Source organism: Mustela putorius, unplaced genomic scaffold, assembly GCF_011764305.1.
Source record: "Mustela putorius furo isolate JIRA1106 unplaced genomic scaffold, ASM1176430v1.1 tig00003972_pilon_pilon_pilon, whole genome shotgun sequence".
NCBI classification, from domain to species: domain Eukaryota; kingdom Metazoa; phylum Chordata; class Mammalia; order Carnivora; family Mustelidae; genus Mustela; species Mustela putorius.
The window spans coordinates 19,868,332-20,445,047 of NW_025422115.1; the positions used below are offsets into that span (position 1 = coordinate 19,868,332).

The 576,716-nt window shown below is 41.3% G+C and overlaps 11 protein-coding genes and 1 pseudogene across 50 annotated transcripts; 9 read left to right on the top strand and 3 right to left on the bottom strand.

The window, feature by feature from the left end:
• Nucleotides 1-267: 267 nt before the first annotated feature.
• Nucleotides 268-30,062, top strand: CELF6 (CUGBP Elav-like family member 6). 6 transcript variants are annotated; one of them, XM_004758357.3, is made up of 13 exons: nucleotides 268-667; nucleotides 4,404-4,486; nucleotides 13,284-13,332; nucleotides 24,851-24,979; nucleotides 25,079-25,158; nucleotides 25,332-25,475; nucleotides 25,613-25,745; nucleotides 25,829-25,978; nucleotides 26,166-26,228; nucleotides 26,480-26,560; nucleotides 26,647-26,790; nucleotides 27,419-27,574; nucleotides 28,440-30,062. In XM_004758357.3, exons 1-12 carry the CDS (start codon nucleotides 406-408, stop codon nucleotides 27,544-27,546), a joined length of 1,446 nt encoding a protein of 481 aa, XP_004758414.2. In that variant the 5' UTR covers nucleotides 268-405; the 3' UTR covers nucleotides 27,547-27,574; nucleotides 28,440-30,062. The 6 variants fall into 6 exon arrangements, with proteins under 6 accessions (XP_004758414.2, XP_012914876.2, XP_004758403.2 ...); XM_013059422.2 differs by having other exon boundaries at nucleotides 26,483-26,560; XM_004758346.3 differs by having other exon boundaries at nucleotides 25,832-25,978.
• Nucleotides 30,063-39,608: 9,546 nt separating this feature from the next.
• Nucleotides 39,609-67,685, top strand: PARP6 (poly(ADP-ribose) polymerase family member 6). 10 transcript variants are annotated; one of them, XM_045070468.1, is made up of 25 exons: nucleotides 39,609-39,769; nucleotides 40,425-40,561; nucleotides 40,980-41,246; nucleotides 43,744-43,941; nucleotides 44,582-44,659; nucleotides 45,399-45,493; nucleotides 45,932-45,992; nucleotides 46,235-46,325; nucleotides 46,781-46,847; nucleotides 49,826-49,975; nucleotides 51,146-51,356; nucleotides 51,874-51,927; nucleotides 53,654-53,749; nucleotides 54,345-54,437; nucleotides 55,309-55,434; nucleotides 56,714-56,779; nucleotides 57,686-57,753; nucleotides 58,834-58,882; nucleotides 59,119-59,231; nucleotides 60,013-60,085; nucleotides 60,793-60,862; nucleotides 66,226-66,305; nucleotides 66,689-66,752; nucleotides 66,898-66,982; nucleotides 67,325-67,685. In XM_045070468.1, exons 4-25 carry the CDS (start codon nucleotides 43,939-43,941, stop codon nucleotides 67,425-67,427), a joined length of 1,896 nt encoding a protein of 631 aa, XP_044926403.1. In that variant the 5' UTR covers nucleotides 39,609-39,769; nucleotides 40,425-40,561; nucleotides 40,980-41,246; nucleotides 43,744-43,938; the 3' UTR covers nucleotides 67,428-67,685. The 10 variants fall into 10 exon arrangements, 7 of the variants coding, with proteins under 7 accessions (XP_044926403.1, XP_044926402.1, XP_044926401.1 ...); XM_045070467.1 differs by lacking the exon at nucleotides 40,425-40,561 and having other exon boundaries at nucleotides 39,609-39,879; XM_045070466.1 differs by lacking the exon at nucleotides 40,425-40,561.
• A 3,256-nt stretch (nucleotides 67,686-70,941) lies between these two features.
• Nucleotides 70,942-85,376, top strand: LOC106006450 (methyl-CpG-binding domain protein 6). The gene is made up of 4 exons (XM_013059336.1): nucleotides 70,942-70,960; nucleotides 74,029-74,097; nucleotides 74,238-76,589; nucleotides 83,067-85,376. Exons 1-3 carry the CDS (start codon nucleotides 70,942-70,944, stop codon nucleotides 75,062-75,064), a joined length of 915 nt encoding a protein of 304 aa, XP_012914790.1. The 3' UTR covers nucleotides 75,065-76,589; nucleotides 83,067-85,376.
• PKM (pyruvate kinase M1/2) lies at nucleotides 73,944-100,653 on the top strand. 2 transcript variants are annotated; one of them, XM_004758344.3, is made up of 11 exons: nucleotides 73,944-74,097; nucleotides 85,384-85,565; nucleotides 86,133-86,224; nucleotides 90,701-90,832; nucleotides 91,261-91,447; nucleotides 91,896-92,166; nucleotides 93,647-93,797; nucleotides 93,971-94,123; nucleotides 96,564-96,730; nucleotides 99,100-99,281; nucleotides 99,933-100,653. In XM_004758344.3, exons 2-11 carry the CDS (start codon nucleotides 85,412-85,414, stop codon nucleotides 100,037-100,039), a joined length of 1,596 nt encoding a protein of 531 aa, XP_004758401.1. In that variant the 5' UTR covers nucleotides 73,944-74,097; nucleotides 85,384-85,411; the 3' UTR covers nucleotides 100,040-100,653. The 2 variants fall into 2 exon arrangements, with proteins under 2 accessions (XP_004758401.1, XP_004758402.1); XM_004758345.3 differs by lacking the exon at nucleotides 96,564-96,730 and adding an exon at nucleotides 97,123-97,289.
• LOC106006449 (proline-rich protein HaeIII subfamily 1-like) lies at nucleotides 91,547-102,218 on the bottom strand. The gene is made up of 4 exons (XM_045070424.1): nucleotides 102,202-102,218; nucleotides 101,447-102,139; nucleotides 99,910-100,710; nucleotides 91,547-98,850 (listed from the first exon to the last, which is right to left on the bottom strand). The coding sequence occupies exons 1-3, from the start codon at nucleotides 102,216-102,218 to the stop codon at nucleotides 100,632-100,634; spliced, it is 789 nt and encodes a 262-aa protein (XP_044926359.1). The 3' UTR covers nucleotides 91,547-98,850; nucleotides 99,910-100,631.
• Nucleotides 102,219-112,026: 9,808 nt separating this feature from the next.
• GRAMD2A (GRAM domain containing 2A) lies at nucleotides 112,027-136,345 on the top strand. 13 transcript variants are annotated; one of them, XM_013059357.2, is made up of 15 exons: nucleotides 112,029-112,699; nucleotides 117,311-117,410; nucleotides 126,679-126,861; nucleotides 127,124-127,216; nucleotides 128,068-128,082; nucleotides 128,537-128,594; nucleotides 128,999-129,074; nucleotides 129,664-129,767; nucleotides 130,316-130,414; nucleotides 130,539-130,610; nucleotides 131,134-131,208; nucleotides 132,391-132,532; nucleotides 132,779-132,878; nucleotides 133,748-133,852; nucleotides 134,155-136,345. In XM_013059357.2, exons 1-15 carry the CDS (start codon nucleotides 112,204-112,206, stop codon nucleotides 134,156-134,158), a joined length of 1,722 nt encoding a protein of 573 aa, XP_012914811.1. In that variant the 5' UTR covers nucleotides 112,029-112,203; the 3' UTR covers nucleotides 134,159-136,345. The 13 variants fall into 13 exon arrangements, with proteins under 13 accessions (XP_012914812.1, XP_012914817.1, XP_012914811.1 ...); XM_013059362.2 differs by having other exon boundaries at nucleotides 112,030-112,699; nucleotides 126,712-126,861; XM_013059359.2 differs by having other exon boundaries at nucleotides 112,034-112,699; nucleotides 131,134-131,196.
• Nucleotides 136,346-152,113: 15,768 nt separating this feature from the next.
• Nucleotides 152,114-168,792, bottom strand: SENP8 (SUMO peptidase family member, NEDD8 specific). Its single transcript, XM_004758334.3, has 2 exons — nucleotides 168,627-168,792; nucleotides 152,114-153,823 (listed from the first exon to the last, which is right to left on the bottom strand). Exon 2 carries the CDS (start codon nucleotides 153,785-153,787, stop codon nucleotides 153,149-153,151), a length of 639 nt encoding a protein of 212 aa, XP_004758391.1. The 5' UTR covers nucleotides 153,788-153,823; nucleotides 168,627-168,792; the 3' UTR covers nucleotides 152,114-153,148.
• A 65-nt stretch (nucleotides 168,793-168,857) lies between these two features.
• MYO9A (myosin IXA) lies at nucleotides 168,858-452,325 on the top strand. 9 transcript variants are annotated; one of them, XM_045070457.1, is made up of 44 exons: nucleotides 168,858-168,934; nucleotides 213,895-214,805; nucleotides 230,112-230,206; nucleotides 235,321-235,383; nucleotides 241,400-241,499; nucleotides 242,929-242,985; nucleotides 246,380-246,477; nucleotides 251,328-251,454; nucleotides 258,781-258,870; nucleotides 264,125-264,241; nucleotides 267,961-268,095; nucleotides 279,599-279,720; nucleotides 286,370-286,511; nucleotides 292,263-292,458; nucleotides 300,572-300,691; nucleotides 313,126-313,201; nucleotides 325,822-325,965; nucleotides 327,965-328,004; nucleotides 334,212-334,334; nucleotides 336,274-336,354; nucleotides 336,698-336,808; nucleotides 337,660-337,782; nucleotides 339,376-339,525; nucleotides 340,567-340,886; nucleotides 341,496-343,100; nucleotides 346,027-346,126; nucleotides 346,630-346,845; nucleotides 354,682-354,794; nucleotides 360,134-360,276; nucleotides 362,865-363,088; nucleotides 363,600-363,716; nucleotides 365,416-365,604; nucleotides 366,982-367,029; nucleotides 389,022-389,133; nucleotides 391,731-391,792; nucleotides 404,454-404,646; nucleotides 406,578-406,706; nucleotides 407,477-407,582; nucleotides 408,367-408,498; nucleotides 409,441-409,564; nucleotides 410,882-410,935; nucleotides 444,400-444,602; nucleotides 446,601-446,743; nucleotides 447,588-452,325. In XM_045070457.1, exons 2-44 carry the CDS (start codon nucleotides 213,966-213,968, stop codon nucleotides 448,049-448,051), a joined length of 7,947 nt encoding a protein of 2,648 aa, XP_044926392.1. In that variant the 5' UTR covers nucleotides 168,858-168,934; nucleotides 213,895-213,965; the 3' UTR covers nucleotides 448,052-452,325. The 9 variants fall into 9 exon arrangements, with proteins under 9 accessions (XP_044926392.1, XP_044926391.1, XP_044926393.1 ...); XM_045070456.1 differs by lacking the exon at nucleotides 168,858-168,934 and adding an exon at nucleotides 168,955-169,401; XM_045070458.1 differs by lacking the exon at nucleotides 168,858-168,934 and adding an exon at nucleotides 168,955-169,401 and having other exon boundaries at nucleotides 346,633-346,845.
• Nucleotides 452,326-456,651: 4,326 nt separating this feature from the next.
• On the bottom strand, nucleotides 456,652-462,002 carry NR2E3 (nuclear receptor subfamily 2 group E member 3). Its single transcript, XM_013059342.2, has 8 exons — nucleotides 461,918-462,002; nucleotides 461,286-461,412; nucleotides 460,997-461,100; nucleotides 460,657-460,905; nucleotides 460,395-460,570; nucleotides 459,289-459,535; nucleotides 458,929-459,034; nucleotides 456,652-456,784 (listed from the first exon to the last, which is right to left on the bottom strand). The coding sequence occupies exons 1-8, from the start codon at nucleotides 461,997-461,999 to the stop codon at nucleotides 456,652-456,654; spliced, it is 1,224 nt and encodes a 407-aa protein (XP_012914796.1). The 5' UTR covers nucleotides 462,000-462,002.
• A 19,547-nt stretch (nucleotides 462,003-481,549) lies between these two features.
• On the top strand, nucleotides 481,550-497,591 carry LOC101673303 (annotated as a pseudogene).
• A 7,497-nt stretch (nucleotides 497,592-505,088) lies between these two features.
• KIF23 (kinesin family member 23) lies at nucleotides 505,089-532,577 on the top strand. Of its 5 annotated transcripts, XM_013059348.2 has the most exons (24): nucleotides 505,090-505,290; nucleotides 506,813-506,882; nucleotides 507,988-508,116; nucleotides 511,932-512,037; nucleotides 512,646-512,782; nucleotides 513,074-513,183; nucleotides 513,569-513,739; nucleotides 515,022-515,063; nucleotides 515,783-515,895; nucleotides 516,049-516,170; nucleotides 517,423-517,525; nucleotides 522,010-522,089; nucleotides 522,175-522,294; nucleotides 522,523-522,649; nucleotides 522,998-523,156; nucleotides 524,266-524,423; nucleotides 525,103-525,276; nucleotides 525,573-525,752; nucleotides 526,037-526,348; nucleotides 529,081-529,311; nucleotides 530,185-530,267; nucleotides 530,461-530,539; nucleotides 531,175-531,245; nucleotides 532,002-532,577. In XM_013059348.2, exons 1-24 carry the CDS (start codon nucleotides 505,280-505,282, stop codon nucleotides 532,015-532,017), a joined length of 2,904 nt encoding a protein of 967 aa, XP_012914802.2. In that variant the 5' UTR covers nucleotides 505,090-505,279; the 3' UTR covers nucleotides 532,018-532,577. The 5 variants fall into 5 exon arrangements, with proteins under 5 accessions (XP_012914804.2, XP_012914802.2, XP_012914805.2 ...); XM_013059350.2 differs by lacking the exon at nucleotides 529,081-529,311 and having other exon boundaries at nucleotides 505,089-505,290; XM_013059352.2 differs by lacking the exon at nucleotides 526,037-526,348 and having other exon boundaries at nucleotides 505,091-505,290.
• A 10,791-nt stretch (nucleotides 532,578-543,368) lies between these two features.
• LOC101678685 (60S acidic ribosomal protein P1-like) lies at nucleotides 543,369-553,785 on the top strand. The gene is made up of 4 exons (XM_045070606.1): nucleotides 543,369-543,479; nucleotides 552,012-552,086; nucleotides 553,130-553,247; nucleotides 553,667-553,785. Exons 1-4 carry the CDS (start codon nucleotides 543,369-543,371, stop codon nucleotides 553,744-553,746), a joined length of 384 nt encoding a protein of 127 aa, XP_044926541.1. The 3' UTR covers nucleotides 553,747-553,785.
• The last annotated feature ends 22,931 nt before the right edge of the window (nucleotides 553,786-576,716 follow it).

The following is a 576,716-nucleotide window of genomic DNA, read 5'->3' on the forward strand; positions in this document are numbered from 1 at the left end:
CCGGTCAACTCCAGCTCTGATTGGTCGCTGCTTCCTCATTATGCAAATCATTTGCGTAGACTCGGCAGCCGGCTGCCTGACGTCACCAAGCACCGGGGCTGGGGCTCGGGGCTCGGCTCCGGGAGAGCTCGGGCGGGAGCCCGGATAGCGCCGCGCGGGGACCTCAACCCAGACCCCAGCGTCCCGCCGCCTCTGCCCCGTCCTGCCCCGCCCCCTGCCCCGCCCCTTTCCAGCCCGCCCCACCCCCTCTACGCCCCTCCACCCGGACCCGCCCCCAGTGCAGCCCCCCGCCCCCGCCGCCCGGACCCCGCCCCCTCCCCCCTGGCCCTCATCACCGGTCCAGGGAGGGGACGGCGGGACAGGCGGGACCAGTGGGACCGGCGGGAGGGCGGACCGGGCGGGGATATGGCCGCGGCGCCCGGAGGGTCTGCGCCGCCCGCCGGCCCCGGCCCGCGCCTAGGTTTCAGCACCGCGGACAGCGGCGTCGGCATGAGCGGGCTAAACCCCGGTCCTGCCGTGCCCATGAAGGACCACGACGCCATCAAGCTCTTCGTGGGGCAGATCCCGCGGGGCTTGGACGAGCAGGACCTCAAGCCGCTGTTCGAGGAATTCGGCCGCATCTACGAGCTGACGGTGCTGAAGGACCGGCTCACCGGCCTCCACAAAGGTGCGCGGGGTCAGCCCAGCCCAGCCCAGCCCAGCCCAGCCCAGCCCAGCCCTGCCCCAATCCGATTAGAGTGGGCCCGGCCCAAACCCCAGCCTCAACCGCAGCCCCAACCTTAGATCTACCTAGAGTCAGTCCAACACCAATCCAATACCAGTCCCACTTCAGCCCAGTCTCCTCTCCAGATCACAGAACCCCCAACCTGGAATTTTCTTTCTGATATCCTCCCACTGATCATCATTCTGATCCCCTGACATGTTCTCCACTCTAACCTCTAACTCCCTGCCTTTCACCTCTCACATCCCAACAATCCCGACCTTTCAGTTGGACCTTTCTCCACTCCTCTCATCAGACATTCCAAATCCTGGAATTCGGAAAGTTATTTGACCTTTGATATCCTCAATCTCCCAAACCCTGGACCCAATCATTTCTGGCCTCCTCCCCCAATCTGGTATCACCCCACTCAGGCCTAACCGCCTGCACATATATCTTGGACTTGTACCCCTCATTCTGGCCTCTAAGCTCAGCCAACCCCCACAGAGCCTTCCTTTGAGGCAGATTGCTACTACCCCCCTCCCCAAACCCAAGGTCCTTCCTTCTTCAGAATCCAGGCCTGGTTAACTCACAAAATCCAATTCCCCACAAGGAGGCTCTCAGCTCCAAATTCCACCCTTATGTTGGACAATAACCCAATCTCTCCACCCCCCTGCCAGAATGCCAATACTCTGCCTCTTCTGACTTGATTCCAGAACCCTGACCTCAGCTGGGAAAAACCACCACCTTGTGCCCCCTTGTTTCATGTTTCCTGTCAGCGAACCCACCCTTCTTTTATCCTCTAATCTCCCCCACTAGGTACCTCATCTTTACCCCTCCCCAATCCTCTTTATAGCCTCCTGCTCTCCATCTTTCACAGGCTGGTCCTGGAGCAAAGCCTGTGGACCAGAGCTTCAGGGTGGGTCAGGTTGAAGAGGCAGAAGGGATTTTTTTTCTCCCCTGCCCTTGCTAGAGAGACAGGCACCACAGTCCTGTCCAGCCACACCCCTTTCTTCCTGTAGAGAGAGGGAGGAGGCTTGTTTACATGCAGAAAAGTCTGTCCAGGCTGGGCTGGAGTAAGAGAGCTGGAGTCACATGTCATACAGGGGCAGGGGAAGGAAATTATTTAAGGAGAAACACTTCTACCTCTCTCCACGTTCATCACACTTCAGTTTCAGGATTTGAGGGGGAAGGGTCACCAACCATCCTCCATGATTTTCCTAGGAGAAAAGTGGTGGGCCCTGGATACCAGCTAAAGATACTTTCCTAAGCCCTGAGAGCTGGAATGAGGCTGCCACCTCTTTTTAACTGGGAGGTTTTAGAACGTCCTTAGGCACACTTACACAGGGGCTTCACAAAAATGCCCACAGAAGATCTGGGACCAGCAAGGGAGCAATGTGTCTTTAACACTTTGGGGTGGGGTTACATTAAAAGGGGCATGAAAGAATAAGACTATGCCACCCAGATTCCTTCTAATGCTGTCCAACTGCCTGGCTGTCCATCCATCCATAGCAATTCATCTTCTTATTTTCTAGACATTTATTTCAGTGTGTAAGCACAAGCTAATCTTTCTGGGCCATCTGTACAATAAGGGAAGTGTATAAGATACCTTTAGTTATCACTCTTCTCATTCAAATACCATCAGAGTCTGAATTGTTCTCTCATCCTTTTTCTCCCTCTCCATTTAGCTCTAATTCTTCCCGTTTCTTATTTTCGTGTGTCTCTCCCTCAAGTCATGCTTCTCTGTCTTTTCATCCCTCCTTTTTCCACCCCCTATCCCAGGTATTCCACAAGGGGCTCCTTTGGGCAGCAATTGGGCCCCTGAGCCTTTCAGACAGGGCCCCAGCCCTGCCCAGTTCTGACGTCAGCTGATATGGCTGAGTGGCAGAAGACGGAGCAGAGATGTAAGCAAATCAGGTGTTTCGTGATATATCCCCAAACCAACCCGAAGTTCTCCAAGGCAGGGTTGCCTTGCAGCATGATTGGGGAGGGTCTCCAAGTCAACATCTTCCCTCCTTTCTCCCCAGCAACAGCGACATCCAAAAGCCAGAGTGACTCATTTTCCTTCTGATGACTGGGTACTGAGGGAAGCAGTCACAGGGCTTTGAAAACAACGTCAGCCTAAGAGTTAGGAGATTCGAAACCCTATTCTGCCACTGACACACCCTCTGGGTTCAGTTTCCCTATCAATACAGTAAGAGTTTGTCTCAGGTGTTCTCTAAGCAGATAGTCACCCACCTTAAGGGTGCAGCCACATAGAAGACATCAGAGAAAATGTTCCCATTTGCCTTCCTAGTCTGCTGAGGTCTAAGTGGAAAACTTCACGAAGCTCCTAATGGCTTCTCACATCCACCTTCTCTTCCTTCAGTCTTTCTCCTTCCTACACTCAGAAGGCTCTTTTTGAAAACATAGATCTTATCATGTCAGATCCCCACTTCAAATCCTTCAGTGGCTCTTCATTGCTCTTAGAGAAAAGTTCAAAATCCAGACTGAGGCCTACAAGGTTATAGGTGACCTGATCCCTACCTACCTCACCATCCACTCTGCCTCCTTTCACCAATCTCCAACCATACTAGTCTTCCATCCATTTCCCCAAGACACCAAATTCCTGCCTCAGTCTTCATATGTGCTATTTCCTCAGCCTGAAATAATCACCACCCTTCTTGTCACTTTGGTAAGCCCTGTTTGTTATTGAGGATTCAGTGTGTTCTTTGAAGCATTCCTCAACGTTTTGGACTCAAATTACATTCCTCTCATGATTCTTTACATGACCCCCATGAGAATAGGGAATGTGTCTGCCTTGTTACCACTTCATCCCCAAGCCCGTATAATGCCCCACCATAACAAGTCAGTACTCAACAAATATTTTTTGAATGCGTGAATGCTCAGTGACTACTGGAAAGGAAGAGATCCCTGCCTCAGTGCTTCCTAGCAGGCTACAGTTTCTGAGGCTGAACTTAAAGGGGAGTAGGACTAATCCTTGGACTCAACCCAGTCTCTGTCCCATAACTACTGGTTCTTTCAGAGAAGTAAGATTTGGGGCACAATAACCCTTTAACAGGCCCTATCTTGAAGTACTGGGAGAGCTGACAGATCAAGCTTCTTCGATAGGATTGGAGGTCCCTGAAAGCTCCTCTCTGCAGAAAGTCCTTAAATCAGCCCCATCTTGCAAGCCTCAGATTAACCCATTCCACAGCTTCAAACTTGGAAGAGGGAGGCATTAAGAAGAAGTTGTGATGTCTTGGGTTTGACTCCCAACCCTCCTCCTCCTTTTTGCCTCCTCCCATCTGAAACTGAGTTGGGAAGGAATTGAGGCTGATTCTGGGAGACTCTGTGAGTATAAATACGAAAAGGAAGGGAGAGGCTGGGGTTAAAGCTGAAGGAAAAGCCGCTTAGGGAGGTTTAACCCCAACCGGACTTATGGCTGGAGTGGGGAGGGGAGCTGTGGGATTGTATGAGCATGTGGCTGGATGTGGGTACACATGTTCCCTAGGCAAGAAACCAGGAGCCAATGAGAGGGAGCCAGAGTCTGGGACTCAGATACATGAAGGCCCTCCATTCAGAGAAGGCGGGAGGCAGAGAAGGCTTCTCAGAGCAGTGCTTTGTGAAAGGAGAGTGGCCTTAAGTTTGTCACTTAATGGGGTCTTTCCACAAAGAGTATTTGGGGGTTTCAGGAAACCCCCTGAGCCAGCCTCTTCCTCTCCAGGCTGTGCCTTCCTCACCTACTGCGCCCGGGACTCTGCTCTCAAGGCTCAGAGTGCACTGCACGAGCAGAAGACCCTGCCAGGGGTAAGTCCACCAGGGTTGGGGGGTGGGGATCACCTCAGGCTGGGGACATGCCTTATGTGCATGCCAAAGTAGCATGTAGGGGCTGGGCTGGGACCAGGAACTAGAAGCAGAGTCACCTTTCTAGATGTTAGCTTACCCGTGCCCCAAACAGCTTTAGGTTCTTTGGTATATTTAGTCTTCTGGCCCAAAGAAATGAGCTTAACACTTGGGCCAAATATTCCACCTTACCTTTTCAGAGAAGCACAAGTGTTGTGCGCTATGCCAGAATTTGCCAGCCTTGGCTAAAGTCATGGCTTAATGTGTCATTTGTCCCTGGTGTGAGAATATATGCAGATACATCGGGTAGGCTGGTATCCTACTTTTTTCCAGTTCTATAGCACTTCCCTTTGTCTTCTTCCTGTAATTTTTTTTTTTTTTTGGTGCCTTGACTCACCAAGATTGCTTTCCTTCTTTTCCCCCAAACACTTGGTTAAAGCTAAGAGGACCTGATTATATGTGCACAGTTAAACCATTATATATCAGTGGCACCTCATATGGCATTAGCTAATGGCTAATCACTGGACAAAAAGGAAAGTGGGGCCTACAGACCATGTGGCAGGAAGAGAATGGTGATTGTTAAGAACTAGTGTGGGTTCACCAAAAGCAAATCATACAACATAACCTCATTTTCCCTTGTCAAAGGAGTGATGGATCTACAACAAAAGCACTATTCAAATGCCCTGGGCAGGCCAAGCCTGGGACTATTTCCAGTTCTAAGCTTCAGACTTAAGAGGATCATTAGCCTATCAGAAAGAGACCAGGATGGGATGGGGACATAAACTATGTCATGGATGGTGATTTGAAGAAATTGGAGATATTTGGCTGGAGAAGATAGGGTTTAATGGGGGCTTTCATAGGGAGGCATCACTACATAATGATTAAGGATACTACTTTCTGAGTCTCGCAGACCTAGACTTGAATCCCAGATTTGTCATTTAAGTTCTGTGTCTCCAGATACATTATTTAGACTCATGAGCTTTGATTTCTGCATCTGTAAGGAGTGGGTTATACTAACACTTAACTCACTGGGCTACCATGAGGATTAACTGAGGCTTAGCAAGTACCTGGCACAGAGTAAGATCTCAATAAATATTACTGTTGAGGTGGGGACAACCACCTTCAGATTATTAAGAGGTTTTGGTTTGCTGCGGGTGGTTCTAAAGGGCAGGATCAGGATCAGTGGATATAAAGAACAGACACTAATTTCAGCTCAGTACAAAGAAATCACTTTTCTGAATCAGAGCTGTCTAGCAATGGCACAAGGTTTGCCTAGAGCTGACCAAGCTGTTAGTGTACCATCAGTTCATAAGACTAATCCCAGTAACTGAAGCAACTTGAGCCTCACTCTTGAAGACTCAGCATTAAGTAACACCAACGTATTATCCTCACCAAGTCTCTGTGTGTAGGCTCTGGAGTCAGACAGACCTGGGTATGGATCCAGGCCCTACCACTCACTAACTCGGTGTATGACCTTGGGCATGTCTTTACTTTAAAGCCTAAGCATCCTCATATGTAAAAACAAATTCATAGAATAGTTATAATAATTAAGTGAACTAACTCACATAAAGTACTTAGCATAGTTCTTTGTAGACAACAAGCACTAATATGGGTTAGGTGGTGGTGATGGTAGTAGTAATAGTAACAGCAGTGTTTGTAGGGGTAGTAGTAGAAGTTATTACTCATCCAACCATGGGAGCAAATGACTTCTGCTGCTAAAATTGAAAGTCACTGAGACAAACTGTAACATTCCATGTGGGAAACAGCATAGAAAGGTGCAGAGACAGAAGGAACAAGATGGGTGTGAATGGGGTTGGGATTGTGGAGGAGGGCCCATGTAAGCATGGGCCAGGCCAGAGAGAAGATCCACCAGAGGGCAGTGGTGGAAGAGGAAACTTTGGATGCCAGGATGAGGGACTTGGACTTTATCTTGAAAGCAATGGGAGCACTGAGAAAATTAAGATGAACTTTGGAATTAAAAAACAAAAGCAAAACCAAAAAACCCTCTTTGACCAGCCACACGGCTCCACAAAGGGAGGACTGAATGAGACTGAGGGCACCTGAGATAAGAGCTGTGAGGCTCTGGACTAACAGAATAATTTCTGAAGGAGAAAAGAGAAAAAATAATAACTAGCATTTGTTGATTCCAGACAGTGTTCCTAGCATTTTGCACGTTCAAAGTCATTTCGTCCTCTAACAAGAAGGTATTATTGGCCTTCCCATTTTACAGATGAGGAAACTCAGTCAAAGGAAACCAGCGACTTACCCAAGGTTATGAAGCTACTAATAGGAAGACCTGGGAAGATGCAGGTAGTCTGGCTCCAGAACTCATTCACTTAACTACTACACTATTACCTGGGCCAAGCTGGTGGCAGACAGGTCTAAGGTTCTGGAGGGGATGATGACTGGGTACATCTGCCCTCTCCCACCATTTCATCCACAGGCTTCCAACATGGCCTGCCTTTGTACTGCCAGGATTGGCTTTATTCACCCTCTCCAGCTTAACAAAGTGAAAATTAATATTTAATTATTCTCCTAAATGAAAATCGATGGCTCTGTTGGCCAGCCCAAGCAATGTCCGTGCCATCAATCTTTCCTCTGGGCCTGCCAGGGGCAGCAGCAGTGTTAGTCACCTGGCCTCAGGCCCATCAGCATGAAGGGAGGAGGGTGTCCAGCTCTCTGTAGGCACTGGGTCCTGGGCACAGCTGCCATCTGCTGGAGAAGCAGGGGAAGACTTTAATCTGGGCTCTTGCTAGAGACAGGCAGGATTGTCACCCTGGGAGCTGTAAAGGTTGGGGTTCCCCAAAGAGAAAGCCTGAACCTCTGGGGAAAATTTCACAATATCTACTGGACTGGGATCTCCCTTTTGCTCCCCTTCACATGCCCCTGCTAATTTCTGTTACCTATCAAAACTTGGCTCCCCGCTCAGGACTTCCTTTAAACCTGTGCTCTGTCCCATCTTCTGTAGCTTCTTCTTCATAAAGCTGAAGCTATGTCTTGCAGCCTCATTTTAGGCTGCAGAATCCACCTAAAGAAGGTGGGCCCAACCCTAGCCCAGAAGGTGCCCTCCCCTCACTTGTCTCTCTCCCTACTCATGACTTCCCTTCCACTGGGCATTCGTCCCTTCAAACACTGTGAAGGAGACAGACAACTGCGTACATTTGCTTTTGCAGGTTGTGCCCTGCACAAAACAGCTTGTGCAGAAAGAGCAAGTGGGGGCTAAAATTCATCCACGCTCTCCTGACCAAGCCATGCACATTATCACAGGGCTGTGTCAGCCCAAAGGAAGAGGCACTTTTTTTTTTTTTTTCTCAAATTCATCCACAGAGTCAGGGGAGTGCCTTTTTGTAACTCACACAAGGCACTGTATGTGCTAGCAGCTGCCTAGTGAGCAAATCAGAACTTTGCCCTCAAGGAGCTTTTTCCAGCCCGAAATAACTCACTGCATCTCAGTGCAGTTTACACCTGGGCACATAAAAGGAGCATCAGGAGTGGAGAGAGAGGAGGTGCTTCACAGAGGGAATGCTACCCGATCCCATATATGATCATATTTCATCACATCTGAGGGTCTAGAAAGCTGAAAGACAAGACGACTTCTGGGATTCTGGATACAGTGTGAGGATTGGTAGGGAAGGTGTCCAGTGAAGACAGCCAAGGCTCTATGTGAATGAAGAGTATTGTGTCTCTGGGGCAGCAAGGGAGGCAAAACTCACAGGTTTGGACTGCCAGTCTTAGGATCTTGGGCTTTATCGGGAGGTTTGCAATAGGGAACCATAGGTGGATTTTTTTTTTTTTAAGATTTTATTTATCTATTTGACAGACAGAGATCTCAAGTTGGGGGAGAGGCATGCAGAGAGAGAGAGAGGAGGAAGCAGGCTCCCCGCCAAGCAGAGGGTCCGACGTGGGCCTTGATGCCAGGACCCTGGGATCATGACCTGAGCTGAAGGCAGAGGCTTTAACCCACTGAGCCACCCAGGCACTCCCATAGGTGGATTTTTTTTTTTTAAGATTTAATTTATTTATTTGACAGACAGAGATCACAAGTAGGCAGAGAGGCAGGCAGAGAGAGAGAGAGAGAGAGAGAGAGAGAGAGAGAAGCAGGCTTCCTGCGGAGCAGAGAGCCCGATGCGGGACTCGATCCCAGGACCCTGAGATCATGACCCGAGCCGAAGGCAGCGGCCCAAACCACCGAGCCACCCAGGCGCCCCCCATAGGTGGATTTTAATCAAGGAAGAGTGAGGGACTGGTTTTAAAAGCTCACTTCAGCTATAGTATGATGGTTGGGTTAGAGAAGAAAGAACACTGGAGGCAGATGATCCATTAGGACACTGTTGCTTGAATGCAGCTGAATGAGTATACTGGCCTAGCTTTGGGGATAGGGCAGGAATGGGGAAGAGAGGACAGCCTTGAGAGCTATTTAGGATATCCATATAGATTCTAGAACTAGTGGTACTTGGCAGTGGAGTGGATTAGAAGAGAGGGTAGGTAAAACAAAGAACTGAAAATGGTGAAGTTTTTTTTCTCTGCCTCTCTCTTCCCTGCATCCATGTCACCTGTCCAAGAGAGGTGGTGGTTAAGAAGTTGAGGGCACAAGTGCTCAGTGTAAGACACAGAAGTGTCTTGATGGACTCAAGTCTCACTCCAAAGCAGGAATTTTAGGCAAATCAAGCAGGAAAAAGGGGTAGGGCCTTGCCTTCCCTTCTACTCATGGGGGCCAAAGTACCAGGGTCTCATGTATGACTGCACTGCCTCTAAACTTTTCCACTCCACTGCCTAGGTTCTTCTCTCTGCTTTCTGACATTCTCTCCCTTGATTTCCCCACCAGGTCTGGGCCCTGAAGCAGACGTGGGCCTGGACTCTATCTGGGAAACTTTCAAGTGAATAGGTACTCAGCCAAGGGCAGGAGCTCACCTGAGGTCCCAGGACAAATTCTTGGCCAAGGATGCAATTCCCCTTATTCAAAGGGGAGCAGGGATTGCCTCACCCTACTTCCACATCCCTCTGCTGGCTGTGGCAAGAACGAGGCAGGGCAGGGTTGCTTAGGCAGTTCATGCAGACAGCTCTTTTTTTTTCTCCAGTCATGCAGAGTGTACCTAAATTCCAGGTGTCCTCTCTAACCACTTCCCAGTGGGGACCAAAGAAGAACCACTTTCCCCAACTCTGTCCTCATCCTCTTGGGCTCCTCCCCTGGGACTTCCCCTGCATCTCCAAACTCCCAAACTGCCAAATCCCTCATCACCTAAGCCATAAACCTAAAGGTCAGCCACTATTTCCTTTTCTCCCTCAGTTCCCACATCCAGTAGAACTTTAGTCCAGTTAATTCATTCTAAACATCTCTTGAATCTGTCCATTTCCTTCTGCCCCGGTCCAGGTCACCCTCACCCCTTACCTGTATCATTGATCTTCCCACCTCTAATCTTTCCCTTTCCGATCTTTTTTTTCAGCATAGTGACAGCTCATGGGATCTATCCCCATTTAATATGCATCTCTGGATCCCTACTGCCTTGGAAATACAACAAAGCCAAAATTCCTTGTTTTGTTTTTCACAATTCCTCCCACCGTGGTCACTGGCTACCTTTTAGTTTCATACCCTTCCATTAAGAACAAACAAGCAAACACAACACTGCATGGTAGGATCATAATTCTCCCTTTTACTAATGTGCATACTAAGGCTCAGAGACCTTAGAGAAGTTGCCACTGATGGAGCCACGATTTAAATCCACGGCCATATGACTCAGAAGCAATTTGCTCTACCCTGGCTACCTGAATCCTTGCTCCTTCAGACTTGCAGCTTCCTTTCCATCCCCCAGCCATCTGGAGTGCTAAGCCGCCAGCTTTATCTCTCCCATTATCTCCACATGGCTCATTGACCCCAGTTTGCAAAGTCCAGGTCAAACTTTGCCTCCCCTGTAAAGCCTTCCCTGTATCGACCTCTCCAGTTGGAGTCAGCCTCTCCTGCAGAATTCTACCTTGAACTCCTCCCAAGGCCCTGGTCACTCTATGCCTCATTCCTTGTGTTCATGTCTTAAGAATGGAGTTGAGCAGCACAATGCAAAAACATGGACTTCAGCATCAGACAGACTTGGAGACAAATCCCAGCTCAACCACTTACCCATCCTGTGACTTGCACAAGTGATTTATCCTCCCTCAGCCTCAGACTTCCCATCTATACTATGGGGACAATGGTATTACCTTGCAGAGCAGTTGGAAAGAGTTTAGAGACAATGTATGTATGGTCTCCCAGAAAGGGCATGGTACATAGTGGGCTCTTACAAAATAGTGGCGTTATAGTCCCCTCCATAAGTCATCGAGGACAGGGTCTCAAGGGTCATTATTGTCTTCCATGAAGGTCCCAGGCTGGGGCTTTTCAAAGAGTTCAGGAAATGCTGGCAGCATGCCCGAACAGTGGTAAGCGTAGGTGCCAGACTCTGAGGCTTGGACTCTGCCAGGTCTATGAACATGTATATTTCACCTAATGCCCACTCTCCATTCAAGAGTTGGGGAGGGTGGAGGGGGAACGGGGTGTCCCCTAGAGCACTGATGAGATCCATCTCTCCAGAAACCCAGCCAGGGAGGCAGCTGCCATGGAAACCACTGCTGTCACATGTGCTTGTCACTCTAGGTTCCAGAGAGAAATTCTCAGGATCTATTTAAGAACTAATAAAATAATGATGGTCTTGCTCACCCTCACTGCGCCCCACCCCAGGCTTCTAGCCCTTTTTCCTTCTTCCCTGCCACACTCCTCCCTGCCTTTCCTGTGCTCCTTCCTGACCTCTTATCCCTTCGTTTCCTTCCCATATCCACCAGTATTTCTCTCTTTCCTTGCCCCTTTCTGGGTGTGTCTCTTTCTCTCATGATTTCTGTCTTCTTGTGTCTCTTCATCTCTCCTTGTTTCTCTGCTCTCCATGGCTCTGTCTCTTGGTCTCTCCTCCACAATCACAGGTGGCCATGCCCAGGGACGGTTCCCATTCCTCCTGGTCCCTGGTCCCAGCCAATCCAGACCTGCCCAGCTCGCCCTGATCTGCTTGGATTGATCTGTCATCCCCTCTAGACTGCAGCCTGAGTCCTGTCGGTGTCTCGGCCCCCACCCACAACCTGGTACACTGCAGGGGCTCCACTGCCAGCGGGTGGGTGTGTCAGAGCGTATAAGAACCTGAGCCCTGGGTGGGAGGGGGATTGCGCTGGTTCAGGCCTGGCCTGTTTTCCTTTCCTTTCCTTTTTTTTTTTTTTTTTAAATAAGCCCTCCCCAGTTCCCCACCCCCAAATTTGATCCAAAGGAAATTGCTCAACTGTGACTGCCAGGGCGTTACCATGGTTACTGGGTAGCACTTGTGGCTATGGTAACAGGAAGCTGCCTGTTGTCTCGGCAACGAGCACATTGGTAGAGGATGGAATGGCCCTGATTGGTGCAGAAACAGTGCATTTCCTGAAGGGAGGGGGTCAGATCATCACCTTCTCAGGCCAGATGGGCATCAGTACCCCTTCCTCCATGAACAGGAAGGCCGCTGTTCTTTCCTCCCGGCACTCAGCTGTCTGCCCCCAACAATAATTCCTCACATCCTACGCTCCCAGCTTTTGGCAGTTTACAAAGACCTTTTGCGTCCCCATTATCTCATGTGATCCCCACAACACCCATGAGAGGAAGGTGAGATGGGGATTCAATCATGAATTCTCTCAGGGTGGTTGGGGGATGGGAATGTGTGGGAGTGTATGTTGAAATCACCTAGGAGTTTTTGCAAATTGTACAATCCCCCAACCTGAGAGTCTGGTATGGTTCCCAGGTGATTCTTATCCACCCTTATCAGGGAACCCCTGAATTAGAAGGTGAATCTGGTTGGTGGGGGGAGGGGATAAAGGGAAGAGTCAAGTTGCTTTCCAGGTTTCTAGCTTGGATGACTGGAAGGATCAGGTCGGGGCAAAACGATAAGCTCTGGTGTGGGTGTGTTGAGTGGAAGATGCCAGCGGGACTGTCCAGCATGTAGCTGGGTACATGGGTCTGAAGCTCAGGAGGGAGGTGTGGGCTGGGGAGGCAGAGCTCTGAGTCAGACCTGCGGGGATGGTAGCTGAAGCTGCGGGTGTGGGCGAGACTATCCAGGAAGAATGGGAACAGCGGGATGAGCAGGGCCAAGGACGGTATGCTGGAGAACGCCAGCACCCTCAAGGGAAGGGGGGCCCAGGGAGGGAACTGAGGGGGTGAGTGTAGAAACTGTGGCGACACAGAAGCTGGGGAAGGTTTTCCCCCATTTAACACATGGACTCTGCGAGAGGGTGGCTTACTCGAAGTCATACAACCATGAAAAGGCAGAGTTGGGGTAAGCAGCACTAAGTCTGATTCCCAGATTGTTTAATCTAAATGACATATAGAATTATATTCTGTTTTAGTACAAAACACAAATCTTCAGTAGCAATTCCACCCTCCCACCCAACTCCTCACCCAAAGCCTGTAAGGAGGTCTAGGAGCCAGAGGGACAGGCCTCGCATAGTCATCCCAGCCCAGAGCCGAATCTCTTTAGCAGCCACGGTTCATCCTGGCTTGCCACCCAAGCTTCCTATCACCACCCCACCATCCAGGTTTCCTACCTTCTTAATTTCCCAGTTTAATGAAGAATCTTGGAGAAAATCTATAGACCACCATGAGAGTGGTGGAGTACAGAGTTCAAAGGGCACAGGGCTTAGATCCTGAGGCATTGAGGGGAGGAGAAGCCCGGTGCCAGGACCAGGCAGTCATGCTGACTGGGTGTGTTGGTCCAATGTCTTTCAGATGAATCGTCCGATCCAAGTGAAGCCGGCTGCCAGTGAGGGCCGAGGAGGTAACTTCCCTACGTGACAAACCTCAGGGTATCACCTATGTAGGGGACGGTGGGCCTATTCCTCGAGTCAGTCCTACCCATGGTTTATTACCAGAGCTCCCTTGGGTCGGTCGAGGGAAAGTGGGTCTCAGAATTGCTCAGCACCAGAAAGAGCTTAGTCTTCCCAGCTCAGGCTGAGGAGAGATGGGGTCCCAGGGCCCCTAGACTCCAAAGAAGCAGGAAGAGACTGAGAAGATGCTGGAGCTAAAGGAAGGAGGCTCTTATCACCTTGCCCTGGAGAGAGTTCATTCCTGTTTTGTCAGATGTAACTTCCAGATTTGCTTGAAAAACCAGGCTGGAAATTTTTTTTTTAATATATTCTTCTGATCAGAGAGGGCTCTGTCCACTCTGGATTGGGACCACTCATTTCCTCACTGTAATTGCCTGGTTACTTATGGTAAAAGATGAGTCTGGTAAGACAGACTTTGCAGGTCATATGAAGGAATTTGACTCTGCAATGAGGACATGGCAAGTCTTTGAAGGGTTTGTTTGTTTGTTTGTTTGTTTTTAGTAGTACTGTTTCCTGGAACCAATGCTCCTTAAGAACAGGAGGGGTAGAAAGCCTGTGCTTTTTGACAGCCAGCTACATTCTAGCCAGTTTCCACACTGGAAAAGTGATGCTAGCTTTTGTTGTCAGTTCTTTGGTATCTTTCCCACCTTTGGGTCTTAGATCATTCCAGGATATCTGCCTAATGCCCTGATGTCTGCTGACTCTCTCCCTTGGATAAGACTCTCTCCCTGCCTTACCCAAAATCAGTCATGGCACTGTTAGGTGGAACAAGCTGCCCACAATCAGGGAGAGAACAGAACCCAACTGACAGGCCTTTACTAACGTCTACTAACTGTGTGCATCCTCTCAGACTTCATGCTCACTGTCTGTACTTACGAGGGGCTCTGGTAGCTTCATGGGTCCATTGTGGAGTTAAATCCTCTATGAAACCCTCCTTTATCCTTTTAGATGATCTGACCTCTGGTCTCTGATTCTCAATTTGAGGCCAAGGTGTTACCACTTCTACTTTGCCTTGAAGAGATATTCCCAAGTTTCCTCCTCCCCTTAACACATGTCCTCTTTTCCCACTTCATTCTTTCCAGACAGGTTTTTGAAAAGTTCCAGCTTCCCTACTGAACCTCTGGTTCACTTGTCCCAAGAATTTCTGCCTTTTGGGAAGCTGTGTTAGGTATCAAGGCCATTGTTGGCCATTGTTGGACCTCTTCTAAGCCTTGTCCACAAACATTAACTACTCCATAGCTCAGAGGCTAGCTTAGAGCACCTGAGTGAGCTTAGAAGCAGGCAGGTTGAGCCTGTAGTTTATTCAACCATCCAACCAACATCTTCTGAGTAACTTACTCCACATTAGGAATAGAGATGTGAGCATCTTTCTGTGAGCATCTGTGACCTGGCATCTGGCCTCACTGAGCTCTGGAGCTATGAGGGGATAGTAAATAAGAGGTTACTATTCAGTGTGATCAGTGCTTTTCAAGTCCTGGGGGGACTGTGGGCACAATAACAAGGGGCATCTATCTTAGTCTGGAAGGTCAAGGTGGACTTCCTGAGGTAGTAATATTCAAGCTGAGATCCCAAGGATGAAAAAGTAGTAGTCAAATAAAGAAAGAAAGGAAGAAGAGAAAGAGTAGTAGTCAAATAGAGAAAGGAAGTAGTAGTCAAATAGAGAAATAGAAGGAGCAAGTGCTTAGGCAAAGGGAATAGCATGCACAGAGTTCAGAACATGATGCAACCTGGCTCTGGTTCAGGAACTAAGTTCCCAGTGCTGGGGGCACTCTTGCTGTCTGGAGTCTTGTTGGGGAGAGGGCAGCTCTACAAAGCATGCTTCCGATGAGGCTTCTGCTTGGCCTGGTCCATATGTCCTTATCATCTGGACCCCACGCAGCGGTATCAGCCAGAGTTTTATCATTACCCTCCCCTTTTTGCACAGAGTTTTCAGGTGTCATGTCATTGACAGATTCTGTACCCACCTATATACACCTGTTCAGATTCAGAGCAGCTCAGGAGAGTTGGAAAAGCAAATCTAGCTGAAAAGAGGACTGCCTGGCAGTACAAGTCATAATTTTAGTAGTTACGTTTTGCACAGTTTTTACGTAGTTACGTTTGCACAGTTTTAGTAGTTACGTTTTTCTTGACAAATGATGGCTCTTAAAGGCATCCGTGAATAATCCTTCTTGCAGGTTTAGATGACCAGATCTCTCAACTCTTCCTGCTCCCACTCAGAGCCACCAAATGTTCCCTGCTACATCTTCAGGAGAGAGGAGGCATATGTAATAAGCCTTGCAAAAACAGTTGGGCCTTTAAAATTTACAAGTATTTAACTACCAACTGATCTGTGTTAGATAATCTTGTTAGTAATCAAAATGTGTTCCTTTTCTTCAATGTTATATATTTCTTCTTAAGCGAATTCAGCTTTCTGCTGAATTTTAAAACAAACTAACGCTTTAGAAACTCAGCTTTTTAAAATGGTACTGAATTTTGCTTCTGAAATGTAACATTTGACATCAGTGTGGGACAGCTTGCCCTATTCAAGTCTTCTGTCTGTGATCCCATTCAATAAGCCTTCAGAGTTAATGATCACACCTGTCCTAATAAATTTATCCCTATAAGCTTGCATGTTTTTTTTTAATTCCTGAAATTAAATCCCTTAGTTTACAATTGAATAACAATGATTTCTATATCTTTTAAGAATATTGGTATCTACATTATATGTTTATTAAAAAATTTTTAAAAAGAAGAACACTGGTATCAATGCAGATATAATCTAAAGGGTATCAAGGCAAACAGTATAATCTTCCAAGATTCCACCATTTTTTCTTCCAGAAGGGATTATTAGATTTCCATCCCCCTCCCTCAATAAAACAGGGATTTCCAACTCAAATGCTACAGGAGCCAGGTAGATAACTTTAAATAGATGAGACTGTCATGATTTAATTACAATTTATATTTTAATTATATTAAATGTTGGCAAATGACTCCACTTTTAAAAGTTGACCAGCACTGCAGAACTTAACCAAACTTACCAGTTTTGCTTCTTCGGCCCAAAGACTTCCATTCCTCCCATCTGCATATAGGAGGAATCTATTGTGCACCCATGAGCTTTTAATGAAAACAGCTACTTTACATTATCTTTCTTGAATTTTGATGCCAATGCAGCAGAGTAGTATACCTCTTATTTTAAATCAATAGACATGAAGTTTATGGTTGAAATAACCTGTTTTAAACACACTGTATGTGTATCACTTTTAGAAATTACTGGTAACACCTGTACATTCTATACTTACAATGCAATAATAGTACCAACACAACAGAATCTGCCTAATAGAAGGTGCTGGAGTCCTCTTCTTCCATGGCCATCCTCTGCAACCCTGATGATGCTCTGAGTGTTAGATGTCCATCCAGGTCTTCATGGACTATGTTATAGCAGGCTTTTTTTTTTTTTTTTAAGATCTTATTTATTTGACAGAGAGAGAGATAGCAAGAGCAGGAACACAAGCAGGAGGAGTAGGAGAGGGAAAGCGGTCTTCCCACAGGGCGGGGAGCCTAATGTGGGGCTCGATGCAGGGCTCTATCCCAGAACCCTGGGATTGTGACCTGAGCCAAAGGCAGACTCTTAACCATCTGAGCCACCCAGGCGCCCTATAGCAGCCTTTTCGTGATCTCAGCTTGTTCCCATAATTTCTGGAGCTAAGTTCCATGCTGTTTATGTACTTCATACTCCATGCCTATATTTTACATCCTATGGCACTGAGTGATACTCTTAAAAGGAAAATGCACCTAACTGTCCAAACGACCTGATATCCTAATTATAGTAAAGGCAACCATTTCTACATCAAAAATGAACATAGTGCCAGAAACTTTTCTCCTCAGCATCTGGATTTATTTGAATGTAAACATTAAAATGTTTGCCTGGATGAAAATTCAAGGGTTGTGTATTTCAAAATGTCAACGTCAAATTATACGAGGTCAGCGACCCCCAAATCCTTCAGACATTGGTCATTAAGTCTCTTTTACTTGCTGTTCAGCATGGAGGCTGCAGTTGATTTTTCCTAACTCTCATGATCCCTTCTATGGAAGCACAAAAAATAAGATTAATGGTAGGCACTAATCTAATAGGAAAACTATTTTTAGTCCCAAGGCAAAATATTCAGTCACTAAAACTCCGGTATAGGGGCGCCTGGGTGGTTCAGTTGTTAAGCGTCTGCCTTTGGCTCAGATCATGATCCCAGGGTCCTGGGATTGAGCCCCACATCAGGGTCCCTACTCAGCGGAAGCCTGCTTCTCCTTCTCCCATTCCCCCTGCTTGTGTTCCCTCTCTCGCTGTCTCTCTCTCTCTCTGTCAAATAAATAAATAAAATCTAAAAAAAAAAAAAAAAGAAAGAAAAAAAGAAACTCCTGTATATTTTTCCCTCTCTTTCAAATTTCATAACATAAAATCAATAAATTCATAAATTGAACCTTTGGGCTCAATAGTGACTGCTCCGCTCGTTCTATTCTCCAACCTTGGCAGTATTTTTTTTACCAAGGATATTTTTCCCCCAGGATGCCTGAGGTACAGGTATCAGCTAAGTAATCAACCCGTGCACTCTTTCCACTTTAGTTTTTTTATACTTTAAAAACAGTCTCTGAAGTGAGTCATTTCTTTTTCAATCTTGAAGTTTGGCTTTACTGAAGAGACCAGTTATCTGTTATCACATCAACCCTCCCATCACCAACCTATAATGAATGAATGGTTTAGGTAATTTCTAACTGGATTTATATGGTTTTGTTTAAATATTAGCTCAGATTTTGAATAATAAATATATATAATTATTGAACAGATGAGTCATGTTTTTTATGTAATTTTATCCAGGATTCTACTTCATTTGGGATTTAATGACTAAACTTTGACTTAAAGTTAAATTTTCAGCTAGAATTTTCAGAATTTCATTAACACTGGGACACATTCTCTGATCTAAATGAAGTATGGATCTTGGCTACAACCGTTCTGCCAGTCAGTGGACACGCTTATCTGTCTTTGATCCTTATACTTACTTAATTCTATGAAGTACTCTTCCAGGGAAGACTTGACTGGATAAGTTTCACAGTACTGCTTAAGACTACTCAAGTTAAGGTTTCACTTCCTGAAATTAACTCTACCTCTGGGAGGTGCCTCCCGTCAGCTTGACTCAGAGCAAATCACCCAAAGATTATTGTTAACACTTTTAGGTCATGGCAATGGCTAATCCTCACAAGCCCTTTGGGTTCAGGTATACAGCCTGCAAAAGGAAAATGAAATCTGGAGGCTGAGATTCTTTTCTCTTGGAGGAACTTGGAATCTTGGGCTCCGTCTACCTTTCTCCCTTAACTTCCCGGTTCTCCTGGATCAGAATGAAGGGACAATAGAGTCTCTGTTCTTCCTTGGTCTGTGTACCTAGTTTTCAGCCCTCCTTAAAGATCTCCTTCATTTTCAAAAATTATAGTAAAATAGGCATGACATAAACCTTATCACCTTTACCATTTTTAAGTGTACAGTCCAATAGTGTTAAGTATATTCACACTGTTGTGCAAACCATCTCCAGAATTTCTTCCTCTTACAAGGCTCAAAATCTGTACCCATTAAATAACTGCCTTTCCCCCCTCCAGCCCCTAGTAACCATAATTCTACTTTCTGTTTCTATGAATTTGACTTCTCTAGATACCTCATATAAGTGAAATCATACAGTATTTGTCTTTTTGTCACTGGCTGATTTCACTTAGCATGATGTCCTCAAGGTTCAGCCATGTTGTAGCTTGTGTCAGATTTTCCTTTTAAAGGCTGAATAATATCCCATGGTATGTTTTTATCACATTTTGTTTATCCATTCATTGTTTGAAAGACATTGGGGTGGCATCCACCTTTTAAGTGTTGTGGATAATGCTACTGTGAACGTTAAGTGTACAAATATCTCTTTGAAAAAAAAGGATCTCTTTGAGACTCTGCTTTCAATTCTTTTGGTTATAATACCCAGACCTGGTATTGCTGGACCATATGATAATCCTATTTTTAATTTTGGAGGGAATTGTCATACTGTTTTCCACAGTGGCTTTTCATTCTCACCAGCAGTGCAGAAAGGTTTCAATTTCTCCACAGTCTTTCCAACACTTGCTGTTTTCTTCTTCCCCTCCTCTTCCATCTTCTCCTTCTATACATTTTCTTCTCCTTCTTACTCTTTTTTTCCCTCCTTCCCCTTTTCTTCTTCTCCTCCTCCTCTTCCTTCTTTTTCTCCTTCTTCAACAGTCATCCTTATAGTGTAAGGTGGTATTACATTGTGATTTTCATTTGTACTTCCTTAATGATTAGTAATATGGATCATCTTTGCCTATGCTTACTGGCCATTTATATATCTTCTTTGGAGAAATGCTTATTTAAGCTCATTGTCTACTTTTTAATAGGATGATTTGTTTTCTTGTTTGAGTTGTAGGAACTCTTCATTTTGGATATTACCAGATTTTATTGGGATATTATCAGATACATGATTTGCAAATATTTTCTCCCATTCTGTAGGCTGTCTTTTCACTGAGTGTGTCTTTTGATGCATGAAGTTTGAAATTGATGTAGTCTGGGGTACCCGGGTGGCTCAGTGGGCTAAGCCTCGGCCTTTGGCTCCAGCCAAGGTCTCAGGGTCCTGGGATTGAGCCCCGCATTGGGCTGTCTGCTCAGCAGGGAGCCTGCTTCCCGTCTCTCTCTGCCTGCCTCTCTGCCTACTTGTGATCTCTTTCTCTGTCAAATAAATAAATAAAAGCTTTAAAAATTTTTTTGATGAGGTTCAGTTTACTTTTGTTGGCTGTGTGTTTGGTGACACATTTAAGAAGTCATTGCCAAATGCAAGGTCATGAGGCTTTTTCTCTGTTTTCTTCTAAGAGTTTTATAGTTTTAGCACTCATGCTTAGGTCTTTGACTCATTTTGTTCATTTTTGTATATGATGCAAAGTAAGGGTCCAATGTCGTCATTTTGTACCCACTTTTCTCAACACCATTTTCTGAAAAGACTGACATTCTTGTCAAAAATCATTTGACCTATATGTGAGGGCTTATTTCTGGCCTCTCTCTTCTTTCCATTGGTCTGCATGTCTTTCTGCCACTGTCACACTGCTTGATTACTGTAGCTTTATAGTAAGTTTTGAAATCTGAAAGTGAGATCTCCAACTTTCTTCTTTTTTAAGATTGTCTTGACAATGGGTTCTTGAGACTTGATATGAATTTTAGGATGGATTTCTCTAGTTCTGCAAGAAATGCCATTGGGATTTTAATAGAAATTTCATTAAATCTGTAGATTTCTTTGGGCAGTAGTGATATCTAACAATATTAAGTCTTTCAAACCATGAACACAAGATGTCTTCCATCTTTTGTGTCTTTAACTTCCTTCAGCAATGTTTTTTTAAAAAGATGTTATTTATTTATTTGACAGAAATAGAGGTCACAAGTAGGCAGAGAGGCAGGCAGAGGGAGAGGAGGAAGCAGGCTCCCTGCTGAGCAGAGAGCCTGATGTGGGGCTGATCCCAGGATCCTGAGGTCATGACCTGAGCCGAAGGCAGAGGCTTAACCCACTGAGCCACCTAGATGCTCCCGCAATGTTTTATAGTTTCCAGGATACCAGTCTATTTGCCTCCTTTTTAAAGTTTATTCCTAAGGATTTTATTCTTTTTGATGCTATTTTAAGTGGAACTGCTTTTTAAATTTCTTTTTCGTATTGTTCATTGCTAGTGTATAGAAACACAACTCATTTTATTTGTTGATTTTGTATTCTACAATTTTGCTGGATTTGTTTATTATTTCCAGCAAGGTTTTTTTGGGGGGGGTGGAATTAAAGCTTTTCTTGATGTTTATCAGATCAGGCCAGAAGACTCTCTTTGCCCTGGCTATTTCCTCAGTGACTTTCCCAGGTTCTCTTGGCTCCTTATGCTGGAGTCATTACTAAGAACATCAGGGGAAAGATGCTTTGCTCCATATGCTGCCACCAGCAGGATCCCTGGGTTGGTATCTGGACTGAAAAGTGGATGAGTATTTTTAGGATGTATTTGGTGGTTGGTACCCCAATGCTGAAACTTCATTCCTACACAGTCCCTACAATCATGGCATCCCACCAACAGGAAGGTGAATGAGTATGAGAGACCTAGAAGCTAGAAACTCGGCCCCTCAGGAATTCCTTTGAGCCGACTTGAGGTAGAGCCTCTTTTCTTGAAAGGCATCTTGGCGCCTTTCCTGAGGAAGAGGGAATGGACTGACTCTGACTCTGATCTCTCAATCCCATCATTTGCTATTAGAATCCCTGACCTATATGACCGGCTGCGCAAGGCAGCTTTATGGAGCTGGGCCTCGGGGGCTCAAACAGCTTGGTTTGGGTTTAAAAAAGCATTTGGTAGAAGAGCAAGGCATACACATTAGTTGACAACAGGAGAAGGCAATTATACCATCCGTCTGTGTTTCTATCCAACTATGTCTCAATTCTACACTAATGCTATCTTTTAATTCCTTCCACTCCAGGAAGGCTGAGCCTTCTTATTTGATATTCCCAGTTTTCTGGAGACCCACCCAGGGGATGATTTTATTCAGAGATTTCTGATCCATTTCTTATAGAATCTTCTCTTTACCTAAGTGGTAGAGTTTGAAGTAGAGGAAATTGAATTACCTGGGCTAAATCCCATCATCACCTCTCTCTGGGGGCACTGACCCTCAGAACCTCCAGGGCTGTATATTTGGGGGCTAATCTAGGAGGTCAAGCCTGTACTTCTCTTAGGTCTCCCGAGAAAATTATCCCACCATTTTGGGATCACCTGAAACTCCTGGTCATTGTGACCTTGATCATCCTGTTGCCAAACATTACCAAGCTCCCTGTAAAGTGGCAAAGAGAATACCAGCATTCAAGGTGATACCTGTGAAACAGGCAGTATAGAGCCCAGCCTATAATGCAGCCTTATTTCAATTTTAAATTCTGTATAGCTCAGTAGTCCAGGACCATAGGGTCTGTGACTTTTCATGGAGATTAAAATTCTTGACTGGGCACTGGAAAAGAAGTATCAGAGAATTTCATGGTCTGTAGAATGAGCTTGAACTAACCACCATCAGCGGGAAAGAGCAACAAGAGGAAGAGCAGTTAAAGGATCAGACCACTGTCCACACAAACCTATTTCCTGCCTTGGGGGCTCCATCTCAGTCTTGACATTTCACTTCCTACCTAGGGCTACCTGGATGCTGGTCCCTGTGGCATGATATCTTACCTAGGAGACACCACCATCTTGCAGACCCTATCCAATGACACAACTGCACTACAAATTAGGGTATTATTAAGCCCTCTTTAAGCCTTGGGACTCCGGAGGCCATAGGATCTTCTTTAGCTCCTCTTAAACCTTTGAGAGACACACAGGCATGCTTTAGAGTCACAGCTCAGAACAATGACACAGTCTTCTGACATTTGATTCCCTGACCAAATGGGGCCTGTCTTCCAATGTCAAGGCAAAGCCACTAGCAGACTGATCAAGCAATTTTTTCTTTATCTTTTTGGTTTCCTGAAGAGAGTGATCTCAGATCTCTCTGCATATACCATGTGGAATTCTATGCATTATATTTTCAGTCAGTGGTTTTTAAAGAACTTTCCTTGCAACCCCCTCTAGGTGGTACTAGGAGAAGATGAAGCAAAAGGAACTTCAGCCCCAACCCCACTCCCCACTTTTCTGGTTTTAGTCAGAGCAGTTCTATTTGTCTCTCATTTTTTAGCTTCATCCTAATATTTTTGTTAGAACAACAGATTCTGCAGCTTTTTTAAAAGGTTGGGAAACCAGTGATCTGTTCCAAAAGCACTATTTTGTGGCTAACATTCCCAGAAGTGAAGGACACTCACTGACTGTACTCTCACCACATCAGATGGGCACTTCCTCTAAGATTCCAGCCACAAGTACATTACATATCCCTTCCCCCTTGAGATCACTGAGCAGTAATCCTCTGGAGAGGAGGCAGGATTCTGTTGATACATATTCTGCCCATCCCATTTAACCACAGCCTCCACCCTCCTCACAGACACAGCACTGACAGGCACTTTAGGGTCCCTGGGCAGCCTAGGCTGAATCCCACACCATCCAGATAAAATATGGACACATACATAACCCTACTGGAAAGTCTGTCCACTGCTAACTCCAGGCAGTCTGTTCTTCCTTTTCTTTGCCACACTTCAGTCTATGACCCTCACCAGCCTCGTCTTCCTTGGATTCAGGATCCAAAGATTCTCCACTGGCCTAGCCAAAATTGTCAAGGAGTAAAGGAGTTTAGGATGGGTTTTCTTGGGCTCCAGGATCTGAAGGTGAAGCCTGAAACCAGATTCTCACCTGTTCCTCTCCCCAAATCTGTTGCCTGCATGAAGCCACATCCTATTTCAGAGAGTTATGTTGGTGCAGAAAAAAGCAGGACTTTGACACCCGGCCGTGTGACCTGGACAGTCTCCTGAGGCCTCTATCCTGGGTTCCTGGACAGTCTCCTGAGGCCTGACTTGCTAGATGTGTGGCTAAGCCCTGGTTTCCAGCCCCAGCTCTCCAGCTTTCTCCAAGGAACACTCTCCCAGAGGAAGAGGGAACAAAGGGAGGGATCAGAATTGTTCTCAGGGGCCATGCAAGTCTACAGGCAGAACTTGTCCTTCCATAGTGTGAACACCTGGGGAAGGATCAGGGCAGAGCACAAGGGAAGGCAGAGAGATGGCAGAAGGGCTCACTGAAGGCCCTGGAAGCTCAGTTGGGGAATGAAGCAGTGGAGGTGGAAGTTAAGGAAAGAGGTCAAGGGCTTAGCAATTGTAGAGGAGGAATGCTAATGTTGGAGGCTCAGGAACCCAAGCTTCCTGCCCTCTTTAGGCCTTTGGGAGGAGCACCCAAGTTGAGTTTGGTGCTAGGCTTAGAGATTCATCATTCCCAGCGCTCAACATCTGGGAATGAGGCAGTACAATGAAACAGCTGTTTTCTGTGCTGTTTTTTGTCCCAGAGCCCTCCTTGATTTGAGCAGGAAGGGGCATTGATGGTGCTGCCATCAGCCTGACTAGCAAGGGTGTGCTTTTTTTCTCCTAGTCCAATCTGAATACAAAGACCTTCACTGAGGACACCCCCTCCCCATAGGACTAAAACGGTCCAAAACTGCCTTTCCCAAACTTTCAGAACAGAAAGTTCAAAAATAACAAACGATGCATACAGGGCTGTACCCAACCAAAGACATCACTGAATCACTTTCCACAAGAGCAGCAACCAGTCTTTCTTGTTCCTTCCCAAGACCCAGGTTTTCATGGTGGATCTGGGTTGAGTTCTTTTCCTCCAGATCTGTCTATAGATCATCCTGCTCCTCAAAGAAACCCACCGTTATAGCCCCAGAGCCTTCTTACTCCCTATACCTCTTCCCAGAGCTGGACTGGGGTAAGCTATCTTAAGAAGGTAGTCCAAGAGGACTTAGGGTCTCCAGATCACTCCTGGATTTGTCCCCAGAGGACCGAAAGCTGTTTGTGGGGATGCTGGGGAAGCAGCAGGGTGAGGAGGACGTCAGACGCCTGTTCCAGCCCTTTGGCCATATCGAGGAGTGCACCGTCTTGCGAAGCCCTGATGGCACCAGTAAAGGTGACTTGAGCTGACCCTGGAATTTCCTGCCTCATTCTGGGCCACATGACCCTTTGGCCCCTGTGGCCTGAGCCACCCAATCCTTCTATTCTGCCCCAGGCTGTGCCTTTGTGAAGTTCGGGAGTCAGGGGGAAGCTCAGGCAGCTATCCAGAGTCTGCATGGCAGCCGGACCATGGCGGTGAGGGCGGGCACCCGGGGCCCAGGGTGAGGCCAGTGGGGTGGGGACGGGCTTTTCCTCCCCACGTGAGATCAATGCCCCAGCAAAGAGCCTGATGGGCGAAGCGCTTGGCCTAGGGCCAGGGCTGGGGTCTGGACTGGTCACGGCGGCCTCCCCTGCCCTGCCCTACCCAGGGCGCCTCGTCCAGCCTCGTGGTCAAACTGGCGGACACGGACCGGGAGCGCGCGCTACGGCGGATGCAGCAGATGGCCGGCCAGCTGGGCGCCTTCCACCCAGCACCGCTGCCGCTGGGGGCGTGCGGAGCCTACACCACCGCGGTAGGTGCCTGACACCAACCCCCGATCTCAGGGGACTGGGGCCTGTGTGCGCCTGTGGGCCCGCCCCAAAGGAGGCCGGGAGCCGGGGCACCTGTCCACCACTGGTGCTACACACCTGTTTTTCTTCCCTCCCAAAGATCCTGCAGCACCAGGCAGCCCTACTGGCAGCGGCACAGGGCCCAGGCCTAGGCCCGGTGGCCGCAGTGGCGGCCCAGATGCAGCACGTGGCGGCTTTCAGCCTGGTGGCGGCGCCCCTGTTGCCCGCCGCAGGTACTGTGCTCAGGAGCTGGGCGGCGGCTGGGACCCCACAAGGCAGGGCTGTGGCCTGACTCTCCGACCTCCTCTGCCTCCAGCAGCCAGCTCCCCGCCTGGCGGTGGCCCAGGCTCGCTTCCGGGTCTGCCAGCGCCCATCGGGGTCAATGGATTTGGCCCCCTAACTCCCCAGACCAACGGGCAGCCGGGATCTGACAGTCTCTACAATAACGGGCTCTCCCCTTACCCAGGTGGGCCCTCCGCTCTGCCCAAATCTCCCCGAAATGGAGTGGGGAGCGCGGGGGGGGGGGGGGGGGTTGGGGGGAGGCGGCTATGGCCTTGGGAAGGGACTCCTCTTCCCCTGCTGCCTCTCACAACGTCGCTCCACCTCCCCACCCGCCTGCCTTCACCGTGGGCCCCGCGCCCCTCTCTCCCCAGCCCAGAGCCCTGGCGTGGCTGACCCCCTGCAGCAGGCCTACGCTGGGATGCACCACTACGCAGGTTTCACTTGGCGCTCCGCGGCCTGGGGGGTTTGAAGGGCCCCAGAAAGGAATAGGGAGATTTTGGCGGGGGTGGTTAGGCTCTCTTTGAGTCGACCCTCCCATCCCCCCACCCCTGGGCCCAGAATGATGTCTCTAAGGGGAATTACTTGGACTGGGCTGAATTGGTCCAAGATGGCTAGGCAAATGGGGACATGCTTGGTTGGGGGATGGCTTCTAGGGGTCACTGCCCACTCCCACCTCTGTCTCCAGCAGCCTACCCATCGGCCTATGCCCCAGTGAGCACAGCTTTTCCCCAGCAGTCTTCAGCCCTGCCCCAGCAGCAAAGAGAAGGTGAGAGGCAGGGGGCTGGAGATCAGGGCCTGGTGGGACTCTGCTCAGGGTCCCTCCCCTGAACCAGTCTGTTGCCCTTCCTACAGGCCCAGAAGGCTGTAACCTCTTCATCTATCACCTGCCTCAGGAGTTTGGTGATGCAGAACTCATACAGACATTCCTGCCCTTTGGAGCTGTTGTGTCTGCCAAAGTCTTTGTGGACCGAGCCACCAACCAGAGCAAATGCTTCGGTGAGCTGAGGCCCAACCATGGGCCCCTCCCACTCCTAACTTTGAGAATCACTGCAGACCCTAAGCTTGTCTGTCCATAAGTCAGTGGCTCCCAGAGACTGAGCATATGGCAGAAAGCAGGCTCATGGACCAGTGACTAGGCTAAGCCCAGCCCAAGAACAAGTCTTTTTCAGGTTCACCCAGAAAAGTCAGGTGCCTGGAAGATGCTCAAGCAGGTCAGGCTTCAGAGTCTAGAAGGGCAGGAAGAGTAGGAATCTGAGGCAAGAGATCCCCTCCAATCCCAGCTGCAGTTTAGAGGACCAGAATGGGTGCTGAAGAGGGAGAGAATACAACCGCTGCCAGGGAAATGACAGGGAAACACTCCAACCAGTACACTCCTCACCCTAACACACATACCTCAGAATTGCCTCCTGTCCTTCCAAGAATTACACCTGTAGGAGACTTAGGCCGTTTGCCTTTGTATGACTGTGTGTTTGTGTGTGTGTGGGTGCACATGCAAACAATGAAGGTTGGAGGGGTATATGTTTGGAACTGGCCTGAGGGGACACGGGCAGAAGGGACTGGTCAGAGAGAATGGAGGCCCTGCCAGGCCGAGCTTCCAGCTGACCTCTCTGCCCACACCCCCTAGGGTTTGTTAGCTTTGACAATCCAACCAGTGCCCAGACAGCTATTCAGGCCATGAATGGCTTTCAAATTGGCATGAAGAGGCTCAAGGTCCAGCTAAAGAGGCCCAAGGATGCCAATCGGCCTTACTGATCTTCTCTCACTGACCAGCCACAGAAAGGTAAGTCCAGGGGTGGACCCTAAGCAGACGGGGCCCTAGTGACAGAGGCCCTGTCAGCTTTGATGTCCCTTTTGAGATGTCAGGAGCACCCGCCTCTGAAAAAGTCTGGGAGAGAAGAGCCAGAAGTTAAGGAGGGATCCTCAGATGGAGACTTTGTGTTTCTCCTTTGGTCCAAGGATGGAGATAAATTCGACACCGTCCTGCCCCCACAATCTGGGAGAGGCAGTTACATCAAGATCTAACCAGTTAGTTCTCCTCCAGAGGTGGCCACAGGGGGGAGTAGAGAAGCTGTGTGTGGGGAAGGGCAGGGGGCTGGAGAATGAGGCCAGAACAGTTGTGAAGGCTCATGAGTTGAGACTTTATCCTGAAGATGGTAGGGAAACATTTGGAGAGTTTAAGCAAAGAGGGGATAAGATGCAGGGGCTGGGCTATTGGCAGAGAACCCGGAGATGAGGATATAAGCAAATAAGCTAAAGAAGCAGGATCTGTAGGGCCTGGGGGTGTTGGGGAGAGAGCTGACAAGCTCCCTTAGGTTTCTGGCAGGGCCAGCTGCCTGCACCTTCTAGAGATTTGCCATCTCCAGAGGTCCACATGGCCTGGCCTCACTGATGCTACCCCAGGGGGCCCTTTAGGGAGGCTGAGGGGCTGGGGTCATCTTCCCAAGAGGCCCCAAGGTCACTTCAGTGGACCAGGGTGCTGCCTTGACCCTGCAGCAGCTCTGTTCCTCAGGAAGAGAGGTCAAGCCACTCACCTGCGATGTCATTGCTGGGGCAAGCTGCTCTTTTTGTCTTGCCTGCCAGAGTGAGTTTTGCCTTTTTTTAATTTTCTCTTTCCTCTGTCCTAATCAACAAATCCCCAACAACAGAAACTGAAGAGTGAGAAGAAAGGAAAGGAAAAGCACAGAAATGCTTGAGCAGCCCTTCCTGAAGGAGCAGCCACGGATGGAGGTGGATCGGACCTCAGGCCGGCGCCTGGGGCTCAGGCCACATTAAGGATCGTTTTCATCAAGTGGGTTGTCCCGTGCCTGTGGCTTAGAGCGCAGGCTGGCAAGGCAGCTGGGGCTGGCTGAGGACTGACTGTCTAGGGGAACCAGCAGAGGGCCTTGGGGGTGCCAAGGGCTTCTCTGCAAGGGAAGCCCAGATTTACTTCTTTCAAAATCATATCATTCCTTAGAGTTTAGGGACCAAAGGACTATTGCTTTTTTAAGAATATAAATATATCTATATAAATTAAAAGAAGGAAACAGAAAATAAAAACAAAAGAAAAGGAAAAAACCACAAGAGAAACAAAAAGACAGTATAGAGTCTCATACAAGTTGCCTTTAAATATCCCTAGGAGACAGGGTGAAGGAGATCCATAAAAGCCCAGCCTAGGCAGAGGGAGGCTGTGGAAAGAGTGTTCTGTGTCTCATTCCCTCTTAAATCCCCCCACTTTTTAAAATAACGAAGGACTTAACGTCTAGGGGTAGGCTCCCATGCAGGCAACAAAGAGAGTTATGGAAGCAGGGAACCCACAATCCCCCAACTCAGAGAATATCCCTGAAGCCAGGAGGAGCTCTGGCCTGACCTGGCCTTTGCCATCCTGAGGGGCCCACTGGCCAGCAGGAGTGTCCTTGCCAGCCTTTTCCGTGGAACCACTGCTTCCCCAGACAGGAAGAAAGAGGGAGTTTTAACCACCCCAGGATTTCCCTTTCCCATCTGGATAGACAGAGGCCCTGCCTCTGGCTGAGCCGAGACACCTCCTGTTTCCCCTCACCTTGAGCCAGTCCCAGTGTCCCCTTGCTCCAGGCCACCTTCTGTCTCCAAGTCTATGTTTGCCCACCTGTAAAGTAGATCCAGGATATACCTAGAGGGCTGTGACAACAGACTCGGAAGATTTGCTACTGTATATACTGCCATTGAGAAGGGGATCATTTTCAATATGTAGAAGCTTCAGAATTTAGAGGTCCCTCTTTACCCAGGACCTGGGAGGGAAGTAGATGTTTTGCCAAAATACTTCTTCATTCCTTTAAAAAGTACATCTTTCCTATGCAAGAGTGTCTCACATGTGCTTATCCAAGGTGCTTCTAGATGGTGAGCAGTGTTCAGCTTAGAAGTGGTGTGTGCTCTGTCTGTCTTTGTCTCTCTGTTGTATTCAGTGGGTGCCATATAAAACTGATCAATGGTGGTGCTTCCTGCCTGCTTCTGTGAGATGGGCAAAAGATTCAGCTTAGAACACCATGACTCACCTTGCCTTGGTCAGCCTGTCCTGGGCCTGTAGGGCCTTGCACATATTTTCCCCAGGAGGTTAATTTCCCCTCCACCTCACAGACATGGATCAAAGTAGTATGGGGCCCCAGCTGTGTGGTGGGCACTCTGATCCCCAGATGTCGCTGAGGCTGGAGGCCTCTGATCTGCTATCACATCAGATAGTAAAGGAAAGGATGTGGGGGTGGGGTTGGAGGGTTCCTCCTTCATAACAGTTTCTAAGAAAACTTGTTCCCACCTGTTCCTCTGTCTTTGACTCGTTTTTGGAGGGAATGGGATGAAAAATAGATATGGTAATGACATCACCAGGTAATGTGTAATGTATATCAACAAATTATTTCCAATGCAGAGGGAAACAGTGTTGAGGGCATCATTACACCAGCCAATGCTGATACCTAGACTAATCACCCTGGACACAGGAGGACGTGTGGAGTACCCCTGCCTTCAAACAGATACTCACATGGTGGCAAAGAGGCCTTTCACTGCTAGGTGCTAAGCACTTTGCTAGGAGCTGGGGCTCAGGCATGTTATACCTGCCCAGAGTTAGTGGGAAAGACAGACCAGTTAGGTAGTTATAATCCAAGGCCTCACAGGGTCTACAATCACAAGCAGAAGAGTATCTAATTCAGACTCAAATAGAAAGGGAGGTAGGAGAAAGATTTCGTAACGGAGTTTAAGGAGAAAAGGGTCTTCAAGGAGGCACTGGGACTTTGAACAAAGCTGTTTGGACAGCTGCACCATTTTGATAAGTTACCTTTCTTACCAAGAAAAAATAATGATTACCATGTATTCTGTGCCAATTACGTGGGAGAAAACGGGATGAAGACATCTCAATCTGGATCCTTAACTCATTACACCAAGTCATATCAAGACACTTGAACCAAAATGGCACTTTGCATTTTGCTTCATGGTTAGGGACTGACAGACTTTGTGTCAAGGCTGCAGAGGGTAGCAGGGTCTGGATCAGGGGCTGGGAAACTGTGGCCTGTGGGCAAATCTGGCCTGTAACCTGTTTTGTATGGCCTACAAACTAAGATCCCTTTTTTTAAAGGGATCTGAAAATAAAACAAAAAATCAATGAGTATGAAACAGAGACCGTCTCTGCTCCCACAAAACTAATTTATCTAGTCCTTTAGACAAAAAGTTTGCTGACCCCTGTAAGATCATGCAGGACATGTACAATATCCAATCAGTTTGAACAATATAGTGTTTGTGTCTCTGTTGTATGTGCATGTATTAGTCTGAACTCTTTCAGTTGCAAGTATCAAAACCCCACTCAAACATGTTTAATCCAGTAGGAAATTAACTGGCTTATACAACTGATAAACCAAAGGATGGGTCTGGTGTCATGCATGGCTGGATCCAGGGTTTCAGTTGATGATGTCTCCCATCTCTTGGCTCTGCATCCTTCTGTATGTCAGACTCACTAGTTCTAGCTCTAAAGTCCTAGAGAGGACTTTGACCACAATGGACACATGCCTATGCCTAGGGTGGAAGAGTAGGCCACCATAATTGACAGCTTCTCCAGGACTATGTGGAGGGGAGAAATGGGTCCCCAAACAAAGGGATGATGGGTAAGTAAGCAAAATGAATCTACTGTATCCCACCCCTTTATTGCTCAGCAGCTACCTATATTTTTCTTGACAAACATACATTTTCAAAAATGTGCCTGCCCAAGAGTGAAATGATCCTAGGCCCAACAAAAATGTGAGACAAAACAGAATCATGTCCAATTGCTTTACTGAACTCTCAGTCCAGGGTCCCTTGATGATGTGCAATTCTTGATCAGGTCTGGATGTAACTTGTGATTTTATAATCCACGACTAAAAGATCAATTTAGCTACCCCTACCTAACCAACATGAAATGGGAGGGGGAATAGGAGAAGTTTTTTTTTTTTTTTTAAAGATTATTTATTTATTTATTTGACAGAGAGAGAGAGATCACAAGTAGGCAGAGAGGCAGGCAAAGAGAGGGAGGGGGAAGCAGGCTCCCTGCTCAGCAGAGAGCCCGATGCAGGTCTCAAGCCCAGGACCCTGAGACCATGACCTGAGCTGAAGGCAGAGGCTTAACCCACTGAGCCACCCAGGCATCCCAAGTTTTTTTTTTTTTTTTTAAAGAAAGAAATCTTTCATTTGGAATAGGGGAGAAGAAAAAACAATGGTCACTAACCTATAGCATATAGTACATCGTTCTAGGCAGTGGAACGAGTTTCTTGGTTAACAAAATTGATTGGTTTTAGTCCTTTCCCCTGGGAAGCATTTCTTATTATCCATTGTCCTTCATAGAAATCCCTCAGAGGATGCTCCTTCTGGAATAGAAACATTCTTCTTCCCGTTGGGAATGGTTTTAGACCTGAAGATTGCCTTAGAGATTATGCATTCCCAGAACCTGTATGCCAGGGGTGAGGATTCTCTGGTGATACAATTCCTTTCAAACCAATTGATTTTATTCCTGGGCCCTCTGTGAGCTAGTGACCATCATCAAGAATCAAGAATCCTTGTCCTTGAACCTGGATCAGGCCCTTGTAGTTTCTGTTTCTTGGCAATAGGTCACACTTTTCCCGTTCCCCTCCACTTCAGCTTCATGGCTTTCACAATGGTCTGTCTATGGTGATAAGACAATCTTAATCTGCTCAGTGTGCCCCCAAAGAAACATTATTCAACACTTAGCTGGCTCATGCTCTAGTAGCTCTGACCAGATAGTCAAAATCCCTGAGTGGTACTGGCTCCTATGCCTCAGACCCAAGGAGATGCTTAGGATAGGAGTGAGGCAGCAGGACAATCACTTATTTGGGCCAACCTGCAGCTCGCTCCATCCCGGCCCCCTGGCCATGGTCTATTATTACACTGAGGCCACATCACTAAAGCAGTCCTACGAGGATTCGTCTGTGGACACTGAATTCGTGGGCCCTCTGAGAACTGGTATCACTTGGGGACTGTGGGCAGGCTCTTCAGCCATTGGCAGGGCCTCTGGAATGTCTTTCTCCCTGGGTACAGCCTGGGTGTCTTAGATGTAGGAGATCACAAGAAGAAAAGCCCTAGTCTGAGATGGGATGAATGATCTGTGACACTGGAAGCAGTTCTGGATCTGCTGTGTGCTCTGACCAGACCTGCAGTCTCGCCTCTGCCTCAGCGGAGCATGGAATGCCCTCCCAGAGAAATGCTAAGGACACAGAGGTCACAGGATCTCTCTTGATAATTTCCAGCTTCAGTTGTGATCTTTGGGCCTCTACTGTTCTGACCACAACTGCCCGCATCACGACACAGCCAAATCCGGCAGGGACTCAGGCTGTTTTTGGCCTCTGGGCCTCCCCTCACAGCCTGTACATGTATACAATGATGTCACACAATTTATGTTTTTCAGAGAACCAGTGAAGGGAGAAACTTCATAGGCTCAGCGAGTTCAGAGCCAACACAGTAGCTGCCCTTCCAGGATGAGCCATGTGGGGTCCACAAATGGGTGACCAAATCTGTGCCAAGCACAAACTCAGAAAGAGCCGAGAGCCACCCTTTCTCTCCCTCGCCCTGGTTCTACACACTGCTCTCCATGTTCTCCACCCTCCGGCAGCCTGGGCTGATCAGAGCCTTTGACTGCCTGGCCATCTGTAGAGGAGGTTTCAAACTTCCAGGCTCTGGCACCCTGCCTTCAAGATGCCTAAGAGCAGAGACCCAGAAGCCACGGCAGGCTGCAAGCCTGGGTCTGACTTTTCCCAAGGGAAGTAAGTATTAGGTGCCCAGGAGAAAACGCAGGGAAGCACGAAGACAGCCTGTGAAATGAGTCTCAGCTTCCCGTATGGAGTAGGTTAGAAATGGCCTGACTTCCCTCACCATCCCTGCCCCTCTGCCCACAACCTTGGCTCTGGGCTCCTGATAGCAAGCCAGCTGTCTGGGCTAGATTCTCTGCATTTGAGCAGGCAACCTGCTGTGCCCACAGGACCTTCTTGCTCTCTCACTGTTGGGACTCAATGTGGGGACAGAGACTTTGATTGTGGTTCCATGTCTTAGTCAAAGTACTCCAGAAACAGCTTCTGAGGCAAGGGTTATGGTGCTTGCACCGCCTGGGGAGAGGGAAGCCCAGGGTGGTGACAGGGAGGAGAGACAAGAGTCAGGAAAGATGTAAAGCAATGCAAGACAATGCGTTACTGTGTTGGTGACATCTTCACGTAAGCCATGAGGGGAGAACAGGTCACGTGACAGTGTTGTTTGCTAAGCACATGGTGCTTGCAAGGAGAAACCACTTTGAGGAGAACTGAGAATTGAGAGAGAATTTAGCCATCTGTTCTCCCCTTCATTTCCTGTTTCCCACTGACCAAGGTGCATCCCCCAGAGAGCTACCTCCACTGTACTTCAGAGTTCCATCATTTGCCTCCAGGTGACTGCTTGGGAAGCTAGATTCCACGGCCCACCATGTGGCATTTCCACTACAGAGGAGGAAGTGAAGGGGCTTTCTTGCATAGGTGGGGATTTAAGTTCAAGACGGCACATGAGGTTTGTGACCTATATATCCTACATTTTCCCACAGCATTCACAGCCAATATCCCCAGGCACCAGAATCCCCAGCACTGTCTGAATTCTAAGTGAAATAAATACATATTATTTTTAATTTGGGAGAAAAAAAAGATGCATTCAGGTGTGGCATGGAGGATCAGACTTTTTCTCTGGAATTTCTCAGGCCATAAGCTCCAATATCTCCTGTTGTATGTCCCATATTTATGCCTTTGTTTTCACTTACTTATGCTTGAGGAAGAGGGTCTGGATTTTACAATCTGTAAGATGTGTGATGACCCTTGGCAGTCTAGCTTGCTGGCCACAGGCAGAAAGGGCAACTCTGAACAAAGCCGGGTATAATTCTGGTTCTGCCAGCATGGAAGTGAGCTGAACTGCAGGACCTTAATGAAAATGTTAAGAGGTCAGCACATTTCAACATCCAGACATGTTTCCAGTGTGTCCCTGAGATCTCCATCTAGGATGGATACATGACCCAAATCTGAGATAAAATAGAAGATCATTTAGCCAGCTAATCTGCTATCACATAACAGGGATTTCCAACTTCTCAGCCAAGGACTGTCAGATCGCCACTGTCCCCATTTCTTGTAGGTTGTACCATTCTACAGTCTGCACATCCCATTCCATTTTTGTATTAGAACTGGTTGGATGACAGGTGATAGAAACCAATACAAACCCGCAAGAAGGAACTGACTTTAGGCAGGGCTGAATTCAAGGGCTCAATTAAATGTTATCAGCTAACCCTCATTTCATCTCTCAGGGCTCTGTTTCTCTTTGTACCTTGGTCCCATTCTCTTTCCTGCCACAGACACACTTTCTCCATGTGACAGAGAGAGTCGGATGTCAGCAGCTTCAATCTCATATGCTCCTAGCACCATAGCCTTAAAAATGAGAGAGCTTTGAAGAGAAAACCAATTGGCTCTACTAAGATCACAAACTCAGGCCTAAACTAATCACTTAGGGCAGGGCGATGGAGTCCCCTGCCTGGCCTAATGGGTCATGTATCCACCTCTGTGAGATGAAAGGGGTAAGGAGTGGAGGTGGCTTTGTGATTCTCAGACCCATTGAGGACTTATGAAGTGTAAAGATATGTCCTGCAGGGTCTGTAAGAATGTGTGATTTGACCTGGCTGGAGTTTAAGATGCCCCTGAAGGAGCAGTGAGAGTTTTATCATGAGGGCAGGGAGGAGCCATTGAAGGGCTTTAATAGAGGAGTGACATGATCGGATTTGTGTTTTAAAAAGATTCCACTGGATATCCAGGTGGAGAACAGACCAGAGGAGTAGATACTGGAATAGAGGGTCTAGACAGGAGGACAGTGCAATTGTTTCAGTGAGGAAGATAGGAGTATAAAAGAAAGATTGATTTAAGCTGTGAAATTTAAAATTTAAGCTGTAAAATCAGAGGTGAAATGTAAGATGTTTACAAGATAAAATTGGTTTCGTTTAAATGAGGGCGGGAGAAGTCTAGGATGTTTCTCTCTCAAGGTTCAGGCTGAACAAGTCATAGTTTCTATTTATGAGGTTAGGAACATGGAAGAGATGTAGAATGACAACAAGATGTGTTTGTCTGTGAGATGTACAAATGGAGTTGTCTAAAAGGTAACTTATCCGAAAGGCAACTTGAAATTCACAAATGAGGGAGATATACATCTGGAGTCCTAGTCACCTTCAGGCAGGGTACCACACAGGATGATTTAAACAGAAAAGCCTTTTGTTGAATGGGCACTGGGTGGGTCACAGTATTGCCAAGCAGGGCATGCAAGGCTGGGAAATGAGTGGGAACAATGGGAGGCCAGGCTACCAGAACAAAAGCCAAAGTCATATGTCAGAAACAGACAGTGAGAATACTGTGGATTTCATCATCAGTGGGTGCTTGATGTCATCACCACCAGTACCAATACCACCTCAGTCCCCAAGTATGGGAGAGTGCTGACCCTGCTGTGCCTGCTGGCAGAATAATTCTCCACAATTTCTCTGAAGCATTAACTCCACAATCTCCATTTCCGCGGGCTACTTGGTCAGGCCTAGGTCACACGCCTCTGTCTTAGCTGTCAACCTTTTCAATGTCTGCCATAGAACGTAGCCTCTGCTTACCACCAAGACTTGTAAGAAGAAGGAGAATCAGATTCTGAGAAACTCCGAATTACCAAGGTCTGCTTTGGGTCGGTGCTGTGGAGATCACTGGGAAGAGGGAGGAGATGAGAAATTGGTGTGGGTTAAACTGTTTTCTCATTTTTGCGGGAAGATTTTTATTTTTAAGTAATCTCTACAGCCAATGTAGGGCTTGAACTTACAACCCAGAGATCAAGAGTCACATGCCCTGCTGCCTGACCAGCCAGATGCCCTGTTTTCTTATTTAAATAGTGAATGACACAAAAGGAGCCCATGAAGGATGCTGTAGTATGTAGTGAGTGTTGGAAGAAACTGGAATTATGTAGCCCACAGGAGGTAGGAGAGAAAAGGGGTACATGGTCAGAGTGACCAGCAAAGCTAAATGACATCAAGTGGTCAACTAAGCTAACCCTGAACATTTCCAGTGGATTTTTCAGGTCAGAAGTCATTTGCAACTTCAGTGAGAGTATGTTCAGTAGAGATTTTGGGAAGAGGTCACTAGATTTAAGCATTAGATTTAAAAGAGTGCATGAGAAGTGAGGAAGTGGAAATGGAGTCACACTACTCCCTAGAAGCTTGTTGAAGGCAAGAAAAAAATGTGCAACAGTCAGTGGCGTGTGGGATTAAAATTGGATTTTTTTTTTTTTTAGGTTGGGCTAGTTGATCAAGTTTATGTGCTGAAATCAAAAATAGGAGAGAGGGAAAAGTTCAATATCCATGAAGGAGAGGCATAGTGAAGGAGCAAAGCTCCTGAAGAGACAAAAGGGAATGAAATACACACCACAGTGAAAGGATTAATTTTGGATTGAAGGGAGATCTCTCTTGTCCAAGAAAGAAGGGGCGGGAGAGTCAGATGCTTGGAGGGGCCTGGAAACTAAGGCAGTTTCTTCCCCCTGGGCTTCATTTTTTCCTGTGAAGCAGAATGGGGGATGGTGGGCGGAAGCTGCCATGTATAAGGACTGCTGAGTACACTATGGGCCCAACTGAAGAGACTGAATTTGTACCCAGCTCTGCCTTGGGTACAAGTTAAGTTAGCTTAAAATATTTATTCTAGATAAATGTCACTCAGAAACCGTAAGTTCAGAGAGCCTCACAAAGGGCCTGGGAAACTTTTGGTAACCAGAGACCAATCCCCCCCATTTCTGGTCTCTGCCTCTAGATGGTTCATTCTCTTCGTGCAGTAGTCTTTCTCCATCTCTCATTCCTCATAGTAGCTGGGAGGTAGCTGCACCATAGCTCCCGAGTTTTTATCCCTTCTGTTCAAGAAACTAGTTCAGTCAGCATTATAATCTCTCACCTCTAATCCAAAATCCCCAGGAGAGAACATTCACTGAGCACAGCTTGGATTAGAAATCCACTCATAGTTCAAAAAACTGCAATCGCAGTGCCAGGAGTCACACAAAACAGGAATGGCCTTGGGGCCCACAGATCTGGAGGGCGAATATAGAAAATTTAATTTCCAAAGAATAGGGCTTATGGGCTGGACTAACTCAAAACAGTGTCCACCCACAAGTGCGGTTCTGCAGGACTGGGCGATTTCCCTTATCCTGGTTTAGGATGGGACAGGAGAGGAGGTAAATGGCTGGAATGACCCAAGATTGCGATCTTAAGGGCAAGCATATTAATAAAATTTGATATAACTGACAATAGGATCTGGACTGGATAGGAAAAGAACTGAAGCAAGGAAGATAATGATAAACCACGAGACAGTTGAGATTAATGTAATTCATAATGAGTAGAAGATCTGGTGGCATGAAATGGGAAGGGGTGAAGAGCGGAAATCCTGGAATATTATGAAATACTGGATTTTGACATTTTACTCAAGGGGACAGACCCCTTCTGCTTACGAAGGTGCTGGTGTTCAAACACTGCCGGGCATCCATGGCTTTTAAATGCTGTTATGGGGCCCCTGCTGGGGAATTATTTTAGGGAACAGAGTCAACTCCTTCCCCAACAGCTACATTGAGACTAAGGCTGTAAGTCTCGTTCTTTTATATCGCTTGCTTTTTTCAGTTATTATGAGCAATAGGTGTAACGAACTGATACTAAGACAGTGTTGTGGTCCAGGCTGAGACCAAGGTGAAAAGACTGGGATGGGAGGCATCAAAAGGAGGGAATTAGAAAGGAGATGCTGAGGACATCCAAATGTTAAAAACGTCACCAGGAAAATCCTGACTGCAGTGCTGCTCAGGAGGGACAGATATGACATGCCTATATGACTCAGGGCAAAGCCTTCCTTGAGCGTGCTGTATCCAGCTAAAAAAAGAGGGTACGAGGAAGGACAGCAGATCTAAGATATGACTTTCCCCATTAGTGCTGATGGAAAAGAGGTGTATGGAAGCCCTGACACCCAATTCTAAGGATGAAGGGACATCTGCCCATGTCTGAGATTAATAATGGCAACAGCCACAATAATGGCTTCCCTTAATGGACTACTTTCTAGTCGCAGGTTCTTATATGTATTACGTTGAACCGCATGACATTGCAGGTATTCGACTCCACAGCCTACAAAAGGGCAATTTCGTAAGGTTCGAGCTATTATCTTACTTCACCCTCACCACAACAACGCCATTAAAAGTTATTATTGCCCCCACTCTACAGATGAGAAAACTAAGGCTCAGAAAGTGAAAGTCGTGGTTTGAGGCTGAACAGTCGGTAAGTGCTGAAACCAAGCTCTGAACCCAGATTGTTTGAATACAAAGAGTGCTTTCCGGCACGCCACAGCTACCAGGGGAGCAAATGAGTTAACCTTAAGAAAAGACCTCGAGGTGTCTGACACCCACCGACCCCCATGCACACCAGAGATTTTTGGAACCCGCAGGGTCTCAGGAAGCCTCTCTCAAAATACCAGCAGCCCAGCCTTCAACGCTGCGAGGCAGACGGGACTGTCTTTCCTACTCATTCCTCCCAACCACACGGGGCGCCAAATGCCGAGAGTCTCTTTCAGAAGGCTCTCCTCGCACCCCCAGAGTCCCTCATTTTTCCACTCACCCAACCCAACCCGCGGCGCAGGTACCACCTCCCTCCGCGCCGCACCCCTCCCAACCAGCGAGCACCGCGCAAGCGTCGGAAGCCTGGCGTCCGGGGCGGTGGCGCGCCCAGAAACAGGCCGCATGGCGATTGGTCAGACGCCGGTCACGTGACGACGGTGTCGCCGCGCGAGCGTGCGCAGAGTAGCTCTGCGCGCCCGTGACGGAACGACGAGGCGTGGGGGTGCGCGACCTCGCCCGCCCGGCCCGGCCCCCGCCCCTTGGCCTGCCGCTCCGCCCCCGCGGGGCGTCCCGGGCCGCTCGTCCCCTCAGCGGCGGCCGCACGCGGCCCGGGGTCGCCGTGAGTACTCGCGAGGCCGGCCTGTGGGGCGGCCGCCACGGGGACGGGGCGGGGCGGCCGGGCCGCGGGAAGGGTGCGGGGCCCGCCCCGCCTCGGCCGGGGTGGATGAAGTAAGGGGCTTGGACCGGGTGGCTCTGAGGGGCCCTCCTAGGCTTGACAGGCTTCGCTCAAGGCCAGGCAGCTGGTGACACCGATCGGGCACAGAGCTTCTTCCCCGGGAGGCAGGTGTTGGGTGTCTTTGGGATCTCCGGAGAAGAGCTATGAGTGCTCCCCCCAGGGAGGCCTTAGGGCCTGCCCTGGAAGCGCGGGTGGCAGTCAGTCTTTTGGGGGCTAACCTCGTCTTCTCCCTCCACCGGGTGTACGGCAGATAGCGCCAGCCTTTGAGAATCTCCCCCCCCCCCCCCCACCCGCGGGTTCTCCCCCGCACTCTTTGTTCAGTGGCTTAGTCTTTCTGAGAAAGGAACGCTCGGTATAGAGTGGAGTAACCCCCTTTCCGGGGACTGAAAAGCTGGGAGTGAAACCCAGCGTTCAACGTTGGGATCGGAGGCTTTTTTGGCTAGACGAAAAGTTGTCACACTGAGATGTGCCTGTGGACCTAGGGAAGGACCTTTGTGATCCAGACTTAAGACTTACATTTGGCCTATTCCCATACCAGTCCCTAAAGCCTTCTGTGTTAGCTGCCGTCGTCCAGACTTAACATTGAGCTGAGCAACACCCTTGTTTGGGTACTCTTCACACAGTGTATATTTGGTCCAGCTTCTCTTGAAAGGTTCCCTCCTTCACCTCATTGAGGTAAATCGGATAGGTCTTTTTTGCTTAATTAGACACTCCTTTAATTAGTAATAATCACATTACAAGAGAAGGATGTAATTAGGACCTGTCAAACGTGCTTAAGTCCCAATTCCACTATACCAATGCTAAGCAACTTGCTTGGCCTTCCTACACCTGAGTATTCTATGTATAACATGAAAGCATTGAGATACTCCTCTTTCAGATGTCTGTGATTCCGTAAATTTCATGACCCACCACTTCCCTTTTCCCACTCTTTAAACCCATCCTCTACCTCCAGAGGAATGGGCATTGAGAGTAGAAGACGGGAGTCTCTTTCACTGAAACAGCCCGGTTTGGAAAAGATGGTAGTCTCTGAATTGTTTCTTCCCTGGACAAGAAAAATTCCCTCTGAACTGCCTTTTTCTCCTTGTGATAACAGCAGAAACCAAGCAGCAACAGCCCTTGGAGAGAGGCTAAGTTTTTCTTGACTTCTACGGTGACAAAGACCTTGAGAAAGTTGGTACTTCTGGCCCACGCTGCCAACATCCTACCACCCAGCCCAAGACAGCCCAAGCTGGACATTAGTGCCTCCCTCTTTCTTCCTCTGTGATCATCCAGATCAGCACCTGACTGTTTATTTTCAAATCTCACAAACCCGGCTCAGCCCTCAGATCTTCATAATTTTGGTTCTCAGCTGCTCTTGAAGGTGAATGGAGTCTTGCTTTTTAAAATCATTTTTGTATGATTTTGTCTATGTGCAGACACATTGAAGTTCTTGTATGTATCTCCCTTTTGGTTTAGGTATCTAGCAGACCTTTCATTCATTCATTTATTCATTCAGTAAGTATGAGTTGAGGGACCGACAACATAGTGAAGAGTCAAAGCTTCTGCCACAACAGAGCTTATATTCTGCTGGGAGATAAAGAAAACATTTTGTATGTCAGAGCATGGTGGTGTGGGAAACTATAAATCAGGTTGGGAGATGGAAAGTGCTAGTGTGTGTGTGTATGTGTGTGTTGAGGTTTTGCTGTTTTATAGAGGATGGTCAAAGATGACCTTTGAGCAGAAATCGGAAAGTAAGGAGCAAGCCGTATAGATACCTGAAAGGCATCCCAAGAAGAGACAACAGCAGGGACAAAGGCTTTGTGGTGGAAATATACTTGATATGTTTGGAGAATAGCAAGTAGGCACTTGTGGAATTTCTAGGATGATTTTCCTGTTCACATTTAGAGTTGACTTTTTAGGGCCCCTGAAAAAGTAAAAGAGTAGCCTATGTTTTTTTTTGTTTTTTTTTTTTAACTTGCTAGAGAATTTTCCAGCTGTACACAAGTGTAAAAGAAACTCTCATGAACCCATCATTCAGACTGATCTTTAATATTTGCCATATTTATTTCATTGTCCCCCCCATACCCCACACCCCCTTTTGGGCTGGAGTAGTATTTACAAGTAAATCTCACATATCAGGTCATTTCATCTCTAAGAACTTGAATTTCAATTTCCCTTTGCATTTTGTTTTTGATGAGTCAGGCACTGCTATCAGCTCGAGGACAACTATGGAATTTGGCCTGGCTTTGTGCCATATGTCCCCATCCTGGGTCAGTTACCAGGCTTGAGTTGGTACCTGGGGAACAGACCACAGGCCCTTGGATAACACAAGGATTTAGAACAATGGTTCTGAGATTTTTTTATCATGCATCAGCATTAATGTGGAGGTTTGTTAAAACACAGATTACTGGACCCCATTTTGGAGTTTCTGATTCAGTAGGTCTGGGGTCTGATGATTTAAATTTTATTTTTTATTTTAAAGATTTTTATTTATTTATTTGACAGAGAGAAATCACAAGTAGGCAGAGAGGCAGGCAGAGAGAGAGGGGGGAAGCAGGCTCCCTGCTGAGCAGAGAGCCTGATGCGAGGCTTAACCCACTGAGCTACCCAGGCGCCCCAACTGATGATTTAAATTTTAAATAAGTTCCCAGGTGATGCTGATGTTACAGATCCATAGACCCCACTTGGATTTATAAATGTAAGGTTCAGTAGGACCATATTAGAGACTAAGAACACCTCTGTTTAAGGTTGGAATTGGTGGGCAGAGCCAGAAAGGCCTAGATAGTGGTTCTTTTTTTTTTTTTTTTTTAAGATTTTATTTATTTATTTGACGGGGAGGGGGGCATGCGCACAAGTAGGCAGAGAGGCAGGCAGAGAGAGGGGGGAAGCAGGCTCCCTGCCCAGCAGAGAGCCCGATGCAGGGTTTGATCCCAGGACCCTGGGATCATGACCTGAGCCAAAGGCAGAGGTTTTACCCACTGAGCCACCCAGGCACCCCTAGATAGTGGTTCTTTTTTTTTTTTTTTTTTTTTTTTAAGATTTTATGTGTTTATTTGAGAGAGAGATCACAAGTAGGCTGAGACAGGTGGCGGGTGGGGTGGGGAGCAGACTCCCCGCTGAGCAGAGAGCCCGATGTGGGGCTTGATCCCAGGACCCTGAGATCATGACCTGAGCCGAAGGCAGAGGCTTAACCTACTGAGCCACCCAGGCGCCTCCTAGATAGTGGTTGCTAATTTTGTGAAATGGCTAGGGGCTAGTGTTTCTGACCTTATTGGCATCATTATTGTATTTTCATTTGGGGAGTAGGTTTTAGGATTAATACAGGCTACTATTTTCCTCATGACAACTAGAACCTTGTCTGCTGGAGGTGTTCAGTGTTGAGGACTTTTTAAGTTAGCTATGATTGTCATATAAAGGCTTCTAGTGATACTGATATTTAATAAGACATGATAATTCAATTTGAGTAAATAACTAGGGGTAAAGATTACCAAAAGAATCTGATTCTGATGAGGGTTGGTACTATGGAGAATGTTTCTAAATGAATTGACTAGACAGAGTAACGTATCATCTGGTCATGCCACCATCACTTTTGGCTTTAGGGGTTGATTCAGCATTATGATCTAGAGCAGGGACTTGCTCTAATCCCAACTCTTGAACTCAAATGGAACAATAGTGTCTTATGTTTGTATAGTGCTTTCACGGTTCATTTATCTTTAAAGAACTATGTGTACAAGTGTGTGTACATGCATGCAAGTATGTCTTTATGTGCAAGTGTCTGTAATATGTCTAATAAAAGTGTATCCATAAACATGTGTGCCTGTGTAAATACCATCTAGCTGTAAGTGGTGATGAAACCAATTGTTGTCTACTTTCCACAGGACAGTGACTTGTTACCACCACTACAGCAGAGCCTGACATCCCCAGCAGATCTCCAGTCAGCCCCTGACATCACCCCCTCCCTTGTCTCCCTCTGTGGCCTCCTAAATGCCCATCCCGTTGGCCTGGGTTCAGCTGGTGGTATGGAGGGGTGCTGCCTAGCACTGACCTGGGAGTGTGTGTGACCCACTGACCCAATGGTGAGAACTGACTGCCCACCTCTCCCAACTGATCATCCAGGGGATAGATGGTACAAAGTGCAAACCTCACCTTTTCCTGGCATTTTCCCTTCTACCCTTTTGAAGCATAGAGCGGTTATCTGAAGTTAAAGGGAGAAGGAGCGTGGAGACCATATTACTTGGGGGTGGGTACAGTAGATTTTCTTGGGAAGGAAGGAGAGAGTTAAATAAGGGATAGAAAGGGAATGATAAGATGAGAGCTTAACTATGTGTGGTAGCTGTTTTGCAGTAATGATCCTAGAAGAGGCCAGCTTACACTAGGATCTAGATACGCCTAGGAATCAGCATTGATTTTGAAGTCTGCATCCCTCCTCTGCTGGCTACCAGAGCCTCAATCATCATACTTACACTCAAGAAGAAGGCCAAAATCCCCTGTTTTCTTTCATCCCTCACAAATCAGAGGTAGGCCATGGATATAACCAGATCCAGGAAGAGGCAGGTGTTCCTAAAGGGTGAGGTGAAGGGAGTAAAGGAAATAGGTCCTCAGTTATTCTGTCCCAAGGGACCTCCCATTCCTTGTGGGAATCTGTTTCCTATCACCACTCTATTCCATGGGATGATAGGGATCCAACAAGGTTGTATCCTTATTTTTCATCACTAGGACATCAAAGGCCAGTTCTGGAATGATGATGATTCGGAGGGAGATAATGAATCAGAGGAATTTCTCTATGGAGTTCAGGTGAGATTACCGCCCCTAAAAACCATGCTCGGTAGTCCAAATGTGTGCTTCTCTGAATACAGCAAGTAGTGAGAGATTATTCTGCAGCAGAGGTAAGAGGAGGATGCAGTACAATGTTGGTGTGCTCTGAGCATTGTCTTATCAGAGCTGATCTCCTATCCTTGCTCTTGTCTGGGACTCCTGCCTTTCCGAGAGTAAACTACATCCTTTGTATGTGGAAGCTACCCGTTTGTTTTGGGTTCGAAATAATTAGTTTTTGACTCTTCCTTTACTAGCTAGTGGGTGTCATTTCATTCATTAGGGTCAAATTTTTAAAAGATTATCCTGCCAGTGATTGCTTCATACTATCTCTACCCAGGGCACAGTCCTGAGGAGGAATGTTGGACTCTTCACACAGTACCATCTGAGTTAAATTCTGTGCTCTTCACCCTGTCTTGAGTTCTCATACAAAGGATAGCTAAGTATCCCTTAGTCAAGGTCAGAGGAAAAGGTGCAGACTTAAGACTTGAGCAAGGTCTGCATTTGGTCCACTGAAAGTTCATAGAGTGGAGATGGTGGGAGACTTGTGTGCCAGTGGTGGGTGTCTAGGGCCACCATCAAGAGCCCCGTCACAGAAGCAACCTTTTGCTTACATGTACTGTTGCCGTTTGATTTCTTGTCCTGGTGTTCATGTTTTTTTATTTTGCTTCTCTCTTTCCCTTCCCCTCAAACCTCCCCACTGTCTTTGCTGTTGATTCAGGGGAGCTGTGCAGCTGACCTGTATCGACACCCCCAGCTTGATGCAGACATTGAAGCCGTGAAGGAGATCTACAGTGAGAACTCTGTATCCATCAGGTGGGACTCCACTTCAGGAGCAAGCCACTTCTTTCTGAGCTGTAGAAGGCTAGAGGTTTTTTTCTTTTAATGGTCTGAAGGGTGGTCTGTGGACATGGATAAATTATGAGCTTAGTGATAAATAGTGATAAACAAGAGTCATGCTCAGAATACTTAAGCTTAGCTGACAGCAGTGATAAAGGAAGTATAGCCATTTTTCTTAGAAGTTTCCTCTCATCCTAGACTCCCTCTAAGCTGATAGTTTGACCTTTGAGGTCAGAAGGGCTTCTGGCCTAGAGGAAGCCCTGATCGTGTAAGTGGCTTGAGGCTGTAGCTAAGTCTGGATGCAGAGCTACCTTCCACTCTTCCCTCTCCCCTGGCCCCAGGCTCAGTTCTCCATCCACCTCAGTCTCTGTTCCCTTCTTTCCCCCTTAATGAGTCTTCCCTATATCTCTGTAGAGAATATGGAACTATCGATGACGTGGACATTGACCTCCACATCAACATCAGCTTCCTCGATGTAAGTGGTGCTAGTACCTGCCAACAACATGTCTAGCTGGACTTGTGGATTTTGTCATGTAGGCCAGGAGTCTTGTTCCTGAGTGCTGCATTTGGAGCACATATTCTTCATCCCTGTCTTTCCTAGACCATCAGCAGACAGTGGTGTGTACTGTCATGTGCATGTGTGTGTCATATAGGGAAAACTTCCAAGTCCATTCCTCTCTGTTGCTGAACTGAAACCTGTTTCACCTACTCTTCTAGGAGGAAGTCTCTACAGCCTGGAAGGTCCTCCGAACAGAACCTATTGTGTTGCGGCTGCGCTTTTCTCTCTCCCAGTACCTCGATGGACCAGGTAAAGGCTGTGAGTTTGGCCAAGTAGGTGCTTCGAGTGTGGTCTAATCCAGAGTCCTAAGTTAACTGAGCCACACAGAAAAGCTAGGAATAATGTCCTTGGGTATAATTTGCTGGCCGTTGGTAGGGGCTTTTCAGTTTCCTGTCACTGGTGCCTTCATTTCCTGTCACCTGATAGCCATCCCCTAAAGCCTTCTTGGTTAATGAATTGTTTTCTCTGGTCCCCAGATATTTTTTATTCTTTCCGTTTCCTTCACCTTCCTCATAGAAGTGAAGTGATTTGGAATTGGTCAGAAAGCTCCCAGAAACTGCCCTCTGCCTCAGATGCTTGCCTTCTCCATCACGATTGGTTAGAGTAATCTTGGAATCTGAGGACGCTCGTCAACTGAACTGGGGCTTTGGACTCCCAGGGAAATGGAGACATACATACTAGGAGCTTTTTTTTCCTCTTTGCAGAACCATCAATTGAGGTTTTCCAGCCATCGAATAAAGAAGGATTTGGACTGGGTCTTCAGTTGAAAAAGTAAGAACTTTGATCTTTCTGGTTATGAACATATGAGGGGAAGAGATGGATATATGGATGGACAGGCAGACCTTTGGATGGAATGCTTCCTCCCAAAAATATCTTTCTGAGATGTGCCCGAAAAAGACTAAATAAATTTGGGAGGCCAAATTTATGATTAGGTGGGAGACCCTCTGGTTCTGGGGTGTCTGGCCTTGAGACTTCCTGGAGGTGAGGTGGGGCTTATCAGTACTTACCATTTTAGGATAGGTACAACCCTAGAAATGGGGTCATGCTCTTCATGTTTTCTCTTGTGGTTTTCTCAGAGTGGGGCTCTCGGAGCTCAGACAGTTTTAGTTTGTGGAATGTGTTGAGTGTCTTGCTAATATTTGGTGTATAAGGAAAATTAAGTGAATTAAAGATTCTACCCTCTGTGAATAGTCTAGTGGATACATGTTCTAATACAAGTGAACATGTAGGATTTAGAAAGAATATAGAGGAAGGGGTGACTCAGTTTGGTGGTGGGTGGAGGGCTTTGAGTGAATGAATGAAAGGGAGATGATTCATGTTTTCAAGGATGGATAAGAGTTTCCCATGCAGACAGACTCTGAGAGTGAATAACGTTTTCAAGGACACAGTCAGGTGAAGCAGCCTGTGTGTAGGAAGGTCTAGTAGTTAAATATTGCTAGTAAAATATAGGGGGAGAGTGGTGGGAACTGAAGCCAGAGAAGTAGGAAGGGGTCCAAATCAGAGAGGATCTTGGGCTTTTATCTTGTAGGCAGCAGGAGCATTGGAAGGGTTTTAAGCAATGAAAGAATGTGTCCAGACTTCATTTTAGAGAAATGATTCCTGTAGCGCTCTGTAAAATAGGTAGGAGGGGGTGAGACAAGAGACCAGAACTAGTTTATTAGGAGGCCTTTGAAGAAGTCCAGACATGAGATGATGAGGGGCCTGAGCCAAGTGAGAGAATAATGAGAGAGTATTGAGAATAGAGATGAAAGGTGGACTAGAGAGATTTGTGGAGTATAAAATCAATAAGACTTGAAGACTGATTTGGCTATGTTATATGTGGTCATAAGAACCACAGAATAGTGGAACATTACTCTTAGGCTTCCAGCCTAGATGTCTGGGTAAATTGTAATACCACCAAATTTAATAGGGATGTAAGAAGAGGAACAGTTTTATGGGATGACTATAGATAATTAGTTCCATTTTTAAAGATTTTATTTATTTATTTATTTATTTATTTGACACGGAGAGAGAGAGACACACACACACAACAAGAGAGGGAACACAAGCAGGGAGAGTGGGAGAGGGAGAACCAGGCTTCCTGCAGAGCAGGGAGCCTGATGCGGGGCTCAATTCCAGGACCCTGGGCTCATGACCTGAGCCAAAGGCAGATGCTTAATGACTGAGCCACCCAGGCGCTCCAATTACTTCCATTTTAAACATGTTGTTTTAAGATAACCTTGGGTGGGGGGGCTTCCTGTGTGACTCAATCAGTTAAGTCCACTTCTTGGTCTTGGCACAAGTCTTGATCTCAGGATCATGAGTTTAAGCCCCACATTGGGCTCCATGCTGGGGATGGAACCTACTTGAAAAAAAAAAAAAAGTAAAGGTAACCTTGGGATATTCAAGTGGTTGTACTTAGTACATAGATATGTCACAGAAGTTAAGGTTGAAAATAAATTCAGTGAATGGGTGGAGATTACAACTGGTGGAGAGTATGAGATTGCTAAGGGAAAACATGATAAAATGAAAAGAATATAGATCAACGGCAAAACATCCTTTGACATCCAGACAAAGTACCCAAGAAAATGAGTGGGCAGAGACAGAACATTGAAGATAGGTCAGAGAAGTTGGAGAAGAATAGGAAGCGAATTGTGTTGCAGAAGGCAAGGGGGAGGGTTTCTACAAGGAGGGCAAGATGCCAGAAAGGATAAAGGATAAATAAGAGGAGAACTTAAGAGTTTTTGTTGGATTTAACATCAAGGTAAGAGCAATTGTAATGGAGTTGCAAAGATAGAAACTGGACTGCAATTGAGTTGAGAAGTGAGTGGTTAGCAACAAAGTAGAAACAGTAAGTGTGGACTCAGATACTTGGATGAGGATAGAAGGGGCAAGGGGAGGTCTAACTAGACTGAGGGGCAGAAACTTGAAATTTTGTGTGGACTTTGGGAAAGGAACTGACAGGAAAGGGGGATGATTGATGGATGAAGGTCCCTTAAGAGGCAAGAAGGAGTTGAGATCTAGTGAACAAATAGAGGAATTAAGAGAAGGGTCACCTTGTCTCCAGAGAATGGAGGAATCAAGGTAGAATGGAAATGGAAATAAATTTTCATAGTAGGGTTGGAAAATTAAGGGAGAGGGTAACTGATGGCTTCAGTTTTTCTCCGTTAAGAAGTAGGAGGTTATCAGCTGTAAGTGAAGTTAAAAGCTTAGAGAAGGCGGTAAGGATTTACGATAATAGCGTAGAGTAATGCCAGAGAGGACTGATCAAAGACAAGTGAAAGAACTGACAGAACTAGCTGAGGGCCCAGCTCCATTTGGAAGCCATAAGTTTGGGGATATAATTTTTTGCCTAACAATGTCAATACCCTTCATGTCCCTACTCCTTTTATTTGCTGGTACTCAGGTCATCCCACTACTTCTGTTCCATTGTCAGTATAGTCATTCTTGGCAATAAATTCGCAGGTTCATGGCCATTGAAGGCTCGCCTTTGAGATCTTCCATTAAAGGCAAATCATCTCAGAATTGTTCTGGTCCATGAGACCAGGTAATGGGAGTGGATATTTAACTTCTAAGGTAAAGAGATACTTTAGGACAGCACATTTCCATGTGCTAAGGTTATTATCGGGGGTCTTCAGACACATTTCCTCACCACAACTAGCTTTACAGCCCCTGGGTCTGAATTTTAGAATAATTGCTTTTCATAGATCTATTCCTTGACCTACTCCCCTGCCTGAGTTTTTGTAAGCCTGTTCTCTTTGATTCCTTAGGATCCTGGGTATGTTCACTTCCCAACAATGGAAACATCTCAGCAATGATTTCTTGAAGACCCAGCAGGAAAAGAGGCACAGTTGGTTCAAGGCAAGTGGTACCATCAAGAAGTTCCGAGCTGGCCTCAGCATCTTCTCGCCCATCCCCAAGTAAGTGCTCCTCCAGGAGCAGATCATCTCTGATGCCCTTGGTCTTGTCTGAGCTCCCACCCCACTTTCTTGATTACCTAAACTTACCTATTTTGCTTTCTCCCGAGGTCCTCTAAATTCTGCATCTTTAACAATACACCCACACAGTCGTGTCCCCAGGTGTCTTTATTCTTGTACTTCTATCACCAGTATTCATACCTTGTCCTTTTTTTTCTTAATTTTTTTTTTTAATTTATTTGACAGACAGAGATCACAAGTAGGCAGAGAGGCAGACAGAGAGAGAGGGGGAAGCAGGCTCCCCGCTGAGCAAAGAGCCCGATGCGGGGCTCCATCCCAGGATCCTGAGATCATGACCCGAGCCGAAGGCAGAGGCTTTAACCCACTGACTGGGCCACCGAGGTGCCCCCATCCTTGTCCTTTATGTAAAATGTAATACCTAGCTGATGGTATATATTTGAAGAATTGTATGCTAATTTTTTCTGTCTTTTCTTTCTTTGAACCTTATCCATTACTCTTTCTCCTAAGAAGGTAGAATCTGAGAACAGGCATCAATTTTTTTTCTAATGAGAGGGTGCACTGATTTATTATCTAGGTTTTAGAAATAATTGTCTCGTTCTCTGTCCCCACGCCTTCATTTTGTGCCCCTTGGGTCTCTGATTTTCCCAAAGGCTAATATAAACCCAGATTTATAGCTTCCCAGGCACTATTATTGACAGATAGACATTAGGCTCTTTGGGTTGCAACTACTTCTTGCTTAGTACAGTATTTAGCACTTAATCATTTGTATATAAACACCACACACACACACACAGACATACACACACACACACACACACACACAGTATATGGAAGAGTGAAACAGGCATCCTATCCAAGGGATCATTCCATACCTGGCCCAGATGCCATAGAGATTGACTAAGACTTTGCCTCTGCCTGTTCTCCATGTTCCAATCTGAAGAACACAAAATAATGACATAAAAATCAGTTCAGATTTGTGACCTACTTGTTTTAAATGTGTTTAAGATCCAATGGAACTTTCCTCAGGTAGGAGTTCTTCTTTGGCTTAAGTCACTTCACCCATGCAGACCTAGTACTCACTTACCTCCAGTGTTCTTCTGAGGCTCATTCTGTATCCCCAGTTTCATCACTTCTCTTTTGCTTTCTCTCCAGGTCTCCCAGTTTCCCTATCATACAGGACTCCATGCTGAAGGGCAAACTGGGTGTACCAGAGCTGCGAGTTGGGCGCCTCATGAACCGTTCCATCTCCTGCACCATGAAGAACCCCAAAGTGGAGGTGTTTGGCTACCCTCCCAGCCCCCAGGCAGGTCTCCTGTGCCCCCAGCACGTGGGCCTCCCTCCCCCAGCACGGACCTCTCCTTTGGTACATGGGCTGGGGACGGTTTGACTTGGGTGCCAGAAGGGTGGGAATGGAAATATGAGAGTATAACGTCTCAAAATGAGGTGGGAATATGGTTTTTCAGGGATCCTAAGTCAAACTTGGACATGTACCATGAATGGGTAGAATAGAACACATTTTTTAATAGCTGAAGACATCTCTAAACTGGCCAGCTTCTCTAATAGTAGGCCATGAAGCAGGGAGTCTGAGCTTGGGCATCCCAAGATGTCATATATGATTTTATTTGGCTGTGGTTAGGACTTGGTCATCAGCTGCTGTATTAACCTATCCACCTACCTTGAAGAAGGTTAAAGATGGGTGAGCTCTTTTCAGGAGCCTTTGGCAAAAATGTCTAAAGGTCTTCTCTCCAGCTTTGGGATTATTTAGGCTCATTGGAGCTAGGTGTAGCTACTTCAGGAGAATCCTAGGTGATGAGTGTGAGGTCTCGCTTGGCACCAGCATCATGGAAGGCTCATGATGTCCGTCTTTCTATTCTCGTTAGGTCAGTGGTCACTGCAAGAACATCCCCACTCTGGAATATGGATTTCTTGTCCAGGTAATTGAGTACAAAGCTTCATTCCTAAGCCCTTCCCTTGTTGTCTGGCCCATCTGATCCCCTAACATCTCCCAGCTCCTCATTCAATTAACAAATATTTCCTGAGTTGCTCTGCTCCCAGAACTGTACTCGCATTGTGTGGATAGGAGAAAAGAAGGCATAGTTCCCATCTTCAAGAGGCTGATGGCATTATTGGGAAGACGCTAACAGATCATGTCCAATCAAGTGCAAATGATGCACTGCAAATTATAAGTGCATAGGTGTCAAGATATGAAAGGGATTGACACTGATTTCCTTGTGATCCCCAAATCCTCACTCAAGTGGTCTTCAGTTTTCCCTATACCTCTTTCATTGCTCAGCTACTGCTGGGTCATTTCTTTATCATATCTCTTTATTCCCTGGACATGCTTTCTTTCACTTTTGCATCTCTTTTACCGTTGTTCACATCATTCCCTCCACTGACCTTCCTCCCTAAATCAGCCTGTTGCAGTCAAGGCTCGTTGCTACCTGCGCCATAAAATTCTTCTCCATTACTCCAACCATATAGGTGGGAGTGATCTCTCCTCTCATTGACCTCTTAAGATGATTTTTATTTTGTATCGAACCTGTGTGTCACATACCCTATCCTGCTTTGAGTTGTAATTAATTTGTATACATGCCACATCTTCCTTGTCAGTGTTGAGGGTCTGAGAAGAATAATCTTTTATGTTATTGCATAGTCAAGGAGACCAATAATCTTTTAAGTTATTGCATAGTCAAGGAGACCATTCACCACATTGGGTACATAGTAGGTACATAGTGGGCATTCAGTACATCTCAGTGAATAAAAGCCCTTGCATGTCCCTTTACCATCCCCAAAGTATGTGAAATGGGAACAACACAAAACCTGGTACCTGGTAGAGTCATGTTAAGACAGAGTGTGGTTTTACTTCATTGTTGTTGTTTTTAGGTTTTGTTTATGTTTTTAAGTAAGCTCTACAGCCACTGTGGGGTTGAGCTCATGGTCTCGAGATCAAAAGTTGTATGGTCCACTGACGGAGCCAGCCAGGTGCCCCTAGACAAGAGTGTTTTAAAAATTTCTCTAGTAATGAGCACTGGGTGTTATATGCAACTGATGAATCACTAAATTCTACCCCTGAAACTAGTAAAACACTGTATGTTAACTTAAAAAAAATTATTTTTAAGAGTATTGCGAAATGGCTCTGAATTTGTGCTCTCTTCCCAACGGAATTGTGCCTATGTTTTTGACCAGTGAACAGGCTGATTGTTCTGGGTAGTTGAAATGGCTTCTAAGGCCCCCTACCATGTAATCGTGGACTGAGTACTCACTTATCTCTGAGGGACAATATATAATTAACTACAACTAAGGTTAATAGTTTGGTTAGTACTTGTTAATGTTTATAAAATACTTTAATGAAATTATTTCATTAATATCCATTCTTCTTTGGGGAGAATAATACCCCATTTATAAATGAGGAAAATAAGGCTCAGGTTAACGGATTTGCCCAAAGTTGTATCTGTCATTAAGTGGTAGAGGTGGGTAGGATTTTAACTCAGGTCTTCTGCCATGGCTGGTCCTGTGTTTACTATAATAAATAATTGTAGATTCTGGCTTAGGCACAGGGCTGGGAGTAGGGAGTATAGCTGGAAAGAAGCTCAAATGATTTCCCATATCTATCTATACCTGTACTTCCAAGAGACTTGATACAGTCTCTTTTCTGCCCAGATCATGAAGTATGCAGAACAGAGGATTCCAACGTTGAATGAGTACTGTGTGGTGTGTGATGAGCAGCATGTCTTCCAGAATGGATCCATGCTCAAGGTATATACCCTAATCTGTGACCCTGTTCCTTGGACCCTTAGCAACTCATCTCTCCTTTCTTCCTTTCTTCCCGGGTCTGTGGTAAAGGTAGAATTCTGTCCATTCTCCCTGAGACTCTAGAAATAATTATTTTTCTCAGAAAACAAATTCAGCAATCCTGTTTGGAAAGTGAGGATACATGAATGTTTTTGAAGGCAAACCCCCACCCAACATTTAAAAATAGGGATTAAGTGTTGATAAAGATGATTGCATATGACACTATTCTCAAGGACTCCCAAGTCTAAGTGGGTGGACAGACTCTACACTATAACTATGGGGAGGAGACGTGAGCAGTGTTGTGGAAACTCACAAGAGAGAGCATCTAACTACCTAGGGAAGTCATGGAAGGCTTCATAGAGGAGACAGCATTAACTCTCAAACTTATACATAAAGCATTTTAATTAAGACTAGTTTATAGTTTTTTCTTATGACGTAGAGGGCCCCAAATTCCTACCTCATTCTAGAGTTCTCTGAGGTCAGATTCGTCTTTCTCTCTATAACACCTTCTTACTGCATACCCTGCTGTCATTACTCTCTGTTTAATATGTCCATCTAGCCAGCTGTCTGTACTCGTGAGCTGTGTGTTTTCTCCTTCTACACGCTGGGAGTCATGTCTGGAGCTGCAGAGGAGGTCGCCACTGGAGCAGAGGTATGAGAGGAACAGAGGTATGAGAGGTATGAGAGAGAGCTTCTGGGGAACTGGCATCAAGAAAGACCAGGCAACCTAGCAGTTTCACTCCTTGCAGTTTAACCTCTGGAAATGCTTCCATGTGTAAGGATGCTCACGATACTCTTGTTTGTAATAGTGAAAAAAAAACCCACATGGATACAGTTCCATCTGTGGGGTTCTGTTAAAGAAACCATGGTATGTCCTTACAGTGGAAATACTCTATGGCTGTTACTTATGGGTCGAACATGATATATAAAAAAGAAAATGCAACAGTAAGTGTAGTGTAGTTCTTTCTTTCTCATTTTCCTATTTAATAAACTATTTCCACAGGAAGGACAATCTGAGAGGATAGACATCAGACTTCACAGTAGTACCTGTGATGCATGAGCTTTGTTTGGGGGTAGAGGATGATTTTTATCTTTTCTTTAGTCACTTTTTAATTCACCATTATTTGAATTTTTTAATTGTTTATTTTTTAAAGATTTTATTTATTTATTTAACAGAGAGAAAGATAGCAAGAGAGGGAACACAAGCAGTGGGAGTGGGAGAGGGAGAAGCAGGCTTCCTGTGGAGCAGGGAGCCTGACGTGGGAGTTGAGTTCCCTGGGATATGACCTGCGTTGAAGGCAGGCGCTTAATGACTGAGCCATCCAACTGCCCCTGTTACTTGAATTTTTATAAGTAGCCTGTATTTTCTAATGAAGAAACCATAAGCATGTTTGCTTTTAAAAGGAACAGCAGGGAGTAAGTGCTGAGAGCCTCCAAAAGGTGGACCTATGCTGGATATTGTGTGACTCCCCAGCTCTGGGAGATCCTTTAGCTTTTGCCCTCTTTCTCTCTTTTCCCCTAAGGTGGTGGATCTGCTGGTGGCCATGTGTAGGGCAGCTTTGGAATCCCCTAGAAAGAGCATCATCTTTGAGCCTTATCCCTCTGTGGTGGACCCCACTGATCCCAAGACTCTGGCCTTTAACCCCAAGGTATCGTTGCATGGGAAGAAAGTCAGGGCTAAGGAATAGAAATGAGAAGAGGTGGTGGAAGTCTACGGCTCTCATTCTAGTGTATATAACAGCTTGGATTGTGGGACAGAAGAAGGGGAACACTGGTTCTTGGGAACTCTTAAACTCCAAGCTTTAGCTATTTTAGTGAATAAATAACGAGTTTGTTAGAAGGAGTAGAGAAGAATTAACATCACTGGGTTTTACTAGTGAAGAATATTGACTTTGGAGCCAGACAGACCTGGATTCCATTTGAGGTTCTACTGTTCCTAGCTGAATGGTGTAAGAAAAGTTACTTAACCTTTCTGAACCTTGATTTTCTTATCTGTGAAAGGGGGATAATATCTACCTTGCAGCTTATTATAAAAATGAGAATATATGTAAAGTACTGTATTAGGGTTCTCCATAGAAACAGGACCAATGGGAGATATATATAGAAAGAGATTTATTAGAAAGAAGTGGCTCATGTGGTCATGAAGGTTGAGAAGTCCCAGGATCTGCAGTTGGCAAGCTGAAGACCCAGGAGAACCCATGGTGTAAATTCCAGTCCAAAAGCCGGCAGTCTTGAGATCCAGAAAGAGCAGGTTTTTCAATTCCAGTTCAAAGGTAGGAAAAGACCAGTGAGTGTCCTAGCTTCAGCAATCAGGCAGGGAGAGTTCCCACTTCCTCAGCCTTTTTGTTCTCCTCAGACCTTCAACTGATTGTGTGAGGCCCACCCAAATGAGGGCCGGCAATCTGCTTTATTCAGTCTGCTGATACAGTGATTAATCTCATCTAGAGACACCCTCACTGACACACCAGGAGTAATGTGTGACAAAATGTTCAGGCATTCCATGACCCAGTCAGATCTACTCGATTAACCACTGACAGAGTTAACCATCACAAGTACCCAGCAGAGGGCCTCACTGTTACCCTTCTTGCTATGTATCAGGCACTATATAGATTCTTTAGATATGTTATTTAGTCCTTAGAACGTCTTTGTGAGTGTAGTGGGAATTTTTATCTTCATTTACGTACAGGGATACTGAGATTCTAAGCGGTTAAGTAACTTCCCCTCTTCCCCTATTACTTCCAGCTGGTAAAAGAGAACTAGCATGTGATTCCAGAACTGCCTGACATTAAATCTGTGTTCTTTCCATGACATATACTCTTTCCCTGGGGCCTGGACTTTTTGTGTAAATCTTGCCCTCCCTTTTCATCACATCTTACGCTCCTTCACTTTTCTTCATCTGGGTCTTCTCTTCCCATTGATTCCCCACAGAAGAAGAATTATGAACGACTTCAGAAAGCTCTGGATAGTGTGATGTCCATCCGGGAGATGACCCAGGTAATTCTGCCCTCTGCCTGTCCTTCTTCAGTGCCCTGTTGTGCTTGGAATCCATGGGAGTGGAGTGAAGATTTAGAAATGCTACTCAGATTCCTCACTGTATTTACCTTAGTCTTCCCTCTTTAGCCTTCCCAATCCTTGTTGTCTGTTACTCCTCTTTCTCACTCCTAATGTCTCTCTCAAACTTTACCTTTGTTGCCAATTCCTTCACAAGTTGTTCGTATTTAATGTTTTCCCCATAATTCTTAGGGAATTAGAGAAGTGAGGGAAAGACTTTTGCCCAGGGTTGGGAGGGTGAGGAGGGGACTTGGATGTAAGGAACTAGCCCCAGGGGCCTACATTTTCTGTCCTTCCTAGGGGTGGGGCACAACATGGAGCAGTGACCATCCTTTGACTCAAGGCTGCCCCTCACCAGACTTCCCCACCCCTCGTCTGCAATCTCTGCATGAATAGACATTCATTTGTACTCACATTTACAGGTGGGCCTCTTCTCAGCAAATCCTATATATCACAGTTCAGATTAACACATTAGAGATACCTAGGAGGGATGATTTGTCAGAAGCACTCTGCTTTATGTAAAGTTTTACCACAGCATTCCTTAGCCTGATTTTTCTGGGACATTGATTTTATTTATTTTTTATTTAAAGTCAACTTTTTAGAGTTGTAGGAATTGCATAAAATGAGGGAGACCCACCTGCATGTTGTTTTGTAAGCATTTTCAGTCATTTTCATATTTATTTCTGAGTCTTCCCAATCTAACTGGGCTCCTTGAGGGTGGGAACCTCATTTCCTCTTACCTTTGTGTGGCCTTCAGTGCCTACCTTGCCCTGGGCCCTGATAGTCAGTCATAAATGGGAGGGCTCCCAACCTCTCCTGGGAGATAATTTTATGGCCTTTGTCTTACAGGGCTCATACCTAGAAATTAAGAAGCAGATGGACAAGCTGGATCCCTTGGCCCATCCTCTCTTGCAGTGGTAAGTAGTATGGGTAGAATGGTTCATCCTTTGGAGAATGGAAGAGAAGTATGGGGTTGTTTAAGCATCCTCTGTATGTAAGCATTAGTATTGTTTTAGCTAAGTTCTCTGTGCATCCAGAGAGGTCTGTCTCCCTCTTCTACTCCTTTTCCCTCTCTCAAGTCCTTCCTTGTTGCTGTACACTGTCCACAGCCTTGAGGCAATATTATTATTCTCTTCTAACAAAGATTCTGAACATTCTCTACTGCCTCCACCTTCTGCCCTCCTTCCCTGATCTTGATTTTTATTGTTTTGCTGACATAGCTTTCCCACCTTTTCCTAGTCAGCTGTTGACATCCTAGTCAGCTATGCAACATGCTCCCTCATAGTGCGAGGAGTGACCAGGCATCAGGATGGCACCACAAGTAAATGGGTGAAGCCCAGAGAACCAAACTGTATCCACTACATGAGATAACATTGCCTTGCTGAGCCCTCACTGTTTTATGCCTTTACTCTCTCCTGCACTCTGAATTCAGCCTATACACAGCCCAGTCTGTCCTTGAATCCTCAGGAAGATTGTTGTAGTATCTTCTGTTTATTTCTCCAGCCCAAACAGTAACTTTCTTTCCACTCCTATCCATCCTCCAGAGCCCTGAAGGCTTTCTCTGAGCTCAGATAGGATGGCTCTTGAGCCCCAGTTGTGTGTCTCTAAAACCCAAGTACTAGTTGTCACCCTGCTAATACAGATCCTTGCTTTCTGATTTTTTTTTTTTTTGTAGCTGATCTTATGTACTCTTCCTTTCATGTTATCCTTTTCTCCTCCTAGATGTAGCACTTTCCCTTTCATCCCTCTCTTTCTTTCCTCCATTGTTTACCCAGTAACTAGCTGGTCTCTGGTCAGTAGCTTCCCTTTTAACATTTTTCTACACTAGCATTACCACCCACAGGAATACCCAGATAGGATCTGAACATTTCACACAATGCAGATAGCCCTGGAATCCTTGCTTGTTCTCCTAGGGGTTCAGCAAGGCTGCTGCTTTGTTTTGGATGGTCTGGCCACACACTCATTCTTTCCATCTCTTTTTTTCTGTTTTATGCTAGGATCATCTCTAGCAACAGGTCACACATTGTCAAACTACCTCTCAGCAGGGTAAGTGACTATTCTTTAAATATCTGGTGAGGGGCAGGGAGGGGCTTCAAACCAGCTAACCATATTGGTCCTAGACTTGCCTCATTGGCTCTGTCCATCAACAGCAGCCTTTGGACCTAAGCATATTCTGTTTATTTGGGGTCAGTACCAGCCTGATTTGCCCCCTCTCCCCAACCTTTCCCTCCCTGATCTCCATATCTGCTCTGTTTTCCTGACTCGACCCCCACCCTGGGCAGCAGCTGAAGTTCATGCACACCTCACACCAGTTCCTCCTGCTGAGCAGCCCTCCTGCCAAGGAGGCTCGGTTCCGGACCGCCAAGAAGCTCTACGGCAGCACCTTTGCCTTCCAGTGAGGAGGGTGGGGACTTGGGGGTGGGGGTGGAGAGGACAACAAATAATTTAGGGGGATGGGAGGGCAACTTCATTTGAGGTATAGGAATGTGTGTGTTACCTATATCCATCGACAGATCAGTCAAATATTTATTATTCTTGTAGTAGGTGCTGTAGACGGTAAAAAGATACATATGATTTGGTCTTTACTCTCAAGCTACTGATGTTGTAGTTGAGAAAATACATTTACATATAAAAAGATGGTGAAGGAACAGATTGGAGGAGATAGATCTGAAAGCTATTTTGAAGGAAATCAGTGATTTATGCCTAACTGTGGGAGAGGAGAGAGAGAAAGAGAGAGAGAGATTAAGAAGGGGTGATGGCACCCTTTTCTTAAAATAGATATCAGGTCAGGACTGGCAGCCATATTTGGGATCAGTGATAAGTTTTTGTTGAGTGTGAAATGAATCTGCTTAACTTGAAATATCAGGAGAATAGGCAAATAAAAAATACTGAACCAGCATTTGGGGGTTTAGGATGAGACTAGCTGAAGCACAGAAAAAAGGATGGGACTGGAAATTAAAGATGGAGGGTTAGCCACACACATATCTTGCATGCCTGTGACTATATCCATGTGCATGTCCATCACGAGGTGTATCTGCCTATCAGCATGTCCTGTGTGGGTGAGGATGGGTGGGAGTGGCAGTGGGTGAGGATGGGTGGGAGTGGCATGGCAGTCTTGGAACTGCTTCTGGGAACCTCATACTGTGAGGAAACACATATTTTACGCTGCGTTACAGTGGGTCCCACATTGAGAACTGGCATTCGATCCTGCGCAATGGGCTGGTCAATGCTTCCTACACCAAACTGCAGGTGAGGCTGTGCCCCTTTCCCTTTCTTTCCACCCCGCACCATGCCGCATTCGGTTTTGGGGAAAGCTGCTCTAGAGTACTTAGCTGTTTTTGCCTCAGCATCCTCAAATCTAGCCTGTTGTGGGGCTTCCATAGGAAAGAGGTTGGAATTGTTTGTATAGAAGGAATGTGGCTGTCGTATAACTGACTCCAGACTGTGTTTTTTGGTGGTTTCGGGAATGGGATTGTAGCAAAAGGCAGGAATATGAATTGCTGACCACAGCCACTGTGATGAATTAACCTGTTAGACAAAGCTTTTTAATTTATGTGACTGTTCATTCGGAGAATTGTTATAAGTGTCTTACTTCTTTGCCCTGTGAGCCTCCAAGGAATGCATATTGTCCCTCCTCTTGGCTACCTGTTTGGTAGTTCCTTTTTTGGAATCTGCATATATACAAGGTGTGGGGACAGAAGCATGGATTCTGAGGGACTGACTCAGTGGCTCTGCCACTCCTCACTCTCCAAGACATCAGTATCTAGTAGGGCAAAAGGGTTAACCTGCATCCATTTTTCAGCCAATCAGCTTTTCAAGAGTAGGTTCCTAGCATTATCTGAATGAGTGAGAAAGTAATTGGAGGGACAAAGGGCTGGATAAGCCTTGTGGCTGCCTAATATACAGCCATGGGAGGGCCCAGGCTCATATTGCTCATCCTGGTGTTTCCCTGCAAGCTGCATGGAGCAGCCTATGGCAAAGGCATCTACCTGAGCCCCATCTCCAGTATTTCCTTTGGATACTCAGGTAAGAAATACTCTCTAGCCACCTTGACTCTATTTACGTTGCATTCATTTTGTAAATACATAATCTATGCTGTCTCCTCCTCGTTCATCATGGATGCGTGGTCTCTGTCAGCTCTCTCCCCAGTCACAGATACATAGTCTGTCTCTCCGCCTCCTCTTATTAGAAATTCAGATTCTTTACAAGTGAGGCCAGTTGTTTCCTTTCTCTTAGGTAGTCCTCTTCTCCATCGGAATAGTTTTATTCATTGTAGAGGCTTCTGAGATTAAGTGAGGGAATAACCGGGAGAGTGAAAGGAGGCTTTTCGTAGACCTCATTTTTGGTGTTAGTAGCCAGTCATTATTATGGATGGTGTGCCTGTGAGTTTATATATGCATACACTTGAAAGCTTGAGTATCTTCAATTGGCTTACATGTCTGGAGACATTGTTCGCCCTCTCAACTACTTTTTAAAATTTAAACTGTCTGTAATTGCATAATATTGTAATAGTCACATTGAGTGGAAGAGAAAGTCTTTTATTCCAAAGATAAGGCATGAATAAAGCCCATACTCTAGTCAGGAGATAAGTCCAGCTTTGTTCTGTTCAGAAAATGAATCTGACTTGAAACTGTCTCAGTGTTCCAGGTTCATGTCTTAGTTCCTTTTCAGTCCTGTTTTGTTCTTGTTCTATAGTCTCTGTATAAAGGCTAACCATCATATATTACACATGTACCATATAAAGGGGACAGTATTTGATTCTTTATAGGTCATTATTTAGTATTCTCCAGTAATTATAACTGTTACAAAGATAAGAAAACTTAGATCCAGAATTGTATAACTTAAAAAAAGAGTCTCTAAATTTTAAACTACTCTAACAACAACAAAAAACCCCCAAAACTCATGAGCCCAGATAGTTTTATAAATGAGTCTTAAACCAAACTTTAACCAAACCAAACCATTACTACAGTCTTCTACAAAATTACCCAGAGAATGGAAAAAGATAGAATTATAAATCATAAAGGATTGGTACATTTGACTTTATTAAAACTAAAAACTTGTGTTCATCAGAATACTTATTATGAAAGTAATAAGCTACAAACCAGAAGACATTTAGCAACACATTTAACTACAAAAGATTAGTAATAAAAATGTATTTTAAAAATTGGGGCATCTGGATGGCTCAGTCAGTTAAGCATCTGTCTTCAGCTCAGATCATGATCCCAGGGTCCTGGAATCGAGCCCCCTGTCGGGCTTCCTGCTCAGTGTGGAGTCTGCTTCTCTTTCTGCCCCTCCCCCTGCTTGTGCTCTCAAATAAATAAAATCTTAAAAAAAAATCAACAAGAAAAAGACAACCTAATAGAAAAATAGGCAAATGACATGAACAGGCATTTCACTGGAGAAATAACCAAAAAAATATGAAAAGCTGCTTAACTGTTATTAATCAAGGAAGTAAAATCAAGACCAAAAAGACTTAACATGTAGTACCTATTTGGATTGGCAAAAATCTAGTGGTTCTAGATGTCGTAGATCAGCAGGATCTCTTTTATTTTTAATGGAAATATAAATTGGTACAATGACTTTGGAAAAAAATTTGGTGTTAAATTTCACAGAGCTGAAAAATTTTATTCTAGCCATTCAGCATTTTCATTCCTGCATACATACACCCAAAGGTGTACCTGAATGTTCAAAGCAGTACCATTTGCAATAGCCGATCTTGGAAACAACCCAAATGCTCTTTATCAGATTATCAGGAGGATGGATAAATACACTTTAGTATATTCTCAGGATGGATTATTATTTAGCAATGAAAATGGATAAACAGTGGCTCTCAACTGTGGAAAAATCTTAGTAATTAGTTGATTTTTTTTTTTAAGATTTTATTTATTTATTTGACAGAGATCAGAAGTAGGCAGAGAGGCAGGTAGAGAGAGGAGGGGAGGAAGCAGGCTCCCTGCTGAGCAGAGAGCCCAATGTGGGGCTTGATCCCAGGACCCTGAGGTCATGACCTGAGCTGAAGGCAGAGGCTTTAACCCACTGAGTCACCCAGGTGCCCCAGTAATTAGTTGATTTTAAAGCAGGCAAGCCCAGGGGCATCTGGATGGCTCAGTGGGTTGAGTGTCCAACTCTTGGTTTCAGCTCAGGGTTGTGAGATCGAGCCCCACATTGGGCTCCGCACTCACCATGGAGTCTGCTTGTCCCTTTCCCTCTGCTCCTCCCACCATCCCCACGTGCGTGCTTTTTCTCAGATAAATAAAATCTTAAAAAAAAAAAAAAAAAAAAGAAAACCAAGCCCAGAAGACTACTGTGTGATGTCTTTTTTGTATTGTTCAAAAGCAAACAAACATTTAGTTGCGTGTGTGTGTATGTATGATAAAACTAAAGAAACTTCAGGATAGTGATTACCTCCCAAGGAGAGGCAGATAGTTAGATATAAGTCACTAGTACGGTTTTGGTTCTTGGATTTAGTTTGTAGGTGAAGTCTATAGGTATAATAGATAATAAATGATAATGTGTCATGAACCAAACCTGATGATGAATCCACACAGCATAAGTGCCCTATAAATATTGATGCGTGAATGAATCTTATTCTGTGTGCCTGGGGTGCAAAGTAGGGGTTGTGTTCGATAGTCTTTTTGGCTTCTTTGTGCAGGTTTTCTTCATTTTTATCTTTGTCAAACCTGAGCTTCCCTCATTAAGCTCTTTTTTTCTAAGTTAGTGAGATTCTCCTGGTTCTTGATGCCCATAGAATTCTTGCTTCCTGTCTGTTCTCTTCCTCTTTCCCCTCTCACTGGCTTTGTTTACTACTAAGTGCCTGAATCACTTTAGTTACCATATGGAGCCAGGAATCTCTGTTGACTCCTTAACTTGTTTCATTACTCTCTTCATTACAGAAAAACATCATATGACACCATCCTTTTCCCTCTTGCAGAGTTCCATTGATTATGGATACAAAATGGCATAGGATTTTACTCTTAGAGTTACACCTAGTCCTTTATTACCTTACAGTTAGGAAAGCTCAGTTAAAGTTAAATGACTTCTTGGGGTCACATAACTGAGTAGCAGAGCTAGGATTGGAATCTAGGCCTCTTAATTTCTAGGCCAGTTTTCTTATCACTTTATTGGGTTGACCAGGTAGGCTTTACTTGAATCACTGAGTCTTGAAGCCCTGCAGATACGTGAGGGTCCCTAGCATGTGAGATGTGTACAAATGTCCAGTTTATTGTAGTTACTCTAACATTTAGCCAACTCTGTCTTCTTATGTGTTTCCATCTACCCTATTCAGTTTTGGTTTTCCCTGTTTTTCTCCAGGGTATCCTTAGTTTTGTGGCATTCAGTGCTCTCTGGGAGCCAGTATAAATAGAGAACATCTATCTGGCTAGTGGACCCTCCATTCAGATGACTTGGCCATTGTGTGCAGGTTATAATGAGGGCCAGTAAGAAAGGAGATGGTAAACATCTGTTTAGTTCTGTTTAGAGACGTCTGACATGTCTATCATCCGGACACTAAGCATTTGGGGATTATTCTGGCCACTATGTTCTCAGGTTCTGATCTTGATAAACTGACAGAAGATTATTGAGTCAATATGGACAAGACAGTGTACAATAGGATTGGGATGGGACAGGATTTGTATTGTATCACAAGGGCCATCTCTAAGACCAGTTGTAGAAGTCAGATTGTTCTTTCAGATTGGGGTAGAACTTGAGTGCGAATTTCACTGAGAATCTTCCATTGAGGGGCGCCTGGGTGGCTCAGTGGGTTAAGCCTCTGCCTTTGGTGCAGGTCATGATCTCAGGGTCCTGGGATCGAGCCCTGTGTTGGGCTCTTTGCTCAGCAGGGAGTCTGCTTCCCCCTCTCTCTCTGCCTGCCTCTCTGCCTACTTGTGATCTTTCTTTGTCAAATAAATAATTAAAATCTTAAAAAAAAAAAAAAGAATCTTGCATTGAAATACCCAAGACAAGAAGGTCATGATGTTTGGATTCAGAGCTAAACCTAATTAAAGCTAATGGAGAAAGTAGAAATAGAGGGGTGGTAAGTGGCCCATAGGAGGAAGAAATGAACAGTTTGAAGTCTTGCCCTAGGTCTTGTTCAAGCCATAAATCTGTCATGGGACTTTAGTGTAAGTGCATGATGAATTGACAGCCTGCATAGTGAAGCATGGCAGTCCAGTCAGCCCCACTCCTGCACCACGGCTGTTACAAAACCAAGAATTGAAGCAGAGGGGATTAGTTATAGAAAGCTCCCAGGATGGAGTTGTGAGATAGGGGCCCAGCTTATGGCCTGTTATGATAGCATCATTTCCCGTGTTCATCCATCTCTCTCTCTGACAGAAAGGGGGAGACACACACACACGACTGTGATAAGGCTGGGCCTGTGAGAAAGCTTAGTACAAAGATTGAAGTCCTAGTCACAGGCCAAAAACAGTTGGGAGTAGGGGCACACAAGCACTGTTTTGTATCTAAATAAGAAAAATCTAGAATAAGTCTATAAATGTTATAAATAGGGCTATTCACTGGGAGATAAGGATGGTGGAGGATTTATGGATTTAGGTAGGGGGGAAATTGGAGGGAATTGACACCACTTCCTCAAGTCTGGGAAGACTTAAGGAAGGAAGCAGGATTCTTAAGATTGTTGCCATGTGGTTACTTATGGAAAATTATTCATCACTTACCAGCTGTGCTTTCTGCCTTTTCTCTTAAGTGACTCTGGTAATATTTTTCTGCGTAACTCTGAGACTAGAGCAGATCTGCTTGCTCTGCTTGCTTCCTCCTCAATCATTTTGCTCAACCTGGCATTGATCTAAGGTGTTGATACCACTTTCCTGGGCCCCCTTGTTCCTGGCTCATTTTGTATGTTCCTCCTCTGTCTTAGAGCCTTTTAGTGATTTTCTGATGTTCTCGGGATAAACTCCAGTTGCCTTAACATGGTCTGTAAGGCCTACCTGATCTGATCCTAGCTTAAAGCTTCCACATCATCTGTTGTCACTCCCCTCCCATTGACTGTGCTCCATACAAACTAAGGCACATTGCTCTCTTCCTCCAGCCCTTCCATGACCTGTTACCTGTGCTAGAACACTTTCTTCCTCTCCATTTGACTAATTCTTCCTAGCTGTCGCTGGAAAGCCACCTTCAAACCTCTAAAACAGGCTACTTCTCCTCCTCTAGCTCACTCATTGTTCTAGATTCTCCCCATCACACCTCTTACCATACTGTGTTGTGATTACTTGTTCTTTGCCTCTAGTCTCCATCAGACTAAATTGTGTCAGGGAAGATACCTTGTTTGTTTTATTCACTACATGTGTAGCTCAGTGCCTGGCACATAGTATGCACTTTAGTAAACATTTGATTGAGGAATGGGTGAGTAAACTGGATTTGTTGTTCTGTGACAGGAATGGGAAAAGGACAGCACAGGATGCCCTCCAAGGATGAGCTGGTCCAGAGATATAACAGGATGAATACCATCCCCCAGGTATTATTGGTTGGCACTGCTCTAGTGAGGCAGAACCCTTCCCCTGGGATAAGTTGAGGCTACAGAGATGGATGGGGAAACAGATGGTGGTGGAGGTGGGGAGTTTTCAGATCATTTGAAGGAATCAGGTATGTTCTAAGATGAACACACTTCCAGAGTTAGATGTGGCCTCAGTCATAAGTATGAAAGCAGAGAATGACATGAAAATGTAAAGATGGAAGCTATGGACTCATCCAGACTGATTATGGGAAAGCAGATTTGGGGGAGGTGATGGCTGGGGTCCCCAGATATCCCTGATCCACACCCCTAGCCATCAGCAGCTAACCGTCCTCTCTAGGGAAAGCTGTAACAGTCCACTTGTCTCTGCGCTCCTTCTCTTCCAGACCCGATCCATTCAGTCGAGGTTCCTGCAGAGTCGGAATCTAAACTGTATAGCACTTTGTGAAGGTAGGTAGCTCACCCAGTCCCTGTTTTTCTGTGTCCCTAACCCTGTGATCCAGCCAAGGGTGTTGACACATCATGTCTTTCCTCCCCTCCCTGGACTGTGTGACTTAAGCATTATATCTATAACTTCTGGCCCCCTTCTTCCCAGTGATTACATCTAAGGACCTCCAGAAGCATGGGAACATCTGGGTGTGCCCTGTGTCTGACCATGTCTGCACACGGTTCTTCTTTGTGTAAGTCTAGGAGGGTACCTTGGGGCTTACTTTGAGGAATGAGGGTGGGGCTGTGATGGTATGACTACCGGGAAAGTCTGTTTCTGTCATCGAAGACTTGTCCCTGGCTGCCTGAGTGGAGCTGGCACTAGAACTTTCTCTGTGGAAGATGGGGATGGGTATAGGTCAAGGTCTGTTTAAAGGAAACCAGATAACACTGAATCTTTTCCACCCAGAAGAGTAGCAAGAAAGGGTTTCGACTTCTGGGATGGGATGACCACACCTCCAGATATAGTTCCACTTGTTGACATTATTCTGGTATTGTTCTCCCTCTGATGCTCACACTTGCCCTATCTTTGGCAGATATGAGGATGGTCAGGTGGGCGATGCCAACATTAATACTCAGGACCCCAAGATACAGAAGGAAATCATGCGTGTGATCGGAACTCAGGTTTACACAAACTGAGGGGGCCCCAGCCCTCGTACCACCCCTGTTCCCCCAGGATCCATCTGCCCTCATACAAGGGCTCAGGAGCAGCGTGCGAGGCTGCCCTGAGGAATCAAGGGGCCATTACCAAGGGGCAGGAAAAGGATAGAAGAGGCGGCCTTCATGGTGGAGACTGACCCAGGAACCACTCCACATTTGGATGGCCCAGACTGACTCCCTCCTCCTGATTTTCCCAGTTGACTTCACCCTGTTTGTAAATAAAACAATAAAATGGAAGGTGCTGTGGACTGGATATGATCACTGTGGTCTGACTAGCCTTGGCCCAGCACCTGCCCCAAGCCCCCAAATGGGGTGTTGGGTGGGGAGAGTGGAATATCCTCAGGGTTGGAACTAATGTTGGGTGGAGTCAAAGCGGAGTCCATCTAGTGTAGCATCCTACAGTTCTGGCAACATTTTTTTCAGTCGGCTGGATAAAGAAGGGAAACTTTCCAGTTGTGCAGATGACACAAACTCAGAAGGATAGAGAATACCATTGATGCCTGTTCCTCAAGATTTAAAAGGACCATTGAGGCCAAAGCAACTCAGATTTCCTACCTTTAGGATCTCTGCTTTCTGCATTTAACCTTGCCATTCTTCCTTGTTCTCTCAGGGCTTGGGCCCCTACTCTCTTCTTCCCAACTATTTTTTTTTTCTTTTAAATATTTATTTGTTTGAGAGAGAGAGAGAAAGGATGAGAGGGGAGATGGTCAGAGGGAGAAGCAGACTCCCTGCTGAGCAGGGAACCTGATACTGAACTCCATCCTGGGACTCCAGGATCATGACCTGAGCTGATGGCAGTTGCTTAACCAACTGAGCCACCCAAGCACCCCTCCCAACTATTTCTTTAGGAAAAGGGAGGTGAGGGGGAAATAGCTGACAGGTCAGGAGTTGGCTTGGTTTCTAATTTGCCATCTACAGAAATGCAGCCTCCCTTAATCAAACAAAATCCAGACTATTCAAGGAAAGACAGCTGTTTCTAGGAGACCTGTTTCAGTGAAGCCTATCTCCCTGTTGAAATTCCCACGCCAACCTTCTGTTGGCTTTTCACGCTGTGCTTCATGTGTCCACATAACCCTAAGTTATCTGACAGGTTGGACATTGCCAAATATTTTATGAACGATTAATGAAAAAAATAGGAATATAAGTACAGAGGATACAAAAAACATTAAACAAGACTGGCTTTTCAAGTATTGGCTTTTTAGTCTCTTACAGCTTATTGATTTACAATGTCCACCCCACACCACCTATTGTCTTTCATTACCTTCACCCTACTTTGGAGATAAACTTCTTTGCCTAAGTTTGCCTAAGTACCCTACCTGACCTGCCTTATGTAGAAGTACCTTTCTTTCTTTCTTTTTTAAAAAGATTTTATTTATTTATTTGACAGAGAGAGAGAGCAAGAGAGGGAACACAAGCAGGGGGAGTGGGAGAGGGAGAAGCAGGCTTCCTGTGGAGCAGGGACCCTGACACAGGTCTTGATCTCAGGGCCCTGAGATCATGACATTAGTCAAAGGCAGACACTTAGACTGAGCCACCCAGGTGCTCCTAGAAGTACCATTCTCAAGGCCCAACCCTCTAGGAGCTTTTTCTTATCCTCACCCGTTTTGTTTTTTTTTTTTAATTAATTTATTTATTGGACAGAGAGATCACAGGTAGACAGAGAGGCAGGCAGAGAGAGAGAGAGAGCGAGAGAGAGAAGCAGACTCCCTGCTGAGCAGAGAGCCCGATGTGGGACTCGATCCCAGGACCCCGAGATCATGACCAAAGGCAGCGGCTTAACCCACTGAGCCACCCAGGCGCCCCTCCTCACCCGTTCTTAATCAAGACTGTTACATTCTGATTCTACAAGTCTCCAAGGCTCTCTGGTCCATTCTGTTTTCAGGTCTAAGAGAAATACCCTTCCACTAAGTAAATGGCCCAATCAGGAAGCCCACCCTGACTGAAATTCCTATCTCCTAGGAGGAGCTCATCTGTATAGTATCAAAGATAGGTAACATTTTTTAGTTCTTACTAGGTAGGTGCCAGGCATTATGCTAGAGTACTTTAATAATTTGCTAACACTTTGGCTTACTGTGTGCTTGGCATTGTTGTAAGCACTTTACATGTATGCACTAATATAATTCACACAAGCCTATGAAGGAGGGGCCGGCATACCCATTTTGTAGGTAAGAAAACAGAGGTACAGAGTACATTTTTCCTTAATTTTCAGAAATTGGATTTTTCTCAGTTTTAAGCATTTCTTCTAATTTTTCACTGGGATCTGCTATAGCAAGTACTAGCAAATGATAGAATGAGAAGTAATGCACAGATAGTTTATATGACCAGGAAAAAACTCAAAAATCTGAGCTAGTCTCATGGGTGTCACTTTTTTTTTTTTTAAAAGCAGGGTATACATGTTTTTTTATGCCAATAAAATCGTAATGACCTTAAATACACCATTTTATAGTGTTTCACATAAAAGCAACAGGACTCTGAATCTAAGCATTTTGAAAGCAATACATAATCATATCTGAAAATTTAAAAACCTATTTGGTATAAAACAAACCTAATTAAAGCCTATGGCACTTCTCTAACAGTGATGCCTTCATTGCAGGGACTTGCAGGGTGGGGCCCTGAGTTTCTGGGGAGGAATGCTCCCATAGCCTGGAGGAGTAGAGGGAGGATTGCCTCTTTCTCTGACCCAGGCCTGCCTACCGGGGAGGTGGGGCCTGTGAAAGCCAGGTCTGAACCAGAGATCATCCTTCACAGAGGCCAAGGCCAGTACAAATACTGCACACACAGGTTAACAGTGGTCTCCTATCTTTCATATGGTCCTGGGCTCAAGCAGCCTTATTTAATTTAGATCTGGAGATGCTGAATTAGGGCTAGGGCCAGGGAAAGAACTATCTTCCTCAGTTAGTTCCACATGGAGAGTAGATGGCTATGATTTCTGGATTGAGAACTCTGAAAACCCCTGGAATTTAACTTTCCTCTTCCTCCTCATGGTAATTTTCCATACAGGCAGGGTGTGGTCCTGACTCAGTTTGTGGTGAGGATGTGGCCATCCATAGGGGAGGAGCCTTCTGCTTGGTTCTGCCTTTCATTCTGGCCAGTGGGGAGAGGGAGGAATGAGTGGTGCTGAGTCATAACTGGGTTACTTAACAGCTTCTCATAGGATGGATTCTGACATGGAGGTTTGGGAGACTTCTCAGCTTCTGGGCACCAATTTGAGAGTGTTGGGGAGGAAGCCTCATGGGTCACATAAGTTCCCCCAGAGCGCCCCTCCCCAGAAGGGTGGGAATAAAAGTCAGCTCCAATTCATTTGAAGAGGCATCATTCTCTTTGGAGTATAGAACCTTTCACAGAGCTTTCAGAATCCTCCCTAACCCTTTCTGCACTGCAGTGGAGCCAGTGATGCCATCCTTTAAGTTAAAGCATTTCCTACAAAAATATTTTATCTAGGAGAGAGACCAAAGTCTCCTTAGTGGGTCAGGTTATCTCATAGCTGGTGAGCATGGAGATGAAGACTGTAGGTATGGTGCCAAGGAAAAAGTTTGACTGAATTGCAGCAGGAGGAATTCCTGGTGAAGGGTCACTTAATCCATCCTTCACCAATGCCTTTCTTGGTCTTCCAAATCTCAGTTACTTTGGGGGGATAGTGTCTGCTTACAATTCCACTTGCATCTTAGCCAATCTAGCTATGGCTCTATTTGTAGGGAAAAAGAGCACTGGGCCTCCATGGGATTGGCGTGGTAGATAGGATTAAAGTACTTTAGGGAGACTTTGTCCTGTGAGCCCTAACAGTTAAGAGCTAGAGAAAAACTTGCAGTGGCTCACATAGGCTGACAGGGTCGCTTTGGCTGAGGCAGTACTTCCACTGGAATGAACATGGACTCCTCAAGCTTCCCTCCTGCTTCTAAGTGCTAATGAGGCATTTCCTCAGAAGGGACCTAGACACACACAGTTGCATTCAGAAAACATTCTTTACCTTTCCTATGCCCTGGAATGGCCTTCCCATACCCATCTCTATCCTAACCAACCTTCCATGTCTCTTCCTACACGAAGCCTTCCCCTTCCCAGAGAACTTGTCCTCTCATTATTCCCAAATTGAAAAGCCCAACTTTCTCTTCCAGGATTTTTCTGTGGAGGAGCTCTGGAATTAAGATTTTGTGCCACCATGGTGAGCTTGAAGAGCTCTTAGGAGTCTGAAGGAAGGCACAGAATAAATTACATCTACTTGTCTGGCTCTGGAAAGGGCATATAAAGTCCAAAGTTACAAGCACTTCTGCTTTAAATCTGACATTCAGAGCCAGTGGACTGCCCTGGAAATCTGTATTGGCCTTCAGGAGAAATAACACCGCCATTTCAGAGGCCCAGAGGTCATGTAATGATAAGGCCTGTAAACTTCATCCTCTTCACCAGGGCCAAAGCTCATCTTTGGACCCCAGGGGTTTGGGTCCAGTACCATTTGCTGACACACTTACCCCATCAGGGACTCCAAATGACTTTCAAGAATTAGACCATTTGATGCCAGATTCTGTGGTTCTGTGGCCATGAATCCAAACAGGTAGTACAGCAATCTGTACCCTAACTCTTACCCAGTCCGGTGAATCTAGCAGCTTCCCCTCCCATCCTGGCAGGTCAGAGCACAGCTGAAGGATTGGCTGTAGGGGAGGAGCCTCTTGGGGGCTGGTTTGTATTCTGCCTCAGCTTCCCCCCAGGTTCAGGTAACCTTGGGGTCACTTGTTGCTGGGTCAAAGGAGCGGAGATTCAGGATGACCGAGAGAGGGCAGTTACTTGAATTCAGAAGAATGTTCTGGCACTAGTCAAGAGGACCATACTCCACAAAGTCATCTCCCAAAAAGGGGGAAGCCTGCTTAGCACTGTACAGTACTCATTCACATACATCATCTGATCAAATCCCATTCTGTGAAGCAGGAATTGTCTTCAATTTACATTTAAGGAACTGGTCAGAGAGCTAGTGAGTAGAATTAGAACTAAGATGGAATCCAAACTTTCTGGTATATTATACTGCTTTTCAGCAAAACAATGACAGTCACCTTAAACTCCATGTAACAGATTTTCACTGTGCATCTAAATGTGAGCAAGGATATGCTGGATTAGTCTCTGCTAGAATTTCATAAAAAACAGCATTTTTTATGCTGTTTAATACATGTGCATTTCAATCTTGCGACTATATCTAGACTTAGAACTTAAATGCAACATCGTCCAGGTGTTATCCAGCACTTTTTTAAGTTTATCTTTAGCTCAGGGCCAACCAATTTCCTATCTACAACTAAGGGGACAAAAAAAAAAGCTTCCAGAAGAAATGGAAGGATTCTATGGCAAACAAACTTATTCTTAGGCTGTCACTTTCAGGTGCTATCTTATCTGAACTAACAGGAAAGAATGAAAGACCTGTGATTCATCTGCAAGGCTGCTGTCTGCCTAGCAGGTCACACCCATTGGTCTTCCAGGAAAAGGAAAGACCCTAAAAGAACAGTCTTAACGATTTTTAATGAGGCAACATTGTATCTGTTCTCAAAACTTGGCTTAAGGAAGGCAAGAGTTAACAGCTGCTTCATTGATAACGGCTGTAATCACTGGTTGTTTACCAATCACTAGGAATCGGAAAATACTTTGGAGAAAAATAAAAGCTCTATCGATATTGATTTAAATACATAAGGTTGAAAACAAAAGTGCCTAGTCCTGCAGATCATCGGTTGTAACGATATGTAACGGTATGTAATGACATAAATTTCCTGATAGTTCTGCGCTAATATTAATACCTTCTATATTAATACCTTCTATTCACTTTCTACTCTCAGGCATGCTCTGCAGGATTCCAGCCCCAACTAAAGTATACACCAGGCCCCAACTTGTCCTTCCTTGTTCTAGCCCTAAGAGTAAAAAGACCTCGCGCTCCCGCTTCATGCACACTCCACCCTCCATAATCCCCCCCCCCCCGCAATGCTGGAGCCCTTCTGAAGGCGACCTTCAACCATCGCACGAGTCTCCATCTCTCCCTACCTTCTGATCCCAACTCGGGGTCCCTAACTTCCTGTGCGACCTAGTTTCCGAGGTGTGTGCCGGGGCGGGCACCCGAAGGGATGGGGAGTCGCGGGACGGGGCTGGGGGAATGCCGCCGGAGATCCATAAATCTGGGCACTGCCCGGTTAGGTCAGGACAGCTAGGGCAGGCTGGGCCTAGGGTCAAGAGAAGAGGCCTCGTCCAGCACTCCTAGGTTGGCAGCAACAGGTGGCGGCCCCGGCGCCTGCGGGACTGGGAGGGAGGTCTCCGGGGCTCCCGGGGCGGGTCTTGCCGCCTAGCCACTTCCCCATTGGTCCGCGCACAGTGTCAAGGCTGCGATTTTCCATAATGTGTCCTTCCGCCACGGAATATAGTCCTTCCCAAAGGGCAACCTGAAGGCGCGTTGAGCTCCACGGCACTTCCTCCTGAAGGTGACTGCGCCTAGCGAGGACGCGGAGGGGCGGGGCCCAGCGAGCCCGGAGCCAGGATTGGGTGCGGGGCGGGGCGGCGGAGGGATTGCGGCGGCCGCAGCCGGGATAACCTTGGGGCTCGGCGGCCGATTCTCGCACAGCGGAGGGGCGTCGCGAGCTTCTACTTCTCTGTACGGTGGCAGTGCAGCTCGAGCGGGACCGCGCCGGAGGTGAGCGGGGCAGAGGCCGGGCCATCCGTCCCCACCTGGGCTCCGTGCGCCCAGCCAGTGCGGAATCCCGGCCGCCTGTGCATTCAAGACACCCACACCCGGTGCGGCGCAGGCTGCCGGGCATCTTGCACCCGGCTGAGGTCGGGAGAGAGGAGAAAGGCAGCTCGCGCCTAGGGCCTGCTCCTCAGAGCCCCCAGACCCCCAGCTCCTGTTTCTTCCAAAGCCGGCCCTCTCCTGCCGCAGTGCTTACCCCCATTCCCGCCCCATCCCCGACTCCTTCTCGATCTGCTTCCATCATCGCCTTCCTTTCATCATCTCCTTCCTTTCATCATCGCCTTCCTTTCATCATCGCCTTCCTTTCAGTATTCCCTCCTCATCGGGTTCCTTCCTCTCCTCCCTCCACTCCCCACTCCTCTGTTCTCCTTCCCCCCTTCAGCAATACCATTCCTCCTCCCCGTCTTCACCCTGGCCATGTCCTCCTCATTCTGATGCTTTCCTTGTAAACTCCCCCTCGAAATCCGGTCCCCAGCTCCCTTCCCCCGTGCCGCCTCCATTCAGCGTCGTGTGCTCTTCCCGCGTCCTTGTCCCCCTCATGCTTACCCCTTCCCCCATTCATGCTCTGCTTCTGCCCCTCCTCCCTCCATTCTGGTCACGTCCGCTCCTCCGCATCCCTCTCCTCGGCTCTCTGATTCGTTCCGTCCGGGTCTTCGCCCCTCCCCTCCGTCCTGGTCACGTCCGCCTGCACCCCCCGCCTCCCGGGTCTCTGCAGCATGTGGGTCCTGGAGCCCCGGGCCCGCATCCGGCACTCATCGCCCGAATCGCCGCGGTGTGCGGATGGGCAGGGCCGGCTCCCGTGCGGCCGAGGGATGTAGTGGCGGCCCCGGGCGCAGCTGGAAGATTACGTAACCCTCGGCCTTCCCGCTGCACGGAGGAAAGGGGGGTTGTCCTGTGGCGCATTCCTGCTTGAGGCCTCCCGGGATTCGCTGCACTGGCCCCGAAGGGGTCGCGGGGCTCCCTCCCGGCGCCGCGGGCCTGCACGACCCGGCCCGGAACCCGCCCTGCCCCGCCCTCCGGAGGACCAGTGCAGCCTCAGCTCGCTGAACATAGGCTCCGGGATCGCAGACCACTGAGGTCTCGGGTGGGTGGGAGCAGGTTATAGGCAGAATTATGCCCGGAGCTTGGCGCCACGCACCGCGTTCACGCCATAAAATCTCTGTGTGCTAAGCTGTTTGGGGAGAGGGCTTGACTAGAAATGTCACAGCCCACAACATTCAACAGTGTCATTAGAGAACTAACATAAAAGTTACCAGTGGTAAGTGCTCCGAGGCAGGGACCGCTTCCTGTTGGGTGAGGGAAGGAAGGTGGTGGAGAAAGGCCACACAAAGTGGCATCACACCCCGGGTTTGAAGCAGGAGAGTACCTTCCAATGTGAAGCTTGTTTAAAAGTCCAGTCATGAAAAAGCATTCCTTGGCTTTTTATCCGTGTTCTTCAAACCCAGACATTGATCCTCTCCTGTACATGTGAGTCTGATAGCTAAGGTCAAGGCATGATGGTCAGAAGCATTGGGAAGTGAATAGGCTTTTAGAATCCGGTTTGACTCATTAACATATAGGAATGGTGGAGGGAATGCCTCCCCAGGACCTCCGTTTCCCATGTCTGAACTGGGAATAACATTTTCTTCCGGATTGTTAAAAGGATTGGTTACTATACACTTAGCTTAAGTATATATGTTGAAAACTCTGTGCACTGCACTGCCAAATCTCTAGTGAGATATCCAGAAGAAATGGCTCCAGGTGTGTTCTTTGGTCACTGAGCACAATTACTTGAACTGTAATGGAGCATGAGGGCTTATCTTCTCCATGCCATCCCCAGACACACTCAAGAGTTAATTTTGGGATTAACTATTTAGTCAGGTTTCTAAATACCAGACATCTCCTGGAAACCAATCCCTTAAGGGATCCTGGTAGAGTGTTTACAGAGTAACTAATAATGTTACCTTGCAGCTCTCTACTTGATACAGCAGCACTTTGGTCTCCTGAGCATCAGGTCCTATAGACAAAGAGGGGCAGAATTCCAGCACTTGGGTGTTGGGCTGTGAGAGTAGAAACAAACTTGCAACTCCCAAACTCAGATCTGTAAACGCTGTCCCCACCTGCTCCAGGTGGAGTTTAAGGATTTGCTTAGCCAGGTGATAAGTGTGAGGTTAGGATTGGAGGCAGAGACAGTAGCATCCTGTTGGCAGGACTGAGGGTGTGGCCACTCCCTGGGCTACAGAGGATACCCTAGGTCAGGACTCCTGCTCTGTGGCATTGTTAGCAAATAATTTACTCTCCTGTTGCCCAGAGATGCTGTTGGGAAATGCAGTGGGGAAGGTATCCTGAGGGGAAGGGTATGTAACCCATCACCAGGTGGGGGAAAGGGGGGGTGCCTCTGAGAGGAAGATGACTCAGCCTTTCAACTTATCTGCTTTTGAGAGAATTCTCTTCATTGGGTGAGTGGGAAACTGCACTGTGGTCTTCACAGGTTTGAAAAGTCCCTTCTCCGTTTAGTGAGTCAAATAGTGAAGCATGCATTTTCCCCAAGTTAAAAATGGTTTCAGTTAAGTGAAAATGGTTGTCGAGGTGCCCCAGCTCTCTCTACTGCCCTGAGCTTAGACACAGTGTGGCAGAACCCCGAACCCCATGCCCAGGCCGTGTAGTCCACGCACCTGCATTCCTGAGGCTTGTGTTGGGGGGTGGGGGGGCTTTGGGGAGAGCTGTCATGGTCATGAATAACAATGACTGAAAAAAAGTCTTTAAACTCCTTTCTGAGTTACTGGACTTGAGTCAAAATCAGTGGACATGAGTCTCTCTTCCTGCCTTGGTATAGCTGCTCCCATTTTAAGGACTGCATTAGGAGTGCTTAAATTTATAGTTTAACAAAAAGCGTTATCGGGTCTCTAATAATTTGCCAGTGACTTGACAGATTTGGTAGCTGGGACTCCACAAACAGCTAGCACCTCGTAGGAGTTGCTTTTGTGCCTTGATTGTTTTAAGGGGGGGTGGTTCACAGGAAAAGCCATTTTATTTCTTAAAGCTGCGTGTTTCTTAATGTTGAGGCAATAGAAGAAATGAGGAAGTGCCTTACCAGCTAGGAAGTACAAAAAACGCAGCTCTTGCATTATCAACTCACACTACCCTGGTTGTAATTTACTTTGCTTCAGCTTGTATGAAGGCATGTCAGGATGTGTTATTTTCACCAAGAGTGAAGACTGAGCTCAAGGTAGGGGGAAAATGACTCATTTGACATTTTATTTCTGAATCATTCCAAACGTCCACAGTCAAATCTCAATTAGCTGGCACACTGCAAGGGTGAGTCGCCCATATGAGGATGTTGAGAGGTACAGAAATGATTTCCTGGCTAAGAGGTCTTAGAGGAGGGGCGCCTGGCTGGCTCAGTCGGTAAAGCATGCAACTGTTGACTGGGGTCGTGAGTTTGAGCCCCATGGAGATTACTTTAAAAAAGAAAAAAGTTTTTAAAAAGTCCTCTAGGACCGTGAGTCATCACTTTAAACCTCAATTCTGGGACAGCTAGGAATAGAGCTCAAGGAAGACTGTTCTTAATATTAGCACACTTTCTGGGGACTTGGGTCTAAGAGCCAGCCTTAGACTAGATAAATGAATAGTGTGATTGTTTGGGGCTTTTGTTAAAGGAGCTGTTTCGGGGGAGGTGAGCCAGGGTGTGGAGGGGATGGTGGTGTGCAACATCTGGTGGGCCTTTCAGCCTTCTGCCAGGAGAGCTCCGCAGGGGAGGTTGGCGGGGGCCACCAAGTGGTGTGGCGCCCCCCCCCTGCAGTGGTTTGTGCCTGTCTGCACGTAGGAGGGTGAGCTAGGCTGCAGTTCCTCCGGCGGCCTCTGAGACAGACCTCCCCGACTTCTGTCCATAGGCAAAGCTCCTGGGGAGCTCTAAGCCTCTCTTTCCTGACGCCAGCAAGCTATGTTTGGAACGTTAGGCAGGGGCCCTAGTCGGGGGAGATGCTACGACCAGCTATGATAGTGCCAGCTTAGCTGATCCAGTCTGAAAAGTCTCTGGAAAGGAGCCTCTTCCTTCCAAGCCTTTGAAATCAACCTACAGCTAGCTAGTATTTATTGAACTTTAGACAACTGGTGTCTTCCATGTTTGCAGCAATGAGTGCAAAAGGGTTACCCAGTCATGGTATAGTTTGCAGTAGCCCTGGGAGTTTTGATGTAGTTAGAGGTAGGGAAGTAGAGACTTGATAATCTGGTATCCCTCTTTTTTACTGCACTAGAAAGCAGATGACTAAATACCGCCTTTTAGGAGGGTGAACATTTTAAAGCTCTTGACAATATTGAATGTTGGTAGAGGTGTGAGAAGGCCAGAACTGGTCCTGGTTGGTTGTAAGTGGACAGAACCACTTTAGAGAGCAATTTGGCGATATTTAGTAAAATAGAAAGTAAACATGTGACTAAAGAATTCCATTAACGGATATATATATAGAAGCTCACACTTGCACAAGGAGCCATATACTAGGAGAGTTGTTACTGTGTTGATTCATAGGGGAAAAATTGACTTAATGGGGGGCAGATGGCCAACCTGTAAGGGAACACGTAAATTAATGTGGTCATGCAATGGGCCAGGATAGCAGTGCACACGAGTTAACTAGGACTACATACCCACTGGAGGGGTCTCAAGTGTGCAGAAGAAAGCAAGAGGTTTACTTGTACAGTATTCTACTTAGGGCATTTTATTTTATTTTATTTTATTTTTACTTAGGGCATTTTAGGAAAACAATATTCTAGGGGTCGGTATAGATATAGATAACTTAGATTAGAAGGATACAAAATTCTTGACAGTGGTTGGGTGTCAAAGTTCGGGATGGGCTGTGGAAAGGGTTTGAGAGGCCTGGGAATGGAGGGGAAAATCAACTACAAAATTGTAATGGTCTTGGTTGGTTGGTTGGTTTTTTTAAGTCTGAAGGAATGCTGGCTGAATGCTAGTGGTCACCTCTGAGTGGTAGAAATACAGGTAGAAATTCTTTCTTTTTTTCTTTCTTTCTCTTTCTTTTTCCCCTCTAGTTGAAAGTAAAATAGAAGCAGACCTGTGGGGACGCCTGGGTGGCTCAGTTGGTTAAGCAGCTGCCTTCGGCTCAGGTCATGATCCCGGCGTCCTGGGATCGAGTCCCACATCGGGCTCCTTGCTCCACGGGGAGCCTGCTTCTCCCTCTGACTCTGCCTGCCACTCTGTCTGCCTGTGCTCGCTCTCGCTCTCTCTCTCTGACTAAATAAATTAAAAAAAAAAAAAGGAATCTTTAAGAAGCAGACCTGTGAAGGTCACTGTAGGAAGACCAGTCAGACAAACTAGGTCATTGTTCTTGGAGAGCTGGCTTGGCCCTTCCTCCCTCATCCCCCCTTCCTCTCCCTCTAGTTGGGATGCGGACAGCTCCTCCTATAAATGCTGGGTGAGATGGCCTCACCTTGCAGAGGCTGTCACTGATCCTCGTACCTGACTTTGAAGGGCCCTAAACTACAGACTCCCTGGTCCCTGCCGTTTCCAGAGTATGAACATCCTGCCTGAAAACACTGTCTCATTATGTTAAGCCTTGTAAGGAGGCGTCATAACACAGGGCAACAAGAGCTTCATCTAGACTTCCTCCTTCAGACTGAAACCAGTTCTCTGCTCTGAGCATCTGTGGTCAAGCAAGGACATCTGAAGGTTCTCTGAGGTGGGACTTCTTGCCCTGGAGCTGAGTGGTCCTTTGTGGGGGTGGGGCCATTTTGTATCCACTTCTGTGTCCTAGTCATACTCTAGTTTGAAACAGGACCTGAGGTTCCTACTTACAAAGTTGAAGTCCCTTAGGTTTAGCCCTGAATAAATAAAGGAAGGGAATTTTACCTGAACCTGTGCGTGGGCTCATTTGTTTTATGTAACCAGGTAAGCTAGACTTTGCTGTCTGTTATCGAGCCTGCTGAGGGTAGAAGGGACCACAGCTAAAAATTGATTCTCCTCTATACCCTGCTCCATATGCAAATGCACGGTAGCATTACTCTAACTGTAGATCAGGACAGACAGCTGTTTGGTGCAGACTTCACTAGGTTCTTTCGGTGACCCAGCACCCATGTTGATCTTCTTGTCATAGATGAGGGCCTGTCTTGGGAATTCTGTTGCTTTCTCATCTCGGAACTCCTGAGAGCAGGCTGGCCTGAACACTTCGTCTGTTCTAAAGATTAGGGAATTGAAAGGCCTTCCTTGTGCTGGCTTGGAGACTTGGAGGTGTAGCTAGCACATTGATGACAGAACAAGGAACACAATTGGGGACGTCGGGTGCCATCGTGATGGGGTAGCTGTGTATGGTGAGGTCGGCATCAGAGCAGTCTGATTAAAAACTGCCTTAACGCTCATACAGGCTCTGGGCCAGGCTGGTTTACTAGGGCAGAATGATTTGGGCCTTTGTGAAAGAATTGGTGGAGTGAAGCGTGAATCTTTCCAGCACAACTTGCCAACAGTACTGGCTCTGAGAAGCAGCATGTTGTCTTTTTTTTATATGATCCCTTCCACTTTGGTTTCTGGAGTGTGGCCAAAGAATTGTGTCTGGCATGGAGGACGCCCTAGTTTTAGAGAACAGAAAGGTGGGACCAGGTACACATGGAGCTGAGGCGTGACTGTGCCTACCCCCTTCTCTAGGTCTACACTAAGGCCTCTCATGGTGTCTCGTTTCTCACAGAGGAGAAATGGCTCTGAGGAAGATTCTACTGCAGGGGCTCAGGCTCAAGAATAAGGTTCCCGTACCTGGGCCCAGCATTTGCCAGCATCAGTGGATACGCCGGGTCTCCACTGCTGGCTGGAGGTTGGCTGTGCATGTCTGTGCCTCCCGGGGAGGAGGATGCAATAGCAAGTCGGACACAGGCTGGGCTGCATGTCCTGGCAGGCTGCTGTCCACATGACCAGCACGAGGGCGGGGAGCTCTTCCCATAGGCCCACCCTGAGAAACCACGGCTTGGGCTGCTGCCCTGGGGCCAGGGGAGAGTCCCACGGTGTTTGAGGAAGAACCAGAGTTAGGTGGTTGGCAGGATGGGCACCTGGTGTTCAGGAGGAAGAGGCTTCTGGAACACCCGGGAGACAGGCAGCAGAGTGCTGACCTTTTCAGCAAGGGAGGCTCCAGGGCGCAGCCTGAGTCAGGAGACCAGTCAATCCCTGGGGACGAGACCTGAGTTCTCTGGTTTGGTAGAGGTCTTTGAGGGCCTGTTGAGATTTCGTAGGAGTCAGGACAAGCATGCTTTTTATTTCTTTTTTTTTTTTTTTCTTTTCTTTTTAATTGCTGGTGTGGAAATCCACTCAAACGCCAAATAATTTTTTCATTTGCTATTTTTTGCATTTCATGGGCAAGGTGGACAAAAACTCAGAGCTTGCAACACCTCAGATTTCATTTGAGGTGGTAAAATAGAGTTATTGTTTGTGTGCCGTATAATTGTATCTGCTAATGGCATCTCCTGTCCTTGGAGTCTGCCCTTCTGTACCAGAACATCCTTGTCATAAAGATTTTGCTGTGAAGCTTGAGGACAGACTAAACAGGAAAACAAGTTTGCTGGATTTGGGTGTGGAACTAATAGGCTTTTGGCATAGAATTGTCTTACGGACTATATTAACTTTTTTTTTTCTCTTTGAGGTTCTGAATGCATCGAGGTTGGCTTTCTTAAGCCAGTGGAACGGTCTGGCAATGCATTTGTGATCTAGGGCCTGAGATGTGTTATCTGACCTCTGCCACATTTAAACAGAGTATTCCTGAAGTGTGTAGAGTAATGGTTGATAATGAAACTGGAGGCTTCACTTTTGTTTTAATTCCAACACTTTTACTAGGAAACTTGCAAATATTTCATTTCAGAAAAGGTGCGTTTGTGATTTTTTTTTAAAAGATTATTTATTTTAAATATTTTATTTATTTATTTGACAGACAGAGACACAAGTAGACAGAGAGGCAGGCAGAGAGAGAGGAAGGGAAACAGACTCCCTGCTTTGCAGAGAGCCCGATGAGGGGCTCGATCCCAGGATCATGACCTGAGCTGAAGGCAGAGGCTTTAACCCACTGAACCACCCAGGCACCCCTGTTTATTTATTTATTTGATAGAGATCACAAGTAGGCAGAGAGAGTGGGGGGGGAGCAGGCTCCCCACTGAGCAGGGAGCCCGATGTGGGACTTGATTCTGGGACCCTGGAATCATGACCTGAGCTGAAGGCAGAGGCTTTAACCCACTGAGCCACACAGGCGCCCTGTGATTTTTCATAATAAGAAAGTATTTCATGTCAGTAAATTTATTAGTAAAGGGAAGAAAAAAATTTGCTGTAATCCTCCCTTCCGGATGACAAGCTGTTACTATTTGCATAGATACACTTCAGTCTTTTATGTATCTTTAATTTAGTATCCCTTCTCTCAAAAACCCAGGAAGGACCAGGTTTTGTTTTTGTGGGTTTTGTTTGTTTGTTTGTTTTTGTTTTTTTTTTTTTAAGATTTTATTTGTCAGAGTACATAAGCAGGGGGAGCAGCAGGCAGGAGGGGGAAGCAGGCTCCCCACTGAGCAAGGAGCCCAATGCAGGACTTGATCCCAGGACCCTGTGATGATGACTTGATCCTAAGGCAGGCGCTTAACTGACTGAGCCACCCAGGCATCCCATGACTAGGTTCTTAAATAGAATAGTGAAATGTTAGTAAGCCACAGACTTAAAGAGAATTTAGAGGGAAGATAATCTGGGTATTTGGGGGGAGATAAGCATCATAGAGAAGACAGTAAGAACTTACCTGCAAATATCCATGACCAGGTTCTTGGTATTTCCTTGGGAGTATCTGTGTGTTTTTCTCTAACCTAGCTGAATCTCCAGGAGCAGCTACCACCCAGTTACCTGGTTAATAAGGTAATATTTCCATTACCCCAAAGAACTTCAGTTATACTCAGCTTCTACCTTGATCCTTGTACAGCTCTACAGAGCAAACCTTACTCAGCTCCGAGCGGTCTTTGCAAGTGGGGCCAAGGAGGCACCCTGAGCCCAAAAAAGAGCATTATGTCACCGGAAGCCCAAGCCCCGAGAACACAAGGTATGACCCAGTAACCTGTGGCCCCAGCCAGGTCTCTGCAAGGAAACCCTCAGGTCTCAGGTCTAGAGGCAGCGGATGATTTTGTTTTGTTTTTTGTTTTTGTGTTTTTGGTTTTGGCAGCTGGTGATTTTTAAGAAGATTGGGGTTTAGCTACTCTAACCCACTCATTCAGATCTTACTTTGTTCACGATAACAGTCCTCAGGCTGGATGACAACTCCACTTGGAGGCCACAGGAGGCCTTTGTGTTCCAGTTGGCTGGGCGTGCCCCCTGCTGCCATCTCTCCAGTCATGTTCCCTTAACAGCCAGAGGCACCTAAGCCCCACCCTGTGCTCGTGCTCGGAGGGCACTCGATAAAGGAACCCTGGCCTTCGAGGCAGTCCCTTTAGGAGTTCCTGAGTGCTTCAGATGTGGGGAAGGGGAGAAGGGCGGTATCGCTTTGATTTTGACCACAAGGCATTGAGATACTGGTCATTCAGCAGACCCTGGAATACTTCCAAGGACTAGGTGCTAAAAGATATGAAACCTAATAGGTCACGGAGGAGAGGACCTTCAGACGTTTTCGATTTAGTGCCCGGTGTGTATTAGGGAGTCAGGAAGTGCACACTGAAAGGAACAGTGCATTTGGCATGTGGACTAGTTGGCCAGGATCTTATGTCCCTATTTTTTAAAGTTTTAGCTTTTGTAGCTCAGGACTCAGTAGCTGACAGAAGGTTTGCCCACAGCTGGTCACAGAGTTTCTTGGGCTTTTAATCAGAATTCTTGAAGGTAGCAGAGACGGGTTGAGATGCTTGCTGTATCTGAGCTACCCCAAGAAGCCACAAAGTCAAGGACAGGAGGAGAAAGAGTAAAAGTGATATATGTGGGGTGCCTTGATTTAGAGCCCTGAGGTTTAGTAGGAGCTGGGACAGGGCTGAGGAGGGGCTTGTTCTGGAGCCTGGGCTGAAGCCTTCAGGCTCAAGGGTGTGAGGAGTAGCCCTTGGTCGGAGGAGAGCTGGAGGAAGGGACAGCCTTGTGATGAGGAGTTTCACACTCAACATCCTTACCTGATGGTTCTTCAGTCATTGCCTGGAAGCTTCTTTAGGTCTTTGTAATCAGCTTACTAACTGGCTGAGTGAGTTTAGTTGTTAGTCAGTAATGAAGAAGTCAAAGGTCGGGACCAGCTGTCAGGATTGTGACCTGGCTTGGTTAATTACCTGAAACAGATAGTCTTTGCAGTGTACTGGGCTGAAGGGGAATTCGGATGGTGTATCAGAAAATAGAAAATCAGTTGGGAAGAGGATTTGGCAAGCCGTCTTAATTTCCTCATGCTATAACCATCCTGTGAAAGTAGCAGTAATGTTTTCAGAACCAGACCAGTGCCAGTGGGGGTATCTCTGGTTTATGCAAATTGCTTTGCAGGTCCTGAAGTCCTGTGGACCAAAGGTAATTGTCGTTTTTAGGTACAGACTCCTGGGGCAAAAGATTGTGCACACAGGGTTTTGGATCATCTTTGCTTCCTGTCCAAGGACTGGTTTTTACTGTCTGTCAGGGACCTGGAACCTGCTCCCCTACCACACTGAGTTGAGGAATGAATGTAGATAGTGTTCCGGGTTAGTGAAAATCTCGTCTTCCAGAGCTCAGAGGACTGCCTGGATGGTGTTACCTTTGCAACCAGGAAGGTAACTTCTGAGTTTGGGTGGGAATTGTTAAAAACCAGTGTGGATGCCCTGCCCTATAACAGACATTTATAGCTTTGGGATAGCTTCTCCTACAAAAATCTGTATTTGCCAAGATACTAAAGAAGGAGTCTGTTTTTATATTACTGGTTATTTCACTGGAAGATTGGTTACAACTTTCTTTGGAGGCAGTGCCTGTGATTTGGAGGTAGTGGCTGTGAAATGTTATTAGGATTAACAGGAAAACTGTCAAGGTGGGTAGTAGCCCATCGTAAGGGAGGTCTGCTTACAGTGGATACTTGGGAAGTACTGCATTGGCTACGAGGTTTTAAATTGTTCTTTGAGGTCCGCTCTGCTTGCTCGAGGTCGTGTGAACCCTCAGCCTGACTTGAGGAGTGCCCACACGGCCAGAGCGTGGCGGGGCTCCCTGTGGCTTGTGCACAAGTGTGCTTATTGAGTTAATGTGTAAGCAGGAAACAGCCTCCTGCGCCAAGGGATGTATTAACCACCTGGCTTCTAAGACTGATCACTCTCCCTCTTCAGCTCCCCTGGATCCAGGACCTCAGCAGCCATGTCGAAGCCTCACAGTGACGTCGGCACTGCCTTCATCCAGACCCAGCAGCTGCACGCGGCCATGGCTGACACGTTCTTGGAACACATGTGCCGTCTGGACATCGATTCACCACCCATCACGGCCCGGAACACTGGCATCATCTGTACCATCGGTGAGCGGTTGTGCCCCCCCAAAACAAGGGCTTCATAGGGCCGTGATCTTTTCTTTCCGGAAGAGACACACATGGTAAACCTGGGTGCTGAGCGAGATGCTACACAGTCTTGTGGGGACTAGGGTCCTGGGAAGTTGAGGTAAGGAATTTGCATGCTCTCTCTTTGCTGCTAAAGGCAGAATTTTGATGGTGTCTTCCTTAGCACATCTTCTAGGAACATCTCAGATATCTAGGGAAGATCTTTTCAACATGCTCCGTGCAACCAAGATTCTGTGGTGGGAAAGCTGGCTAGGCTTTCGGGGGAGAGTAGAGAGGGTTGGCGGAGTCTCATTTAGGCTTTCCTTGTTAGATAGGAGCCTGTAGGATTTGATTGGAATAGAAGTGTCCCCTTAAATCAAGACAGTGAACAAGACACAGTAACAGCCTTTATCTGCTTTTGAAAGAACCTTAAGCGATTTGTAGGAGGAAAATTCAGGGGAAAAGACTATCAAGGGCTCTTCAAACTTAAAAGTGTTATTTCTCCTTTGAATAATTAACACTTTGCCTTTAAAATTTTTTTCTCACAAGGCCCAGCTTCCCGATCGGTGGAGATGCTGAAGGAGATGATTAAGTCTGGAATGAATGTGGCTCGTCTGAACTTTTCTCATGGAACCCATGAGGTGAGCCTCAGCTAGATGGTTTGGCCCCTGGGGCAGCGTGCAGGAAATTGGGTGCCAGTGCTCTGTTCATTTAGCCACAGAGAATCAGGCAAGAAAGCATCTAGGGTGTAGAGCTAGTGCAGAGATCTTCTTCACTGGCCTGTCCCTGCTGTCCTTCCCCCATCTCCTGCCATCCTACCTGGCCAAGTCTCCTTACACGGAGACAACCTCTTTGGTTTTCGGCCATGGTTTTCCCACACACCTGTGGTGACAAAAGTGCCAGGGTTGCGACACTGGCTGGCTCAGGCAGCGCAGCATGCAACTCTCGATCTCGGGTGGTGGTTCAGGCCCACATTGGGTATAGAGATTGCTGGGAAAATAAAGAAACTTAGAAAAGAGTGGAAGGGTCTTCTGGAGAGCGCCATGTAAGCTATTAGGGACCAGGGTCACAGTGTTTGACACCACCTACCTCTGGGTCTCTGTAACAGTTCCTGTTGCAGAGGTGAACCAAAAGGTCACCCTGAAGACAGATTTCTGGCCTAGTTTAGACCCAAGAAACTGAGCAGGTCCAGGAGAGGGGTTTCTACCACTGCGAGTTCAGTGGTGAGTCTCCGTACCGACACTCCAGCACAGAATACCCTGTTTGCTCAGTGCTGTGTAGCTGGCCTTTCTCTTCCCAGGGGTTCCCAGGTGCATTGAAAGGAAGTCAGCACGCTTCTCGGGCAGCCCGGGAGGAGTGTGTCTGCTGAGGCTGTGTAGGACCTGACTTGCCCTGTGGGCGGAGGACTTGTCCAGGGACCAGGTGGCAACTCCTGGGACATGCTCTGTCCCCACTCCTGTTTCCAGACTCCTATTGAGGGAGAAATGGAGGTTCCCTGAGGGACAGTTCCTTTTAAAACCCACTGGGCTGCATCATAAGCCATAGGATTCCATACTGGCATTGATACAGAAGAAATGAATGAGCATGACTTTCCCCTCTCTTGACTTCTGATACTTCCTATTCGGAATAAAGAAAATGCTACCCTGTAAAGACAAGTGGTGAGGGGTTGCCCTGTGGCATTTGGAAACCAGTGTTCAGTTTAGACTAAAAATAAAGCCTCAGAAAGTACAGTCCAAGAAGTGAATTTCTCCTTCTGGAAATGTGAGACTCGTGGGTTCCCTAACCTTGTGTTTCATAAATAGCCTATGGCCTGGCAGACGTCTGGCCTCCAAATGTCATGAGGGCCTGACCAAGTTTAGAGGAGCTGTGCTCAGCTAGTGCTTCAGGCACCTTAAGACACGTCTGTGCTGCCATTCTGTAATTTTCCAAAATCGGGGTCCTTGTCAGGAGTTACCAGGAATTTTTGCAAGTGTTAGGTTAGCCCAAAGAAAGAGCTAAAGATACCAGTGGGGATTGGTTCACCATTGATCCCTGCTGCTGTACCATGCCAGGGTCTCCTATGTGCAGCAGAAGCAGCAGAAATAGATTTTAAGAAGTTGACCTTTAACTAGGCTTGATGGCCTCTTCCAGCCAATCCAGTAAATTAACACCGCCACAGCTCCAAAACAGAAAGGCCATGGGGTGTCTGCTGCACTTGCCGGAGGGGGGGGAGGGGCTGGCCCAGGGATTTGGGTGTGTTTATTTTCCCTTTTTAGTCTTTATTTATTCTATATATTTTTTTATTAACATAGAGTGTATTGATTTGGGTGTTTTTAGACTACAGGAGGCATTTGGAGATAATAATCTCTGCTTCTTATTCCCAGAATCGAATTGGGGTTTAAAACACACACACTACACACACACACACACACACACCCAGGCCCTTGTTGCAGGTGTGAAGTTTTTGACCAGGATACAGTAGTCTCTGGGGTCAGGGCTTTGGAAACTCATCTGAAATAATTCTCATACTGCATCATGTAACATAAACAGTTTGACCTCATGTCGGGGCTCTTCATAGGCTCCTCGGACTAGTGGCTGTACCAGGTTTTCCCAGCTCTTGACAATTTTTAAATACCTTCTAAACAGCATTGAAGTTACTTTCTCTGCCTGACGCTGTCAGAGGGACATGTACTGTCTGCATCTGATATCCTGCCGGCTTTGCCCGCCATGGTGTCCCTAGCCCCGTCTGCCAGTTCAGGTGCGCACGATTTGTTCTTCTGAACATGTGGTCCCAGAGATACTGACTTTGAGACAACCTAGATTTAGAACTTTCCGCAAGGACGGTGTTGACCGATGGACTTCCTTACCACTTGGTTGCATCCAGCGGAACCACGCCATAGTGGGAGACTGTAGCACCAGTACACCTTCCAGAGATGTACCCAGAGATGCCAGGATAGAGGATTTGAGTAGTGTAAGACCTAATATTCTCATCGATACATGTACAGTAGATGGCTTTATGGCCTCCAAGAACAAAAACACATGCTTATGATTATACAGTTTATTAGGTCACCAAAAACCCCTCAAGTTCCATAAAACGAAAATTACAGAGACTCCCTCATATTCTCAGGCATATATTTTTCTTTTAACTTTTTTTTTTTATGGAAATTTTAAGTCTAACAGTAATCAAGAAAACTTAGAGGGGCATGGGCATCCTGGCAGCTCAGTCGGTTAAGCATCTGGCTCTTGATTCTGGCCCTGGTCATGATCTCAGGGTCCTGCTGAGTGTGGAGTCTGCTTAGGATTCTCTCTGTCCCGCCCCACGCCCCAAAAAGAGAAAAAGGAAAAAAGAAAACTTAACAGACTTAAATGTACTTAGCAGAAGGCAAAAGTCTTAATGAAAGTAAATGAAATAAATACTTAGGGACCAAATAATCTAAAAGGCATGAAGGAAAAGCATAACTTGATGAAGTAGAAAATAAATTTGACAAACTAAAAACCCCTGTAAAACAAACTTCCAGGAAAGCCTGGTCAAGAATGAGGAGGCACAAAATAATAAAAAGAGAGGGAAAAGGGAGTATTTCCCATACATTTGAAGAGTGTTTAAAAGTCATAAAAAGACTTACACTTTAACTTCTAGAGGTTGAGATGAAATTGACTATCTTCCAAGAAAAGGTAATGTCCAAGAAGTGGAAAGTATAAATAGATTAACAGCTTGAAGAAATTGAAAAGGTGACTGTAGGCTCTAGCTCTGCTCAGACCACCGGCCTTGAGGACTTGGATGGCATACTTCTGTCTCCCCTTGGAGAAGCGGTTACATCCTCTGTCATGCCGTTTCAGAGCCACATGTATAGAAGTCTTTCAAGTTATGTTCTTTGAAGCCAACACACCCTGAGAGTAAGATGAGACCAGGACAGTAGCCTAAGCAGGCAGGTTAGCATGCATGCTCTGTCTCGCTTAGAGAGAAGCAGACAGCAAAGGTAAAATTCAGCAGCCCACATCCAGCCATCTACTGAAAGAACTTTCCTGCCCTATACCCACGTAAATTTTACTCAAGAACACGAAGTCCATACTGGGATGAAACTGAGTGGCCAGTAGGAGATGATGGTGACATTAAGGGCTCACGTCTGTTCTAAGGACTTCCATCAGCTCTGAGGAAAGGGCATTTGACAACATGAAACACCCATTCCTTCAAGAAAAAAATTACCTCCATGTTTTATTCTGTGCTGTTCTTACTGTGAGCCAGCAACAGAAAGAAATATTTGTAACTCAGAGTACGGACCTCTGCCCCCCGAAAACAAGCCGTCCTTGGAGCTCGGACTCTGGTTCCAGCTCCCCTCTAGCTGCCTCGCAGGTGCTGGTCTCCTGGACCAGCTGAAGGACAAGGCTCACAGGTGCTGACCTCCGTGCCTCTGATCAGCAGCGTCCTGTTGGTTCCCCGAAGAACTCTTAACGTCTTGGCTTTGAGTCCCATTTTTAGTCAGATCATAGTGGCAACTGAGAAAAGGGCAATGGCTTAGGAAAAAGATGGAGGTCAGGACTGTTGGTTTGGAGAGAGGCCATCCTTAGTCTTCCTGGGCCACTCCAGAAAGTGATTGTGAAAACCAGGTCTGCGGGACCTTAGCAGTGGCTTGTTTAGCTTGGGCCATTGTGAGCTTAAGTAAATAACTCTGGAGTTTGAATTGTTGTTGGGATCAATAGAGGAAAAGCTCAGAATTGCCAAATCTATCAGAATCTGACCCTGATTGCCAGACCAGTGTGACCCACACCCAGGGGCAAGGTCTGTACTCCAGTAGTCCACTGTATTTGCCGAGGGAGTGTAATGGGTCCCAGGGAACATAAGGAGGACAAGCTGCTTTCATGTTGAACCGTGTTGGTGTTGATGCCATCCCTGTAGTGGGTTTTGGTGGCAGCATTCTGAAGTTTCTAAGATTGGCCCTTGAGTGAGTGAGTGCTGTGGAAGAAGGGGGTGGAAGCCTAGGAGACCGACAGGAGCAGGTAGAGGGGGAATGGCTGAGCCTGATGTGAGATGTGGAAGGTGGTCTAGAACATCACAGGCTTTTCCTGAGTGATCCGCCTCAGCTCTAGCGCTGGGTCCTCGTGTGGGACCACCCATTCCAGCTTCCTTCTTTCCCCCCTAGTACCACGCAGAGACCATCAAGAATGTGCGCGCAGCCACGGAAAGCTTTGCTTCCGACCCCATTCTCTACCGGCCGGTTGCCATAGCCCTGGACACCAAGGGACCCGAGATCCGAACGGGGCTCATCAAGGGCGTGAGTATCGTGGGGAGCAGCAAGAGGGAGGGCGCAGGAGGGCGTGGGCTCCAGAGAGCCAGCCTCTGCAGTCTGCCCAGCTCAGGCGCTCCTCGGAGTTCAGATCCTAGACGGGAGAGTCCTGTTCGTCACTGTCAAAAAGGCTGATTTGGCGTATTTGGCTTAACACAGAGAGAGACGCACTTTTTACTCTAAAAACCTGCTTCTAAGTCTCTGTCCTTCACCGCCCCCCCCCCTTTGTTTATATAGTGGGACTAAAACATTGTAGGTTTTCCTTGGGTGGCTTCCTTGAGGTAAGATTAAGAACACGATCAGGGATTCCCAGAGCCAGAAGCTTTCTTGTCACTTCTGGTGGAGATGTGATGAGCATGGTTCCCCAGGGGGGAAGAGCTTTTCTGTGGGCTCGCAGCTTACTCTCTGGTCTGTAGAGCGGCACTGCGGAGGTGGAGCTGAAGAAAGGGGCCACGCTCAAGATCACCCTGGACAATGCCTACATGGAAAAGTGCGACGAGAACATTCTGTGGCTGGACTACAAGAACATCTGCAAGGTGGTAGAAGTGGGCAGCAAGATCTACGTGGACGACGGGCTTATCTCTCTGCAGGTGAAGCAGAAAGGTAGGTACAGGAGGTGGCACGTCATGCTCTGGAACCATCTTTAAACGTCCCCTGACCCAAGGACGGTGGGAAGTTTGGCTGACAGCAAGGTCCGCTCTGTTTGTTCTCAGGAATTCCTTTTATTATTCCTTGTGCTTTAAAACACACTTCAGTCCAACTTTATTGCCCGCTCGGGGAGCATCTGAAATTTTTACCCATCCTCACTGTTTCTGCTTTTCTGCTTTCCTCCCTGGGAATGACAGCTAATATTTAAGAGTCAGGTACTATGCTAAGCATTTTATGTGGTAACTCATTTAAATTTTAAAACAATCCTCCTGAGCAGTTATTGTCCCAGTTTGACTCGTGGGGAAACAGGCACAGACGGGTTAATCGACTTGGCCGAGATTATACAGGTAGTGAGTTGGGATCTGAATTCTGAACATACCCCCCCATCCCCAATTACGTGCAGGTGCTGACTTCCTGGTGACGGAGGTGGAGAACGGTGGCTCCTTGGGGAGCAAGAAGGGTGTGAACCTCCCTGGGGCCGCTGTGGACCTGCCTGCTGTGTCGGAAAAGGACATCCAGGATCTGAAATTTGGGGTAGAGCAGGATGTAGATATGGTGTTCGCATCTTTCATCCGCAAGGCATCTGACGTCCATGAAGTCAGGAAGGTCCTGGGAGAGAAAGGGAAGAACATCAAGATAATCAGCAAAATTGAGAATCACGAGGGAGTTCGGAGGTGAGTGCCCCTCTCTGTTCCCTGCCTCCCTCAGCCCCAGCCTTGTTTTTTAAAAAGCATACCATATCCCATGAATACCCAGGTCCTAGACCTGGCGACCTGCCCATCTGAATACAGACTCTCTAGCTGAGGCCAGACCTGCTCAATCCAAACACCTGAAGAAGGGGAGCAGATGGCTATTGGTATTCGTATTTATTTATTTACTTGGTTTTATTTGTGTTTTAAAGTTTATTTAAATAATCTCTACACCCGATGTGGGGCTCGAACCCGCAACGCTGAGATCAAGAGTTGCACGTTCTTCTGACTTAGCCAGCCAGGGGCCCCAAGCCATTGGTATGAAGGGGGAAAAAAGGTGTATTAACTTCCCATAGACTCGGGGACCAGTGTTGGAGGGGGAATGGGTCTGTGCTTACAGGGTTAGAGGCCATTATGCTGTCCCTCTGATCAGAAGCACTGCTTTGCTGGAATAAAGGGACCTTTCCCCTCATCCTCCACTTCTGCCACCATTTTCCCCAATGGCAGGCTCTTAAGAAGGGGCTCTTTTTTGGTCCCTCACCTGGGAGATCTGTGGAAGCTCCTGGTGTCCTTGTCTTCATGAAGGAAGCAGCTGGCCTGATGCCTGGGCTGGCTCTGGCACATCATCTTCCTGGAGGAAAGCGCATGTCTCCTCCAGTGTGCCTGGGCCCAGCTCCATGTCACTACCTCCCCAGTATCCCTAGGTAGAGCAAGTGAGTACGCCAGCTTGGTGACATCTGTTCCTCTTGGGCTCCCTACTAGGAATATAAGTCAGCACAGCTAAAACCCTAGATCTGCTTGTGTGGATTAGGTGTGTACTTGGGGAGGGCGAGAGGACTGGCCCTGCCCACCGTTGACCTTGCCGTGCTTAGCTCTGTGTAGATGTCCTTTGTACCAGGCAACACGGAGTCCTCTTTGCCGTCCTGATAAACCGTGGGTTATGCTAGCTGACCTTGGCCGCAGGCCAGGCAAAGCCACACATCCTTTTGCCTTCAGCAGGTGGGAGGAGGCTGTCTCAAGGAGCAGCCCTCAAGTATCCTTGGCTGGACGGCCACGGACCTTTGTATCAGGAGTAGTCAGCTGGCCTTGTGTTCTTCTTTCTGCCTGGGAAGTGCTGGCTGGAGTGCCGGTGGTAGAGAGATGCCCTTAGAGGGGCCTCAGGAGATGCAGGTGGAAAGGAAACAAACCCATGGCGCTCTGGAAGAATCCTTGTCCTCTCCCTGGCCCCTTCGGTGATGTTCCCATACTAGTGCTAAAGACGGTCAGCAAGTGGAACTGTTAGCCTGCCTTGGGAGACAAAGATAGCTGGGACACTCTGTCACCTCTGCACACCCAGGGTGAGGTCACGGACAGCTTTCCCGGTGAAGGGCTGCTGAGTCCAAGAATGTAGGAGAACCTCCTGAGCCTCACTGTTCTTGTGGCCTTGTTCCATAGAGCCTCTCTCCCTTCCTACCCCCTCTGGCAGGTTTGATGAGATTCTGGAAGCCAGCGATGGCATCATGGTGGCTCGTGGTGATCTAGGCATTGAGATTCCTGCAGAGAAGGTCTTCCTTGCTCAGAAGATGATGATCGGGCGGTGCAACCGAGCTGGGAAGCCCGTCATCTGTGCGACGCAGGCATGTGCCTCTCTTCATGCTCACACGCTTGGGGGAGCATGGGGTGGTGCTGCCTGGTCTCTTCCCAGGATCCCCACCCCCTTCAAACACACACACACCAGGGAGTCAGTGTGTAGTCCTTCCTCTCTGAAGGCCGCCCCGGCCGCATCTCACTGTGCTCTGTGTCCTCCCAGATGCTGGAGAGTATGATCAAGAAGCCCCGTCCCACCCGGGCTGAGGGCAGTGATGTGGCCAATGCAGTCTTGGATGGAGCTGACTGCATCATGCTGTCCGGAGAGACCGCCAAAGGGGACTACCCGCTTGAGGCCGTGCGCATGCAGCACCTGGTGAGTTGTCCGGGCAGGGCCGGGAGGCGAGCTCCCCTACGGAGCCACACCCTTTAGGCTTCTCTGCCCACAACCTTTTGTGATCCTCTGAGTCACAACAGGAGTGAGGAGGTGTGTGCTGGGGGAGAGGGGTGTCTTGGTTTTTTTTCCTTCTGCCTTCCCTGCCCACACACCCTCTCCTGTTCCCTCCTGTTTTGGAGGTGTCCTTCTCCTCCATCTGTCCTCAGACAGTTCACTTCCGGTGTCAAGGCTGTGAATCTGCCCCTTTCTCTGGACAGCCCAGAGGACCCAGGTGCTTCTGTCCTGTTCTGGGAAAAGCCCTGGGCTCCTCCCAGCCCACCTGTCCGGCTTCCATTTGGGTCCCCACCTGTCCCACATGAGGTGCCTCCGCTGGGGGCCCCGGGCCTGTAGCGGAGGCTGTTGGGTGCACCGAGCTGGCGTGCAGGTGACAGAGCTGGCCTTGCATGCATGGCATCAGCAGCCGGGCCCGCTTTGCTGAGCTGCTGCACTCGCCTCAGGCTGGAAGGTGGGGTTTGGCGACTGACAGCAAGTCCATAAGTCGATACAGGTGGAAAGAGACCGAGCCTGCTGGTCCTGGTGTGAGAGCATCCAGAAGGGTCCTGGAGGTGGCCCTTCTTCCCCCACCAGGCAGCTAGCTCTCAAGGCGCTTCAGCTTGGCCACGTCCCACTGCCTGGCTCCTTCTCAGCTCCCCAGCCCTGTCTGGTCCTGCTGTAGATGCAGTGAAGTGTTAACCTAGGGTTCAGTTACCAGGCCTCCTGAGGCCTGGGAGACCGTGCTACAAATTCACTTTCTTAAAATGGTCCAATGTCAGTGCTTATAACATGAGCTCAGCAAACTCGCCTCGGATCCTGAAGTGGTTTTTCTTTGACCTTCCTATTCCTTTCCCATCAGCAAAGGATCCCCATGCCCTTTGTGTGATGCCCCTCTCCTGCAGTCCCCCAGATATAAATACCCCTTCCTCCTTCACTTTGTGTGTCCGGTTACTAGGTTATAGATTGATGTAATCTCCGTATTCCCTGAGTGATAGATGTCACCCCAGCTTACAGAGGAGGATTATGTGATGATACAGCCTCAGTTTGAACCCAGATCTGCTGGCTTCAGAGCCAGTATTCTTCAGGAACAGAGGGCTTTGTCCAGCTGGAGATGAGGTCGGGTCTCCAGCAGGGGCCTGTACTGGGCTCAGAGAATAAGAATCCTGCTCTGGCCTCTGAGCTTCTGTTGTTCTTCCATATCCCAGTCTTTCCTCTGAACAGACACCTTAGAGAGAACCAAGGGCTTGGATGGCCCTGCTCAGAAGATAAGTGATGGGCTCTGGGCTAAGTGGTGCAGGCCTCTCCTTTCCACACCCCCAGTTAACACTGGCTGAGAGCTTCTCTTAACCATCCACTGCTTTCTCTTGTATCTGAGGCCATTAACCACCCATAACTAAGGGCTAGTAATCTCAGGTATGGTTCTGTTTCCTGTTCATGTCTCCTGTCCTTTGGACTGCATGCCGTCCCTTCTTAGAGGAAGAAAACCTTTAACCTAGTAAATCCTGCCACGTACTTGCTTCTACTGTCAAGTTAATGAGATGTTCTGATTCTCCCCACACCCCTCATTCTCTAAGATGCTGGTGATTGCGTTATAGTCCTCTGAAGCTTACATTGTCTTTTCAATCCTTGATGCTCTCTGAGCAGGTGGTCTGTGAATAACTGAATGGCTTTCTCATGACTGTGATAATCCTTAAATTTTGATCCAGTGTCCTGTTGCGCTCACCTGTGTGCTTCCACAGGCATCTGTCCCTTCACATGGCTGTCCCGCGTGCCCCTCACCAATCTGCCATTTTCCCCACCTTTGTGCTTGGACCACGGTGAAGCTGCGTGGCTTTGGCTCCAGCTGACCCCAGCTTTGCGGCGCTACTCAGCGTGATCCCACGGCCAGCCACTGGAAGGGCTCGCAGCAGCCCCGTGCCTGGAAGCCAGGCGCCCAGCCCTGCGGTAACCAGACAGCCATGTGAGGAGGGAGGGCCTGTTCCTTCCTGTGAGCTGTGTCATGAGGCAGCATGGTCAGGTCCTGCCAGGGAGTGGCGTGGGCCCAGCCTGGGCACGCTTCTGTGCCGAGTGCTAGAGCTTGCCGCCATGTGGTCTCCCTGTACCCCTGCCCCCAATCAAAAACCCCTTCCCAAAGGGAAGAACCAGTTTTCCCTCTGTGGGAGGGCAGCAGCAATCAGTCGATGCTGGTAATTCTCCACCCATCCCTGAGCCTGGGGCTTCCATCATGCTGCCTCTTTGCATCTGCATGAAGGACAGATTTAGCCAATTAACCCAAGTTCACCTTCCTCTGATTAATTCCCCATTCTGTCTTTCCGTGTGTTGTCTCTCGTTTTCTCCCTCCTCCTTCCCTCTTCTTGCCTCTCCTCCCCCCCTCTAAACCTTACAGATAGCTCGTGAGGCTGAGGCAGCCATGTTCCACCGCAAGCTGTTTGAAGAACTTGTGCGAGGCTCGAGCCACTCCACAGACCTCATGGAAGCCATGGCCATGGGCAGCGTGGAGGCTTCTTATAAGTGTTTAGCAGCAGCTTTGATAGTTCTGACGGAGTCTGGCAGGTAGGGCCCCAAGGGCAGGTAACTCCGCAGGACTACCAGCCTCTTGCTCCAGCTGATCTAGAAGACAGCTAGGGCCCTGCCTCTGGGGCCTGGGCTCCGGTCCTCTTCTCTGCAGGAAGCCAGCCAGGGAGGTCAGGGCAGGGCAGGACCAAAAGGGCCCTCAGCTCGGTAGGTGCAGTGGATGGCACAGGCTGCTGGTGAGGGACTCGTTCCTGTGAGCCTTGATCTTGCTCAGCTCAGCCCCTCCACTGGTTGGCCTCTTGGCCCTCACATGCAGGGCCATGTCCCTCTCCAGCTGTCTGTGCGACTCTTCCCCTCCCTCTCCCTTGTGACGCAGCTCTGACAAAGCTCTGTCCCCCTCTTGTCCCTCTGGACGGATATTGCTCCCCTAGATTGCCCGTGAGGCAGAGGCCGCCATCTACCACTTGCAATTATTTGAGGAACTCCGCCGCTTGGCGCCCATTACCAGCGACCCCACAGAAGCCGCCGCCGTGGGCGCCGTGGAGGCCTCCTTCAAGTGCTGCAGTGGGGCCATAATCGTCCTCACCAAGTCCGGCAGGTAGGAGGTGGCAGTGGCTCCCAGGGGATGCCCTGCTCCGGGGCACCTTCCGTGGGCGTCCTGAGAGCAGTGCATTGAACGGGGCTCGGAGGGCCCTGAGCCCAGGTAAGACCCCTTGGCCTGCCACCTGGGCCCAAAGGACTCCAGGCAGCACTCCCTGGTGGTGTTGGAGCATTTGTATCCAAAGCGAGTTTACAGCCTCGAGATAAACCAGAGACTTAGTTACAGAACTACATACAGATAGACCCACTACAATGCTTATTTGATTACTTACAAGCCAATCTTTTAAAAAAGTAAAAGGTGGCCAGTTTTGTTCCTTCCAGCTACCATGTGTTCTTTAAAAGTTCTATTCAGAAAATTCATGATGTTCCCCAAAGTGCTGTTTGGTTGGTGCATCTGTCCCTGTCTGTCTTTGGGCCCCAAAGGCAAGTGGGTTCAGGACCAGGAAAGGTCACCACATTGTCTCGCTGGCACTCTGGTGCCGTGCCACCAAGCTGAGGCCTGTGCTTGGCCTTGGACCTGGGATCTCTTCCTCGTCTGGTCACGGAGTTATTAGCCTCTGTCACTGCCCCCGTCTGGGAGTATGCTCCTTGTCCCTGCCCCCAGGGCCACAAGGGACTCCTGGAAGGGAAGGGTGGAGGGGGTCAGACTGGCTGCCTCCATGCTCCAGGGTTGCTGTGCACCAAGGAGCGGCAGGTGGGGAAGCCTGTAGAACTAGGGCACGAGGTCTATGCACATTCCCTCAGCAGAGGGCTCGGGATAAATAGCTCCCGCCATCAGGGCTGACCTTTGTGGAAAGGTCCAGCCTTTGCTGGTCGGCTATTTTTAGCTCCAGTCTTCTGGGATTTCACTTTCACAAGTCCCGACTTCAGCAGTTGCTTCCCTCTGAAAGCCTTGTATGGGGCCAGGCCTTTAGAGGGGCAGTCTCTGCTCTGCCATGGCTTAAGTTTCCCTGACACCTGTTGAGTGTCCTTAGAGCTTGCCTTCTGAGGCCCAGGGGATCCTGCAAGCAAGTCTCCCCAACTCCCAAGACACATCTACAACCACAAGGGTAGTGTCTGTGTGCAAGGAAGCATCTGGCACTGGGGCTCCAAGGGGCCCCCTACCCTCCAGAGGAGCCTTCACAGGCAGAGAGCCTCCCACACTAACCTTCTCATCTCCCAGTCTTGCCTCCTGGGTAATACCCAGATTTTGAAGCCTTGCTCAGAAATCCTCAGGTTTGGCTCTCGAGCCCAGTTGCTGAGACTGCTTCAGGGCCAAGGTGGCTGTGTGGGCAGGGGAGAGGGCACAGCAGGAGAGAAGGCTTATGTTGTACATTCGCAGGGGGGACTGGTGGGCTCCACCCTGTTCCTCGCAGATGTCAGGAATCAGGTGCTATTCACATGCTGCTTGGCTTGTAGCTGTTGCTGGCAGCAAGAGGAGTGGGTGCTGGTGAGGTTGGGTAGGGCTGTATCTGCCAGAGTGGAAAAGTTCAGAGGAGGGGGTTCTGCCAACTGCAGGCCATGTCGGGTGAATGGGTGAGACTGTCCATGCTGGGTTGATATAATCCTGGGGCCCTGGGCTGTATGAGGGAGAGGAAGGCAGGTGGGTAGCAGAGCATAGGAAGAAGGGTCATATTCTATTCCTTGGAAGGTAGAGGATGACAGGCTTCCCTGGCCATGGAAGCACGTGCTAAAATGGCCAGGGTCTCATGCTGGCAGAGTGAGTTGGATTAGAGGGTGAGCTGGTGCTGAAGGCCCTGTGGGGCATCCCGGGTGGCTCTGGAACACCGTTTAATGGTCTCTTCTGCACGTCCATCATCCCATTTCAGGTCTGCTCACCAGGTGGCTAGATACCGCCCCCGTGCCCCCATCATTGCTGTGACCCGGAATCACCAGACTGCTCGCCAGGCCCACCTGTACCGTGGCATCTTCCCTGTGGTGTGTAAGGACCCAGTGCAGGAGGCCTGGGCTGAGGACGTGGACCTTCGGGTGAACTTGGCCATGAATGTTGGTGCGTGGCTGGGAGCAAGAGCTAGAGCCTGGAGGGGTGTGGGGAGGGTGCTTGAGCACTGATATCCCTAGAGTCCTCCAAAAGGGAACAGGCAGACCTTAGGCTGCACAAGAATCCTCACTCTCTTCCCTGGGAGTCTTCTCTGAATCCTCCTTCCCATTCCCTGAAGTTCTGGGCTGAGCCACCAACTTCCTCTTATCTCTCTCTTCCAGTCTGGGGGGCCCCAAACAAAAAGGATCCTGGGTAGTCATGGGTGTCTGTTCTTAGGCATTTGCTCATTACTGAGGGTTTTAAAAAAAAAAAAAAGCCACGGCTTCTACACTGTGGGGTGTCATACACACAGATTATGTACTCATGGCCTTTGTCCCTGATAAAAGGAGGTGACAGTGGATGTGAGAGGAAGCACTCCACCCTCTAGAGTGTAAAATGAATGATGTCCAAAGGTCCCCGGCAACTCTGCCATTCCATTGATAAGGAAATATCTCGGCCTCCCTCATCTGCTTTGCCTGGGCTGGGAGGCTCTCGCCACCTTGTGGTGGAAGGAAGTAATGGTCCGCAGTCCTGCTTGCATCTCCCACGTTGGAGGAGTCAGCTAGGTGCATACCTGCCTAGGTTGGCTTTCACTCACCAAACTTTCTTCTCTTCCTTCAGGCAAGGCCCGAGGCTTCTTCAAGAAGGGCGATGTGGTCATTGTGCTGACTGGGTGGCGCCCCGGCTCCGGCTTCACCAACACCATGCGTGTCGTGCCTGTACCGTGATGGGCCCCAGAGCCCCTCCTCCAGCCCCTGTCCCATCCCCTTCCCCCACTCCATTCATTAGGCCAGCAATGCTTGTAGTGCTCACTTGGGGGCTGTCACGTGGCGCTGGTGGGCTGGGATGCCAGGGAAGCTGAATGCCCCTGTAAAACATGACTGTTTTTTAAGGCCCTGTTCAGGTGAGGTGACCCAGAGCTGGGTTGCACATCGTGTGACCTCACCCAAGCAAGGGATGAAGGAAGGGTGCAGGACTGGAAGCCCTGGAGTTTAACCTGGAGGGCAACAGCTCCTGCTTCTTCTCCTCTGCGTACTCCATTCTGTTCCTGTAGAAAACATGCTCAGAGAACTCCCAATCCTGGCCTGGGGTCAAGAGACACCAGCAAGAGTAGCAGCATAGGGCAGTGGTTCCAGTTTCAGGAGACTGGCTCGGGCCCTTACTTGCTTCTCCACCCCCCTCCGTCTCCCCCACTTCCCCCTTGTGCGTTGTGCACGTCTGTTCCTACACTCAGCTGTCGCTGCAGGCACACTCCACCCTCCCATTTTCCCCACTACTGCAGCCGCCTCCAGGCCCGTTGCTATAGAGCCTACCTGTGTGTCAATAAACAACAGCTGAAGCACCCGGTTCCTCTCTTTTCTGATGGGGGTGGAGTGGGGTGAGGGGTGAAACCCACCATCTGAGTAGAGCAAAAACAGCAAGAACCTTGCACCTCCTGGTGGTCACTTCTGTGTGGTAACCCAGGCCACCTGCCCTCCTATCCTCTGTGGTGTACAGAGGTGTTGGGAAAACAGGAGGAGATGACTGTCGTAGAGATACGTACCCCTTCAGCACCCTGAGGAGGCGGTAGCTGGGTCTGTGAGCCGCAGCTGGGACATTTTACTGGCTTATTTGGACCAAAGAGGAGAGGCAGAGACAAGTCCCCTCTCTTCTGCTCTGGTGGGTTAGATCTTCACCAGCAGATGTCCCTAGTAAGGGCACTGTAGGAGAACACCAGCTTCTGCTCAGAATATTTCTCTCTGGGCCCTTTGTGCCCCACTGTCTGCCAGTACTCTCCCCCCTTCCATGACAAAACAGGGCCAAGTGGTTCAGAGAGGTTTAGGAAGGGAACGGAATCTGGCTTGCACCTTACTTCTCCGGACCCCTCAAGAATCAAGCCCTACCTGGTGGGAGGAAGCACTGGTCCTTGAAGGTCGGGTGGGCTCCAGGAATAGGGCTTTGGCCTCATTCTGAAGGCCCAGCATATTGTCTCATCGTGCCACTCAGCTTTTTCTGGCCATCAGTCCCTCCTCAGGACCCAGCGCAAAAGCATTCCGCCTTCCTGGGCTGTCCAACTTCCCGACTATCCTGTTTAAAATGTCCTGTGTTCCCTAACTCCTGTCCCGTCGGTGCTGTGGGGAGAAGCTGAAACCTACCCTGGAGCTCTGAGTCGGGAGGCTTTAGAGAAGGACGAGAACCGGTTGCTGCAGTTGGCTGCGGTAGGGCTGAGGAGGAAGAACCTGGAGGGGACGCGAGCTATCTGCTGGGAGGGGCAGGAGGTGAAGACCCAGGCCCGGGCCACCCGGACTTGCGGGTCTGGAGGTACTGGTAGAATCTGCGCTGAGCTCGGGACAGAGAAGCGGAGGAGGAACAACCAGTGGGCGGGGCCCGTCCCGCGCCAGCAGCCAATAGGCGGGGCCCGTGTCGTGAGCGCAGCCAGTGGGCGGGGCCTATCCCGCGCGAGCAGCCAATGGGCGGTCTGGGGCGGAGGCGGGCCGACGGGCGCCGGGTCTGGCCGCGCGGTCCCCGACTCTTGCTGGAGGGGCCGCGATGACCGCTCTGAGCCGGGGCGAGGCCTCCGAGGCGGGCAGGTAAGGCGCTGAGGCCCGCGGGCTGGGCTCGGCGGCGGGGCGGCGGGTGGGGGATATCGGAGGCTGCGACGAGAGGACGCTGCCCGGCGGGACGAGGCGGCCTCGGGGCGCCCTACGCCTGGGCACATTCTGGCCGCGGGGCAGGCACTTCCCGGCCGGCGGAGTTTGGGCTCGGCTCCAGAGCCGCGCAGCGCGGGTCCGGGCTCCTCCGGGGGCTGCGAGGTGTTGGCGAGGGGGCAGATGGCCCCGCTGTAGGCGCTGGGGGATGAGAGAAGTCCGGGCAGCATCAGGATGGGCACCCTCCGTGGGACGCCTCTTACCGCGTCTCCGCCACCATCGCTATTCATTCATCCTGTACTCATTCATTCATTCACTCACTCATCCATGCCCCAGCCAAACCGATTCCCTCGTCCTGACTGCCCTCACCCAAAGTCTGGCGCTTCCCTGCTGGCCCTCGGAGGGGTTAGACCCTCTCTTCTCCCAGCCGGTCTGCAATTGTAGTGGCCCGCGGCGGCCCAGGAGGCAGCGTGGAGCTGTCCCGGCACGAAGCAGCCGCGCCCGTGCTCCAGGCCGGTCCTGATCGGGCGGGCTGGGGCCGGTCTCTCAGCCTGGAGATCTGATCCAAGTCTTCTTTGGGAGGAAGGAAAGTTCCTGCGGCTGGGAAAGGGGCAAGGAGGTTGGGCAGGCTGGACGTGGCGTTTCACGTGACAGCAGGAACTGGGTCCTCTGCACCTTGAGGTCTTGGGTGCTGCTGGCTGGATTATTTAGGGAAGACAGTGACAGTTAATGAAGCTGTAACAAGTTCCTACGCTTGCCCAGGTCCCAAGCCCCACAGTGTGAGCTCTGGAGGTTGGCCTGGCTCCCCTGGCTAGCACTGGGGAAGGTAGGGTGAATGTGTGAGTCTTGTGCCCACTCTACACAGGTTCATGGAACTGGCTGAATCCTCAGGGGCTCCCTCTGCCCTGTTTTCAGAGGCTGGTGGGTCTCTACCCAGCCTCATTTGCCCTTACTTGGTTTGTCTCCCCACTCCTCATGGTTGTTTAAGGGTGCCCCATCCTTGCGGGTGTCAGGATCTTAGGGAATAAGAGAGGGCCCTGACAATCTGTGATGTCTTTGCCCCATGTACACCTCTAGCTGGCTCTAAGGTCCAGCTCCTTTAAAAGATTTATAGGGTTGCAGAGAGAGTTGGCGTAGAGAGGGTGTCCCTCCCGTCCTGCAGTGAGAGGGTCAGTATGCCCTCTCCCCAATCCTCTGATTATGTTGGCTAGAGTCCAGCCCATGCTGACAGACATGGTTTGAGGTTACAGTTTGACAGGACCATATAAGCAGTGAGCATCTCTGGGGCAAACGGACAGGACAGAGGGCAAAGCTGATAGAGACTGCCACCAAGCCCCCACCAGAGTTTGGGCTGGGACCAAGATGAAGTTCTTCCTGACTTGCCTAAGTGAGAAATTTGGGAATTAGCCTAGAGGGGACAGCCTGGACCAATCTGTGCCTTGATGTTCCAGGTTGCTTTCAAATTTCTGAACTTAGGTGAGTCCTCCCTCAAGAGCCTTAATGCAGACCAGAAAGACCTGTGTGCCAGTTCTCCCACCTACGATGACCCCCTGAGGTTGGGGTCGGCAGGACTCAGGATGGGTTTATGCCAGCCAGCCTCCCTGAAGCTCTTCCAAGTGCTTGCTTGGGGGGGCTCCGCCCAGTCCTTAATCTGGTGAAGCTGTGGCTTTGCTGGACCCCCCACACCCCAGCAATGCCACATACTGTATTTATCAGAACAGCATGAAGAGCCTTGCTCTGGGAATCGGAAGTGAGTTCTAAGGCTCACGCTGTTCTTATTTTGCTAAGACTTGGGGAAAGCCAGGTCCCCTTTCTGGGTCTGCTTTGCCATCATCATAAGGTAAGGAAATTGGATTTTGGGCTCCCAAGGGTGTTCTCTATGATGACATTAAGTGATTCTGTTATTTGCCTCAATTTCCCCTCAATTTCTGATGGTATTTTATTTCTTCACATAATTTCTTCTTTGCTATGACTCCCTACAGAAAGTCCATGAAATCAAGGGGTGCCCGACTGGCTCAGGTGGTGGAGCAACATGACCTTTGATCTCATGGTCATGAGTTCAAGCCCCACAGTGGGCATAGAACTCACTTAATAAACACACACACACACACACACACAATGGAAAACCAAATAGCATTCCACTTGGTCCAGTGTCCAGTGTCTGAGTTTGGACACCAGGAAATAACTTGCTTTTCTCCTTTCCTGAAAAGTGAACATAGGCCCCTACATTTCTGCCACTGCCTCCGGTGCCAAGGTTAAGTTTGGCATGAAGTCGGTTTAGGCCACTGTGCTGCTATTCACTCAGGCTGCAGGGCATCAGTCTCACTCTCCGTCATCACCAACCTTTGCAGCTTTGATGAAACCCCCAGGTGTTTACTCATGTAGGAAAGGAAGGAGGAAGGGATAGCAGGGACCCCTGGGAATGGAGCTTTCTGTGTGATGAGAAGTAACTGCCCCCCATCCCCCACCCCAAGGAGTACCTGTGTGCTATAGCATAGATTCCAGAAGGAAGGGGTTTTTTTCCCCAGGAATGTAAACCTCTCTAGGGTAAGCTATTTCCACCCTTCTCCCTGCCACAGCTACACATTTTTACTGGCTTAGAAATGCTTGGTCCTGGGGCACCTAGGTGGCTCAGATGGTTGAACGTCTGCCTCCAGCTCAGGTCACGATCTCCAGGTCCTGGGATCCAGCCCCACATCCGGCTCCCTGCTCAGTGGGGAGCCTGCTTCTCCCTCTCCTTCTGCCTCTCCCCTCTCTTGTGCTCTGTCTCTCTCTCTTTCAATGAATAAATAAAATCTTTAAAAAAGAAAGAAATGCTTGGTCCTAGTTTAGGATAGGAGTTTTAATAACCCGTGGAGACTGAACCACTCTTTGAGTCCTAGTCATAACCACATGTTTCCTCAGCTGATGTTTAATATCTCTTAGAAAATCACAAGGTGAGTTTTTTAAACAGACGGGTTTCTGGCTGCCACTATTTCTTTCTTTTTTTACTTAAAACTTATCTCTATACCCAAAGTGGGGCCTGAACTTACAACCCTGAGATCAAGAGACACATGCTCTTCTGACTGAGCCTGCCAGGTGCCCGTCCGCGAAGCATCTGACTCTGGGTTTGGGCTCAGGTCATGACCTCAGGGTCCTGGGATGGACCCCCGTGTCACACTCAGTGCGGGGTCTGCTCAAGTCTCTCCCTCTCCCCAACCCCTCTCTCTCTCAAATAAACAAATAAATCTTTAAAAAAGAAAAAAAAAACAATTAGTTTAAATCAAACACAAATTTTGTTTCCTCCTAGCAGGTTGATGTGGCGCAGTAATGGTATATTAAATAATTGCCAAAATCCAACCCGCATTTCATTTCTTTGGCATCCCTCTTGTTCTCTGACTTAGGGTCGGAGCAGCCTGGGTGGTATGCCTCAGCAAACCACCGTGACCAGTCCTAAGGATTTTCTCTGTCTCTTCTGTGGAAAAAAATTTAAATGTTTCTAATAGGTGTCAAAATTTACTGGATTACTCAAAACCTACCCATACCAACCCAGGCCACACAAATTGCGATTTAAAAATAATTTTTGAATTTTGAAGGACTGTCCAGAAATATTATTTTAAAACAACCCAGCAATAGGGGCGCCTGGGTGGCTGTGTTGGTGAAGCGTCCAACTCCTGGTTTCCACTCAGGTCATGATCTCAGGGACTTGGGATCAAGTCCCATGTCGGGCTCCCTGCTCGTGGGAGTCTGCTTTTCCTCTCTCTCTCTCCCTCTGCCCCTCCCCCTGCCCATGCACGAGTTCTCACTTGCTCTCTCTAGAATAAATAAATAAATGGTTTTTTAAAAAAAGATTTTATTTATTTGACACAGAGAGAGAGCACAAGCAGGGGGAGTGGCAGGCACAGGGAGAGGGAGATGCAGGCTCTCCACTGAGCAGAGAGCCCGATGTGGGACTCAATCCCAGGACCCAGGGATCACCACCTGGGCTAAAGGCAGACACTTAACTGACTGAACTACCCAGGTGCCCAATAAAGAAATCTTTTTTTTTTTTTAAGATTTTATTTATTTATTTGACACAGAGAGAGAAACAGTGAGAGAAGGAACACAAGCAGGGGGAGTGGGAGAGGGGAAGCAGGCTCACCAGTGAGCAGGGGACCCAATGCAGGGCTCGACCCCAGGACACCAGGATCATGACCTGAGCCAAAGGTAGATGCTTAACAACTGAGCCACCCAGGCGCTCCACAAATCTTTTTTTTTTTTTTTTAAACAACCCAGCAACATTACCTCAGAATTGATATTCATACTGGGCTTCCTTGACTACGAAACAAGTTGAAAAATGCTTATATTTTTCATCATTAAATCCTTTTATTGTAGAAAAATTCAAACATATATAAAGAGAGAGAATAGTATAATAAGCAGGATGTGCCCATCACCCAGGTTCAAAAATTACCAAGCTATGGGCCAACCTTGTTTCATATGTACCTTCCTCCTCTCTCACTCCTGGATTATTTTGAAGCAAATCTAAGATATTTTTTTTTTTTAAGATTTTATTTATTTATTTGACAGACAGAGATCACAAGTAGACAGAGAGGCAGGCAGAGAGAGAGGAGGAAGCAGGCTCCCTGCTGAGCAGAGAGCCCGATGTGAGGCTCGATCCCAGGACCCTGAGATCATGACCTGAGCCGGAGGCAGAGGCCTAACCCACTGAGCCACCCAGGTGCCCCCAAATCTAAGATATTATTTTATCCACAACTATTTCAATGTGTATCTATAAAAGATAAAGCCTTTATTTTTTTAAAGATTTTATTTATTTACTTGAAAGAGACCAATAGAGGGAGAGAGAACACAGAGGAAGAGGGAGAGGGAGAAGCTTCCTGTTCAGGGAGCCCAATGTGGGGCCTAGGATCATGACCTGAGCCAAAGGCAGACACTTAACAACCGAGCCACCCAGGTGCCCCAAAGATAAAGCCTTTAAAAAGCATAACTACAGGGGCACCTGGGTGGCTCAGTGGGTTAAAGCCTCTGCCTTCGGCTCAGGTCATGATCCCAGGGTCCTGGGATCGAGCCCCGCATCGGGCTGTCTGCTCTGTGGAGAGCCTGCTTCCTCCTCTCTCTCTCTCTGCCTGCCTCTCTGCCTACATGTGATCTCTGTCTGTCGAATAAATAAATAAAAATCTTAAAAAATAAATGAAAAAAAAAAAAGCATAACTACAATACTGTTATCACACCTAAAAAAAATAACAATAGCTCCTTAAAATCACCAACAAGTTAGCATTTAAATTTCTCCCATTGTCTCATAAACGTCTTTGTACCATTTGTTTAGTTTAGTAAGGATCTGAATGAGGTTTAAGCAACTGGTTAACATACTGAATCTCTATATCCATGTCTCTATAATCTTTCGTAATCTATAGGTTCCCCTTTCATCTCTTCTTTTTTTTTTTTTCCTTGCAGTTTTTAACTAATCTCTATACCCAGCATGGAGCTTGACCCTTGGAACTAACCCTAACCCTAACCCTAACTCTAACCCTGAGATCAGGAGTTGCATGCTCTCCTGACCAAGCCATCCAAGCGCCCCTAGCTTGAATCTTTCTATAAAGAATGTTCTTTCTTCATCTCTTTGGTCACTGAGGTATAGCACCATCAGTGGAGATCTAGTTTTATCAAGGAAGGAACAGGATGACAAAGATTTGTCCCTTGGTGAAGGATCACTAGTTACAACAAGGTCCATTTAGGTGTTGGAAAGAACATTCTAACAGAACTTTCTGCATGACACACCTGAAGGATGATACTCACATGTAGGCACACATTTTTAAATTTCTTGTGCCTGATTGCAACTTTACCTTCCCCCCTCCACCCACCACCCACTGGACTATTTATTTCCTTATACCAAGCTGCTTGATGTAGATAACACTGAATGAGATTTATTCCTTCCTTCTTTTCTTTTTTTTTTCTCTTCTCCTCTTTCTTTCTTTCTTTCTTTCTTTCTTTCTTTCTTTCTTTCTTTCTTATACCAAGTTGCTTGATGTGGATAATGCTGAATAAGATTTATGCCTGCCTGCCTGCCTGCCTTCCGTCCCTTCCTTCCTTCCAAGATTTTATTTATTTGTCAGAAAGAGAGAAAGAGAACACAAGCAGGGAGAGCAGGAGGCAGAGGAAGAAGCAGGCTCCCTGCTGAGCAAGGAGCCCCACAGGGGACTTGATTCCTGGACCTTGGGATCATGACTTTAGCTGAAATCAGGTGCTTGACCGACTGAGCCACCCAGGAGTTTGTTTTTGTTTTTGTTTTTCTTGTAAGTCATTCCCAGATATGGATGAACTATGATAGAATAATTGGAAGAGGCTGAGCGACAGACCTGGGTTCAAGTCTCTTCTCCACTACTGAGATAATACTGACTCTGAGCCTCCCTCTCTCCATCCGCAAAACAGAGTCACATCCCGTTGGCTTCAAAGGTTGTCCAGCCAGCCGAGTAAGGGTCTGAGACACAGTAGGTGTTCACCAAAGTTAGTTTCCCTGCTGTGCTTCCAGCTTTGAGAATCTGAGACCAGACTTCTGATGAGCCAGACTCAGCCTTAAGAAATCTTGGTCTGTTTTCCTTTTGAAGGTGCAAAGTTTATTTTTCTGAAATAAACTTTATATTTTGAGGTAATTGTAGATTCACATGCAATATTATGACACAATACAAAGATCTCATGTACCTTCCACTCAGTTTCTCCCAGTGGTAACATCCTGCATAAGGAGAGCACCATGGTCTCTCAACCAGAAAGTTGATATTACTATAACCCGTTGACCTTCCTCAGATTCCACTGGCAAAGTTCATTTTTAAAATCAAGGTTTCTTTTTCTCTTGGATCCTAAGCGTCTTCGTGTAAGAAGAATGAGGTTTTAGAAATTTGGAGTATCAGAAGTATCTATTAATATCGCTGTGCCCTTGAAACAAGTCTTTTTCTTGCTGTATCCTTTTTCTTCCTTTTCATTCTTTCCACCAAATGAGAATAGTGTATTGTGATCATAAAATTCAGGCAGAGTATACAGAAAAGAAAATAAATAACACCTAAACCCCAACTCATGGAGAAAAATATTGTTGATATTTTGGTGACCATCCTTCCCACATAGATTTTATTTTGCATGCTTTTCTATATAATGCTTTTCCCAATGTTATGAATGTTATGTAATGCTATCCTTTCATGTTCCTATAGATTTAGTTTTGCTACGATAAATATCATTTTAATTGTTAAATAGCCTTTCATCCCTGAATAAACCACAATTTGTTCCTGCCCTATTGTTCTTTTTTTCTTCTAACTACAGTCCTGTGAACATGCTTATACATTTAAATTTGTGTCCAGTTATTTTCTAAGAATGAATTGTTAGGGGTGGAATTGATGGGTCTGATGGGTATCTACATATGAAATGTATCTGCCTATTGTCGCACTCCCCTGCCACACAGTAGTGGGTGAGACTGCCCATTGATCAGCATGTTGATCCACAGCAGGTATTATTAAACTTTAAAGCCTTTGATGTTTCAAAAGTATAAAAGAAGATATCGTTTCTACCTTTTATTTTATATATTAAAAACAATCTTGTTTTTTGCTAATTTTGAAAGTATTACATGCTTCTAATAAGTTTAAATAAAAGAGAAATTAAGAGAGTAGAAAATCGGGGACGCCTGGGTGGTTCAATGGGTTAAGCATCTGCCTTCAGCCCAGGTCATGGTCCCAGGGTCCTGGGATAAATCCCCGCACTGGACTCCCTGCTCAGCCTGGAGCCTGCTTCTCCCTGTTCCTCTCCCTCTCCCACTCCCCCTGCTTGTCTGCATGGGCACTCTCACTCTCTCTGTCAGATAAATTAATAAAATCTTTTTTTAAAAGACTAAAAAATCACCCTATAATTCTCAGACGAGATATAATCACTGTTTGATATATGCCTTTTGGTATAAAAGGTTAAATTTTATAAATGGATTCATTATCTCTTACTTACTAATCTGTACCTACTTTTCACTAAACAACACATTTTGGGTCTTTTTCTCTGTGAGCCCATGCAGCGATACCCCACTATTTTAGTCAACTGCATAGGAATCTATGATATTGATAGAATATTATTTAGGTATTTCCACTTTTTCATCATACTTGTCAAACATACAAATATAAATTAATGCTACTTGTCCATTTATTTCTTTATGCCAAATTCTGTGAGATGGAGTTCTTGGATCAAAGGATCTGTAGATTTGTAACACATCCTTGGTGGTACTGAGCACTCTAAATTTGTAAATGTTTGCCAATAATATAGTTATGAAAACTATTTCTACTTTTATAACTTGCCTGTTCAGTATTCTTTGCTCACTTTATTTTTATTTTATATATATTTATTTTCAAAAATATTTTATTTATTTATTTGAGACAGAGAGACAGAGGGAACAAGAGCACAGGGAAAGACAGAGGGAGAGGGAGAAGCAGGCTCCCTGTTGAGCTGGGAGTCTGACATGGGGCTCCATCCCATGACCCTGGGATCATCACCCAAGCTGGAGGCAGACCCTCAAACATCTGAGACACGCAGGCGCCCCTTTGGTCATATTTCTATTAGATCATTTACTTCCTCTTACTGACTTGGATGAGCTCATTTTATGTTTAAGAATATCAATTCTTTGTTCAAATTTTGATGTACAAAGTTTTTATTTTTTATGCAATTATGTGTTTTATGTGTTCTGGGTTTTATATCTTGCTTAGAAAAATCTTTATATCTTGCTTAGGAAAATCTTTCCTGGGGTGCCTGTGTGTCTCAGTTGTTAAGTGTCTGCCTTCACCTCAGATCATGTCCCAAGGGTCCTGGGATCGAGCCCCTTGTCAGGCTCCCTGCTCAGTGGGAAGCCTGCTTCTCCCTCTCCCACTCCCCCTGCTTATGTTCCCTCTCTTGCTACCTCTGTCTATGTCAAATAAATATATGAAATCTTTAAAAAAAATCTTTCCTAATATTTTAATACTCTTCTCTATTTTGTTTTAGTTCTTCATTGGTTTAGAAAATGTTTGGATGTTTACTCTCTTTGGAATTAATTTTTGTGAATGGTGTGAACTACACAGGTGCCCCAATGCCATCTATTGGACAATCCGTTCTTCTCTTTCTTATTTGGACCACCTTCTTTATCATGTACTAAATTCCCAGAGAGCCATAGATCATGTTCTGGACTCCTTGTTAGTATCTGTTCATCTTTTCCTAAGCCAGTAAATACCATAGTATTTTGGTTTTTTAACATTAAATTTTATTTTATTTAAATTCAGTTAATTAACATGTAGTACATTATTAGTTTCAGAAATAAGAGGTCAGTGATTCACCAGTTACATACAACACCCAGTGCTCATTACATCACGTGCCCTCCTTAATGCCCGTCACCCAGTTACCCCATCCCCCTACCCCCCTCCCCTCCAACAAACCTCAGTTTGTTTCCTATGAATACCATGGTATTTTGATTGCTCTAGCTTTGTAGTTTGTTCTGACATCTGGTAAGGCAAGCCCTTGCATTAAATTTGAGATAAATTCTCTCCTTTAAAACTTTGAATCTTCCCACTCAAGAACATTTATTCAAGTCTTCTTTTATGTCTTTTAAAAAAGGTTTGTGGTTTGTGGTTTTCTTCTCATGGACTTTCAACATTTTAAAAGTTTATTCTTAGGTATTTTATATGTGTTGTTTCCATGTGAATAGAATCATTTTACCAAATATTTCATATATATATAACTTTTTTTTTTTTTACTGTGGGTCTACGGAGAAACTACTTTTATGACTTTTGTGCTGACCTTATAACCCCTAGAATAATAAACTCCATAAGAACTCAGTATGTGTCTACCCCACCAAAGCTCTGCCTAAGTCTACTGCCTAAATATAAGAATGTCTGGGCCACTTTCTTTTGTTTTTGTTTTGGGTTTTTTTTTTTTTTTTTAGTTAATTATGTATCCTCTAGATAGTTTATCATCTTTCAAATAAAATTTCTCTCTTCTGAGGGGAGCACCTGGCTATTGAGTCGGTGGAGCATGCCACTCTTCTTCTCTGGGTCCTGAGTTCAAGCTCCACTTTGGTTGTAGAACTTACTTGAAAAATAAATAAATAAATAAGAAAATTTCTCTCTTTTTAGTGTGTAAACCTTTTCTTTCTTTTTCTTGCTTTTGTGCAATGGCTAGAACGTCCAGAACATTGTTGAATAATGGGGGTGAGAACAGGCATTCCTAGGGGTTTCAGACAATCTGGAGTTCTCCCTGGAGGAAGAGGTCCCAGAACCCAGCCAGCCGCATGAGACTAGGTCATGGCTCAGGAATCTGAACCCTTCACTGCAGCACAGTCTGGGGGAGCCCCCTTGTCCAGAGCCTGCGGCAGGGCACGAGCCAGACCCTGCTTTCGGCGGTCTCAAATATGGGCCAGCTACCAGGTTGGGTGCTGGACACCGATCCCAAATGGGACCTCGGATGAGGGGGCGCTTGGATCCTTTTTTCGGAGAGGCCGGGAGGTGCAGCGGGGCTGCTGCACTCGCGGCAGCATCTCCCGTCCCGTTGGCTTCCCCTCTGTCCAGGCTTCAGGGCCCATCGGCCCATTCGGAGGTTGGGCTGGGCGGGTAGGCGGGATCCCTGGCACCGGGCCGCCGCCTCGGGGAGCTGGCGCTCCTTGTGGGGCTGGAATTCTGGGTGTGGCCGCCCTCTGGCGCCGGGTGACCCCGGGCTTCCCAGCCCCTGCCGAGGCAGGCGCCGAAAATGGACGGTGCCTCTCGGGCTGCAGCTCGCGCGCCAAGGGTGGAGGAGCGGCAGGTGAGGACGCCGTGGGGGTGGGGGTTTGGCCCCCGGCAGTGAGGCTGCCGGCGATGGCAGCGCCCTCCCGGCAAGGAACCTTCTCCCGTCCTCCGGCATCTCGGCATCTCTGCCGACTTTCACTGAGAGGAAGGCAGTAGGATCCTAGGTTGGTGTGAGCCGGCCCATGACTTGCGCTCATCGACATCAGAGACCTGCCTGGGGTGCGGTCACCGGCCTGGGAGGGAGGAAGCAGGAGCAGGTCTTTAGCACCTGGGTCTGGCCTCATACGCCACCACCCCACCACCCCACTACCCCACTACCCCACTGAAGGGACCCATTATGTCCTTGCTGCTGAAGCGACTGCCTTCAGTCTTCCTCCTACCTGCCTCGCAGCAAACCACTGATTCCCATTCCTCCTTTTGACACGCTCCCTCGGCTTCCATGACAACCCCTACCCCTAGTGTTCTTTCTACCTCTTGGCTCTCTCCCTCCTAGTCTCCTAGGGGGACTCTCTCCCCCACACAGTCTTTCAGTGTTGTGCTTCCTCGGGTCCCAGATTTCTCTCCTCCCTCAACGCCTCCTTGAGATATAAACCACATACCATAAGATTCACCCTTTTACAGTGTACAATTCGGTGGCTTTAATGTATTCACCAAGTTGCACACCAATTCCAGAACAGTTTAATTCCAGAACAGTTTCATCACCCCAAAAAGAAACTCTACCCACATTAGTCACTTCCCATTTCCCCTTCCCCCGGCACCTTGGCAACCACTAATCTGCTTTCTGTCTCAGAGGATTTGCCAGTTCTCAACATTTCCTGTACAGGGAATCATAGGTTTGTGGTCTTTCGTAACTGGCTTCTTTCACTTAGCACAATGTTCTTTCATATTGTAGCTTGTATGAACGCTTCACTCCTTTTCAGGGCTCAGTAATATTCCATGGTGTGGATGTACCACAGTTTCTCTGTTCATCAGCTGATGGGTATTTTGGGGGCTGTTGATGTTTCCATTTGGGGGGCTCGTTATCATAATGCTGTGAGCATTCTTGAAAAAGACTTTGTGTGGACATGTGTTCCGTTCTTTTGGGGTGCATACTGAGGAGGGCAGCTTTTGGGTCCTGAAGGAACTCTGTTTAACCATCTGACGAACCAGCAGACTTATACAAAGCAGTCGTACCATTTCACATTCCCCCAGCAATGTGCAAGCATTCAATTTCTCTGCATCCTCACCAACACCTAATACTGATCATGGTCCCCCAGTGGGTGTGAAAAGATATCTAATTGTGGTTTTGATTTGCATTTCCTCGATGGCTAATGATGTTGAGCATCTTTTCATGTACTAATTGCTCATTTGACATTGCCTTTGGAAGAATGTTTATTCAAACATGTACCCATTTTTAGTAGGATTACTTGTCTTTATCATTCATTTGTAAGATTCATTTCTTCTTATGGGTGCCTGGGTGGACACTCTTGGTTTTGGCTCCAGTGCTGATCTCAGGGTCATGAGATTGAGTTGTGAGTTGGAGCCCTGGGTGGGATTTCACTCTCAGTGGGAAGCCTGCTTGGATTTCTCTCCCCCTCTCCTTATGCCCCTCTCCACACCTCCTGCAAGTATGCTCTCTTTCTCTCTCTTCAATAAATAAATACATCTTTTAAAAAAATTTTTTGTAAGATTTTATTTATTTATTTGTCAGAGAGAAAGAGAGCACAAGCAGGGGGAGCAGCAGGCAGAAGGAGAAGCAGGCTCCCTCCTGAGCAAGGAGCTCAATGGGGGACTTGATCCAGTACCCAGGGATCATGACCTGAGCCAAAGGCAGATGCTCCAATTGTGCCATTCAGGTGCCCCTAAATAAATCTTAAAAAAAAAAAAAAAAAAAGAGTTCTTTAAAAAAAAGTATTTTAATTGTGGTCAAGAAAAACACATAACATAAAGTTTATCATCTTAACTATTTCTAAGTGCATTTGCATCCTTTGGTAGTGTTAAACATATGCCTGTTGTGCAATCCATCTCCAGAACTTTGTTATCTTGCAAAACTGAAGTACCCATTAAATACCTCTCCATCTCCTCCCTCCAGCCCCTGGCAACCACTTTCTGTTTCTTTGAATTTGATACTCTAGATATTTTGTATAAGTGGAATGATACAGTATTTATCTTTTGGGACTGGCTTATTTCACTTGGTATAATATTTTCAAGGTTGTAGGAGTTCTTTATATATTTTGGATATTAGTCTCATATCAGATATATGATTTGAAAATATTTTCTCCCATTCTGTGGGTTGTCTTCACTTTCTTGGTGAACCTTGGAAAGGTTCACTTTCTTGGAAACCTTATCAATTTTGATAAGGCACGGTTTATCTTTTCTTTAGTTTCCTGTGCTTTCGGTATCATATCTTAAAAGACTGTTGCCTAATCAAAGGGCACAAAGATTTACACCTGTTGTCTTCTTCTTCTTTTTTAATATTTTATTTATTTATTTGACAGACAGAGATCACAAGTAGGCAGAGAGTCAGGCAAAGAGAGAGAGGGGGAAGCAGGCTCCCTGCTGAGCAGAGAGCCCAATGTGGGGCTCGGTCCCAGGACCCTGAGATCACGATCTGAACCACCCAGGTGCCCCCCCCCCGTTTTCTCCTAAAAGTTTTCTGACATTTTTGTGGTGGGAACATAAGCAGGAGGAGCAGGAGAGGGAGAAGCAGGCTTCCCGCTGATCTGGGAGCCCAATGCGGGGCTCAGTCCCAGGACCCTGGGATCATGACCTGAGCTGAAGACAGATACCCAACTGTCTGAGCCACCCAGACGCCGTGAGCTTATTTTTATATATGGTGTGAGATGGGGCTCCAACTTAAAGCTTTTGCATGTGAATATCTAGTCCTAGCACCATTTATTGAAAAGACTAATCTTTCTCACAGTGAATTGGTTTGGGCACCCTTGTTGATAACTTTTCTTCTTTATGTATCCACTTTCCTAGCTCCTGTACTCATTCATGGGCCAGTAACTCAGAAATTTATCCCTTTGGTCTGGACCTTTCTTCTGAGCTCCTTACTCCTATATAGCTTGACATCTCTACTTAATAATTTCCCACACAACTGAACAAGACTGAACTCGTGATTGTTTCCTTCAAATATGCTCTTTTTCCAATATATTTTCCCCTGTTTCATCTCAGTGAAACAGAGCAGTATCCTACTTGCTTAAGCCAGAAATCTAGTCATATTTGACATTTTCCCCCTGATACTCCACATCCAACGGATCAACAAGTCATGTTGATTTTATTTGGAAATATATATCCTAAGCCCATCACTGGCCCTCCATCACTACTGCCACCAAGTGTGAGACATCATCTCTCCATTGGAATATAGTCTCCTAACTGATCTCTCTCCATGGAAAAATTTTAAACATATACAAAAAAGGAGAGAGTTGTAGGGTGGATATCCATCCATCCATCACCCATCTATAATAACCATCAACAGAAGATTGTCCCTATTTCATTGATACTTACTCTGCTCCCCCTTCCCCACTTCCTTTGGATGACTTTCAAGCAAATCAATGTGATCAGAGTTATCTCTTTAAGATACAAATTTAGGGGACGCCTGGGTGGCTCAGTTGGTTGGATGACTGCCTTCGGCTCAGGTCATGATCCCAGAGTTCTGGGATCGAGTCCCGCATTGTGCTCCCAGCTCCATAGGGAGTCTGCTTCTCCCTCTGACTTTCTCCTCGCTCATGCTCCCTCTCACTGTCTCTCTCTCAAATAAATAAATAAAATCTTTAAAAAAAAAAAGATACAAATTTAGTAGTGGATTTCCCTGTTTAAATCCCTTTATAGATTCCCCATAGCTTCTAAGAAAATGACAGAAACCCTTATCGGAGTGTACAAGGCCCTGCATGATCTAGCAGCCAACCCCTCCAGCCTCATTGCTCCCCACTTCACCACTTCCACCCTCCAGACAAAGGCTCTGTTTATGTTCCTCATACATGCCACACACTCCGGCCTCAGGGCCTTTGCACATCCATCATAAACCCTCTACAAGAACCCCTCTCTAACTCTCTGCAAATACCCTCCCCCATCTGATTAACATCCACAGGCTATCAGCTCAAAATGCCACTGCTTCTTAGGGAAAACCTCCCTGCTTTCCACAGCTGAGTCAGGACTCCCTGACAGAGGTCCAACTAGGACGCTGGGCTCTTCTTTCATAGCATAGCTGACACAGTTATAATTATGTATTGATTTATATAAATATTTGTTTCATGTCTGCCTCTCCCACCAGGCGTTTTGGGGATAGTAGTTTGCCTTATCCTTCTTAGTATACACAGCACTTACACAGAGCTGAGCAAACAGCAGACATTCAATTGGTGTTTGTAGGAGGGAGGCAGAGAGGCTGGCAGCCCTTTGAGGACTGTGGTCCTGCCAGCCTCTCCTGGGATAGGGGTTCTCCTGACCACAGGAGGGTCAGTGGCCATTTGTAGTTCACCCAGTTCCTAGCTCTGCTTTGTTTTTCCCTCACACAGCCCTTGCTTTCCTTCCTGGGCTGAGGCTTTCTCACCCCTTTGCAGAGAGTAAGTGAGGCCCAGAGAGAAGTGACTTCTCTAAGCCCCTCTGCAGTGAGAGGTACTTCCAGGCCTGCCTCTGTGTCTCCCAGCCACCACATCCAGGCTCTTTCAGGACCCCAAGACACCTTCCAACCTGCCCTGTGCCCTGAGAAGATCCCGGAGGGTCCACAAAGCTGGAGTGATTCTGAGGTGGGTGTCAGGGGCTAGTTGGAATCAGGGTGCATTGGATGGTATCCACGGATGGACAGAGCAGGCTTGTCCCGAGAGTAGCCACACCTCCTGGCAGCCTTGACTGGGGATGGGGGAGGCATCTGAGCACCGGGCTTGGCCTCTGGGCCCTCCCTCAGCAGGCTCAGCAGAGGGCAGCCCCCAGGAGCACAGGAGTGCTCTGTTTTTTAATGAATGCAAGTCTGTTTTTCGACCTGAATGACCAGCTTCTTGTCTGGAGACAGCCAGGCCTGAAGTGGCTGGCCAAGAAAAAGTGGTCTGTGACCAGGTCCAGGGGTGCTAGCTCAGACAGATGCTGCTACAGCAGGGGGAATGTGGGATGAGGCCGGCGACAGGCAGGTCACTCACTGCAGGACCAACCGCCTGCTCCTCAGGGTGGCCTGGGCTTCATGAGAAATCCTGAACATGCCCAGCAGCAGTTTCCCTGTTTTGGCTATTTGTCCCGTCTGTCTCCCTGGTGACTGGTCTTGCTCCGCAGGCCTTTGAGCTCTGGCCAGCAAGGGGGCAGCCCCTGCTGGCCTCAGACCTCTGGTGGAGGGATGCTGTGGGGCAGCTGGGCCTGAGCTGCGGGAGCCAGGCGCTGGGTGGGGCCCAGGTGCAGAGAGGGCTCTCCCCTCCCCGCAGAGGCTCCCTGGCTGCAGTCCCAGGAGAAAGAGTCAGTCACGCAGGACCTGTGTGGAGCTCTGCGGGTGCCGTTGGGGCCTGGTGGTGCCCCTGTCTCCGCTTCCCATAGGCGGCTGCACTTCTAGGCATGCCTCCAGGGGCATGATGGGATGTGGAGGTCTCAGTGTCAAGGGGAGGGGCGGGAGCAGGGGTGAGGCTCAGTGGGCAATGCTGTGAGAACCGGCCCCCTCCCTGGGGCTAGTCCATGACTTCTCAGACCCCCACAGCAGCCCTGAAGATCTGCAGATCAGAGAGGGGATTTCTCCCCATTTTACAGGGGAGCAGACCCAGAGGAAGGTGGCTGGGGGCCACCCAGGAGGAGATGAGGGCAGCGAGAAGCAAACCAGAGTGACTGCTCCTGCTCCAGGTCTGGTGTCCGTGTCCCGAAGTCCCAGTGCAGCCGAACACACTACACAGAGGAGCTTCTCTGTGGGCAGTGTTTGTTTCTTCAGTATGCAGTTATTGAGCACTTACTGGATGCCTGAAGCTGAGTGCGGGGGCAGGGGGTAAGAGATGAATAAGGAAGCCGGTCTTAGTGGGGGACAGCCGCTTAAATGAGAGGTACAGCAATGAAGATATCTGCACAGACCGTGTGTGGAGGCAACGTGAGAGGGGTCAGCTCTCCCCAGAGCCTTCCGGCTTACCAGGCTTCGGGGAGCGGAAGTGTTGGGGGATAAGAGTGGAAGGGTCTCTCTCGTGCGCAGCAGCACGGTAGCTAAGCAGGACCCAGGCAGAGCTGGGAGGGCAGCCCATTAGCAAGCCTCCCAAACACCTGACTGCCTGAGAGGAGTCAGCCTGAGCACGTTGATCCTGAATTCCATCCCTGTGAGGATCTGGGTCTTTCTAATGTGTCCCGAGAGCCCAGATCTGGATGGCAGGGGCAGGGTAGGTGGGTCCAAAAGCAGGGAAGAGGGCAACTGGGGTCCTTTAACCAGAGTGAAGCCATTCAACCAAGCAGCTAAGGGCTTGGCTGACCAGTTCTGAGCTCCACAGAGAGACCTGGGCAGTGGGCAGCCTCTTGGCTGCCAAGAGTGGGAGATGGAGCCAGCCTTGCCCTTGGCCCGCCCACCTCCCACTGGGTGGAAGGCCCTGGAGTCTCTGACATCCCTGTAGGTAGGAGTTCTTGTTGGCAGCAGAGCTCAAAGGGGTCCTTGTTCAGGCTGGATGCAGCCACCCCCAGAGGGCCAAGCCAGCTCACATCTCCTCCCGAACAACTAGTTCTCCCAGTTTGTTTGCGTCTTTGAGCAAAGAAGATAAAGTCTTGCTGAGGGATGAGGGGGTGGGAAGGGGTCTGATCTAGGGAACCCCACATCCCAGACAGGCCCCTGCATAGCCATCTCAGCCCAAGAGACCTCCTTTGGTGTCCCCTAATACCTGTGTACTGGGAGCGCTACAGGAGAGGGCAGAACACCGGGCCCCAGCCCTCTGGGCAGCATGCTGGAGGAGACAGTGCAGGATTTCGGCCGAACTGGGGTTTGAGTTCAGCTCCTCCCCAGTTGAGCGGTCAGGAGCTCATGCCTTACCTGTCTGGGCTGCCTCCTCATCTGTATAACCGGACAGACAGATGGACGCTGTAGCTGTCCTCCGGGCACACCTGAGCCACACCTGTTCCCCACCCTTCTCCCCAGGGGCCCCCTCCACTCGCAGGGCTTGACCTGGTTTGAACCTTCTGAGTCCTTCCCCCCACTGACCCTGAAGGCTTGCTGGGGGTGTGGTGGAACCCAGGCCTGGGTGTCAGGCCTCCGCGGGTTCCGGCCCTGCCAACAACTGTGTGCGGGGACTTCACTGGAGCCTCTGTTCCCCACCTGTGACATGTCTGCAGAAGTACCTGCCCCACGTGAGTGGCCAAAATGACATCACAGGTGTTCTCTGCTCTGTGGGCTTTGGCCAAAGCTGGTGGGGGATTCTGGTCTGGCTGCGAGTGCTGCGGCTGTGCACTGCCCATCTCGTAGGCCCCGGTGAGGATTCATTAGAAATGGAGTCGGTTGGGCCAAGGTCATCTCTTCCTCCATCCTCCATCCTGGTCAGCTTGCAGATGGCTTTGTGTGGGTCTGGAACACCTGTGCTTCTCCTGGTGGCAGCCACCGTCATTTGGTCCAGACTGTGATGACTTGGGAAGTAGGGCACCTGGCCTGCCACCTTCCCATTCATCTCAAAGCTGCCCCAGGTTCTCAGAGGGAGCTAAGCACATCCCTGGCGAAGGTGTTCTCAGACCTGCTCCTGGGAAGTAGGGTTCATACCTGTGCCAAATGCCTGCCCCTCCTGAGTGCTTTGCCAGGGCTGCTGAGCTGGACAGCTGGATGGGGACCCAGCATGTGGCACACCCCGCTCAGTGCCCCAAGCCCCACCCCTTCACACTCAGGATGAGGTTCAGCCATGTGCTTCTCTCCCCTTTTCTGGTCGGCAGAAACAGCAAAGCAGCTGTACTAGATAAGGAATATCTGCTTAGAAAATAAAATGAGGTACAGCTTCTGTGTAGGAAATATTAAGATTGTTTTTGCAAAAGAAGATCGCCTTTTCTCTCCAGGTTTTAGAGTACTGATGATAAGCCCAACTCTACCCACCTTATTCCAGTTTCCCTTTGGCAGAGGTCTTGTCAGCCAGTGTCTGGGCTGTGTGTCAGGCCTATGACCCTGGAAAGACATAGGCAGGCTCTCGGGAAGGACCCAGAGTCAGGCTGTGCCTCACGGAAAAGTGCTCCTGCTTCTTTGGCTTGACCTAGTAAATGTGTTGTGTGACCTTAACGGAGGAAGGAAATCTCTGTGGACATGTGATTCCTGTCTTGCTGAAGGCATTCCTGGAAGTCCAGAGGGGCAGGGCCCCAGATCCAGAGCCCAGGCAGGGGGTCTCACCCTGGATTCCAGGACGCATCCTTCTCCTTCTGAGCTGCAAAGAAAGGAGAGACATGGGGGGCAAGATTCATCCAGTGGTTTCTATACACTGGTTGCATGTTTCAGATCACCTGAGGGCCTTGAAAAGCCTGGAACTGAACATGGGCCTATCTTATGACCCACCAATTCCAATCCTAAGTGTTTACCCGCAGGAAGGAATACTTGTGTCCACACGACAGGTACTGGAATGTTCTTGGTCACACTTTCGCAACAGACAAAAGCTGGAAAACTGCCCAGATGCCCATCTAGAGTCAAATGAATAAATCAGTTGCAGTAAGTCCGTGTAATGTGATACAAAACACTAGTGAAAAGGCGCAGTTTACAGCTACACAGCCACAGAGAAGGGTACGTGTGCGACGATTCCATTCATAGGAAGCCCGCGGAAGCCCGGATGACGGTCATCCTTGTGGGGTCTGGGGGGAGGCCTTGAGACTGGAAGGAGCAGGGGGCCTCTGGGGGTGGTTTCCAAAGTGTGTTCTATTTGTGAGATGCACTGGATCGTATACTTGTTTTTTGTGTTTTGTTTTTTTTTAAGATTTTATTTATCCATTTGACAGACAGAGATCACAAGTAGGCAGAGAAGCAGGCAGAGAGAGGAGGAAGCAGGCTCCCTGCTGAGCAGAGAGCCCGATGTGGGGGCTCTATCCGAGGACCCCGGGACCAAGACCCGAGCCAAAGAAGGCAGAGGCCTTAACCCACTGAGCCACCCAGGCGCCCCTGTATATTTGTTTTATGTGTACTCTTCTATGTGAAAATTACTCTTTACTAAGAAGTTGAAAATATTTCATTACCTAGCTGAAGGTGAGAAAGTGTCACTGGGCCCAGCCTTGACTCTAGTATCTCGAATGTCCAGGAGAAGTGAACTTGGGAGATGAGTCCAAGTTGCCCCAGGGGACCCTAAAGGCACGGCTGGTTCAGGCTGCTGCTAGGCCTGGCTTTCTGCTTCAGTGTGGCCAGGGTACGGCTCCAGCCAGAGGCTTATGGGAGCCTGGAGTTGGGTGGGGGGGAGGTTTGCCCCAGGGCTACGGAGGTTTAAGTGTGGGCAAGTGGGGTGGGTAAGCTGGACTGTGCCTGGGCACAGGATGGCCCAGGGGCATGCCACTGAGTGGACAGTGCAATGGAGGTGGGAGGGTCCGGCCTGTGTTTTCCCCAAATACTGCATCCCATCCTGTCTGAGCCACTTTCTCCTTTTCCTTATGTCTTCTGTCTCCCCCCGAGTCCCCCTTCTGATCAGTCAGCCAGCATGGACTGTGTGCCTGGTGGTGCTGGGCCCGTCTTGATGCCTGCACCATGGCGAGGTTCCATCCGTCTGCAGGGGACCCCTGGGGGCTCTATCTCTGTGCTTTTCCCTCCCCTCCTCCCTCTGGGAGTATCACCGTCTCTCTTTCTCTGTCTCCTTCCCTTTCAGTAGCAAACACCGAGTGCCCATTGTATGTATGTATTTATGTATGTATGTATGTATGTATGTATGTATGAAGCACACACCTGGGGGAGCTCAGAGTGGACTGGGGGCAGACAGATGTGTAAACAGAGTGTGCTTACAGTCTGGTGTGGTGGGTGCTGGAAGGACAGCAGGATGGAGGTCACAAGGGACTGCAGAGGAGGGACTGACCAGCTCTGCCCTGGGGGAAACCAGGGAAGGCTTCACAGAAGAGGTGCCATTTGAACTGGGGCTCGAAAGATGAGAGGAATTCCCCAGGCAGACGAGCGTGGAGAGGAATTCTGGGTTTGGGGTATGCACTGCTGGGGAGGGCGACGACGGCAAGGAAGCTGGGACACAGGGGGGCCTTGTGGGGGAGCCTGGCAAGGGAAGCAGGAAGCTCAGGAAGGCCTGAGGGGAAACTCAAGAAGGAATGTCAGCAGCAGAGGGGCGTGTCGGATCTGGGCCCGAGGTGACTCTGCTGGCCAGCACGGGACAGGGCCAGGCAGGAGAGCAAGCTTGTCACCAGCGTTGGGGGAAGGGATGGTGGTGATGCGGCTGGCTGGCGCAGTTGGAGTGGAGAAAGGGGATGGTGTCCTGGGGACTTGGGATCCATTGGTGGTGGGGGTGGGGAGAAGACAGCTTCCGATTCTGGCCTGGGCCTCAGTGGCAGGAGGAGCCTCTCAGGGATGTCAGGTGCTCAGAAGGAAGCATATCTGGGGGGATGACAACAAGCGTGTCTTGGTGGCCGCATCCCGATGGCAGGCTGAAGCTCAGGAGGAGAGAGGGCGTCGAGGTTAGATTTCGGTTTGGGAGTACCCACGTGGTGGGAGTAGCTTGAGCCTGGGGAAGCTTCGAGACCGGAGTGCTCGTGGCAGGTGTCCCGTGAAGCCTGGTCCACGAGTTCTGCAGGACACAGCTCGATTCTGGCTCCTCTGGAATCCCTCTCCGTTGTCTCTCCCTCTCCTGCTCTCTCTGTGCCCCCCGCCCCCGGCTTTCTTGACTGGCCTGGCTCCTCTTCTGACATCTCCCCGAATCTGCTAGCTGCGCATCCCTACCCTTCCAGCAGCCCATGGCAGGACCCACGCTGGGACTCCTGGTGGGATAAGGTCAGTGAGTATTTGTGGAGGGAACAAAGGAAGGCTTGCGGGTGGGCCAAGTACCTGTTCCGTCCTCAGGAGAGGCACCCTGCCCTGGGACCCGGCTCAGCAGGGTGGAAGGACCCCACTGGGGCCTCCCCCATCTTTGTCTACCCCACTAATGTCCCAAGTGTTGGACATTACTTAAATACTTAATTACTTTTTTTTTTTAAGATTATTTATTTATTTATTTGACACAGGGAGATCACAAGTAGACGGAGAGACAGGCAGAGAGAGAGAGAGAGGGAAGCAGGCTCCCCGCTGAGCAGAGAGCCTGATGCGGGACTCGATCCCAGGACCCTGAGATTATGACCTGACCGAAGGCAGCGGCTTAACCCACTGAGCCACCCAGGGGCCCGATTACTTAATTACTTAATGTACATAATGATATTGGGGGGGTGGCTTTGATTAAAAAAAACAGACATGGATTTGAAGAATTCTGATCTTACCCCACAGAGCACGTGTGGAGGTGGGTGGGACTGGATGGCCCAGGGGTGTCGTTCACAACACACAGAGTAACCGGCTTGACGAGGCCTGCGTGGGAATGTCAAGGTGGCTGCCAGCTCGGTGGGGGGACCCAGGCTGGTCCCCTCATTCTCCAACTTCCTGCTCTTGAAGTCTCTTCAGCGGCAGGGCCCAGTGGATCCTTGGGGGCTCCTCACCTGACTAGTTCTGTGGAGACCCCTCTCGCCCAGACCTACCTGGGCATCTGACTTCGCTCTCATGCCTTTATTTTTTACTCATCTAAACGCTGTAGGGGACTAATTATGGAAAGTCTGGCTCGATCATTTTGAAAGCGGTACATTTGGGCCCCAGGCAAGCTGTGTCAGGAGCATTACGAGGCCGTGCAGGAGGGACTGGCTTTCACAGATGGACAGGTCGGAATGGCTCGTAACCGTCCTGTTCGTCACGCGTAAAGGAGTTGCTTTTAAGTTTAAAGATATTTGAAAGTCATTTGCTCCCTGTGACTGCATTTTACCCCATTCTTCTCTTCCTGGAGATGCTGTGGGGAATGTACACAGCCTTTTGTTTTTCTCATGGTCTGTCCCTCCTCCAGCCTTGCTTCCTGTCCCCACACAGTCATTCCTCAAATGTGTCATGTGTGCCTGGTCCTCCAGGTCAGGGTGTGTTCCTTCGAGCAGGCCCCACCTCCTTCTCCTTCCTGGTGGCCCAGGAAAGCTCACAGGCTGCAGGGTCTGAGCTCTCCAAGGGCTCAGTGGTTTGACTTGTACATGCTCTGCCTCAGGGCACCCCAAGGTGCTTCTCCCACCAAGGCAAGGGAGCCAAGTGAGGAACTGAGAGATGGAAGACATGGAGGGAATCTACCACACAAAAAAGGAACAAAACCTCAGACAAAACTTAAAAGGCAAATGACCCACTGGGGGGATGTTTGCAAACATGATCGACTAAGGACTAATGTTCTCAAAAAAACATTTAATACAAATCAGTAAGATAAACATGGAGATGCTCATAAACAATTCACAGGTGGGATTCCAGGAGTTCATATGTCTATGTGGGAAACTCACTTAGCCCCTCTGTAAGCAGAAATGGAAATGAAAATAGTATGTTTCCACGTACCAAATTTGCAAAAGTGAGAAAAACAGAATATCCAGGGTTGGGCCTGGGTGTGTCGGGAACGGGCCCTCACGTAGTGCTGATGGCCGTGGTCACAAGTAGAGCATCTGGAAGCACTTTGGGCGAGGGTCTAAAGGGCCTGAGAAGTATGCATTCTCCACCCACGAATCACACTTCTGAGAATCTGTCCAGCCATGGACAGGGACATGGGAATTCCTCATGAGATCATGTTAAGCGACCAAAGTAAGACCTATGAATTATAATCCATGATTCCATTCATGTAAATTCTATATTTATGCCTAAACCTTTTCTTTGGATGAGTTTTTGTTTTTTTTTTTTTAAAGATTTTATTTATTTATTTGTCAGAGAGAGAGAGAGAGCGCACGCGAGCACAGGCAGACAGAGTGGCAGGCAGAGAGAGAGAGAGAGAAAAGCAGGCTCCCTACCGAGCAAGGAGCCCAATGCGGGACTTGATCCCAGGACACTGGGATCATGACCTAAGCCTAAGGCAGACACTTAATCAACTGAGCCACCCACGCGTCCCTCTGGATGAGTTTTGAAGAATTTTTTTCCTTCTGGGGGATTTTGATCATCATATTTATAGGTTTTATCTTTTTCATATTTTCTATTATGAGCATAGTAAAAATCAAGAGGAGAAGGGAAAATCCACTTGAAATGCGAATGATGGAACTAAACAAATCTAGAAATTACCTTTGGGGGTCAAAATCACTAGCAAAACTTGTCACTTTGCAAGATTCAGGAAACCTATGTTGATGGGTGCACCGAAATTCTCCATAAAGGCCAGGGCAGAGGTCACCGGGCCACAGGGCTGCGGATGGGCTAATTTTTGAGGCATGGGGTCACCTGGCTCTCCACCGTGTGATACTGGGTCCAGCCACTCCCTCGATGGGACTCAGTTTCCTACTGCGTAGCAGCGAGGTAGGGGTCCGACTAAATCATCTCTGAAGATCTTGGCAGATCTTGGCTGAGCAGGCCACTCTGTTCTCAAAGAAGACATCTTTGACTTGCCCCGGTGACAGAGCTGAGAGGGACTGCGGGCAGGTGTTTGCAGGCCTCCGTTTCCAGCTCCTTATCGGCCCAGGACCTTGTAGCTGTTTGTGACCCCCGTGGTGCCCCACCCTGGCCCTGCTTCTTGGCCAGCCTCTCTTCCTGTCAGCTTCTGGGCCTACACTTTTGGGGGTCGGTTGGACTCCTCAGGCTTTATCGATTCTGAGCCTGTGTCTTCCCTGACAGGGGCAGGAAGGGGGTTCCCTATGCTTTGGAGCTGTTTAGGGGAGGCATGAACTCAAATGCCACAGGGGAGCCCCACCTGCCCAGGGGGATGGCGTCTCCTCTCTCCAGGCCCCTCTCCCTGGGACATTTTTGAGATGGTTTGGCTGTGAGGCCAAGGTACCCTGACTGTCCGAAGGCCACCAGGCCATCTCCTGGTGCAGTGCCGCTCCTCCCCTCCGAGCCCATAGTTACCTATGGGTTGACTGGAGCCCCCCCCCGACCCTCCATCCGCGCCATCTGTGCCCCAGCTCCTCAGCTCTGCTTCGGCCTCCTGTGCTCAGCATCCTTTCCCAGATCCCGATGGCTTATGGGAATGCTGCCCAGGCACCTCAGAATCTTACACTGTCAGCCGGGAGCAAGTCTTCGAGTCCTCCTTCCCACTGTGCTTTCTTAAGTGTGGGGCAGGCCTACCTGCTTGGTGCCGCACTAAGGTAGGCTGATTTCCCTTCCGGTCTGGGCATAGACTGACCTGCAGGCTTCCAGAAAAGACAGCATGAGATTGCCCCTTCTGTCTGGAACCAGAGAATTCCTGCCTGACTTGCAGCCTCTGGGTGGTGACATCTTCAGCCTCAGCCTGAATAGCAGAGCCGGTCTGGGGTGCGGGGAGAGGAGCTGGCCTGGGCCTGGGGAAGCTGGTGGGGAAAGGTATTCCCCCAGAGCCGCTCTTCCTGATATGGGTCTGTTTCTGCTCAGCGACCAACAGATGCGCGGAAAGACGGCTTCTCTGAAGAGCTCTGTGTCCTGCTCAGAGAAACTAGCCAGGGTTCAGGCACCCTTGGACTCCAGGTGAGGCCCCTCCCAGTCAGGTAGACCTATGGATTGGGGGTGGGAAGCCCTCAGGAGGACCTTAAAGAAAGGGGCAAATAAAAAAGAGCGACATCGGGGCGCCTGGGTGGCTCAGTGGGTTAAGCCACTGCCTTCGGCTCAGGTCATGATCTCAGGGTCCTAGGATCGAGCCCCGCATCGGGCTCTCTGCTCAGCAGGGAGCCTGCTTCCCTCTCTCTCTGCCTGCCTCTCCATCTACTTGTGATTTCTCTCTGTCAAATAAATAAATAAATAAAAATCTAAAAAAAAAAAAAAAAAAAAAGCGACATCTTGCCATTTGCAATGACCTGGTGGGAGCTAGTGAGTACTAAGCTAAGTGAAATTAAGTCCCAGAAAGACAGATACCGTATGACTTCACTCATAGGTGAAATTTAAGAAACAAGTCAAGCAAGCAAACGGGAGAAAAGGAGAGAGGGATGAACCAAGAAACAGACTCTGAACTCCCGAGAACACGCGGATGGTCACCCGCGGGGAGGTGGGTGGGGCGCTGGGTGACGCAGGTGGTGGGGATGAAGGCGGGCCCTGGTGATGAGGGGGACTATGGGATATTGCACTGTATGTTAACTAGCTGGCATTTAAATAACAACTTAAATCAAAGAAGGGGGCAAGGGGTTAAAGAAGGGGCAGAAAGGGGACCTTACATCAGGTGTAAGGCTGGGCGTAGACTGCCCCTTGCCTCTTCCTCCGGGCTGGGGCCTGTCCCAGCACTCGGGGACCCAGCAGAGTCTAGGCTTCTCAGGTTACCAGCCTCCTCCCTGCCCACCTGTCCTCAGGCCAACCTGGCCGTTCCAGCACCACCCCCTCTCCCTCAGCCTCGGTAGGGTCAGGTGAGTCTGCCGAGCTCCAGGCCGCAGGGAGGAGGCTGCAAGGAAGGCCGTCCTGCCGGGATCATGGCCCACGGCCAGGCCCCGGAGCCGTGAGTCTGACATCTCCACCTCCCCCGCTCCCCAGACTGGTCCCCGTCCCTGGTCTCCCGCTCACCTAGCCTCGGGTCTACTCCTCTGCCTGTCCTTTGGCCAGAGAAGAGGGAGAGGATTTTTGATACCCAGGGGTGGGCAGCCGCTAAGCATCTCTGGGAGCTGGAGGCAGGAGTGCCCTTCCCCAGGGCTGCGCTCCGCACTCCCTGTCACCTATCACCTTGCTGTGGCTCCCAGAGAAAGGCCTCAGTCTTCAGCCTCTCGCCCAAGCTTCTGGCCTGAAGCCAGGGCAGACCTGGCACCGCGGATGTATGGGCAGGACTCGAGGGTTCCCTGTCCCTGGAATGGAATGTCTCCTTTGCAGTCTGCACTGGCCAGAGGGCTTGAAGGGTGAAGAGATAAAGAAGTGTGGCCGAGAAGGGGTAAGTGTGTGCAGGCCGCCTCTTCACTGCCCACTGCCCACCGAGGGAGGGGTTCTGGGCTGCCGGAATCGGGGTTGTTGGCTCCTTGGCCGCCACGGCCTGTCACCAAGGGAAACCTGAGTGAGTGTCCCCTACCGGGGTGGGGTGGTGCGTCACCCTCGGGTCATAGGCTACCCATCAGGACCTTCTGTTGCCATGTCACTGAGAGACAAGCTGTGCTTGGAACTCAGCCTTTCAGCCCTGCTGGCTCTTTACCGACTGCTTTGTGCTAATTCCCCGGGGGCCCCTGCCCAACACCGCCCCCACCCCCACCCCCCATGGCATTATTTCCTGGTAGCTGGTGCAGGGCCCCCTTGGTGGCTGATCTCCCCAGGACTTCTCAGCCCCAGCTTGTATGTTTGCAGACACTACTGAGTAAATACAACCAACAATACCACAAGCTGTTTAAGGACATCCCCTTGGAGGAGGTGGTTCTCAAAGGTGAGCTATCTCCTAGGTGTGGCTGGACAGGTGCCTAGAGGGCCTGAGGCCCAGATCTTCTCCAGAGCCTCCAAGGCACAGTTTTGATATGGGAACTGGCTGCCTTTTGGATGTGGTTGGGCGCGCTTTCTTCAAAAGTCTGAGAAGAGTGGGCAGATCGAGGATATGAAATGGAATTTATGAAAGTTTTCTTGAGGCCATGTTCTGCTCTTAGCAATGGCTGTTCTTTCCTCCTCAGACCTCTCAGTGAGCATGGGGGAGCATTTGCACAATGAGGCCCTCTCTCCAGGGCGGGGCAAGGAGTTCTGCGGGAGGGAGTGAGAATCCTTGCTTAGGGAACCCTTTGAAGCATGAGTGAAGGAGGAAGAAAGCTCTAGTAGTTTGATGGGCTTGGGTGGGGCAGTCAGGACTCTGGAGAAGGACTCAGGGTGCTGGTGGAATGGGTGGTTTGGGGCCTGGGGTCGGGAAGGGGGATTCTGAGGCAGGCGGTCCCTGACGCTGGGCTCTGGACTCCCGAGTGTGAGGACGCAGGCCCTGGGCCTTCGGGGTTGGTTTGCTCATGGCAATCTTCTTTCCTGCGACTTTCCAGTGTGTTCCTGCGCCCTCCAGCGAGACCTCCTTCTCCAGGGCCGGCTCTACATCTCCCCCAACTGGCTCTGCTTCCATGCCAGCCTCTTTGGCAAGGATATAAAGGTAGTAATAATGGGCCTGTGAGACCCCAGCCAGGAAGACACAGGTCCCCTACCCTGTGGGCACCTGCTGAAGCCCCTTACTGTGAGGCCCCCCACCTGGTCTCCTTCCAATGCAGGGCCCTGTCTAGACTCCACAGAGCCTAGAACAATTCACAGCCAATTCATTTGGTCTATGGGTGCCCCTGCAATGCCTTCAGGATCAGAGCAGGATGTCACACTTTGGGGAGCCATAATTGTGGCCAGGTGGTAGGTCAGGGAACTCCATTATGAAGTATGGCTCCATATGGTTCACCAGCACCACCATCCTCGGATTATCCATCCTGGATAATAGGGGGAGAGCCCCGAGCAGTGTGTGCTGCCAAGGCTGGCGCAGGGTGGCGGGACCCTTGGAAGGGGAGCCTGCGTCAGAGGGTGGAAGGCTCACATATTCTCCCACATAAGGCAAGGCTTCTCCATGGTGTCCATGCTTGGCTGGGGCTCTGTGCAGGAAGCAAAGGGACCGTATCCTTGGGGGTGAGTCCTGAGAGAAGCACGCCTCTCCTCACTCAGGTGGTCATTCCCGTGGTGTCTGTCCAAATGATCAAAAAACACAAGATGGCGCGGCTTCTTCCCAATGGCCTGGCCATCACCACCAACACCAGCCAGAAGGTCAGTGAATCCCTGGGCCAGCCATCCCTGGTTAGTCTCCTGTCCTATCCCCAGGATCCTGACTCTGGCACTTTCTTCAGTCTGTTCTTACCCCACCCTTTTCTGTTTTCTTTCTCTGTCCCAGTACGTCTTTGTGTCACTGCTTTCCCGGGACAGTGTATATGATATGCTGAGGAGGGTCTGCACACACCTCCAGGTATGGAGTTCTGGGGCAGGAGTTGGGCCAGGGAGGCTGCTCAGGCCTAGGCCAAGATCCTGGGACAAGGCTGCTGGGGGTGCTTGGCCCGTCTCTCCAGCACAGGCACCAAAGACAGGGAGAGGGGAGTAATGGGCTCAGGCTTAGCGTATCTGAGCTTGTTGTTGGATTATGAGCATGTCTCTTGGAGGCCAGTGGCCGCTGTTGTCCCCATGTGTACTCATTGTGCTTCTTCAGTGTGCAAACAGAAGCAAGTGGCTGCTTCCTAGTAGGCCTGCAGCTCTATTTGGCCCGTGGTGAGGAAGTAGGGAGGGGCAGCAGCATGGGGAAGTATGTTTCCTTGGTTTTGCCCTCTGCTCCAGCATTAACTCGGGGACTTCTGCAAGCTCTGGGAGCTAGGCTTCATCCAATGCAAGGGGGCTTATTTGGAGGTAAAGCTCTCTTGGGGAGTGCTAACACCTCCTCACTCCTGACTGTGGCTGTTCCTCATGGACAAGTGACCCCAGCTCCCTTTCTTCCTTAGCCTTCCAGCAAGAAGAGCCTGAGTGTAAGAGAATTTCCAGAGGAACCTGAGTGCGAGTCCCTGGTGAGAGCTGAGGTTGGAAGCAAAAGCTGCTGGCATGAGGGGGTCTATGGCTCTGAGGCTTCAGGGCCTCCTGGGCAGCAGCCCACAATGCAGAACTGGGGCTCCAGGCTCAAGAGCCAGTGGCCGTGCTATGGGGTCCCCTAGACCTGACACACTCCATGCCATGAGCAGCCACTAGGTCCTGGGCAGATCTGCTGACTACCTGAGCGGAAGAGATGCCCAGACCCCAGAACACAGTGCAGGGCAGAGCCCACAGCCAGGCAGCGCAAAGCCGGTGACCTATCCTCTTTTGTTTAGCAGGGACAGGAGTACCTTCCAGGTGATAGAGAGGTCCTCAGGGAAGAACTCCAAAGGCTATCACTGGAGAACTCAGACTCATTTGAGATTTGCCAAGGTCCCAGCAGTCCCAACAGAGGTCCCAGTTCTGGGTTGCAGAGCTGAGTTTCTACAACAGTGATGGAGATGGAAATGACCCCAGGGTGTTTGAAGTCTTCTTCACTAACCATTAAGCATTTAGCCAAGCATACAGTATGCACAATATTATGCAGGCGATAGAAGGTGCTGTTCCCATTTTTGTTGATGGGGACCCTAGGTACTCCTGCTAAGGTCAGTGATGTACTTAGGGTTTGAGTCCAGATTAGGAGGACTTATCCCATTTAAGATACATTGTGTCAAGCTTTCTTGGGCTTCACGGATCTGAGCACGTACCTGGGTTAGCTCACGTCTTAGATCCCGCTGTGGTTCTATACCAGCAGTCTTCAAAGACATTGTTCCCTGGAAGAATGGCTGGTCCCAGCAAGGGACCTGATAAGAGAGACACGTGGTTGCTATGGCAATGGTTTCCCTCCTTCTGGGTACCTGCCTTCATGCTCACTAGATATCCAAATTGGTAATATCTGGGGAAAAAACTTTTTTAAGATTATTTTTATTTATTTGACAGACAGAGATCACAAGTAGGCAGAGAGGCAGGCAGAGGGGGGGTGGGAAAGCAGGCTCGCCGCTGAGCAGAGACCCCGATGTGGGGCTCCATCCCAGGACCCTGGGATCATGACCTGAGCTGAAGGCAGAGGCTTCAACCCACTGAGCCACCCAGGTGCCCCAATATCTGGAAAATTTTTGATAAACCTAGTGTGGGCCCCTTAGAACACGTGACATCCCAAGGGTCATAGAGAGTTTCATCTGCCTTCTCTGCAGGAAGTCCTCATCCCTGAGATGAAGTGGAGAAAAGTGTGCCCTGCCTCCAGGTCCCTGTCCCTCCCAGACAACATCCCTTGTATCCCTCGGGCATCCATGGACTCCACGGACAGCTTCTTTCCCAGGAAGCCTCCTGGGTCTGGTGAGCTCAGCGTGCTTTTCTATGACAACTGCTTACACAGACCAGGCTTTCCCTGCCCCTACTACTGCAAAGAGGAAAAATCACAGCCAGCAAGGCTGCTGAGAGCTGTTTCTTACTTAATCCAAATCCATAAGGGAAAGCCAAGCCACAAGCCTGAGCAGCTTCGGAGAGTCGGGGAGGTGGGCTTGCTGGGCTGGGCTCCTGCCTCCTGCTCCACGAAGATGCCTAATTTCTCTCCCATCACAGAGAATGACGTCTGTGAGGAGGAGAAGCTGGAGGAGGAGCCCAGGAGTGACGGGAAGCTGAGGCTCTGGGATTATCAGCTCCTCAAGGTCATCTTTGTGCTGTAGGTGACTACATTGGGGATGGGGTGGTTAAACTCACCTGGGTGGCTGGCTGTTTGGAGCAGGGGCCTCTGTGTGTGGGGAGGTCACTGTCCAGAGTGAGGGGAAGGTCCTAAGTCAACTGAAAGCTCCTGGGTGGTGTCTGGAGGTTACCTGGCAGGCCCTTCTGCAGCAAGACTAAGTGTCTCCCGTCTTTATTCATGCACCCCTGTAATTTAGGGGTAAGGCTGTGCAGTAGGGAGGGGCAGGGTAAGAAGCTGTTGAAAAAAGGAAACCGTGAACAGGACTGGGGAGGGGGACAACTAACAAAATTGGAGAGGGCCATCGGATAGACTAGGGGAGAGCCATAGCCTTCCTGCCACCCACCTTTAGAGCAGTTTCTGGAACCCCAGACTTGTCTGTAATTCTGCCTAAGGACCAGCAGAGGGGTGAGCACGGTGGAGCGTTCAGTGAACAGCCAGCTCCTGGTGTCCCCTCTTCTTACCTCATGACCTTCCCCTGCTTCTGCTGGCTGAGTTCCCATGGTCAGCCTCAGCATTTTCTGGGAGAGTGGGCCTACCACCTTAGGGGATAATCTTGGTGGCCTTGAAGAGGAGGCACAGGACCAAGGTGGCTGGTCAGAGGGAAGGTGGGCTGAGTTTAAGGACCCAGAAATCCTGCTGAGCTTTGAGGACACCTCCATGGGGATGAGTCTCAGGACCCCCACGTGGCCCCTGGACACAAAGATGTCCAGGCCTGAACATAGCCGAGAGGCAAAGAGCTCTTTAATTCTTCCAGTTGCGGGAAGTAGCTTCGTTCCCATTCCTGGTTTTGGTGAGTTTCTAAAAATGTCCTTTTTCCAGGTAAGATATCCTTATCTCTCTTTCTCCAGGATCTGCTTCTTGGTCATGTCCTCATCCTATCTGGCATTCCGCATCTCCCGGCTGGAACAGCAGTTATGCTCCCTGAATTGGGACGGCCCGGTCCCTGGGCACAGGTGACGTCCTCTCTCTTCCCAATGCCTCGGGAACTGAAGGTAAAGGACGGGAGCCAATACCTACGGCCAGGCTGCGTGTCGTCCTGGCTGGAGTTGGCCTTGCCCTTGAGCTGGCTTGACAGCTCAATCTGCCAAGCAAGGTTGGACAGATCGTGCAGGGTACACAGATCGCACCCTGACCAGCTTGACCAGCTCTTGCTGGCAGGGTGGGGTGGTGGTGAGGGAAGGCAGAGGAAGGTTCTACTGACCCATCTGTCTGCCTTGTAAGCCCCTTCTCTGATCTGGGAATCTCTCGTGTGTAGGTAACAGCCACCCCGGCTTCTCCAAGAAGAATGCTCTGGGTGCTAAGCTTCTACCAGCGACTCCTGTGGTTTATGCTGCTGTGCTGAGACTGAGTAGGAAGGAGAATACTCCAGATCCTTCCTCCTCCCCCAGCTCTTAGCCCTCCTGTTGACCAAGCTCCTACAATTTGGGGACTCAAACACAAAGCCAGATTCTTGGAACCGGCCGAGAAATTCTGTATACTAAGCTTCAGCAAGCACTTGGAAAAAGAAAATTAACTTGTTCCTCGGAAACAGTCTGGCACAGAGAAGCACTAGGAGACACCCAAGGGACAAAAGGCCAAGTTTTGGTACCTGGAGTGCAGCTGTGCACGGTCACGCGGCTCACTGCAGGAGTGGGACAGAGGCCCGAACCCAAACCACCAGTGGGGCTCTGCTCTCTCCCAACATACCATGCTCTCGCTTCGGCCCCTGAGGCCAAGGGCAGCCTGGGAAAGTGAGGCGGAAGCTATGAAGGAGAAGAGGAGGGTGTGAGGGGGAAGCTAAGATTCCAGCCAGAGGGGAAGATTCACGCCCTGTGCTGAGGCTCTGTTCTGGGCCCTCACCAGGAGGACTGGCTGAATCCGGAGGGCAGTATTTGCAGCAGAGGATGGTGGCAGGGGCTGTGACGGAGGGCAGAGGTCCAGCATTCTGGGTCCTTCGCTGCCACTTCCTAGTGAGACAGGTGGAACAGGCCTTGGTCACTGTGGTCACAGACCTGGTACTTCATCTTCCCCTCTGTGTTCCAACAGTCTGAGGGGTCCCAGGCAGGAAGTAGACGATGGCGAGTGACCCCCACTGGGTATGGGGGGAGGGGAAGGTCAGGGACTTTGATATGAGCTTTGTACTCCCTGCCTGACTGCCTGAGGGGCCATGACCAACAGCAGCCTGTCAGGGAAGCGTGGCTGGGCACCCGGGCACGATGGTGTCGGGCCGTCACAGAGCTCCCTCATGTCACCTGAGTTGCAGGCTATGGGGGAAGGTCCTGCCCTCCATGAATAAGGTGGGGGTGTCCAAGGTGGGTCTGGAACATTGCAGGGACCAGGTCAAGGGGTTCTCTCTGATACCTCTGGGGACAAGAGAGGTAGGGGATGCGAGGAGTGGACACAGTGGTAGCTTTGCCTTAGAGATTCCTCCATCTCTGCCAAGGCCTCCTGTGTTCTAAACAGCTCTGCTGTGCCTCAGAACTCTGCCTGCTCTCCCTGGGACTCCAACATGCTAAGACAGTGCCTTTAGGGGTTCCAGAAGGGCCTTAGTGAGGAGGTCAGAAGTATCAGGCAAAGTCACTGGTGATGGGGTGAGTGTGTCAGAAACAGTCGCTACTTTTCCTTCTTCATGCACCTGAGAGGTTAATCAGGGAGAAATCCAAGGGGGATTTAGTTATCGTGGAACTGTGACTATCTTGCTTATGGCAAACCCAAATGAGGATGTGAGGGATGGTGTCTGTAGGGGACAGGTCCCTAAGTGTAGACTAGTGGTCTCTCTATCCTCCCGCCGCTGCGGGTTCCAGGATTAAGCTTAGAGCCTGCCTGGAGGGGTGGTTGGTACCACAGCTGGAGGTGGCAGGTAAACTCATATTCCTTTCTCCCCACAGCACCACAGTGGAGAAAACCCCACCCTTTTATCGGAACGAGCCTCGTTTATCACCTTTATATCATGTTTTCAGGGAAATAACCCCACGTGCCCCAGTGTCTCCCCGCCTTGGTCCTTGTTGGAGGGCAGGGAGAATCGGTCCATTCTCTGAGCCCTGCTAGGTTGAGCCCCAGGCTCATGAGAGGCCACCAGAGGTGCCACGTCATGGGCAGCCGTGCGCACATGCTGGTGAGTCTGGTCTCCGGCCACGCCCCAGGCTCGGAAAGGGCAAGAGCCGTGCTGCAGGGTAGGCGGCTCTGGAGGTCCTCTTGGGTCCAGGGGTTTCAGTGGTAGGAGTGTGCCTGTCACTCTGGAGGGCGCTCTGTCTGTTTCTCCCTTTTCTTCCTCAGCCTGGTCCTCTGGGGCCAGTGTCCTTTCTCTCGTGCACGTTTGTAAACTACGTGGACTTCTACAGACCTGCTTGTGGAGGCTGACATTCCTCTGATTCCCCGAGAGATTGGTTCAACTATCCTTGGGTTGTTCCAGCATGGCATTAGCCGTTGAAAATATTTTCAAATACAAACATTTGATTTTTCTAGTGTCCTGTGGTATGGAAAGTTCATTTTTATCCTTTGACGACACACCGAAGGTACTCGTGCTGACATACTTGGCACGAAGGAGACTGACGGAGCCCAAGTCAGCCCCAGCATCTCAAGTGCTCTGCAAATCTCACGAGGCTGTAGCCGAGCTGCCTCACGCTTCTGGTGTAATGGGAAGGGGAAGAGCGGCCACAGCAAACCTCTGTGGCCTTCTGCCTCTGCTGGGTGGACACCGAGAAGGCTTCCCTATTTCTCTTGGGCAGCTCCAAAGCGATGTCCCCTATTCAAATGGTACTGTTCTTCTGACTCAGGAATTCAAGTCTGGAACCCTGAATCCCAAGCCAGAAAATCCCTGTGTCCTTTTGTATGACATTAAGCCTAGATTGGGGAGGTTAAGTTCCAATTTGGGCCACATTACCTTTCTTTTTCCCTAGGATGCCCCTTCTAGTAGTGATTCATTCATTCAGCAAATACTGAGCCCAGACCACAAGCCAGGTACTATGCCAGGCACCAGGGATAGAGCAGTGAGCATGTCAGGCTGTCTCTGTGTCCTCATGGCACTTCTGCTCCATGTAAACAAGTTCTGAGTAGACATGTAAACAAGCAAGGGAAATGCAGATTGTGCTTCGGTTCCATGAAGGGGAGAAATGGTGATATGAGAGTAAATGGGGAGTCGGCTGTAGGTGGATGGGCAGGAAAGGCTCTTTGAAGTGACACTGAGATTGGTGTTAAGGTATGAGGACCCAGCCATGGGTTCATTCTTTGGTTCCATTCATTGGTATTTCATGGCCATTGGCACGGTCCATTCATTGGCATTTCATGGCCAGTGGATCAGTAACTGCAAAACCTAGGAGAGAAAGCATTTGTCTCTTCTGCACAGAGAGACTCAACAGGACTTGAGGAAACTGATCAGGTGGGAGAGTGATGTGGAAAGACGTTGGAGAGGTCAACACCAACAACACACAAAACCAATTAAAAAGTGTGTAAGGAACCCAAAGGATGTTTCTCTGAAGAAGAGACACAAATGGCCAATGGGCACACGAAAAGATGGTCAACATCACTAGTCCTTAGGGAATTCAGAACCACAGTCAGGCACCACTTCACACCCATTAGGACGGCTACTCTCCAGCAGAACACAAGTGTTGGTGAGGATGTGGGGAAAATGGAGCCCTTATGCACTGCAGGTGGGAAGGTAAAATGGCGCCGCCATTGTGCAAAATGGTACAGCAGGTTTTCAAAAAACTAAAGGCAACTGCCATATGGTCCAGTACTACCATTTCTGGCCGTCTCCTCAAAAGAGTTGAAAGCTGGGTTTTGAAGACTTCTCTCTCTGCACACCCATGTTCAGAGCAGCAATACTCAAATAGCCAAAAGGTGGAAGCAACCCAGGTCAGGTGTCTAGTAACCAAAGAATGGATAAACAAAGTGTGGTATATGCATACCATGGAATGTTATTCATCCTTAAAAAGGAGGAAAATTCTGACACATGCTATAACATGGATGAACTTTAAGGACATTTTGCCAAGTGAAATAAGCCAGTCACAAAAAAACAAACATGGGGGCACCTGGGGGCACTGACCCTTTGGTTTCAGCTCAGGTCATGATCTCATGGGTTCGAGCCCCGCATTGGGCTTTGTGTTCAGTGGGGAGTCTGCTTCTCCCTCTCTCTCTGTCCTCCCCCTGCTCTCTCTTTCTCTTTCTCTCTCCCTCTCAAATAACTAAATAAATCTTTCGGAGAAAAAAAAAGACAAACACAATATGAGTGCACTTACATGAGGTCCCTAGAATGGTCACATTCATAGAGACAGAAAGCAGAATGGTGGTTGCCAGAGGCTGGGGGGAAGGGAAGTGAGAGCTACTGTTTAATGGGCATGGAGTTTCAGTTTTACAAGAGTCTGAAGATGGTGATGATGGTTGCGGAACAATGGGAATATACTTGACACAATGGGACTATACACTTAAAAATGATGAAGATGGTAATTTTTATGTGTCTTTTAACACACACACACACACACACACACACACACAGGCTGGAGAGGTAGGCAGGAAAAGGGAGTTTGGATTTTATATAATCCCTGGGTACTGCTGCTCAGATCTGAAAGTTTGGTCTGTAAGATCAGTGTTGCTGAAACCAAATGCTTTCTTTTGCTAGAGGAAGTAAACAGGTGAATGTAACATGCAGGAAAATATGGTGGACGATCTACAGACTATACCCCCTTTCCATTATTCTCAGGGACTGGCTTATAGCAGCAGCATCACAGAGAGGGCATATAATCTTTATAAATTTAAAGTTGAAATGAGCTAACCTCATAAGGAAGAAACAACTGCCTTAAATTTGAAGAAATTGGAGATATATAGATACAGATATACAGATATATAGATATATACATTGCAGGAGCCTGGGTTTAACAACATGGGTGTAGCCAGACAAGGCAGAATCATGGGAGGAGCAGGAGCTCTGCTGAAAAGGGCATTCAGAAATGAGGGAAGCTGTGGCAGAACCATACCCTACAGGGGGCCTTGTGAGTAAAAGACTGCTGCCATCCCTGGCCCCCAGCCAGCCAGCCTTGGCCCTCCTACCTGGTGGCCATGGCATTGGGACATCTGTTGAGCTGGGTGAGGTCATGAACCTGGGCTGCTCCTCTTGCTGGGCTGCAGAAGCAGGGCGACCTAGGGTAGAGAAGCTTTGCAGAGAAAGCTCTTAAGTTTGCCTTAGGCGGGGACGGAAGCCAGATCTCCAGGCTGGTCTCTTTGAGGGGGAAGAGATGCCATTTGGCCACTAGGTGGCAGCAAAGTCCAGCAGTAGCTGGAGCCGCAGAGGAGAGGAACAGACTTCACTCCCCTTGGTCAAAGAAGGGCCCCTGCTGCCCACTTGTGGGGTGAAAACAAGCCAGGCCTAGTCCAAGTCCAGTGCATTGCCTATCCAGCAGCAGAAAGGAAGTTCTGGCAAGCTCCTGTGGCCATTTCTCCATGGTCTCCTTCCATTCTTTCCCTTTTCCTTTCCCTCTTCTTTCACGGTGGGGGACGCGGTTGGTGGCAAGCAGAATGGAACACCATCCCGAGGGCTCTTCAGACCTGAAGGTCAGGCCAGTAAGGAGGCAGAACTGGCAGGTGTGAAGAACCAGCATGTTTTGTTTATGTGTGGGGGTGGGTGCAGGAGGAGGCGGGTGGTGAGATCAGCTTCTCTTCCAACAAGAGAATAGAAATCCCAGTTTTCCCCTTGACCTGCCTTTGCTGTAGAAAGCACCTTCTCTTAGGGCACAGAATTACAGACACCCGGCTCCAGCGAAGTGTGATCTTAGGAGGCCACAACACTGCTTCCTCTTCTACCTTCATTCAGAGATGAGGGGCTAGACCCCAGAGAACAGAGGATTCAGATCTAGAGGTTTAATGCTGCTTTGTCCACCGAAAGTGAGAGGGAGGGAGCTGTATAACCTCTGAAATGATAATCCAGAGAAACCCGAGTGCATTTCCCTGCGTGCCTGACCTCCACAGAGCCAAGGAGCACCTGGCGCCCAGCAGGCCCAGCTTGCCGGGCCGCCTTTGCGTTGGCAGGGCTCCTTGCCTTCCCGGAATGTGTTCCTTCTTGTTTGCCACTCAGTGCCTGGCCCAAAGCCAAACCTGGGCTGCTCGGAATACCAGGCCCCACTCCCTTCTCTCACAGGATCTGAGACAAGCCTCTCTTCCACTTGGGGAAAGGCCAGGACCTCTCTGCAGCCTCATCCCACTGGTGCCCACATCTCTAGTGATATTGGAGCCTCCAGTTGCTGAGAGCAGAATCACTTAGGGAGGATGCAGCTGGACCCCAGCAAAGCCGAGGGTGCCGTACTGACATCCTATCCTATCGGCAGCCTCCTAAATTGGGCCAGAGTGGGCAAAGTGTTACTCATAAGCTATTCATTAACTTGTTAAAGGCAGAAAGGTTGGCTTAGGCACCACTTTGAGAAAATGTGACACACACTGCTCCTGGATTCGCTCTAGCATGAAGGCGTGTTAATTGGTGTAGAATTTCTGATGCAAGTTTTTCTCTGCTGTTAGTTCCAAAGACCAGGCTAGTCTGAATGCATGCTCTCTCCAGTACGTAACTACTATTAAAAGATTTATTAAGCACATTCTGAGGGCTCCCGATTGTAATCTTCTATAGATACTATGATACCATAATTTTCTGAGCACTTAACTGGGTACCAGGCCCTATACAAGGTGCTTTTTATACTTGTCTCATTTGACTCTCAATACAACAACATAGTTTTCACACCTTATGCTGTGCAAGGCCTTTCAAGACTGAAAGGCCGGAAATACAATATGGCGCCCTTCAGCGAGTTTACTGAGGAAAGAAGATGGAGGGAAGAGCTATATGACAGTGTAAGACGCGTGAGCCCATGAGAAGTTCAGAAGGGAGTGCTACAAAAAGAGACCGACTCATTGGCAGAGGGGCGTGCAGCATGTGTGGGCTTCAAAGAATGAGTAAGGTTTGGATCAGAGAAGAGACGTGGGGAGGATCCTTGCAAGGTACGTGCGTGAGGGATAACGTCGGTAAAAGGATGACGGTGTGGAGGCTGGTGAAGATGAAAGCTTGTGAGGAGTAGAGCTCCTACTGGGGAAGGAACACATAAGTGGGCAAGAGGGATTTAAATGCCAGGGCAAGAAGGAAAGATCTGAACTTTCAGGCAATGAGGAGCTACTGGAGCTACTGAAGCTTAGGAGGAAGGGTTAGATAAATTTGGTGGTTTAGGAATACTGGCTTGGCAGTGGAGTGCAGAACAGATTATAAGTCTGGCAGAATAGTCTAGATCATGGTTTCTCAACTCCAGCACTACTAATATTTTGGGCCGCCGAGTTCTTTGTTATAGGGTTATTCTGTGCCTTATAGGATGCTTAGTCACATCCTCGGCCTCTGCCCACCTCAAGCCAGTTAACACCTCTGCCCCTTGGTGTGACAACCAAAGACATCTTCAGATGTTGCCAAATGTCCCCTGTGGGGCAAAACTGCCCTTGATTGGGAATCACTGGTTTAGATGGCAGATTAGGGCTCGGGCCTCAGAATACTGGCAGGTATTTTCACAACGATTCTGTCAGTAGATGACAAAAATAAAAGTGGTTTCTTTGCCACAGGAAATTCATCATCAGTGCCAAAGACCTTAATGGCCTGGAGAAAAGAGGTCCCAGAAGTAGATCATTTTGCATATTAGAAGCCTCTAGAGGATACTCCAAAGCTACAGATAATGTGTTCTCTACTCATTAGCCAGAAAGTAGCTGATATCAAGATTTTTCTCCCCACCTCCCACCCCCAAATCCTATATTGCTCAACAGCCATTTTGCGTAAGGAATGCCCAATCTGTCTGCAGGCAGGGAAGCTACTCATCTGTATTTTCACTAGGTTTGCATTCACTTTTCCAAAATTTTGTTTTTAGCAATAAGTAAAGTCGAAGGGTAGAGCGTAGCCTGCCAATGAAGAGTTCTGATTTACTGAGATATATCTTTGTCTAAAGGAGGAATCAGTGGTTGGCTGCTTATTTTTGTAAATAGTTTTACTGGTTGGCTGCTTATTTTTGTAAATAGTTTTACTGGTTGGCTGCTTATTTTTGTAAATAGTTTTACTGGAACACAGCCATGCCCATTTGTTTATATACAGTCTCTGGCCACCCTAGAGCTCCCGAAGTGGAGGTTGCGTAGTTACAAGAGGGACCATATGAACTATAAGCCAGTAATATTTACTAATACTTAAGAAAAAGTTTGCTGGTCCCTGTTCTAAAGAAAAATGTGTGTGTTGTATGAAATTGTGAACTTAGATTCTCATTTTGTTGCAGGGGATGACAGATTTTCATTTGTATTTTCACTCAGATAATTATTATTGAGTGAGTTAAGCATTGAATGACTTAGGCATGATGCTGAATGCCTGGGATATATTAGTGAACAAGGTACAAAGAGATCTTTAGCTTCATGGAGTTTGTATATTGTAGTGGTGAGTGAAGGAAGATAAGACAATAAGCAACAAAGATAATAAACTATAATAGTTAATGATAATAGTAAATTACATAGTATGCCTCAAGGTGATTCAGTGCTAAAGGAAAAAGTGTAAAGCAAGAGAATTGAGATCAGAAATGCTATTGAGATATTGCAATTAAAAGAGGACAATGGTCATGCACTGTTGGTGGGAATGCAGACTGGTACAGCTACTGCAGAAAATAGTATGGAGTTTCCTCAAACATTTAAAAGGAATTACCATATGATCCAGTAATTACACTACTGGGTATTTACTCAAAGAATATGAAAACAATACTTTGAAAAGATGTATGCACCCCTATGTTTATAGCAGCACTATTTACAATAGCCAAGCTGTGGAAGCAGCCCAAGTGTCCATCCATAGATGAAGAGGATAAAAAAGAGATGGTGTGTGTATTATATACATATATATACCACTATATATATGAGTATATATATATATATACACACACATACACATATATATATACCATTATATATAAGATTCATAAGATTCCATATATTACTAAGCCATAAAAAAGAATGAAATCTTACCATTTGCAACAACATAGATGAATCTAGAGGGTATGATGCTAAGTGAAATCATAGAAAGACAAACACCATATGGTATCACTCATATTTGGAATTTAAGAAACAAATGAACAAAGAAAAAAGGAGACAAACCAAAGACAAAAACAGACTCTAAACTCTAGAGAACAAACAGATGGTCACCAGAGATGAACTGGATAGGGGAATGGGTGAAATAGGTGTTGGGGTTACGACTACACTTATCATGATGAGCACTGAGTAGTGTACAGAACTGTTGAAACACTATATTGCATACCTGAAATATACAACACTGTACATTAACTATACTGGGATTAAAAAATAAAAGAGGATGATGGTTAAGGGACGATCTGACTGAAAAGTTGATATTTAAGCAAAGATGTAAAAGAAGTGAGAGAATACACTTTGTGGGGCATTTCAGGCAGAACAGCCAATGCAAGAGTTCTTAGATGCCTGGCTTTGTTCAGTAACAGCCAGGATGCAGGTGGAGCTGAAGAGAGATAACAAGGGGGCACGATGAGGAAGTGAGGTCAAAGAGGTAATGGTAGGACAGGGCAGGGTGGCAGGGGATGGGGAGATCACAGAAGACCACTGGAAGAATGCTGGATTTTACTGTGAATGAAGTGGGAAGCAGAGGAGTAACGAGATTTACTATATGGCTTTTAAGAGGATCACCCTTGGCTGCTGGGGTGGGGAAAGGTGGAAGCAAGGGCATCAGTCTAAGATTTTTGTGGCAATCCAGATGAGAGATGATGGTGCCTCTTACCAGAGTGGTAGAAGTAGAGATGGTGGGAACAGGCAAATTCTGGATATATTCTGAAGGTAAAAACAAGAGACTTTCCTGTCAAACTAGAGATGGAGTATAACAGACAGTCATAAAGGATGACTCTGTTTTAGGTTGAAAGGATGGATAGAGTTGCCGTCAACTGAGATGGAGAAAGCCACGAGTGGTGCAGTTTGAGGAAGGAATATGCTAAGTTTCAGATGAGCTTTAAACATCCAGGTGGGGAATGTTAAGTGGGCAATATGCTATATGGGTTTGGCATTCCAAAGGGAAGTCTGGGAGTTATAAATCTGGGAACTGTCGACATAGGTATGGTATCTAGAAGCATGAAACTGGTTGAGATATTTCTAAGGGACTGAACCTGTCCACAGAGGAGAGGATGGAGGTCTGAGCCCTGTGGGACACTGTTAATAAAAGATCAGGAAGCTAATTACCATATATCAAGGACTGACAAATGCTGCTAATAAATCATATATATATATATATATATATATATATAATTTTATTTTTTATTTTTTTGCTATGTCTCAGCAAAAGTATTTTTGCAACTCCAAAGTTTCCGACCTGGCAACTCCAAATAATCTAATGTTTAAGGGTCATTCTCTCAATATAAAAATGGCCCCAGCCCCATTTCCACCTACTGTGGGAAGTCCTGAGACTTCAATTCCCCCCAAGTGTTTCCAGGTTGCTTCTCTGTCTCCTGGGTCAGATCATGATGCAGCCTGCTTGTCCTTTGGCTATTGCCCTCTTGCCTGTGATGTGCCTGTCCTCCTCCTTCATTCCTTCAAATGACCCACCACCAAGATTGTTGGGTGTATCCAAATTGCACACAAGATTTAGAGTTAATGGAAGGCTACAGCACAAAGCAGAAAACAAACTCAAAGTCAGTGTATACAGACTGCTCACGGAAATGGAAAGCCATTCTCTACCATCTTGGGAAACTTCTCACTGGCCATCTCCAGCAGTCCCCTGCCTCCTGCTGTTTCTGGTGGGCATCCTGTCTGAGTTCTTCTCATCAATTCTCCCTCTACTTCTTTCTTACTTTGGCCTCATTCTCTTTTTCTAGGGCATCCAATGAAAATTTGATTCATTTTATTGTTTGGAGTAACTGATTTTTCTTTGTATCCCCCTGACCCACTCAAGCCAAACCCGGGAGTTAACTTCTCAACCAAAAGGTCCATCTAGATATTTACCTCAACAAACAACAAGCTTTCTAGAAGTATATTATGCCATACTCCTGAAATCAGAGAGGTTATTTCTTTTGAGAAAATAAAACAGAGGGGTGCTTGGGTGGCTCAGGGGGTTAAGCCTCTGCCTTCGGCTCAGGTCATGATCTCAGGGTCCTGGGATTGAGCCCCTCATTGGGCTCTCTGTTCAGCAGGGAGCCTGCTTCCTCCTCTCTACCTCTTTGCCTGCCTCTCTGCCTGCTTGTGATCTCTGTGTGTCAAATGAATAAATAAAATCTTAAAAAAAAAGAAAAGAAAACAGGAAAAACCACTATCACTAACAAACATTATGGTGGTTAAGAGTACAGTTCTGGAATCAGTACATCTACATTTAAACCTTACTAAGTATTTACCTTTAGTTTTCTTATTTCTAAAATGGAGATAGTATCTACTGTACAGTTTTACGGTGATTATTAAATGGAAAAATCGTATCAAACCCTTTTAAGTTCCTTGCACATAGAAAGAGATCAATAAAAGTTCTTATCTTTAAAACTTCATGAAATAAATTTTAACAAGTATAAAACTCAATGTTGGTAGGGCTATGTGGAATTAGATTTAGGTTTTGTACATATATACATAGCATATATATATACTTAAAGATTTTATTTACTTATTTTAGAGAGAAAAAGAGCACAAGCAGGGGAAGAGCAGAGGGAGAGAATCTCGAGAGGGAGAAAATCACTCAGGGCTCAATCTCATGACAACCCTAAGATCAGGACCTGGACCAAAACCAAGTTGGATGCTTTACTGAACAACACAGATGCTTCTATATTATATATATATATTATATACACAAAAATATAAATTATATAATATATAAATTATAAATATAAAATAAATGTAAAGATATATATTATACTATGTAACATATTACATAATATAAATAATAATAAAAATAATAAAAAATAAAAAATAATTTAAAATATATATTATATATAATATATAATGTATATTTAAATTTTTTATTTTTTATATATAAAAATATTTTATATATTATTTTATATATAATAAAAATAATAAAAAATAAAAAATAATTTAAAATATATATTATATATAATATATAATGTATATTTAAATTTTTTATTTTTTATTATTTTTATTATATATAATATGTATTATATAATATGTAATATACATAATATATATAATATATTTTTAAAATTATTTTTTATTAACATATAATGTATTCTCTATTTTTTTTTTAAAGATTTTATTTATTTATTTGACAGGGAGAGATCACAGTAGACAGAGAGGCAGGCAGAGAGAGAGGGAAGCAGGCTTCCTGCTGAGCAGAGAGCCCGATGTGGGACTCGATCCCAGGACCCTGAGATCATGACCTGAGCCGAAGGCAGCGGCTTAACCCACTGAGCCACCCAGGCGCCCCTGTATTCTCTATTTTTCATGGTACTCTATGTTGATTCTTTTGAGAACTCTCTGGCTATCTACATGAAGGGATAGAAACTGCTCATATGCTTTGATGTCCTAATTCCACTCTTATATTCCTCAAGGAGATAATCTGAAATGAAGAAGTTATTTATGAATAGTGTTTGTGACACTGCTATTCATAGCAACATCTGAACTAACCAAAAAGCCTTAGCAGTCGGGAAATGGCTAAGAAATTCATGACCTATTAACTTGAGGTAATCCTGTGTTGCTGTTAAATATAACAAATAGAAAGTGATTTAGGGTGGAAATTTGTGAAATTTGTGAAAAAGCAGAATTAAAACTGCTTACACATAGGGCGCCTGGCTGGCTCAGCTGGTAGGGCATGCAACTTTTGTTCTTGGGGTCGTGAGTTTAAGCCCAATGTTGGATGTAGAGTTTACTAAAGGGGAAAAAAAAAGGAAAGAAGTGCTTACACAGGGAGTATAGCTATGTAAAATGTGAAAATCTCAAGTCAGCAGATAAACTGAAGAGATGGCCACATTAGAGTTACATGTTTTGTGAGCTTCTTATTTTCTGTCAGGTTGCTTAAGTTCATCAACCTTCCTTCCCCCAAGATAGCTTGCTCTTATGCAAGCATGAAATGTTATGCTGATAACATGGCATTTTTAAAAAAAGATTTTATTATTTATTTGACAGAGAGAGATCACAAGTAGGCAGAGAGGCAGGCGGGGGTGGGGGGTGGCGGTGAGCACCCCTCACTGAGCAGAGAGCCCGATACGGGGCTGGATCCCAGGATTCCGGGATCATGACCTGAGCCAAAGGCAGAGGCTTTAACCGATTGAGCCACCCAGGTGCCCTGATAACATGGCATTTTGATTCTTGCTGCAACGTCATGGTGTGGTGATGGGCCCTTTCTGATAAACTGCTTCTGTCTTTGCATCTTTTCATTCAACAAATAACAACCAGTGTCTATGTGCCAGGCACTAAATTAAGCAGCAGGGATTCAATGATGAACAAATCAGGGTATTTACAAAAGCCTCCAGGGCATTTACAGCTTAGTGGAAGAGCGATTTAATACCAAAAATTATACACGATTTGGGCACACTGAAAGCAAATAAGTCTGGTGCATCAGAGAAGATTTCCCTGAAGAAGAGATGACATAGGAGTTTCCCTGATGAAGAGCATGAGGGAATTAGAGGGGGAGATATCATTAGGTGGGAAGGCTTTAAGGGAAGAAAAGAATGGGTTATGTTGGAGGAACTACAAGAAAGTCTGCAGAGTTGGAGCACAGTAAAGTAGGGCAAGGGTGGTCTAGCTTATAAAGATGTAGAAAAAGCAGGAAGGAGCCAGATTATGCTGAGCTTTAAGATATTGGCAGGACATAAAATGGACTAAGGGATGGAGAGTATGTATGAATATTGGAAGACTACCCTAGAAGCTATTGGGGCAGTCCAGATGAGTCTGGATGTTTGGGCTATGGTGGTGGTGGTATTGATGACAGAAATACACAAATTTAAAGGATATTTAAGATGTGCAATAAACAGGATTAGGAGATTGATAGATATGGAATGTGTGAGAAAGAGACAAGTCAAGGATGATTCATAGATTTCTGGCTAGAACTTGGTGGGCAGTGGTGTCATTTCTTAAGGTAGGGAATGCTGATATCGAAGGTTTGATGATGGGGATTTTTAGGATTTGTTGGGTTTGAGTTGCTTATGAAATAGACAAGGAAAGTTGTCCAGTAAAAGGATATACAGGTAGAGTTTTAGAAGAGTTCAGGAGAGAAGTACAGGTCAGAAATGCCCTGCCCAAATTTATCACTGACCTGGGGCTTGGCTGGGAGAGCCTAGGAAGTATGTACAGAATGAGAAGAGGGCTTTTGGGACAAGACCCTGAGAATCTCTATCAAGTTGAGAAGAAACTTGGTAATAAGAAAGAGTGGTCAGAGAAGTACTAGGAAAACTAGGTATGACATCAATTAAAGGAAGAATGATTTGAAAAGGAAGGTTTAACTTTGCTAGGAAGAGTAGTAAAATAAGAACCATCAGCGATCTTATTGAGCATTTTTTGTACAGTGGTGGGAACAGAATCTAGATTAAAGTGGGTTGAGAAGTGGGAGGGAGGTGAGAAATTGTGACACTTTAGATTTGTCTGTTAAAGAGGAGGAAGACAAAAGGTCAGTATCTAGAGGAAGACATGAATGAGATCATGCTTCTATTTATTTTTAAAGATGGAGAGATTTAATACATCTGTACATTTAGATGCTGAAAGGAGCCAGCAGAGAAAGTGGAAGATGATAATGATTACGATGGTGTGTGTGTGTATGTATGTATGTGTGCTGTTCGCATAGGTTAAGGGATTAGCCTTTCGCTTTGACGGTCTTTGCAATAGGAGTGAAAAATGCTCAAAAAAAGGCTATAGGGGGGCGCCTGGGGTGGCTCAGTGGGTTAAGCCTCTGCCTTCCACTTGGGTCATGATCTCAGGGTCCTGGAATCAAGGACCACATCGGGCTCTCTGCTCAGCAGGGAGCCTGCTTCCTCCTCTCTACCTACTTGTGATCTGTCAAATAAATAAATAAAATCTTAAAAAAAAAAAAAAGGCTATGGGGGGGGCGCCTGGGTGGCTTAGTGGGTTAAAGCCCCTGCCTTCAGCTCAGGTCATGATCTCAGGGTCCTGGAATCAAGGACCACATCGGGCTCTCTGCTCAGCAGGGAGCCTGCTTCCTCCTCTCTCTCTGCCTGCCTCTCTGCCTGCTTGTGATCTCTCTCTGTCAAATAAATAAGTAAAACCTTAAAAAAAAATTTTTTTTTTTTTTTAAAAGCCATAGGTACAGCTAGGTTTGTAGATTTGGTGTCAGGAAAGCTGAAGGAGTTCACAATACTTCCTATTTTCTCTCTGAAGTCGCAGAGCGCAGGAGGAGGTAAGGGCTTAGCAGGTTTGAGGAATGAAGACTGAGGTAACCGCACTGGAGAGCGGGTGTATGAGCCAGCTAGCAAAGCACAACCCACTGCAGAAAACCTTGATCCAGCTTGCTTCATGGGGAAAGGGCTTTCTTCCAAATACAGGATGCTTCATTTGGGGACACAGAGGGGAAAGACCAGTGAAGTAATTCTTCTCTTGTCTTTCAACAGAAACTGCAGGAGCTAAGATTAATTTTGTCGAGGATACTGGTAACTCCTCCCTACTGTTGATACCGAAGTTGGCTACCATTTCCTCTGACAATCCGACACAATCATTTCTCCCTGCCTAAGAAAACTTCCTTTACAAGCATTTAGCACCTGATCCTTCCACAGAGGATTTTGTCTCGTTTTTCCCTGCTTTTGTACCAAGTGCTCCTTCTGTGCTTGGTTTCATTTATATGAAATGAAATTCCTTTAAGTCCTCTTTTTTATGAGATTCCCCAGGCTACTGCTCTTGTTCTGCTTCCATCTTTCATATACGAGGAATCTGAAAGGAAGTACAATGTAGGGCTTTTAAAATACATTAGATCAGTAGATCAATGTCGGGAGCTGATCCAAAAATGACCTAATATATAAAACGAAGCCTGTTATTCTAGAGGTTCTGCTACCTAGTAGTTAATTGAGATGAGAATTTCTCACTATTGCTTTCTGTGGTATGCTGGCTGAATTTATGAAATTTATAAAGTGAGGTGAGATTATTGAAACTATTCAAGCAAGGAGTTCTGGCCACCATTTCTGGCAGAGGGAGAAAGGAGTAAGTAGAGAGTGTGAGGAGGGAGATGGAGGCCCTGCATGTGAGTCTTGGCTCTGTCATTCTCGATCATGTGACTGAACTTCTGAGTTGGTTTCTTATCTATGAAGAGAATAATGATAGCTGGCAACACATAATTACATGAGATTATATAAATATAATATGTAGTAACATATATAAAGTAACTTGCACATTATAAAGTGATACAAAGATTAGTGTTGCCATTTTTAATACTTGAATAGTTTTCTCTTTTGTACATAATATCACACCATTTTTTACACAGCTATTTAGTTGCAATATAGAACTAAGTTTTCAGACTTGTTGCTAGACTTAAAATGGAACTGGCTAGTGAGACAGAATGGGAATAGGTTTTAGTGTATGCTTTACATATAATATTTAATCCTTATAGTACCTGCTTACACAGACTACTACTTTGATTTTGCAGATGAGGCTACTCAATCTTAGACCTGCCTAGGGCTACACTACACACTATAACAGCTACTGCCTGAATTTGATGAACATATTCATGCTCCTTCTCACAAGCACGACATGTAAATTTCTTTATTTTCCCCTTTTCTGTTTTAAGCGATGAAAGAAAAAATTTAAACAACCACACGACTGAGAAATTCTACTTTGTCGTTTCAATGAAATATATATTAAATAAAACACATGGTCAATAAGGAAATAGTAAAAATTTTAGTAAAAAATAATAAGGTATGTATCAGAAATATAATCCACTTGTGATTTTTAAATTTTTTGGATCCAATTAGGACTAGGGAATATAAACTTTAATAGCTATCTAACCAAATGGGAGAAATATTTATGATTTGAACAGTATTAAACAAAAAGCTCACAGTGTATCTAAAACTAATGTAACATTGTCAGTTATACTCAAATTAAAAAAAAAAAAAAGAGCAAGCCCCCTCAGATTTATTTTTATTTTTGACCACTATCGATAGCTGGGTTTACAAATGGCAACTTTTTCAGATTCCATGACACAGGTTGGAGCACTAATACTTCAGGGTATTTGAAACCAGGGAGGTTCAGTATAGTAACTGCTCACTCCAATTCTAAAAACCTGCTTGCCTTTTGAATATTCTGAAACTGAGTTTTGCAGAATGGATTCTTATGACTCTAAGAGAAAAGGAAACACAGTTACCACAAAAGAGCTTTTTCCAATTTTGTATCACAAAGCATCAAAAGTATATGGTCTAGCAAGGGCATAACCTATGGCTATTAGAGTACCTAGGGACATACTACAAGTAAACTCTTAAAATCTTGTTATTTATAATGCTAACACTTACAAATGGCATACTCAAAAGTTTTATAGAAGACTAACATGCGGCACAGTCCAAACGTGTTATGTATTCGGAAAAGAGGACCTCAGATTTTATATTTTTTAAAGACTACTAGTTTAGTTCAAAAAAATAATTTATTTCTGGGATGACTTTTAGGGAGTCAGGAAAGATTGCTCTCATATGGATTGACTTCTAAGAGGAAGACAATCTGACATTTAAAGACATACTCTGTGTTATCAGAACAACTTTTCCCAGAGAGACTCTCAGTCTTTCATAGTCTAGATACCGAAGCCAACAGTTAACTGAAATGATTTTGCCTTATCTTTATCCACACTTACGGCCTCAGCCATCTATGCTGCTCCTCTTGCTGTCCTTCCCTCCCTATTTCACCTCTATGGCTGACTGCCAGCTCCTGATCTTTTATTTTCCTGCTCCCATTTTTATTAGGTCTCTTTTTTATCCAAAACACACTGACTTGAAATGGACATTTTTTGGTAGCTTTCTCAGACTTTCAGTTTCAATTCACGTTTACTCAGCTTGCTGTGTAACCTGTATTACTTACGCTGTGTTTTCCCTGACTGAAAGGAACTGAGTTATTGCCTTTGCGGTTACTTTGAGTGGTGAGGTTATTTTGGGCCATGAGGGCTGGGGGCAAAGGTAGGCTGGGGAGCGAGCTGAAACTAATCTTTGGTTTTCAAGCCTCATATGCACCGAAATCTAATTTTTGTTAGGAGTAGAATTAATGTGTATACATTAATGTGTGTACATATCATCTGCTTGTTTATTACTTGAAACTCAGAAAAAGCACATCAATGATTTAGGAGGGATAGCATTTTTTATTCTTGGTTCCATATTTAAAAAATAACATCGTTTCCGTTTTGAATTAAGTGGAAGGGTTGAGAAAGGTCACTTTTTCTGCTTTATAATCGCAAAAACAAACCAACCTTAAGTCTGCAAGTTTTAGATACAAGAATACCCCTGATATCACCATGACATAACAAACCAATTCTGCCAGACTACAGATAGAGAGGAAAGGAAAAATTATGACTATCAGAAAGCAGCAATACTTATTAGAAATAACAGGTAACCTTAGGAAGTTATCAGCTATGAGTTTTAAAGCCACAGAACTTTGGATGTTAAGGAAGGACTGTATGCATGGGTAACAGACAAAGTGAAGAAAAGCTGTTATCGATGCAGAGCAGCAAGTCAACCCATCCAGTGAGCAAACTAAAAGGTCCAACAGCCATATATTTTAATGAAGTTACTCAAGATCCCCCCTCTCTTAAAGCAGTCCAGAAATCAGATGGTGGGAGATGGGCTAACATCATCTTTATCAAGTATCTGCAAAGGTTACAAAGATAGCCAGGAAAGCCTCTCATGGCAAATAGAAGAGATACCACAGAAATGAGTATTTGATTCTCCCAATATTTAGATCTTGAATTAGGTTAGATCTTGACCTGCTTCTACCCGAAGCTTGATTCTTCTGGAATGTTCTTGCATTCCTTTAGATTTCACATATACTTGATTTCTTTAAAGATCACTGCTTTTCCTTAGGGATAAGCCAATGTGGATAAGGGAGACAAAAAGGGAATAAATGTTAAGATAGCGTGGTTTTAAGGTTTTGATACATAACTTCAAGACATTTTCACAGAGCACACTGCTCGCACGTTAGGGTTAAAGTGAAACTTTCCATCTGGATAATGGAGAGGAGGACATTCTTCCAGGGAAAAATAAGAACACTAAACTTCCCTCTACTGGGCATCTTCCTTCAGGCACTGAGACTGCAGCCATCCAATAAATGGGGATGGGCAGAGAGAAAAGACTTCAAAAGTCACAGATATACTTTGATAGCTAATTTTTGGCAAGTCTGGCAATGAGATCTTTCCATTCTCCTCTTTTCTTTGTGATGTATGTAGGAGTGAGTAGCTGCAATAGTGATTCTGGCTGTTGCCTAAAGAAGTTCTGACACAAGGCCTCAGTGTTACAAATCACATACATCCCACAGTCATAACTGTTTTGTTGAGCAGGGGCTTTTTCTTCCACAAAGGCCAGTTTGTCTCCTTTTCTGCCCAAGAAAGCTTCCAGTTTCTCTGCTACCTGCTTTGCATGGACTGAGTTACTTCTGCTATGAGAATCATAGTGAAAAAAGCTATTTTTATCTTGGACATAAACCAACAAACTCCAATGGGTTCCCCCAGCTGCCTCGTTGGAATTATCATTGATGGCTAAAAATAAAACTCTTTTGTTGGGGAGGTCCAGGGGTTCAAGGAACATGGCAATCTCTGCTCGGTTGCTAGTGCACTTGATGAACTGGGTAACTTCAGGGCTGATGAAGCAGACACGGTCAGAACAGTCATGAAACTGACAGTTGGCAAAGTACTCAAAGGCAAATCCAATGATATGGTCATTGAGCCAGCTTGGAGGATCCAATAGTGAGACATCTGATTGCCGCAGTAGACTATCCATGTAACTCAAGACTACAGGGTCCATCTTGTACTGACCAGGGTTGATGAGAAATTCCAGAAGCTGAAGGAGAGCAGAAGATAATATTTACTGTTGAATATGATGCCTGGGTGTAAAATGAGGGTCATAAGTAGGAGCTACTCTTACAGGGTTTTGGTAAAGATTAAATATAATCGCAAAGTGTTCAGCAAGAATGTCTGACGAAGAGTAAACATTCAAGACACCCTAACTTACGTGCTATATATTAACAATTAGTTAGAATGAAAACTTTGGAAATTTTTCATGCTGAACCAATAAACATGATTTAAAAAAAAAAAGATTTTATTTATTTATTTGACAGAGAGAGACACAGCAAGAGAGGAACACAAGCAGGGAGAGGGAGAAGCAGGCTTCCTGCTGAGCAGGGAGGCCGATGCAGGCCTCCATCCCAGCACCCTGGGATCATGACCCAAGCCTAAGGGTCTGGGTCTTCGCCCAGTTGCCCAATGACTGAGCCACCCAGGTGCCCCAATAAGCATGAGTTTTTAATTTCCTCTTTAGAGGAAGAGTTTTGTTAAAATTATAACAAATATTTATGAAACTTCCTAGCATTAACCATATACTTATTTGTCCCTTTATGCATGATAATAATGGCAAATTATTTTTATATTAAAGTGAATTTTCAAAGAGTCTAAAGAAAAATGTTGCTCATTAACAAAGGAAATAGTTTCCATTTCAACATTAATTTTAAAAAGATAAAAATATTGCTTCCTCATTCCATAATGGAAAATGACAGTGATTAGAGTTGTAGTTAAAAGACCTACAATTTCGGGGCACCTGGGTGGCTCTGTGGGTTAAGGCCTCTGCCTTCAGCTCGGGTCGTGGTCTCGGGGTTCTGGGATCGAGCCCTACATGGGGCTCTCGCAGAGAGCCTGCTTCTTCCCTTCTCTCTCCGCCTGCCTATCTGCCTACTTGTGATCTCTGTCTGTCAAATAAGTAAATAAAATCTTTAAAAAAAAAAAAAAAAGAACTACAATTTCAAGAATAGAAAATTGTGAGAGTAACACAAATGAAAACCATTCCTGGTTGTGCCCGAGTTGCGAGCATGAGTGATATAATATGTCCTAGTTCACTTCCCATCTTTAACCTCAAGTGGTAAGATAAAGACTATGTAATTTTATAATATAAGCTAGGGGGCACCTGCATGGCTCAGGTGGTTAAGCATCTGCGCTGGGCTTGGGTCATGATTCTAGGTCCTGGGACTACGCCTCAAGTTGGGCTTCCAGCTCAGCAGGGAGTCTGCTCCTCCCTCTCACTCTGCCTCTCCTTCTTCTTGTGCTCTCTCTCTCTCAAATAAATAAATAAATCTTTAAAAAATACATGTAAGTTAGAATTTTTTTGTAAACTGAAAGGTAGTTAGGCACAGGAATCAAGAGACCTGGATCTAGCCCCAGTCCTATCACAAACTTATGCTTTTGTCCTGGCTTTTGTTGTCTGTGAAAAGGATATAGATCTGCTTTACATCCCTCAGTGAAGTGTAGAAGAGGCCACACAGTTTCACTCAAAGGTAATGGAAAGAATATAAAATGTTGTACCAACAGTATTTATATCATTAATTGCTATTAGTAAGGAAAATCTAGATAGCACTCCATACCAATGAAAGCAAATGAGGTTTGAAAACAAACATCTATTCCTCTTATCTTGTCCAAACAGAAGCATGACTAATTTAGAGTAGAGCAGGACAAATTATATGAGTTTTAAGATTAATATAGTCATGGTCACCCAAGGTAAGGTGCTAACAAAGACAGCAAGTCTGATCAGAGTGGAGGGTAACATAGTATCTGAGCAAAAGAGAGCTAACTGCTATTCATGACCTGGCAGCATTACATCACTACAAATCACAAAGCAATCAACAGTCACATGAAGAAAGAGTACAAAACAAAGCATACTGTAAGAAAATGTAACCATCTCTGTGAAAGACTGGGCTAGAATAATCAATTTAATCAATTCTGGCCGTTAGACCAAGTTTCTACCACTTGATCACACTACTAAAATAATAAAATTTTGTGGTACAACCATTTTCCTGTAATTAAAACCCCGCAAAAACCTACACAGAAAAATAAACATACCCCTCAAGAGAAAAAGCCTAAAGTAAGTGAGGTAACTAAGAAGCACCAAAGATGGTTTTAGGTGCATAGAGTATATCATGGTTGAATTATTTCAGAAACAATATAAAGCTGTTTATGAGAAAAAAATGTCTTAATACAGATATACAAAATAAGATGGCATGAATTAAGATTTTCTTAGGAAGAGAGAATAACTTCAGCAGAGACACAAACTAGAGCCAGGACCAAAGTTAACGAGGCATAGAGCACATTGCTATGGGTGGGCCACAAATCTGGCTGTAAGCTTTTTGGCAGCTAACCAGAGAGCATTAAGTTAAACATTCACAATGTCCATAAGGTAAAAACAAAGCAATTGCTCAGAAGAGGTAAAAGCATTCTTTGTATTAAGTTTAGACAGTTTTTGTTCAAGAAATTTTCATAAAAGACACAGTGTATCATAATGAATAATATGCCAAAATATTTTTATAGTAGATGAAGTAGTTTCAGAGGATTGTTTCTTAAAAGAATCCTTCATGTCCAGCCTGATAGCAAATGAATAAATAGCATTCTAGTAAAAGCAAGTCTATGGAGGCTAGATACTCAGCTTGCTGCTGATCTGACTTAAGAGTAAATGAATATGAAAAGGGAATGACTGCTTGTGCATCAAGCAAGTCTCCCTCAAACTCCCACCGCCCCCTTCTCCATGCTTTCATTGAATACTGTGTAGTGGTAAATGCCATATTGTACTGCTTGGCAAATACTCGGAGACCTACTCTCTACACTATCAGCTGAAATCAAATTCGTATCTTAATAACCAAACCAACTAGGGACAGAAATCTACAAGGAGACCTGAAAAGAGAGGCATCTCAGCTTGGAGGGAGTGACCAAAAAGACCAAGATTTCTTTCAAAAAAAGTCTTAGTGTTTGGATTTTGAAAATACCCAAAAGACAGATAATGGGTCAATCAAGGATCTGGCTCTATCCCACTGGATGGAAGGATTGCATGACTACAATAGTTTAACCACAACAATCCTAAAGCAAATGGAACCAAACTAGCCTTTGGCCAAACCATCATTAGCAAAGAAAAACTCTAAACTCCACATCTGAAGACTTAAATTTTAGACTCAGTTCTGTCACTCATTGGCCGTGTGATCATAAATAAACTACTTAATTTCTTTAAGCCTCAATATCCTCTTCTGTAAAGTGAGAATAATACATGACCTTTCTCACAGAGTATATGTCAATATAAAATGAAGAAACACTGATAACTAAGATTTTAAAAAAAATGTAACAAAGTAGTAGCACCAGACATCCACTGTGTCATGGAGAAATTTATATCCCAACAACGGGTAACTGTATTTCATTCAATAAATGTTTATTGAGTGTTTCCTCTGTGCTAGGGACTGGAAATACAGAATGGGAATGAAATAGTCCTAATTCTTACCCTCACTGAGCTTAAGCTTAAGCTCAGTGAAGTTATAATGTGGTTATAATGAAGACATCATAAATATACATATATTTATGTATATATTATATATATAATACATATATAATGAAGACATCATAAATATACAATTATTTTAGTCAATAAACACCTACTGAGAACCCAATTTTTTAAAAAAGATTTTATTATTTGAGAGAGAAAGAGAGAGCATGTGAGAGATCATGAGCAGGGGGAGAGGCAGAGGGAGAAGCAGACCCCCCCTTCTCTGCTGTGCAAGGAACCTGATGTGGGACTTGATCTCAGGACTCTGGGATTGTGACTGAGTCGAAGGCAGACGTTTAACTGACTGAGCCACCCAGGCACTCCTGAATACCCAATATTAGCTACTGTGGGAGATAACAAGATGTACAAGGTAGCTTATAGTCAATGAGATAAGAAACCCACAAGGGGCAGAAATAAAATGTATGGGAATTCAGAATAGGGAACAATGACCCCTGGCTAAGAGGGTGAAAGGGAAGGAGAGCTGAGATCAGGAAAAATTTCACGAAGAAAGTGATGTAAAAGTGGGCTCTTGAAAGGCAGGTAGAGTTGGATGCATGGAGGAGGGCATTAGGAAGGTAAGAGACGCAAAGGAAGTGCCTTAAGAAGAGTGGTCCAGTCTGCCTGGAATGAAGTTAGAGTCAGGATGCAGGTGAGGGTAGATGAAGATTATCAAAAGCTAAATGGTAATGGACTGAAATCCAGGTGAAAGAGTTCGAAATTTATACTGGAGGAAATGGGAAGCCATTATGGCAAGGCTGGTGCTTTATTAAGTTTACTAATTCAGCTGTGGTATATAGGATTAATTGGTAGGGAGGGAATATGGAAAAAGATGGGCGCCTAGGTGGCTCAGTGGGTTAAAGCCTCTGCCTTAGGCTCAGGTGATGATCTCAGGATCCTGGGATCGAGCCCGGCATCAGGTTCTCTGCTCCGCGGAGAGCCTGCTTCTCCCTCTCCCTCTGCCTGCCTCCCTGCCTACTTGTGATCTGTTTGTCAAATAAATAAATAAATATAAAAAAAGAATATGGAAAAAAAGATCAAAGTAGAATTTTATTGAAAGGGATAGTGAAGATATAGGAGGAAATGACCTAAATCAGGGGAAATGGTAGTAGAAATGGGGAGGCAAGGAGGAAAAGGTACTGTAGACAGAGACTCAGTAAGTGACCAGAGAATAGTGGATAAGAGAGAAGAATTGAGAAATGGTCTGTGGGTTTTAGTTGGGGTGACTGAAAGGATGATGATCCCGTTATTAATGGGGTAGGGAAAGGGTGACAGAAAGGGACCTACCAAAAGAACCAAGAGCCATCTAGAACCATCCTAGTGAGCACTGTGGTTGGGGTATCTAAAGTACAATAAATGTTTGCCAGAGGACTGAAGCATTTCAAAGAAAGGAGTCAGACCATACGGATTAAGGAAAACAAGATAAATAAGGCCTCTTAAGATGTTTGTATGATCTTTTACAACCCCATTTTTGCTTTGGTTTTGTTTTTTCTGTTCTCCTCTGTTAATTAATAGTAAATTCCTTCAGAAATAAGACCTATGGACTTGGTCTTAGTGGATGGTAAGGAAGATTGGGGAGTGAACTAAGGAGGCAATAATCTCCCAATTCTATTTGTAAAGTCCCATAAATCATACTATAGTTCTATGTTCTGGAGTTAGGGGGCTTTGGGTCCAGGCTCTGACTCTGCCACTTGCCTATCTATGTGACTCCGGGCAAGTTACTTATTCTTTTTCTGGGCCTCATTCTCCTCATCTGTAAAATGAGGTAATAAAAACACCTTCCTCACAGGGTTGTTACACAAAATAAGAGTAAAAATATTCGGCATGGGGACGCCTGGGTGGCTCAGTCAGTGAAATGTCTGCCTTTGGCTCAGGTCATGATCGTGGGGTCCTGGGACTGAGCCTCACATTGGGCTTCCTGCTCAGTGGGGAGCCTGCTTTTCCCTCTGCCTGTGGCTCCCCCTGCTTGTCCCCTCTTTCTCTGACAAATAAATAAAATCTTAAAAACAAAACAAAACAAAATAAAACAAAAAAACCCACTCTGCACGTCATCTGACATACAGTAGGCTCTCAGAAAGTTTTCTTCCTTGCTCCCTATATTTCAGGTGGTAATAATGGGACTTGGGAATTTCTTTTTTTTTTTTTAATATTTTATTTATTTATTTGAGAGAGAGAGAAAAAGAGGGATAGAGAGAGAGAGAGAACAAGCAAGGTAAGTGACAGGCAGAGGGAGAGGGCGAAGAATGCTCCTGGGGGAGCGGGGAGCCTGACACAGAGCTCCATCCCAGGACCCTGGGATCATGATCTGAACTGAAGGCAGATGCTTAACAGACTGAACCACCCAGGTGCTCCAGTAACTTCTTGAAAATAAAGCATGTTTGTCTTTTTTATAAAGTCACAAAGTCATAAAGGACAGACAGACCTAGCTAGGGCATGACTCTGTGCTCTGTGCTTTACCTTTGGCATAAGATGAGTGAATGCTAACTCCAGAGAAAACTGTTCTCTCTACCTGAGGGAAGCAATGATGTTAGTACGTTGTCAGTATATACAAGCCCTGCAATTATAGTTTATTGTATCTTCCAACTTCTGTAGCTAAAGAAGGTAATATTGAAACCAGAGCATAGAACAGTTATAAACAAAGGCTTAATTTTTTTTTTAAAAAGAGCCTACTCTTTCATATTAATCTTAAAATCCTTAAACCCAAGCATATTACTTGAATATTTATTATAAAAAATAAGGTAATTACTAAAAGGTAATAAAAACAGCCTTAAAGGGAAAATTTATAATTCAACATTTACCAACCTGATTACCTGCTGATATAATTAAGGGAAGAAACTGCTGGCTCAGTAGAAAAAAAAACACTAGGTTGGGAGTCAGTTTCAATGAACTGTGTTCCAAAGGAGTGCTGTCTAATAGTACTTTTGGTGACTATGGAAATGTTCCTTATAGGTAATGTCCAAAATAGTAGTCACTTGCCACATGTAGCTACTAAGCACTTGAAATGTGGCTAGTATGAACTGAATATTTAATTTTAATTAACTTAAACTTAAATTTAAATATCTACATGTGGCTATTCGCTACTGTTTTAGACAGCACAGTTTCACAGATTTTATAGGTATTTTTTGAAATCAAAGAAATAAGATTATATAGTTAAGTAAGATAGGGAAATGCTGCATCCTAAAACTCCTTACTGGAGATTCATAAGGCACATAAGCATATTAGAAGCTAGAAGAAGTTCTGCAATAAAGGAAGGTAACTTTTCTTGGTCTTTTTTTTCTTTCCCCAAACTCACTTGACCATGAGACACTTTTTTTTTTTTTAAACAGAATATCTATCAATACCTTATTGTCTGTGCAATAAAGTCTGGGATATGCTTGCTGAGCTATTTAACAAATGGCACTGAACAAACTGTGAAACATTTGATAAAAAAAGAAGTTAGATCTCTACCTCATACCTTATATTAAATTATATTTTAGGTGGAGTAAAATTTAAGTGTTAAGGAAACAAAAATATTGGAAGAAAATAGAGCTTAATACACTTACGTGACTGGCCAATAAACACACGTAAAGAAACTCAACACTTGACTAGTCATCAAAAGAAATCAAGTTAAAGCAAGATTTCATCTTTAGCTATCAAATCAGTAACGATGAGGAAAACTGATAAGTCGCAATGCTGAGAGACCATGGGAAAACAGGCATTCCCCTTGTTTATAGGAATATAAACAAATGCAAGCTTTTTGAAGGGTAGTTTGCCATTATATTTTAATTCTTAAGAAATGTCTACATGCAGGCATTACACTTTCAGAAATCTATCTTAAGGGAAACATTAAGGATGTGTGCAAAAATTTAACAAGAATGTTCATCACAGCAATGTTTATAAGAGAAAAACTAAAAGAATCTGAAAGTTCAAAAGAAGACTGGTAAATTTAAATAACAAGATTTCATACAAGGAAATATTTCAGCCATTAAAGAACAAAATAATAGATACAAATTTACTGACATAGATATTCATGATATGCTATGAAAAGGAAGTTTATGCAAAATTTGTACAAAACGGGGGCACCTGAGTGGCTCAATGGGTTAAGCCTCTGCCTTCTGCCTGGGTCGTAATCTCAGGGCCCTGGGATCAAACTCCATGTCAGGCTCTCTGCTCAGCAGGGAGCCTGCTCCCCCACCCCCCCGCAACTCATGATCTCTGTCAAATAAATAAAATCTTTTAAAAAAATTTGTATAAAATATACACAAAAATAATCAAGAATGATAGCAAAAGTTTAAATATCATTTTTTTTTAAGATTTTATTTATTTATTTGACAGAGAGCGAGATCACAAGTAGCCAGAGAGGCAGGCAGAGAGTGAGAGAGGAGGAAGCAGGCTCCCTGCCGAGCAGAGAGCCCGATGTGGGGCTCGATCCCAGAACCCTGGGATCATGACCTGAGCCGAAGGCAGAGGCTTTAACCCACTGAGCCACCCAGGCGCCCCTTAAATATCATTTTAAAAAGAGAATTATTAGTACTTCTTAGCTTTTTTCCTTCTACCTTTTGATACTGTCTGCTTGCTTTATTTTTTTACCCTTCCTTTTTATAGTGAGCCCATAACCAGTAAATACAGCTATTTCCATTCAGGAAGAAAAAAGATGTACCACCTCCCACTCTTACACTGACCTAAAATATGTCTGTTTCTTCAGCTCACTGGTCTCACTTCTGTCCTCTGGGAAAAAAACAGAGGAAGTCTAATCTCTCTTCTACGAACCTTCAAACACAAAGATGTAAAATTAATCTGTTTACCAAAATTGGATTACGTTCAACTTCTAATATATGATTCCATTTGCGATTTCACAAAAAGAATAAAATCCCAAGACTAAATGTGCACTTGATGGCAGCATAAGCAGAAATATTTTCAGGAAGGAAGTTCAAACTTTTTTTTTGTTGTTGTTTCAATTTCCCCCATTAAACATTTCCTTTTAAAGCTAGCCTAAACCATCCAAAGATTTGTATAAAGTGGAATATCAAAATTACCATCAAGATTTATATATCCCTCTTGAAGGCAGAGATTATTAGAGTTCACTCATACTTGTTTTCTTTAGTGATTGACAAACTGGAGAAATTTTAATAAATGTTTTTCCTGAACAAAATACAGAAGTAAAATACATTTTGAAAAACTCCTAAAAACAAAATTGTTATAAACATAGGAAGATCTCTTAATTTCATAAATTGCTTACAAATTTGAGCAATATTCCTCTGATATCAATATTTTATAAGAAGAGGAATTCAGCTCTCAAAGTAGAAAAACTACTTGGTATGATGATTGTGCCTATTAACTCTACTACCATAAATCCCATTTGGTCCTGCCTTAGGCCAAACTAGGTGACTTTTTAGTATTTCTTCTAGAACTAAGGTTCTCTATTTACTGCTCTGTTACTACGTATGGCTATCAAGGGCTAAGGTGTTGTTGACTATGAAAAGAATTTTATTCTCAGTCTCATTTCTAATTCAAAGGTTCCATTTATAATTGTACCACATTTTTTTCCTTCCTCTAAACCTGATGTAAACACCAGCCTTTTCTTAAACTGTGCTTTGCTGAGAATTTTCTGAGAAATGACTTTTTACAACTGCAAAATTTAAAATACCCGGGGTTGTTAAGACAGTGTGTGGGGAGGCCAATAGATTCAATGAGAGGTCTGAGTAAGATAATATTTTATAAAGGAGTGGACAGATTTTATCATATGCATCAACACATTAAAGTTCATAAGGTGTGATCAAGCTAAAGTTGTAATCTGACTGATTTCTTAAATAACCACTGTGTTCAGCACACAGTAGATATATCCAAACACAGTTTTAAAGAGTATGAAAACCCACCATCTTTTAATCTTATTTTTCCTATAGATTTCAAAGCCTGGTAAATAATTATTTCATAAATAGTTAAGAGGTAAATTGTTATTACAAACTCCTACTTAATGGGTTTCAAAAAAGTGGTTGGCACATAGTAGAGGCTCAATGAATTTTTAAAAAATTAATAAAAGAAATAATGAGTATATGTTTTATTGTATTGAACTCATAGGAAAACAAGATCTGAAGTGTCCCAATTATACATAAGGAATTTTCTGTTGTAGCAATTTGTCTTTAAATGTTAATTTAAAGACAAATTGCTCACAAATTGCACACAAATATTTGTGAGTTATCTGACCCAGCTTGACTTATATATTATATAAGGGCTTAAGCAGGGCTAAATATTTCTAGCAACTATTTATTTTAGCTGCTGATGTAAAATTCCAAGTTACTACAACAAATAGTAATGAGAATATTAGAGCCAACTAAGGCCAAAAATCCCAAGCTTTTGTTTTGAAGGAATTGAACCTACTACAGTACTCTGAGAGAGTATTTATTCATTGGCCATAAGGGAAGGAGGGCCTCAAGTTTTTTTTTTAAGATTTTATTCATTTATTTGAGAGAGAGAAAGAGACAGCGATAGTGACAGAGATAGTGGGAGAGAGCACAAGTGGGGAGGAGAAGGAAAAACAGATTCTCCCCCTGAGTAGGGAGCATGATGTGGGTGGGGCCCAATCCCAGGACCCTGGAATCATGACTTGAGCCAAAGGCAGACGCTTAACTGACTGAGCCACCCAGGCACCCCAGAAGGCCTCAAGTTTTTAAACCTATAATCTAGATGCTCAAAAATACTAATTGTAATTGGGACAATTTTTTTCAGTTTCAAGATTGTGTTTAGTGCTTTTCTAACAGATGATGGTGTGGAAGGGGAAGCCATTTAGCTTGAAGACAGAGAAAAGAAATTTCAGAGATCTTTTGTAAGTAATGAAGATTCTTAAAAAGCTTTGTAAGTTTCACGTATTCTTGCTGCAGATATATCTGTTTCCCCTTCCCCTAAAAAGGAGAAAACAGATGAACCTTAACCTCTATATGAACTTAATTCTCAGTCTGTATTGAACCGTATCAGTACTCAAATGGTCTCCAATAGTTAGATGTACAAGATCTATATAGGCTAGTCATGCTGAAGAAGGTAGTCTCTCAGAGAAACTGATTCAGAAAGTTAACTTTACATTACTTATTTGGATTAGTTAACACTTGGACCCCAAAATCACTTTTTTTGAATATGTTTTAAAAAACATACAAGTTGGGTACTAGCTGGAATCTGTAAGTTTTGCATAGTCTGGTATTGATCAGTTTCTTTCTTTCTTTCTTTTTTTTAATTACTGATCAGTTTCTTTCTTTTTTTTTTTTTTAAAGATTTTATTTATTTATTTGACAGAGAGAGATCACAAGTAGGCAGAGAGGCAGGCAGAGAGAGAGAGAGAGGAGGAAGCAGGCTCCCTGCTGAGCAGAGAGCCCGATGCGGGACTCGATCCCAGGACCCTGAGATCATGACCCGAGCCGAAGGCAGCGGCTTAACCCACTGAGCCACCCAGGCGCCCCAATTACTGATCAGTTTCTAAAGAGATGGGTTATCTGGGCTTTGAGGACTTCCTTTTTGTTTGCTAATGCATTCTACTCATCTAAGAGGTTTAAGAGATTGACAAAGAGAAAGCAATCTTGACCTTAAAAAGTCAGAAATATAGGACTTACAGGTGTAGATGGAATTTAATCAAGGAAGGCCTTAGCAACACCTGGGAATCTATATATATTGTAAAAGCCGTTACCCATCAGAAGTACTAACATTATCACTTAGAATACAAAAAAATGGGCATCTCTATTGAAAGGTATGTGATCTAGTCCAATTTATATTTCTTTAGACTAGACAGTCACACTGGGGAAACAAAATAACATAGCAGACCCTTTAGAGATCACATTATAGTAAAATTTAGTTAAAATTAAGAAAAATTATTTACTGTTCCAGACTCTTCATTCCTGTCTTCTTCTTCTTCTTCTTTTTTTTTTTTTTTAAGATTTTTATTTATTTATTTATTTGACAGAGAGAGAGAGAGAGAGAGAGAGATCACAAGTAGGCAGAGAAGCAGGCGGGGGCGGGGGAGCAGGCTCCCCGCTGAGCAGAGAGCCCAATGTGGGCCTTGATCCTAGGACCCTGGGATCATGACCTGAGCCGAAGGCAGAGGCTTAACCCACTTAGCCACGCAGGTGCCCTCATTCCTGTCTTTTGACAATCCAATCTACACATTACTGCTAGATTAGTTTTTTAAACAGAACGCTAATTAATTATTCTACTCAAAAAATTTTAAAATCTCTTCATTATCTGTCAAATTTAGTACTAATTATACTCTGGCATTCAATGATTTCTACAAAAAGAGCCCCAATGTATCTTTCCCAATTTATTTCCTAGTAAATGCTCCTGCATATATATAAGTACAAGCTCAGTATTCCTATAGGCCCAAATTGTTAGGCAATGATGAATTAGTACTGGTTGCTGCCCTTAGGTACAAGAGGAAAAGAAAACAGCCAGTTCCCTACTCTCAGAGAGAGGCTGAGTATCTTCTGAGACACAGATCTGATCTGTCATGTTCTTGCTTAAATCTATTATGGTCAGCTTTTTATAAATCTATGCTCCATGGGCCAGGATGCAGTAATAATTAAAGGTTCCATGAACTTGGACTGGGAAAAAAACTGCATCTTGATTTTTGATAATATCTAACTGAAATTTAACATTTTCTTCAGTAAGTATAGGATAATCCACAGTAGTATTAGCAGTCCCTCTATCTTTTCACCAACAGAAATATATTTTCATATCACACTGAAGTTTTTAAAAATATTTCAAAATTTCAAAAGTATTTCAAAATACAATTTATACTCATCACTATTTTGAAATTACTTGCTGCCAGATGTTATTTAATGCATAAACACACATATGACCACATCAAACACCTGTTTTTTAATATTTTTAAAATTTTCAATAAAACTGATTTTGTTTTTATTATTTTATTTTCACATTTAAAAACATTCTGAGATAGGGGCCACAGGTCAGGCTGCTAAATAAGTCCATGGTGTAAAAAAAGGTTATTTTATTTTTATCTTTGTTTTTTATAGCTATTAATTGCTTAGAGTAGATAATCTAAATACTTTAGCCTGGAATTCAAGGCTCCTTATCATCTATTCACACCCACTTTATCATCTTTATCTCTGCCCCACCCCTACCCTTCATATTAATTCCTAGTCATATAACGCTGTCTTATCTGCAGGCAGATAGACAAGTTTTTGGATTAGCCCTAGTTAATAGACAGTAGCCATGCACTGCTTTGGCTTTGCCTTATAGAGACCTCTCTGCCTGCCAACTGAATTTTTTTTTTTTTTAAAGATTTTATTTATTTATTTGACAGAGAGAAATCACAAACAGGCAGAGAGGCAGGCAGAGAGAGAGGAGGAAGCAGGCTCTCTGCTGAGCAGAGAGCCCGATGTGGGGCTCAATCCCAGGACCCTGAGACCATGACCTGAGCCAAAGGCAGCGGCTTAACCCACTGAGCCAACCAGGTGCCCTGAATTGTTCTTTTAAAAGGTTTGTTTTCACGAATACTATGAGAACTAAATAGGGTTATATTTTAACTGTCTTTATATCTCTCTCCTAATTTAAATGATTGCTGAATAACAGAAGACAGATTCTAAATTGGCAAGGCACTGCAGTAATCTCTAGGGGAGTAAAATTAATCTTCGAATCTCAAGCTGACTTCGCTCTTTTGGGGACAGAAATGAATATGCCCTTGATTGAGCTCTAAGGTTGGATCCCCAGATGATAGATGCTGCTGGATAGTAGGGAAAGGGGAGAGCCATGAGGTGGACTTCATAAGATTGAGGGATGGAACTGTGCTGAAGGGAAAGGCAGAAATGACGCCTTTCCCACGGCCCGGAGTATTTATCCAAAATTGCCATCACTGTGCTCAAGCTTTGCATTCCATCCCCAACTCTCTCATCCATTGACTTCCATCTTAATGTTACAGAGCTAACGACATCAACTTCCTGCCCTTCCTAACTTTCCATCCTTTCTTTTCCTCTAGTGGTTCTCAACCTTCAGTGCACTTCAGGAGCCTTTAAAAAATACTGACGCTTGAGCCCCTCACCCCAGAGTTTGTTAGAACAGGAGCATTGGTTTTATTTTAAAAACAACAACGGGGCACCTGGGTGGCTCAGTGGGTTAAGCCTCTGCCGTCGGTTCAGGTCATGTTCTCAGGGTTCTGGGATCAAGCCCTGCATCGGGCTCTCTGCTCAGCGGGGAGTCTGCTTCCCTCTCTCTCTCTGCCTACTTGTGATCTCTCTGTCAAATAAATAAACAAACAAAAAAACCCCACACAAAACACAACAACCACAACAACCACACCCCCCCCAAACACACAAAAAAGCTTCTCAGGTTATTCTAACGTGCACATAGGTTGAGTTCCACTACTGTCCTTGATGCTATAAATTAGCCACCTTCATCCATGAATTGTCCATTTGTGGGTTCCATGGTACACTTTTACGCCTAAGTCTCCCATCTTTAAAGATTCTTTCTGCCCACATTCTCGCCCCTCATCTCTCTTCACCCTTTACAACCATGCTTTTTTAAAGGGTAATCTACGCCTATGGCCTCCACCAACTCTACTACACCAACGTTTTACTCTTACAGTCAATACTGTCATATGTTTTTGCACCCACCGTTCTCTCTGCTTCTATCTCCTATTTCTTGGCTAGCCACACTCACTAGTCTTTTAACACAACTTAGGAGTGACTCAAAGGTCACCTTGGAAACAGTTTCCCCCACTCCTTCCACAAAATCAGGGGCTCCTCTTCCATGCTCAGAGGGTTCTCTGCTTTTTTTCGGTCATACATTAAAAAAAAAATTTTATTTATTTGTCAGAGAGAAAGCGCGCGCGCGCAAGCAGGCAGAGGCAGAGACAGAAGCAGGCTCCCCGCCGGGAGCAAAGAGCCCGAGGCAGGACTCGATCCCACGACCCTGGAATCAGGACCTGAGCGGAAGGCAGACACTTAAGGACTGAGCCATCCAGGCGCCCCCATAGTTTTACTTTATTACTACTGCGGATTTTCTCAACGTCTCCCACATAACACCACACTTGAGAAAGCTAAAATTGTTTCATTTACTTCTGACTTCCTAGAGTATGAAGCACGAGAAAGCACTCCGTGAAAAGTCTGAAAATTGAATGGAAAGTCAGACTAGGAAACCAAGGCGGGGAAATGCCGGGGAGAGGGAGTGTGTGTGGGAAGGGGCGTGTGCTAAGAGGGGCGGTGCTGAAAATCCGGCACCAGAACTGGGAAGGGGGCAAGGATATGCCAAATCCGCGAGGGCTGAAAAGCGGCTCCCCGCCGGGACAGACCGCCCGACCAACCAAAGTGGGAAGGCGGCTTCTTACCTGCCTCAGGCCTCACCACCCCAACCAGCCTTCAGGCACCTCTGTGTTGGCCGGAAAGCGAAAGCTACGGTCGCAAACCCAGAGTTTTTTACCCCAACCTTGCGACATTCCTCTCTACTGGAGTGAGAATTTGAGGCATGGTTCCGAGCTCTGCCGTATGGTGAGGAAGAAAAGTCTGGGCGGGGCCGCCTGGGGCGGACGAATGGGGCGTGCCTGCGCAGGCGCCTGAGGTACTCTCTGGCGGCGTCACGTGCGGGGGCCAGGCCGGCAGGCTGGCCGGCTCCGGCTGGCGGTAGGGGGCGTGGGAGGTAAGTGCGCGCGCGCCTGCTCGTCTGCAGCCGGGCAGTCGCGCGGGGCGGGGCCGCGTGCGCGGGGTCGGGGGCGCGCGGGCCTGAGCAGACTAGGGACGCGGCGGCGGTTGGCGGTGGCTGCTGAGAGTACCGCAAGGACTGTGAGAGGAGGCGGCGGAGGTACCCGCGGCACCCGCAGAGACAGCGAGAGCGGCTGAGGCGGAGGTCCGACGCGTGCTCTCTGGGCGGGGTGCGGCGGGGTATGTGCCTGCCCCGACCGGGCGGAGTCTCTCTGACAGGGCGGGGGATGCGCGGCGGCAGCTCTCTCGGACCCTGAGGCTGCTGGGCCCACCCTCCCGGAACCGTCCGACCCTTGGTGGCCTTAGCCTCTGCTGTCTCCGGCGGCCTGACCCTGGGGCCGCGGGTGGGAAGTGGCTTCTGGCGAAGAGGAGGGGGCTGTGGTGGCCACCGCGGCGGAGCCCGAGGTAAGACCCGCCCAAGCCGCGGAGCGGCCCTGCCGCCCGGCCCGGCCCACGTCTCGGTCTAGCTCTTTGGCTCCTGCGGGGCCGCCCCGCCCCGCCCCAGCGGAGACGCCCCGCGAGCGGGTCTGCCCGGGAGCCTCCCAGACACGCGATCGCCGCGCGGGGTCCCTTGTAGACCCCACCCAGCGTATCTTCCATTGGCCGGACACCACCCCTGCCCGCCAGCCCCGGCCGTTCTGGGGCCCCCACCCCAACACAGCCCATTAAAAGCCCCCTCGGACTCTCTTTGGACTCTTAATGGAGCCTTCAGGCACTGTTACGGCCTCCCGTAAGCTGACCCGGTCACAGTTCCTCCGAGACCCAGTCACGGCCGCCCCCTAATCGATAGCGACCCCCCAGCTCCACGGCACGTCCATCGCAGCCACCCCGTTCCTGCTGACCCCTTCCCTCCCAGCTTGCTCTCCATCAGCCCTACGCACCACCTCGGCTTTGGGGTAGTGTGGTGATGCTCTCACCTCCCAGGGGATCTGGTCAGCACCTCTTAGACATCATCAGACAGCAGCCTTTCCCCAGCCCTTCTCTCGGGCAGACCTTGTTATCTTTCTCTTTTCTTTGGTTGAAAGGGTTTTCCATTAAATCCTGGAGGGATGTTTGCTTAACCTGCCCCCGTGGGGCTTAAGGGGACCAACTGACACCCGTGTTTGGAGGGTTTGATCTGGTGGCTGAGAAGGGAGGGACTGGGAAGAGTGTGGAAGCCCAGGGCAGAGGGTGTGTGTGTTGATAGGTCACACAGCCTGCTTCTCATCTTGTGTCTTCTGTAGAACGTGTGACTTTAAGGGACCTTTATAAGGATTAAATGACATTACACTAAGGGATGTGACAGTGTCTCCATGTAATATCATTCGCTTCACCTTCCTGTAGATTTTTACGCATTTTTTCCCTCTGTTTTTGAATGATACTGGGGGATTTTTTAAAATGTGTTGTTTTGAATTTTCTGGAAAAAAGTAAGTTTTGTGGTTTTTCTTGATCTTTGAAGATTTTGATGTCAATTTAATAATACATTTCTGCTTCCTGAAGCAAGTACAGTTACCATGCAGTGTTGACTGATGTCATTACCAACAGCCTTCTCAGCAATAGTGAAATAGTGGATAAAATTTTGTGGAAGTTGAACTTCTGAGTTGTCAAGAAGGAAATGTAGTGTTACACTAAATGACCAGTATCTAATTTTAAACATTGGTATAGGGATGAAGTATAGTGAGGTTTTTGTAGTTAGTACTTTAAAAATTTTTACTTTGTGTGTGTGAAGCTGAGGAGGGAGAACATCATACTGAAATTATAGGTAATAATTAGACATAGTATAAAAGTCAAGAAATTCAAAAGAATATGCAGTAAAAAGTTTTTCTTCCCCCTGTATTCTCCAATCACCCATTTTCACTCTTTAGAGGCAACTTATATTTCCATCTTTATGTGGGTTCTTCCTGTGATATTTTTAGCATACACAAACCTATACATTCTCAGATTTATATTATTAAATTATACTCTTAAAAAGCACCACAAATACTTCACACTCTGTAGCTTCCTGTACACTCTATAGCTTTTGCCCCTTCACCCCCTACCTCATAGTAGATCCCAGAAATCATATAACAACAGTACATATGGAAATGCCTCATTTATGGGCTGGATAGTATTGCTTTTATGATGTCGAGATTATTTTTAGTCTTTGCTTTTACAACCAACACTACCTGCTTTTCTTTGAAATGTATTAGCTGTTTATATCCTAAGTAATTATCAGGATTTCAAATTTCCTAGTGACTCTTTTTATTGAATTTACAAAAAAGGATATAACTGAAGTTCTCATTGAATTTCTGAGCTTCCGTGGAGTGACTAGCTTTGATGGTGATTATAATACTTACCAAGTTATTGAAGGAAATAAACTATGGCACTTAAATGATCAGATTGTCATTTTTAAAAGGTCACTGTGGCTGCAGTGGGTAGAATAGATTAAAGAGTAGTCTAAGACTAAAGGCAGGAATATCAGGCAAATGATGGTAGTGGGTCTGTATTTGGGTATTGGGAGTAGACAGGACTTGGTGATTTCATTGAATTTGAGATTAGGGAGAAGGTTGATACAAGATTTAGGTTTCAAGCTTGTACCTTTCACTGAAGTGGGAATTGATATGAGGGAGGAATGGGATTTTTTATTTTTATTTTTGTCAAGAAAGAAGAATTTAATTTGTGACAAGTTGCATTTGGATGATTACACCTCTGTCAGATCTTGATGTGCAAGAGGTAGCTGGATTTGTGGCTTAAGTTTATTACCAACCTCTGGGTTGTAGTAGATTTTTGGGGCAAAAGGTATAAATGAGAGGAGAACAGATTATAGGACAGAGATCCAACATTTACAGTGTAGATAGAGTTGAATGTCTAAAGCTAGTGAATTAAGTGATTAAATTATTTAAAAAATCTTACTATTAGTATCAGTAGTAAAGTACACAGTCTAATACGTGATAAGTTTTCTCCCTTAGTTAACATTAGTGGTGGATAGTTTATGAGGGAAATGGAATAAACTTAGATTTTTTTTAAACTTAGATTTTCTTTAAAAAAAAAAAAAGGTAAAACCTCAGTAGAAATTAGTACCATAAATCCATCTTTTCTAATCATTTGGATTTTGCTCTTGTAGAAGTTGGCTCAGTGTTCATTTGTGGAGAAGTGCAGGATGTTTGAAAATATGGTTGCCCAAAATATTAATTTTCTTTGTTTTCATGATTTTTCAGGTTCTGTTAACTTAGTTTAAAATAAATATTAGCGAATTTTGGGTCATGTTTTAAAATCTAACATCGACTTTATGTATTCATAAATCTAGAGCTGCTGTGTAGATAGATCTCTTTAACTCTAGATCTCTGTGAATTACTGCTAATGGACATCTCCACTTGGATTCACATTTCACAAGCACTTCAGCCTTGTACAAAATAAAACTTTTTTTTTTTTTAAAGATTTTATTTATTTGACAGATCACAAGTAGGCAGAGAGGCAGGCAAAGAGAGAGAGAGGAAGGGAAGCAGGTTCCCTGCTGAGCAGTGAGCCCAGTGCGGGGCTCGATCCCAGGACCCTGAGATCTTGACCTGACTGGAAGGCAGAGGCTTTAACCAATGAGCCTTTCAGGTGCCCCTAAAATAAAACTCCTTCTCTGCTTCTCTTTCTTCCAAAAAGAGGGAGACAAACTGCAACAAAAAATTTTGTTTTCGATTTCCTATCTTGATGATCTTCATCTCCAGATGATCTTCGTCTCCAGAAGTCTTCAGGAACCTGTGACTCATCCTCCACTCTGTACCTTACTACCAGTATCATTAAATCCTGCACATTCTCCCTCATGATATTTCAGATAATATCTTATTGCTATTTTTGTTGTTTCTACTTTATTTTTTAAAAGATTTTATTATTTATTTGAGAGAAAGCAAGTGAGAGAGAGAGAGAGAGAGAGCGGGAGCGTGAGAGAGCACAAGATGGGGGAGGGTCAGAGAGAGAAGCAGACACCCTGCTGAGTGGAGAGCGCTAAGTGGGACTCTATCCCAGGACTCTGGGATCATGACCTAAGCTAAAGGCAGATGCTTAACTGACTGAGCCACTCAGGTGCCCTGTTTCTATTTTATCTTAACCCCAGATGTCTGTTGTGCTGCTCCTGTAATGCTTTCTAAGTGGTCTTGTTGCTTTCTCTTTTCTGCCTCTTGTTTTGCCTCCCATTCATTATCTGCACTGCTGCCAGATTAGGTGTTCTAAAATGCTCTTTTTGTTAGGCTGTTTCATTTGCAAAGAGGAGACTCAAGTTACAGTAAGTAGTAGAGTGCTTTTTTGAAAGGAAACATGCATAAAGGAACCTAGGAAAAGCTAAACAACTTGGTCTCAAGAAGAATAGGAGTTTAATAAAGCTAGAAGCAGGAAAAGACAGATTTTACTCTAGAGCTCTTTGGTTAACTTGTCTTAACTATTCTTACTATTTCCCTTAGGTTTACTTTTTCTCTCTATTCCATTTTTTCCTCTGCTGTCTCCTAACTTCCATTTATTCCTAACTTCTACTTCCTTATAACTACTCTGTTACTTTTGTGCCAACATTTTGCCTCCTGGATGCTCTCGTTTTAACTTGAGCTCCTGTTTACTGACTTCTTCCTTCTCCCTGGAATCTTCTGGTTTGAATTTCTAAGAAACAATCTCTTTGGCTCAGGTCTTTTTCTCACGGGCTGCTACAAGTCTGTATACCTGGGTCATGTGATCACTCCGGGCCATTTAGTGTTGGCCATGTGTTTATTTGTGCCTGTGGGTGTGGGGCAGGATCATAATGGTGAAAAGCATGGGGCAGTGTGTAGGCTAATTTCTCACAAGATGGGATCGCAAGTATGGCACACACTATAAATGACGTTTGTAGTACAAAAGCAAATCTGATCATGTCCTTTCCTATTGAAAGATCTTTAGTGCTGTCTCACTGCTTTCAGGATAAAGCTTAACTGTAGCATGGACTGTATGTGAGATTCCTCATGACCTGTTACTTCTCTAGGCTTTCCTTCCTTAAATTCTTTGATCCACCCTTATTGAACTGGGGTTTCTGCTCAGATAAGGCACTTTTTCTCTGGTCTTACCATCTCTGTGCCTTTCTTGTCTTTCCCTTCTCCCATTGAGAACTCAGGTCAGTTATATCTTTAGGAAGCTTTTATTTATTTATTTTTAACCTGTAGGTTGAGTTAGATGCCACTCCTGGGTGCTCCTACATAGTATTTGATTCTCTCATAGCTCCCTAGTGAACTTCCTAATTACTTGTCTATTTTCTTCACTAGGCTTTAGCTTCTTTGATATCCCTATAATATAGGAAGAAAGGTTTTTAGATTGGGAATTTAAATAAGCTTTTTATAAATTACAAAGTATACAAAAAAGTACACAGATGCTAAATGAATTTTCATCAAGTAAACACATCAGTGTAATCAACACTCATAGTAAGATGCAGGATATCACGACTCCATAAGCCACCTCATGTGCTCTTCTAGTTACTTATCCAGTTTAAAGAGGATTTAATTTTAAATAGGAAAACCTCTTCAACGTACAGATTTTTCTATGTATTTTGTGTGTATCTTTAAAAATAAAGGAGACAAAGATATTGGGATTTTGATCCTATAGAAAGAACAAATATAAGTTATGTTGTAGAAGTGCAGTTTTGCCTTCCAATATGTAACAGACAAATTTAAAATCGCATTGTATTAATATTCTAATATTCAGTTGTGGGATGTTTGTATTTTGGTAGATTTTCTTGTTTATAAGTTTAATATTTTAGAGTGTCAAAAAAGGATATCATAGATCAAAGAATATTTGTTGAAAATCGCCTATTAATTTTGGACGGTGAACTTGCTGGAGATGTGTAAACACGTAAAGCTCTTTCCAAATGGTGTTTGGCCTCTGAGTTTTAATGTGAATTATGTTGCTAGCATATTTTGGCAGAGGGGTCATCCAACGGGCAACCGGAGTGTAATTTTACATGTACAGTTAGGAAAGTACTAGCTGTCCTATGTCATAGACAGCTGGCTTGCTACGAATTGGTTCTTTTTTACAACCAGCAATAATTTTAGAGCGTATTTTTTCTTTTTCTCAGTTTTGATTTTTCTTTATCATTATGTAGTTTTTTGAATATGAAAGTGTTTTTTTAAACATACTTTCTCCTTAGACGGGCTTTTTGTCTGTAAATATTAAATCCGTTAAGGCCAGTTAAGTGGAAAAAATATGGACTTTCAAACCTGGGTTTCCAGGGACCTCAGTTCAGTTTCCAGCCTCCTCACTTCATAAGCTGTCATTTATAGGCAAGTCATTTAACGTTTCTGAGCTTCAAGAATGTTCTTTTCTCGGGGCACCTGGGTGGGCTCAGCGGGTTAAAGCCTCTGCCTTCTGCTCAGGTCATGGTCCCAGAGTCCTGGAATCGAGCCCCGCATCAGGCTCTCTGCTCAACAGGGAGCCTGCTTCCTCCTCTCTCTCTGCCTGCCTCTCTGCCTGCTTGTCATCTCTGTCTGTCAAATAAATTAAAAAAAAAAAATGTTCATTTCTCAATTAGAAATATTTACCTGAGACAAGGTTATCATTAAACACTTTATTTAAAAGAGTAGGCACTTAGTTGATATTCAACAAGCCCCCTCCCCCAACAAATGTTTATATTTAAATAGGAGATCAGAAATTTAAAGAATTTCATTGTGGGGCGTTAAAAGTACATGGCTAATCAAAGTTAGGTGCTAATAGAAGTAAATCTTAGAAAGATAGTTGGCTAGCTGTCTTTCAAGTGTGATCATACTTTTGAAGTAAAGAAATTTCAAAGAAATGCTTTTCCTGATTAATAGATGTGTTAGAATATATTTTGATTCACTATGAGGTATAAGAAAGCGTTCTGTTTGCCAATGACAAACATTCCTTAAATCATTGACAGATTGTAGTACTATTGCTGTTTGTAGTGTGTAAGTATTTGTTTGAAATCTGTTTACTTACATTGATCAGATGATAGTGGGATGAGTAATCTCTGAGTTTTTTTCTTTTTTAAATGTAACAGAGGAAGTTCTTCAGGTGACTAGATATGTGTTTTTTTTTTTTTTTAATTTTATTTATTTGACAGACAGAGATCATAAGTAGGCAGAGAGGCAGGCAGAGAGAAAGGGGCTAGGGGAAGCAGGCGATACCGGGCTCCGTCCCAGGACTCTGGGATCATGACCTGAGCCAAAGGCAGAGGTTTAACCCACTGAGCCACCCAGGCGCCCCAGATATGTGTTTATAAACGACTTTTAGATTGTATTTTTTCCTTACTTGCTTTTGCAACTTTGTCTTCTTTTAGTTCTCTTCCCTGCCCCTCCCCTCCTTTTTTTTTTTATAATAAAATAACAGAAAAATATTGAAAAGTTGAGCAATTAGAACAAAGGTCATTGGTAGGTCTGCCACCTAGATTCAGGTTACCAATAGCCATCCATATTTGCTTTCCATATGTTTGTGTACTTCTATACTTTTACTTAATCTTTGAAAGCTGTAAATATTATGATGTTTACCTCAAAATACTTCAGTATTTGTCTTCTAAGAAAATAGATATTTTTTGGGTACTTGTCTGGTTCATTCAGAAGAGCTAGTGATTCTTTTTTTTTTTTTTTTAAAGATTTTATTTATTTATTTGACAGAGAGAGATCACAAGTAGGCAGAGAGGCAGGCAGAGAGAGAGAGAGGAGGAAGCAGGCTCCCTGCTGAGCAGAGAGCCTGATTTGGGACTCAATCCCAGGACCCTGAGATCATGACCCGAGCCGAAGGCAGCAGCCCAAACCACTGAGCCACCCAGGCGCCCCGGAACTAGTGATTCTTGATCCTCAGGGTCATGAGCCCAACCTTGGGTGTAGAGATTATTTAAGTAAATAAAGCTTAAAAAAAAAAAAAAAGAAAAGAGAATAGGTATTCTCCATAGTCACCATTACCAACATTTAAGAAAAATAACAGTAATTTCCTAATAGTATTTAAGATTCATTCTGTATTTAGATTTTTCCATTTGTTCCATAAAATGAGTTTTCAAACCAGAATTCAGTCAAGATTTTTGCATTGCAGTTGATTATCTTTTTAGTCTCTTTTAATCTAGAAAAGCTCCTTTCTCTATACTTCTTTCTTATGTTATTGATATTTCTTTGAGAAGATCAGATCATTTCCTTGGAGAATGGCTTGTTTTCTAGTTATCTGTTTCTTTGTGCTCTTGTTTTACTTGTTCCTTTGCTCACTGTGTATCTTATAAACTGGAAGTTATATTTTAAGGGGTTGATTAGATGCTTGTTAAAAAAGTTTTGGCAAGCTGCCTTCGGCTCAGGTCATGATCTCAGGGTCTTGGGATCGAGTCCCGCATCAGGCTCTCTGCTCAGCAGGGAGCCTGCTTCCCCCTCTCTCTCTGCCTGCCTCTCCATCTACTTGTGATTTCTCTCTGTCAAATAAATAAAATCTTTTAAAAAAAAAAGTTTTGGCAAGAATGCATCACAGGTGATGTTATATTACATGTTACATATTATGGGAGGTACATACTATCACCATTGGTGATAAAAATTTTATGAAATTTAAGGTTGGTGTTTGCTGTCCCTACATTGATTATAGAAATGTATTTTTCTTGCTATGATCATTAAGTACAATAATCTGTGGAGGTAATAACTTTGGTACCATATAAAATTCCATTCTTAAAGTATGTTTTATCTAATAATTTTAGCATTCTTTATTGAATCTTAGGCAAATTAATTACTTAATTGAAGGTTGAGAATTGGTGATTTTTCTAATTCTTTAATTCTTTTACACTAATTAGCTATCATTCTTCAGTTAACAAAATTTTATAATCTTCCATCTGCTGGGAGTGAACTCTAGTTCCTCCTAAAGGGCGGAGTAAATAAATGCTTAATTCTTTCTCATCTAATTTTCAAGTGTTACCTGCAATGGTGACAGTGAATGGTTTCATATTCTCTCGGGTTTTTATTTGTTGTGTTATAGTGAGTTACATTGTTTTTTTGATGCTGAAATCGTCTCAAATAAGGACATTGGGAGCCCCTCCAAGCATACTCCTTGTTCTTCCTTTTTTTTTTTTTTTTAAGATTTTATGTATTTAAAGAGAAATTGTGTGTGCATGCCTGTGCAAGAGAGCATGAGCAGGGGGAGGGAAAGGAGAGGGAAAGAGAATCTCAGGCAGACTCCATGATGAGTGTGGAGCCTGACTCTGGTGATCTTACAACACTGAGATCATGACCTGAGCTGGAATCAAGAGTCAGATGCTTAGCCTGCTGAGTCACCCAGGTGCCCCCATCAGTGTGTTTTTTTTTTTTGCATAAATGCATTATTAGTCTTTGAGTGAGTCCTTACTTTTTTCCAAGATATCTTGGCTCACCATGGACTTTTCCTGTTTTAGACTGCGATTGCAGTCTAAATCGCTGACTGCAATCAGCGATTTCTCTAAGGAGCTCTGTCTCCTTATAGTGGAGGATGATGGGACTATCATTGCTTCTGGGTCTTGTCTGGAGGAGAAAAAAAGCATGAGGTCATATTGATAATTTTTTTTTAAGATTTTATTTATTTATTTAAGAGAGAGAGAGAGAGAGAGAGAGAGACAGAGTGAGAGAGCATGAGAGGGAAGGTCAGAGGGAGAAGCAGACTCCCTATGGAGCTGGGAACCTAATTGGGACTCAATCCCAGGACTCCGGGACCATGACCTCGGCTGAAGGCAGTTGCTTAACCAGCTGAGCCACCCAGGCACCCCCATATTGATAATTTTAATTCAAATTTAATATTGGGGTTTTTCTTTATTCAGTCTTTTTTTAAAAAGTTGTTTTAAGCTCTTACATTGAAACTCTTAATTTTTGCTCTCCCATAGAGGTAACCATTTTTTGTGAGTTTTTGATTGTCATTCCAGAATTTTTTTTTCTTTCAAAAATAAGATGTATGTATGTATTCTCCCTTCATATGACAAAGGTAGGGGTGTGTGTGTGTGTGTGTGTGTGTGTGTGTGTGTATCTAGCTACATACACTGTTCTGTACCTCTTTTTTTTTTTTCCTTCACTTAATATATTTTGGAGAGCACTCCATAGTGGTGCATTCAGATCTTTCTCATGGATTCATAATATTCTGCTGTGCTGACGTACCATGATTTTATGAATGAGTCTAGATCTGATATATGTGTTTAATCTTTTGGATTAATAAGTAATACATATGGAATAAATTCATTAAAAATAAAGTTTATTCCCTCAAGTAATTGAGAAGGAATTGGTTTCTTCCAGAGAGCTTATATTTTTAGGGAGCTTTATTTATTTATTTATTTAAGAGGCTTTCAGAAGTAGATATATCTTGGGATATAGATACACTTTCTTGCCCCTAAATATTAGGTAACTGGTATCAGTGTAATTCTTGTTCAATTGTTGTATGAACCCTGGGTCAGACAATAGATGATTTACTTTTTTTTTTCCCCTCCCTCTGCTTCTTGGCTTCTTAAAGCATTAGAACTAAAGAACTGATGGGTGTTTTTCATGTAAGGATAACTCAAGTTCTCTCCCCACTGTTTTTTTTCCCCACAATTTCCCTCTCCCTAATTTTAGCTTTTCCTGTTCCTCTTTTCTGCCTTAAGTCTCTCAGATTTTTAGATTCCAAGCGTTCAGTGACAGTTGCTGACAGTCTGATGTATAGTAAGATGTATACTGTGAGTATAGAGACTAAGAGATTGGGAATATCAAAGGTAGAGCGAAGGGTACCTCTTAAGATAGCAGAAATTCAAGCTCTGGGGCTTGTGAAGTAGAAACTGGAAGTTAGGCAACCTAGCCATTCATTAAATTGCCTTTTACTCCAGTGATTCTAAGTAATTTATTTCACTTATTGGGTTTTCTTTAATTGAAGTGTAGTTGATCTACAATGTTGTATTAGTTTCAGGTGTACAACATTGGGACTCCATAGTATGTTCTGTACATGACCCATTAGGCAGTATTCACCATGGTAAGTGTATTTACCATCTGAATTTGTTTCATTTACTGGACAGTGTATTTGAGTATCTACCATAAGCAACTTTGGAGGATATAAAAATTATGTAATTGTAGTAGTTTTTTTTTAATGCAAACTAGGTACCATACTTACATAAGTTGCTTTATTATATTAAATTACCATAGCAGTTGTATGTAGTTGTTACTTTTCCTCTTTATTCATATATACAGGAAAATAGAATAAGACTTGCAGTTTAAAGAAAATTGTGAAGTCAATATTTGTGTTGTTATCATTCAGACCAGCAATACAGGATTGCCTCCCCCATACCTCTCGTTGATATACATCCCCCTTTGTGGAAGTAGTTAATACCCTAATTTATTTTTTAAAATATTTTGTTTATTTTTTGGAGAGAGAGAGAACCAGGGAGAGAACCAGAGAGAATGAGTGGGGGAGGGGCAAAGGTAGAGGGAGAAGGGGACTCCCTGCTGAGCAGGAAGCCTGGGATCAGGACCAGAGCTGAAGGCAGATGCTTAAATGACTGAGCCAATGAGGTGCCCCTGTACCCTAATTTTTTGACTATCATTTTCTTGCTTTGGTTCATAATTTTGAATCTCAGGTTACCTATTCATAAACAATATAGTTTTTCTTGTTTCTTTCTTTTTTTCTTTTTAAAGATTTTATTTATTTATTTGAGAGAGAGAGATGACAAGCAGGCAGAGAGACAGGCAGAGAGAGAGGAGGAAGCAGGCTCCCTGCTGAGCAGAGAGCCCGATGTGGGGCTCGATCCCAGGACCCTGAGATCATGACCTGAGCTGAAGGCAGCGGCTTAACCCACTCAGCCACCCAGGCACCCCTAGTTTTTCTTGTTTCTGAACTTCATATAGTACATTATGTGATGGAAGAAATTGAGTTCGGGGGGACCTGAGTGGCTCAGTTGGTTAAGCATCCAACTCTTGATTTCTGCTGAGGACGTGGTCTCAGAGTAGTGAGATGCAGCATGGTGTTGTGCTCTGTGCTGGGCATGGAGCCTGCTTAAGGTTCTCCCTCTCCCTCTGCTCCCTACCCCTGCTGTCTCAGTAAATAAAATAAAATGAAATGAAATGTTTAGTTCAGCATTTGTGAAATTTGTTGTAGGTTGTTGTAATTAGCCATAGGTCATTAGATTTCATTGTGGTCAAGTATTTTGTTTCACGATTACACTGCTATCTATTCATTCTAGTTTTTTTTTTTTTTCATTCTAGTTTTAATGGACATTTAAGTTTATTTCGTTTCCTTGCTATTATACAATTTGGTGGTGAGTGGTCTTCTATTTCGTATTTGCAAGTGTGCAGATGTTTCTCTAGAATTTGTAGGAATGGATTTGTCAGGTTGTGAGGTATGTACATGTTCAACTTGGCAAAGTGTTTTTCAGAATTATTATGTTAGTTTATACTTAAATAACACAGTATTTGAGTTCCCATTGCTTTACATTCTTTTTTTTTTTTTTTTAAAGATTTTATTTTTAAGTAATCTCTTTACCCACCCAGCAGGGGTCTTGAATCCACAACCCCAAGATCAAGAGTTGCAGGCTCCATTGACTGAGCCAGCCAAGTGCCACTCCATTGCTCTAAATTCTTAATGCTTGGTATTGCCAATCTGAAGGGTGTATCTCTTGATTTTAACTTGAATTTCTATGATTGTTAATGAAGTACATCTTTCATAGTTTCTTCATATGATGTACCTGTTGTTTGCCCCATATTTTTCTTTTAGGTGGTTTCAGCTTTTCTTACTGATTTTTAGGAATTCTGTATTTGTTTTGGATGCTGGTCCTTCAGTTATACCTTTTACAAGTATCTTATGTTTTTGGCTTGTTATTTTACTCTGTGTGGTGCCTGTTGATCAACAGAATTTTTCAGTTTTAATGTAGTTGCATTTATCAACTTTGGCTAGTGCTTTTGAACCCTTTTAAAGAAACCCTTTCCTAGGCTACGTTACAGTAGATGTTCTCCATTATTATCTAAGGGCTTTTAAGTTTTAACTTTTCAAAAATTTGCTCTTTATCTGGAATAGATTTTGTGTATAATGGGAGGTCTAGTTTCATTTTATTCCCACCCCAAATGGATATTTGATTATCCTAACATTGCTTTTGAAAAGTTTATCTTTCCTAAGCTGATCTCAGTGCCAGATCTGACATATATTAAGTATCCATCTTTGTGTAGGTGCGTTTCTGGACTTGGCCCTCTGCTGTATTGCTCTTTCTATTCCTGAAAGTGTAACACACTCTTAACTACTTCTAGCTTTATAGGTTTTGATATCTGGTGAGGCAAGTCTTCCTACATTGTGCTTGTTTTCAGGAGAGTCTTAGCTGTTTTTGGCCCATTGCACTTTCATATATATTTTAGAATCACTGTCAAATTCCGCACACAGACATACACACTAAATAATCCAATATAAAAACAACATTTGGGATTTTTAGTGAGACTTAATTGATTCTGTAGATTAATTTGGGGGAGAACTGATATTTTTCCAACATTGAGTCTTATAGTCTATGAACATGGATATCTTTCCATTTTGGTAATGATTCATAACTAAGTCTCATTTTTTTAGTAGATGCTTTGTCCATTATTTGTTAGACTCCTGAGCACTTCATATTTTCTGATGCAATTTTAAGTAGTGATATCTTTAAAAAAAGTATTTTCTGGGCTGCCTGGGTGGCTCAGTGGGTTAAGCCTCTGCCTTTAGCTCAGGTCATGATCTTAGGGTCCTGGGATCGAGTCCCACATCAGGCTCTCTGCTCAGCAGGGAGCCTGCTTCCTCCTCTCTCTCTCTCTACTTGTGATCTCTCTCTGTCAAATAAAATCTTTAAAAAAAAAGATGATTTTCTAATTGTTGCTTGCATATAGATATATGAAACTAATATCAACTTATATCTGTTTCTTTTTCTTTTTATTCCCTTGCCATACCTTTCATCCCAGTGCCTTATTCATTCCATAACTTATTAATTTTGTCCAACCCCTAAACCTCGTCCCTCTGGCAACCACCAGTTCTCTGTATTTTGGGGTCTGTTTCTGCCTTTTTGTCCATTTTTTTTTTTTACATTCCACATAAAAGCGATATGATATATTTGTCTTCCTCTGTCTGATTTATTACACTTGCATAATGCTTTCTAAGCCCATCCATGTTATTGCAAATGGCAAGCTCTCATTCTTTTTTATGGCTGAGTAATATTCCATTATATGTATGTACATATATACATATACACACAGGTGTATACACACACATATATACCACATCTTCTTTATTCATTCATCTACCGATGGACACTTAGGTTTTTTCCATATCTTGGCCACTTGTAAACAGTGCTGCCCTAAACATTGGGGTGCATATATCTTTTCAAATATATATATTTTTAAAGGTTTTTTATTTCTTTATTTGACAGACAAAGATCACAAGTAGGCAGAGAGGCAGGCAGAGAGAGAGGAGGAAGCAGGCTCCCTGCCGAGCAGAGAGCCTGATGTGGGGCTCGATCCCAGGACCCTGAGACCATGACCTGAGCTGAAGGCAGAGGCTTTAACCCACTGAGCCACCCAGGTGCCCCACAAATTAGGGTTTTGTTTTCTTTCTTTCTGGTAAATACCCAATAGTAGGATTACTGGATTATATGGTATTTCAATTTTTAATTTTTTAAAAAGATGCTGTTTATTTATTTGACAGAGAGGTCACAAGTAGGCAGAGACAGGCAGAGAGAGAGGGGAAGCAGGCTCCCCGCTGAGCAGAGAGCCTGATGCAGGGCTCGATCCCAGGACCCTGAGATCTGAGCCAAAGGCAGAGGCTTAACCCATTGAGCCACTCAGCCGCCCCCAATTTTTAATTTTTTGAGAAACCTCCATACTGTTTTCTACAGTGGCTGAACCAATTTGCATTCCCACGGAGGGTGTGAGGATTCCTTTTTCTCTGTATCCTCTCCAACAGTTATTTCTTGCCTTTCTGATTCTGGTCATTCTGACAAGTACAACATGGTATCTCATTGTAGTTTTAATTTGCATTTCCCTGATAATTAGTGATTTGAGCACCTCTTCATGTGTCTGTTGGCCATCTATATGTCTTCTTTGGAAAAATGTCTGTTTACATCCTCAATTTGTAGCAAATTATAAAATTAACAAGAGTTTGTAGATTCTTTCAAATTTTCCATATACACAATTATGTCATATGCAAATAAAAACAGTTTTATTTCTTGTTTCTAATCCTTATGCCTTTTTTTTTTTTTTCCTTGGCTTCCTATGCGCTTGGGATCACCGGTATATGTTGATAGAAGGATGTAGGGGTCAGTCATCTTTATCTTGTTCCTGATACCAAAGGAAAAATGTTTAGGCTTTCCCCATTAACTACGCTGTAGGTTTTTGTAGGTACCTTTTTATGAAATTGAGGACGTTCTTTTCAATTCCTAGTTTGTGAAGACTCCTTTTGAGACATGACTAAATACTGAAATTTTAAGGATTTCTTAAAATATGGTTGGTTATATTAATTGGCCATCTGATAGTAATATTGGTTTTATCTTTGCTTTCCTGGGATATTCCTCACTTGGTTATAGTATATTATACTTATAATCCTGGTTTTTGTTTGCTAATATTTGTTTGGAATTTTTGCGTACAAGTTCAGGGGTAAGATTGGCTTATGATTTCTCTTTCTAGTCTGGTCCTTGCCAGAATTTTTGATTTGAGAGTTATGCCAGCTTCATAAAAAGAATTGGGAAGAATTTATTTAAGATTGGATTTATTCCTTGAGTATTTGGGAGAACTTGTAAAGCAATATGGCTCTAGACTTTTCTTTATGGGAAGATTTTTTTATATTAGAGTCATTGTATTTTGTTTTATTTTAATGGGACCACTTTAAGTTTTCTGTGTCTTGAGTAAGTTTTGCTAAGTTACATATATTTTTAGGATTTCTTTTCAGTTTCATCTTTATTAAAAAATTTACTTAGTATTGTAACACGTGCAGCACTTGTAGTAGTTTTTGCCCCCTTTGTCATTCCTGATCCCTTTCTTTTTTTTTCCCTCATCATTCTTGCCAGAAGTTTGCCAGTTTATTATTTTTTAGGGGGCCAACTTCTGGCTTTGTTGGGCCTTTCTCTCTTTTCTTAAAGATTTTATCTGTTTGAGAGGGAGAAAGCATCAGCAGGTTGGGGAGTGGGGAGGGACAGGGGCAGAGGGAGAAAGAGAAGTAGACCCATTTAATCAGGGAGTCTGATTTGGGGCTCTATCCCAGGAGCTTGAGATCATGACCTGAGTAGACATTTAATCAACTGAGCCACCCGGGCACCCTGGACCTTTCTAATATACATTTTCTTTTAATTCTCATTTCTGTTACTTCCTTTTACTTGTCCTGGGTTTATTTTGCTATTCTTTTCCTATCTTCTTGAATAGATGGTTCCCTGATATTTGTTTTTTCTGTTATACCTATTTTGAGCTATAAGTTTTCCTGTCAAGTATTGCTTTAGCTGCATCTCACACGTATTTTTGTATAGTCTAGTTGAAAATATTTTCTATTTACTTGTCACATGGATTATTTAGGACTGTATTTTATTTATTTTTATTTTTTAAAAAGATTTTATTTATTTATTTATTTATTTGAGCACAAGCAGGGGGAGAAGCAGTTAGTCATCTTTTGAGACATGACAGGTTAAGCCCCAAATGTAGTGGCTTTATTATCATTTACAGTTTTTGTGGGTCGGGAATTCAGGAGCATTTCAGCTTGTCAATTCTGCCTCAGTTCCCTTCCATGTGGATTTTTCCTTGGACTTTTTTTTTTTTTTTATGGTTTTATTTATTTATTGAGAGAGAGTGAGAGAGAGCATGTGTGTGAGTATGAGCAGGAGGAGCAGCAGAGGGAGGGGGAGAAGTAGGGAGCTTGATGTAGAACTTGATCCCAGGACCCGGGGATCATGACCTGAGCTGAAAGCAGATGTTTAACCCCTGACTGAGCCACACAGGTGCTCTCCATGGAGCTTTCGTTATTTATTTATTTATTTATATCTCATTTTTATTTTTAAAAGATTTTATTCATTTGACACAGAGAGACACAGCAAGATAGGGAACACAAGCAGGAGAGAAGCAGGCTTCCTGCTGATTGGGCAGTCCGACGCGGGGCTCCATTCCAGGACCCTGGGATCATGACCTGAGCTGAAGGCAAATGCTTAACGATTGAGCCACCCAGGCACGCCTCCGTGGAGCTTTTAAAGTGTTGTTCTGATATGAACATTGGGATTCCTGAGGAAGAAAGTGCTAGGTGGAACCTATGTTACTGTTTATGACATAACCTCAGAAGTCATACAGCCTCACTTTATTGCACTTTGTTGGTGGAGACAGTTAAAAAGGTCCATCCAAGTTCAATGGGGAACAAAGGTGGGGAAGAGTGTGGACATTACCTCGTGTAGGGGTATGTGGGATGGAATGTAGGTTGGTGTTAAAGATACCATTTGTTAACTCCTAGTCATCATTACTGATTTTTGGTTGCTTTCAAAGAACATGGTGTTATGATTTCAGTACTCTTTCTTTTCTGGATCTCCCAATTTATATATCTATTAATTTTTCTCTTTTTCTTATCTGTTTCTTCACTTGTTTTTCCTGTTTCATTATGGGTAATTTCTTCTTCACTATTCCATTTTATTTTTAGTTTTAATAGTTGTTTTTCACGATTTTAGAAGTTGTTTCCCGTATCGTCCAAGTTATTTTTTATGGTTCTTATTCCATTTTAATATTTTCAGTTTCCTTTTTTGCTTTAAACATTAGTAAGCAGCTATTTTATGTTTTGTGTACGAACATTTCCAATATCTGACATTTTTGTAGATCTGTTTCTAACCTTTATTTACTTGCTCTCATTCATGATGTTTTGTTTTCTTTGTGCTTCGTCTAAATAATGCCTTTCCTTGGGACATTATTTGTGACATTTGCACAGGCATGTCCTAAATGCCTGTAACCTGTTTTTGTTTTTTGTAAAGATTTTATTTATTTATTTGAGACAGAGAGAGGGAGAGCACAGAGAATGAGAGGGAGGAGCAGTTTCCCCACTCAGCAGAGAGTCTGATGTGGGACTCATTCCCAGGACCCTGAAATCATGACCTGAGCTGAAGGCAAACGCTTAACGGACTGAGCCAGGTGCCTGATCTGTTTTGTTTCGTGTTGCCATCCAGGTGATGTGAATTAGGCTCACAAATCTGTGTATGTAGGATAGTGGTAGCTTAAGTGGTGGTGTGTCTTACTATTATAACTTAAGGCAAACTGCTCTGTGCTACCTAGTTTTGTAAGGTTGCAAGCTAAGAACGGTTTTTAGATTTTAGAGGATTAGAAAATATTTTGTGACATGTAAAAATTATATGAAACTTAACTTTCAGTGTCTATAAATAAAGTTTTATTGGAATGCAGCATGCTTATTTGTTTAATAGTCTGTGGCTGTTTCCAAGCTACAACAAAAGAGTTGAATGGTTTCAGCAGATATCTGACTTCCCAGATCCTAAAGTACTTATAGCTGTCCCTGTACTGAAGAAGTTATAATTTGACAGGAACTCTCCTTTCTCCTTTTCCTTTACAGTTCAGTGCGAAAGCAACTTTCATTATAGTTCTTAGGGCATGAGTTAGAATGCAAGAGCTTTTCTTTGGTTAATTTTATACGGGTTCCAGTTGTATGGTATAGGGTCTCCTATCAGACTTACCTACCTAGGGTGGGCCCTGGGCTTGGCTTCTATCTTTATGATACTGGAATAATCAAAGCCCAAGTTTGGCTTTGGTTAGGGACAAACTTGGCTTCAGCACTCTGTTTTCCTCTCTGAGTTCCTGCCCTTTCTTATGTTTTGGCTTTATGATTCCCTGCTATCTTGTCAGCTTTTTGATACTTTTAAGAATATATATTTTCTAATTTATTTAGTTTTTAAAATCTCTTTTCTTTCAAATAATTGACCATATTTTTGGATATTATTTTTTGATTATGAAGAAATTGAGTCTCAGAGAGATAAACTAGCTTGCCCCAAAGTTATGTTACTAGTAACATAGTAGTGACTAGTGAGTAGCAGACAGAGACTTTGACTTTGGAAAATTTATTCATCATCCAGAGTGTGAGCATTTAGGATTGCACATTCTTTCCCATACTCCCAATACAGCCCCCCCTGCCATTGTTCCCAGTACAGTCTTAAGGATTTCAGCTGCTTGGGCCATGCAGGAGAAGTCTCAGTTACAGAGGACAGGAAAGGCATAAAATACTCAGAAGCTATTTGGTGAGAGAAACTGACACCATATTTGGATACTAGAGAACTTAGAAATGTTGAAAAAGAAATGGAATTTTTGTTGACTATATAAATGGTGCTAAAATTGAGCAAATTTGTTACATTAACAAGTGAATCAAAGTTGAAAGTAGACCTTTTAATTGTGCACCTGTTTTTTAATATTCAGTATCATATTTATCTTCATAGCATCTGTGAGGTGATGATGATGGTGATATCTTTTAACAAGTATACAAACTTTTAGGGAAGGTGGTTTATTATTTACCCAGGACTATGCAGTTAATAAATGCTAAAAGTAGGATCTGAATCCCTGTGTGGCTATAAAGCCCATATTTTCTCCATAAAGTTACGTTGCAAAAAAAGAAAAAAGTCTCTAGATGATTAATGGAAAATTTATGAAAATGTATGGTTAACATTTCTGTACTTGTATGAGAATTCCTTAGGCTTTCATTTAGAGGTTAGACTTATTTTAGACAATTCAGGTAAGTATTTGGTTTCTAAGGTCACATGGATTAGGCAGCAATGAGAAGAGAGGGACATTTGTAGGTTGTTAGGCTGACAGCATGGAAGCATGGAAAGCTTTTCTATGAACTAAAAGTAAGCCAATTTGAGATAGGGACGGAGAACCATGCTTATGTATATCTGTAGTTTCTCTGAATACCACTATCATATAAAAATTGACATTCACTACGAGATTTCCAGATTCTTCAGAAATATGTAAGTTATATTTAGTATATACTCTGCTTAAAAAGAAATAAAGTTAGAAATATCTTATGGAGGGGCGCCTGGGTGGCTCAGTAGGTTAAAGCCTCTGCCCTCAGCTCAGGTCATGATCCCAGGGTCTTGGGATCAAGCCCCAAATTGGGCTCTCTGCTTATCGAGGAGCCTGCTTCCCTTCTCTCTCTGCCTGCCTCCCTGCCTACTTGTGATCTTTGTCAAGTAAATAAATAAAATCTTAAAAAAAAAAATCTTGTGGAAATAATTTCATCCAGAGTATTTGAAAACAACTTCTAATCCTTAAAGAGCTGAACTTCCGGGCGCCTGGGTGGCTCAGTGGATTAAGCCACTGCCTTTGGCTCAGGTCATGATCTCAGGGTCCTGGGATCAAGGCAGAGAGAGAGGGGGAAGCAGGCTCCCTGCTGAGCAGAGAGCCCGATGCGGGGCTCGATCCCAGAACCCTGAGATCATGACCTGAGCCGAAGGCAGAGGCTTTAACCCACTGAGCCACCCAGGCGCCCCTGAAGCCACTTTTTTAAAAGGACCAAAATCCAAGAAAACTTTCAAGATTAAACTTTTTTGTAAGTGGTCTGGCAGTATTGTGTTGGTAAAAATCAAGGTCTTGAAGGAATAAAAGTGATACATTTTTCCATAATATGTTGTTTCTTACTGAGGCAATAAGGCCATATTTGATGAGTATTTTGAAGCATTAACTTAGTTGTTCAGTATACTATTCTAATAAGAAAATTTTAGGCTTTATTCTTCAGTTAGTTGGTAAGGGATACTCTATTCTCTGAACATACTCCTATTTTGGAAATGCTTTTGCTTTGTAGAAATGCACATTGTTGGTCAGAGAAGGGAGACTGGATAACTGGATAAATGAGCACAGACCTATTAATATAAGTAGAAAAGGCAACTCTTAGCATATGTTTTATTGATGGAAACCCCAAAGCTGGAATCTTTTTAGATAGTATTTGAAGAGCAAAGTTTTTTATTTTGGTAGCTACATAGAGTCAAACATTGAATTTTCCCAACTCAGGGAGTAGCTATAAAAGATAGCCTATTGGTGTGAGCAATAAGATAAATAATAGAAAGCAGCATGCTGTTGTTTTGTTCATGGACCAGAAGTGCTCTCATTGGTTGGTGATACTTCTGAACGCCTAGTTCAGTAGTGCCAAGGCTGAGAAGTATATGTGAAGCAGATGGTAAAGGGCTGGTTTGGAGGTGGGGAAGGGAAGGTGTCAGAGTGGCAAGTGGCAAATATGTCAGATTACATATTTGATAGTGTGTTGGAAAGCAGATGTCTGACTTTCCTAAATAAGAGTAGAAATCAGAAACGATCACAGTTGAGGGATAGAAGTGAAAGGAACTTGAGTATAATATTTCAAGCTCTGATAGAAAAAGAAAACCAAACATATATGAGGCACAGAGGGAGGGCATTGTATTTCTCAGGCAATGGCAGAAAACTAGAGTTTGTATCCTGTAGGGTTCATTATAATATAGTATCAAGGAGTATTAGTAATTGTGTACCAGAGACTGCTGAATAGCTGTGTTAGTTTGATAGGGCTGTCATAACAAAATACCATAGACTGGGGCGCCTGGGTGGCTCAGTGTGTTAAAGCCTCTGCCTTTGGCTCAGGTCATGATCCCAGGGTCGTGGGATTGAGTCTCCTTGCTTTCCTCTCTCTCTCTGCCTGCCTCTCTGCCTACTTATGATCTCTGTCAAATAAATAAATATTTTTTAAAAAATACCATAGATTAAGTGGCTTAAATAACAGAAATTTATTTTCTCATAGCTTTGGAAGTTTAGAGTCCAAGGTCAGGGTGTTGGCAGGTTTGGTTTCTCCTGAGGTCTATCTCTCCTAGGCTTGCAGATGGCCACCTTTTCCTTACATGGCCCTTTCTCTGTGCATGTGCATCTCTGGTGTCTCTTCCTTTTTTTTTTTTTTTTTTTAACACAATAATTTTTTTAACAAATAATCTAGTTTTACTAGATTAGGGTCTGATGATCTCATTTAACCCTGATTACCTCTTTAAACATCCTATCTCCAAATATAGCCACATTGGGGGTTATAGCTTCAACACATGAATTTTGGGGTAATACAGTTCAGTCCATAATAATAGTGTAAATCCAAACAGCAGAACAGAATAGAGCTAAATCTTGTCTAGAGAAAGCCAGGGTGGAAGAGTATAAGAGAAAAGACAAGCATAGGATAGTTTCGATGGATTGGTACTTTGTTTATTCATGTCATGATAGCATATCTCAGATCAGTTCTTCACATATTTGGAGATAATGGATGCTGTTGAATGTTGTATTATAACATCACTATTAGAGTATCTGTCAGGGTGTCAAACCCTATACTAGGTTTTTTGTGGGTTTTTTGGGGGGGGTTGCTAGGAGTCAGCTAAGTAGAGAAAGAGGAGGGTACAATGGAAATACTGAAATCATTGTAAGGATAGAGTTATTGATAAATAGAAATCGTCAAATAGTGCTTACTCCTTGCCCAGTCACAGCTGAGCAATTTAAAATTTCTTATAGATGTGGAAATATTTACAGATAAATATCTATGTCCAATGTTAATTTATGCCAAGGCTGTTTGTTCTTAAAGGTTTAGAAGAAGTTTTGAAATTTGAATTAAAAAATTGTTAAAAATTATATTTTCTTCATTTGTACAGATTGAAAAGGTAGTGTTCTATTTCTTACTTAATAGCATTAACAAATTTGGTGGTATGTCTATGTGCCTTACACTTTGTTTTCCTTCTCATTTCTAGTGAAGATATAAACTATATGGAGCATGCTCAATTTTTTGTCTTTTTCTTTTTTCTTTTATTATCATTTTTTAAAGATTTCATTTATCCATTTGACAGAGAGAGACAGTGATAGAGGGGGAGCTGGGGAAGGGAGAAGCAGGCTTTCTGCCAAGCAGGGAGTTGGATATGGGGATGGGGATCGATCCCGGGACCCCAGGATCATGACCTGAGCAGAATGCAGATGCTCAACAACTGAGCCATCCAGGCACCCCTCAATTTTTTATTATAGCACAGGAATGTTAGGTCATATGTAAATTTTCATTAGTTAATTTTGGATTTCAGCTTTTATGAGTAAAGGCCAAGTGATGTAAGGGAAAGTTTGTTTGTAATTGTTCTTGTGCTACAAGGGCAGAGTTGAGTAGTTGGCAAAGAAATGATAAAACTTGCAAAATTTAACATATTTATTGTCTGGCCTTTTACGGAAAAAAATTGCAGAGACCTGCACAGACTTCGATTAAATGCCAGTGAATAGTAATGCAAGTTAAGTAACTTGTTCTGGGTCACACAGCTACTTTGCTTTTGGCTATCGTTTTTCATAACTTTTTGGAGAGCCTTTTAATTTCAGCAAACTGTGGTACCAAATTTACATATTACTTGTCATCCTTGGTATTTCCTGTTGGTTACATTCTGTTAGTAGCACCTCTATTCCATCTGTAAAAGTTCTCCAAATTGAGGAAGCATATTGTATATCAGTGCTGCTTTGTTGTTGTTGTTGTTTGTTTGTTTGTTTAGCTCCCTACGGAGCTTTTGCTCTAAAATCAATGCCTTGGTGAACTATTGCTAAACAGCTAATCCCAGCCCTAGTTCGTCTATTTGTTTCAGTCAAACACATGGTTTCTGTGGCTCTTCCTATTTTTTTTTTTTATATTTTTATGAGACTGTCATTGATACTTTAGATTCCCTTGAGGTATGAAAATAGTGATATGTTGGCTCTATAGAATAAATTTACTAGAGTGTGGGTACATTTAAATCTAATGGCTGTAGCCAAAATGCTTTACTTGGCTATTATTTTTTTTTTCACGTTTCATGGACCCTTATTGCAGTGGTAGTTGGTTGAGGTAGGTACACTTTCTGATTCATCCTAGTTACAAGAGCCACTTGGAATAATTTTTAAGTATCTGAGGCAAATGTTGCAAGTTGCTGATTTTGACATAGGTACCTCTTTAGAGGTAAATACAAATTTAGTGGAAGGTCACTCTTACTGGGTGGTTAGTAGTGGCTTCAACTTCTGGGAACAAATGCTTTGCTCTATCTCCACAGTGTCTTAAATATTCATATTATTAGAGAATGATACTATAAAAATAGGTTACTAACTGTGAATGATTTATAATAAGAAAGATGAGATGTCTATTAATAGGTATGTAATGGAATATTCAATAATAACTTATTTATCTCTCACACTAAGCCGTGAAGAGATTGGGGTACATGCCCAGACTTAACAAGTTATAAAGAAAAATCAAATACAGAATGGTCACAAATGTTTTCCATGGTTTCAAATCCTGGGAAATTTCTCTCTCCTTGTCTGACTTCATTTGCTGCTTCTTGAAATATTTCTCTTTCATGAGCTTTCATTTGACTCGTGGTTTTCCTTAGCTAAGATGTGCTATCTAAAGCAGGGTGTTTATCCTCTGTTCTTCAGTTTTTCTGTTAGAAAGTAGTGATAATAGTGCTGCTTAGCTCTACAAAATTATTCTAAGATTGAATGACTTGAATGAATAGTTTGGCACATATTAAGTATTCTAAGGGTTAACCATTATTACTATTATTACTAGTACTACTGCTGTTTTTACTGTGTGTTTTTAAGTCATTAGCTGCTTTACTACTCTTGACTCCCATTCTTTATCTGCTGGCCAACTAAACAATGGTGACCCATACAGCTTGGTCAAAGTTCTTTTTCTCTACCTACAGTCTCTTTGTATGTGAGTTCATCTAGTCTGATTGCCTAAAATGCCATTTATATGCTGATGGTTACCAGATGTGCCTTATCTCTAGCCCTTTCCTCGTTTGTTTTCTGGACTTGTATATCCAGTTGCTTACACAATATTTTCACTTGCATATCCTGTAAACGTTCTAGACTTAACATGGCCAAAGACATACTAAACCACATTCCCCCCCAAACAACAAAACCACCAGCAACAAATGAACATGAACAAATCTGTTTTTCTCTAGTTCCTCCTTTTAGTAAATAGAACCACTATTTAACTAGTTGCTTTCAGTCAAATAAACCTATGTGTTGTGTTTGTTCCCACAACTAATCCATCAGTGAGTGCAGAATACATACCCAGTCTGTCCACTTGTTTCTTTCCCCACTGCTACTACTCTATTCAACTACTGTTACCTTTTGCTGGACTGCTCTAACAGTCTTCTGACTGGTCTTCCTGCTTCTCCTTCTTCCCTCCCTCCTCTAATCCATTCTCTTTAAAGCAACTGGAGTAACCTTTTAAAAACAAATCAGTAATATTCCTTGTATATATACAACAAAATAAAACAATATTCAGAGATTTTCTGTTACATTTAGAATAAAGTCCCGGGTACCATCCAACATCCAACCCCTTTCTACCTCTGATCTCATCTCTCTCATCATTTTCCTCTCGGAATACTTTGTTTGAACCACTCTAACCTTTCTGTTCCTCAACCATGGCAGATTTATTTCTGATTTAAGCATTTTGCATTATCTGTTCCTCTAAGCCTAGAGTATTTCTCACATAGTTAATATAGTTGGCTCATACAGGTTCCTGACCACCTCCCTGAGGCTTCACTGTGTGTTGCTGATAACTAAAATAGCATATGTAAGTCCTCTAGTATAATGATAGACAAATGCTGTCCACAGGCCAAATCTGGCAGGTGGCCTGTTTTTGTTCTGAGTACTAAAAATGGTTTTTACATTTTTAAACATTTAAAAGAGTAAAACAAAACAAATAGAAACCCTGAACATGTGACAGAAGCTTTATGGGAACCGCGAAGCCTAAAATAATTATTATCTGGCTCTTTCTAGAAAAAGACCTATGGCTATCCCAAATTATTTTGTTCATTTGTTTCCTTGGTGTTTTGTTTTGTTTTGTCCTCAGAATGCTTAATTGTAAGAGTTTTGGAACATTGGTTAAATTCTCTGGAATGGAGAAATTGAGCAGTAGTATTAAAGGGTACATTGGGATTATTGCTGAAGAGTAGAAAAACAGAACAAATAGAAAAGGTAGTAGGGACAAAGGCTAAAGTCTGTGGGACATCTCCCAAAGTGGGCAAGAAGAGATGATCTGTTAGAAGGATCTCCTGCCTACTTGATTCTGAAAGTCCTTCAGAACCATTCAAATGGAGGATTCAAATCTGAGTTTAAAGTGTACCTGTAAAACTGTTCAAGTGATTAAGAGTATGCATATCTGAAAAGCCATTAAATACCTGAAAGATGTCATATTATGGAAATGTGTGCCAGAAATAAACTAGGAGAGTTGAAAGATTCTCCTAGGCCATGCTTCTAAGTAAGTGCTGAGTTCTTGTTGCTCAGGCTTAAAAATGGGGCAAGTGATACTGAATCTCAGCATTTTGATGTATATTTTATATTTTATAGTCACTGAGCATATCTGTCTGTCAATAAGATGTGAAAAATATGTGGATATTTATGAAGTTTGTAAGTGTTTCATTCCATAGATGAACACCCTGTCTTAGATTCTTATTGAAAGTTAAAGGAAGAGTGTCCAAAAGAAGGTTATCTTGAAAGAAATGAAGGAATAAAAATTTATGAATGTGTAAATTAAGGTTTCTCTGCTTTTGTTCTTGTATTTGCTGCTAGGTGTAGAATAATACATATTCCTATTGTCTTCTATGTTTCTACTGTCTTATCAGTATTCTTCCCTTCTCTCTTTTCTACTTCAAAAGCCTGATAAGTGGTTTATCACAAATTGTATAATTGCTTATGAATCTTTTTTATATTACTGATTTTGTTGGTAGTGGCTATTGTGAGGTAAAGCCCTTTGTAGTGAGGTTTCACATATTTATTCAATATTTTTTGAGTTCTGCTAGGTACCAAACGTTGTGTAGCAGGTATAAAAACAAATACTGTGCTTCAAGGGCATCTGGGTGGCTTAGTCAGTTAAGCGTCTGACTTTCGATTTTGGTTCAGGTCATGTCTCAGGGTTGTGAGATAGAGCCCCACATTAGACTCTGTGCTGGGCGGGGAGCCTGGTTTAAATTCTCTCTCTACCTCTCCCTCTGTCCCTCCCTGACCTCTAAAACAAAAACAAAAACACTCTGCTTCAACAAGCATATAGACAAGTAGGGGAGACTGACAAATATGGACTAAGCAATTTATAGTTTTGGAGTTAAGTGGCTAGGCTGAGCTCAGTCATCATTGTTGCAAAGAAGCTTTCCTTTGGACTCCAGTGTACCTCTTAGTTTCTATTATTTACCAGTCTTTATGCTAAAGAAAACCTAATGTTGAACTGTAGTGAGGTCAGAGGATTTGATGTTCTATATAAAAGCTTATGATTTCATAGAGGTAATATGACATATACCTTATCAACTATACCATGAAGCAGTTTGTGAAAGGCAAAATAGCATAATGTTTAGGAACCCAAATCCTAAGGCTAGACCACTGGGGTCCAAATCTTGGCTTTGCCATTGGCCTGTAACCTGACGCAAGTGGGCAGTCTCCAGTCTCTGTGGTTCAGTTTCTTGATTTGTAAAATGAGGATAATCACATTTGATTAGGATTGTTATGAGGATTAAATGATTTAAATACATAGTGTTAAAAGAGTGTTCTGCTTTTGTTATTGTCATCATGTTTCTTATTTGTACTAAGTGTAGCATATTGGTTAAGAAATTAGGACTTGGTTTCTAACCCCAGATCATCCACATACTAGTTATATCATCTTGGGAACATCATATAACTTTTGTGGAGTTCACTTCTTCATCTGTAAAAGATGGTAATAGAATACATTTCTTATTAAACGAGGTAATGCATACCACATATGCAACACAGTGTCTTACATGTTCTCCATAAAAAGGAATGATTTTTCTTAAAGCTGCGAATGAAAATGTAGACATTCAAAGAAGTGAAGTGCTGCTGAGATATAGCACATTCTGGAGCTTTATAGGAGCCATTAAATGCATGTTCACTGAATACATTAATTATTTAGAGATTGGGAGCCTAGGGAGAAAGCTATTTGAAGTACAGTTTTCTTCTTAGAAGGACTGTGGAAGGGTAATTTGATAGTCTTGTAGACAAATATCATTTAGCTAGTAAAATGAAATCTCAGGATAAATGATCGAGAAAAATCATGAAGAACTTTTTTCTAATTACAAATAGAATTTTTATGTTTTCATTAAGAATTCTAAAGAATTGTAGGATTTATATTCTATCAAATTTTGCATTGTATAGTAATTATGAATAAACTTGAGGTTTTTTACAGAGTAAAAAATTTGCTGAGTAAAACAATATAAAATTTTTTTTTGTAGCCTTAAAAGATTTTTATTAGAATGAGTAAACATTTTGATGCATTTGGAATTTTATTAATTTAAGTGGATAAAAAGCACAGAAATGTCATAATTACACATCCATTTTATATTGATATATTAAGAAAAAATCTTGTTTACAAACACTAGAGATCTGTCTTGTAGAGGGAGAAATGTTAAATTAAGATGCATGTTTTGGGGGCACCTGGGTGGCTCAGTGGGTTAAGCCTCTGCCTTTGGCTCAGGTCATGATCTCAGGGTCCCGGGATGGAGCCCCGCATCAGGCTCTCTGCTCAGCGGGGAGCCTGCTCCCCGCCCCCCTGCCTGCCTCTCTACCTACTTGTGATCTCTCTCTCTGTCAAATAAATAAATAAAATATTTAAAAAAATGCATGTTTTGGTAATAGTCTAGTCTCCAGTTGGTGTCACAGTAGAATGGCATGTGTTTTGAAACTGTTAAAATAATGTAATTAAAGAATAAATGTTTGAATTAACATTTAAACTACATGCTAATTTTTATACTTTACCCAGGTATTTAGTGATTATAGTAAAGTGTAATTTTGAGACATTCTTAAGTTATTCAGTGATAATTGCTATACTGGACTGGTCATCAATTTTTTTTTTTTAAGATTTTATTTATTGGGGCGCCTGGGTGGCTCAATGGGTTAAGCCTCTGCCTTCGGCTCAGGTCATGATCTCAGGGTCCTAAGATAGAGGCCCACATTAGGCTCTCTGCTCAGCGGGGAGCCTGCTTCCCCCTCTCTTTCTGCTTACTTGTGATCTCTCCCTCTCTGTCAAATTTGACAGAGACATAATGAGAGAGGGAATGCAAGCAGGGGTAGTGAGAGAGGGAGAAGCAGGCTTTCTGCTGAGCAGGGAGCCTGATGTGGGGCTCCATCCCAGGACCCTGGGGTCATGACCTGAGTTGAAGGCAGATGCTTAATCACTGAGCCACCCAGGTGCCCCTGATAATATTTATTACTTGGAATACCACTTTAGCTTCAAATAACCAATCTTATTAGTTATGCTAAAGTTTTTCCTTTTTTTTTTTTTTTTATTGTGGAAACAGTAAAATGAATGAGTTTTCAGGTGTTTTTTTTTTTTAAGATTTTATTTATTTGTTTGACAGACAGAGATCACAAGTAGGCAGAGAGGCAGACAGAGAGAGAGGAGAAAGCAGGCTCCCCACTGAGCAGAGAGTCCGACACTGGGCTCGATCCCAGCACCCTGAGACCATGACCTGAGCCAAAGGCAGAGGCTTTAACCCACTGAGCCACCCAGGCGCCCCTCAGTTTTGTTTTTTTTTGTTTTTAAAGATTTTATTTATTTGACACAGAGAGAGATCACAAGTGGGCAGAGAGGCAGGCAGAGGGAGAGGGGGAAGCAGGCTCCCCCTGAGCAAGGAGCCTGATGTGGGGCCTCGATCCCAGGACTCTGAGAATCATGACCTGAGCCGAAGGCAGAAGCTTAACCCACTGAGCCACCCAGGTGCCCGAGTTTTCAGTTTTCACCGTTTAAAAATTATGTATAGACCTGCTTATCCACCACTCAGATTAAGATAAAAAACTGTTTATAAAACTCCATAATGCTTCCTTTTGTGCTCTGCTTCCCTCTCCTAAAGGGAACCATGCTTATGAAGTTTATAACCATAAATTTATTTTGTTTGTAAACGTCATGTAAGTTGGATAGCTTAGTTTATATCTCTCCGTATTTGGCTTTTTTCATTCAGCATTATGTCTGTGAGTTTTATGTTGTTGTGTGTATCAGCAATTTTTTCTTTTTTTAATGCTGTATTGTATTCCACTTATTAATTTTATTGTTGATGCAGTTTTAATTGTTCTTATTTTTTGGCTATTATTTTGTGAATGAAGTGGCAGTGAACATTCTCATACATATCTTTTAGTGGACATAGACCATTTTGGTGGAGGTTTGGCAGTTTCCCATTGTGATTTTGATTCTCATTTCTCAGGTGTGTAATGAAATTGTATTTGTCAACTAACACTGCTAAGCAAACAACTTGGAAATTTCCAGTGGTGTACAACAATAAGTATTTATTTGTTGGTCATGGTTTTGTGGGTCTGCTGGCAAAGCTCTGCTTTGTGTATCTCATCTTCCTACTGGGACTAGTAGGCTATATAATGCATGTTCTCATAACGGTGGCACAAATGTAAGAAAACCTAGCTAACTGGGCAAGTATACTTTGAGCCCTTTTTTATATCATGTCTGTTGACCTCCAACTTTCCAAATTAAGTCATGTGCTTAGTCCAGTTCAAGGGATGAGGAGTTGTACTCTCCTGGGCTTAAGGATAGGTAGTGAATAGTGGGGGGGGGGAATATATATATATATTTAAAGATTTTATTTATTTATTTGACAGACAGAGATCACAAGTAGGCAGAGAGGCAGGCAGAGAGAGAGAGGGAAGCAGGCTCCCTGCTAAGCAGAGATCCCGATGTGGGGCTCCATCCCAGGACCCTGGGATCATGACCTGAGCCGAAGGCAGAGGCTTTAAACCTCTGAGCCACCCAGGCGCCCCAGTAGTGAATATTTTTGAACAACAGTCTAATCCACCACAGATGTTGAATTATTTTTCATATCCTTATTGGCCATTTGGATATCCTCTTTTCTTAAGAGCCATTTTCCATATTTATTGCTAGGCACACTTACTATAGCAGCAAAATTCATTAATTGCTTAGGAAAAAATTTGATTACTTGTTCATTTTCATTCATTAATTAATTTTTTAAAAGATTTTATTTTTAAATAATCTCTGCACCCAACATGGTGCTTGAACTTACACCCCAAGGTCAAAAGTCACATGCTCTATCAGCTGAGCCAGCCAGGTGCCCCTACATGCTCATTTTTAAAGCCAGACGTTGTTGAATTATTGTTGAAAACAGCTCTTACAGGAAGTCAGGTAAAGTGTGTTCAGATGAAAATAGATGAGAAAGTTGGAAAAAGAGGAAAAAAGCTGTTAATAAAATGACTGCCTTAAGCAACAAAAATGATTCCTAAAATACATGAATCAATACAAATGTTTATTTCTTCAACAAATATATTTTTGAGCTGTGGATACCTATGATGGAAAAGACAAATCTTTTACCTTTTAGTGGGGAAGTCTTCCAATAGACAAAAACCCCAAATAAATAGTAATATAATTCTAGGTAGTATATCAAGTTCTCTGATTAAAAATAAATCAGGATAAGGTCAATAGAGTAGGGAAAGAGGGTTATTTTAGATAGGGTAGTAAAGAAAATCTTCTCCGAGGAGTTGGCATTTGAGCAGAGACCTCAGTGAATCAGAGAAAGTCCAGGTAGAGGATGCAGGAAGGAAATGTAAAGGTCTGAAAGCAGGAATAAGCTTAAATTCAGAAAAAGAGCAGTGAGGCTGCAGTGGAGTGGAGTGAGGGAAAGATGAAGTTCGACCACAGTAAGAGGTCGTAAGTTTTTTAATTGTGTTATGGAGAACCATTAAAGGTTTTGATAAGAGAGTGACATGATCTATCTTTAAAAAGGGTCGACGCCCCCTGTTGGGTGTAAAATAGACTGTAGTGGAGCAGTGTTCCTTACAGGCTTATCGTACTCTGTCACTGATTTAGATGAGAGAATGATACTGGGCTTGAACTAGGTGGTAGAGATGGGAATAGCAAAAAAGTGGTTAGATTCAGGATACATTTTATTTTATTTTTATTTTTTAACATTTTATTTATTTATTAGAGATAGGCAAAGGAAGGAGAAGAAGCAGGCTCCCCACTGAGCAGAGCAAAAACCTCCTCCCTCTGCCTGCTAAACACAGGTGGTTGATCCTAGGACCCTGGGATCATGACCTGAGCCAAAGGCAGACGCTTAACCATCTAGCCACCAGGTGCCCTGATTCAGGATATATTTTAAACGCAGACCAGTAGTACTTATTGTTGGATTGGATATTGAAGAATTTCCTTATGCTGAGATTGGAAAAATTTTTTAATAATGCATTAGGGTAAGCTAACTGCTGTTACTAAATGACCCCCAAATATCAGTGACTCTACACAATAAAATTTTCTTATCAAAGTCCAAAGTATGGGGTTGGGGTGAATGTGGGCACTCTTCTCAGTGTGGTCATTTGAGACTCAGGATTCTTTATCTCATGGCTCTGTATCCCATAGGACCTTAGAACTTTCCCCTAGATCCTCTCCATTTTCTAGCAGACAAGGAAAGGCAGGTCCCCCATCCTTTTAAGGGGATTTTATTGGTTCCCCTGAAGGGATGTACGTCACCCCTGCCCATATACCACTGCCCAAGGATTCAGTTGCATGGTCCCATATAATTAACTGCAAGGAAGGTTGAGAAATACAGTCTAGCTGTGTGCCCAGGAAGTGGAGGAAATGGGTTTGTAAAAAGAGTATTTGGAGACTCCTGGAAAAAAAAAGTTATTGTAAAATACATAGTTTGTCAAGTTTAAAAATAAAAATATTTATGTATCTAAATGTTACATATTTATTTGTAAATTTAATTGTAAGTACTAAAAATGAAGAAATATGAATATTAGCTCTTGAACACCATTTTCTCAATTATTTTTGTATAAGTTCAAAATGTTTAATAGCTCTCATGGCATTTACAGCTCTATACAAATCAGTATTGTTTTCTCAAATGGATCCTGCCTTGATAGTAGAATGTTTTCCTTTCATATGTTCTGGTGAGATTTTTTGCTTTGAATTATTTTCTCTACCGTGAAACTAGATTTTTATGTTTTGGACATGAATTTGCCTTTTGTTCTTTTGCTCTCTTGTTACTTGAATGGTAATATATGATCTTACTAACATTCATCAGTAGATCCCTATGATAAAGTGAGTGAAAAGAGAAAGGATACTTCTTTTTTCTTCTTGGAAGTTGCCTTGAGAACTTGGTAAAGAAAAGCAATCATAAACATTTTTTGAAAATTAAATTTGATTAGCACACAGATGTAGAATATGGCATTAGAAAATCTTTAGTTTTTTTTTTTTTTAATCTTTTTAACTGAACTTCTAATTTAAAGTAAGCTCTGTATTCCCTAACTCTGTTTTCTTTCTTCACCACAGTTTCCCTCTATAATTAGTCTCTTCTAACTCAGGCCAGTGAATAACAGCATAAGCTGGCCTATTCTGAACCACACCCCACCAACCATAGCAACTGTCTCACCGCATTGTTTCCCTCTGTTAGCATATACTTTTGAAATAACTACTTTGGGATAGGGAAAAAAAGTATTAATTTTCTTTATAACAGATACAACAATGTGTAATTGCTATATAAGTGCCATTTAGGGGCTTCATTCTTTATATGGATTGTTTAAATTATTTTATTCTCCCAATCAGCCACTTATCCATAATCTTTTTATCTGCTGGATGCCATCTTTATCATAAGGTAAATTTTCCTAGACATCTTTTGCTGTTAGCCTTAATTTGCTAATTTGAAAGGTATTAGTTTGTTCCCTGTCTCAGATTTCCTATTCAGCTCAAATGAGGTAATGCACATCAAAATTATTTTTGATGAAAACTATAAGTGGAAATTTTGAAGATTAGACAAAAGTCTAATATACCCTGTTCTTTTTACGTATGTATGTCTTTGTATACAATTTTGTATTTTAAGTTTTTTTTTCTTTGTTTTTTTTTTTAAGATTTTATTTATTTGACAGACAGCACAAGCAGGGGGAAAAGCAGAGGAAAAAGGGAGAAGCAGACTCCCCAATGAGCAGGGAGCCCAATGTGGGGCTTGATCTCAGGACCCTGAGATCATGACCTGAGCCGCAGGCAGATGCTCCGCCGACTGAGCCTCCCAGTTGCCCTATTTTAAGTTTTTTCATTTGACAATATATTGTACATCCCTTACCATATTTCTGCATGCCTGGCAATACAAGTATCCTTCACATTCCAAATCTGTTTTATCCAGTCTTCAGTTTGGATAGTGAAATTGGTTGTTGAGGGTTCTGCTCTGTTTGAATCGCTTTGGTTCCCCAAGTTTGGAAAGCAAATAGCATGATTGTTTAGAAAGTATCTGAAAGTTTATTTAAGTATGTTTGATTCCTGAGTTTAGACTGTGAAATTTTTAGATATCAGGAATTTGAATAACAAGGGATAACTGTATTGTCAAAGGGTATTGCACTGAAATGCTACCTATTGTAGTGGTTTCCTTTGATTGGAAACCCAACTCAGAGTGGCTCAGGATAAAAAGAATTGATTGTCACCCTTAACAAGGAAGTTTAGTGGTGGAGTTTATTTGAGGCACAGCTAGATTTAGGAGCCCAAGCAGTATTGATGAGGCTCTGCTCTATGTATTCGTTCATTTTCTTTTACTGCACAAAGGCTTCTTTGCATTCAGGAAAGATGGTTGTGAAAGGTTCTAGGTTTACATCTTTTCAGGTAACCAGCCCAATAGAAAAGAAAATGCTTCGTTCCTAATAGTTGAAGAAAAAGGCCAGGATGAAATTTCAGTGAGCAACTGTTGTTGCCAGGGGAAATGGAATAAACTGATGAGCTGGGCCTGGGTCACAACTAATACTACCTTCCCCCCTAACTGGGGGATGAGGTCAGTCTATTCAAACTGTGTCAGGTGACAAGGGAGGCAGTTCTTCAAAGGCAAACTCATTATTGTACTTTCACTAGAAAAAAGGGCCAGACTAATAAACTGGTTAGCTCTCCATGTACCTGTGTTATAGTGTGTTATAATTTCTTCCACACTTTTTTTTAGTTGAAATACTACAAAATGTATTTTCTCTTAGCACCCAATTTGACTTTTACTTGGCATTGACCTACTATAGGTAAAATTGGGCTTCTGTATACTGTCTAGTGATGGAGATCAGCTGAGGTACACTTTTGTCACATCTTACCTGAAATCTGTTTCTCAACCTTTTTTTTTTTTTTTTTAAATTCTTGAAGAGATAGAAATAGTGTTTTTTACTTTCTGAGAGAGGCACCTATCCACCTTTGACCTAAATCTCATTTAGTCTTGCTTACCAAAGAACATTTGCTCATCAGATAGACTTTCCATTTTCTTTAGTTTTCAACGTCTGCTTTTCTACTTGAAAATTTATAGCTATTTATAAATATTTGTATTTATATTCTATTAATAGCTATAAAGACGTGCTCCCGAGCCCTCTAATAAATGATTCACTCATACTTTTTTTTTTTTTGAAGATTTTATTTATTTGAGAAAGAGAGAGAGAGAGAGGAGGGAAAAAGAGAGGGAGAGCAAGTAGGGGTAAGAACAGAGCTCCAGGGAGGGACATGCAGACTCTGCTGAACTTAGTTGGAGCCTGATGCAGGCCTTGATCTCATGACCCTAAGATCATGACCTGAGCCAAAAAGAGTCAGACACTTAACTGACTGAACCACCCAGATGCCTCTCACTCATACTTTCCTTTTTTTTTTCTTCATAGCAGATTTGATCATTGTCCACTAGTTCTCTTGCCAGTCTTTTATTTTTTTTTTAAAGATTTTACTTATTTATTTGACAGAGAGAGAGATCACAAGTAGGCAGAGAGAGGCAGAGAGAGGAAGGGAAGCAGGCTTCGTGCCTAGCAGAGAGCCCGATGTGGGGCTCAATCCCAGGACCCTGGGATCATGACCTGAGCTGAAGGCAGAGGCTTTAACCCACTGAGCCACCCAGGTGCCCTTGCCAGTCTATCTTATGCCACTCTTTCCTTAACCTCTTACTTACTTCCTACTTTTGAGAGTCACCAATAATATCTAGAGACTTTTGTCTCAGGTATAAACCTAGACTTACAGTATTAAAGGGTTAAAAGGCACCTAAGAGATATTTAAGATATTTAATTCAACTTTCTTTTTTAGTTTTGCTTGGTGTGATTTCGTTTATATCAACTTTTTTTTCTCTGGCATTTACATGGTATACATAATTTTTTTTTTATACTTTCAGATCTTGTATCCTCATATTATAGATATGTGTCCGTTGAATACAGCATATAGTGGGATTTTAAAAGTCTGTTGGCAATCTTTGTCTTTCACCTAGAGCATTTACATTTAATATAGTTACTGATGTATGCTGTCCATTTGTTCCATCTGTTCTCTCTCTAGGACTCCCCCTCCTTTCTTGCCTTCTTTTGAATTGATCATTTTTTAATCATTCCATCTTTTTCACACTGTTAATTGCAGAGTTATACTTTCTCCCATTTTTTTTTAGTGGTTACCCTAGAATAAGGGTCAGCGACCTTTTTTTTTTAAATAAAGATTTTATTATTTATTTGACAGATAGAGAGATCACAAGTAGACAGAGAGGCAGGCAGGGAGAGAGGAGGAGGCAGGCTCCCTGCTGAGCAGAGAACCCGATGCAGGACTTGATCCTAGGACTCTGAGATCATGACCCGAGCTGAAGGCAGAGGCTTAACCCACTGAGCCACCCAAGCGCCCCAACCTTTTCTTTTAAGGGCAACCTAGTAAACATTTTTGGCTTTGTGCACCATGTGGTTTCTGTCACTGTAGTGCAGAAGCTTCCACAGATAACAGGTAATGATATAAATTACAGATAGAGGATTAGGTAAAGTCATCCATGTAGAAGAGCACTGGGTTGAGACCAGAAACTGGGAGATTTTTTTTTTTTTAATTTTGGTTTGAAAGTGAGGTGTGGAAAAGGAGCTCTGAGAGTGAGTCAGAAAAGCAGTGAGCCTATCAGGAAGATTACAATAAAAATAATTGTCATGTGAGGGTAGTTTCAAGAATGATAAGATGGGTTTCTAGGTCAGATGCTATAGTGTGGCGTGTAAGATCAGGATTCAGAAGAGGCCTTTGTATTTGGCAACTTTAGGGTAATGGTGACATTTTCAGAGACTATTGGCAGAGCTTGCTGTGTGGGAAGAGTGGTAAAGGAGTGAAAAGTGGAAAGATAAACTGTTGATTCTCAAATACTATTTTTTGGACAAGCAGCAACAGAACTGCATAGATTTCCCAACCTCAGAACCATTATTGGACTTAGAAATGTGTATTTTTAAAACATTGCCCAAATGATTTTATTTTATTTTTATAAGATTTTATTTATTTATTTGACAGACAGAGATCACAAGTAGGCAGAGAGACAGGCAGAGAGAGAGAGGAAGAGAAGCGGGCTCCCCGCTGAGCAGAGAGCCTGATGTGGGGCTCGATCCCAGGACCCTGAGACCATGACCTGAGTCGAAGGCAGAGGCTTACCCCACTAAGTCACCCAGGCGCCCCTGCCCAGATGATTTTAATAAATCCTAATGGTTTGCCATCAGGATTATTTGTGAGTGATATCTTGAGGCAACCCCTTTCCCAAATACAAAGCGAAAGAGAAAACCAAATTGACATAAATGGGGCACAAAAACGATAAGCTTTTCTATGTTTCAGAAAAGCAGTAGAACACAAAGTAGTTAGTACAGCTGTGGCTGGGACCCTGAAAGTAAAGCAACTGAGGTTTGGGTTTCTTTGACGTAATGGGGAGGTGTTGTTGGAATTGAGCTCATTGTTGGAAACCATGGGCCAGGATGGATAGGGCTCTTCTGTTAAAAAAGATTCTTCTGAGTTTAGTTCTAGGGCCTGCTCTATTTTACATCTTTAGAAATCAGACTATAATTATGCAATGTATCTACTGGAATAATGCAGGGCCTATCCTGCTTGGGTATAAGTAGTAGCTTTGCTGGTGACCCCTGCTATCCTCTTATATCTAGGGATTCAGAGGAACACAAATAGCTTTTCAGCTAGGAACCTGCTATTTCAGAGCATATTCTTAATGTTAGTGCAGGACAGATCTTGTGATTTGAGCAGACCAACTGTATGAAAAATTGTATGAGATAACTGGGAATATTGAATCCTGACCAGTAATACTAAAAATTGTTAATTTTTAAAGGTGTGATTAATGGTATTGTGGTTATGTTAAAAAAAAGTAAATAGTAGGTTCTCAGTAAATGTTTGTATGAAAAACAAAATTTCCATTTTCCAGAAAGTACACCTGTAAATCCATATTTTAAAACAAATTAAGCCATCTAATGCTGAAGATAGGAAATAAAATCCGAAGAGCAGCTTGCTCTGGATGACATTAAAATACCAAATTTTATATTTAGTAGTTTTAAGGAGATGAGTAATATCCCTTAAATTAAAACAGTTATGGCACTTAAGGTAGAAAAAAGATCAGGTAGGTAGGAAAATGACAGAAACTTTATAAGTGAAAGCTAGTGTAATTTAAAACACAGCATGATGTTGATAAATGGGAGGTCAATAGGATGTCTGTTTTCCAGTATCTATGAAATTAGTGTAGTGTCTATCAAAATGTCAGAAGGTTTTTTCATGGTAGTGGACGTGCTGATCTTAAAATTCTTAGTAAAAAGTCAGAGTAACATTAAAGAAGAACAAGTTGAAGTGATATGCCCTCCAGATATCAGGATTTATTATGGGGTGCCTGGGTAGCTAAGTCCAGTAAGCAGCTGCCTTTGGCTTGGGTCATGGTCCTGGGGTCCTGGGATTGAGCCCTGCTCGGGGCTTCCTGCTCAGTGAGGAGTCTGCTTCTCCCTCTTCCTCTGCTCTGCTCATGTTCTCTCTCACTCTCCCCCTCTCAAATAAATAAATAAAACCTAAAAAAAAAAAAAAACTTATGGAGCTGTAGTAATTAAGATAGGTTCAGGGATGGGCGAATAGAGTAGTAAAAGAGAATAGGGAACCCAGAACACATAGATATTTATATGGAATTTGCCACATGACGAAGGTGGCATTATAAATCAGAGGGGAAAGATTGGACTCTTGATTGTGGTGCTGATAAAATTGTTAATCTGAATTGGCATGAAAACAATTAAGAGCCGTATGAAAATAAATTCTGTATGAATTAAATATGTAAATGAGAAAAGAACAATTTAGGCCTTTGAGAAGAAAGTAACAGGCGGATTACTTTATGTCCTCAGGATGAAGAGGGATTTTTAAAAAACTATACGAAGAGAATGCTATGTGGGCATTGGATCCAGACTGCCTGCTTTATTTTTATTTTTTTAAAGATTTTATTTATTTGATAGACAGAGATCACAAGTAGATGGAGAGGCAGGCAGAGAGAGAGAGAGAGAGAGAGAGAGGCAGGCTCCCTGCTGAGCAGAGAGGCTGATGTGGGACTCGATCCCAGGACCCTGAGATCATGACCTGAGCCGTAGGCAGCGGCTTAACCCACTGAGCCACCGAGGCGCCCCAGACTGCCTGCTTTAGATCTCAACTCTTTCACATTTTGGTTATGACTTCGGGCAAATTATGTAATCTTTCTATGTTTTCTTATTTGTAATTGAGGATGAAGACGATGATTTAAAAAAAGAGAGCCCTCAGAGGAATGCCTGGGTGGCTTAGTTGGTTAAGGTGTCCAACTCTTGATTTCGACTCAGGTCATGATCTTGGGGTTGTGGAATTAAGTCCCCCGGTTGGGCTCTGCACTGGGCATGGAGCTTTCTTGGAATTCTCTCTCTCTCTGCCCTCCACCCCACTCACTTGTGCTCTCTTTCTTGCGTGCATGTGCTCTCTCAGAACAACAACAAAACAGCTGTCAGAGAGGAATTACAAGAAATTAAACATGTGAAATGCTTAGAAAAATGACTAGTACAAATAAATACATAGAGCTAACTGTAGTTATTGTTACTATAATTTACTAAAAAAGAAATCATAACGTGTAAAGGATTGATAAATTTGTTAAAAATAAAAAGTTCCCTTCAACAAAATGTATTGTAAACAAAATAGAAAGCTAAGGCACTGATCAGGAGGAGATATTGGTCACGCATTTAACTGAAAACTGATTAATATCCAGGATATATGAAAAACTCATTCAAACTGATAAAGAAAAGGTAACTCAAAAACCAGAAATGAAGGGGCGTCTGGGTGGCTCAGTGGGTTAAACCTCTGCCTTTGGCTTGGGTCATGATCTCAGGGTCCTGGGATTGAGCCCTGCATAGGGCTCTCTTCTCAGCCAGGAGCCTGCCCCCCCCCCCCCCCCCCCCGCCTACTTGTGATCTCTCTGTGTCAAATTAATAAATAAAATCTTAAAAAAATTTAAAAAAAGCCCAGAAATGAATAAGCAACACATTGCAAATGACAAATGATAGGATAATTGTTGCACTTGTCACACTAGTAATCAGGGAAATGCAAATGAAAGTAATGAGATACCTTTTGGCACTTAAGGTGGCAGAAACTCAAGTCTGGCGATACCAACTTTTATTGGTAAGGAGGCAGAGAAACATGAGCACTTTCTACGCTGGCTGTCACATAGTCAGCATGACTATTTTGGAGAGTATTTTGTTTATATTGACAATTTCACTCTTAGGTATAAAGCCCAAGGAAGGCTTGGAAGAGACATATGAGAACTGCAGCATTGTTTTAATGTGTAATCCTGGGAACATTTTAAGTGTTTGCTGGAAGGACTGTAGATTGATAAATTGTGGTATGGTCATACAGTAGTATTAAAAAAAAAACTTAATTTTTTAAAGCAGTTTTAGATTAGGGTCACAGCAAATTTGAACAGAAGATCCAGACCTTCTGCCTGGACAACATCCCATCACCCCCACTCTGTGGTACCTTTATTACAATTAAAGAACCTACATACAATGGCATATTATTTGGCACTTAGTGAACTTTTATGTGCAAAAGACAAGTGAGATGCAGACTAATAAGTATGATATGACACCTTTTTTTAAACTTAAAAAAGTGAAACAGTATTTGTTTGTAATAACTTGTGGAGATCCACATATGTAGTAAAAATATAGAAATGTATTTGGGAATAATATCAAGCTCAGGATAGTGGTAACTGTATCTCTGGTACTTTGTTTATAAACTGATCTGGAGTAATAAGAGCAGTTTTCAAACTTGTTGAATTGCGTGGTGGATGATGACTACTTTTTAAAAAAAATTAGTTTCAGAGGTAGAATTTAGTGTTTCATTAGTTGCCTAGAACACCCAGTGCTTATTACATCAAGTGCCCTCCTTAATACTCATCACCCAATTACTGCATTCCTTCTACCCACCTCCCCTCCAGCAAACCTCAGTTTGTTTCCCAGAGTTCAGCATCTCCTATGGTTTGCCTCTCTCTCAGTTTTCATCTTATTTTTCTTTCCCTTCCCCTTTGTTTATCTCTTTTGTTTCTTAAAATTCTACATATGAGTGAAATCATATGGTATTTGTCTTTCTCCATCTCATTTCACCTAGCTTAATGCCCTCTAGTTCCATGGTAAGGTTTCAGTCTTTTTTTTTTTTTTTTTTTTTAAGATTTTATTTATTTGAGGGATGCCTGGGTGGTTCACTTGGTTAAGTGGCTGCCTTTAGCTCAGATCATGATCTCTTGAGTCCTGGGATCTCAAGTCCCACATTGGGCTCCTTGCTCAATGGTAAGCCTGCCTCCTGCGGGCCACTCCTCCTGCTTGTGCTTGCTCTCTGTCTGTCAAATAAGTAAATAAAATCTTAAAAAAAAGATTTTATTTATTTGAGAGAGAGGGCATGAGCAGGAGGAGGGGTTGGGGGAGAAGGTCAAGTAGACTCCCCACTGAGCAGGGAGCCTGACTCAGCCCTATCCCAGGACTGTGTGTGTGTGTGTGCGTGTGCGTGTATACCACATTGGAAGATAACGCATCTTCTTTATTCATTCATCTGTTGATGGATATTGGGGCTCTTCCATATTTTAGCTATAGTGGACATTGCTGCTATATACATTGGGGTGCATGTGCCCCTTCAAATCACTATATTTGTATACTTTGGATAAATACCTAGTAGTGCAATTGCTGGATTGTAGAGTAGCTCTATTTTTAACTTCTTGAACCTCCATACTGTTTTCCAGAGTGGCTATACCAGTTTGCATTCCCACCAATAGTGTATGAGGGCTCTCCTTTCTCCGCATGCTTGCCAAAATTTTTTCCTGAGTGTTAATTTTAGTCATTCTGATTGTGTTGATGTGAGATGGTATCTCATTGTGGTTTTGATTTGTATTTCCTTGATGTCAAGTGATGCTGAGAATTTTTTCATGCGTGTGACTACTTTTTATATATTCTGTAATATTCTGTGTTTGAAAGATCATCTAGGAAAAAGGTAAACAAAGTTTCTTCATTTGAGGATGCAGTAATATGCAGTAATATGAGAGAGAAGTAACTGAAGTTACTTTTAGAAAATAACATGGCATCTTTATATGTCAAAGGGTGAAATAAATTAAAAAGGGAAAGAGTGATAACACATGAGGATGATTTTTTGTTGGGGCGTTACTGATGGAGATGAGAAGAAATAGGTTTTATTAGTCCTGAAAAGATGTGGAATATGTTTCTTATGTAAACTGGAATAGGAAAGCAGAGATGAGATGCAAATAGAAATACATTTTGAATTGGAAAAGGCACTATTTTCTCAGCGAGTTATCGAAGTTGAAATAATTCTCGGGTTGTTACATATGTGGGGTTTGAGAAGATTGGAAGAATATGCAGAATATTTGTAAGGAATGAAATAAGGTCAGATAAAAAATTAGCCTTGAAGGAAAGGGAAGGTTGAATAAAATTTATAGTATTTTTTTGTATAATTTTATCAGTTTGTTTGGCAAGCCAGTGGCAGGATCTTATTGTTGACTGCTTTACTTCACCACTTAGGGGTGGTGGAAAGTCAGAGCCCAAAAGTCCTTGAAAATATTATGCGTAATAGGTTTCTCTTACTATTCTCTTAGTTATAATTTTTTTAACAGTTTTTCATATGTTTATTGGCCATTTATATATATTTTTAAACTTTTTAATTTTTTTTATTAATATATAATATATTATTAGCCCCAGGGATGCAGGTCTGTGAATTGCCAGGTTTACACACTGCACAGCACTCACCATAGCACATACCTTCCCCAATGTCCATAACCCCACCACCCTCTCCTACCCCGCCCCCCCAGCAACCCTCAGTTTGTTTTTTTGTGAGATTAAGAGTGTCTTATGGTTTGTCTCCCTCCCGATCCCATCTTGTTTTATTTATTCTTTTACTACCCTCCAAATCCCTTATGTTGCCTCTCAACTTCCTTGTATCAGGGTGTTATAATTTTATCTAGTTTAGTTTTTCTGTTTATTTGATCTTCTTATTTTTTTAAGTTTTTATTGAAAACTAAAGTTAGTTAACATACAGTGCAACATTTGTTTCAGGTGTAGATATTAGTGATTCAGCACTTATATACTTATACTTATACTTATATACTTATATACTTATACTCATCACAAGTGTGCTCCTTAATTCCTGTCAACTGCATAACCCATCCCCCCCCACCTCTGGTAGCCATCATTTTGTTCTCTACAGTTAAGAGTGTATTTCTTGGTTTGCCTCTCTTTCCCGCCTCCATGTTCATTTGTTTTCAGTTTCTTGAATTCCACATGAGTGAAATCATAGTATTTGTTTTTCTCTGACTAGCTTCTTTCACTTAGCATAATACTCCTGGTTCTGGGACGCCTCCGTGGCTCAGTTGTTAAGCATCTGCCTTTGACTCAGGTCATGATCCCAGGGTCCGGGGATCAAACCCTGCATCAGGTTCCCTGCTTAGTAGGAAGCCTGCTTCTCCCTCTCCCACTCCCCCTGCTTGTGTTCCTTCTCTTGCTGTCTCTCTCTGTGTCAAACAAATTAAAAAATCTTAAAAAAAAATTACTTTCTAGTTCTGTCCATGTTGTTGTAAATGGCAAGATTTCATTTCTTTTTTTTTCCTTAAAGATTTATTTATTTTAGAGAGCATGCATGAGTGGGGGGAGGAGCAGAGAGACCGAGAGAATCTTAAATAGACTTCCTGCTGAGCAGGGAGACAGATTTGGGGCTCGATCTCAGGACCCTGGGATCATGACCAGAGCCAAAATCAGGAGTTGGACACTTAACCTATTGAGCCACCCAGGTGCCCCAAGATTTCATTCTTTTTTATGGCCGAGTAATATTCCATTATATATATAATGGAATATTAATGTCCACCTTTTTTATCCATTCATCAGTTGGTGGACATTTGGGCTCTTTACATAATTTGGCTTTTGTTGATAATGCTGCTGTAAATATTGGGGTGAATGTATCCCTTTGATTAGTATTTTTGTATCCTTGGGTAAATATCTAGTAGTGCTGGATCATAGCGTAGTTCTATTTAAAAAAAATTTTTTTTAAAAAAGGTTTTATTTATTTATTTGACAGAGAGAGATCACAAATAGGCAGAAAGGCAGGCAAAGAGAGAGGGGGAAGCAGGCTCCCGATTTAACTTTTTGAGAAACTTCTATACTGTTTTCCAGAGTGGCTGCTCCAGTTTTCATTCCCACCAATAGTGTAATAGGGTTTCCCTTTCTCTGCATCCTTGCCAACACCTCTTGTTTCCTGTGTTGTTAATTTCATCTTCTTACTGTTTTAATTTCACAAAAATTTTGCTTCATGGTGGCATTCTTTCTTGTTTTTGCTTTATCCGTAAGAACTTTGGGTGCAGGGTGATTATATTTGCCTGATTTTTCTGTCCATTTTAATTCAGTTTTGTTGAGGTTCCTTCAAATATAAAGAAAGAACTTGATTCCAATCTCAGGTACTTTAGAAACATTTGAGATAGTAGAGGATAAAATACTTTTTTATTGGTACTCTGCATTTTAAATTATTAGTATAATAAAACTTGGAAAAAAATCTTTGGCAAGTTGCTATTTTAGAAACTGTCCAGATTAGGATGATAAAATGTAATATTATGTGGTCTTGATGAGACTGTTTTCAAGACTGTTTCTAGACTAAGAGTTAGGGTTTTATGTTCTAAATGATGTAATGAAATGATTTAAGCCTTTCCTGAGCATCAGAAAGTGAAGATTGTGTAATATGATTTCTAAATGTTTCACACTTTTTATGTTCCAGATCTTTTGCCACGAAAATGGTTTGCACAGTCTTGAACACATACTATCCATGCTGATGGGACAGAGTCCAATATGAATATAAATGATGGAGGAAGACGACGCTTTGAGGATAATGAACATACATTACGTATATATCCTGGGACAATTTCAGAAGGGACTATCTACTGTCCAATTCCTGCCAGAAAAAACTCCACAGCTGCTGAGGTGATTGAGTCTCTTATAAACAGACTTCATCTTGACAAAACAAAATGTTATGTTCTTGCAGAAGTAAAGGAATTTGGTGGAGAAGAATGGATACTCAATCCAACAGACTGTCCAGTTCAGCGAATGATGTTGTGGCCTCGGATGGCTTTGGAAAATCGCCTGAGTGGAGAGGACTATCGCTTTCTTCTGAGAGAAAAAAACCTTGATGGATCAATCCATTATGGTAGTCTGCAGTCATGGCTACGGGTGACAGAAGAACGCCGCAGGATGATGGAACGGGGTTTTCTTCCACAGCCTCAACAGAAAGACTTTGATGATTTATGTAGCTTACCTGATTTGAATGAGAAAACTCTTTTAGAAAACCTACGAAATCGCTTTAAGCATGAAAAAATTTACACCTATGTTGGCAGTATTCTAATAGTTATTAACCCATTCAAGTTTCTTCCTATTTATAATCCCAAATATGTCAAAATGTATGATAACCACCAATTGGGAAAACTGGAGCCCCATATTTATGCTGTGGCTGATGTAGCTTATCATGCCATGCTTCAGCGCAAGAAGAATCAGTGCATCGTGATTTCAGGAGAGAGTGGTTCTGGAAAGACGCAAAGCACAAACTTTCTTATTCACCACCTTACTGCTCTCAGTCAGAAGGGATTTGCCAGTGGAGTGGAACAAATTATTCTTGGAGCTGGACCAGTGCTTGAGGTAAGTGAGTAGAAATACTTTTCTTACTCTTACATGTTTATAAGATATAAACTGATATACTCTGACATGTTTATCTTTCAGAAATAAATAAAAATTTGGTACATATGAGAAAATAAAATTAGAAGTATAGATATAATTTTTAGTTACCAAGGAAAAATGGAAGATGGAAAGCAAAAAAGGCAGTGTGGAAGTTTAAAGGGTAAGACAGTGGCAGTATTTTTTTCAAAGGTGTTTTTGGGTCATAGTGATGAAGAAGGAGATGATTGGAGTCATAGGTATCCCCCTTTAAAGGGAAATAGCAAGGGCAGGACTTCTGTCTGTAATTGGGTTGTGGAATTAGGTGGTTGGGAAAAATATTCTTATCAGTATATTTGTATCCTTGTAACTTTAACGTGTGCCTAATATCGAATTCTAAGCGTTCAGTTTGAAAATGTAAAGAATATGGGAAAAAATTTAGTTCTGTAATGTTTTAGATGTAATATTACCAAAGGTAGAAAGGAAAGAAATACCATTTTTGTTTTAGAGATGAAAGGAAAAGGTAATACTACATTTTTAAAAAAGATTTTATAGGGGAGAGAGAGAGTGCATGTGTGAATGGGAGGAGAGGCAGAGGGAGAGGGGCCAGCAGACTCCCCACTGAATGGGGAGCCTGAAGTGGGGCTCAATACCAGGATCCTGAGATCATGACCTGAGCTGAAGTCAGATGCTTACCCAACTGAGCCACCCACATGCTTCAGAGTATTTTTTAAAAGGGATTTTGTAAGGCTTAATTGAGATATACTAAACCACACATATTGAAAATGTACAATTTGATAAAATTTGACATTTATATATACTAATTAAACCATCACGACTACAATCAAGATACTGAATATACCCATTATCCCTAAAGTTTCCTCATCTCTTTGTAATTCTCTTACTTTTACCAGCTCAGTCATCTATGGGAAACCACTTACTTTTTTTTTTTTTAAAGATATTATTTACTTATTTGACAGATAGCACAAGTAGGCAGAGCAGCAGGCAGAGGGAGAGGGAGAAGCAGGCTCCCTGCTGAGCAGGGAGCCAGACATGGGGCTCGGTCCCAGGACCCTGGAATCATGACCTGAGCTGAAGGCAGCTGCTTAATCGACTGAACCACCCAGGTGCCCCAAGAAACCACTTACTTTGTCATGATAGTTTGTATTTTCTACAAACTAATTTTTATATAAATGGAATCATATATTTTGTACTCTTTTATGTTTGACTTCTCTTGGTATAATTATTTCAGGATTCATCCATGTTGTTTGTGTCAGTAATTTATTCCTTTTGCTAAGGTAGAATTCCACTGTGTGGGTATACTACACTTCATTTATCCATTTATCACCTGCTAATGGATATTTAGATTGTTGCTAGTTTTTGGCTGTTATACATAAAACTCTAGGTCTTTGTGTGGACATACACTTTCTTTTGGGTAAATACCTAGGAGTGGAATAACTACTTCATATGATAGGGTAATGCTTAACTTTTTAAGAAACTGCCAAACTTTTCCAGAGTGATCGTATCTATCATTTTATATTCTCACCCAGCAATGTATGTCAGTTCTAGTTACTTCACATCCTTGCTAACCCTTGTTAGAGTCATTCCTTTAAATTTTAGTCATTCACATACATATATAGTGGTATCTCATTGAGGATTTATTTATTTATTTATTTATTTAATTTATTATTGTGTTATGATAGTTACCATACAGTACATAATTCGTTTTTGATGTAGTGTTCATGATTCATTGTTTGTGTATAACACCTAGTGCTCCATGCAATCTGTGCCCTCCTTAATACTGATCACCATGCTCAGCCATTCCCCTCACCCCCACTCCCTTCTAAAACTCTTCGTTTGTTTCCTGGGGTCCATAGTCTCTCATGGTTTGTCTCCCATTCCAATTTCTTCCTCTTTATTTTTCCCTACTCCTCAGGTCCTCCATGCTATTCCTTATGTTCCACAAACAAGTGAAACCATTTGATAATTGACTTTCTCTGTTTGAATTATTTCACATAGCATAATGTCCTCCCGTCCCATCCAAGTTGATTAAAGTTGGGTATTCATCCTTTCTGATGGCTGAGTAATGTTCCATTGTGTATATGGACCACATTTTCTTCATCCATTCATCTTTTGAAGGGCTTCTTGGCTCTTTCCATATTTTGGCTATTGTGGACATTGCTGCTATGAACACTGGGATGCATATGGCTGTTCTTTTAGCTACATCTGTATCTTTGGGGTAAATACCCAGTAGTGCAATTGCTGGGTCGTAGGGTAGCTCTATTTTTAAGTTTTTGAGGAACCTCCACACTGTTTTCTAAAATGGCTACTCCAATTTGCATTCCCACCAGCAGTGTAAGAGGTATCCCCTTTCTCTATTTCTCCAGCATTTGTTGTTTGTTGGTGTGTCAATTTTGCCATTCTAATTGGCGTAAGGTGGTATCTCAGTGTAGTTTTGATTTGAATTTCCCTGATGCCGAGTGATGTAGAGCACTTTTTCACATGTTTGTTAGCCATTTGTATATTTTCTTTGGAGAAGTGTCTGCTTATGTCTTCTGCCCATTTTTTGACTTGATTATCTGTTTTTTGGGTGTTGAGTTGGGGAAGTTTTTTTTTTTTTTTTAAGATTTTGTTTATTTATTAGAGAGAGATCATGAGGCAGAGAGGCAGGCAGAGAGGGGAAAGCAGGCTCCCCACTGAGCAGAGAGCCTGATGCAGGGTTCGATCCCAGGACCCTGAGATCATGACCTGAGCCAAAGGCAGAGGCTTAACCCACTGAGCCACCCAGGTGCCCCAAGAAGTTCTTTATAGATCTTAGATATCAACCCTTTGTCTGTATGGTCATTTACGAATATCTTCTCCCTTTCAGGGTTGCCTCTTTGTTTTGTTGACTGTTTTCTTTGCTGTGCAGAAGTTTTTTATCTTGATGAAGTCCAAAAGTTCATTTTCGCTTTTGCTTCCCTTGCCTCTGGAGACGTGTCTTGAAAAAAGTATCTGTGGCCGATGTCAAAGAGGTTACTGCCTATGTTCTCCTTTAGGATTTTGATGGTTCCTATCTCACATTGAGGTCATTCATCCATTTAGAGTTTATCTTGTGTGTAGTAAAAGAGAATGGTCCAGTTTCATTCTTCCGTATATAGCTGTCCATTTTTCCCAGCACCATTTATTGAAGAGACGTCTTTCTTCCATTGGATATTTTTTTCTTGCTTTGTTGAAGATTAGTTGACCATAGAGTTGAGGGCCCATATCTGGGCTGTCTATTCTGTTCCATTGATATATATGTCTGTTTTTGTGCCAGTACCATGCTGTCTTGGTGATCACAGGTTTGTAATATAGCTTGAAGTCAGGCAACTTGATTCCCCCAGCTTTCTTTTTCTTTTTTAACATTTCCTTGGCAGTTTGGGATCTTTTCTGGTTCCATAAAAATTTTAGGATTGTTTGTTCCAGCATTTTGGAGAATGCCATTGGTATTACTTTGCATTTTATAATGACTAATGCTATAAGCATATTTTCATGTGTTTATTTGGCCTCTATGTATTTTCTTTGGTGAAATGTTTGTCAAAATTTATTGTCCCCAATTTTTTACTGGGTTTTCTTTCAGTGTTTTGAAAGTTTTTTGTGTAGTGGGTGCAAGTCCTTTATCACATATATGTTTGCCCACATTTTCTCCCAGATTTAACTACCTCTTTTTTTTTTTTAATTTTATTTATTTATTTGACAGAGAGAGATCACAAGCAGGCAGAGAGGCAGGCAGAGAGAGGAGGAAGCAGGCTCCCTGCTGAGCAGAGAGCCTGATGCGGGGCTCGATCCCAGGACCCTGAGATCATGACCTGAGCTGAAGGCAGCGGCTTAACCACTGAGCCACCCAGACGCCCCTTCTTTTTTTTTTTTTTTTTTTTTTAAATATAGTTGACAATATGTTATTTTAGTTTCAGGTGTACAACTTAGTGATTCCAAATGTTTTTAATATTGTGCTGTGTTTACCATAAGTGTATCTACCATCTATCCTGATACATTGCTATTACAATATCATTAACTATATTCCTTATGCTGTGCCTTTTATTCCCATAGTTTGTTCATTCCGTAAGTGGAAGCCTGTATCTCTCACTTGCTTCACCCATTAGGCCCAGCCTTCCTCCCCTACCTCTCTGGCAACTATCATTTTGTTCTCTGTTTGGTTCTGCTTTTTGTTTCTTCTTTTTTTCCCCCTAGATTCTTATGAGTGAAATCATATGGTATTTTTCTTTCTCAATCTGACTTATTTCACTTAGTGTAATATCCTCTGAGTCCATCCATGTTGTCTTAAATGACATGATCTTCCCTTTTTTTTATGGCTGTGTAGTATCCATTTGTATGTATATACATCACATCTTACTTATTCATCTGTTGATGAACACTTAGGTTTTTTCATATCTTGGCTATTGTAAAGAATGTTAGAGTAAACAAAGGAGTGTATGTATCTCTTTGAATTAGTGTTTTTATTTATTTATTTATTTATTTTGACAAATACCCAGTAGTGGAATCATTGAATTGTATGGCACTTCTATTTTTAATATTTTGAGAAACCTGCATACTATTTTTCATAGTGGCTGTACCAATTTAAATTTCCGCCAACAATACAAGGGTTCCTTTTCCTCCACATTCTCACCAACGCTTGTTATTTCTAATGTTTTTGATAATGGCCATTCTAGCCAGGTGTAAGTTATTATCTGATTGTGGTTTTGATTTGCATTTTCCTGATAATGAGTGATATAGATCATCTTTACATATGTCTGTTGGCCATCTTTATCTATTCAGGTCCTCTGTCCAATTTAGTTGGATTATTTTTTTGATGGTGTTCAAGTTTTTTCTGTATTTAATTTTTATTTTTAAAGTCTTTTTTTTTTAAAGATTTAATTTATTTATTTGACACAGAGAGAGAGAGAGATCACAAGTAGGTAGAGAGGCAAGCAGAGTATTTTTTATTTTTTAAAGTTTTTTTTTTTAAATTTATTTGACAGAAAGAGACAGTGAGAGAGAGAACACAAGCAGGGGGAGCGGAAGAGGGAGAAACAGACTTCCTGCTGAGCAGGGAGCCCGATGTGGGACTCGATCCCAGAACCCTGAGATCATGACCTGAGCTGAAGGCTATTGCTTAACCAACTGAGCCACCGAGGCACTCTGAAGTTTTTTTTGTTTTTTTTTTTTTTAATATATTTTAGATATGAACTCCTTATTAGATTATCATTTGCAAATATTCTCCCCCTCTCAGTAGGTTGTCTTTTTGATGGTTTCTTTAACTGTGTGAAAGTTTTTGTTTTGTTTTGTTTTGTTTTGGTGTGGTCCCAGTAGCTTGTTTTTGTTTTCCTTGCCTTATGAGACATATCTAGAAAAATGTTGCTTTGGCCTGTGTCAGGGAAATTACTATTTGTGTTCTTTTCTAGGATTTTATGGTTTCAGGTCTTGTATTTGGGTTTTAATCCAATTTGAGTTTATTTTTGTGTTACAGGGAGGTCAGTTACATTCTTTTGCATGTAGTTGTCCCGTTTTCCTAGCACCATTATTGATGAGACTGTCTCATGTTATGTATTTTTGCTTCGTCATTGATTAATTGATGTATAAGTGTGGGTTTATTTCTGGGCTCTCTATTCTGTGCCATTGATTTATGTGTCTGTTTTTGTGTTGGTACCATCCTGTTTTGATTACTACAGCTTGGTGAGGTATATGTTGAATTGTGAAATTGTGATACCTCCAGTTTTGGTTTTGTCAAGATTGTTTTGGTTACTCCAGGATTCTTTTGCTTCCATAGAAATTTTACTGTTATTTGTTTTGGTTTTTTAAAAAAATGCTTTTGGTATTTTGATAGGTATTGCATTGAATCTGTAGATTGCTTTGAGTAATATAGATATTGTAATAATATTAATTCTTCCAATCTGTGAGCCTGGACTATTTTTCCATTTGCTTGTGTCATCTTCAATTTCTTTCATCAGTGTTTTATGGTTTTGGAGTATAGATCTTTGACTCTTTTTGTGAAGTTTATTCATGGGTTTTTTCTTCTTTTTGGTTCAGTAGTAAATGGTATTTTCTTAATTTCTCTATCTGCTGCTTTGTTATTAGTGTATAGAAATGCTACCGATTTCTGGGTGTTAATTTTGTATCCTTCAGCTTTACTGAAGGTTGCTTTTTGGTGGCGTTTTTAAGATTTTTCTGTGTATGTCATTTGCAAATAGTGATGGTTTAACTTCTTTACCAATGTGAATGCCTCTTCTTTTTCTTGTCTGATTGCTGTGGCTGGGACTTTTAATACTGTGTAGCAAGAGTGTGCATATTTGTCTTATTCCTAATCTTAGGGAAAAGCTCTCAGTTTTTCACCATTGAGTGTGATGTTAGCTGTGGGTTTTTTTTTTTTTTTAAGATTTTATTTATTTATTTGACAGACAGAGACCACAAGTAGGCAGAGAAGCAGGCAGAGAGAAAGGAGGAAGGAGGCTCCCCGCTAACAGAGAGCCCGATGCGGGGCTTGATCCCAGAACCCTGGGATCATGACCTGAGCCACCCAGGCGCCCCAGCTGTGGGTTTTTTATATATTGTGTTTATTATGTTGAGGTATGTGCCCTCTAGCCCCACGTTTTTGGGAGTTTTTATCATCAGTGGAATTTGAATTTGTCAGATGGTTTTTCTGCACCTATTGGGATGACCATATGATTATGATCCTTGGTTTTGTTGATGTGGTGTTATCACATCAATTTGTGAATACTGAATTATTCTTACAACCCTGGAGACAGTCTCACTTGGTCATGGTGCATGATCTTTTTAATGTATTGTTGTATGTGGTTTGGTCATATTTTGTTGGTGGTGTTTGCCTTTATCTTCATCAGGAATATTGGCCTGCAGTTTTTTTTGGGTGTGGGTGGTGTCTTCTTTTGGGTTAGGCATGGCGTGATCCTGGCCTCATGAATGTATTTGGAAGCTTTGATGAGGGTAGGTATTAACTCTTTTTAAAATGTTTGATAGAATTCAGTCGTTGATCCTTCTGGTCCTGGACTACTACTTCTTCTTTTTTTTTTTTTTTTTAATTTTTTTTCTGGACTTTCTATTCAGTTTTTTAAAATCTATGTATGTTTGGGTTTTTTTTGACTATATTCTCCTGTTTTCATTATTACAGCTTGTAATAAAGTTGAAATCAGAAAGTATGCCTCTAGCTCTGTTCTTTTTCAGGATTACCTTGGTTATTTGGGGTAATCTATGGTTGCATACAAATTTTAGGATTGTCTTTTCTACTTTTGTGTATAGTGCCATTAGGATTTTGATAGGAATTGCAGTGAATATGTAGATTGCTTTGGGGTAGTCTGGACATTTTAACAATGTGAATTCTTCCAATCCATGAGCACAGAATATCTTTGAATTTTTTGTGTCTTCTTCAGTTTTTGTCATGAGTGTCTTATAGTTTTCATTGTACAGATCTTTCACCTCCTTGGTGAAATGTCACTCAGATTTAACCCTCTTTTAGTAGTATCTTTTGAAGAGCAGAATTTTAGATTTTGATGAAGTCTAATTTAGCCATTTTTTTTTCTCTTATGGATAAGAAAACTCTGACTAATCCATGGTTGCAAAGATGTTCTCTCTCTCTCTCTCTCTTGTTTTTTAAGTTTTATGGTTTCAGGTTTCGCATTCAGGTCTGTGATCCATTTTGAATTTATTTTGTATATAGTGTAAGGTATAGATCCAGTGTTTTCCTATGAATATCTACTTGTTTCAAGATTATTTTTTGTTGAAGTACTATTTTTTCTTTACCTTAGTGCCTCTGTATCTTTGTCAGAAAATTGTCCATATATATGTGGGCTTATTTCACATTCTCTATTCTGTTCTACTTATTCATTTGGCTTTATGATAGTGCTATGCTACTTTCATTATGTAACTTTATAATAATTTTTGAAACTAGTTTTATTAATCCTTCTTTTGCTTAGTTGTTTGGATATTCTGTCCTTTGCATTTCTGTATGAATTTTAGAACTAAATTGTCAGTTGTCTCGTAAAGTTTTTTTGGACTTTGATTGGCATAGTGTTAAATCTGTAGTTTAATTTGGAGAGAGCTGAAATATGCTAACAATAGTAAGTCATGTGAATCATGAACAAGTTTTATTTTCCCACTTATGAAGATCATCTCTAGTTTCTCTCAGTAGTATTTTGTTGTTTTAATGTGGAGGACTTTAACATATATAGTAATTTACATTTGTCAGTATTTTTGGATGCTTTTATAAGTGGTATTTAAAAGGTTTCAGTTGTTAGTTCCTAATACATAGAGATATAGGTGATATTGGCACTTTGATCTTGTAAGATACAAACTGGCTAGATACAAATATTCTTACTTTTTTAAAGTTTTCTTTGGATTTTCCACATGGGAAATCATCTTTGTGGTTAAAAAGACACTTTTCTTTTTTTCCAATCAGGATTTCTTTTTTCCTTCAGATTTCACTGATTATGCCAATATGAATATAAGTGGTGAAAGCAGCATTCTTCTCTTGGGGAAAAGAATTCAGCTTTAAACATTAAGTATGATGATAGCCGTTGGGTTTTATGTAGATGCTCTTTGTTAGATTGAGGACCATTCCCTTTTTTTTTATATAATTAAAAAATTTTTTTATAAACATATAATGTATTATTAGCCCCAGGGGTACAGGTCTGTGAATTGCCAGGTTTACACACATCACAGCACTGACCATAGCACATACCCTCCCCAATGTCCATAATCCTACTACCCTCTCCCGACCCCCCTCCCCCCAGCAACCCTCAGTTTGTTTTGTGTGATTAAGAGTCTCTTATGGTTTGTCTCCCTTCCACTCCCATCTTGTTTCATTTCTTCTTCTTCTTTTTTTTTTTTTAAAGATTTTATTTATTTATTTGACAGACAGAGATTACAGGTAAGCAGAGAGGCAGTCAGAGAGAGGAGGAAGCAGGCTCCCTGCTGAGCAGAGAGCCCAATGTGGGGCTCGATCCCAGGACCCTGGGATCATGACCTGAGCTGAAGGCAGAGGCTCTAACCCACTGAGCCACCCAGGCGCCCCTGTTTCATTTATTCTTTTCCTACTCCCCAAACCCCCCACATTGCCTCTCCACTTCCTCATATCAGGGAGATCATATCATATGATAGTTGTCTTTCTCCAACTGACTTATTTCACTCAGCATAATACCCTCTAGTTCCATCCACGTCGTCGCAAATGGCAAGATTTCATTTCTTTTGATGGCTGCATAGTATTCCTTTGTATATATATGCACCACATCTTCTTTATCCATTCATCTGTTGATGGACAACTAGGTTCTTTCCATAGTTTAGCTATTGTGGACATTTTTGTTATAAACATTCGGGTGCACGTGCCCCTTCGGATCACTACGTTTATATCTTTAAGGTAAATACCCAGTAGTGCAGTTGCTGGGTTGTAAGGTAGCTCTATTTTCAACTTCTTGAGGAACCTCCATGCTGTTTTCCAGAGTGGTTGCACCAACTTGCATTCCCACCAACAGTGTACGAGGGTTTCCCTTTCTCCACATCCTCGCCAGCATCTGTCATTTCCTGACTTGTTAATTTTAGCCATTCTGACTGGTGTGAGGGGTGGTATCTCATTGTGGTTTTGATTTGTATTTCCCTGATACTGAGTGGTGTGGAGCACTTTTTCATGTGTCTGTTGGCCATTGGGATGTCTTCTTTGCAGAAATGTCTGTTGGTGTCCTCTGCCCATTTCTTGATTGGATTATTTGTTCTTTGGGCGTTGAGTTTGATAAGCTCTTTATAGATTTTGGGTACTAGCCCTTTATCTGATATGTCGTTTGCAAATATCTTCTCCCATTCTGTCAGTTGTCTTTTGGTTTTGTTAACTGTTTTTTTTGTTGTGCAAAAGCTTTTGATCTTGATGAAGTCCCAATAGTTCATTTTTGCCCTTGCTTCCCTTGCTTTTGGCGATGTTCCTAGGAAGAAGTTGCTGCCGCTGAGGTTGAAGAGGTTGCTGCCTGTGTGTTCCTCAAGGATTTTGATGAATTCCTTTCTCTCATTGAGGTCCTTCATCCATTTTGAGTCTTATTTTTGTGTGTGGTATAAGGAAATGGTCCAGTTTTATTCTTCTGCATGTGGCTGTCCAATTTTCCCAACACCATTTGTTGAAGAAACTGTCTTTTTTCCATTGGATATTCTTTCTTGCTTTGTTGAAGATTAGTTGACCATAGAGTTGAGGGTCTATTTCTGGGTTCTCTATTCTGTTCCATTGATCTATGTGTCTGGTTTTGTGCTAGTACCATACTGTCTTGATGATTATAGCTTTGTAATGGAGCTTGAAGTCTGGAATTGTGATGTCACCAACTTTGGCTTTCTTCTTCAATATTTCTCTGGCTATTTGAGGTCTTTTCTGGTTCTATCTAAATTTTAGGATTATTTGTTCCATTTCTTTGAAAAAAATGGATGGGATTTTGGTAGGGATTGCATTAAATGTGTAGATTGCTTTAGGTAGTATAGACATTTTCACAATATTTGTTCTTCCAATCCATGAGCATGGAACATTTTTCCATTTCTTTGTGTCTTCCTCAATTTCTTTCATGAGTTCTTTATAGTTTATTGAGTATAGATTCTTTGCCTCTATGGTTAGGTTTATTCCTAGGTATTTTATGGTTTTGGGTGCAATTGTAAATGGGATTGTCTCCTTAATTTCTCTGTCTTGTTGTTGGTGTAAAGAAATGCAATTGATTTCTGTACATTGATTTTATATCCTGACACTTTACTGAATTCCTGTACAAGTTCTAGCAGATTTGGACTGGAGTCTTTGGGTTTTCCATATATAGAATCATATCATCTGCATAGAGTGATAGTTGACTTCTTCTTTGTCAGTTTGGATGCCTTTAATTTCTTTTTGTTGTCTGATTGCTGAGGCTAAGACTTCTAGTACTATGTGGAGTAGCGGTGGTGATAGTGGACATTCCTGCCATGTTCCTGACCTTAGCGGAAAAGCTCTCAGTTTTGGGAGAGAGGGAATCTTATGCAGGCTTTCCCCCAGCATGGAGCCTGATGTGGGGTTGATCTCACAACCCTGAGGTTATGACTTGAGCCGAAATCAACAGTCAGATGCTCAACCAACTGGGCTACCCAGGTGCCCTGCCATTTGTTTTTTTATATCCTGTACTCTTCCATTACTACTTTCTATTATGTCATGGAGATGTTTTCTAGCATGCCATTTTAGTTTTGTTGTTGTCTCTCCTTTTAGGTTTTTTGGTTATTTTTTTAGTGGTATTCCTGAGCATTCCAATTAACATTGGAATAACATTGGATTACTACCAACTTAATTTCAATAATATGCAGAAACTTTCTTCTGTATAGCTCTATTCCTTTCCTCCTCCTTTGTGCTTTTATTTTCATATAAATAATTTTCAAATTATTTTTCTACATTGTTATATCCATACACATAGGTTTCTTTTTATTGTTTTATGGAATTTTCTTTCAGGTCAGGTAGGAGGAAAAAGGTTACAAAATATTTATACTGTTTTGTATTTACATTACATTTATCTTTGCTTGTGTTCTTTATCTCTTCATATAGCTTTGCTTCATTATCATGTGTGTTTTTAGCTTGAATTACTTCATTTAGTGTTTTTCATAAGGCCTATCTGCTGATTGTATTCTTTCAATTTTTGTTCATTTAAATGTCTTATTTTCTCCTTTAATTTTAAAAGATAGTTTTACTGGACACAGAATTCTTGGTTGACAGGCTTTTCTCAGTGATTTGAATATATAAGTCTACTGTTTTTAATTCTTAATGTTTTATTTGGAGAAATTAGGTGATATGCTTATTGAGGAACTTTTATATGGTATGTGTTGCATCTCTTTTACTGCTTATAAGAACTATTCTTTTTTTAAACGATTTTTATTTATTTGAGAGGGAGAGCACATTGCTGAGGAGAGATCCTGATGCAGGGCTCCATCCCAGGACCCTGTGATTATATAAGAACTATTCTTTCTCTTTTAGCTATTTGATCATCATTTGTCTAGGTGCAGATCTTTTTTTAGTTTTGGATGCTTGGAGTTTGTGAAGGTTGGTGGATATGTAGATTATTGTTTTTCATGAAATTTGGGAAGTATTGGGCCTTTCATTGTTGAAATATTCAGTTTATGTTTCACTGTATCCACTTGCTATGTCTCTATGAAAGCCCCTCCAATGAATTTTTCATTTTAATTAATATATTTTTCAATAATGAAATTTTTATAATTTCTACCCCTTCACTGATATACTCTATTGTTAAGGTATATTTTCATACTTTCCTTTAGTTGTTTGAAAATACTTAAAATAGCTGATGCAAAGTTTTGGTTTTGTAGGTCCAACATCTGGGTTTTGCCAGGGAAGTTTCTATTTATTGCTTTTTTTTTTTTAAATTTATTTATCAATTTGGCAGAGAGAGATCACAGGTGGGCAGAGAGGCAGGCAGAGAGAGAGAGGAGGAAGCAGGCTCCCCGCCAAGCTGAGAGCCCGATTTGGGACTCGATTGCAGAACCCTGAGATCATGACCTGAGCCAAAGGCAGAGGCTTAACCCACTGAGCCACCCAGGCGCCTGCTGCTTATTGCTTTTTATAAAATTTTCCTGGTCCATGCTTTTTCCTCTTTGCATGTCTTACAATGTTTTGGTGAAAAGTGGGCATTTTTATTAATGCAGCGTGGCAGTTCTGAGAATGAGATTTTTCCCTCCTCCCAGGATTTGGTTGTACCATGACTTCTCTGGAATAAGTTTGTGAATTCTGTTCTTTTTCCTTGCGGCCTTTACATTCTTTCTTCATTTAGCTTAGTGGTCAGATAATTGGACAAGGATTTTTTTTAAAATGTCAGGAAGCAGTTAGGCTCCCAGTTTCTTCTGTGAAGTTCTGTGTGCTTCTTGGATGCTTGTCAACATTTAACCAGGTAATTGTCAAATCTGCCTTACCTTTTACTTCCTGTTTACATAGAACTTAAATATCAAATCAGAGATCTCACCTCTTTACTGAGCATGTGTATATTTCTGGATATGTGCACAGTCCTGCACCAGTACAACACTTTTTACATTCCCTAGAATATTTCATTTCTTTCTTTATTTATTTTTTAAAGATTTTATCTATCTATCTATCTATTTATTTATTTATTTATTTAGTTAGTTAGTTATTTGAGAGAGAGAGCACAAGCCAGAGGGAGAAGCAGACTCCTTGCTGAGCAGGGAGAGTGACAGGGGGCTGGATCCCAGGATCCTGATTCTTAACTGACTAAGCCACCCAAGCCTTCCGATTTCAGATCTTTAAATGCCGCTTTTGTATAGGTCATTCACTAACTTTTTCTTTTAAGTTGTTTGGTTGCCTCATTTTTTGCCTCATTATCTTATTGCTACCTTAGGCAGTTTCAGTATTTAAACAATTGCCTCTGATTGTTTTTAACAAACATACATGGTGAAAAGGTTGTCTTTTTTGAATGAGCTTCAAGTCCAGTCAGGTAAAGATAATCCTTTGAGTGAGGTTTTCCAGGAAAATGCCATATAAAATTCTGACAGTTACCTGTGAGACAGGGCTTAGGCTGTAACCCTGTTCTATTTCTTCAGTGGCTTCTAGGCTGCCTTTTAAACAGAGTATAATTACAGATTACATTTCTCTTCAGCATGGAGCTGGGAGAGGATCTCCTTAGGTAATGGATAAGTTAAAATGCCACAATGCCTGTTTTTCTTACTGAGATTCAGCTGTTTTCCTTCATTAATTGTTCCTCTACAAAGGATTATTGTAAGCTTTTAATAAATTTCTAGAGTCGTCAGAAAGTCTATTTAGATAGTTTTTTGTTTTATTTCTCTCATGAAGAAGAGGATTTTCAGAGATCTTTATAATTTTCTCTGACCTCAATTTCAATGATCTATTCAAGAGATTTAAGTAGTAAATACTGTATATATTTACTTTTGTAGTCGCCATTTTTGCTGTTCTTCATTCTGTATGCTGATCCATATTTGAGTATGATCCTTCTGCCTGAAGGACTTTCTTCAATGTTCCTTTTAGTATGGGCTGACTTATGAAAATTTTCAGATTTATGTATCAGAAATTGTCTTTTTTTGGCCTTAATTTTTTAATGATTTACTTTTTTTAAGGTGATATTTAAGTTCTTAAAAGAGTTAAATTTAAATAGAATTAAAATTTCAGTAAAATTTATGAATTTTAAAACATTAATTTGGGTAACCATATCTCTATAGTCTAAATACAGAAAAGTTCCACTACTTCATTTGAAACTCCTTCATACTACTTTATCTTCATTTCCTCTTACTTCTCTCCCATACTAATTTGTGGGAACTACTGGTCTGTTTTCCATTGCGTGTTTTTTTTTCCCCAAAATGTCACAGAAGTGGAATCGTATAGTAAGTTAAGTTTTGAGACTAGTTTCTCTCATTTAACATTTTATCTTGGAAATTCATTCAGATTGTTGCATATGTAGTTCAACAGGGGATGATTTTTAAAAATTTTAATTTTAAGAAACTTTATTGGGATATATAACTTAAAATATAGCCATTTAAGACTTATAGTTCAATGATTTTTGATAAATGTATATACACTTTTATAGCCACCATTATATGGTGAAGCTATAGAATATTTTTATTACTCTTTGTGCCTTTTTATACTTCTCCCAGCTTCATCCCATTCCCAAACAACTCTGATCTTCTTTCTGTTACTGTTGTTTTGTCTTTTCTAGAATATCATAGTACAGTATGTACTCTTGAGTCTGGTTTCTTCCACATGTCATAATGTTTTGATACTCATCAATATTGATGTATGAACCAGTTTATCTTTATTGCTGGGTAGTATTCATTGCATTGTGTATACTTTGGTTACAATTTAGGCAGCTTATGTATTTTTAATTCTTTTTAAAATATACTGTAGCTTTGTTTTAAGTTGATGTGATAAAGTGATATATTACACTGTAGTGAGATTTTATTTCATTTATACTATTTAAAATTACAATTTTTATGATGTAATTTTTCTGTTTCTAGCTCCTATTTATTTAATTTTAAGATTTTAAAAATACAGAAATATATTAAGAAAGTTTTTGGCTCTCAAAGGTAAAAGTTAAATTAATTTTAAGGAGTGTTAAGTTTTCAAAATTAAGATTTATTTTAATGAAAAGCATAAAGTACTTTCTGCTTGGTTTTATTTCAACTATTAGTTGTTCTCTTTTACTTTTCCTGAACCATATGAGCCTCAAGTTAAAGAGAATTACATTTGAGCCAACCTAAGCAAGATTTTCCATTTTAAAAAATGAAATTAATGAGAACTGTTTATTTTGACAGGCCTTTGGAAATGCAAAGACAGCTCATAATAACAATTCAAGTCGTTTTGGCAAATTTATTCAAGTAAATTACCAAGAAACTGGCACCGTACTTGGGTAAGTAGCAGTAGCAGGCTTTGGAATATGTTTATATTTTCACCATTTTCTCTTCATAATCCATTGGTTGTTTGTTTGCTGTTTAATGAGAAGACTGACATTGGTGTCTGTATTCAATTTTTTTCCTCTAAACTGTTTTTCTTTTTTTTCTTTTTGGAAAATTGAAGCCTGAGAAAAGTTCAAAGTATAGTGTAACACATATATCTGTAACTTAGATTTGCTAATTGTTAACAATTTGCTGCATTTGCTTTTTTCTTCTGTATTATGCATACATTCATTTTTCAAAATTGCTTCTGAGTATAAGTTGGGCATATAATTTGACTCCCCACAGGAATCAGAGCCACATTTTCCTATATGATGATGTTCTATTAAAAAAATTTAATTTTGTTACAATAACATTTCTTAAACAGTCTGTAAATAGAGTACTTCTGTTTTCTTCCAGCAATATTCTTTCTAACTTTTAAATATCTAATAGGCTTTATTTTTAAAACCATTTTAGTGTCACAACAAAAATGGGTAGAAAGTACAGTGCGTTCCCATATACTTCTTCACCCTAACCCTCAGCCTCCCCTATTAATAACATCTTGCATTGTTGTGTTCCATTTGTGTGATATATTCTTCAGGCTTTGACAATTGTATAAAGACATGTATTTACCATTACAGTATCATGTAGAGTACTTTTACTGCTCTAAAATCCTCTGTGGTTTGCCTTTTCACCCCTTCTTACCCAGTAACCCTTGGCAACCACTTACCTTTTTATAATACCCCAGTTTTGCCTTTTCCAGAATGTCCTGTAGTTGGAACCATATAATATATAGTCTTTACAGTTTGGATTCTTTGCCTTAGCACCATGTATTAAAGTTTCCTCCATGCCTTTCATGGCTTGATTTTATTGGGCTAATGTTAAATGTATATATTAATTTGGGGATAATTGACATCTTTGTGCTATTTAGAAATGCTTTTAAATTTTTTGTATTTCTTACTGAATTTATTCCCAGGCATCTTATTTCAGTGTTTTACTGTTATTAAAAATGTGATTTTCTCTAGCATTATATCTTCTAGTTGTTTACATATATGAAAGTTATTAATTTTTATATTAAGCTGTATCTTGTTATTCTTACTGAATTGTTTTATTGTTTGCATTAGTTTTACTACTGTTTCCTTGACCTTTTCTTGGTATATTTGCAAAAATAGATATTTTTTCTGTTCTTCTGTCTTTAATTATTTTCTTTCTCATCTGATTCCAAATAGTATTGTTTCCGACCTTTATGTAAATGACTTTACTTTTCTCCACAAACTAAAATACTGATTTTAGGGCTTTTTGTCACATTAATGAGTTCAACATTGATTTAAATTTTCTGTGAGTGGTTTTTTGAGTAACAGAATGATATTGCATTTTATCAAATGCATTTTGAGCATCTGTGACAATCAGCATGATCTTCATTCTGAGATCTGTCAATGTTATTATTTTCCTAAAACAGAATCATTTTGTGTTCCTGGGAAAGCAATCCGACTTGGTCATACAAAGATACAATTTACACACACACATACATATATGTACATATATTTATGCACGCACATATAAATTGGTTGTTGTATTCTGTTTCCTAGTTTTTATTTATGCTTTTTTGCATCCATATCAATAAATGAGATTGGTTAGTATTTTTCTTTTTTATGCCATTTTAATTATGCTTTTCACTTCTGCTTTTAATTTAAAAATTTTGACCAAAACTATGTGTATTGTACCCACCCCCAAACCCCGTGAAACACAAAACAAGAAGGATAAGTACTTTAGTGGCGAGTTTCATAGCTCATTTCCTTTCTGATTTGAAAACCATGTTTCCAAAGGTATAACTGGAACTTTTACTAATAAAAATGGGATGCAGCCACATAGTCAAGTTGTACTTTTCTAGTATTTGATTGTGATACAAGAAATGTTGATAATAGGTTCAGTTGTATATGTTGCTTTGTAACTTACAAAGTACCATTACATATATTCACTGATTCTTAAGACAGTTTCATGAGTTAGGAATGGCAGATATTTATTTTCCTTATTTTATGAATGAAATTCTTGCTCTTAGATGTTAAGCGTTTATCTGAAAAGGTTAAAGGTTCTCTTACAATAGTGATGAGCAGAAATCTTCTTTTTTTTTTTTTTTTTAAGAAATTTTCATCTTGATTATTAGGTCAACATACACATACTAAAAAAATTTTCATATTGAATATTTTTAACTTAGCAAATATATATTAAACATTTTCATCTTTTTATCATTTATTAGGCAAACATTTATGGAGTACCAGGCACTGTGCTAAGTGTTGAGGACAAAAAAATGAACACTCATGTTCTCTGCCATTAAAGTTCTCATAGTCTTTTGGGGAAGATATGTTTACATAAGAGGATTATAGTAAATGAAAAGTATAGTGATAGAAACATGTGTTTGGAGAAGTTCACAGAAAACGGTATATGATTTTTATCTTGGGTCTTGAAAAATTGCTAAGCAGAAAAAGTAGGAAATCACTTTATCATTTGAGGGATTGTCATTAGCAGGTGATTGGAATCATAAGAGCTTGGTGTACTTGAGAGGAGGTAAGTTCAGTGGCTTCAGATTACAGACATAGTGCTCAGTTGATTTCAGATTGTGAATAAACCTCTAATGTATCTAATTTATCCTTTTTATTGGGAAGTAGATTTTAAAGATCTTATTATAAAAAAAGTCAAACAGACACAGAAGTAAAGAGAATAGAAGGAATGCCCATTTAGATTCAGCAATTATCACATTTTGCCATATTTGCTTTATCTGTTTTTTCTTTTTCTATGCTGATGGCATTGAAAAGAAACCAGGGCGCCTGGGTGGCTCAAGTGGTTAAGTGGCTGCCTTTGACTCAGGTCATGACCCCAGGGTTCTGGGATCTAGCCTCTGTGGGAGGCCTGCTGTTCCTTCTCTCACTCCCCCTGCCTGTTTTACCTCTCTCTCTGTCTCTCTGTCAAATAAATAAATAAAATCTTTTAAAAAATAAAATTAAATAAAAAGAGACTATCCCAGGTAGACGTAATACCAGTTTATCCTTATGTACTTTAGTATGAGTAGCAGGTGAAAGTAGAAAAATAACATGAGTAGATCTTATTTTAGGGTAAATAACTCTCTTAGCAGTATAGCTCAAGGATTAGAGAGGAGGAAGGAGAAATGTCTAGGAGCATATTGATATAGTTGAAAGAGGGAGCCTATGTAGTTAAAATAGACCTGGCTTCAAATCATAGTTCTGCTGTTTAATAGCTGCATGATCTTAATATCTATGAGTATCAGTTTCTATACTTGTGAAATAGGCTGTAATACTTGCTATGCAGAGTGGGTATAAGAATTTAATGTACTATGTAGAATCTAAAATACAAATGAATAAACAAAAAGCAAAAATAGACCTATAAATACATAGAACAAATTGATGGTTGCAGAGGGAAGGAAGGTGGTGGAATGGGCAAAATGAGTGAAGGGGAGTGGATATACAGGCTCCAGTTACGGAATAAGTAAGTCTTGGGATTAAAAGGCACCATGTATCAATGATATTTTACTAGGGTATGGTGAGCATAGTATAATTTGTAAACTTATTGAATCAATGTGTTATATACCTGAACACCCGAAACTAATGTGACATGTGTCAACTATACTCAAAAGAATTTAACATATTAGTTTATGTCTCCCATTTTAGACAGATAAGAACTTGTTTGAGTAGTCTAGACTAGAGGTGATGGTGGTGACTTGGAGGAAGCGATGCGTTTTAATTACTGGTAATAGTAGTAGTAGTAGTAATGAGTTTGCAAAAAGGGCATATTTGAGGTTCATTTTGTGAATGGAGCCTGTTGGATAGAGAGTATAGCCTGTAGAATTAGAAGTGGAAGGAAGAGCACGGACAATGCAGCCAGGAGTGAATGGCATGCTTGAGGGAATAACGTGTATTTGCAAGTGACTAAAATACTGAGCGTGCAAGAGGAGGGAACTGGTGGGAATAGAAGCTCAAAAGTCAGATTTTGACTCCACAGAGGTTTGTGCTGTGTTATTTGGTTTCAGTAGTGTAAAGCTTTTAAATTTCAGACTGTAAGATCCCCCTTTTTGGAGTTTAACTGATTGATTCAATTTGGGTAAGAGGTATTTGGAGACTTGAAGAGGTAAAGGCTGGATAAAGAGAATGACATAACAGAAATATATTTTAGTTCCTCATTACTTTCAGTATAAAATCCATTTTTCTGTCACATAGTATATTGGTCCTTCTTCTTCTAGTGCACTTGTGTATCTCATTCTCTAGCCATGTTGAGTAATTATCTTCCCTGAGGTTAAATACCCTCTTTCTTTTATGCCTTCCCATAAAGCAGTTCTCCTGGTCTTCTTCTGGTCAGTCTTTCAGACTTTAAATTCATTTACTCAGTCAGTCACCAAATAGATTTTGTGAATGTTTACTATGTGCTGTGTACTCACCTTTCTGGGAATTGTTCCTTATATAATGTTTTCCTTCTTGGATTGAATCTTACCTGTCTCTCTTGATATAGCCATAATTTTTGATTATTGCTCTGTAATAAATCCTATATCAACTCAGTATGATAGCCCCTTGTTTACGTATTTCCTTTACTAGTCTGTAAGCCCCTTGAGAATAGTGTATCACTTATTTCCATATTTGAACAGTGCTTAGCACAGTGCCCAATTAATGAAAAGTTATTGAATAAATCAGTAAATAATAAATGATAAATAGATTCCAGAATGTGGCTGTAGCATAAATATGTTAAGAAAGTATGTCTTTGAGCCTATTTAGTCACCTGGCCAAAGTATAATATCTGAAAAAATGTGTAGTGGCACATGAGCCTGGAAAGAAAGTAAAGCCTATGCCATGGATGGGTCTTGTGTGCCATGTTTTGAACTTCTGAATTTATTTTTGAAAGCCCCCCCAAAAGACAAGTTTATAAATTTAACATAGATAACACTAACAGCATTTATAACACAATTGTAATTGCAAGTGTACTAAAATGATCTGGGTGGTATTCTTTATACTTTTGCGTCTTCTCCGGAAAAATATTTACCTACCTTAAGCTTTATTGTTTATATCAACCAATTTTATTTTTCTTCTAGTGCCTATGTTGAAAAATATCTACTGGAGAAGTCCAGACTCGTTTATCAAGAGCATAATGAACGGTACATATTTTTCTTAGTATAATTAGATCAAGTTAACATTTTTATTAATCAGATCAACTTTTAGGATGTTTGTATATTATGACCTTTAATTCAGCTTAACACCATGCATTGCTTTTCATATAATTGCTATTTCTATCATGAGCAGAACATTGTACTTTTTCAGAGGCTGCTAGAAGGTTTTTTTAATAAGTACAAACATACCGTGTTTTATTGCACTGCACAGATACTGTGTTTTTTTAACAAATTGGTTTGTGTTGAGCAAGTCTTTGGCACATTTTCCAGCAGTCTTTGATCACTTTATATCTGTCTGTCATATTTTGGTAATTCTTGCAATATTTCAAACTTTTATATTATTATTATATTTGTTATCGTGATCTGTGGTCCGCAATTATAACTGGCTGAAAGCTCAGATGATGGTTAGTAGTTTTTAGCAATACTGTGCTTTTTAAATTAAGATGTGTATGTTGTTTTTTAGACATAATGCTATTGCACACATAAGAGACTAAGGTGTGGTGTAGATGTAACTTACCTGCACTGGGAAACAGAAAATTGTTTGCCTCATGTTACTTTGAGATTTGCTTTATTGTAGTAGTCTGGAACTGAACCCACAAGATCTCTGAGGCATGCCTGCATGTGGAACTGTTAACCTTTCTAAATTCTAGACAAACTGTCCGAACAGAAAACATGACTGCTTTTCGTGAGCACTGTGTCTTCAGACTTTTTCCCATGCCTTATTATTCTGTTTCTAATTTGAGAAAATTTTTAATAACGCACTTACTTTCATTATATTATAATGAGGTATACAGGACTTCAGAGATTATATAAGTAACTTCCTACAGATTAAGAAACCTAATGTCGGGGGAAAAACCCCCCAAGTGTCAGAGAGATAAATGATTTCCTTCATGCTGCAATGAGAAAAATTAAGAGCCAGAGTTTGAAGTTAAAGAGACCTACATTCAAATCTTGAATATGGCTTTGGCATCTCATTTAACTTTTCTGCTTCTTTGATATTTATTCCCATTTTACAGATAGAAAACTGTCTTAGAGTTGTCTAGAGAAATAAATAACATTTATAAAGTGCTTGTTATGGCCCTTATTATACATAATTATATTCAGTAACTGATAGGTAACATTATCTAATGAATATGACCAGGTTAGGATTAGAACTCAAGACTTTCCTGTTCTTTTTTTTTTTTTTTTTTTTTTTTGGTGGCTAGCATATGAGGAAATCTAAATTAGAGGTTTTTTTTTTTTCTTTTTTTAATGAAGGTAAGAGAGTTTTAGAAAGGAAGTAACTTCATAAAGTTTTGTAGAGTTAACAGATACTGCTATTAGAAGGTTGTTAGTAACTTCTTCCAACACGTTTTAATGGAGTAGTGGGAAAGGTTATTAGTAACTTCTTCCAACACATTTTAATGGAGTGGTGGAGATAGAGCATGGTTTCAGAGAATCACAGGTGAAGATTCAGAACTTAAAAACTGATTGTCTGTTTTGCTGGATTCTGTTTCTGAATGGATGTCTCATATTTAATGGTGTGTTGCTAAATGTGGGTTGCTAGTATTTTGTTGAGGATTTTTTGTGTCTGTATTCATAGGGGATATTGCTACAAGGTGTTCTGTTTTGTTTTTCCCTCCTGATGTCTTTGTTTGGTTTTGGTATTAGGATAATACTGGTTCATAAAATGAGATGGAAAAGTTTGGGAAGGATTCTTTTTAAATGTTTGCTAGAATTTGCTAGTGAAGCCATCTTGTTCTGGGTTTTTATTTGTGGCAAATTTTGATTACTAATCCAAACACTTTAGTTATTATACGTCTCTGTAGATTTTCTGTTTCTTCTTTAGCCAGGTTTGGCATTTTTTATCATTCTGGGAATTTTTTCATCTAGGTCATCTAATTTGTTGGGGAAAAAATTGTTTATAGTATTCCCTTAAAACAATTTTTATTTCTGACAGGTAATAATGTTCCCTCTTTTGTTCCTGAATTTGAGGTCTACTCCTATCTTTGGGCTGCTATAACAAAATACCTCAGTCTAGGTAGTTTAAAAACAACAGAAATTTATTTCTCACAGTTCTGGAGGTTGGGAAGTCCAAGATCAAGGTGCCAGTATGGTTGCATTCTGATTAGAGCTCTTCCTGGTTCATAACTCATATCTTCTTGCTTGGTCCTCTTATGGTGGAATGGGTTAGGGAACTCTGTGGAATCTCTTTTATAAAATCACTAATCCCATTCATGAGGACTCCCCTGTCATCATCTAATCAACCTCCAAAGGCCCCCACCTCCTAATATCATTACCTTTGAGGTTAGGATTTCAACATAGGACTTTGAGGGTTACAAATTCAGACCATAGCAATCTCCCCCACCTTTTTTGTCAGTTTAGATAAGAATGTGTTAATTTTGTTGATCTTTTAAAAACCAAGTTTTGGTTGATTTTTCTTTATTTACTTACTGTTCCCTATTTTATTTCTCTTCTCATGCTTATCACTTTTGTTTGCTTTGGGTTTAGTTTGCTCTTTTTTAAAATTTAAAAAAATTTTTTAATTTCTTAAGGTGAATGGTTAGCTACGAGTTCCTTCTGTTTTACTGTGGGTTTGCAGCTCTAAAGACCTGTTTTAAGTCTTTAATGGTTCCCATATTTTGGCAAGTTGTGGTTTGGTTTTTATTTATCTATTTTCTTATTTCCTTTGTGATTTCTTCTTAGAACCCATTTTTATTTAGGAGTGTGTTTTTGAATTTCCATGTATTTGTGCATTTTGGAAATTTCTGTACTTCGGATTTCATTGTAAGATCATCAGAGAATATAGTTTGTATGATTTCAGTTGCCTTACATTGAGACTTGTCATAGAGTTTAACATTTTTTAATCCGGAGATTGTTCCATTTTCCAGTGTTGAGAAAATATGTATCCTGCTGTTGGATGGAGTATTCTGTAGATGTGTTTTAGGTGTAGTTGGTTTTTAGTATTTTTCAAGTTCTCTTTTTCCTTATTGATCTTTTATCTTGTTACGGTTCTTTTCATTATTGAAAGTAAGTGTTGAAATATCTTAGTGCTATGTTGAATTGTTTTTTTTCTTTCTTCAGTTCTTTCAGTTTTTGTTTTATGTATTTTGAGACTCTGCTTTTATATGCATTTACATTTAGAATTGTTTTATCTTTCTGATGAATTGGCCCTTTTGTCATTATAAAATGTCCTTTGCATCTAGCAACAATTTTTGTCTATTTTGTTTGTCTATTTTGTCTATTTTGTTAGTATAGACACTTTAGTTTTCTTTTGGTTATGTCTGCATGGTATTTTTTACATCCTTTTAGTTTCAACCTATTTATATCTTTGAGTCTATAGTGTGCCTACTGTAGATAGCATGTAGTTGGATTTTCTTAATTCATTCTGCCAGTTACTTACCTTGGGACTCATTTATACTTCATTTAATTGCTAAGATAGGAGTTATGAATGTTATCTTGCTATATGTTTTATGTATTTTTTAATGATGTTTTAGTCCCTCTATTCTATTACTGCCTTGTTTTGTATAAATAGATGTTTTCTGGTGTACCATTGGCATTTCTTTAATTAAATCTTTCTTGAGTTATTTCCTTAATTGTTGCCTTTCAGTTAATATTTTAGCAGTCTTGTTTGGATTAATAACTTAATTTTGGTAATACACAAGTAACTTTGCTCCTATGTAGTTCTGTTCCTTTCTTCTTCTTTTGTAGTACTAAAATCATATAAATTACATCTTTATAACAGTAGACCCATCAGTACAGTTAGTCGTTATTGTTTTTTTTTGGGTGTCTTTGGTGTCTGGGACTATCCTAATTTCTCCTTTATTTTTGAAGGATGACTTTGGTGGGTGTATAATTTTTTTTTAAATCACAGTGCAGTTTAAAAAAATTAACATGTAATATATTGTTTGTTTCAGGGGTACAGCTCTATGAGTCATCAGTCTTACACAATTCACAGCACTCACCATAGCACATACCCTCCCCAACGTCCCTTACCCAGCCACCCTATCCCTCCCACACCCTCCCCTCCAGCAACCCTCAGTTTTTTTTCCTGAGATTAAGAGTCTCTTGTGGTTTGTTTCCCTTCTGGTTTCATCTTGTTTCGTTTTCCCTCCCTTCCCCTATGATCCTCTGTCTTGTTTCTCACATTCCAGCTGATAATCTTTTATTAGGAATCCTTGATAAGGCATGTCTTCTAAGTGTTGATCTCTTTAATTTTTCTCCCTTGGAGTTTGTTGAGTTTCTTGAATGTGCAGGTTGTTCTTTCATCAGATTTGGGGAGTTTTGGGTCATTATTTTTTCAGATATTCTTTTTGCTCCTTTCCTCTCTTTTAGGGACTCCTTTTGTGCCACAGATACCTGAGGCCTGTTCCGCTTTCTTCATTCATTTTTCTTTCTCTCTTTCTCTCTCTTTCTTTAAAAAAAGATTTTATTTATTTGACAGGGAAACCACAAGTAAGCAGAGAGGCAGGCAGAGAGAGAGGGGAAGCAGGCTTCCTGCTGAGCAGAGAGCCCAACATGGGACTCCATCCCAAGACCCTGAGACCATGACCTGAGCTGAAGGCAGAGGCTTAACCCACTGAGCCACCTAGGTGCCCTCATTTTTCTTTCTCTTCAGACTTGTTTCAAGAGCTGGCTTCAGGTTCCCTGATGCCTTCTTCTGCCCACTCATATCTGTCACTGAGTGCCTCTAGATAGTTTTTCATTTTAATTATTATGTATTTCAACTCTCTAATTCCTCTTTAATTATTTTTAAATAAGTTCTATATGTTTATCGATAGTCTCTTTGATGAGACATCATTCTCATACTTTAGTTGTTTAAATGTGGTTTGCTTTAGTTCTTTGAACATACTTAAAACAGTTGATTAAAAATCTTGTGCACTGGGGCGCCTGCGTGGCTCAGTGGGTTAAAGCCTCTGCCTTTGGCTCAGGTCATGATCCTGGGGTCCTGGGATCGAGCCCCGCATCGGGCTTTCTGCTCAGCAGGGAACCTGCTCCCCCCACCCCCCCGCCAGCCTCTCTGCCTACTTGTGATCTCTCTTTGTCAAATAAATAAATAAAATCTTTAAAAAAAAAAAATCTTGTGTACTAAGTAATGCCTGGGCTTCCTTAAAGATGGTTACTTCAAGATCAGCTAGAGATGAGAGTTCAGTACCTTCTCTGGGTCTTTGCTGAGAAGGTGTGAAGCCCTGAGCACATGCACAGCCTTATGCATCCACACGACCTTCTAGATTCCCAGGAATGTATTGGGAGCTTTTAAAACCCTGTGTGGAGATCGCATTTCCCTTTAAATTTTTTGATTAGCCTACTCTTTCCCCAACATTTATCCATGGTTCATGTAGCTGACATATTAAAAAATTTCCAATAATTTTCCATACCTTCCCCTGGGGAAAAGGTTTTCACACTGGCTTAACTCTGAGTCAGATCATTAAAGACAGTTTTAAACATGGCGTCTTCCAGGGAACCACCAGATAATTCAAGTGATGTTTCTCAGGGAATGACGTTCTGAACCAGCTCCAACCCTCTTCTGCCCTCTTGTGATGGCTGCCAGGCTTTTGGTGTTCATCATGATTGTAACCTATTGGTTTTGAAGGCCACCCTGGATTTGGTGAACAGAAGATGGATTGGAGCAAGTTAAAAGGCAACAAAGGTTGCATTTTAATTGAGATTGATCGGTTTTTCTTATGTAAACACTCCTTGGATTGCTATAAGCTTTTGGTTAATTTTCAGAGTTCTGACAAAAGTTGTTTCTGAAAAGTTTGCTGTTTTCTAATTTGTCTTATGGAGGAGAGAATTTTCAAAGGTCTTACTTTGCCATATAGCAGCCTTCACCCCTCTCTTTTGAATTTAGTATCCAAAACATCATTTTACTTTATAGTACCTAAAATATTGAACTTACTACCACTTTTTATTGAAAAATGAAACAAAATTGAAACATTTTACTAGTTAATGTTTGTTCTTTTTTCTGTTAAATGATAACCTGTGATTGTGTTCACTATAAAGCCATACTCTTTGTTTCCAACAGGAACTATCATGTATTTTATTACCTCCTGGCAGGAGCAAGTGAAGAAGAAAGATTAGCATTCCATCTTAAACAACCAGAAGAATATCATTATCTCAATCAGGTGAGAGTTCATGAAATGTATTTTGAAATGTAGGGCATTATTAATATCCAGTAATGGATATTAACTAGCAGGCAGTCTAAAAATTTATGTGATGTGCTTCTCAAATTTAAAAAATTATTATTTACCATAAGAGTTGGAAGGGTTTAGTTATATGTGTACCCTTTGCTTTTTGTGAGACTCTTTCAGAGAAAAATCACAAACTGTTTATATATGTACCTGCTTGTTAGAAAAATGAATTGGTCTTTCCAAAGTGGTTTACCTTTTAAAGGCAAGAGCATGTTCAGTGTTACTAATAATTAATGTATCCCCTTTGCATGGGATTACTTGAAACCTCTTTTATATGTTTTGAAGTCTAATACATATACCTCTTTGCATGATATTGTGATACTAACTTAGAGTATGATTGTTTTTATAATTTAGCAAATGATTCTGTTCAAATGAAATTCATCATATCTTTCTGTGAAACTCAAAATTCACTCCTAAATTTCCATAATAAGGGATAATTGCAGTTTTTCATTATAGTGGTTTCTCCAATTTTACTATTTCTCATTAATAAAAATTCTAGAACCAATATTAATGGAATTGGTATGACAGTAGATCACTTAAATAACAGACTGTCTTTTCTTTTCTTTCTTTCTTTTTTTTTTTTTGTTATTTGAGGCAAGATGTAATATTCATGGAGATAAATGCCTTTATGGTAACTTAAAAAATATTTATGAAGGTTTTGTAAGGAAATTGACATTTTGATGATGGTTCAAAGGCTGTAGTATGTATTTAAGGTTATGAAAGTAGCATCTTAAGAGTTTTCCCAAGATAGAGGATGCTATGTAATTGGTATTTCTTAATTTCAAAACTACATATTTATATGAACTAAAAGAACTTTGTATTTATATATCAGTTTCAAAATTATTTAAAAATATCACTTCCTGATAAAATACTAGGCATTTCTACTGTATAAAATTATGTATATTTTAAAAAATCATTGATTTAGCTTCTGAGATTTTTTTTTTCCCTGTTAAATGCTTTGGAGATATTTGGGTGATTAAATATTTCCTTTTTAAAAACTAATAATTGCTCATAAATGAGCTGATAGTCCCGAGCTTATTACTCTTCTTCCAGATATATATTTTTTTGTTTTCAGTGGCCATACCATACATATTCTTGCCATAAAGTGGTCAGTATTAAAAGAATATGAGACTGAGCAGTTAATACAAATCTCAGAGTCACGAAAAACAGGAAATATGGATTGGTTGTAATAATATATGATCTCCCAGAATCTGAACGTTTACCTAGTTGTTTCTTGTTTTATGCTGCTGTACAAAATAACTCTCTTTGGGTAGCAGCACAGTGCTGCTATACTACATCTAAGAGATGATTAGAGAAGAATGTTAACCATTACTTCTACCTAACTAATCTGCCTTACTTTCAGATAACAAAGAAACCCCTCAGACAGAGCTGGGATGATTATTGCTATGACTCTGAGCCGGTCAGTACAAGTACCTAAATATTCTGTGTTCCTGTTAAAGGACCCTCACTCACCTTGCTCATATGTACTTATCTCATGACTTAGAAAGAAAATCAGCTGATTTTCTTTGAATCTAGGAAAGAAGAATCTAGGAAAAGAAGAGAAAATAATGAATCTAGGAAAGAAGAGAAAATAATGTTTAATTTCTTTGAACTGACTTTGTATGTGTATGGTTTGTGGATTAAAAACCAGTCAATTCACTTCTTAAAAAATTTGTTCTTTTGTTGCTAATGTTTAGTCTATATTTATTTTGACAGTAAATTGATTGCATTCCTGATAGATTCTTATGAACTACAGGTTTTTTTCTTGAGCTGTATTTTTTTTCAGTGATTTTATTACTCACATGTTACGAGTAGTATGTAATGTTTATCTTAAAAAGGTATAGCCTTGAGGCACCTGGGTGGCTCAGTCAGTTAAGCAACTGCCTTTGGCTCAGGATATGATCCTGGGACTGAGCCCCATTTGAGGCTCCTTGCTCAGCAGGGAGCCTGCTTCTCCCTCTTCCCTGATTGTTCTCTCTCTCTCTCTCACTATCTCTCTCTGTGTGTCAAATAAAAAAATAAATTCAGTAAAAAAAGGTATAGCCTTCCAATTTTTGTGTCAGTTAACAGTAACAGTCTCCTCACATGATGAATGCATGTACATTTTGAAAGTTTTTTAGTGGTAATAGAGGCTCTAGTCTTTATATAATTTTCCAAAAATTAAGAATTTAAATTCCTATAAATAAGATTATTTTGTGTTTTAATTGAATGATTTAAGGGCATATATGATGTAATATAAAATGAACAGGTTAATTTAGCTTTCTTTTTATATTTTATAAGGACAAGTTTATAATCAAAGGACACAAAAAATGTTTTTTCTTCCCGTTGTAGTGAGGTCAGATGTAAAGGCATAAAACATGCATTCATCTCTATCTGTAAATTAACTAATGAACTAATTTATTAATTATTCCTTCTGGAAACATGTTCTGGTTCTTGCTTTAAATAACTATGACTTTAATTTTCACTGTGTATGATTACATACTCCACTAATTACAACACTAGACTGTTTCAGAGTTGAGAAGGATCAGAAATTATGGACTTAAATTTTTTCCTTCATACAAGGTTTAATTGCATTACCTTTTCATTATATATCAAGTAATTTATGGTTTCAGATTTAACACTTTGGAAAATTTTAGAGATTTAAATTTATAGATTCTGATACATTTTAGTAGAAAAAATTTACACTGTTTTGCTGTTCTTGAGAAGCTTCCATCTTTCACCTGTTAACATCGAGTGACTGAGTCTCATTGGGAAGTAGGTAGGAAACTGGTAAAACTCATATGGCAAATATAAGACTTGATTGCCTGTACAGAACTTGTCATGGCATTGTGAACTGATCTGCTGTTATTTAGACAGTCTCAGTCATGCTTCAGAGTTTGGGGTCTGAAGCAGACAGATCTGACTTCAATACTTGCTGATCCACTTACTAGTTTTTGAGAACCTGAGTAGGTCACATAATTCTTTTGTTTCTACCATCTATTTGATGAGATTAAAATGGTCTTTAACTTTTGTGAGAATTACATTAGACAATGCATCTAAACAGCTTGATAGAGTATTTAGTATTTAGTAAAGTATACAGTACATGTTCCCAGAGCTGCTGCCACCATCGAAATCATCATTATCCATCTTTTCCTTAAAGAATTTTGTAGCCATATTCCTTTATTTCCTTTGTATCTTTCATTAGCCTCTCATTCACTGTGTTTTCAATCTGTTATTGTTTGAACTTTGGATAATTTCTGTTGCCTTTTCTCACAAGTTAATGAAAGCAAGCAGTTAATCTGAGGATCTTTTGGTTTGTTTTTTTCTCTTAGCTCCTCAGAGTATATTTGGGGGCAAACTAAACTTTTTTTCCCCTCTGAGTGATGAGAACTTGTGTGGCTTAGCATTATAAGAAGAGAGGATTGTTAGGTACTGTTCTGTAATTTGTCCTATATTATCATATATATATAATGGAATTGTACAGATGATTCCAAGGGGAACTGTGATGAGAAAATTGCTTTTAACAAGGGACTCCTTTTTGCCTGTTGTATATTGATTTAATTCCTGTTAAGGTTATCCTATTAAATAAACTCAGGCAACTGGTGTTGCCTGACAGAGGGTAGAGGATTTAGAACTGGAAAGATTTTCATTTTGCCACCCCTGTCAATTAGGTGAATTATTTAACCTCTAAGCCTGTTTTCTTTTCTACTGAATGAATATATAATTATATATACATACACATTATTATCTTCTTGGGTTTAATATCTAATTTTATGCTATATATCTGCATTACTCATTAACTCATTCTTACAGGGTCAAAAGCAGGTTTACATGCTAGATACTTGATAGTTTTTAAAAAAATGAATACTTTCTCAAAAAGGAATGTTTGATTTAATTCAGAACTTATTCAGTAATTCAGTGATTATATATTACTTTCTTCTTGGCACTGATTTGATGCTGGAGATCAGCAGTGAATAAAACAGATAACAGTTAATGCATTTATTGAGTACTTGATGCAACATTCCACAGTCAGACATTAAAAAAATTATACATGTGAGGAGGTTTTTGAAAATGTTCCTATAAGGGATTGTGAGAACATATAGTAAAAGGCTTTAAAAACTTGTTATTTTAAAGATAAAGATTATATATGTGTTTGACTTTTTTGGGAGCTGAAATGCAAAGGTTACTCCAAAAATATTGTATTTGGTAGTTCACAGCTATCTTTACCAACTAATGTGTGTTTTTTTGCAGATTTTTAATTTTCACATATACTTTCTTTTACTGATAATCCTGTTCTTTATATAATTTCATTAGGAACTATTTTTATTATATCTAATATTGAGATAAACATGTTTATATTATATATATCTAGACTCCATTTCTCAACTACATTACTGCCTCTTCTAAAATTTATTTTTGTATCTCAGCATCTAGTGCCTTGCATGATAAGTGTAGGCATTTAAATATTTGTTGAATAAATAACATTTGTTTGTGAAATTGGGCTCTCTTAAGTGCTTTGGATCTTCAGAACTCTTGAGCACCACTCGAAGTCAAAGTTGGTATCAGAATATTTTATAATATTGTTAGCTCTTTATCTTAAGTTACTTTGTGAACCTTGACTTGGTGATTGTGAAAGGGAGAAAAAAGTAACTTACTGGTATTTTGGTAGGTATGTGTTTAGTTTGCATACCTGTAACAAGAATTCTCCAAATATTTCACCAGCTCTAATTTTTATACGCAGGTATATTTACCTAGAATTACTATATTTCTGAGTGGCTTACCTGACTTTTCAAAAGGTAATATTGATTTCTTCCCTGTTTTTCTTAAATAAGCAGGATTGCTTCTCGGTGGAGGGGGAAGATTTGAGGCATGATTTTGAACGCTTACAACTGGCCATGGAAATGGTAGGATTTCTTCCCAAGACACGAAGACAGTGAGTTTGTTTACTGTATTCTTATACCTTTGGTAGAGAACAAAATCACAATGTGTGTTTCACAAGTTCCTCTTCCTTGGTCCTTTGAAAGAATTTTCTAACAAATATTCCAAATCTAATACCTCCTTCTTCCTTGTTAAGCATTGATTTGAAAATTTATTTTTCTAAAAGACTTGCTTTGAATTGCTTTTTTAATTATAAATTCTTTGAGAATCTCTTGAAAGTTAGAGCTCTTCTTCCTGTAAACTGTGCGTCCATAAATGTTTGCATATAATTGCAGGAGTTCATGGTGTTCCTGAAGTCGGTCCATAGACTTTACTTAGAAACTTGCTTTATGACACTATTTTTATAGCTTCTTATTTTCTGTATCATTGATCTCTAATCTTATTAAGGCATGCATACCTATCAGTAAAATATAATTTTCCCTCTCTAAATTAGTGTCTGTACTATTATGCTAAACATATATATTTTTAAAATTAATTTATTCTTATTTTTTATTAACATATAATGTATTATTTGCCCCAGGGGTACAGGTCTGTGAATCACCAGGCTTACACAATTTACAGCATTCACCATAGCACATAACCTCCCCAATGTCCATCATCCAGCCACCCCATCCCTCCCACCTCCTCCCCTCCAGCAATCCTCAGTTTGTTTCCTGAGGAGTCTCTTAGGATGCTAAACATATTTCACTATAAACAAAATAGAAATGTAAAAAGGTTGAGATAAAAATGAAGCAAATTATATTTAAAATAAAACAAGCTATTTAAAATTAAAGCCTGATGATTGGTATGAAAGAGCACACATATTGCAGTGAGCACTGGGTGTTATATGCAAACAATCATGGAACAGTACATCAAAAACTAATGAAGTACTGTATGGTTACTAACATAACATAACATAATAAAAAAATTAGTAAAATTAAAGACACAAATAACCTTGACTGTCACCAGAAAAAAAATATTAACAGAACTATTTTTTGGGGAAGGGAATTAGTTATTTCAGATCTGATTATATTGTCAACTTTTAATGCCATACTAAAAGTAGAATAACAGCTGTGCTATTTTCTTGTTTGTGATTACTATGAATCTGGAATTATCAGATTATTTGCCAAACTTTTTTTTTTTTTTTTAATTTATTTGACAGAGATCACAAGTAGGCTGAGCAGCAGGTGGGGGCGGGGGTAGGGGGAGGGGAAGCAGGCTCCCTGGTGAGCAGAGAGCCCTATGTGGGGATCTATCCCAGGACCCTGAGACCATGACCTGAGCTGAAGGCAGAGGCTTAACCCACTGAGCCACCCAGGCGCCCCTGCCAAACATTTTTTGAAAGATAAATTAAGGGAGGCCTGGATGGCTCGGTTGGTTACGTTAAGCACTGCCTTAGGCTCAGGTCATGATCCCAGGGTCCTGGGATTGAGTTCTACATCAGGCTCCTTGTTCAGTGGGGAGCCTGCTTCTCCTTCTTCCTGCATTTTCCCCTGCTTGGGCGTGTGCGCATGCTCTCTCTCTCTGACAAATAAATAAAATCTTTAAAAAGAAAAAAAGAAAAGTTAAAAAAAATACCAAATGTAAAGATGCAAGGCCATTTAATTGGTCACATAAACTTCAATTCACTAAAAGTTACTGAGTAAATGAGAGTAACTCTATAGTTCCTCCATGCTACATTTCTTATATTCTTTCTTCAGCATACCTCCTATATCTCATGTGACACACCTGATTGTCTATATACTAAATAATAGTGAAACATAATTTCATTTTTTTAGATAAAATAAGTTGGAAATAAAATGTATTTCTCATACATCCAAGGGTTGTGTGTCCTTTATACTTTCTGATACCAGTGTATCCCATATTGGAAACCACTGGAAAATATATGTAATATATTTGGTAACCTGGCCTGTAATTTGACCTTTCTGTATTTTTTAGATATTATCATCAGATATTCCCTAACACAAGTTTTGCGTTTTAGCTAGACCGATAGGATCCTCTAAAACATTATATTGTATTCTGAATGTCCGGTATTTTCCCCATTCCTTGAAGGACTCATCTTTATCTCTTTTTTACTCATTGAAATAATGCCAGTTTTTTTTGATAACATAACATATATACATATATACTACTGTTCCCCTCTCCTTTGACCATAATTGACTGTGCTCATAAATCACAGCAATCTTTTCAACTGCACTGAGATCTAACCCAGAATTCTTCTTAACACACTTTGCAGGCATCCTAAAATTTGGTATGTGAATGGAAACCTGTTTGCTTTGAGTACTTACTATTCATGTCCTCCCTTTTTATTTTATTTATTTATTTATTTATTTTTTAATTAAAAAAAAATTTTATTTATTTGACAGACAGAGATCACAAGTAGGCAGAGAGGCAGGCAGAGAGAGAGGGGGAAGCAGGCTCCCCGCCGAGCAGAGAGCCCATGCGGGGCTCGATCCCAGGACCCCGGGATTATGACCTGAGGTGAAGGCAGAGGCTTAACCCACTGAGCCACCCAGGTGTCCCCCTTTTTATTTTTTAAAGCTTATTTATTTATTTAAGTAACTTCTACACCTAATGTGGGGTTTGAACTCATGACCCTGAAATCAAGAATCCTACACTCTTCCTACTGAGCCAGCCATGGGCCCCATGTCCTACCTATTTAGTGAAATTTTTCTTAACTGTGCATTGTGTCTACCTTAAGTATTTTAGTATTTTATTTTATACCCTGCCTTATAGTATAGGGATTTTTTGTTACTGTTTTTATTTCTTAATGCAAGATTTTACACATTTTGTGAATAGGGATTTTTATTCATATTTGTAACTCTTTTTTGTATTGAGTTATTACAGTATATTAGATTGTTTATTTAACATTTATTATTGTTGGAGACTAAGTATCACATATTTGTGTTTGAAAAAACATTAACGTACTGATTTGTTGAACCACAGATTCTGAAGGATATAATTAACAACCATATAAACTCCTACTAAATATGGTGTTTAATAAGTGGCCCATGAATTTTCATTTTTATATCCTTTGGTTTCCATTAGTCTTTGTAATGATTCAATTGATACTGTGTTTCCTCTCTAATTTACCCAGAGTACGTTTATGAATTATTCCTTTAAAATTTTGTTTGAGTCATGTTAATGATTCAAACACTTAAAATTTTAAATTATTTGAAAAATTAGATCGATCAATTAGATATTGATTCAGGACCTTTGAAAGTATGGCTATTTAGTTCCTAAAGCAGTGTCTTTATTTTATTTAGAATACTTCCTAATTTTCAGAAAACACATAATTAAAATTTTATAGGTAGAACAGGTTTATCATAAGGAAATAGTTGGACAAGACACAAAGATGCATGTGTGTGTGTGTCTGTGTATGTGTTTCCCAGAAGGGCTTTTAGATGGAGTGTTTAGCTGTATTAAATGCTTTGGAGAGGTCAGGTAAGTTAGGAGTACCAACCCCTCTGGGTAGTCAAAAATCTGGTTGTAACTTTTGACTCCCCTAAAACTTAATAGGCTGCTGTTGACCGATAACCAAAACATAAATAGTTGATTAAAACATATTTTGTATGTTAGATGCATTATATATATGATTCAGTCATGTCTTTTTGTGGCTTGATAGCTCATTTCTCTTTATAATACACTTTTCTTACCTGGTGGTCCTTGGTAACTTCTCTGAGATATTTTAATGGGGTCCGATGTCCAGATATAAGAATAAATAGGGAATGACAAAATGAAGAAAAGGAGTATAAGTTAACAGTTTAATAAGCTTGTTTGTGAAGGTAAGGGGAAGATGTGTAATCTAGGATGGGTTCTTTAAGAGAAAATGAAGATATCATTTTGATAGAAAGTTCTTCTAGATCAGGTAAGAGATAAGAAATAGGCATAATAAAGTTCCTGAGTAAACTGGAGTTCATGGGATGCAAAGCACAAGAAGGGGTTTAGTTTGACAGGAAGAAGGTCATGTGTTCCTCTAAGACAGAAGGGAAGAGTGGAAGGGAGGGTCCAGTTGTAGATGTTTTATGGGAGGGGCCTGAAAATTAAGTAATTTACCTCATGGGCCTCATACTGTTTCTTTTCTTTCTTTCTTTCTTTCTTTTTTTTTTTTTTAAAGATTTTTATTTATTTATTTGACAGATCACAAGTAGGCAGAGAGGCAGGCAGAGAGAGAGAGAGAGGAGGAAGCAGGCTCCCCACTGAGCAGAGAGCCCAATGCGGGGCTTGATCCCAGGACCCTGGGATCATGACCTGAGCTGAAGGCAGAGGCTTTAACCCACTGTGCCACCCAGGTGCCCCCCATACTGTTTACTTTCAAAGCATTTATCAAGGGCACTGTAGTATGATGTAGGAAATCAATTCTTAAATATAACTAATCATAAAAAATGATCTAGGCTATAAGAAAATACAGATTCCAAGGCCTTTCCTTTAAAGATTCTGATTCAGTAGATCTGAAATAGACAATGTAGGGAAGGGGCATTCCAGGCAGGATGAAAAGCATTTAGAAATGTATGGATTTTGAAACACTGTACAGATTCAGGCAATAGCAAATCCTCTTCAAACAACTATGTCCAGAGGTACAGTACTGAAAGTTAAGGTTCTATAAAGCACTTTGCACAGTGCCTGACGTAGTACACATGAAATTTAGTTATTATAGTTATTATTCCCATATTTTTTATTTTTACTTTTTTTAAATGAAAAGCATATTTTTTATTCTTACTTTTTTTTAAATGAAAAGCATATTTTTTATTTTTATGAAGATTAAATATGTTTGTACTGGTTAATTTGCTTGATTAGAATTTTACAGTGAAATAAGTTTGGAAACTGCACATAAACCAGCTATAATTTATGGTTTTATTTTCACAGGATTTTCTCTCTTCTCTCAGCAATACTACATTTGGGTAATATCTGTTATAAAAAGAAGACATACCGGGATGACTCCATAGATATCTGTAATCCTGAAGTTCTGCCCATTGTCTCAGAATTATTAGAAGTAAGTGCTTATATTTTCACTTGTCATTTCTCAAATACTGGGTAACTTCTCACTTTAAATTTTGTGTAATTATTTGGCTAGGTGTAAATGGGCTAATGCTTTTTATTAATAGTGTTTCTCCAAAAGATGGAATTTTTGCTGTCGATTGTGCCAGAATCTTTGGAAGGCTTGGTTTTTCTTGCCTGCCTCCCTTTGGCCTGGATATCCATAATCCCTCAATTTGCTGGATAGGATCAGTTTTTCACTCTAGACTGTATGATAGTCTAAGACATTAATAGTTTTTCTCCTTCTGTATTTGAGATTTCTTCTCATACTAAGATTTTGGTTAGATTATTTATCTGAAGATGGGGTATCTGGATGAGTGGAGAGAAAAAGGTACTAATTTTTTCCTTCATGTCTAAGTAAGAGCCAGGGGTCTTCATCTCCTCCCATGCTTCTTCTTATAATCAAGATCTTTATTACCTTATTCTTTCTTCTGGGAGTGATGATTTCCAGTGTTTTCCCAGCTCACTTGTCAGATTCATCTCGAAAGGGGCATCATTTTTTATAGGCCTTCTCCTCTCACAGAGCAAGAAAATATATGTGTGTTTACTAACCTATGTATATTCACATACTACAAATGTTTTTATATATGCATCTATAGCTATATGAAGATAAACATGAGGTCCTACTGATGTTCCTAACTAATACATTATCACATGTATCATTCTAGCCTTCTCTTCTTATCTATAAACTCCCTTTTTAACAGTGAGGAAGCTGTCGTTTTCCTTATCTTTCTTTACCTCCTTTTTTCTGTTCATTTACTAAATTATTCAATTTTAGTATTCAGTTGACCCTTGAACAGTGCAGGGGCTAGGAGTACCAGCCTCTCTGGGCAGTCAAAAATCTGGGTGTAACTTTTGACTCCCCCAAAACTTAATAGGCTACTGTTGACCAGCCGCCTTACTGATAACATAAATAGTTGATTAAAACATATTTTGTATGTTAGATGCATTATGTATATGGTTCAGTCATATCTTTTTGTGGCTTGATAGCTCATTTCTCTTTATTGCTGGGTAGTATGACATTGTGTGGCTGTACCATAGTTTGTTTGTTTATTCGCCTATTGAAAGACATCTTGGTTGTTTCCATGTTTTTTGCAGTTATGAGTAGCCTGCTTTTTTTCCAAATCTTGATTGGAAGATCAAATCTTTCAAATCTTGATTCATTTGCCACTTTAATAGAGTTTAACCTTATTAGATGATCTAAACTGACTCCCATCAGGGTAGAACATTTATGTCTACTTAGCATAATTTAATTTTGATTTTGTAGCACAAAGTTAATTGTTTACTAGTTTGTGTCCTTTATAAGGCGACAGTGCTCTTTGAGAGCAATAGATGCCTCTTTTTTATTTATCTAACCTTACAGTGCTTTTTATTTTGCACATGCCTGGGTGTTGCTTATTAACTTTAGTGAAATGAGTTAGTCTGGCAGACAGGGCAGGAGAAGGGGATACGTTAAACTGAAACTAGACTCACTTGCTGGAAAGAAGTTCTACCAGGATGTGGATGGAATGTGGTATCTGAAGGTGGTAATTTTGAAGGTCATGAGGATCAGGGAACAGTTGGTATTTCAGTCAGGCATTTTAGGTGATATTTTAGTCAACAGAAGCACTTGGTATTGTGGTAATAATAGTGCATTGTAGCTAGTGGTTTTACTTACAAGTTCAGGCATTCAGCAGGTACCAAGGCTTCTGGTCTTGGTGCAGTATTCATTCTTTGGTTAGAGCTGGTAAGAGCAATTCAGGTAATTTTAAAAGGAGCCAAGTATTGATGAAAAAGGAGAAATCCTATTCTGAGAAATAGGCTTACCAGTGTCAAAGTTTGACTATATCAACAATATGATTTGATACCAAATCTTACTTTTGAACCCAAGCTTCTTAACTTCCTTCTTTAAAAAAAAAAAAAAAAAAAAACCACACACACACACAAAACTGGGGCCCCTGGGTGGTTCAGTGGGTTGGGCCTCTGCCTTCGGCTTAGGTCATGATCTCAGGGTCCTGGGATCGAGCCCCGCATTGGCTCTCTGGAGCCTGCTTCCCCCTCTCTCTATGCCTGCCTTTCTGCCTACTTGTGATCCCTCTTTGTATGTCTAATAAATAAAATAAAATCTTAAAAAAAACTAACCATTTTGTTTATTTGAAAGAGAGAGAACACATGAGTAAGGGGGTGGGGCAGAGGGAGAGAGAATCCTAAGCAAATTCCCTGCTGAGCAAGAAGCCCATTGTGGGGCTTGATCCCAGCTCATGACCTGAGCTGAAATCAAGAGCCGGATGCTTAACTGATTGAGCTAGCCAGGCACCCCTTAAGTTCCTTCTTGTTATGTTTAGTCTGCACTAGTAGGAATGGAGGTTTGATAATACGTGGGAAGAAGTTATCTTCAAAGTTGAGGAGCTAGACAAGTAACTGATAGGACCTATACTATAGTATCCTGCTTGTATTTAGTTCTCAGAAATTATTTTTTAAAATGATTTCCTAAACAAACTCAGGGTTTCTAGAGGGGTGGTGGGGGAATAGGGTAGCTGGGTAATGGACATTTAGGAGGACATGTGACATAATGAACACTGGGTATTATAGAAGACTCATTAATCACTGACCTCTACCTTTGAAACTAATAATACATTGTATGTTAATTGAATTTAAGTAAAAAATTTTAAAAAATGATATCCTGTTATTGATTAAAATTGGTAATAATAATTGCAAACTTAAGGCTTTTGTTGAGATGGAATTCAAAGATATGAGCAACAACTGGTTTAACTAAAATGTAAACTCTTTAGTTAAGATTTAATTCCTTTCCTTCTCAAAGTGATTCAGTTCAATGATAAATATAGATTTAGTTTTTAAGAACAAATGTTTCTGAAATTATTTTATTTTTCCAATTATTTTTATAATTTTGTAGTTACCTCAGGCAGCAATGAATATTTTTGAGTATTCTGTTTACTGAATTCTATTTGAGATATATACTTGTGAAACTATTGAAAGATGAACAAGCTCCAGTACATTAATTGTGGGTAATTGTGGAGCATATTTTTGTTGCATGTTTTGGAGTATATTAGAACTATTAGAACCATCATTATCAAAAACTGAACCATCATTCAGTTTTTAACAGATTTATATATTTTGAATATATTTTAACATCTGTTGAAACAATATGAAGAATGGGTTTTTAATACATATATCATTTTTTCAATTAAATGAGTATGAGAAACATTGTAGACTTAGATATTGAACTCATTCCTAGTTATTTTGTGTTAATAAAGTTTATTTTTTACCTTATTTATTTATAGATTTATTTATTTATTTATTTATTTATTTGACAGACAGAGATCATAAGTAGGCAGAGAGGCAGGCAGAGAGAGAGGGAAGCAGGCTCCCTGCCGAGCAAAGAGCCCAACGTGGGGCTCGATCCCAGGACCCTGGGACCGTGACCTGAGCCGAAGGCAGAGGCCCAACCCACTGAGCCACCCAGGCGCCCTTATTTTTTTTATTTTAAAAGTCATATATGTACACTGAGGACATTGGGAAATTATAGAAGTAGTTGATTAAATATCATGAATTCAGTAATATTTTCTTCAGGATGTTTATCGAAGATAAGCAAGATTAGGGCGCCTGGGTGGCTCAGTGGGTTAAGCCGCTGCCTTCGGCTCAGGTCATGATCTCAGGGTCCTGGGATCGAGTCCCACATCGGGCTCTCTGCTCAGCAGGGAGCCTGCTTCCTCCTCTCTCTCTCTCTGCCTACTTGTGATTTCTCTCTGTCAAATAAATAAATAAAATCTTTTAAAAAAAAAAGATAAGCAAGATTAGTATATTTTGTATGTAGATCTATGTATGATCATTATTAGGTTTTAGTGCCACCATTAAGCCAACCCTTTAAAAGGAGTTGGGTAGTTTTTTATCCTTTCAAATTTTTTTCTGCCATTTAGAGAAGAATCATTAGCAAAGAATAGTATGTTCCTTAAAGATTTGAGAGAGATTAACCCTATGATCAACTATATTTGATATCTTTCCAGAAGTTTGTTTTGTATTAACTAATTTTTTTGGATTTTCAAGTCTAGGGGCGCCTGGGTGGCTGAGTCATTAGATGTCTGCCCATGGCTCAGGTCATGATCCCAGAATCCTGGGATTGAGCTCCATGTCGGGCTCCCTGCCTGCTTCTCCCTTTCCAGCTCCCCGCTGCTTGTGTTTCTCTCTCATTATCTCTCTTTGTCAAATAAATAAATAAAATCTTAAAAAAAAAAAAAGGATTCAAGTCTGGCTTGTGTTCATTTTGATGATTTGTGTTTATCTAGGAAATTAATATGTTGATTAAATGTTTACAATTTTTTTTTTGGCATTCTTTGTAAATGCTATGTTAATGTTTAAAACCTTTTTCTCTATGGTGTTGACTTTGTATTTCTTAATGTTTGTGTTTCTTAATTTTTGTGATTTAGTGAGAATTGTCTTTTATTTTTTATATTCAAGTAATTGGCTTTTAGATTTATTAGTTCTACCATTTTACTTAATTAATGTCTTAATTTTTGTTTTAACGTATTTCCTTCTTCATTTTCCTGTTAAATTATGAATTAGTCTCAGTATACAGTATATACAGAAAACAATATAATAAACACCTGTGTACTCACAACTCCACTCATGTAATAAAATATTGCAGGTAATTGTAGCTCACTTTGTACTCTGCTACCCTAGAAGTAAACATTGTTATGAGTTTGGTGTTTATCATTCCCATTCTATTTTTCTATTTTCAAAATAGGTAGATGTTTATATAAGAATATAAAGCTTTCTATATATTTTCATACTTGTTTCATAAATGTTTTACTGTATCATTCTAATCTTGACTTTTTCATTCTGTACTGTGTTTTTGAGATTTTTCAATACTGATTTAAATATTCTACATGATTCTTTTTAGTTTCTAAAATTTCATTATGTGAGTAAAACAATTTATTTTTCTTAGAGGGGATTGAGGTTATTTGTAATTTCTCATTTATTGGTAGTACTGTGATAGGCATTGTTGTATATGTCTCTTCGTGGACATGTGTGTAAATTATTCTAGAGTATAGTCCAAGAAGTATAGTTTTGGGTTGGTATACACACTGACATAAATAGTTTACTGATATTGACGGATTACTCTCTCTAGTGGTTATACCAGTTTATACAAGTGTATGGAAGTGACATTTGCTCCATGTTGTTGCCAGCCTGTATTTGTTTAATCCTTTAAAAAAATGTCTTGAGTCTACTGCATAGATCATTTATTTTTAAATACTCACTTTTAATAATTGCTTGAGCTCAACAATATAACTGTTTTTTTTTAAATCATACAAGTTTTTTCTTAGTTTTCTTGGTTTTGTCATATTTGTGTAATCTGGTATTATTTAATTTTGTTTTTCAAAATATTTTATTTATTTATTTGTTTATTTATTTTTAAGATTTTATTTATTTGGCAGAGAGAGATCACAAGTAGGCTTAGAGGCAGGCAGAGAGAGAGGAAAGGAAGCAGGCTCCCTGCTGAGCAGGGAGCCTGATGCAGGGCTCGATCCCAGGACCCTGAATCATGACCTGAGCCAAAGGGAGAGGCTTTACCCCACTGAGCCACCCAGGCGCCCCAAAATATTTTAAATATATGCGAAAGCTTGAGGTCTTATATTTAAACTTTGGCTATTTATTTTTAGTTTTACTGCAGTTTGTAAAGGTAATGTTCCTCAAATTTTTTCTAACTTGTTTTGAATTTGAAGATTGAGTACTGGATGCTACTCATGTAGTAGTGAATGAGAAGGATATTTTGGTATCATTGTATTTTAAAAAATTATTGATCTGTCATGAATTCCTGGTGACAGGGTAATGCTTCACTGTTGTTTTGTAACTCACTTTCTCCTTTATAATTGAATATTTTTTGCTTGATATACTTCATATCATATTATCTACTTAAAATTTTATCAGTGTTATATCTTTATTTGTTTGGGTGCTTTTATAAAATGCCCTTATTTTACCATTTCATGACCCTCAGCATGGCAAAAGTCAGTAGTGTGATAATAACAAGTATATTCAAGGTTTGAAGAAATAGGAATGCTCAGGGCTGATCAGAGAGCAGATTGGTGAGAACTATGTTTAGTAGTTTGGCAATATCCTTTAAAGATGACAGTGTATATGCTATAACCTAGTAATTCTACTTTTAGATTTGTACTTCAGAGAAATTCTTGAACTCATATGCAAGACTATTCAGTTTATTTCCTAATAGTGCACAATGGTAAATAGTGTAAATGTCTATACATAGAAGAATAGATTACACACTCCCATAATTTATATACTGGGAAGTTATATAGTATTAAAATAAATAAGCTTGATCTAAATTATCAATGTAGTTAAATCTCAAAAACATATGGGCAATATGATTCCATACAGATAAGAGTTAAATACACTTGGCAGTATAATGTATAATGTATACATTATAGTGCAGTGTATATATATGTATATGTGTATATATATAATACAGTATAATGTATTATTTACAAATATATCTAATATATGTATATTAGATATGTATAAAAACCCAAACTGAGATGATAACTTACAAATTCATCATGGTATTTACCTCTAGAGGGAATGAGAACAAAGGAAACATCATCTTTATTTTAAAATTAACATGTGTAAATAAATATAAAACATCTGAAACATAAATAAATACTCATGGTAATGTTCCTAGAATTAAAGAAGTATTGTCGGGACGCCTGGGTGGCTCAGTTGGTTAAGCAGCTGCCTTCGGCTCAGGTCATGATCCCGGGGTCCTGGGATCGAGTCCCACATCGGGCTCCTTGCTCGGCAGGAGCCTGCTTCTCCCTCTGCCTCTGTCTGCCTCTCTGTCTGCCTGTCCTCGCTCACTCTCTCCCCGTCTCTGACAAATAAATAAAAATCTTAAAGAAGTATTGTCACTTTTTAATCTTTGCTAGTTGTGGGATTATGGTTGATCATCTTAAAATGTTTTTTTGCACTATTCTATATTTCCATATTTCACACAAAGAAACATACTTCTCCATTATGATCAGAAAGAAAACTTTAAAAAGACCCATCTGTCTTACGTACCCTCTCTTTTCTGGGGGGGGTGGTGGGAAATAGGGTGAGTGGAATGTTTGACTTTCACTTTGACTGGTATTTAAATGATTAAATGTATTGTCTTTGTTTTTTCTATTGTCTATTTACTAATCTCATTAGAGATTTTTTCTTTATTTGGATTGTCAATAAATAATTCAGCTCATTGTCATAAATCTTATACACTGAATTTTTTTTTTCTGTTGTTTAGGTTAAAGAAGAGATGCTATTTGAAGCGTTAGTTACAAGGAAGACTGTGACAGTGGGAGAAAAGCTTATCTTGCCATATAAGCTGGCAGAGGTATGAAGAGATTTTTTTAAGATCAGAGTACTCTGAACAGTTTTAGAAGTTTGAATTTATGCCCTTTCCTTTAACAGAATGAAAATAATAACAATACAGTGTTGATTGAAATATTTTCTGTGCCCTTGAAATTCAGTTATGAATTTTCCATCAACTTGAAAACTTAAAGTTGAATATGATTTTAAGCAATAGGCATGCATTTTTCTTCTGAGATCTTAATCTGTTCATTATTGTTTTATATTATTAATATGGAGTGAACAAACAGGTAGTGGATGGATTTACAAATGAGCAGTGTTTGATCGAGTTGATTATTTCTTCTTTAGGCAATTTCTTACATTCCAGAATGTCATACTCTTGTGGTTCGCTTTCTCATTGTTAGATACTCATTTGTAATTCTTTCTGTTTGCCCTTTCTTTTTCACCTGACCTCTAAAAAATGTAGTTCTCTGGTACATAGTCCTTGTCTTTTCTTCTCTGTATTCCTTAGCTATATTGCTAGATTATCTCACATAGTCCCATTTCTTTTTTTTTTTTTTTTTTTTTTTTTAAAGATTTTATTTATTATTTATTTGACAGAGAGAGAAATCACAAGTAGGCGGAGAGTCAGGCAGAGAGAGAGAGAGAAGCAGGCTCCCGCTGAGCAAAGAGCCCGATGCGGGGCTCGATCCCAGGACACTGAGATCATGACCTGAGCCGAAGGCAGCGGCTTAATCCACTGAGCCACCCAGGCGCCCCTCACATAGTCCCATTTCTTTAAGTATCATCTGTATACCAAGGCTTCCAGATGAGATTTATTGCTGTCATTGCCATTATTATTATTATTATTATTATTATTATATACTACTCAGCTGTATATGAATGGGAAATTATTGAAAAGCCTACTGTTCTGAAGTGTAATTTAATGACAGTGATGAGAAATCAAACTATGACAGTTATTACAAAAATAGGACAGGAATGTGAGATTAGAAGAAACAGGGGTTGGGAAATAGTGTAGAAATGTAGAGAATGCTTTTTAGGCTGACACTGATCCATTTATCCTATTTTTTGGGTTCTTACTGCCATCAAGTCTATATTTCTTCATTATGTCGTGAGTCTTATGACATAATCTCCAAATTTGAGCGCTCCTTTCTAAACAACAGAAAAAGCCAAACCTTTTAAAAAGTTTTGCCCTTCTTTTGCATAAAGTTTCAGTACTTTTATATTTTCTTTCGTAACTTTTTTTTTTAAGACTTTATTTATTTATTTGACAGACAGAGATCACAAGTAGGCAGAGAGGCAGGCAGAAAGAGGTGGGGAAGCAGGTTCTCTGCTGAGCAGAGAGCCCAAGGTGAGGCTCGATCCCAGACCCTGGGACCATGACCCGGGCCAAAGGCAGAGGCTTTAACCCACTGAGCCATCCAGGCGCCCTCGTAACTTTTTTCAATATAAAATATTGAAAATATTAAAATATTATAAAATATAAAATACCTGGGGTGCCTGGGTGGCACAGTCAGTTAAGTATCTGACTCTTGGTTTTGGCTCAGGTTATGAACTCAGAATTGTGAAATCAAGGCCCGTGTCAGGCTCTGCGCTGGGCAATGTGGAGCCTGCTTGAGATTCTCTCCCTTTGCCCCTTCCCTCTTCTGCTCTCTCTTAAAAAAAAAAAAAATTCCTAGGGCGTGTAGGTGGCTGAGTGGGTTAAGCCTCTGCCTTTGGCTTAGGTTATGATCTCAGGGTCATCAGGCTCTCTGCTCACAGGGAGCCTGCTTCCCCCTCTCTCTCTGCCTGCTGCTCTGCCTACTTTTGATCTCTCTCTGTCAAATAAATAAATAAAATCTTTAGAAAAAATTCCTTATGTTTATTTACATTTTTAACTTTAAATTCAATTTGCTGTGATGATTTTTATAGATCCTCATTTATTTTTGTTTACATCTGTTTGGTGTATCTATTTTGTGTAGTAAACATTTGAAAATCTTCTTTGTGTTCAGAAATGTTCTAGGCATTATAGGTAAAATAAGGAGTAGTCCTTAAGGATTTTAATATTTTCTGAAGAGCAGTGGAAGAGTCTTAAAAAGTTTTAAGCAGAAAGGTGTCTTATATTTTTATTTTATTTTTTATTTATTTATTTTAAAAAAGATTTTATTTATTTACTTGACACACAGAGGAAGAAATCACAAGTAGTCATAGAGGCAGGCAGAGAGAGAGGGAAGGGGAAGCAGGCTCTTCGATGAGCAGAGAGCCCGACGCAGGACTCGATCCCAGGACCCTGAGATCATGACCTGAGCTGAAGGCAGAGGCTTAACCCACTGAGCCACCCAGGTGCCCTTATATTTTTATTTTTAAGGGATCAGAGGAGAGTGCATTTTCTATAATTGTGTAACAAACATAGTGACTTAATATTTTCTGACACTTTCCATGGATCAGTCTGGGCAAAGATTTATTGGGTCCTCTGCTCAGGTTTCACCAGGCTGAAGGGTGGCTCAGTGGGTTAAAGCCTCTGCCTTTGGCTCAGGTCGTGGTCCCAGGGTCCTGGGATCGAGCCCCGCATCGGGCTGTCTGCTCCGCGGAGAGCCTGCTTCCTCCTCTCTCTCTCTCTGCCTGCCTCTCTGCCTACTTGTGATCTCTGTCTGTCAGATAAATAAATAAATAATCTTAAAAAAAAAAAAAAAAGATGTCTGAAGAGGCTGTGATCTCATCTGATACTAAGCATCCTCTTCCTTGTTCACAGGTTGTTGACAGGATTTAGTTCCTTGCAGCGTTAGGATTGAGAGCCCTAATTTCTTGTTGACTGTCAAGGCCCTGCTAAGCAGAGTCTGCTTGTGGTCTAGTACACAACATGGCAGTTTACTTCTTCAAAGGACAGCAAGGGACTCTCTGATGGAAAGGCTCAGTCTCTTTTAAGAGATTTCTCTGATTAAGTCAGCCCAGGATAATTTTCCTCTGGTGAATTTAAAAAAAAAATCAGCTGATTTTGGGCCATAATTACATCTTTTAAATCCCTTTGTCATGTAAGATAAGATAGTTTACTGGAGTGAAATTCATCATATTTATAGTCCTGCCCACACTTAATGGGGGGGGTTATACAGAATATATATACCAGGGAATGGGAATCTTGGTGACCATTCTTAGGCTTCTAACATAGAGGACAAGAATGAATGTGGAAAGATGAGTTTAGAGGCCGTGGTAGTACTCCTGAATATAGAGAGGTTGGCTGCTTTGTCTAGAATAGTGACAAATTGATAGGGAGAAATGGGTGTATTTAAAAAGAGAGACATTTAGGGGTGCCTGGTGGCTCAGTGGGTTAAGCCTTTGCCTTCAGCTCAGGTCATGATCTTAGGGTCCTGGGATCAAGCCCTGCATCGGGCTCTCTGCTCAGCAGGGATCCTGCTTATCCCCCCTTCCCCCCTCCTGCCTCTCTGCCTACGTGATCTCTCTCTGTCAAATAAATAAATATTTTTTAAAAAAGAGAGAGAGAGATTTAGATGGTAAAATCAACAGAATCTGGCAATTGTTTGCTTACTGGGAAGCAAGAAGAAAGAAGGAAATACTAAGGATAAATCCTAATTTTCTGACTCACACAACTCTAAGAGTATTGATACCATTCATTGAGATAGGAAACACTCTTGTTTGGGTGGGAAAATGTTAATTGGTATTTGGGTTTACTGAAATTAAGCTGTGATAGGACCACATTTCAGAGAAAAGAGGCCAAAATATAATATTGGGAGTTAATGAAGTAAATAAGTATTATATTGGTATATTTTGGTACATCTGGATTCTGTCTGATTGGTACTTTATGAAAATAGTGTTAATGTAAACTAGATAGGTGGCTCATAGTTTTTAATTTAATGTGAAGATCTGTCTTTTGACTAAAAAATTCAGCCCATTTGTATTTTTTATGCTACTGTGATTTCTTTTTCTATGTTTTCTTTGTCTTATGCTTGTGTTTTAGTTTTAAAATCTTTTACTTTTGCTGAACTAGACCAGTTTGTATTCATTCTTCCCTCTGGAGAAAAACAGAATAGTTGGTTTCTCTGTGTATTTTATGATTGATTTTTTGAGTTTTAAAGATACTTTGTTGATTACTTACCTAAGTATAGAATTCTAGGGTTGCATTCCTTTTTCTCTCAGAAGTTGTGAACATTTTCCAATTCAAGTTTCTGGTGCTGAAGATAGAGAATTTGATAGCATCTTCTCTTTCCTGTGTAGGTAATGGTTTAGGTAGTTATTTCTTGGGTTAGAAACTTGGAGCTTTTGTGTTTTTATTCACTGGAATTCAGAAATTCATCATTCGTGTGGTAGATTCTAGTATTATCTACATTTTACAAATGTATAAGCTGTAGCTTAAGAGTTTAAGTATCTTGGGCCAAGGTTACAATACTTAGAATAAGTAGAAGAACTAGGATTGGAAGACAGCCTAGCTTTTAATCATTATTCTCGATTTCCTCTAAACTTTAGTACAGATACATAAATAAGTATCTGAATGTAAAGCTTCAAAATAAATCCCTCGAAATAAATACGTAAGTCATTAGGACTTGTATTCTCTAAGTGGTAGGGCTCAATTCTCTAAAATATGTCCCCCTCCTTTTTTTGGTTGTAGTACTTTCTAAATGTTGATTTTTTTTTAACTAATAGATTTTATTTTTTAGAACAATTTCAGAGTTATAGAAATTTTAAGCAGATAGTACAGAGAGTTTCCATAAACTGGGAAATGCTTGAAGTGAGGTGAAAAAAGAAATTTTATTACTCCATAATGAAAGAATTATTACTCTATCTGGGGATGGAGAAATCCTTGAGGTTATGGTGAATGACAAGCTTGAGACAACCAGAATGTAACTGTGGTAGTATTATGATTATTTTTTAAGAGTCGAGCGAGGATTCCACAGATAACTGATTCCTGTTTGCCAACAGGTTTATTCCTCTGCCTGGAATAGTCTTTCCCGCTTTTGCTTGCAAGTTTGATTTGTTTGTAAATCTCCTATTACACCTTCTTTACTAGATAAAATGTATACCCTAATTTTCAGATACTGTTTTGAACTGAGTGACCTACATTTTGTTTTCCTTACCTTTTAGTCTAGATTAGAGTTGAGACTAGATTAGTGATTATGGGTGTATGGAAAACTTCAGTTATAGGCTATTTAAATTGAGATAAAATAAAATTTCTAATTCAGGATAGTAAGCTCTCTTTATTGGTTGAAAGCAAATACACTTTGTTATAGTATCTTTGGTTAGTGCCATTTTCATTTGTTCTCCAACCCTTTTCTTTTTTCTTTTTTCAGGCTGTGACAGTGAGAAATTCCATGGCTAAATCTTTATATAGTGCCCTGTTTGACTGGATAGTTTTTCGGATTAATCATGCACTTCTGAACAGTAAAGATTTGGAGCAAAATACAAAGGTAGACATATGTTGGATTATTATACATTTTTCCTGGAAAATTTTTTTAAATGATATAATTTAATAATATTTAAAAACACCGAATTATGTAGAGTAATAAGTAAGAATTACCTTTTATCTGTATTCCCTGATGTTTCCCTCCTTATGTATGTTATTACCCTGATATTTAGGAAAACTGTTGTTCTGTATGTCTTTCCAGACCTTTTTCTTATGTACATTTCTGTGGGTGTACATTTACAGAATTGCTTTTAAAATTAAAAATAGAATTATGTTATCTGTATTGTTTCTACCTTGTATTTTTTTTTTACTTGATATGTCTTGAAATAGGTCTGGATTTCATTATTTTTAATAACTTTATAGTATTATATAGTATGCCTGTATACCATAAATTTCCCCATAAAAATATATTACATTTGTTTTATTGTTATAAATGATGATGTAACAAATATTCTTTGTGTACATTTCTTTAGGATAAAATCCTCAAAATGAATTGCTGGATTTAAGAATATATACATTTTAGAATTTTGTTAGCTACTGCTAAATTGCTTTTCAGAAAAGACTGCACTTCCACTGGTAGTGTATGAAAATGCCTATTTCCTTACACCTTTACTCACATTGGATATTATTAGTCTTTTCATCTACTAATCTGAGTAAGAGGACTATCCCATTTTATTGTCCTTTTTTTCAGTGATAGATAAAAGTCAAGTATTTCCCATGTTTTTTCATCATTTCATTATATATCCTGCTATTTTTATTTTGTTTATTTTGTCTTTTTGTTACTTCTTTCTTGGAGTTACTGTGGTTATTGCAGAGATTCATAGTTTGATAAATATTGCATATATTTTCTCTTGACTTTTAAGATTTGTTTATGTTGTGTTTTAGGGCCCATATTAAATTTTTGTGCAGTTAATTCTGCCATTCTTTTCCTTTTTTAATATTGTGTTATGTTAATCACCATACAGTATATCATTAGTTTTTGATATAGTATTTCATGATTCATTGTTTGCGTATAACATAACTCCAGTATTCACTGCAATCTGTGCCCTCCTTGATACCCATCACCAGACTCACCCATCCCCCCCCACCGCCCCTCCCTTCTAAAACCCTCTGTTTGTTTCTTCCTTTATTTTCCTGGGTTTTATTTGTTTTTCTTATGTTGGAAGCCCTTTTGCAGCCCCAGATTGTAAAAACATTTATTCTCATACTTTTAGAATTTAATTTTTTCTCTTTGGGTTTTTTCCCCCATTGGAATTTATTTATTTATTTAAGATTTTGTTTTTAAGTAATCTCTTACATTCAATGTGGGGCTTGAATTCACAACTCTGAGATCAAGAGTCACATGCTCCACTTATTGTGCCAGCCAGGCGCCTCTGGAATTTATTTCTTAATAAGACAGATTTTTTTTTAAGATTTTATTTATTTTATTTGACAGAGATCACAAGTAGGCAGGGAGGCAGGCAGAGAGAGAGGGAGGAGGAAGCAGGCTCCCTGCAGAGCAGAGAGCCCGATGCGGGGCTCGATCCCAGGACCCTGGGATCATGACCTGAGCCGAAGGCAGAGGCTTTAACCCACTGAGCCACCCAAGCGCCCCTAAGACAGATTTTTGATAATTAAATAATTTCAAATCCATTTTTCTCAGCAACATTTTATGGAATAGTCTGCATCTTTAGGGTGATTAAAATGTCATCTTTATTACTTAATCTTCCTGTCTTAAATGTAAAACAGTTCTAATATTAATTTTTTATTGTTTGATTAAGCCTACAGTTAGAAAATTGTAATAGAAATCTAATTTACCAAATGGACTTATTTTTGAAGGTCATTACTTGTACTCTTTTCATAAGGGCTTAGAATTAGCAGAATCAATTAAAGGAAATGATCTTTTTTTATTTTTAAAGATTTATTTATTTGAGAGAGAGAAAGAGTGCAGGTGCATGCAGGGGGAGGGGCAGAGGGAGAGAGTCTCAAGCAGACTTCCAGCTGAGTGCAGAGCCCCCACATGGGGCTATAGATCCTGTTATCCATGAGATCATGAACTGAGCCAAAATCGTGAGTCAGAGGCTTAACTGACTGAGCCACGCAGGTACCCCAAAGAAAACACTGTTAATGGAGACTTTAAAAAAATATCTTCTCTTGGGGCACCTGGTTTGGCTTAGTCATTTGGGCAGCTGACTCTTGGTTTCAGCTTGGGTCTTGGTCTTGGGGTCCTGGGATTGAGCCCTGTTTGAAGCTCCATGGTCCACAGTCCCTCTGCTTGAGGATTCTTTCTCTCTCCCTCTGCTCCTCTCCTTCCACCTCCTCCCTCCTTGTGCTCTCCCTCTCTCTCAAATTTCTTAAAGAAATCTTTAAAAAAAACCAAAAAACTCCTAGTATTTATTACTCATTATATTAGTTTGCCCAGCATCTCTCTTAGTAATAGTGGAGAAAGATTGTTTTCATTTAACTAAAATTGTCATGTAACTATTTTAAGAATGAGGTGAGGTGGTGAGAAGAATGCTGGCTTGGTGGTATTAGAGCTGATTCCTTATTATCCATAGTAAGAAGTTAGAATAAAGTTTGTAGGGGCAAAATATCAAGACAAAAGAACAAGCATTTGTATGCTATATTGTACTGTTTTATACCAAATAGATAAAAGATTTGAGTGTTGGCTTTAGGGAGCAGAAATTGACAAAGAAGAAGGGATTGGTTTTTTTTTTTTTTTTTAAAGATTTTATTTATTTATTTGTCAGAGAGACAGCGAGACAGCGAGCGAGAGCGAGCACAGGCAGACAGAGAGGCAGGCAGAGTCAGAGGGAGAAGCAGGCTCCCTGCGGAGCAAGGAGCCTGATGTGGGACTCGATCCCAGGACGCTGGGATCATGACCTGAGCCGAAGGCAGCTGCTTAACCAACTGAGCCACCCAGGCGTCCCGGGATTGTTGTTTTTTGTTATAATTTTTTAGAACTATTTGTACAATTTTTTAAAAAATAAAAATTAAAAAAAATTGGGGCACCTGGTGGCTCAGTCAGTTGAGCATCTTACTCTTGGTTTTAGCTCTGGTCATGATCTCGTGATTTGGGATCAAGCCCTGAGTCAGGCTCCACACTCAGCAGGGAGTCTGCTTGAGGATTAATCCCTCTGCCCCTCCCCCACTCTCTTTTTCTGTAAAATAAATAAGTCGTTAAAAAGATTGTTTTAAAAATTGGAGAAACCCACATATTCTGATACTTGGTTTCATACTTGGCTTGCACAAGGGTGATTAAACATACTAGTTTAGCTTGGTTTGTAAAGCAGAATTCTTTTGGGGTATAGGAGTGAAAGTAGGAAAACTTGAATGGTGTTCTTTGCATAACCTGGAATACCCTAGAAAAACCTAGCTTTAGGTTATTTTTTACTTTCCCATAAGGTGATTCCTTCTATTTCTTTGTCTCTTGGAATTTAGGGATTTCTGAGATTGAGATAACAGGCCACTAACTCTGCTTTGAACATTTTTGTAAATAGTTTATTACATGTGTTAAAATTTTGGATGTGTTTTTATAATTGGGATAAAAAGAAAAAGGTGAACATAAAACTAAAATGGTTTTTATTTTGTGGAATATTTTGGTTGAACACTGGCTCCCCCAAATTTCCTGTCCACTGTTGCAGAAGAACTTTGAGCATTTTGTTACCTATATTGTGGATATTATTTGTGAAATAAATTTGAGGATCATTTTTTAACCATCATAAATTTTTTCCTATTTTACAGACTTTGTCCATTGGTGTTCTTGATATTTTTGGGTTTGAAGATTATGAAAATAACAGCTTTGAGCAGTTCTGTATTAATTTTGCTAATGAACGTTTACAACACTACTTCAATCAGCATATTTTTAAATTGGAGCAGGTGAGTACTTAAATGCATATGCTTTCCCCCCTCCCATTGTTTCACCCACTTATCTTCACACACATATATACTATATAAATTTTGAGTCATAATTACAAGCGTTTTAAATTTTACACTTCCGTGAAGATACTGGAGTCTTCATGTCCATGTTAGCAAATGAAAAATCCGAGCATAGTTATTGAGCCATACGATATGGGGTTTCCTTTTTTTTTTTTACCCCCCTAGACTTGAGGTAGATTAAAAAATACATACTTGCTTGAGTATACCTTTGAATGAAAAGATGCATGAGCTTGGTTTGGGTTTCTGTTGGTGATTTTTAATTGCTACCATGTTTTTATTTTTTTCAATTGCTACCAATTTTTTAATTTGCTTTTAATTCAATTAAAAGTTGAATTTTTAAAATTCAGTTAATTCAAAAAATTTTTAAAAATTTTAAAAAAATTCAAAAATTCAAAAAAATTCATTAAAAATTTTTTAATTGCTACCAATGCTAAGGCTAAATATGCTTGTTTGATTGTTTTGGTCTCTTAATCCAGTTGATTGCTTTGGTGTCTTCTTTATCTGTGGGGTAGAGGAGTTTTTAGTAGAATCTTGAATCAGTTTAGAGTACAGATAAAGGGGAATAGGTTGGTGTGGAGAGACCAGAATGGGTAACTAGATATTTCTTGGGAGAAGCTCAGATTGATTTAGAGTCAAAAGAGTGAGGCATCAGTTTCCATGAGAATGCTTACGGTAAATGCAGGGTCAGTGAAAACATGGGTTCCTCCTCTAAACCAAGTTTCAAGTTAGTAACAAGTTGAGATTGTAGTCCACAATTTCAGTTTGTATAGGAGGATATAAACATTTATCTCAAGGGAAATGGTGAAGAAATGCAATGAACAGGAGGATTAAAACAGGTCTACAAAATAAACAAAAATATCTTATCACTGGGGCTTGTTGCCCTCTGTCCTACCTTTTAAGTACATCAGTTTCGCTTAAAGGGTTAGGGGACTGATTAACAGTAGCACAGGCAGCACTAGTTTTGGCCATCTTGATAATGCTTAAAATGTTTATTACATAACTTTTTAGCTAGACCCTCTGATGGAACTATTAAAAGGTAGGCAATACTATTTGTTATAATATTAGCTAACATTTATGTGGTACTTACTATTTATTAGGCAGGTGCTATTTTTATTCTAGTTTTACAGATGATACCTAAAGTCAGTATTCAGACCTTAACACTCTTGCTCCATAATTTTTGCTTATACCCAAAAACTGGGCTGGGATTGGTCTACTTGACTCATTCTGGTGTTCTTTTAGCTAGATCATGCTAAACTGGTATTTTTTTTTTATCTCTTGCAAATGGATATATATATGTACTGAAGGATTGGAGAAATGCATTTTGTTGACTGTGTGCTGTGTTTTACAAAGAAAAGGTATTCTCTGACTATTACTGAAATTATTTTTACCTTTTCTAGAAGTGTTGATTAGACATTGAGAAGTCATAAGAGATACTTTGCCTAAAAACATGTATAAAAAATAAAACCTTGTAGTTTATGGAAAATCTGTTCAGAACTACTTGGGGGTTGGGTGATTTTTATTTGCTACCCTGAATATCATAATTTTGGGCAGTGTGTTGGAATTATGGATCAGAAGACTTAGATTCTAAGATACACCTTGTTTTTTCTTTGAAGTTTCAGTATTCTCTTCTATAATTTAATGTAGTGGGTATGCTTTTGCTATAATTTATAGAAAGTTTGGAGATGTTACACCTCTTTGCCATCTCATCTATTTTATTCTTCCTTTCTCTCCCTTCTTGTATTTTTTCACTTAAAATTGATTTGCTGGGAATAAGAGATTTAAGGCAGTTGAAATATTAACTGTTTTATTTATTTGTATATCGGTGGTACCTAGAATGAGATGGGTTTACAAAGAGTATTTGTTAAATTCAACTGAATACAAAATCATTTAAGTAGATAAAACTTTTTGAAAAAGAAGGTAGAAATAGAAAGTTATCAACTATGCTTTGGAGGAAACATCTTGAAAAAATTTTTTATTTTTATTATTTTTAAAAATTAACATAGTATATTATTTGTTTCAGGGGTACCAGTGCGTGATTCATCAGTCTTATGCAATTCACAGCACTCACCATAGCACATACCCTCCCCAATGTCCATTACCCAGCTACCCCATTCCTCCCCCACCCCTCCACTCTCGCAACCCTCAGTTTATTTCCTGAGATTAAGAGTCTCTTATGGTTTGTCTCCCTCTCTGGTATTTTATTTTTTCCTTTCTCCCATGATTCTCCACCTTTTTTCTCAAATTGAAAATTTTGAATACTAAGGTAAATTTTGTCCAGAAATGTCCCATCAGTTGCCCTGCAGGATGATAAGTGCCATAGAAGGTTAAAGTAGTGATATAAAGGATGAAGTTGATTAGAATTTCCTACAAGTCTACTGAGATTTCCCGGGTGTGGGAATTGATTCTGGAATATAGTTTTGAATAGAAGGTTGAATTTAACAGATTGTCAATGGGAAGAAAATATTTTAAACAAAGGTAACAATATCCTTAAAATTGTGAGGCATAAAACAGTATGGTACTTTTGAGGAACTGAAAATAGCATAGCTAAAATACATGATATAACAATGGAGACAAGGAGGGAAATAAGTTTTTGAAATATCCTTGGGGCATATAGTTTTGGGCTTTATATGTCATGTAGAGGAGATTGGAATATTTCTTTTAGAAAATGAAGAGTAATTTGAAATATATTTAGCAGGGTGTTTGAACTGTGGAAGATGGACTGAAGAGAGGGTAAAATACCTGGAGAGAAGGACATAATACATAAGCCAGTTGAAGTAGTGTGAGTGTGTGATTCTGAGTCTTGAATCACAGATATATGTAAAGAGAATGTGGAATGAGAGACAGACCAGAAGAAGTTTCTGTGATTTGGTTTAAATAACTGTTGTTATTTATAATACTGCTCTCTTTTCCTTTACTTGCTCAAAATTATCCTTCAAGTCATTGACTTATCACTAAATTGAGTAACAGTCATGTGTCACACACTGTGCTAGGCCTTGAAGACAGAAAATTTAGAGTGCAGGAATCTTATCTGAGATGTTTATTATCTAGTGAGGTTTTTTGTTTGTTTGTTTATTTCTGTCACTTTGGGGGATGTCAGACTAGAAAATTTTGACCAAATTGCTTTGTAGAACACCTAAAAAGAATGAACAAGATATATTTGAAGGTATTGGGGTACATCTAAATAAGTGAAATTCTTCAGGCCTTATATCTGTAGGAAGGAAACCCAGGGAGAGGAGCCCAGCATTTTTGGACTGCTTTGTTGCTAAAGACATTTCTCTGTTCTGATAGAGAGGTACTGATTCTGAAAGAGCCAGGCGTGTGATTCTGAGAGAATGAAGAGGGTTTTCTCCAGATTCAAGAGCAAGGAAGAACCCGCTGATAATTCCTATAGACTTTCTGCTTGAGATCTTAAAGGGTTACATCTTAGAAATAAAGATAAACCAGAAATAGATCAGGCATCTTAGGAACTGAAGCCCAGTTTAAAATCTCCTCATTTGCAATTGGGTTAAAAGAGTATAGAATTCCTGATGTTCTTAGCTACCTGCCAAGAACAAGTTCACTGTCCAGTGGAGGAAGAGATCATCCTAGTGCTAAAATTATCTGTATGATTTTTTCATATACAGGATCAGGCATTCAGTTTCTTTCTTTCTTTTTTTTTCTTTTTAAAGATTTTATTTATTTGCCAGAGCACAAGTAGGGAGCAGCAGGCAGAGGGAGAAGCAGGCTCCCTGCTGAGCAAGGAGCCTGATGCAGGGCTTTATCCCAGGACCCTGAAATCATGACCTGAGCCAAAGGCAGATGCTTAACTGACTGAGCCACCCAAGCATCCCCAGCATTTAGTTTTTTAACTGAGAATTTTTTTTTTAAAAGACAAACATGGAGAGAAAACAACATGAATAAAAACCAAGAGAAGTGAGACAATAGGACTGTACCATAGGAGATCCAGGAAATGCTCTTAACAGAAATGAACTTTAAAATATTAGTGGTTTGAAGATTTTTTTGACGGTAATATTTTTATTAAAGAATTACAAAGAAATTCCAAGCTTAAGAAAATCTAGAACTAGGGACGCCTGGGTGGCTCAGTTGATTAAGCAGCTGCCTTTGGCTCAGGTCATGATCCCAGTGTCTTGGGATCGAGTCCCACATCAGGCTCCTTGCTTGGCAGGGAGCCTGCTTCTCCCTCTGCCTCTGCCTGCCTCTCTGTCTGCCTGTGCTCGCTCTCTCTCCCTCTATCCCTGACAAATAAATAAATAAAATCTTTAAAAAAAAAAAAAAAGAAAGAAAATCTAGAACTAAATGAAGAATGCAATGAAAGTTTTAAACATTTAGATAGAGCTTAAGAGAGGATTAGTGATTTGGAAGATAGGCCACAAGAAAATACCAGCCTGATGAAAAAAGGAAAATACAAATAGTATAAGAGACATACGGAGCATAGTGAAAATGTCTAACAAAAGTCTAAGAGAGGGCGCCTGGGTGGCTCAGTGGGTTAAGCCGCTGCCTTCGGCTCAGGTCATGATCTCAGGGTCCTGGGATCGAGTCCCGCATCGGGCTCTCTGCTCAGCAGGGAGCCTGCTTCCTCCTCTCTCTCTCTCTGCCTGCCTCTCTGCCTACTTGTGATCTCTCTCTGTCAAATAAATAAATAAAATCTTAAAAAAAAAAAAAGTCTAAGAGAAATTCTGGAAAGATGTATGTGAGAAAAGAGTGAATAGGGTAGATACTATATTTGAAAAGATAATGGTTGAGAATTTTTCCAAAACTTAACACACAAAAGAAAAAGATCCTACATTTGAGAGGCTGTGTGAATTCAAAGCATCTGAAATACAAAGATAGTCATATAGTAAACCAAAGACAGTGAAGAAATCTCAGAAGCATCTGGGGGTTGGAGATGGGCAGTAGGAAGCAGTACCCTTAAGGAAGCAACTGTAAGAGTAAAACTCAGGCTTTTAGGGCAAGCAGTGAATGACAGAAGACAATTGAATATTTTCCTTAAAACTGAAGTATGTTATTTGGGCAGTAGCTAAATTATCCCTACAGCAGCTCAGAGATGTACGAAGGAATAAAGAGCAGTGAACATTGTAAAGAAAAAACAAAAAGGGAGCATTGGTGGTGGTGAATCTAAATGAATACTAAATCTAAAATCTAAATCTAAATTTAGAATTAACTAAATTAGGCAAAGATAAAAATATCTTTTGTGATTTAATGTTTATGTAGAAGTAAAATGAATGTTCAGTAGCATTTAAGTCAGGAAGATAGTACATGGAATTTAAGATACTGTAAGATCTTTGTATTAAAGGTTAAGTTCTAGAAGATTTTTTTTGTTAGACATTGATAAGTAAAGATACATGTTGTGATTTTAGGATAACCACCAAATAGTAAATGAATATAAAAATTGTCAAGTTAGTATGGGGAACAAGTAAAGTAAAAACTCCAACAGTTCAAAAGAAACCAAGAAAGAAGCATAAAACTGTATCAGGGAAGCAGGACTAATAGTAAATAGTAAGATTGTTGTGTTAATCCCACAAAATATCAGTGATTGTGTTAAATATACATGGATTCATTACTCCAAGTAGAAGTGAAATATTGTCAGGCTGGATATAAAACAAAAGTAAATTACTACTTATAAGAAAGACACTTTTTCCCCTCTACCCCCAGCAACAACCCTCAGTTTGTTTCCTGAGATTAAGAGTCTCTTATGGTTTGTCTCCCTCCTGATCCCATCTTGTTTCATTTTTTTCTTCCCTACCCCCCACAAACCCCTGCCCTGCCTCTCAAATTCTTTATATCAGAGAGATCATATGATAATTGTCTTTCTCTGATTGACTTATTTTGCTCAGCAAAATTCCCTTTAGTTCCATCCACGTCATTGCAAATGGCAAGATTTCATTTCTTTTGATGGCTGCATAGTATTCCATTGTATATATATGCCATACCCTCCTACACTATTGGTGGGAATGCAAGCTGGTGCAGCCACTTTGAAAAACAGCATGAAGGTTCCTCAAAAAGTCGAAAAAAGAGCTACCCTAGGCAATCTCACTATTGGGTATTTACCCTTAAGATACAAATGTAGTGATCTAAAGGTGCATGTGCACCTGAATGTTTATAGCAGCAATGTCCATCAAAAGAAAGATACTTTAAATATAAGCATATAAAAAAGTTACAAATAAAAGGATGGAAGAAGCTTTAGTAAACCTGAACCAAGAAAGAGCTGGCATAGCTAAATTAATATCACATTTAAAGCATTGCCAGAGATCTAAAAGAATATTTGGTAATATGAAAGTGTCAATTCATCAGGAAGTATGCAATTCTAAATTTATAGGTTCCTGATGACAGACTCAAAGTATATAAAACAAAAATAAAACTAAAAAAGAAACATATAATTATAGTGGAATATTTTAACAAATCTTGCTGAATAGCTAACAGAATAAGCAGACAAAAGAAAAAGTTGGTCCTGGTATAGATTATTTAAAGCACCCAGATGATACAGAACATGCTTTTGTGGGTGCCCAGTTCTGCCTGCCTTTAGGTTAGAATGCCAGTTTCCTTAGGCCCAAACTTGTATCAAATAAGGATATAGAAGAAATTTTTTTTGGTGGGTGGATATAAGAGATTTTTATTTATTTATTTATAAGATTATTTATTTATTTGTTTGTTTGTTTGTTTGTTTATGTGGCAGAGAGAGAGAGATCACAAGTAGGCAGAGAGTCAGGCAGAGAGAGAGGGGGAAGCAGGCTCTCCGCTGAGCAGAGAGCCCAATGCAGGGCTTGATCCCAGAACCCTGAGACCATGACCTGACATGAAGGCAGAAGCTCAACCCACTGAGTCACTCAGGTGCCCCTATTTTATTTTTTAAAAGATTTTATTTATTTATCAGAGAGAGAAAGCACACAAACGGGGAGCAGCAGGCACAAGAGAAACAGGCTCCCTGCTGATCAAGGAGCCTGATGCAGGACCCTGGGATCATGATCTGAGCCAATGACAGAACCCTTAACTGACTGAACCACCCAGACGTCCCTAAAAGAAAGCAAATACTTATTTGACATACATAGATAAATGCAAATTTACAAAATGTATGAGATTTGTGTGTATACTGGACCATAACACAAGGGTTAAATTTCAAGGATTGAAACGACACATACTTAAATACCATAAAGAAATTATGCCTGAAACCAATGATCAAAAGATAACTGGAAAGCACCTTTATGGGTAAAAATTAATTAATACACTTCTATATAGTCCAGAGGTTGAAAAAAATACACTGAACTGAATGAACATGTTGCATCTTAAAACTTGTGGGATGTAACCATAGGTGTATTAAGAGCAATATTTTATAGCCGTTAGAAGATTTTAAAATTGAAGAGCAGCAGTGATATATATAAATATCCAGCCGAGCAAATTGGAAAAAGATCTGCTAACTAAGCCAAAGGAAAGTATAAAGAAGGAAATAATGAAGATAAGAGAGGAAATTAAGTAAGAGTAAAAACAAATATGCCATGGAAGAAGATTAACAAAGCTAGAGTAATGCTTTGAAATGACTAATAAAACCTCTCAAGAAATTCACCCAGTGAGCAACAAAGAAAGCGATGTAAGTAATCAATTATAGTTATACAGAGGACATCATTGTGGATCCTATTAAAAAGATAATAGTAGGGACACCTGAGTGGCACAGTAGTTCAGCATCTGCCTTTGGCTCAGGGCATGATCCCAGAGTCCTGGGATCGAGTCCCACATCAGGCTCCCTGTTCAGTGGGGAGTCTACTTCTGCTTCTGCCTGCTGCTCCCCCTGCTGTCCCCCCCCCACCCCGCACAAATAAATAAACAAAATCCTTTAAAAAAAGTGGGGTTAATTCTAACTAAAGGTAGAGATGAAACAAAGGTTTAAAAAAAAAAAAAAGACAATAATATTCACTAAACAGCTTTATGTCCATAAGTACACTTATGAAATGATATGGAAAAAAAAAAAAAAACCAAACCCTGACATTCTAAAATCTGATTCCTATAACTATTAAAAATATTGAATGTGTAATTCAAAGTCTTTTCATAAAGTATGTTGTAAGCCAAGATGGCTCCATTGGTGAATCTGCCAACATTGAAAGAATTAGTATCAGTTTGACATATATTCTTAATGTGGAATAGAACAAAAGGGGACAATTCACAATGCATTTTTGGGGGCTAAGATAACACTGATATCCAGATCTGTTAAGAATATTATTAGGGGTTCCTGGGTGGCTCAGTGGGTTAAGCCTCTGCCTTTGGCTCAGGTCATGATCTCAGGGTCCTGGGATCGAGTCCCGCATCGGGCTCTCTGCTCAGCAGGGAGCCTGCTTCCCCCTCTCTCTCTCCCTGCCTCTCTGCCTACTTGTGATCTCTCTCTGTCAAATAAATAAATAAAATCTTTAAAAAAAAAAAGAATATTATTAGAAGTGAAAATTAAAGTCAATTTACTCATAAGCATAGATTTAAAAATTTTTAAATAAATATTAGCAAAATAAATCTAGCAAGATATGTAAAGGGATAATATATCAAGTGGAGTTTTTTTTCTGGTGTGTTTAGTTAACATTTAATTATCAATTGATTTAATTAATCTATTAACAAAGTGAGGAAAAAAACTTATGGTGATTCCATAGTATGGAATGCTATGCTTCAGTAGAAGCATTTGATAAAATTACGTAACCATGTTAAAATCATCAGCAAACTAGGTATAGAAGGGAACTTCCAGCTAAAAGGGCATTTATGAAAATCTATAAATAATATCATGCTTAATGGAAATAGACTGAATGCTTTCCTCCTGTAATGAAAGCAGGGGTTTTTCCTCAGAGTTTTTATGAACATAGACATGTGAGGACATCCAGATGGATGGTAAACACAGGAAAAATTTTTTCACTTAGGAGTCATCAGAGAATTAAAATTAAAACCACAGTAGGATATTCCTGCGCATTCATGAGAGTGACGAAATGAAAAAAACTGATAATACAAATATTAGAGATACTGTTCATGGGAAAGTCCCATACATGGGTGGTGGTTGCATAAATTGGTACATGTATTTTAGCAAGCTGCTTGGCAGTATCTGCTGAGGTTATACATGTGTAGTTTATAAGCCTGTGTTTTCACTTTCAAAATGCACACAAAAGCAGACTAAAAGTTGTGTGCACAAATGTAAATAATGGCATTTTTAATGGTTAAAAATTAGGAATAACCATCATGTAATAGTGCAGTGGTTGAGTAATTTGCATTTAAATACAGAGCATGGGTTTTCAAAATACTGTTCTCCTGTCCCTATTGGTAGCATCACCTAGGCACTTGTTAGAAATGCAAATGTTGGGCCCCACTCTGTACCTACTTAATCAGAAATTCTGGGCCTGGGGCCCAGTGGTCTGTGTTTTAGTAAGTTCTTTACGTGATTCTGTTGAATCTGTTGAACAGATTCTGTGAGTCTGTTGAAGTTTGAGAACTAATGCTCTTTCATAGATTTGGCATACTTTTTCTGTAAAGGCCCAGACAAAGAAGTCTTTTAAGACTTTTGGGCCATATAGTTTCAATGCTGCTATTACATTGAGAAAGCAGTCGTAGATAAAGCATAAATGAGTGAATATGATGTTCTACAACCCCTGTCCTACAACAATTAAAAGGGATGTTAAGCAAAGTAAGTCAGTCAGAGAAAGACAAATACCATGTGATTTCACTCATATGTAGAACTTAAGAAACAAAACTGAAGAACATAGGGGTAAGGAAGGAAAAATGGAGGAAGTTGAAAATGAGAGGGAGGCAAACCATAGGAGATGCTTAATTCTAGGAAACAAACTGAACTTTGCTGGAGGGGAGGGGATTGCGGGAATGGGGCAACTGGGTCACGGGCATTAGGGAGGGCACTTGTTGTAATGAGCACTGGGTGTTCTATGCAACTGATGCATCACTGAATTCTACCTCTAGAGTAATACTACATATGAGCTAAATTGAATTTAAGTAAAGGATTAAAAAAATAGATGAACTTTAGATGCATTCTATAACCTGCATATGTCTCTGAAACTAATGTTGAGTAAAGAAAAAAAAAAGGCAGAAAAGAATATATCTTGTATGGTTCTGTTTATATTAGATTTATAAACAGATGAATCTCACTAGTGTTATTAGACGTTAGGATAATAGTTAACTTTGGCTAGGGTGTGTGAATTGTAATTGAAAAGAGGAAATGAGGGAAGGATTTTGGACTGCTGTAGTAACGTCTATAAGAATCCATAAGCTTGTTAACCATGCTACAGGTAGAATAAACAGAACATGATGATTCACAGACCTGTACCCCTGGGGCAAATAATACATTATATGTTAGTAAAAAAATTTTTTTTTAAATTAAAAAAAAGAAATAGGACAAAAACACTTTCTTACTACTGCACGGGGTGACCTTTACATAGCAATTATTTTCTTGTGAAATTACTAATTAAAAGGAAAGAATCATTTACCTTTGCTAAATTTGCGTGTCATCCTTGCACAGGTGCCAGTTTTAATATATGTGCTCCTGAAGTGAGTACATTTACTTTTCCCAGTTAGAGTAACTACAGTTTATATTACACCAGTCTTATTTACAGAATGATACTACTAATAATAATACCCAAAGAATGATAAAAATTAAAGAATTACTAAAACCATCATATTTGTAGAGAAGTGCATGAAAATTATCAGTGCATACTAAAGTCATCAGCCAATTGGGGTATTTACTTGGTGCATATAAATATTCTGGCAATGTAGAAATTTATCTTCTTTAGATTGTCAGGGACCTTGTTTTGAAAAACAGTTTAATAAGATTATTTCTCAGTACACAGAAAAATAAACAACTGTAATAGGGGCTTAATAGTTGAATAGTTGTTCAATGCCTTAGCTTTCACTTTTTAAAATCTTGGATTTGAAACTTTTTTAAAAAACATATTCTAAGGGTTCTTTTTTTTTTTTTTTACCCCCCTAAGGGTTTTATTTTACCAAACGCAGTATGTATGAATTCCATATTCCAATTTCAGTGATCACTAGAGATGATGGGTTTTACTTTTCCCAGATACTGTTTCATTAAATTCATTATTGATAATCCAACAAATACTCAGTCCTTTTAGATGGTTTAGGGTCATGTTGGAGAAGTTAGGCTTCTTCATTTTATCTTTTTCTTTACTGCAGTTCCTCAGATAGTGTGGCTAAAACAAATCCAGCCCTCAGTTTTCACCTGGGTGGCATACAAATAGCACAGTAACAAAAAAAATTTGATTGTATGTACTTTTTGATGAAAATAGACATATACTGTATGAAGGTTTTATATAACCGAAATTATACATTCTTCCATTGTGTAGATTAATGACCTAAAGGGGAAAAGTTTAGTTCTTTTAAGCCTGGCAAAAGCTTTTCAGTCTTTATTATCGTATACCTATTATTTTCTGCACGATGTATAAATTGTGAATTTATTTCCTAGGAGGAGTATAGAACTGAAGGTATCAGCTGGCACAATATAGATTATATTGATAATACCTGTTGTATAAATCTTATTAGCAAGAAGCCAACAGGTCTGCTCCATCTTTTGGATGAAGAAAGCAAGTGAGTATGATTCTTTCAGCAAGTACCTTTCAGTCAAAAGTGTGGTTCTTTTCATTTGGGCTTTTCATGTCCTTTTAGTTTTCTTCTTACATGCTTGAATAAGGAGTCTAAGTTTCCCTTGTGTGTATTTTATTGTGTGTATATGTTTCTAGGAAAATTGGGTGAACCTTAATACTGAATTTGTACTTGAGTTTTTCCAGATTCTTCTACAGAGTTACTTTGATGTTAAATTTGTTGGCATATTTTTTAATTGTTGCATGTTTCTCTCTTTTTGAATTGCGTTTTATATGAGATGTGTTTGTAGTTTTCATGTTTAGCAGAAAAGAGTATCATGTTAGATTAGTGATGTCTGCCATAGTTGTGCAGGTGGAAAGTAGCAGCATATGCCAAGTATTTGACATCCTTTGTTAGCACTGTGTAGTATACCAAACATGTACATAAGCTTTAGAAATGAGACATCATATAGCATCCTCTAGAGTGTTTTTAGTGCTCTGTAAAGTACTATTTATAGTTGAATTATCCTATAAGATGGCAAGTCTAGAACTGGAGAAACTGAAGTGATGGAGAGTGAGTTTTCTGTCACTCTTTAGTAAAATATTAAGTAACTGAATTAGATTGCTTGATTTCTAACTATAAATATTATATGCATTGAAGTAAGATAGAAAATATTGGGTATTCACTATCATAGGTGGGATGACCATACATCATCAGTTTTGGGTGGGAAAGTCTATAAAGTTTGTGTCTGTTGTCCAGTTTAGTTATTAAAGGTACCTACTTTTATTCCCAGATATTCTGGTTAGTATGGTAAGTTGTGTGTCACCCTATTAATATGCCATAGGCGTATAGAAATTGCTACCTAAAATATAAAATAATATGGTAGAATGCAAAATATACTGAAAAGGAGAATGCTAACAGTTACATCTACTGACTCTATCACCAGTCTATTTCCATTAATCTAAATGAATTAAAGTGCAATTAACACAAAAATATTTTATGTACTAAGTTGTGTAAAAGTTTTTTTGTATTACTCTGTATGCCCCAAAACATGTATTATCCTTTATAAAATAGTAAGGTTAGGGGCGCCTGGGTGGCTCAGTGGGTTAAGCCACTGCCTTCGGCTCAGGTCATGATCTCAGGGTCCTGGGATCTAGTCCCGCATGGGGCTCTCTGCTCAGCAGGGGGCCTGCCTCCCTTCCTCTCTCTCTGCCTGCCTCTCTGCCTGCTTGTGATCTCTCTCTGTCAAATAAATAAATAAAATCTTAAAAAAAAAATAGTAAGGTTAGTGGTTCTTAACTAGTTACATAGCTTAAATCTGGTGTATTTTATTTTGGAAAGCATTGTAGATGATTTTGATACTCAGTGTTGAGAACTATTATGGTTGGTGTCAAAATATTCAGTAGTTCTGTTACTTTGATGGTTTAGGGTCATGTTGGAGAAGTTGGAGAAGGTAGGCTTCTCCAGCATGTATCATGTATTTTATAATAACAAAAAGAACAAAGTTTAAGCAAGTCTAGGTAAAGATCATATAGGTAATAAGTGATGGATTTGAGATTCAGATAGTCCAGGCATTTCTAATTAGCTTGTGCTTTGTCCTATAATGTTTCTCTGTAATAGGCTATAGATTCAGAAGTTCAGGGTTTCATTACATCTCTATTAGCTACCTTTAGCAAATCTCTGAATATTCTTCGTTCTTAGTTTTTTGCATGTAAAAAGGAAATGATTATGAGAAACAACAATGCTGTTTGCTATATATCTTAAGGTGGTTGTGAGCAACAATTGAGATTGTTAAATATATAATTAAAACTTGAATAGAGGAAAGAGTTCTTGTCTGGCCTGTCATTCCTTATGTAAAATATTTTGAGTTCACATCTTACTATACAAAGACTATATTTCCTTGGTCATTTGCTACCTCACATATAAATACTGCCAAATAAGAGAATATCAACTTTGTCATTACCCAGAAGTTCTTGTGGGGAAGCTATGTGGTCAGAAATTACAGAGAGACAGATTTTGGCTCAGTGTAAGAAAGAACTTTCTAATCATTACAGCTGATTAGCAGTTATTTTATAAGGTAATAAAATTTCCTATTATAAACCCTCCTACACTGTTGGTGGGAATGCAAGCTGGTGCAACCACTCTGGAAAACAGCATGGAGGTTCTTCAAAAAGTTGAAAAATAGAGCTACCCTATGACCCAGCAATTGCACTACTGGGTATTTACCCTAAAGATAGAAACGTAGTGATCCAAAGGGGCACATGCACCCAAATGTTTATAGCAGCAATGTCCACAATAGCCAAACTATGGAAAGAACCTAGATGTCTATCAACAGATGAATGGATAAAGAAGATGTGGTGTATATATATATATATATATATGTACATATATATATATATATACAATAGAATAGTATGCAGCCATCAAAAGAAATGAAATCTTGCCATTTGCGAGGACATGGATGGAACTAGAGGGTGTTACGCTGAGTGAAATAAGTCAATCGAAAATAAGTCAATTATCATATGATCTCCCTAATATGAGGAATTGGAGAGGCAATGTGGGGTGCTTAGGGGGTAGGAAAAGAATAAATGAAACAAGATGGGACCATAAGAGACTCTTAATCTCACAAAACAAACTGAGGGTTGCTGGGGGGCGGGGTTCAGAAGAGGGTGGTAGGGTTATGGACATTGGGGAGGGTATGTGCTATGGTGAGTGCTATGAGGTGTGTAAACCTGGTGATTCACAGACCTGTACCCCTGGGGATAAAAATACATTATATGGTTTATGAAAAAGTAGAAAATAAAAAAATATAGATAAGGAAGCCCAGGTGTGGGGAGGTTAAGCAATGTATCAATATTATAAAGCTAATAAATGGCAGAGTTAGAATTTAAATAAAATTCCTATTATAGTAATTCTTGTGCATCATTTGTCAGGGTATTGTTGGTAGGAGACTAAACTGAATAACCATCTTAAAAGATTTTATTTATTTGAGAGAGTGCGCAAGCATGAGTGGTGGGGAGGGACAGAGGGAAAGGGAGATGAAGACTCCCTGGTGAACAGGGAGCCCTATGTGGGGCTTGATCCCAGGACTCTGGGATCACAATCTGAGTGCAAGGCAGACACTTCCGTCTGAGACACCCAGGTACTCCTGGACTGAGTAACTTCTTTTTTTATGGGAGATTTTTTTTTTTTAAAGATTTTATTTATTTACTTGAGAGAGAGACAGTGAGAAAGAGCATGAACGAGGAGAAGGTCAGAGAGAGAAGCAGACTCCCCATAGAGCTGGGAGTCCGATGCGGGACTTGATCTCAGGACTCCGGGATCATGACCTGAGCCGAAGGCAGTCGTCCAACCAACTGAGCCGCCCAGGCATCCCTGGACTGAGTAACTTCTTAATTGTCTCTTCAATTATGCTTCTATATTCAGTCTTATATATTCTATATATTCTTCTATATTCTGTATGAAGACTTTTTATGAATTCTGTTATTATTTTCTTCACTTTATGTGTCAGTCCTGTTGTTTTTACCTCCTCTGGTAAATGGACCACTTTGCTCTATACTTTAACATCCCAGAAGATACAAAGGCATGAAATGTTTTCTTTCTGCCAGAGGTGGACTGAAAATAAATTAGTCACATTTAGGAAAAGCTATTTTGGGAACCACTTAGACTAGTTTTCCTCTAACAACTGCTTTTTTTCTAGAGGGAATATGTAAAATATGAAAAATATCCTTAGCAGCATTCCTATGTCATTCAGTCCTTTAGGTGCATGGGTTTGAGATCAGAAGTCTTGTTTAATCTTGTCTCTGTTATCTCTTGGCTTTGGGCAAGTTTGACCTTGGGCAAGTCATTTAAGCTTGATTGTAAAGGATGCAGCATAAAATTTAGGAAGGAGTAGAATAAGCAAGGTTAGGTATGAGCAGGATGTTAGGAGTGTTACCAGTCTTTCCTTCAGTATTCAAAGTATGATCTCTTAACATGGTTACTGCCAGCACCTTGAAGCTTCTTAGAAATGCAGAATCTCGGACTTCTACCCCGGTCTTCTTTTAACAAAATGAAGTTAAGACCAGAGCATTCATTTAGGACAGCATTTTGTTAGTCTGGTCTGGTCCTAAGAAATTCCTGAGTAATGTGGAGATAGTAGTGATCACCATCACCCTAACATCACGTCAGTAGAATCACAGGAATGGGGTCTAGGTACTGGTATTTTTTTTTTGATAAGTTTTTTTTTTTTTTTTAATTTGACAGACAGAAATCACAAGTAGGCAGAGAGGCAGGCAGAGAGAGAGGAGGAAGCAGGCTCCCCACTGAGCAGAGAGCCCGATGTGGGGCTCGATTCCGGGACCCTGGGATCATGACCTGAGCTGAAGGCAGAGGCTTAAGCCACTGAGCCACCCAGGCGCCCCTAGGTATTGGTATTTTTGAAAGCTAAAGAAGCATGGAAACACTAATCTAAGACTATCCTGGCAGACACCCTTTGGGGAACACTAGATGGAAGAGCTTTGAAGTGCACAATAATGTCTGATTTGCCTCTGTTCCAAGCTCTTATGCCCCTGTTCCAAGCTCATATACAATGTGCTTGATATTGTAGTGTGTATCCACAAGTGTTTGTTGAATATAGGAGATATGGAGAGCTTTCCTTTCCTTCTTCCCTTGTTTGGAATAAAAACTGTTCTCATATATGTCTTCCTTTGAAAATTTCTTTTCTCCATTTGAAAGTAAGAGAAAAATCACAAGCTCTTTGATTACTCAGAGGTTTACTTAGAGACAATGAAATGAGTATCCTTCCTGAAGAAAAGTGTCCTGCTGTGAAGTAGTGAGGCATAAGTTCGCAGAGGTTGAGTTGGGTCTAGGCTTACGAGCTTGGATTTGGTCACTTTGCCTTGGTGAACCATAAATTTTCCTGAGTAGGGGAGGCACATGTTTAAAGCAGTATTAGAGGAAAATTTTGATATGTTGATTTGGTGACTTGAAACAAGGTAAGATTAGAGTACTGAGACTACTATGGAGGCTGTTGCTGTACTCTCTGTTTCAGATTGCAGGAGTTACAGTCCATTCTAGATTGGCTTTAGAGTTCTGGAATGGACAGAGAGAGCTGGATGATGATGATGTTTTGAGGAAGGGATAGTATTTGAATGCAAAAGCAGACCTAGTTGAATAGGAAGTTGAATAGGAAGATGGCAATATTGGCAATGTTATAAAGTAGGTAACATATATGTCCTCCCTATAAGGATGCCAGCTAGTGTTAGATGTTTTTACTAGTGTTAATTTAAATTCAATTCTGTTAACACTGCAATACCTCATTGTACTCATTTATGGAAACTAGTTCTTAAAGCTTGCTGTAGGTCACATGTAAAACTGGTCATCTGAACTATGATTCTCTGACACCAAAGGCCATTGTCCTTCCTGATTCTAATACATAAAACACAATTATTTTTGTTGTGATTTTGGAATCATTTCTACACATCACATTTTGTATTCAGCATCTTTGCAACCTCATGTCACATTATTTCTCATTATTTCAACTCTGATTAAGTGAAACTATTTTCTTAAAGATACTTGCTTCTTTTTCTGTCAGTGATATTTCCTCTATTTGAAACTCCTATCCAGACTTTAACATTTAGTTCATAATTGCCTCCTATATCTTCTTTGAATCTTTCCATTATTCCCAACCACTAGTGGTTTTTTTCTTTTTGGAACTTTTCTTTACAAAAATATTACTAGAGATATTGAGAGAGAGAGGAGGAGGAGAAGAGGCAGAGGGACAAGCAGACTGCACTGAGCGCAGAGTGGACGTGAGGCTCAATCCCAGAACCCTGAGATCATGACCCGAGCTGAAGCCAAGGGTTGGATTTTTTAAAGATTTTATTTATTTATTTGAGTGAGGGAGACAGAGATAGTGACAGAGAGCATGAATGGGGAGGAGAGGGTGAAGCAGGCTCCACACTGAACAGGGAGCCCAGGGTCTGGATCCCAGACCCCTGGGATCATGACCTGAGCGGAAGGCAGATGTTTAACCCAACTGAGCCATCCAGGTGGCCCCTAAACTTTTATATTCCTGTATTTGCTATCATGTAATTATTTCTTAATAGGATCATTTGAGTTATCCCTAGATATGAAATACTCATCAATGGGTATAAACCATTGAGACATATTTGAAATAATAATAGATATAAAATTATGTAGTTACTGGTACAGGTAAGAAAATTGCTACTTAATTTATGTATCAAGAAACAGGAAAACAGAAAATGACATGGACTTAAGACCTGTCCAAATTGAGAGATCATTTTCTGTTTGGAAGTTCTTGGCCCCAAACAAAGTATCATTTGAGTTTTATTATCCTGTGGGTTTAACAGAAGTGCCACACAGTGCAACCTGAGCTAAATATCTGAAGACCTGAGTTAATTTCATAGTTCTGCTTCTTGGAAAGTGTGAGTTTGGGCAAATTGTGACTTTTGATCCCTCATCTATAAAACACCAGTCCTCCTTATACTCCCTTTTTAGCTTGTTAAGAGAATCAGATTAGATAGTATAAGTGAAAACTCATTGTAATTTGCTATAAATGTGTTAGATGGCAGTGTAATTATAATGTATTAAAAAAAGACTGTATTAACAACTGCATCTTTCTTTAGTGTTTTGTTTTTTGTTTTTAATGCAGCTTTCCACAGGCCACAAATCAAACATTGCTAGATAAATTTAAGCATCAGCATGAAGAGAATTCTTACATTGAGTTTCCAGCTGTGATGGAGCCTGCTTTCATCATAAGGCATTACGCTGGGAAAGTGAAGTATGGGGTCAAGGTCAGTAAATTTCTCATTGATATGCCTTAGGGGTGAAAGTGTTTTCTCTACTGTATCATCGTCACAGTCACACTGCCTTCTGTGCAATTTATGGAGGCTCTTGATCAGTAACAGTTGGAGACGGAGACATTTTATAAAGGTATTGGTAACATTCCAATTCTACCTTGCAACATATTACTGTTTTATGTGATATTGGTGTTGGTTTCCTCCTACAGGTAAGCTCAGTATCAGTCCAGTCCCTTCTAATCGTTTTTTTGTTGTTGTTGTTGTTGTTGTTTGTTTGTTTTAAATCTGAAGAATAGAGAGCATCAGTATATCTTCAACCAAGTATTTCATTATGTAATTTGTTTACTTTTTCTCTTCTCATCCATGAGACTTAACAGAGGCTTCATGTCTTTATGCACCATTAGGTATTTGTGAGCTTGCACTCCTAATGAATATATTGAAGCTTTTAACTCTTGTGGAGAAGAATCTTCAGAATTATGGCCATTTCTTTTTTGTAATTAGTGAGCCTGTTACCCTTCAAACTTGATATTTAAGATTGTCATTTGGTAGTTTCCCAGGCAAGGCAATGATGGTATGGAGAGTAGTAGAGCAATATATTTTCTCTTGGGTATTGAGGTGAAAATCACAATTAAAATCACTCTTTGACTTAGTCTGTGTGTTAAATACAGACTATGTGTCAGACCCTGTGCTTGGTGTTCGGAACAATGTAGTGATAAACCAGGCAGACATGTTCTTGGCTTAGTATATACATACATACGTGTATGTGTGTGTGTGTGTGTGTAATAAAGATAAATGGGATATTGCCATAAATAAATGAACAAGTCCTAGGAAAGAAAGTAGTGAAATAGTGGAATTTGAATTTGGAGATCCATGAATACCTCTCTGAGAACTTAAGTTTTGAGGGTTAATCTGAAGCAAGTGTTACCTTAGTGAGGAGCTGGGGTGATGAATATTCCAGGCTATGAGGTAGAGAATTAGTATGTTAAAATAATTGAAAACAGGCCAGTGTTACTAGATTATGGTGAGCAAGGGAAGTAGTGGCATGAAACAAATTAGAGAATGAATAGCAAATTAATTCTTAATGGCTTTTAGACCAAGTTAAAGGAGTTTGGTTTTTATTGACATTATAATGGGGAACTACGAAACGATTTTAAACAGGCTGTGATTTGTGTTTTTAAGAGATTGCTTTGATTACTTTGAGGAGAAGGAACAGCAGAGGATGAGAGTAGAAGCTGGCAGAGAAATTAGGAGCTTTTTAAAATAGTTGAGTTGAAATGTTAAGGTAAATTGAACCACGGATGGCAGTATAGATGGAGGAGATGTAGATGATTAGGAGATATATTTTGGAGGTATAATTGGTAGAAGCTGATTGATGTATCCCAGCTAAGTGACTTCTGGCTGTAGCTGATGGGTGAATTTGAGGTGTTATTTCTGAGATGGAAGGGACAGAAAGGAACAGATTTTAGAACAAACATTAAGAATAACAGAGTGGAATGATACTTCCCAGGGGCTGTGGGATGGGAAAATTGAGGAAATGTTGGGCAAAGGATACAAACTTGCAGTTAGAAGATGAGTAAATTCTGGAGATCTAATGCACAGCATTGTGATTATAATAACATTGTGATAATAGCATTGTCTTCAAAGTTCTTAAGAGTTCTTTTAGGTGTTCTTACCACAGAAAAGGAATGATAGTTATATGACCTGATGGAGGTGTTAGCTAATACTACAGTGGTAGTCCTATTGCAGTATATAAATGTATCAAATCAGTACATTATATACCTTATACATTACGTGTTAGTTATATCTCAATTTTAAAAAAGATTTTGAAAATGTAGTTTAAAACAAAAACAAGAAGACTTGAGCCGTGAAGTCATACAATGAGGTACATAAATCCTAAGTGTACAGATTTCTGTCATGCCCCTTCCTAGCCCATTCTCCCTGACACAGAGATAACCACTACCCTCATTTTTTATCCTTAGTTTTACTTGTTATTACATTTTAGGTAAATGGAATCATACCGTATATACACTTATGCCTGTGATTAATCATCCTTAGATAGTTTGAAAGTAAAAGAATGGAAAAAATATATATAGAGAAAAAGTATATATAGAAGGTAAAAGGATGAAAAAAATTATATCACCCAAACCCTAAGTATAAGAAATTATTAGCATACAAGGTAGATTTTACTGCAAGAAGTATTACTAAAGATAAAGATGCACATTTCATAAAAATAAAAGGAGCCAGTTTGATAGGAAGACACAACATCAAAAGTTGTATGTACTTACTGATTTGATTCATTATACAAAAACTAAAGGGAGAATAAAAGTAGAACTGGAAAAATCCATCTAATTGTAGATTTTAATATTTATTTCTTTAGTAGCAAACAGAATAAGATGCAAAATGAGTAAAAACTAAAAAATTGAATAGCATTATTAAAAACTGACCTACTTGGCATATCATAAGGATAGCTAGACAGTCTTTGAATGTTTAAACACAATTCTTCTATGTAATCCATGAGTCAAAAAAGAAATCACAATCACAATGCTAATTTTATTATTTATCTATTTGTATTTAAAGATTATATTTATTTATTTATTAGAGAGAGAGAGAGACAGACAGACAGACAGAGATAGCAAGAGTGAACACCAGCAGGGAAGAGCAGGGAAGCAGGCTCCCCACTGGGCAGGAGCCGTACATGGGGCTTGATCTCATGACCTGAGCTGAAGGCAGACACTTAACCATTTGAGTCATCTATGTGCTCCTACAATGCTGATTTAAAACTGAGCATTAATAAAAATGCAGCATACTAAAATTTGCAGAATCTGTAGCAATTGGTAAGGTGCATTTAAAGCAATGATTTATAATTTTAAATGCATGCATTAGGAAGAATGGTTGAAAGTAATTATCTAAGCTTCCATTTCAAGAGACTGAAAAAAGAACAGCAGATTAACCCCCCTTCAATTAGAGGGATATAATAAAGGGAAGACTAGAAATTAATGCAGTAGAGAAATTAACAAAGCCAAATATTTGTTCTTTGAAAAGGTAACAGAAAATAATAAAAGGTAATAGAATAAAATAAAATGAAAAACGTAATAGAAAATAATCTATAATAGAAAAAAAGATTTTAAAAATAGATACCAGAAAAGAAAAAGGGGACTTAACTACATACTCAACAGATATTAAGAAGGGTCGCAACATATTTGCCAGTAAATTTGACAGCATAGATAAAATGGAGAATTCCATGAAAATCACACATCAAAACTGACACCAGAAATACAGGAAAACTTGAGACGCCTATTTCCATTACATAATTTGAATCAGCAGTTTAAACTTCCTCATAGAGGAAATTCCAGGCCTGTATGGTTTCACTCGCGAATGCTTCTAAACATTTAAGTAATACTAGTTTTATGCATTCACTTTTAAGTTTGAGATACCTTTAAGGTGTAGAAATGGGTCTTGGACATAACAACAAAGATCTGAGCAGGAAATACAGATTGGGTCTCATCATATAGATAGTGTTTAAAGCCATTACTACGGTTGAGATCACCTGATGTGAGATGATTGAGTGAAAATTTTTCTGAGAGTACATAAGACCAAACCCCAAGAATTTTAAATATGGTTAAGTAGTAAATCACAAAATGTATTGTTAATAGAAACCAAGAGAAAATTTTCAAGAAGAATGATATGATTAGGTTATGAAACACACTTAGAAATCTAGAACTATAAAGACAGATGAGACCATTACGTTTGGAAAATAAAGGTTTCCATCAACATTTGACACCCATCATGGGAAAAAATTCTAGAATTTTACTTTGTACAGTATAGTTATTAATAGGATGGAATGGTCTTCAGTATAGAACAGACAATTTTCAGTTCCTGTAGTACTTACTGTGTTTGACCTTTGGCAAGCTTCTTTATCTTTCTGTTTACTTATCAGTAAATTATAGTTTGTAATTATTCTACTTTATTAAGTAATTGTTAGAATTGAATAAGTTATGTATAGTGCTTAACTTAGTGCCTGACGTCTTATTTGCCCTTGGTAAGTATTAGCCAGTAATCGTGGTGGTGGTGATTTGGATTTGAACATTTTTATCAGTTTTACTAACTTTTATAATATATACTTTTGCTCAAAGGATGTTAAGGGACAAGCCAAGGACCAAGATTCCTGGCCTGTTTCTCCTTTTCTCCTGTTCTTAGGAGAACAAAGACTAGGAAAGGAAACTCCTAAAGAAGTCCAAACTGCCTTCTGGAAAACATCATACTAGACATGCTCCTCATAGAATTCTGAGTTAAAGAGCTGTTATGTCAAGTTGCACCAACTCTGAGTGATTTACTTACCAACTTTTAATCCTTTTATCTGGGTGTGATTATAGCCAAATGCCTACTCTATACATATCACTCTGGAACATTCTTCCACTGAGTGTAAACTTTTTATTCTCCTTGTCTTTCTGTGGGATATTTTAACCCATTTTCTTCTGTTAAATCCCCTCCATACCCTATCGGCAAGTTGTTTGTACTGTCTATTTACAGTCCCTAGGTAATACGTATATTTTCTGCCGTCTCTGTAGGCCTCCTAGGCACATATATTCATTTGCTTTCTTGTTGTCTATATGCAAATACGGTATAGTGATAATGAGTGGCTGTCTTTGAACCCCTATTCTACTTACTATGTTATAGGGGCCAGGATAGTTAGCTTCTCCATGACTGAGTTTCTTCATGTATAAAATAGGAGTAATAATAATATCTATCTCAAGCAATTGGTAGGTGGATGAAATAAGCTTAAATGAGACAACACATGTAAAGTGCTCAGAAGAGTGCCACGCACATATTACCTTTCAATAAGTGTTTCTTGCTGCTATCGTTATCCTCACCATCTCAAACTTCACTTGCACAAAACTGATCTCTTGATTTCATTTCCTATCCCTAAATCTTCTCTTTTCTCTAGACTTCTCCATATCAATATGGTACCTCCACGTAGTTCCTAAAACCCAAAATATAGGTGTTAACCTTATTCCCCCATTCTTTCACCATGCTATAATACACCAGCTAAATTCTTTGCCTTACTTCCAAAACATATCCCAAATATAGTAACTATTTTTCCTTTATGCTATTACCACCAAGGTAGTCTTAAGTCACCAACACCTTTTGTTTGGATTATTTCAATAGCTGGTCTCCCGTTTTCCATTCCTTACATAAATTCATTCCCTCTGCAGCATCCAGTGGTATTTATAAAATATCATTTAGCTCCATTGGCTTTCTTTTATATTTGAATAAAATCTACAAACTCCTAACTCAGGCTTGCAATACCTATTTATTTGCCAAATCTTCCATCACTCTCACCTTTGCCCAGAATGTTCCAGCTCCTGGTCTTACTGTTTGTCTACTAACTTGTCCTACCACCTATACATAATAGGTGTTGTATTTTCTTTGTTTGGAACACTGTTCCTTGTTTTCTCATATCTGGCTCCTTTCTTTTATTCAACTGTCTGGTTATTTTATGTGATACCCCTTCAGAGAGGCTCTTTACTTAACAAGCTACAATAAAATTGTGGAATATTTACTGTCATCTAAATGTATTATAGAATAGTTTTAGGATTGTCTGGGACTTTATCAAAGGTCCAGTTAGCTACCTAGAACAGAATTCACTTCTATAGTCCTTAGTAAACCACTTTTCAAACATGTCACCTATTATCTTCTTGGTTTAATAATTTTTTCAAAAATAACGATGATACTTTTTTTGTGTAGGATTTCCGGGAAAAAAATACAGATCATATGCGCCCTGACATTGTAGCTCTTCTAAGAAGTAGCAAGAATGCATTTATCTCTGGGATGATTGGAATTGATCCTGTAGCTGTTTTCCGATGGGCAGTTCTCAGAGCTTTTTTCAGAGCCATGGTTGCTTTCAGGGAAGCTGGGAAAAGACACATTCAGACAAAAACTGGTAAGCAGTAGATACTAGTATTCTACCATACTTATCTTTTTTTACCACTCTTAAGGTGTAGAGACATAATAATTTTGTTCTCTTTTGTTTTCTTGACCATATCCTAACATCATTTTCAGATCTGATTAGTTCCAGAGTACTTTATATGATTGAGTTTAGTGAATACATGGTGTGTGTTTATATATATGTATTGGTACATTTTTATTAATAAATACTCAGAGGAGTAATGTATGTAAAGCACCTGATATTCAATAGGTATTTTTTAGTAAGACATTGGTAAATTTTTAAACAAAAAACCGAAATGATACTTTGCCATTTACTTATATAGAATTAAATATTGATAACCTTTATTTTCTTATGTAATAGTTTTTATGCAGATGAAACAATTTAATGTGGAAGCATAAATCGGGAGATAGAAAAATTAGATGGAGATAGGGGGCAGTTTAGTGGAGATAACCTTACTTCAGAAATCAGTGAAGTGTCATTTCTTCTCTTGAGTGATTTTGTGACTATTAGCAGTTTTTTCTTTTTTAAATACTGTCTTCAGAATTGTGGGGGTAAAGCCAGGTAATAATAGATGAATCTGTTTATGAATGTTAATTTTCTTTTCTTCCTACCCTTAACTCAGTTCATTGGATTTTACTTTGAAATTTAGAAATGAATGGAGCAGGGTACTTTTCTGTGTCTCGTCCCCTTAAATCATGAAATACCATAGTTTACAATCTGCATGAAGGCATCTTATCTTCAAAAGCATTTGTTACCTAATGAAAATCACAGTGTAAAAAAAAGAATAAGAAAAAAAGAAAAAAATTCACACTTTTGTTTACTGCAGCTTTAGCCTTAGATAGACCATTGCTGCACTGCATAGTGAGGATTTACTAATATATATGTAGCCATTTAAAATAAAGTGTTCTGTCCAGAAAAGCTTCAGTAGAAGCACACTAGGACCCATCTGTACTTTCAGGACTCCCAGATTTACTTATATGGATTTTCAGCATGTGCACTAGCAGTAAAACTTTTAAGTTCAGCTTTTGCATATTCCAAATGAATACTTATATTTGGGAGATTGTATTTCTGAAATGAGAGGGAAAAGCTAATTGAACTTAGTTTCTGTATTTCAGATTATAATATATACAAACTGGCCTTTGTAAATAGGGAGAAATACAGTTTTTTTGGAAAATAAAAGGAATATCTTAAACCTACTTTACCTTTTACAAAATTATCTCTGAGAGGCTTTCTTTGTAAAAAGCTCTAAAGAAAAGTTTTTTCTTTTAATTTAAGATACATTATTATTTATCATAGTGGATTTACCAATTTTGGAAATTATAAAAAAGTCTTCTACTAAGATATAACTGACTATGAGAAGAAACTTTTCTTGTATTTACTATTGAAAATATTGCTTTCTAAAAAGATTAATCACATTGTTTTTGTGTTCTTTTGGTATATAAAATCTTATTTGTGAAAGCTGGTTGTATGTTTATTATTATCCTTTGGTACACAGATACAAAATGTTATTAATTATCAACAAAATGATAGTGTATTATTTCTACTTTGATCATGTCTAGATTCTTCTTCTTTTGTAGTCTAATTTTTCTTTTCGGCCAGCACAGAGCATCCATATAATAAACTTTTTGAATACTCTTTTATTTAAGGCTATAACATGCATATAGAAGAAAACTGTGCCCCCCAAAATGGATAGCTCAGATAATTATCACAAAGTGAACACACCCTGAAACAATCACCTAGATTAAGATGTAGAATATTACCAACAACCTGGAAGTCTCATTGGATAAACTTTTTAAATTTCACTTTTTATCAAGAAAAAGAAAAGTCATAGTTCATTTGTACTTTGAGCAGATTTGTTACAGGAAATAATTATATTGCAGTATATTACTATCAGTGCCAGTATTTAGCATTTTTGCTCCTTCTGCATGGATTTAGGATAAAAGGGTACCATAAAATTAGAACATTATAGCATTACAAAATAAAAACTAACAGAATAATTGTGAAAATGGATAAATAATAGTTTCGGAACTTTTAAAATGACCATGAATAGTATGGAGATATAGTGAAAATGAAATATTGGAATTAGAGATTATTTAAGTATAAGTGGAATTTAAGTAGAATTTAAGTGGAATTTAAGTAGAAGTGGAATTATTTAAGTAGAAATGAAAGGCAGAAGGTAATCAAGTTCAGATTTTGAATGAGACTAAGAGTTCAAAGATAATCTTTTAGGGAAGAAAGATGATGTTGACTACAGATGCACAATATATTTTTACTTCCTTTGAGAGTATATTTATAAAAAATTTTAGTGTCTCTTAGCTAAATTGCTAATAAATATCCTGATACTAAACTAAAAAATCTTGGATTTTCTTATGGAATTCCCTGACATTCTTTTTCTTCATCAAGCACAAATAATATCAAATTAAAATCTACTTTTTGACTGTTATTTTCATAGACTTCCAGATTAAGGAACACAATTTAAGACTTTTAAATAAAAATTCAGTTTATTCTTTTCAAGAATTGATTTGTTATAATTGCATAATGTATATTATGGTGATCAGAAAACCATGCAGTGTTCTTAGTGGAATTATATAAGTAGGCAGTGTGAGTGAAGCTACATATTGGCCCTGCTGAGACTTAGAGTGAGAAATAGTAATGATTTGTTTGGTTAGCAAACAGACTTTACAGAATTAGTTCAGGATAGTAGCAAAAATTATGTGAAATGGCAAATCCTGGGAAGAAGGGAGACTCTGATTTTAGAGTTGCCATGTTATATTATTTGAAATATCTGGTGTTCTACACAAAATTCTGAAACACACACACACACACAAAAGAAAAGAAAATGACCTGTATGTGTGAAAAAAGGAATCAATAGAAACTATTGCTGAGGAAAGCCAGACCTTGAACTTACAAAAGTCTTTAAGCTATTTTAAATATGTTCAAAGGCAACCATATCTGAAGAACTAAAGGAAAGTATGAGAACAGTGTCTCACTAAATATAAAATATTTTATAAAATATTTATTTATATGTGTGTGAGAAATTCACTAGAAGAGCTTAGCAACAGATTTGAATAGGCAAGGCCAGAATCAGTGAACTTAACCACAGATCAGTTGAGATTATCTGTTCTAAGCAACAAAGAAAGACAGAAAGAAGAATGAATAGGAATGAACAGAGCTTTTAGACCTATGGGACACAATAAAGTACCCTAGCATCTGGCAGTTTAGAAGGACAGAGAAAGGGGTAGTAAGAATATTTCAAGAAATAATGGCCAAAAGACTATATACCCAAGAAGATCAACAACCCACAAGGATCCAAACTTAGATACATCAAAATTAGATTGTCCTGAGATAAAAAATATTGAAAGCATCAGAAGAGAAGTAATTCACGTCCAAAGTGTCCTTTAGCAAGATTGACAATTGATTCATCATCAGGAGCCATTGAGGCTAAAGGGCAATACTGGACATATTCAGAGTGCTGAAAGAAAAAAGAGAGTCAAGAATTCTGTATTCACAAATTAAAACCACAGTGAGATAGTACCTTATACCAGTCAGAATGACTGAAATTAACAAATCAGGAAATGACAGATGTTGGTGAGGACATGGAGAAAGGGGAACCGTCCTACACTGTTGTTGGGAATGCAAGCTGGTGTACCCGCTCTGGAAAACAATATGGAGGTTTCTCAAAAAAGTTGAAAATAGAGTGGTACCTGGGTGGCTCAGTCGTTAAGCATCTGCCTTCAGCTCAGGTCATAATCCCAGGGTCCTGGGATTGAGCCCTGCATTGGGCTCCCTCCTCTCCCTCCTTAGCAGGAAGCCTGCTTCTCCCTCTCCCACTCCCCTGCTTGTGTTCCCTCTCTCACTGTCTCTCTCTCTCTGTCAAATAAATAAACAAAATCTTAAATTGAAATAAAGAAAGAAAATAGAGCCTCCTACAACCCAGCAATTTAAGAAACAAAACAGAGTATCATAGGGGAAGGGAGGGAAAAATAAAACAAGACAAAATCAGACAGGGGGACAAACCAGAAGAGATCATAGGAAACAAACTGAGGTTGAAGAGGGGAGGAGAGTGGGGTGATGGGGAAACTGGGTGATGGACATTAAAGAAGGCACGTGATATAATAAGCACTGGGTATTATGTAAGACTGATGAATCACTGAATTCTACTTCTGAAACTAATAATATACTGTATGTTAATTAGTTAATTAATTCCATATTCAATAAAACTACCCTTCAAAGTGACCGTGAAATTAAGACATTTGTGGATAAACAAATCCTGAGCTAGTATTATCAGATCTGCCCCACAAGAAATATTTCAGTGAGTTCTGGCTGAAATGAAAGGAAATTAAATAGTAACTTGAAAGCACTTGAAGCCCATTAAAGGCAACTATAGAGTAAAGTATAATAAAATATAGTATGAATATATTTTTTTACATTTTGAAACTTTTTTCTCTAATCTGATTTAAAAGACAGCTGTACAAAGCAATAATTATAAATCTTTGTTGATGGGCATGACATTTTAAGGGTGTAATTTTTATGACAGTAACAGCATAAAGGAGGAGGAAGAGAATGGAGCTATAGAAGAGAAACATTTTTTTTTATTAACATGTAATGTATTATTAGCCCCAGGGATACAGGTCTGTGAATCACCAGGTTTACACACTCACAGCACTGACCATAGCACATAGCCTCCCCAATGAAGAGAAACATTTTTATATACCGTTGGACTTAAGCAATTTTAAATCCAGGCTTGATTGTTATAAGATGTTAATTATAATTCCCTTGGTATTCGCAAAGAAAATAACTAAAAAATAATATGGTAATATAAATGACAAAAAAATAAGAATATACTAGAAAACATCTGTTTAACACAAAAGAAGACAGTATTAAATAGAGGAATAAAAATAATATGTAATAAGACATATATGGAAACTCAACAACACAGGCCACCTATTGCATGTATCACAAATCACAAATGTATGATTGCATTTATGTGAAATGTCTAGAATAGGCAAATCTGTAGAGGTAGAATGTAGATTAGTATTTGCCTAGGGCTGGAGTAGGCAAGCTGGGAAATGATGAAGGGAAGGATAATAAAAAAGGTTAGGGTGTCTTTTTAGTATGTTGAAGGTATTCTAAAATTGATTGTGGTGATAGTTCAATAGTTTCAGGAATTATACTAAAAACCATTGAATTGTACACTTTAAATAAGTGAATTGGATAGTATGTGGTTTATATTTCAATGGAACTGTTATACCCAAAACACAAGAATGTTCATAGTATCTTTATCCTTAATAGTCTCCAGTTAGAAACACCCAAAAATCTATCAATGGAAGAAAAGATAACCATGTTGTGATACATTCCTACCATGTAACATTATTCTGAGTAAAAAAGACAGATTACTGATTCTCATGAGTATCATAATGAGTCACAAAATATACTGGGCAAAAAAGTCAGGCATGAAAAGGTACATAGTGTATGCTTTCATTTAGTTTAAGAACAGGCAAAATAATACAGTTATGATAGCTTCTGCAAAGACATGGGTGGTATTGATAGGAAGGGGTTGAAATAACTTGCTGAAATAATGGAAATGTTCTGTATCTTTATTGAGGATTACATAGATGTAAATATTTTTTAAGCTTACCAAATTTTTACTTGAGATTGTGGTGGTTTGCAATGTGTGAGGTACACCTTTAATGGCTGTGCGGCCTAGAAGCTGGCATTACAGCAACTGCTTTGTGATCAGAGACATGGCTTCAGGTTTGAATGAATAACTAGGATTGAGTTCCATTATGTGGTGTAGTACCTTCAGGGAGCTTAGACTTTTCCATCATTGAAAAGATTGAAAAATTCTGTCCATTGGTCTTGAGCAGAGAAATAAGAAGGACCTTAGCAATCTAACCTTAGGCCTTAGATTGTTCTTAAACTGCTTAAAAAAAAAATCAGTGCCCCATATCTTTACCATGCATAGGTATGGGGTCTGAATTTATCTTGTATTTTTGGTGCATAATCTCAAGGTAAGGAATTAACAAACTATATCAGGAACTAGCATAAACCAACACTAAATCAAAGTGTTTTAGGAGTTATGAGACTCCTTAGACAATAACCCTTCCTGAATCTGTACTTACAAACCATCCTAGGAAACTTAACCTCCTTAACAGGGCATTGTTAACAACAAATGAGAGGAAGATCAGTTTAAGGTTTGGAAATAGTATTATAGTCTAAAATAGTAGAGAGTTAAAAGAAGGTATAGAAAGCAGAATGAAAGACGTTAAAAAAAAAGATAGGTATGATGGTGAGTCCTAAAATAGTCACAAATACAAAATTACCCATATCCAAATGTCATTGCCACAGTTTATTAGACAAAAGAGTGCAGTGGCTGTAGTAATGTCAAGTGATTTCTTCAAACTCCTTACTAATTTAGTATATTTAATATACTAAACTTTTACATAGAACACTTTAATACCATAATCTCCTTAAAATCATTTCTGACTGGCAGATTATCAAGATAGCCTGAAAGTCTTGTGATAACTTTTTAAAATTACAGTTTGTTTAGAGTATAAATAGAACTTTCCAGGCGTTTTTTTTTTTTTTTTTTTTTCCCTCAGATGGTCCCTCTCAACTGATACCTACCTCCTGGCACCACCAACTAACAAGTATAGGCTAGTCTGAGCCTAACTAAGCATTCTTTCTTCAAGCAGCCCGTCAAAGATGGTGGAGTGGATTATTGATAATGGGCATAGAATATTTTTGCTGAGATGTTCTTCAACTAAGAAATGCTGGATAACTTGATATTTGTCTCTTTTTGAAATACTGAACATTTGCAGCTATGTGCTCTCCACATTGGATGAAGGAGATCGTGTTTTATTAGTTTACTTTTTCAGTATTGGATATGGAAATAATTTTCAAATCTATTTTATTTTTAAAAATCTGCTATTTATAAGTATCTTATTATCTGATACAAGATTCCATCTCCTTAAGCTAAAATGTGGATGCTTGTTCTCTGGATCCAGTAATCTAGTTTAAGGAATTTTAGTTAGACTAAACCCTGCTTTGCAAACCTCTTTGAACTACTCTGCCTCTATTTAACTTTTTAAATGATTCTGCATTGAGAACTATTCATAGATAGTATCTCATTCCTAATTATACAGTAAATATGCACTAATGAAACTTGATTCGTTGTGTTGCTCACTTTGTCTCTATTGTTAAACTGTTCCTTTTGTTTTTTAAAGGCACACCTACACAAATTTGAACTAAATGTCCTAACTCTAGAGATGTTCTTTGAGTAAATGATACTCAACCCCCCCCCCAAAAAAACCTGGAGATGCCCATTTTCTTTTAATCCATCTATTACTAATATGAATGGTACTGACCTCTCCCCAGCCTCCTTTATTGTTAGAGTGACTCATTGTTTCAGTAGCACTAATCTGGGGCTTTGTTCCTTCCTTGAACATGCTCTCTTCCCTTTCCCACAAATAGTTGATTTTGTTTCGCTTGACTAAGTGGTGGTGAGGTACATTTTCCAACTCTCTTTTCAGATTTATAAATACCAAAGTGCTGCTGGGTTTCCCTGCTCTATGATGCTTTTCTTCCTGCTCTTTAAACATTGACACACTTGTTGGAATTCCTACAAGTGTGGTTAATTGCAAGATTTGTGAAAGAATTATTTAACTTTTGGTAAATTGTTTTGGGTGTATTTTTCTTTGGGGTTCCATCATTGTTCTTTGCATTGTTGCCAACTATATACTAATTATATTTCAGACCTGATAAAAATGGGCCTGTTTAAAAAAATAAATATACAAATTGTTTTGAAATTTCCTTAATTTTTTTAAATTAGAAATTTTTAGTATGATATTAATTCACAACACTTTCAGTACTGAAAGGAATACTTTGAATACCTAAAAAAAACCTTTATATTTTCCTTTTATTTTTGTGTGATTTCCTCAAATCAGTTTAGAAAATTTATTCACATTTAATGCATATTACTTGATACATTTAAAAAAATATATTCTTAAGATAGTTGGCAGCACTGTCCTTGATTCTCTATTGGTTTGGGCTTATATAATATCTTTTTTCTTTTCTCCATTTTTTTGTTTTTCTTTTGCTTCCTAAGGGCATGATGATACAGCGCCATGTGCAATTTTGAAAAGTATGGATAGTTTTAGCTTTCTCCAGCACCCAGTCCACCAGAGGAGCTTAGAGATTCTGCAGAGGTGCAAGGAAGAGAAGTACAGTAAGGCTGCAAATCCTGATAAACTCTGTGTCATCACCTGTCTGTTTGGAAATGGAAACCAAGAGCATTCTGCACCAGGGTGGGACATAAATTGCCTTGACAATGTGACTTCCATAATCCTTTGACCAGTCTCAGGATAGTTCCATTGATTGAGACTTTATTTCTTCTTTCTTTTGAAAAAGTTGATATACCTCTTCTTTGAACTTGGATGACTATTTTTTGCCTGTGATCCTTGAGTTGTTGTTAATTATACTTGGTTTTAGAGTCTGAATTGGTTTCCAGTTTTGTCTTTAAAGTAGCTGAGTGATGGTTACAAATCGAGTAATGATTTTTTTCCTGCTAATTTTTTTAAAAATTTGAGGTAAAATCGCATGCAAAAGCGTAGAGTTTGATAAGTTTTAACATATATATGCACTTGTGAAATCATTAGTACAGTCTAGTTAATTACCATATCTGACACTGCCAAAAGTTCCCTCTGCCCCTTTCTAATTTTGGCTGATTTTATGCTTATTTATGCTAGAATTTGAACATCAGCAGTGTTGCTTTTGTGTATCATTGTTTAATCCACTTCATTTGATTGCAGTTCTATCAGACCTTTCTTTCTCTGGTTTAGAGCAAAGCCACCACATTAATGTTTTGGCTTAAGAAAGAATGGGAATCACAATGGATATTCTTTTTTAATTTTTTAAATTTTTTTATAAAATTAGTGTGAAAAGATGCCCTTGGTCTCCATTTCCTCCTTTCTATTTGTTAAAATCATTCTGAATGAAAATGGGTTCTTTTGCCTGTTGTGGGATTATAGTTTCTTGGAATTGCTATAGTGAGGATGAAGAGATCTTTTAAAATACTCAAAGCCCAACTCAGCAATTTGCAAATAATGGATTTAAATTACTTACATATTCTGAGCTTTTTACAAATCACCATAGATTTGCTTTGTTAATTTCACAGTTTTGTGATTGAAATTCCATGAAATTTTAGGATCCAATTATCAGTGAAAGGAGAATGTAAGTAGAATTTCTAAAAGCAATGTTGTGGGTTCTTCAGTTCTGCTTTCACTATTGTATAAGAAAATGTGTAATGCATTTTGAAAAATACTATTAAAAATGTTTTCTTATTTTAGAAAGAACAATGGTAAGTATTTCATTTTAAAAAGAACATCATGTTACTATTAATTATTGCTATTTCTAAAAGGTAAACAGTAAGTCTTCATTTCAGTTACCTATCTTCCTCTTCTAAATCTTTTAATCCATGGGACATTATTTAGAAGAGCCTACAGATCTTTTGGGGGAGTTTAAATTAATTGTTTTTTACTTTTAAATAGTGGCAAGTAGTTTGTTTGTTTTGCTGATTTTTATGACCTTCAGTTTATCCCAGCTTAGTAGATATGGGTTCAGAATAGGAGGGCACCATGTACAGCATAGGCTGCATGAGGAATTTTTTTTTTAAGCTTTTATTTATTTATTTGACAGAGAAACAGACAGCAAGAGAGGGAACACAGCAGGGGGAGTGGGAGAGGGAAGAGCAGGCTTCCCACTGAGCAGGGAACCCAATGGGGGATTCTGTCCCACATTGGATCATGACCTGAGCTGAAGGCAGATGCTTAAGGACTGAACCACCCAGGCGCCCCTGCATGAGGAAATGATATATTTATCTATATTTATATGCAAATTTATGGAAGTTGGGGCTTTTCCATTATTTTAGGTAGTTTATTCCGTTTCCTATATAGTACTACCAGTAATTGAAATTTTATAATATATAAAATTACAAATTCAGGTCTAGGAGACTGTTTTTTAAAAATACAGGGAACTACCAGCTTTAGGTAATGGATAATTGGCAAGGTGGATGAAACCTTCCATAGGTAACAATGATAAAACCTGGAAAAAATTTAAAAATATCGAAATGATTTGAAAGCACTGGAAAAAGACAAAACAACAACAAAAATCCCACTGAAAGACCAAAAAGAAGCAGAAACCAGAGGAGAGTTTATTCTTTGAAGTAAGTAAAGCAGTAGAAAAGAATTGTGAATCTGCGGCTTTTTAAACAAGGTGCTCCCTAACTCCCATGGCCCCAGAGACAACTGACTACAACCATACTGACTTGAGGTATCAGAGAACAAAAGTTGAGGATTGGCAAAACAACTTGGAATTTAGGAGGAAAATCCTGGAACTGAGTAAGCTGCCAAAGGGCTAAAACACAAAGTTAGAGTATAAATTCTGCCAGCCATACCTGGCTAACAGCTGTGAGTACTCAGGGAAGCTGGTAAATAAAGAGTGCAAACCAAATAGGAGATGACCTTTGAAAGATAAAACTGCAGTAGGTGAGATTTGTAAGTTTGCTCCTTTTTTGACAGAGGGCCTTTTGTGTATCCATATAGCTCCTGTGGGAGAAGTACTGAAGTCTTGCTGTCTTAGTCCCATAAATAGAGGGGAGAGAGAAAGAGCCAGAGAAATACTTGAAGAAATAGTGGCCAAAAACATTTCATGTTTAATTAAAAAACAAAACAAAACTGACTTAGAGATCCAAGAAGATTTGTGACTTCCAAGTAGAATAAATAAAAAAGAAAACCATCATTAGGCACATTGTTTGCCAAATGTCAAAGATAAAGAGAAAATCTTGAAAGCAGCCAAAAGAAAATATAGCACATTCAATACTGGGGAATAATGATACGATTAACACCTGACTTATTAAAGCAGTAAAGATGGAAAGATAACCAAAAATCATAATTAAAATCCCCCCCCAGATGAAACACTGCCCTCCCCAACCCCCCAACAGAACTCAATTTTCAGGCAAAATTTCTGTATTTTTAGTTTGGGTCCAGACAAGTTAATTACCTGTTAGAAGAAAAATCAACGGTTTCCAGAAAAATGTAACAATTTACTGTTACTACAATGTCTAACTATTAGCAAAAATATTCTTTAAAAATGAACCTGAAATAAAGATGTTCTCAGATGAAAGGAATTTGAGAGAATTTGTCACCATAATTTATATTCTATCAGAAATGATAATGGAAATTTTGTTTTTTAATCAGAAAGTTCAACTTTATTTTTTATTTAATTCTTTTTAGAGAGGGAGAAGATGTTTGAGTAGTGGGAGGAGGGGCAGAGGGAGAGAGAGAAAGTGACTCTTTTTTTTTTTTTTAAAGATTTTATTTATTTGTTTGACAGATAGAGATCACAAGTAGGCACAGAGAGAGAGGGACAGAGAGCCCGATGCGGGGCTCAATCCCAGGACCCCCAGGATCATGACCCGAGCTGAAGGCAGAGGCTTAACCCACTGAGCCACCCAGGCACCCAAGAAAGAGTGACTCTTAAGCAGCCTCCACACTTAGCACTGAGCCCATCCATCACGTGACCTTGAGATCATGACCTAAGCCGAAATCAAGATTCGAATGCTTAACTGATGAGCCACCCAGGCACCTAGAAGTTCTTTAAGCTAAAGGCTAAAATTACCATCAGATGGTAACTTGGATGAATAGTAAGTACTGGTACACTTATCTGCAAAAGGCCAGGTAGTAAATACTTTAGGCTTTGTGGGTCTTATGGTCTCTGTTGAAATATCTCCATTCTACTGTGAAAGGAGCCTAGAGAATACATAAGTAAATAAGCATGGCTGTGTTCCAATAAAACTTTGTAACGGACACTGAAATTTAAATTTCATATGATTTTCATATGTCACAAAAATATTCTTCCATTGATTTTTTCTTTTTTTCCTCAACCATTTAAAAAATGTAAAGCCATTCTTAGCATCAGGTCATGCAAAAACAGGCAGTGGGTTTGATTTGGCCCAGAGACTTAGTTTGCTGACTCATTAATTATTGGAAGAAATAGAGAAACAGAAATAATAAGTCTGTCTACAAATAAATGACTGTACATATTTCCTTTCCTTCTCTTAATTTCTTTTAAAACGATGTATGACTATTTAAAGTAAAAACTATGACATTATTCTGGTGGTATAAAATGTATCTACAAATTCTTTGATACTCCTCCTTTCAAAAGGCATGTGCTCTGCTTTATGACTCACTTCTAATAAATGGAATATGGTAGAAGTAACAGTGTGCAGCCTTCACAATAAGAAATACAAGGTATCGTGGTTCTTCCTTTTCATTTCTTTTGCTCCCACCTTCTCTCTCTAGTGACTAATCTCTGAGATTTGGTCGGGAGGAAATTAGAGGAGAGGGGAGAAACTGGGGTTCTTGGAAGGATGACCTTCAGCCACACTTCTGCAAAGGTCAAGAGCTCTGGTAAGATAAAGGAGTAAGATGGTAGGAAGAAGAGAGAGAAAGGGTAGAAGAGAAGAATCTCACTTGAATTTGACCCATACTTTTGATCAGTCTGTATTCAGAACATGTTTATGAAGAAGATGAAGGATTAGAAATTGACAGAGTAGCATTGTGGGCTTGATAAAACTTAATACTCTGACCTTGCTGACAATGCCTGCCTTAATATCCCTGACCTCAGGCCTCAGTATGGTCCCACAAATGATTGAAAATTTAATCTGACCAAATGCAAGTAATAGAATTCCATTGTGGAATTCCAAATGGAACTTAAGTCTGACCCAAATGGAACTTAAAAATAGAAATCAGTAACAGAAAGATATCTGAGAAGTCCTCCAATTTTTCTTTTTTAAAGTACACTCAACTTGGGGCTTGAATTTACAACCCTGTGATAAAGAGTCACTTGCTCTTCTGCTGAGCCAGCTAGGTGCTCCTGAGAAATACTCAAATATTTTGAAAATAAACCCCATGTTTAAGTAACTCATGAGTTAAAGAATTCATAAGGGCAACTTGAAGCTATTTTGATCTAAATGAGAATGGAAATAACATAATTTACATAATGCAACTAAAGAAGTGCTTATAATAAAATTGATAGCTTTTAATTCTTTACATTAGAAAAAGTCAGAATCAATGCTTTTACCTTATGAAGCTACAAGAGCACTTTACACCCAAAATAAGTAGAGAAAAGTGAAGAGCTACAATCTGTGAATATAAAGCAGACCAACAGTAGAGAAAATCAGTGAAAACCAAAAGCTGATTTTTCAAAAAGAGCAATAAAATTGATAAAGCTCCAGTTCTAATAGAACATTCTGTGAAGATGAAAATGTTCTCCAGCTACACTCTCTAAAACTGCAGCCATTAACCACATATGGCTATTAAGTACCTGAAACTTATTGAAAATTTGAAAACAAATTTTGATTTGATTCAGTCAAATAAAATTCAAAAGCCATGGTCTCCACTGCTGTATTAGGTAGTGCAGTTCTAGCCATTGTGATCAAGAAATATGAGAGAAGACACATATACTGTTATCGGGAATGAACAAGTGGACACAGTTACATATGGTATAGACCATCAAAAGATTGAGGAGAGATTATGAACACTTGTCAATAAATTCAGCAACTTAAATGAAATGGACAGATTCCTTGAATGCTGATCTAAATTGACCCAAGGAAAAATAGAAAAATTTGATCACTCCTATACCTAATAACAATGATGGATTCATAAGTAAAATCTTCCCCTAAACCCAAAAGTCCAGGCCCAGATAGCTTCAATGGTAAATTTTATTTAAGAGACATTTAAGGAAAGAATAATACCAGTTCTCTTCAGTTTCTCTCCAGAAAATATAGGAGCAAGGAACCCTATGCAAATTATATCACGAGGCCAGTATTATTAATCTAATACCAAAACCAGACAAAAACTTTAAAACTACAGACCAACATACCTCACAGTGACAGATGTAAAAAGCCTTAACAAAATAAGGGCTAACTGAATTCACCAATATATTAAAGGAGAATACATGAAAACCAGTGAAATTTATTCCAGGAATGAAAGGTTTGTTTGATAATAGAAAATCAATCAATATAACTCACTATATGTTTGTTTTAAAGATTTTATTTATTTATTTGTCATAGAGAGAGCACAAACAGAGGGGGCAGCAGGTAGAGGGAGAAGCAGGCTCCCTGCTGAGCAGGGAGCCTGATGTGGGACTCCATCCCAGGACCTTGAGATCATGATCTGAGCCGAAGGCAGACTCTTAACCTACTGAGCCACCCAGGCATCCCCGTAATTCATTTTATTATCCACCTAGAAAAAAAGAAAAAGCTTATAATATCTCAGTAGTTGGATAAAAAGATTTTGTCATAATTCTTCAGTCATTCCTATTTAAAAACTTACAGGATCCTAGGAATAGGCAGCCTCCTCATTTATAGAGAATATGCATAAAAATCCTACAGCAGACTTCAGACTTTATGATCAAAGATTGAATACTATTCCCTGACATTGGGAAAAGGCAAAGATACCTGCTTTTGCCGCTCAGGTTTAACACTATACTAAAAGTCAGACACAGGGGCGCCTGGGTGGCTTAGTGGGTTAAAGCCTCTGCCTTTGGCTCAGGTCGTGATCCCAGGGTTCTGGGATCAAGCCCCGCATCAGGCTCTCTGCTCAGCAGGGAGTCTGCCTCCCCCTCTCTGCTGCCTACTTGTCATCTCTGTCTGTCAAATTAAAAAAAAAAAAATCTTTAAAAAAAATAAAAATAAAAGTCAGACACAGTGCTATAAGGCAGCAAAAAGAAATACAAGGTGCATAGATTGAAAAGGAAGATGTAGGCATTGTGATCAACTGTATAGAAAGTGCTAAGGAGTTTAAAATATGCTATTTATTTGATCTAGAAAGTAATCTCCCAGGATGCCAGGTAAATTTACAAAATTAAGTTATTTTAGCCGTGAACATGTGGAAAATGAAATTTGTGAATTTCATTTATACATCTTTGGCAATCAGCTTCCTAGATACTCTCCAGTTATCCTCATATTCTGGTATTCTCAACCTTGTGTAGTCTTCTGCATTTTACCAGTCTTGGTCTATGTGATGTATAGGACATGGCAAAAGTGATAGTTTGTCAATTCCAAAATTAAGTTATGAAAGTCTGCAGTTCCCATCTTAGATAATTTCTCACTTGCTAGCTCTCTCTCGGATCACTGTTTCTGGGAAAAGTAAGCTGCCATTTGAGTGCCCTGCTGAGAATTCCTCTGAAGCCTGTAGTCAGCAGTTAGGAACTGATTCTTGCCACTAACTATGTGAGTGACCTCGAAAGCAAATCCTTCAGTTCCATTCTAGTCTTGAGATGACCACAGGTTTGGCCAACAGGTTGACTATAACCTTATGATAGACCCTATCTCAACCACCCAGCTAAGCAGTTGAAACCTGTTTCTGTAGAAACTCTGTGATTATGAGAACTGTCATATTTAAGTGCTAGGTTTTGAAGTGCTTTAATATGTGATGAGTAATAATATAATATATCATAACAGGAAATACTTAGGGATAATTTTTATTTTATTGTATTTTATTTATTAATTTTGGCAGGGGGCAAAGGGAGAGAGAGAGAATCTTTAGCAGGCTCCATGCCCAGCACAGAGTCTGATGGGAGGCTCCATCTCACAACCCTGAGATCATGACCTGAGCCGAAATCAGAAGACATATACTTAACTGACCTAGCCACCTACATGCCTCACGTACGTGAGGTGGCTAGGTCAGTTAAGTATATGTCGGATAACTTTAATGAAATATGTGTTAGACCTGTATACAACTAAGAGGAATTGAAGAATACCTAAATAAATGAAGAGATTTTTTGGTAGAAATTCACAAGCTAATAACTAAGATTTACATAGAAATATAGACTAGGATAACAAAACAATTTCTAAAAAGAACAACAAAGTTAGAGAACGATTTCAAGACTAAAATAATCATGACATTGTTCTTAAAGATCAAGAGATCAGTAGAATCAAATAAAAATCCAGGAAAAGATCTGTACTTATTGGTCAATTGATTTTCCACAAAGGTGCTGAGATAATCTATTGGGGTTGAGTATAGTCTTTTAAACAAATGGCATTGGAACACCTTATTTTATCTTTAAGATTGAACTCGAAGGGGATCAAATAGCTCTTCCTAAAAAGTAAAACTTAAAAAAAAAAAAAAAAGGTAAAATTACTTAATTTGTAGAAGAAAACCTGAGAGAAAATCTTTGTAATCTTGGGACAGGCAAAGATTTCTTAGATGGGACATAAGAGCACGAACTGTTTAAAAACAAAAGAATAAGTGGAGTTAACCAAAATTGAAAATTTCTACTTTAAAAAAAACATCTTGCTAAGAAAACTAAAAGCATACCACACCCTAGGAAACAAAACTTATGTGATACTGATAACTGATAATGAACTTGAAAACAATATTTTAAGAACTCCTGTAGTTAATAAGATAAGCAGTTCAGTTAAAAATAGCTTAAAGTGGGTGCCTGGGTGGCTAAGTTGGTTAAGCCACTGCCTTTGGCTGAGGTCATGATCCCAGAGCCCCAGGATGGTGTCCCACATCAGGCTCTCAGCTCCATGGGGAGTCTGCTTCTCCCCTCTCATGCTCTCTCTCTCCCTCTCTCTCTCAAATAAGATCTTTAAAAAAAAAAAATAGCCTGAAGATTAAAACATGTGGTTCATTTTTTTTTTCTAAGATTTTATTTACTTATGGGGCGCCTGGGTGGCTCAGAGGGTTAAGCCTCTGCCTTTGGCTCCAGTCATGATCTCAGGGTCCTGGGATCGAGCCCTACATCGGGCTCTCTGTTCAGCGGGGAGCCTGCTTCTCCCTCTCTCTGCCTGCCTCTCTGCCTACTTGTGATCTCCGTCTGTTGAATAAATAAAAGAGAGATTCAAGGCATAAAAGAAAAAGTCAGAAAAAACCAAACAACTGTAATATCAATAAATTAAAATGAACCAACCTAAACAATTAAAAAACAGGTTATCCAATTAAGAAAAAGAAAGCTCAATTGTAAGTTGTTTGTAAGAGAAAAACCTAAATCCCATGAACACAGATTCAAAATAAAATGTTGAATAAAGTTATATCAGAAAATTTATTTCTGCTCCTCTGGTACATTTTCCCACCTCCTTTAGGCAACTCTTAAGATTTCTGTTATTATAAATTAGTTTTGCCTTTTCTAAAAATTTTACAGAAATGGAATCATACAGTATGTATTCTTTTGTGTTCTGATTCTCTTATGCAATAAAATGATAAACACATTCATTGTTGTTTCATATACAATTTGTTGCTGGGTTATTATATATAAATAATTATATATACAATTTTGTGTTTATCATTTGTTTCTTGATGGATATAGGGGTTATATGCTGTTTTGAGCTCTTGGAAGGAGCCCTGCTATACACATTCTTGTTCAAGTCATTTTGTGTACATATGTTTTCATTCCTCTGGCTGCTGGGCATCTTCTCTTTATTTTTTGGTTTTTAGTAATTATTTCCTAGATAAGATTTATATTTAGTCTCTTGCTGTGCCTCTTGGACCTGTGCTTCAATTGTTTTTCATCAGATCTAGGAATGTTTTGGCTAACATTGTTTGAAAATTTTTTTCTGCTGCAATTACTTTTCTTTCTGAATGTCAGTTACATGTTTTTAGAATATTTGATATTGTCTCAGAGATTCCTCATCCAGTGTTCATTTTTCTTTTATTTTTGTTCTTCATTCTTCACATTAGATAATTTTTATTTATTGATTTCAAGTTCATTGTGCTGTTTAAAGTCTTCTTTTAAACCCATAGAATGAATTTTTTGTTTTTAGTACCGGAATATTCATTTGGTTCCTTTTTACAGTTCCCAGTTTTCCCTTGAGTTTTGCTGTCTGAACATTATGATAACTATTTTAAAAACAGTCATTTTTTTTATGCAAATCCTAAAGTGGGGGATGATAGGATCTGAAGCTGTTGGAATGGGATCAGGAGAGATGCACAGGCCTTCATTTTCTGAATAATCAGTAATAAATGTTCAGTATATTATTCCTAATGCCCTCTTAATGTTTAAAGTATTTAATAATTGATCTTGAAAATCATCACACAGAGGGAAATAAGAAAGTCAAATAATATTCATAAAAGAATTACCCTCAAAGAAGCACCCTATTATGTTTGCAGGGAAGATATTCCAAGAAAGAGAAGAAAATTTCCTGTGAGTACTTTATAGTATAGAAGAATTTAAGAATGTGCATTGAATAGAGCAGTAGCACAAATTTAAGACTATAAAGTACCAGAAGGATATTGAAAAGAGATATTGAACTACTGAAGCATTCAGAGGCATAAGAGGCATAAAGCTACATCTGTATGAGCTCAAAAAATAGTGGAAAATAGCTGAAAATTGAACTAAGTAATACTGAAGAAAGGCCTGGGATGATTACGTTTCAGTACATGGAAGAAAAGAATAGATAACGGAGGATAGATAATGATAATTTGTCATAGGGATAATTGGTGCCCATAACTAAGGAACTGATTAAATAAAACAACAACAATGAATTTAGTATATAAGAAAATAAAGTTGGGGCACCTGGGTGGTTCAGTGGATTAATAAGCCTCTCTCCACCTTCGGCTCAGGTTATGATCTCAAGGTCCTGGGATCGAGCCCCGCATCAGGCTCTCTGCTCAGTGGAGAGCCTGCTTCCCCCTTTCTCTCTGCCTGCCTCTCTGCCTACTTGTGATCTCTGTCTGTCAAAACAAATAAAATCTTAAAAAAAAAAAAAAAAAGAAAGTTATTCAAAGTTGTAACTGAATTTGTTGATCACAAGATATATTTTAGTAACAGTTTAGTAACAGTTTACTGGACATTATCCTGGGAGTAGAATTGCTGGGGGTCATATGGTAATGTTAGGTTTACTTCTTTGACGAACTGCTAGAGTGCTTTCCAAAGTGACTGTATCATTTCACATTTCAGCAGTGTACAAAAGGTTCCAATTTTTCATGTCCTTGGCGACAGTTGTTATCTGTCTTTTTGATTACAGTCATCCTGGTATCTCATTGTAGCTTTGATTTTCATTTCTCTGATGACTAGTGATGTTGAGCATCATTTCATGAACTTATTTGCCCTTTGCCGAGTCTTCTTTGGAAAAATACCTGTTCATATCTTATGTTCATTTTAAAATCAGGTTGTCTTTTTATTATTCACTTGTAAGAGTTCTTTTTATTTTCTGGCTTCAAGTTCCTTATCAGATATTTGATTTACAAACATTTTCTATCGTTTTGTGATATATATATTTATTTATTTATCTTTTTGCTTTCTTGATCTGTCATCCTTTGAAGCACAGTAGTTTTAAATTTTGAGATGTCTAGTTCATCCATTTTTTTCTTTGGTTGCTTATGCTTTTGGTGACATACCTAAGTAATTTTACTGCCTAATTCAATGTCAGTAAGATTTACACCTATATTTTCTTTGAAGGGTTTTATACTTTCAGCTTATTTAAATAAAATAAAATTTATAAATAAATTTTTATTATTTTATATATATTTTATTTATTTATAAATATTTTTATTTATTTATTTATTTATAAATAAAATTATTTTTAAAAATTACTTATTTTGATTTTTGGGTCCAACTTCATTCTTTTCAATGAGGATATTTAGTTTTCCCAGCACCCATTTTTGAAAAGATTATTCCTTTCCCATTGGACTGTCTTGACACCTTTGTCAGAATTCATTAGGGAGCATCACCAACATAACAGTAATTAAGTTTTCCAATTCATGAGTATGGATGGCATTCCATTTATTTAGGTTTCTTTTAATGATATTTTGTAGTTTTCAGTGTTGTAGTTTTCAGTTTTGTAGTTTTCAGTGTTGACACTTTATACTTTCTAAAGTTTATTCTTTTTGTATTATTTTGATGTCATTAGTAATGGAATTGTTTCTAATCTTATGATTGTTTATTACTATTGTATAGAAATATAATTGATTTTTAAATATTGATCTGTCTTATATTTGTGCTGAATTCTTTTATTAGTCCTAATAGTTTTTTGTGGGTTTCTTAGGATTGTCTACATATAGGATTGTTATCTTGAATAGATTTTTTGACTCCTGGTCCAGTGTGTCTTACCTATATTAAATGTCTGTGTGTATGTGATGTTATGAAAATTCATGGCCTTATGTTTATCATATGATTTAAAGTAAATTATAACTTAAAAATATTGGTAATCCTTAATAAGGAAATAATTTGTTGTTTTTGATTCTCAGGGTCTATATGTAAGATTAATTGGCCTCTGAAATCTATAGTTCTTGTTAGCAGTATACTTACTGCTGAAAAATGATGCAAAGGAATCATTAGGAATTTTTTGAATATTAAAATAATGAGCTTATACATTTCTAGATCTTCAGCCCAGTTACCTTTCATTTTCTGAAAATGTTTAAATGAGAGAAGAAATAAGATTTATTATTTAATTCCGTAATTTTGTTCATTGTTGGCTAAGTCAGATTTGTAAGTAACAGGCATGGGACTTGGTTTATATTGTTATTTAGACATTTCTGACATGTTTAGCAAATATTTACCATTGAAGTACACTAATTTTATTTGTCCTTAGAAAAATTGTTTCATGTTTAGTTTCTTTTAACATTGATTTGAAAATGTCTGCTTTTTATTTGTTAGGTATAACCCGGAAAAATCCCAGAACACCTCTTTCTGATCTCCAGGGCATGAATACTCTAAATGAAAAAAACCAACAGTAAGTATGTTTGGTTTATGTTTCCAAGGAATTACAGAAGAAATAATTGGAATTTTCATTAATACTTTTGTGGGCTAAAAAATATGAAGAAAATCAAGCCTAGTTTGTTTTTGTTCCTTGATGCTTTTATAAGTAGTATCACTGAAACTGGACTAAATGTGTGTAACTAGTCAACTGTTTGCAGCAGCATTAGCTATAGTAAGAGGTAAGACTGAGGGGATTTGAAATAGCACATAATATGTTTGATAAACATATTTAGCAGGAAGCTCCTATTCAATCTTTATGCATTAATATAGCATCTGATATGAGAATATGCAAAAGACACATGAACATTAGGAAGCATACCAACAAAATAAACCTACTATCGACGTTCAGCACCAGAAGATTTTACTATTATTGCAACCACCTTTTTGATTTGATATTACTTTCTGATTTCTCCCTCCCCTCTACCCTTAGGTAACTGCTACCCAGAATTTTATGTTTATCATTACTGTGCACTTAAAAAAAGTTTTTACAGTAAATGTAAGCAGTTTGGCTTTTCCAGTTCTTGAGTTTTATAGAAATATCAGTATATAGTCTGCTGTCTTCTATGACTTTTTTTCCCCTTCAACAATATTCATCTAAGAGTCATCCATCTTGTGGCATGTTGATTATTCTTTTTAGTTGCTGCATAATATTATGTGCAATGGAGGAATGGGGAGTTACTGTTTAATGAATACAAAGTTTCAGTTTGGCTAACACTGGAGATGGATAGTGGAAATGGTTGCAGAGCAGTGAATGTACTCAATGCCAGTATACTTGGTGTATATTAAAAATAATAAAGTGGACAGAGAATGGATTGGTGGTGCCCAAAACTAGGGTAGGGTATGGGCAAAATGGGTGAAGGTGGTTAAAAGATACAAATTCCCAGTTCTGAGATAAATGAGTCCTGGGGAAGTAATGTGTAGTATAGTTACCATTGTTACTAATACGATATTATATATTTGAAAGTTGCTAAGGGAGTAGATCTTAAAAGAACATCACAGAACAGATCAAAACATCACAGAACAAAAATTTGTAACTGTGTTTGGTGATAGATAGTAACTACACTTATTCTGGTGACATTTTGCAGTATATATAAATAGATGTTCTTTTGTATACCTGAAACTAATAAAATGTTATGTGTCAATTATTTCTCAATAAAAAGAAAAATGGTAAGTTTTAGGTTATGTATTTTTTTTTTAAAGATTTTTATTTATTTTTTTTTGGAGAGACAGGGAATACTAGCTGTGGGAAGGGAAGAGCAAGAGGGACAAGCAGACTCCCCATGAAGCATGGAGCAGACCTAGGGCTTGATCCCAGGACCCGGAGTCAGACACTTATCCAACTGAACCACCCAGGAGCCCCATTATGTGTTTGTTAATCACAATAAAATAATTACATAGCATTAATGTACCATAATAGATTTGTCCCTCAATGGATATGTGGGTGGTTCTTTCACAATTACTTCTTTAAGTAATTAAAGAAGTGCTTCTTTAAACATGCTCCTATCAATCTTCTAGTTCACCTATTATTACATCTCTGGGATATGTACTTAGTAGTAGGACTGTTAGTTCAGTAGGGTATGTTCATGTTAGTTTCGTAAGATAATCCCTAGTTGTTTTCCAAGGTAGTTGTACTAATGTACACTAATAGTGACAGCTGAAAGTTCCCTTTGCTTTATTCCTTGCCAGCACAACTGATTGTCAGACTTCTTAACTTTTGATAATCTGATGGTTATGAAATGGTATCTTATAATTTGCTTTTCCATGCTTATTAATGATGTTGAAAAATTTTTAGATATTTTATGGCCATTTCTGTATTTTGAAATGCTGTTTGTTTGCCCACATCTTTTCTTTAAAAAGTATTCTTTATAAGTTTTGTGTACTGGTCCCATTTCAGTTGTATGTTTCAAATGTATTCTCCCAGTTTGTAGCTTATCTTTCACTTTATTTAATGGTGCATTGTGGAGAACAAAAATTCTTAAATTTAATGTAGTTAAATATATTTTTTTGTCTCTGATTTGTCCATATTACAGCTTGTTTTAAAAATTCATCCCTAACCCCAAATCCTTTAGCCAGATTTTCCTCTAAAATTTTTTTTTTTTTTTTTTTTTTTTTTTTTTTTTTTTTTTTTTAAAGATTTTATTTATTTATTTGACAGAGAGAAATCACAAGTAGATGGAGAGGCAGGCAGAGAGAGAGAGAGAGAAGCAGGCTCTCTGCTGAGCAGAGAGCCCGATGCGGGACTCGATCCCAGGACCCTGAGATCATGACCTGAGCCGAAGGCAGGGGCTTAACCCACTGAGCCACCCAGGCGCCCTTCCTCTAAAATTTTCTAATATTTATCACCATTTCAGCCCCAAGCTGTATTTGTCATTTGGCTGAATTTCTTCTGATTTTAAACAGATAGCTGAGAGGAAAATATTTTGGTTCCTTCATGACTAAACATGCTTTTATTCTAACCTCACACTCGATTGGTAATTTGCCTGTATATAGAACTCTTGGTCAGAAATAATTTTTCTTCAGAATTTTGAAGAATTGCTACATTGCATTTTAGTTCTGACTTGCTGATTTCTGAGTCCTTGTTTTAAATTGCTTTATTGAGATGTAATTCACATACCACAAAGTTTCAGTCAGTTAAAATATATAGTTGAGTGGTGTTTGGTGTATTCAAGAGTTGGATAATCATTCCCAAATCTAAGTTAGAACATTTTAATCACTGCAGAAAGAAACTTCCTACTAAGTAGTTTCTCTCCATTCCTCATATTCTTGCCAATTTTAGGGAAATACTAATATACTTTTGGTCTCTACAGATATGCCTGTTCTGGAAATTTAGCATAAATAGTATCTTAAAATATGTGGCCTTTTGTGTGATACTTTTTTCATTAAGCATGATATTTTCAAGTATAATCCACATTGTAGCATGTACAAGTATTTCATTCCATTTTAATAGGAGAAGAACATTCCATTGTGTGGTTATTTAAACACTCAGGTTCCTCCTTTTGGCTATTAAGAATAATGCTGCACTGAACATTCATGTACAAGTGTTTGTATGGATATATGTTTTCCATTCTTTTGAGTAATACTTAGGGATGAAATTTCTGGGCTAAATCTCTGTGTTTTGTTTAACATTTTGAGAAATTGCCAAACTATTTTACAAAGGGGCTGTGACACAACCTCTTTGACCTCAGCCGCAGCTAGAAGCATCGCCAAAGGCAAGGGAAGCAAGGACAAAAATGAACTATTGGGATTTCATCAAGATCAAACCATTCTCTTACACCGTACACAAAGATAAACTCAAAATGGATAAAAGGCCTCAACGTGAGACAGGAATCCATCAGAATCCTAGAGGAGAACTTAGGCAGTAATCTCTTCGATAGCAGCCACAGCAACTTCTTTCAAGATATGTCTCCAAAGGCAAAGGAAACAAAAGCCAAAATAAACTTTTGGGACTTCATCAAAATCAAAAGCTTCTGCACAGCAAAGAAAACAGTCAAGAAAACAAAGAGGCAACCCACGGAATGGGAGAAGATATTTGCAAATGACAGTACAGACAAAAGGGTGATATCCAGGATCTATAAAGAACTTCTCAAACTCAACACACACAAAACAGACAATCATATCAAAAAATGGGCAGAAGATATGAACAGACAATTCTCCAATCAAGACATACAAATGGCTATCAGACACATGAAAAAAATGTTCATCATCACTGGCCCTCAGGGAGATTCAAATTAAAACCACATTGAGATATCACCTTACACCAGTTAGAATGGCCAAAATTAGCAAGACAGGAAACAACATGTATTGGAGGGGATGTGGAGAAAGGGGAACCCTCTTCCACTGTTGGTGGGAATGCAAGTTGCTGCAGTCTCTTTGGAGAACAGTGTGGAGATTCCTCAAGAAATTAAAAATAGAACTTCCCTATGACCCTGCCATTGCACTCCATGGTATTTACCCCAAAGATACAGATGTAATGAAAAGAAGGGCCATCTGTACCCCAATGTTTATAGCAGCAATGGCCATGGTCGCCAAATTGTGGAAAGAACCAAGATGCCCTTCAACGGACAAATGGATAAGGAAGATGTGGTCCATATACACTATGGAGTATTATGCCTCCATCAGAAAGGATGAATACCTAACTTTTGTAGCAACATGGACGGGACTGGAAGAGATTATACTGAGTGAAATAAGTCAAGCAGAGAGAGTCAATTATCATATGGTTTCACTTATTTGTGGAGCATAACAAATAGCATGGAGGACATGAGGAATTAGAGAGGAGAAGGGAGTTGGGGGAAATTGGAAGGGGAGGCGAACCATGAGAGACTATGGACTCTGAAAAACAATCTGAGGATTTTGAAGAGGCGGGGGGTGGGAGGTTGGGGTACCAGTGGTGGGTATTATAGAGGGCATGGATTACATGGAGCACTGGGTGTGGTGCAAAAATAATGAATACTGTTATGCTGAAAATAAAAAGAAATTTGAAAACTAAATTTAAAAAAAAAAAGCTTTTGCACAGCAAAGGAAACAGTCAACAAAACCAAAAGACAACTGATAGAAAGAGAGAAGATATTCACAAATGACACTACAGACAAAGAGCTGATATCCAAGATTTATAAAGAACTGCTTAAACTCAACACCCAAGGAACAAATGATCCAATCAAGAAATGGGCAGAAGACATGAACAGACATTTCTGCAAAGAAGACATCCAGATGGCGAACAGACACATGAAAAAGTGCTCCACATCACTCAGTATCAAGGAAGCACAGATCAGAACTACAATGAGACACCACCTCACACCAGTCAGAATGGCTTAAATTAACAAGTCAGGAAATGACAGATGTTGGAGCGGATACGGAGAAATGGGGAATTCTTCTACACTATTGGTGGGAATGCAAGCTGGTGCAAGCACTCTGGAAAACAGCATGGAGGTTCCTCAAAAAGTTGAAAATAGAGCTACCCTACAACCCAGCAATCATACTACTGGGTATTTACCCAAAAGATACAAATGTAGTGATCTGAAGGGGCACGTGCACCCGAATGTTTATAACAGCAATGTCCACGATAGCAAAACTATGGAAAGAACCTAGATGTCCATCAACAGATGCATGGATAAAGAAGATGTGATATGTATATATAGATATCTATATATATATGTATATATATATGTATATATAGATATCTATATATACATATCACATCCTCTTTATATCTATATATATCTATATATATCTATATATATCTATATCTATATATATAGATATATCTATAGATATCTATATATATCTATAGATATATCTATATATATAGATATCTATATCTATTATTAGATATCTATATATACAATGGAATACTATGCAGCCATCAAAAGAAATGAGCTCTTGCCATTTGCGACAATGTGGATGGAACTAGAGGGTATTATGCTAAGCAAAATAAGTTAATCAGAAAAAGACAATTATTATATGATCTCTCTGATATGAGGAATTTGAGAGTCAGGGCAGGGGGTTTGGGGGGTAGGGAAGGAAGAAATGAAACAAGGTGGCATCAGGAGGGAAACAAACCATAAGAGGCTTAATCTCACAAAACAAACTGGGGGTTGCTGGGGGTGGGGGAGTGTGGAGAAGGTAGTTAGGTAAAGTTAATATAAAATTTTAAAGATACTGTCTTGGCTATTCCAAAAGCATAGTTTAAAAAGAACTAATGGGAAAATATTTTATGGTTTCTCTCCATTTTTCAGAAGCACGAAGTTTCAAAAGTAGTACAAAGGAGAAAATTCATAGAGTCTTGTGTACCTTCTCTTCACTTAGCTTCCCTAAGTGACATCTCACATAGTAATGATAGTACATTATCAAAACCAGGAAATTTACATTGGCACATTAATATTAAGTAGACTACAGTTTTCACCATTTTTAGAAATCTGCAGGTGTGTTAATAGATTTTTGCAATCGTATCCCCATGTATATTTGTGTAACTAATGCCACAATCAAGATACAGAACTCTTTCATCATCACAAAAGTTCATTCATGATGCCTGTTTATATTTACCTGTGTCTCTGTGCTGTCCTGTAGCAACCACTACTGTGTTCGTCATTTTTCTAGTTTTATTATTTTGATAATGTTATATAAATATAGTGTAGGATGAAACTGTTAGGGAGAAAATCTTTTCTTATGTTCAGCAGCTGGGGGCCTGTGAATTAAACTTACAAAAGACATTAACAGGAGAAAAAGCATATAAATTTTATTAATATTTTGTGTGCATGAGTATTCAGAGAAAAGAAGTGAAACTCCAAAGTGGTCTAACATCTGGGGGCTTATATACCCTTTTCATAAAGGAAAGAGGGTTTGGGCTTTAAGGGATGGTAAAATGTGGGGAAGTAACTAGGGAATATGTGGGGGAACTGATGAAAGATGAGGGGTTTTTTTAGTAAGGTTTATGTAAGTAAACTCGTCTCAGTTCCTGCTCTCTTATCTCAGATGATTAAAAAGTTGCTCTCTGCTTCCTAATGGGGGAGAGGGGAACACTTTCACAAAGGGAAATTTATCTCCTGTTCTTAGGGGGTTCGGGGATTAGGGAGAGAACTGACTCTTCACATATCCCTTGATTCTTCTTAGTTCCCTTATGTGAAAGTAGCATAATTTCTGGTGATGTGTCGTAATCTCCTTCATAACGTTGAGATTAGTTCTCTTCACTGAACATGGTGCTTAATTTGTTAGGTTATTAAATGTATCCATAGTTGGTTCCTTTTTATTTATGAGTAATCTACTTTCTTAGTATATTATTGAGGTGTAAGAGTTATTTATATATTCTAGATCTAGATCCCTTATCAGATACAGGACTTGAAAATATTTTCTTTTAGTCTGGGAATTGTCCTTTCACTTTTCTTCTTTCTTTTTTTTTTTAAATTTTATTTATTTATTTGACAGATAGAGATCACAAGTAGGCAGAGAGGCAAGCAGAGAGGAGAGAGAGAGAGGAGGAGAAAGCAGGCTCTCTACTGAGCAGAGAGCCTGATGTGGGGCTCGATCCTCGGACGCTGGGATCATGACCCGAGCTCAAGGCAAGGCTTTAACCCACAGAGCCACCCAGGTGCCCCTGTCCTTTCACTTTTCTTATGGTGTTGCTTGAAGTGTAAAATTTTTAATTTTAAAGAAGTCTAACTTACTTATTTTTCTTTTTGTTACAGTTTTGTTATATTTAAGAAATCATTAGGCCAAATCACAAAGGTTTACTGCTTATGTTTTCATCTTCTAAGAGTTTTATAGCTTTAGTTTTAAATTTAGATCTGTGATTGATTTTGAGTTGATTTTGTATATGTTGAGAGAGGTCCAGCTTTCTTCTTTTGCATGTGGATATCCAGTCACCACAGCACCATTTGTTGAAGATACTCCCTTTTCCTGTTAAATAATCCTGATGCCTTTATCAGAACTCAGTTGACCCTAAATAGAAGTTTCTGGATTCTCAACTTTATTCTATCGTTATGCCAGTACCATATTGTCTTAAGTACTGTAACTTTTTAATAGATGTACAAATCAGGAACTATAATTCTTCTAGCTTTGTTCTTTTCAACATTGCTTTGGCTGTTCTGGGTTCTTTGCATTTCCGTATGCACTTAAGGATTATCTTGTTATTTTCTGCAAAAAGGCAGCTAGGGTTTTTACTAGAGGTTGTGTTGAATCTTTAGATGAATTTGAAAAGTACTATCAGAATATCTTTTCACTTATTTGAGATTTTTTTTTAACAGTATCTTAGTGTACAAGTCTTACACTTCTTTTGTTAAATTTACTCCTAAGTATTACATTATTTTCATGCTGTTTTGTGAGATTTTTGCTTTTATAATCTATTGTTCATTCCCAAAATATAGAAATATAATTGAATTTTTAAACCTTGCTTAGGTTAATCTATTAGTTTTGATAGTTGTTTAGTGGATTCCTTCAAGTATTCCATATGTGTAAGATCATGTCATATGTGAATAAATATAAATTTACTACTTTTTTTCCAATTTGGATATCTTTTTTTTATTTCTTACTTACTGTCCTGATTCGAAATTTCAGTAGTGTTACTGGCTATTTACCCTAAAGATATAGATGTAGTGAAAAGAAGGGCCATATGTGCTCCAGTGTTCATTGCAGCAATGGCCACAATCGCCAAATTGTGGAAAGAGCCAAGATGCCCTTCAACCGATGAATGGATAAAGAAGATATGGTCCATATATACAATGGAGTATTATGCCTCCATCACAAAGGATGAATACCCAACTTTTGTATCAACATGGACAGGACCGGAGGAGATTATGCTGAGTGAAAAAGTCAAGCAGATAAAGTCAACTATCATATGGTTTCACTTACTTGTGGAGCATAAGGAATAACATGAAGGACATTAGGAGAAGGAAAGGAAAAGTGAATTGGGGGAAATTGGAGGGGAAGACGAAGCATGAGAGACTGTGGACTCTGAGAAACAAACTGAGGGTTTTGGAGGGATGAGGGGTGGGAGGATGGGTGAGCCTTGTGGTAGATATTAAGGAGGGCACGTATTGCATGGAGCACTGGGTATGGTGATAAACAATGAATTTGGGGACACTGGAAAAAATAAAAGAAAATTAAAAAAAAAAAAAAGAAATTCCAGTAGTGTTGAATAAGAGTGGCCAGCGGTCACGTCCTTATCTTATTCCTAATATTAGTGGGAAATCTTGCAGGTTTCTTTTTTTTTTTTTTATCATTAAGCATAATGTTCTTTTTTTTTTTTAAAGATGCCCTTTTTCTGATTCTTGAGCCTTTGTTTGTGACATCTGTTCTCTATACTTAAGTACCAGAGTTTTATAGGATCTGTCTAGAAACTCTTTTATTGGGTTTTGAGTCTACATCATCTATTTTATTATGACTTTTCATCTTGCTTTGTTTTGATTTATAAGAAATAATCTCTCCTACTTCATCTCTAAATCTGTTATTAGTGAAAAATTTTGAAGTCATCCTTAATTTCTGCTTTCTCATACATTCCCCATTTGGTCCATCAGCAAGTTAAATTGGCTGTACTGTAAAATGATATCCAGAATCTCACTGTTTTTGTTTTGTTTTATTTTTGTAAAGATTTTATTTACTTTTGTATTTGAGAGAGAGAATGAAGGAGAGAGCATGAGAGGGGGAAGGTCAGAGGGAGAAGCAGACTCGCCGCTGAGCAGAAAGCCTGATATGGGACTTGATCCCTGGACCCTGGGATCATGACCTGAGCCAAAGGCAGTCACTTAACCAACTGAGCCACCCAGGTGCCCCAATCTCACAGTTGCAAATTCCTTCCACCGCTATTGCTGTGGTATGGATTACTGTAATAGCCTCCTAAAATACTCTCCCTACTTTTGTCCTTGGCCCCTCAAACAGTATTCAGTATAGCAACCAGATCAATATTTTAATAACATGAATACATAAATATGTATAATATAAAATATATTTTAATATAAAAAAGCTGAATCAGGGGCACCTGGGTGGCTCAGTGGATTAAGCCTCTGCCTTCAGCTCAGGTCATGATCTCAGGGTCCTGAGATGTAGCACCACATCAGGCTCTCTGCTCAGCGGGTGGCCTACTTCCCCCTTCCCCTCTGCCTGCCTCTCTGCCTACTTGTGATCTCTCTCTCTCTGTCAAATAAATAAAATCTTTTAAAACATGCTGAATCATGTTAGTGTTTTCCTGAAAGTTCTTTGTCATTCTTTCTCATTCCCATTAAAAGCCAAAAATTCTGGGGTACCTGGGTTGCCCAGTGGTTTAGGCGTCTGACTTTGGCTTGGGTCATGATCCGGGGGTCCTGGGATGGAGCCCTGTGTCAGGTGTGTTGGCACCTTGCTCAGTAGGGAGCCTGCTCCTCCTCTCCTTTTCTCCCCCCTACTTCCAGCTGCTCATGCTCGCTCTCTCTCAAATAAATAAATAAAATCTTTAAAAAAAAAAAAAAAAAGACCAAAAAGTCTATAATTTTCTAGAGGGTGTATTAACATGACTTCCTCCTCTGTCTCTGACTTGGTCTACCATTTTTCCTCTGTTTATCCCACTCTAGCCTTCCTGATTTATTATTTATTTGTCAGAGAGAAAGAACAGCAGGCAGAGCAAGAAGCAGACTCCCTGCTGAGTAGGGAGCCTGATGTGGGACTCCATCCCAGGACTCCAGGATCACGACCTGAGCTGAAAAGCAGACACTTGACTGATTGAGCCACCCAGGCATCCCAACTGATTTATTTAATCTATCTCATTCATCAACAAGATTTCCTGTCTTTGTGTGTTTGCTCTTCTCTCTGAATAGAGTGCTCTTTTTCCAGATAACTGCTTGATTTGCTTTTTTATCTCCTTCACATCTCTGTTTAAATGGAGTGTTACTCATAGTGCCTCTCCTGACTTCCCTGTTAAAGTCTAGCATCCTGGCATCATTCTTTTTCTATGTTTAAAATTGCTCCTTAGCACCTATTATTCGACATACAATTATTTTTTTTCTTCTATTTGAATTTAAGTAATTTGAAGATGCTAGAAAAAAATTGGTACTAGTTGGTGCTCAATAAATATTTTTGAATGAGGGGATATATTTTGAATTTTCATTGGTGTTACATTTTTAATTTTTTGGAGATTTTCATTTCTCTGTTTTCTCAATTTTTAAATTTTTCATAGTATCTTTATAGATGCAATATTTTTTTCTTCTCTAGGAATATTACTGATAGCTTTTTACTTTTTAAAGATTTTATTTATTTATTTGACAGAGCTCACAAGTAGGCAGAGAGGCAGGCAGAGAGAGAGAGAGGGAAGCAGGCTTCGCACTGAGCGGAAAGCCAGATGCGGGGCTCCATCCCAGGACCCTGGGATCATGACCCGAGCCGAAGGCAGAGGCCTTAACCCACCCAGGCGCCCCTTACTGACACCTTTAAAAAATCTTTTTATACTTTAAGTTGTTTATGTCATGATTGTTTTTGTCTCTGTTTCATGATAGGGCCTTTCCTCTGATGTCTAGTGAACCGTGGTCAACTGTTCATATTCATACAGAAACACTAAAAAGCTAATTGGAATCTGATTAATTGGGTGTCTAATGTCTAATGTTTGGAACATACCAGTATATCTTTGATCTTCCTCTTAGATTGGTCAGATTCCACACAAAAGTTTATTTTAATTTTCTTGTTGGAGCATATAGTCCCAGCTGCCAGCATTCTGGAGCCAGTAGGGTAATAGGACTGGCAATCTATTTTCAGTATTTTCTTTTTTTAAAGATTTTATTTATTTATTTGTCAGAGAAAGAGAAACAGAGCACAAGCGGGGGAGCAGCAGAAAGAGGCAGAAGCAGACTCCCCACTGAGCAGGGAGCCTGATGTGGGACTCGATCCCAGGACCCTGAGATTCTTAAGGCAGACACTTAACCAACTAAGCCACCCAGGAGTCCCTATCTTCAGTATTTTCTTTGACTTTTGTAAAGTATAATCCTTTTGTAAAGTATAATTGTGCCTGGTGCTGTCTAGCCCTTGGACTTTCTCTTTCATCCTCTTGCTTAGATAAAGGAGGAATGGTTATCAGGCTACATGGGGTTCTAACTGCTTTTAAACTGACTTTCAACAAGTGCTCTTATTCTTAACTCACATTTCTACCACTTCCACAGGTAGTTGGTGCCAGCAGCCCTGGAGTCTGGGAGTTTTGTAAATATGGGTGCTTCTCAGTCTTCTTCCACAGCCAGTTTAAGATTGCTTTCTATAGGAACCTCTGGGTGGCTCAGTTGGTGAAGGGTCTGCCTTCCTCTCAGGTCATGATCCCGTGGTGCTGGGATTGAGTCCTAAATTGGGCTCCTTGCTTGGTGGGAAGCCTGCTTCTTCCTCTACTTGGGCTCTCTCTCTGACAAAATCTTTAAAAAAAAAAAAAAAAAAAAGATTGTTTTCTGTATTCATTTGCTTTCCATATTTCAAAACTGTGTTACTGTTGTCCCTTATTATATATTGTTTAATTATTAGGTATTTATTCCCTTAAAATTATTTTATTAAATGTTCAGAGGTTTCTGGAGGAATCCACATATGTGGCCAATTTGCTATTTTACCTGGAAACCCCCTATTAATTCTTCATATTTTAATCACTGATAATTTTATCTGTTCACTCCTCTATCTCCAGCAGCTAGAATAGTACTTAGCCCAAAGAAGATGCTTAGTAACCTTGGTAGATACTAATGAGTGAGTGTGTGACCTTCCAGAAAGAAATTAAATATTCTATAGAATGGAGCAACCTATTAGGATTGTAGATTCCTTCAGTAGTTTTTGGAAGTTCTAAAATCTAACAAAGACAAAAAACATCACATTATGTATAATACCTTATATTACTTACTTATTGTAAATAATTTAATAGATTCAAAGATATTAGCTGTATTATATGCTCATCTACATATACATTTGTATTAGAATGTACCAGAATCCATAGAAAAGGTTAGTTCAAATTGATTGGTAATCTCTGTTGTAATATAATTTTATGCTGGTTTAGCTTTTTCCTAAATTTTGTCTTTAGTTGTTTAAAGTTTCAGGTTTTACTTATTTAAGCAATTTGGAGAATGTTAGATATGTCTCAGTTAACTAAAGCAAATTGTACTTATTTGATTTTTACAGAGATACATTTGATATTGCATGGAATGGCAGAACTGGGATTCGTCAGAGCAGACTATCGAGTAGCACCTCTTTGCTTGATAAAGATGGGATATTTGCTAATTCAGCTAGCAGCAAACTCTTGGAGAGAGCCCATGGAATTCTCATGTTAGTATTGATCAGAAATGTGGATTGCTTTTTATGATTAGTTTATAATTTCTGGCTGAAAAATAAGAGGGATAATGGTGAATCATTTTCATGAGTAGAATTTTGAGCAAAACAAATGAACCAAAAGTTGTATTTAAAGCCATGAATTTCATGCATTAAGAAGCTGGTGGGTGGTTTGTTTGTTTACATCTGACTAGGAGAATCATGGTTGGATATACTCATGGAGATGATTATTATTCTTTGACAGACCCTACCTCCAAATAGAGAAAAAAACTTTTAGCTCCTTTTAGGATTCCCAGTCTTGAACCACAAATGTCCCTTAGATAATCCTAAGAAACTGGGCAGTAAAATCCTGTATAAAATGGTGACTGGGCCTTCCAGAATGTTAGGTACAATAGCCCTGTTTCTATTATGATGACTTGAATGTCAGATTTAGGGCACCATCTCAAAAAAAATTGGCTTTGACTTTTTGTAACTTAAAAGAAGCACTTTGTGAAATGTTTATATAAAATTCAAGAGCCTGTCTTTCTACCAAACAATAAACTAGAAAGAACCATGAAAAAAAAATGGTGACTGGGAGCATGTATAGTGATACATTACCTTTATCCAGCCTGCCATTCTTCATTCCCTGAGTATAAGATTGGTTTGAAGACATAAATATAACTATGCAGGGTGGACTAGTAAAAAGTTATTAGCTCCCTGTATCCACATATTTCAGACAGTATTTTTGGGCCACTAGCTAGGTAGATGTATGACTAAATTGGATTCTTTAATCCCTAAGTCAATGCTTATCAGTGCTATCAGTTTAAGTCTTGCTATACTACAGACCTGTAAATTAACTCATTTAATCCTCACAACAATTTTAAGAGGTTGGTGGTATTATCATCCTCATTTTACATTATTACATTCTACATTATTTTCCATTATCACATTGATGAAACTGAGACTTAGAGAAGTTAAAAATTCTACCCAAGTGGGATTTAGATTTAGGTAGACTTTAGATTCAAGCTCAGGCCTTTCTGACTCCCCAGTTCATGTTCGTAAGCCTTGGGCATTATTTCTTTTCTTTATCTGTTAAAAAAATAATCTTGATGTAAATATAATATTGAATTATAAAGAAGGAAAAAAGAGAATTTTCAGTTTTTTAAAAAGATTTTATTTATTTGTTAGAGAGAGATTGCACAAGCAGTGGGAGTGGCAGGCAGAGAGAGAAGCAGATTCTCTGCTGAGCAGGGAGCCCGATGTGGGCCTGATCCCAGCACCTTGGAATCATGACCTGAGCCAAAGGCAGACACTTGAATGTCAGCTGAGCCACTGAGGTGTCCCAAGAATTTTTGATTTCTAAAAGGGGAAAGTCATAAGTTTTTTTTTTAAAAAAAGTATATTATAAAAAATCCATGAAATTAGGCATCTATTTAAAGTCTTAAAATGGGGGCGCCTGGGTGGCTCAGTGGGTTAAAACCTCTGCCTTCAGCTCCTGTCATGATTCCAGGGTCCTGGGATCGAGCCCCGCATCGGGCTCTCTGCTTGGCAGGGAGCCTGCTTCCCCGTCCCCCTCTACCTGCCTCTCTGCCTACTTGTGATCTCTGTCTGTCAAATAAATAAATAATATATATATTCTTCAAAAAATAAATAAAGTCTTAAAATGACAGAAACAAAGTCTCTATAGATATAAGAAAATGGAACTTTATTAATGTCCAAAAGAAGACAGAATTTTAGTTTTAAATGTACAACTTTACATTACTGATTATCAGGCTTAAATCTGTTTATACCAGTATCACAGAGCAGGCATTTCTTTTCTCGTTCTCTTTTCCTTGCTTATTTTTCATTACCAAAGGTGCTGCTTAGTTGAATCAGTCAGTGTGTTCATATAAAGGACTTATATCTTGGAAATGGATATATAATATATTATTTTAGTAGAGACTGGAAATTATTCATGTGTACAGTCATTTTTTCTAATAGTTTCTTATTTTTCAAATGTAATGATTTATCTGTATAGGAGAAACAAAAATTTCAAGTCCAAGCCTGGCCTTCCAAAGGTGAGTATTATGAAAAACTTTTTTCTCTTTGTGCCTATTTAATTTTTTATTCCTCATGCAAACAGTCTTTATAAATAATCAAACATAAGCAATACCTTATTTGTACCCAAGATAGGGATTAATTTTGTGTAATTAGTTAGATTCATTTTAGAAATAACACTGGCTGTTAGGGAATGGCTAGGTTTAGTGGTTCAGGTAAATATTTGTGATATATCTCATATTCTAGTGTTTGAAAGCACTAGAAATATTAATTTTTGTTGAGTAATTGTACCTTTACACCTTTTCTTGTATCCTTAAGCCAGGTTAAGGTCAAATTTTGAATTTTACCTGATTTTAAATAATTTCTAATTAGTACTTACCTAACTTACTATCATTTAGCACTAGTCAGCCAAGTTTTTCTGTAAAGGTCCAGATAAGCTCACAGAACTCTAGTCTTTGTTAACTACTTAACTGTGCTATTGTAGCACAAATGCAGCTATAGACAATATATAACTGAGTAAATGTGACTATATTCCAGTAAATCTTTATTTTTGGTCATTGAAATTTGAATTTCACATAATTTATCACATGTCATTAAATATTACTTTAGTGGTTTTTTTCAACCATATAAAAACAGTGGGTAAGATTTGGCCCATGGTTTTAATTTTCCTACCATGAGCTACATAGTAGATTTTTGGATGGCATTCCAAAAGTATTGAGTTTACTAAAGGAAGAAAAATCTGTTTCTTTCTCTTGTACCATCCCAAAGAAGGAAATCTGTCACTTGTCACCTTTTTTGATGAATTCCAAAATTTAAAAACAAAACTGAGAAAGAACTGTTTATTCTCACGATTCTCTAGTTTAAAAAACAAACAAAAAAATATGAGGTTATTATTTATTCTACTTAAAGCCTCTTAGGTTTCCAAAGAAATATAATGCACTGCTTATGTGGTTTCTGGTAGTGGTAGATATATTTTTTTAAATTTTTATTTATTTATTTGAGAGAGAGAATGAAAGAGGGAGAGCATGAGAGGGGGGAGGGTCAGAGGGAAGAATCAGTAGCCTAATGCAGGACTCGATCCCAGGACCCGGGACCGTGACCTGAGCTGAAGGCAGATGCTCAACCAACTGAGCCACCCAGGTGCCCAGCAGATACTGTTTTAAACCATGAAGCACAAAGAAAGTTTATGTTACGTGGTTTGTAATTATACTCTTGTCATGAAAAGATTTTATGTAAAGAAAAAGGATGCCGCTTTATCATCAAACATCTTTTCATTTGTGTCTCTTTTTCCTTCACTGTCTCTTTAGTCTTTTGTTTTTGTTTCAGGTTTTTATTTAAATTCTAGTTAGTTAACATGCAGTGTAATACTGTTTTCAGGGGTAGAAATTAGGGGTTCATCACTTACATAGAACACCCCACGCTCATCACAAGTGCCCTCCTTAATACCTATCCTCCACTCACCTCCCTCCATCAATCCTCATTTTATTCTCTATAGTTAATAGTCTCTTATGGTTTGCCTCCCCCCTCCTTTTTCTTCTTCCCCTACACCGTTTTGTTTCTTAAATTACACATGAGTGAAATTGTATGGTATTTGTCTTTCTCTGACTTAATTCATTCTAGCTCTATCCATGTTGTTGCATATGGCAAGATTTCATTCTTTTTGATGGCTGAGTAATATCATTATGTGTGTGTATATACACACACACTGTGTGTGTGTGTGTGTATATATATATATATATATATATCACATTTTTTTTATCCATTCATCAGTTGATGGACATTTGGGCTCTTTCCAAAATTGGCCTTTTAGTATTTTGAATGCCACTGGGTCTAGCTATTTCTACCATTCTTTGTACTCTCCTCAAATGAATAATTTCTCTTTAAACTTCATATGGTTTAAAAATATTCATGTTGGCTACACCTGAAATAAAAAATTCTATTCAGTTATCAGTCACAGGAATCTCTTCTATTTCTCTATTTTTATTGACATATAATTTATATACAGTGTTGTACTAGTTTCAGGTTTACAACATGTTGATTCATTGATTCTCTTTGTTACTCAGTGCTCACCACCCGTCACCAACAACGTTATTATAACGTTACTGACTATATTCCCTATGCTGTACTTTTCATCTATGTCACTTTTTTATTTTATAACTAGAAGTTTGTATTTCTTAATCCCCTCTGTTTCACCCCTTCCCTCTGGAAACAATCACTTTTTTTCTGTATGAGTCTGTTTATTCATTTTGTTTTCTGGATTTCACATATAAGTGAAATCATATGGTATTTGTCTTTCTCTGTCTTACTTCACTTAGCATAATACCCTCTTGATCTATCCATGTTGTCACAGATGCCTAGATCTCATTCTTTTTTATGGCTGAGTAATAGCCCTATTGTGTATATGTGTGTGTTTGAATACATACACCTTACCTCTTCTTCATCCATTCATTTGTTGATTGACTGTTGAATTGCTTCCATATCTTGGCTGTTGTAAATAATGTTGCAATAAACGTAGGGGTGTGTATATGTCTGAATTAGTGTTTTTGTTTTCTTTGGGTAAATACTGAGTAGTGGAATTACTGAATCATACGGTATTTCTATTTTTAATTTTTTGAGGAACCTGCATACTATTTTTCATAGTGCCTGTACCAATTTAGGGTCCACCAATAGTGCATGAGGGTTTCCTTTTCTCCACATACTCACTAACACTTGTTATTTCTTATCTTTCTGATGCTAGCCATTCTGATAGGTATAAGGTGCTATCTCACTGTGGTTTTGATTTGTATTTCCTTGATAATGAGTGATTTTGAGCATTTCTTCCTGTGTCTATTGACCATCTATAGGTCTTCTTTGGAAAATATCTCTTTGGTTCTCTGCCCATTTCTTATTTGCTTCATTTTTATTAACCCCTTATTGGTCATATAATTTGCAGATATCTTCTCCCATTTATTTTGTTGCCTTTTCATTTGGTTGATGGTTTCCTTTACCGTGCAAAGGCTTTTTATTTTGATGTAGTTCTAGCATTTATTTTTGCTTTTGTTTCCCTTACCTAAGGAGACATATCTAGAAAAATGTTGCTAAGGCTGGTGTTCAAAGGGATTACTGCTTATGTTTTTTTCTAGGGTTTTTATGGTTTCGGGTCTCACATTTAGATCTTTAATCCAAATTTGAGTATCATACTTTTGAGTATGGTGTGAGAAAGTGGTCCAGTTTCATTCTTTTGCATGTAGCTGTTCAATTTTCCCAATACCTTTTATTGAAGAGATCTTTGTATATTCTTGTCTTTGTCACAGATTGATCATGTAAGCATGGGTTTATTTCCGGGCTCTGTATTCTGTTCCATTGACTTTATGTCTGTTTTGGTGCCAGTACCATAGTTTCGATTAATATAGCTTGGTAGTATATCTTGAAATCTGGGATTTTGATACCTCTAGTTTTGTTCTTCATTTTTCAAGTTGCTTTGGCTCTTCAGGGTCTTTTGTGGTTCCTTACCAGTTGTAAGATTATTTTTCTACTTATGTGAAAAATGCTTTTGGTATTTTGATAGGGATTGCATTGAATCTATAGATTGCTTTGGGTAGTATGGGCATTCTAACAAATATTAACTCTTCCAATCCTTGAGCATGGAATATGTTTCCATTTATTTGTCATCTTTAGTTTCTTGCATCGGTGTATTTTGTTTTCATAGTACAGGTCTTTAACCTTCTTGATTAAGTTTATTCAAAGGTATTTTAATCTATTTGGTGCAATTGCAAATGGAACTGTTTTCTTAATTTCTCTTTCTGCTATTCATTATTAGTATATAGAAACAACAGATTTTTGGTATTAATTTTGTATTCTGTAACCACTGCATTCATTTATTATTTCTAATAGTTTTGTGTCAGCCTTTAGAGTTTTTTATGTATAATATTATGTCATTTGCTAACAGTATCAGTTTAACTTCCTCTTGACCAACATGGCTGCCTCTTATATTTTTGTTTTTGTTGTCTGATTGCTGGGGCTAGGACTTCAGTACTATGTTGAATAAAAATGACAAGAGGAAAGCAGTGGATATCCTTGTCTTGTTCCTGATTATATGGTATTTTGTCAGAGTAGTTGCAAATATTTTGCCATGTCAGTAAATTCAGGTAACAGTATATTTATGAACTGTGTAGTATTTAGTTGTGTGGCTAAAGAAGACTTTATGAAAATAATTCTATATAATTGTATATCTCTTGTTTTTCACTGTTTTTTGAAGTACATTGTCAGAAATAACTTTCAGATCTTCTTTGATAATCTCCTTAAATACCTATAAGTGAAATTGTTTATTGGGAAAGTTATACTGATTTATATTCCTAAGAACAGTGCATAATTATGTTTATTTGTTCACAATCTCGCAAATACTAGATTTTGTTAATCTTTGTTATGTTGCCAATCTGATATGCAGAAGTTCTATTCATTTTTTTTTTTTTTAGAAAATCTGTTTTTTTTTTTAAATGTTTTATTTATTTGAACGTGAGAAAGCAAGAGTAAGCTGGGGTGAGGGGTAGAGGGAGAGGGAGAAGCACAGGTTCTCCACAGAGCAGGGAGCCCCAATGGCAGGCCTTGATCTCTCTGAGATCAGAATCTGAGCTGAAAGCAGATATTTAACCAACTGAGCCACCCAGGTGCCCCAGAAAATCTCTTCAAAAGAAATGTTCTTTTCTTTGATTATAAGTCAGGTTGAATTGTCATTATGTTATTTGTCATTTGTGCTTTATTTGAGAATCAGCTGTTTCAGGTCTTTTGTTCATTTATAATTGTGGGATGAGTTCTTAAAGGAATTTTTATAGTTCTTCTGTATTGATAATAAGTATTTGTCATTGTCGGAAAAATTTTATTTAGTTGCATTTGTTAAAATATGTATTATACTTGTTGCCACTTGAAGATTTATATTTTTAAGTGTTTATATTGTCAGAATTAATATTTTTTAGACTTAAATTTGTCATGTTTTTAACTCAGTTCTGTGCTTCTCATACAATAAAATTTTTAGTACTTTTTGAATAACCTTATATAGTTGTACATACGTACAGATACATTCTTTCCATGGCCAGACTCACTGCCATAAATATAGTATGATTTTAAAAATTGTGAATGGCTACAAAAGCTCTCAAATACTTCATTAATGCCCTATTTTATATTCTTTAGTTGCTTTATGTATAACTCCTATTTTATTATTGTAAGATTAGTAATTAGTATATTGGGATTATGGTTGATAGGGTTGATGTTTTGTTTTGTTTTTCTCTGTATATTTCTAGTTAATGTGTGTAGCCTTTGGATTGAATTTAATTTATTGTCTCTGTGAATCAGGATTCAGTTACAGATAATAATAGTAACTGTGGATATTTTTTTTTTTAAGATTTTATTTATTTATTTGACAGAGAGAGAGAGAGATCACAAGTAGGCAGAGAGGCAGGCAGAGAGAAAGGGGGAAGCAGGCTTCTCGCCGAGCAGAGAGCCCGATGTAGGGCTCGATCCCAGGACACTGGGATCATGACCCGAGCCAAAGGCAGAGGCTTAACCCTCTGAGCCACCGAGGTGCCCCAACTATGGATATTTTTAAGTAGAAAAGGACTTAATTCAAAGAGGCACTTACAAAATCATTAGAAGTCTTGGAGTTTCTAAGTGTAGTGAGGAACTGACTCCTGCTGTAATCAGCTAGGAAAGTAGGAACCTGCCATTCTAGCTGCTGCTTTCAGGCACACACTACCTGTAGTATGATCCAGAAATCAGAAAGGAGCAGCTACAACTATTGGCTCCAGGGCTAAGGTGCATTTACCTAGAGTTTCAGTGACAACACAAATTCTCTGTACTCTGCCTCTCAACTCATAAAGGTAGTACCTGGACTTTGGGATCTCAAAAAAGCTAAAGTCCTTTGATGTGCCTGCTTGTCAGAAGAAACAGAAGCTCATAATCAAAGTCTCTGGTTCAGTTATATCTTCCTAGTTTCACATGTGGGATTTTAAATGATAAGCTTAAATTGCACCTGGAACCCAGATGTAAGAGAATTTGAGAAATGCAGTTTTCTTTTTAGTTGGAAAGCTTCTGCAGGAAAACAGGAGGAAGATGGATGGATGTTGAATATCCAATCTCTCATATTCACCATAGTCATTATACATAGGTGATAATGAAAACTGGATTATAACTTTGTTTTTCCTGTTCTTTGATTAATTTATGTGAGGAATATGATTTTTCTCGCTTCTTTTTAGCACTTGCTAGAGGTAAATTCTTTAAAGCACCTGACAAGACTGACGCTACAGGATCGCATCACCAAGTCTCTTCTTCATTTGCACAAGAAGAAAAAGCCTCCCAGTATCAGTGCCCAGTTTCAGGTTATTTTTTATTTTACCTTTTTATTTAAAAAAGGGCTTTCTTTAGAGGACTCTATTTCATTCAGAATGACATTGAAAAGTCAAGATCATCTGCAAGATACCTGAATGGAAGATGATACATATGACTTAAAAGCCATATTATAGTGGTCGTTTTGGAGAGAAGTAACAGGGGTGGAAAAGTCAGCTGTCTCTCTTTTTCATCCCTTTATGTGTGGGTGGTGGATATCCCAGAGAGTACTTCATTGTTTTCAGTGTGAGGAGACAGGCAGCAGAAAACTGATACTATAAATAAAACCTGCCTTTAAGCCCTACTGCCCAGATACAGTCACTGTTAACATAATGTGTATTTTTTTTTCTATATACATTTTAAACTTCGTTCTCCCATTTATATTTAACTAAATGGGATTGCTGGTATTTTCTGGTTTTATTTTAGTTTTATATGCATAGAAATCCATTTCCTTTTATTGTGACGGGGCATTTGGCAATAAATGTGATCATAATAAATCAAATAACAATTATATAATTGTCAAGCTGAATTTTATTCTTTGAACATATATCTATGTCTTAAGTTTTCTATAATAATTATATATTAGCCTTATAATAAGAGGAAAAGATATCTAAAAAGGATTATTTTTTCAAAGATAGTTCGTTTATAGCAGCAGGAGGTTCTGGTAATATTTTGTTTATTGAGTTGGGCTTTGGATACAAGAATGTGTTCCTTTTGTGAAAATCTGTCAAACTGTATACTTGTGATTTAAGCGTTTTATTTTATGTATTTTATACTACAATAAACATTTCTGAGGAAAAAAAAGAGCACTTAAAAGTAAAAAAAAAATTTTATATTGCTATAATATATATGACAGTAATAATAGGAATCCGTATGCTTATAAGGCTTCTAAGTTTTACTTGACGTCATAAAATACTAACTCTGAGTAGACTGTGACAAGTTAAGTTTCCATATTATAATCCGTAGAGCAGCCACTAAAAAATACTACAAAGAAATGTAACAGAGAAGCCAATAGATAAATGGAATACTAAAAAACAAAATATGTTATCTGACCATAATGTGGATTTAAACCAGAAATCAATAAAGGAAAGATAATAATCCCCAGATATTTGGAAAATAAAAGGCAGACATCTAAATAATACTTGAGTCAAAGAGATTTTTAAAATATTTTAAATGAAAGTGAAATATCAAAGTTTGTGCAGTGTAGCTAAAGCAGTGATCCAAGGTTCATTGATAACATTAAATGCTTTTAATGAAAGGAAAAAGATCTCAAATCAATAACATAAGCTTCTCTCTTAGGAAACTAGCAAAAGAAAAACATATAACTAATTCCAAAGCAAGCAGATGGAATGAAATGATAAAGACAAAAAACAGAAATCAGTGAAATTGAAAACAGAAATAATAGAGGAAAAATACAAAACCAAAAAGTTGGTTCTTTGATAAGATAAAAAAAAAAAAAAAGCTATAAACCTCTAGCTAGATTAATCAGGAAAAAAAAAGAGGTAAAGTACAAATTATCAGTATCAGGAATGAAAGAGGGGACATCACTAGCATGAACACTGAAAGTGGGGGACTAATAGCTAGTGGATACCCTACTAGAGATTTTCAAAGTTGTTTTAGGAACACATGAATTTGAGTAAATGGTTTCATGAAATGTGAAGAAAAGTGAAAAATTTATTCTAGACTTATATTATTCTGTAATATATCTGCAATTTATACTGTTGCCAAAATATCAGCTCTATGATTAAACTACCATCCTTCTCCTTAATTTAATCAGTATGGAAGTATACACAATTCTCTTGAGAAAGAAAGCTCTTTCTGTGTATACCATTGTTTCAGCATAGCTTGCCAACATTATTGTTTGTATTTGTAAATTATTTTCTGCCAGTTTGAAATGGGAGAAAATGCTTAATACATTGCTCTGTATTGCAGGCCTCATTAAGCAAGCTGATGGAGACACTTGGTCAAGCAGAACCCTATTTTGTAAAATGCATTCGCTCTAATGCTGAAAAGGTAAAAATGTCCTGTAAGTCAGAGCTTCTAGCTCCACTTACTTCAAACCAGGTTTTACATTTTCTTAAGGAGAGTAAGTAGAGGGAAGAGCTATATATAATCTTTTAAATGAAAACAGTGTTCTGTATTTTCTGTAGGTGCCCTTCTAATTTTTGTACTTACCTGTCTTTTTGGTATGTATATGGGCTTGATTTAGTGTTTCCTAAAAATCTGAGAAGCAAATATGTTATGAAATTCCATCATAAAAAAGAATTCTATGAAAGTTAACCATAGTTATTAGAGAAACATTAATTTGGAGCTGTCTTTATATGAGTTAATCTTTTTTCCATTTGTTTTGTTTTAGCTGCCATTAAGATTCAATGATGCCTTGGTGCTTCGACAGCTTCGGTACACTGGAATGCTGGAGACAGTTCGAATTCGCCAATCCGGATACAGCTGCAAATATTCTTTCCAGGTTATGCTTTTATAGTGATATTTAAATTATATACACTTAAGTAAGTTATTCCTGTATCTTGCTTATTTTTTATTTGGGACTCACTTGTTTATTTCTCCTATTTCTTCATTTGCATTCCATCTTTTGTATACAGAATTGAAGAGGGATAGAGAGTACTCACTTCCATTGAAGGGCAGCAATCATATTAAACTTGTGTTGTGATAAAATCCGGTTCCTGGCTATTCTCATTTTATCTGAATTTTGCCAGTACTAAGTTTACTCATAACACAGTAGTTCTTCCTACTGATTACTCCAGTAATTGAAATAGTTCAATCAGAACTGTCTAGTTCAAAAGATTCCATTTAGTTTTCTGCAAAGTTACCTCAGCAAAATTTTCTTTCATGGTAAGCTGCCAACAAGGCTTACAGTTATTCTCATTAACTGTTGTATATAGAAATTATGGTGAAGATTTTCAGCAGCTGAGCAGGTTCTTTGCTGTTTCTGGGAAGGAAAGCTTTGTTCTCAGTTCTACTCTGACACCTTTGCATATTTTTCTGCTAAATATTTCAGTTATTAAATAACTTTTTCTTTGGTCATTAATTTAGCTTTCTCAAAAGGGACCATTAGTTTCTGCTTTTTTCTTCTTCAATTCCCCTTTCATAACAAAATATGTAGAATTCACTATCTTCTCTCCACCCCCCACGGCCATTTTACAAATTAACTGTAATTTTTTAAATTAAGAAGTAATTTCTTGGTTTTAGTCTGTTTAAAAGATGAGGAAAGGATCAATAAAAGGACAATTAGCTGCTTTAGGACCATGTTTACATACAATTTTCTTGTGATTTTACAACATTTTTCTTTTCATTTTTCAGGATTTTGTGAGCCACTTCCATGTACTTCTTCCCCGAAATATTATTCCATCCAAATTTAACATTCAGGATTTCTTCAGGAAAATAAATCTTAATTCGGATAATTACCAAGTTGGAAAATCCATGGTAAATATAATATATACAGTCCTTATCAAATTTGGGTACATTTTTATATTAAAATAATAATGGCAATCTTTCCCCATGAGAATATTTACGAAAAAGTTAGTGTACCAGAATCATTATGGGAAATTGATTAGACCAAGATTTTTACTTAATATCGTTCGTATCAACCGAAGAGCTTCTGGCCAGTGCTCCAGTTCTGCCCATAGTTTTAACTGCCTAAAAACAATCTCCTCCCAGGTATTCTACTGAAATCTTCAACTCAACTTGCTCAGTGACCTTACCCAGATTTTCCCACTGTCCTTAATTTATCAACTGCCTTTTATCTCTGTCATCCTTCTTCTAGGTTATGAGATTTGTCCTAGCCTTCACTTTAATCCTTTTACAAAGTTCTTTTTCTTTTTTTCCTCACGAATGATTCTCAGAGTATCTCTCCCTTTTTCTTCATTCCTACTACTTGCATTTTAGTTTGTTCCTTAGCTCTCACTTATATTTCTTTTACAGTAAACAGATCCCTCATCCGATTTCAGTCTTTGTCATTCCATTTACTTCATTCTACCCATAGTATCAAAATCATAATCTTAATATACCTCCTTCTTTTATGTTGGCTTCCTGCTTAATACTAATCCCATGATAACCTCCCCATTAAATTCAAACATCTCTCTCTTCAAGAACCTCCATATCATGACTTCATACCATTTACTATCTCCTTTATGAAGACTGATTGTGCTGCCCTGAACATGTACATTTGTTATTATTTCCAGCTCCTTGTTTTGCTCAGGTAGAAACCTCTGTCTTTTGCCCTTACAGTTTATGGGGTTTTTTTGTGTGTGTGTATCTAATATCTATCTCTTCTTTTTTTAAAATAGTTTAAAATTTTTGACAGACATGGAAGGTGATGGGTATGTTAATTAGTTTGTGATAATTACAGTGGATACATATATCAAAATAACCCACTGTATACCTTAATATTCAGTTAATATACCTTATATAATATACTTTATATACAGTTATTTCTGTCCAACTGCTTTTAAGGGTAAAGTGCAAATCGTATTTCCAGAGGGTCTATATCTAAGTTATATTTGCTTTATCCTATACCCCAAAGATTTATTAATAGAAGGAAAGAGTAAATAAACTGGTTAATAGCCTTGGGTAGCAAGAAACTTTTGATGCATACTGGGTTTCAAAAAGACTATTGTTACTGGTTTATTCATATTATCATCAAACTTCAAGATCTGTGTTTCTCAACTTTTCTCCCCCACCCTAACTAATATCCTTGAAAACAGGAAAAATGACGTTTTCAGTGGTACCTTGTCTCATGAGGGCAGTGAATTTCCCAAGGGAATAATATATCCCAATCTCTAAGACTGGGAATTTTATAATCATGTCCATTTTTCCATTTTCTCTTCTATATTTTAATGTCTCTATTTTAATTTGAGAATGACTTCTTTAAATGAATAGAAATGTTTGTTAGTACTGCTTTTCATGTCTACTGTTGTATTCTTCTCTAAAGAAGCTTACCACAGAAAGGTTGATTCATGGCAATAAATTTCTCCTTTCTTCTTAAGCTGTATTCCTCATCTTTCTTCTTTTTGGTAGGTGTTCCTAAAGGAGCAGGAACGACAGCACCTACAAGATCTGCTTCACCAAGAGGTGCTCCGCAGGATCATATTGTTGCAGCGATGGTTCAGGGTTCTGCTGTGTAGGCAGCATTTTCTCCATCTGAGACAGGCATCCATCATTATCCAGGTTGGAAGCAAAGGATTCCTCCCATGAGATTTGCTAGTTAATGTGGCCTTTATTTTAGTAATCAGAATTTTACTGTGAAACATTTGAATAAGAATATAAACTTCTTCAGAGATGAGAATGTGTCCTATTCATCTTTTTTAAACATTCATGTTTATTTATGTATTTGAGAGAGAGAAAGAGAGAATGCACAGGGAGAGGGGCAGAGGGAGAGCGGAGAAAGAGAATCTCAAGCAGACTCCCTGCTGAGTGCAGAGCCTGACACAGTGCTTGATCTCATGACCATGAAATCATGACCTGAGCTGAAACCAGGAGTCTGATGCTTAACCTACAGAGCCACCCAGGCACCACTCCTGTTCATTTTTGAAATGTTCATTTCACCCAACAGATTACGTATTACAATAATAGGTATATAATAATAGACTATTGATAAATACTGATAAAGTTGAGTTTAAATTAAATTAAATTTATAGCTACAATATCTTACAAGGTATGGTTGGGGCAAAGGAGTTATATGCCTTAATTTTTGATGACATAGTTATTTTTGTTTGGTAGTTTCCTGAGAATATTTGAGAGTTATAATATACATTGTTGTTGCTCTGTACTCATCTTGGATGATAGGTATCTTATTTTGTATTTTTCTGCCTTATTTTCCCTCTCATTGATTTGTATAACTGTTCTCCTCCATAGACCTTTTTTGTTTATGTAAGAAAATCTTTAGAATCTTAATTTTTGAAACATGTGCATGTTGACCTTAAATCCATTAATATTGGCAAACTGTAGCATGAGAAGATAATGTAATTTGTTAAAGCATCAAAAAAATTTAAATTATTTTAAGTTCTGTAATTAACTTCATTGAAGTTGTATTTTCTAGAAGAGTTGTTTTAGTCAGGCATATCTCAAAAAGGAAAACTTTTTTTCCCCCCATTTTAATCATGTGCAATTTAACTCTAGCCACTTAACCTTTAATTGTGACATAATATTTTTTTTTCTGTGAAAATATGGCATAAGATAAGACAGCAGTTTTTATTGTTTTCCCCACAGCGATTCTGGAGGAATTACCTAAATCAGAAGCAAGTCAGAAGTGTAGCTGTGCAGAAGGATGTTTTAGTTATGGCTAGTGCAGCCACTCTGCTCCAGGCCTCCTGGCGTGCTCACTTAGAGAGGCATAGGTATTTGGAGCTCCGGACTGCAACTATCATCATCCAGCAGAGATGGAAGGAATATTACAGACGGAGACATATGGCTGCTCTCTGCATTCAGGCAAGATGGAAAGGCTACAGGGAAAGTAAGAGGTATCAAGAACAAAGAAACAAAATCATCCTTTTGCAATCAATTTGTAGAGGATTCAGAGCAAGACAAAGGTAATCTTTGTTGCCATGATAGTTACTCCTTCTTTCTTTTCAAATATTTTTTGCTTCTGCTCCAACACTTGTCTAACTTGTATTAGAATTGGTTATGTATAATTTTGTCTTCTCCAGTAGGCTATTATACTCCTAGCAGTTTTAACCCACATTGTGTGGTCTATAATAGAAGCCAAGTAGATGTTTATTGAATTAAATTGGATTGAAAACCTACATGATCTATGGTTATAACTGCTAAGAGTTAACTTTTACATTCAGTTGAATCTTTAAAAATAGGCAATATTCAGTTGTTTTTACCTTTAGAAACTTTAATTTCATTTTAAGGTTTATCTTAAAGATATTTTTTAAATAGCTTTACTTCTGAGTTAATTTATGTTTTGACTAGAATATCCTAGTAGAAATAATGCACTTAATAATTTAACTAATTAATTAATAATCTTAAAATATCATCTCACTCATAGGAATGGAATTATGAAATGTGCATCCAAGTTAGCTTAAGAAGAAAAATCTGGAACTTTACATATATTTCTTAAATTCTCAGTAAAATGTATTTTCTCCAATAGTAAGTAGAAGATAACCTCTAACCCATTTTTCCCTGTTTTTCTATAGGTTTAAAGTTTTAAAAGAACAAAGACTGAAAGAAACAAAACTAGAACTTGGATTGGCAAATACTGAGCCATCTGGAGCTCTGGAAATCCAGGGTTCAGACCCTTCAGAATGGGAGGATTGTTCCTTTGATAACAGAGTTAAAGCTATAAAGGAATGTAAGTCTGTGATAGAGAGTAATCGAATTAGCCAAGAAAGTTCAACAGACTGCTTGAAAGAGTCCCCAAACAAGCGACAGGAGAGAGCCAGAAGCCACAGTGGTGCAGACTTGCAGGAAGAAGTGATTGTCAGAGAGAGACCTAAGTCCTTGGAGGATCTCCACCAAAAAAAAGTAGGTCGGGCCAAAAGAGAAAGTCGGAGAATGAGAGAACTTGAGCAGGCTATATTTAGTTTAGAATTGTTGAAAGTTCGTTCTCTTGGTGGCGTGTCTCCTTCTGAGGAACGTAGGTGGTCTACAGAACTGATGCCGGAAGCCCTTCAGTCTCTACAGGGTACACCTGACAGTGAAAGCTCTCAAGAAAGCTTGGAACTTCTGAGTTGTGAGGAAAGCCAGAAGAGCAAACTGGAATCCATAACTTTAGATGAAGGAGACTTGCAGCTTCAGTCACCTAAAATATCCAGCAGTCCAAAATTTGATTCACAGAACAATGCCATCAGTGCCTCAGGTGAGACTAACTATACTTTGATTGAAAAGGGGGCATCTTCTGACTCAGTCTATTTGAAGAATGGGACTATGAAGGAAAAACTGGTTTGCAGTTCTGAATCTATTACCTGTAAGCCACAGCTGAGAGACCCCTTTATTTCAAATAGTTTGCCTACGTTTTTTTATATTCCTCAACAAGACCCACTGAAAACAAGTTCCCAACTAGATACAAGTATCCAGAGAAACAAGCTATTAGAAAGTGAAGAAACACTTTCAGCTCTCACTTCGGATATCAACAGGGAAGCCAGAAAGTACCACTTTCCAGGAGAAAATCAAGTTGTTACATCTTTGAATACAGATTCTTCTAATACTGTGCTGAAGAAGTTAGAAAAGCTAAACATTGAGAAGGAAGAAAGGCAAAAGCAGTTGCAGCAGCAGAATGAAAGAGAGATGATGCAACAGATTCGTCAGCAGACAGGTATTTTAGAGAAGGAGCGTAAAGCCTTCAAGACAGTTGAAAAGCCAAGAACTGGGGAGTCCTTCCTGGCACCATCTTTCCATCCATCAGAGCAAAGAGCAGAGAGGCCATCTTCCCTCCTTATTCTGAATACCCCAAATAAGGAAGAGCCCAATGTAGTAGGGCCTCCATCAGTATCAGTAAAAGATGCAGCTCTTCTTCCAAAAGACAGCCTTCCTGCTCACCCACCCCAGAAGGACCGACCTGTCACCTTGTTCTTTGAAAGGAAAGGAGGCCCATGCCAGTCTGCTACTACCAAGGAATTATCCAAGACAGACAGAATGTGCACCCATCTGAATGTAGCCAGTAAAATTTCTAATAATCGTATTTCAAAAAGAGAACACCACAGACCTACTCATTCTTATAGCCACAAATCTGATGACTCCTCCAGAGATGGAAATACTAGGGTTATTTTCTTCACACCAAAGGACAATATGAGTATTTCCCTGTAAGTGAAATGCTTATTTATTTTATGTATATAAATGGCAAACTTTTTGGAGAATTTTATTAAGGTTCCTTAATCTACTTCAACTATTTGTATGGGTGCTACTGAAATTAGCCATTTTCTCTGTGTTAAAAAAAAAAAAAAAATTCCCTAATCGTTGACTCTAGCAGCTACCTGAAATTGAATATAATTATACCATAGAAATCTTTGACTAATAAGCACAGATAGAGTTTTTTGGTTCCTCCTCTTTAAGTGAGAAAGCATTTGTGAAGGGCAGTACAGTGCCTACAAACATAGTAGGCATTCAGCAAATGCTGGTTGCTCTAGATCTCTGGGGGGTGGCAAGTCCAATCTTACTAGTGTCAGGCTTTAAAGTTAATGTACTTTGTCCCGGCATTTAGCCTATTTATGGTCTCAATTAAGTATTTCATTCTATTTTTATGTGGTAAAGAAACACAAAAAATATAATTTACCATCTTAACTGTTCTTAATTGTATAAGACAATAGTGTTAACTATATGCATATTGTTGTGCAGTGGATCTCTAGAACTTTTTCATATTGCAAAAGAAACTCTTATTACCCATCAAACAGTTATACTTCTTTCTCCTTACTTGAAGCTCCTAGCAACTGCCATTCTACTTTCTAAGAGTTTAACTACTTAAACAGATGGCTTATGTAAGTGGAAGTTCTTTATACTTCTAAGTTTTAACTAGTGGTCACCATGAGAAAAGCACTTTTTAGGTGGAACATAAAAGCAAAGATGATAAAATTTAAGAAATTTGTGTTAAGTCTTTGTATACAGTGGATTCTCTCAGTTCTTATGGGAAAATGTCAATGTTTAAGTAAAAGGAGGGTATATATCTTAGGGATAAAAAATTAAATTTCACATTTACTGTGGAAAATAACCTTTTCTCTCTTATAGTTTGAGCTTTTAATCTTTCAGTCTTTAAAATTATGTACAGAGTTTATAGACCCTTTGTAAATACAAGCAAGAGATCATTGGTATTTTCCATTAGGGATTTTTATATGGTATTATGAGATGCAGTTGGGTTAAATGACAGCTTGAGGTCCTATGCTTGCCCATAAATCTAGAGATTGCCCCAGAGTTCAAAGACCTTATGTAGCATATATAAGCCCATCAGTTAAGTTGTTAAAAATATTATTTTCTATGATTCTGATGAAGTTTAATGATGGGAGGTGTGTGTTTGTGTTGTATGTGTATGTGTAGCTGTTGGATCCATGAATGTGTTCTATAGAAGGCGTACTTACAGATTTCAAAAACATTAATATTTTTGTGAATTCTTGGAAACGTCTTTTATCATTTTCCAAGATAAACAGTCTTAGGGCTACTTGATCTAGTTTGCTTTTACCCCATTAAGATCTACTTATCTTCAAAATGATTATATATTGTTTATGTCAAAGCTTATGTAACACTCATACTTAAAATCTTCTCGATGCATTTTATAGAATCGTAAATGTTGGTGTTTCTCAGTTATTTTTTCCAGTTCGCACGTATTATAGATAAGATCACTGAAGCCTGCAGAGGTGAAATGACTTGTTCAAGGTGGCATATGAGAAATCGCAGGGAATAGAACTTGAGTTTCATAATTAGGAAGTAATGTTAGTGTTCTTTCTGTGCCACAATAAGTGTATAGTGGCCTTCATCTGTTTAATGAAGGAGAACAAAAGAGAAATCATGGAGAAATCTAAAGAAAATGCTGTGAGTTTAAAATTTGGCTAGGGTTGTCAGGTACCATCAAAGGTCCTATTATTTCCTTCTCTTTAGAACAAAGCAGATAGGCTCAGCTGGGTAAGAGATTTTAACAAAAGGGAATCTTTTAGGATAGCCTGGGATTGCTAGGCTTTATCATACCTTGGTCAAAAAGGGAGATCTCTGAGAAGCCTTTAGCTAGCAAAGACTGCCATCTGTTTAGGTTTGTTTTAGGAGTCATTGCATAGAGCAAAGGACAAGATAACCTCTTAAAACCGCTAGGTCTTCATTTGTAAAAATTAAGTGGAAGATTTTGAATGACAGAGCCATTAGTCTGCTAACTTGTATAATAAGTTAGTGTCTACTTTAAACCCAGCAGTACGCTAAAAGATAAGATATGATTCTTAGTGAGCTTATAGTTCTGCTAAGGAGAGATGAGCAATATGTTATTGATAAATTTTAAAACTCATGCTACTGAGTTAATATAGGTAATTGGGACCATGAAAGTTTTGGGTTCAATTCACGTTTTCATCAGATATCCATTTCTACATAGAATTTAATGATAAAATAGTCACATTGTGTGGTTATTCAAGCAAAATTAAGTTTCCACTAGGTAATATCGCTGTATGGCATACCTCCTTTAACTTGATAACAATTTGTTATCCTGCTAGTTTTGATTTTGTTCTGTATAACAAAGTTTTAAAACTAATACAGTAGATGAAAGCTGAAGAGGGGTGTCAGAAGATTTGCTAGCCAATAGGAACCATCTCAGTATAAAACAAAGTAATGGGACCTATATCACTTATAGCTACTTATCAGGTATTTTATAATGATTAGAATAAAAGGTCCCTTCTAAGACTATAAGGTTTGGGGATGTGATGTTTTCCCTTATCATCAAATCCATTTGTTTTCCTGAGCTAATTCTGCTGCTACTAGTCTTAAACATAGGCCATAGTGGAATATACCCAGTGATTACAGGGACAGGCCTCTAGTAATCCAGTCACATATGTCAGTTCTTGATAATACTATTAATTAGGGAAGCAGAAAAAAATGGATGTATTGTTTTGGAAATTGAATAAAGTCTGGAAGTATTTAATGTAATTTGCTAGAATTCTTTGATTTGTCTTGTTAGGCTATATTTCATGCTGTACTTTAAGACTGCTGCCATGGGATGTCTGCTAAGAATTGAATTATAATCCTGTTATTTATTATCCTTAGTGTCAGCAAGGAAGCCTTAAACAGTGGAAATCTTCAACTCCGTAAACAAGATGAACCAAATTGGAAACCTGTGAAGTTAACTGGGCCGGGCAAAGGAGAGGTAAGTATTTAATTTTATCTATCTTTTATGCAAAATAGATGCACCTGTTTTGGGAATCATTATTCTAGGTAAAAGACCTCATGTATGCAGTTACTCCCAAGTGTTATTCGAAAGAAGCCATGAGTTAAGTCTGTTACAAACTTAAGGAGGTGTACTTCAGGGAAGGAATGTTGACTAAAATCCCAGATTATGTTTACAAAAAAGATTTTGCTTACTAAAGGCAATTTATGCAAGTGGCTTTGGTGATATATCATGGTGGTGAAAGATGATTTCCTTGGCTATAGAGAACAGTGTAGATTTGGCTTCCATTTTTGTCCTTTGTCCAGAGTAATGTATATAGATTGCTTTTGATTATCTCTGTCACTTCTTGTAGAAAGGACACTGCAAGCGGGGTGGAGGGATGTTTCAAGAAATTCATGACCTCTCTGTCTTTCATTGGCATCATCTCCCAAAAAAACCAAAACAGAACATTGTTATGTTATTTGTTTTATCATTTGGTCAAGCAGGTTGCCAGACCGGCCCATAAAAAGAAAGCTCGAATGGCGCGGACGCGCTCCGATTTCTTGACTAGAGGTACTTTTGCCGATGGGGAGGGGGATACAGAGGAAGATGATTACGATGACATTATTGAGCCCCTTCTCTCCCTTGACCAAGCTTCTCACTCTGAGCTAGGGCCTGCACCCAGCCTGGGTCAGGCCTCTCACAGTGACTCCGAAATGGTAATTTTACAGCAATATAAGAAAAATAGGCACCAAACAAATCTGATGGGAATAGTGAATAGCCTTTGCTAATCTAAAGCTAACCTTCACAGCTTCTTCCTCGTATAGTGGTTTGTACATGGGAAACCTCAGTGAACACAGCAACAAAGCTAAACTTTAATTTATTAGGACTCAGATAAAGGACACTTTAACAGTGTATGTCAAATCATAAATTAGGGAAAATTAAGGTTATTTAATTTAGCACTAAGGTAGAGATTTTCTATTCTATCTTAAAAGGTCTAGAGTTAGGGGCCTTCACACTTTTTTTCTGTAAAGGACCAGATAGTAAATGTTTTAGATTTTGTGGATCCTTTAGTTTCTGTTGCAACTATTTAACTTGCCACTGTAGAGTGAAAACAGCCATAGACATAAGAAAACAAACGGGCAAGGCTTTGTTCCAGTAAAACTACTTACAAAAACAGGCAGCAGGCTGTACTTGATATTTTGGCCATAGTTTGCTAATTGATCCTTTGTCTAGTGAATAGGCTACATGTTTAATAGTCTAGTTGCTTTTAACTGAAATGGAAATACCTTTTCCTTTTTTTGTTTTTTTTGTTTTTGCCTTTAAACTTGCTTTGTCTCCCCCATTTTTAGTACTAGAAAATAAACATGATTTTCTAAAAAATTTAATGAGCCATGCCAAAAATGTTTTCCTGAACCAACCTACCCAGGTAGAAGGCTGTATGTATTATGAATTTGTATTGATCAAAAATTACAACATTGGAGTTATATTTGAATAAAGCTGCACTTAGTCTTAATATTTGACTCAGAATTTAACTTTATGATCATTTTTCAACCAAAATTAGGAATATATAGTTTGACAAGTGTGAATGTATTTATGGATATAAAATGTTTGAATTTTGGAATTGTCGTGGAAAATACACAATATAGGGACTCCGTATGTCTAATTTATACTACATATACAAACATTATCATTGATCAAGTGGAGTGATATATGCATTTTATTTCCATTCATATCCTGAAGTTGGATTTCTAATGTTCTTCTTTAGTATCTGTTCATTATGGTAGGAAAGTTCTCGGTTTGTCTTCTTTTGTCATTAAGTATTTTATCTTTGAACTATTTTAAACTGTTTGTTAAACAATTTAAATAGGACCAAAGAATTAAATTTTCTGCTAATTTCTAGAATATCCTTATTGTCTTTATCTTCTGTTAGAAATACTGTTTTTAAATGATAATATTGATATTCTAAGAAAAAGAAAAAATAAAAAAAAATATGACAAGTTCTCTAATTAGATAAATGAGTCATTACTTTGAGCTAAACTGTAGGACTGTAAAGATTGGAAATAATTTGTATATCCATTAAGATATGTAATTAGAGCCAAAGCCCTCTTTTCAGTGTAGGTTAAAATAACTCCATTTTGGAAGTGCCCTGTTTTTGAGTTATAAATAATGAAACATACTTTGCCATAGGATTAGTAGTTAAAGATGAAATTATATTATGGAACAACTAATTTAATGAAAAGTATTGCTTTTTTAAGTGTAGATGGGGAGCATACTTAAATTATTCTCTAAAGTATACATAGATTTTTCATTCGTGGAAGAACTTAACCTTTGTAATTGCTGTTTTGTTCCTGAGAGTTTTCTTTGTTACAAACCTTAGTCCTTTTGGTGGTAGAATTCTTCCTCACTGTGAAAACTCTTAATGAGATGAACCAGAAGTTGGGCTTTCTGCTTGGAGCATTCACCCCTTTAAGGGTTCTAGCTGGTAGCCTCTGCCTGTGATTCTGTTCACCTGCTTGACGGTCACTGCATGCCCGTAGTTGTAGAGCACTCTGCCTCCCTGCACAGTGAATATAGTCTCTTCTCCAGCTCTCTTGCTGTCCTTCTGTTTCGTCACTAGCTATTTTAGGAACAGGTGGTGGTGTTTGTTTCTGGTGGACACTTGCATGAAGAAGCTTTGCTTTCTAGAATATGCTGATAGATACTTATTGGGGATGGGGGTGGAAAGGGTAGGAACAGTTTAAAGTGTTTCTCTTTGTTTATCTTAAAAATTTGCTGTGTTCTAATGTTCTCTGATATTGTAAAGATAAAGACTAATTGATTGTAAATGGGATTTACTGAATTGTCATAAAATCCAAATATCTCTAGAATTTTAAATACACTTGATTTTCTAGGCACATGGATTTTTAAAAACTTGGTTGTGTGTGTGTGTGTGTGTGTGTGTGTGTGTGTGTTTATTTTTGTTTCTGGTTTTTTTCTGGACAAAGTGATCCTGTAACTCTGACATTTGCTAAAAAGAGTGTTACTCAGTTTTGGAGGAAGCCATCTGACCTTTCCATTTGTGAAATAACTGATCTAATGGGATAAAGACAGTCCTATATGAATTACCTGAAGAGGATTCCCTAAGCATTACTTCCTCGATTCATCAGTCATTAATTAGTTGTTACCTGCTAAGAGAAGTAGAGACAAGAGTAGTAGCTACCTTCCTTGTGACTTTGGTGTTTTGTTTTAACTTTCTGCCTTTAATTCTGCCATTTGAATAACTTCAATCTCCAGATGCTGCTCTCACTCAGTTCCTCCATCCACTCTGTTGGCTTTCACTCAAGAATAATGACATGTTCTGCCACATAATATTTTTAAGGTGGTTTTCATATAGTTTTTTAGTCTCTCAGTATTTTGGATGGTAAGTGAGTTAGTCACATCGTTTCTTTTCCTTATTAGTAGAATTGGTATAGGTAACATTATAGTTTCCTCTGTTATCCCTGGACAATCATCTCTATGGGCATGACTCCCAAGTAGCTCTCCAAAATTTGTCTTCTTTATCTCCAGTATGAAAAATTTCTCATTTTATCCCCAAACTTCTGTCACTTCTTATGTTCTTGTTTGTGTTTGTTATTATCTGAAATATTCTCCAATCCTTATCAGTGTTGAATTTTCCTTCTCTCCACTGCTCACTCCACAAAAAACTGCCAGAAAAACCTGTTGATTGAGCAAGACTTAAGTTTTTTAGCTTGTTTTACAGAAAGTAAAGGAAAATCTACTTTGACTAGGTCTTAGGAATTTCTCAGGAAGGGGAAGCCAGGAGAGGATGTTTATAGAATTTTAGAACCTGTACCAGTAATTTTGAGATGGTTCTTGCAAATTGGAAATCTGGTTGATATTGAACAGAGTTTATGACATAAAAGGTTTGGATTGGTAGTCCCAATGTAACAGCTATACTGTTGCATACACTTAGTATTTATCTACCTATTTATTTATTATTAATTAATTTCTTTTAAAAATATTTTATTTATTTATTTGAGAGAGGGGGAAAGAGCACAAGCAGGGGGAGAAGCAGAAGGAGAGAGACAAGCAGACTGCTGAGCGGGGAGTTCAACATTGGGCTTAAACCAGGACTCTGAGATTATGACCTGAGCTGAAGTCAGGTGCTTAACTGATAGAGCCACCCAGGTGCCCCTACACTTGATATTTATATGTATTTTATTTCCCCAAAAGGTTAGGGTTGGTTTATAGCATCACAACTTTCTGCACTTAAAGCTTTGGTAGAATTTCCCCGTGAAACCATCTGGGACTTTTTTGTGGCAGAATTCCTTGATAATTAACTGTATTTCTTATAGATAAATTAGTCTTGTAAGCTTTCTATCTAATAGAACCAATTTTGGTAAATAATTTTTTCTTAGGGAATTATTAATTTCATCTAAATTTCAGGTTTATTTGCATTGAAGTCTGGAAATTAGTCTCATGTTCTCTAAAAATTCTGTTTCAATGGTTATTTCCCTTCTGTCATTTCATATTTTGTAAATTTGTGTTTTTTCCTTTTTTTCTTTAAGTTAGATAATCACTTGTCTGTTTTTACTTTTTTCCAAAATAATAGGGTTTTGATTTATTTATTATCCCTAGTTTCCCCTACCCCCCATTCTCCACTGAATTCTGCTTTTACCTTTGTTACTTATTTCCTTATTTTTAAAAAAATTCCTTATTTTTAATTTGTTTTTCCTAAATTCTTATTTCTAAATTTCTTATTTTTCTACCTTTTAAGTGGGAGAATTTAATTCATTTATTTGAGTTATTTTTATTGATACAGATTTTTAAGGCTGTGAATTTTCTTCTGACCATTACTTTAGTTGTATCTTGTTTATTCTAATGTGTGTTAAGTTTTTAATTATTTTTTGAGAAAATCGGTAATTTCAGTTTATATTATTTTTTGCCCAAACCTTGTTCAATAAAAATTTTTTTGTTTTCAGAGGAAGGACATTTTTATTTTTTAACTTTTTAAAATTTCTGGTTTAACTATGTTATGATAAAAGATTATTTATAATGATCAAATTTCCTCATCATTTTCTTTGTTAATATGTGGTCAGTTTTTGAGAAAGTACCATGTGCGTTTTTAACGTAAGTATATTCTGTATTCAGAATGTAAAATTTCAGTATATAACCATAATCTCTTCCTTACTGATTATGAGTCTTCTGTATCCTTACTATTTTTTGTACCATTTGATCGGTCTTGTATAGAGAATATTTTAAAGTTTCCTCTTCTTTCTGAATTGTGACTTTGTTACATTAAGTGCTTTTGCTTGAATTCTACTTACATCATAATATCACAGCCTGTGCTTTCTTAATTATTTCCATTTGCCTGGAATACTTTTTCTCATCCTTTTTCTTTTAGCCTTTCTGGATCCTTTTGTTTTAGGTGTGTGTTTGTATGCAGTATAGTTGGTTCCTACTTTGTGAGCCAAATTTAAAAAATTTTTGCATTATAGATGAGTTAAACCTATTCCTATTTATTGATATAACTGATAGATGCAGACTCAATTATCTTTCTTAATAATCTTATGTTGTTATTTTGTATTATGTTAAATTTGCTGTTTTTATGTTACTTTTTTGCTGTTTCACTTTTTAAAATTTCTTTTGATATGGGGGTTTCTTTTTCTGTTGATTTGTATATGACTTTTTAAAATGCCTTAATTTACTGTATTTTAATTTAACCAATTATTCTCAAGTTAGTCAGTTATAATAATATTTTTAAATTCTCACCTATTTTGACACAACTATTGATGAATTATTCTTGTCTCTACTTCCCCTCTCCCTTCTTTTTTTAGGCTTTTATTTATAATTTGTCAGCATGTATAATTTTACATATTCTTTTGCATATCCTCATATATATAAATTCTGGTTTTGCCTTATGTTTGAAACACTTTCATACTTTGCAGTTTTAAATACTGTGTCCCATTATTTTGTTTTTCTTGTTTAGGGAATCCAATAAATAAGTTTTTTTCTTCTTTTTCTGTCTTCCATCTCAACCATGTTCTTTCTGATGATTTTTTACTCATTTATACTTTCTATTCTTTATTATCTTTATTTGTTTATTATCTTTCTGCCTTTTAAATCTGCATTTGCATTTTTTCTTCCTTGGGCATGTTCTAAGTTATTCTTCACTATCTTTTTATTTCTTTCGTGAGTTCACTCAACTCCCTTCATTGCTTCCTGGTTTTTATTGAGGTGGGGGGGCTCGTTTCTATTTTTAGTTTTTTAATTTTTGATTCATTATGGTGTTTCATGAGGTTATTTAATTCATTTTTACTTTACAGTTTCCTGCTTCATGCTTGGTTTCTGTATGTTTGGTGGAAGATGGGTTATCATCTAAGTTGTTTTGGTTCTAATTTTCTTTGTTTTCTTATTGTAGCTTGTGTAGATTTTGTCTTTATTCATGTTGTGCATTTGGGATAGTTTATAAGTAACTTGATTTCAAGAGCTTCCTCTTGTATCAGTGTAAAAATGAAAAGGTTTTTTGCAGGCATCCTGTTTGGAGTCTGTTAGTTGTGTGTGTGTGTGTGTGTGTGTGTTGGAGGCAATGTTGTGTCCTCCATTTTTTGCTTCTGTTTTGCCTTGTTAGATTCTAAATATTCCTCTTCTGCTTCTTTTCTTCACTACTCAATCTCTAAAAGGCACCCCTTCGTTCCTTTTTACCTTAATTTTCCTCAGAAGCAGTGCCTTTAAAAATATGTCACCTTGAATCACATGCAATTTTAAGTTCTTTCCCTTTAGTTAGTTCTCTGATCTCCTCGTACTCAATATTTGTGTCAGTTTTGAGTCACTATAGATAGATTGACTTTTTCTCCTCCTTGTCAGTAATATATTGTTATTTCTTTGCATGCCTCCTTATTTATTATTGGATGCCTGGCATTGTAGATTTTGTCTTGTTGGGTACTATGGATACGTTTGTATCTGATTAATATTCTTGAGACTGTTACGTTCCAGTAATATTTCAGAGCTTGATTATGGAAGGAGTTTGTTCCTAAGGATTTGTTAGTCTCATTGTATTGAATGCTGGAAATTTTCTAAGAGAGATTTCAGGTGCTCTCACCACCGAAGAAGAAGAAGAAGAAGAAGAAGAAGGGTAGGAGGGCAGGGTGGGGAGAAAGAAAGAAACAAGGGGAAGAGATCTGTTAATCAGTCTGCAGTAATCATTTTAATATTTATATGTAAATAAAATCATTTTTTACACTTTATATACAGTTTTTATTGAATTAAACTTAAGATTTGTTAGGTCCAAACAGAAGTTTTTCACCTAGGGCTTATTTTTGACTAGCACTTACTCTTGACTACTGAGGCAAGATCCTGCTATATACTTCACCCAGTACCCTGGGAATCATAAAGTCATATGTTCTGACTTGGGCACAAGCACAGTTACTGGCTTTTGGTAAGTGCTGGGCACTATTACCTTTAAACCTTTCAGGTGGTCCTTTGCCTGGTGTTGGGTAGTTGTCTGACATAGAAGTGTTGATTAGTACTCAGCTAAATACCCTCTGAAGATCTCCACAGTTTTTTATTTGTGTATCTTTTTCCTCTTCAGTTCTCTCTCTCTCTCAGTCTCTAGTCTCTGGACTTTGAACTTGATGTGTTCAACTCAGAGAGTCTGCCAGGGTTCTCCTGGAACCCTCTCTCTGTGTCACAGTTTGGAAACTGTCTCAAGGTACTAAGCTGGGGCAGATGAAGGACTCACTTCTTTTGTTTCCCATCTCCTGAGAATAATTGTCCATCATCATGATAACTTTTTGTTCTTACTATTTTGTCTGGGTTTCTGTTTTGTTTTTGGTTTTGGTTGTTTCTGGCATGAGGATAAAACTGGTCACTGTTGCAGCAGACTAAAAGGCCAAAGAAAAGATACTATAATTATAGAAAAATGAAATATTAGGAAAGGATTTGAATAGGTAACAAGAAATTTTCTCTTCTGAATGGGATTTTCCTTAAAGGGGCACATTGTAAATAAATGGAACAAGAATTGCCCATTGAAATTCAGTTCCTAGTTTGATAAAGCCATGTAAGTTGTTTATAGTTTAGACCATTAGTGGTGATAATGTTTGATCCTTCGTGGTTTTTTTTCCTTTCTTAAATCCTTGACTAGGTATAATAAAAATCTATAGTAGCAAATTATATCATAAAAGTAATTACTACCTGTAGGGACACATAAAAGGACGCATGAAAGACTGTACTTCATCCTCTAGATTTATCAGATTCTGAATCTTTTGTCTGTATGTTTAGTTGGCTTTGACTTTTTTCTTACCTTTCCACTTGATATTGTTAAGTTGTCAGAAAACATGAACTCTGGGAGGTCCTGTTCAGCATTTCATTGACCCAAGTTCTCTTTATATCAGATTATTCTAGGAAGTTAATAAAATTTTTAGTAGGTTCTTTTATTTTATTGCGGCTGAACAATATGAACGTAGTTTTATGTATTTTTAATAGATGTAATTCTCAATTCTGTAACTTGAGTTTATTTACAGTATTATATGGTTACTTGGCTTTAAAGTCTTTCATATATGTAATTATTACAGACGTCACAGCGATTTTCTTCAGTTGATGAAGAAGCAAAGCTTCATAAGACTATGTCTCAAGGAGAGATTACAAAATTGGCAGTGAGGCAGAAAGCTTCAGATTCGGATATAAGGTATCATTTTAAATTCATTTTTCAACAAATATTAAGTGCCTACTATATGACAGGCACATGATAATTCAGATTTACATGATGAGCTTTATCTTTCTATGTATTTAGCAGTGTGATTTGGGTAAAGTCTTTAAATCCTTATATCACCTGTGGTTTTTTTGTTGTAAAAGAATGGAGATTGAATCAGCTGAGAGTGAAAATATTTCCCAGCTTTGGATTTGTTTTCTGTTCTGAGTTAAATGTTTTACAAATGGAACTGGAAAAAAGACGTTCAGGAAATAATTGTTCCCTTTAAGAGAGTATATGGAGTTATTATTTGTCAGGTAAATATCTGTGTCTGTTATATTTGTGTTGTATAAGGCAGTTGAACCCTCACTGAACACTCGAAGATGACGCTGAAATCTTTCTGGTCCTATTAAAGGCCATTTCCTCAATATCTGTAGAGGCATAATCCATGATCATGCAAATCCAGACCAGATTATGCTAGAGATCAACTTGTGGGAGAAAGATACACCGTAGCACAATAGATAAATGTCTGGAGATAGCAGACTAAATATATGAATTTAATTTCTACTTCTTCCTCCAGAATTGCTAAAATGACAAAACTTATGTAGGACAAACAACAACAAACAGACAACTGGAGACAACTGTAATAAAACTGTGGACTCCAAAAAGTAAATAGACAAATTTTAAATGTCTTAATAGGTAGAAGAAAGCTGAATCCTAAACCAACTGGGTAAACCTGAGTAAGAAACATCTGGCTGACTGATCTTCCCCAATCCTAGCAGAAACGTAGAGATTAAGTCTCTGGAAAGGATAAAATAGAAGATCTCTGTTCTTGGAGGTTCTCTGATACATTCGAGGATTTGGGTACATATTTGAATTAAGGAGATTTATTTAATGTTTACATACTGAATGTTAAGATTTCCCTAATTTTTTCTTCCACTCAGTTTCCACATTTCATGTTTCCCTAGGCAGTTGGTTCAAAAAGTCTTTGGGACTTTTGTACAACTTCCAAGGGAAGACCTAGAGATATTTGTATCAAGGGTTCTCCCTACAAAATGGACTAGCCAGAAAATCATACAGGGAAAACGAGTTTGGAAGCTCCACCAATGCATACTTGAATTTCCAAACAGTGTTTTGTTTTGTTTTTTAACCCTGTTTTTACCACATATGAAGAAACACCTTACAAAAGAAACTAAAACTAATGGATATATTAAAACTTGGAAGAAATGAACTATGCAGGGGAAAGAAAACTTCCAGACAGACAAGTGAAACTAATCAACAGACCTTCTGCATAAATAAATATAACTGCATGAAAGAAAAACATTCATTATAAAAAGAGTCTTAATTAAAAGTATGATAGCATGAAGAAACAACTACAATAGTTGAAAAGAAAGTTGAGGACATACCTTAGAAGGTTGAGCAAAAAGATAAAGAGATGGAAGAGACAAGAAAAGATATGAAAATTGATTTAGGTAGTATAGACATTTAATAATATTTGATCTTCCCATCCATGAGCATGGAATGTCTTTGTGTCATCTTCAGTTTTTTTTTTTTTTCATAAGTTCTTTTTATAGTTTCAGAATAGAATATAGTTTTTTTCACCTCTTTGATTAAGTTTATTCCTAGGTAGCTTATTGTTTTAGTGCAACTGGAAATGGGATTGATTCCTTAATTTCTCTTTCTGCTGCTTCATTACTGGTATATAGAAATGCAACAGATTTCTGTGCATCTCATATCTTTTGACTTCACTGAATTTTTTAGTTCTCTCTGAGATAAGGTACTTGCAAATTACATATCTGATGAAGAGTTAGTATCTAAAATATATAAAGAACTTATAAAACTCAACACTCAAAAAATGAATAATCCAGTTGAAAAATGGGCAGGAGACATGAATAGACATTTTTCCAAAGAAGATATACAGATGGCCAACAGATACATGAAAAGATACTCAGCATCACTCATCACAGGGAAATATAAATCAAGCTACAGTGAGATATCTTAACACCTGTCAGAAAGGCTAAAATCAACAACATAGGAAGCAACAAGGATTGCTGAGAATGTGGAGAAGGGGGAACTCTCTTAACACTGTTAGTGAAAATGGAGACTGGTGGAACTACTCTGGAAAACAGTATCAAAAAAGTTAAAAATAGAACTACCCTGCAACCCAGCATTTGCACTACTGGGTATTTACCCAAAGGTTACTAAAATATTGATTTGAAGGGATACATACACCCTGATGTTTACAGTAGCATTATCTATAATAGCCAAATTATGGAAACAGCCTAAGTGTCCATAGACTGACAAATGGATAAAGAAGATGTGGTATGTATGTATGTGTTTGTGTTTACAGTGGAATATTACTCAGCCATCAAAAAAGAATGAAATCCTGCCATTTGCAATGACATGGATGGAGCTAGAAGATACTATGCTAATAAGCAAAATGAGTCCAAGAAAAACAAATGTGACTCATATATTGAATTTAAGAAAGAGAACAAATGAGCAAAGGGGAGAAAGAGAGGAAGAGAGACAAACTAAGAAACAGACTCTTAATTATAGAAAACTGTTGGGTCGCAGAGGGGAGGTAGGTAGGGGATCGTTGAAATAGGTGGTGGGGATGAAGGAGTGCACTTATGATGAGCAACAGGTGTTGTATGGAAGTGTTGAATCACCATATTGTTCACCTGAAACTAATATTACACTGTATGTTAACTGGAATTTAAATACAAAAAGATAAGAGTAGCACTTCAGGAGATCCAGTGAGCCACTAATGGGAGATCCAGAAAGAACAAAGAAAACAAGGAGGACAGATCATTAATAAGGTAATTCAAATAAGTTTTAAAGAACTGAAGGACATGAGTTTCCAGATTCAAAGGGCCCAGTGATTGCCCACTATAATGGATGGAGACAGACCCATACTAAAAGACATTTTATTATAAAACAATAGAGACAAAAGGAATTCCCATGATGATGGAAAGTTGTACAACTAGCACTGAGGGAAACCATGCCAATGGAGCAGGTTGGAAAGCTCTGGGAGAGATTTCTTAAAGAAATGGAGTACGTATTTTGTTTGAACATGTTGAAAGGAGATGCACACAACTAGGGAAACATTTCAAGGTGAATTGTACATAGATAAATGAGCAAATGTAAAGCAAAACACTTACTGACTCTAGAAAACAACAGATGATGCAGGGAACTGCATGCCTCAGTTGTGAATATTATTTGCATAATAAAAGTGACTGTAACTGTAAGAAAATACTATATATTGAGATAAATCAAATTACCATTTGATTCTTTTGGGGGTACACCTGTTTTTTTGGAGGGTGGAGAACAGTAGTCTTGGAATATGCTTAATCATTACTTGTGTTTGCAAGTATGACAGCAATGTAAGTATGGTAAATATTAAAAAGTCAGTTAAATCAATTCAACAGGCTTGCCTCCAGGGAGCAGAAAAGGAATGACAGGCATCGGGGTGGCTCAGTGGTGAAGCATCTGCCTTTGGCTCAGGTTGTGATCCCAGGGTCCTGGGATTGAGCCTCACGTTGGGCTCCCTGCTCAGCAGGAAGCCTGCTTCTTCCTCTCCCACTCTCCCCTGCTTGTGTTCTCTCCCTCTCTTGCTGTGTCTCTCTCTGTGAAATAAACAAAATCTTAAAAAAAATAAAAGAAAAGGAATGAGAATGGCAGAACGATGCTGTCATTTGTAGTAACCTTTGTAGAATAACTTTTCTTTTTTTTTTTTTAAGATTTTATTTATTTATTTGACAGAGAGAAATCACAAGTAGATGGAGAGGCAGGCAGAGAGAGAGAGAGAGAGAGGGAAGCAGACTCCCTGCTGAGCAGAGAGCCCGATGCGGGACTCGATCCCAGGACCCTGAGATCATGACCCGAGCCGAAGGCAGCGGCTTAACCCACTGAGCCACCCAGGTGCCCCTAGAATAACTTTTCTTTACACTCTTGAGATGTATAAGTGTAGTAATAGGCTTTTTAAAAAGAATGATGAAAAAAAGGATGTGGGTTTCAAATCCAGATAGACCTGATTTTAACTTCCAGCTTTATCAGCCTTCCAAGCCTCAGTTTGCTCATGGTTAAAAATAAGGATAATAAAAGCTACTTATCATAGTAGGCATGAAAATAAGGTATATCATAAAGGGATAGTACCTGGCTCCTGGTAGATGCTCATGTTTTTTTGATTGACTGAGTGCATATTCAAAGAAAAAAACAAATGGACAAATAAGCTCCTAGTATAGGGTTAGGATACATGATATATGGTCAGGTACTTGAGCTGTCATTATTATCTTAAGGTGGTTTTTTGGTTTATTTATTGGGGGAGAGTATATATAAACACTAAAAGTGAGGCCGTATAGCAAGGTAGTTAGGCATTTTCAGCTTTGTCACTCACTGTAATTTTGGGAAAGTTACCTAATGTTTAAGCTTCCAGGTATATAATGGTTATAGTAGTTTGAAAGTAAACTTGTTTTTATAAATAAATTAAGGTAGCCAATGTAAGCACTTGTGTCTGGAGCAAAATAACAACTCAAATAAATGGTGGCCTTTGTTAATAAATAATATTGGTAACCTCTAAATATAAAATAGTCACATTAAAATCGTTATAATGGTAAGTGGGAAGATTTAAAATTATATCTTCATCGTGATTACAGTGATATAAGAATGGGCATACTTAAGGATAAGGAATGGAAGGAAATTACTCCTTCCCAAAAAGGTAAACAAATACGTATTAGAGTGATAGGCTATCGGTGATGTTTTAAAAAGTATTTTCTTTGTTGTTAAGTTATTTATATGCAAAGTTCAAGCTGGAAAGAAGAAGTGAAAAGATGGCAGTTTAGGAATCAGAAAACCTGAGTTGGAATTCTAGTTTCACTGGTTTTTAGCCATTTTATTTTGGGGAATTATTTACCATCTCTGGGACTTACTATTTCTTGTATTCAAGATGAGAAAACCATCTCCCTTCCAGATTGAATTTTTTTTTTTTAAGATTTATTTATTTATTTATTTGAGAGAGAGACAGTGAGAGAGCATGAGCGAGGAGAAGGTCAGAGGGAGAAGCAGACTCCCCGTGGAGCTGGGAGCCCGATGCGGGACTCAATCCCGGGACTCCGGGATCATGACCCGAGCCAAAGGAAGTTGTCCAACCAGCTGAGCCACCCAGGCATCCCAGATTGAAATTTAAATGTGAATTTGAAGATCAAATATGATTAAACTTAAGTGTGAAGGTTAAATGAAGTAACACATATGAAGGTCTTTATATAGCTCAAAGTGATGTGCAAATATTGTCACTGCAACATACTAATTTCCATTTTTACCTTTATTTTTAAAAATAGACCTCAGAGAGCTAAGATGAGATTCTGGGCCAAAGGGAAACAAGGGGAGAAGAAGACTACCCAAGTGAAAGCTGCCACCCAGTCAGAGGTTTTGGGATTCCTTGCTGGCTCAGATACGATTCTATCTCATCAGTTTCCAGATGGTAAAAATGGACAAAGAATGGAGATTGTCTTTATAATTTGTTCACTCTTTCTTATTCCTCTAGTGTTTGCAGTGGCAATCCTGTTGGCCAGATAGTGTAATGAACCAGAGTTGAAAATCTCTCCTTAAATAAAAGATAATTATAAAATTACATTGTGTAGAAGTTCCAAGGAAGTGTGGTGCAAAATGGTGAAGCAACAACTTTAAGAATGATAGTGAATCTTCATTTAGTCTCAGTTTTCTAATGTGTAAAAATTTAGCTGTCATTCATTCACTTAACAAATACGTATTTTTATTAGAAATTAAGATAATAGCAGCTAAGTGCTTAGCATGTGCAATACTCTGTACTAAGCATGTTGTATGTATTAATTTTTCATCACAATTTTGGGGGGTTCGTATGATTATTATTCCCAGTTTATAGATGAGAAAGCTGAAGCACAGAGAAGTTATCTCCTTATACACAGTAGTTGGCAAAGCTGAGATGTGAAGTTAGGTAACCTAGCTCCAGAGGCCACATTCTTAACCACTGTGCTATATTTTAAGTACCTACTATGTATCAAGTCAGTATACTATACTGACTTTATAATTGTAGCTGTCATTTTAATTTGGGGGGCATCAATCATAACGCACTTGGACATACCCAGTAGTTAGTTCATCTATTGAGAAAACTGGCCTTTCTCAATGCTAGAATTACTAATGCTCTAAGGATTCCAGTAATTCCAGCATTAGGTGATTATGCCATTTTCCTCAACCCTTTGCACAAGCATGTATGAGAGTTTTTAATCATTATGCAAAGATGTCAGCTATCTTCAACAGTAAATCGGGTGGATAAATATCAGAGGTGGGTGTGTGGTAATGAGTGGGTGAAATACCAGTGGGTAGGTGAATAAAATAAAAAGTAGATCTAGGAAGAAAGTTATCTCTAAAGGAAAGATAGAGCAGGTCCAGTTACAATAAATAAACAAAACTTCTCATACCTAGGATAACACAAAGGGGAAAGGAGAATAAGATTAACAAGTTTCACATAGGAATGAATGAGCCAAAGCAGAGGCACCCATGTGTCAGAGAAAAAAATGGTAGACCTATAGTTAGATCCCTGTTTTTGTGTCTTTTGTGGCTTTGCATCTATGAGTTGGCAAACTGATAGGGTTAAAAATCAATAGTAAATTAAGTGAATACTACAAGTTCAGTTTGGAAATTTGGGAAATCCTTACCATTGCATTACTAAGAGGATCAATTTCCTATATCTAATCTGGTTTATAGTAATCATTCTAAGTTTTTCATTTTTCACAGTTCTATTCTCCATGGTTATTTTTAAGAAGGAAGCATAAAGCTCTTAAGTTGAAGCATGTATCATTAGTAGACTTCATTGTGTGTTGCTTCATGAGGATATATATATATAGAAAGAGAGAGATTATAGCTTCTTATTCATCTTTGGGTAGTAATTTATTAAGTTATCCCTTGTTTTTAATACTGAAACAGTGTTATAATTTCTTTAGTAACCATTATTTCTTTTATTATAATATTTACTTTGCTAAATTAAATTATTAGATACTTCTATGCCTTTGTTATATAATGGAATTAAAATCAATTGATACTAACTTGCATATATGTATATTTTGTATCTTTATAATTTTTATTCTGGTGCGATATCTGAGATTGGGCTTGTCTTCTTTCTGCCTGAGGTAGCATTTAGCATGTAGGAGGCTGCTTTTCTTCTTCATTATCAGAATTAGCTTTTAGAAGGAATGAGGACATAGCATGGACAGGTGAATATGTATGGGGAAACAAATAGCTATGTGAAATGAGAAGAGGCCAACATATTTATCAAGCCCCAGGTAGGGCTTTGGCAAGCCCAGTATAGTTCTAGATTTTGATGGGCTTACATGTATCCATTTCCCTGTTGTAAACAGAGATGATTTGTTGTGCTTTCCAGTATTACAGACTAAGATGTAATGCATTCCAGGAATTCTTTGAGAAATTTGGACAATTATTTGGGAGATGTATAAGAAAATCCTAAATACCAAAGAGACCCAGAAGTGAGCTAGTTGACTTTCCTAGCTCCCTAGACAGGTTGCCACGATAACTATAGATAATATCACTGAAGTATTTATGGCTTTAGACCCTAGTAATGAAATAATAATTATCAAATTTCACTGGCTTGCTGGATTCATATATAGTTGAATATTCATTCAAACAAATATAGTAAAGCTATGACTGGCTTAATGGTCAGCATTTAATGTGCTAGGGTGGTTACGTATATTCTTCCTTTTCTTCCTTTGGGACTGAGGTATTTGAGATGCAGGCTTCAGTTCTTTAAGATACCTCCACCCAGGTTTTCAGTGTCAGACCTTAGCCCCATGGGGGACATAATAGCATTTTCCATTGAAAAGTGGTAATTTAAGAATGCATTTTCTGTACAACTGTGCAGTCTGTATTTATTGTTTAACTGCCTGACCACAAACATTAGTTATACTTTGCTTTTTGGTTACATATTTTTCCTTCAGTGACTTACTAAAAAAGAAGAATGTGGAGAATTCAATATTTTCACTAAAAATTTTTCTTTGGATACTTTATCTTGAATTATAGAATTAGTTCAGTATCATCCGACACCTCCTTTGAGCCCAGAATTGCCTGGTAGTTGCCGGAAGGAGTTTAAAGAGAACAAAGAACCTTCTCCAAAGGCAAAGCGGAAGCGAAGTGTGAAGATCAGCAGTGTGGCTTTGGAGTCTATGCACTGGCAAAATGACTCTGTCCAGATCATAGCAAGTGTCAGTGATTTAAAAAGTATGGATGAATTTCTTCTGAAAAAGGTACACTCTGCATGCTGAGTTAGGCCCATAAGTGGCTTTGACTATGGAATACTTTTTTTTATCAGAATATGGCCCCTAGAGATCAAGTTTACATATGCTTCAGTAAGTTAGATGGTCTATTCTTCATGGAAAAGGTGTAACTAATAGGATATGCATTACTCAGACTGGAAGGGCAGGATTTAAGGTTTTATACTTTACTGTTGACTTGCATGTTACCATAATTGTCACATTATATTCCATGTGGTAAGGTGAGGCTTGTCATTGCATACTTGGAGTTTTTGCTCTGGTAACAGAATGATAGAATAATCCAGTGTTAGAAGGACCTTAGAAATCATCTGGTAGTAATAAAATGTTGACTCTCTAGTCGTGCTTTTACCTAAGTCCTGTAATAACAGGGGCTTGCACTTTCAGGACCATCAGGACCGTCATTGTTGAAGAACCAATCAGTGTCACTGTTGTATTCACCTCTTTTTAATTGATTATGTACCAAAACTCTTTTTGTGGCCCCCAGATGAATGATCTAGATAATGAAGACAGCAAGAAAGACACATTAGTGGATGTTGTATTTAAAAAAGCCTTGAAAGAATTTCGGCAGAATATCTTCAGCTTTTATTCGTCTGCCTTGGCAGTAAGTTGGAATGTGTTAGAAGATATTCACTAATTAACATATGAAAAATTTGGCTATGCTGTAGAAGATAGTATGGAGGCTGTGTTCAATGAGAGATTTCTCAAATTCCTTCTTTCTGTTTTAGGAATAGGAGGGAAAAGAATACTGACTGGTCTCAGATTAATACCTTCCTCCAGTTTCCTTGAGTTGTTTTTTTTTCCCTCTCTTAACGATGTTGAATCTTCTTATAAGGTGATAAATTCACATATTATAAAAGTGATTCTATGGCTTTCTACTATTTTGACTTCTCATAATCCTAAATGACTTTAGCTTCTAATTTTCATATGTGTGGAATTGTACATTTTTCCCCAGTGGAATTAGAGCAGTTTATGTTCACTGATTTATATATCAGTTTATTTGACTTTCAGATTTACCTTACAATTTTATATGACCTTGGTCATGTTTTAGAAAGTTTATTTTCTTGCTAAAGTAGATAATAATTAATGCTTTGCTCTCTAGAATCTATGAATTTTCATATTTTATAAAATAATTTGTATTCATTTTTCTTTGTTCAGTCTATAATTCATTGTGAAAAGAGAAATCAGGAGAACTTTCTTGTGTATCCTCTACTTTTTCTTTCTCAGTATAAGAATTTTTTTTTTTTTTTTTAAACATAAACCATGCAGTCTGAGAGAATAGGAATTTCAAGACCCTAGGAGCACTGGGTGTGGTGAAAAAATAATGAATACTGTTATGCTGAAAATAAATAAAAAATAAATTAAAAACAAACAAACAAAAGAGTAATCAAACTGGGGAAAAAAAAAAGGAATTTCAGGACCCTAATAAGAGTAGTGATGAGACTATGGCAAATGACTAATTTTGCATAGAGATAACGTTGGCCGTATTTTTCTAATACTGTGCAACTGCTTATTATGTTCATGTCTTTCTCTGCTTCATACCTGTATTTCCTAGATTAGGGACTTCAGGTTGTTGGGTACTACAATACGCTTAAGTAACATAAGAAGTGCCAAAATTATGAAATAGAGCTCAATAGTGGTTTTCTAACACTAGATCAAAAATGTTCAACTTATTTGAGGAAGTGAAGGAGAAACCAGTTCTAAACATATATAACACTTTGGGTCATGTTAAACACCCCCCCCCCTTATTTCTCTCACAAAAATTCCAGACCTTATTTAAATAAGTTAAAAGTAATCCCATGTAGTCTTTTACGAGTAGTACAGTGTTATTCAGAACATGTCATTCTTCTTTGGAAAAATAAAATAATGGTTACCTAATGTATTATTAGGCAAGGATTCAAATATTTATTCTTTCAATTTTAGAGTGGAACTATCTAAGCAAGTTTCATTTCTGAGGTGATAAGTAATTAAGTGGGATGCAAATAATCTTTATAGCTAAATATAGTTTAAAAGCCAGGCTTGTGGAGAAGTTCCCAGGATTTTCTGAAATTGTTACATTGTTTAAACTGTTAGGTATTTTGCTAGAATTTAATAGTTTTTATTCTGCAGACATTCATTCCACAGTAGAGAGGGCATTTACAGATAAAATGTGACCATTTACAGATACAGTGTGACCTCATGGGCTCGCCCATTAGAAAGGGTCCTAGTCTTTGTTCTTAACACTACCCAATACAAGTTGAATCAATCTTCTGTGTTTAGATAAATTCTTTATACCTTACATGTCTTCTCTTATTGCTTATTAGGTAGATGATGGGAAAAGCATACGATATAAAGACCTCTACGCACTATTTGAACAGATTCTGGAAAAGACCATGAGGCTTGAGCAGCGTGATTGGAGTGAATCTCCAGTCAGAGTTTGGGTCAACACTTTTAAAGTGTTTTTGGATGAATATATGAATGAATTCAAAACTTTGGATTGTATACCCACAAAGGTAAATATGATATGTTTGATTTTTAAAAGGATTCAGTTAAGAATTCATTTTAAGAGTCTTTCTTAAAAGTTTATCAGACCATATTATCTAAACCTTCTGCAATTAATATATTCTTTGCTGAGTTAAAATATAACATTGTGTCCTCAGCATTATACCCTCCACTTTGATAGAGGTCACTACATGAATTTCCTTTTGAAAAACTGTGGTTAAAGATGTAATTCATTGGGCACCTAGGAGTGGCTCTGCGTTAAAGCCTCTGCCTTTGGCTCTGGTCATGATCCCAGGGTCCTGGGATCGAGCCCTGCAATGGGCTCTCTGCTCAGCTGGGAGCTTGTTTCCCCCTCTCTCTGCCTGCCTCTCTGCCTACTTGTGATCTCTACCTGTCAAATAAATGAATAAAATCTTTAAAAAAAAAAAAAAAGATGTAATTCATTATATCTTTTGATGGCCTTTTTGTAAGGAAACACAAATTTTATTTCTTCTTGAATTAGGTTTTAGGAAAATGTGTGTTTTTTGAAATCTGTATAACAGTAATAACAACATTTACTTATTGAGTACCAGAAATTATACTATGTGTTGGATATTTTAGTTAATTCTTGCTTCAGCCCTATTAAATAACTTATGAAATCCATATTACAGAAGACAAAGTTCTGTGTTATATGTTTTCTTTCAGTACTCCAGTTGAAATAATTAGGTATTTAATTATTAGGTATCAGGAATACTATTTTTATTGATTAGGTCCTGTTTTATTTTCAGTTATTTTAATTTATATGTGTTTAAATTTATAAGCCATTTCAACTCACTTTTGAAATAGCCAGATATAAATTAATCCTTGAAAGTTCTTGTGTTCTAGGTCTAGGTTATACAGAAGATTTTTTTAGTAGGCATATATTGCCTTTGTTTATAATCTTAAAGGTTAAGTTTGGATTGTCCTATACTGTGGTTATTAGGAAATGTCATGTATAAAAGAGCCTTCTGTGTCCCATATGATACCTTTGTATATTTAGCTCTGGGATGGAGAGTATTTTAGAGCTAAAATATGGAAAGTCCAGGCTTAAAAGTTAATAATCATTTAGTTAATGACTAAAATAAAATAATCATTTAAATTAATATGGAATGGCTTCTGAACAGAAATGATGTTTTAAAAAGGTAAGAATCCCTAAAGTATCCTTTTATTCTATCACTTTTATGGGTACTATGTTTCACTGAATTCAAAAATTTTCTTATATTTGCTTGCCAGCACTGCACATTTTCTTCTGAACAATAAAAAACTGTTTATACTATTACCTGTTGAGCAAAAATCTAAGCATTCACAAAGAAGTAAGAAAGTATGTTTGTCTTTGCTATATCACAGTTTCTGTATTTCTCTCCCATCAGGTACCAAAAACAGAAAGAAAGAAAAGAAGGAAAAAAGAAACTGATTTAGTAAGTTATAATCCATTTCTTATGTTAGGGTGAAGTAATTTTTAGCAGTGTGAAGTATATTTTAAAATATTTCTGTGGATATATTTAAGGAATATTTATCAGATGCCCAAGGGTTTATCATTTATGTCTTTACAAAAATTTGCAGTGGCAGAAATATCTTGAATTCTGTCACTTGTTATCAGTGGTGGTTTCCTAAAATGGTAGAGACATGAAAATGTTTACTCATAAAAGATACAAATATCTCTTTTCAGACATAGGAGCTTTTTAACTTTCCCTCCTTTCTTTAAAAAAAAAAAATTAAGACTAAGATTTTACAAATATAACTACTTCTAATTCAAAAGACATTCCAGAATATTATGCCATGTTCTTATCTGTTGTATTATGTATCTTTATTGTGTATTTTACAATAATCTCTGTAATTACGAAGATGACTTACTCCCTAGAGAAGCTCATAATTTACCAGTGAAGGTAGGCATTTTAAAAAGTCATTAGAATAAAATAGCACAAAGTCTGTTGAATTATGGAAAGGGAAAATGAAGGAAAGTTTTACAAAAGAAAATACATTTTTGCTCATTCTTGACAAAGGAGGAGTAGCTTGGAAAGATAGTATCTAGCCAAGGGGGAAAAGTATAGTAGTCGCCCTTCTCCACCATTTTACTTAACTGCACTTTTACTTAACCTGTGGTCAGTCTGGAAGCACATGATCCTCCTTCTACATCAGCCTTTTCTGCTTCATTTTGCTCCTTTATGTTAGGGAGATGGCTTCTTTCCTTAAACTTCATGAACAACCTGTGCTAGTGTCAAACTTTTCTTCTGCAGTTTCCTCACCTCTCTCAGCCTTCATAAAATTGGAGAGAGTTAGGGCCATATTCTGGATTAGGTTTTGGCTTAAGGGAATGTTATGACTGGTCTGATCTTCTGTCCAGACAACTGAAACTTTCTCTGTAACAGCAATAAAGCTGTTTCACTGTTTTATCATCTACTTGTTCACTGGAATAGTGCTTTTAGATTCCTTCAATTTTTCCTTTGTATTCACAGCTTAGCTAACTGTTTGATGCAGAAGGCCTAGCTTTCAGCCTCTCTCGGCTTTTGACATGCCTTCCTGACCAAACTTAATCATTTCTGGCTTTTGATTTAAAGCAAGAGACATGTTAAAAAAATTAAGTGAGAGGCATGTGAGTCTTTCTTTCATGTAAACGCTTAGGGCTATTAATTAGCCAGTTTCCATATTACTATATTTCAGGAAACAGGGAAGCCTGACGAGTGGGAGAGAAACAGGAGACAGACTGGTCTTCTGAGTAGTCAGGACACACCCATTTATTGATTGCCTTTGCTCTCTTAGATGGGTGCAATTTATGATGCCCCGAAACAATTAAAATAGTAACATCAGAGATCACTAATTCCGATCACCCTAAGAAGTATAGTAATAATGAAAACCTTGAAATATTGTGAGAGTTACTGAAATGTGACACAGAGACACAAAGTGAGCAAATGCTGTTGGAAAAATGGTGCTGACAGACTTGGTCATTTCAGAGTTCCACACACCTGTGAACTGCAGTATAGCAGAGTGCAACAAAAGGACATAGGCTTGTATCTAAGCCCTTAGCCTTGTTTACTTTTGTTCTCTGAAGTAGGATTTTCCAATTGAGTTACCTTAGACAGCTTAGTCTCTGAGTTTCAATGTACTCATGTATAAAATAGGAATAATACCACCCACCACCGAGGATTTTTATGACGGTTAAATGAGATGATACATATCCTAAGGAAAGGGTAGTGTTTGGGTGCTTTATATACTTTAAGTCTTGAAAGAATAGTCTTTTTCATGTCTGTGCAGAAAAGAACAATACCTCAAGATAAGAATGAGCAAAGCATCTGACATATATAAAAGGACGGTAAGGACAATTCATTTATTCAACAGCTATTTTATTTCAGGGACTATGATAAATCATAGAAATATTAGGAAATATACAAATAAATGTTTACACTTGTTAGGCAAATTAAAATGAAAGAGCAGTGATTTCCTATTTTGCTCATCAGTGGGCAAAACTGAAAATGAATTAGTTACCTAATTTAGAAGGATATATAAATATAGATTTTTCTCAATATTGTGAATTGGCTCATTTGTATAACCTTCTTGGAGAAGGTACTTTAACAATCATGCATTTTTAAGTTTTAGAAATATTTAAAAACAAAACCAAAATATGTTGACCTAGCAATTCTACATCTAGGAATTTTTCCAGTAGATATATCACACTCGTTCATGCTGCAATGTATAAGGCTTTTTAATTGAAGAGGAGTTTGTAATGGCGAGATGCTGAAAACAACCTAAATTTACAAGGAAATGGTTAAATAAGCTAGATTACACTCATGAAATAGGATGCTGCTTTTAACACTAAAGTAAAAGAAGCCATTCTCCAAGATGTTTTGTTAAGGAGCTAATCACTATATAGAAAGCTACTATTTGTAAATTTTTAAAAAATAAAAAGCATTTTTATATCTGTACTCATACACACAAAATATCTCAGATACAAAAAACTAGTATCAATGATTATTTTCTATAAACAGGAACTAGACAGAATCCAGAGGTAAGGAAAACTTTATCTTTTGTTGATTCTGTTTTGTACATTTTTTTTAAGATAATTTTTAAAGCAATACTGTATTTTTATTGTAGAGATGCGACAACCTCTCAGATAGCAAATCAAACATTTCTAATATTAGGTGAATGGATATTGTGGTTTGGAATAAGAACTTCAGTGGCAGCAGTGGACGTTGTATATCCCAAACAACTTAGAAGGGGAGATACTGTAAAACACAGCATCAGAGGGCTGGACTGGTGATAGGAGGTGAAACCCTCCTGCCAAAGGTGCAAGTGAAGCATTTGGGAAAAAATATAAGAGCTGTGGTTTTTTGTTTGTTTGTTTGTTTGTTTTTGTGGGGTTTTTTTTTTTGTTTTTTGTGTGGGTTTTTTGGTAAGAGCTGTTTTGTACTTGTTGATCCATTCAGAATAAAATAACTTTAAATAAAAACAACTTTAATATTAGAGTTCTAGGAAAAGAAAATAATGTGCATGTGTGTGATTTACAATTTTATGAATAGAGGAATATCTGTGAGGTAAAATGTTAGTATCTGGGAATAATTGAGGCATCACAGAACAAGGCCATATTATGAAACTGGGATGAACTGTGCGTTGATTTTTTTTTTTTTTAGTTAGTTGGTTATTTGATTAATTTGTTAAGACAAAAAGGACCACTAACACTCCACTACCAAGCACTTTATATAACTTTTTCTTTTAAAGATGTATTTATTTATTTGAGAAAGAGAGACTGCATGCATGCCCCGTTGTGAGAGATGGGGGAGGGCCTGAGGGAAAGGAGAGACAGAATCTCAAGCAGACTCTGCATTTAACGCAGAACCTGATGTGGGGCTTTATCTCATGACCCTAAGGTCATGATCTGAGCCAAAACCAAGAATTAGATGCTTAACTGACTGAGCCACCCAGGCGCCCCTATTTAACTTTTAAATTTGAGGCATAATTGACATGAAACATTACTTTCAGGTATACAGCATGATCATTTAGTATTTGTATATGTTGTGAAATGATCACAATAAGTTGAGTTAACATCTATCACTATAGATAGTTATAAAAAATTATTTTCATTTGATAAGGACTTTTAAGATCTACTCTCTTAGCAATTTTCAAATATGTGATACGGTATTATTAACTATAGCCACCATATTCTATATTTTATCCTCCTGACTTTTTTTTCATTTCATTTTATTTTATTTTATTTTGTTTCTTTTCAGTGTTCTGAAATTCCTTGTTTATGCACCACACCTAGTGCTCCAGGCAATATGTGCCTTCCATAATAACCCACCACCAGGCTCACCCAACCCCCACCCCTCTCCCCTCCAGAACCCTCAGTTTGTTTCTCAGAGTCCACAGTCTCTCATGGTTTGTCTTCCCCTCCGATTTCCCCCAACTCATTTCTCTCCATCTCCCAGTGTCCTCTGTGTTATTCCTTATGCTCCACAAGTAAGTGAAACCATATAATAATTGAAACTCTCCACTTGACTTATTTCACTCAGCATGATCTCTTTTAGTCCCGTCCATGTTGATACAAAAGTTGGGTATTCATCCTTTCTGATGGAGGCATAATACTCCATTGTATATATGGACCATATCTTCTTTATCCATTCATCCATTGAAGGGCATTCTTTCCACAGTTTGGCAACTCTGGCCATTGCTGCTATGAACATGGGGATACAGATGGCCCTTCTTTTCACTACATCTGTATCTTTGGGTTAAATACCCACTGGTACAATTGCAGGGTCATAGGGTAGCTCTGTTTTTAATTTCTTAAGGAATCTCCATACTGTTTTCCAAAGTGGCTACACCAACTTGCATTCCCACCAACAGTGTAAGAGGGTTCCCCTTTCTCCACATCCTCTCCAACACATGTTGTTTACTGTCTTGTTAATTTTGGCTATTTTAACTGGTGTAAGATGGTATCTCAATGTGTTGAGTTTTTTTAAAAGATTTTATTTATTTATTTGACAGAGATCACAAGTAGGCTGAGAGGCAGGCAGAGAGAGAGGGGGAAGCAGGCTCCCTGCTGAGCAGAGAGCCTGATGTGGGGCTTGATTCCAGGACCCTGGGATCATGACCTGAGCCAAAGGCAGAGGCTTCAACTCATTGAGCCACCCAGGTGCCCCTCAATGTGGTTTTGATTTGAATCTCCCTGATTGCTAATGGTGATGAACATTTTTTCATGGGTCTGTTAGCCATTTGTATGTCTTCTTTGGAGAAGTATCTGTCATGTCTTCTGCCCATTCTTTGACATGATTATCTATTTTGTGTATACAGAGTTGTCGAGTTCTTTATAGATCTTGAATATCAGCCCTTTGTCTGTAGTGTCGTTTGTGAATATCTTCTCCCATTCTGGGGTTGCCTCTCTGTTTTGTTGACTGTTTCCTTTGCTGTGCAGAAGCTTTTGATCTTGATAAAGTCCCAAAGTTCATTTTTGCTTTTGTTTCCTTTGCTTCTGGAGATACATTTTGAAAGAAGTTGCTGTGGCCAATGTCAAAGAGATTACTGCCTATGTTCTCCTTTAGGATTTTGATAGATTCCTGCCTCATGTTGAGGTCTTTTATCCATTTCGAGTTTATCTTTGTGTATGGTGTAAGATAATCGTTGAGTTTCATTCTTCTACACATAGAGCTGTCCAATTTTCCCAGCACCATTTATTGAAGAGACTTTTTCCCACTGTATATTTTTTCCTGCTTTGTCAAAGATTATTTGACTACAGAGTTGAGGGTCCATATCTGGGCTCTCTACTCTCTGTTCCCCTGGTCTATGTGTCTGTTTTTGTGCCAGTACCATGCTGTCTTGGTGATCACAGCTTTGTAGTAAAGCTTGAAATCAGGCAACGTGATGCCCCCAGTTTGGGGGGGTTTGTTTGTTTGTTTGTTTGTTTGTTTTTTCAAAACTTCCTTAGCAATTTGGGGTCTCTTCCAGTTCCAAACAAGTTTTAGGATTGTTTGTTCCAGTTCTTTTAAAAATGCCAGTGGAATTTTGCTCGGGATGGCATTGAAAGTATAGATTGCTCTAGGCAGTATAGACATTTTAACAATGTTTATTCTTCCAATCCATGAGCATGGAATGCTTTTCCATCTTTTTGTGTCTTCTTCAATTTCTTTAATGAGTGTTTCGTAGTTCTTCGAGTACAGATCCTTTACCTCTTTGGTTAGGTTTATTCCCAGATATCTTACGGTTCTTGGTGCTATAGTAAATGGAATTAATTCTCTCATTTCCCTTTTCTGTATTTTCATTGTTAGTGTATAAGAAAGCAACTGATTTCTGTACATTGATTTTGTATCCTGCCACCTTACTGAATTGCTGTATGAATTCTAGTAGTTTGGGGGTGGACTCTTTTGGGTTTTCTGTATAAAGTATCATGTCATCTGCAAAGAGAGTGAGTTTGATGTCTTCATTGCCAATTTGAATACATTTTATTTCTTTTTTGTTGTCTGATTGCTCTTGCTAGGACTTCTAGTACTATGTTGAACAACAGTGGTGAGAGTGGACATCCTTGTCATATTCCTGATCTCAAAGGGAAGGCTGTCAGCTTTTCCTCATTGAGGATGATAATTGCTGTGGGTTTTTCATAGATTTTATAAAGTTGAGGAATGTCCTCTCTATCCCTATATATTAATCGTTTTAATCAGGAACAGATGCTGTATCCTGTCAAATGCTTTTTCTGCATTAATTGAGAATTAATTGATTTGTTCTGTCACATTGATTGATTTGCAAATGTTGAACCACCCTTGCATCCCATAGATAAATCCCACCTGGTAATGGTGGATAATCTTTTTAATGTACTCTTGGATCCTATTAGCGTAGGATCTTGTTGAGAATCTTAGCATCCAAATTCATCAGGGATAGTGGTCTGAAATTCTGCTTTTTGGTGGGGTCTTTGCCTGGTTTGGGGATCAGGGTAATACTGGCTTCATAAAAAGAGTCTGGAAGTTTTCTTTATGCTTCAATTTTTGAAACCGCTTCAGGAGAATAGGTATTATTTCTTCTTTGAAAGTTTCGTAGAATTCCCTAGGGAATCCATCAGGTCCTGGGCTCTTGTTTTTTGGGAGGTTTTTGATCCCTGCTTCAATCTTGTTACTAGATATTGGTCTATTCCGGTTGTCAATTTCTTCCTGATTCAGCTTTGAAAGTTTATAGGTTTCTACGAATGCATCCATTTCATCTAGGTTGCTTAACTTATTGGCATATAACTGTTGATAATAATTTCTGATGACTGTTTCTGTTTCCTTGGTGTTAGTCCTGACCTCTCCTTTTTCATTCATAATTTTATTAATTTGGGTCCTCTCTCTTTTCTTTTGGGTTAGTTTGGCCAATGGTTTATCAATTTTATTGATTCTTTGAAAAAACCAGCTTCTAGTTTCGTTGATGTGTTCTATTGTATCTCTAGTTTTTATCTCATTGATCTCTGCTCTAATCTTGATTATTTCCCTTCTTGTGTGCGGGGTTGGCTTAATTTGTTGTTGATTCTCCAGTTCTTTGGGGTATAAAGAGAGCTAGTGTATTCTTGATTTTTCAGTTTTTTTGAGGGAGGCTTGGATAGCAATTTATTTCCCCCTTAGGACTGCCTTTGCTGTATCGTATAGGTTTTGGACCAAAGTGTCTTCATTCTCATTGGTTTCCATGAATTGTTTTAAGTTCTTCTTTGATTTCCTGGTTGATCCAAACATTCTTAAGCAGGGTGGTCATTAGCTTCCACGTGTTTGGATTCCTTCCAAACTTTTTCCTGTGGTTGAGTTCCAGTTTCAAAGCATTGTGGTCTGAGAATACGCAGGGAATAATTTCAAACAAGGACTTCACAGGCAACATGATGTCAATAAAAATGTATCTTTTAATAATCATTCTCAACGTGAATGGCCTAAATACTCCCATAAAACCGCACAGGGTTGCAGATTGGATAAAACGACAGGACCCGTCCATATGTCGTCTACAGAAGACACATTTTGAACCTAAGGATACATCCAGACTGAAACCGAAGGGATGAAAAGCATATTTCATGCCAGTGGTCCTCAAAAGAAAGCTGAGGTAGTGATTCTTTTATCAGAGAAATTAGATTTTAAACTAAAGACTGTAGTCAGAGTACAGAAGGACACTACATCACTCTTAAAGTGTCTGTCCACCCAGAAGATCTAACAGTTGTACATATTTATGCCCCCAATACGTGAGCAGCCATCTACATAAGAGAACTGTTAATCAAGATAAAGAGTCATATTGATATGAATACATTAACAGTCACTGTCAGTAATAGACATGCCACTGTCAGTAATAGACAGATCATCCAAGCAGAAAATCAATAAAGGAGCAAGAGTATTGAATGACACATTGGACCAGATGGACCTCATAAATACATGCAGAACATTCCACCCTAAAACAACAGAACACTCATTCTTCTCAAGCACACATGGGACTTTCTCCAGAATAGACCACATACTGGGTCACAAATCAGGGCTCAACCGATACTGACATAATTATTTTATAACTGAAAGTTTGTGCAACCTTCCCTACTATATATACATATATTTTAAAGATTTTATTTATTTATTTGACCAAGAGAGATCACAAATAGGCAGAGAGGCAGGCAGAGAAAGCGGGGGGAAAACAGGCTCCCTTCTGAGCAGAGAGCCCAAAGCAGGGCTCGATCCCAGGACCCTGAGATGACCTGAGCTGAAGGCAGAGGCTTAACCCACTGAACCACCCAGGCACTTGTAGTATATTTTAATGACAGGCAGTGTTGCCAGTATTCATCAATACTATTCTTGGTCTGGTTCTCTTTTGCCAGCATAATCTCTTAAATTTTTAACTAGTTTTTATTTTTAATTCAGGAATTCATATAAACATAATGATATTCATTGTAAAGTAAACCTCTTTTCCCAGCCCTTCTTCCTAGAGATAACGACTGCAACCAGTTGTTTTTTTTTATTTTAATTCCAGAAATAACCGGCGCCTTTAAAGCGTTTAAGTGTATATATATTCTCCTTCCTTTCTTAGGATATTCTGAGTGGAATTGTTTTTTTATTTTGTTTATGGTTGACTTTCTATAGAAATGTAAATTTGTCCATTGATTTTTTTATGTTTGAGGTTTTTATCTTTCTTAGACAAATAATTATATTATTATTACAATTCTTTTACTTTTCCCATGCCTTTCACTCTTACATTTATTGTTTGATTTGTTTCCATTAAAAATAGTAATCATCTGGAATCTATTTTAGTCTCAAGTAAGAAATGGATCAAAGTTTGATTTATTTTTAAAAGCATGTCTATTGTCTGAACACTGTTGATGGATACATTTCTTTTTCACTGAAATACTGCTTTTATAATATACTTGATTCCACATGTATTTGGATTTAACTTTGAATTTCCTATTTTTATTCATTGATCTATATATACATCAAATCTCTTAAATTACTTTTTGTTTTATCACATACATGTACATGTATACCGCCGTAAACACATGACTCTAAAAAGTCTTGAAGGCTGTTCTTTTTGTGTACTTAAGTTTATATTTTAGTTCCAATTAGTTAACATACAGTATTACATTAGTTTCAGGTGTACAATATAGTGGTTCAGCACCCATACAATACCATGTGCTCATCACCATGCACTTTTTCATCCCTTTCACCTATTTAGTCCAACTGCCACCACCTTCTCCTCCAGTAACCACCAGTTTGTTCTCCATAGTTAGGAGTCTTTTTTTTGTTGTTTTCCTCTTCCTCTTTGTTTTTCCTTTGCTCATTTGTTTTATCTTAAATTCAGCACGTGGGTGAAATCATACGATATTTGTCTTACTCTGACTACCTATTTTACTTGGCATAATACCCTGTAGCTTCTTCCATATTGCAAATGGCAACATTTCATTCTTTTTTGTGGCTGAGTAAAAACTATATCTTCTTTACCTGTTCATCAGTGGATGGACATTTGGGCTCTTTTCATAATTTGGCTGTTGGTTGATTCCTATAACATCAGTGTGCATGTATCCTTATGGATTATTATTTTTGCAGTTGCTGGATCACTGGGTAGCTCTATTTTTAACTTTTTGAGAAACCTCCATACTGTTTTCCAGAGATTGCACCAGTTTCCATTGTCACCAACAGTACAAGAGGGTTCCCCTCTCTGTGCATTCTTGCCAACATCTCTTATTTCCTGCATTGTTCATTTTAGCCATTCTTAACAGGTGTGAGGTAATATCTCCTTGTAGTTTTGATTTCTATTTCCCTGATGATCGGTGGTGATGAGTGCCTTTTCATGTGTCTGTTAGCCATCTACATGTCTTCTTTGGAAAAATATCTATTTATATCTTCTACCCGCTTTTTAACCGGAGTATTTGTTTTTCAGGTGTTCAGTTTTAGTAATTTCTTTATGTATTTTCAACACTAATCTTTTTTTTTTTTTTAAGATTTTATTTATTTATTTATTTGACAGACAGAGATCACAAGTAGGCAGAGAGGCAGGCAGAGAGAGAGAGGAGGAAGCAGGCTCTCTGCCGAGTAGAGAGCCAGATGCGGGGCCCGATCCCAGGACCCTGAGATCATGACCTGGGCTGAAAGCAGAGGCTCAACCCACTGAGCCACCCAAGCCCCCCAGGTCTCAATCTCTTGGTCTGCATCTCAGCCAGCAGGGACGGGGAAAAGGCAACAGAGCCCATAACTCTAGCCATAAACTACAAATGGCACACACCACTTATATTCACGTTTCATTGTCCAGAACCACTCATGTGGCTGTTCATAGATGCTAAAGAAGCTGTAACATGTAAACTTTAGATAGTCATGTGCCTAGCTAGAGCTTTGCAACTCTGTATTAAAATAAATTCTATCTAATGGATATTGTTAGCATTCTTTTCTACAAGCAAGTACTTAATTCTAGTTCCTAACAGATGGTAAGCATCTATAAATATTTAATTGAATGAATGAATGCATGAGTGATTGGAAAGTGCTGCATGGTCCCCCCTGCTCTTTTTTTTTTTTTTTTTAAATTTTTATTTATTTATTTGAGAGAGAGACAGTGAGAGAGAGCATGAGCGAGGAGAAGGTCAGAGAGAGAAGCAGACTCCCCGTGGAGCTGGGAGCCCGATGCGGGACTCGATCCCGGGACTCCAGGATCATGACCTGAGCCGAAGGCAGTCGTCCAACCAACTGAGCCACCCAGGCGTCCCAGGTCCCCCCTGCTCTTGTCCAGCATTATTTCTCACTATTCTCTGCTTGTCTTCTCACTGACCTAGACCAGTTCTTCTTGTTTCATTTTCATTTCTTTCCCATTCCTCTCCCTTCTCTCCAGTGCCCCTCCCATCCTTCTCCTCTACCCTGCCCCCTTTTCATCCTGACATAATTATAGTTACAGAAAGTTTGCAGGAGAAGTAAAAGAACCCTATGTGTCTTCACTCAGATTTACTCAGATTTCACCAATTGTCCCAATATCCTTTGTTGTGTTCAGTTGTCATGCCTTCTTAAGCTCTTTTAATCTAGAACAATTCCTCAGTCTTAGATTTCATTGCATTGACATTGTTGAGGAACATGTACCAATTATTCGAAATTGTTCCTCAGTTTGAATTTGTCTTAAATTTATTCATGATTAGATTCAGGTTATGCATTTTGGGCATGGAATACCACAGAAGAGATGTGTTTTTTCAGTGTTTGATATCAGGAGATGTGATATTTATCTGTCCCATTACATTTGATGTCCATAAGGGTATTTAAAAAAAAAACAAAAAAGCTGCAAATTTACTGTTATTTTTCTTTGTAATTGATGAGTATCTTGTGGGAAGATACTCGAGACTGCAGATATTCTTATATTCCTCTCACCCACTAGTTTTAATATCCCTTGATGATTCTTCAGTGAATCAGTTATTACTGTGATGGTTGTCAAATAGTGTTTTTTAAAATTCCATCATTCATTCTATATTCATTAGTTGAATTTTTGCCATAAAGATTAGTTTTTCTTTCTAATTTATAGCTGCAGGAGACTCTCACTGAATAATTTGTGACAGTTGGAGCATCAAAAAAAAGGACAGGAAAAGGTTATAATCCGTTGAATAAAATAAAAGTCTGTGAGTCTATACTGATGTAAATAATTTCTTTTTGAAGAGTTTTTTTCTAATAGATAATGTATTTATATTATTAAAATATCTTTTGAAAAGTGTATATAAGAAGTCTAATGGGACTTTTCTCCTTTTTGTCTTCTACAGATACATATTGTTGTTTGTTTCTTATTTATCTTCCCAATGTTTCTTTATTCTGTATAAGAAATAAGGAGTATGCATATTTTCTATCCTTTCTCACACAATATTTAGCAAATTATATAATAATACAATACTCTTTTGTTTGTTGTTTTTATCATTGAGCAATATATTTAGGAAATCACTCTGTGTCTCTAGTAGACAGTCTTTAAGATTCTTGTTTCTGGTTATCCAACCAAACACTAATCTAGGCACTGCAGCTGGAATTAAGATTGTTAATCACCTCACTGTTTTTAACCCAAGTTTATCCTGGATTGTGCAGATGAGCCTAATAAAATCAGAGGAGGAAGTCAGAAGAGTCAGAGAGATGTAGCTGAAGAAAGATGCAGTAGACACAGATAGAAGAAGTGAGAGAAAGTAGAAGCATGAGAAGGATGCAGTCTGCTGTTGGTAGCTTTGAAGATGGAGAAAGGGTAACTGTTAGCAGTGGAATGTGAATGGACTATTAGAAGCTGAGAACAGCAACAGCCAGCTAACAGCCAGCAAGGAAACGGGACTTCCATTTTACAACTGCATGGAACCGAATTTTGTCAACAGTATGAATGAAATTGGAAAGAGATTATTCTCCAGAGCTTCCTGAAAGGCACATAGCCCTGACAATACCAATTTTAGCTTGGTGAGAGTTGTGTCTGACTTCTAGCCTCCAAAACTGGGAGGTTATGAATGGGTGTTGTTTTAAACTGCCAGGTGTATGGTAAATTGTTACAGCAACAATTGAAAACTAATGTAATAATTGTGCCTAGAAATCTGTCTACTACTCCTTTCTGAACCCCAGGTGGTTTCTCTTCCATTATAAACAATAGTGGCATGAGGGATAACTTGTGTGTCTGAGAGAGAATAGACAGGGAATCCTAGGATCAAAATTCTGGTCATAGATAATAGAGGGTCCTGCTTTTATTACCTGAAGGAGGGATTGCATTTCTCAGTTTCAGCTATGGAAGTGGGTTGTTCAATTCATGGAAACCAATGAGAATGAAGACACTTCTGTCCAAAATCTATGGGATACAGCAAAGGCGGTCCTAAGGGGGAAATACATAGCCATCCAAGCCTCCCTCAAAAAAATTGAAAAATCCAGAATACACCAGCTGTCTCTACATCTTAAAGAACTGGAGAATCAACAACAAATCAAACCAACTCCACACATACGAAGGGAAATCATCAAGATTAGAGCTGAGATCAATGAGGTAGAAACCAGAGATACAGTAGAACGTATCAATGAAACTAGAACCTGGTTTTTTGAAAGAATCAATAAGATCGATAAACCATTGGCCACACTAATCCAAAAGAAAAGAGAGAAAGCCCAAATTCATAAAATTATGAATGAAAAGGGAGAGATCACAACTAACACCAAGGAAGTAGAAACAATCATCAGAAGTTATTATCAACAGTTATATGCCAATAAGCTTAGCAACCTAGATGAAATGGATGCATTCCTGGAAAACTATAAACTACCAAAATTGAACCAGGAAGAAATCGACAACCTGAACAAACTGATATCTAATAACGAGATTGAAGCAGTGATCAAAAACCTCCCAAAAAACAAGAGCCCAGGACCTGATGGATTCCCTGGGGAATTCTACCAAACTTTCAAAGAAGAAATAACACCTCTTCTCCTGAAACTGTTTCAAAAAATTGAAGCAGAAGGAAAACTTCCAGACTCCTTCTGTGAAGCCAGCATTACCCTGATCCCCAAACCAGGTAAAGACCCTACCAAAGAGGAGAATTTTAGACCAATATCGCTGATGAATACGGATGTTAAAATTCTCAACAAGATCCTAGCCAACAGGATCCAAGAGCACATTAAAAAGATTATCCACCATGATCAGGTGGGATTCATCCCTGGGCTACAAGGATGGTTCAACATTCGCAAATCAATCAATGTGATACAACAAATTAATATGAGAAGAGAGAAGAACCACATGGTCCTCTCAATTGATGCAGAAAAAGCATTTGACAAAGGCAGCATCCATTCCTGATTAAAACGCTTCAAAGTATAGGGATAGAGGGAACATTCCTGAACCTCATCAAATCTATCTATGAAAGACCCACAGCAAATATCATCCTCAGTGGGAAAAAGCTTGCAGCCTTCCCGTTGAGATCAGGAACAAGACAAGGATGCCCACTTTCACCACTCTTGTTCAACATAGTATTAGAAGTCCTAGCAACAGCAATCAGACAACAAAGAGAAATAAAAGGTATCCAAATTGGCAATGAAGAAGTCAAACTCTCTCTCTTCGCAGATGACATGGTTCTTTATATGGAAAACCCAAGACTCCACCCCTAAATTACTAGAACTCATACAGCAATTCAGCAACATGGCAGGATACAAAGTCAATGTGCAGAAATCAGTGGCTTTCTTATACACTAACAATGAAAATACAGAAAGGGAAATTAGAGAATCGATTCCATTTACTATAGCACCAAGAACCATAAGATACCTGGGAATAAACCTAACCAAAGAGGTAAAGGATCTGTACTTGAGGAACTACAGAACACTCATGAAAGAAATTGAAGAAGACACAAAAAGATAGAAGACCATTCCATGCTCTTTGATCGGAAGAATAAACATTGTTAAAAATGTCTATACTGCCTAGAGCAATCTATACTTTTAATGCCATTTCCATCAAAATTCCACCAGTATTCTTCAAAGAGCTGGAGCAAATAATCCAAAAATTTGTATGGAATCAGAAGAGACCCCGAATCACTAGGAAATGTTGAAAAAAAAAAAAATAAAGGTGGGGGCATCATGTTACCTGATTTCAAGCTTTATTACAAAGCTGTGATCACCAAGACAGCATGGTACTGGCATAAAAACAGACACATAGACCAGGGGAACAGAGTAGAGAGCCCAGATATGGGCCCTCAACTCTATGGTCAATTAATCTTTGACAAAACAGGAAAAAATATACAGTGGAAAAAGACAGTCTCTTCAATAAATGGTGCTGGGAAAACTGGACAGCTATATGTAGAAGAATGAAACTCAACCATTCTCTTACACCGTACAGAAAGATAAACTCAAAATGGATAAAAGACCTCAACGCGAGACAGGAATCCATCAGAATCCTAGAGGAGAACTTAGGCAGTAATCTCTTCGATAGCAGCCACAGCAACTTCTTTCAAGATATGTCTCCAAAGGCAAAGGAAACAAAAGCAAAAATAAACTTTTGGGACTTCATCAAAATCAAAAGCTTCTGCACAGCAAAGAAAACAGTCAAAAAAACAAAGAGGCAACCCACAGAATGGGAGGAGATATTTGCAAATGACAGTACAGACAAAAGGTTGATATCCAGGATCTATAATGATCTCCTCAAACTCAACACACACGAAACAGGCAAACATATCAAAAAATGGGAAGAAGATATGAACAGACACTTCTCCAATCAAGACATACAAATGGCTATCAGACACATGAAAAAATGTTCATCATCACCAGCCCTCAGGGAGATTCAAATTAAAACCACATTGAGATATCACCTTACACCAGTTAGAATGGCCAAAATTAACAAAACAGGAAACAGCATGTGTTGGAGAGGATGTGGAGAAAGGGGAACCCTCTTCCACTGTTGGTGGGAATGCAAGTTGGTGCAGCCTCTTTGGAGAACAGTGTGGAGATTCCTCAAGAAATTAAAAATAGAACTTCCGTATGACCCTGCCATTGCACTCCTGGGTATTTACCCGCAAAGATACACATGTAGTGAAGAGAAGGGCCATCTGTACCCCAATGTTTATAGCAGCAATGGCCACGGTCGCCAAACTATGGAAAGAGCCAAGATGCCCTTCAACGGATGAATGGATAAGGAAGATGTGGTCCATATACACTATGGAGTGTTATGCCTCCATCAGAAAGGATGAATACCCAACTTTTGTAGCAACATGGACAGGACTGGAAGAGATTATGCTGAGTGAAATAAGTCAAGCAGAGAGAGTCAATTATCATATGGTTTCACTTATTTGTGGAGCATAACAAATAGCATGGAGGACAAGGGGTGTTAGAGAGGAGAAGGGATTTGGGGTAAATTGGAAGGGGAGGTGAATCATGAGAGACTATGGACTCTGAAAAACAATCTGAGGGGTTTGAAGTGGCAGGGGGTGGGAGGTTGGGGTACCAGATGATGGCTATTATAGAGGGCATGGATTGCATGGAGCACTGGGTGTGGTGCAAAAATAATGAATACTGTTTTTTTGAAAATAAATTAATTAATTAAAAAAATTTTTAAAAATGCAGAATGGCAGCTAAAAAAAAAAGAGAGAGAAAAGAAAGTGGGTTGTTAAACTTTTAGATTTGCCAGTTTGATAGATGAGAAATACTGTATTGTTGGGTCCCCCAGTAATGGGTCCATGGTCAAAGGAGTGAGACTGATACAAAGCAAAGGTCAAGCAAAGCTTTATTTCGTGCCAACCATCAAGAATCAAAGCGACCGTCAAACAGACAGATCAGGGCTGCCCCAGAGAGGGCAACCCCTCCCTGCCTCACAGACTAACTTTTATATACCAAAGGCCATGTGGTTGGGCCTGGCCATACACAGGTGGCAAATGAGATGGTAACACACAGAGAAAGCTGCACAGTCTTGCTAGGTCACACATAAGTGAGCAATTGAATTACAGTTTACCCTATAGTAGACATTTGAACTAGCTTATCACCTTGGTGAGAATTGATGCCCAAAAGGCAGGAACCACACTCCTTGGTAGCTGGGGAGACCCTGTGCGTGCTTTACTGATTGGATGTCTCCACCTGACCCGACTCATCCCTGCATTTGGGCTGTCATCTCTACCTGACCTGACCCACCCTTGTATTTGGGCCTTGTTACCTGGGACTGGTTTCCCAGACTTGCTTTTAAGTAAGTTCCCCTGGGGTGGGTTGGGGGGGCAGGATCAACTTAAGTTTTACTGCATGAACAACAAAATGGCTGTTCAACCGAGGTGGGGCCGCTCTGGCTAAATACGTTCTTACAGTATCTCCTGTAGTTGTAGTTTGCTTTTCTCTTGTTATCCTTGAGTTTGAGTGTCTTCTTATGCTTTAGTACCATTTACATTTTCTTTTCCTGTAGCATATATATTTATGTGGATCACTTGTTTTTTGTTGGGGTTTGGTCTTTCTCAATTTCTGGGGACTTCATGTATGAGGGAGATTACTTTTTGTTTGTGATATGAGTTGTAAATATGTTTCCCCAGTTTGTCAGTTGTCTCTCGATGCTGCCTTTTAATATTATTTGCTATATAGAAAATGTTTTCTTTTATGAATTTAGATTTAACCAATCTTTTCTTTCATAGCCTCTGAATTTTGAGTCACAGACTCAAAATTTTCTTTCCCCTCATCTAAAAGTTATAAAAACATTTTCAGTTTTTTTCTTCTAATACTTTAATGGTCACATTTTTTACATTTAAATTTTGATCTTTATGGAGTTAATCCTAATGTATTATATGAATTACAAATCTAATTTTACCTCTTACCAAACCCATCAGCATTTATTTAGAAGTCCAGCTGTATCTGTCTACTTTGAGATGTCACCCTTTTTGCATTCTAATGTCTCCTTTATCTTGGATCTTTTTATCGTATTCCATTGATTGATCTGAGTATTCATGAGCCAGTTCTACACTACTTTAACTATTGAGCTTTTATTATCTGGCTAAGTCCTCCCTAGTTTTCTCCCTCCTCCCCTTTTTTAAAAGATTTTCTCTCTCTCAAGCTGAGGGGGCGGGGCAGCAGGAGAGGGAAAAACAGACTCTCCTCTGAGCAGGGAGTCCCATGCAGGGCTCCATCCCAGGACCAAAGACCATGACCTGAGCCAAAGGCAGATGGTTAACCAACCATGCCACTCAGGTGCCCTCCCCCTGCCTCCACTAATATTCTTTTTCAGAACTTTTATAGCTATTTTTACTTGTTTTTCCATATTAACTTTGAATTCAGTTGTCTGGTTTGATGAGAAGAAATCTAGTAGTACTTAGATTACCTTATATTTATAAATTAACTGTTGGATCCCCCCAAAATTGGGTACCCCAATAATGGGTCCCTGATTAAAGGAGCGAGACTGATAAAAAGCGAAGGTCAAGCAAAGCTTTATTTCACGCCAAGCATCAGGAATCAGACCGACTGTCAAACAGACCACTTGGGGCCTCCCCTCCAGAGAGGACGACCCCTCCCTGCTTTCCAGACCAACTTTTATAGAGCAAAGGCCATGTGGTTGGGCCTGGCCACGCACAGGTGGCCAATAAGATTGTAACACACACAGAAACTCCACAGTGATGCTAGGCGACCAGCTGAATTACAATTTACCCTAGTAGACATTTGAACCAGCCTATCAAACCTTGGTTAAGATTGGTGCCAAAAGGCTCCCAAAGGGTGGGGGCCCATACTCCTTGGTAGCTGGGAGACAGTATGCACCCCCCACTGATTGATTGAATACCTCCACCTGGCCTGACCCACCCTTGTACTTGGACTTTGTTACGTGGGACTGGTTTCCAGGACTTGCTTTTAAATAAGTTGCCCTGGGTGGTGGGGGGCGGGGTGGGCAAGGTCAATTTAAGCTTTACAGCAAAATGGCAGTTCAACCCGGGTGGGGCTGCTCTGGCTGAATAGGCCCTTACATAACATACAGAGAACTGACTTCTTTATGATTTTGTATCTTTTCATCTGTGCAAGTCTATTTTTGTATCCATTAAGAGGGCTTTAAAGCTTTTCATACATAGTTTTTAATTATTTCATGCTGTATTTATTACTGGGTGTTTTATCTCAGCGGAGATAATTATTGTAGTTGACAGTATGGTATATATCCTTCTCTGATTTTTCTGTACTTATATAAACTCTTCAGTCTAGTAGATTTCAAGGTGATATGCAGGAGTTTCTGGGATACTTTCAAGAATTTTGCAAAATTAAGGCTATTTTCATAATAGTAATGACATTATTTTCCTTTTTCACTGAGTTGAACAAATCAAGGTAGCTTCTCCAGATGGGAATGGAAAGTATGGTATAGCTGTATATAATGGTTTTCTAAAAAAAAAAAAAAAAAGCAAACAGTCCAATGGAACTGTAAACTAATCTAGTTTTAAAGAACTTCTAAAATTTTTAAAAACTGTGACAAAATTCATATGACCTAAAATTCACCGTTTCAACCATTTTAAGTATATACTTTGGTGGGTTTTAGTATATTGACTATATTGGGCAATTACCACCACTGTATAATTCTAGAACATGTTCATCACCTGCAGAAGAAAGTCCGTATTCATTCCCATTCTCTTTTCCTCCAGTCCTGAAAACCACCAATCACTTTCTCTCTCAATGGATTTGCCTTTTATGGACATTTCATATTGGTTTACAAAAAAATCATAAAATATTGGCCTTTGTGTCTTCTTTCACCTAGCATACTGTTCTCAGTATTCACTCATGTTGTGGCATGTGTAGTATTTCATTCCTTTTTATAACCAAATACTATTCCACTGTATAGATATACTTCATTTTATTTACCCATTGGTCAGTTTATGGACTTTGGGGTTTTTCTACTTTTTGACTATTCAGAGTAATGCTGCTATGAACATTTGTGTATAAATTTTTATATCAGTCTGTGTGTCTAGCAACTTTTTTCATAGAATATCACTTTTACTTTATTAAAAAGGCTATACTCATTCACACTTTGGTACTTGGCAAACAGTTTTTGAAAGTGAATTAAGTGACTCGTCACTTCAAGGAAAATACCTAACAATATTTGTTAACATTTGTAAAGTTTAAGCTTGCAAGCAAAAATCAGAATTATGAAAACTTGTGAATGTGACAATTTTCCAGTAAAGAATTTTCTGATGAGATTGGTGGTAATATGAAAGAATATGACCTTTTGATAGCATATAATGAAATATGTCAACATTTAGAACAGTTCCATAACTCAGTGAACCAGTATTTTCCAGATCATCAATGCCTAACATCATAAAATCATGTGTAGGTAAAATGTCCATTTGAAGTACAGGATAGACAAAAAGGTTTCTTTAACCAGTTCAAGGTAAATGTACTTCCAATGTAATTTATCCCTTCTGAGTATACAATTCAATGATTTTTAGTAAGTTTATATAGTCATAACCATCATCCAAGTCCAATTTTAGAACATTTGCATCATTATAAGAGGATTTTTTGGTACCAGTTTGCATTCATTGCCCTTTACCATCCACACTCAGTTCTAGGCAAATGCTAATGTACTACCTGTTTCTATAGTTTTAATGTAGAATGGAATCCTATCATTGGAATCATAGAATGTGTAGTCTTTTGCTAATGGCCTCTTACTATAATTTTTTGGAGGCTCATCCATGTTGTGTGTGTATCAGTAGTTTGTTTGGGTTTTTTTAGCACTTAAATACTATCCCATTGTATGGATATACCACATTTTATTTATCCTTTTATCATTTGTTAGGGTATTAGGGTCATTTCTATTTCTTGACAATTATGAATAATGCTGCTGTAAACATTCTCATACAGGTTTTTGTGTAGACATATGTTTTCAGTTAGTTCTCTTAGTTATAAACCTAAGAGTGGAACTCCTGGTCATATGATAACTCTGTGTTTAACATTTTCGGAAACTACTTGTTTTCCAAGTGAGTGCACCATTTTACAATTCCATCTGCAATATCTGAGGGGTCTAGTCTCTCCACATCCTTACCAATAGATGTTGTCTTTTTCATTATACGCATTCTAGTGGTCATGCAGTATTATCTCATCATGCATTTCCCAGATGACTAATAATTTTGACCATCTTTTTGTGTGTTTTTTTGCCATTTATACTTCTTTGATAAACTGTTAGCTATTTTGTCCATTTTTTTTAAAAAAAGATTTTTTTGTTTATTTGAGAGAGAGAAAAAGAGAGACCACAAGCAGGAGGAGGGGCAGAAGGAGGTCAATGCAGGATTCAGTTCTAGGACCCTGAGATCATGACCTGAGGTGAAGGCAGCCACTTAACCTACTGAACCACCCGGGTGCCTCTGTTTTGTCCATTTTTAAATCAGTTTATCTTCTTGTTAATGAGTTATAACAGTTCTTCATATATTCTAGGTAGAAGTCCTTTATCAGAGAAACAATTTGCAGAGATATTCTCTTGAGTTTGTAGCTTATCCTTATGTTTTTTAATGCTACTTCAAAGTAAAAGTTGTACATTTTGGGAGGCCTGGGTGCCTCAGTTGGTTAAGCCACTGCCTTAGGCTCAGGTCATGATCCCAGGGTCCTGGAATCGAGTCCCACATCAGGCTCCTTGCTCAGAAGGGAACCTGCTTCTCTCACTGCTTCTGCCTGCCTCTCTGCCTGCTTGTGTGTACTCTCTCTCTCTTTCTGGCAAATAAATAAAATCTTTAAAAAAGAAAAGTTGTAAATTTAATAAAGCTGGGAGAACAATGGATTTTATATTTTATATTTTATATGTAAGTATATTTTATATTTAAATTTATTTTATGAAGAGTTCCTTGGTGTGGTTTTAGATTCTATAGTCTATATTTCAATTAAACTTTAAGTTACCATTTGTAGAGTTTTGATGTTATATTATTAAATTATTATTAAATTGTCCATTTTCCAATTTTATATCTGTCTGAAGGTGGATTTTCTTCATGTATTTCAAACTAAATTGTGTAGTGCCAACAGATTGAATGCAGAAGTGGCTATGAGAATCTAGGTTTTTTTCATTGAGCCAGTCATAAGAGATGACAAAAGTATAAAACAATACCCCTTTTGTCACCACTTTGATTTAAACATATAGGTTTTTTTTTTTTCATGAAAATGTTATTTATGTTACCATGTAATGTGTTTAATGTTATTGTTAAATGAATTGGATACTTAAAATTTATTTCAGTTTTTATTTCTAATACAGTATATATCAATAGATATGACTCATATAAACTGAAGTTATTTGAGGACCATTTCTTTTATTATTTTACATGCTGATTCAGAGTCACATAAGGCAGCTCTCTTATGTTTATATATGTTTATACAAGTTGTTCTTGTTTCTCTACAAGATTGTTAGCTTTTTGAAAGCAGGAACCAAATGTATTGCTTTTATTTATTTTCTTAGAAGATCATGTTTACTCCTGGAATAAATGTCCATTGAAGACTTCACAAGGGATTGAAGGATTTCCCATTGGCTGACCACGTTAGGACAGCATTTACTCTGTTGGCTTTAACATAAATAGCTGTATTTTTTCATTCAGGTGGAAGAGCACAATGGTCACATCTTTAAGGCTACCCAGTATAGCATCCCTACATACTGCGAATACTGTTCTTCTTTGATATGGATAATGGACCGAGCCTCTGTTTGCAAGTGTAAGTATGAGTGATTGTTTTTTTTAAGAGTTTATTTATTTATTTGACAGACAGAGATCACAAGTAGGCAGAGAGGCAGGCAGAGAGAGGAGGAAGCAGGCTCCCTGCTGAGCAGAGAGCCCAACTCGAGGCTTGATCCCAGGACCCTGGGATCATGACTCGAGCCGAAGGCAGAGGCTTAACCCACTGAGAACCTTCTTTTTGCTATAAAATCTTGTCACATCTAGCCGAACCCATGTAGTTTGTGAGATCCCCATATATCCATTCTCTGAAGCACAAAATAAAGTCCAGAGACCTGAACTGACTTCCCCAGGTTCCCAAGGGTCCCACTTTAAGCTTGTGACTAAGAAGGATCCTGTCTCTGCTCTCTGGACTTAGAGCTAAGCAACTCTTCTAGAAGCTTTTTATCCACATCTAATAACCTGAGGACTCAGTTGAGCTTCTCTGAAGCCAGAGGAAGAGCCGCTCTGAGGGAAGACACCTACCCTCTCACCATACTGTTACTGTATTTATTAGCCAGTATGAGTGATTTTTGAGGAGTTTTTTTAACCACTTGACATTTTTATTTTCTAAGTTTGCTCGTATCTTTTTTAACATAAAGGAGTAATTACACTTCCTGATTCTTTAGCCTCCTCTCACTATACTCTTTCACCTACTCTCCGTAGCCAAATCAGATATTTTGGTGGTATTTGCAGCTTACTTTATCAGAAATATCCTTCTCCCAGATATTAGTTTGACTATTTAGTTAATCTATGTCTCCTCTCAAATGTTACCTCTTAGTGAACTCTTCCCTTACTCTCCTATCTAAAATGCCATTTGGTCCCCTAATTCTCTGTCCCCTTACTCAACTCAATAGTCTTCATAGCACTATCACTACCCAAAACTATATTAAGTATTTGTTTATTTTCTTGTTGTCAGTCTGTCCACTAGAATGTATACTCTGTAAGATCAGGAAACTTAATAATTGTTTCTTCTCTATCACCAGTGCCTAGAACAGTTTTGGTATTTTAACTTTTGGTAAGTTTTTACTGGGTAGATGAGTGGATGAATTGATGAAAAAATTATTAAATTATAACCAAAAGGATACTTTTTTTTATTGCAATCTTTTCATTAGAATGTATAAGTCCTAGAATGTTAGTTGAGACCTTTTTTTAGGTCACTTTGTTCCAGCTTACCTCTGTAAGACCTTTAGTTTCTACTGTGCCATACTTCTACTCTGGTGCTTTCAGTAATTCTGTGAGGTTTTCCTTACTAGTGGGCCAGAATTGAATGAATGAAGTATTAGGAAGGGCTTGCCCAGTAGGACAAGGATGAATGTCATGTTTGCCATAGTGAAATCACCACTATTGCTAGATATGTTCACTTGTTCTATCATTCAACAATGGTTTCTTTTTTGTTTTATTACCAGTAGTTTAACAAATTATAGTGAGAGCAAAATAGGAAGTAGTTTGCCATTAACTTGACTGTTCAATGTTAGTTTGAATCTTGTAGGTTTGGCATAACTTTCTCTGTGTTTTGAAACTGAAGATATAAAAAATCTGTTTTTTTATGACTTGGGTGGGCTTAGTTTGATTTCGTAATAGGATTAACTAACTTTCTTTGTGATTATACTGGTGATTTCATCAGCAGAATGATAAGGCCCTTCCTCTCAGCCTTGAAAACCCCACGAATTATACTTTAGAAGCTCAAGAAGGATATTAAGGTGTTGATATCCAGGAGCTAGAGCTGGTATAGCAAAATGACTAAGTTCAAATATATTTCAGTATTCTCCTCTCACTGCTTCTTCCCACCTATCAACTGCCTCGCCACCATGTTCTCTGCTGCTCCAAGAAATAATTTCTCTTCTGAACATTTTCTTTATTTTGTCTTCCCAGTCAAAACGGATATTGTTTATGTTCTGGTTTCTTAGAGCTCTTCTATTTTAATGTGCTGTGTACCTTGTTTTCATTTCAGTAAGGGTCTTTGGCAGTAATGCCTTTCTTACCCATTGGAATGATTCTTAATAGGTATTTCTTGCACATTAACAGATTGTAGAACAGGCACATTAGGGGAGCATAAAGACTAATTTGTAAGTCAAGCCAGAAAGAAAGTATTCTGTAGGAATATAGTGGGAGCAGGGGGAGGAGCAGGCAGTCTTGAAAGATTCATAATTTTTTTTTAAGATTTTTTATTTATTAATTTGACAGAGAAAAATCACAAGTAGATGGAGAGGCAGGCAGAGAGAGAGAGATAGGGAAGCAGGCTCCCTGCTGAGCAGAGAGCCCAATGCGGGACTCGATCCCAGGACCCTGAGATCATGACCTGAGCTGAAGGCAGCGGCTTAACCCACTGAGCCACCCAGGCGCCCCAGTCTTGAAAGATTCAAATTTTGTTCATAGACAGTAGTTAGAAATTTTAGGCATGTTTTTCAACTTCATTTTTCTAAATAAAATGGGTTAAGTCCTTTTTTATTCTAATGTCCTACCAAGTATGTATATATTACAGTAGTATCAGATGTTAAAAAAAATTTATGTCGAAAATAAAGTTGTAAACTTTCTAAGTTCTTGTCTTTTATGTACAGACTTCCTAAAGTGCTGCATTCTTACCATGTTTTTCAGTATGTAAATATGCTTGCCATAAGAAATGCTGTCTGAAAACCACAGCCAAGTGCTCTAAAAAGGTAAGAAATTATCACTTGTTAGTAATAAATAAGAGATCTGTTGATCTTTTTTGCCTCGTGAAAGAAATCAAGTCCTCATTGATGGTTTTGTAGAGTAGTGATTTTCAAATTTTTTGCCCACAAATCACAGAAATAGTTTATGTCATGATCTAGCATATTTGTATAATTTGTATATTAATCAATTTGTATAATTGAGTTGATTTTTCTGCAACTATATTTACCTTTACTACTTGGGAGAGCTACTAAACTGGTTTCACTGCTGACAGTTTATTAAAACACTGTTTTTAAAGATTTCCTACTTCATTAAATACTCATAAGTCCTCCTAGGAATTGTTTTGAAAGTGGTAGGCTGTAACTAAAGAGTTTAACATGAATAGCAAAATCCACCAGCCCATTGGTGTTTTTACATATTTCTACTTGGATACACAGACAGAGATCTAAAAGATACTAAACATGTACTCTAATACTTTATGTTCAAGGAAGCAATGATTTTTGAAAGATTTCAGGCTTATATTGATATATAATCATTTTTTTTACTTATTAGTCATATACTGACAGTTGTGACAATGTTATCCAAATCTGAACTACAATATAAATGTGTGCATGTTGTTTATAGTCCATGTACAGAATTTGCATCTGTTCCAAATTAGTAGACAAATTATGACAAGGGGGAGTATAGCTCAGTGGTAGAGCATTTGACTGCAAATTATAACAAGGTACATCGAGAAATTTTATTCAAGGCTTAAAATACAATGAAGGTGGGACATTTGCTTCCAGCTAAGTTGGGATAGCTTTGGGAGACTAATATCTATGCTGAGAACATCTGAAGAAAATGTTGCTGCTTATCAGAGAGATGCCCAGGCACATTGGGCTCTTGGGGTGTAGATCTGGGAGAGAAGATAATTGCAAGATTTCAGGCTTATATTGATATATAATCATTTTTTTTACTTATTAGTCATATACTGACAGTTGTGACAATGTTATCCAAATCTGAACTACAATATAAATGTGTGCATGTTGTTTATAGTCCATGTACAGAATTTGCATCTGTTCCAAATTAGTAGACAAATTATGACAAGGGGGAGTATAGCTCAGTGGTAGAGCATTTGACTGCAAATTATAACAAGGTACATCGAGAAATTTTATTCAAGGCTTAAAATACAATGAAGGTGGGACATTTGCTTCCAGCTAAGTTGGGATAGCTTTGGGAGACTAATATCTATGCTGAGAACATCTGAAGAAAATGTTGCTGCTTATCAGAGAGATGCCCAGGCACATTGGGCTCTTGGGGTGTAGATCTGGGAGAGAAGATAATTGCAGAGTGGTGAATCTATGTCTGTGAGATGTTTTTTTGTCCTAGTGGGACTTTGTCAATATTTGCTGTAGGACAAGAAACCAAGGTTCTGGGTAGAGAGCCACATTCAAGAATTAAAGAAGTCAGCAAAACTTTCAGGAATCTCATAGAGCTATGGAGACAAAAGTTGGAGTTTGGGATTGCCAGGATTTGAGGGATCATGACCCAGACATAACCCTGAAATTTAGAGGGCATTCTCTCAAGACATTTTCTGAATTCTTAAGCTGCATGGGGTAGAATGCTTAAGAAGCTAAATAGGAAAAAAAGATTAGGTTTTTCTGTAGTTTAACATTACCAAGGAAAGAAAAATTGGAGTTGTAATGATCACAGGGACCCTAATGAATACCCTACACTCTCAATGAGACCTCTTAAGATCTATACTCTAGGAAAGCGGATGAATCATTGATAGGCAGGACTTTATAAAACCTGAAAACTAGCTTTGAAGCAGTCCATGATTAGATTAAAACAATTCATTCCTTAATTTGGCTATCAGGAGAGGATTAGGTGAATCCTCTCCTAAGAGAGAAAACATCATCCGAAGTTTTATAATTTGTTTATATATAATTTCAGATATTAAGAAATGAGACTGAGAAAAGAACAAATAGACAATATCAATAGACTCACAGATGACCCAGTTGCTGAATTACCAGACATGTACTTAAAATATTTTTAACTAATATGTTGAAATAATAGATAAAAAGAAAATGTCTTTTTTATCAGAAAATGGAAAATACACATTTAAAACTGAGGCAAATGGAGATTTAGAAATGAAAAATGCAGTTGGAATTATAAGTTCAAAAAATGGGCTTAACAGCATATTGGTCATAGGAGAAGAGAAGATTGGTGAAGTGAAAGAGAGAAGTTAGTAGAAATATCCAGCACAGAGAGCAAAAAAAAGAATGGGGAAATACAGAAATAAACATGACATACAGGAAAGGACAGGTTCTTAAATGTGTGTGATAGAAGTTTAAGAAGAAAGGAAAGACAAGGAGGGAAAGGCAGCATTTTAAGAGATAAGGGCCAACACATCAAGTCACAGGTTCATGAACCATTTTTAACTTAAAATGGGCTATATACAAAAGCCACACCAGATGCACAATGCTCCAAGTGAAAGAAAAAGAAACTTCTTAAAAATAGTCAAAGGGGGGAAGAAACAGTGCTAAAGGAGCAGTGACAAAGACTGACAACTGACTTCTTGGCAGAAGTGATGGAAGCCAAAAGATAGTGGCCTGGTATATTTTAAGTGTTTTAAGAAAATAAAGCTCAGAATTTTGTACCCAGTGACAATAGCCTTCAAAAGTGAAAATGAATTGAAGACATTTCCAAACAGAGAAGCAAAATTTGTCACCAGCTGACCTGCACTAAAAGCCATACTAAAGGAAGTACTCCAGGCTGAAGGAGCATTATCTTAGACGGAAACAGAAATGTAGAAAAGAGTGAAGAGAAATGCAAAGAGTAAATAATATTTGTAAGTTTAAATGAATATTTACTAAAAACATAATGTCTTGTGGCACTTAAAATTTAGAGTTGACCCTTGAACAACAGAGGTTTGAACTGCATGGATTTTTTTTTATAAAAACAGTTCTATAAATGTATTTTCCTTTTGATTTTCTTAATAACATTTTCTTTTCTTTTTTTTAAGTTGTTATTTATTTATTTGACCGAGAGAGAGAGAGAGAGGTCACAAGTAGGCAGAGAGGCAGGCAGAGAGAGTGGGAGGAAGCAGGCTCCTGACATGGGGCTTGATCCCAGGACCCTGAGATCATTACCTGAGCCGAAGGCAGAGGCTTAACCCATTGAGCCACCCAGGCACCCTTAATAACATATTCTTTAGCTTTCTTCATTGTGAGAATACAGCATATAATGCATGTAACATTGAAAAATGTGTTAATTGACTGTTTATAAGTAAGGTTTCCAGTCAGCAATATGCTATTAGTAATTAAGTTTTTGAGGACTCAGAAGTTGCACACAGATTTTGACTTCACAGGGAACTGGTGCCCTTAATTCCCACATTGTTTAAGGGCAAACTGTGTATAAAATTAAAATACCTGACAACAACAACACAAGAAGTAGTTGGGTAAATGGAGTTAAACTACTCCAAGGTCCCTGGGTTATCTGGGAAGTGGTTAAGGTGTTAAAAATATATTCAATTTAAATATGTTACAGATATTTGTTGTAGTAACCACTAATAGAATAAGAAATTAAATATATATCTTAAAAGCTAATAAAGATGGGAGAGTGGAAAAATTAAAAAATACTTGATTAATGTAAACAAAGACAAGATATGAGAAAACAAATGAATTAGGTCAGTAAAGAAAATGCATAGATTGGTAGGTATAAGTCCAAATATATTGGTGATTACTCTAAATGTTATTAGGCAGGATACTTCTAATTAAAAGAGTAGGTTAAAACCGACTGAAAATTCTCAAATGATATGCTGTTTACAAGCAACATACTTAAATATAAAGACCCAGAAAGGTTAAAAGTAAAAGGATAGATATAGCATGCAAAGACTAACCAGTAGGAAGGTAGTATAGCTGTACTCAGATTAAGGTGTATTTTAGGGCAAGAAACATTACTTAAGATGAAGGTGTTTCATAGTGTTAAAGTGGGGAACCCATCAGGGTGATATGAAAATTCTAATTTTAGAAAAGTCTTAACATTATTGCTTCAGTACCTGATGGCAAAAATTTAGTAAGGATGTAAATGATACAAAAAACAAGATGAAAAAACTTGAACTAGTTGATGTGTATTGAACCCTACATCATACAACTGCCTGAATACGGTCTTTTCAAGTGCACATGGAACATTTGAGAAAATTGATCATATGTTGGTCAAAAAGCAAGAGTTGAAAATATTGAGAGTACAGTTTTTGACCAGAATGAAATTAAGCTCTAAATTAACATAAAGATAACTAGACAATCCTCAAGTATTTGGATATTTAAGCTTGGCTCTAGGGTAACCAGGAAAATGGAGCCCTCACATTTAAAGAGTCAGAATAACAAATGGTCCTGCCGAGATACAGCATAGTTTTTTGAAAAATGCCTGGAGTATATGGGAAGGAGATTTATTTCCTAATCTCAGAATACATGCTGGAGATGCAAGGATCTCTGCCTTAAGTATGTATCTGTTATATATAAGGGAAGTCCCTTAAGGTTAACAGCTGATTTTTCAGTAGAAACTTTGAAGGCCAGAATGGAATGGCATAATATATTGAAAATGCTGAAAGAAAAACCTGCAAGCAAGAATACTCTATCCAGCAGAGCTATGAATCAGAAGGAGAGATAAAGAATTCCCCAAACAAAAGTTAAAGGAATTTATCACCACTACGCTAGCCCTACAAGAAATGTTAAAGGGGACTCTGAGTGGAAAGGAAAGACCAACCATAAGTAGGAGTAGTAAGAAAAATAAGAAGCATAAAAGCAGTAAAAATAAGTGTACCTATAAAAATCAGCCAAGGGACTAACAAAAGATATAAAATGTAATACCATTTACCTAAAACATGGGGAGTGGTGAGGAGTAAAGAATGAGGTCAAGTTTCAGTGACCACCAACTTAATATAGACTGCTGAGTGCATAAGATGTTATATATAAACCTAATAGTAACCACAAATTACAAACTGGTAACAGATATATAAAAAGTAAAGAAAAAGAAATACAAGTATATCACTAAAAAAAAGCAAACCATGAGAGGAGAGCAAGAGAAGAAAGGAACAGAAAAGAACTATAAAAGCTACCATGAAACAATTAATAAGATGACAGTAAATACATTACCTGTCAGTATTTACTTAGAATGAAAGTGGACTAAATGCTCCAATCAAAAAACATGGCGTGTTGGAATGATTAAAAAACAACAACAACAACAAAGTCCCATGTGTATGCTCCCTACAATAGACTCATTTCCAACTTAAAGACACTTGCAGATTGAAAGTGGAAGGATAGAACAGCATTTACCATGCAAATCGAAGTGAAAAGAAAGCGAGGGAAGCAATACTTATATTGGACAAAAAAGACTTTAAAACAGACTGTTAGGGGCATCTGGCTGACTCAGTTGGAGAAGCATGCAACTCCTACTAATCTCAGGTCATGAGTTCAAACCCCATGTTGGGTGTAGAGATTACTAAAAAACTTAATTAAAACTTTAAAAAAAATTTTAAAAAAAGACTGTTAAGAGACAAGAAGACTATATAATCATAAAGGGAACAATCCAACAAGAAGATGTAATAATTGCAAATATTTATGCACCCAACATGGGAGCACCCACAATATATAAAGCACCTAGTAACAAACATAATCAATAGTAATACAATAATAGTAAGGGACTTTAATGCCCCATTACATTAATGGATAGATCATACACACAGGAAATCAACAAGAAAACAGTGACTTTGAATGGCACATTGGACCAGATGGATGTAAAAGATATATTCAGAATAGTCTATCCCTAAAACAGCAAAAATACATATTCCTTTCAAGTGCACATGGAACATTCTACAGAATAGATCACATATTAGACCACAAAATAAGTCTCAACAAATTCACAAAGATTGAAGTCCTACTGTGTATCTTTTCTGACCACAATAATATGGAACTAGCAATCAACAAGAAAAAAATCTGGAAAGAACACAAATACATGGAGGTTAAATAACCTGTTACTAGATGATGAATGGATCAACCAAGAAATCAAAGAGAAGTTTAAAAAATACATGGAGATAAATGAAAATGAAAAACCAAACAGTCCAAAATCTCTAGGATGCAGCAAAATCTGTTCTGAGAAGGAAGTTTAGAACAATATAGGCCTACTTCAAGAAGCAGGAAACATGTCAGATACACAACCTACCCTTATACCTAAAAGAACTAAAAAATAACAAACAAAACCCAAAACTAGTAGAAAGAAAGGAAGAAAGAAAGATTAGAGCAAAAATAAATGAATAGAAACTAAAAACAAACAAACAAAAACACCAATAGAATAGATCAATGAAGCCAGGAGCTGGAACCTTGAAAAGATCAACAAAATTGATAAACCTTTAACCAGACTCATAAAACTTAAAAAAGGACTCAAAATTGGAAATAAAAGCAGAAATAACCACTGACAGCATAGAAATATAAAAGATTATAAGAGAACATTGTGAAAAATTGTATGGCAACAAATTGGGCAACCTAGAGAAATGAATATATTCCTAGAAATATATAACCTCCCAAAACTGAATCAGGAAGAAATAGAAAATTTGAACAGACCAATTGTTAGCAATGAAATTGAATCAGTAATCAAAAACAAAAAAAAAAGAAGTCCAGGACCAGACAGCCTCAGAGGTGAAATATACTAAACATCTAAAGAATAATTAATACCTATTCTTCTTAAACTATTCTAAACAACAAGCAGGAAAACTTTCACATTCATTCTGTGAGGCCAGCATTACCCTGATATCAAAACCAGGTAAAGATAGTACAGAAAAAGAGAACTATAGGCGAATATCTCTGGTATATATAGATGCAAACATCCTCAACAAAATATTAACAAGGTGAATTCAACAATGCATTTAAAAAGTCACTCACCATGATCAAGTTGAACTTATTCCTGGGATACAGGGGTGGTTCAATATTTGCAAGTCAATTTGATATATCACATCTGTAAGAGAAAGTATAAAAACCATATGATCATTGCAATAGATGGAGAAAAAATTTGACAATCATGATAAAAACCTTCAATAAAGTAGGTTTAGAGGGTACATACCTCAATGTAATAAAGGCCATATATGAAAAACCCACATTTAACCTATACTCAATGGGGAAAAACTGAGAGCTTTTTCTCTAAGGTCAGGAACAAGAGAAGAATGTCCACATTCACCACTTCTGTCCGACATGATATTGGAAGTCCTTGTCACAGCAATCAGACAAAAACAAAAATGAAGGGCATTTTTCCAAACAATACATGCAGATGGCCATAAGACATAGGAAAAGATGCTCAGCATCACTCACCATTAGGGAAATGGAAATCAAAAGCACATGAGATATCACCTCATTCCCATCAGAAATGCTAAAACTGAAAAAAAAAAACACAAGAAATAACAAGTGTTGCCAAGGATATGGATAAGAAGGACCCTTGTTCCAGTGCTGGTGGGAATGCAAAGTGGTGCAGCCACCTTGGAAAACAGTGTAGTGTTTCCTCAAAAAGCTAAAAATAAAATTATCACATGATCCTGTAATTCCCCTACTTTGTATTCCCAATGAATATGAAAACATTAATTCAAAAAGATATATGCACCCCTGTGTTTATTGCCGTATTATTTACGATAACCAAATTATGGAAGCTACCCAAGTTCCCATTGATAGATGAACAGATAAAGAAGATGTGGTATATATACACAATGGACTATTACTCAGCCATAAAAAATGAAATCTTGCCATTTGCAACAACAGTGGATGGGTCTAGAAGGTATAATCCTAACTCTGAAGTAAGAAAAAGACAAGTACCATATGATGTAGAATTTCAGAAAACAAGGAAAGAAAAAGTTAGACAAACCAAAAAACAGACTCTTAAATATACGGAACAAACTGATGGCTACCAGAGGGGAGCTTGGTTGAGGTATGGTGAGATAGGTGAAGAGGTTTAAGTGTATACTTACCATGATAAGCACTAAGTAATGTATAGAATTGTTGAATCACTATACTGTACACCTTAAAGTAATGTAGTGGTGTATGTTAACTATACTATAATTAAGATTAATAAGAAAAATTTTCTCCCTCAAAAATGAAGTGATAATAATTCACATTGAACAAATAAGAAATATTAAAGAGGAAAAACACTAGATAAAATTCAAAATTCACTCATTCAAACAAACCAACAAAAAATAATCTACCACAGAGTGGGAGAATGCATTTGCAATTCATACATCCATCTTGGATTTACAGTATCTAAAAAGCACCTAAAAATCAATAAAAAAAGGTAGTTAGCTGTGTAGAAAAATGAGCACATGGCTTAAGCAAGCACTTGACAAAAGACCAATAAACATGAAAAGGTTTTAATCATCAGAGAAATATAAATTGAAACTATAGTGAGATATATACCCACTTAAATGGCTAAAATGAAAAACGTCCTAACAAGGTTGTAGAGCAGGTTGGACTTGAATACATTACTGACAAGAGTATAAGTTGGCATAAGTAATCTTGAAGTTACTTGGCAGTCCTTATCAAATCTGAACACAAGGATTTCTGATGACTCAGGAGTACCACTCCCAGATATGTACCCAACAAATATACATAGATGTTTGTGCCAAAAGACAAAAGAGCATTCATATCAATACCAACCTATCCCCAAACTAGAAAAAAACTAAATGTCCATCAGCAATAGAATGTATAAGTAAATTATGGCATTAAAAAAATTATGGTATATGGTTGACTCTTGAACGACATGCCCCACACAGTGGAAAATCTGTCTATAACTTTTGACTCCCCCAAAACTTAACTACTTATATAGCCTACTGTTGTTGATTAACACGTATTTTGTAAGTTATATATATTATATACTGTATTCTCACCATAAAGTAAGTTAGAGCAAAGAAAATGTTAAGAGAGGGGTGCCTGGGTGGCTCAGGTCATGATCTCAGGGTCCTGGGATCGAGCCCCACATCGCGCTCTCTGCTCCGCAAGCAAGGAGCCTGCTTCTCTGTCTCTCTCTGCCTGCCTCTCTGCCTACTGATCTCTCTCTGTCAAATAAATAAACAAAATCTTAAAAAAAAAAAAAAGAAAGAAAGAAAATGTTAAGAGAATTATAAGGAAAGAAAATACATTTGCAAGGCTGTATTTATTTATTTTTAAAGCCTATATTTATTTACTTGAGAGGGAGGGAGTTCAAGTAGGATGGGGAAGAGCAGAAGGAGAGGGACAATCAGACTCCCGCTGAGCAGGGAGCCTGACGTGGGGCTCCATCCCAGTACCCTGAGATCATGACCAGCAAAAGGCAGAAGCATAACCAGTTTAAGGTACCCAATGTGCCCCATACTGTATTTATTGAAAAAAATCTACATATAATTGGTCATGTATGGTTCAACACTTGTTCAAGGGTCAACGATTTATATAATGGAATACTATATGAGCTTTAACTATTTTTACTTAAAGACATGATGTTGAAGCCAGAAACTAAAGAGCACATACCGTATTATTTTATTTATATAAAGTTCAAGAATGGATGAAGGTAACTCGTGGTATACATATTATATGATACCATTAATATAATGTTCAAAAGTAGGTAAAACTAATTTCTATTGATAGGAGTATATATGCTGGTTATTTGTGAAAATACATAGTGGCTGGGATGGTTTTGAGAATTTCATACTGCTGGTTGTATTCTGTTTCCTGACTTGGGTCCTGATAACAAGTGTGCATCAACTTTGTCAAAGTCTATCAAGCTGTACACTTACAGTTTGTATACCTTTATGTATGTATGTCCTACTTCAATGAATTTTTTTTAATTTTTTTTTTAAAGATTTTATTTATTTATCTGACAGAGAGAAACCACAAGTACACTGAGAGGCAGGCAGAGAGAGAGAGAAGGAAGCAGGCTCCCTGCTCAGCAGGGAGCCCAATGCGGGACTTGATCCCAGGACCCTGAGATCATGACCCAAGCCGAAGGCAGCGGCTTAACCCACTGAGCCACACAGGCGCCCCAATGAATTTTTATTTAAAATATGTAAGGTAGTTTAGAGGGAAAATAACTTTAAAAACAGATGTTGGGGTTTTTTTTAAAGATTTATTTATTTATTTAACAGAAAAAGAGAGAGAGAGCACAAGAAGGCAGAGCAGCAGGCAGAAGTAAAGGGAGAAGCAGGCTTTCCACTGAGCAGGGAGCCCAACGTGGGGCTCGATCCCAGGACTCTGGGAACATGACCTGAGCCAAAGTCAGCTGCTTAACTGACTTGAGCTATCCAAGCACCCCACGTATATTGTTTTTACAAAGAAGACTCATTAATTTTTTTTTCAGTTGAAAATAGTGAAATTAATTTCTCTTAATTTTAAGAAATAGAGTTTTTTCATGTTTGCCTTAAATTAGTTGGTTTCAAATCAAATGATTTAAAAAAAATTGTAATACCCTCCAGTATTTTGGGTTCTTTTTGCTTTCACAGATCTTAATTGACATTCCTAATTCTCTGGGGATAACCATAACATTTAAATAAATAGATTATGTATGTGTATATGTATGCATGTTTATATCACAGTAATAGCAAGAAGTTTGAAGTTTGTTTTAATCATTGCAGTGAGCGGTATTTATTTAACAGTTTATTGAGCATTTGCCATATATGAGATACTGTACTATGTGTCTTCATCTGTTACTTAATCTTTATAAGAACACTGTGAGATAGAAAAATGATAATTCTATTCCAAATATGAAATTATATAAATAACCTAATATAGTGACAAGACAAAACTTTTAATTTGCATCCTCTAAATATCTAAATGTCCTTTCTCTTCTACCTCAGACCTGGAGAAGCTTTTCAGAGATACTGCTTTATATTAAGATAACTTAACATGCTTCAAAGTAGATATGCTGTTAATTCTCTTAAGAATTAACCGCTGGAATGCAGAGTATATGTAGGTGAAACTGCATAATAATATAAAACTTATGTCTTCCCTACTTGAAAGTCCCTGCTGCCTTTCTTTAGCTGTCAGGACAAGATCAAAGTCTGTGCCTTAGTACTTGAAGCCTTTTGTAATCTCTGTCTAGTGTTTTCTTATTTTTAGTTCAGCCATGTCAGATTACTTATAGTTTGTTTTGCCCAACTTTGTTCTGTGTTTTCTGTGCCCAAAAAGTTCTTGCCCTTTTTTCTTATGTACTTCTTATGTGCTTTCTAACAGTTAGGTTAGGCAGGCATCAGGTCTTCTCAAGGTCATCAGTAGTTACCCAGCCTAGTCCTTCCCAATCCAGTTGTTTTACTTCTGTGGTTCCATATTATCTAATAAATCTGTAGTTACTGTTTACTTATCACCGTGCATTAACACTACTAGTCTTAACACTAGTCTTAGGGTGAAGACTATCTTATCTTACTTGATTTTGTTTTCCTGTTATGTAGCACATAAATGACAAATGTACTAACCTAAGACTGGAAGAGGAAATTAGGATCAATTCAAGCAATATCTTGAATGTTAGACTCAAGAATATTTACACCTTATTTTGATATATACTAGTTAACCACTAGTTTTTAGGAAACTAGATTATATATACTATGCAGTATATTAAAAGGGGAGAAAATGGATGTGGGGAAATTCACCAAGAAGCTGTTGGAAATCGTCCAAGTGGGTGGTCATATAAGTTTGAAATAGGGTGGTGGCAATAGAATAGAAAAGAAAAAACAGGGTGTGCTGACTGACAAGAACTTGGCACTGACTGATTGAGGACTAAAGGAGAGAATGTGTGTTGTGTAGAGAAGGAGAATGATGCAGGAGAAGGAAGAGACAAAAAAGATTTACAAAAAAGGCTTCAGTCTCAGAGGTAATACCCGACATTTTTGTTTTTTGTGAATTACTTGAAATAATCTTCAGAATAAGTCTTTTGCAGTTGCATAAGCTGTAATTAGTAAGGTTATGTATGATATCAGATACACTATTGAAGTAAATAAGAAAAGGCTCGAACACGAATTGTGGGCCAATCTGTGTGCCTCTGCCCTTAGCTGTGATACCGTTGTTTAGTTAAATGTCCCTAAAGTTTACATGAACATTGAAGCATTCTTTTTTTTTTTTTTTTTAAGATTTTACTTATTTATCTGACAGAGAGAAATCACAAGTAGACGGAGAGGCAGGCAGAGAAAGAGAGAGGGAAGCAGGCTCCCCGCCAAGCAGAGAGCCCGATGCGGGACTCGATCCCAGTGGCCTAACCCACTGAGCCACCCAGGCGCCCCACATTGAAGCATTCTTAAGCATCAGAAATTACTTACAGTTCTAATTCATATCAAATCAGACTTTCTAGCAGTATGTTTAGCATGTTTAGCATACAAAGTCTATCCCCTTTCTCCCTTGTCCAAATCCCAACTTTACATGAGGAGCTTTTTAGGAGGAAGGGAAACAGTAACCTGTTGCCACTGCCTTCATTCTTTATCCCATTATATTTTGAGTGGATTCCTGATGGGAAAGGATTGAAGCAACCTCTAACTTGATATATATTGTCAGTATTAACCATAATTCCCTTTAGCTCCAACTCTTAAAACGATGCTCATGAAACTTCAGGGAAATAAAAATAGTTTCTCGTAAATAACTGGTTAAACACATTTAAAAATGTTTGAATGTATTTGGAAACAAAAATTTATCTTCCATTTAGTATGATCCAGAACTGTCATCTCGACAATTCGGGGTTGAATTGTCTCGTTTGACCAGTGAAGAACGAACTGTTCCTTTAGTGGTGGAAAAGCTCATAAACTACATTGAAATGCATGGACTGTACACAGAAGGGATTTATCGAAAGTCTGGTTCAACTAATAAAATCAAGGAGCTTCGACAAGGTCTAGATACAGGTAAGAGGGCGCTCTTCAAATCAAGACCAAATGCTTTTATTTAAATAGATCTTGTCATGCTTTTCAAGTTTTCATTACATGTTATTTTTTTGCATCCAGAAGAATGCCATCTTTTCTGTGGTGCTTATTAATCATTTTGTGGCTTTCTAAAAGTCTTTGTTTTTGTGTGGTCAATTTGGCAAATATATATTGAGTGTATCATTTGTACAAGGCACTGTTAGGTACTTGACATAGCTCTCATTTAAATTCTTAACAATTTGGTAAGATCATGGTATCCATAATTTAAAAAGGAGAAATTTTAGCTTCAGGGAAATTAAATGATGATCTGTTGATGATGGTATAATGTACTGATATTTTTATGCTAATCTTCACAACAGTCCTGTGAATTAGGGATTATTATCCCTGTTTACAGAGAAAGAAACTGAGGCTTACAGAGTTTCTTGCCTAGAGACTCACCACCACTAAGTGATGAAGCTGGGATTTAACCCCAGATGTTCTGAATTCATAACCTAAACTCCTGCCTATTAATCTTTATTACTCTGACTTCAAATGTCTTTCTGATGCATGTTCTCACCTTCCTACATTCATGACATAGTCATTTAAACTGTTAATTAGTGGATTGAACATTTACCTGTGTAGAGCTATATAGCCTCAGCCCTCGAATGTATATGCAGGAGTTGGGACTATGGTGTTATTGTCAACTTCTACTCTTTATTACTATAGGGAAAGAATAGATTTTGTTGTTGTGTTTTTTGTTTTTGTTTTTGTTTTTAAGATTTTATTTCTTTATTTGAGAGCGAGAGAGCAAGAGGGAGCAGGGGAGGGGCAGAGGGAGAAGCAGACTCCCTGCTGAATAGAACTCTGGGATCATGACCTGAGCCAAAGGCAGACGCTTAGCCTATTGAGCCACTGGCACCCTGGAATAGATTGTTTTGAATCACACTTAGATACAAAGTTTGTCTCTGTGTCTCCAGAAGCTACCCACGTGCTTTTTCCTTATAGTTTTTTTTTTTTTTAAGATTTTATTTATTTATTTGGCAGAGAGAGATCACAAGTAGGCAAAGAGGCAGGCAGAGAGAGAGGAGGAAACAGGCTCCCTGCTGAGCAGAGAGCCCAATGTAGGGCTCAATCCCAGGACCCTGGGATCATGACCTAAGCCGAAGGCAGAGGCTTTAACCCACTGAGCCATCCAGGCACCCCTGTTTTCTTTTGTTTTTTAATGAGCAAACCAGGGAGAGATTAGCCAGTATGAAAATAACAACACAAAATGCCTGGTAAAACCCAAGCAGGACATCCTGCCTACCTGAGATTCCATCTACTCTAGGTTAAAGGCAGTTGACAACAACTCGTCTCTCTTGTACCTTGTACTCAGCACAAGTAAAAAATCATTCATCCTATATCCTCTCAATCATTTCTTTTGTATAACCTTGGGGGGTTTATAAGTGAAAACAAAGTAAAAGAGTAAAAGTATGTTCATTACATTTCCTGTGTTCACTTATTACTGTCCTTTCACCTTTAAAAATGACTTAAAATTGGCGTTACTTTTAGAAAATGTCTTCTGGGCCTTTTTCCCAGCTGCTGTCCAAAACATTGCTACTCAAATCGTGGCTCACAGATCAATCCACAGTTTAAGTACAGAAACTAAGAGCAAGCATTTAGGAACATTTATAGTGGTATTTAACAGTTATTTAACATGAAAGCATGTGATATTTTATTTTACATACCTGTCAGTCTACAAGAGATTTGGAAAACAAAAACCTGTTCCTTGACCACAGTTAGAGGTGCTGTTACAAAGCATGGAATTAGATTGTAGAAGATACTAGTTTGATTAAGAACATGAAGGTTCTTTTGATGCTGATAGTTTTCAAAGTGAATTATTTGAAACTCTTTGTATGTTTAGGCTTTGTTGTTTAACTCATGTCTCTAAATAGATGCTGAGAGTGTAAACCTGGATGACTATAACATACATGTTATTGCAAGTGTATTCAAACAATGGCTTCGTGATTTGCCCAATCCACTCATGACCTTTGAGCTCTATGAGGAATTTCTTCGAGCTATGGGTAAGAACAGGCCTCCTGGATTCGAGGGAAGGCCTACACTTGGGAAAGGAACACTGTCTTTATTATAAATTATTTAGCCATTCTCTAATGGGTTAGTCCATATAGATTCAAAAGTAAGCTTTTAACAGTCAATACAGAACTTACGGTGTATTCTCATCTAGTCAAATACTGAGTTTTGAGAGATTCATTAAAATGCCAGTCTCCTAAAAGTTTTCTGAGTAAGTCATTTCATTGCTTCTCACAAAGAGGTTTCAACTAACAAGGGCTGGCTTATGTTCATTTACATTGCGAATCTAGGCAAGAACTCTGCTGTCTATTTTATGCCAACCCTACCAGGTGATGGAGTTTAGTTTTTCAGTGCTGCAGTTATGTAGAATGTTGCTGGAGGCCTGCCTCAAAGTGTTTAGGCCCTGAGGCATGACTTCCCAAATTCCCATAAGAACAATTTATGAATTGCCTGACAATTAATTATTAGGGAATCAGTCTGCCACAAAATGTCTAAAAGAACTAGGACATCTCTTCCCTTTGCTGTAATAAGGATTACTGGGATATAGATTAAAACTCGTGAGACTGCTTAATGAATATAGAACTCAAGCAAAGGAAGATTAGTGGTAATGGAGCTGCTCTTTTCCTGCCATACAGGTACACCTGCCTCTCCTAAAACTTTAAAATTTAGAATCAGACTTCCCTGCTACCTAATCTGTTCAGGAGGAAGATGTAGCATAAGAGAAGGGATATTCAATCTTACTGGCTGTCCTTAATCTTTTTAGGCCTTCAGGAGAGGAAAGAAACAATCCGTGGTGTATACTCTGTGATTGACCAGCTCTCCCGAACTCATCTAAATACACTAGAACGGCTCATCTTTCATCTAGTCAGGTAATTTCAAGGAGCAAGGGAATGTATACTTGTTTTTCTTGGATTCTTTCCAGTAAGTGAAGAAATCCCTCATTTGGAAAACTGACAGATCTTCTTTTTCCTGTTTATAAAGTTAATGCCTCAAACAAGTGCTTACAGCTTACAATTCCTTGGAGCAGAAATCCTCAGCTGAGTTGGACTGTTGGTCAGGGACTTCTCTGCCCTATTTGAGCCATGTCACAACTTCAACCTCAGGGTGACACTGTGTAGCCTAGCCTGTTCTCATTCTTGAACTAGGAATTAGAAAAGAGGTATATGTCTTGATATAATGTAATTCATAGGAAGTGGGGTTTAGAGAATTGACTGACCAAAGAGACTTCAGGATGGTCTCTCTACTCTGATAGTGTAAATATCTGCAGTGGTTGGGAAGAGAGCCATCCTTATTTTGATTAGATAAATCTCTGGTACATATTACATAAATGTTAGGTGAATATCTGATATGACTGTCTGAGAATGCCTTATAGTCTCTACTCTAGATTCTTCAGATACGTTCCTCAGGTGTATGGCAGTGGGTCAGAAATTTTCCTTGGGATTTTTCCCTTGGGATTTTTCTGCTGGCCTGTATTGCATTTTCCAGAGGCAAAGGAACGGCTTTGGGAAAGTCTACAAATGTCTCCTTTCAACTGATATGAATACCTTTCCAGTACTCTGCGGCAGATGTCATACATCTTTCTGTCATGTCCTTTGCCTACATCCTTACTGCTTTCTTTTAATCCCCACTTTGGTCATTTTTTTTATTCCTTAGGATTGCTCTACAGGAAGAAACTAATCGAATGTCTGCTAATGCTTTGGCCATTGTATTTGCCCCCTGCATTCTTCGATGCCCTGATACCATTGATCCACTACAAAGCGTGCAGGACATCAGTAAGACTACCACGTAAGGCCAGTTACTATCACCTCCACAAGACCCCAGGGACTTCTGAGTCAGTGTAGCCACTTTATGCAGATATCAAACATAGTGAATGATTTCATAAGTTCAGATGTTTTTAAGAATGTTACAAGGGGCGCCTGGGTGGCTCAGTGGGTTAAGCCGCTGCCTTCGGCTCAGGTCATGGTCTCAGGGTCCTGGGATTGAGTCCCGCATCGGGCTCTCTGCTCAGCAGGCAGCCTGCTTCCCTCTCTCTCTCTGCCTGCCTCTCCATCTACTTGTGATTTCTCTCTGTCAAATAAATACATAAAATCTTTAAAAAAAAAAAAAAAAGAATGTTACTAGGCACTGTTGGGTTTTCTTATGCTGAGGATGAAAAATTGCTTTAGATTCTCTTAAGCTGGACATCATTTGGTTTATAGGGTCTTTTTAAATTTAGCTTTTCTTTAGGAATACTTATAGTCTCTAAAAATATTTTCAAATTCCATTTTACCAAATTACATATACTCTGTCTCTTCCTATAATTTAGTCTAACTGGCTCTGAATCCCTTTGGCCTTAGAACTTCAGTATTTCTGTATTTCACTTTAGCCTGTTTTTATGGGCCTCTGCTTTCCTTCTAGAGTAATGGTTCTCAACCTTGGCTGCAAAAGGAGCTTTAAAAAACCCTAGTCTTTGTGTCCTATCCTTAGAGAGTCTAATTTAATTGATCTGGGGTGTAGCCTGGACATTGCAACTCATAATTGCTTCTCAGATGGATACTGAAGTGCAGCCAAAGTTGTGAACCACCATTATATAAACCTTGTATTAGAGCTCATAAAATAAGGAATGTTGATTTTTCTTTCATCCTCCAAACGTCTGCCACATTTAACTGAAAAGCAGTCTGGGAGGGCTATACTTTATTTGACTTGCTTCAGCTCTTAACAGTTTTTTTCTTTTTCCTCCTATTTCAGCTGTGTGGAGCTGATTGTTGTAGAACAAATGAATAAATACAAGGCTCGTCTCAAAGACATCAGTAGCCTGGAATTTGCTGAGAATAAGGCAAAGACCAGGCTGTCACTGATTCGTAGATCAATGGTAAGATGTAAGATGTGGAATTCGGGGGAAAGAGGGAGCCTTCCTGAGGATTTTAAGTGTGCATTTATGGTGTAAAGAGAGGTTATTCTCCAAATCTTTTTCACATGGAGCAGTAAAAAGAAACCACTCTATCCAGGGTACTATGGATGCCTTATGTTTGATCTTTTAGTCATTATATATACAGACTATATGCAGTTAAATGTGTAGAATTTTTAAAATCAAGTATTTGGATAAAATGTTGTGGTTTGATAATCTGTCCCGTTTTCTTTTTCTGTCCTTCCTGTGAAAATTTAACCTATCCTGACTTTTCCTCTATTTCCTTCCACCATCTGTTCCCACCCTCAACCATGTCACCTTTGATGTTCCTGCCAGTACTTCTGCGATGTGAAGAACTTAAACATATCCAAGAATGTGATTCATAAGGAAATGGAATTCCATCTATTAGTAGATTGTTACCAAATAAACACTTTTAAGGGTTTATTGTTAGATTGTTAGGTTTTGGGGAAAGCCTTGCAAAAATTATCATTTATTTTCTCCATTTGCCCACTTTCCCATTTAACATCTTCCTTTGTAACCAGTGACCCATATATAAACAGCTTCAGTTCTTAATGACCAACCATCAGTAGGGCCTGGATAACTGGAAAACTGCTGCCACCTTAAAGTTTAATCATTTGCTTTCCCTCCCCTCAACTGTAAAACAAAACTGTGGTAATGAAGACCCAGTCTGATCCCCAGTAAATCTCTCAAGAAGAACAGTCTTCCCTGTCATCATGTGCATGCTTTTCCTGGGACCCAGCAATGCTTCATCCGTATCATCATGATTAAAATAACTCTGTTTCTTTGTTTAGTACTTAAACTGCCTGGCACAGAATAAATCCTAACAAATATGTCAGTTGATTAAATTAGTGAAGGGTCTTCTCTAAAAGCAAGCATAAACATGGAGTTTTTCAGGCAGTAAAGGTATTAAATGAAGTTAATTGTAGGACATTATTTGAAAATATTTTCCTTAGAAAATGAAAACAGAGACCCCATTTAAAAGTGAAACCCTGTCTGGTAGTCTGAATTTTCAGGAGCTCAGTTCTATGAGGCCCAATTTAGAAGAAGAAAGGGAAGAGGCCCTTTACTCTAATGCTACTTTTCAAAGCAGCTAGACATATGGTGCTTGCTTTTTTTTTTTTTTTTTTTTTAATTTTTAAACTGGTGCTTCAGAAGATGGATATATTTGGTCCTCTGAAAGATTAAACCTTCTCTTTTAATGGGGCAATGACATGTACATTCTAACCTTCTGCTTTCCTTTTCATGTCCTTCCTAATCCAGAAACCTGTACTAATTGCAGTTAGATTTATGAGCATTACCCGCAGTTCAGTCTCGGTATGTATTAATATTGCAATGTGTCACAGCCGCTTTACATTATTGTCTCTCATCCATCTAGGAGTTGTTCTGCTCTGTCTATCATCCATGCCTGTCCACCCTCCATGTACAGCCCCCGTTAGGTCCCACTTCCTGACCAGTCTTCACTTGTTTTTCTCCTACTCTCTTTCTTTAGAATCTCCACTTGGATTCCTCTGTATCATGCAGTTGAACAGTATCCGTTTACAATATACTAGTTTTTGCTCTTTGTCAGATAAAGCACTTGGTGGATTTCTTCTTTGGTTGGATCATTAAAGGTGAACATTGAAAGCATTGAGATATCAAATTAATTTCTGCTCAAGAACTTTATTCTTATCCGTCTCCTTCTCTTTATTACTTGAAATACCTATCGCTACTTGTAGCATCCTCCATCGTTAGTAATGCTTATTTGTCCATTCCTATCTGTGACTTTGATGGTGAGTTCCCAAACATAGAAGTATGGCTCTTACCTGCTTACCCTTTTTCAGAAAGAATAGCAAATGGTACTGAGAAAATTGATAAGACTGGTTCTGGACTTATATTTCATAGTATAATAGAGCTCATACCCAGATTTAAGAACACTGGTATATATGGAAACTAATTTCAGAGGCTATCCATCTGTTGGTAACCAGTTCATTAAGGATCTCATTTTGCTGGGATATAAACACCGGCCAGTTTTGCTTTTTACCTAGTAACTGCCTGCTAATCCTACCATGTCTGACTCCCCTTTCTGATTGGATGTCAATCACCTTTGCAGCATCTTGTCACTATTCACAGTGTTTAAACACTGCAGTTTCATGCCAGTATTTAAGAATTAGTTGTCTTTGTATTATAACTTGAGTCACAGAGTTGATTCAGTACTCTTACCAGTTTTTCCTAGGACAGTATAGACCTTAATCTGGGGCTGAAAACTTATGGGTAGGTGAGTAGACTCTTTTTATCACACACATCTGCCCTCCCCTTTTCTTGTTGTTTTTCTTCCTGGTGTTGAAACTAGGAGGAGTAATAGTAGAGGCAGAATTCTACATGCTCTCCCACTGGTGAGGTGGCAGTCCTCTTTCTTGGTTGTTCAACACTGCTGTTCTAGCTCATTGTCAGTAGTCTAAATGTAGGTGAGTGGTAGCTTCCATTTACCCTGCTAAAAGCGAAGTCAATCCTGTCCCCATTTTTATAGGCATTGGCAATCCCTTGGAAGATTTGGTTACATCTATGGATGAAACCTGTTGATGGCATTCACACCATGGGACTCTGATGTGTATGTCTTTTTTGCCTCAAGACTTTATAATGAAATCTACCTCCCAGTAGGGCCTGTAGGCACATTGGGGGAAGGGTTACATTTTTCATACCTCTTGGAACAAGGCCCCAGGAACCAGGACATAGTCTTGCCTATGTCCCTACCTGACACATCCCTACCATACTTTCTCCCTATTTCTCTTTTCCCTTATATATAAGAGGGGCAAATCAGTAATTCATTTGCCTATACAGATAACCAAATAGGAAATGAAAAATGGATCTTTCTTTTAGATAGCCTCAAACTTTGATTCTCACCCTCTGGATTCAGGTATGACAATAGGGAATATCCTGTTTTCATAAACTCCGTGTTCCCCTTAAATTCCAGTAACCTCCTCTTTTTAACCTTTTTTATTTTTTTTTTTTTAAGATTTTATTTATTTATTTGCCAGAGCGAGAGCGAGCATAGGCAGACAGAGTGGAAGGCAGAGTCAGAGGGAGAAGCAGGCTCCCTGCGGAGCAAGGAGCCCGATGTGGGACTCGATCCCAGGACGCTGGGATCATGACCTGAGCCGAAGGCAGCTGCTTAACCAACTGAGCCACCCAGGCGTCCCAATCTTTTTAACCTTTTTTAGATTCACACTGTATTCACATGGAGGGGAAAGTGTTATGATCATTGTTTTATGATAGGAGCTGATTCAGTAAACTAGTACTTCTCACTAAATCCTGAGAGAATAAGTTGGTACCAACTACATTTGGCTTCTTAAGCTAAAAGAAGGGGTACTTAATTATCCTCAGCTTTTGGCCTTATCCACAATTTTGGAACAGGAGGAAAAATCCCACTTAATGTTCTATTGCTTTTGCATTTAGCTGTAGTAAAGGCTGTAAGCTCAGTCTTTTTTTTTTTTTTTTTTTTTTTTAAGATTTTATTTATTTGACAGACAGAGATCTCAAGTAGGCAGAGAGAGAGAGGTGGGGGGGTAGAGGGGAAGCGGGAGAAGCAGGCTCCCCGCCAAGCAGAGAGCTTAATGCAGGGCTCGATTCCAGGACCCCGGGATCATGACCTGAGCCGAAGGCAGAGGGTTTAACCCACTGAGCCACCCAGGCACCCCTGTAAGCTCAGTCTTAAGTACAAGACTGTGTCTAGTACATATTTAGTATTTAGTAAGCATCTATGGAATTGACTCTTAAGAATTAAAAGAATTAAATCTATGAGAGATAGCAGTGACTTTTTAGCATATCCACTACAAAAAGACTAATAAAAGTCAATAGTGTTCATGTATTCATAATTCTATTCCATAATTAAATATAATAGTGACTTTTCTGAAATGTACAGTTAAATGCATTTATGAAAAGTATGTTATATTATTGCCAATGTGAATAATCATTGGTTTGGGTGTTGAAAGATGAGTAGTAATCTAACAAATGGAGAAAAGAAAGAGAGGAAAGAGACTTCCAGAGGGAAGGAAACATGAAATAACAATCTGCGAATAGTAACTACCTTGTGTAGCACTGGGACAACAAGTAGTGTGAAAGCAGCAGAATAATTTGGAAAAGTAGATGGGAACCAGAAGTGCAACATTAAGAATTTTGAATTTGCTGCTTTGAAAGAAAATTTGGGAGCTAGGGAAAGATTTTTAAGTAGGGGAGTGTCACCATCTTCTTTTTTTTAGTTATCATCTTTTAGAAGATAACTGGTAGCATTCTGAAGAAGAATGGATTTGAGATAGGCCAGACTGGCAGTCATATATTAGGTAGGAGGCTCTTGACTAATAAATCACTGAAGTAGGTTGAATCCTGATCAATTGATTTTGAAATGAATTTGAAAATATCTTTTCTGCCACCATGCAGAAAGAAGGTCATTAGGTTTATGGAGCATAATCTTTGACTAGGATACTCCCAGACTAGGATTTCAGGAATATGATATGCTCATTGTCTCATCCAGTTATGCCTTTCCTGTAACAAATGGTTTTTTAGTTTATTTATGGTATAATTTAAGGCATAAATGTTGATTTAGAACTATTTAAGCTAATATAATATGAAGAATATCACTTGAAATAAATTTTAGTTATCTGTAAAACCTTCGCAAATTATTCTCTTGAAAAATGTTATACACAAAGTTTTCCATAACCAAACAAAGTTTGGGATATGATGTGTAGCACTTCCAAAACTTTGACCATGTAATGCTTTTCTTCGTAACATACCTAGTTGAACAAGCTTTCTAAGAAAGGCATTTAAAAAAAAAAATTCTAATTTTTTAAACAGAATCAGTTGTTACTTTATTTACTTAGTTTGGAATTTATAAATTGCTCTCTTTTCAGGATTTTACTGCTGGGCTTAAAGTAGCAATGCTTATGAATTTTGCATATTGTAGGCTTATTAAAGAACTTATCTGCATGCCCCTGTTAGAAATGAGCATACTTTCAATTCTGTATTAACATGGATAGGTAGATCTGTGTGGTTAAGCTTTGCAATTGACTACTAAAAAGATGCTAGAAATGTCCCTCCAGACAGTAAGTATTAATAATTGGAAAACCAAGAATCAGTTGAAAAGTGGTAGCTCATCATTAGTTTTTTTTTTTTTTTTTTTTTTTAAAGATTTTATTTATTTATTTGTCAGAGAGAAAGCGAGCGAGATCGAGCACAGGCAGACAGAGTGGAAGGCAGAGTCAGAGGGAGAAGCAGGCTCCCTGCGGAGCAAGGAGCCCGATGTGGGACTTGATCCCAGGACGCTGGGATCATGACCTGGGCCGAAGGCAGCTGCTTAACCAACTGAGCCACCCAGGCGTCCCTCATCATTAGTTTTTGATGTAGCTAATGATGCACTATATGTTGGCTACTGAACATTAAAAAATAGCCTGCAAAAATAAATAATAAAGGACACCATCAAGAAAGTGATAAGAAAATCCACAACCACCCCCCCCTCAAAAAAAAACCCTCTAAATAGCTCTGAAGGAAAGAGGTATTAGAATTGTGGATTTACTTGACTCTAGCAAATGGTTTCATCATTTCCTTATGTTAATGTATGGTATCTAAGTCTACCATTGACATTCAGGTAACTTGACATAATAAGAATCAGGTTCAAGGAGTGAAGATTTTCTCATTACAGAAACATTCTTATTTCTGGTACTAACTAGCAGGTTATTTTTTTTTTAAGATTTTATTTATTTATTTGACAGAGATCACAAGTAGACAGAGAAGGAACCAGAGAGAGTGGGGGTGGTAGGGGTGGGGGTGGCAGGGAGGGGAAGCAGCCTCCCCGCTGAGCAGAGAGCCCACTGTGGGGCTTGATCCCAGGACCCTGGGCTCATGACCTGAGCTGAAGGGAGAGGCTTTAACCCACTGAACCACCCAGGTGCCCCACTAGCAGGTATTTTTGTAGTATTTTTTTTTTTAAGATATAATTGACATCTAATGTTGTGTTAACTCTAAGCATACAACATAGTGATTTGCTTTATGTTTATATTGCAAAATGGCTACCACAGTAAGTTTAGGTAACATCGCCACACAGTTATAATTGTTTTCTCTTGTGGTGAGAACTTGTAGTGTTATCTCTGTTGAAGAACCCTGCTCTTTCTATTTCTCCCTAACCCCTTTCCAGAGGTCATTATAGTATACAAGAAGTGTTACTTACATCTGCATGCAGTACATGTGCAAGGCCAGTGGCAAGGAGGATTAGGCACAGGACCTTTGGGGGAGAGGAAACAAAAGGGAAACCGTATTTTGAAAGAAGCACCTCTTTCAAAGCCTTGGAATAGTCTTATTCTCTCAGATGGGGACAAATAAAAAGAAAAATTAGTAGGGAATTCTTGTAGATAGAATTACATAGGCATGGAAGAAGTACAGTAATATCTGGGAAAGGAGCATTACCCTTTTCAGGAAACCTAATAGTTAGGTCCGAAGAAAAAAAAGGCAGAATGTAGGAAGTAAGAAAATATTAAGGATTACTGTGGTTTGAGGATGATAAGATTATATGTCAGAGATGAGAAGGTAAAGAGTTTACAAACTCTTTAAAAGAGTTTAAAGAGTGATCTTGGAAGGTTGTGTGTTTAAAGAATAAGAAATACAGAATACTAGAAAAAAATGATTGCTTTTGGCTTCCTGTGTAATTCTTGCTGCTAGAAGGAGATACCATGATTTTGACGTTGCAGAACCCCCCCCCTTTTGTAAAAAGATTTTATTCATTTATCAGAGAGAGAAAGAGAGCGTGAGCAGGAGAGGCGGCAGGCTGAGAAGCAAGCTCCCTGCAGAGCAAGGAGCTGGATGCAGGACCCGATCCTCGGACCATAGAATCATGACCAGGGCTGAAGGCAGACACATAACCAATGGAGCCACCCAGGTGTCCCATTGCAGACTCTTTTTAAATGGGCTTGGAGATATGATATAACCTATGTCAGGAATCCACAGTCTGCTACACTTGGGGAACCACTACTCTATAGTACCATGATACTACTGGCTCACTGCATTGTATAGAAATATTTGATGTGGATAACTCCTTTTCATGTGCAAGACATAAATACACACAAACACATACTGTTGTGTATTGTGATAAAGTGAGCTAAATGATTAGTACTTACTAATTCTCATTATCTGATGAGTCATAATTACAAGCATTAGAATTTTTTTTAATGAAGTCTGGTAACCTAATTATAACACCATGTAAAACAACCCGTATTCTAGAAAGCCTTGGATGTAGGACCTTACTTACCAGGAAAGTAGCCTCCTCAGGAAGAGGTCTCATAATCCATTTCCTTGCTTCCTGTTTTTGTGACTTAGCAAAAGACGCAATAGTGATCTTCCATCTTGGCCCAAAGTACTATTTTGGGGTAAAATTGCTTTGTGAGGAATCTGGAATTTTTGTTTTTGCTAGTTATATACAGTCCTATCTAGGTGATGCATATTTTCTTCTCCTTATTCAACCAATGAGCAACGTAGTACTTTTCTTGGATCTTCATTAAGTATTACTTCATAAGGTATCGTGACTCCCTGGTGAGGGTAGTACATGTTTTTCCCTACATAGCCATCAGGTTTTTTAAGGGCGATGCAATCCAATCCTTTATAGCCACCGCATATATCTCGTATTTTCTTCTGTCTTTAACCCTTTGGGCTTATTTTGACTCATAGTGTTGAATTTCTTTGTGTCCCATCAATTTGTGCCTTGCCATTCCTTCTCACATACTTCCTCCATCATTATCCTTAAAGCATTTTCAGAAGAAATCAAAACTCTTTCATAAGCCTTATTCATTTTAACACTTTTCTCTTCAAGCCTTAGGAGAAAATGGAAATGCTGCGCCCAACTGAAGATTATCTCAAAGAGGGTATCTTCATTTAGATCCTCCATAATAAAGCATTTGGTTCCCAATATTTTTGTTACAGTAAGAAACATTTTTGCAGACTGGTCTCACAGAATAGAGAAGCCTAATACAGAGTCACAGAATTCTGACCCAAATTAGATAATTAAGGATCTTTGTTTTAGAATATGATTCTTAGAAAAAGTAGATAGTAGAATCATAAAGACTTTTCTCAGATAAAATACGGCAAACTTGTATGATTAGATGACTAAATTTGTGGGTATTAGAATGTTCTAAAAGGAAGGGAAGGTGGGATTAGATAGTACTGTGTACTGCATGGTGAGAATACTCAGGAAGAAGTACTTAATTCTACCTTGGCGTACTGGGAAGGCCTGTAGAAGAGGTGACATATGAGCTAGATCTTGAGGAGGCTGAATTAACCAGATGAAACACATGTTGGTACAAAACATACATGGTATAATTCTTGAAAAAACTAACTAGAATTGCTAGAAATTGGATATGTAATTACACAGAAGGGAGGCCTTAAGTTAAAACCAAAATAGGCTTTGTTCTGTAGCATACTGAGACATTAGCAATGTGGGGCCATGTGGGTAAACTAGGACTCACATGGTCTCACACTGTAGATAGTTTAGTACTTAACATAAGTTTTGGTGCTTTATATCTTACTTTCATATTTGTGGGAATGAGAGATAATGTTAGGGGTTTTTTTTTCAACCATTAATCTTAAAATTTCCTCCTGGATTCCCTTCAGGTTTCTCAGTAAGTGTTACTAAAGAGTACCCTAAGATTTCAGGGCCATCTGTTGGGGTGGAAATTTTATTTCTAGCCACAGAATGTCCTCCTTTTTAGGGAATAATTGGTACCAAGAAAAGATTGTTTGAAGTGAATGTGTTCAAATAACATAATTAATGACTGGTCTAATGTGTATATGCAATAGTTCGTGCTTATCTATGGTTTGTGTTTTCTTTGGTTGTTATCCCTGGTCAACCATGGTCCAGAAGCAGGTGTTCTCCTTCTGACATGCATCAGAAGATAGTAGTAGCCTAATGCTACAGGGCTTACATCATTCATCTCACTTTATCTCAATCATGTAGACATTTTATCATCTCGTGTTATCACAAGAAAAAGGATAAGTACAGAATAATAAGATATTTTGAGAGAAAGACCACATTCACACAGTTTTATTACAGCATATTGTTAAATTGCTTTTGATTACTTATTGTGCCTAATTTATAAATTAAACTTCATTATTGTAATTGTGTATGGGAAAAAATATAGAGAGAGTTCAGTATTATCCTTGGTTTCAGGCCTCCACTGGTAACATTGGAATGTATCCCCCACAGAGAAGGGGGGACTACGATAGGTATAATTATATACCTGCAAAGAGAAAATGTATACTTTTTAATCTGCCCATGAAATATTCTCAAAATGAGGCCACAACACTTCAGTATCTGGGTAGTGGCCACACAGGTATTTGTTTCATTATCTTTGAAACTGTACTTGTAAATTTTGTATCATCTTTAAGTGTAAAATATTTCATAAAAATTTTTAGATAAAATAGTAAATCTGTGGGAAAACATCAGGCCACAAGAAAAACCTCAAAAGCAAAGAGGAAATTATTGAGTAATTTAAAATTACTTATAAAAACACTATCTTGGGACGCCTGGGTGGCTCAGTTGGTTAAGCAGCTGCCTTTGGCTCAGGTCATGATCCCAGCGTCCTGGGATCGAGTCCCACATCGGGCTCCTTGCTCCGCAGGGAGCCTGCTTCTCCCTCTGACTCTGCCTTCCACTCTGTCTGCCTGTGCTCGCTCTCACTCTCTCTCTCTTACAAATAAATAAATAAAATCTTTAAAAAAAAAAAAAAAACCACTATCTTGAGTTCCTGGGATATGTAGCTAAAGCAGTGCTCAAAGGAAATTTTTTTGCCTTTCAAACTTAACAAGAAAAAATAAACATCTAAATCAGGCTAGAAATAGAACAACAAAATAAACCTGAGAAAGGAGAAAGAAGAAATTAATGAAAATAATTGCAGGAAGCACATTAGAAACAACAAAAAATGGTGAAACCAATAAAGTTGATTCTCTGACAGATCATTACCTAATCTAGCTAATTTTTTGCACACAAAAAAATTTAAAGGCAACAGAGTATAGAATGGGCTCTGGACTAGACTTTTTATGTAAATCCCAGCACCAGTTTACTAGCTATTTTGTGATGGGCAAGTCATTTAATCTCCATGCTTCAGTTTTCTTATCTATAAATTGGGGTTAATAGTACCAAACTCACAGTTAAGTGAGTTAATGTTCATAAAGTTCATAAGAACAGCACTTGACACATTGATTTATATGTATGTGTATATATGTGTGTGTGTATATATGTATATATATATGTGTATATGTATATATGTATCAGTAAAATACTTGATATATACATTTAGAACTTTCTCATCTATTACAAGTTAATTACAAGTTGAAATAGTAGCAAACATAATTCAGTAACCCATAAACATAAACCTTGAGCAAGTGGGATATAACCTGGAATGAAAGGGTGATTCTGTATTGGGGTAACTGTTAACATAATTCATCATGTTAATTGATCTTCATAGATATTTAAAAGGCATTTGATATAATTATATAGGTATTATTTTTTTTAATTCTTATTAAATTAGGGGTATACCTGTAATTCCTTAGCATGGTAAAATATATCTGTCTCAACCCCAAAGCCAGTATATTACTTAATGGAGAAACACTGGAAGCATTCTGATTAAAATCAGGAAAAGACAAGGATGTCCATTATCCCCACTGTTATTTGACATTGATTGGAGATACGTTATTTGACATTGATTAGAGGTACCAGCTAATGCAGTTAGATGATAAAAAAGAATCAGAGTTACAAAACTTGTTAAAATTATCACTATTTCTATTCTGATTTTATTTAAGACTCAAGAAAACTAAAAAACAATTTACAGATTTTAAGAGAATTCAGTAGGGTGTCTGGGCACATTTAATAGTTAATAACTTCAATATATACAACCATTTGGGTGATATAATGGGGAAAAAATGCCCATTTGTATTTGTGTTTGCATACCCATGTGCATAATTTATAAATTAAACTTTATTTTTGTAATGTATGTGTGGGAAAAAATATAGTATATACAGGGTTCATAAAACCAACATAAATATACCAAGAAATATAGTTAACAAAGAAACATGGAAGAAGAAATATGGACAATAAAAAGAAAGCCTTAAAACCGAAGAATTAAAAAAAAATTTAAAAAAAATTAAAAAAAAAAAACGAATTACAAAAGCAGGCTTTAATAATTGCATTTGGAAAGGAAGACTGAATTTTAGAGGGGTGTCAGTTCTACCTGTTCTGTTCCAGTTCAGTTATTGTTCTAATACCCAACAGCATGAGAAAGGGGCATCTTTTTAGACTTAAATTTAGACTTACAAGGAAACCATGGGCTGCACTTGGGATTAGAATCACTTAAAATGATGTCAGGCAGTAAGCACAGCATGCCAACAGACAGCTTAAAGTCTTTCTCTTCTGCCAGAGTCCTTGTAGCCGTCCGTCCGGCCATACAACCATCAAGGGCTTAGTTATCTTTAGCCTCCCAAGTTGCAGCTCAGATGCAGAAAAAGAGATCCAGATGTTGTGAATGCAGATCCATTCTGCCTTAGAAGTTTCATGCCTCCATGGGAATCAGTGTCTTTTCTAAAATTCCATAGACGTGGTTTCCAAGGTCCCTGTAAGGAATGTGTCTAAATTAGAACAGACGGCACACTCAGGGAAGTCCAAATATATGGCTTTTGACCAGATATTTATAATTTATTTATCATTGCTTCTTTAGATGTAATTTACCAATCAAGGTAATTTTTGCCAGAGGCAGTGTATTTAATAACATCGTTTTCGTGCTACCTTTATCAGGTTTACAGGGATCCTGCAGCTGTAACATTGACCAAAGATCAAATTTTCATAAACAAGGAAGGAGGCTTATCTTTTTTAAGTTTTTATTTTAATCATCCAGTGCTCATCATGATAAGTGCACTCCTTAACCCCCATCACTTATTTCACCATTCTCCCCACCTCCCCTCTGGTAACCAGGTAATCAGTTTGTTCTCTGTAGTTAAGAGTCTGTTTCTTGGAGAGAGAGAGTGTGTGTGTGTGTGTGTATGTGTCTCTTGTTTCCCCTTTGCTAGTTTATTTTGTTTCTTAAATTCCACATACAAGTGAGATCAGTTGGTATTTGTCTTTCTCTGACTTATTTCACTTAGCATTATATTCTCTAGCTCCATCTTAGTCGTTGCAAATGGCCAGACTTCATTCTTTTTTATGGCTAAATAGTCCATTGTATTTATATACCATATCTTCCTTATCTGTTCATCAGTCAATGGATACTTGGACTGCTTCCATATCTGGGCTATTATAAATAATGCTTCTGTAAACATAGGGACCCATGTTTCCCTTTGAATTCGTAATTTCTGTATTCTTTGGGTAAATACCCAGTAATGCAGTTGCTGGATCATAGGGGAGTTCTATTTGTATGTGCTTAAAGAACCTCCATACTATTTTCCACAATGGCTATACTGCACCAGTTTGTAATCCCACCAACACTGGACCACTCCACATCCTTGCTAGCACCCATTATTTCTTGTGTTTTTGAGTTTAGCTATACTGACAGGTTTGAGATGATAACTCATTTGTAGTTTGGATTTCCATTTCCCTGATGATAAGTGGTGATGAGCATCTTATTAGTCTGTTGGCCATCTAGTTCTTCTTTGAAGAAATCTCTTCTTCCCATTTCTTAATTGGATTCTTTGTTTTTTAGGTGTTGAGTTGTTCTTTTTTTTATTTGTATAGGTTCTATATATTTATATTGGATACTAACCCTTTATCACATATATTATTTGCAAGTATTTCCTCCCGTTTCATAGGTTGCCTTTTGGTTTTATTGTTTACTCCACCGTGCAGAAGCTTTTTATTTTGATGAAGTTCCAATAGTTTATTTTTGCTTTTGTTTCCCTTGCCACAGGAGACATACCCAGAAAGAAGTTACTGTGGCTAATGTCAGAGAGGCTTATTGTCCCGTGCTGTCTTCCAGGATTTTTATGGTTTCAGGTCTCACATTTAGGTTTTCAGTCCATTTTGAATTTATTTTTCTGTATGGTGTAGGAAAGTGGTCCATTTTCACTCTTTGGCATGTTGCTGCCTAGTTTTCCCAACACTATTTCTTTCTTTCTTTTTTTTTTTTTAAGATTTTATTTATTTATTTGACAGAGAGAAATCACAAGTAGATGGAGAGGCAGGCAGAGAGAGAGAGGGAAGCAGGCTCCCTGCCGAGCAGAGAGCCCAATGCGGGACTCGATTCCAGGACCCTGAGATCATGACCCGAGCCGAAGGCAGCGGCTTAACCCACTGAGCCACCCAGGTGCCCCCCAACACTATTTCTTGAAGAGACTCTCTTTTTCCCACTGTATACTATTTCCTATTTCATTGAACATTAATTGACCATATAATTGTGGCTTTTTCCTGGATTTTCTATTCTGTTCTATTGATTTATGTGTCTGTTTTTGTAATAGTACTATACTGTTTTGATTACTATAGCTCTGTACTATGACTTGAAATCAGACTTGTGATGCCTTCTGCTTTTCTTTTCTTTTTCAGGATTGCTTTGGCTATTCAGAGTCTTTTTGCTTTCATACAAATTTTAGGATTGTTTGTTCTAGTTCTGTGAAAAATGCTGTTGGTATTTTGGTAGGGATTGCATTAAATGTGTAGGTTACTTTAGGTATTGCAGACATTTTAACAATATTTGTTCTTAAAATCCATGAGCATGGAATATCTTTCCATTTCTTTGTGTCATCTTCCATTTCCTCATCAGTGTTTTATAATTTTCATTTACATCTTTGGTTAGGTTTATTCTTAGGCATCTCACTATTTTTGGTGCAGTTGTTAATGGGATTGTTTTCTTAATGTCTCTTTCTGCTCTATTATTGGTTTATGGAAATGCAACAGATTTCTGTATATTGATTTTTGTATCCTGTGACTTTACTTAACTTTATCAGTTCTAGTAGTTTTTTGGTGGCATATTTAGGGTTTTCTTTATTTAGTATCATGTCATCTGCAAATAGTGACAGTTACTTCTTCTTTACCCATTTGGATACCTTTTATATATTTTTGTTGTCTGATTGCTGTGGCTAGCTAGGATTTCCATTACTTCGTTGAATAAAAGTGGTGAACAGTGGACATCCTTCCCTTGTTCCTGATGTTAGGGGAAAGGCTCTCCATTTTTCCCCATTAAGTATAATGTTAGCTGTGGGTTTTTCATATATGGCCTTTCTTAAGTTGAGGTTTATACCCACTAAACTTACTTTGTTGAGGGTTTTTCTCATGACTGGATGTTGTACTTTGTCAGATGCTCTTTCTGCATCTATTGAAATGATCATACGGTTCTTATCCTTCTCTCAATGATGTGATTTGTCATATTGATTGATTTGTGAATATTGAACCACCCTTGAAACCCAGGAATAAACCCCATGTGATCGTGGTGAGTGATTTTCTTGATGTATTGTTGGATTTGGTTTGCCAGTATTTTGTTGCAGATTTTTGCATCTGTGTTCATCAGAGAAATTGGCCTGAAGTTCTTTTTTTATTTAAAGTGATATCTTTATATGGTTTTGGTGTCAGGGTAATGCTGGTCTCGTAGAATAAATTTAGAAGTTTTCTTTCCCTTTTCTGTTTTTTGGAATGGTTTGAGAAGAATAGATACAAACTATTATTTAAATGTTTGGTAGAATTTGCCTGTGAATTCTGTGAAGCCATCTGGTCCCAGACTTGCTTTGTCAAGAGTTTTTTGCATTACTGTTTCAGTTTCTTTGCTGGTAATTGATGTGTTCAAATTTTCTGTTTCTTGCTGTTTCAGTTTTTGTAGGTTACATGTTTCTAGGAAGTCATCCATTTCTTTTAGGTTGCCCAATTTGTTAGCATATAGCTTTTCATAATTTTTTCTTACAATCCTTTGTATTTCTGTGGTGTTGGTTGTTATTTCTCCTCTCTCATTTGTGATTTATTTATTTGAGTCCTTTCTCTTTTTTTTCTTGATAAGTCTGGCTAGAGTTTTATCACATTTATTGATTTTTTTTCCCCCAAAGAACCAACTCCTGGTTTCATCCATCCTATTTTTTTAGTTTCTTTATCAGTTATTTCTGCTCTAATCTTTATTATTTCCTTCCTGTTGCTTATTTTCAGTTTTGTTTGTTCTTTTTCTATTTCCTTTAGGTATAGGTTAGGTTGTTTGATTCCCCCTTAAAACCACTTTTGGTGCATCCCAAAGGTTTTCTTTATTTTCCCCCCATCTCCAGACATTTTATTTTATTTTTTTTATCCCAAAGGTTTTGAACTGTTTTGTTTTCACTTCCATCTGTTGCCATGTACTTTTTAATTTATTTTTTGTTCAATTTTCTTTTATTTCCTTGTTGACCAATTCATTTGTTTAGTAGTATATTATTTAACCTCCACATATTTGGTCTTCCAGGTTTTTTCTTATGATTAATTTCAGTTTTATTTGTGTTCAGAAAAGATGCTTGGTATGACTTAAATCTTTTTGAATTCGTTGAGGATTTCTTTTTTTTTTTTTTTTTTTTTTTGGTTTTTATTTAAATTCCAGTTAGCTAACAGGATGGTGTGATATTAGTTTCAGGTGTATAATACAACATTTCAGCACTTCCATTTAAACTAGTGCTCACCACAGTAAGTACACTTGTTGAGGCTTGTTTTGTGTGGCTAATATGTAATCTATTCTGAAGAATGTTCCATATGTACTTGAAAAGAATGTATATTCTTCTGTTTTTGGATGGAGTATTCTGAATATATGTTAAATCCATTTGTTCTAGTGTGTCATTCAAAGCCTTTATTTCCTTGTTTTTCTATTTTAGGTGATCTGTCCATTGATGTAAGTGGGGTGTTAAAGCCCCCTACTATTACTGTATTAGTATCTATTAATTCCTTTATGTTTATAAAATAAAACAAAATAATTCCTTTAGGTTTATTATTCTCTGCTTTATGTATTTGGGTACTCCTCTCTTGGGTGCATAAATATTTACAGTTGTTTTATCTTCTCTTTGGATTGCCCCCTTTATTATTATATAGTGTCCTTCTTTGTCTCTTGTTACTGTCTTTGTTTTAAAGTCTGTTTGCCTATTATAAGTATTGCTGCTACTTTTGACATCCATTTGCACAATAGATGTTTCTCCATCCCCTCACTTATATCTGCGGGTATCTTTAAGTCTAGAATGAGTTTCTTGTAGGCAGTATAGAGATGAGCTTTGTGGTTTTTTGTACATTCCCTCACCCTTTGTCTTTTGAATGGAGCATTTAGTCCATTTACATTCAAAGTAATTATTGATAGGTGTATATATTGTCATCTTATTAATTGTTTAGTGGTTATTTCTGAAGTCTTTCCTTAGTCTGCTGATCCTTGTGTCTGTGTCTCTCTCTCTCTCTTTCTCATGATTTGCTGATTTTTAGTGATATATTTGGATTTATTTCTCTTTATTCTTTGCATGTTTATTAGTTGTTTTTGATTTGTCATTACTGTTAGGTTTGTATATAACCTCTTCTGCATATAAGTTGATGGTTGTTAAAGTTTGAACCCATTCTTTACTCTTCTCCATGTTTTAGGCATATGGTGTCATATTTTACATCCTTTTGTGAGATCCTTGACTGATTTTTAATTTTTTTATTTTTTAATTTTTTTTTAAAGATTTTATATATTTATTTGACAGAGAGAGAGAGAGAGTGATCACAAGTCAGCAGAGAGGCAGGCAAGAGAGAGGAGTGGTGGAGCAGGCTCCCTGCTGAGCAGAGAGCCCGATGTGGACCCTGAGATCCCACGACCCTGAGATCATGACTTGAGCCGAAGGCAGCTGCTTAACCCACTGAGCCACACAGGCACCCCTTGACTGATTTTTTTTTAAAGAAATGTTCATTTTTACTACTTTTGTGTTTCTTGCCTTCATACTGTCTTTTTTGTCTTTCCTTTCCACTCACAGCATCCCCTTTAATATTTCTTTTGGGGCTGGTTTAGTGGCCATGAGCTCCTTTAGTTTTTGTTTGTCTGGAAAACTCTTTATTTCTCCTTCTATTCTCAATGATAGCCTTGCTGGATAAAGTATTCTTGGCTGCAGGTTTTTCCCATTCAGCACTTTGAATATATTATGCCACTCCTTTCTGGCTTGGAGTTCCTGGTGAAAAAGTCACTGATAGCCTTAGAGGGGTTTCCTTTGAATGTGACTAGATCTTTTGTCTTGCTACTTTTAATATTTTTTCTTTATCATTATATTTTGCCATTTTAATTATAATATATCTTGGTGTAGATCTGCTTTAATTGATTTTGTAGGGGGTTCTCTGTGCCTCCTGGATCTGTATATCAGTTTCCTCCCCCAAATTAGTGAACTTTTCAGCTGTTATTTCTTCAAACAAATTGTGCATCCCCTTTTCTCTCTCTTCTTTTTCTGGGACTCCTGAAGTTATTACATATGATAGAGTCGCTGATTTCTATAATTCTATTCTTCTGTGTAATTCTTTTTTCTCTCTTTTGATCAGCTTGGTTGCTTTACATTACTCTGTTTTTCTGGGTCATTAATTTGTTTCTCTGCTCCTTCCAGTCTTGTGTTCACTCCAACAAGTGTATTTCTCATTTCACTTCTTGAACCCTCTATCTCTGTATATTGTTCCTTATCTCTGGGTTAATGGTCTCACTGATGTTCTCCATTCTTTTCTCAAGTCCGGTGAGTGTCCTTAGGATCATTGCTTTAAATTCTCCCAAGGGGTACCTGGGTAGGTCAGCAACTTAAGAACCCTTTTCTTGATCTCACAGTTGTGAGCTCAAGCCCTTTGTTGGTGTTTGAGCCCAGTGTGGAGCCTACCTAAAAAAAATAAAAATAAATTCTTCATCAAGCATGTTACTTATATCTGCTTCACTTAGATCTCTGGCAGTGGCCTTGTCCTGTTTTTTTGTTTAGACAAATTCTTCTGTCTTCTCATTTGACTAAGTTTCTGTGGCTGTTTCCGTGCATTAGGAAGAACAGCTATGTCTCCTAGTCTTAAGGGTAGGTAATGGCTTTATGAGGAAGAGGTCCTTTAGAGCGCAGCAGTATAGTGTACAGTGTTCCCCAGGACCTGGTACCTCCAGGAGCGTCACCAGTATGTGCTGCATGTACTCTTCTTATTTGGTCACTGACCTGAATATGGTATGTTTTAACTAGGTGTGTTCTGGTCTGCTTATGAAATGAGATGTGTAGCCACCACCACTGGAACCAAAGTGTTGCAAAACTCCCGAGTCAGGAGATGCAGTATTGTTAGGGGTTTGGGTCAGTATTCTGGGGGAAGAGTCCTGCTGTGCTGGGACTGAGGCAGATTTGACTGGGAATGGTAGTCCCTCTAGAGCATGGAATGGGGGCAGGGTAGAGGGAACTTGGTGTAAGCAAGTTAAATAGCAAGTGTCAGTGCCGTGCTGGTTCCTGCAAGTTGCCCTATGCTTATGCTGAGGGGTAGGGGAGGCAAATGACATCTGACAGTCCCTTTGTTCCTAGAGGAGTCTCTGTGAGATCACTGCCCCTGTAAGACATGATCAGAAATGAACAACTAATCTCCCTACTGTGTACCCTAGGCACTCTTCAGATTGCTCTCCCCACTTGCGTTCATGGGCTGTTTGCCCTGCCTTTCCTCCAGGTATACCCCCAGTGTCTTCAGAGCTGTTCCACAGGCAAATGTGAACTCTCAGAACTCCAGTGCTTTTTCTTTCTAGGCCTTCTCTTTTGTGCACTCTCTTGTGTGTTAGTCTGTCTCAGCTTTCTTCATGACCTCCGATCCTCCCCACTGTAGTAGCCACAATCTGCTTCTCTCCCTAGCTGTGTTTCCCAGACTTCCTAACTCCTGCAGTGTGGCCTCTTCTCTTCCTGTGAAATTTGTTCTTGCAGTCTTTAGGTCATCTTTTTGGGTATTTAGGATGATTTGGTAGTTGTCTAGTTGTATTTGTGGGATGAAGCAAGCCTAGGGTCCTTCCACTCTGCTGCCATCTTCCCTCCAATGTCAAAGAAAGTTTTGTAATCCTTTACCTACAAATGTGATCTCAGTAAAAATAGCAAAATAACATATGGGGGGACTCTTGGCAAGTTGATAATAGAATTCATTAAGAAGAAAATGAAAATTTGGAAAATCCTTTAAAAGAAAAAGAAAGGATTATAAAAAAATTTAAGTGGGTAGCATTTTAAAAGTATATTATCCAATAAATGGTGAAGGAAAAATGGATAGCCATGTAGAGAAAAAAGAATTAAGATACTGATCCAGGTGAATCAAACACTAAAAAATAGGGACGCTTGAGTGGCTCAGTTGGTTGAGCCGCTGCCTTTGGCTTGGGTCATTGTCCCGGGATCCTGGGTCTGAGTCCCTTGTCGGTTGGGGGAGGGGAGGGTCCTTGCTCAGCAGGGAGCCTGCTTCTCTCTCTGCCTCTACCTGCTTGTGTTCTCCCTCTCTCTCTCTCTCTCTCTCTCTCTGACAAATAAATAAATAAATAAAATCTAAAAAAAAAAAAAAAGACTAAAAATACAAACTGAAAGTATTAGAAGTATATAGCCCAGTCATTCTAGCTTTTCAGGGCTCTCACTGCCCTGCATCCTGCAGTCACTCAAGCACCCCTGTCTTCACCGCGCAGTGCCAAAATATCCAAGAGGAAGCTTAGGTTAGCTGAAAGAGCAGTTATGGAAGAGCCAAAGAAGAAATCAGCAAGGTGGTCAACTAAAACCTTTTTCTACACAAGTTGAAATCAAGCTATGAAAAGTGGCAATAAAGGATCAGTCTTTAGGGGGAAAAAAGGAAACGAAAGAGAAAAGAAGAGCAAAAGGTAAACAGCTTGAACTGTCTACTAACCAAGAAACTACTATCTTTTGGAAAACAGAGAAACTGGGACTCAGTGTGATTAAATTGATACCACTTACCAGATCAGTGATCCCTGCATTACACTTTCTGTTTAATCTGGAAGAATTTTTTTTTTTAAATCACTGTTCTGTATATGTGACTTCTTTTAAAGCTCTAAAAAACATGTGTTTTGTTTTTTTTCCTTTTATTCCCCAGCTTTATTGAGCTATAATTGACATATAACATTGTATAAATTTAAGATTACAATGTGATGCGCTGATGATATATGTATATATCATAAAACGATTACCACAATACAATTAGTTAGCACATCCATCACCCTACGTAGTTACTTTTACTTTTTTGATGGTGAGAACATTTAATATCTGCTCCCTTATCAACTTTCAAATATACAATGTAGTAACTATAGTCAGCATGTTGTACATTATATTCCCATAATTTATTCATCCTATAACTGGAAATTTTTACCCTTTGACCACTATCTTCCATTTCCCCTATATCCCCACCCCAGCCCCTGCAACCATCAATCAGTCTACTCTGTTTCTGTGAGTTCAGTGAAAATTACAATTTTTAAGAAGACAAGTGTCTGACTAGGGTTGTGTATTTTCAAAACATGAATCTGAAGAAAGATTTGTATGCAAAATATTCAAATCACTAGGAAAATTCCACAATAAGAAAACAAGCTCTCCAAATTAAGATAAATAGAGCAATATGAGTAGATACCTTACCAAATAATATACATAAATCGGAAATAAGCATGTGTAAATTGCTCAATTTGAGGAATTAGTGGAAAATGATATGCACTGTGCATTAAGGAAAAGCAAAGTCAAACACCAGGGACATACTCTCTCCATCCATTAGAAGGCTAAATACCACAACTGACAATACCAGTTGCTGGTGAGGATGTGCGACAAAAATAAATTTCATTCATTACTGATGAGATTACAAATGGTACAACCTCTTAAGAAGACATCTTTCCAGATTCTTTTGAAGCTAAGCGTAGTGTCACCATATGCTATAGCATCTGTGCCCTCAGTGCATTTACCCAACTGATGTGAAAAACATACATCCACATAAAAACCACTAAGAACACATACACAGCAGATGTATGAAAAGAAGAGGGGAATCCCATTTCCATTTTGAAAGTGTGAAATCAAGTGCTACTTTGATTTTTCTGTACAAACAAGTCATGGTGAACATTGAGTAATGCATAGATTGTTGAATCAGTATGTTGTACACTTGAAACTAATATAAAATTGTATGTCAGTTATACTTCAAAAATAAAAAGTATGTTGTGTAAGAGGGTTTCCCTTTCTCCACAACCTTGCCAACACCTGTTGTTTCCTGTGTTGTTAGTTTTAGCATTCTGAAAGGTGTGAGGTGATATATCATTGTGGTTTTGATTTGCGTTTCCCTGATGATGAGTGATGTTAAGCATCTTTTCATGCGTCTGTTAGCATCTGTATGTCTTCTTTGGGAAAATGTCTATGTCTCCTGCCCATTTTTTAACAAGATTATTTGGTTTTTGGTTTCGGGTGTTGAGTTTTTTAGAAAAAGTTCCTCGTACATTTTGGTTATTAACCCTTTATCAAATATGTCATTTGCAGATATCTTCTCCCATTCCATGGGTTGCCTTGTAGTTTCATTTTCATTCTTTTTTATGTTGCTGTCCAGTTTTCCCAACACCATTTGTTGAGGAAACACTCTCTTTTCCATCGGATGTTTTTTTCCTGCCAAATATTAGTAGACCATATAGGTGTGGGTCCATTTCTGGATTTTCTATTCTGTTCTGTTGATCTATGTGTCTGTTTTTGTACCAGTACCATATTGTCTTGGTCACTGCAGCTTTGTAATATGACTTGAAGTCTGGAATTGTGATGCCTCCAGCTTTGCTTTTCTTTTTCAAGATTGCTTTGGCTATTTGGGGTCCTTTGTGGTTCTATACAAATTTTAGGACTGTTTGTTCTAGCTCTGTGAAAAATTCTGTTGGTATTTTGATAGGGATTGGATTAAATGTGTAGATTGCATTGGGTAATATAAACATTTTAACAGTATTCTTAGAATCCATGTACATCAAATGTTTTTCCATTTCTTTGTGTCACCTTCAGTTTTGTTCATTAGTGTTTTACACTGTTGGTGGGAATGCAAACTGGTGTAGCCACTCTGGGAAACAATATGGAGGTCCCTCAGAAAGTCGAGAATAGGGGTACCCAATGATCCAATAATTGTAGTACTAAGTATTTACTCAAAGGATACAAAAATATTAATTCAAAGGGACACATACACCTTGATATTTATAGCAGCATTATCTACATAGCCAAATTACTGAAAGAGCCCAAATGTTCATCAGAGCGTTTGGTTTGTCCTATACACACACAATGGTATATTACTCTGCCATAAAAAAAGAATGCAGTCTTGCCATTTGCAATACATAGGTGGAGCTAGAGTATTATGCTAAGTGAAATAAGTCAGTCAGAGAAAGGCAGGTACCATATGATTTCACTCATATGTGGATTTTAAGAAACAAAGCAAATGAACTTTGGGGAGGGAGAGAGGAAAACCAAGAAACAGACACTGTAACACAATTGATACTGGAGAGGAGGTGGCCGGGGGGCAGGTACTGAATAGGTGATGGGTGTTAAGGAGGGTACTTGTCATGAGCACCGGGTGTGTGTATGTCAGTGATGAATCACTAAATTCTACACCTGAAACTATATTACACTGTATGTTAATTGGGATATAAATAAAAATGGGAAAAAAATAAAAATGTGTTTTTAAAAAATTGAAAATAGTTAACTCTCCATAATGTTTTAAACTGCTCCCTGATCTGTTGTGTGTTATCTCTGACATCTTTGGTAGCCATAGTCCAGCTTTTCCTAGTAGCTTGGATTGGAAATCTGAATATTATGTATGATATTGAAACCTGGATTAGTCAGACTTCATATCTGCACTTACCAACATTTACAGTTAATTAGAGTTGATATCTTGATTTTAGGAATAATTTATCTCTGAAGTTTAAGCTAGAAAATCATTGAATTATAGTCTCAGAAAAGGACTAGAATTTGACTTTATATTTGGTATTTGCCTGAAGAATTAGGTATAAATCATTCATAAAGTGTGTGATCAATCCAAACCAATAAAATCCCTATTATAATAGAAAAATATACTGTAATCTTGGAGTAGAGAAGGTTTCTTTATTATACAAAACTATTAAAAAGGAAAAGTTGGTATGTTCATCACCATAGATACAAAGTATTACTGTATGATAGAAATGACCATAAGCAAGGCAAAAGGAAAATGACACATCCTATGAAAATATCTACAACTCGTATCACAAGGTCTAATTTTCCCTAAATTAATAGGAGAAGCTCCTTTAAATAAGTAGGGAAAGACCTCCTACCCAGTGAAAAATGAACAAAGGATTCACCAACCACTGCTCAACTTGTTAATAACTCTGGACTCTTCAGAGAGTCCATGAGGTCAAATGTATTTTTATTATAATGCCAAGAAAATATTTGCCCTTTTCACTCTGTTGACTTTTACATAGATGGTAGAAAACCAATTATGGATAAAACCACTAAAAGAGAATATGTAAATGAACATTGGTCTGGAAAAGAAAAAGTTACATTAAAAAAAAAAAGTCATGCTGACTTTGGGGAAGTTTGAAAGTACAGAGAAGTGTAGAGAATAAAGGATATTATTCCACTCAAACTAGTGTTAATAATTTGGTGTGTTTGCAGATTAAAAAAAAAAACCCTACAATATACAAATTTATGTCCAGTTTTTAACACATTAGCAATTTTCCATTTCCATGTATCTAAAAGCTCTATGTAATCAACTTTAAAAAGTACTTCCTTCGTCCTTGTAAGAGAACTGAGATGTAGGGGGTTCACCTATTCCTTCATCTTTTTTAATGCTGATTAGAACTTGGGCCTGAATAGCCTGTTTGATTTTCTTCACTCTCTTATGTAATTCCGAGCTAATCCATGGTGAACTACTTAGTTGGCTTGATGATGATTATGAATGCTGAACAAAGGCAACTCTTCTGTTGAATACTAGTAAGTGTGTAGTAGAATCAGTTCAGATTTTTCCAGCTCTCTGAGGCTTTTATATTACATATCTTACATAATGTTTTAGTCATTTATTTGGCTTCATTAAAATAGTCAATATCAAGATGTCCTGAAATGTATGTGATTGTGATCGGTCATAATGGACATTCTGTGTTGATACTAACTCCAAATCCTGTTCTCTTCCTTAGTTCCACAATGCCATCTTCTTCTGAGGCATCCTTTGTTAAATTTGCAGACTGATCTTCTATTTCAAAGGCCTTTTTCTTAATATATCATCTGCTTTCTGAACTCAGAACTGAAAGTGGAATAGCAATCTTGTAATTCTCTTGATTTTCATCTTGCTGTGTGTTTTAGAATGCATGAATTTGGAAGGGTTAGCCTAAATGCCCTTGGAGCTGCCCTCCACTTCCACCTTTTTCAGGTGAAGCCTTTTTTTTTTTTTTTTTTTTTTTCAGGTGAAACCTTTCAGGTTTCTGTTTCTGAGATAGCATATCTTCCTTCTTTCTTCCCAAAATCAACTCAGAAATCTGTCAGTTTATTTTCCCATGCTGTTTGAAAGATATCGGCATACTGGCATAAATAGCTAACTTTGAAAAGGAACTCTTAAAATATCTTTTTTACTGTGAAGTACGTATAGAAAAAGTACAGCAGCATACATACATATCTTAATGAATTATAAAGGAACTATATCTAAATACCACCCTTAGGTCAAGAAATAGAACATTGCTAGCATCCCCAGAGGCTCTCCTCTTTCTCTTTCCAAACACAATCCCTTCTTCCTCCCAGCATAAGCAATAACCTGAGTTTTATGTTAATCACTTAGTCTGTTTTATTTGTTGTATGTATGTATGTATGTATCTCTGAACACTAGAGTTTTGTTTTACCTGTTTTGGGACTTTAAAAATGTAATAATCATGTAACTTGTTTTCTATTTGACTTAATTTACTCAGTGTTATGTGTGTAAGACTTATCCATATTGTTGTGGTTAGTTGTAGCTCATTGTCATTAACGCTGTAGTATCACAGTATTCACGTATACCACAGTGTATCCATTTTAGTGTTGAAGGACTTTGGCTTATGTTTTGGGGAATTATGAATAATGCTTCTGTGAACATTCTGATACATGGATTTTTGATGGACATGCATATATTTTTGTTGACAATACATAGGAGTGGAATTACTGGGTCACAGATACATATATCATCAACGTTAGTTACATAATAGTGAACTTTTTTCTAGCATGGTTGTACATACTAGCAATGTATGAGGGAGGGTTCCCAGTTGTTTACTCCACTACATATGTTGCCAGATTCCTTCATTTTAGCCATTTTAATGGGTGTGTCCGAGTGTTTTAATTTGCGTTTTTATGCTGTGACTCTAAAGTGCTTATTCCATAAGTGTATTGGCCATTTGGCTGTCCTCTTTTGTGAAGGACCTGTTCACATCCCTGGCCCATTTTTCTAATTGGGTTGCCTGTTTTTGTTTGATTTGAAGTTCTTTATGAATTCTGGTTACTCCTGTTTCAGATTTTTTTCTTTCACCCTTAAATGTATCTTTTTTTAATGTTCAGTTAGCCACTGTATAATATGTCATTAGTTTTTGGTGTAGTGTTCTGTGATTCATTAGTTATTTATAACACCCAGTGCTCAACACAACGTGCCTTCCTCAATACCCATCACCCTGTTTTTTATCTTTTGATTAGCAGAGGTTCTTAATTTTAATGTAGTCACTCTTTACTTTTAGGGTCATGTGTAAGAATTTTTTTTACTACCCAAGGTTATAAAGATCATCTTTATTATCTTTTAAAAGCTTTATTGCTTTGCCTTTGATATTTAGGTATCCAGTTACACCTGGAGACAGTTTTTGTATGTGATAAAATGAAGGCAGTGATTTTTTGTTTTTTTGTTTTTTTAAAAATTGTATTTTTATTTGAGAAAGAGAGAACACAAGCAGGGGGAGGGGCACGGGGAGAGGGAGAAGCAGACTCTACTTTGAGCAGGGAGCTCAAAGCAGGGCTCAATCTCAGGACCTAGAGATCACGTCCTGAGCTGAAGGCAGATGCTTAACTGACTGAGCCACCCAGGTGCCCCTCCAGTTTATTATTATTATTTTTAAAGATTTTATTTATGCATTTGACAGACAGAGATCACAAGTAGGCAGAGAGGCAGGCAGAGAGAAAGAGGAAAACAGGCTCCCTGCTGAGCAGAGAGCCAGATTTGGGGCTCGATCCCAGGACCCTGGGATCATGACCTGAGCTGAAGACAGAGGCTTTAACCCACTGAGCCACCTAGGCACCCCCAGTTTATTATTTTTAACAACTAAAACATTTAGAAAAGTTGCAAGACTAGTACAATGAGTACCCATGTACCTTCACCTAGATACAACAAATGTTAGTATTTTGTCATGTTTGCCTTTCTCTCGCTTTTTTTTTCTGAACCATTTCAGAGTTTATGACAGTTTACCCCTAAATACCTCAGCATGTGTATCATAAGACCAAAGGCATTTTATTTAACCACACCCAGTGTAGTTGACGATCAGGAAATGTGACATTGACACAAGACTGTTATATAATACACAGTCCATATTAAAGTTTCACCAAGTATCCTTTATAGTGATTTTCTTTAAACCAATGTCCAGTCAAGGACCATGCATTGCCTTTGGCTGTCAGGTGTGTAGGCTCTTCCCTTTACTCTTGAATGCTTCCCTCACCTTTTAGGCAGTGATCTTTATATTTCCCCATGGATATCCAGTTTTTCCAGAACCATTTATTTAAAAAATATTCTTGGAGTGCCTCGGTGGCTCAGTCAGTTAAGCGTCTGACTCCTTGATTTCAGCACAGAGTCATCAGACCTCGCCCCACATTGGGCTCTGCACCTTGTAAGGAGGCTGCTTAAGATTATCTCTCTCTCTCACCCCCAAACTGCCTCCCCGGCTTGCTTGCTTTCTTGCTCTAAAATAATAATAATAGGGGCGCCTGGGTGGCTCAGTGGGCCCCACATTGGGCTCCATGCTCAGCAGGGAGCCTGCTTACGCCTCTCTCTCTGCCTGCCTCTCTGGCCACTTGTGATCTCTGTGTGTGTGTCAAATAAATAAATAAAACCTTTAAAAATATAATAATAAAATAATAATAATAATAATAATTAACTAAAAAATTATTTTCATACTGTCATGAAGTTCCCCTTTTATTATAAATCAAGAGTCTATATGTGCATTGATCTGTTTCTATGCTCTCTGTTTTGACTTTGTACCAATACCAGGTTTTTAAATTAATACAGCATTCTAAAAATAATCTGCTGGAACAAGTCATCCTACCTTCTTCTTTAATTGTGTTTGATTATTCTTGGCTCTTTATGAATCGGCTTCACAAAAATTCTCTTGGAATTTTTACTGAGATTCCTTTGAACTAATGATTGCTTTAGATAGAATTGACATTTTTACAATATCGTTCCCATCCATGAACATGATTTCTCTCTCCATCTAGACCAGTTCCTCTCAAAAATATTTTAAAGTTTTGTGTGTAGTGACCTTACACATTTTTTCTCCTTGTCTGATGACCTTTTTCAACTCACTTTCCTTAGATTTTCTGCCTCTACAGGCATATTGTTCATGAATAATGATAGCTTCCTTTGGCCTTTTACAGTCTTTTTGCCTTTTATTTCTCTTTCTTACATAAGCTAGAACCTCCAGTATCCTGTAGAAAGGAAGTGCTGATAGGGATCATTCTTGGCATGTTTCCAGTCTGAGTGGCAAGCTTTCAGTCTTCTACCACAAAGTATAATGTTTGCTATAGAATTTTTGTAGACACTTCTTAAGTGTGTTTCCTTTTATTCTTGTCTTTTTAAGAATTGTTACTGTGATTTTATGTTGAATTTTATAAATTGCTGTTACTGTATGTATTTTATTGACACACACACAGAGTGCATTTCTAATGTTAAACCATAATTTACATATTACCGCAATGAATCAACTAGTCTTACAGTAATATCCTTCTTATATATTGCTTGAATAGGTTTATAGTATGTTTTTAGGATTTTTACACCTGTGGTAATGAGTAAAATTATAATAGTGCTTTTAATATCCTTGTTATGTCTTGATATCAAGGGAATGCTGGCCTCTGAAAATGAGTTGGGCAAGCGTTCTTTTTAAAAAAAAAAAAACTTGTGTGGAAAAATTTGTCTTCTTGTTTGCTGGTAAAATCATCTGGGCCCATAATTTTCTTTATGGAAAAGTTTTAAATTGTAGATTGAATTTATAAGATTTTTCACATTTTAAAATTTATTGTTTGACAGAATTAATTACTTGGATTTTTATAGAAGTTCTCCAGTTCATATAAACTTTCAGATTTCCTGACATAAAATTGTTCATAGTAGCTTCTTAACTTTTTTATCTACAAGATTTATAATAGTGTCCCTCTTTTCATTCCTGCCTTTGGTTATCTGTGAATTCTTAATTTTTCTTCATCAGTCTTGCCAGGGTTTTAAACTTCTTATTAGTCTTTTTAAAAAGTTACATATTGGCTTTGATCCTCTTTTTTTCTAATGTTCACTTACTCTTATCTTTGTTTCCTTTTTTCTCCTTTGGTCTACTTTGTTACTCTTTACCTAGTTTCCTGAAATTGGTGCTTATCTCTTTAATTTTTAGCCTTTCTTCTTTTCTAATGTATGCATGTAAGGCTGTAACTTTAGGGTAGGCAGTATTAAAGTGTATCTCATATATTTTGATACTGTTGTTCAAAATAATTTCTAATTTCCATTGTGATTTTTTTCTTTGTCCATGGATATATTTTTTTTAGATTTTATTTATTTATTTGTCAGAGAGAGAGAGAGCATGTGTGCGAGAGTGCACGCACATGCACAAGCAGGCAGAGTGGCAGGCAGAGGCAGAGAGAGAAGCAGGCTCCCTGCTGAGTAAGGAGCCGGATGTGGGACTCAATCCCAGGACCCTGGGATCATGACCTGAGCCCAAGGCAGTGGCTTAACCGACTGAGCCACCCAGGCATCCTTGGATATTTTAAAGTCTGTTTCTTAATTTCTGAATTTATAGGGATTTTTAGTTTTCTCTTTGTGATGACACTACCAGAAAACTTATTATAAATTACTTTAAAGGTCAGGTAAATTTTTTAACCCCTTGGAAATTTATTTTCTTACTGTATATGTTTTAAAATAAAGAATATTCTGGGCACCTGGGTGCCTCAGTGGATTATAGCCTCTGCCATCGGCTTAGGTCATGGTCCCAGGGTCCTGGGATCAAGACCCCACATTGGGCTCTCTGCTCAGCAGGGAGCCTGCTTCCCCCTGCCCACCATGCCTACTTGTGATCTCTGTCTGTCAAATAAATAAATAAAATCTCTTAAAAAGAGAGAGAGAGAATATTCTGAAGTTGTTAGATACTGGGTTCTTATATGTCTATTATGTCACTTAATGTATATCAAGTTGCTTTATTGATTTGTGTATACACATTTGTTTTTTCTGTGGTAGTTAAAGCATTGTCTGTTTCTTTGATTATTTCTGTCAATATGTTACTTTAAACTTTCAGAAGCCATTTCTGAGGTACTTCCAAATTTGGAAACCTACCTTCTTCATAATTTGAGCTTTTGTCATTGTGAAATATCCCTCTTCATCACAAATTAACACTTCTTACCTTAAAATTTACTTTGCCTGGAACTTATTTAGCTACACCAGTTTTCTTTTGATTAAACATGCTGGGTCTTTTATTCCTATCTTTTTACTTTCAGCTTTCTAAATTCTAATGTTTTATATGTGCCCCTAATAAATTTCATATAGTTGGGTTTTCTTTATTAAGACACTCTGACAGTCTTCAGATTTTAACAAGTGCATTTAATCTATTTACATTTAATGTAATCCCTAATATATTGGGATTTAAATCTGCTATTTTATTTTGTGTGTTTTATTATTCCTACCTGATAACATGTTCCTTTTCTTTATTGCCTTTTTGGGGTTTCTTTTTGTTTTTGTTCTGTTTTGTTTTGCCTTTTTCTTTTGATTACTTTTTATTCCATTTTTTTCTTTTGTTAGTTGCTAGTTTTATACTTTTTTACTCTTTTTTAAATAGTTAACCTAAAGATTATAACATAAATCTATGACTATCAAAGTCTGTTAATTCGTACTTTTATCTTCGATGATATAAGGAATTACATATGCTTCAGCTGTTATTATATTATATATTATATATGATGTGGTTGCTCTTGTTATTTTTAATTATTTGTATACTTTAAATCCACATTATTCTTATGTTTTATGTAGTCAGTATTCATTCAAAATTACTCATATATTTTCTTTTCCTTGTTCTTTATTTATCACCCCAATTTCTCTTTTTATTATTTTTATTTTCTCTTTTTATTTCTCTTTTTTATATCCCTTTAGTGCAATTGTATTGGTGATTGTATTTGTAATTGTATCTTAGTCTGTGTAAAAGTATCATATTTCAACTTCATTCTTGAGGGTGGTTTTGCTTGGTGTAAAATCATAGATTGGCAGTTTCTTTCCTTACATCACTATAAAAATAGCATCTATTATATTTTGCTTTCCATTATTTCTGTGGAAAAGTAACCTTTGTACCAAATAGTTTATTTTTGTTGCATGTGTAGATGTAGTTTTTTCATAACTCAGTTAACATTTTTTTGAATATAGTTAACATATACAATATTACATTAGTTTCATGTGTACAGCATAGTAATTCAACACATATATTTTATGCAGTGCTATTGCAGGTAGTTACAGTACCACTGACTAGGTACCCTGTGCTGTACTTTCCAGCCTGTGACTTACCCATGCCATAATTGGAAGCCTGGATCTCCTACTTCTCTTAACTCATCACTTTGCCCTCTTTCCTCTGGCAACCATTGGTTTGTTCTCTACATTTAAAAGATCTGATTCTTTTTGTTGATTCATTTGCTTTATTTTTTAGATTCCACATATAAGTGAAATCATGAATTTGTCTTTATCTGACTTTTTCACTTAGCAGGATACCCTCTGGTTCCATCCATGTTGTCACAAATGGCAAGATCTCATCCTTTTTTTTATGACTGCATATATTCCATTACTTTTTTATCCATTTATCAATCAGTGGACACTTGGGCTGCCTACGTAATTTGTAAATTAATGCTGCAATTAACATAAGGTTGCATATATCTTTTCAAATTAGTGTTTTCATTTTCTTTGAATGCATATCCAGTGGAGGAATGACTGGATCATATGGTTGTTCTACTTTTATGTTTTTGAGGAACCTCCATACTGTTTTCCAAAGTGGCTGGACCAGTCTGCATTCCCACCATTGATGTAAGAAGTTCCTTTTTCTCCATAGTCTTGCCAATACTTGTTATTTCTTGTCTTTTTGATTCTAACCATTCTGACAGAAGCAAGAGGATATCTCCTTGTGGTTTTGATTTGCATTTTCCTGATGATAAGTGATCTTGAGTATTTTTTCACATGTCTATAGGCCATCTGTAGATCTTCTTTGGAAAAATGTCCATTCAGGTCCTCTGTCCACTTTTTAATTGGGTTGTTTGTGGTTTTTTTGGTTTTGAGTTGTATAAGTACCATATATACTTTGGATATTAATCCCTTATTGGATAGATGATTTGAATATATCTTCTCACAATCAGTAGGTTGCCTTTTTTGTATTGTTGCTGGTTTCCTTTACTATAAAAAGGCTTTTTATTTTGATGTAGTCCTAGTATTTATTTATTTTTGCTTCTGTTTCCCTTACCTTAGGAGGCATATTTAGGAAAATGTTGCCATGGCCAATGTCAGAGAAATTATTATCTGTGTTCTCTTCTAGGAGTTTTTATGGTTTCAGGTCTACATTTAGGTCTTTAATACATTTGGAGTTAATTTTTTGTGTCTGATGTGAGAAAGTGGTCCAGGTCATTCTTTTGCATGTAACTGTCTAGTTACCGCAGCACCATTTGCTGAAGAGACGGTCTTTTAACCCTGTCATATATTTTTGCTTCCTTTATTGTAAATTAATTGACCATATAAGCATGGGTCTATTTCTGGACTCTGTTATGTTCCATTGATCTTTGTGTCTGTTTTTGTACAAGTACCATACTGTTTTTTTATTACTACAGCTTTGTAGTATCTTGAAATCTGGAATTGTGATACCTCCAGTTTTGTTCTTCTTTCTCAATATAGCTTTGGCTATTCAGGGTCTTTAATGATTCCCTAGAAATTTTAGTATTTGTTTTAGTTCTTTGAAAAATGCTGTTGCCATTTTGAGAGAGATTGCATTGAATCTGTAGATTGCTTTGGGTAATATGGACATTTAGCAATATTAATTCTTCCAATCCATGAGCATGAATGTATTTTCCAGTTGTTTGTGTCATCTTAGTTTCTTTCATCAGTATTATGTAGTTTTTGGAGTACAGGTCTTTCACCTCTTTGGTTAAGTTTATTCCCAGGTAGTTTATTCTTTTAGGTGCTATTGAAAATGGAATTGTGTTCTTAATTTCTCTTTCTGCTACTTCATTATTAGTATTTAGAATTTTAACTGAATATTTTTGAATATTAATTTTGTGTCCTTGTTGCAGGTATACTTTTTTTTCTGACTACTTTTAAGATTATCTCTTACCTTAGAGTGCCTGCGTGGCTTGGTTAGGCATCCTGACTCTTGATTTCAGCTCAGGTCATGATCTCAGGGTCAAGCCCTATCTCAGACTCCATGCTCATCACAGACCAAGAGTCGCTTGTCTGTCTCCCTCCGCTCCTCCCCACAGTTCATGCTCTTACTTTCTCAGTCTGTCATAAATAAATCTTAAGATTATCTCTTGCCTTTTATTTTTAGCAGTTGTTTCTATGTGTGGACTTCTTTCTGTTTATCTTCCTTAGAGTTTGAATGCTTTCTTCAGTCAGTAGGTTGATATATTTAATTGGTTTTGAAATATGCTCTGTCATTATCTCTTTAGTATCCTACAGGATCTCTCTCCTCTTCTGGTATTCTTTCTACATATGGTTGATCTTTTTATTTTGTCCTTTCTAACTTTTTACCTTCTTTTCCTAGTTTTTTCAGGAAAAAAATTATTTTCTGCTTGATTCTTTGTTTTCTTCTGATTTAACTTCCAGTCTACCATTTCAACTCTTTCTCTCTCCTTCGGCATGATTATTTTAAGTCTGTCTGATAGCCACAGTATCTGGAGTCATTGAAAGTTTCTGGGTTTTGTTGTTTTCATTTACATTGTCTTGTCTCCTTTTGTGCTTAGTTACCTTTGATTATGTGTCATACATCGTATTTGAAAAACTATTTGTAGAAGTATTTTGAGGACTGAGAGGACATGATTTTCCTCCAAAGTGTGTTTTCATTTTTTTTTTTGTCAGGTTCTAGGGCACTTGCAATCTGGGGTTACTTTAATCCGGTTTTAGGACTTAAATTTTCAGAACCATTCAAATGACTTGAAGCTAGGCTACAGTGTCCACAAAGACTTTTATTTCAGCTTACCCTTGTTTAAGATGCAAACCTTGGGGATCTCAGCGTCAGGCATGGAAGTTTTACCAGGCAACAGTCCATACCCTTGTGTGCTCCAGTTTTTATCTCTACCCCAGGGATTGGCAAACTTATTCTTTAAAGGACCAGAGAGTAAATATAAGGCTTTGTGGACCATAAGGTCTTTGATGCAACAATCAGTGCTGCAGCTGTTTTTCAGAAGAGCCTAGACAATGTGTGAATTAATGAGCATGAATGTATTTCTGTAAAGATTTATTTTCAAAATCAGTCACAAGGCCAGATTTGGCCCAGAGCCATGGTTTGCTAACCCCCTGCTGTAGTCTGTCAGAAACTCTGCTCAGATTCTCAGCCACATCTTCTTAAATTTAGATTAGCCCTGAATGCTGAACTAGCCTCTCTTTTGTTTGCTTTATTAACTAGCTCTCTGGTGCCTTTAAGAATATTTTGGTTTTGGTTTTGTTTTTTTTAAGATTTTATTTATTTATTTATTTATTTATTTATTTGACAGAGAAAGAGAGAGAGATCACAAGTAGGCAGAGCAGCAGGCAGAAAGAGAGGGGGAAGCAGGCTCCCTGCCGAGCAGAGAGCCTGATGTGGGCTCAATCCGAGGACCCTGAGATCATGACCTGAGCCAAAGGCAGAGGCTTAACCCACTAAGCCACCCAGGCACCCCTATTATGGGTTTTTAATGTTTGGTCCAGGTGCTCTCTTAAGGAGGTTTAATCTGAAATACCTAGTCTGCTATTATCAGAAGCTAAAGTCATATACAAGGTAACTAAATTAAAAGCAATGAGATTTTCCCTTCCGCCCTAATCTCAAAAAGGAAATTTCTTGAGGTGCTCTCAGAGAATCTCTCTCACACGCATCCTGTAATATATAAATGACTTTTTTTTTTTTTAATGAAACTGACTTTTCAGGACATGTTTCTGTAGTCTTCCTAGAGAGATTGTACATTCCAAGGTTAAAGTTACGGAGCAGCATTGTCTGTCAGACCTTTTTGGATGGAAATGTTCTGTATCTTGCAGTATTACAGTATGGTAGCCACTAGCCTCCTGTGACAATTGAGCGCTTGAAATGTGACTAGTATGAGTACAGAACTAAAATTTTACATTTATTTAATTTTAACTAAATTTAAATAGCCAGGTATGGACACTTGTTTGGAGTGGACAAAGCTTATATTAAGTGAAGAATCTCTCCTCTCAGTGCATAATGTGTTCCCACAGTGCCACCTACCAAAGTATCCATTTTCTAGTGCTACTGAAAGAAATACTTAAACTAAATGTGTTTGATGGACAGTATCTTCTAAATATCTGAGCCTTGCAGAATGTTTCCTACCATTTACCTGGTTTGATGGAAGTACACAAACTTGCTGTTCTGAACAGGCTGCATATACCTAATGCAGTCACTCAATTTACTGCTAACGCATATTTTTCTTTGCAGGGAAAGGGGCGACTTCGTCGAGGAAACTATCCAAGTCCATCCTCTCCTGTTGTGGTCCGGTTGCCCTCCATGTCTGATGTCCCAGAAGAGACCTTGACTAGTGAAGCCACTGTGGAGACTGACATCACAGAACAACAGCAAGCAGCCATGCAGCAAGAGGAGAGAGTACTGACTGAGCAGATTGAAAACCTACAGAAGGAGAAGTAAGTTTCCAGGAGGAAAGGGAGCCACCAGTCGTTACCTGTTTTCATTTTCTGCATTCTGTGCTCTCTTGGTTTTTCCTTTTTTATTAAACATCCCCTATGTACCAAGCACTGTATCCGGTAATACAGGAGATGCAAAGATGGAAAAGACATGTTGCCTGGACTCAGGTAAGAGCATGAAGAGTTGTAACCTCAATGAGGGAAGCTCCATGAGCAGGTGTACCTGAAGCTTCTTGAGTAACAGTGCTGGTGACTGCGATAAGGTGTGTCAGTCTTAGCCAGGTCTCCGAACAGGTCTGAGATCAGCCTCATTGAACAGGTTGGTCTTTCAAAGGAGGAGTAAGGATTCCTAGGCTAAGACAAAAGTCCCTTTCAAGAATGAGTGTCATTCAGAACTCCCTAAAGTGGGACATCTTGGTGGCTCAGTCACTTAAGTGTCTGACTTCAGCTTGAGTTCTGTATAGGGCTCCTTGCTGGGTGGGGAGCCTGCTTCTCCCTATGCCAGTTGCTCTCCCTCCTTGTGTTTGCTTTCTCTGTCTGACAAATAAATAAATAAAATCTTAAAAACAAAACAAAAAAACGAGAACTAAAGAAGGTTATTATCTGAAGATCAATATAACTATGGGGCCACCAACAGGATGGTCAGGGTAAGGCAGCAATTCTAGTGGGTGCTGGGATAATAGGTGGGAAAATTGGTGGCAATTTAGGAGAGAAGCAGATAGGCAGCTCTCTGCCCTCTACCATCACTAGAGCAAGGTTAAGTAACAATAACACTACATCTTGGGGATAGTACAGACATGCTGTGGTTCTTTTTGAGGCTACTGTGTATTGGTTCTTATGGACAAAAAAGGCTCTAAAGTTTTAAGGGGATTTTTGTTTCTGAGTTTCAGGATCTAAGAGATTGATGCATTAGGGGACATCTGAGTCTGTTAAAATACGTTTTGCCTGTCAGGAGTGATTCTAGAATTTTGGTAAGCTAAGAAAGCAGCTGGGACTCAGCTGTACAGAGCTCGATAAGGCAGAGGTTGTGCACCTTGACCAGGGGCTAGCTATCTAATTTGAAAAGAGGACCTCACTCAGCTTTGATGAAAATGTCACTGGAGAATATAGTTTGAGCTACGTAGAGTGGAAGCAGAGCTAAGAAGGCTCTGAAAGAGAGGAGATTTGATGAGAAAGGGAGTAAGAATTGGAAGGATAAAGAAATTGTGGCCAGTTGCGGACTCAGAGCTAGTATATTTCCAGGTAGTGACAAACTCTAAGATCTGCACATTGGAGAGATTGCCCACATAATGTGAGGGAAAGATTGTTAGAAGTAGCAGACACAAGGACACTTTAGTGTGAGAGTACTGAGGTGAGCTTTTACGAAGATGTTTATTGACAGATCAGGTGACATCAAGTAGTAGCGGGAAAGCAAGATTAGCAACCAAGTCCAAGACTTGAAGGAACAAGGGGCACAATTGAGAGGTAGGTTGGGTGCCTGATGAAGAGGAGTAGAGAATGCTGTGAGTGGAGGTGGCATAAGAGGCAAAAGACAGAAAAGATCAATGACGTTTTACTTCGTCGTTAGTGCCAGTTCATGGAAAATAGTTAAAGAGCTAGAAGGAATCCTAGAGATTATCTCATGTCATCTCTTTGTTTTGTGGTTGAGGGGGCTGAGGTCCAGGGACAGGAAAGTACTTTTGCCAATGCATTAATATGAGTGTAGAGTGAGTTTAGAACCCTGATCTCCTGGTTATCAGCCCAGAGTTCATTTTACCAAAATATCTTACAACTGCAGCATCTTTTCCCTGCTCACTCTTTGCTCTGTTATAGGTCCCAGACTGTTTGTAGCCTCCATCATTACTGTGGCTTACGGTCTTTATCTCCACTTTGGATGGGAACAGTAGGAAATGTGACTGTTTTGCTACTTAAATTTCTTTCATTGTAAGTCTTTTTTTCCTGTTGTCTTCCTTCCTCCTCTTATCAAACAGTGGTGTATTTCTTGATTATATCTTACAGGGAGGAGCTAACATTTGAGATGCTTGTACTGGAACCCCGTGCTTCTGATGATGAAACCCTTGAGTCTGAGGCTTCCATTGGGACTGCTGATAGCTCAGAAAATTTGAATATTGAGTCTGAAGGTGCCATATCTGAGAAGTCAGGTAAATGAACGTATTAGACCAAAGAGTCCAGATTTGTTTTGCAAGGGAGGAATAAGGATTCCCAGGCTAAGACTAAATTCTTTTCAAGAATGCCTGACCTTATGAGAGAAGGTGACAAAGTCCTAAGGAGTTCAAATATACTGATCTTTGTGAAGCTTCCATTATATATTGTTCATCAGACCCAACATTTAATGTTTGCAGTTTTTTTGTCAACTTAATGTTTTCTTCTCTGTTTACCACAGAGAAAACCCAATAATTACAACACATGTTGTCTTACTGATCCATGATCCATGTTCTAAGGGTGGTTGATAGGAGTTGGGCCCTGCTGAGAGATGGGCTTATACCAAAGGAGGTATTTAACTATGTGGCGTGTCTCAGGGAGACATAGAATTACTACATATCCTGGCAGTATTTTATTTTTTAATTTTATTATGTTGTATTAGTCACTATCATTAGCTTTTGTTTTTTTGATTATTTTTTTGTTTTTGTTTTTTAATTTGCCAGAGAGAGAGAGAGCACACACAAGCAGGCAGAGAGGCAGGCAGAGGCAGGCAGAGACAGCGAGAGAAGCAGGCTCCCTGCCAAGCAAGGAGCCCGATGTGGGACTCGATCCCAGGACCCCGAGATCATGACCTGAGCCTCCAGACTTCTTGGGGTTGATTCTTAAATGATATGTTTAGAAACAGGTAACTTCGCAGATTATGGCTGTGGACAGAGTAGGTCAGCCTGGATGCTTCAGACCTCAGCCCACCCATCACACAGGAATGGTGAAACCTATTATTATGGGATGATTTGCTTTAGAGGAAATTGTCACTTAGAGCTTTGATCTCTTCTTTTGAATTAGAGAGAAGCTTGGTCCTTAGCTCCCTGAAGGCAGCTGGCAAATCTGAACCTTCAAGCAAGTTACGAAAGCAGCTAAAAAGGCAGCAAGACTCTCTGGATTCAGTAGACTCTTCATTCTCTGCTCTATGTTCATCTAACACTGCATCTTCTCATGGGACCAGAAAACGATTTCAGATTTATTCTAAATCTCCTTTCTACCGAGCTGCATCAGCTGGCGAGGCCCTCGGAGTGGAAGGGCCATTCGGTCAGACCAAATCCCTGGAAGACAGGCCTCAGTTCATCAGCAGAGGAACCTTCAACCCTGAAAAGGGCAAACAGAAATTAAAGAATGTGAAAAACTCACCTCAGAAAACCAAAGAGACTCCAGAGGGAACAGTTGTGACTGGCCGCAGGAAAACTGTGGACCCAGACTCCAGCTCCACCCAACAGCTAGCTCTCTTTGGAAATAATGAGTTTATGGTCTGAACTGGCAGCTGTGTGTCCCTTCATGGCTACAGAGTAGTAAACCCATCTCATCTTCGGGGCCTGTTCCCATCCCCTTGTCCACAATAGTCCAACCTAATTGTGGTCCTGCCTCTTGCCCAAGCATACAACCAAGAACTTGTGTGCTGATTTCCTGGGCCTCCTGCAAAAACAGAAAGGCCTCTGTGAAGCCTGCTGGGAATGGTGCCAGCTGTGCCTTGGCTGCTGTATTTGACTGGGGAGTTCACTAAACAGAGCCACCGGGGGCCTGGGGATTTGGTCAGTTGTGGAGATCTTCCTAGTTGCCTCTTCCTCCATCCTTTTTTCCTTCCCAGAGGTGGGTGTTGAACTGGGGGGAACATGGTGGGCCTGAGGGAACCACTGATTTTTGACATTTGAAGAAAACATATAAATCTTTCTTAACTGCGAAAGCAAAAGCCTTTGGGTTTATTTTGGGATAGTTAGGAGTTGGGGTAGAATATAATTTTTTTTCCAAGGATTTATAAACAAAAAGCTTAAGCCCTCTATTTTAAGATTTTTGAGAAATAATCCATGTTATATTCTGGGGAAAGTAAAAACCTAATTGTTTCCATGAAGCCATCAGAGCATGTCTCAGACATCTGGTTACATGATGAAGAAGAGAGTACATGTTTTGTTTTTTGATGATGTTCAGTGTCATAATAATGCTGGTTTCACTCCTGGTTATTTCCTGCCAAATATATTGCATGGGCTGAAGTTTCAGTTTTCCTACTGTACTCAGACTTCCTGGTCCTAGGATTAGGTTCCTCTAATTTTTTTTTAAGTGTCTCAGAGACGTGTTGATCCCTAAACATGAGGGTCTCATCCTAATCCACCCAGGCTTTCCTCTTTGTATAGATTAATAAGCTGAAGATCACATACGAACCTGTTCATCTGCTGGTGGATTTCCACCACAAACTCAGACAAGTAATGTGACCGGTCGTCTAATCACTTCTCCTAAAACATTGATACACAACACTGCATGAATAAGTGTTAACAGAAAGCTGCCAAAAAAAAAAAGAAAAGAAAAGTTTTTAATATAACCATCTAACTAACTTCTTTTCCTCAGACCATCAGTATTAAATAGATGAAAAAATAAATCAAGGACTACTTGAAGCTATTTTTGTTAATATTCTGGTTACTGAAGTTTACTGTAAATATATATGTATAGTATGCATATTTCTTTTTAACCTTATGCTTCCCTCCTCCTGGTGGAATTTCTTCCCACAGATTAAGGGCAATTGGATAGGGGTGGGAGCCACTATCCCAGGGTTGAGGGAAAAATCAGACCATCTTTTTCACCACTGGGTGTCTCCCTACACCTGAGCTATAATAGCATTTTAAGCTTCTTAGCATTTGTGGGATTAGAAATCTGTTTTTGCTATTTATAATATATGGAAGATGAAACATGATACTCTTTCTTGAGATAAGTATGTGAAAATGTTTATTTTTAAAGTTACTAAATGCATCTTGTCTAACTACCACGTGCACTGTTCTGAAAAAGAGCCTTTACCATCTGTAACCTGAATTTTGGTTATTCTTTCTTTTCATACTTCGATTTGAAGTTGTGGAAATGTTAAGACTTTGTTAGGGCAGATTCTCTCCTGTTACACAACACTGAACCTCATGTCACTGCCTCAGTGGTTATTGTCAAGCCCCAGAGGTCAGGCTTAGAACATCAATCTGAGTGGCAGCTAAAGGTAGCAGGAGACTTACCTCTCCCTGGTTTGGTTTCAGAAATGAGCTAGGGAAAGGAATCTTTTTAAATCTCCAGAATGATGATGGTTGTGAGTAAGTGTGAGATTTTATATCCCACAAACATCTGCCACCTTATTCATGCTGAGGAATAATAAATGTTAAAGCCTTTTAAATATCGAACTTTGGAGAATCTTCTTAGAGGAAAGCCCAACCCCTCAGCATGGTCAGGTCCCAGTGGGACTTCTGGGGCCCAGGGCCCCAAGCCAGGCTATGCAGGCGTTTCAGTATTCCTAGGGGAGTAGTGTCCTGCTGGGCATGGACTACTACTCTCTACTTGCTCCAGAACATTGATTAAATACCATATGAGAAAGATGACCCTTGTTGGATAATTTCCTTTGACCCCAAGAAACGGCCTAGAGAACACATTTTGGTGTATGTTCTCCCTTCTAAATTCTTGCAGATTTTCTTTGTTTGTTTGCAAAATAAGTTTTTGGCAGTTGAAAAAAAAAATTACTCCTGTAGGCCACTTTATAAGAACTAGGCAATGGATGTTAAGAGACTTTATATTTCTCAGGGACCTGAAACCTGAATTTGGATAAAATTAAATAAAAAATACTTGTTTTTTGGTTGCTAGATTTGTGGATTTCTAGTCATTTAACAAAGTGCCAGAATGGAGGGCTGGGGGGGCGGGGAGAGATCCGCACAATCCTAAGAATGAAGAGCAAGTGTGGGACCCTCCCTTTGAAGGAAAGAAAGCTTTGCTTCTCATAGGATAACAAGTACTGTTGGCCTAACAAAGAGATGAAGCCATAACTCCTAAAAACTGTCAGAACCAAGTGCTGTATCTTCTTCCATATGGTCTTAACTGGTCCTCTCTGTGGTTAAAGTTATGTCACCACAAAGTGATGCTGTATTATAATCATTTACAATGAAGATGTGTAACCTTCATATACATCGCAGCTGTGCTGCCCATTGCTTCTGCTTTGCTTTTCTTTGATCTCACATGCTACAGACAAAAATCCCTGTGTGGCAGCAATGGGGCAGCCCCACATTTGGAGCCCATACTCCAAAATACAGAGGAATTCTGTTCGTATCACACATTCCAGCCCCAAACAAAGCCTGGATTTGCACTTCTCCAAATTAAAGCTAGCTATCCCTTATCATGGAAGATGTAATAGAAGCAGAGAAGTATCATTTTAAGGTTACATTGTGTATCATAAGTGAAGTGAATTTGTTTAAACAAGGATCAGGGAGGTGACTACTTAGGTTGTAATGCACTTCCTGCCATTTTAATTCCTTTGCTACTCTGGGCTTCTAGAAACACAGAGGGTAGATAGAGAGTTCTCAGTACGGGCCCTGAAGAGACAGAGGGACCTGAAGTCAGGGATGGGATACCAGAGCCCCTACCTTCTCACGCTTTGGAAATCAGCTGCAGCTCTTACCCTGCTGCTGGGAGGTTAGTGGAGACCTCTGTGTTCTTGACAGAGGGTGGTTTTCATTGTCAAAGACAGAGAAGAGAAGAGGGGGCCCCAGAAACATGCTGAAAAGAGGAAGTCCAGCAAGGTTCTGCAGGCCCGCTTCAGTGACTCTGGGCCATGTTGGGGTTTTTTGTTTTTGTATTTTGTTTTAAACTATAACGAATGTGTACCTTTCACAAGCACTTTGGTGAACTAGAGAAGAGATTCTCAGGATGTGTTCAAAGCTAAGAGAGTTTTAATTTTAAAAAGAAAGCTAGGCAGTGGGCATGCATCATTCTGTGTTGACAAATGCATTATGTCTATTCATAATTTTGTGACAGTTCCCAGCACTGTCCCCCCAATAACACAATACCGGCCTTGGTAGTAAGTCCTTGGCATTTGAGGGAGCCCTCAGTCTTTCTGTGCCCCTCATAATTTTACCACTTTTTTTCTGGAACCACTCCCATATTTGATTTGGTGTTAAAAGATAACAGCAAAATAATTGTGGAGATGGATCTATTAGGTCTTATCAGTTTCTTGGTTAAAAGTGTTTTCAAAAAAGCCACATGAAGGCACCTATCACCTTGCTATTCATTTATAATTAATACCTATTATCAACCCTCTTAGGCCATATAAAAGTTGGCACCTTTTGAACCAAGTAATTGCATTTACTAGAGGAAACGTGTGGATTACAAATTAGTATTGTATTATTTTAATAGATTCAAAGTAATTTATAAGTAAATATGCTGAGTGTAAATTTTTAAAAGACTATGTATTGTAAAAGGACATATCCTGTGAAATATAATATCATTTTACTGTTTAACAAAATAATTCTATAAAAAGAATGACTTATCTCACCCACAGAACTGATTACATTCCTGATGCAATCAACAGGCACTTTGTAATTTCCTTTTGGGTTGGTTTTTTGGTTGTTTTTTTGTTTTTGTTTTTGTTTTTTGTTGTTGTTGGGGGGGGAGCAAAACATCATCTGTAGAAAGTGCAGTTTGTGTCACTCCGAATATGCACTATACAGCTACACAAAAGCAGCTTGATGAACAAATCACTCCATGGCTCATTAAAGAACAAAGCTTCCAGAAGCAGCAATATGTGTGGTTTGTTTTCTGACCATCCTGGCTCCTGCCCCAACTCACTCCAATCCCATTCCAAGGAATAGCAGTGATTTTTGTTAAGCTGATTTTTCTTTTAAGGAAAGGACTGAGCCCCCAAAGTTTACAAAGTGCAGAAGCAGTAATTATGGGAACTCAGCTGAATTAAGTGAAAGTGAGATTCAAGAACTCGTTTTATGTAGTAGATGCTAGCCCCCAGGTGTTAAGACTTTCTTTAATCAGCCTAGAGCTAGGCAGACAGTGAAGACAGTAAGTCTACGGTTAGGATCCTCATCAAAAAGACTGAAGTAGCAGCAACATCTGCTAGTAGAGGCCCAGGAATTAATTCATCCCTAGGTTGTCATTTTCTTTCTGCCACTATGCTGTGTGACTTTGGGAAAGTCATGAGCCATTTCTGGGTGTTCGCTTTCCCATCTGGAAATGAGCTCTCTTCCTCAGGTTTTGTATAACTCCCACTGACTCTTGGGTCTCAGCATAAAAGGCAGTTATTTCCTCTTCCCCCTTCAGCTGGATTAGATATGTTCTCAACAGTGCCCGGTATTCATGGCATCAAAAAACTGTTTGAGGGGCATCTGGGTGACTCAGTTTGTTGAGCATCTGCCTCGCTCAGGTCATGATCAGAGGGTCCTGGGATTGAGCCCCATGTCTGAGCTCCCTGCTCAGTGGGAAACCTGCTTCTCCCTCTCCCTCTGTTGCTCCCCTCCATAGGATTGTACACTCACTCACACTCTCTCTGTCACATAAATGTTTGATAAAAGCTTCCCAAGGCAAGAAATGTGCTATCTTGCTGACTCTTAGATCTCCAGGACCTAATGAAAGGTGCCCTTGCTTAAATGTTGGATGAGAAGGTTGAATGAGATTGGAGGTTCCCAAATGCCAAACTAGGTCTCAGGTGAAATGGAAAGTTACTCAGTTTTTAAAATCCTGAGATCATCTTCCCATTTTTTTTTTGCATTGTTTACATTTTTGCATTAAATTAATGTCAAAGCAATAAGGGTAGTGAATTATTTCTTCAGGTTTCTTAAATTGGCCAAGTAAAACCTAGAAATGCAATTTTAAAAATGTACCCCTGTGGTAACCAAATCAACAAACCTTCCCAATGCTTCTTGGCATCTTTGGGTCTTTGTTTGTATTTCCTACCATCAAATAGTCCCTTAGGGTGGAAGAGGATGACTGTCTCACAAATCTGAAAATTGCAGTTGAAAAGAAAGGCCCAGATAGATGCACAGAGACTATCTCTGTGTGCTTCATAACCAAAGACTTTTCTGGCTTTAAGGGCAAAAAAACTTCCACAGTATCCCCTCTCCTAGCAACAACCCTAAATGCAATGTTACCCATTTGAATGTCAAGGGGACCAATTTACAGCAAAATATTGAATAAATCCTGAGATCAACTCTGTATCGTATGAGGAAAACAAGAGCCACTCAGTGTCTTTCAGGTGAGGAGGACATAAAAGAGGAAGTAGGGGGTTAATAATATACACTGGAAGAACTGGAGAAACACAGATCCAGGAAGCTCCCACAGAAGGTCGAGAAAGCCAACACAGACCTAAGCCAAAAGATCCAAAGAGCTTTCTGGAAGCTACTGCAATTCAAAGAAGGCTACCTGAAATATCTACCTTCCCACACAGCTGGCTGCAACTGCCTCCAGACAGCAATGACTTCCTCGTTGACCTTCCAAGGCTTATGTGAGAGTGCCTGCCTTCCATGAAGGAGCCATGGGGGGGAGGAGGATCCTGGGAAATGTAGTTCCTGGCATCTCTGCAGTGAGGACAAGACCTTAGAAGGGGGTGGTATTGATGCCAGGTTGACAGCAGCTAATCCAGGCAAGAAATGTGCCATCTTGCCTATGTACCTTGTCTATTTCTCCAAGACTTTCTCCTGGAGATCCCAAACAATCTCCCCTGGTATAGAATTGCTGTGCTCACACATCCCAGACCAGTACCAGCACATGAACTTCAGTAGGCCACTCTGCACACCTATGTTCTGAGATGCATGACTAGAGTAGATAGATGTCCAGGGCCTATCTGGCCCTATTTCAGCCTTCTTTCTTGCCACAGTGCCTTTGCTCAGGCTTTCTATATGCAGGCCTTTCAACCTTATGGATGAAAACTCTTGATAGGGAACTGGATAGTATAATGGTATTATAGACATTAGATGGCTCGAATAACAGGCAAGTCTGGTGCTTTTAGAACATCAAGAATATGGGGCACCTGGGTGGCACAGTCAGTTGGGGGGTCCGACTCTTGATTTTGGCTCCAGTCGTGGTCTCAGGGTCATGGGATTGAGCCCTGCATCAGGCTCTCTGCTGGGCATAGAGACTGCTTGGGATTCTCCCTCTCTCTCCCTCTTCCTCTGCCACCCATCCCCGCTCTATCTGTATCTATATATCTATATCTATATATAAAGAAAATAAAGAATAGCTTAAGTGCTCAAGTGGAAAGGGCTCAAGCTGGATCATACTTGCCATACTCTTTCCTTCTCAGGCACCAGCCCAGCTGGTGTCATTTCTAGAGCAGAGTGTCCTGAACCACATCCTTCCATCAAGGCCCGATATCTCTGTGAGCTGGGAGAATTCATACATAGGCCAAAGGGCAAGAAACCCCTAGGATTTCAGATTCCTCACATGACCTTCTACTTTTGACTTCAAGCATTTCTTCTTGGAGGACAGGAAATACAACAGAATCGTTCAGCCATTCCAGGGGCGGGGTGGGGGGGCCTTTGAGGGGGTGGGAATGGCAGGGCCAGAGTTAGGGGGAGTTAAGTAGAGTCACACCAGGGTTCAGGTTCTCTCCAAGCCTCAGTTGTTTTTTTTTTTTTTCACATCATTGTGGGTGACTGGTCCAGTCCCAGAGCTAATCTAAGGATTGAATAACAATACCCATTCAGAACTCCATTCACTGCCTGGGTTATCCTCAAGTCCCACACGCGTTTACTTTCTTGCTTTACTATTATCTCCTAGGTCTTTTGGGTCTGCCTTTGCAAAAGAGGAGGTTTGTCTGAGCTTCTCTCCATAAGGACTTAAGAAGTGATAGAGATTCCCCTTCTAAAAAAAGTGTCTGTAGCTGCCTGGCATTGAGTTGGATGTGCCTACCTTTGTTTATAGAAGGGTGAGGAAGGACAGGAAGGGAAACACTGAGGCAGTCAGTGGGTTCTCCAGGGGGCGGGACCCCGTCTGGAGAGAGGTGGGTTTTGACTCCTGTGGGAGATTTTGCCGCTGGGCTTGATTTGTTGCCCCTGGACTCTGCCGTGACATGGAAACCAGGTGGAACACAAGAGCCTGTGCTCATTCCTTCAGTGTCTTTCAATGGAGAGCCTTTTTTTTTTTTAAGATTTTATTTATTTATTTGACAGAGATCACAAGTAGGCAGAGAGGCAGTCAGAGAGAAAGGGGGAAGCAGGCTCCCTGCTGAGCAGAGAGCCCGATGCAGGGCTCTATCCCAGGACCCTGGGATCATGACCTGAGCCAAAGGCAGAGGCTTTGACCCAGGAGTCCCTCAATGGAGAGCCTTTAACACATTTGTTTTTTGGTTTTATTTTTTTCCCACTTTATTGAGTATAATACAGTAAAATGCACAAATCTTAAGTGCGCGGCTCAATTTTTAGGAATGAGCAAATTTGAAACCACCACCTAGGTTAACATCAAGAACATTTCTAGCCACCAGAGGGCTCCTCTGGGCCCCTTCCCAACCACCCCACCTCCCAACCCCGGAGGCAAACACGATTCCCGTTTCTGCCGTCTGGTTTGTCTGGCCTGTCCACCCATTTTGTATAAGCAGAAGCTGTGCTTGGCAAAGTTCTTTCACTCTACCTTTACATCTGTGACATTCATCCACGTTGTCACATGTATTGGCCATTCATTCTTGATTGCTGTTTTCCATTAAATGAATCTACCACAACTTATTAATTCATCCTACCGCCCACATACAGTTAGGGGCTCTTCTGAATAAAGCTGCTGTGAATTTTTTTTAAGATTTTACTTATTTACTTGATAGAGACACAGTGAGAAAGGGAACACAAGCAGAAGGAGTGGGAGAGGGATAAGCAGGCTCCCCAGTGAGCAGGGAGCCCAATGTGGCTAGATCCCAGGACCCCGGGATCATGACCTGAGCCGAAGGCAGATGCTTAACAACTGAGCCACCCAGGAACCCCCTGCTGTGAACATTTTTAATCATATCTTTTGGTGGACATTTCTGCTTGGTATACATACCTACGGGGGAATTGCTGGGTCACAGGACAGGTGAATGAGTGGCTTCAGTAGACTGTTTTCCAGAGTAGTTGCACCCATTTTACAGCCACCTCCCTCAGTTTTTGAACATATCACAAAGGAGCTTTTCCATTGGAGTATTCCCTATGGTCTTGCGGAAAAAGAGGAGCTCAACTCGTTCAGAAGTGATAAACCTCAAAGACGGGAGAAGCAGGAGCAACTTCCCAAACCTGAACAGGAGAGAGGACACCATCAGTTTTGTGTGTGTGTGTTTTGTTTTGTTTTAATTTATTTGACAGAGAATGACATCACAAGTAGGCAGAGAGGCAGGCAGAGAAGCAGGCTCCCTGCTGAGCAGAGAGCCCAATGTGGGGCTCCGTCCCAGGACCCTGAGATCATGACCTGAGCCGAAGGCAGAGGCTTAAACCACTGAGCCACCCAGGTGCCCACCATCAGTTTTATTACCAGCTTCTGAGCATAAGTCATGTAGTCAGTGGGATAAAAATAGCAAATAAATACTGTTTATTGTGTGCAAAGATTATGTTATATTAATAATAAGCTATATTAATGTTATATAAAATGTGCTAATCATTTATATGATTCTTAGTATAATTATGAGATGTATAATTGAGTAAGAATCTAAATTTGCCTCCATGAGCCCCCTAGAGTAGCCATTAGTGAAAGAGTTCTGAAGTGGAAGTGTAATTTTTGTGGATGAGAGAGAAAAAATTTTTTTTAAAAAGGGCTCAAGTTGACTCTTGATCTCAGCTCAGGTCTTGATCTCAAGGTCACGAGTTCCAGCCCCACCTCGCAATCCACACTAGGTGTGGAGCCAAATGAGTGAATGAGTGAATGAATGAATGAGTGAATTGATCAATCAATCAATCAAACCATTTGTTAATCAAGGGTCCCCAGTGCCGAGAAAGTAGGTGAAGCCCCAAAAGAGAGATGGGAGGGATCAGCAGAGGTCAGTGCTTGACATCAAGGAGGCCACTTCCAGTGCGCCATCTCCACACTCAACTCCCACCATGGAGGTGTGTGGGAGGCCTTCCCTATCTCCCAGTTATTTGCAGGACCTTTTTTTTTTTTTTTCAACCCAAGGGCTTTCTTTCTTTTCCAAGTGCCAAGTGGGTGGGACAGAGAAGTTGTGCACCTCTCACTTGTTCCTTCCTGCTTGTTTTTCTGAGCTAGGGAGTTTCAGAAAGAAGTAACCAGAAAGTCAAGTACAGAAACTGTTTTTCAAACTGCAGGAATTCATCCCCTAGTGGGTGTGAAATTAAATTTAGTGAGTAACCACTGGCCACGCTCTCAGCCTCTCTGTAGCTACCGCCCCCAAACCTAGCCACGGGCAGGCTCTCATCCATGCATGTGGCTTAGCCAAGTGCATTCCTAGGAGATGCTCCCCTGCAGCTCCAACAGACCTGATCATGTTCCCTCAAAACTGCATCTTCCTCCTGACTTTCCTTTTTTTTTTTTTTTTTTTGAAGATTTTATTTATTTACTTGACAGACAGAGATCACAAGTAGGCAGAGAGGCAGTCAGAGAGAGGAGGAAGCAGGCTCCCTGCTGAGCAGAGAGCACGATGCAGGACCCTGGGATCACGACCTGAGCCCAAGGCAGAGGCTTTAACCCACTGAGCCACCCAGGCGTTCCCTGACTTTCCTTTTCTTGATTCCCGCTTCTCCCAAATAGCACATCCTCTTTTGCTCCTTACATCCATCCAAGTGCCAAGTCAGACGCATTCTGACTCCTGGAGGCCCCTGCAACTGTTCTCTCCCTTCCATTCCCTATAGCCACTCCCAGAGAGCAGGACTCCCCTCCACTCCCCTGGAGGCTGGCAGTGTGTGCTTCCCTCCCTGATCGTGTACTCTGGACTCACTCTAGCTCTGCGTACAACACCCTCCTGCTCAAAAACCCGCAGTGACTCCCCTCTGCCTACCAAATCACATACGGCCTTCAGCTGGCATTCAAAGTCCTGGACAGGCCGGCCCACGAACGCTGTCCTAGCTTAGTCTCCCACCTTCTCACTGGCAGCAATCTGTTACACCTTCCAGACTGGCCTCCTGTCCTAGGTATCTGTAGAAATACATAGAGACATAGGTATCTGAACCCTCACTATCTGATGGGGTGGTCCTCAGCTGGAATGGGGTCACTGTGCTGGGCATCCAGGGGAGGCAGCAACTTTGTCTTCTGCTCATTTTGGTCCCCACTCCTGCAACCTGGCACACAGGGGATGCTGGATTCATGCTTGGTTGAAGTCAGACCTTTGGGCCATCTAATCAGTGACACCAGAGACAGTGTCAAAGAGGTGGGGGGTGGGGGAGGGTAAAGAGGCGAAGGGACAGATGGGCAGGAAGGCTCGTGCTCAGGTCACCTCACGGGCTGGCTGGGGTGGTGCGCCTTGCTGTGCTGGCTCAGCATCACTTGGGACTGGTCCTGCAACGCCTCCACGTGCTCAGGATCCTTCAGGCCCCGAGTTTCTGGAGAGATGCACCGGCAGTGAGCTCTTCTCCCAGGGCGCCCTACCCGCCCCCGTCGCAGTCAGCCAGCGCCCTCAGGAGGGGTGAGGCCAGCCCTGCACCTCGCTCCTCCTGCTCCCTAGGGAGGAAGCCTTCACACCCCAGGCCCATGTGGGGTGGTGGAGGCAGAAGGAGAGGCAGAAGGAAATCACTGGAATTCCCATTCGTTAACCCCCAACCACATTTCCGTAAGGCTTGGGCAAAGACTCAGGGACCTGGTTTGAAGAGGACCAGGGCCTTCATGCAGGCGAACTCTGTGGGGTCCACCGCCAGCGCTCGGAACCTTGAGATTGTCTCTTGCAGGATGCGACTCTCGGCACCGGCCAGTGCCAACCGGCCCTGGGAGCTGCCGGCAGTGGAGGCCTGAGGCGGTGCCAGCAGAGGGCAGCTGTCCAGAGGCAGAGACCACTGTATGGCCCCGAGGAGGAAGAGTTCACTCCATGCCTCTTCCAGCAGAATCACCTGTGCTCAAAGAAAGAATGAGCATGATGGCTGAGATGCAACATCTGTGGCTCAGGCTGAGCCTCCGCTACCTTCTCTGGGGCGCTAGGAAAGGAAGGGCTGTTCCTGGATACCCAGACCATCTCCTGACCTCCATCTGACATTGACCCAGGGGCCCTGGGGCTCTGAGATTTGGTCTGATCTGGTCCAAATGCCTAGGCTCCAAGACACTCTATGCATTCCCTCCAGAGCCTCAACTGGAACATTTAGGAAAGCCTAGAGCCGTGGAAGTTGGGCAGCTGCAGGGACAGTCCCCACGGGCGTCCGAGCTGAGCGTGCTCAGGAGACTCAGCCTGACCTCTGAGCGGCTCCATCCAAGGCACTGGCCAAGGGCTGAGACCCTCAGTGCGCCTCTCTTCCTGGGTTTATCGTGACACATAAGCTCAGAGGGAAGTCCTATAGGTGAAAAGGTTAGGTGGGAACTCGAGCCCTGAAGTCACAGTCATCTGTGCTCCTAGAGAGCACCAGAGTCTCCCACGTGCACTACTGCACTACTGTGGGAATGCAGACTGCCCTGTCACACACAGAGGTACTCCAGGAGGAGAGAAGACCCAGGGGGTCACAGGCACTACCTTCAAAACCCTGTGTAGCCCTAGCCAACATCATCCCCGAGAGACCATGCTCCCCTCTGCCCAGAGATGGGCTCGCCCCCAATGGTCACATCCCTGAGACATGGATCCCTGACCAACACTGACTCAGAGACATGTGCCTCCCAACTGCCGCCAGCCCTGAGCTCCGGGCACCTCCTATCATCACCTGCACAGGGGTGTATGCCCTCCCAACCCAGCTGAATCAAGTGCATCCCACAACACACACATACCTGATCGCGGAAGGGCAGGTTGGAGAACACAGGCAGGTTCTTGGCCCACTTGACAGCCATAAAGAGAAGGCGAGCTGATGTCTCATGGATGCTGTCCAGGCCACAGGGTGATGAGGAGGAGTATGGGGATGAGGGAAACTCGGGATCATTGCTGGTGACATCAATATTCTCATCGGCTGTTGGAGGAGGAGATGGGGACATTAACCCCTAGTCTGTGGCAGGGACAGGGGCTGCTCAGGGCCCCAGTTGCCCTCCCACTTACCATCCTCTGGCTCCAGCTTAGCACATGTTTCGGCTGTGATAAGGCTGGTCAAGAAGTGGTGGTGCCCGGGCGGGGTGAGGGCCCCAGGCCCCAGGGCTCTGGCTGCAGAAACAGGCATGGGGTCCCGCGGGCTGGGCCCTGCCGGGGCCAGGGGGGCCACCAGGGGCTCCAGCCGGGTCTCTGCATCTGATTCCATGCCGGCCAGCCGGACCTGGGCCGTGCTTCGTGGCTGGCGTTCATTCTGCACAGCTGGGGAGGCAGGAAGGGTCAGGACCACCCCTCCTCGGTCTTGGACCGCTGTCTCTTCATCACTCCTCTCTGGGTTGGGTGCCCGACTCACCGTCCTGGTTCATGCCCTCCTGCAAGCACTTCTTCAGCCGGCAGGCCTGGCACTGGTTCCTGTGGGCCTTGTCCACCGGGCACATCCCCGCCCCCACCTGGCACCTGCCAGCAGAAGGGTGCCCACCCTGGTGTCAGCGTCCCACCCATCAAGGCCCAGGACTGTGGGTTTGGATATGTTTGGCCCAGCCCCTTTTTCCCAGAGCATCCCGCAGCCCTCCTGGGGTCCCACAGGGGCGGGGGCGGGGCGGGGGGGCATTGCGGGCGGGGGGGTCTTGCCCTCCCCCCACCGGTAGATGAGCCTCCGCCGCACACTCCGCTTGAAGAAGCCGCTGCAACCGTTGCAGGCGTAGATGCCGTAGTGCTTCCCGCTGCTGCTGTCTCCACACACGCGACACTGCAGCGAGGGACCCACGCCTAAGGGGCAGGGGCCGGGCTGGGTCACTCCCCCTTTGCAGCGAGCCCTTCTCCCGACCTAGTCCTATTCCCAATCCCCACACACAGTACACACACCCCGGCCTCTCATCCAGACACCGCACCCTGCCACCCTCCCAGCCAGCTTCTCCCCTCCCTCCGCTTTGCAACCCAGGTCCATTCTCTGCATGCACCTGCTGGCCCGCCCCCCCTTCCTGGCTGTAGGTGGCCTCAGACTCCTCATCCCACATAAACCTCCAGGACCACACACCCCAGGGGGAGCTCTTAGGCCAGACCCGGAAGAATGCTTCTCTCTCCTTTCTTTTCCCATCAATTCAGCTGTCCTATCCTGGCTCTGCTGACCCCTGCCTTTCTAGGATTCTGAGTGTGCTGGCCTGGTCCCTCACTCTTGGCCACAGCCCTCGGAGCTCCTTATAGGGTCCCTGCCAACCTCGGGTCCACACTGCACTCCCCAAGGGCCCAGACCCTACCTCCAGGAAAGCCCTACCTGCCGGCTGGTCTCCCAGGCCCCATCTGCCGGGAGACTCCTTCCTGGAAGCAGCCACAGTGGCTGGCCCAGCCGCAGCCATGCTGGAGCTCGCGCTAGGGCAGTGGGCCCAGGGCTAGCGCGTCCCAGGGCAGCTTTCACCTTCCTTCTGGAAGGAGGCCTCCCGAGTGGGCCCAGCCTCAGCCTTTCTCTTTGGACCTCTGTCCCTCTCTTGGTGCTCCTGTCTCCTACTTCTCCTTCTCCCCCTCCATGGCCCTGGTGGTCTCCCTCCCTCCCAAGCCTCTCCTGTCTGTCCCCTTGTCTCCTGTCTCTCCGTCTGTCTAAACTCAGAGCTGCCCCAACTTCCCCTCACAGCAGCGGCTCTGGCTCTAGGAGATTTCTCCCAGGGCAGTGCTGGACGCAGCTTATGATCCTCTTAATCTTTACTGTCTCCACAGGGGATCAACCAGCCACACCTGCAGCGTTACCAAGGTGCCCCCGGGGCCCGTGGGTCCCGCTGCCCCCCCTCGCTACCACCCCCTTGCTGCCCAGTGTTCCTGGTCCCCTCTGCTCTGTGCTCTCAGCCTACTGGCCCTCCAATGCCAAATCTTGAAGGGAGGTGTAGATTCCTGGTTGCCCAGGACTTTAAGTCTTTTTGAGCTGCTTGGCGTGTGTCTGGGAACAAGTGCGTATCTGGGAGCTGTGTGTCAAGTGGGTGCGTGTGAGGTTCAGTGTTCACTGTGGCTTCCGCTTTCCACCCTCAGATTCCCACCTGAGCCCTTGATAAGGAACCACGTAGGGCCCAGGACCCTCGGATCCTGGAAGGGTTCTCCCCACATATCTAGCATGGAGGTGGGTCCCATCACACTAAGAAAGGGTCTCCTGTAGGGTCTGGGGCTGACCTGGAGGCAGGAGGGCCTGGGGCCCAAGATGGAGAGTCTCCTTCAGGTCTAGGAGGAGCGGAAGAAGCTGTAGGTTCCTGGGGAGCAGGGCTCTCAGGACAGGGGAGGGCGTGAGAACACAGCCTCTGAGCCTGGCTCCAGGCAATTGGGTGGCCTCCCTTCCTTTCCCCGAGCCTGCCTCACCTTCCCAGGCAGGCTGACCTCTCTGCTGTCCCCAAACCCCATCTTCCCAGCTCAAGCCCAGTGTGATTGTGAGATGAGGAGGCCAAAGGAGGAGCCTGGGCCTCCTTGGACCAATCCAAGAGGGAGTGTGGAGAGAGACCAGACAGCGCCAAATTTCAATCCCTGCTCCCACTCAGGCCGGTCACACGGCCCAGCCCTGAGCACGTGATTTAGCCTTTCTGAGCTTCAGTTTCCATGTCTGTGAAAAGGGGTATCGAAAGTTTCAGAGCCCAGTACTCAGTAAGAGCATAATACACGATAGGGGCAGTTATGATGATGATTTCTCTGAGAAGGTCACAGAGCAAGCCTCAGGAAATTTGCCTTTCCTTTCCCTGCTTCTCTATCCCCACCCCCATGCTCACCCCCACCCCTCCCTGCCCAGGACAGAGCAGCCCTGGGGTTGGTGGGGAGGGCACCACCTACCCTCAGCAGACCTGCTCACTTCCGGGGGTGAGGGGCAGCGCTTGGCCCAGGCTTAGAGCCCAAGGGGGAGAGGAACAGTGAGAAATTTCTGGAAGGATCATGGAGTGAAGGGGACAGAGGGGGAGGGGCAGGGCCTTTTTGTAAGTGGGGTTAACCCTCACTGTGACAGAGAAGCACTACTGGGGATTTGGGAAGTCAGCTCGAGGGACTTTGTGGGGTAATCCGCTTTCTGGGGCCTCAGAAGATCGAGGCCGCCAGGTGGAGGTCCCGCACCTGACCTCCCCTGCTTCTGTGCTCACCTGCTCCCCTCCTGACAGGCAGCCCTCAGAGCCCTCCTCTGCACAGTCTCCAGCTCCCCCTCACCTCCGCAGGCACAGACATATCCCTTGAACTTGATGGACGGGTCCCTCTTTCCCAAAGCTTGTCTCTCCCACTTCTGGAGCATGTCTTCACCTTCTTTGTCCCCACTCTGAATGATCATCACCTCAAGGTGCCCCAGAGCGGGGCCCAGAGGACTTTTGCACCTCTCCTTGGACGATCTCGCACACACGCCTGGCTTCCATGACCCCTTCACACCTGCCTGGGTCTGGGCTGGAGCTTCCCCCCACAGACCCACCCAGAGTTCAGGTGTGGAGACCAACTCCACACACCTCAACCAGCCCGTCCCCACCTTGTCCACGGAGATGGTCACCGAAGCCCCTGGATCGAGGGGCAGCTCTGAGCATACATGGGCATCAGGGAGGAAGGTGCCCAAGGCTGAGCTGAGGGCCTTGAACCTGGAGGTCTGGGCCAAGGAAGAGCCGCTGGGAAAATCAGGGCAGCGTGGGTCATGGGAGAAAGGGAAGGGGAGGATTCGAGGATGGCGCCCTCGTGCAGGTCAAGTGTCCTCAGACGCCTTTGCATCGCCAAGAGTAGGAAGGACAAAGCAAGCAAGAAGAGTGCTTACGCAAACACTCCATGATACCCAAACCTCACAGCAAACCTCAACCCACAGGTGAGGAAACTGGAGTCTCTGAGAGGTGAGGCAAATCGCTTCTGGCCACACAGCTGCAGAGAGGGGAGAGGAGCCTGGGGGTGGAGCTAGGAGTTTGAACCTAGTGTCTGGTTCCCAAGCTCCTGCTTTCCCGCTGGGCGCCTTCCACACAAGGCTGGCCATTTCTTTGGCTTTAGCAGCAGAAGGTGGGGTTGGGAGGGGCAGAAATGCCAGGGCCCAGGGCTGGATCTTGTCCTCAGGGTTGGATCTCAGCCCAGGTCACCTTCCTCTCCTCAGCCAATGGAAGGTTCCAGGGACTGGGTTCAGAGCATGTAGATGAGAAGGCACTTGGCACACGGTAGCCCTTTTATTTTATTTTTTAAAAATATTTTATTTATTTATTTGACAGAGAGACGGTGAGAGAGAGAACACAGCAGGGAGAGTGGGAGAGGAAGAAGCAGACTCCCGCTGATCAGGGAGCCCGATGTGGGGCTTGATCCCAGGACCCTGAGAACATGACCGGAGCCGAAGGCAGATGCTTAATGACTGAGCCACCCTGGCGCCCCACAGTAGCCCATTTTTAACTTGTTTTTCTTTTCCTGACCATCAGTAGTGGGTATGTGTTACTTAGAATGGCGAAAAATAAATCCATCAGAATAAAAACACTAGCGGTGTTTGACATGCCTGTTTGTCTGCGGTTTGGACTTTATTATGTTGATTTCAGCCCGGGTCCTCTGTCACCCTGACCCTTTGTTCTTGGGCAAGTCAGGCCCAGCCAGAGCCTATATGGTGCCGGATGACAGACAGCCCAGCAGGGCTGGGGTAGTGGCTCTCTCCCGATTTGTGACCACCAGCTGCTGGGGCAGACGCCAGAGGATTACCCAGCCTAAAGCCTTGAATCTGCTGACGAAGCCACCAGAGGCCACCTTATCACTAATACAATTATTCCCCCAGGGGACAGGTCAGCAACTTCCCTGACTCCCTGGAGGTCTGGGGCAGGTAGGGCAGGCAGTGGGGGATGGATGAGAAAGGTTGCAGGTCTGACTTTCTTCCGGCCAGTAAAGCCCCCTGCCCCAGACTGTCTGGGGCCAGTCATATCCTCTGTCACTGGGTCCCAGCCCTAGAGAGTTGCCCTTGGTGCTGTCGGAGTGAGGAGGAATGGTTCTGGGATGAGGTCAGGTTGGCTGGACTGAACACCACAGTCCAGGAGCCTCGGGCTTCCAGTTTGGGGCAAGCCTCATTTGTGGCATTTGGTCCTGGTAACATATTTTCTGGGGTTTCTTAAAAAGTCTCTTTATTCCCCACCCATGGATCTTTGGGATCTGGGAGAAGAGATAGCCAGTGATGCGCTTGTGGGCTCTGGACCTCAGGAAACTATCCCATGGAAAATCTCACAAAGATTTAATTATGGGGCTGGTCCCTGCAGCAATTTTAGTAAAACACCCATCTGTAGACAACGGGCTACACCCCAGAAGCTCCATCCTGACAGTGGAATGCTAGGCAGTCATTGCAAATGGTGGCATTTCTATATTCATTTACAGGGAAACACGCCCACAGTGTTTCAACTGGAAAGCCGGCTGCAAAACAGCATGCTTGATTTCATGCGGCTCAGCAAAGGGAGTTGCTGGCCAAAGATCACGGAACTCCTTTCTCCTTGGTAGGACCTCAGTCCATCAATAGTTTCTTTCTCTAGAATGGTGAGTGGAAGGTTCAGGACTCCCAGAGGCAGATACCAGCAGCAGAGTTTCTCAACAAAGCCTCTTTCTTTTCTTTTCAAGATAACATTTAGAAATAATCAGATCTTCCCCGGCATAGTTTTCACAGCCCTTGGCTTGTGAAGTCCTTCCTCCAGAATCATTTTAAAGGTTTGAGCAGAGCTGGAGAGGCTCCTCCTTCTGTCCTAGGGGAGCAGACAAAAGGCAGTCTGTCCCGGACCCCAGCATCTGATCTGCAGCCCCACACTGGGGCTGACCCCCTTCCTCCTTTGTCCTAGGTGACTGGCATGAAGGATATCTGTTTGACTTTGTCCCCCACCCCCGTGCCCCTAGAGGTGAGCTTCTCCCGTGTCTAGTATAAAGATAAGACAAGCAAAAGTTGTCACCACAAACAGAAACGTTGCTATTGTGTTTGGATGTTTAATAATCAACTCGTATTATAATTGTAAGCAGGATAAAATAAAGCTTTTTTTTTTTTTTTAAAGATTTTATTTATTCGGGGCGCCTGGGTGGCTCAGTGGGTTAAAGCCACTGCCTTCAGCTCAGGTCATGATCTCAGGGTCCTGGGATCGAGCTCTGCATCGGGCTGTCTGCTCAGTGGGGAGCCTGCTTCCTCCACTCTCTCTGCCTGCCTCTCTGACTACTTGTGATCTCTCTCTCTCTCTCTCTGTTAAGTAAATAAGTAAAATCTTAAAAAAAAAAAAAAAGGGAAATATTTGTGAAGAAATTGTTAAGCATTCCTCTGTGAAAATGAGAAGTTTCGATTTTGTTCCCTCATTAACCGAGGGGAGGGCTAGAATCTCGAACCGAAGAGCGAGGCAGGCCTGAGTCCTGCCTCATCAGAGTGGTTGCAGTTGGGGGAAGCCTGGTCTTGGAGGCGCCCCTTCCCTGCACCAGCTCTAGACCCTTCTACGCTGTGCTGGAGCCTGCGCTGGAGGCTGGGGAAGGGTCCTGGCAGGGGGAACCCCGGTTGTGGGCAGCTCTTTGAAAACCAGTACAGAAGTGTTTTGGAAGTTTAACAACAGGGATAACCAGGCCAGTGTATTCTAGCTGACTGACCCTCCTGGTTCTAATATTTATCATCTCCTAGATATGAAACAACCTTAGGCAGGGTTTTTCAACTTGGGCCCTATTGACATTTTGAGCCAGAATATTCTCTGTTGCGGGGGCTGTCCTGTGCTTTGTAGGATGTTTAGCAACATTCCTGACCTCTCCCTGCTAGATGCCAGGGCAGTCCCTTCTCCCCAGTGGTGACAACCAAAAACATCTCCCAACATTGCCAAAAATGTCCCCCGAGGGGCAGAATTGTTCTTGATTGAGAACCACTGGTCTAAGCCATGTTATTTCCTGCCCTCTTGGACACAGTTCACCAAGTCTGTTTTCACAGATGCCGGAAGCACTGCCCAAGACAAATGTCCACGAGGAGCCCCCGGCCATCAGGCATGTAATACTACCTTCGGTATGCAGACACTGGAACTCTCTGGAAGGATGCTCAAAGTGTTGACAGAGGTTTCTCTGAAGGCGAATTTTACTATTCTTTTCTCCTTTGTATTTTTCTATGTTGTTTGGATGTTTAATAATGGACATGTATTATAACTGTAATCAAGATAAGGCTTTCTCATGTTTTTGAAAGAGACTGGCTAATTTGAAGTAAATATGACCTATAGTAATAATAATAACAATGGCAGATATTTATTAAAAAATTGTTATGTATGGGGCTCAGTGGGTTAAAGCCTCTGCCCTCGGCTCAGGTCATGATCCCAGGGTCTTAGGATCGAGGCCCACATCTGGCTCTCTGCTTAGTGGGGAGCCTGCTCCCCTTCCTGTCTCTCTGCCTGCCTCTCTGCCTACTTGTGATCTCTGTCTGTCAAATAAATACATAAAATCTTAAAAAAAAAAAAAAAAAGAAGGAAATGGTTATGTAGCAGCCATGGTTCTGAATGTTGGTCTGTGAGAACTCATTCAGTCCTCATACCACCACCATCCGACAGGCATTATCACTATTATCCTCCCTTTACAAACAAGAATGACAGAGAGGTTTAGCGACACAGAGTTAGTAGGTGACAGACCTGGGACTCAAACCCAGGCAGGTAAAGTGGTTATTTTAGAAGAATGCATCTGCCCAAACGTAAGGGAACAAAAATGAGAATATCATATTGACAAAAACCACCTTCATACATTTAGTAAAGAAAATCTCCTCCAGACACATTCTGTATCCAGGTAAGTTGAAAGAAAACAGAAGGTATTTGGGGCTATGGAAAGCCATTTTGAACTACATTTCTCTTCTCAGCTTTTCTAGGAGATGCAGATTGTTCGATTCAAACTGCAATAAAATTTATAGAGAAAAGGAAAAGGATTATTTTCCAGAAAACGTCTTGGTTTTCTGTGTTTGCTTTCAATGGGATGGCTCTGGGGCTGCAGCAGGAATGACTAGGGATCCCTGGACGCATCAGGCTCCCTGCTTGGTGGGAAGCCTGATTCTCCCTCTCCTACTCCCCCTGTTTCTGTTCCTTCTCTCTCTCTGTGTCTCTCTGTCAAATAAGTAAATAAAATCTTTTTAAACAGTTTTTAAAAAAATGACTGGGGGTGACTTGTAGTGTGCATGTATGAAGCTGTGAGTGTGTGTGTGTGTGGCGAGAACCAGGCCATCCTGTGATGAAGGTGGGCTGAGATTTGCTATATTGGCACAAAAATGCCGTCTCTGCCTATGTCAGTTGTGGCTTAATCTTGAGATCCCAGACAACGTTGTGACAGCTCCACAGGCTTCTAGAATTTGTCCAGAAAGAACGATTTAGTTGATCAGTATTCAAACATAAACTTGGCACATTTACCTTCCTGATTTTGATATTGACGTAACTGTATTTTCTGACCTTACTTATTAGCTATATTTATTAATTTGGTGAAAATGCTCAACTGAGGTAACAGATACCCAGTGCCTCCCCACAGAAATGAGGGATATATTGTTTAGAACATTTTAGAAAATGCATAGGCTCCAAGCAGTTCTCCCTAAGATGGAATGGGATGGGAGGGGGCCTGCCCCGTGAGCCAGCGTGCAAAGGTCTACCGGATCCCCATCACAACAGACTCCCACAAGAGCAGGGACTTCGCATATGCTGTTCTGGCTCCCCAGTTACCTTCCAAGGGGTCTGAAAGACCTGCTTTTTAGTAGGATTTCTTTACACAGACACCACACTGAGAGATCAAGATGTTGGTTTCAGTCAGTATGCGTTCAGAATAGCTAAGTATGTATTTTAACGTAATAAATTATGGCCCATTTCCAAGATGGCTATTCTTCTGCCCTTGGAAGGGGTTATATGGAAAATGTCATGTGTTATGTATTATGTCATGTAAAATGTATTAAAAAACAAATATGTTAAGGAATTGTATTAAATTTAACTTGTTATGACAATGGTATTGTGCTCTGCGTAATGAAAAAGAATCCTGGTCCATTAGAGACATATCCTAAAGTATTTACTGGTGAAATGATTCAGTGTCTTGGATTCGCTTTTTAAAAATGACAGCACAAAAATTTTGTTTAATAAACAACTGACCCGACGAAGGAAGTATATGAAGACAGAAAGAATAAAGTTGGCGGTTGCCGATGTGGGAGATGGGTCTATGGTATTTCACTGAACGATTATCTCTATGATTTTGTTTGTGATTGAAGTTTTATATAATAAAACATTTATTTAAAAACACGCATATTTTCAACAACAACTGAAACAAAAAAAATGTGGTTGATGACTTTGGACATACTCTCTGGCCTAAATCTTCTCTTTTTCTCCCTTTTCTTCCACCACCTCTGCCCTAAATCGGTCTTCACTGATCATTTTGATCTTGCTATGTAGTTTTTGAGGAGCTAAGTTGAAGAGGGTGATGCCACAGTGGAAAATTCCAGGTGCTGCAGGCTGTGGATGGGTTTGGCTAGTACACACCTCAGCGCCCCCTCCTGGAAGGAGTTAAAGGCAGCAGGGCCCTTGGCTTTCTAACTGAGTTGAGTGCCTGGCTTTAAAAAAAAAAAGAAAGTTATGGTGCTATTTTGTGACTTATTTATTTACTTATATTAAAATTTTCCAGCTTCATTAAGGTACAACCAACCTATAATATCGTGTAAGTTTAGGTGTACAATGTGCCAATTTGATTTGATACATAGGTATTGTGGAATGATTACCACAGAAGCGTTAGCTAAGACCTCTACTGCCTCACATGAGAACATTTAGCATCTTCCAAGTATATAGAACGGTCCTTGTCACTATAGACACCATTCTGTGCCTTCCATCCCCAGGACATACTCCTCTTATAACCGGAAGCATGTACCCTTTGATTGACATGTCTGCTTTCCCTCTTCCTCCAGCTAGCTTACTCTCTCTCACACTTGAAGAGGCGGCCCAGTGCCTCCCCTCAGGCCAGAATCTCTAACGTTGCTCCCCACATTCCAGAATCACGATCAGAAACTATCCCACTCATCTGTGTTTTGTTGTTAGTGTTTGTCTTCTCCAGCTAGACCATAAGCTTTACGAGGTCAGAGATCTCGTCACTCTTGTTTAAGGGTTTGATGTGTGGAATCAGCCTGATATGTTCAACGGCTGACTGACTGCATAACTGAAAGCTTCCCCCACCTCCCCACAGTTTGCTGCTCCTTTCTCTGACCCTCTGCTCCTGCCTCTGCTAGAATCCTCTCACTGCCTCAGACCCAGCTGCTCCCGGGCCACAGTCTGGAGCGGGGGATGCTCTTCCTTCCTGCTGCTGTCACCCCCCTACCCAAGGCCAATGTTGCCCTTGTTTCTGTCACTGGAGGTTTAAAACATTTACTTGAGGGGCACCTGGGTGGCTCAGTGGGTTAAAGCCTCTGCCTTCGGCTCAGGTCATGATCCCAGGGTCCTGGGTTAGAGCCCCGCATCGGGCTCTCTGCTCAGCAAGGAGCCTGCTTCCTCCTCTCTCTCTCTGCCTGCCTCTGTCTACTTGTGATCTCTGTCTGTCAAATAAATAATTAAAATCTTTTTTTAAAAAAACACATTTACTTGAAATTGCAAACCAATCAACTTAGATATTCTCTTGGGAAGAGAGACGTAAAAATGAAGAGTTGCTAATAATCGAGATAAGAAAAGAATGTGTTTTAATAAAAGGGACTTGTCTGGCCAGAACAGAAAACTGGTCATATAAACTACCTCAGAACTGAAGGACATTTTCCTAGGGATCCTTCCCTGGTTCCAACGATGTTTCCACATCGATTCACCGGGGAAGCAGTCCCAAGGTGCGCTGAGCAAAGGGGCGTACACTTTACCCAGAACACCTCCGCATTTGTGTTTTTTATAATTGGTAGAATTTAGTTTGAAGAAGGATTTCCTCTTCATAAAAAGCAGTCAGAGGATTGCAGGATCCTGAGGTAAGATACTCCACGTATTTGCTGTGTGACCTCGGAGAAGCCTCTTAACCTCTCTGGGCTGGTACGATAAAGAAATAGTGGCGCTAAGAAACCTTACCTGTTTGAAGACAGGAAATGGAGTTAGAGGACTTCTCAAGCTCTCTGGGATAGAAGATCCCTGAGGACAGTGACGGTAGCCCTAGTCAGAATAGTAGAGGTATAGCGCCATCTACATGCAATAACCAAAAAGGCCGCAAGGGGTAGGTGTTACTCCATGAGAAAAGCTTTGCTCCGAGGACTGTTTCCCTTTCCAAGTTCTAGCGTGAGAGACTGGGAAATTTCTTCTTTGAAATTACAGAAAAGGAAAAGAAAAGTCTTCAGTACTCTCAACATCAGGCAGAGGATTGAAAATCTTTTTTAGTGATGAATCCCGGCAAAGTCACCCAGTGTGTGATGCAAGCTGTGTTTTTCTACCAGAGCATCAAAGAAGAGCTTATGTGATGGACCAATTAGCAGGAATATGATTTTCTGTATTTTAGAGGGGATTGCCTCCGGGGCCAGGTTAACAGGGGTTGGGGGGGTGCATTGAGAACAAAGGACATTTTCTGTTAGGACTTGGGCAGGTACCTTTGTCCTGTCATAACTGTATTGGTTGCGGGGAGGATGAAAAAACGAAATTAGGCAAAAACACAGCTCGGTGCAAGAGATCCCATCTCACTTAGATGTTAGGGGAAGAGGTAGGAAGACACAGAGGTGACGAGGGTGTTGACTGCTTGGCGCCATGGAGACAGGGAAGCTGGAGAGGGTTCTGAGCAGCTTGTGCAGGAGGGGATGACTGAGATCACCCGGGAGAGGGTCCGAGTGATGATGGAGAGCAGATGCCCTGAGCCTGGCAGCCAGAGAACTTTCTGGACATAGACCTGCCTGTCGTTATCCCCAGAGTTTGGTCATCACCAGAATAAATGAGCTGAACATTCCCGAATCCATGTTGGACCTACCTGTCGGGGGCCTCGGTCAGGGAGGCGCCCTGGTGACCTTCATGAAGACCTGCATGGGTGGGTGATGACCAGCCCTTTGCTGCCTTGACCCCTCGCCCACCTCTTGCAGCAGGTCGGGGGAGGGGGGGCAGGGTGTCACCCCCTGCGGGGTGACCAGCGAGGCAGCACCGGGAAAGCTATTTGGAATCACCTGATGCTTCTCTTTCTGCCCCAGGGGTCCTGTCCCTGTGCTTTAACAAAGTCACCTTTTTTGCACCAAAGATGTCTCCAGAATTCTTTCTTGGCCATTGGCTCTGAATCTCATCAACATTCCAAAACCACATCACCTCCTGCCCCTCTCCACCACACCTCATCCGTCTTCCCAGCTTTGCGGTTTCCCACAACACATATCACACCTGCCATGCCATGCAGAAGTCACCTGTTCGTGTCTTTAATTTCGGCCACCCCCGTTAGTGCATGAGCTCTCCGAGGGCAGTCTTATTCCGCTTGTTAGACTGCTACATATTCGGCGCCTAGCAGAGCATCCAGCAGAGTAAATCCTTGTGGAATGAGTGAAAGATCATAGTTACTGGGGAAGCAACAAGGCAAACACAGGTGGCTCCTTAAAGCGTTTTCCCTGGAGGCAGCGGTGCGAGGGTGTCTTTGTGGGTAAGTGTCAGAGAAGCGGGCTGCCCGTGGGCCTGAGTGTGGCCTGAGGTGGGTGAGCAGGTTTCTCCCGTTTTGTTTCCTGAAGCTCCCAAGGGCACAGTTTCCTCCTGGGTGGCAGGTGGAGTCCTGCGATATGGCTCAGGGGTCCCAATCTGGAGGACTTGAGGGCCAGGCCTCTGGGGATAGAAGCCTGAGAACCCAACCCAGGTTTAGGGTTTGGGCCTGGGGCATGTCAGGCCCCACCTGCCGAGGCTGAGGCAGACTCCAGGGAAGGAGGTAGGGCAGGGGCTGAGTGGAGGGCAGGTGTGACTGGCATTCGGAGAAGACCAGGGCAGCGTGTGCGCCCACCCTTTAGAGCGCTTTACCGTAGGCTTTGGGCGACACCGCGTGGGGACCCGGGGCAGGGACGGAAGGCTTCCCCGAAGCCCCCCACTGCCAGAAGCGAGTTCGCTGGGGGCTTTCCGGCCAATTCTCGGAGCTTTCCACCCAGATCGACATGGATTTGGGCAGAAAGCTTGTAAGAATTGGCCGGCATTGAGTGGCCATTCCAGCCGTGCGCCGGGCCGTGCTGAGAGCGCTTTCCCCTAGGTGTGCGTTGCAGGCATGGGAGACCGCACACCGGGCCCACACCGCTCCCAGAGGCCCCCCGCAGAGGCGAGCTCCCAGAGACACAGTTGAGTTAGGGTGTAAGCCTGAGCCTCAGGCTCTGGCTACTTTCGGCAGAATGGGGCGCCGAAGGTGAGGGTGGCCTGAGGTGGGCAAGGAACTTTCTCCCGCTCTGAGTGTTTTCCTGCAGTTCCCAATGGCTCGGTTTCCTCCTGGATGGCAGGCGGAGTCCTGTGGTATAGCTCAGGGGTCCCCAGTCTGGAGGGCTTGGGGGACTGGCCTCTGTGGACGGAAACCTGAGAACTCAACCTAGGGTTCGGCTTAGGGCCCAGGGGCATGGCCGGCCCCATTTGCCTGTGCTGAGACCAGCACCCCAGGGGGCTGAGGAGAGGGAGGATTTGGCCACGCATGTGCCTGGCTTTTAGAGTGCTTTCTTGAAGGGTTGGGCCGCGACTGCTCAGGATCTTGGGCCAGGCACAGGCTGCTCCTCTGAAGGCCCACGCAACCGGAAGGGAGTTCACTTGGGGTTTCTCGCCAATTTGCATGAACTTTCTGCCCAAATCCATATCGATTGGGGCACAAAGCTCATGAGAATTGGCCAGTGTTGTCCAGTGATTAAGGCCACATTGGCGCCCGCTGTTGAGAACGCTTTCTGGCTAGGTGTGTGTTGCAATCATCCGGGGAACTCGGGCCAGGGACACCCAGTTTCGTGGGTGGTGAGGTTAGTAGGAGAGTTTTTGGGAATTCTCCTGGATAGAGGCATGCTGATGGCTTCAAAGGGCTTGGCGTCAGGAACCCTGGGGTGAATTTCCTGCCTGATGCTGGGGGAGTCATGTTATCCCATAGGTCACAGGTTTTCCATTTCCTCCTTAGGAAATTGCTGGCAGGAAATGTTCTGCTTAAAGCAGAACCCAGCTGCACTGTCGCTGGGCATGTGAGCTGTTGCAGGGACTCTAGAAAAGAGTATGGTGGTAAAAAAAAAAAAAAGAATATGGTGGTTCCTCCAAAAGCTAAAAACTGAATAACCCTCGGATCCAGCAAATGCAGTCCTAGGTATTTACCCAAAGGACAAAAAAATGCACATTCAATGGGGCACAAGCACCGTGATGTTTATAGCAGCGTTACCAACAACAGCGAAACCATGGAGGGAGTCCCAATGTCCATTCACTGAAGAAAGGAGAGAGAAGATGTGGCATATACCTATACCTATATCTATACCTATATCTATATACAATGAAACAGGACCCAGCGTCAAAAAGAATGAAATTTTAACATCTGCAAGGATGTGGATCAATCTAGAGTGGATTAAGCTCAGCAAAATCAGTAGGACAAGACCAATACCCTATGACTTGACTCCTATGGAACTTTCAGAAAGAAAACAGATGAACATAGTGAGGGGAGAAAGGCCAAGGAGGAAACAGACTCCGTCTTAGAGCACACACCGAGGGTTGCTAGAGGGCAGGGGAGTGGGGGGAAGGGTTCAATGGGTGATGGCTATTAGGGAGGCTGTTGTGATGAGCGCTGGCTGTTCTACACAGGTGAGGAATCACGAAATCCTACCCCTGAAGCAAAGGGATTACCACTGCATGGAAACGAATTGGAATTAAAGTTAATGAAGGAAAGAAGACCATGTTCTGCTTCACGAGGAGGGAGGTAAAAATGGAGGGATTTTCGCTCTCCTGTTCTGCAGACGATCGTTTTCAAACACTCTGTGGTAGGATACGCTAGTTTCTTGTTGAATAAGGAGTCCTCAGAAAGCTGCCGTGAAAGATTCAGATCTCAGAGCACGTACATGTTCCATTCACTTGTTCCTTCCAGTTTGCCCAGGTACAAAGGGAAGTGGAGAGACATGGGACAGGAGAGGAGAGGAGGCGTTAAGCATTCAGGAGGCGGCCTTTTGCCTTTTTCATGAACGGCTTGGGCCAGTGTAATTTTGGAAGAAGGAGGGGATCCCAGAGCTTTGCTGAGGCGGGTTCCCTGGGGTGCTGAGTTGAAGGCGGGGTCAGTTGGCGTGTCAGGCTGCAGGTTTTGTAGCCGGGGGCTGCAGAGTTGGGGTTGTTCTTGGGGGGGGCATGCAGGTTTCGCCGGCTCTGAAGGGTTCTGCACAGCTTCAAACGGCACAGTTTCCCTCTGGGTGGCAAGCGGACTCCTGGGGTATGGCTTGGGGGTCCCGAATCTGGAGGGCTTGGGGGACAGGCCCCTGGGGACAGTAGCCTGAAAACCCAACCTAGGGTTCAGGAAAGGGTCTAGGGTCATGACAGGCCCTATCTGCCAGCGCTGAAAACGAAACCCGAGGGGGATGAGTAGAGGGAGGGTTTGGCCACCCATGCTCCTGGCTTCTAGAACGCTTTCTCGCAGGGTTCAGGCCGCGACCACATGGGACCTCTGGCCAGGCCCAGGTGGCTTCCCTGAAGCCCCACGCAGCCAGAAGCAAGTTCTGCCAGAAGTTTCTGGCCAAATCTTATGAGCATTTTGCCCAAATTGATATTGCTTTAGGTAGAAAGCTCGTGAGAATTGGCTGGCGTTGTGTGTTGATTCGGCAGTGCTCGCGCTCGCGTCTGCTGTTCAGAGCACTTTCTTGCCACGTGTGTTTTGCAGCCATGTGGGAACTTGGCCAGACCCATTCGTCTCCCCTGAGGCCCACCGCTGAGGGGAGCTTTCCAGGGCCAGAGTTGAGGGAGGGGCTCAGGCTGAGCCTCAGGCTCCATGTCTGTGGCCCAGTGGGGCACTGAAGGTGGGGGTGCCCTCAGGGGTTGGGGAGGATATATGCTGGTTTCTCCCTCTCTGAGGGTTTGTGCAGCTCCAAACAGCACAGTATCCTCCTGGGTGGCAGATGGAGTCCTAGGTTGTGGCTCAGGTGTCCCCAGTCTGGAGGGCTTGGGGGCCAGGCCTCTTGGGACAGAAGCCTTAAAACCCAACTTAGAATTAGGGTTAGGGGCTAGGGGCATGGCAGGACCAATCTGCCAGCGCTTAGGTGGGATCCCCAGGGGACAGAGTTGAGGACAGGCATCATGGGGCACGTCAGGCTCCGGGTTGGTGACCAGGGGGCCACCGAATATTGGGGTGGCCTCAGGGAGGCATGCAGGTTTCTCTGGGTCTCAGAGTTCTGTGCAGCTGCACATGGCAGTTTTCATCTGGGTGGCAGGTGGACACCTGGGGTGTTGGTCTGGGACCCTGGGGGACAGGCCCCTGGGGACAGAAGCCTGAATACCCAGCCTAGGGTTCGGATAGGGCCTAGGGGCATATCAGGCCTGATCTGCCAGCGCTGAGACGGGCACTCCAGGGGGTTGTGTAGACAAGTGTTTGGCCATGTGTGCTCGTGGCTTTTAGAGCACCTCCACACAGGGGTCGTGCAGGACCACTCGAGACCAGGGGGCAGGCACAGGAGGCTCCCCTGAAGTCCTGGACAGCTGGAAGCGAGTTCGCTGGGACTTTCCAGCTGATTCTCACAAATCGACATCGATTTGGGCAGAAAGCTCCTGACAATGGGCCGGCATTGGGCGGGGATTTGGGCTTCTCGTGGCTCTGTGCTGAGAGCACTTTCTTGTTAGGTGTGTGTTGCCTCCATTAGAGACCACGAACTGGGGCCACATGGGTCCCAGAGCCCCCCTCAGAGGTAAGTTCCCCAGGGGCAGAGTTAAGTTAGGGTGTAAGCCTAAGCCTCAGTCTCCGGATTTTTTGGCAAAAGGGGGCGCCGAAGGTGAGGGTGGCCTGAGGAGGGTGAGCAGATTTCTCCCGCTCTGAGTGTTTCCCGCAGCTCCCAACAGCTCGGTTTCCTTCTGGGTGGCAGACGGAGTCCTGTGGTATGGCTCAGTGGTCCCTAATCTAGAGGGATTGGGGGGCCAGGCCTCTGGGGACGGAAGACTGACAACCCAAACTAGAGTTAGGGGTCGGGTCTTGGTGCATGGCAGGCCCTATTTGCCGGCGCTGAGGAGGGATCGCTGGGGATCTGGTCAGAGGGTATGGTTCAAAGGAGACGTCAAATCTGGGTTTGTGGCCCAGGGGGCCGCTGAGTATGGGGGTGGCCTCTGGGGTACATGCAGGTTTCTCCTGCTCTGAAGGTTCTCTGCAGCTCCAAAGGGCACAGTTTCCTCCTTGGTGGCAGGTGAACTCCTGGGGTGTGGCACAGGGGTCCCCTATCAAGATGGCTTGGGGGCCAGGCCTCTGGGGATGGAAGCCCGAGAACCAAACCCAGGCTTAGGGTTAAGACCTAGGGGCATGATAGGCTGGGGCTGAGGTGGGCTGCACAGAGGACTGTGTAGAAGAGAGGGTTGGTCCGCATTCAGAGGTGATCCTGGAGGATTCCTGGTCTCCCTAGCACCCCCAGTCCTCCTGAGTGTCCTCTGTCATGACACTTGTCACACAAGACTGTCATTTGTTGTCTCGGTCTGTCCTTTCTGCGTGGAGCCAATCTCTCTCACAGATGCCTGGCTGCATGACAGCCAGATGAATGGTTTTGGGACCTTTGGTCCTGGAACAGTGGGCGTCCCCCCAAACCCTGATGGACAGGGGGAGTCTCTGTCCCTCTATGTGCCCCCAGCCTCGGTGGGATCTAGTGTCCAGGACAAGGGACTTGGGAGTCCTCCCAGATGAAGTTTGTACTATGAAGGTGGCTTCCTTCTGAGATCACTCTGCAAACACATGGCGTGGCCACTCCTGTGGGACAGAAAGCACGCTACTGTATTGTATTCTTCTTGCACACTGTGGCTAACAAAGAGGAAACACACGCTCACCCCCACACATTCACACTCACACCTCCACTTCTGAGCATCACCACCGCGGAAACAACAGTGAATTCCTGTTGGGCTGCAGACCTGTAGACGTGCCATTCATAGTGTCCATAGAGGAGGAAGGAGATGGCGTTCTGGCTAAAAGGATGGAAGTCCTTGCCTCTGGGGGTAAAGACATTAGATTTGACCCAGAAGGTGCTACGTTCTACTTATAGAAAGGACATGATCTGAGGATCTCTGAGACTGGGGACTGACACAGACTTTTCTGGAAAGTCTTCTGTAAAGATCTTCTGTGAGGTGTTGCAGTCCATGTGGTGTCTCCAGCAATGACTCCACTCTTGCCTTGTGGCTTGAGAGCAGCCACAGAACGTCCATAACTAAAGTTCCAGACACACTGGATTGGGAGAATATGGTGGGGGGGAGGTCCACTTGGCCCATGGGTGGTAGTTTCCCCACCCCAAATCTGCCACATGATGGATGATGGGGGAGAGGGCTCTTCTTATCCAGTGGCAGAGTGGGGAGACACTGGGACCTATCCTGCCTGACCCCGGGCCCTGACCATGAAAGGACAAAAAGATGATAGTGAGATTGGCCAACAATGAAGGCCTCAGGAGTTCCCTACCGCATTTCTCTGTCAGCCTCAAGTTTCCCACAACACGTTTGTCTGTGGTTGAATCCCATGTTTGGCTGAGTCAGTCCCCACTGCCTGGTGGGTATATCTTGCAGGTTCTATACCACACAGGTGCTTGTCTTGTTCAGGCCAAGACCATGAGCACATTTGGGCTTCTCCTGAGTTAGTGGAGGATCTGGCATGTGTGGGCTTCAGGACGAGTGTGATTCAGCCCTCAGCAATGTTATGGAGCACCTGGCTTCCTGGGCCCTCTGTGGCACTGGCATGGGCCTGGCCTAGGCCACTTGTGCCGTCATGATGGAGAAGCCTAGTGTTTTCCATCTTCCTCCACCCTCTGTCAGCACATGTCAGCGCAGACAGCACTCTGTCTCCACCCTCTGTCACACCAACCATGTCTTTGCAGACAGACTCTGAGATGGCCCACGGCTTGGGACTTCATTAACATCCCAGAGTCTTGTTATAACCAGTGTCAGAGGTTTCTGGGGCCCTGACATGACCTTTGTTCTCAGAATATGCCCCAGGAAGAGTCCCAGGAGATCTGCGGGTACTGAGGGAGATCACAGGGGAGCTGAGGGGAGGGCAGCAGTCAGACAGGGCTTCAGGTTCTGGGTTTGTGGCAGAGGGGCCGCCAATGTTGACGGTGGCCTCAGGGGGTTAAGGAGTTTCTCCTATTCTGTGGGATTGGCACAGCTCCAAATGACACGGTTTCCTCCTGGGGGGCAGGCAGTCCCCTGGGGTATGGCTCGGGGTTCTCAGTCTGGGGGGGTGGGGGGCTTCAGGGCAGACTCTATAGATGGAAGTATAAGAACCCAACCCAGGGTTAGGATGTGGGCCTAGGGGCGTGGGAGGACCTACCTGTCCCTGCTCAAGCAGGCTCCCTGGGGGGCTGAGTAGAGGGCGGGGTTAGCCAACATTCAGAGGAGACAGGGGCCGTGTGAGCAACCAGTGTTTAGAGGGCTTTCCCGTGGGCTTCGGGCGACACCACTCGGGACCCCAGTCTGGGCCCAGGCGACTCCCCCTAAGGCCCCCGCCGCCAGAAGCAAGTTCGCCAGGGCTTTCTGGCCAATTCTCACGAGCTTTCTGCCCAAATCAACATGGATTTGGGCAGAAAGCTCGTGAGAATTGGCCGGCATTGGGCAGTGATTCGGGCCCCACGTCGACTTCCTGCTGAGATGACTTTCTCACTAAGTGCATGTTGCAGGCATGGAAGACAGCAAGCCGCCCACAGGGCTCCTGGTGGCCCCCCGCAGAGGCGAGCTTGGGTGGGGGGTGCGCAGGCAGAGCTGAGTTAGGGTGTGAGCCTGAGCCTCAGGCTCCGGCTTCTTTTGGCAGAAGGGGGCGCTGAATGTGAGGGTGGCCTAAGGTAGGTGTGCAGGTTTCTCTGTTCTGAGTGTTTCCCGCAGCTCCCAGTGGCACAGTTTCCTCCTGGGCGGCAGGCGGAGTCCTGAGCGGAGCCCACCAGAAGGCCTCGATGGGCTTGCAGAAGAATCACGGGAATGTCTGTGCCTCCTCCAGGTTCCTGACGAGTGTTTTGTGGGAAACTTGTCCAGAGCTGTGCTGGCGGGGTTTAACAGTCACTTTGTGGGATCTCCAAAACCTTAACCGTTTGCCGTCATAGGCCGGGGGAGCAGCTCGCACGTCAGGGCGGGTCTCTTTCCTGCCTGGCAGAGAAGGGGGCGTCACGAACCCCGCTTGTCGAGAAGTTTTGATGAGTTAGCCATGTGCTCAAAGTGAGCCGAGGGGTGAACCCAAAGCAGGCGAGGTTGGGTGTTGACCCTTGAGCCTCCCCATGTTTTTCTGCCAACTATGGGGCCCCTTCCTTCTGGCTCTGCTTCTCTCCCCAGCTGGTGGGCATCCATCTGTTCCCAGGTATCCCTGCTCTGGTCCCTTCTCCCTCCTGCTCCTGCTCCTGTTCAGGTGTGAAAGCAAAGGCCTTGTCTTCCCTTGTCCAAGAGGGTATCTGTGAGGATCATGTCTCCATCCTGTTTCCTCCTCTCCCTCCCTTCACAACTCTCTCTCTCTCACACACACACATACACACACACACACGTGCACACACAGATGTGCATGCACAGACACACAGACACACACACACACAGGCTTACCATGTCACCTCCCACCCCTCGGTGCTCCCGGAACCACCTCCCTTTCTCTGGTCGCCATCACATCGCTCCTGCTTCTCTTCCTGCCTAGTGGGCACGTTCTCCTTCTCTTCTGCCGGCTCCCCGCTCTGCTGGTCGTCTGGCAGAGGCAAGCTCAGAATCTGGCCTCGGGCCTCTGCTGTCGTGCAGGCCGGCATCAGGCTGACCGCACGCCATGCCCCAACACCTTTGGACCAGGCTCTCCCAAGCCCATCCTTGTCTACCACTAACCCAGGCTCCACGCTGCGTCCAGCCCTGTGACTGAGACTGTCCCTCCCATCCCTCCCCACGACCCCAGCATGCACATCCATACTCCCCCTCCCGTAGTGCCTCACCTGGCTCCTGGTTCCACCCTGACCTGGTCTCTCAAGGCAGAATCTGTAAATGACCCTCAGGTTCCCCTCCCTCCCATGCCCCTGCCATCCTGTCCATTAGTTAGTTCAGGTGAGTCTCTTCCCCATATTCCTCGGATGGCTCCCAGACCTGGGCTTTGCTCCGACCTTCCCACCTCTCCCCTACACCCTGACCACAGCCTCCTCTCTGTCTCCTGCCCCTCCCCCACGCCTGCCCACTCCCCTCCCCGCACAGGGTTCTCTAAACCTTCTGACCATGACTCCCCTCCCACTTAAGACCCAGTTACCCCAGATGAAGTTCAAACTCCTTAGTCCAGAGGCTTCCGGAGCCCTTGATCACCTGCCCAGACTTGTGCTAAGAGCAGGCATTTGGTAACCCCCACTAGACAGCACCAGAGAATCATCATGGGGTGGGGGGGACGGCATCCTGCAATACCTGTTTGTGGTCCAGCTGCCTCCAGCTCCTCAGCCTTGGACGAGTTTCTGAGCCTCACTAAGCCCCATCGTATCCTCTTCAGACACGAAGATGAGCTGAGTGTTGCAGGTGAGGTGCACAGCACAGTGCCTGGCTCTTAGCCTCCGAGGGGAGCCATTACCACAGCTGTGTCCTTGACCTTGACATCAGTCCCTGGGATGGCGGCTCTTATGATACCCGCACTACAGGTGAGAATAATGAGGCACCATGAAGGGAAGTGATCAGGTCACGTGGCGTGTAAATGGCACAGCCATCTGGTTCAAACCATAGCCACTGGGTCAGCCAGCACCTGAACTGTCTCACTTCCTATCACTGGCTTTCTGGATTTGTTACTTCCTCGGGGTCTGGTACACTCCCATAGGTTTCACCTGGGAACTTACCCTTTCAGTCCCTGCAAGCCTTTCAATGCTGGGCTCCCACCGTGGCTTCCTCCGAGGCCCCAGACCGGGGCCTATGGCTTCCACCTCAGCTCCCTACCCCTTTGTCCACAGCTACCTCTCCTTCCTGTTCTCGCTTCTATCCTGTGGAAACCCGCAGTTCCCTGGGGATGGTGTTTGCTCCTGCTTCCTCCCTGCTTTCCAGCTGTTCCTCCCTCTAGGCCATCCTATGCATTTTTGCAAGGTTTGGCTGTCTTAATCCCTCACTCAGAAACCTTCCATGACTCCCGATGGCCTCAAGAGGATGTTTACTTTCCTTAGTCTGGAATCCAAAGCTGCCTCTTTTCCTGCACCCCGGAATGCCCTCTAAAGGGATCTGAGCATCAATACGATGTATGTGTGGGTGTGGGGGCGGGTCCCCACACCACCTCAAGCATTTCTCCGACAGCAGGTGGGGGTCCTACAATTCCGCTCATTTCTGACACTGTCCTGGGGACCGTATCCGTTTCCACAGGTGAAGAGTTCGGTCCCCCAAGACTGCCCCCAGCCCCGCCAATGCCAGACACAAATCCGGGTTGTTACAGACTGAATATACACCCGGGGCTCCATGACCCTGGCTCTGAGAGGTCAAGGAAACATTTTATGCACTCGCTTACCAGCTGACTATAAGGGATCAAAGTCAGGAACAGCCAGTTGGAAGAGATGCGCAGGGCAGGGTGTGGGGAAGGGCTCGGAGCATGGGTGTCCTCGGAGCACGCCCCCCTCCCTGAATCACCAAATGGTCACCAACCGGGAAGCTCTCTGAACCTCCATTTGGGTTTTTATGGAGACTTCATTCGTCAGGATTGATGAAATCATTGGCCATAGGCCTTCCCCTCCTAGAGTTCAGGGCTGTGGGGCTGGAAGTTCCAACCCTTACGTAACAGGGTTGGTTCTCCTGACAACCAGGTCCCAAGCTTCAGGTACTTTCCAAGTCACCTCATTCACATAACTAAAGACAACTTCCTTGCTCTCCTGGCTTAGGAAGTTCCACAGGTTTTCATGCTCTCTGCCTGGAAAAGTGGAAAAGACCAAATGTCTATTTCTTACTAGAAGTCATTTGGCTTCCCACTGCCTTTTTGGGCAGGATCTGCGGCTCCTCTGCTCCTGTGTCGCCTGCGGAGCTTGGCGTGCCTCTCAGCCCCCACCAACATACCCAGAGTGAATGCATCCTGGGCCAGAGGAGACTCTTCCACTCCAGATCAGTCTGGGGAAGAGTCTATCCCCCAGGAGGCACTTCCAAGTGGACGTCCCATAGGCAGCCTGCTGATTCCTAGCTCTTTCTGCCTTTGTCACCCAGGGAAACACCACCTGGCTGGGACCCGACCCCATCTGTCCAATGGGGTCAGAGGGAGAGCTTGACCTTGGTGCGGCCGAGGCCCGGGTCAGCCCTGAGCTGGGATTCCGGTGTTCTCTGGGTCTTAACAGGTGACCATAGGTTGGACCCTCGAGGCCCTGGATGGACAGGTCTGTGGCTGTCTCTCCCAGAGGAGACCTGGTGAGGGTAGCTGGGGAAGCCTTCTGGGCCAGGTCCCTGGACACACGTGCTCCCTTTGAAAAGGACAGTGATGTCTGTTCTTTCAAAGGAAAGCTGCGGCAGACGGGTCTCCCAAGGGCCCTTCGGGAACCCTCCTGTCCCAGATTCCCAAACCTAAAGCAATGAAATGCCAAAGGCTAGCCTTTCACACTCACTTCTCAGCTGGCCTGTCCCCCAGCCCACTGATACCATATGCCTCCTCGCCTTGGCAAGGCCCCTTTCTCCCTGCAACGTCCATCTTTCCACGAGGAATGCACCGTGTCATAGGCACACTAAGAAAAGCTGGGCACCCTCAGGGGTCATCATGGACCAGAGCTTGGGGATCAGAGTGGGGACTGTCCCTGAACTGCCTCAGGTGGAAGCTTGGCTTTGCCGCCTTCTAGCTGCGTGCCCCCCAGGTGGGTTGCTAACCCTCTCTGTGCCCTTGCACCGTCCTCTGTAAATGAGGACAAGGGCAGGGTTTGTGGTAGGGGGTGATTGTCAGGATTGTGTGTTACCCAGTGTAAAGCCCTGGGGCGATGCTGGGCTCATTCTGGGGGGAGGGTTGGGGTAGGCAGAGAAGAGAGGGAGGGTGTTGGGGGGTAGAGGGACAAGGCGCAAGCCAGGTGTGGTGGCCGGGCTCAGCCACAGGCTGGGTGGGGCTTCCCAGAGGAAGCCATGCTGCGGCCTAGCTGCCAGCCCAAGGCTGGTTTTTTCCTCCCCAGGCTTAGCCATCACATAGTCGGCCTATTCCCTCCCAGACGTAATGGTGTGCACCACCTTCTATGACTACTACGTGCCCTTGGCCGTGCTGAACACCGTTCTCTACACTGGCCTCTCCTGCTGCTCCAGGTACCCGGCCAATGGGCCTCAGTCGGGCAGTGGGGGATGCTCCAGGGAAGGGATGCTCAGAAACCTGGGGCTCAGCTCCAGCCCGGCTTCCCAGGCAGCCATCCGGGGCATCTGAGGGACTCCACACTTGGCTTAACGCTCTGCTGTCACTGTCTTGAAATGTGTAATGATTTTGAACAAGAGGTCCCGCACTTTCCTTCCGGCCTGGGCTCTACGAATGATGAAGCTAGACCGGTTGCAGGGCGGGTCACTTGTTTAGCCTTCTTGAACCTCGGTGTGCTCATCTGTAAAATGGGGCCCACACACCTACCTACCTTGTGAGACGGATGTGAGGGTTGCAGAGAACGTGCCCCACACGCCTGGCCCAGAGGCGGTGCCCCATCAGTGGGCAGTCTGCTGGCGGAGACCGAGCAGGCCCATGTCTAGACGCATGCACTCGCTGGCTGATGACATTCAGGTGTCCGTCGTGTCCCCGGGAAAGCCCCGTGGCTGTGAGTCTCACGCACATGCCTGGCTCTCATTCCCTCTGGTTTCTCCCTCCCACTCAAGAAAGCTCATTGGAGTGTGAGAATCAGAGACGTTGCTTGGGGGCTACTGACTCTAGTTTACTAAGCTCTTGTAAAAGCCAACTGCCCACATTTCTGCTTCCCTAAATGATTTAGGGAACCTTTTCCAATGGTAGTGTTGGGGGGACAGCCCTGTCTGGATGGGGCCGGGGTGCTGGGTGCTGGCCGGGCTGGGGGCTCTCAGGGGTGGCTTAGGAAAGGGTTCATGGGAGGCTGCCAGGTTGCACCCAATCCTCTAACCCCATCCTCAGTTCCAGGGAGCCAGGCGGAGGCTCCCCATTGAACCACTGTCCCCCCGCCCCAGGAGGAAAAGGAGGGGCAGGGAAGCTTCTGTACCTTGTCTGTAATGACTGTGGCTCTCCCTTTCCTCAGGTGACACTTGGGTGTCGTGAGACTGAAGGCAGGCAGGTTTCACAAACTGGACAAGCTGGTTTTCTGTAAAAAATGGAAGAATAGAGATTCTTAAAGAGCATCAAGAACACCTGCCCCAGCTGGTCTCCACTTGCCTGTCTTGAGACCGGTGGGGAGCATGGAGTTGCTTTGCGTGGGAGGGCGTCTCATTTCTAGACCCAGGGTCAACATGAAGGTTTATTCTCCCACGAAAACAAGCCTGGGGAGGGAGTGGGAGCTGAACTCTCTTCTCTGTCTCTGGAAATGCAGAGCCCCCCTACAGCTGTGTGGACAAGGGGTCTGCCCCCTCTGGACTGGGTTACTCTTGCCTTCTCCCCACTTCATCAAGGACGCCTATCAAGTAGAAACTCTCTTTGGAGTGCAGCCTCTGTGCCAGGCTGGAGCTTCGACGGATGATAGGGAGGAGGGGACTGGGCCCTGCCTGGGGTGAGACAAGGCATGACACACATATAAAAGTAACCTGGATGTCAGCAACAATCCAGGAGAGATGAAGTGTGGCCTGGAGGTGTGGGGCCCAGATGTGTGGACACACCTAGCTCTGGTCCCTGGAGGAGTCATAATCCTGTCTGGTTAGCTCCTGTTGGCTGTGTAGCTGAGATCTTTGGAATTTGGGATTGGAGAGAGGTGAGCACTGTGGGCTGAGGAGGCATGGAAGGCTCCATGAGTGTTGAAGAGACAGTCCCAGGGTTCATAGGAACCTGTTTTCCTAGGAATCCCCAGTGCAACTTAGCTTAGCTGCCTTTTTTTTTTTTTCCCTTAAAGCTTCCTGAATCATCTATAAGCCACCTGGGTGGATGGTTTTTATCAGGCCAGAAGTCCATCCTCGTTGTTAATAAAAAATGGGTCTTCTGGATGTGGCATGCCTGTTACCTTTGGACACATTTATTTGGCAGAGCAGGCTGGCCAGAAATCTCTTGATGCCTGTGTTTGGAGAGTTCTCCCTTGTCAATGAAATGGATTATTTCTGTTTATTTATGGGACACATCTGTTGCTATTCTAGTATCCAACCTTTCATCCACCCACCTTCTCGTTCACCATCCCCCTTCCTAACCAGCACCTATCCATCCATCTACCCACCCATTCACCCATCCTTCCACCCAACCAGCCATCTATCCACCCATCTACCCACCCGACCCCACCATCCATCCATTCATCCACCTTCCTATCCACTCATCCATCCATCTACTCAACCACCCACCCACTCATCCACCCATACATCCACCTATCCATCCATCCATCCATCCATCCATCCATCCAACCAACCAAACAACCAGCCAGCAAACCAGTCAACCAACCAACTAACCAACCACTCACTCAACATTCCTTAAATGCCTACCATACTCCAGGCATTATATTAAGATCTGGGAATAGCAGGAGGAGAGGCACAGCCCTTGTTCTGAGAGAGCACCCAGTGTGGTAGTCAAAGCCAACTGCAGACCCCCCAAAAGCCCAGATGGAGTCATCATTTTCTCTAAGGACCAGACGAATTGGCATATAGAGTATAGTGGTACAGAATGTAATATATGCAAATAATGATAATACAAAATGAAACCTGCTTTGATACACAAAGTTCTGCAGAACAGTACTGGGACAGAGTATTGAGGGAGGTTGAACACCCGAGCTGGAGAGGAGGGATGGGCCGTTGGGACAGAGCACACAGCCTGCACAGGGGGAGGGGGCCGGAGAAGACGGCCCTCGGCAGCGGCAGGGGGCTTCAGAGTTTCTGGAGCTGCACAGCTGGAAGGAGAAGAGTGGCTAGAGAGGGTCTCTGACAGTGGCTGGGATTTGACGTGCCTCGTGTGCCTTGCCGTGGCCCGGTCCTGTGCTGGTGAAGGACAGTGATCTCTGCAGGAGGGCCATGCCAAGAAGTGCTTCCAGGTGTGTCCATGGCTGCTGGTGTGGGGGCCTGTGCTGGAATAGATGCTGAGGAAGGGGGCGAGAGGCAGAGTGGGATATCCCATTAAAGGGCCCTTTGGTGTCCCTTCTCTCCTGGTCCTCTTCTCTTTCTTGTTTTCATTCCCTTTTTCGTCTTCAGTGTCGGAGGAGCGAGAAAGCTGGCTCCTGGACCAAGACAGACTCAGCCCCTATTCACTTGAGGAGAAGCAGGTGGAGAGAAGGGCCAGGGCCCCGTGGGGTCCCGGATTTCATGGACTTCTGGCTTCACCTTAAACAAGGACATCTGAGATGTCTCTGGGTGTCCTATCATGCTAAGGCTTCAGAGTCTTTTACAAGATTTCTCTCCTCATCTTCCTCCTCCCGTAAGCCCACCCTCCCTCCGCCCTGGGCTCCATCAATCCATGGTGTGGCCAGGAGTGCCAGAAAACCGCCATCTCCTTCCCTGAGCAAGAAGCAGACCTCAGACGTCCTGGGTGATTTTTATTCACGTGCTTACTAGAATGTCATGGTCTAAGTGGCGTTCATTCTATTATACCACCTGTCCTTGAGGTCAGTCTCCACATAGAGCGCTGTGGACTCCCTTGAATCTAGTTCAAATGAATGTTCCAGAACCCTGCCTGCTGCTTCTGTAGCATTTGAGAAGGGAGATGAGGGAACACGTGACCTCTCTGTGGCTCTCAGAGCAAGATGGGGTGACAGAGACCTGGCCTGCTCATCCCGCTGGACACCCAGAAGCCCAGCAAGGCATTCTCACTCCATTAGGGACATCAGTCACCCAGAGTTTGCTGTCCATCACAAGTCCTCGTATTCACTCATCCAGGGCATCCACATGTTGTTTTGTTTTGACAAATAGTTGCCCGGTGAAATGCCTGTGGTCAGTGCTGTGAGGAAGAGAGATGACTTCATCCCTGGTGGAAAGTGGGCTGTGCCATGAGAGCCATGCCGGGGCGGTGGGTGGAGCTATGACCCCCCCCCCGCCCCCCGCAGACCAGGGAGGGGGTTCGGAGGTCAGAGCTGGAGGCAGGAGGCTCACTGGCAGTCAGGGGATCTGAGGGCTCAGCCAGATGAAAACGTGCTACTAGACCCAGGGGCCAGCATGTGGAAATGTCCATGTACCTGCGATGTCACCCACACAATAAAACATCCATAAACGCACCACACACACACACACACACACACACACCCCTTTGCAACAGAATATTTCCAAAGGCCCACTGGTCAAGCACTGGTTCCAGAATTTGCTTGCACCTCCTGCCAGCTTTGTTGCAACAAGATTTATCAGCTTCTAGAACAGACCCTCTCCTGGTGGATGGTGGAAGCTTCTGCCAAAATCCAGGGCTTCCTGCCAACCTGGCTCTCGGCAGATGAGGCCTGACTTCCTGTAAACTTGTCTCTCCACTGGGCTTTGCACGAACCGGTTTACCAGGCTGGGCTTTGGAGATTGGAGGGGAGGGGGGCAACCAGAGCTTTCTTTGGAGGATTCTGTGGCTCCTGCCTCTCCTTCCCGGAATCTCTGGCTGGGGCGACACCGTGTGGCTAACTGTGGAATTGCACCCTTGGTAGAGGGAGGCTCCTCTCTGTGACTGCGGGGCCCTTCTGCCTTTTACTCTCTCTTGCTGGCTCTCTTCAGTTCTGCTTTTTCTCCCCCCCCCCCCCCCCCCCCCCCCCCCCCCGTAGACTCGGCTCTGCAGATGGAGAAGCTGGTTTGTCTGCCCCTGGGGAAGCACTTTACCAGGCCGGGGGAAATGTTGTCTCAAGTCACAGGAAATCCATGGTTTGGGGATTGGTTTGGCCCTCACCAGCCAGAGCCAGCTTTCTTCCTGTGTAAGTGGTCACAGAAAGAGTGTGCTTTCGTAGTGAGCCCCTTGGAGCCCAGAAAGGATAGATGGTGACCATGCCTGGGAGAGGGGGGAGTGGGCTTGTGGTTGGAGTGGGTTGGCCAGGGTAGGCTGTGAAGGCTGTTGGGACAGGCTCTGGCTGTGGGGGGCAATGGGAGCATGTCCTATTTTCTCCCTGGGGCAGCACGGTTATGGGCAAGGATGAAGGCTGGGTAGTGGTCTGAGGCTGGCTCAGCCTGCAGGAGGGGTGGGGGTGTGAAACTTGGAAACCAGACCATGCTGGGTGTAAATCTTAGCTCCACCTCTTATTAGCTCATCTGACTTTAGGCAAGTCTCCCAGAACCCATCTGTTCCCTCCTGCTCCTGTTCCCTGGCACAGCATAGCTCTAAGGTGGGAATGGAGAGAGAATGAATCCCTCTACACACCTTTTATTAAAAGCTTCCATTTATCTGTTCCTCTGTGACGTGAGCAACTCCTTGCAAATATGGATTATCAAATCCTTGCAACAAGCCCGTGAGGGGGAACAGTTGTGGTCCCTGTGTTACATGCGAGGACTTTGGGGTACAAAGAGGTTACCTAACCTGCTGGGGATCGCATGATCACGGAGGACTGAGGCAGGGCTCAAACCCGGGCTGTCCAGGTCAGACACTGCCTGTGCATCATGGCCTGGTGTTGGCCTCACCTCTCCCAAGGCTGGTGGTTTACTCCAAGGCCGGGGGTGGGGGTCTCCTTTGGGAAGATGATAAGTTGAGGTCCCTTATTTTTTTTCCTCCTTTTTCTTCAGCTTCTCTTGCTTCTCTACCCCATTCTTGTCTGTGTTTCTCTGACTTAGGACAGGGTCAGGAAAGGAGAGACACGCACACATGCTTGAAAGTTGGAGTTTATCCCTGGAGTCTGTGGGGCTTCCCTGGGGCCCACGGCAGCTGCCTCTTACTCTGGAGCAGGGATCTTCAGGCTTGGCTTCCCCGAGGGCTGGACAAACATATCAGCCTGGGGCACATGAGGGTCCCCTGATGGCTCAGGGGGCAGATGTGGGAGTCTCTGCACTGTCCCACACCAAAGGACATGGGGAGCAGAGGGCTTTGTAGTCAGGTGACTGCACTGGCAGTGGGGACAGGAGTGACCTGGCCAGGGACCAAGGGCCTGGGCTGGGTGGAGCCTCAGGTTGTGTTTGGTGGGGAAAAGGGCAGGCTGTGGGCTGGGACAGGGTGTCTGGGGAACAAGGGAGGGGAGCGGTGGTGGGACATGGATTCCATCCCCTCTGGAGAGTGTGCTGAGGGGCAGGACTGTCCGGAAGGGCCTCCCTGGTCTGACTCACTACCCCAGGGCAGCCATCCCACCAGTCTTGGCACCCAGACTCTGCACACCACCTTTGTGGGGACCCCTGTGGGCACAGAGAGAGGACCCAGCTACACTGTGGTATTGAAGCAGGGACCTGCCCTGTACCGTGGCCTGGGGCCTGAGCACCCCTAACCCGAGCCCAGTGTGGAGATCTCCCTGCTCCTCGCCTGTCCTCCTGGTACCCAGCCTGCCATCTGGGCTGCCCCACTCCCCTCACCCTGGGCTGCCGGCCCCACCCCAGCGGGGCCCAAGCCAGCTGAGGCCCTGTCAGCCTCCGTCTGGGAGGCCTGGCCCTCTCTACCACAGTCAGCACCACTCATTTTAAGGTTTGCTTCATCTTTGGACTGGAGGGGGGTTGATGAAGTAGAGGAGGAAAGGCCACATTTACTCAGTTTCCCTAGGCCAGTGTCCCTGGGTGCGGCACTAAGGTTTCCAGAACATCTCCAAGTCACTCAACACTTCCCTGAAGCCAGGGCTTCTGCACAGAGGTCACCTGGGCAGCTCTGACTAGTCAGACATCTTGTCTTTCCCAGACGTGCTCGCCCCAGGGGCCTGTGCCTGGGGGCCGCCCACGCCCCACATGTCTCCCTGTCCTGTTGTTACTAGACTTCGAAAAGACTCTTTGGCATTTAGATAACTTGCCTCTTGAAGGGCCTTCCCAGCCCAGTACCTCCTTTCTGGCTTCTTTGGACACCATTGCTTCTCATGAGGCAGCCCCAGGAGATGGTTTCCCCCGAGGCCGTTCCACATGCAGCTATCGTGGCAGGAGAAGTAGGCGAGGCCAGTGGAGAAGCTGCTGGCCTCAAGAGGAAGGTTGCCCAAGAGACTTGCCTTCTTTCTGTTGATGACTTGCCCTCGGTTATGCATAATGTGCATGCGCGTGTGTCACTTACTGAAACTGTTTTCATTCCCATTTCTTCCCCCTTTTCCTTTCCTGGTCTAGGTTTCTTGAAATCCAGAAGTCCGGGCTCTGTAAGATGCTTCGTGTCCTCACCTTTGCTAATCCCTACACCTCGGACTCCCTTCCCATCTTCTACAGGGTAAGAGCCAGGCTCCGTCTTTTCCCTGCCTGTTGGCATTGCCAGGACCCTGCCGTTTCCTGAGCTCCTGGGGGTCAGAGCGCCATGCTAGTCACTGCAAGGCACACGGGAGTCGAGAACTTCCTTACTAGCGGTACAGAGTAGTTAGGAGATAGAAGGAACATAGACGCTGTGACAGACCACAGGCGATGCATCAGTGGCCAGCACTGACTCGGGGCTCAGAAGTAATCATGGAGGGCTGCAAAGGGGAGGCAGCCTGGGGTTTAGTGGAGGGACCAGGAGAGCTGCCTCTGGAGGCAGATCTCTAATATGTACTCACTGTAGGACGTTGACAAGTTATGTACTGTCTCTGTGCCTCAGTTTCTCTCAGCTGTAAAATAGGCATGGTAGTAACACCTCAGTCCATCAGTCTGTGGGAATGATTTCTTGAGAGAACATATAAAATGCTAGCCGGTGACAAGTGTCCAATAAACCCATTATGTATTATCATCAATTAACATACTAGTAGCAAAGGAAAAAGTATGAATGGGGGTCTTAGGATAGCTGGGGATTAGGCATAGCACAGGTAAGAGAACAGGAAGAGGGTGTGGGAGGGGCACAAGAAGGGGGAGAGTCCAGTCACTCTCACATTAGATGGACCTGATTTCAAATCCCAGTCCCACTCCTCACTGGCTGTGTGACCTTAGGCAATCCACATAACCTCTCTGAGCCTCGGTTTCCTCATCTGTAAATGAGGCCAACATCCTGCACAGGGGATGGAGAGGGTTCATTTAATCCGCAGATCTGAAGGGCTCAGCCATGTCTGGAACGTGGCCTGCATCCAGTGAGTGGATTTCCTCTCCCAGGGCAGCCTGAGGTTTGATGCCTGAAGCAGGGACAGAACAGGGAGGGTCAGAGCAGGCTCCACCTGTGTGGGCCTGGGGGAGATTCCCCTGATTCTTCCCGGAGGACAGAGAACACGCACAGGAAACCGGAGCAGAGAACAGGCTGGTCCCACGCCCCCCCAAATCACACAGCAGAGGTCCACATTACGGACACGGTGTGCTCCTGGTGCCTGGCTGTGGTAGATGGTGGGCAGTGGGGCGGGGAGGTCTCATCCTGAATCACAATGATGCGGACACAGGTTCTGGAATCAGCCTGCCTGGATCCAGATCCCGAGGTCCCTGCTCATTCGCGGTTTGCATGTCACCCTCTGGCCTGGCTTCCTCATTGGCAAAATGGGAAGCTAGAGTCTGCCTCATGGTAATTGTTGAGGCAGGGCTGATGAAATCACGCAAGAAAGGGGCTGGCCCTGTGATCCAGGTTAGTGGCCGCGGCTGTCACTTTTCACAAAGATAATACAAAAACGATGCTTAACTCTTACACAGCATCCTGACCGTAATTAGTACATTTTTTGATGACTCAGAAGGCCTTCCAGGGATTTCTGGGCCTTAAAGCTGTAATTAGGAACATGAAAGCAGGCGACGTGCTGGTGGGAGGTGAGTTCAAGGGTGAATAGACCACTTTTACTATACTTACCCTTTACCCCCAGACAGTAGAGTAGCAATAGGTCTGCTAGGGTTTTTCTTTTCCTTCATTTCTTTCCTAAATAACCCAAAAGTCTTCATGAGCATTTGGAGGATGAAAATACAGTTGCCCTGGGTCTCGGATGATCACAGTCAGGATGGGAATTCTGCTCTCCCAGTCTCTGAGACATCCCTTTCCAAGCCACCGACCTGAGGCATGAAGGCCTTGGCCTGCGGCGGCGTCCACACATGTGCACAGAGATGCCTTGAGGGCCTCCCACAAGACCTCCTGATTCCTTAACTACCCCCAGCTGTTCCTGCTGCCTGGGGAGGGGGCACAGAACAAAGCCATCTTGAACCACCAGACGCACATGGCCATGACCCTCCTGGCCTCTTCTACTCCACACACCTGCCAGAGCGCCTGGCACCCTGTCGCTTCGACTACATCAGTGAGTGTGTGTGTGTGGGGGGGTGGGCCTGTGGCCCGGGGTCCTCCAACCCAGAGACAGATGCCAGTGTGTGCAGTGTGAAGGGGAAGCAGGGTCAGGGAGAGCAGAATTCCTCAGGAGCTTGTTTAGGAGCAGGCCAGGGGGAGTGGAACTGGAGGCCGGTTGTATGCAGCCAGCAGATGGCAGGGGAGGGTGGGGGAGAGCAGGTGGGTCTAGGATGCTGAGCCACTCCTATGGGCTGTGGGGGCCCCGGGAGTGCCTTTCTTACCCAGAACATGAAATCCCATTGTTGAACAGACTCTGAGGACAGCCCTGGAGAAGAACAGGGCAGACAATGCAGTTGGCTCTGAGGCAACCAGATGGCGGGAACCGTGCTAAGGAGGGGAGAGTGTCTGTCTCATTCAGGTGGGCGCAGTGGGGCCAGGAGGCCTGGTAGAGAGCAGTGGTTCTCAGGTACGGCTCCCTGACTGCATTTTCTGCATCATCTGGGAACATGCAAATTCTCAGGCCCCTGCCCAGACATCCAACACCAGAAGCTTAGGGCTGGGGGCCCAGCACTGTGTCAGGCTGCGGGACTCTCCAGGGGAACCTGAGCTCATGACAGTGAGAGAACTAATGTAGTGGGGGAGGGGCCTTCCCTCCCTGTCTAGGGAAGCGGGGTGGGCACTGGCTGGACGAGGCACCCTTGAGTGCCACTTCTGGTGAGGTTGATGAGTCCTGGGAACCAGTGTTCCTTAGATAGGCTGTCATGGGCATCCAAGGGTCAGTCCCTGTTCTTGAATGGTGGGCAAGGAGCTTGGTTCTCCCCAAGCCCATTTTGCCCAGTGATTTTCCATCTCCTCCCACCTGAGACATGGCCACATTTGCTTCATTGATTCTGAGAAGACCTTCACCTCTTTGACTTAATCTCTCCTACCAGGAGGCATTGCAAAGACCAAAAGGCTGGGAGGGCAGGTTCCCCCCAAAAAGAAGGGAGATAGGGCCATGGGACCGGAACCTGCCTGCAGGAGCCATGTCCACCTCCCAGCCCCACCTAGATGAAGCAGGGGTTGTATCTGAAGTCTGGGGGCTGCGGGCAAGGTCGCCCTGGGCCTTGTTTTGCCAATGCCCTGGTTTCTTAATAATGTTTCATTCATTCGCCTTTAGTCCTATCCTCTTGGGCCTCGGGGTGCAGAGCAGAAAGACACCCCTCTGAAGGATCGTTTGCCAGACAATTGTTAATGACAGATCACCAACAAGGGGTTTGGAAAGTTCTCTGTCTTGCACTCATGGGGTCTGCCAGACGTGGGCCTCCCTCTCCTGTGTGGGTCAAGGTGCTGACTGGTAAGGGCCAGCTCAGAGAAAGATCTTGCACATCCTGATGAGCCCCAAGGTCAGCGGGAGGGCTGAGATCACTTTTCTTTTTCCTTTTTTTTCCCCCAAGAATCATATTCTTTTATTTTTCCAAAGTTATTATATCTAATATAAAGGCATTTGAAAAGTTTTTTTCTTAATTTTTTATTTTTTATTAACATATAATGTATTATCAGCCCCAGCAGTACAGGTCTGTGAATCGCCAGGTTTACACACTTCACAGCACTCACCATAGCACATACCCTCCCCAATGTCCACAACCCCACACTCTTTCCCTTGCCCCCCTCCCCCCAGCAACACTCCGTTTGTTTAGTGAGATTAAGAGTCTCTTATTGTTTGAGATCACTTTTCTTGCCGCAGTCACACCTCAGATACATCCTGTGCCCATGGTGTTTTCTGTCTTTGGATCTCCTGCTCTGGTGGAGACGGGTCCGTGCCTCCAGAGCTCAGTTGTCACCTCTCTCTGCTTGGATGTGTGTCCTTGGAGAGCATGGCTCTCTGCTGGACAAAGACCAAAAGACCAATGCACTTTGGTGCATCCCAAATGGATTTGGCAATCCTACCAGCCCTGAGTATAGCCTGAGGAAGGCTGGGGGAGCTCAACCCGGCACACCTTCTTCCCCAGCGGACACAGCCCGAGGGGCCAGCAGCTCCTGCCCTAAGGGGCTCACAGACCACCCACCCAAGAGGGCTTTCGCTCCCACACTCCCATTCCTGACTCTGCTTCTGCTCTGGACTGCAGGTGCCCAGGCCACTCCCTTTCCGGGACACAGTTATTGAATACTTACTCTGGGGTAAGACCTGGAGGTATGACCTCTCTCTCTCTCTCTCTTTTTACTGAAAGAATCCTTTTTGAACTCTTGTGTTGTATCTGGGTGCTAGGATGGCTGTAACAAAGGGTCACAGACCTTGGGGCTCATACCACAGAAATGCATTTTCTCATGATTTTGGAGGCCAGGAAGCTGAGACCAAGGTCGGGGTGGGGTTGGGCTCTTCTGAGCTTCTCTCCCTGGCCTGCAGATGACTTTCTTCTCTGTCTCGCCTCACGTGGTCTTTCCTCTGTGTAGGTGCCTGCCCAGGCCCCCACCTCCTCTTCTTCGAAGATCGCCATGGGTCCAATCTAGTGACCTCATTTTAATGTAATTGTCTCTTAAAAGATCCTATTCCCAAATACGGCCACATTCTGAGATACCTGAGGTTGGGACCTCGACCTTCAGAACTGGGGAGAGGGAGATGCAAGTCAGTCCATGACACGTGCTGTCTTCTCATCTTCTGGTTTTGGAGGGTTGTCCCACACACAGTCCTTGGGCCCTGGACAGTGGACTCCTTTCCTCACCAGCACCAACTCAGCGCGTCCCTGCCCACCCCCACCCTTGCCCCCTCTGCCGGCCAGCCAGGGTCCTGCAGGTCATGGGGAGGAAGAACCCCCTGTCATGTGTGGGATTAACCGGCGGTAGGGGACCCACCTTGTAAGTCTGGCTGGCCTCTCCTTTGGCACTGAAGTCAGAATCGGAGCTGAGGAATGCTGGCCCTGCAGAGGTGAACTTTGGCAGAACGTGAGGCCAGACCTCTTCCTGTGAAACACAAGGCTGGTGGATAAGGTGTTTGAAACATGGACTTGCTTTGCTCAATGGCCTTTTTTATTTTTCCTCACACTGCATTTTAAAAATAAATGTATTGAGGCATACTTTCCATACCAAAGAATTCCCTAATTTTAAGTATACAATTCCATGATACTTTCAGCAGACTTACCTAATTGTACAACTATCCGCATACATGAGTTTTAGAACATGACCTTCGCCCCAGTAAGATCCCTCACGCCTGTGTCCTGTTAGTCCCGATTCCTACACCCGGTCTGAAGCAACCACGAATCTACCTGTGTCTGTGCATTTGCCTTTTCTGGATATTTGATATAGACGGAATCCAACAGTACGTGGTCTTTTGTGCCTGGCTTCCTTCACCCAGGATAATATGTCGAGCCTACACGCCACAGTATAGAATCAACAGGCCATTCCTTTTTCGTTGCTGATCTTGGTGGCCTTTTCTGTGTTTGTCATAGGTCACAGTCACCAGCTGTTTTGTGTGTGTGATTCTGGCCACTCACATGCAGATGGAAGCCATCCTTCTGGACAAGACTCTGAGGAAGGAATGGCTCCTGGCACATGCCAGGCCCCTGTATTTCCCTGAGATAGCTGGAGCCACCCTTCTGTGCCTCGTCTTCAGCCTCAGCAACATAATTTATTTCTCAGCTGTTCCATATCAGATTCCCAAACCAGAATTACATAAATTACAAAAAACCAGATATAAAAATAAAACCAGAATTACATAAAAAAGAAACAGACCGTAAACTTTTCGGGCCAGATGTCAGCCTTAAGCTACCCCGTCCTAGCCTCCCTAAGCCAGCCACAGGGAACCAGTTTCCAGCGGTCTGAAATAGCTACAGTGGCTGATGTCTTGGCATTTTTGAGTGGGTTCTTGTCAATAAGGTATTGAACTGGGGACATTTCTCTAGATGTGCACTGATTTTATATTATTTTAAAAGGGGAAGATGGGTTCAAGTAAGTCCTTGTTTGGGCAGATTCTTAATATTTCATTAAGTTTTAAATTTATTTAAAATGGGTTTTTCAATCCTATTTAAACAGTTAGATGAAACATGCTGCCCTTGTAGTTTGACTGTTAAACACTTGAATGAAGCTTCATGACCCTTGTAGTATTACCCTTTGAAAATGGAACTGGCTTCAGCCTCTCCCAAGAGCTCCACAGTGGGAGAATGAGCCAGAAAGATCAGTGTAAGGAACCTGAATCAGAGGAAGTTGGGTCTGTGGGAGCTCTGGGGACAGGCGAAGCATTCCAGAAGGGAGAGACCTAATTTGGGGAAGGGTCTTCTTCCTTTCCCCACCTAGTGAAGGGAATGAATAGAAAAGAGTCCTTTTTCCCACAAGTCCATTCTGCCTTATAGTGCCAATTCTCATGTCATGGGAACACCCACATGGTTGGGTGTCCATGTTGTGTTTTTTTTTTTCTGTTTTCTTGTAGCCAGTTTGATGCTGCACCGTATTGTATGGTATGGGTCAAATGTGTTGTGTGCAGGAGTTGGCTGACTTAAGCCCAGTTGGCTGGGTTCATCTGTCACCTTTTAAACCTTTTAAATGGCATCACGATATTTGGGGATGTTGTACATTTGATGTCACTTCAACCTTTTAAACATGTTGCAGATGTTAGAGTTCATGTGCAGGGGATGCTAAGACCTTGTTAAGGGGTTGGTCAACTGTAGTGATTCTCAAGCTTTACCGTGAATCAGAAACACTTGGCGGGTTTGTGACAAATGCAGATTTCCAGGCAGCGTCAGGAGATTCTGCATTTGTTGTATAAAATGTAGGTCTTTTAGAGGAGATTTGCCCTGAATCTGAGCAAGTACTCAGGTGATTCTAATGCAGAAGGGCCCCAGGCCCTTGAAGAGATGCTTTCCTCACGAATTCCAGAAGGCACTGGGCCTATCAGCTTGCTGTGATTGACCGAATTTTCAATGACCTACTACCTAAGGATGTAGCCCCTTGCTTTCTACTCTGCATGAGACTGAGCAATTTCTCATCTTTTGCATTGGGAGTTAAATTTTAGTATTTCATGGTGTTTTTGGAGAGTACAGAAATGCTGATGCAAACCAGTTTTTAACAGAGGCCCATCAACCCCTGGTCTGCACTTGCTAATGACTCAAGGGGCTGTCCATCACAAAGCAGGATCTTCTTTGCTGACTTGGGAACCCCCCGCATCTTAGAATACTCCTCTATGGTTAACAGGCCCAGAAACTCAAATGGCCTTGTGAATAGTTCATTGTCCTATCCTCTAAGGACAAGTAAAAATTTATATGGGATGAGAGTCGTCAAGAAATATGATTTCATTAGTTTTATTATCTGTTTATTTCCTCTAGGGAAGGTAGACTGATAGCATTATATGGGCTGGTAAATTTTTGGTACATTAATTGCCAGCTTCATGACAAAATTTAGTTTTTGGCAACATTAGTTAGTGGAATTTTACCCCAGCAGGGTCTGTGGGCTCCCATTTCAATTTGCTGTGACTGCAATTTTATGCTGAGAAGTGCAAAGTTTAAATACCCTATTCTAGTAATGCCAAAGACATGAAGTTTTTAAATATCTCTTAAAGAGAGTAAAATAATGTTCTTTGTTTAGCTCAGAAATAATTGAAAGACAATAGGTAATTCATTTGAAGGACATTTAAATTATTTGATTTTTGGTTATGTGGCTTTTCTGCCGCACTTCACAATGGAAAAAGAAATGTTAGATCCACAAAATAGGAGCCGTGATTCATAATGTTTTTAGATGTTTGGTAAACTTAGTCCCATGGTATACTTTTGGACAGTGTTACAAGTTAAAAATTTGAGAACAGTTTTCAATATACTGATTTGGAAGCTTCTAGATGTGGGAACTGTGTTCACATACATTAATTACCCTTAGGTATTAAGAGTACTGGGGCTAGAGTTTTGCTTAAGCCATGCCAGAAAGTCAAAAAGGCTGGCTTTGGATGAGCTGAAGACCTCACTGGGAAGGTGTCTTTTCATGTAGCGCCTCTCAGTGGCGCTTTTTTGAGTTTTTTGAGTGTCTCAATTCGCCCCTGAGATACACCACACTTCATTGGTAGTAACTGCTTGCATGGCACTGCCTCAAAAGGGGTGACAGACTCCCAGTGGGATGTCCCTCTTCTTCCTCCCCCTGCTTGAGAAACGCTACCCCCAAATTTCTCAGAGGCCACAGTTGCGATAAAACCTGAATGTATGTGAATGAGGCCACGTAGTCAACTTCACCTTCCTCTGCTCATCTTAAGACTTTCACTTCCCATTGCTCAGTTTTTAGAGAGAAGCGAATTTGTCACTGTGGATTAGAATGAGAAGTGGGAAGTTTTAGAAATCATTTGAGTACCAAGTGGTCCGAATATTTGGTCTGCTGCAGTCTTTCTCAAAGTGCTTGTTGTGGAACCCAGCTCACGTGAGAAGTTCTAAGGAAGGCAAGGCGGAGGAGAACGGAGTGGTCACATGTGTTGGATAAACCCTTTGTGTGGCTCTATTGTGTCCCAAATTTGTTTGGCCACGGCACTATATGAAACACCTATTAACACTGTATGATGACACTTTATAACTTATTAGTTGAATGCCAGCCTCTGATTTTCTAGCCAACAAACCCATCATGGACGAAAAGGCTAAGACCCATTTCTAAACTCAGATGTTCTTCCAACTTACAGCAATGTCTAGTTTTCTTAAACTGTGTTGGAGAAAGAAAATAAAATTTGTTACCATAAAGGTCTATTTCCCCCTTGACTTGGTTACGTTTCACCTATCACACGGCAAACGTGTTCGTTGTAAGAAAGAGATTGCTATACACGGATGCGTTGTTAAATCATTCTGTGGATATTTCTTATGTGATATATATATATCGATGTTTTAGGGGCTGGGGATAAGAGACGTGAGGAAAACACACCTCACTTGTGTGGAGGAAATGTGCTGATGGTCAGTGGGAAAAGGGATGAGTTCAGGTAGTGGTGAGTATGCTAAAGGAAATAAGCTTGGTGGAGAAATGGAGGTGGGAGGCACAGGGCAGGGGAGATTGGATGGCCACTCAGAGAAGCTGACATCTGAGGAAAGCTTTGATGGGTAAAAAAGGACCAACTTTGCCAGCATGTTGTGGGGCTGGTGTTTTGGGTTGATGTGGCATATATGCAAAGGCCCCAAGACCAGGAGGCACTTGTCCTGTTGGAAGGATGGAAATCAAGCCACTCATCCCTGAAATGTATTAACTCTAGAAAATGTATGGATCACTTGACTTTTGAAGAATTCTGGAATTTCTCCTGGATATTCTCCCCAGGAGATTGTGCAAGGGTTTTTCCTCTGGCCTCTTGGTATTTGTATGAAAGCTTAGACTCTGTAATACGTGTATTTCAGACAAAGAGAGAGATGCCACACCCATTCTCTTCACTTGGGGCAACAGATTTCTAGAATTGGCTTAATTCTGGCCTCCTGTAGAGCGTGGAACAGCGGATAATTTAAATATAATTTAATCCACCCTCTCGAAAATGTGTTTGATGTTGTAAAATGCACATTTTCAGGCCCGAATGGACAGATGCAGAAAACCTTGGGAGGGAAAAGCAGTCCTGGAGTTTTAAATTTTAACCAAAAGCCCCAAGTGATTTTTTTTTTTTTTTCTGGATGTATCATCTGACTTTCAGTATTCTTTTTTTTTTAATTTTTTATTTTTTATAAACATATATTTTTATCCCCAGGGGTACAGGTCTGTGAATCACCAGGTTTACACACTTCACAGCACTCACCAAAGCACATACCTTCCCCAATGTCCATAATCCCACCCCCTTCTCCCAAACCCCCTCCCCCCAGCAACCCTCAGTTTGTTTTGTGAGATTAAGAGTCACTTATGGTTTGTCTCCCTCCCAATCCCATCTTCTTTCATTTATTCTTCTCGTACCCACTTAAGCCCCCATGTTGCATCACCACTTCCTCATATCCCAAGTGATTTTTAATATAAGGGAGTTTAAGAAACACTGGTCTATTCCAACCAGTTTTTTGGTTCACATTTGGAAAAATGTTCCCAAATAGTATGAAGAATTCCCAGGTATTAGGGCATCTGGCTGGCTCAGTGGGTAGAGCACAGTTCTTGATGTTGGGGTTGTAGGTTTGAGCCCCATGTTGGGGGTAGAGATTACTTAAAAATAAAATCTTAAAAAAAAAGGAAAAGAGGGGCTGCCTGGGTGGCTCACTGGTTTAAGCCTCTGCCTTCAGCTCAGGTCATGATCTCAGGGTTGTGGGATTGAGTCCCGCATAGGGCTCTCTGCTAGGCAGGGAGCCTGCTTCCTCCTCCCTCTCTCTCTCTCTCTCTCTCCCTCTCTGCCTACTTGTGATCTCTCTGTCAAATAAATAAAATCTTAAAAAAAAATAAAAGAGACTTCTCAGGTATTTCATCCTTCCCCCTTTTGCAATTTATATAACTCTCTTCTCCAGCAGTGAGAAACGTGGCTCCCATTATCCATAATGTATTATTTGCTCAATCTTTGAATGTACAGAATTTCATTTCAGAATTACCAACCCATGTCTGCAAAAAAGCTTACTAATTAGAATTCGATATATGTTTTAGGTGCTTGTTGTCTTGAGCCTGAGGGCATATGGTCTCAATAGTCTAAATCATTTGGGTTAGTTATGGCCCATTTATGTGTATGTTATTCATTTGAAATATGGTTTAGATCATTTGTTTCTTTTTGTATCAATTTTACAAGCCTCCACCCCAAAGCTTGCTGATTTTATCATCTTTTGAGTCTGTAAAACATTAACATCCAGCCATTCATTTTCAAATGGCCTGGGAAGAGTCCTGGGGCCACTGGATGTGAGATGCTGCTGCCACAGCTGATGGGAGTGAACAGCTGGGCCCCAAAGAGAGTGCCCAGAGTTGTGTGTGGGAAGTGTCACAGGCGTCCTGTCTTCGTCATACCACCTTCTCTCAAACACTCTAGGCTTTGGCAGTTTCTGGTCACTAGTAGTTATAAGGTTCCCCGGGCTGGACGCGCATAGCTGGGTATTTGAGGTAATTACGGTTCCCATCGGCTGAAGTGTCAGCCCCCTGTGATTTGCATAGGACCCTCCCAGTCTGTCAGTTTCTTATAAAGTCAAACTTACACTTACGATGAAACCAGCAATCCCTACCTACTTAAAGACCTTTACACAGATAATTAGATCATAATTGCCAAAGGGGGGACCAGAACCTAATTGTCCATCAGCTGGTGGATGGATAAACTGTCATGCATTCATACAAGGGATTACTACTCAGCAGTAAAAAGGGAACATGTTACGGATATGTGCAATGCATGCGTGAATCTCAAAAGCATTTTGCCCAGCTAGAGAGGCCTTCTGGGGAAGAGGAAAAAGAGAGGGAAGTCAGAAAAGTGGTTGCCAAGGGCTGAGGGTGGAGGAAGGTGATTGGCCACAAAGGGGCAGTGCAAAGAAAGTTGTGAGGTACTAGAAGTATTATACATCTGACAGTGGTGATACCACTTGGTGGTGATACCATCCACTGAGGGGTAGCAGGCTCAGGGGAAGAGATTAGGTAGGTATGAGGGGCCTGTGGGACAACTAAGTGGAGAATCCGGATGGCAGCTGGGTCTGCAGCTGAGAACAAATTCGAATGGTATGTGAAACCACAGGAGTGACTGGGAGTGACTGGGAGTGCCCGAGGAGAAGCCTCAGCTAGCAACCAGGTCAAAACCCTAAGCTACAACATTGAAGGGACAAAAAGCAAAACAAGAAATGCCAAAAAATGAACAATACACTTCATAAATGAATTCTGAGAAAGAGGGGCTTTGAGAGCTAGAAGGGGAAAAAAAGGCATAGGAAAAGAGGAAGAAGAAATATTTTTAGTGCTATCCAGAGATCCAGTAAGATAGGGGTGGGGAGGGTCAATTTGGTTTAGCATCAAGGAGGTGATGGTCTTAGTGAGAAGAGTTCCAATGGAGAGACTGAGGCCAAGCCAGACTGCAGGGAACTAAGAGGGAAGTAGCCAGCAGCCACGCCTAAATCCTAAATAACACAAATCCCAACTGCCATTTAATAACAGTTCTGATGGCTCAAAGACTCATATATAAAAAACAAAGCAATAAAGTCATTAGGAAAAAACATCTTTATGTAGAACAAAATGGGCCAGGGATATGAAATTATGTCCATTTAACTGGTGCTGGTTGAGGAGAGGGGAGTGGAGCCCCCTGAGAGCACAGATTAGAGGCATATTTGCTTGCCGTGCGTTTAGGGGCAAAAGTCGATGTGGGATAGAATCTGTTCATCGGACTAAAGGGTGGTTCTGGACTTTGGTCCTGGCAAGGACCTGTATGCTGTATGCTGTCATACTGTATGCTGTCAAACAGAAATTCAACTGAGTAATTTAAAAGATCAGCTTGGGTTTTTAAAGTGAACGGCAGCATCCTGTCTAGCAAACAGAGAGATGCTCCCTGGAGCTGTACAGAATTAAAGGTCTTTGTAGGAAGGAGGGTGGGAAAAGGAAATCATTACTGAAAGGAGAGAGAGAATTGTTTCAGGCCAGGTCACCTTCCATCAGGGAGAAGGGCAGGGGGTCTTTGAGGATCATCTCATCTACTTTGGGTGGGGGGGGGGGCGACAGGGGGAGAGGGGAGATGGAGATGACGTCACCCACGCTGAGCCGGGAAAGTTCCTGACTGACCGGTTCGGACTACGTTTTGGGGGGAGAAAGAAACTGCACCTAGGTTAGGTTAGAGAGCAGGGCCCAGTTTGGTGACTCGACCTAGCATGAGGGACTCCATTTTGGGCCTGTGGTTTTCTTTTGAACAGCCCCTAGTATCAAACATTGTTAAGAATTTCATAACGCAGTGTATATGTACGAAAGAGCTGGAGGAACCTGAGAGGGAGGACCCAGGAAAGGTGAAGGAGAGAACGTAATCCAATATGATGTGGTGATGTGGAAGCCAAGGAGGGAGGGAGAGATGCGGGGCACAGGACAAGAACAGGACACTCCCGTCCGGGGACACCTTTGACCTCGGAGTCGACCCTGGACTTGTCCTTCCATTGGCCTTCTTGTGCTGTAGGAAAAGAAACCCTCAGCTTCCTCCTGGGAAAGTGGAAGGGGTTGGATTTTATTACGTCTGAGGTCCCTGTTCCAGCCCTGCAACCCGGCATCCTGGACACTGCGCGTTGCAGGCGGTCGCCTAGGAGACCAGCCCCGTTTCCGGCAGAGCCGTCACTTCCTCTGAGGCCCCGCCCTTTTTCCCGCGGGCGGGCGCTGATTGGCCCGTTTAAAATGCGCCGGGCGCGAGCTCACCTGGGCTCGCCGCGAAGTTTGCCGGCTTTCTGGAGCGCCGCGCCTCAGTCGCCGAGTACTACTTCCCGCGGCGCGTCCCTGTGGCCCGCCACCCTCACCAGCCCGCCGGATCGAGCCCGACGCCCCGCGCGCGCGTCCCGGGAGCACGGAGCCCGCTGCCATGAAGCCAGCGTGAGTACGGGGCCGCGGGGCGGGGGCCGGCCTCTCCTCGGTCGGCACCGAGTCCCGTGCTGTCCAGGCCGCGGCCCCCAAAGAGGGAACCCCTGCGTGGGCCGCTGAGGGGAGCCCGACTGGCGGGGACCGGTCCGCGACGCGTCCTCCACGTTCCCACCTCCCCTCACGCCGGAGTCCGGCGTCCCGCCCCAGGCCTCCAGAGGGCAGAAGAGGCCGGCCCACGTCGGGGGTAACGGGGAGCCTGGGGCTTGGTGGGCTGCGGTCAGCCCGGGTTCCACCCGCCTGGCTCCGATGCCTTCGCCGCCAGCCCTTAATTAAGTGGCCCTTTCCCGCCCGGCCACCGGCGTTTCCAGGTTGCACTCTGCCGCGGGTGGTGCGGGAGGGGGTCGCCCCGTGGGCTGTGCCCTGGTGCTGCGGGCGCCGGGCGGCCTCCGCCCTGGAGGGCCCTAGTCCCCAGCGAGCGCGGGGTGCTCTTCCGAGCCCCGCCCCGCGTCCTGGAGGCCGAGATCTGGTACTGGGGCGGGGGTCCGGGCCGGCTGACAGTCCCGGCCCGTCCCCGAGCGCTCAAGCCCGCATTCCCGCCCCAAACCCGGCGACCGCGCTGCACTGGGTCCGGACGGCTCCTGCGTAAAACAATACTTTGCCAAAGGCAGCTGGTTTTCTGAAGGGGCCAAAGTCAAAATCTTTTATCTTAAAACAAAACAAAACAATTATATGTATTTTAGCTTAAGGAAACCCACCATGATATTTTGTACTGAAAACACTAATTTGCTTGTTTCATTTCGGGCCGTGTTGTGAAAATATTTTAATAATTTAAGTCCATGCCAATAATTACACTTAATTTTATTGTTAAATGTTGATCTGCACTATAGATAAATGTAGGGGTTGCCTTGGAGGTAAGCCGCAGGCTTTGATGAAATTGGTGAAGTCAAAATATCTTTTTCTTTTGATTCCAAGAGAGCAAGAAATTGCAGGTTGGAGACTAAATTTTGTTTGGGGACAAAGGATGATAAACTCGGAGAACTCAATAAACAATTGTTCCTTAAAAGCATAGACAGATCTTGATGAAAGAATCAAGTGGGATTTTCCCCACCTGCTTTTTTATCATTTGGTGAAGTTAATCCTTGTCAGTCCACCTTGGCAATGGCTGTTGGAGCAGTGTGTGTGTTTGTGCGCATATATAAGTGCTTTCAAGATGAGTGGTCAATTATCTGTAAATTTTTCAAACTTCTAGTGCTTCACTTTCTGTATAGTCCTTCTAGAAAAAATGCAAGCTATTTTAAATAAATATAGAACTATTATCTAGTACTGAAACCATCTCCTGAACCCAGTCTTGCTCACTTTTGCATTGTGTGCTGCAAACTTTGTTCTAATGCGGCATATTATGTTATTTGGGGTGTAATGTTTTAGAACTGCTAAGGGAGACTTTTATAAATCCTAGGAAGGTTGTCTCTTTATGAATTATAGGTGAGGTTATTATATGTTATTTTGAACTTAATGTTTTTTAACCTATGACCAGGAGGACTAAGATACCCAGGAAACTTCTAGTGAAGAAAGGATCCCAAACAAGTCTTAAAGACCCAGTTGGGGTAAGGTCTCCTTTAAATTTGTGTGTGTGTGTGTTCTTCAGTTCTTTTCTGTCTTCTGTGTATACTTTGGAAGGGATGGAGATGTAGAAGCATAGTCAGAGAACATTTAGTGAAAAATTTAGGTAAGGCTGGTTCCAGCTTTAAAATTTTGTTTCTATGTGGGATTCATTAGTCCAGTAAAATGAAGTCTTTGGTTGTCAACTGTATAACTCCTGTAACTAATTATAATCTGTAAAGTTAGATAATGAAAAATATTCTTCACCTGTCCGGGAGAATTCTTCCTGCTTTCTCAGAAGGCAGAAAACTTTCTGCTTGGATGAGCATCCTCTCCCAACTTCAGGGCTGTTAAACAGTAACTGATGACACAGTTCATAAAGATGCCGGTGTAGAACAGTTTAATTCAGTCCAGTAACTAATCATAATTGCATGTATTTCATGAGTTTCAGGCTTAGGAACTTGCTTTTAGAGGCAGATGGCAAATTAAAGAAGGTTGGTTTGCTCTGGGATATTTTTCTCTCCACAAGCACTGGAATGTGTCTCTTGTTCTAAGTTAAGGGAACTAGATACTTTGCACATACAGCTGAACAGTTTTTCCTTAACCCTTTCTCTGATTAAGAAGCCATCTTTTGGATGTTGTGGTTATTTATTTGTATATTTGTATATTCTTATTGGTATATATGTATATGTTATATTTATTTAATACAAGTGTTAAGCTGCTAAATTTTATTTGACATCGAATTTCAAAGAATTCTGACACCTTTTCAAATAATTCTCATTTTATGATGCTGTTAGTTTTAGAGATTTTTGTATTAGTGGTTGTATATGGCTTTATTCAGTTGGTGCCAGTATAATAGTGAAGAGAAGCTGTGTGATTTGATGCTTTGTTATCCAAATTTGTTTTAATTGTATGTGTATTTAAAGTCCCTTGTAACTGTTATATCTGTTTATATCTGACACTTTCTGGTAGCAAGTTTTGGTTTTCATAGCACTAAGTTCATATAAATCTCTTATGTTGAGAGACCAAGTGTTGGATGGATGAATGAATGGGAAGCTTAAATGAAAAGCTGTCAACCTGTGTTCTGGAAGTCCATTCCTGTAATTTCAGGTGTACTGTAGGGTGCGCCCACTGAGCCTTCCTGATCAAGAGTGCTGCATAGAAGTGATCAATAACACAACTGTTCAGCTTCATACTCCTGAGGGTTACAGACTCAACCGAAATGGAGACTATAAGGAGGTAATTCCCACTGGAACCAAGCTGTTTTTACTTGAAATGTTCTCTCCTGAAGGGCTTTAATATTTTTTACATATAACACAATTGATGTTTCCACTTTTTTGAAAAACTTGTTTACTTCCCTATAACCACCATATATAAAGTGTGACTAGGTCTACATTTGGTATACTTGAGTTTAGAGGATTGCTTTTATGAATTAATTTCTTATCCTAGATTATTTATTTTAGATTAGGAATTATTTAATGAATGATTGTGCTGGGTGGCTATACACACAGACACATACACATAGATACAATTTAATGTGCAGATTAAAATAGCAGTAGGCATTGTATATTTGAAGTGTTATCTTTATATTTATTTATTTGAAGATTTAAAAAATTTATTTGGCAGAGATCACAAGTAGGCAGAGAGGCAGGCAGAGAGAGGAGGAAGCAGGCTCCCTGCTGAGCAGAGAGCCCGACGTGGGGCTCCATCCCAGGACCCTGGGATTATGACCTGAGCTGAAGGCAGAGGCTTTAACCCACTGAGCCACCCAGGTGCCCTGGAAGTGTTATTTTTATTAAAATCTTGAGCAAAGTGAGTTCAGTTCAGTTCAACAAACATTACACAAAAGCTTCAGGGCAGAAGATTTTAAAAAATGAGTAAGGCACAATCTTTGCCTTTACAGCTGAGTTGGGGGCACAGATGGAAGACAGACCGCTGTGCTGAAAGAGATGGACTATGGGAATGCAGGAGGAAGCAATGATTCAGACTCTTGTCTCTACTTTCACGCAGCCTTTCACTCTTGTGCACCCTGCTCTTTCGAGCTTGTCAGAAGCCTACCAGTGGCCTCTGGACTGCTCAGATTGGATGGGCATCTCTTGTCCTCATAATCTGTTTCTCAGCAGGACCGTCCTTCCCGAAGCCCTCTCCTATTTCCTGTCCAAGTCTTCATGTTCTTGGTTCTCACAGGCCACCCTTTGTGGGCTCCTCTTCGTCTTCCAACTTCTCAGTACTGGGTGGGCTGTACCCAGGGCTCTCTTCTCTACACTTTCCTATGGCTTTGAATGTTGGTTATATGATAATTCTGGGTTTGTTGGTTTTTTTTTTGTCAGCCTAACCCTTTACTAACTTCTAAACCTGAACATCCACTGGATGTCATATAGGCATCTCAAATTCTACATGCCCAAAAGAACTCTTGATTCTTTCCCCCCCCTAAATCATTTCCTCCCTTGTCTTCTCAATAAATGGTAGCACCATGTGTCCCTGCTTGTCTGCCATTCAGTACATTCTATCAGTTCTGCTCCAACATGAAACTGTCCTTTTGTTTCTATTTCTACTGCCCCCACCCATCTTAGCCTTGCTATTAATTATCAAGACTAGAGTTTCTCAAATGATCTGTAGTAAAGAACAGCTTTTTAAAATTTTCAGTGCATTGTGACCATAATTTCATGTTGCAGCTTTGCCATCTGAATTAGACCACAGAGAAGTGATCTGATAATTTGTTCAGTGAGATGAGCCTAGTGATGGTATACTGGGATGCGGCAGCCATGTCAAATGGCTACACAAGTTTCTAAACTTTCTCCTGATTTCTCTAATTCTCTCTTCCTAGACAGGAAACAAACAGTTCTCAGAGGGGCACTGGTTTGTTGACCATACTTGAAATCTAACTGGACTGCTTGCTTCCACTCTGAATCTTATTCTCCATTTTCCACAGAGCCACCAGAGAGATTTTTTAAGATTTTATTTATTTATTTGACAGAGATCACAAGTAGGCAGAGAGGCAGGCAGAGAGAGCAGAGGAAGCAGGCTCCCTCCTGAGCAGAGAGCCCGATGCGGGGCTCGATCGCAGGACCCTGGGATCATGACCTGAGCCAAAGGTAGAGGCTTTAACCCACTGAGCCACCCAGGCATCCCAGAGAGATCTTTAAAGTGTAAATCTGATCTGACCTTTCTCCCGTTTAAAAATTTTCAAGGCATAAAGTCTTTAAACGGGCAGAATCCTGCTTAATTTGTCTATTTGTCCATGGTCATCTGTTGCCATCCAGTCCTTTGAGTTCCTTGGATAAGCCTGGATCCTGCTTCAGGGCGGTTCCCCTGGTGTGGACTTTTCTTCCTCCTGGCTCTTAGCACAGAAGGCTTCTCATCTGTGGATTTCAGCTTAAACGTCACCTCCTCAGAGAGATTGTCCAGACTACCTTAACAGAAGTGGCACCCTTCCCTGCTTCTGTCCTGATCTGCCCTTTCTGTGCTTCCTTGATAGGACTTAGCACATCAAGAGATTTTTGTATTGTCTCTTTCCCCTGCTATAATGTAAGCTTTAGGGGGAGATGTACCTTATCTGTCCTGTTCCCCTTTCAATGAATATGGATGAAGCATGAATGCATAGTCTGGGAAAGCTTCATGGAGGAGTGGGCCTTCAAAGATGTCAAATAATTGAGAACTGCCTTACTGTGAAGAACTTCATTTCTCTATTAGATTAATCTCCTATGTATAAGTAGACAGAAAGCTTGGTGGGGATTAGCAGTTCTCACTGCCTTGTCACAGAAGACACTGCTGGCCTGGAAATGGCTGGGATACCAGTCTGCACCGGAGGATTAGGGAAGTTCCTCCTCTGGGCCTTGGTTTTCTTTACAGGTAAGGAGGGATTTGTCACAAGAACTTGGAGGTCATCTGACTGATCTGTCAGCACTATTTTATGTGAATCCTTTCCGCCCTAAGATTCTTCAATCTTCTTATGAACTCTACAGCTGGTTTATACGGTTGGGATAATACCTTCCATGAAGTAAGAGTTACCCTAGCTCAAGTCGGTGTGTGATCTTTAACAAGTTATAAAATGAGTATAATAATTAATAGTATGTAATCAAAGGTAAGAGTGAAATGATCCACTGCTAGGCTAAGGCAGTGGTTGGCACATGTTGTATTAGTGTATGTTTGAGTACTAATCTATACATGTCCCGTTTTGGGGGGACAAAACTGCTAATTTTAAAAATACAAGCGTCATGATAGTGATATCTGTACAGGTTGAATTTAAGGACAAGGGTATAAAACAGGAAAGAGGGTACTGCTTGACAAAGGCTAGAATCCATAATAATAAATTCTAGTGAATGCTTACATAACAACTTAGTGCTGACATTCGTGAAATAAAAACTGCGAAATTCAGAAAGGTTACAGAAATCATTGCAGTGTCTGCAATACAGAAAAACTAAAAAAACCCCACAAAAATAGAAATAATAGAACTCCAGCCTCTGGACAAATAGGACAATTTAGTTTACATGAAAATATATTCATATATACCTCAGTCCCCAATCATATTTTCCAAGTAGGAGTTTGGTAATATTTTTGGTAATATAGTGTTATAATAATGATATAGATAATTGAAGTACTGATTGTTTTAAAGGTCACAATTTATTTCATAGAAAAACTCAGATGAGATTATATTTACAATTCATTCCTGATTTTAAGATGGTACACCAAATCACTTGATTTTATGCTGCTATGGCCTTTTAAAAGAGCAAGTGGTAAATTAGTGTATGGAGTAATGCTTGATGATTTTCACAAGTCTGTGACTGAGTCATGATGATTTTGATCTTTGTTGTCCAAAATCATCCTTGGTCTGTAAAGCATTAGTGGACTTAAGACTTCTACTTTCTCTGTATAAGGGGTATAACTTGAGTTATGTTATGACTTTAAGGGTTCCAAGTTTAAAGACTTAATTTTGGGGGGGTGTCTAGATCTTAAATGTTCACTAAGAAACATCTGAATACATTTAAACAGATGTATTTCTAGCTTAGAGTGAAACTCCATTCATATGCTTTTTATTTTTTCCTTCTTCACAGACTCAATATTCATTTAAACAAGTATTTGGCATTCATACCACCCAGAAGGAACTCTTTGATGTTGTGGCTAACCCCTTGGTAGAGGACCTCATTCATGGCAAAAATGGTACGATTATTGGAGCTTTTGTTACATTTTCTTTTTTGTCCCCCTCTGAAAAACTGTTTTGATACTTAATATATTTGGTTATGTTTGGCCTTGAATTCAGATTTAATCTGTTAGGGTGGTATAAAACCTGCTTTTTAAAATATTTTATTTTGGGGGCCCCTGGGTGGCTCAGTAGGTTAAGCCTCTGCCTTCGGTTCAGGTCATGATCTCAGGGTTCTGGGATTGAGCCCAATATCGGGCTCTCTGCTCAGCAGGGAGCCTGTTCCCCCCCCCCCTCTCTCTCTGCCTGCCTCTCTGCCTACTTGTGATCTCTGTCAAATAAATAAATAAAATCTTTAAAAAATATATTTTATTTTTATTTAAGTAGGTTCCACTGTGGGCATGGTGAAGTTCAAGTTCAAGCGAGGGGCTTGGACTCACCACCCTGAGATCAAAACTTGGAAGCTTTACCAACTGAGTCACCCAGGTGCCCCTAGAGACTGCTTTTTGAGCTGGTTAATTTTAAGTGTTTCTTAATACAATGAAGAAATACTAAAAGTGGAGGACTTTTAAGATATAACCCAGTGTGACTTTCAACATATAACTCCATGTGACTTGCTTCATTGTAGGTCTCCTTTTCACATATGGTGTGACAGGAAGCGGAAAAACTCACACGATGACTGGTTCTCCAGGGGAAGGAGGTCTGCTTCCTCGTTGTTTGGACATGATCTTTAACAGTATAGGGTCATTTCAAGCTAAACGATACGTAAGTGTAATTTTTTTTTTTGAGCTGTGACTATTTCACTTGAGGGCATAGGGACCAAGAGACCTATGGTTACAGTAGTGTTAAAGGAAAACTAATACAGTGGATACATTTTGAAACCTTAAGTAGTAAATGTTTCTTATGTCTTAAATATGTCTTATGTCATAAATATTCCTATGTCTTCAGTATGTCTTAAAAGTAATAAAAATGTTTCTTAGGTCTTAAATATGTTTAAAAAAACTATTTAAATTAAATTCTTAAAAAATCATGGTCTGATTTTTATCTCCACTTCAGGTTTTTAAATCTAATGACAGGAATAGCATGGATATACAGTGTGAAGTTGATGCCTTGTTAGAACGGCAGAAAAGAGAAGCCATACCTAATCCAAAGACTCCCTCTAGCAAGTAAGTAGTTACATTGAGTGTGACACTAGCCTAAGGGGAACCCTGCCTGGTGGCTTTCTCAGGCACAGGGAATGACTAACACGAAGGGGAGTTGGTCTGACAGTTGACTGTAGTGAGATCAAAGTTGAGGAATGTTCTTCATTAAATTTATTTGTTCAGTTCTGTTTGGTTTTGAGCACAAAGTCCTTGAAATACTATTTAGAGAAGGTGCCACTTTGGGTGGGAGAGTGAGGACACGACAGGTACTGTTGGCTGACCATGAGTAGGAATAGATTGCTTGCAGTGACAGGTCATTTAATGTAAATCTTTAGTTTCCCCTTGGGATCATTTACTTCTGATGCTGACTCTGTAAGAACAGACTTTTTGGCTTTTTTTCTTTTTTCAGACGACAAGTAGACCCAGAGTTTGCAGATATGATAAATGTACAAGAATTCTGCAAAGCAGAAGAGGTTGATGAAGATAGTGTCTATGGTGTATTTGTCTCTTATATTGAAATATATAATAATTACATTTACGATCTATTGGAAGAGGTGCCGTTTGATCCCATAAAGCCTAAGTAAGTAGCGAAGAGAGTCCCATGTCAGCTGCTTAACCTTGGGGAAGCCACTTTACCTCAGGGAGCCTTAGTTTTCTCAGTGATAAATGGTGATAATGCTTTTGTTTTCCCAATGAAATATAATGTGCATATATTTCATGCACATATTAATGTGCATAATATATCATGCAGTTGGTGTTCAATGCATAGTTTTATTCTTAACCAGATATACAGCTGTATTAGGGAACCAGTGGGTTAAGGCATCTAAGGAGAAGAGAGTCCTGAATCCTCATCTTAGACATTACTTTTGAGAACTCTTGGCCTTGGGGCTGTATTTTGAGAAACACTGTAATTGCGTAAGGAAGTGTCCTATGCATGTGGGTCCCTGGGGTTACCTTTCAAGAACCTAACGCTTTGTGTTGGGAGTTTGTAGCCACGTTAACCGTCTGTGGTTGGTGATCTCCACAGAGTGGAGTGCAAAGCTGTTGTCTGTACAACTGCTACAGATCTTTCATCACTGATTAATGTGAAGTGACATCTGTAACATCATTCCACCAGAGTTAAAAGACAACTCCTTAGATTTCCTTGGGTCTTGGCTGGCTCAGACTGAAGAACAGCCTGGCCTCACAATCCGTGTTTGGCCAGAGCGGACTCTGGAGTCTCATGTAGTATTAGAATCTTGTTCTTGAGTTGATGGTTTTGTTCTTAAGCCAAATGCTTATCTTCAATGCTGTCTTTGTTAGGGCCTCTCAGAACATAAATAATATGAAGATTAACTGAACATTATTGGAGAAACCACTGGATATTTAGAAAACCATTAGACTGAGAACAGGTTTAATAAATTACATTAAGCAATTTATAGATTACTTCCTTTCCCATTTGTTTCAGAGTGTCTGTTGTGTGTACTCATTTTCCTCAACTTTTGTGATGTCATTCGTTGCTACCAACCCATTTCACTTTTTTGCGCATGTGCCACGTTTCTGTTTGGTTCTAAAAGAGATTATTTTCAAAGAAGTCCATCTTGGTTTTAGTTTTACAAAAGGAAGACTGATAAATGTGCCTTGCATGCCTTGTAACCTTTCTGGTAACTCCTTGAATGAACTCATGGGGTGCATATTTGGCATTGAATTCAGATTTAATTGCTTAGGGTGGTTTTTAACTATTTTTTTAAAGTCTTTTTAAGTACGATGAAGAAATACTATAAGTAGAGGGTTTTTAACCACTGACTCACTGTGACTGTCACTACTGTGGACTGAGCCTGGCTGCTGTAGAAACAGTAACTTTCACCTTATTCCTTTGGTAGGTGGAACAGTTGCAGCACGCCCATGAGGAACACAGATTTTGTGTATGTGATGACGTTGACTCTTTTCTTAAGGAGAAAGGGTGCAGTTATACTAGCAGTTGGCATCTGTGGCATGTTTGCATGTAGGTGGTTTTTCATTGGCACCAGGCGGGCTGCTACCTCTGAGCCCCTGCCTGCTGCTTGGGGAATCTGTCCTGTACTGAGTGATGGTGGCCGGCACACATTTCCAACCCCACTGCTCACAAGACAGGCTGAACAAGTGGCACCCTTTCCATTCTTATCCTACTGTGCAGATCAACACTTGACCAGCCACTTTGAAAAGATTGCCACTCCTGGTATATACCAAACTCTTTCTGAATTTGTCTTTTGTGGACTCTGATGTGAGAACCAGCTCTCTGTTGAATTTTTAAAATTAGGGTAATGCTAGACTTTGTTGCTTAACCTGTGCATGTGATGATGTTGCTATACATAATACTGTTTTGTTCTCTACTTGTTTCGTAAGTGTTTTGTGTGCTTTATTAGAACAAATTAGAGCAAAGCTTCTAGAGCAACATAGGTTCCTGTGACCCTGTTACGTAACTAACCCTGACTGTGTACCCTTATGCTTACCCAAGTTCCCTGGGGTTTTTTTGGAGCTCTTGCCTAGGCCTATTCCCATTGTAAGATTCGATGTCTGTGGCCCGACAGTTTAATCCTAGTCTTTAAGCTGAGATATTAGGATTTCATTATTTAGGAGACTGATGTCTTTTTCTTTCTCACAGACCGCCACAGTCTAAACTGCTTCGTGAAGATAAGAACCATAACATGTATGTTGCAGGATGTACAGAAGTAGAAGTGAAATCTACCGAGGAGGCTTTTGAAGTTTTCTGGAGAGGTTAGAAACCAAGCTAAAGTTAGGAAAATCTGAAACAATACATAAAATCCCAAGAGTTGCTACTATAATTTGTTGGCAGTACTATTTAGTAGAAAGCATGTATACTGTAATGACTGAGTTCAGGTTTGATCAATGATGTCTCTGTCATCACAGGCCAGAAAAAGAGACGTATTGCCAACACACATTTGAATCGTGAGTCCAGCCGTTCCCATAGCGTGTTCAATATTAAATTAGTTCAGGCTCCTCTGGATGCAGATGGAGACAATGTCTTACAGGTAAACTTGTACTGTGTGGAGTTTTTCTTGTTTTAACTGAACCCTTAGTTTTTAGAACTAGAGTTAAATCAGGGAAGCTTGACTGCAGTGAAGACATTCTAGAATTATTAAATGTGGATGATGATATTTAAAAATTGTTCCATTAAAGAGTGTAGTTTTGGGAAGCTGGCTGTTGAATCTGAGAACATGGAATTGTGCTGTGAAAAGGGTTTATAAATCTTTATAAATCTCTTTAATAGAGGAGATAAAATGAGTATGTATGGGTCATTATTTTATCTCTGAAGACTCATTTTGTACGTGGGAATTCAGTTAATGGCTTTAAAATGTCAGCGGTTAACTTTCCAGGGTAGATACAGTTTAGGAGATGACAATTCTAAATTGTTCTTCTCGCAGCTGATAGGCCAGTAGGCCTCCCATCAGCTGATCATCCTTTACTGCTAGGCCTGTCACACTACAGGGCTTACATCAATTAGTAAAAGCATTTGAGCCTGAATAGGAATAATTTAATAGCTTTGAGCTATTAAAGTGTAATTCCATTTGAACCTCATCATGAAGATTTCCACATGGCACGAGGAGATGGTACGGCAGCATACTGAGACCACCGGGATTCGAATTCTGAGTCCTATTAATTTGCTGGCTGTCTGACCTGTTATAAACTCTTGATAATCCTCTGTGAGGATTAAAGCAGACAAAGCATGTAGAATTCTTAGGCCAGTGCCTGACTTATAGAGTAGGTACGCATCCTAGCTAGAAAACCCTTTTAAGTCAAGCCTCCATATATACTTCATGTCCTTTGAATACATCTAATATTACAAATCAGTTATGTACCTCTTCATTTTTTATACAATTAGAGTATTATGAAATTTTTCACAATTATAAAATTGTTAAGTATCTGTTACAGAAGAATTTAGGATAGGCCTATTCTAGAATCACTACTTAGCAGACATGGATTGAGATCCTGTGCTGAGGCACTGTGCAGGTTGCTAGAGAACATCGATCCTTGCTTTCATGGGGCTTAGAGTATAAAGTAGAAGACCAGACAACAGGTAAATCATCGAGACTACTATGAATATAACTAAGCTTATGCTCTTAGCAGACTCTTCCACCAAAACCTGTATCATCTAGCCCTACTGTTTTGTACTGTGCAAATGTGATGTTTATAAAACTTAATAATTTGTTGATTGGAATATATTTGAAGAACACTGTAAACCAGTTGTACCTCATGTTATTAGAATTACGATCTTCTCTTCAGGAAAAGGAACAAATCACTATAAGCCAGTTGTCCCTGGTAGATCTTGCTGGAAGTGAAAGAACGAACCGGACAAAAGCAGAAGGGAACAGATTACGTGAAGCTGGTGAGCACAGCATAGTACTGGTTTATTGCTACAACTTCCAAAAACTTGCAATGCCAGTCTGTCATCTGCTTATTGATAGGTAGTTTAAGCATAATTGTCTTAAATTTTGATAATTTGGAGGCTAAGTTTAGTGGTCATTGCTGTTTCTTTAGTAATGTTGTTTTGGTATCAATGTGTTACATATGTTATATATATAACATATAATATGTATATTCTATATGTTATAATACACTGGCTGCTTGAAGAACGGGGGTAAGTGATTAAAATAAATATAAAGCAAGTTATATTCATATTGTATCTATTGCCAGTAAAGCACCAGATCCTTAAAATTAAGTGATTTAATAGGTATTCCAACATTCATACTGGTGAAAATTGGCTTCTGGAAGTGGGAAAAATCTTTGAACACAAAAGCAAATTGGAAGAAAATCTGTGGGGTTTTTTTGTTTGTTTGTTTTAATCTTTCGTTAGTATAGCTGTTCGTGTTCTGGTTTACCTAATAGCATGTATGGAGTATGTACTGTGTGCCAGTATTTGAACATTCATTTAGTCTTGGGGTGCATGTGAGGGAAAGTTTAGGGGGAAATTCATGTAGTTGATACTTCATTTGAGTGAGCTATATGGAAGACAGGGTTAAAGTCATACTTGACAGAGGAGACAGCCACTTGTAAACTGAGAGAATATGGCAGGGTCAAGGTCACTGAAGTGGGAGGGTATAGGTTGGTGACCCATGACAACTGAGGTGGCAAGGCAAGGCCATGAGGACTCTTGTCTATCATATTAAAAAGTCTGAATTTTTGTTCTAAAGGAATAATGGTGGTTGCCAGTTATTAAAGGACTAGTGTGTATCACAGTATTTACTATGCGTGGGCTTGATTTCTTGATTCTGTCCTTTCAGGATTGTGTCATACCCATTTTCAGATGAGGAAATGGGTTGGGAGAGGTTAGGTAATCTTCCCAAGACTTGAGCCTGATTTTAAACCCAGGTTGGCTGGATTTTCAACGCTTTTGTCTTTCTACTATTATGCAGCCTCCTTTGAAAGGAAATGAAGAATTAGTCTTTCAGAAAGAATGTTTTCCCATATAGGGAATTAAGGTACTGAGGCAGGTCTAGAGATAGGAAAAGCAGCTGGGAGCCTTTTGCAGTAGGTGGGAGGAGCAATCATGTGCCCTGGAGGCAAGGGTGGGAGAAAAGGGAGAGCTGGTTGGGAAGTCGACCTGCCATGTGGAGAGGAAGCAAGAGGGGGAGGGCAGGTCCAGGATCGGAGCTGAGGAGAAAGCAGTCTGAGGTGCAGGTGTGGGCCATTGAAGAGTCTGTGTTGGATGTGTTCAGCTTAGTCCAGGGGAACTGCCTAGTGACTGGATGTACAGGAATTTGGAAGGAGAGAGATTTGACTGGAGGCATATAGGTTTAGGTGTTGCCAATATTATGGAAACAGCAGGGGAGATGAGATTATTCATAGAGGACACATGGGAACAGGCTGAGGCAGAGCCTTGAGGAACAGATGCTTAAGGTGACTGATCAAAAGAGCCTGGGAAGGAGAAAGAAGGTGGTAGTCACGTGAGATGACAAAAAACCTCCACACTATATATGTGTATTTAAGATAGAGAATCTGGGCTCCAGATCACAAGAGGAAGGATTCACCTTGATGGGAAGAAGGCTTATCTCAGTGGAAGAAAGTAGAAACTTGAGGGTTCTGATGCTTCAGGAGAAAACCAGAAAGGACTAGCAGTGTTGATATGGATGGGGAACAGCTGAGATAAAAACGAGGGCATGAGCATGGGAAGAAGAGGAGACCGTGGCTGGGACACAGAATTCTAGAGGAGGTGCAGTTCTGAGTGATAAAGGTTCGGGGTGTGGGCATAGCTGTGCAGCAACCATGGTGAAGAAAGACTGACTGGAGTTGAGGGAGTGGGAGTCCTCTGGCAGCATGTTAGAGCAGTCCTCACAGACACTAGAATGACCCAGGGGCAGGCGAGGTGGGGGAACATGGAAGGGCAGCAGCAAGGGACTAGGAGAATGTTGCTGGCCTCCTCTGCTCACCATCCTTATAAATGTCAGGTTTCAGAAAACAAGCAACTTTTGCTTGGGCTGCAGGGGGAAGCACTATCCTTCTGACAGAGGATAATCCTGTGGGGCTTTGCACATCGGCTGCAGGGTAAAGCCCATGGATACTTCACAGAATATCCCTGAGTAAATGCCATAAAATATGGAGGATTACAAAGTTCACTGCTTAGATGGAAATGTTTTTTAGAAGTTTTTATGAGGGAGGGGCAGAGGGAGAGGTCGAAGCAGACTTCCACTGAGCAGGGAACCTGATGTGAGGCTCTATCCTAGGACCCAGAGATCATGACCTGAGCTGAAGGCAGATGCTTAACTGACTGAGCCACCCAGGTACAACCCACCCCTTCCCTTTTTAAAATAAGCTTCACGCCCAGCATGGAGCCTAAGGCAGGGCTTGAACTCAACCCTAAGATCAAGACCTGAGCTGCTATCAAGAGGTGAATGCCTGCCTAGGTGGCTCAGTTGCTTGAGTGTTGACTCTTGGTTTCAGCTCAGGTCATGATCTCCTGGTCCTGAGATCGAGTCTCACGTCAGGGGTCCACACTGAGCAGGGAGTCTGCTTAAGATTCTCTCCCTCTTTCTTTGCCCCTCACCCAAGCTGGGCTCTCTCTAAAATAAATAAATCAGTCTGATAGCTAACTGACTGAACCACCTGGAAGCCCCCCACTAAAAGTATTCTTAAGGCACTTGTCATTATAATAATTTACATGTTTCTTTATCAATGCCTTAATTAAAGATGTATCAGTAAGTCTTATAACTATGTAATTTCAAAGTAGTGATGAATATAAATATCTTGATCTGCAATAAAGTGTAAGGTGCTATAAAATTACCTATGATCTGTGCTGGCAAAAATCACAAATACCACTAATATTACGTTTTGGCCTACATTCATAATTGAAAGGACGTGCTATTTCAGAAGTCTGGAAAAACTAAAGGTATAATTTATTTCCCATCCCAGTATACAGACTTCCTGAAATGTACCCATGGACAATATGGACCTCAGGTTAAGAAATGGTAATTAGAGAGAGATGGGTAGAGCTCTCTGTGAGAGTGTGAGGACGTAGGGAAGTCTAGTAACAGGAATTTGGTCTCCAGAGAGCACAGTGGAAACAGAAAGGACATTGGAGTTGGGGTCAAGGAAAAAGAATCCTGCATCATAGGACATTTTGGAGGCTCAGATGAGCTCTGTGTTTTGAGAGGTGACCAAGAATGAGAGTTAGCTGATGTATTTGGGGGTCTCTGCAAGTGAGCGCTCCTGCTTCACTGGAGGCTTGATGAATCAGTCAGACTTGCTTGACTCAGAAATCCAAACAGGAGTGGTCAGAAGTAACAGTTGTGTCACCTTAGTAATCCTTATTTGGGGGCACCTGGCTGGCTCAGTAGAGCATGTGACTCTAGACCTCAGGGTTGTGAGTTTGAGCCCCACATTGGGTGTAGAGATTACTTAGATATACTAAAATCTTTTTTTTTTTTTTTTTTAAAGATTTTATTTATTTTTTTTTATTTATTCGACAGAGAGAAATCACAAGTAGGCAGAGAGGCAGGCAGAGAGAGAGAGAGGAGGAAGCAGGCTCCCCGCTGAGCAGAGAGCCCGATGCGGGACTCGATCCCAGGACCCTGAGATCATGACCTGAGCCAAAGGCAGCGGCTTAACCACTGAGCCACCCAGGCGCCCCTAAAATCTTTTTTTTTTAAATTATAATTTATTTATTTATTTGACAGAGAGATCACAAGTAGGCAAAAAAGAGAGGAGGAAGCAGGCTCCCTGCTGAGCAGAGAGCCCAATATGGGGCTCGATCCCAGGACCCTGAGAGCAGGACCTGAGCCGAAGGCAAAGGCTTAACCCACTGAGCCACCCAGGCGTCCCAGATATACTAAAATCTTTAAAAAAAAAAAAAAAAAAAAAAAAAAAACCCAAAACCAAAAACTGAAATCCTTGTTTGGATGTGGAGGGGACAGAGTTGGTCCTAACACACATGACTGTTGGAGACAGGAGCCCCTCTGGGTACCTGGGGCAGGGGTGGGGTGGGACTTCAGTGCTGATGAAGCCTGAATGCTTTTGAGATAATATTTTAATGTGAGGATATTAAATAACAGCTGCATTTAATATACTCTTTCACAGAATTTAAGATTTAGAAGAAACTTTATGGGCCATGAAGTAAATAATGTTGCACTTCATGGACAGTCTTTTTGATAGAATCCTTGAAGGATGGTGTTAATCCCCTCCTGAAACACTGCTATTAAAATACTCCAGAAATACAGCAAGGCCATGTGGGGACAACTCCTTAGATCAGGCCATTAAAACCCATTAGTTGTAATTTCCATATAGTAATTCTATGAAGTGGGGATTTTATAGGCAGACAGACCACATTGTAGCTACTGTATTATTTTCAGATGTCTTCTGTCTATATTTTCCTGTCAGGTAACATTAATCAGTCGTTAATGACGCTAAGAACGTGTATGGAAGTCCTGAGAGAGAACCAAATGTACGGAACTAACAAAGTAAGTGACAGCTGGTCATCATTTGCAGAGCTTTGTTTGTGTGCGTTCTTGTGCCTTATATATTTGGGCTTGAATGTATTTACAGATGGTTCCATACCGAGATTCAAAGTTAACCCATCTGTTCAAGAACTACTTTGATGGCGAAGGTAAAGTACGCATGATCGTGTGTGTGAATCCAAAGGCTGAAGATTATGAAGAGAGCTTGGTAATTTTGATCTATTTATCTTATAAAGTCTCTGCGTTTCTATGGAGAAAACAACTATTTGGATGTGAAAAATGATATTTTAAATATTTTTAAAACTGATACAGAACCATTAGTTACAGAAGTGAACTAATGATCAATTTATTATTGTTTCATTGAGTAATTTCTGAAGGACTTGAATATGCTGATTTATAAAACCAAAAACCCCCTCCGATGTGTTTTGTATCTTAGCAAGTCATGAGATTTGCAGAAGTGACTCAAGAAGTTGAAGTGGCAAGACCAGTGGACAAGGCAATATGTGGTTTGACACCTGGAAGGAGATACAGAAACCAGGCTCGAGGAGGTCCAGTTGGAGATGGTATGATGTGTGTCACATCATGTACATGCTGATGTCTCTCAGCCTCTCTCTCCTTAAGGTTGATTTCACAGTAGAGAACTACTGACTTCCCTTTCTCTAAAGAACCAAGTGCAAAGAAAAGAAAAAAGACCCAAAGTATAAATGAGTTTTCTTTTGTTACATATTATAACTGATTTTCCCCACTTTTTCTTTTTTATAACTCATTTTTAAGGAAGTATGATTGTGACAACTCAAGAAAGCACACTGGACTGCGGGTTCTAATCACAGGTGTTCAACTTGTTTAGATAAGCTTTCTCTCCTGTGTAACTTCGTGTTTTTTATAATATATTTTTTTATAATTCAATGCAGAACCACTGGTTACAGAAGTGGTTTTACAGAGTTTTCCACCTCTGCCGTCCTGTGAACTTTTGGATATCAACGATGAGCAGACTCTTCCCAGGCTGATTGAGGCATTAGAGAAGCGACATCACCTACGGCAGATGATGATTGATGAGTTTCACAAACAATGTAAGGGCCAAAAGCGGTCTGCGATCATTTCAACTCCAGAAACTGTAAGAAATTTGAGTTCTTTGGTGGCCAGATCTTAAGGAAGGGTCATCTGTTTCTGCACTTTGTAGTGCTGAAGGCATTGTTAAATTAGACTGACCAGGAACTTTCCCACAGCTTGTAAAACAGAAGTAACCAGTAGGTGTGTATTCTCTCTCTTTTTTAAATCTACAGAAAAAGACACAAAGGAATAATAGCTATGTTGCTTTTAGTTCCTACTAGTTACTTGCAAGGCACTTCATAAATATTACATTTTAATAATGTCTTTGGGCAAATGACTTCCTTTTCCATTTCTTGGTCTCCCCAGCTGCAAAATGAGGATTTTAACTGTTCTTACCTTAGAGGGTGTTGTAGCAGTGAGAGAATATGTGAGAATCATGTAAAACAGTGAACAGCCTGGTACTTACAAATGCTCAGTGAGTAGGTCTTTGATTTTTATTATCATTAATTCATTTGCATCTTTAGAGGAAACGTGTGAGGTAAGTGGAATCTGTATTCCTGTTTTGAAAGGAAGAAATATGGGGCGCCTGGGTGGTTCAGTGGGTTAAAGCCTCTGCCTTTGGCTCAGGTCATGATCCCAGGGTCCTGGGATCACCCGTGTCAGGCTCTCTGCTCCACAGGGAGCCTTCTTCCCCCCTGTCTGCCTGCTTGTGATCTCTGCCTGTCAAGTAAATAAATTGGGAGAAAAAAAAAAAAGAAATGTGCTCAGAAAAACTAAGTCACATAACTCGTAGTTGGTGTTGCAGGGATTTCAGGTTGGATCCAGCTGATCCTAAATCTAATGTTGTTTCTGTTTTTGTAGTTGTTTTGAACCAAATTACTTACCTGTAAGGGTTGACAAGGCAATGCTGTAGTGCCCAATGAAAGACTCTATGTTTTCCAGTCAAAACCAGCTTTTCTAGGAATATCTCTCATAGATTTAGAAACCAAACTCTTGATTTCCTTCTTGACTTGTTTTCTGCTCCAGGCTGTCATGATTTGCTGAATAGCTACATACTGGTTAATAAAAGTTGATTTCACTGGTTATTTTGGAATTGGGAGTAAACGTGGCCTGCATGCTTTTGTTTCAGCTATGACATTTAAAGCGTTGTTGCAAGAGTTCGACAGTGCTGTTGTAAATAAAGAAAACTACATTCAAGGAAAACTAAATGAAAAAGAAAAGGTGATCTCAGGACAGAAATTGGAAATAGAACGACTGGAGAAGAAAAACAAAACTTTAGAGTATAAGGTTTGTTTGGGCATGATTTAGTGGATGTGCGTGCTGGCTGGTTAGCACTGCTCTCTGACCTAGCTGCTCGCCCTCCGGGCCTTTCACCACTGCTTACTGGGGGAGAGGCAGTGCCTGGCTCCCTACTAATCTGCACCTCGCCCCAGAATAGAGGGGATGTGAGCAAAGAGCTTTAGAGGGGTAATGTACTCTTTAATTTTCTGAGTTAGACTTTAGCCGTTGGAGAGAATGTTCTTGGACCAAATAAGTGAGTTTCTAGAGGGCTTTCATAAGTTTAGCTCTGGTTAATGCTTGCTTTTTGACTTAGGACAATAGGTTTGTTCTCTCTAGATCCTTTAAAGGGTATCCATTCCTTCTAGACAGAAGCTTATTGCAACCAATACAGTGTTCTCTCTTCTGAAAACAGCCTAAAAAACAAAATTCAGGCGAATTTTAGGGGAAAATAATTTTCACCTGAAATCAGTTAAAGCTTTGTCTTTTTCTGTGAGGCCCTTGTTTAGAAGTTCTCACTTCTAGGCATGGAGGTTGGAATTCAGATAACGTAGAAGATGGAACTGCTTTCTCCATGATTTTTCTTTCCACAACTATGCCTGCGTGAGCAAACCGCCAGAGCAGTCAGTTCACAGCTGCGTGCGGTGCTTACGGGCCGGTTCCTGAATAGAATGGTCTGCCTTCCCAGATTGAGATTCTGGAGAAGACAACTACAATCTATGAGGAAGACAAGCGTACTTTGCAACAGGAACTCGAGACTCAGAACCAGAAACTTCAGCGGCAGTTTTCTGACAAGCGCAGACTGGAAGCCAGGCTACAAGGCATGGTGACAGAAACAACCATGAAGTGGGAGAAAGAATGCGTGAGTGTCACTCCTGTGGTGCTTACCTCCGGGACGGTGGCGGAGGTGTTCCGAAGGTGTTCCGAATCCATGTTCCCAGGCTTAGGGTTTCAGTGGCAGTGGCAGCAGGAGCCACCATTCAGTCCATTCTGTCTCCTTTCTCTGCCCTTAAAACGGCTGACCAGTGAGCTGGCAAGACGAGGTGCGCTGGACTCTGGGAGGGCTGCCATTCTTAGGAAACGAAGTGGAGTGGCTGGGTGGTCTAGGATGCTCTGTTGGTGTGACTGAATTAGACGCATGTCCCTCCTCTAACCTAGGAGCGCAGGGTGGCAGCCAAGCAGCTGGAGATGCAAAATAAACTCTGGGTCAAAGATGAAAAACTGAAACAACTGAAGGCTATTGTTACTGAACCCAAAGCCGAAAAGCCAGAGAGACCCTCCCGGGAGCGGGACCGGGAAAAAGTCACTCAAAGAGCCGTCTCTCCATCACCAGTTCCTGTAAGTTTTTCGTGGTGGGGTAGTCACTTGCACTAGAGAAAATGTGTTCAGATTAGGTAACTTTCTAGGATGCTCCATTTGTTGTTTTATATTATTGTATTTCTCTAACTTCTCTATGTAAATATTTCTAAATTTAGCATAAATAAATTTATTGCAAATTCAGAATAAAACATGGAGTAACTCAGTAAAAATGATTCTAACATAGGCTAAAATGATAGAAAAGCAGTGAATTGTTTCTCTCGGTGTTTCAGTCTTGCTCATTAATTTCTCTTCCATTTTTTTAGCTTTCTAGTAACTATATTGCTCAGCTTCCCACCGGCCAGCAGCTCCTGAGCCAGCCACAGCTACATAGGCGCTCTAATTCTTGCAGCAGCATTTCTGTAGCTTCCTGTATTTCGGAATGGGAGCAGAAAATTCCTCCGTACAACACACCTGTCCATGTCACCTCTATTGCAAGGCGTAGGCAGCAGGAGCCAGGACAAAGTAAAACTTGTGTCGTGTCAGACAGAAGGCGAGGGATGTACTGGACGGAAGGCAGGGAGGTGGTTCCCACATTCAGAAATGAGGTAGAGCTAGAAGAGGACCAATGCTGCAGGGTCAGTGCCGGTGTTATCCTAAAGCCTGGTGGCCGTAGCCAATCGCGGGTTTGCTGGGGGGTTTTGTGACTTGATTCATTCAGAAAGTTCAATGGAAAGATGGGCGAGCTCCAAATATAAACAAGGGCTAATTTTTCTGTTATTTACTTTGACAATCACCCTGAGATTGAGGCCTAGCTCTTCATCTGAAAAAGTCGTAACACCTGGCCACATCGGGATCGCCAGTGAACACAAGTCAATGGGGTGTGCCCCAGAGTAATCTGGGCTTTTCATTTGCATAAGCTGGTGGGCAGCCACAAAATCAGCGAACTGTGTCTCAGAGCACATTTTCCATTTTTTTGTTTTCCTTCCTCAGTTTTTTTTTGCTGCTTCTGAACTTTTTATTTAAATTGTTCTCTCAAACTTTTGAATAGTTTCAAACTCAAAAGTTGAAAGAATGGTACAGTATCCTTCTTTCCCCCTACCTAGACTTACTACTTGTCATTTATATAGATATGTCATTTTTTCCTTGAACTTCTGAAAGGAAGTCCCTACACTTTGTGACTTTTAATCCTACTAAGGACACTGTCCTGTATAAACAGTCTTTATCAAATCTAAAAAAGTTAACATTAGTACCTCTGTTTCTAATCTGTGATCCTAACAAAGTGAATGCCCTGCATGTGGTTATTCTGTCTTCAATCTCTTTTAATATAAAATAGTCCCCCTGCCACAAACTTTTTTTGATTTTCATGACATTGACTGTTTTGCAATACTCCAGGCCTGTTGTTTTATAACTACTGAAGGTTTGCATATCCAGTAAATCGCTTTTAATCTCAAGAGCTTTACCTCAATTTATAAGGGCTTGGCCTCAGTCAAGGGTGTTTAAAGAAATTCATGTTTAAATTTTCTTCTTAAAGGATTAAGGTAAAAAGCTTTTCCTTTGGCTATAAATAAATGGACCAAGTTAATGTGGATTTATATTTAGTAAAATCTTACTATAGCTCTTTTAGAATTTGTCTTTTAACAAATTAATAGTATTTTGCTTTAGTTTTCTTGTATAATTTAGGGTACAGATAAGTTTCATTTAGATGGCCTGCACTTCTGCTTATTAAGGGACAGTGATGAACTGCAAAGTATTTACCAAGACAACAGATGATTCTAAAGTCTACGTTCTTTACTTTGCAAATTTTGCTTGAAACCTTTTTAGGGAGCAAATTATGGTGACTGGTCTTTCTGATCAACTCTAATAAATCCCCTTTATTTTTCATGAAAATTTAGAGAGTGAACACTATTCAAGGCTTGCTTATGCTTGGTTAACTAATTCGGCTCTCAGATATTTAAAAGGATTTACTAGCGATCCAACTTCTCACTTGAAATCAAATCTCTTTAGAAGTGCAGCAAAGTTTAGGCTAGTATCTATTTATCCAAGTTTTTTGGCCAAAAATTATGTCAGGTGGGCTGAATTTATACTTCAGTGAAGAAGATAAAAATATCTCTGAGTCTGTAAATGATAGCAGATTGTAACAATTATCTTTCTGAAGCCAGTTTCATAATGTATTTATTGCTAAATGTGTTCAGGAAAACTATCACCCTTGCTAAATGGTAGGTCATGAGAGCCTGACTTTCTTGTTCAACATCAGATCACTTTTTAAGAAGGGAGAATTTCCTGGGTTGCTGGCAGTGTGGGCATCTTTTGTGGCCAACTCTATTGTCCAGGTTCTATAGTAGCAATGACTTAGCACCAGCAGCTGTTGCTTGTGATTACATAGGGGAAATGCTTCAGTTCTCTAGACAGGCATCCTAAAGTTAGGATCTTTGTCTGTGACCAGGTTGGAAGGATTTGGCATGTGACAGACTGTTTAATTTGCTTTCAGTTACACAAATAGGAGACATCTGAACCAATGAGTTGTCTTTGGAACTATGTCCTGTATGTGAAATGCTTTTTCTTAGACTGAATGTTCTAAATTTAACTTTCCCAGATTTACATGATAGTTGACTGGAAGCAACTAGTTTTTAACTGTATGATTGATACAGACTGATTTGATACTATATTTTTAGTTTGGTTCTTGGAATCTTTATGAAATATTGGAGAAAAAAAATGTTGTTTTAGCCATTACTGTGTTTGAACTTGTTAAGTTTTACTTGAGATTTTAAGATCTCAAAGTAGTCTCTTTGGGTTTATAGTCTCTTAATCATTTTATACCTAGGTTTCTTATTATACCTTATGTTCTTTAGCATTTTGTACCAGAAAGTCCATTAGTTTTTACTTATTTATTGTCTTTGTATACGGAGTGTTTTCTCTTTTGTTTAGAGGCCTGTGGCAAGTTTAGAGTTTTTATTGACCTCATTTGAAGTTTTTAACATAGCTGTGGACCTCACAGGTTACCTTACAATAGGAGGCACAAATGATGGTTTTGATAGAGAATGTAAAATGAGTTGTCTTGATTACCACCTACATGGGAAAGCTTGCAGCATAGCCAGAACTTTTTCTTATATTGTTTTGTTGAAAGGGGAGCTCCCTGGTAGAATGTATACTAGACAAGCTGTATTAAAAGATGTTTGTTGGTTGTGTGGTTAAATACAAAGAGAACATTTAAATTATCTGAATAACATATTTAGCTTTTGAAAAGGTTTGTGCATTTGTTTTGATACTGTTATCAACTAATGTAGCCAAACCTGCTGCACTTCTAATAATACCCTTAAATTAATTCTGGGTTATGCTTGTTTCTTGATTCCTCTCTCAACCTGATCAGAATGCACCACCAATTCGTCTCCGCCACAGACGATCTCGCTCTGCAGGAGACAGATGGGTAGATCATAAGCCTGCCTCTAACGTGCAAACTGAGACAGTCATGCAGCCACATGTCCCTCATGCCATCACAGTATCTGTTGCAAATGAAAAGGCACTAGCTAAGTGTGAGAAGTACATGCTGACCCACCAGGAACTAGCCTCCGATGGGGAGATTGAAACTAAACTAATCAAGGTAAAAACAAATTGACACAGGACAAAAAACATACAGAAAGTCAACTTTGCAAAAAACCACTTACTCTTCTGTTCCTCTGATGACACACAGGCAGTGTCAACAAAGATAAATGGGTATTGATACAACCTTTTTGTTTGTTCATTAGAAAACTAAAGGAACTGCTGAGGCTGTAAATCTGCTGAACTTGGACTAAATCAGCTGTTCTCTAGTGAACGAGGCTCAGGTCCCTGGGATTCTGTTCGAGGAACTCCAGATCTATTACGTCCTTGTAGAGCTAGTTTTAACCACTACTTTAGAAGTAAACCCAAAGAAAGATCTACCATTTGTCAGTTCCCGATAAAAAGCCCACGTTAAAATGTGACCTGTCAACATTTCTTATCACTGAACTACCCTGATCCCTTTCCCTTCCCTAGCCTCTAGAAAAATTATCCTTTGATCAGAGAGTCAGTGAATAATCACGGAAGTAAAAGCCAACTAGAAAAAATTTAGAGGATGCTTCTTAATTATAACCAGAGTTACAAATAAGACTGTAAAGTAAGCGGGGTGGTATATCCAGAGGAAAGTATAATGGCTTAGAACATTTTAGAAATTTCTGGTAGAGTTCTTGATCCTTGGTGTTGTTTTTAAATTATAGATTGAATGAAAAGAAATATCTATTTTTTGCAATTTAAGAATGTTACTGATTATATTGCACTGGACTTCTTTTATTTACTGGAGATAATTTCTGAAGTACTTTCATAGCACAGTCTGAATAGGCACTTGTGAATAGGACTTTCTTTACTGTTTCATGGAGAATCTTAAGTTCAGCTGGAAATACATGTATATCATTCAGTTATATCAAAGTATAATGCTGACCTTTCCTGTCTACTTCAGGGTGATGTTTATAAAACAAGAGGCGGTGGACAATCTGTTCAGTTTACAGATATCGAGACTTTAAAACAAGAATCGCCAACTGGGTGAGTGATCATCAGATGCATCTCTTCACAGGGCTACAGATTTCTTAGCTGCTGCTGCTTGCAGAACACAATGTCCTCCTATAAGATGTAGCATTAATTAACTGAAGGAATGTAGTGATGTCCTATTTCTAGTATTTTTCCTATTCTTAGATGCAAAAATAATTGTTGCGTTGTGTTTCCCCTTTTTCCGCAGTCGAAAACGAAGATCTTCCACAGCAGCACCTGCCCCACCAGATGGTACAGAGTCTGAATGGACTGATGTAGAAACAAGGGTAGGGGTAAAAATTAAATCTGTCTGCTTCATAAAAGTTAGGGGCAACCTATTTTAACCCTCCTGGCTCCAGTTTTTCCTGCTCTCGGAAGCAGATCTCACATTGCCAGTGCAGCCTGTAGGCCTGTTCTCCGCAAACCTGCCACGGTTCTCCTGGTTTGTTTAGGTCTGCTCGTACAAGAACTCTGGTTCAAGGTCCCTGGTCAGTGTAGAGAGACAGGGCCTGAGAATCAAGTCAGAAGGCATCACTGTAGAACAATTCACATCACATTGGTGGGGATCTTCACTGAAGCACAAGTTCCCTGTGGAACTGTTAACTCACTGTTACTCCTAAAGGGAGGTTCTTCTAGAAAGAACCAGCGTGGGAAGGGTAGGTGGTGTTAGGAGGCCATGCTCTGGTCCTGGCCACTAACCTTCTTAAGGAAATTACCTGCATGATCTCTAGAGGCCCTTCCAGCTCACCATCTTTATGGCCTATGTCAAACTGCACATATCTGGTATTTTAAAGTAGGTGTTTGTGCTGCACTGGAAACCAAAGTGGGATTCCACCGTGGTTGAAGCCATCTGAGCACAACTGTATTTACAGACTGTAGAGACTGGAGCTGATCTTTGCCTCTTCTGTAATTTTCTTACCAGTGTTCTGTGGCTGTGGAGATGAGAGCAGGATCTCAGCTGGGGCCTGGATATCAGCATCATGCACAACCCAAGTGAGTCCCGACTAACTGGGCCTGTGTGTGTGCTCCCTCCTCCAGTATTTCCACTATCACCCTGTCTCCCTACTATCCACTTTTAAGAGGACATACGTGGTTTTTTTTTACCCCTTGGAACAGCTGGGCCCTCTAGCAGACTGCAGCAGCGGGGCTGAGAATGTCAGAAGGCTTGGTAAGAGCAGTAACTGGAGGTAAAGGAAGATTGCTCAGGCTTATTCATACTTGGCTAGTGCTCCTAAAGCTCTCAGAGGCGGACTGAGATCACCGGTAGGGAGGGAGGCCGAAGGCTTTAGTCAGGGAAGACAGCTCTTCGTGTAATTCATTTCTCCGAACTTGCCTCTAGGTCTCCTTATAGTGATAAATATTCACTAAAATAAAACGGAATGGTGGAATTTATGGCAGGAAGGAATCTCACTTTTCCTTCTATTAAGCACGTACCCAAGAGTCTGGTCAATTGTTTTTTCATGTTAAAACGCCCCGTCAAATGTTTACCTATACAAGTCTTTGTGTCCATTTTTAACACATATTCCTTAGGCAAGTTGCAAAGTCTTTGCAGTAGGAGGCAGGCAGGGATCCTGCTTTTTAAATTTAATAGTGGATACACATATTTTATAACTGTTACTTGCTTTCTCAGGATTGACCTTTCCCACAATAAAACCCGAGTTCTGGTAAAGCCTTTTCTAGGAGATCCAATTGCTATGAATGTGTCACTGATTGCAAAGTCAATACTGAATGCTGGTTTTCATATTTTAGGCGCAAGAAACCATGACCTGACAGTCTCAGTAACAAAAGAGCATTTTCATTTGTGTTGGTGATTTCTCCAAAGCCATGCCAGGAGTCTTCGAAGCTTTGCTGAGTATCACAGACCTCAGATACATCATACACTGGTGCAGATCAGAGATTACCCCTATGGTCCCAAAGATACCTAGGCTTCAGCACATTGTTTCTATTCTATGCCCTGCCATATGAACTTTTTTATAATGCTGTTGTTTTGTATATTTCTTGTATACTTAATAACTAATTCACACAAGTGTTTTGTCCTGGGTGATTAAGGAAAAATGTATGTAAATCACACTTTTTTTGTGACTTTTCCTGCTCTTGTCTGAATACATCTTAAGGTTTTATAAACAAAACAGATGCTGCTACAGAATAGCTTGCAAGAATGCACTTTAGACACATTTGACAATTCAAACTTTCAAAATAAGGGTGTCAGTAATGGGCCAATACGAAAGCCATTTTAGGAACTTGTTCTGAATTTTGTATGTATATTTCTACTTTCTGACCTTTAGAGATGCAAAAAGAACTGAAATAAACACTAAGAAATACAAAGCTGTGTGACAGTCATTTAACACATACTCCTAGCACCTAGCGTCATGCTTTACATTGAGCTAATGCTCACTTGTTCTCTCATGTTGGGCCTACCTGTTTTAAAGCACTCAAAGGAACAGTTTCAAAACCCGGTACTTCTCCTGCCCAGGGACCCATTTCTCCTCAGCAGCACAGCTCTGAGGAGGGACCTCCTTGACTGGGGGAGTGGGGAGGAAAGGGGGATACACAGACAAAATTATCAGAGGGCACTGAAGGAATATTCCCTGCTGTCTGCTTTAGGATTTCAGTAGGAGGTCCGCACAAGGACCTCTGGGAGTACCCTGTTCCAGGTTCTTCCGCCTACCAGCCTGTAGGCAACTCCAAAGGATGGTGCTAAGCCTACACCTCCCCTCACCCACTACCTCTGTTGCCAGCTTCTGGACTGGCTTTTTTAACAGGCAGCCCTGAGTGCTGCTCCAGAACCAGCTCAAGTGGGGAGAAGCCAAAACCTGAGCTATTGCACCACCTTCTGGGAAACCAAAGAAAGGTCTGCAATGGCCACTATACCAAAGTAGACAACTGAGAACAGTGTGCTCTTTCAGTGCGAGGGCAGAGCTACATCTAATAGAGCACTATAAAAACCACAGTAATATGGAATCACCAAACATTCCCTAGCTGAACTGAAGGTGCAAACTATGATTTAACTGACAATTCAAAATAGCGATTATAAAGAATCTGATGAGCTTATAAGAAAATGCATGTGATTCAATTTAGGGATAAAATGATTGAACAGGAGTTTTGGGGTTTTTTTGTTGTTGTTTGTCTTTGTTTTGTTTTTACCAAGGAGTTTGAAATTTTTGAAAACAACCAAATTCTGGAACTGACAAATTCAGTGAATGAGATGAAGAAATGCATTAGAGAGCTTAGGAAATAGGGCAGATCAGATTGAAGAAGGAATTAATGACTTAGAGAATAGGAATTTAGAAATGATCCAGGAGAGGAGAACTAAGATTTAAAAACAAACAGGGGCGCCTGGGTGGCTCGGTGGGTTAAGCTGCTGCCTTCGGCTCAGGTCATGATCTCAGGGTCCTGGGATCGAGTCCCACATCGGGCTCTCTGTTCAGCAGGGGGCCTGCTTCTCTGCCTGCTTGTGATCTGTCTGTCAAATAAATAAATAAAATCTTTTAAAAAACAAACAAAAAAATGAAGAAATGCTGCAAGAGCTATCATGTATGATGAGAAAAACAGAATAGTCTACCAGAAGGAGAAGGGGAAAAGTATATTTAGAGAAATAGAACAGAACTTCCCAAACCTGCCTGGGGAAGGAACTGAAGAAGTCTAAGCTAACAGAACAGAACACTATTATCTCAATGCAAAAAAATGCTCCGAGACACATTATAATTAATCTGTTTTTTAAAAAAGGTACCCAGGGAACAAAGAACGTAACCTATAAAGGAATCTCCATTAGCTTATTGATGGGTTTCTCAAATTCTATTCCACCAGGAGGAGGTGGAATGGCCCATTCAAGGTGCTAAAAAATAAAAACTGGTAACCCAGAATACTTTATCTGAAAAAGATATGCTACAGGTATGAAGGAGAAATAAAGGCTTTCCCTACTAAAACAGGGAGCTCACTACTAGACCTGCCTTGCAAGGAGTAGGGAAAGGAGTTCTCCAAGCTGAAATGGAAAGATGCTAATTAGTGACATAAAAGCACATGAAATAACCTATTGCAGACAAAGGTGAAAAACATTTAGAAAACTATATTAAAATGATGTGTTAACCACTTAATTATAAAAACTTAAGAAAAAGAGCTACAACAAAAAACTTATCACCACTAATTCCTCAATGAATTCACTGCAAAAAAAGGTAAACGCTGACATCAGAAATATAAAAGGGGAGGAGTAAAAGGGTGAAAAGAAAGTGCTATCAGGATAAAAAGGACTCTTTAGATGTTTTATGTAAGTCACATGGCAATCACAAAGCAAAAGTCTAGAAAAAAGTCACAAAACATAAAAAAGGGGAGACTGAGCAAATCATGGAAAACCACCATGTTATAAAGGCAGACAGAAATGGAAAAAGAAACAACCAGAAGGCTAAATATAAGAGGCAGTACTATTATGTCCAAAATATAAATACAAAATACAAATTCAATACAAAAAAATACAAATCAATAATCACTCAATATAAATGGACTGAATTCATCAATCAAAAGGCATAGAGTAGCTTTATGGATAAAAACAAGACCCAAACATATGCGGCCTATAAGAAACTCATCTCAACTTTTTAAGATACGCACAGGCTCAAGGTGAAGGAATTAAGAGAATGTTACAGGCAAGTGGAAACCAAATGAAAGCAGGCATAGCTTAACTTACATCAGACAAAAAAGAAGTCAAGCCTAAAAACAAAGAGACAAAGAAGGTCATTAAATAATGATAAAACAGTCAATACAGCAGGAAGATATAACAATAATAAACATATGTGCATCCAACATTGTATCACTAAAATTTATTAAGCAAATACAGATCTAAAGGGAGAAACAACAATACAGTAATAGTGGGGACTTCAGTACCCCATTGTCAGCAATAAATCATCTAGGCAGAAAGTCAACAAACTAAATTGAACTATAGAACCAAAGAACTTAACAGACCTATTAGAGCATTCTATGTAACAGAGGCAGAATACAAATCCTTCTTCAGTGCACATGAATTATTTTCCAGAACAGATGACTGATAAGGCATAAAACAAATTTCAGCAAATTTATGAAGACTGAAACCACATCAACTATCTTTTCTGACCATTAAGGTATGAAACTAGTAATCAATAAGAGGGACACTGGAAAATTTACGAACATGTAGAAACCACACACCATAATTTTGAAAAACAAATGTGTCAAAGAAGAAATCAAAAGGGAAATAAAATATTTATCTTGAAACAAATGCAAACAGCATATCAAATCTTACAGAATGCAGTAAAAGCGGTTCTGAGAGGAAAGTTTATAGCAATAAACACATGTTAAGGAATTAGAAAAATCACAAATTACCTTTCTACCAAAGAATAGGGAAAACAAGCCCCAAATTAGCAAAAGGCAGGAGATTAATAAAGATCAGATTAATAAATGAAATAGGGAAAAATGCAAAGGATCAATAAAACTAAAGGCTGGTCCTTTGTAATGGTAAACAAAGTCTTTAGCCAGACTAAGAAAAAAAGAAAGACTCAAATAAATGAAAAAGGACACATTACAATTGATACTACAGAAATACATAGGACCATAAGAGAATACTATAAACAATTGTACGTCAACAAATTAGATAACCTGAAAAAATGAATAAATTTCTAGAAACACACAATTCACCAAGCTAAGTCAGGAAGAAATGGAATATCTGAAAGGATAAATAATGAAGAAAGGGGTTGAATCAGTAATCAAAACCCTCCCAACACAGAAGACCCCAGGACCAGATGGCTTCACAGGCAAATTCTACCAAACCTTCAAAGAAGAATTAACAGCAGTCTTCTCAAACTCTTGCAAAAAATTGAGGTAGGGATAGTTCCAAATTCATTCGATAAGGCCAAATACCAAAGAGAGATGAGGAACTACAAGAAAACTAGATCAGTATCCCTGATTAATATAAATGCAGAAATCCTCAACAAAATATTAGCAAACTGAATTCAAGAACACATAAAAAGAATTAAACACCATGACCAAGTGGGATTTATCTCTGGGAAGCAAGGATGGTTCAACATAAGCCAATCAATAAACGTAATATATCACATTAATACAATGAAAGATAAAAATCACATGATCAAAAAAATCACATGATCAACTTAATAGACACAAAAAAGCAACTGACAAAAATACAACATACTTTCATGGTAAAAACCCTTATAAATGGGATAGAAATGGAACATAAAAAGGCCAAATACAACAAACCCACAAGTAACATACTCAGTGGAGGAAAAAAAAAAAATGAAAGCTTTCCTTCCAAGATCAGGAATAAGACCAGCTTTTCTACTCTCAGCACTCTTATTCAACATAGTACTGGAAGTCCTTGCCTGATGGATTAGGCAAGACAACTAAAATCCATCCAAATTGAGAAGGATGAAGTAAAACTGTCACTATTTTCAGCTGATAGGATTCTGTGCATTGAAAATCCCAAGGCTCAACCAAAAAACTGTTGGAGCTAGCCAATGATTTCAGTAAAGCTGCAGGATACAAAACCAACACACTGACATCAGTTGCATTTCTATACACTAGGTGTGAAACACCTGAAAAAGAAACAAACTTTTCCTGAGGGGATTTTGGGAGGATGGCAGAGAAGGAGAATCCTGAGCTTACCTTGTCCCGTGGACACACTGAGACAACAGCTACATCTATATGACTAACTCCAAAAATGACCTGAAGACTGAGAGAACAGACCTTCCAGAGCCCCGTCCACTAATGAAACCGCTGCTGCTGCAGAGGCCTCTCAACTCCCAGGATGCCACAGCAGGCAAGGCAGGTAAGTGCATCCAGCCACAAGAGGGCACACACAGCCCACAAAGGGGAAACCTCTGGAGCATCTGGTTCTGGTGACCATGAGGAGAACGCACATGAGGAGAGGCACCACAGGACCTCTTCTACACAAGGCCACTATTTTCAAGACCAGGAGATACAGTGATCTACCTAAAACATAAAAACAGACAAAATGAGGAGACAAAGGAATATGTCCCAAATTAAAGAACAAAACAAAATCACAGTAAAAGAGCTAAATGAAACGGATAATATGCTTGATAAAAAATTTAAAGTAAAAAAAAAAAAATTTAAAGTAATAGTCATAAAGATGCTCAATGGACCCGAGAAAAGACATCATCAAGTATGACAACATTTCACATTATAGAGTGCCGGAAGGGGAGAGAGAGAGGGCAGAAAATCATTTGAAGAAATAAGAGCTGAGAATTTCCCCACTCTGGAGAAGGAAACAAACATCCGAGTTCAGGAAGCCAAGACAGCCCCTAACAAGGTGAACCAAAGGAGGTTCAGACCAAAACATGTAAGAACTAAAATGGCAAAAAGTAATGATAAAGACACAATTTTAAAAGCAGCAAACCAAAACAAAACAAGATACAAGGGAAAACTTCATAAAGCTATCAGCTGATTTTTCAACAGAAACTATGCAGGCCAGAAGAACATGGAATGATATATTCAAAGGTCTAAAAGGGAAATACTTATACCAAGAATAATTTACCCAGCAAGGTTATCACTCAGAAATGAAGGAGAGATAAAGTTTCCCAAACAAACAGAAAGTTAAACTGGCCTTGTAAGAAATTATAAAGGGTTTTCTTTAATTGGAAAGAAAAAAAAAAAGGCCATAACTAGAAGAAAATAATGAAAGGTAAAAACTTCACAAGTAAAAAGAAACCTATGGGGCACCTGAGTGGCTCAATCGTTAAACCTCTGCCTCTGGCTCAGGTCATGATCCCAGGGTCCTTGGATCGAGCCCCGCATCGGGCTCTCTGCTCAGAGGGAAGCCTGCTTCTCCCTTTCCCACTCGCCCTGCTTGTGTTCCCTCTCTTGCTGTGTCTCTCTTTGTCAAATAAATAAATAAAATCTTTAAAAGAAAAAAAATACAATAAAGGTAGTATGTTAATCACTTATAAAGCCAATGTGGAAGTTAAAACACAATTATCTCTACAAAACTAAGTAAAGCATATACAAAAGAATGTAAAATATGACATCATATACATAAAACATGGAGAGGGGAGTAAAAATTTAGAGGTTTTAGAATGTGTTCAAACTTAACAGACTATCACCTTAATATAGATTGCCATATACATAAGATGTTGTACTTGAACCCAATGGTAATAAAAAATCAAAAACCTGTAACAGAGGGGTGCCCTGTGTGGCTCAGTTAGTTAAACAGCTGCTTTCAGCTCAGGTCATAGTCCTAGGGGGGTCCTGCGATGGAGACCCCGGTCTGGCTCCCTGCTCAGTGGGGTGGTCTACTTCTCCCTCCCTCTGTTGCTCCCCATCCTGTACTTTCTTATGTGTGTTCTCTCTCTCTCTCTCAAGTAAATAAATAAAATCTTAAAAAAGAAACAAAAAACCTGTAACAGATGCACAAAAATAAAAAGAGAAAAGATTCCAAGCATAACAACAAACAAAACCATCAGACCACAAGGGAAAAGAGGAAAAGACGTAGAAAAAAAGCAGAGAAAAGCTACAAAACAACCAGAAAACAATGAACAAAATGGCAATAGGTACATACCTATCAACAATTATTTTTAAATGGAAATGGACAAAATGCTCTAATCTAAATATACAGAGTGACTCAGTGGGTTAAAAAAAGAAACAAGACCCATTTATGTGCTGCTTACAAGAGACTCACTTCAGACTAAAAGACAGGTACAGACTGAAAGTGAAGGGATGGAAAAGCATACACCATGCGAATGGCAGCTAAAAGAAAAATAAAGCCATAGTCCTATAAAACAAAACAAACTTCACTATTATTATTTTTTTCAAGATTTATTTATTTGAGAGAGAGCAAGAGAGAGAGGGAGAGAGAGAGCACATGCACATGTGTGTGGGGAGGGGCAGAGGGAGAGGGAACCTCAAGCAGACTCCATGCAGAGCCCAACACGGGGCTCATTCATGAACCTGAGATCACAACCTGAGCCGAATTGGAGTCTCACACTCAACTGACTGCACAATCCAGGTGCCCCTAGACAAAATGGGTTTTAACACAATGTAGCAAAAGACAAAAAGAACACTACAAAATGATAAAGGGATCAATCCTACAAGAGGGTATGACAATTGTGAATATCTATGCACCCAACATGCAAAACCTAAATACATAAAAGCAAATATTAATAGACATAAGGGGAGAAACTAACAGTTTTTGTTTTTTTATGATAATAGTAGGGGATTTTAACACCTCTCTTAACATCAATAGCTAGATCATCCAGACAGAAAATCCATAAGGGAACAATGGCTTTAAACAACAAATTACTAGGAATAAACTTAACCAAAGAGGTGAAGAACTTGTCCTCTGAAAACAATAAAAACACTGAGGAAAGAAATTGATGATGACACAAACTACCATGCTCATAAATTAGAAGAATTAATATTGTTAAAATGTCCATACTACCCAAAGCAAACTATAGATTCAATGTAATTCCTATCAAAATACCAACAGCATTTTTCCCAGAACTGAAATGAGTAATCCTAAAATTTCTATGAAATCACAAAAGACCTCAAACAGCCAAAGCAATCTTGAGAAAGAAGAACAAAGCCAGAGGTATCACAATTTCAGATTTTAAGATTTACTACAAAGCTATGGTAATTAAGTACTGGCATAAGAGTAGATGCATAGAACAGTGGAACACAACAGGGAGCCCAGAAATAAATTCACACTTATGTGGTCAATCAATCTATGACAAAGGAGGCGAGAATATACAATGAGGAAAAGACAGTTTTTTGATAAATCGGTATTGGGAAAACTGGACAGCTACATGCAAAAAAATGAAACTGGATTACTTCCTTACACCATACACACAAATAAACTCAGAATGGATTAAAGACCTAAATGAGAAACCTGAAACCATCAAAATCTAAAAGAAAACATAAGCAGTAATCTCACGGAATTTGTCCTTAGCAACATATATATGGATCTGTCTACTCAGGCAAGGGAAACAAAAACAGAAGTAAACTACTGGGACCACATTAAAATAAAAAGCTTTTGGAGTGCCTGGGTGGCTCAGTCATTATGCATCTGCCTTTGGCTCAGGCTATGATCCCAGGGTCCTGGGATTGAGACCCACATTGGGCTCCCTGCTCAGTGGAGAGCCTGCTTCTCCCTCTCCCTCTGCTGCTCCCCCTGCTTATGCACTCTCTTTCTGTCAAATAAATAAATAAAATCTAAAATAAAAAGCTCTTGCACAGCAAAAGAAACCATCAACAAAACAAAAAGGCAACCCAGTGAATGGGAGAAGATACTTACAAATGATATATCCAATAAGGGGTTCATATCCAAAATATGTATAAAACTCATGCAGCTCAACACCAAAAAAATACAAATAATGTGATTTAAAGATAAGCAGAGGACCTGAGTAGACATTTTTCCTAAGAACACATACAGATCGCCAACAGACACATGAAAAGATGCTCGACATCATTCATCATCAGCAAAATGCAAATCAAAACCACAACGATGTATCATCTTACACCTGTCAGAATGCCTAGTATCAAAAAGACAAGAAATAACAAGTTTTGATGAGGATGTGGGGAAGAGAACCCTCATGCACTCCTGGTGGGAATGCAAACTGGTATAGCCACTGTGGAAAACAGTATGGATCTCCCTCAAAAAATTAAAAATAGGACTACCATATGATCAAGTAATTCCACTACTGGACATTTACCACCCCCCAAACGAACACTAATTTGTTTTTTTTTTAAATAGATTTTATTTGTTTATTTGGCAGAGAGACAGAGATCACAAATAGGCAGTAAGGCAGTCGGAGGGAGAGGGGGAAGCAGGCTCCCCGCCGAGCAGAGAGCCCAATGTGGGGCTCGATCCCAGGACCCCAAGATCACGACCTGAGCCAAAGGCAGAGGCTTAACCCACTGAGCCACCCAGGCGCGCCACGAACACTAATTTGAAAAGACATATTCCCTTGTATGTTCACTGCAGCATCGTGTACAATAGCCAAGATATGGAAGCCACCCAAGTGTCCATCATGGATGAATAAAGATGTGGCACGCGTACGCACACACACACACACATATACACACACAGAGGAAATGTCACTTGGCTATAAAAAAGAACTAGATCTTGCCATTTGCAACAACCTGAATGGACTGAGAGTGTATAATTCTGAGTGAAATAAGTTAGAGAAAGATAAATACCATATGATTTCACTTATATGTGGAATCTAAAAAAACAAAACAGACTCAAGTACAGAGAACAAACTGGTGGTTGCCAGGAGAGATGGGTGGAGGGATGGGCACAATAAAGGGGACTAGACGTACAAACTTCCAGTTGTGAAATAAGTAAGTCACAAAGATCAGAGTACAGAGTAGAGAATATAGTAAGTGATGTCATAATAAAGTTGTATAGTAACAGTGACTACACTTATCATGGTGAGCAATGAGTAAGGTGCAGAACTGTGGAATCAATCTGCTTGAAACTAACAAACATTGCAACTAACAAACACTTGAAACTAACAAAACATTGTATGTCAATTATGTTTCAATGAAAGGATTGTCAAGTCTAAGAAAAAGATAATAATGGTCACACCCACACAAAAAAGAAGGCTTTCTCAGTAATAGTAGCATCAAAAAACAAAATAGGAATAAATTTAATGTAGGAAGTTTTTTTTTTAAGATTTTATCTATTTATTGGAGAGAGAGAGAGAGTGCACAAGTGGGAGGGTGGGGAGCTGGGCAGAGGGACAAGCAGACACCCCACTGAGCAGGGAGCCTGACACAGGGCTCGATCCCAGGACCCTGAGATCATGACCTGAGCCAAAGACAGATGCCCAACTGACTGAGCCTTCCAGGCGCCCCAGCAGTGAAAGTCTTGTACAGCAAAATCTACAAGACTGCTGAAAAAAATAGAAAAACACACAAAGGGAAAGACAGCCTGTGTTCATGGATTCAAAGAGTTAATATTGTTAAAATGTATATACTACTCAAAGCAATCTACAGAGTCAACACAATCCCCATCAAAGACTAATGGCATTCTTTGCAGAAAGAGAAAAACTGTAAAGTCTGTATGGAACCACAAAGGACTCTGAAGAGCTAAAGCAATCCTGAAGAAAAAGAACAAAACTACAGGTACTGCACATCCTGACTTCAAATTATACCACGAAGCTGTAGCATTAAAAACAGTACGGTGCTGGCAAGGAAAGAGACACACTGACAAACAGAACAGACAGCCCAGCATTAACCTTTGCTTATACATTAAACTAATATTCAACAAGGGGGCCAACAGCATCGAAGGGGAAAAAGACACACTTCAACAAATTATGTTGAGAAAACTGGATGAACACACGCAGAACACTGAAACTGGACATCTTCTACCACTCACAAACATTCACGTGAAATGGATTACACACTTAAACATACGGACTCATATTATATGACTCCTAGAAGAAAACATAGGGAAGAAGCTCCCTGAGACTGGTTTTGGTGATGATTTGGGGATATGACATCAAACAGCAAAGGTAAAAATCAACAGAAGGGATTACATCAAACTTAAAAGCTTTTGTACAAAAGAATTAACAAAATTGAAAGGCAACCTACAAAATGGGAGAGTTTTTGCAAAACAACTGTTATATAAGGGGTTAATATCTAAAATATAAAAAGAATTCATACAACTCAATAAGAAAGAAGCAATCTGATTTAAAAATGGGGAGAAGAACTAAATAGACATTTTTCCAAAGAGGACATCCAGAAGGTCACCAGGGACGTGAAAAGATGCTCAACATCGCACATCATCAGGGCAATCCAAAGGAAACCACAGGTGTTAGAACGCCTCTCATCAAGAAGACAAGAGTAACAAGTGTTGGCAGTGAATGGGGAGAGATTAGTAAACCCTCGGGCACTGTTGCCGGGAATGTAAACTGGCGCAGCCATGGAGGAAAACAGTGTACGCAGGTGCCTCAAAAAATTAAAATTAGAACTACAAGGTGATTCTACTTCTGGGTATTTACTTGAAGAAAGTCAAAACACGATCTTGAAAAGATACCTGCCCTGCCATGATCACTCAGCACTCCTTACAACAGCTGAGATCCAGAAACAAGCAGAGGGCCCGTCGGGAGATGAAACGATAAAAAAATGCGGCGCGCGTGCGCGTACACACAGGGGTGGTACTCAGCTGTGAGAAAGGAGGATGTCCTGCCGTTTGTCACGACGCGGAGAGACCCTGAACACAGGATACTAAGTGAGGTAAGCCCGACAAAGACAAGTACTATATGACATCGCTTACATGTGCAATTTTAAAAAGCCGAACTGTAAAAACAGAGAATAAAATGGTGGTTATCAATGGGTGGGGGGTGGGGAGACAAGGCAGATGTTTTTAAGGGTACAAACTTTTTTCTTTTTTTTAAGATTTTATTTATTTATTTGACACAGAGAGATCACAGGCAGGCAGAGAGAGAGGGGGAAGCAGGCTCCCCCATGAGCAGAGAGCCCGATGCAGGGCTTGATCCTAGAACCCTGAGATCATGACCTGAGCTGAAGGCAGAGGTTTTAACCCACTGAGCCACCCAGGTGCCCCTAACGGTACAACCTTAAAACAAGTAATAAGTAAGTCCTAGAGATCTAATGCATAGTACAGACAATAATACTACAGACAATAATACTATATTACAAACATCAAACTTACTAAGAGACTAGAACTTAATTAAGTACTATAAAGAAAGGATAATTATGTAATGTGATAGATGTTAATTAACTGCTAAGTGATCATCATATTATGATACATAAATGCATCAAATCCTATAGGATAAGATATTGTACACTGTAAGTTTATAAAATATTATGTCAAACCCATTTCAATAGGGAAAAATTAAAAGTAGAATTTTTGCAATAAAAAAAGCAGTAGAAAATAGAAAGTAATTTTTTTTTTAAAGATTTTATTTATTTATCGGGGGGCGGGGGAGAGCGAGCACAGGCAGACAGAATGGCAGGCAGAGGCAGAGGCAGAGGGAGAAGCAGGCTCCCCGCTGAGCAAGGAGCCCGATGTGGGACTCGATCCCAAGACGCTGGGATCATGACCTGAGCCGAAGGCAGCTGCTTAACCAACTGAGCCACCCAGGCGTCCCGAAAGTAATTTTTGTTTTTTAAGATTTTATTTATTTATTTGACAGAGAGAAATCACAAGTAGATGGAGAGGCAGGCAGAGAGAGAGAGGGAAGCAGGCTCTCTGCTGAGCAGAGAGCCCGATGCGGGACTCGATCCCAGGACTCTGAGATCATGACCTGAGCCGAAGGCAGCGGCTTAACCCACTGAGCCACCCAGGCGCCCCCGGAAAGTAATTTTTTTTAAAGATTTTATTTATTTATTTGACAGAGAAAGAGCAAGAGAGGAACACAAGCAGGGGGAGTGGGAGAGGGAGAAGCAGGCTCCCCACTGAGCAGCCCCCCCCCCCCCATGCACAGGGAGCTTGATGCGGGGGTCGATCCCAGGACTCTGGGATCATGATCTGAGCTGAAGGTAGACACTTAATGACTGAGCCACCTAGGCACCCCAAAATAAAGTAATTTGACATTAAATTGATGATGTCTTTTTTTGTGTAATAATAGTTATATCTATGTATTAAGAATGCTCTTCTAGACATTTAATCAAAAAACATGGTTTGGGTAAAAACATAAATTAGAAAAAGTACTACCAGAAAACATGGCGAAACAGACATTTTTACCTGGGTAGGCACAAATTTTTCTCTGATTAAATTAGAGTTTCTTTGGAGGCTGATTTTTTTTTTTTTAACTAAATAGTAATCTGTTATATTAACAGTGAAAGTATGACACTAGTCCACAAAATCCACTTGTCACTAATAGTATAGTAGTAAGCAATGTCACAGTTGTGTTTCTAAAATGCTCCAGACCACTGAAGTTTAATCCTATGTCAGTAGATGTTATTGGATTTAATCTCTCCGTTTCTTAATGTTTTAAGTATCATGTTGCTTAGTCTGTTGAAAATACACCTTAAAAGGACAACTGAGCATCTAACTTGGACTTGGTACATAGTAGATAGTCATTAAATACTTGCTAAATAAAAAAAAAGAAGGACAACTGTACTATGACAGGGGAAGGAGGGGTAGGAGAATTTGTCTGAAGTAAAAGTATGATGTTGAATCCACTGAGCCCATGAACCACACATAACAAAGGGAAATGATTGGGTGACTGACGTTTTGCTAAGAGAGTTCTAAACATTCATGAGGAACAGCTGTGGTTAACTGGGTGCTCGGTGTCTGACACCTGTCCAGGTGTTAGCTACAATTTGCAGATGAAGAAACAGATCGAGAGGACTGATGACTTGCTCAAGGCCCCCCAAAATCACAAGTGGTGCAGCTGACATTGAAGCCCAAGTCTGAGCCTGACATCCAAATTTTTAACCACTTTGCTAATGATTGGGTCTCATTTTACAGTTTAAGTAAAAATTTCTTAGCCCTAGATAGTTACTTTTAGTTGATAATTTTGTTTTTTAAAATAAGTTTTATGTCCACTGTGGGGCTTAAATTCAGGACCCCAAGATCAAATGTCACATTTTCTATGGACTAAGCCAGCCAGGTGCCCCTTACTTGATAATTTTTTATGTTCTGCAAAACACAAGACACAGCTGTGTCTCTCTTACAGGTTTGTGGGACTTTATATAGCTTTTGGGTACTTTGGAGCTCATGTCTTCTCCCAATATGACATTTTTTTTTTTTAGCTTTGGTTATAGTGTTTTTAAAATAAACTTAATTTTTAGAATTATTTTAGCTTTACCAAAAAATTGTGAGGATAGAGAGTTCCCTCCTATTCAGAGCCAGTTTCCCCATTATTAACATATCAATATGTGTTACAATTAATAAACCAATATTAATATATTGTTATTAACTAGAGTCCATGTTTTATTTGGAATTCCTGAGGTTTGAACTAATGTCTTTTGTCCTTCCCAGGATCCCATCTAGGAAACCAAATCACATTTAATCATTGTGTTTTCTTAGGCTCTGGGCTGTCAGAGTTTCTCAGACATTGTTTATGGGTTTTTTTTGCTTGTAGTTTTCAGTTTTAATATAATCAAACCTATGTATCTTTTCCTTTATGTTTTGTGCCTTAAGAAATTTTTCACATACACTTAATAATAATAATCCTCTAAAATTTTTAGTTTTCCTTTCCACATTATATATGATGAGGATGGAGTTAAAACCATTCCTTCTACATTTCCATAAGGATAGAAAATCAATTGTCCCAGTAGTTTTGTGGGTTTTTTTTTTGAAAAGGCACTCTTCCCCTAACCAACCACTCCACTTCCCCATTTATAAAGTTATACCTCTGACTTACTCAGTTCCTGCATGTATGACAGTGGATTTCTAGGTTCTCTGTTCTCTTGGTCTGTTTATCTACTTGCATGTAAATTACACATCTTTAATTCATTCAGCATGTATTTATTTGAGTGCCCCCTATGTGTCAGGCACTGTTTTAGGCACAATTAATGCAGTGGCAAACCAAAGTGTGTTCCCTCCATGGAACTGACATTTAAGGTGAACTCTTTTATTACTTTAAAACACCACTTTCGGGACGTCTGGATGGCTCAGCTGATTAAGCATCTGCCTTCTGCTCAGGTCACGATCCCAGGGTCCTGGGTTCAAGCCTGATGCCCAGCTGGGAGGGGCCTGCCTCTCCCTCTCCCTCTGTCTGCCACTCCCCCTGCTTAGCTCTCTGTCAAATAAATTAATAAAGTCTTAAAAAAATCAATAAATAGGGACACCTGAGTGGCTCAGTCGGTTAAGCTGCTGCCTTTGGCTCAGGTCATGATCCCAAGGTCTTGGGATCAAGTCTCGAATAGAGCTCCTTGCTCGGCAGGGAGTCTGCTTCTCTCTCTGCCTCTGCCTACGACTCTGCCTGCTTGTGTGGTCTCTCTCTCTCTGACAAATAAATACAAATAATAAAAGTCTTTAAAATAAATAAATAAAGCACTGTCTTCATTTTTACTGGTCCTTGATCCTTCCATGAAAATTCTAAGGACAACTGGTCAAATTTCATCAAAAACCCTAATGGAATATTGACTGAAATGACATAATTTGAAGAGAATTACCCATTTTAAGATCCTTTCATCTGTGAATATGGTATATCATTCTATTTAAATTGCCTCTGATGTTGTTCCTTAAAATTTTATAATTTTAAAAATAATGATCATGCATAAGTTGTTAGATTTACTCCTAGAAACTATGATTTTTGTTGCTATTGTATGAAGTATAATTTTTAATACTACATTTTATAACTGACTTTTGCTGAACACAGAAACGCTGCTGGCTTTTGTGTATTAATCTTGAATCTAGGTTGATTTGTTTGCCTATGGATTCTCTTGGAACTTCTGGGTAAATAAATAATCATATTATTTATGAATAGTGGAGTTCACAACTTTCCAATTTAATAACTTTTCTTTTTCTTGTCTTATGGAGATGGCTAAACTGTAAAATAGTAACTGAAGTAAAGCAGGGAAAGGACATATCTTTGTTTGTTCCTGATTTTAAAGAGTAGGTTTTAAGTTTCACCAGTACGTATGGTGTTTGCTGTAGATTTTTAGAAGATATCTTATCAGGATATGAAAGTTATCTTTTCTTCCAATTTTCTAAGAGTCTATGTTAATGGTTATTTAATTTTATCAAGTCATTTTTCTGAATCTATAAGAATTTCATCTAGTTTTCCTCTTTATTAATGGATTACTTTTTAATAGATGTTACACTGAACTATCCTTAGTCATGGTATACCATATTTTGATATACAGTACTGCATTCAGTTTATTAATCTTTTAGTTTTTCCAGTTTTACTGATGTAACTGACATTCACATTTTAGATTTTTGTGTTTACATTTGTAAGTGAGAAGAACTTATAATTTACCTTTCTTATACTCTAAGGTTCAGGTTTTGCTACTATAGTTAGAAAACAATTTGGAGGACAAAACACTCATTTTAAAAAGTTCCTTATTAGTATAGTTTAAGACAGGCAATATTTTGTTTTGTGTTGATGTATCATATTTGCCAGATCAGTTTTTTGTTTTGTTTTATTTTGAAGTATACTGGGGGCAGGGAAGGGGGATGACTATGTTTTAGACAGATTCATTTTGGCTTTGGAAATGTTCGAATTTTTCAGTAGCTTTACCTTTTTCCACCCAAATTCCACTATAATTGCTTCTGGAGTTGGATGAAAACTCAAAACAAGTTTTATTTTAGAAAGCTTGATAGTTTTAAAAAATTGTTTAGAAGTTTGAGATATTAAGGGGTGTCTGGGGTGGTGCAGTAAGTTAAGCATCTGACTCTTTGGCTTCAGCTCAGGTCATGATCTTAGGGTCCTGGGATTGAGCCCTGTGTCAGGCTCCCCGCTCAGCGGGGAGTCTGCTTGTCTCCCTCTATCTCTGAAATAAATCTTAAACACACACACACACACACAACGACACAGACATCAACTGATTCATGTATGGTCAATTAATTTAGGACATAAGAATCAAGAATATATAATCAGGAAAGGACAGTCTCCTCAATGAATGGTGTTGGGAAAACTGGACAGCAACACACAAAAGAATGAAAATGGACCACCATCTTACAATTCACAAAAATTAATTCAAAATGGAATAAAGACTTGAATGTAAGACCTAGATCATAAAACTCCTAAAAGAAAACAAAGGTGGTAAGCTCCTTGACAGTGGCCTTGGCAAAGATTGTTTGATCTGACTCCAAAAGTAAAGGCAACAAAAACAAAAGTAAACAAGTGGGACTGTATTAAACTGAAAACTTCTTCACAGCAAAGGAAATCATCAACAAAATGAAAAGACAACCTACTGAGTAGGATAAATTTTTTGTAAATCATATATCTGAAAAGGGGTTCATATCCAAAATGAATAAAGAACTCCTACAACTCCGTATCAACAAAAATTCCATTAAAAATGGGCAAAAGATCTGAATAGACACTTTTCCAAAGACCTACAGATAGCCAACAGACCCATGAAATGCTCAACATTACCAACCATCAGGGAAATCAAATTAAGACCACAGGGAGATACTGCCTCACATCTGTTAGAATAGCTGCCATCAAGAAGACAAGAATAACATGTGGTGGCAAGGATATAAAGAAAAGAATCCTCTGTGTACTATTGGTAGGAATATAAATTGATGCAAATGCTGTGGAAAACAGTACAGAGGTTCCCACCTAAATTAAAAATAGAACTACCATATGATCAAGCCATTCCCGCAGGTATTTATCAGAAGAAAAACACTAATTTGAAAAGATATATTCATTCCCATGTTTACCATAGCATTATTTACAATGGCCAAGACACGGAAACAACGGAAGTGTCTATCAGTGATTGAATGAAGAAAATGTGACACACAAACACACACCCACAGGAATATTATTCAGGTGTAAAAAAATATAACACCTTGCCATATGAGACAACATGGATGGACCTTGAGGGCATTATACTAAGCAAAACAAGTCAGAGAAAGACAAACACTGTATGACCTCACTTACATGTGGAATCCAAACAACAAACAAAAATAAATAAACCGAACTCATAGATGCGGAGAACAGACTGGTGGCTGCCAGAGGGAGGGGTGGAAGGGTGAAGGGGCTCAAAAGTTACAAACCTGAAGTTACAAGTCACTGGATATAACGTACAACATGGTGACTATAGTTAATAATACTGTGTTTCATATTTAAAAGTTGCTGAGAGTAGACCTTAAAAATGGTTGATGTAGGGTGCTTGAGTGGCTCAGTAGGTTAAGCCTCTGCCTTTTGCTCAGGTCATGATCCCAGCGTCCTGGGATCAAGCCTCCATTGGGCTCTCTGCTTGGCGGGGAGCCTGCTTCCTCCTCTCTCTCTGCCTGCCTCTCTGCCTACTTGTGATCTCTGTCTGTCAAATAAATAAGTAGAGTTTTTTTAAAAAAGAAAAAAAATGGTTGATGTACGTTTTGCGACACACACAAATATCGAATCATTATGCTATACACCAGAAACAAAAATGTCATGTCAATGATACCTCAAAAAAAAAAAAAAAAAAGAAAAAGAAAAAAAGCCCAACTCTCAATATGAATCCAATACCAATTTTTATTAAGCTTCAAAAGATACAAAATGGCAACGCAGCCCCTAGACAGCAGTTGCTTCACAAAGTCTTGAACATCTTAAGGGCAGTTTCAGGACACTTCCACCCAAACACGGAGTGCCTTAGTTACAAAAACTGAAACGGATTTGGAAAGTTCCCCTCCATTCCCAATAGATGTTTTATACGTATAGTAACAGTGCTTACCCCTTCCGCTGGGTGAGGATTAAACGAACCCTTGTAGAGTGGGACTCAGCGCCCGGGACACAGTGGGCGCTCCCATGGCACTGCTGCCCGTTTCCTCCCCCACCGCTTCAGGACCGGAGACGCCGCGCTAAGTAAGCACCAGAAGCCTCCAAGCTGACCTTTAGCTCCTGCGCTCCAGGTGGGCACAGCTCCGGGAGGCTGGCGACGTCATTACATGTCCGAATAGTGTCACACGGGCTACGGTCGATGGGGGTGAAATCCATTTACCTAGATATCTTTTTCCTAAAAGTATTTTTACTGTTCAGGAGCCCTGAGTTTTAGCCGAACCCAAAAACCTTGCAATTTCAAGAACCACCAATTTTTTCAACTCGCAAACGAGCGAGTTGCGCTTTATGCGCAGGCGCCAACGTGTTCCGGGCGGGCTGTTCTCGCCCCGCCTCTTCCGCCAGGCCCGGGCACCGATTGGCCCCCGTGATCCATATAAGAGGCGCATTGGCCGCACCTGGGTGGTTCAGTCGGTTAAAGCATTTTCTGGCCAGGTCGTGATCTCGAGGTCCTGGAATCAAGCCCCGCGTCCTGCTCTCTGCTCAGCGGGGGAGCCTGTTTCCCGGCCCCCTCTGTCTGCCTGCCTCTCTGCCTACTTGTGATCCCTGTCAAATAAATAAAAATCTTAAAAAAAAAAAAAAAAAAGGCTGCACAAGCGCGGAATGTCCTTCCCTCAGCTGCCCGCTAAGATGCTCAGTCCTTCGGAGCAAGCAAAGGCCGTGTTGGGGGAGGCCATCACTTCATCAGGCGACTAGCACCGCGCCGGCACGTCCGCTCAGCACTCGCCAGCATCATGGCCTCGGTCTCTTAGCTCGCCTGCATCTACTCGGCCCTCATCTTGCACGACGATGAGGTGACGGTCACGGTGAGTGCGTGCCAGACCCGCGCCATCAACATCCCCGGCGGAGGCGGGGGAGAGGGGCCCAGCAGCGGGCGGGCCCACGTGCTCCAGCTTCCTGGGGGACTGGAGTATTTGGGTTTTGTTTCAGCGAAACTTCCGCGGCGTGAGGGCATCCTAACCGCACCTGGGACACTCCCTGTTTGGTGGCCCTGAATTCCTGCGCTCCTCTTACTAGGCCTTGTTGGGCCAGGCTGCGGGATGTGGAGAGCACATTAATTAGCTTGCTCTACCTCCGGCCCTGACTCGCAACTTAAAATAGCGGCGTGGCTTGGGCAAGTTCTGCCTGCGAAAAGGAAGCGATGCGCTGCCTTGCGAGGGGCCTGGAACACCGGAGCCGGTTGCATTCTCTTTGCTGGTGATCGTAAGAGTGTACGAAAGGGTCAGTTTTAAATAAGCGCACATGAAATACAGGTAGAATCTATGAAGTGGTTAAACACGGTTTTGGACACACGTTTTGAATGTCTTTTGTTTGCAGTGTTTTGGAGACGTTTACGAAAACTACACTTTGGTTTGCTGTTTTTTAGGAGGATAAGATCAATGCCCTCCTTAAAGCAGCGGGTGTGAATGTTGAACCCTTCTGGCCCGGCTTGATTGCAAAGGTAAGGTGAGGGCAGCCAAGTGATGGGGAGAAGCAAATCTGGGACATTACTGATTAAGTCAGGTATTCGTGTAACACTAAAAAGGCTGAAAAGTGCGATATTCCACTGGATCTTTAAGTGGTATTTCCTCATAGTTCCTTATCTAGAGCCCAATTAAAGTTTATGACTTTTACTTGATTTCAGTCAGGTTTCTCTTTGCTTCTGTTCTGAAACCATGACATTCATAAATATATATATGGTATACACACATGCGCATCAAATGACTCCTTAAATCGGCCACCCAGGGGATAATATCGCCCATGTTGTTCCAAGCACATTATTCTTGCATGATAGTCTGGTTTCATGGAAATTGGATGTAGTGACCTTTTGTTGGCCATTTACTATTTTGGGGGGATATAAAAAGACTAACGAAGACAAGATTCCTACCCAAGGAACTTGGCACTGGCTATCTTTCCTATTTTATGTTAATCTCTGGCAAGAGGCTATTAGCTTCATCTCTTCACGTTGTGTCCAGAGAGTTCTGAATGATTGAAAACACTGTGCCTTTAGTAAAGGTCCTCCTCTTTAATAAAGTCCCTGGACTTAGCAGTATGAAAAATGGAATTCACTGTTAAGAGGAGATCTGGAACTGTGGAAAGAATCCTGGTTTGAGTGTTTAAGGAGGCATGAGTTTTTTTGCCAACAACTTACACCAGCATTTTGGGGCCAGTTTTCTCACCTATAAAAGGAAGGAATTAATTAGTTATTCTGTCTTGCTACTGAAATATGGCAATGCAATTGTAAGATTTAAAGCTTGAGTAGTTTTTTGTGTGTGTGACTAATTTTTAATTCAGCTGTGTGGTCATAATCTAGTCTAAGTCTTGGGGAATCTAAGTAGCAGCCAGATGTCACTGGGAGACTCCAGAGAAGGAAGAACGATATAGTGTTGGGAATTGGTTGTTGTTCCTTCAGGGGAGGGGGGTACCTTTGGATGTGTGTGTGGGGGGGAGTGCTGTAACAAAAGGCCAGCATAAGTGTGATCAGTGTATGCATGTGTGTTGCAGGCCCTGGCCAACGTCAACATTGGGAGCCTCATCTCCAATGTAGGAGCTGGTGGACCCACCCCAGCAGGTGGTGCTACGCCAGCAGGAGGTCCTGCTCCTTCCACCACTGCTGCCCCAGGTAGGCATTTTTTTTTTTAATTGGAGGGAAGAGGGGTACCTGGGTGGCTCAGTAGGTTAAAGCCTCTGCCTTCAGCTCAGGTCATGATCTAAGGGTCCTGGGATTGAGCTCCACATGGGGCTCTCTGCTGGGAAGGGAGACTCCTTCCTCCTCTCTCTCTCTGCGTGCCTCTCTGCCTACTTGTGATCTTTGTCTGTCAAATAAATAAAATCTTTAAAAAAAATTGGAAGGAGGAGTGGAGATAAAGAGCAGTGATGCCTATAATACTTAATTTGCTAAGAGTAGATGATGTATAGAAACCCTATAGCCAGGGGCATGGTTGGAACCAAGGCTAGGACATTTTTGACCAGGTAAGTTGAGGGGCCTGGAGCTCTTTGGAGTTTAAAATACTTAGCAAGTGTTGACTTTCATTTTTTTAGCTGAGGAGAAGAAAATGGAAGCAAAGAAAGAAGAATCTGAGGAGTCTGATGATGACATGGGCTTTGGTCTTTTTGACTAAACTGCTTGTGTAAGCTGCTCAATAAAAAGCTGAACTCTTGGTTGCTGTTGGTTTTGCCCATTGTTTGGGGATGTGCATTGTACAGATGATCTCCTTTCTGCAGCACTGGCTGCCAGCCTCTTCTGGTATGACCCTCTTCTGGTATGCCCTCTTCTGGTATTGCCCCCTGCCACCACCAACTCCTGGTGAGAAGTATGGCACCAGTCAGATGCTGTGCCAAGAATACCTAATGTTGCGTGTGGAACTGCATGGAGAGGTGGGAGAGAGATCAGAGCAGATGCCTTGTCGGAGTCACCTGTGTGAGTTCATGACCACAGGGTTTGTCTTCTTGACAGGAGTAAGAGTCGGTGGTTCTGGTATAATCAAGGCCTCTTAAAAATCCCAAGTAAGGGGCACCTGGGTGGCTCAGTTGGTTAAGCATCTGCCTTTTGCTCAGGTCAGGATCCAGGGTCCTGGGATCGAGTCCCACATCAGACTCCCTGCTCAACAGGGAACCTGCTTCTCCCTCTCCCACTCACCCTGCTTGTGCACCCTCTCTCTGTCAAATAAATCTTTAAAAAGAAAAAAAAATCCCAAGTAAAATCCTGGCTACAAATTTTTTGAGCTGTGCCGAGTCATCAGAGGTAGAGTACTGCTATATCCCTGGGCTTAGAATTCAGCAATAACTGAAGAAGTGGTGAGAATTCAGGCTTGTTGGGGCGCCTAGGTGGCTCAGTCGGTTAAGCTTCTGCCTTGGGCTCAGGTGATGATCTCAGGGTCCTGGGGTTGAGCCCTGCATTGGTTCCCTGCTCAGTGGGGAATTTGCTTCTCCCTCCTACTCTGATTTCTCGCTCTCTTTCTCAAAAAAAGAAAATTCAAGGTTGAGTCCCCATTTACACAAAGAGGTTAAAACCAAAATTCAAATCTGAGTTTGACACTAAAAAAGTAACCTTTGGGGAAGGGGATGGCTGAGCACTGGTATGAAGACTGGTTCCCTTCAAAATGCCAGGGGACCCGAAGATTTGGATTTATAGAACGTGGTTACTTTGTCTTCAGAGCACCTATTAGGTGCCAGGCACCTGAACATCTATTAGATGTCTCTATTAGAGATCAAGAGTTGGTGAAAAGCAGGATGTCATGGCCCCAAATGTCCACTGTCCAAAATCATTAGTGTTTAGAACCAGATGGGTAAGTGGCTGGTGTACCTCACAGAATTGAACACAACCCTGCAATTCTACTTCTGTGCATTATTACCCAAGAGAAACTACGTTAGGACATCAGGATGCATCTTTGGGAATGTTTAAAGCAGTACTTAGAAGACAGCAAAAACCTCAAGTCCATCAGCTAGAAAATAAAATGATCCTCAATGATCAGCAGTGAAAATGAGCTGTGGATATAGAGGAATTCTTAAGGTTAGATTAAGAACAAGTCCTGGTAAACTGCATACAGCACACCGCCCTCTTCCTAAAGCTCAAAAATAAGATGGATTAAGTAAGGTAAGGGGTGGTTATTCTAAGATCTTAAGAAGTGCAGTACTTAGAGGTTACTGTCATTAAAATTTTGTGCATGTGAGAAATGGGTCATAAAGTGATTGTGGGGTGCCTGGCTGGTTTGGTAGAGCATGGAACTCTTTGGTCTTGGGGTCATAAGTTCAAGACTCATGGGTGAAGAGCTTACCCAAAGATTGATCTACACACACACTTAAGTGTTTTTCCTCCTCATCTTCATCAGCTAACAGCCAGTGCTGTGCTGATCTCCAGCATGTCCCGTCATTCTGCATAACAAGCCCATGGTAAGACCCATGTCACAGGTGGGTCAATGGGAGCTCAGAGGTTAACATGAGGTAAAGACTAGTAAATGGGTAGAAGGATTCAGACGATACTCTGCAAAGCCTGCTCGTAGCATCTTTCCCCATGTCCCTGCTCCTTTTCCCCTCCTGCCTCAGTTTACTCATCTATAATGAGAGGGCCTGCCTCACTGGGTTCTGGAGACTTCTGAAATTCTGTTCTGGAAGCACTTAAGTGTGAGGAGGGAATATGGACACTTCCCTTAGCCAAGGAAATACCTTGAATGGATTAAAGAGAACACTTAACAGGAACATAAAGGAAAACAGAATCTAGAACAGCTGTAAATGAAGTGGTAGATTGGGACACAAATACCAAGTTCAGTTACCCAAACTCTATACAATGACAAATGTGCGCTATAGCAAGACTCCAATGCAAACATGGCCTCATCGGTGGGCCCAGCTTTTGAAAAGAAATCTTTCAGTGTAGTAAAACCCTAAGTAGAGCTAAGAACCTTTCCAAAGAATGATCTGATAAAGTAGGAGATCCACCGACACATGCAGAAATGCCAACCTTCTATTCATTTGATCCTGAGTTAAAAAGTCTGCCCAGTTCCACTGCCTTTTTAGTTCTCCTGACCCTTAATTTCTTCTTTGCAAAATGGGAATAATACCTAGTTTATGTTGGGGAATGGACTGGCCCAACAATGCTCACTGGTATGCAGATGCTATTTCCCTTCTGTGTAAGGTACAAAGAACACAGCTGGCATCCCTGGTTCTCAGAATCCCTCGGTCCAGCCAGCCTAAGCCTTGTTCTCTTCAGACACTCCCCGCCCACTGTCAGTCCTCTGCAATCAGCCAGCAGCTTTGGTTTCTCATGACTGGTTTCATGCTACTGATTATTCACCAAACATACTCTATACTTTGTTTAAAAAGTTCCATTGTTCCCAAGATTCTGTTCAACTCTCTCCTGTGGCCACTGAAAGCATACCCAGGTCCAAGGCTGGCTCACTCGCCCCTTTTATAATCTTGCATCAGCAAGGAGCCAGGATTAGGTGTAGGGGAGAATTTTAGGAACAGACTTGCTCACTGACAAGCCATCTAAGAACAACAATTTTTTTTTTAAAAATCCATATTGTCACTGAATGTGTTGCACAATGGGATAAAAAAAATTCAAAGCTCCTGTCAACTGTTTTACTCCTTTTTTTTTTTTTCCTTTCTTCTAAAAATGATGAGCAAACCACACATGAAATTCTAAAACCACCTTTTGGAAAAGAGAAACACTCTAATTAAAATGAAAGAATTCAAAATATTTATGCAACAAAACAACTTGGTATATTGCTACAAATTCAAATAAAATATGTCAAATTCTTTCTCCTCACAATTTGAAGGAGCATATACAGTAAAATTCTGAGAGAACAAAGTGAACGAGGTGTTAATGAGCTTGGTCGCATAATGCTTTAGAGTTTAGAAATAACTTCCACAGGTTTTCCCATTTTGAACTTGACCATGTCAGAAGCAGTAAATTCACCCTGGTCACACAGCAGACTGGTGCTCAGAGAGTCCGAGTGCCTGCCAGGTTCGCATAGCTAATGGCAGGCAAAGCGGGGTCTGCCACCTCCGTTGTCTCCACTAGTTCTACCACGACATGGTGTCCCTTTCCCGCGTGCGCTTTTGTAAGGTATGGTGATGGACCTTTGATTTTTTTCCTGTCACTGTACAAGCCTCTTCTCCAACTTATCTTTGCAAACAAGCCTGGATAATTCTGCTAAAGGTAAAGACGAGCCACTTTCAAGAGAGCATTGGTATTTTTGGTTCTTCTGAAGCAGCCAGGAGAGGCCCCTCAGAGTCAGACTGCAGACACCCCACAGCCTGCATCATGAAACCTGAGCTGTTCAGGTCTGATTCAACAATCCTCCCTGAACTGGGGTGTCTGGGTGGCTCAGTGGGTTAAGCCTCTGCCTTCGGCTCAGGTCATGATCTCAGGGTCATGGGATCAAGCCCCTCGGGCTCTCTGCTTGGCAGGGAGCCTGCTTCTCTGCCTACTTGTGATCTGTGTCAAATACATAAATAAAATCTTTAAAACAAAACAAAACAAACAATCCTCCCGAACGCTTATAGAAGGACAAGGGGTCAGGGCCATCGTGTATTTTCACAGGATCCCTCAAGGAGTTATGGGCTTCCAAATAACCCTCTAACTTCTACATAGTTGAACTCACCACAGCTTCCACCCTTCTGGCTTGTATACTTTGAGGGTTATTAGGACATCCAAATACAATGAAAAAAAAAAATGTGTGTTCACCTTCCATATCTTTGCACTTGCTATTCTCCACTCTCACCAGGCCACTGACCATCTACCCCAGTCAATTCTAGGAAGACCACCCCAGGCTATATTAAATACTCTGCTGCAAGTTCCCTCTCTTAACGCTTCTTCGAGTAGATGTGTAATTATGCGTTTGTGACAGTTTGGTCAGTATCTTCCTCCTCCAAACAGTAAGCTTAGGGATGGGGCTGCCTGCGTTGCTCACCTGTATCCTCATTACTTATCACCGTGTCTGGCTCATTGTTGGTGTTCAATATGCATTCATCACATTGTCCAACCCTCCCCTTTTACACACGAGGAATTCGGGGCCCAGAGGGGAGGAGGACCTTGCTCAGCAGCAGGGAATGGGACAGTCAGAATTGGAACCCAAGTCTCTGGACCAGTGAATGTTCTTATCATTGTGGCTGCCGGTACAGGAGCACAAAACCAACCCTGCCCCCCACGGCGAGCTTCCTCCCTTCCTCCCTCCTTTCCGTCCTTCCCCACTTAATATGCACCTTCCAGGTTGCCAGGTACAGGTGTGGGCGGCCAGGCCCTCAGGTGGGAACCCGACGTCCGGAGATATCCCCAGGTGAGGCCCCAGCCAGGCTTCAGTGCTGAATCAGGAATTCTCGGCCGGTGAGGAAGCAGAGGCAAAGGTGTGGCGCCCCGGAGCCCCGCAAATTGCCTTCCGGACACAGTGACCTACCTGTCACCTCCCCTGTCACGTCCACGTCGTCTAGGATGACGGAGAAGGGGCACGAACTTGGAGACGGAGGGCCGGCGGCGGGATGAAGAGTCCTCTGCCCACCCCGACTTCACGCGCCACAGAAGCGAGCTCCTCAAACCGCACAGGTGCCTGAGAGTCTGGCCCCCCGCGCTCGAGCTTTTATAGCCCGCTGCTCGCCAATCAAAGTCCGTGCTGGGAGGGCGGGACGAGAGGCGGGGCTAAAAGCCGAGGGTGGCCGAGGGAAGCCGAATTTCTCAATTGCACCGAGGCCCATTGACCACTAGGGGGCGCGCGGATCCGCGGAGCCTTTTGCGCATGCTCATTAATATCCCCGGCGCTAGGAATAGCTTTTAAGTCTGTTTTAGTGGAGGTCTCGCAGGCTGGTGCGCTGGCTAGTGAACTAAAGTAACTAGTCGGTTGTGAAACCTCTCTGCCGTGAACTCCAGCACTTTCGCTAACCAGCAGGAATGGGATGGGGCATATTTGTAAACTGGGAACAATGACCCATTCCTGCCCCAGAGCTGGTTTTCGAGGGAAGGGGCGGATGGGTATGGATAGTTAATATCACTCCAACTAGTTCCCTGTTTTATTTTAGGGAAGTAGGTGCTGACTCTTCTCAGCACCTTCCTTTCCAGAAAGCGTTTTCGCCCAGAAAAAGAAGTGATTTCTTCTGCTTTTGGCTACTCATCATCCAGCTGAGGCACCTGGGCATCTGTAAAAACCAGACCAGACCAGACCAAACCAAACCAAAACAAAACATCCGAATGAAACAAATAGCAACAACTACCCAGTTTCCTGGGCCCCTGCACACTGCACAGGCTGAGGAACCCAAAGCTGGGGGAGGCGGAAGGCGGTGGGAACCCTGCATTTTCACCAGTCCCAGGAAGTCTGTGGGTTAGCACTGGAAACTCCTGGTTTAGGGCAAACCCAGCTGCTCGTGCTGTGCCTGACAAGTACAAGGTACATGATAAACATGGTCTGAAAGAATGAATTAATAACTGTCTCCAAATATCCAGTTGGATAATAAGCTACATTGACCATGCTTGGAAAGTGGACTGTTGATTGGAGTGTAAATTACTACCACTTTTTAAGGAGTGCAACTGGGTTCCATCTCTCAGAATTAAAGGTGTTCTTTCATCCAAGAATTTCACTTGCAGAAATCCATCCAAAAAATACATGTATAATTTCAATGAAGCATTTTTGTAAGAGAAGAAAATTGCCTGAGAGGAGGCTTTCGTGTAACTGTTAACAGGAGTGCTGCTATTGAACGATATCTAGAAGGCCTTGTTAAGTGAAACAAGCAAGCTGAAGACCAGTATACGTAATACGACCCTAAAAGATTCACATGCATCTGTTTGTATGTGTAAAGGAAATTCTGGAAGGGTTAAAGGAAAAAAAAAAACCCAACAAAAAATAAGTAAAAAGTAAAAGATTACCTCTGAGAAGGGTTGGAGAGGATGGGAGTGAGATTTTCCATTTCAGTTTATCCATTCCATATTGCTTGGATTTTTAAAAACCACAGCCATGTATTACTTTTAATAGCTTTTAAGTCTGGTTTGGTAATGGCATTGTCCTCTCGGGCACAGGTTAGCCAATTAAAGTAACTAATCTATTGTTAAACCTCTGCATCAGGAGATTCCAGTACGTGCTGTTAACCAGCAGGAATGGGATGGGGCACATTTGTAAATTGAGAATAATGACTTGTTCCAGGCACAGGGCTGTTTTTTGGGGGGGGGAGGGGATGGCGGTTGGGGAGCAATAGTTAACACTATCGTTAATTTTTTAAAAGTGAAGTGTCTTCAGTATAGAAGAAAAACTGAACTTGGGGCACTTGGGTATCTCAGTGGGTTAAGCATCTGCCTTTTAGCTCAGGTTCCTGGGACCAAGCCTTGCATCAGGCTCCCTGCTCAGTGGGGAGCCTAGTTCTCCCTCTCCCTCTGCCTGCTCTTCTTCCTATTTGTGCTCTCTGTCAACCAAATAAATTAATACATCTTTAATAAAAAGGAAGAAAATAAATAAATAAAATCTTTAAAAAAAATAAAAAGGAAGAAAAACAACTTATTTTATGTATCTCTGGAGGGAAGAACTCTGACCAACCAGGAGACAGTTTTAGCTCAAAATAAAGAAAGCAAGAAAAATTTTGCTGGCTATTATCTGGAGGCTGGGATGGGGAATACAATATCTGATTCTGGGAGGAGTGCAGACAAGATACCACAGGTTTTTAAGGAGGTAGGTTAAATGCTCTCTGTCACACTACCTGGATTAATTCAAATCCCACTGTGCCCCTGAATAGGGCAGTGTGACTTTAGGCGAGCTGTCTAAACTCTGGGTGCCTCAGTTTCTTCACCTACAAGATAGGGATAATGATGACACCAACCTCATCAAGTTCTTGCAGAATTACACGATATGGTACATGTCAGACACTCAGCATGGTTCCTGTTCAAAAAATGTTAGTATTTCTTTGCTGTTTTTATATGATGGATCGACCCTTTAAAAAGTTGAAAAGAGAATCACAGAAAACATTTCTGCTCTTGGAGGGGCTCTTTTATTTTTCCACCTTTAAATATTTATGGAAACAGCCAAATGTGGGTTTTTCAGGATGAATGGATTTAGTGGATTGGTAGACTTGCTTATATGCTGGATGGCTTTGCTTATTACAAAGCGAATTTTGGGGGTTTGTTTTGCGGATGCTGGCTCAGTGCTGCCCCACCGTGGCCAATCGTAGGAATGGCTACTTAGCTAAGTCGACCTTTTCTTACCAGAGCATACCTGGGCTGGGTGGGGTGTGTGAGTCAGGCAGGCTGGGCAGGTGGGCTGTTGGCCCAGGAGTGAGTAAGTCAGTCCACACCTCAGGAAGGAGAGGCATGTTTGTATGCCCACCAGTGACTCTGCCAAGAGGAAACCAAGTTCACTTTATCTAATATGGTCATGCCTCCTGTGTAATTTACTTAGAACGTTTGACTTTTCCTTTTAACGTGCTCAAGTTCATTTCTTGTCGAAAAAGCACGTTACTGAGCTGCTGTGCTATCTGGCGTGCCCTTGGCTGTCCTCCAAGGTTGTTGGAAGAAACAGCCACATGAAAACCACTTCTGCTTTTGCCATAAAACTTGCGGAGGCCGTTTTGTTGTTACTAGGTCTCATGTGAAAATTCTTCTAAAATTTAGGGCCAAGAGAAAGTTTGTATCCTCTGAGGAATTGCTAGCCAGGCCTCTTTTATCATAGCAAGCGTTCTGTGACTTACCAGGCCCTCTCAGCTTTAGCTACTGACAAACAGTGCTAGGCTCAATGCCTATTCTCAGCAGTTAAATGGACCCAAGATGGGTAATGTTTCCTCCTTGTTTTCTTGGTACTAATTAAAAAATTTGTGTGTGTGTGTGTGTGTGTGTGTGCCTTTTTTAATGATTTTGCTGCATATTGGTACTCCAATCTACACTCCCATATTTTTTCGAGAAAGAGGCAAGGAATCCATAAATTAAATAAGAAGTGGAATATTTGAGGGTTTTTTGTTTTTTGTTTTTTTGTTTTCTGGTGAAAAGATACTTGAGATGCTTTTAAGTCAGTGGTTGCACTTGGGTTTTCGAGACTAACAAGTTTATGGGTCAAAGATTTCAGACCGTAATGTGTCTTTACTTGGGAAAATGAGACGCTCATGTAAATAAGGCCATGAAGGAAGTATAAGTTGTGGGCAAAAGATCAGCAGCTACTAAGGTTCATTTCCTCATCTACTATCACCAAGGATAATACTGAATCAGCGTGGACAGAAAGCTGGTGGCCTATCTGGACCAAAGACATTTTTCCCACTGCCGTCTGATGAACCATCAGGAGGGCTACATTTCATTGTAATCGTGTTTAAAAATAAAAATGGTCCTGAGAGGGTCCTGGAACCTCTGAGCAAAGGAGATGCATCTCTAAGTTCTCCTTTCAGTCTTGGTTTCTGCCTCCTTCCTGAGAGAGGTGGGATCCTCGTGGGAGCAGAGGCTGTTGGGGAGAGAGGTCTGTTCTGCTCGAACATGAGATAAGCCCTCTGACCTCACGGCCCCCCTCGAAGATGTCTCTACAGCCTCTGCCGGCAGACTCACCTACCAGCCCTACGGGCGCGCCCAGCTCCTTGCTCTGTTTACTCTCAAGTAAAGCCTTCCTTCTGTTTACTCAGCAAAGATTCTTTTAAGACAGGCTAAGCACACGGTTTACTCTGCTAACAAGCTTTGGCATTTATTGTGAGGACCTGTGTTGACTTATTCTTGAGTCTTCATTGACATTCACTGGGAAATGTCAGTGCAAACACAGGGAGACATCCTGGGAGCCTGCAGTCCTGACAAAGCACTCTGGAAAGGGCCACCCTTCCTATTTTGGTTGGAACCCACCTTGAGAGTTAAAAATCACAATAATATACCCACCACAAGAGATTTCAATGATCTTATTTTAGTTTTTAGATTCAGTATCCGAACCCTTCTGCTCAAGGTCTCTTGAAAGTTCCCCGTGTTGATTCTGGACAAGAATTGGTCTGGGCCGGCCACTTGGTGGGCCCCCTGCCAAGAGCCCAGTCCCGAGCACCCTGGGGACCAGGACACGGCTACAGAGCACCTTCAGCTGCGGGTTCAAGGACAGCTCAGCCTCCACGTGGTTGCGTGATCTTGGGACAGTCATTTCTTCTCTCTGGCTCTTGGTTTTCTTATTGGTAAGGTGAAGAGAGGTGGCCTACGGACGCATCTCTGCAGCTAGACTGGGCTTCAGGCCCGAGCGCCAGGCCCTAGGAATGCTCAAAAATGTTTGTTTTGAATGAAGGGATGAATAAGCCACGCCAATTGATCTCTTGGGTCTTGCTCTGACGTTTTGTGCCTGAATGCTTCCAAAAGGCAGGCTCAGTTTGAGTCATAGTCTGACAAGCTCTGCTAACAAGGTCGCCGTAGATGGCCACAAACCCCCAGCGTCTGGATCCGGCCCTGTGGCTGTTGAGTGATCTCACCTGCCTCTGGCTCTCGTCTTCCCCTGGCTCCCCATCCAAGCTGATGCTTGTAAAGGAAACATCTTTTTAGGTGAGGGGCCTGTGTATTTGGTTCGTCTTTGTTGCCTGGAAACTGTTGACATCCCGAGACATTCTGTTGCCTTCACTGGGTAATGAAAAATTGATGACTTTTTTTCTCTGTCAACAAACTCGCAGCCTGTTCACCTTGGCTGGGAATGGGTGGGAAGCTGGCTCTTTGCTCCGCAGCTGTTTGCTCTCTTTCTCTTTCAAGCACTTGGGTTTACTTTGCTTAGAGGCGAGGTGGTTGGGCGGGGGTGGGGGGATGGGGGGGTGGGGAGGCGGGTAGCTGAGACTGGCGGGGGAGGGGACAAGACGAGTGTGGCTGTGTGTGGCCGCTAGCTAACACCGAAAGAGCTGTTTTCGCCTCCTTCCAGTGTTCCTTCAGTTTCAGCAAATGCCTCTGCCCAGCAGATCTGCCACACCTCTGCCCTCCAAGGTTGCCCTGCGCGCACCCCTCCCAGAAGCCCAGTCTGGTCTCCCTGGCCCTGGATCCTCCTCGTCCTCAAGAAGCCTTGGGGACAGTCTGCAGTGTACAACCAGCGCATTTCCATTCCACTCCAGTTTCTCCTCCTGGCTGTGCCTTAGCTTTGCAGCGCTCCCCCCAATGCCCCCACTGAGGACAGGCAGATCTTCCAGGACAAGATGTAGAAGGGACCTCAGAGATAATCTGAGTCCCTCATTTTTAATATTTGTGGAAGAGGAAGCTCAGTGAGTGGAGGTGATGAGAACGAGAAAATAGGCATCCACCATCCTGGTCTCACATCAGGTTCAGACCTCCATCCCCCAACCTCTCAGCTTGTTAGAGGATAGAGCTGTTTCCAGAGGCCTCATTGGCTTAGACAGTCTCACCTTCCTGCTTACAGGTGGGGAGGGCAGAGCCCAGGGCCTGGCTTCTGGGCATCCTCTTTGGGACACTGTCCTTGGGACTGTCTCAGACCGAAGCTACTCCTTCTTTCCCAACTGCAGGTGCAGAGCTGTCCCCCGAGTTAGCAGCAGCCCCGAGACTCAGAAGGGCACAGGAATCCTTGCTGTATGTTGAGGCGGCACCTCAGGGGATGGGTTCCTCTTAGCTAGCCATCGATCTCTGCCCGGCCTTTTGCTCAGTGGCCCTTTGGACCAGTGCTACTCAGATTGAGATCCCTGGGTCCATGCTGGCTCACAGCCCATTGTCACCTGAAGACAGGCCCAGGAAATTCTTACTGAGAACTGAGAGTCACACTGAGAAGCCTTTATAGCAATTTGACATGGCTGCATGTAATATTTAAGCATTTCATTTCGTTTCACTTTTCCCCCTAATTCCATTTGTATTGCATCTTACAGAAAGTCTTCATCTGCGACAGACTGGAAGTTAGGAAAAAAAAGAAACAATAACAGCCTGGTCCTTCTTCACAGATGGCTTGGAAGCCCTGCTCCTGACCCCCTTTGCCTGGCTGCACTGGGGTGATCCCCCTACGCTGCGCAGGGTCCCATGAAGTTCTCCGTTGGGGCAGCAGAGGGCGCCAGAGACACAGATAATCTGTCTTTCCCCAAGCAAGAACCATTGGTTCTGGGATTATCCTCCATTTGACACCTTCTGGATGCTGGGACACAGGAAGAAAGGGAGGCTTTTTTCTTCCTCTGGATTTGTTTCAGCTAAAAGCAAAGTTTCGAGGAGAAACACCTAGAAAGGCTGTCCACACGGAGATGGCAGGAGAGTGAAGATTGCAGCCAGGGGCTTTCTTCCTGGGGAAAGTGTAGCTCTATGACTTGGGTGTGTAGCACAGGACACGGAGTCAGGCTATCTGGGTGCAAACTCTGCCTTCTCTTGGTTGTTGAGAGGACGCGGGAAAGCCACTCAAAGTCTTGGAAAGCCCAGTTTCTTCAAGTGTAAAGGGGCCATATTAATGGTTCCTACCCCATAGGGCTCTTGGGGGATTAAAAAAGTTAACCCACATGAAGCCCTTAGCACTGAGCCTGGCCCATACAGACACCCCGCAAATGTTTTCATTAGTGTGACAGTCCCTTCGTGCCTGTTGTCTCGAAGTTCCTGTGAAGTTGGGAACCTCCCCCTTTTCACACAGGCAAATGGAGGGCAGCCAGCCCCTTTTCCACCAGTCATCCTGACCACTAGACCCTGTAACACCAAGAGATTTGGCTCAGCCCCCACCTCCTCCAGGAAGTCTGCCAAGATGGATGCGAGCCCGGGAGTCTTCCCACTGTGGCATTATTCTTCTAATTACTAATTCTTCTAATTTCTTCCTCCTCTGGATCTCCCCAGCTCCATGCCGAGTCTGCACATTTCATAGTGTATAAGGTATCTTGACACTGGAAGACACTGTGACGTGGTGGTTATGAGCCCAGCATGTGGAGCCAGGCTGCTTGATTTGGAATCCTGGTTCCGTATATTGATGGCTGTGTGACTTCGGACAACTTACTTGACTCCTCTGTGCCTCGATTTCCTTATTCCACCTCGTGCATTACCGTGATGATTGAATGAGGTAATGCAGGTGAAGGCCAGGTGCCCAAGAAACCTCAGGAGATGAGGAGGCTGAGGCTCAGGAACGGGAGGAGCTCATTATGGGGTGCTGGACCCCAGCCGTACCCCAGTAGGGAAGTAGGCACTTTGGTTATCCGTTGGCAGTTGAGGGAACCGAGATCGGTTTACACACACCTGCAGGGATGTGAAGAGCTGGGGTGGGGTTGCTGGCCTCCAGCGTGTGCAGTTTCCTCTTGCCTGCTTCGCGACAGGAGGCTGGAAAACTAGAGGAAATTGGGGCCCCCAGCCTGACCTCAGCACCCAGAAACAAACATGCATATTTTCTCTCTGCTTTGCTCCAGGCCCTAGTAGGACCTTTAAGAGGATAGGGTGTTAGTGAGGGAGTGGGGCTCCCGTCTGGGGAACCCCCAGAGCTTCTAACAGGCATTCCTTGGGCAGTAAAGAGATCTTGGCAAAGAGTGTCGGAGTGAGCAGCAGGGGGCGCTGTGACACCGGTGGAGAGCCCAGGCCTCCCCTGGGGGAAGAGACTAGGGATCTGACTGCTCCAGAGCCAAGCTCTGCTTAGCTCTTGGCTCTGCAAGCCAAGCCAAGCTTAGCCGCCTGATGAAGCCGGCTAAGGGGAGCAGTCCACCCAGCCACTCCAGCAGGGACCTTCAGGAGAGCTGAGATCCCCGGGAAATATGGCCATTATGAGCCCTGACTTTGGCGTTGGCGTGCTTGGGTTTGAAAGCCTGTACAGCTCTTACGGTTCATGATCATGGGCAAGTCACTTAACCTTTACATGTCCTCATGGAAGACACTTACTGTCTCATGGGACTGTCAGGAGAATCCGTGCGATGTGCGTGTACATTTCTTAGCTCGGTACCTGGCGCTCAAGGAAGCACCAGGGAATGGCCTCTGTTACTGTTACTAAGACAACCAGATCGTGGGGTTGTCCCAAAGAGGCGAGGCGCCTGCTTGACAAGGGGTCATGTCCTGGTGCTGCTCTGGCCCCCCTGCTGTGCTCTGTGAGGGGGCTTACCTGCTGGGACATGCACCTCTCTGTGCTGATCTCCAAGCAAGCCGCTCACATCCCACGGGCCCTGCCTGTTGCTGGAGACCCACGACCCTCATTCTAGCCAACATGCTCAGTGGAGGTCAGAGAGGGGAGCAGGAGAGTGTGGTTCCTCCCCAGCTAGGGACTCACTGTGAGTGCCTTGCTATCACCGGGCCTTGATTTCCCCAGCTGCAGTATTTCCTCAATTTCCCCCGTGTAGTTCAGTATCAGCCATCCAGGAACGTGTCCCCAACCTGCGGGCATATATTTACATTTTAGCCCGGCCCTTTGCTGGAAACCCGGGCATGGCCTGAGGTAGTAAAGGGATGGGTTCCCAGCTGAGGCCCATGGAGAACACAGCTTGGGGTGACTTCCCTCTGCAAAGGGGTGACCTTGGCCTTCCTTACTGTCCAGCTTGCCCCTCTGGTGTTCCTAGCCCCATGTGGTGCCCATTCGGGGTACAGGGCCCTCATACCCTCAGCTTGGTTTGCTCTTGAAGAAAGGGCCAGAAGGATCATTGCCTCTAAGGTTTGGATGACTAGTAGAGTTGGTGCTGCCCGTTCTGGGGGACAGTTTATTGAAGCAGAGATAGAGGGGTTTTTTTTTTTTTTTTTTTTTTTTTTTTTTTTATAATCTGGAGAATTAAACCCTGTTTATGGAATCCCAGCAAGAGGCTTTGAAATGGGAAGGGTGAGGCTCCCCATTCAAATCCCAGCAGCCTCCATTCCCTGGCCTTGCGCAGGGAGGTAGGGCTGCTGGGGCTGCTGGGACAGCTGGTTCATGCCACATGCAACTAAAGAAAGAGAAGTACATTGGATTTCATCAAAATTAAAAACTTCAGTATTTCCAAAGGCATCATCAGGAAAATGCAAAGGCAACTCACAGTATGGGAGAAAAATTTGCAAATCATACATCTGATAAGGGACTTGTATCAGTAATATATAAAGAACTCTTACAATTCAACAAGAGGATAAGTGACGCCGTTAAAAATGAGCAAAAGACTTGAACAGACATTTCTTGAAGGACATCTACAAATAGCCACAAAGCCCCTGGAAAGATCGTTACATCATTGATCATTGGGGAAATGTAAACAAAACCCCCAATGGCACGCTACTTCACACCTATCAGGTCGGCTGTTATCCAAAAGACTGTCAGGAACAACTGTTGGTGAGGATGTGGAGAAATTGGAACCCTCATACTTTGCTGGTGGGATTTTAAAATAGTGTAATCCCTTTAAAAAAAAAAAAAAAGGCAGGTCCTCAAAAATTTAAGTGTAGAATTACCATATGACCCAATAACAACTTGGTATGTATCCAAGATAATTGAAAATGTATGACCACACAAAAAGTTATACACAAATGTTCATAGAAGCACAATTTGTAATAGTCAAAAGTTAGCCCTCATTCAGCTTTCTATCAATGGATGAATCACCCATGAATGGTGGTCTATCCATATAATGAAATAATATTCAGCCTTTCAACGGAATGAGGTACCAATCCACGCTACAGTGTGGGTGAATCTTGAAAACACTGTTTTAAGTGAAAAAGCCAGACCCAAAAGGCCACTGTGTTCTGTGATTCCATTTGTATGGGATGTCCACAGTGGGCGGGTCCACAGAGGTGGACCTCGGATTGGTGCTTGCTAGGGCGTGGGGGAGGGGAGAAAGGGAGGAGCTACTAACTGGTACTAGGGCTTCTCTTTGGGCTGATAAAGATGTTTTGGAGTTAGTGGTGAGAGTTGCGCAACTTTGTGGATATACGAGAAACCACTTTCAAAGGGTGAATTTTATGGTATGTGAATATTTCAATGAAAAAAAAAAGCTCCTGGAAGGAACAGAGGGATCCTTGAAGCCATCCCCATGCCCTGTCCTCACCCACCCTGGTGCATTTGGCCATTGCATTCTTTCAGATCATTTTATCATGAAGGTTGGAAAGCCCCAGGGGATTAAAGTGCTGGGGGAGGGGTATTTCTGGAGGCCACAGTCTTGACAGGGGTGCTGCTGCCGGCATTGGGGAGCCTGCGAAGAGCCAGGATGCTAGATACTTTGCAGTGCCTCAACCCATCTCACAATGAAGAATTGTCTTGCATTCTACATGACTTGAGAACGTCTCTCCAGACATTGATGGAGATGATTATCTGAGCTAAAAACTAAACTCTGATTTACATAATAAACACCAAATATATTTGCAAGGCTTTGCTATACACTGTGTTTCCCAGAATACTACTACCATGCAAATGGGAAGAGCTCACAATATCTCCAGGTTAATGTCAGTAATTTATCTCGGAAAATGAGCTGTTCCGTGAAAATGCTTCTGGGAACATCTTTCTTTTCCTCTCCTTTCCTTCTGTTTATGTTCTTTCTATTATTTTTGAAGAGGGAACATTTTATTAGGACCTGTCAACCCAATCCCAACCAACATCCTAGATCTAACTGTAAAATATGGTACAATGCTTCTATATTCAAGAAACAATCACGTGAGATTGGCAAATGCTTCAAGGTCAGCTTCTTGGTCACCCCATATTTTAATATGGACAGTCACAAGCAGTTGCTTCACATAGGAATCTGGCCTCTCTTGAGGCCAGTGACAGCCAAGAGGCACCCCACTTTGTTGCTGCTTTCATGTTTTTCTTTTCTTTTTTTAAGAGATTTTTATTTACTTACGTGAGGTAGAATGAGAAAGAGAGAGAGAAAGAGCACAAGCTTGGGGAGCAACAGGCAGAGGGAGAAGCAGACTCCCTGCTGAGCAGGGATCTGGAGCAGGGCTTGATCCCAGGACTCCAAGATCATGACCTGAGCCAAAGGCAGCTGCTCAACCGACTGAGCCACCCAGGCACCCCAGCTGCTCTCAGGTTTTTCAAAACACGACTTGATTTGGACCTTCTACGACTTGTATTTGGAGTGTGTCTTGATTCTTTTCCCACACCCTGTTTTGCTAAAAAATGTTGCATTGAATTTTGGGGACATATACATACACTAGCACCCCCCACCTCCCATAAATCCCAGTCAAAAAGCAGGGTATTGAAGATACATGGTCTTAAAAGTACGATAAAGGAGTGATCTACACGGAGAACATTAACTGGGAGATGGTTTGTCAGGCAGACCTGAACTTGATTTTCTCTGGGTATTGGAGGCGGGGCGTAATCCTCTGATTGGGGCTTGAAGGGCCTTGGAGAATGTCCATCCTTCCTTAGTTCACAGGGAAGAGACAAAGAGCCCTGGGATTTGCGTAGGGTCACCTAGTCATGGCCGGTCACCTACCCATGGCCGAACTTGGGTGGGAGTGCCCAGGCAGTGGTTTTGGGCTCTACACCGGGAACTCAGGCTGCACTGGGGCAGCCCGTGAAAATACAGGTCACCAAATAGGTTTGGTGGAGTGGCCACTTAGCCTTTGAGCAAGCAATTTCCAAACAAAAAGTAAGTCATGTATCACGTTGTTCCTGCCGTTGGAAAGTAAAGGTCAACGCGTTCTTGGTAAACATGCCAACTGGCTCTGAACAGCAGATATCATGGGGACCAGAGTGGATGTCCAAACGTGGTCAAGTCGGGGGTGTGGCAGCTGAGCAGAGAGGCTGGGGGTTTGGGACCCAGCCATCTGCAAAGCCCATCAGTGCGCGTGTTGTTAGATGCAAGACGGCTTTGCCTCTGCTCTGTCTCCCGGAGCCTTCTACAGAGCCTCATGAGATGAGTCTCAGAACAGGCTACTGGAGAAGAAGGGGTATGGCTTATTTAGCTCCTCTGATCCAGGATTGCCCATGGGGCAATCCTGGGTTGCACCAAGGGGGTTCCTGTGCACATCTCGCCATCCTGGTAGGATGGAAGGGGAGAGCGGGGAGGACCCAAGCGGGACTCAGGAAGGCACACTTTCACAAAACTGAGCAAAGCTGGTGTGCATCTGGTGGCCGTGGGGCCAGCTGGGCTCAGAAATGCAGCTGAGGGTCTGCAGTGAAGCCCAAGGTGTAAGTTGCCGAGAGGAATGAGCACGGTGCAAATTAGCAACAGTGGGAGACGGCGAATTCGGGGACGCACACGAGGCCCAGACCGGTGTGCAACGCAATGACGGGAGGTGCAAGGGGGAACTCACTCCAGTGCCTGAATGGTGCCGCGTCTGGTCCTGCCCCGAGGTCTCCGCACAGGCCGTTCCTCTGGCCTGGTGTGCTCTTCCCACCCCACCTTCCTCGGCCCGCTGCTTTGGCTCACACAGCCCCTCTGATCCCAGACCACGCTCCCCTGACCAAGCTGGTGCTCTCTGGGCTTGGCTTGGAAAGAGCCTTATTGAAATGGGGTCTCTGCAAGCTATTAGTATTTAAAACATTGTATTTATTTATGTGTCTATTTCACAGGTGTTTCCTTTCCAGGACAGTAATCTTCAAGCAAGGTCCTGGCATGCCCCAGCAACGGGGAGGGCTAATCCTTTGGCCAACCTGCACGGCAGGACTCCGGCTTCATGCCTCCAGTGCCCCACCTTCTCAGTGCTCTGCGCCCTCACTCCTCTGTGGTTAGGCCAGGTTCCCTGAAGGTCCTTCTCCGTGTATCCCTAGGGCCATATCCTATTGATTTGGCAAATTTTGGCCTAAATGTGATCTCCTTCAGAGGGCTTCCTTATGTTACTGTCCCCAGGTTGGAAAAAAAATTCACCTCTCTCCCTCTTCCTCTAACCCTGCTCCCTGCACCCCAAACCCCATCATCATGCTCTTTCTGTCCCCACCCCCCAGAGCTTGCTGCCTGCTTGCCTTAACTGTGGACTTCCCTTGGGTGCACCTTGAGGGCCGGAGACACGCTACTTCCAATTTTGTGTCACCTCCCACCCCCACTGCCATGTCTGGTGTGAACACATGTGACTCAAAAGGACACCAGAGCCCCTGGAAACCTGAATGACACAGACTGAAACTCTCATTTTAGCCCCCAGGGGATGCAAAGTCTTAAAGATGCAAATTTCTGCAAACTGTCCCCGCCCACTTTGGCTCCACGGTCCTGCCTCCCTTATTAACTCCCTGGAGCCCACCCAAACTTTGGGCTAGGGCTTTCTCTTTGGTCTCCCACTCCAAAGTCCCTGGGGCAGCAGGAACCTTATTGAAGATACAGGTGGTATCTCACTGGGCTTGGGACAGTGAAAACTTCGGTTAAGGTTACATGTTATACATTTTACTTTTTTGTTTAAAGTTCCACCAGCCTTCTTGCTATTGGCTACTCCCCTCTGGCCCCCTACTCTCTGGGCCCAGGCCCTCTCACTCCGGAGCAAACAAATCCACGTTGCTCCCATTCCAGGCTGGCTGTGCAAGGTCAAGGCCAGATGGATGGTGAGCAAACCAGCCGTCTGTCTGTTAACGCAGTCCGGCCTCAGATGGAATGGAGGCTTACGTGGGACCCTGGAGGCCCCTCCATGGTCCTTTCGGGATTCTGAAAGCCCCAGTCTTGTTAGGTCTGGCCTCCCTCCCTCTCCCCGCCCAAGGGGCCATCTCTCTCCTGGAGTCAGCTCCAGCAGGGCCTGGCATGGCTTCATCCCGTGGCTTGCAGTCAGATCCCAAACAAACCGCCTTTCTGAGAGAGACAAATACCCTGGAACCCACTAGAGGCATCATGTTGCTCTCTGCGATCTTAATCTCCCCTGGCAGGCCATGCTGGAAAAAGCATCCAGGGGAAACCGGATCTTTCCAAGCAAAGCCTGGGCTGTCCCCCCCCTGCCCCACCCCCCGGCTGTCCCCTTGCCCCCTGGGTGTGCCCTGCCAGGCCCGGCCCGCAGCCCCACAGTAGAAAGCTCCCCGGAGTTCCACGCTGTCCCTGCTTCTGTCTCCAGTCCCTGGGACTTCCGTGAAGGGTCTCCAGCTGACGCCTGCTCTGTCGGCAAGAGGAGGTGTGCTGAGGAGAAGGGAAGGACTGGGTTTTGAGAGCAGAGTAGCTGGGTTTGCCCTCCCACTCCGTCAACAGGGTAGGTCATCAGGAAGCTGGCTCGGTGACCTACGGTGAGCCTTCCAACCATTCTGGGCCTCCATGTGCTCACCTGGAGCTTGGGCATAATGACAGTGCTGTAGGCTCACAAAGTATCCGGGACACTAAGTCAGAGCAGGTTTGGAAAACACTCCATGAACTTGAAGTAGCCCTTCAGTGGCTAGTTGTTAATGGTCCGGACTTACTGTGTGACCTTGGGAAAGTCATTCCCCTCTTTGGGCCTCCGTTTCCTGATGTGTAAAATGAAGGGGGCAGAAGGCTGAGCTCAAGGAGGGTCTTTCCCTTGGGCTACACGGTGATGTAAATTTCATGTCAATTCCCAGGTCATCACTCAATTAAGCTCTAACATATATAAGAAAATGCACCCGGAGGCACCTGGGTGGCTCAGTGGGTTAAGCCTCTGCCTTTGGCTCAGGTCATGATCTCAGGGTCCTGGGATCGGACCCCGCATCAGGCTCTCTGTCCTTCGCAATCACAATTCACATCCTTCTCCCCATAAAGTTTTCTCTTGTCCCTTCACAGTCACCTGCCCTCTGCTCCTGGAGCTAGAATGTCACATGATGGTATCCTACAGATGAACTCTGTGTGTCTGGTTTCTTCCAGAAGCCGTGTGATGTCTGTGAGATTCACGCATGCTGTTGGGTATATCCGTTGTTTGTGCCTTTGTGATGTTGAGGAGGATTCCACAGTGGGGAAAGATCACAATTTGCTCATGCATTTGTCTGCCCGTGGACATGCGGGCCATTTTTGAGGGTTTTTTTTTTTTTTTTTTTCAGTTTTTGGCTATTATGAATAAAAGCTCCCCTGAACACCCGTGTACAGGTTTTTGTTTGAGCATAGGGCTTCATTTCTCTAGAATAAATGCCAGGGAGGGCGACTGCTGAGTCATGTGCAAAGTGCGTGTTTCGCTTTGCAAGACGCAGCCAGTTTTCCCACCAGAAGTGCATGAAGTTTCCAGTTGCTCCAAGTTCTCCTTGGCCCCTGACACTGTCTGTCAGGGTTCCTTCCTCCTGCTCACCTTGAGTGCCTGCCACTGCCTGGGGCCTCGGCTGGCCCACGCCCCTTGTCCTCCCTGTGCTCCCACCTTCTCTGAACCATGCTCAGGCCTGGCATAAGCCACCAGCCTGCCGGGAGAGGGGCCCGAGGAGACAGAAGCTCTGCAACTCTGAGGAGACCTGCCTGGAGGTGGGATTTCAGACGCAGCCTTTCCACTCAGCCAAGTAGATAGCCTGGGGCCTTTCAGGATCACTGGCTTCCTCGGGGCCCAGAATTTTGTTTTGCTCATTTGCATGGTTCTTTTCCAAGGATTCAGGTCCAGGCTCCCGTCTCACCTTCCTGGAGAGGGCTTTCCTGGTCACTGGGCCCAGAACCAGATTCTGTGGGGCCTGCCTGAAGCTTGTTTAATTTTTAAGAGTGCTGTTTAGGAAAAAGCATCCCTGATTGGGAATAAGAAATTTGGTAGAATGGGAACAGGAAGGGGCCCGACCACGCAAAAAGCCTTGAAGCATAAGCCTTATTAATTTTGGGGTGAGTCTGCTTCTACTGTTCCCACGGAATGAAACGGGTACCCTGTCTCTCTAGGCCACGCTGTGCCTTGGTTTCCTTTTTCTGTGGACTCTGTCCATGATGTCACACTCTATCTCTCTTTGTTCACTGCTCTCCCCCCACGCCGCTGGAACGTACTCTTCGAGGATGAGGGTTTGGGGGTTCACTCCTGTATCCCCAGCGCCCACAACAGTGCCTGGTACTTGGTGAACACTCAACAAACATTGACGAAACCAAGAAATAAAAGCTTTCCAAGGGCTGCTGCCTTTCTACTCGTGGGAGACGGAGTTTTAAAAGTGAATCATTGGACAAACCATAAGTGACTCTTAATCTCACAAAACAAACTGAGGGTTGCTGGGGGAAGGGGGTTTGGGAGAAGGGGGTGGGATTATGGACATTGGGGAGGGTATGTGCTTTGGTGAGTGCTGTGAAGTGTGTAAACCTGGTGATTCACAGACCTGTACCCCTGGGGATAAAAATATATGTTTATAAAAAATAAAAAATTAAAAAAAAAGATGAATAATTGTTTAACAATAAATTCAACTTATTTAACAATTAAAAAAAAAAAGTGAATCATTGGGCTCCACACTGGGAATGTAGTATGGGAGCACCTGCTCCCCGCCAGGCACTTTCTACGCATTGTCGTCTTAAAGACTCTCACAGCAACCCTTGAAAATGGAGGTGGTCACCATTGTCCCCATTTTGCGGGAAACTGAGGCACAGCGGGATGAAGTCATTTGACCAAGCATCCCATGGCCCGTGAAGAGGTGGCTGGGAATGTCCACCCGGGTTTGTCCTTTCTCGTGCTCCACAGTCCCTCTGGGCAAGGCCCCTCTCCAAACTCTGAGCCCCTCAGGGTTCTGCACTCCATGTTCTGAGAGGAGGGAGGGGTGTCTAAGGCTGGAGTGCTCAGAGCCAAACCCAGGGTGAGCAAGGTTCCAGGCCTGGAGGGGAGGGAGGGGAGGGTCCTTTGGGCAGCCCGCAGGGAGGGAAAAGAGAGGTTCGGTGCACCTCCTGGCCAATGGCCTTGTCCTCATCAGCTTGAAGTGGGCCAGCCTGGAAGGGACCTGTGTTTGCTGCTAATCAAAGGCACAGGGACTGGGCCCCGAAGAGGGTGAATTTTGAGTTGCTTCCAGGACTTGATTTAATTTAAAGAGACTAAGGACAGTACTGGGAGCCCAGCACTACTTCCTGCCCAGATGCCAGAAATTCCACCAGTTCCCACCCTTGAGATCTTGCGTGAGCCGAGGCACCTGCCTGAGTCAACACACCCTCCTTTCCTCCTGTAGACCGGGGCATGAAACACTCACTTCCCGGCTTGACATGAGGATTAATTAAAGTTACGGCATACGAAAGCATTCAACACCTGTGAATTTGCTCTCCTCCCTGGCTTTTAGAAAAAGATCTCGAACTTCTGGCTAATGTCCCTCTGGTAACCCTTCATTCCCCAGCTGGAAACACTGACCTTTGGTCCGAGATCAGGATCAGACCTCATCTTCATCCCAGGGTCATTGTTTGAGTCACAAGCAGACTTTTATTTAACACCTACTATGTGCCCGGCCCTGCTCATCTATCATTTCTCTTCTTCCCCATGACCCTGCAAAGTCAAGTTGTTTCCTTTTAAAAGCATTTTATTTATTTATTAAAAGATTTTATTTATTTGTTTGATACACAGAGAGATCACAAGTAGGCAGAACAGCAGACAGAGAGAGAGGGAGAAGCAGGTTCCCCACCGAAGCGGGACTCCATCCCAGGACCTTAGGATCATGACCTGAGCCAAAGGCAGATGCCCAACCGACTGAGCCACCCAGGTGCTCTCAGAATCAAGTTATTTTGCTGACAGAGAGATGGAGGCCCCTTCGATAATAAACATTGTAGCAGAAATGAGGAGCTTGGGTCTTATGTCACTTCCCAGGTTACCTCTCTCCTGTCTTCCTCCCTACTCTCGATTCCAACCCCAGAATGCTATGCCGCTTGACTTGAAAAATCATCTAATGTTTACTTACTGCCCTCTCACTGTGTGGGGGCAGGGCTGGCCTCATCCTTGCCTTCAAGGAGCCCAGAAGGTAGCTGAGGACAGGGGTGGGGAGGGAGGGATTCTAAGATCATGTGGCCAGTGCGTGGCAGGGCGATTGCGCTGCTGCAG

What these genes read in the sequence shown, in the direction of transcription:
- NR2E3 (XM_013059342.2), bottom strand. Translation starts at nt 461,999, where the DNA reads ATGGCTGCGGCTGGGCCAGCCACTGTGGCTGCTTCCAGGAAGGAGTCT. An exon ending in CGGCGGAGGCTCATCTACCG is followed by an intron (nt 461,101 to 461,285) that starts GTGGGGGGAGGG and finishes TTCTGCTGGCAG; the next exon opens with GTGCCAGGTGGGGGCGGGGA. An exon ending in TAAGCTGGAGCCAGAGGATG is followed by an intron (nt 460,571 to 460,656) that starts GTAAGTGGGAGG and finishes CTCCTCCAACAG; the next exon opens with CCGATGAGAATATTGATGTC.
- GRAMD2A (XM_013059358.2), top strand. Translation starts at nt 112,204, where the DNA reads ATGGCTCAGGAATCTGAACCCTTCACTGCAGCACAGTCTGGGGGAGCC. An exon ending in AGAAGTGTGGCCGAGAAGGG is followed by an intron (nt 128,595 to 128,998) that starts GTAAGTGTGTGC and finishes GTATGTTTGCAG; the next exon opens with ACACTACTGAGTAAATACAA. An exon ending in CCACCAACACCAGCCAGAAG is followed by an intron (nt 130,415 to 130,538) that starts GTCAGTGAATCC and finishes TCTCTGTCCCAG; the next exon opens with TACGTCTTTGTGTCACTGCT.
- SENP8 (XM_004758334.3), bottom strand. Translation starts at nt 153,787, where the DNA reads ATGGACCCTGTAGTCTTGAGTTACATGGATAGTCTACTGCGGCAATCA.
- LOC101678685 (XM_045070606.1), top strand. Translation starts at nt 543,369, where the DNA reads ATGCGGCGCGCGTGCGCGTACACACAGGGGTGGTACTCAGCTGTGAGA. An exon ending in AACACAGGATACTAAGTGAG is followed by an intron (nt 543,480 to 552,011) that starts GTAAGCCCGACA and finishes GCTGTTTTTTAG; the next exon opens with GAGGATAAGATCAATGCCCT. An exon ending in GGCCCGGCTTGATTGCAAAG is followed by an intron (nt 552,087 to 553,129) that starts GTAAGGTGAGGG and finishes TGTGTGTTGCAG; the next exon opens with GCCCTGGCCAACGTCAACAT.
- PARP6 (XM_045070467.1), top strand. An exon ending in GAGAACTCTGTATCCATCAG is followed by an intron (nt 45,494 to 45,931) that starts GTGGGACTCCAC and finishes ATATCTCTGTAG; the next exon opens with AGAATATGGAACTATCGATG. An exon ending in TGCACACGGTTCTTCTTTGT is followed by an intron (nt 66,983 to 67,324) that starts GTAAGTCTAGGA and finishes TATCTTTGGCAG; the next exon opens with ATATGAGGATGGTCAGGTGG.
- LOC106006450 (XM_013059336.1), top strand. An exon ending in CGAGCGGGACCGCGCCGGAG is followed by an intron (nt 74,098 to 74,237) that starts GTGAGCGGGGCA and finishes CACCCGGCTGAG; the next exon opens with GTCGGGAGAGAGGAGAAAGG.
- CELF6 (XM_004758357.3), top strand. Translation starts at nt 406, where the DNA reads ATGGCCGCGGCGCCCGGAGGGTCTGCGCCGCCCGCCGGCCCCGGCCCG. An exon ending in TGCCAGTGAGGGCCGAGGAG is followed by an intron (nt 13,333 to 24,850) that starts GTAACTTCCCTA and finishes ATTTGTCCCCAG; the next exon opens with AGGACCGAAAGCTGTTTGTG. An exon ending in CGGGCTCTCCCCTTACCCAG is followed by an intron (nt 25,979 to 26,165) that starts GTGGGCCCTCCG and finishes CTCTCTCCCCAG; the next exon opens with CCCAGAGCCCTGGCGTGGCT.
- PKM (XM_004758344.3), top strand. Translation starts at nt 85,412, where the DNA reads ATGTCGAAGCCTCACAGTGACGTCGGCACTGCCTTCATCCAGACCCAG. An exon ending in GAACGGGGCTCATCAAGGGC is followed by an intron (nt 90,833 to 91,260) that starts GTGAGTATCGTG and finishes TCTGGTCTGTAG; the next exon opens with AGCGGCACTGCGGAGGTGGA. An exon ending in GAACTTGGCCATGAATGTTG is followed by an intron (nt 99,282 to 99,932) that starts GTGCGTGGCTGG and finishes CTCTTCCTTCAG; the next exon opens with GCAAGGCCCGAGGCTTCTTC.
- KIF23 (XM_013059348.2), top strand. An exon ending in CATTTCAAGCTAAACGATAC is followed by an intron (nt 512,783 to 513,073) that starts GTAAGTGTAATT and finishes TCTCCACTTCAG; the next exon opens with GTTTTTAAATCTAATGACAG. An exon ending in AAGAGGACCAATGCTGCAGG is followed by an intron (nt 526,349 to 529,080) that starts GTCAGTGCCGGT and finishes CAACCTGATCAG; the next exon opens with AATGCACCACCAATTCGTCT.
- MYO9A (XM_045070457.1), top strand. Translation starts at nt 213,966, where the DNA reads ATGAATATAAATGATGGAGGAAGACGACGCTTTGAGGATAATGAACAT. An exon ending in TGCCATATAAGCTGGCAGAG is followed by an intron (nt 258,871 to 264,124) that starts GTATGAAGAGAT and finishes TTCTTTTTTCAG; the next exon opens with GCTGTGACAGTGAGAAATTC. An exon ending in AGAGCCCATGGAATTCTCAT is followed by an intron (nt 325,966 to 327,964) that starts GTTAGTATTGAT and finishes TTATCTGTATAG; the next exon opens with GAGAAACAAAAATTTCAAGT.
- LOC106006449 (XM_045070424.1), bottom strand. An exon ending in TCCCGACTCAGAGCTCCAGG is followed by an intron (nt 100,711 to 101,446) that starts GTAGGTTTCAGC and finishes TGCTCTACTCAG; the next exon opens with ATGGTGGGTTTCACCCCTCA.